General features: G+C 45.4%; 1 protein-coding gene and 1 non-coding gene across 2 annotated transcripts; both read right to left on the reverse strand.

Moving 5' to 3' along the window:
* Positions 1 to 18,869: 18,869 nt before the first annotated feature.
* Positions 18,870 to 466,355, reverse strand: RFX2 (regulatory factor X2). Its single transcript, XM_033955018.1, has 17 exons — positions 466,054 to 466,355; positions 429,654 to 429,766; positions 410,927 to 411,006; positions 393,826 to 394,093; positions 359,291 to 359,365; positions 328,385 to 328,566; positions 313,265 to 313,384; positions 276,910 to 277,025; positions 225,048 to 225,166; positions 183,392 to 183,504; positions 170,028 to 170,179; positions 140,582 to 140,679; positions 121,433 to 121,582; positions 94,635 to 94,843; positions 67,923 to 68,076; positions 54,928 to 54,970; positions 18,870 to 21,576 (listed from the first exon to the last, which is right to left on the reverse strand). Exons 2-17 carry the CDS (start codon positions 429,756 to 429,758, stop codon positions 21,467 to 21,469), a joined length of 2,094 nt encoding a protein of 697 aa, XP_033810909.1. The 5' UTR covers positions 429,759 to 429,766; positions 466,054 to 466,355; the 3' UTR covers positions 18,870 to 21,466.
* On the reverse strand, positions 61,662 to 61,743 carry TRNAL-CAA. Its single transcript has one exon. It is a non-coding gene; the product is annotated as a tRNA-Leu (tRNA).
* Positions 466,356 to 496,347: the final 29,992 nt, after the last annotated feature.

The following is a 496,347-nucleotide window of genomic DNA, read 5'->3' on the forward strand; positions in this document are numbered from 1 at the left end:
GTCAATCCCAACCCAACAATTCCACATTTTTCACCATTTGCCTCAGTAGTAACTAGTCGAATAGAACAGAAATGAAATGTAATGTTAAACCAATCCCAGATATTAATCAAGATAAGTATCCCAGACTTTGCTTACAAATATGGTAGAATGGTACCCTTTCACAGTCAATTTGGACATTAAACATATATAATCTAGTTTGTGCAGCTCCATCTCTACAGAAAGGATCGCTGTTTGCTTCCTGTGTCGGGCTAGAGTTAATTATGCAGCTACAAAGAACGCCATAGTTTATGAATGTGAATTGAAATACCAGGGGGCCTACTATACAATATACAGCACTCCTGTGTTTGAGGATAAACTATGCCTAATATTTCACCTAAAGTGTGCTCAGAATGGCTGGAGCAATGGACACAGCCACCAAACATTTGCAAATGTGCTCTTCTGGCCACAACCTCTCCAGCAAATATCCAGTACATTCTGAAACATTTTATGTAGGTGGTTAGGAGTAAGATACCATTGATAAAAAGAGGCTGCCACTGATACCTGAAACAAGGATTTATAAATCTTGACCCAGTGAGATGTTGAGAAAGAATGATCTAATTAAGCCTCCCACCTGCTTGTGTAGGCTATTGCTGGATCTCTTTGGAGTAAAAGGGATCGGTAAAGCTTGCCCAATCCTCCCCTGCATGAAGCCTTATATAAAGCATGTTCAAAATGTGTCTCACCCAGCATTAACTCTTCCTTGCCAGTGGATAGTATGAAAGCTCACAATTGGTGATAATGAAAAATGTCCCTATCTTCCAATTCCTTAAATGAAACCATTCTCCCATCAGTCCACACCTGTCCCAAAGTTTGCAAAGACTGTTTAGCCCATTGTAAAAAAAATTGTATAGGTTTGATTAGGGGGAAAATCAGGTAGAAAAGTTATAGGGGAGTGATGAAATATTTACACTCTGGGAAGAGACGGGAATGTAGAGCAATCCAGGTATTTAATGGCCCCTGCATTAAAATAGGAAGGTCTGACAGGAGTTGATGCAGTCTATCCAAGTGCTGCCACAGCGGTATCGTAGACAAGCATGATTTAATGAGATGGAGTCAGCATGGGTTCAGCCGAGGGAGATGTTGCCTCACAAATTTGCTTGACTTATTTGAAGGTGTGAATAAATATATGGATAATGGTGAGCCTGTTGATATATCTCGATTTCCAGAAAGCTTTTGATAAAGTTCCTCATGAGAGGCTCCTGAGAAAATTAAATTGTCATGGGATAGGTGTGTAGGGATGGAGGTCTGATAAGTTCTGATCCCGGGCATCAGAACACAGGCAAGGTCAAGTACACAGGCAGTTCGGAACCAGGTCAGGTCGGCACACTGCCCTAGGCCCTGTGTACGGATCCAGGCATGTGTTTGGATCTAAGGCCCTGTTTCTCATTCCCTCTCACTCCTGTCATATATACATTCTAAGCAAGGACAAGATTTGCAACTTGTGCCAGAATGCTGAGGCATTCTTCCTCCCTTCCTGTTACATATTAACCTGGCACATATTTACCCTTATTCCTTATCTTGTTTAAGCATCCCTTATATGGGCAACAATCAGACTGCCTGAGCAGGCCTTGACTTAAGGCTAATCAAGAAAGCTTAAGAAGTATGCATTATAACCTTTGGACTGTCACATGCCATAGTAAGATTGGACTCAAAGGCACCCAACTCATATAACTTCTTAAAGAAAAAGGCAATAGTAATTCACAGCCTCAATATATAAGGGATTACAAACCTTATATACTTAAACCTTTTTCAATTGCAAAATCTCTCACATGATCCTCAGCGAGGCCACCTCCCCACTCAATAAATCTTCATAGGTGGCTTTACACCTCCTCTCGTCATCGGATCCTTATATTTTCTTAATTTTCTTAAACTTTTTTTGTGCTTGTATTCTTTATAATTTTTTTATATAATTTAATGTTTAAATACTTAAATAATTCATAAATAGTGGCTAAAATAAATTTATTTAGCTTTAGATCAGCTCAATTTCTGGTCTCAGTTCATAGAACGGGGGGATAACCGACATGTTTCACCCATGTGTTCTGATACGGTTTTTTCAAGGTTATCTCTCCCTGTAACCATAAGGTGGAAAAATTAGTTTAAATTCACACCCTAAAGGCCCTTAAATATTCAAGTCCCCTTATAGGAAACAATTTTCTTACCAATAAATATCACTCCATTCTGAACAGACCATTCTCCTCTCCAGAAATAGAGGAAGCAGGGTTAACTTCCTGTTTTTAAAGGGACCTCCCACGGCAACAGAACTCTTACCTCATGGGATGTCCCTACTCCCTAGTTACCATTCAAACTTTCAAACTTTATCCAACTGTTCCTATGCTTGTATGAATGACATATTACGGACGCGTCCCCGAGGAGTCCAACTAGACAAGAGTGGCCCATTCTAATTCTTCATTTAACCCGGCAGGAGCCACTGTATTAAGACGGTAAATCCATCTTGTTTGATGAAATTTAACCTCATTTCCCAGTTCCCTTCTATGAACTGAGATCAGAAATTGAGCTGATCTAAAGCTAAGTAAATTTATTTTAGCCACTATTTATGAACTATTTAAATATTTAAACATTAAATTATATAAAAAAATTATAAAGAATACAAGCACAAAAAGTTTAAGAAAATTAAGAAAATATAAGGATCCGATGATGAGAGGAGGTGTAAAGCCACCTACTATGAAGATTTATTGAGTGGGGAGGTGGCCTCGCTGAGGATCATGTGAGAGATTTTGCAATTGAAAAAGGTTTAAGTATATAAGGTTTGTAACACCTTATAGTAAGATTGGAGACATATTAGAAATGTACACATTGGGAATCACTTTATTGTAACTGTTATGTATTCATATGTCACGTGAAATAGTAGCTTTGAGAAGCACATGAAATAGATAAACAGTAAGTTACCTTGGTCTAATCCTCACTGTAAATGCATTATGAAATTATAACCTTGTGGAGCATTAACTAAGTAATTAATGGAGCTATGATTCTCAATAAAAAGGAGGAGAGACCATTCATTTGGAGCGCCTCCTTCTCGACTCTAAGACTGCGTGTGTGTGTTTCCTTTAAGTAACATTCCTACATAGGTGGCAAAGTTCAGTTGTGGATTAGGAATTGGTTATAGGATAGAAAACAGAGGGTAGGGTTAAATGTTCATTTTTCTAAATGGAGGAGAGTAAACAGTGGAGTGAAACAGGGGTCTGTACTAGGACCGATGCTATTTAACTTATTTATAAATGATCTGGAAATTGGAATTCCAAGTGAGGTGATTAAATCTGCAAATGACACAAAACTGTTCAAAGTTGTTAAAATGCATGTGGATTATGGAAAATTGCAGGCGGACCTTAGGAAATTGGAATTCTGGAAAAAGATGGCTGAGGTAAGATATAATTGAAGTCTACAAAATCCTGAGTGGAATAGAATGGGTACAAGTGGATCAATTTTTCACTCCAAAAATTACAAAGACTGGGACACTCAATGAAGTTCAGGGAAATACTTTTAAAACCAATAGGAGGAAACAAATTTCCACTCAGAGATTAGGGAAGCTGGGCCTCTTCTCCCTTGAAAAGATGAGACTGAGAGGGGACATGATTGAAACATTCAAGATAATGAAGGGAATAGACTTAGTAGATAAAGACAGGTTGTTCACCCTCTCCAAGGTAGAGAGAACGAGAGGGCACTCTTTGAAGTTAAAAGGGGATAGATTCTGTACAAACTTAAGGAGGTTCTTCACCCAGAGAGGGGTAGAGAACTGGAATGCTCTTCCGGAGTCTGTTATAAGGGAAAACACCCTCCACGGATTCAAGACAAAGTTGGACAAGTTCCTGCAGAACCAGAACGAACGCAGGTAGGACTGGTCTTGATTAGGGCACAGGTCTTTGACCTGGGGGCCGCCGCGTGAGTGGACTGCTGGGCACGATGGACCACTGATCTGACCCAGCAGTGGCAATTCTTATGTTCTTATGTAAGCTCTTTAATGCACTGCCAGAGGATGAGGTAACAGCGGATAGTGTAGCTGGTTTTAAAAAAGGTTTGGACAAGTTCCTGGAGGAAAAGTCCATAGTCTGTTATTGAGAAAGACACAGGGGAAGCCACTGCATGCCCTGTAGCGGTAGCATGGAATATTGCTACACCTTGGGTTTTGGCCGGGCACTAATGACCTGAATTGGCCACCGTGAGAACAGGCAACTGGGCCTGATGGACCATTGGTCTGACCCAGTAAGGGTATTCTTATGTTCTTATATGCTTGTTCAAGGCAAACCCAGGGTTCTGGGGATCATGGTATCCAAGTAGCTAAAATTTGAACCTGGGCCGCTAACTGATATGTGGCAAAATGGGAAACCCCCATACTACCCCTGCTTCTGGTTTGACATAGTAGAGCTCTATTGACCCTAGGAGGCTTATGCTTCCATATAAGAACATAAGCAGTCCATCATGCCCAGCAGTCCGCTCACGCGGAGGCCCATCAGGTCCAGGACCTGTGTAGTAATCCTCTATCCATACTCTTCTATCCCCTTTTCCTTCAGAAAATTGCCCAATCCCTTCTTGAACCCCAATACTGCACACGCGGAGGCCAAGCCAGGTGCTCCCAGATGGAGACTCTGATTACCCGTATCCCTCAATGTGATTTGCAAGGTGTGCATCCATCTTACGCTTGAAACCCAGAATGGTAGTCTCCGTCACCACCTCCTCTGGGAGAGCATTCCAAGCGTCCACCACTCGCTGTGTGAAACAGAACTTCCTGACATTTGTCCTGAGCCTGCTGCCCCTCAGCCTTAGTCCATGACCTCTTGTCTGTGTCACTTTTGACAATGTGAACGATGTTTCTAGCTCAATTTTATCGAATCCATTCAGTATTTTAAAAGTCTCAATCATATCCCCTCGCAGTCTCCTCCTCTCGAGGGTGAACAGTCCCAGTCTTCTGAGGCGTTCTTTGTAGCTGAAATTTTCCATACCTTTTACTAGCTTCGTGGCTCACCTCTGCACCCTTTCCAGCAGGGTTATATCCTTTTTTAGGTATGGAGACCAGTGTTGGACACAGTACTCCAAGTGTGGTCTGATCATTGCTCTGTAAAGCGGCATTATAACGGCCACTGATCTACTCATGATCCCCTTCTTTATCATGCCCAACATTCTGTTTGCTTTCTTTGCCGCCGCCGCACATTGAGCCAATGGCTTCAGGTTCCTGTCTATCAGTACCCCCAGGTCCCTTTCTTGATCAGTTTTGGCCAATATACAGTGGTACCTTGGAATCCGAACTTAATCTGTTCCAGAGCCCCGTTCGGATTCCAAAACGTTTGAGTTCCAAGACAGTGTTTCCCATTGAAAATAATGGAAACTGTATTAATCTATTCCTGGTTCCCAAACCCCTCCCCGGACCTCCCCAACGGCCCCCTTATGATCGCCGGCAGGAGGATGCCCAACCCCTCTTGCCGGACCTCCCCAATGAAACCCCCCACCCTGGAATCCCCCCTTGGGCTTACCTTACAGTTGGTCGGACGGCTCCTCTGCCCAACCCACAGAATCCTAGGGCCTGATTGGCCCAAGCGCCTAAGGCCCCTCATATAGCGGGCCTGCTAGCTGGACGGTGCGAGGAGCCATCTGGCCAACTGAGGTAAGCCCAAGGGGGGTTCCAGGGTAGGGGGTTTCGTTGGGAGGGGTCCGGCAGGAGGGGTTGGGCACCTTCCTGCCGGCGATCGTAGGAGACGGGGGTCCGGTAGGAAGGGTTGGGCACCCTCCTGCTGGCGATCATAGGGGAGACGGGTCCAGGAGGGGTTGGGCAACCTCCTGCCAGTGATCGTAGGGGGGACGTTGGGTCTGGCAGGAGGGGTTGGGCACCCTCCTGCCGGCAATTGTAAGGGGGACCTTGGGGGGGTCTGGCAGGAGGGATTGGGCACCCTCCTGCAGGTGATCATAGGGGGGGGATGCTGGGGGTTTCCTGCAGGAGGGGTTGGGCACCCTCCTGCCGTGATCATCAGGGGGGGTTGGGGAGGTGAGACTGGCGGCCGTAGCCACGTCCGCTATGTCTGGGGTTAGGGCGTTCAGATTCCGAGACAAAATTTACTTTTTAAAAAAAGTTTGGATTCCAAGACGTTTGAGTTCTGGGGCGTTTGGATTCCGAGGTATCACTGTGTGTGTGCGTGTAGATATATATATATGCAAAGACTTTCCGATTCAATAGGAAAAAGAAGCAGCGTGGAATACAAATATTTATTATAATTTAAATATAATAATTTCAGTAGTATCACCATTTTAACCGCATTAATGCGACCAAGCCATGAAGTACTATAACCCTCCCAACGCTAAAGGTCAGACATAAGTTCCTGTAATTTAGGCGGGAAATTAAATTTATATATAGCAACAATAGAACTCATTAAGTTTACTCCCAAGTAATGAAATGATTTATCTGCGCACAAAAATAGGTAGTGAAGGCAGAGTGCCGACACCTCCGAGCGGGTTAGGGTGAGATTAAGAATGACTGATTTGGACATGTTAATTTTGAAGGCAGAGGCCATGCCATACACTTCCAAAATGTCTAATACTGTGTACAGAGAACTTGCAGGGATACTGAATACAAGAATATCATCCGCAAACAGGAAGATGTGATTTTCCACTGACAGCAAGGAAACCCCTGACAACTCTTTAGACTCTCGAATGATGCACGCCAATTTCTCCACTATTAGTGCAAATAACAAGGGTGATAGAGCACAGCCCTGTCGTATTTCCCGAGAGAGCTCAAAAGCTTTCAAATATTGATTATTTATTTTCAAAGATGATAACGGTTGGTGATATAAGGCTAGAATTAAATGTAAATAAGGCCTCGTGATACCCAACCGGCTCAAAACCGCCATTATGAAAGGCGAAGACACCCGGACAAATGCCTTAACAGCGTCCAGAGAAAGCAGTATAGCTGGTATATGACGTGACTGGGCTGCATCAATGACATGAAGGGCTCTTTGGATGTTATCTGTTGCCTTTCTACCCTGCACAAATCCAGACTGGTCAGGATGTACTACCCCTCCCAAACACTTTTGGAGGCAAGCTGCTAAAATTTTTGTATAGATTTTATAGTCGGTTGTGAGTAAAGAGATGGGTCGATATGAACTACAGTGTTGGGGATTCTTGCCAGGTTTGGGTATCAGGGTGACAGCATCTAATCTCCACAAATAGGGGAGGACTGTGGTCTCATCAAAATCATTATAGACCCTCAACAAGAGAGGGGCCAGATAAGGCAGCAAAGCTTTTATAAAATCTGTTACCAAAGCTATACAATCTTGGTGCTTTAGAATTAGGCAAATCCTTTATTGCCAGAGTACAAATTCTAATGTGATAGGTTGTGAAAGTACCTCAGCCTCTACCAAAGATATCTTAGGTAGATTTACCTTAGACAAAAAAATAATCAATCAGAGTATCTGAGGGTGCCGTAAGAGTTTGAAAACAATGCTGGAAATGCTTAGAAACATAGAAAGATGACAGCAGAAAAGGGCCACAGCCCATCAAGTCTGCCCACTCTATTGACCCACCCCATTAAGTCTGAGTGCTAGTGACCTGGTTCCTTAACTCGACCCTCGAAGGGATCCCACGTGGGTGTCCCATTTATTCTTAAAGTCGAGCACGCTGATGGCCTTGATCACCTGCACTGGAAGTTTGTTCCAGTGATCTACCACCCTTTCTGTGAAGAAATACTTCCTGGTGTCACCACTAAATTTCCCTCCTCTGAGTTTGAGCGGGTGCCCCCTTGTGACCGAGGGTCCCTTAGGAAAGAATATATCGTTTTCCACCTCGACACGACCTGTGACATACTTAAACGTCTCAATCATGTCACCCCTTTCCCTGCACTCCTCTAGGGTATAGAGCTGCAGTTTGCCCAGTCTTTCTTCGTATGAGAGACCCTTGAGTCCGGCGACCATCCTAGTGGCCATCCGCTGGACCGACTCAGCTCGAAGCACATCTTTCCAGTAATGTGGCCTCCAGAATTGCACACAGTATTCCAGATGAGGTCTCACCATGGTTCTGTAGAGTGGCTTGTGTATAACCTGAGTGTCAAAAGAGTTCCCCACTTTCATCTATAATCCCAGCAATATAATTTTGTTATCTGCTATGTCCATTAACTCTAGTTCATGCAATTGGTATTTCACCTCTTTTAGTTTAGTCTTAGGCAAGGTTTTATCACCTACATTTCGTAACTCACGTTCAGCATTCACTATTTGTGCTCTAAGACAGTGGTTCCCAACCCTGTCCTGGAGGACCACCAGGCCAATCGGGTTTTCAGGCTAGCCTTAATGAATATGAATGAGAGAGATTTGCATATAATGGATGTGACAGGCATGCAGATCTGCTGTATGCATATTCATTAGGGCTAGCCTGAAAACCCGATTGGCTTGGTGGTCCTCCAGGACAGGGTTGGGAACCACTGCTCTAAGATGTGAGTCCTGTGCTCTCCTTTTTTCATCAAGTGGGCCTGTAAGGAGATAATATTCCCTCACATAACTGCTTTTAAAGATTCCCAGAGGGGCAGCAGGCTCTAGGCCTGAGGTATCATTAAGGTCTAGAAAATCTCACAACTGAGATTCCAGGAGTGTGATATTATCTTGAACCAATAATAGGGAGTCATGTAAGTGCCAATAACGCCTACCTACTTTCAGTGGGCCTAGCTACAGGGTCATAGTAACTTGGGCATGATTCGACCAGGTTGCCTGATGAATAGGGATCTCAGAAAGTGATTCCAAATGGGATGGCTCATCAAACCATATATCAATACGTGAAAAAGAGTATCTATGGGGAAAAAAATATACTTTCTCACTCCCGGGTTATTAAGCTGCCATAAGTTGGTTAGGCCCTATTGGTTAAGGAAACCCAGATATTGGGCCCTGCCCTGTTGTGCATATTGAACCGTCTGTGTGGAGTTGTCAAATGAGGGTCATGGGGTTAAATTAAAATCTCCCACCACTAATGTCCCTTCAAGACAAGTTGCTAAAAGTTGTAAAATTTGAGTATAAAAAGCTCCTTGCACCGTATTAGGTGCATAGATATTTTAAAATGTATAAGTGGTGTGCCAGAGTTGGGCTCTTATGAGCAGAAATCGTTCCTCCTGGTCTCACCACCTTCTGTATCTGCCAAGTGTGAGTACCCGTAAATAAAATGCTCACACCTTTCGTCTTAGAACCCCCCAGATGGGATGCAAAGAGAGTATGAGGATAGCATGGGTGAGAGACCAGTTGCTCATGCCTAAGGTGTAGATGCGTCTCCTGCACAAATAGAACATCTGCTTTTAAACCCTGTGCCTCTTTTAAGAGAAGCCGTTTAGTAGGTGTGTTAAGGCCCCACACATTAAGGGACATAAAATGTACATCAGTCATCTAAGGGCAAAATAAACATAAGCTTTCCAAAAATACCTATCTAGGTTTGTATATTAGCTCGCATGGGCAAAATGGTTAATAACCCTCCCCTTGAAACCTCCCAATCCCAACTCCCATCCCCTTCCCACCTACACAACATCTGTTCCCTCAGAAAAAATACAAGAAAATAAATTTGCTTACAAGGGGAAGCATCCCAAAAGACCTATGACAGCACTCTGTCATATTACAATTGTGGGGAACCAAACCCAACATGGGGGTGGGAAGATCTGCAGGGCTTGGCCTAAGCTCTTTTAATTACTAAAATACTATAAAATCACTCATAAATCACTCAGGGGCAGGTTTCACATACCCCGGGAGCAACTTGAAACACCTAGAGTATTACAGTCACTGTAACTTAAATCAGTCATATACCAAACTGCAGCACTATAAAGCACTTCGGGATAATCAACCATATCCTGATTGTTGTGCTGATCCCAATGAAACTGCGGAGGCATGTCTAATAAGATGGTCCTTTCCCTTTGTGGATCGCTACCACTTGAAGTGTGGTATTAGAAGGTCTCCCGAGGATTGTTGGGTTGTAGTTGTCTCAAGTCCTTTATTGAGAGGATTTGGTATATACAGGAAAAGACCTGTCGCTTCTTGCATTGAGTGCACTGTATGTAATTTTCCCTCCAAATAAAAGCTGAGTGCAAATGAATATTATCATTTATATTCCTTTATCTGCCAAATAGCGAGTGTAGGGTCACAACTCTCGCTGTTGCTGAAGTGTGGTTGTGGCTAAATCCTGGTATATTTCAATGGAATAAGTATCCCAAGTAAATGGTGCCGTAGAACGCACCACCGAGAGAATAGATTCCTTTAATTTATAATCCACAAAGTTTGCCACTATATCACATGGTGTATTAGCCTGGGCTTGTCCCAAAGTATGGTGAGCCCGGTCAATGTGCACTTTATCCATGCCCAGTGCATGCATGGAATCAGATAATAAGTCACTTACTAGCCGTTGAATCATTGTTTCGCAATTGTTATATTCCTGGCTTTCCGGCAGGCCACAAAAACACAGGTTATCTCTCCAGGATGTTTTCCAAATCCTCTATTTTATCAAGCAAAGATCGGTAGACTTACTAGCTTGAAGGGAGGTTTCCAGGCTAGAAATCACCTCATAGTGCTCATCCAAACATGATTCATGCTCCACTAGCCTGTTACCCAATTTGGTGATCTCTCCATGCAGATCACTGGCCAGAGTCTTTAACTCCAAACTTATTGCTTTCAAGTCAGTTTTTATTTCTTCTTTAAAGCGCTTGAAATCCTATCATAGGATCGGCATCTTTATCTGGTTCCTGAGTTACCTGCTGTGCTGCTGGTGCCTTTTCTGCTAGAAGAACGTGGCCTGTTGCCATCATGCCTGCCGGAGCAACAGAGGAAGCCAGTGACTTAAATGCAAATGTCATTAGATCCATGCGGTGTTGTGTTCCCTTTTTCATTGCTTCCAGTGAACGCAGATATTATCCGCGTAGTCCAAAAATCGGAAAAACACTAATATCGCTTTAGTTGTCTGAGCCCCACAGAGCTTCAATGTTGCATGTCCAGCTTGTGCTGTGATGTCACTTCCCCCCCCCTTCCAAGCTCACTGTACCACCAGTTGAAACAGAAGGTGCAGGACTCCTCAAATTGGTAAGTCTTGACTTTTAGCGTATACCTACATTTTATTAAACTTTTTTTTTAAGTCTTTATATTTATTTTCTTAATGTTATGTGAGGGCCCCCGATGTCAAGGCATTGGCATGCACAGATGATTAACAAGCAGGGCATGAAACACCAGAATGGGCTGTGGCTCCACCAAGCTCAACATCAAAGCCCTCAATGCTGCAACATTATCAGGCTAGGAGATGGTTCATCTCTTCATGGAGCATGGTCCAGATTTGCTTTTCAATGTTAGTCGTTATTAGAGGCCATGGCCCAGCCATTTCAGTCATGTCCTTCAAAGGCATTAGGGTCAAATCAGAGGACTGGTCCCAGCTCGATTGAGGCTGATGGGTTCACTCAGATTCTTTAGAGGGTGATCAACTTTCATGGTGCACATGCTTCTCAGCGCTGTTGCTCTTAGCAGTGTGCTTTGAAGGAGACTGATGTACATGCTTCTTGGCTTCCACCTGATATCAGGGTCCTTTGGCATTGATAATGATGACGATGAATCCTTCTTCCTTGGGGTAGGGTCAGACGATGCCTGATCCTGATTATCTTTATCAATGCTGTATGCCAAAGAACACGGAGACCTCCTTGATGCCAGTGCTTTCCCAGTGTCTGATGCAGCGCTGGGAACCAGTGAGATTGATGCCTAGATCAATCTTCTCTGCACCAAAAATCTATTTGTGAAGTTTTTCATAACCTTTAATACTTCTCTTGGACATCTGTGAACAGAGTTTAGAAGAAGGATTATGGATGGGCCCCAGACACTGCAAACACCATGTATGGGTATTCATAAGGGACGTGGTCCTGCCACATCAGGAACACTTTTTAAAACCACTGAAAGTTTTGAAAAATAGCAAAGGCAAAAGCAAATGACTTGTTAGGGGAAGACAAAAGACTTGATAACACTTGAGGCCTAGGAGGGCCTAGTGAGTCATGGAAAATAAACTACTCTCTGTTTCTGTCCAATAACAATTCCTAATCCATAACAGAACATTGCCTATTTCTTGACTTTTTAATTTTCTCATGAGTCTTTCATAAGGTGCATTGTCAAAGGTTTTCTACAAATCTAAATACATATCAACTAGCTCATCTTTATCCAAGTTTTTTTCACACCTTTCAAGAAATAAAGAAAAATGGTGAGACTTACCTTGACTGAACCCATGCTGACTCAGTCCCATTAAACCATGTTTGTGTTCTATAATTTTATTATTTATAATAGTTTCCAATATTTTGCCAACACTGAAGACAGGTTTACTGGTCTGTAATCTCTCAGATAACCCCTGAAACCCTTTCTAAAGATCAGCCTTACACTGACCACTCTTCAAGCTTCAGGTACTACAGACAATTTTAGCAAAGGTTGACAGATCACTAACAGAACAGCAATTTCATGTTTGAGTTCTTTTAGTACCATCCAGTCCTGGTAATTTATCACTCAACTTGTCGATTTGGCTCAGAATGTCTTCCAGGTTCACTGAGATTTTTTTCAGTTTCTCTGCATTATCACCCTTGAAACCATTTCTGGTTTTACTAAACTGCAGTAGAGCTTTTTATTGCGGGCCGTTGAGGTAAATGCTCGGACGCTCATTCAATTCCTATGAGTGTCTGAGCATTTATCTTGCCGGCCCATGGTATAAAAGCTCTACCACATTTTAGCAAAAGCCAGTATAAACGTGAACAAGACACAGATATTTCTTCTTTCATGTTATTTGTAAAATGATATTCCTGATTCTTTTAAAATAGGTATTCTATTCCAGTTCTCCCTGCAGAATCTCTCTATCGCTGTCCCATTCCTGCAAGCTCTGTCCTCATCTGCACAAGCCTCAAACATTTTAAAATCATATGTGTTCGTTAAAGATAAGAAAAATTTACAAGAAGTAAATCAAGAGCCTTTGGATGTGACGGCTTTATTAGAATCCTCTGATAGGGAAGTAGCCACTCCGGCAACTTTGCTTATTTCAGTGGCTCTTACAATGGACAAAACATGGTTACTGAAGCTATATTTCAAAAATAAACATAAAGAGTTTCTAGGACTGAGAATTCAAATGTTTCCTGACTTGGCCAGAGACACACAGAGGCGGAGAAAATAATTTTTGATATTGAGACCAGCAATTACTGCTCTGAGGGCTACCTTTTTTCTTCGGTATCCTTGTAAATGTATAGTACATTATAAGTCGCATAAATTTGTTTTCTTTGAACCCTCACAACCGACAACATTCCTATCACTGTCAAGGCTGGAGAAAGCTTAAGATGGATAAAATGATAAATGACTTCCTTAGCACAGATTTACCTATAACTGTTTTTTCTTTTCATTGACGATTGCTTAAACTCCATTTTTACTTAATCTTGGATTTCAAATGAGGACTTGAGTGAGATTTAAGATAAAAAAAATTTTTTTCCTTTTATATATTATATACTAAGTTTGAACTATTTTCTTTCTTTATTCTTGAATTTTGCTTTCTGTATAAGTATATACTTGATTGTTATATTTGAAAAATTTATAAATAAATAAAAAAGAAAAATCATATGTGTTCGACAATTGTGCGGTTAAAGCAGAGCTTGCAGGAATGGAACAGAGAAAGAACTCACAGGGAAAGGACGGGGCTATTGAGATCCTGCAGGGCCAGGGCCAAATTTGTCCCCATGTCATTCTCTATTCTTGATAAAATTAAAAACCTGGTCATTATTTTGGATTCTATAAAATTAAAAACCTGGTCATTATTTTGGATTCTGGTTTAATATGAAGTCCCAGGTTTTGAAATTATTCTGATAGTGTTTTGTAAATTGAGAAAAGCTTGCAGCCTAAAAGAGTTATTTATATTATCCAACTTTCACACTATTATTCAGAGTCTGATTATGCCACACTTTGACTATTGTGATGGTTTAGCTGGCAGGATTACCGAATTATGCTAGGGCAAGTTACACAAATTCAGATGCCAGGGTGTCATCAGGTTGCACACATTTTGATCACATCACACCAACATTACATTGTCTACATTGGTAACCAATCGAGCAACAGATTAAATATATAATTAAAATAATAATTAAAAAGATTTTACTTTTGATATATAAAGCCATCAATGATTTATGTAGTTTCATCACAGATTATTTCTCTGTTTAGATTATATAAGCTGTCAGGTGCAACACTGCAAGATTGGGACACAGAAGAGATCCGTGATTCTGTATAAAAGACAGGAAAATTTGAAGAGGTATTGGTTCCTTCATACTGAGTAGAAGTAACATGAAATCCAGGGTTGTCTGGGCCAATGAGGAGCTATATGGATCATGGTGGCTGATTCCTGTTTCAGCTTGACAAGCGTTTTGAGAATGAGAGGGATTGGAGGAAAGCATAGAGAAACTTGTAAGTCCAATCCAGCAGAAAAGTATCCACTTCCAGATGGTGAGGAGAGTACTGTCAGGAGCAAAACTGAGGCAGTTTGTGATTGTGGTGGGATGCAAACAAATCTACCCAAGGTGTCCCCCACTGAGAAAATATGGGACACAGAACCGCAAAGTTGAGTGTCCACTCCTGTAGTTGAAGAAATCTGCTAGGCCTGTCTGCAAGAGAATTCTGTTCCCCTTGAATGTATATTGCTTTCAGAAATATATTGCGAGCTATGGCCCAGTTCCAAATCTGGGCCTCCTGACAAAGACAGAAGGACCCTGTGCCCCCTTGTTTGTTTATGTAATACATCATGACCTGATTGTTTGTGTGGATAAGAAGGATGGTGTTGATCACAATGTGCTGAAAAGCTCTGAGGGCATTGTAGATTGCTCTGAGTTCCAACAGATTGATATGACAAAGGCAATCTTGGGCAGACTAGTGACCTTGTGTGTGAAGACCATCCAGATGAGCCCTCCAAACGTAAGTGGATGAGTCTTATCTGATGAAGAGGAGTATGTAACAACAATCCTCTAGACAGATTGGAAGAGTTCATTTACCACTGCAGCGACTGTTGAAGCGAAGGAGTGACTGTAATGTGTTGAGAGAGAGGGTCGAACGCTTGAGACCATTGAGATGCAAAAGTCCATTGAGGTATCCTGTGATGAAGACTTGCAAATGGAGTAACATGCACTGTGGAAGCCATGTGACCCAGTAGCACCATCATTTGTCTGGCTGAGATTGATGGCTGATGACAAGTCTGAGTGCAAAGCTGGATCAAACTGTCTTGTCTTTGCTGCGGTAGAAATACCCTGAGATGAATGCTGTTGAGCAGAACATCTATGGACTGTAGAGTTTGAGATGGGTAAAGTTGGGATTTGAGAAAATTGATTTTGAAACCCAACTATTGAAGGAAGAGAATTGTCATACAAGTTGCTACTGTCACCCCTTGTGATGTAGGGTCTTTGATCCGCCAGTCATCCAGGTAAGGAAAGACCTGAAGGCCCTGAGACCGTAGTGCTGCTGCCACTACCACCAGGCACTTGGTGAATACTCTGGGAGAAGATGCAAGGCCAAAGGGTAGTACTTTGTATTGATAATGGTGCTGAGCCACCTGAAACCGGAGGAATCACCTGGAGGCCAGATGCACTGGACTGTTGAGTGTAAGCTTCTTCAGATCCATAGAGCATAGCCAGTCGTAGAGATCTAAGAGGGGATATAAAGTTGCCAGGGATAACATCTGAAACCTTTTCTTCACCAGAAACTTGTTGAGGCCTCTGAGATCTAAAATTGGACGAAGACCTCCCGTCTTCTTCGGAACAAGAAAATACGAGGAGTAAAACCCCCTATTCCTCTGACCTGGAGGATCCTTCTCAATGACATTGCTATGAAGGGATGTATCTACCAAAAGAAGACAATTTCTTAACCAGAAGCTTGACATAGCATGAAATATAGAAATTGTAGTTGAGGACTCTTATTAGCCAACATGGTGTTTTGGTATAGGCAATGGCCAAACTTGTCCATAGTGCGCCCCTCTCATCCCAGAGGCACTGAGGCATAAACTCTGGCTGGCGTAGATTTTTTCAAAGTCAACTCTACCACCAGGGACTGATGCTGAAGCTGCGGATTATCAAAACCAAGAGAATAAATGATTTTGTATATAGAATCCAATTTTCTGGGAGCCACAGTAATAGTAAGGGGCGGGGGGGGGGGGGGTCTCCTAGTTTTTATGAAGTCTCATTGAGAATACCATGTAATGGTAGACAAAGAAGCTCTTTTGGAGGCTCAGCATAGTCCAAACCCTCTAAATATTCAGTACTATGAGCAGAATCTGCTTCTAATTTTACTGGAAGCTCTTTGCCCAATTGCCAAATAAATTTTGTGAAAGACAGTCTTTTGGTAGGAGTCTTAGCTCTTTGTGGAGACTTTTGAGGAGACTTCTCAGAAGTAGTGTCAATCCTCTGTAGTAGACTCAAGGACATCATCCGCTGAGTCAGACTGTAAGTCCGAGCCATAAAAGTCTTTTGGTGAAGGAGTGCGTCGGGATTGATGATGTCGAGACCGATGCCAATCTGATGAAGATGATGTGATTTCTTTTTACGCTTAGAAGAGCGGGAAGGAGAGCAGTGTTCACGCTGGGACGTAGCTGAGTGGACTTGGATTGAGAGGATGATGAAGAACGCTGATGTCTTGAAGAACTGGATCGACACCGTGAGGAAGAAAGTCAATGAGATGCGCTACTTTATGCATAGAACATCGGCGTGGTAACAGAGATCCAGTACTGGTACCACAGGATTTGGTGGCCTTATGCTCAGGCTGGACTGGTACCGATGAAGCCAGTATCAGAGCAAGAAGCTTGAACATGTCACTAACTTTGAAAAGCGCTTCAAGCTTCTCACAGTACGAACGCACCAGTACCATTTGGCATTCTGCGAGTGTGACCATGAAGAGAGGGCAGATGTAAGAGCGGTCTTCGCTTGGTCCGCATCAAGGGACTCGATGCAATAGTGATCTGCGAGACCTGTTGGGAAGCTGGTGGCTTTTTAGCTGGCTTACCCGATGGAGCAATGTCTCCCCGATGCAGACATCGATGCTTTAGATGTTGAAGGCTTGGTGTTCATACTGGTGCCAAACAACTTTTCTTGTTGAAGCTTTCGACTTTTAATTGTACGATTTTGCAGGGTAAAACGCTGCACACAGGATTCAACACAGTGTTCCAGGCCAAAGCACTGCAAACATCAACTATGTGGGTCAGTGATGGAAATTTGCCGTTGGCACCTGCAACACTTTTTTAAAACCAGTTAACGGCCAGGAACAACCGCCCCAGCCAAATTGAATTCAATGGCTAAAGAAAAAGGAAAGGCCTTGATGAGGGAAGCTCACAAGGGGAGAACAGTGAGGAAAAAAATAACCTCAACTGTTAAATTTTGGTTTAAAAAAAACCAACTCAAATAAAGCACGTATATAATACGAGCATTAAAAATACTACTAAAAAATGTGTATGAGCAGGAAGGCAAAGGCAAAAAATTGAACATTTAAAAACACGTCTTAGCTCCGCAGAAAACTAAGAACTGAGGTACTGCAAGCCTTTGTCAGATGGGAAGGCACTCGTGCATGCAGGGTGCAGGCTATCGTAAACTTTCTAAAAATCGTAGTTGCGATGCACTTTTGAAGTGTCCGTACCGAGGCTCCATGGATGATATCACCCACATGTGAGAATATGCTGCCTGCTTGTCCTGGGATAATCACTGCTTCATGTTGAAAGTCCTCTGCAATGCTGATCTTTGGGCTGCCAGTCAGACTCAGCATCTGACTGAACACCCATCCTTCATAGACCGACTGAGGCACTACCATGAAAGGGGGAAGACGACAAATGCAGCCAGTGCCCTGCCAGTCACCGCTGAGCCTCCTATGGATGCCTTACAGCCTGCGCTCAAACCCCTGCATTGCAATAGGTGAAAGAAGGTAAGCGGGGATGGCCCCGAGCTCCAAAAATACTTGTGCAGGCTGGCCAACAGGTATCACAAGGGATTGGCCTGTCAGCTGCAGAGCTCAGTCTGCTTCTTCTCCACGCAGGCAGAGCTAAATGTGAGATTGGTAAGCTCTGAGCACCAAAACCACTGAAAATCAACTGAAAAACAGAGTAAAATAAATAAAAAGGGAAAGCAGAACAGAAACATTCCTTCACAAGAAACAAAACTGTAGGTGGCAGTAGAGCTCCTAGTGAAGTAAGAGGATCACAGAAAAAAAATCAGGCATGTATTCCTTCTGCAAAGCTCGTGGTGAGGAGGAAATTACCGCACATGACACATTTATTGCACTGGAATTATATTGAAGGCTCCTTTTACAAAGCCACAGTAATGAGTCCTGTGACGCAACCCATTCAATTGCTATGGGCTGTGTCACATTTGCCGTGTCAGTACTCTCACTACTGCGACTTTGTAAAAGGGGCCTTTAAGTCTTATATCATGTAAGCTTGAACTCTAGAATGATTCTGTGAACAGCTTAAGCAGTCACAAAGGGGTCCTTTTACTAAGGCGCGCTAGCCGTTTTAACGCATGCTAAACGCTAATGCATCCATAGACTATAATGGACGTATTAGCATTTAGCACGTGCTAAAACAGCTAGCGTGCCTTAATAAAAGGACCCCTAAGTTCGCAACAAATATTTAGTCTGCTCTGGGACTGGCCTGCAGTATTGACAATATCTCACCAGTTACTTCTGATTATTGTCTCCAAGGGAGGGCCTTCAGAAAAAATAGCTACTTTTCAAAGGGTTCAACAATAAAGCAAAAGCATTCAGATTAGTTCTTTCAACATAAACTAACAATTAATGATGTTATAAGGTTGACTTTTATTGTACAGGAGAAGCATTTCCTTCAAAATATACTATGCAACACAATGACTGTCAAATATATTTATTTAAATTGCTCAATTATGAAGGGAGGAGCTTCCATACATACATTCTTGAAAAATCCTACCTTTGCTTAAGTTTCATGAAAATCTTTATCTACTGGGCAACCATCATACATTTAGTTATCGTACATCATGATTTTATAATGCTTTTCTATGTGTAAATAAAACCTAGGATTGTTACCCTGAGAAGCAGAGCTTAATACAGTGGTTTTTGTAGAAGAGCTTTCGACTGCACTTCCATAAATGTTGTACCCACTAAAGTCTGATATTTTTGTCTGAAAATGAATGCTAAATTAAAATTTAAAAAAACAAAAACAAAGAGGAAAAAATTGTGTACACAAAAATGTTCATCAGTAAGTAGCTCTTTTGAAGGCAGTTCTTCGACTGCCTAGCATTTTGCTACTGTAAGATTTAAGTTGCAGATGAAAAACACTTTTCCAACCTAAGCAGTATTACGCATACCTTCTAGCAGAAATTATGCTAGTTTGAAACTGTTCATCATTCAAAAATAGTACTTTTAATTTCTACGAAATGCAACAGAGGGAATCAATGAGCTGCCATGGATAATACAAATCTGGTTTAAATTCTCCAAAAATGGAGTATAACAATGAAAGCATGTAACTTTTAAATATCTGAAAATGCTTACAAATTCCTGCTTCTCAGGTCTGTCATGAAAGTAGAGGATTTTATGGAAAGACTTTTGGGTCAATAATGCGCCTGGTTGCATATAGAAAATTTTAAACTACAGATACTATAAGGACACCTCATTTCAGGCACTACTTTTAGAATCTAAACAATTGACTTGGTTGAATGGTTCTTGTTAAGGCACTACATTGTAATTCTGCCATAGTTCATAGCTAAAATAAATGGCATAATTTCAACCAACTGTATATTTAGCACTTTGGCGTATATTATTTTATCTTTATAACAAAACAATTTGCTTATTCCTAAAAGCAAATAGGAATAGATTTTAAAACTCTTTGCCATAGGCCTAGAGGTTATATAGCCCCACACCTCAATAGCATTCCTAACACTAGGCTCAGTGCTAGGAACTGTCTTGTCATTTGTAGTACTCACTAAAGTATGTAACCACTATGAGTGGGCAATAGTAGTGACTGTGCTGAAGTCCACCCATTATGCTATATGGTCAAGGCACAAATGTGGTAGGATTGTAACCCAAAGTTAAGCCACCAGTGTAAAATAAAAATCAAAAACAAACAAACCTGCTTTTTTTTGAGAAGGCAATATTTTTTATGTTGTGCTTGGTGTTTATTATCAAGGAAGCCTCTTCAAAATCCTTTTAGATAGAACTAACTATTTTTCTAACAGACTCTTATAGTAAGAACCATTAGCAAGGATTTTTAAGCACTCTACCATTTTCCAAGTTCTACTGCAATTATCTGAACAGATATAAACATGGTTTAGCCAAGCATATTTGCTATTTGGCTAATAATTGTGTTATCTATATTTGTGTGTAAAAGGCCCCCATTTCAACTGAACTATCACAGGGAAATCTATTGTAAATTCAATCTAAATTATTCTACTTTTCTAATGGAAGAAGTCGTTTTAACTTATGACATCAGAATTTGGCTTTCTGTACACGTAATGCCAACTGCTATACATCTGCTTTTATATACTTACACTGGATTTAGGAGATGCAGTTTAATTTTCAAATTATACTATAATTACACAACTATTGGGGGCATAAGTATCAAATATAGAAAAAGCATGATATTTCTCCTTTACAATAATTATTAATCTTGGAGAACTGTATAATAAATGAAGGCTCGCACCAGACATGCTAAATTTTAGAGGCTCCTGAAATAACTTAATTTAGAGATCAAGGGCCCCTTGACCATTGTAAATACAGAAAAGAAAAATGGTGCTAAGTATAAAACTGTGCAATACAAACAAAGATAGATGCTCTGCAGTCTGTGTGAATCCCAAGTTCATACTATAGAAACACACTGCTGAAAATATTCTCCACAATGCTTTCAGCCCTTGACTTCAATTAGATATGAGGTAACATTCAATATTTGTATAATCTCACAGTGCAAACTTTGGCAAAAAAACACCAGCCTATAACTTCCTCACAATGTATTGTTGTAAGGTTAATACATGGCAGCTCTGTATTCTACCCTGTGGATCCACATAATAGCAGAATTAAAAAAGAAAATTAAAATACACGGAACACCTGCAATGAACAATTGTAAAAAAATAAAATACTACCGGTGTTGCTTCATTAAAAAATCCCTCATCAAAACACCTTTTAAAAACATGTTAAAGGTGTTTTTGTGAGGGACTGACCATAAAATGATCACAGAAAGCAGGTTAACTTGGCCTTAAATCTGAATAGAGTCAGCAGGTATCCATATCTGTTTCTGAGGTCCATCCCAATCATTTTCAACTACCTCATATGTTCTCTCTACACTGTTTGTTCATATCTATAAACCACCATAAATTGTGATTTGGACTGAAACAAATAGTCATTATCTAAGTGGCAATAATATGTTAGAGTACGCAGAAATTCAGAGTAAGTCCTACAAAGCTAAGAAAAATCCTTTGAAATTTCCGCCAGCTGCTCTAGATTTCCTGTAGCGAGTGGTTCAGATCAATGCGTTCTCGTTTCACTGGTGGCTCGCAGATGACTTTGGCGTCTGCCTCAGTTTCACTCCCTAAGTCACTAATATCATCTGTGGAATACAAAAGAAGAAAATAAGATTGTGGTTCACCCTTACAAAAAGAGAGTGAAACCTATGTTACTTGCTTTTATAGACATGTAACAAGATATGTATATTCTTAAGATGTAGGAGATTATGTTGAGACTATTAATAATGATTTGATATCTCTAACTCCTAGATGTGACAAATTATTTCTCTGCTAGCCTTTCCTTTTTTTGGGGGGGAGGGGAAGTAGAAGGAGGGCCAGAGCAAGTATGTGGAATGCATAGGGTTACTTTATGGCTCCAGAAAAAGGAGGACGGATTGAAATATCTGAGTTTTACTTCCATTGACAATCTGGATGTCTCAATCTGTTCTCCTTTTTCTGGAGCCATATGGTAACCTTAAGAATGCACATACATTCAGGTCTGCACAAGCTGTGAAATATTTCATAATGTCTGCACAGGAGCTTTTAAAATATAGGTTGCCTTTTTTTAAAGGACTCATATCAGGAGTATATAGTATGGCTTACTGGGTAGCCTATCATTAGTTATATCAGTTTGGCACTAGAGCTCTAGAAAGAAGTTAGTACAGGGAAGTGGTTCTCAACGAATGTGTTGGGACACACTTATGTGTCCCCAAGAGGTGGGAAGTGTGTCACAAAAAGATTTGGTGTAGACAGCAACGAAAGATTAGGTTAATCTGTTAATCTTCTTTCTTCTACATCCTCACTTGTTTATCTCCTCCCACCAGGGATCTGTAGGAAGCTTTAAACATATGAAGCTTTTACTCCCTCCCTCTCTACCATTGAGCATGCTCCTTATGTACCTTCAGTCAGTCTTTAAGCAGCCAGGAACATCTGTAGAGGAGAACAAACGAGAGAGAGAGGAACGGGGAACTCCCCGACAAGCAAATCAATTCTGCTCATATAATAAATTACATTAGGGACTTCTATTCCGCCTATACCTTGCAGTTCAAGGCGGATTACAAAAGAGCTAACTGGACATTTCCAGTGAAGTTACAAAAGTTGTTGTTTTTGGGGGTTTTTTGGTTACAAGGGAGGAGAGGTAGCTGGATTAATTGCAATAACAATGTGAAAACAAAATAACAGGTTATGAAACATTAAAAACCTGAACGACAAAATAGTGCTAAGTGGAGACACAGCCTGCACTGTCAGAAGGGGGCGCCTGAACTAGAACCTCGCCCCCCCCCACCCCTTATTAGTGCTAAATCCAGTCAGATGGTACTCTTATAAAAGGCTGGTCAGAAAACAGAACTCTAGCTTACCAGTACTCATAAGGCAGGCAAACAGTGAATCAGCAAGGCATAGAGCGGGTTATCGGAATAAAATGAGGATTTACAAGAAATAAGATTAGCAGAGGTAAGAACCTAATCTTTCGTTCTTGTACAATCCCACTTTATTCCGGGACCAGTGCGATGTAACAAAGCAGTCAGGAAAATTCAGGGTGGGACTGATGAGCCTGCTGCCAATACAGAGGAACCAAAAGCGGCATCCTACTTGGCCACCATATCGATCCCGGTAAAAGAGTGCAAGCAGGACCATATAGCAGCTCTGCAAATCTCATCCAGAGACACAGCTGCCGACTGCCCAAGAGAAGGAAACTCCTCTGGTCGAATGATCCCTCACCCCTAGGGGTGGCTTCTTCCCTGCCAATACGTAAGCTGCGGAAATGGCTGAGCAAATCCACCTGGAAATGGTAGCCTTAGAGGCAGGCCTACCTTTGTGGGTAGGACCCACCAGAACAAACAGGTGGTACGAAAAATGAAACTCGTAAAACCGCTTAGATAACCTTGATAGGTGGTATATAAAATCCTAATAAAAAAAAAAAAGTACCGCAACAAAAGCCTGCGCACTTCTAGGGACTGCAGCACTTGGTCCTGGACCTTTAAGCCAGAGGAAGCAAACACAGGGAGCTGGACTTCCTGATTCACATGGAAAGCAAAAACCACTTTCGGAAGAAAGGAATAGTATGCAGCATCACACCCAGATGCTAGGGTCCACCTTGGGGATTAGCGCCCAAGAAAAGGATCTAGGTATCATCGTAGAGAATACGATGAAACTACCGCCCAATGTGCGGCGGCGGCTAAAAAAGCAAACAGGTTGCCAGGAATTATTTAAAAAGGGATGATTAACAAGACTAAGAATGTTATAATGCCTCTATATCACTCCATGGTGCAATCTCATCTGGAGTATTGCATTAAATTCTGGTCTCCTTTTCTCAAGAAAGATATAGTGGCGCTAGAAAAGGTTCATAGAAGAGCAACCAAGGTGATAAAGGGGATGGAACTCCTCTCGTATGAGGAAAGACTAAAACAGTTAGGGCTCTTCATCTTGGAAAAGAGACGGCTGAGGGGAGATATGATTGAAGTCTACAAAATCCTGAGTAGAGTAAAACGGGTACAAGTGGATCGATTTTTCAGTCTGTCAAAAATTACAAAGACTAGGGGGCACTCGATGAAGTTACAGGGAAATACTTTTAAAACCAATAGGAGGAAATTTTTTTCATTCAGAGAATAATTAAGCTCTGGAACGTGTTGCCAGAGATTGTGGTAAGAGCGGATAGCGTAGCTGGTTTTAAGAAAGGTTTAGACAATTTCCTAGAGGAAAAGTCCATAATCTGTTACTGAGAAAGACATGGTGGAAGCCACTGCTTGCCCTGGATCGGTAGCATGGAATATTGCTACTCCTTGGGTTTCGGACAGGTACTAGTGACCTGGATTGGCCACCATGAGAACGAGCTACTGGGCTTCATGGACTCACTGGTCTGACCCAGTAAGGCTATTCTTATGTTCTCTGTAATATGCAGGAAGGGAGCCCTGCAGGAAAGAGCCTGAAGCTCCGAAACCCTCCAGGCTGAAGTGATAGCCAAAAGGAAGATCCATCTTGACTGTAAGATCCATAAAAGATGCCTGCTCCAAAGGCTAGTACGGTGGAAGAGCCAGAGGACACAGAATTAGATTTAGATTCCATGTCAGACAGGGAAGATACAAAGGAGGCCTCAGCTAAACCGTGCCCCACAGAAAAAGGACCACATCTGGATGAACAGCCAAGGAGCCCCTCAATGCAAGAGGGCCCATACAAGAAAGACCTGCAATCTGAACACAGAGTGAAGCCACTGCAAGGCCCTTCTTCAGGCCATCCTGCAGAAACTCTAGGATCCTAGGAATCAAAGGAAGAGAAGGATCCTCCTGCCAAAGTGTGCACCATGCTTGGTAGCACCTCCAAGCCTTCATGTATGCCGCCACCGTGGACTTGCATTTACTGTAAAGCAATGTGGCAATCACTGCTAAAGAATAGGTCCTTCAAAGCCACGCACAAGAGCTTTGCTGCAAGACCAAAGCAGTCCGGATCCTGTAGAGCGATTGACCCCTTTGTGAGGAGGCGAGAGCGACATGGAAACTGAAACTACCGATCCTGCTGGAGCCAAACCAGGTCAGCATACCATGGCCACCTCCCTCAATCGGGAGCCACCAGGATCACCGGCCCATCATGATCTGCTATCTCTCTCAACAGACGCCCTCTCATGGGCCAAGAAGAGAAGACATAAAGACGCTCCTGGGGCCAGGGCTGAACCAGAGCATCCAGGCCTATGCTGCTGGTCTCTCAGCGATGACTGTACAACCGATTGGCCTTCTTGTTCGCTGCAGTCGCCATGAGATAGAACAAGGAAACCCCCACCGATTCAAAATGCAATCCAACGCTCTAAGCAATGTACAAAACATTTACATCCACAATTTCAAGCACAAGCAAACATTATAAAATGCAGTAAACAAATAAGTCAATCTTCCCTGCTGTACTGCCTGATGCCCCTCGGACAGCGAGGGAGCTCTGATCAACTAGTCATCCAGATATGGATGAACAAGGACACCCAGGGAGCGAAGATGAGCCACTACCACAACTATCACTTTGGTGAAGGTTCAGGGAGCTGTCGCTAATCCAAAGGGGAGAGTCGCAAACTGAAAATGCTGCTCCAAGACATGGAACCGCAGAAACTTCTGGGAAAATGGGAATGTGGAGATATGCCTCCATCAGATCTAGGGAGACTAGAAACTCCCTCTGTGCCACTGATGCTATTACTGAGGCTACCATCTCCATGCAGAAGCAGGGCACTTTCAGAGCCACTTTAACTACCTTGAGGTTCAGAATCAGTCTCCAGTCATTAGATCCTTTCTTTGGAATGATGAGTATATCGAGTATCTCCCAGAGCCCAAGTCTCACTCTGGCACTGGCTTGATTGCTGCAAGATCCAAAAGTCTGTGGACTGTGGCCTGCACCTAAACCATCTTCTCGAGGCGGCCCACAGGGGAATCCAGAAAATACTTGGTCAGAGGACAGAGAAACTCCAATTTGTGGCCATAGCAGAGGACCTCCAGAACCCAGTGGTCGGAGGTGATGGTCTCACATTCTTCCAGAAAAACCGATAACCCCCCCCCCCCCGATGCATGGAGTAGGAGACAGCAGCCTGGCATCAGAATTGTAACTTAACGGAAGCTGCCAGATGTCTTGTCACCGGTTAGTCCCGCTGAAGCGTGGTTTGGCCGATGAAAAAGACCGCTATCCTGAGGAAGAATGGGAGTACGGACGGGAACATCGAAAGGGACTAAAATTATAATGCCCTGAACTCCTGGGACCAGCTACCAGGCAACACCTTGGGTTTACGATCTTGAACACTGGCCATAAGGTCATCCAGACCCTTGCCAAACAGAAGCTGGCCCTTAAAGGGCAACGTGCTCAATGTGGCCTTAGAAGAAGAATCACCAGATCACTGATGGATTCATAGCATCCTTCGTGCCAAAACCGAATAGGCGTCTAGCTTGGCAAATACTTTCAAAATGTCATACAAGGCATTGGCCATGTAATCCGCTCCAGAGATGAGAAAATCCAAATCACGCAGCACCACAGTGTCAGGATCAACATCTTGGAATGATACACCTGAGCAACAAACGATGAGGCCATCGCTGCTTTGACATGAGCCGCAGCCGAGTCAAACAGGAGTTTAAGGATGAAATGTACTTGTTGGTCCTGAACATCCTTCAGGACTAACCCTCCATCTGTGGGAAGAGATGTGCACTTGGTGACCTGCACCACTGAGGAATCCACCTTTGCAGAAAGAAAGCGCCATGGGATAAAGCCTCACCATAGCCCAAGCGCATTTCAGGGGACCTTCTGGATTGTCCCAGATATCTGAAAGGATACAAACCACACCAGGATTATAGGTAAGAGGCAGATTGTGGCCTCTGGTCACTCATAAGAGAACATTCAGCAGTGACCGGCTGATCCAACTGCAGCTTCAATTCCTGTAGAGATTCAGAAATTAAATCCATAAGGTGTGCGGGCTTGAAAAATCTGCATACTGTGGGGTCGTCCACCAAATCACAGGTCCCAGAGAGATCCACAATATTCGCAACATCTGTGGCCACTGCAATACTGCCTGGCAAAAGTAGAGGAATTGAAAGAGTATCCGCCACAAAAGTGAATACCACAATCTTACTTTCTCTGCCTCTGCAGGAAGACAAGAGGAAAGACCTTGGTCCAGCAGAGCAGGAGTCCCTGTGAACAGCACAGAAGCCAACAGAAAGGAAACAGGCAGAGACTTTTTAACTAAGTATGCCTGATAAAGCATATTCACAAAATCTGGAGGAAAAAGGACCCCGCGGTGAGAGTCGACTTCTGCAGCTCAGATTTAGAATGCTTGGAGGACTTTTGAATTTTTTCACTTGATATGTGCTTGTGTTTCACCAAAATGCTGCCATCACACTCTCCAGAGCCCCCAGACACCAATTTCACGGGAGTTCGGGTAGAAGGCATTTGAAGAACCTCCCCGGAGGTGGAAGGCACCACACCCGGGCAAACCTTGCCTCCCTCGTGGGCTGCAGGACACGTGAAACACGACTGCGTATCCGACAGCCATCCACTGCAAACAAGGCATGAATCCATCCCATCCTGTGGAGGCCATCTGTGAAGTTTTCTTGTGAAAACAAAGCCCAGAAGTATAAAAGATATTCTTAAATTCAATTGGAAAAATCCAAGATGGTCACAGCAGGTGCCAATTTTGAAGAAAATTTGCCTGGGAAAAGTACAGGAACCCTCAGAAAATGGCGATTTGGGGATTTTAGAGGTGGGGAAGGGTGGGACATGCAGGGAAATTACCAAAAAAACCCTTTTAAAGAACCCCCAATATTGCTGATAGAAACTTTCAAGTACATAACGGGCCGCATCGAGGAGGAGGAGGAGGAAATCTTCACTCTTACGGGTCCCACGGTAACAAGAGGACATCCGCTAAAACTTAGGGAAGGAAGATTTCATGGGGACACCAGGAAATACTTCTTTACCAAGAGGGTGATTGATATATGGAATGGTCTTCCACGTCAGGTAGTCAAGGCTAGTAGCACGCTCGACTTCAAGAGACGATGGGATAAACATGTGGGGGTCGCTACAGAGGTATGGTAGAGGATAGTTTCTTTAGGGTGGAAGGGATCATGACTGGGCAGACTTGTTGGGCCGTTGGCCCTTTTCTGCCGTCATATTCTATGTTTCTATGTTTTTATGAAACTGCAGGCAAAGCTGAACACAGCATCTAGGGAGATCCTAAGCTTCAGGGAACTGGAAATCTGGATTTCAAGTTTTCTGACTGCCCCACTGGCCTGACCACCACAGCTGGAGACTTCCGCCACCTGTGGACATGCGCAGACCCTTGGCAGAGCGACGCAGTCTGGCTCCGATCCCGGTCACGCCTCCATGGAACTGCGCAGCCTATGCTACACCCACTAGTGGACTGACCTGGGGTGAGCTAGCTCCCAAGGGAAAGACTCAGGAGCCCTGATCTAATGTGCAGGCTATCCAGGGGACTTACTGCAGAGCAGAGCAGGGACCCCCCAGAAGCAGATATTCTCCAACAGTCTGCCATCTCTTGCCACAAGGATGTCCCCACAGGGAACCTCCACAGCACGAGGGTGAAACCGTGACCGAAAAGTACCAAAATTACTGAAAAATCACTAAAAGAAAAACAAGTAGAAAAGATAAGCTCCTATAGCCTGGCCTGTAGGAATTTAAGACTGAAGGCACAGAAGGATCATGCTCAGTGGTAGAGTGTGAGAGGAAGGGGGTAAAAGCTTCATATGTTTGAAGCTTTCTACCGATCCTTGGCAGGAGTAGATAAACAATCCACTGGTCCCAGAATAAAGTGAGATTGTACAAGAAGTTTCTTTTACAACTATTAGTGCTTACAAGTTGGGAAGACCAGTAATCTTGAACAGTCAGGTTCTTGAAATTCCTGTAACAAGTCCCTATTTCTGCTTATCCACTACTCCCAATAAATAACTGCTGCTTCCAGCTCCAACTGAAAATATTGCATGTCTGCAGGTCATAGATTATTTTTGCAATATAGTTTCTGAGTAGAATGCTTGCAGGTTTTTGTGTTGCTTCACAATATCTGGCAATGAAGGGATTTTGGCTCGGATTCTGTAAATGGCACTTAAATCAGCCAGAACCCAGAAAAAACATTGCTGGCCACATGTCAATCATACCCTGTTTCCCCGAATATATGACACTGTCTTATATTTTTAAAAACTCCAAAATATGCACAAGGTCTTATTTTCAGGGGGATGTCTTATTTTTCCATGAAGAAGAATACAGTACACATTTATTGCTGAAAAAAAGACATTTATTACCTGTATATGGTACAGGTCATCACATCTCCATATTTCCATTCTCTGTTAATTTGGTAGGTAATTGCTCTAGCATACCAAGGAAGGAGCAGAGGGGTAGTCTGTTCTGGGTATAGGCAGGGTGTGTGCATGGAGCAGGTGTGGGTCCGCAGTCCACGTGTGCCATCATTGTTCCACTGGTCCCAAATTCTCTCATATCAATTTCCTGTTCCAGGGTAGGGGACCAGCAGAGCTGACACACACACACACACGTCCTGTCCCCACCCTGAAAGCCTGATGCCTCCCCCCGACTCCCCCCCCTCCCCCCGCAGGACCGCTCGCACCCCCACCCCGAAGGACCGCTCGCACGCACTCCCACCCGCACCCGCACCCCCACCCTGAAGGACCGCTCGCACCCCACAGCTTCTCGACCCCCCCCATCATGTACAAGCTTATACCGGTGTCCTGCTGCTACCTCTTGGCGGTCCCGACTCCCCGACACAATCGGGACAAGAGGGAGCTCAAGCCCTCTTGCCCCGCCGACTCCCCAACTCCCCGACAATATCGGGCCAAGAGGGAGCCCAAGTCCTCCTGGCCCTGGCGCCCCCCCCCTCGCTAGTTGTTCGGGCCAGGAGGGAGCCCAAACCCTCCTGGCCACAGCGACCCCCTACCCCCACCCCGCACTACATTACGGGCAGGAGGGATCCCAGGCCCTCCTGCCCTCGACGCAAACCCCCCTCCCCCCAACGACCGCCCCCCCCCAAGAACCTCCAACCGCCCCCCAGCCGACCCGCGACCCCCCTGGCCGACCCCCACGACACCCCCACCCCCCTTCCCCATACCTTTCTGTAGTTGGCCGGACAGACGGGAGCCAAACCCGCCTGTCCGGCAGGCAGCCAACGACGGAATGAGGCCGGATTGGCCCATCCGTCCCAAAGCTCGCCTACTGGTGGGGCCTAAGGTGCCTGGGCCAATCAGAATGGGCCCGGGAGCCTTAGGTCCCTCCTGGGGGCGGGGCCTTGGGCACATGGTCGGGTTGGGCCCATGTGCCTCAGGCCCCGCCCCCAGGTGGGACCTAAGGCTCCCGGGCCTATTCTGATTGGCCCAGGTGCCTTAGGCCCCACCAGTAGGCGGAGCTTTGGGACGGATGGGCCAATCTGGCCTCATTCCGTCGTTGGCTGCCTGCCAGACAGGCAGGTTTGGTTCCCGTCTGTCCGGCCAACTACAGAAAGGTACGGGGAAGGGGGGTGGGAGTGTCGTGGGGGTTGGCCAGGGGGGTCGCGGGTCGGCTGGGGGGGCGGTCGGAGGTTCTTGGGGGGGGCGGTCGTTGGAGGGAGGGGGGTTTGCGTCGAGGGCAGGAGGGCCTGGGATCCCTCCTGCCCGTAATGTAGTGCGGGATGGGGGTAGGGGGGTCGCCGTGGCCAGGAGGGTTTGGGCTCCCTCCTGGCCCGAACAACTAGCGGGGGGGGGAGGGAGGGGTCGCCAGGGCCAGGAAGACTTGGGCTCCCTCCTGGCCCGATATTGTCGGAGAGTTGGGGAGTCGGCGGGGCAAGAGGGCTTGGGCTCCCTTTTGCCCCGATAGTGTCGGGGAGTCGTGGGGGCAAGAGGGCTTGGGCTCCCTCTTGCCCCGATCGTGTCGGGGGTGCCACGGTTGGCTGGGGCAAGAGGGCTTGATCTCCCTCTTGCCCCGATCGTGTCGGGACCGCCAAGAGGAAGCAGCAGGACACCGGTAGGAGCTTCTACATGATGGGGGTGGTCGGGAGGCTGTGGGGGTGCTTGCCAAATAGTGCCTTATTTTCGGGGGGGGGCCTTATATTTCCCAGGTGGGGGAAAAAAAGGGGGGTGTCTTACTAAAGGAGGAGGTCCTATAATGGGGGAAACACGGTACTTAGGCACCATTAACAGAACAACAACTACCAACACCTAATAAATAAATTTAAACACTGGTAATGTAGGCCAGGGTTTTAAAGGCCTACATTTCATGCACCTAAGTTTTTTTGAGAATCGTGATTAGGGGCACCTAGTGACACCTAAGGTCATCTCCACCTACAAACATACCTACTTTGACCTTTGGCACTGCTAGGCACCATGCTGTAAGTGCGATTCCAGTGTCTACTTTTTTTAATGTGTTTTTAATCAGTTTTAAATGGTGCATTCAATTACTGTGCAAATTAAAGCAAATTAATGCAATTAAGTTAGGTGCCAGTAGTAGGGTTACCAGACATCTGGATTTCCCTGGACAGGTCGTCCTTTTTGAGGACATGTCCGAGCATCCAGACGGCTTTTCAAAACCTGGCACTTTGTCTGGGTTTTGAAAAGCTTCTAGCAACGAGCGACTTCAGGACAGCATTTGCGGATGCAACGCAGTGATGTCACGAGCATGCGCAGATGCCATCCCAATGAGCAAACAGGTCGAAGGGGCAAGAATAGGAGTGGAATGGGGCGGAAATGGAGGCGGGGTCATGAGTCCGGATTTTCATTCCCAAAAATCTGGTAACCCTAGCCGGTAGGCACCTACAAGTGCTTAACTTTCAGCACCATTTACAGAAAAAGGCCCTTTGTGTTGCTGTTACGGAGGCGACACTAGAATTTGAATATATATTTGTTTTGTCATACAACAAAACTGATGTGTTGCATACTTTTTGATATGGGAGGCAAATTCATACTAAAATCTTACAGTTAAACAATGAAATATTTAGGTGTGTTTTGTTCAGCTGTGAATTTTAGTGTTTGGTATATCACATACATGAATGTTGTCTGGCATGTATCACAACAGAAAAAAGGTTGAGAATTATTGGTTTAGGGTACTGTTGGGAGATATAGTCCCCGAGAGGCCTGACAGTGTGGTCACATTGGAGAAAAAGCAGTCTAGGAAATGTAGGGACTCAGAATATAGGCAAAGATAACTAAGTACTTGAAATTAATTAGCAGTCTGCCAGTGAAAGTAATAAAGCCCAGACTGTATGCAGAGATAGAAAAACATAAGAACTACCATATTGGAACAGATCGAAGGTCCATCAAGCCCAGTATCCTGTTTCCAACAGTGATCAACCCAGGTCCCAAGGACCTAGCTAGATCCCAAGTAGTAAACAGATTTTATGCTGCTTATCCTAGGAATAAGCAGTGGCTTTCCTCAAGCCATCTCAATAACGGCCTATGGACTTCTCTTTTAGGAAATTATCCAAGCTATCTGATTTCACCACATGCTCTGGCACTGAATTCCAGAGTTTAATTACACGTAGAGAATGACACGGTGGTTGTTACCCGTGGGTAGCCACAGGTAACCCGCTGAAACGGGGGAGAGAAAGGAAGTGGTCGCCGCAGGTACGGGGAGAAGACCATTCACCGCCCCGTGGAGCGGTGAATGGCCTTGTCTCCGCATTGAAGGGAGGGAATGCGCGCGGTCACCGATCACGCTTCCTCCATACTGATAGCCACCGTAGCATCTCCCTCCCTCCATCCTGATCGCCGCCCAAGCATCTTCTTACCTCCCTCCATCCTAATCGCTGACGCCGACGCCTGAACCTGATCACATCTCCCTCCCTGCCTTATCTTCGCAGCTGGGAATTTCTCTAAATGTACTTTTTCACCAGCAGCCGGAGCATTGAAATCACGTGTGGCTGCCTTAAAGGTCATCTCTGACGTAACCGGAAGTTGCATCAGAGACTACCTTTCCTGCAGCCACACGCGATTTCAACGCTCCAGATGCTGGCAGGAAACATATTTAGAAATTGCCTGCAGCGAAGATAAGGGGCAGGGAGGGAGAAAGGGAAGAAAGGTGGGGTGGAAAAAAACAGATGCTGAAGGGACCTGGGTAAGGTGGGGTGGAGGAAGTGGGTAGAAGACGCTGAGAAATGGGGAGGAGAGAGTGGGGGGAAGACGCTGGGAAATGGGGAAGAGAGAGTAGGGAGAAGACGCTGGGAAATGGGGAAGAGAGAGTAGGTAGAAGACGCTGGAAAATGGGGAAGAGAGAGTAGGTAGAAGACGCTGGGAAATGGGGAAGAAAGAGTGGGGAGAAGACGCTGAAGGGAAATGGGGAACAGAGTGTGGGGAGAAGATGTTGAAGGGAATGGGGAAGACAGAGTGGGGAGAAGATGCTGAAGGGAATGGGGAAGACAGAGTGGAAAGAAGACGCTGTAAGGGAAGAAGACAGAGATGCCAGACTATGGGGGAGAGGAGGGAAGAAGATGGGTGCCAGACCAATTGGGGGGAGGGGAGTGAAAGGAAAGGCACAGTAACAGAGCAAATGGAAGGCGCAAAGAGAAAGACAGTGGATTGAAGCAATTGAATGAGAAGATGAGGAAAGCAGAAAGCAGAAACCAGACAACAAAGGTAGAAAAAAAAATCTATTTATTTTCTTTCTATTTATTTATTTTTTTGCTTTAGGATAAAGTAGTATATTAGTTGTGTTGATAAAAATGTATAAACAAAGCCCTGCCAGCTGAACATCTCTTTCTCCAGTTCAGCAGCCAGAACTTTGATTTATAAGGAAGCAATAAGCTAAATATTGTAGTACTGAGGCTTGTATGGATGCAGCGGGGATGGGGATGGGGCGGTAAAGGGGACGGCGGGGAGGAGACAGGGTGGTGAAGGGGATGGCAGGGACGGGGCGGTGAAGGGGACCGTGGTCCGGTGACGGGGCAGTGACAGAATTTTTCCCCGTGTCATTCTCTAACTACATGTTGTGTGAAGAAATATTTTCTTCAATTTGTTTTACATCTACTACCGAGACCCAGATTCACTAAAGTGAGCAATTGAGTCGGAGCAGAGCCCTGACAGTAGTGACAGGAGAAGCAGCCTCCTGTCACTGCCGTCAGGGTTTCTGCCATTTTTTTTTTCTTTTTAAATCGGGCAGGTATTTTGCGTGTATTACATATGCAAAATATCTGCCTGATTAAAAAAGAAAAAAAAAGCCCCCCCCAACAAAGTGCCCCCTCTCTCCCCGAACCAAAAAAAAAAAAAGCAAAGCAATGGCCAATCAGGGACTTCCTGAGGCTACTCACTAAGAAAGTCCCTGATTGGCTCAGGCACCTCAAGCCCAGACGCATTGCTGGAGGCATAGGAGCAGGATGGACTGAGCACCTCTCCTGCTCCCTTACAGTTATGGGGGGAGGGGAATGGGAACGGGGAGGTGGCATCTGGTGGCAGGAGAGAGTCAGCATCCCTCCTGCAGTTTGATATTTTGGGGGGAGGGGAGTTGGCCTGATGGCAAGAGGAAGTGGGAATCCCTCCTGCCATAATTTTGAAGCGGTGGGCAGGGAGGGAAGGCATTTTTTTTTTGTTTGGGGAGGAGGCACTTTGTTGGGAGGGGGGGCTTTTTTTTTTTTTAATTGGGCTGATATTTTGTGTGTGTAATACAAGCAAAATATCAGTGCCATTAGAAAAAAAAAACAGGCAGCGTCTTCTACCTACTTTCTCTTCCCCATTTCCCAGCGTCTTTTCCCCACACTCTCTTCCCCATTTCCCAGCATCTTCTCCCCACTTCCTCCACCCCACCTTCCCCAGGTCCCTTCAGCATCTGTTTTTCTCCACCCCACCTTTCTTCCCTTTCTTCTCCAAGCTGAAGAGCCCTAGCCACTTTAGTCTTTCTTCAAAGGTAAGTCATTCCATCCTTTTAATCATTTTTGTTGCCCTTCTCTGTACCTTTTCTAATTACGCTGTATCTTTTTTGAGATATGGGACCAGAACACAATATTCAAAGTGTTGTACCACAGAGCAATACAAGAGCATTATAATATTTTCATCTTTGTTTTCCATTTCTTTCCTGATAATTCCTAACATTCTATTTGCTTTCTTAGCTGCCGTTGCATATTGCACTGAAGGTTTTAAAGTATCATCAACAATAACACCTAGATCCTTTTCCTAGGCAGTGACTCCTAACATAGAATCCACATAGCTATAGTTCGGGTTCCTCTTTTCACATGCATCACTTTGCATTTGCTCACATTAAATGTCATCTGCCATTTTGATACCCTGTCTCCCAAGGTTCTCTTGCAATTTTTCACAATCCTCTTGCAATTTAACAACTTTGTGTCATCAGCAAATTTAATTATCTCACTAGTTATTCCCATCTCTAGATCATTGATAAATATGTTAAAAAGCAGCTGTCCCAGCACAAATCCCTGGGGAACCCCTCTATTTAAACAAGAGCTGTGAACCTAAGTAGAAACAGGAAACTTCAAATGAAAGATATTAAAGAATATTTTTATCAAGAGACTGGTCAGCAAATGAGTGCACCTATTCCTATTGTAAAAAAAACAAATCTAGATGGGTTCCCCCCACTTTTATGAGCAGCACATTAGAAATATAGCAGTATGTATTAAAAGATTTACAAACACTCAATAATAAGAAATTTTACTGTAAATTTAACTACACAAAAGAAAAACATCTAGCACGAGCGAATTTGAGAGCTCACAAAAATATCATGATATGTCGCACTGACAAAGGTGGTGCTATTGTCCTTTTTAATAAAGTGGATTATGAATTAGAAATGATGAAGCAACAGACTATGTAGTGTTATCACACGAGCCAACAGAGGAATTGAAATCACAAATTCCAGACCTTACACAAGAAGGTTTAGCTAAAGGCTTTTTCAACATCTCAGGAACACTCATTTTTTTAAAATATAAAATGTCCAAAAACACCAGCCATCTACCTATTGCCAAAAATTCATAAAACCCTAGTCAATCCACCAGGAAGACCGATAGTTTCCAGCAGAGGCTCACTATTGGAGCCTCTATCAGTCTTTGTAGATTGTTTTTTAAGACCAAAAGTTGCCACTGGATTTACATATGTGAAGGATTCCACACATTTTTACACAAATTAACATTAATTTATGACATAGCAGACATCACATATCTAGTGTCCTGCAGGCTGTCCAGGGGGGGCTTACAGCACAGTTACTTACCGTAACAGGTGTTATCCAGGGACAGCAGGCAGATATTCTCACGTATGGGTGACGTCACCGACGGAGCCCCGGTACGGACCACTTTAAAAGTGCATCGCCACTTTAAGATCTTAGAAAGTTTGCGATAGCCCGAACCATGCATGCGCAAGTGCCTTCCCGCCCGACGCAGGGCGCGCGGTCCCTCATTTAAGATAAGTCAGCTAAGAAGCCAACCCGGAGAGGCGGGTGGGTTGTGAGAATATCTGTTTCAGTAAGTAACTATGCTTTATCCCAGGACAAGCAGGCAGCATATTCTCATGTATGGGTGACCTCCAAGCTAACAGAAATGGGATGGAGGGAGAGTTGGCTGTAAGAAAATAAATTTTTACAATACAGATTGGGCAAAGTGCCCATCCCCCCTGGAAAAAGACTCCAGACAATAGTGAGAAGTGAAGGTATGAACTGAGGACCAGATGGCAGCTGTACAGAATTCCTCAATAGGAGTAGATCTGAGGAAAACCACAGAAGTTGCCATAGTTCTAATTTGTGGGCTGTGACACAACTCTCCAGTGTCAGTCCAATCAGAGCATAACAGAACGAGATGGGAAATTGTTCTTTTAGAAACAGGTTGCCCCAACTTAGTAGGATGAAAAGAGATAAACAGTTGGGGAGATGTTCGATGTGGCTTTATCTGGTCACTGTAAGAGTGCAAAGCTTGTGTATAGTCTAAAGCAGGGATCTCAAAGTCCCTCCTTGAGGGCCGCAATCCAGTCGGGTTTTCAGGATTTCCCCCATGAATATGCATTGAAAGCAGTACATGCACATAGATCTCATGCATATTCATTGGGGAAATCCTGAAAACCTGACTGGATTGCAGCCCTGAAGGAGGGACTTTGCGACCTCTGGTCTAAAGTATGTAAAGCGAGTACTCTAGCATGAGAAAGAGGCTTAGGGGAAACTTTGGACGTGTACTCAGAACCACCTTGTCTTGATGAAAAACTGTGAAGGGTGGATCTGTTACTAATGCTTGTAACTCACTGACCCTCCTGGCAGAGGTGAGAGCAATAAGGAAGACCACTTTCCAGGTAAGAAACTAAAGATGAGGTGTGGCCATTGGTTCAAATGGGGACTACATCAAACTGGAAAGGACCACATTAAGGTCCCAGATGACAGGTGCAGGCTTGAGAGGTGGTTTCACATTGAAAAGTTCTGTCATGAATCTGGAGACCAAACGATGAGCAGTAAGAGGTTTACCCTCAACTGGCGAGTGAAAAGCTGTAAGAGCGCTGAGATGGACTCTGACTCTGAAGATGGACTCTGAAGAAGCAGATAATCCAACACCAAATCTACTGATAATGAAGTTGGATGAAGAAGAAGACACCAGGAAGAGAACCTAGTTCACTTTTTTTGATAATATAGCTGAGTGGCTGGTTTCCTGGATGCATCAAGAATTTGACGAATAGGCTGAGAAAGATACAAGTGAGATATATTCAGCCTGAGAGAAACCAAGCGGTCAAGTGTAGTGATTGCAAGTTGGATGTAGAAGTGATTTCTGATTCTGAGTAAGCACATCAGGAAAAACTGGAAGAGAAAATGGCTCCCTGGAGCTGAAATGAAGTAGAAAGGAGAACTAATGTTGCCAGGGCCACCGTGGAGCAAAAAGAGTCATGATGGCTGGTTCTTTCTTGAGCTTCAACAGAGTTCTCAACATGAGAGAAAATGGAGGGAATGCTTATAGAAAAACAGACCCGTCCCAGCCAGGAGAAGGAGAGGAAAGGCTGGAGCAAAACTGGGGCAACCAGTGATTGTGAGGAGTCGCAAACAAGTCCTCTTGAGGAGTGCCCCATTGAACAAAGATGGAGTGGAGAATTACAGAGTTGAGAGCCCATTTATGAAGCTTAAGAATTCTACTGAGGTTGACTACTAGCAAATTCGTCTCCCCTTCAATGTAGACAGCTTTCAAGAAAGATTGCGAGCTGTCGCCCAAGTCCAGATTTTTTTTTTGGGGGGGGGCCTCCTGACACAACAGGAGAGAGCCCATGTCTCCTTGCTCATTTATGTTGTACATAGCTACTTGATTATCTGTGCGAAGGAGGAGGACTTGAGGGGAGAGTAGATGATGGAAGGCCTTGAAGGGCAATTGATGTGAAATTTCCACTCCCGGTGATCCAAAGATCCTGACCTGAAGATCGTCCATGTGAGCCCCCCAGACATAAGGCGATGCGTCCGTCGTGATAACCTTGTGATGAGGGGGCAAGTGAAAAAAGGAGACCTCTGGACAGATTAGAAGAGGTCATCTAGCATGAAAACGAATGCAGAAGAGAGGATGTCACATATAAATCTTGTGAGAAACGAGCCATCGCTTGAGACCACTGAGGAGGGCGAAGATGCAGCCTTGCCAATGGTGTTACAGGGACAGTTGAGGCCATGTGCCCTAGAAGAACTATCAGGTGTCTGGCATAGATGAAGAGGAAGCAATTCCTGGCACAGACGAATAAGAGTCTGAAGGCGATCTGGAGGAAGAAATGCTCTCATGAGAATGGAGTCTAGGATTGTCCCAATGAATTGCAGACGCTGAGTCGGAGAGAGATGTGATTTGGGGAAGTTGACTTAGAATCCTAGTGACTGTAGAAAAGAAAATGGTCTGAGACGTTACTTAGACCACGTCCAGAAATGAAACAGCCCACATCAACCAGTCGTCCGGTTAAGGAAAGACTTGAAAACTCTGGGAAAAAAATGCCAGGCCGAAAGAAGTACCTTGTAGTGATAAAGACACCAATTGAGTTGAAAGGTACTCCTTGGAAGCCGGATGGATTGGAATATGCGTGTAGGCTTCCGTGGAATCTAGATATCAGAGCCAGTCGTTCCAATAGAGAAGAGGAGAAAGCAGGGTGAGGAAAAGCATCCTGCATTTCTCCTTGACTAGAAATAGGTTGAGAGGTCTGACAGTCAGGATGGGTCTCAGGCTGTCAGCTTACTTGGGTACCTAGAAGGAACGGGAGGAAAATGCTTGACCCCGCTGATCAAAGGGAACTTCCTTGATGGGATTAAGCAGGAGAAGAGATTGAACTTCCTGAAGAAGAAGGGAGGACTGTGAAAAGTCCAAAACAGACTTGCTTGGGAGATGGTTTGAAGGCAGGATGTGAAAATTGAGTATGTAACCCTGCCACATAATAGTGAAAATCCAGAGAACTGAGGTGATGAGCTCTCAACGATCTATGAAGAACTGAAGATAGCCTTCCATGGGTTGAGGAATTAACTGGAAAAAAGGGGAGATTGATTATTCTGAAGAAACAAGTCAAAAAAGCTGTATGAATGTGTACGGAACAGCCTATGGGGTGTGTGGTTGCTGACATGGTTGCTGTTGTGATTGTCTCCTGGATTGAGACTGGAACAGAATCAAAGATGTAAAGGGCCAAGGAGGAAGCTTCGTGGTGGACATGTCCAGAGTGTCCTATCTGGGCTCGCGGCAGAGAACATCTGAATAGCCTTTTCCATGAAAGGGCAATAATTTGTCCCCTAAACAAGGTGCATTTAGGAGGCTGCCGTACAAGAAACCAAGGCAAAGGCGGCCTGTGCTGATCCAACCATGCACATGCAAAGGTGAAGCAAGGTTGAAATAAAATGTTGAAAAAACTAGTTTATGTTCCAGAAGATATTTTGGAACATGGCTAGTTGTTGCACCAAATGGTTCAGGTAAAAGAAAAAGGGAAATACAAGACCAGTTGGCCAAGATAGCATTCTTATAGCGACGTGAGCCAAACTGATGTAGAGTCTTGTCCTCTCCGTTAGGAGGTACAAAGGCACAGACATTCACTCCCAAGAAGAGATGTATAAGGGAGTGGAGGTACATCAAATCTGAAAAGGGAACCATCCTGTATAGGTAGTGCAAAGAGCAGGAAGCCACTGGTACTGTAAGCAGTGTTGCAAAGTTGGAAAAACTCCCTGGGAGGCTGATTAAAACTAAAGTATCTAAGAATTGTTTAGATGCTTTATAATTCACCTCTAAAGGAATGCATAAAGCCCTAACATCTCCAGGAGAAATGTGGTAATGGAGCTTCCTGAGAAGAAAGGCGAGTAGAATTACTCCCTGAGGAACCTTCGACGTCGAAGAGCAAAAGTTCCTGTTCAAAACCCCCTGAGAGATCTGAATCTCTAGCAATGCGGGGTGGTATCGAACAGACGGTACCAAAAGCTCCAAATGCTTTGACTTGCAAAGAGCTTTGGTAGATACCAATATGGAGGAGAAGATCGGGGTCGGGAGACCCTCGATGTTGGTGCCGCTACCAGAATAGGTGCCGCTACTGAAACCTCCTGGGTAGGTACCACTGGAGGCGATTTCTCAGACTGAACTGGCACCGAGAGAGTCGATGTCGACATGGGAGTCGGCATAAGCAGATGAAAATCCTCCTGTAAGTCCTCTTGCAGCAATTGCGTTATGCGCTGCTTTAGAGAAAAGCACTGGTACTATTGGCCTTGTTCAGCTGGTACCTTCAACGCCGCTTGACACTCCGGAGATGAGAATGCCGGTATCAAGGCACTCATCGATACCGAAGTGGAGCAAGAGGTAGGGATGTTAGAGGTTGGCAGGATTAGACTCACTGCTACTATGACCCGAAGTCCAGAGAGAGCAGGGAAAAGTTAGGCAGCCAACTTACCCACTGGAGGTGCGACACCGCAGACAGCATAAGAAGATCCACTCTCGGCGTCGATGGCGGTGCGGGCTTGATTAATATGGCCCTGAGTCGGAAAAGCGGTGGGCACCGGATTTCTGACGGCACAGAACAGGAGCTGCTGCTGAAGCGGAGTGGAAATGCGCTGCTGAAGAAAAAAGCAGAGGAAGTAAAAATCGGCAAGGTCAAGGGTCCGACACTGCGAGAAGCAGCGGTGGATGGCGGTGACTGCAATAGCCCGAGCACAGCAACTGCCCGTGAGACATAGGTGTGTGGTCCTTCAGTTAAGATAAGCTAGCTAAGAAGCCAACCAGGGGAGATGGAAGGGTAGTGAGAATATCTGCCTGCTGCCCCTGTTACAGTAAGCAACTGTGCTTTATCCCAGGACAAGCAGGCAGTATATTCTCACTAATGGGTGACCTCCAAGCTAAGTAGAATGGGATGGCAGGAAAGTTGTCCTTCAGGAAAATAAATTTTGTAACACAGATTGGCTGAAGTGCCCATCCCGTCTGGAGAAAGACTCCAGACAATAGTGAGAAGTGAATGTTTGAACTGAGGACCAGATAGCTTTACAGATTTCCTCAATTGGAGTAGATTTGAGGAAAGCTACAGAAGCTGCCTTAGCTCTAATTTTGTGGGCTCTGACATGACTCTCCAGGTGCAGACCAGTCTGAGAATAGCAGAACGATATACAGGCAGCCAGCCAGCTGGAAATCATTCTCCTAGAAACAAGCTTCCCCAGCTTTTATGATCAAATGAGATGAAAAGTTGAGGAGGCTTTGTCCTGTCGATGTAATAGGCCAAAGCACGTTTACAGTCCAGCGTAACTATGGAGCACTGTTTCTCCTCTATGAGAATGAGCCTTAGGGAAAAAAACTGGAAGAACAATTGACTGATTGAGATGAAATTCCATCACAACTTTTGGAAGAAACTTGGGATGTGTATGTAGAACCACTTAATCATGGTAAAAAACTGTAAAGAGTGGATCTACCACCAAGGCTATTAACTCACTGACTCTTCTAGCAGAAGTGAAAGCGATAAGAAAAACAACTTTCCAGGTAAGAAACTTGAGATGAGCTATGGCCATTGGTTCAAAAGGAGGCTTCATCAACCTGAAAAGAACCACATTAAGATCCCAGACTACAGGTGGAGGTTTGAGTGGTGGTTTCACATTGAAAAGTCCCTTCATTAACCTGGAGACCAATGGATAAGCAGTAAGAGGTTTCCCTCGACTGGCAAGTGAAAGCTGTAAAAGAACTGAGATGGACTCTACCGTGTTTCCCCCATTATAGGACCTCCTCCTTTAGTAAGACACCCCCCTTTTTTTCCCCACCTGGGAAATATAACGCCCCCCCGAAAATAAGGCACTATTTGGCAAGCACCCCCACAGCCTCCCGACCACCCCCATCATGTAGAAGCTCCTACCGGTGTCCTGCTGCTTCCTCTTGGCGGTCCCGACACGATCGGGGCAAGAGGGAGCTCAAGCCCTCTTGCCCCAGCCAACCGCGGCACCCCCGACACGATCGGGGCAAGAGGGAGTCCAAGCCCTCTTGCCCCCCCCGACTCCCCGACACTATCGGGGCAAAAGGGAGCCCAAGCCCTCTTGCCCCGCCGACTCCTCAACAATATCGGGCCAGGAGGGAGCCCAAGTCCTCCTGGCCCTGGCGACCCCTCCCCCCCCCCGCTAGTTGTTTGGGCCAGGAGGGAGCCCAAACCCTCCTGGCCACGGCGACCCCCTACCCCAATCCCGCACTACATTACGGGCAGGAGGGATCCCAGGCCCTCCTGCCCTCGACGCAAACCCCCCTCCCTCCAACGACCGCCCCCCCCAAGAACCTCCGACCGCCCCCCCAGCCGACCCGCGACCCCCCTGGCCGACCCCCACGACACTCCCACCCCCCTTCCCCGTACCTTTCTGTAGTTGGCCGGACAGACGGGAACCAAACCCGCCTGTCTGGCAGGCAGCCAACGAAGGAATGAGGCCAGATTGGCCCATCCATCCCAAAGCTCCGCCTACTGGTGGGGCCTAAGGCACCTGGGCCAATCAGAATAGGCCCGGGAGCCTTAGGTCCCACCTGGGGGCGGGGCCTGAGGCACATGGGCCCAACCCGACCATGTGCCCAAGGCCCCGCCCCCAGGAGGGACCTAAGGCTCCCGGGCCTATTCTGATTGGCCCAGGCGCCTTAGGCCCCACCAGTAGGCGAGCTTTGGGACGGATGGGCCAATCCGGCCTCATTCCGTCGTTGGCTGCCTGCCGGACAGGCGGGTTTGGCTCCCGTCTGTCCGGCCAACTACAGAAAGGTACGGGGAAGGGGGGGGGGGGTGTCGTGGGGGTCAGCCAGGGGGGTCGCGGGTCGGCTGGGGGGGCGGTCGGAGGTTCTTGGGGGGGGCGGTCGTTGGGGGGAGGGGGGTTTGCGTCGAGGGCAGGAGGGCCTGGGATCCCTCCTGCCCATAATGTAGTGCGGGGTGGGGGTAGGGGGGTCGCCGTGGCCAGGAGGGTTTGGGCTCCCTCCTGGCCCGAACAACTAGCGGGGGGGGGGGGGTCGCCAGGGCCAGGAGGACTTGGGCTCCCTCCTGGCCCGAGATTGTTGGGGAGTCGGCGGGGCAAGAGGGCTTGGGCTCCCTTTTGCCCCGATCGTGTCGGGGAGTCGGGGGGCAAGAGGGCTTGAGCTCCCTCTTGCCCCGATCGTGTCGGGGGTGCCGTGGTTGGTTGGGGCAAGAGGGCTTGAGCTCCCTTGAGTAGCAGTGTCCATGGAAGGTCCAAAAAGTTCATCCCCAAGACACGGAGTGTTAGCCAAACAATCTTGGTGGTTGACATCAAGCTCAGAGACACTGAGCCAGGCAAGGCGTCTCATAGCCACTGACATGGCTGCCACCCGTGAGGTAAGCTCGAATGTGTCATAGGTACAACGAACCATATACTTCCCCAGTTGCAAAACTAGCCATAAGATTTTGAAAAGCTTGAGTTTTATGTGAAGGAATATATTTTTGAAAAACTGAAAACTGCTTAACCAGATGGTTAAGGTAGAAGGAAAAATGGAAATTATAGTTTCCAGCTCGGTTTTCCATCATTGCATTTTGGTAAAGGCATTTACCAAATTTGTCCATTGCTTTACCTTCTCTGCCCGGTGGTACAGAAGCAGACACTAGCCCCTGTAGACTTCTTCAAGGTCAATTCTACCAGAAGAGACTCATGAAGAAGCTGAGGTTTATCAAACCCAAGAATAGGAGCCACAGGAACAGAAAGCGGAGTTTCCAGATTTTTGTAGAAAGTCTCATGCAAAATATCATGAAGAGGAAGCTTTAGTAGTTCTTTTGGTGGTTGGTCATATTCCGTTTATAGCTAAACTAACAGAAAGAATAGTATTTGATCAACTATCAGATTTTGTTAAATCTACTAATGCCTTACATCCAAATCACTTGAAAAATGGCTCACAGGTTCCACTCTGGGTCCGTTTTTTGGATGACATTTTTCTAATATGGCAGGGTTCTAGACAAAAACTACAAGAATTTTTTGAATATTTAAATTCGGTAGATCCTAACATTAAATTCACAATGACATGTCATCAGACCAAGGTGGAATTTTTAGATATTGCCTTAAGGGTACATGAGGGCCATATTCAAACCTCCCTTCATAGAAAATCGGTTGCACGTAACACGGTGCTTCATTTTGAGAGTTTTCACCCCTATAAATTAAAGTTTAATCTGCCAATAGGACAATTTCTACAGGTCCAACGAGTATGCTCGTCTGTAGGAGAGTTTAAAATACAGGCAAAACTGTTATGGGGGAGGCTTAGAGATAGAGGATACCCAGAGAGGGCGCTAAAGCTGGCATATAAATGAGCGAGATTCGCCCAACGAGAGTTACTATTACAAGAAAAAGATCACGGGGCAGAGGAGACAGATCTCCTCACATGTGTTCTCCCGTTTTCAAGGGTGACAACTATGAAGGTTAAGATTATGCAGCGCCACTGGTATATAGTTCAAGTTCATGAATCCTTACAGGACTTCCCCAGGATAGCATACTCCAGAGGTATCACGTTAGGCCAGAGGTGTAATTTTCAAAAATATGCACGATACAACAAGATAGTTGGAGGACAACATAAGAAGTGTGGTAGGTGCCAATGGTGCACCTTCACCATAGAGGGAGGGTCTTGGAAAGTTCCAGGGAGGGATATTACTTTGAAATCAAATATGGACACCGACTGCAACTCGACTGATGTGGTCTATGTAATAGTGTGTCCATACGGGTTATTGTACGTAGGCAGGACAAGCAGAATGATAAAGGTCAGGCTCACTGAGCATAAATCGAGAATTGTCAACAGGATCATCCAGGCCCCCCTAGTCGAACATTGGCTAGAGCGAGGCCATAAGATAGAGGAGTTGAAATGGAGGGTTACTGAAAGAGTGGTAGGGAGGGACGGTGGGAAAGAATACAGAAGGCTCAATGAAAGGGAACAGAGACATATTTTTATGCTGGATACAGTGGCACCCAGGGGGTTAAACAGTGAATTGGAGTGGGCTTCAATGATTGGTTGAGGGTTAGGCCAATAGGAGACAAGGGGAGGTAACATTTCTATGGTAAAGGGTGGAGGTATTTAAACACTGAGGTTACACGCCGCCGCCATCTTTTCTCCTTTAAAAGCTTACACTTGGAGTCGGATGACAGCAGCCACCTCGGTAAGAATAAGATGCTATATGGTAGAATAAGAATTAGGAAATCACATGTAGGGAGGGAGCAGTAACACTAATTGTAACTGACTGCTCTTTTTCCTTCTTAACATGCAGGGAGACCCTTGATAAAGTGCAACGGTGCGAAACATGTCGGGTCAGGCTCCCAGATGTTGGCCGATGCAGAGATAAGTGCACATTATATATGATAAAATAATTGAAGAAAAATAGAAAACGTAAATGTAAATGCAAAAAATCTAGACACTAGTATTGGATTACTGGTTAATGCACAAGAGCCAATGATGAAAGTCACTACGTAATTTCTTCCTGCAGTTCAAAATGACAACAGCGCTGGAGTGGTGGGACTGAGGCTTTTGCATTTAATCAATTACTATTTTAAGAGAAGATTTGGTATCTAGTCCTATTTCTTACCATTAAATTACATCCAAATCAGACAGGGTTCAGGAAATATCACTCTGAGTACTCACTGATTGGTCTGACTACAAATATACCTTATCACCTAGATCATCATAACTCTGTAATTCTCTTTTCTTTAGATCTGTCAGAAGCATTCGACACTGTCAGAAGCATTCGACACCAAACTATTTAGTGGAGCTCGGACAAAGGAGGACTGTGAAAAATTGCAAAGGGACTTGGACAAATTGGGAGAATGGGCAGAGAGATGGCAGATGAAGTTCAATGTTGAGAAATGTAAAGTACTGCATGTGGGAATCAGAAACTCGAGGCACGGCTATACGATGGGAGGGATGTTATTGAATGAGAGTACCCAAGAAAGGGACTTGGGGGTAATGGTGGACATGACAATGAAGCCGACGGCACAGTGCGCAGCGGCCGCCAAGAGAGCGAATAAAATGCTGGGGATAATCAAGAAGGGTATTACAACAAGAACGAAAGAAGTTATCCTGCCGCTGTACCGGGCAATGGTGCGTCCGCATCTTGAGTACTGCATCCAGTATTGGTCACCATACCTTAAGAAGGATATGGTGTTACTCGAGAGAGTTCAGAGGAGAGCGACACGACTGATAAAGGGGATGGAAAGCCTTTCATATGCTGAGAGATTGGAGAAACTGGGTCTCTTTTCCCTGGAGAAGAGAAGACTTAGAGGGGATATGATAGAGACTTACAAGATCATGAAGGGCATAGAGAGAGTAGAGAGGGACAGATTCTTCAAACTTTCAGAACATAAAAAAACAAGAGGGCATTCGGAAAAGTTGAAAGGGGACAGATTCAAAACGAATGCTAGGAAGTTCTTCTTTACCCAACGTGTGGTGGACACCTGGAATGCGCTTCCAGAGGACGTTATAGGGCAGCGAACGGTACTGGGGTTTAAGAAAGGATTGGACAATTTCCTGCTGGAAAAGGGGATAGAGGGGTATAGATAAAAGATTACTGCACAGGTCCTGGACCTGATGGGCCGCTGCGTGAGCGGACTGCTGGGCGCGATGGACCTCAGGTCTGACCCAGCGGAGGCATTTCTTATGTTCTTATTATTGATCATGCCTTACTTCTTGATAGACTGATGTCCATAGGCATCTGTGACCAAATACTAGAATGGTTCAGCTTCTTTCTTTCCAATCGATCATCTAAAGTTATCTTTAATGATACCGTTTTCAAACTTTACACTCTTAACTATGGTATTCCTCGAGGATCCATTCTATCTCCTTTATTGTTCAACATCTTTTGTCACCCCTTTTAAGTCTCTGTCAGTCTATCAGCTTCACCACCTTTACATTCGTCGATGATATCCAACTTTCACACCCTCTAAATCCGGAAAATAAAGAGGAAATACTTGAGAATAAAAAGCTTAAGAGGGTTAAACAATGGCAGAATTCCAACATTTTAGCCTTAAACGTACAGAAATCAAAAGCTCTACTCTTTCCATGGAAGAAGGGAATAAACTTGAGTACCTCTTTAACTCTGAATAATATTCATTTGGATCTTATAACTTCATTAAAAATACTGGGAGTCATCATTGACGATAAACTTTCCTATCACGAATACATAAGTAGTATTATCAAATAGGCTGCGAATGAGTCGCTCAATTTCCAAGTTTCTGGAGCCAAAATCGCTAAATATATTAATCCACTCTTTAATTATTGCAAAACTCAACTACTGTAACTTTTTATTAATAAGTATTACACAAAAAGAAAAAAAGTGCCTTCAGATAATTCAGAATACTGCCATTAAACTCATCCATAACGGTAAAAAATATGATCATGTAACACCTTTACTGTTTAAATCTCACTGGCTCCCAATTAGCCATCGTATTACCTTCAAAATTTTACTGTTAGTATTCAATACCCTTTCCACTAATGAACCTCAATTCATTGATAAAACTATTTATCCCTTATAGCACTTCGTGTTCTCTCCGGTCTACTAATCAAAAGCTTATAGTAGTCCCTTCTTTGAAAGTTATTGGAACCCGACGACATGATATGTTTTCAGTGATGGCTCCACAGCTTTGGAACGCCATGCCTCAGCATTTAAGAGAGGAAAATGACTTGAGCCATTTTAAAAGTAATTTAAAGAGTTTTCTTTTTAAAGATGCTTTTAATCTTTAAATTATGTTTAAACTTTATATTAGTTGCGCTTTTCCCTCCCTATTGTATTCTCCATATATGGTTCTCCTCTGTACTTTAAAACACTGAATTGTAGTTCTGTTCCCTCTTACCTTGTGTATTAGTCGGTCTGTAAGTCTATTTGTCTAACCCATTATTTTAAATTTTAAATTGTATATCTAAATATATGTTTATATTGTTATCAATTTTGTACCTCGCTTAGTAAAACTAAATAAGCAATTCATCAAACTAAAATAAAACTTGAAACTTGTCATAGTCTAGACCAGTGTTTTTCAACCGCTGTTCCGCGGCACACTAGTGTGCCGTGAGATGTTTCCTGGTGTGCCGCAGGGCCGCCATCAGGGCAGTACTACCAGTCCTGCATTCAGGGGCCCAGAGCTGACAGGGGGCCCGAGGCAGGGGCGCCAGTAGCTCACCAAGGCAAAGTGAGTCGATCACCCAGGACTCACTTTGTCTTGGCGATCTAATCTATCGAGCCGATAAGTCTTCTTCTCCCAGACGTCAATTCTGCAGTCGGAGAGGAAGTTCGGGCCAGCCAATCGTTGCCTGGCTGGGCGGAACTTCCTCTCCGATTGCAGAATTGACGTCAGGGAGAGCATGCGTCGGCGTCGGCTTTGGGGCCTGTTATCCAATGGTGGGTCCTGTTCCCCGATGGCAGCGGCAGTGGCAGTGGCTTGGGGAACGGCAGGGAGAAAGAAAGAAAGGGGGCAGGCAGGGAAACAGAAGGAAAGAAGAGAAACAGAAAAAAAGAAAGAAAGGTCAGGGAGAGAGGAAGAAAAAGTTGGGGGAGGGAATGAGGTGTGGAGGAGAGAAAGCATACAGGCTGATAGAAGGGAAGAAAGATTGGATGCACAGTCAGAAGAAGAAAGTGCAACCAGAAATCACCAGACAAGGTAGGAAAAATGATTTTATTTTAAATTTAGCAAAGTGGAGGCAGTATTACCACAGTTTTCAAAGGAATTTGCCCAAAGATGAAAACTTCCCTTCACTTACTATGCACAGTTCTGAATTTATATCTGCTGTCTATATTTTACAATATGGTCACCTTTTACTAAACCGCAATAGTGGTTTTTAGCGCAGGGAGCCTATGTGCGTCAAGAGCAGCGCTGGGCATTCAGCGCAGCTCCCTGCGCTAAAAACTGCTATTGTGGTTTAATAAAAAGGATGGAGGGTATATTTGTCTATTTTTGTATGCTATAAAAACCAAATACAGAGAGAGACTGAGAGCTGTTGACGAAGAGCTACGTGTGTGTCTTTCTTCGATTCCAGCCAGAATATCAGCTTTGTGTTCAGCCAAACAGGCCCAGGTTTCGCATTGAATAAAGTATTTTATAATTTTTCACTATTCTGTTTACTTAATATTTCATAATAAAGTAATTATAAAATACTTTTTGTGTTTATTTGATTCCTATTCAAGAGAATTACTTTATATATAGTCAATATAGGCACAGAGTTAAATTTTTTAACATTTTCTAATGGTGGTGTGCCTCGTGATTTTTTTCATGAAACAAGTGTGCCTTTGCCCAAAAAAGGTTGAAAAACACTGGTCTAGACCCTCCAAGAACTGTTTACTATACTTGAGTCCGCCTCCAATGGAATGGAAAGGTCCTCAGACATTTGCTGGAGAAACCTTGAAAAAGAGGACCTCTCAGAAAAAGCAGCAGGTTGACACTGAGGTAAATCTGAACTATCAGAATCCTCATCATCAGACGAGAGTGGTTCTTGCTCCGAGTCTCCCAATAAGTCTGGGTCCTGAATGGAATGAGGACGGTGCTGAAGACTTGGTGTCGAAGGCTCAATATGCTTCATCTTATGAGAGGCCTTCCGAGACCGAACTGGTGTTGCCTCTCTAGATGTTTGAGTCGAAGACAACTGGTGCCATGGAGTGAGATCAATTGACTCCCATGTTGAGCATCAATGTGAGATTTGGTTGGCGTTGCTATCTACTCAGACTGAACCATCACCTGGAGAGCCGGTGTCGACCTAGCTTGGACAGTCTGTGTCGACGTGCAAAATTTATATATACCTCGTATCAACAAGGGATCCAAGAGGAAAAAGAACAAGGAACCGACGTGGCTCACTGTAGAGGTGAAGGAAGCGATCAGAGACAAGAAAACTTCGTATAAGGAATGGAAAACGTCAAGAACAGACGAAAACTGGAATAAGCACAAACATCAACGCAGGTGCCATAAGGCGGTAAAAGGGGCCAAAAGAGACTACAAGGAAAAAATAGCCAAGGAGACGAAAAACTTCAAGCCGTTCTTTCAATATATTAAGGGGAAACAACCTGCGAAGGAAGCAGTGGGACAGATGGATGACCATGGAATAAAGGGAGTGCTAAAGAAGGACAAAGCAATCGCCAACAAACTATTTTTTGCGTCTGTATTTACCGAAGCATACCAGAACCCATGACCTGGGAGCTGCCACGTGAGCGGACTGCTGGACGTGATGAACCACTGGTCTGACCCAGCAGCGGCTGTTCTTATGTTATGCTTTTATCAGGCTATATGCTGGAAACGAAGACGGGAAACTGACAGGGTTGACGGTCAGTCTAGAGATTGGAGAAACTGGGCCTCTTCTCCTTTGAAAAGAGGAGACAGAGGGGACATGATCGAAACATTCCAAAATACTGAAGGGAATAGACTTAGCAGATAAAGACAGATTGTTTACCCTCTCCAAAGTAGGGAGAACGAGAGAGCACTCTCTAAAGTTGAAAGGGGATAGATTCCGTACAAACGTAAGAAAGTTCTTCTTCACCCAGAGTGTGGTAGAAAACTGGAATGCTCTTCCGGAGTCTGTTATAGGGGAAAAACACCCTCGAGGGATTCAAGTCAAAGTTAGACAAGTTCCTGCTAAACTGGAACATGCAGAGGTGAAGCTGGACTCATTTAGAGCACTGGCCTTTGACCTGGGGGGCCGCCGCATGAGCGGACTGGTGGGCACGATGGACCACTGGTCTGACCGAGCAGCAGCAATTCTTATGTTCTTATGGACAGCCAAAGGCTTGTTATATCTACATTACCTATGGTACAAACAATATCCCCTACCTACTTCTACCTAATACAACACTCAGAATGCTAAGAAACATGGCTAGAATGTGGATAAGATTAGGTTTACTGGTAATACTACTAGGTCAACTAACAGAAAGCACACTACTGAAAAGCCTGTTTATCTATTATCTTGACCAACAGAATCAAGATAAAGAAGATTGTAAACCTGAGGGGAAGATTTAAAAAAACTGCATGTATGTATGAGGGTGGGGGTGAGAAGGGCCCACCCAAAATAGGTCTGACTATGCCCCTGGTATGTTTGTTAGACTTGCTTGATGCTATGTTTGTGCCAAAAGTTTTTCTTCTATTCTGTACTGCTCTGAAGCTAGGGGTATTCTATCCATGGGTTATCTCCTGGTTGATGGATTCCTCTCCATGCTGTCCCTTAATTGGCTCAGAGGAATCGTTAGCAGCTCTATGAGGCGATAGGAAGCTCTCTCAATGTTGTACCAGGAGGAGAAGAAACAGCATTTCTATGATATGGCACTGGGGAAGCCCTTTACTTTTGTGGGCACCTTAAAATAAGTAGAGGTAGGGTTGTTGGTGCCAAAGGAGGTTTGCATTTCAGAGGAGCCCAGAGCACTTGTTGGTTTGGTCAGGTAAGTCTGAATATGCCAGACATATATGCATTAATCTGTGGCACTCAAGTGAGCTGTTCAAAGAGCCCTGTGATCCATCATCGTGAGAACTGGCTTGGGGAAGTTTTGGTTGGCAACCTTTTTAAACCAGGGGTGTCCAACCTCGGCCCCCTTGCCAGTTCAGGCTTTCAGGATTTCCCCAATGAATATGAATGAGACCATCTTTGAATACAATAGAAGCAGTGCATGCAAATAGATCTCATGCAAATTAATTGGGGAAATCCTGAAAACCCAACTGGATTGAAGTCCTTGAGGACCGACGTTGGACAACCCTGTTTTAAACACTTTTGCTTACTTGTATGTTTTTCTGAAGAAGGCGTCCAATCAGAAAACTGCTGTATTTCTACAAGAATTCATTTTATTTTTTCTGATCCTTCGTATTCTTGGTAATGTGAACACATTTTGAATACGGCCCATGGAAAAGAAACATACATCATGTGCTTCATTGATATAAACATCTTCCACTTGCTATCTGGGTATCTTAAAATCAGGCTTGGCTAGAATTCTAAATACAATTTCTATGTATGACAGCATATTGACTGACTGAAAGTTTTAAATGTGCATAGGGTGAAAATAACCAGCTACAATCACAGTCAATGGCATACCAAGGGGGAGGGGAGGGGCGGTCCACCCCGGGTGTACGCTCCAAGGGGATGTACAGCCGGCCGGGTCCGGAAGCTCGCTGCTGAAAATGGCACCTCAGCGCGGCTGCCGTATTTATTCCAAAGCATAAATACAGCAGCCGCGCTGAAGTGCACGAAGGTCCCGCGATGACGACTACAGCTGCCGCTGCTTCGGAAGAGATAAGTGACGTTGGAGGGGGGTGGACCGGCAGCTGCAGACATCGCAGGACCTTGCTGCAACTTCCTGCGTCTGCTGGCCCAGCCCCCCTCCGACGTCACTTACCTCTTCCGGAGCAGAGGCAGCAGTAGTCATCATTGCAGGATCTTGCTGATTTTGATGGAGAGAGAAAGAAGCATAGTAGGGTGGTGGAAGGAGATAAAGGGGGTCAGGGTGGTATGGAAGCGTGGTGAAGGGTGAGAAAGGGGGTCAGGGTGGTATGTAAGCGTGGTGAAGGGTGAGAAAGGGGGTCAGGGTGGTATGGAAGGTGAGAAAGGGGGTCAGGGTGGTATGGAAGCATGGTGAAGGGTGAGAAAAGGGGTCAGAGTGGTATGGAAGGGTGTGGAGGGTGAGAAAGGGGGTCAGGGTGGTATAGAAGTGTAGTGAAGGTGAGAAAGGGGGCAGATGCTGATGGAAGTGGGGGGAAGGGAGAGGACAGAGTGAAATGCCAGACCATGGGGGTGTGGGAGAGATGGAAGAGGGAGGCATAAAGTTTCTGGAAGGTGAATAGAAGGAGAGAAGATGCCATATAGAAGGGGCAGAGAGAGGATAGACAGTGGATGAAAGGAAGAGAGTGACAAGAAAATGAGGAAAGCAGAAACCAGAGAAGACAAGGTAGAAAAAAAATTCTATTTATTATTATTATTATTTTTTGCTTTAGGGGAGATGCATTGCTGTTTCTGTGGTGTTGCATTGTAGGCAGAGTCCAGCTTCTTGGTGCTTCAATTTAATCTTTGTCTACGTATTTTTATTCTATCTCCCCATTTACAAAACTGTAGAGCGTTTTTTTAGCATTGGCATCTGAGCTGTTACCACCATGGTTAAAAACCACACTACAGTTTTGTAAATGGGGGAGGGGTTAATTTGTGATTACATACTAGGCGAAGGTGTTTTCTGTGTTCAAAAAGACATGGTTTTCTGTTAGGATTGATCTGAACTAGTCTGGCTTGTTTAGTTTTACAATGGGTTTATTGACGTACTGCTCACTGCAGTATGTAAGATGCTGCCTTTTCCTAGGTACACTCTTGTGTGACGTGTGGATTGTTACTAAAAATCATGTTTTTCATACAGATTGGGGGGGTGTAAAAAAATGATGGTCCCCGGGTGCCACATATGCTAGGTACGCCACTGATCACAGTAGAAAAAGACTGAGAAGATTATACCATTGGGAAGCCTGGGAATATTTGCCCAGGCTTAAAACTTTTCCAGAAATCTCTGAGCTCTGGGAAAGGGAGCCTAACTTGTTTCCATCTCAGTAACATCACCCACTTGTATAGCTGTATTGATCCTGCTTGTCCATGGAGAACTTCAGTGTAGTTTTTAAAATACATCCTGGTTTAAGGTTGTGTCAGAAGGTTGTATATCAGCTGAGAATGTTAGTGAAACCCAGAGCTGGAACTGAGGAGCTGAAAAGGGAAATCAGCTGGTATGCTAAAGTCTGAAGGCAATGGTCCGTAGAATGGAAAGTAGGACAAGCAGAAAGAGGAAAACTTTTTTTTATTATCTGCTTGGCAGATACATGTTGGATTAAATTGTGAAAGGGAGCTATATGGTAGTTGTAGAAATTTAGTAATTAGTAGCCATGGTAAACTGTCTGCTTAAAGCTGAGTCAAACCACAAACAGTACACTAGTGCCCTCCCTCATTTCTGGAAAAGGAGTTTTTTCTAAGTTCTTGACCAGAGAGCTAATCTAGAGGGATCAGGTTGTGACAATACACATTATTTGTATAGCACTACATAGTGATTTGCATAGACACTTAAGACACTGTCCCTGTTCCTTCGAGTTTACAATCTAATCCAAGTTTATTTAAAATTTGATAAAATCGCTTTTTCAGACTTTCAAAGTGATGTATATTTAAAAATGGGGGGGGGCAAACAATTTGTTGGGGGAGACTGTGACACTTCAAATGAAAGGAAAAATGGGGAGGAACTAAAATCAGTATAGGTTAGAAAAGGAGAAAGGGAAAAACAAAAGGGAGTTACATTGATCGTTGTTTGCATGCTTTTAATGTCACTGACAGACTGACAAGACAGAAAAATAAGATGTTTTTAATTCAAACAGTAAAGCCATGATTGGGAGAACTAAGCCAGATAGGTTATAGGTGTGACTATGGAAAGGGGAAGCTTTATTTGAGGAAAGCTGTAAAGAATGAGGCATTTTAAGAGTATGCAACACAAACCATCTTTGTTTAGGTCTTATGTTAAAAAGATTACACATCCTGCAGAAAATCAATACAACTCATTTAAATTTGTCTGCTTGCACACACACACTCTCTCTCTCTCCCCTCATAAATAGCCTCAAATCTTCAAGGGACTCAAATGGGAATAAAAAGAGAAGGAAGTATAACTGATATGTACCTTTATCCAAATGCACAGGGGACATGGAAGCAAGATCACTAAACTGAAAAGGAAAATGCACATAATTAGTATAAAAACACTCAAGATTTCATGTGCAATAAGCATTGTTTTTTTAACTGACCCAGAAATTTCCTCCTGCTTCGTCATACTTTCATCTCAACAGATCAATCTTATGAGTTGTCATTCACAATTACTAACAAATTTTTTCAGTCTTTTACAAGTACCCCCATTCTCAACTCAGTCTGCTCATTACAGTGATGTTCTGGGTCAGTATTCATGTGTCTTTGATTATAACAGTCCAGATGCTTTCCAGGGAGTGCTCATATAGCTTGTGGTGCTCAGCATTTGTGACCCTTGACGCAGGTATACTTCATGCTGAAACACAGTGCTATGTTGGATCAAGATCATTTGTGTTTGGATACAATAAACTATTTTAACACAATCCTCTTTGGCTCATCTATGGAGAGTCCATTGTCCCATCCGACTATTTGTTTGGTTGTTGTTGCTTTCGTGGGATTGTTTTCTGCTTTCTCCGGTGTTCATGCACCAGGGCTCCTCATGAGCCCTGAATGGAAGATTAGGTTTTCACCTTCAATAATCTTCTTTGTTAGTCCCTGGAGGATTTAGTATGCTAGGTGTTCAATCCCTTCCTGCAATCTGGGAGTTGCAGAAATCCAAACACTTCTCTGAGCACATGCTTCTCCCACCTTAGATAGAGAGCTAGAGCCCCCTGCAGTTCAGTCCCAAAGCCAAATAAATACCTGAACAAATTCATGCCAAGGAAGGGGGTACTGGGGAAGCTCACCAGCAACAGAAACAATTTGTGAACTGATCTGCTAAGCAAAACATGAAACAAGCAATAAACAGGCACAAAGGCAACACAGAGAAACATTGAGGAACAATGTAGAACTAACTTGCTGTGTGCAACGAGGACCCACATGAGACAGCCTTCAGTAAGGCATACTCACAGAAGTGGAAAACTTCCCATAGGATCCTGAAGCCTGGAATGAGAATAAGCGAGGCAGAAAGTAGGCGATTCAGAACAAGTGAGAGGGAGGGTCGTACTGAATTCTCCAGGGACTAACAGAAAGCACAGTTACTTACCATAACAGGTGTTTTCTGGGGACAGCAGGCAGATATTCTCACATGTGGATGACGCCATACACAGAGCCTGGCACAGACAGCGCAAAAGTGCACTGTAACTTCAAGCCCTAGAAGCTTTAAGACTGCCCACATGCACGAGTACCCTCCTGCCAAACACTGGCCCGCGAGATCACCAGTTCTATGCCCAAGTGAAGAAGCCAACCAGGGGAGGTGGGTGGGATGTGAGATCACCTGTCACTCAGTCCTCCATAGCCCCAGGTACATTAGATAGATTATGAGCCCACTGGGACAGACAGGGAAAATGCTTTGAGTGCCCGATTGTAAAAACCGCTTAGATAATCTTGATAGGTGGTATATAAACACCTAATAAACTTGAAACTTGTTACAGTATGCAACTGTGCTTTATCCCAGGACAAGCAGGCAGCATATTCTCACATGTGGGACTCCCTAGCTTACGAAATGGGATGGAGGGAGTGTTGGCCTCTAAATAAAACACAATAGGAAGGTCTCCACTCAAAAGGCCTTTTGTTCTTTTCAAATATTGTCCTTTTCAAACAGGCAGAGCAAGGGAAGAAAAACAAAAGAGAATAATAAGAGGCATACAATCCGTACTCCAAAAGAGGAAATGGTAACAAGGTAAGAACAGCAACATGTAGGGAGGCTCTATAAAAGGAGACGACCTCAGAATGGAAGGTGAGAACGAGTATAGGCAAGGAAGATGCCAGAAGGACTCAGGAGAAAAGCAGAAAGGGTAATAGAAAAAAAATGGCACATATAAGAGTGCCAAATGAAAAAAATCCCAGAAAACCATTTGTTTTCCCTTGAAAAAACAGGAAATGATGGGGGGGATTGGAAAAAAAAAAAAAAAAAGAAAGGATGGTTCCCGTTGAATAGACCAATGTTGTAAGATGAAACCGGAAACAAAAGCATAGAAAGGAGAGAAATTTCATACTATGAACATTACCAGAGAAGCTGAAGCGGTATAACAAGTTCTAATAAAACATAAACAAACTATCTGACTGAAGATTATGTTATATATGAACAGTTCTGCCAGGGGGCCGTGTGAGAGCTCTGGAATGTCTTATAAAGAGATCAGAGCCAATGGAAGAAAACAGAGGAGAAGCAGGTCTTCTCACGATATATGCTGAAAAGAAAACAAAGGGGAACCAGTTGAGAAGGGACTGAATAAACAGCGAATGGAAGACAGAAACCATTAAATATTCCTGTTGAAGCAGTAAGGTTCAAAATTTAAGAGAACATAATATGCAAATTTTTGTTAAGAATCTGGCTGTACTGAGAGAAAGAGTACAGAGCTCAGACACTGGAATGCTAATTAAGAGAAATAGGACCTTTTCCAATTCAAAGAATTGGTAGGAAAGGTGCAATGAAGAGAGCAACCAAGAATATGGATGTAATTAGAAGACGAGTAAAGCCAGAATGTAGTGCAATGGAAGCAAAATCCAGAGTGACTAGATGGCTGGGAAAATTAGTTATGAAGGTAATCAGACAGAAAAGGCACAGCCTTTGGAATGGGAAAATTATGTATGTACCAGAAATGACCTGGAACTTGAACCTTGGAAGTTTGGTCCCAATATCAGAACTACATGTTTGAGTGAAGTTTTAGAAATGAAAAGAGGCACAAGAAATCCTGTGTGACTTGTGCATGGACACAGGGGAAGCTCAGAGTCCAAACTCACAACTCAAGGTGACATGGTTGGAGTTTCCAGTAGTGCACTATACTGTCATTACATGCTCGTATGTTAGAGGTGCTTTGTAAATAGTTGTATAGAAGCAAGAGAAGTGGTCCAGGCCACCAAAGAATGGAGGTGGCTATGAAGAATTAGAAAAGATAGAAAAACCTGACAGTCCCCCAGATAGCGCATTGGTTTCCGTACAGGGGGTATAGGTAAATCATCATGCCATTGCTCATACCTCTCAGAGGCCAAAGGTAGCAGCTCAGATTTGGCACAGTTAACACATAGGCCTGAAATTGTCCCAAAGGCCTGCACAATATGGAGAGCCAGTGGCAAGTGTAAATGGGCTTGTTCTAAATATAAGAGGATGTTGTCAGCAAATAAGTTAAGGTGGCTTGCCCAAGCTCCTATCTTGATACCCAAAAGAATAGAGTACAATCTGATCTTAACTGCCAATGGTTTGATAGCAAGAAGAAAGAGAAGCGGGGACAACAGACAGCCCTGATGCGTTCCCCGTTTCAAAGGGAAGGGAGAGGTAAGGTGGCCATTGACAATAAGCCGAGCCTGAGGGGAAAAATACAGACTACGCACCCACTCCAAAAATGTGCCCTCCAGCCCGTAACGACCCATGACCCAGAAAAGGTAGGACCATGATATGCTACTGAATGCCTTTTCCATGTCCAGGCCCACGATAGCTGCCTTACTGTTCCCCTCCCTCCTAGAGTAGATAGCCATCAATGCTCTAGTTAAATTCATAGATGCATATCTACCAGGGACAAAGCCCACCTGGTCCTCATGGATGAGGAGGTGCAGAAAGGCATTCAAGCGCTTCGCAAGTAGTGCTGCCAACAACTTTGCGTCTTGATTAAGTGATATGGGCCTGCAAGAGTCCACCTGAGACAGTTCCTTGCCCAGTTTGGGCAGTAAAAACAACATGGGCCATATTGTAACAGTCCAGGCCCTTCTGAGAATGCAGAGTATTGTAAGCCGCACTCAGAGATGGCGAGATAATATCCGAAAGAATCTTATAACATTCAGGCCCATAACCATCAGGTCCCGGAGATTTGGTAAGCTTAAGCCCTTTAATACTGGTTTCCACCTCCAGGCGCGTAATGTAATGGGGCATTCAGATTCTGATCCTGCGTAAGTTGAGAGAGTAAGATGTCCTGAAAAAACATATCCCGATCCGTCTTTGCATATGGCTTGTGGGCCTACAAATCTTTATAATAAAGTCACGAATTGCTGATGGATATGGGCTTCTGTCGCATGCGCATGACCATGCAGGTCTGTGATGGACATAATCACCTGGCGCTTACGATATGGACGGACTAATCGGGCCAACAAGCTACCCGCCTCCCCCTCCCATCTATGAAGTCTATAGCAATGGAAATAAATGTCCCGTTCTGCCCAGTCCGTAAGAATAGTGTCAACCTGCTGCCGCAGCTCATGCAGTCAAGATCCGTCAAACTGCCCTGATGGTGCCTTCATAGTTGTTGCATCTCTCCAGACAACACCTGCAGCTCCGCCTCTTGTTTCCTTTTCTTACTCACGACATATACTATAATAAAGCTCCATAGGACCACTTTCGATGCCTCCCAAAAGAGGCCCAGGTCAAGGTCAGGTGCATAATTAGTGCCATAATAGTCCAACCATTTGTCTCTCAGATACTTATGGAAGGCAAAATCCTTGTACAAATAACAAGGAAAACGCCAAATCTGTTTAGTGGGGGTCTACTGTTATCTAGAGAATTAGCATCACTGGAGAACGATCCAACAAAGGAACCTCCAAAATGTCTACTGCATCCACCACAGGCAGAAAGGAAGGGGACAGCAGGAGATAATCTAGTCGCGTGTAGAGGTTATGTGGTTTAAAGAAGAAGGTATAAGTACATTCCATAGGGTGCAACAACTGCCAGATATCCAGAAGCCCGAGCTGTTGGGTCAGAAAGTTTACCCCTTTACCATTGTGGTCTCGTGGAAAGCGTTTTGGGGATACGCAATCCAGAGAAGGATCCGCTGTAATATTGAAGTCCCCACCTAGGACTATTTGGTAGCCCAGGTGCTGTGCCAGTCTCGCCAGCATCCCTGAAAAGAAATGATGACTATAAATATTACAAAGCAACAGTTTATGTCCCCAGAGCTCCCCAAGGACCAGCACATATCTACCCTCTTTATCCTGAATAACTTTATGCATGTGAAAGAGAAGTTGCTTATGAACCAAAAGGACCACCCCTCATTGACGGCTACTATAAGAGGAGAAATACACCTCTCCAACCCAATCCCTTTTTAATTTCTCATGTTCTACTGACGCGAGTTGTGTTTCTTGTAGGAAGGCAATATCAACATGCTCTTTGCGAAACCATGTCAACACCTTCTTTCTTTTAATAGGGGAATGGATCCCGTCCACATTAAGTGTGGAAATTTTCAATTTAACCATATTCTACTTGCCCATCAGTGTAAGGTAAAGGACACAGCCCCATATGTAGCTGTTGGGGCAGGCAGCTTGTCCAGAAATGCTCGGAGGTCCACAGGGTTATCAAGGGTGACAGACCCGTTATAATGGATGCGAATCTTGGCAGGGTATTGCAGGGCAAACTTGATTCCACGAGAGTGACGCTGGGTACAATATGGAGCCAAAGCCCGCCAGTGCTCAGACAACTTGATGGAAAAGTCCTGAAAAAGCAAGATTTTGGTGCCCTGGCAATTCAATGTCCGTTGCTGCCGGTAAGCCTCCAGTATTTTTGCTTTAGCCGTGTAGTTTAAGAAACGGGCTATCACTGGCCTGGGGTACGCTCCCTCTGCCCTCGGCATCCTGATTCGGTGGGCCCGCTCCATTTGTACCAGGTCCAAGGAAGGAGTCAGTCCCAGAGCCTCAGCAGCCAAGTCACCCAGCTCTGCATCCCAGCCCGATTCTGGTAAGCCTACTAGCCTTAGTTTTTTCGGCAGCCGTGATTTTCAGTGTCTACTGCCCACTCCGCAAGCATTTTCACCTGGGTCTCCAGTGAGGTGATACACTGGTCTGCCATCTCCGCTCTGTCCTCATGTACTGAAATTCACTCTTCCGCATATTGCAGGCGTGCTGCATGCTCAGCGATACTGTCCTTTACAGAGTGTAGTTTGGACAGTTTCTCATCTAGCAGCTGGGAGAGATGGTGGCCGGAGACCTGCATGTTCTCCTCATGCGAGGGTGTGCCACTCGGTGTCGGGCTGGGAACTGCCATGCTGGTAGGCTTTGCAGGCTTGTCTTTACCAGGCCATGAGGACTTTATCGATATAACTGTCACGAAGCATCAACGCAGGCTGCAATGGACCCCTCAATCAAGAGCGAAGGCAGTCTGGGTGGTCTATATACCTGTTTAAGAAGGGAAATGTTGCTGACAAGCGTGATTTTAGGGGGTTATGTTAGGAAGAAGAGCAGAGCTCGAGCAGGAGACATCTGGTCAGAGCGCTGCCATCACATGACACCCCTCCCACACACACACACACTTGTCTATTTAACAGGGATAGCAACATTGCTGGTATATAGATAGTTTCACTTTTGAAGAAAAGGGAAATCATTGGTATAGGCATGGTGATGTGGAGTTATATCCCAGCTGTGAAAATTAACATGTTTGACAGATTGTAAATAGGCGATGTAAGAATATCCTGGGGAATTTCATCATAATCTAATGGCTGAATGAGCTGTGCTGTAAGCACAATAGAAGATTCTAATGAAAAGATATGTGAAAAAAAGTATCCAGATGTGGAACATAATGGAGAGTGTGATTGGTTGTAGCAGATGAGAACTGCGAAAGACAAATGAATCCACTTTATAGGCTGTATACCCAGAGTGGAGTCTGTTGTCAACAGAGACAGAGTCACTGATGGATAAAAATGGTTCCAAATGGACAAGGAGACTTAAGTTTACACCTTGAGTGGAGCCCTCTGATCAGAAACTTGTCAGGGACAGGATTTGAACCTGTGCAGGGAAACCCCATAGGATTTTGAGCCCAACGCCTTAACCACTCAGCCACCATGACTCCCAGGCACCTGCACCAAGAAACCGAGTTGTTATGATGGGTAAAATAGGATACCCATCATTATAAGCTCTACACCCTGGATGGATTCCTGTTGGAAGCACAGAGAAAAAGAATAAGAAGAGGTGTTTCATGATTAGTAGGCTCTTTATGAAGGAACACCTCTGATCTACAGGATTATTCAACCAAATAAAAAAAAAAGTCTATAGCTTGTAGCGTGGCCAGTCCTCAAGGCTCGCAGTAACCGGCCCACGCTTACAATATTCTCCCCAGCGTGCTTCCTCAAGATGGAGGAAGTCCCTGTTGTGCATAAACTTATCCTATGTGTATAAACAGGATGGCCTCACACAGGTAAGTAATGAAACAAAAATCAAATTTATTGTTCAACTGACAAGTCCAAAAAAAAATGCATCAAAAGAAAATGTATTCCAAAAGGTCTTTGGCAAAAACATACAACATAATATGATAGTAACCAGCCTGGTCTGGATATCTGTCTCAAAGTTCTTTATCAATGTCCCAGGTGTAACAGAGTTTCTTGATAGTACTTGACTCTCCCAGAGTTTTATTGGAAAATAGGCAAACTAGGTATAGTACACTGCACTGTATAGTACTGCCTCATTAAATGCAGTAACAAAAGATTGGCAGATTTGTCAGAGTTCCTTGTTATAAAAGGAAAAGAAACCTGCAAACTATTCACCATGGTGTTGTGTAAATCCTGTCTCAAGCTTACAGGATATTCACACCTGCTGGAAAGAACTTGCTGAAGTTTCTTTCACAGCAGCTCTTGATAAGCCAAAAAAAAAAAACTTCTCATACAAGAAAAACCCTTGGCTAGCAAACATTTCATTAGGTAGCAGACTTCAGGAAAATCCTTATGCTCAACAGAAATGGAAACATTCAACAAAACTCAGCACAAAAAAAACCCAATTCCAAACTAATTAATTTCCATTTCTTCAAATAGTCCCACCTCTGGTAAAGTGCTGCAATCCATAACTTCACCTTCAGGATTTACCAGGGTTGTATCTTCTGGTTCTGTGTCCAGCATTTCAATGTCCCTTGTCTCAGGGGGACCTGGAGGCTCCTTCCACCTGAGAGCTTCTCCTCTGTCTCCTTTCCTCTTGGTCAGCCAGCTCTCTAAATGCTGCCAAGCTGCTGTACCACACCCAGCCCTACTCCGGGGCTGAACTTCTTTCAGCTGTGGTTGCCTTCTCCCCTGCTTAGCCAGCTTTCCACAAAATGGAGGATTTAAAGGGGCCCTACCAGATTTCATCAGGCTGTGTTCTGAATTAGGTTTAAACACAGCCTGTGCTTCCTGTTCTTGTTCTTGCCTAGTAGGGACAACATGGTTAGCCCTGACTATTTCCAGGGGAGGTTTTTTATCATTCTTCCCTGGCACAAGGCCAGCCTTGGGCTTGGGTTTGTGACAAGCTCTAGTGGATTATTCCCAGTCGACTGAAGTCTGGAAATCCTGGCCATAGTGAATATACTACTCAAAACCAGCCAAGGTCTGTATGATCTGTCTGAGATAAGAGGCAGAGTAGTTGAAATCAAGAACTCTGTAAATCAACATAGGTCTGACAAAGACAGCGTCAAAACTTATCCATAGACCGGCTGTCACATCCTGGTGGCTTTCAAGAGTGAATAAGGATAACGTGATTATTGCGGTCTGTCAAGACGAGGGCAGGATTGCATTCTGCTAAGGTCAGGCCGGTACTGAGGGAAACATGGAAGTACCAGTACTGATCATTTGAGAATAAGATACAGGAGCAGCAATGGTACCAGGTAAACATAACAGCAGTACTGAGTGTCGATGCAGGTAAATAACATAAAGCAGGATAGATCGGTACCAATCAGTGTCCAATGCTAAAGCTGTGTCGATACCAAAGGTAAAATAGGGGCATCGAGGCCAAAATTATTGTAATCTGATGGCCAGCTGTTCATCATACCAATGCTCTGCATACAATGAGTAATTGTACCAGTACTAAGGGCTATGAAGCCGGTACCGTAGGTGCCACAGGTGTCGAAGCAATGAAAAACCCAATGGGAAGAACACTTCAGAATTAACAGCCTACATCGATCATTAATGGCGTCGATCAGAAAATGCGATGTGGAAAATGCCAGTGATGCTGGTGATGAGATCAATCAACTGGTGGTGCTGTCTGGTACCAAAGGGAATCGATACCACTCAGAAGATCAATCTGTGGAAGGAAGCACAGGTACTATATATTGCTCAGCTGGTACCATAGGTGCAGCAGTATGTCAAAGAGTTTGTAACCTCAAGAAGAGGGGTGCTACAGAAATGATAGCCTGTATCAATGGTGTCGAGGAGAGACATGCATCAAGAGACTTGAAGCAAGATATGTCCATGGCGCTTGATGTTGTCGATATCGATAGAAGAAGTCAATATTGATGCGCCAGTACCACTAGGAAACAGAACCACAGAAGAAGTCCAACTTGTCAGGTACCCAATCCCAGGCTTAAGATTATTACAGAAAGAAAATTCAGGAAAAGAATAAAACATTTATTTTGGACGGCATGTATTCTTCTTCTTGTTCGGTTGTGTTTGTTTGGGGTTTTTTTTAGCTCTGGAAGAGATCTAGCAGAAAAGACCAACAGCACAGGTCGAATGATAAGGCCAAAAAGCCATCAACACCGCTGTCAGGGACAAAGGCTGCAAAAATAAATAAATTTACTTGAAATAGTAAAGGATGTAAAAGAAAAACACGTAACATGAAAGAAATAAGGAAATTAAGGAAAAATACGAAGCAGGAAGGCAAACTCGACTAGACAAAGTTTAGATATGTGTTCTTCACTCTGTGAAAAATGAAAAACTGATGACCTCACGGGCCGGTGTTGGGTGGGAGGATGTTTGCGCATGCACGGGCAGTCTTAAAGTTTCTAGGGCTTGAAGTGACAGTGCATTTTTGAGCTGTCTGTACCAGGCTCCATGGATGTCTGCTTTTCTGGGATAAAGAAGTCTCCATAGGATAATAGCCTTTTATTGTTCCTCTGGCTTAGTCTCCATTAAAAAATAAAAATAAAAGCACATTTTATAACTAGTTCCATTTTAAATTCTTTATTCATTTTTACATATTACAACAAGTGTATCAGAAAAATCATTCGAACTTATAAATATACACTTGATTAACTTTCATATATCATTAAAAATATAACTTTTCAGCCAATATCTATATGTTATAATATTTTAAATATTATGAACTATTCCTAGTATCTAAATAATTCATATCAAGTTAGAAAACCCTCCCAACCCCTCCCTCCCCTTACAAAAGTTCCATCTCCAATACATCAAAAACAATTAAATACTCTTATACATTATAGGATTTAATCTTTATTACTCACCCACACCCCTCCATATCAAATATCTTACTTTGGGAAAACGTTACTACTCATTACAAAAATCTGTTAATGGTCCCCAAATCTTCTGAAATTTACCAAAATATCCTCTTTGTGTTGCTATTGTGCACTCCATTTTATATATATGACACACAGAATTCCACCAGAAACTGTAATTTAATCTGCTATGATTTTTCCAATTGAATGTAATCTGTTGAATGGCAACTCCAGTCAATATAAATAAAAGTTTGTTATTATTTGAAGAAATCTGACTCTTCGCTCTCATTGACATGCCAAATAAAATAGTATCATATGTCAAGGCTACTGGATTTTCTAACATCCTACTGATTTGAGGCCAAATTGATTTCCAAAATACTAATATAAATGAACAATAGAATAAAAGATAATCTAATGTCCCAGCCTCAAGATGACAGTGCCAATATCTATTAGACTTAGAGCTATCCAGTTTTTATAACGAACAGGGGTCAAAAAAGCTTTATGCAAAAGAAAGAACCAAGTTTGTCTCATAGATGCAGACACTGTACATCTCATCCTTCAAGACCAAATTCGTGGCCATTGAGACGCATTAATTTGATGCTTAATCTCAATGCTCCAAATGTCCTGAAGACCAGTTTTTGTTTTTTTATTCAAAAATCCAGATATTAATTTATACCAGACTGCAGAGTTTTCATGCAAAAAGACGGAACTTTGAGAGCCCTGTTGACCCTTTCAAATCTAAGATGGGCCGAAAGGTCCCTTCTTTCTTGGGTACCACAAAGTAAATCGGAGTACCTGCCTGTGCACCACTCTTGAGGGGGTACTAGAAACATAGCTTTGAGATCTAGAAATCTTTGAAGGGTCTGGCGAAAGGCCTTCTTCTTCCACGCTGCCTGACAAGAAGCGAGAAAATGATCTGGTAAAAAGTGGGCAAACTCCAGCCCATAACTGTCCAGAATCATCTTCAAGACCCATTGAACAGACATGATTTCTGCCCACTGTGGATAAAAGTCATGCAGCCGGGCGCCCATTGAAAAGAGAGTGAGCACCAGCAAGGAGTCATTGGGCAGGATGGGGGCATCGGCGGGGGCACTTCTAGAACCCCGGCAGGCACCTCAAAAGGACTGCATGCGCTGGAAGAACCGTCCTCAAAGAGACCCAGAGACCTGAAAGGAAGTGGTTCCGTGACCAGGGCAAAGACAGCGGAAATCATGCCCATGCCCTCGAGCACCATCTCAAGCCAGTGGCCTACCCTGTCTTCAGGCAAACGAGGCACCTTAGAATCTGTTAAGGTCTGACCCAACTTGGTCAAATCTTCTCCAAACAGAAAAGACCCCCTAAAGGGGAACTTCGTCAGCTTAGCTTTGGACGCCACATCCGCTGACCATGCTCAAAGCCACAAGGTATGGCGAGCTGCCACTCCAAAAGCCATAGACTTGGCAGAAGCTTGCAAGAGGTCATACATGGCATCCAAGAGATAAGAAGCACCCATCTCAATTTTGGCAACATCCTGCTCTTCTAAGTCCCAATTATCAGACTCCTGGTCAAGGATACGCTTGCCCCAGCGAAAACCTGAATATCCTGATGCCTAGGGAAAGAGCGGGAAGCAGAACGGACCCCCAGAGCAAGAGGTACACTGTATGCGGGGGCTCCAACACAGTGTCCTCAAACCTCAACACAGAGGAGACCTGAAGAATTAGCTTATAAAGCTTGTCCTGCTGAAAAATGTGCACCACAGAAGCATCCTCGCCAGCAGGCGGGCGCTCAAACCCACTGCCGGCGGAATCTGACCCCCCCCCAAGAGGATCCTGGAGTTCTCCCCAAAAGGTCTTCATCCACTACATTCTACTCCTCGTGAGAAAAATCCTCCCCCAGACAGGACCTGTCCAAGCTCTGTCCAGCACTAAAGGGGACCCCCAGGAGTCCTAAAACAAATTCCAACTGTCCTAATAGGGGGAGCCAATTTACTCTTACCGCTCTGCTGGAGCTCAGAAAAGACTGGGTTGATAGGGGGAGCCTCAGCTAATATACAAGTTTTGGTCTCAGTCTCCACCTGCTGGTCGCAGTGAGATATAACCCATCTGTGAAAATTAACTGTACCGGTCTATCAGGTGACACAGAATATTACATTGTACCATTGTGAATGTTAAACTGTAACCGGTTCTGAGCTCTCTGGAAAGGACGAGCTATAAAAATAAATTAATTAATAAAATTACTAAAAATATTTTTTTTATATTTGGGGGGTGGAGGTGTTAAAAAATAATCAGCCTCAGGTGTCACATACCCTAGATACACCACTGATCTTTGCTATACCTTCCTAAAGAAAAATAGTAATCTGCATATAGGCAGATAATCAAAACTGAATTATTTTTGAGGTTGGATGTGTTGGGAAGTGACTGTTCTCACTCCTTTGGTCTGACACTGGAGATACGGTTGAGTGACTGTGTGTTATAGGGGAAGGTTGGGAATGTGGTTTTCTTCATTTCAAATCACTGTTCTGTTGAACTCTGACAGGTCTGAACACATTGAAATGGTAATGAGCTGCACTGCCTCACCTGAGTAATGCCTATAGGTCTTTGATTGTTTGAAATTTAGCAACATATCACACATACCACCTTTCAAAAAAACAAAACTGAAAATAAAATCTGAGAAAATTTTGAAAGGTGCCCTGTCATTGACTGATATCAGTAATCATATGCAAATTTCTGTACTGCAAGGAAATTAAGCATTTTGAAATATTTGCACATTTCCTTGAATAATTTAGCTTTCTTCTTAGGTCAAGCTCCTCTAATCTGGAATATACTGTGTACAAATTCTGAACAATAACTCACCTCTCCCATCACAGCTATTGGTGTTTCTCCTGTTGCCTGGGCCACACGATGTTCTACCAGATAAAACATGTACTCATCATAGAGCAGGCGAATCAAATGAAAGGATCCAAAACTGGCTGCACTGCGCAAGGTGAGGTCCCTAATCACCATGGAACTGAAAGGATTAAAATAGTTTGAAAATATTACATGCCAGAGAACTTTTCTGTATGAACTCAATGCTTCTCAATACAGTTCTGAACAACTAATCCCATCTTCTATTAAACTGCGCTAGCAGTTTTTAGTGTGGTGAGCCATGTTGAATGGCCCGCGCTGCTCCCAACACTCATAGAGTTCCTATGAGCATGAGAAGTGCTGGCCATTCAGTGCGGTCCTCTGCGCTACAAACTGCTAGCGCAGTCTTGAGTATCAAAAACAAAAGGGTTAACAAAATTTTTATTAGACATAGGGCCATTCGGGTCTTTATCTGCCATCATCTACTATGTTACTATATATACCCAGACATTTTAAGCCTTATTTTAGGAGCCCTAATCACAATTTTAAACCATGATTTTAGACAAACAGTATTTACAAATGTATACATTATATTTAGACTGCAAAGGAGCAGGATTTGGGTAGGACTTGGACAGAACAAAAATCTATATCTGTATTCCCCACTTCAAAAAGGGAATACATATATATGTTGCATTATGTCAGCATCAGCTTTTTTTTTCCATGTGTAAGAATATAAAACGCACCTGTTTGGGCCAGCCCTTAACAGGAAGGAGTAGGGAATTACCGTATATACTCAAATATAAACCAGGATTTTTGGGCCAAAAATGGGGGTCCCGGTTTATATTCAGGCCAACGCCCCCTCCCAGAATTTTTTAGGCCGTTGTTGTCACTGCTGCCAAATTCTGCCCCCCTCCTCCTCCCTGCCCTATCCTCATACCTCTGCCGATCCCTGGTGGAGGTGCAGCAGGCAGGAGCAAGCTTTCTAAACTGCTAACCGGCAGCGCAGATCCAGTTTCTTCAGCTGTGCGGCATGAGCAGCAGAGCGATTTGGCACTGCTTCTCGGGGCTGAGCGGCTTCCTTACTGGCTCCCTGACAGGGGAGGGAAGGAAGGGTGCTGGGTGCAGAGCCTGACAGGGGAGGGGAGGAAGGAAGGGTTATAGGTGCAGTGCCTGACAGGGGAGGGAGGGAGGGAAGGAAAGGGTGCAGAGCCTGATGGGGGGGGGGAGGGGAGGGAGGGAGGGAAGGAAGGGTGCTGGGTGTAGAGCCTGACAGGGCAAGGCACTTGAATATTAAGCCGGCCGACTTATATTCGAGTCAACCATTTTTATTCCCTGATGCTTATTTCCCCCTCTAATTTGAAAATAAGGATTGAAGTTTCTAATTACACTTCCCCTCTGTATTCGCAGTGATAGGGGAATAACAAGATAGCGAATACAGAATAACTTTTTCATATGTTATTTGCGGTTTTCTATTAAAAACCCTTGCAAATATGGTGAAACCACAAACAATAAAAGACCACATTTGCGATTTTAGTTGAAAATGTTTATTACAGTTTTTGAATAACACAGTGCTTTACATTAAACATGGGTGAACCAGTATAGAGTACTGTACAGTAATTATCTCTTATTCTGTTGGTGTCTTCCTCATCATCATCTAGTACATGTACTGCATGCAGTGCAGGAGGAGGAGAAAAAGAGGATAAATGAGCACCAGGTCCCTCTTCAGGCAGTAGAAGTATAGGAAGAAGATGAAGTGACGGAGGAAGTGTAGGAGGAAGATGAAGAGACGAGGAGGAAGATGTAGGAGGAAGATGAAGAGACAAGGGGGATGCCTCCTCATGGGTGGAAGAGGTGGATGGAGAGGCAGTGACTCTAGGTATCTTTTGGAAATACAGTGTGATTTACGTCTGACTCTTCTGCTTCATCATTTCTTTATATATATTTTTATATGTAGAAATCGCTGCTTCTTCTAACGCCTTCATCTTTAACGCACGTACCATGGATGGGTCGATGTCATAGAAAAAGTCGATTGCACCATTGAACCTGCGTATGCCCTCTGCAATATTATCCACTGTAAACTTATCTTCTAGCACTTCTTCCTCTACTCCTTCCTTCTCTTCATCTGGTATTGCCTCTCCTTCAGAAGCAGTCAGGTCAATTAGATCATCTTCCGTTAGTTCTTTTGCTCTGGTGTCTATTAAGTCTTGAATATCCTCCATATCCATCTTCAAAGCCTTCCCCACCCACCTGCTTTGCCAAGTCCACGATGTCTTCCAAAATTTCTTGGACAGGCTCTGCGATATTGACAAATTCAGGCCAAAGATTCTTCGAGTACAAGTTCATTGACTCTGGCTTGACAGCTTTCATTGCTCTTTCAATAATATTGATGGCATCGGCAATAGTGAAGTCCTTCCACTTTTTCATGATGTTATCCACGTTTGGGCCTTTGCCATCGCATGCACAATCCTCTCCAATGAATACCTTGTGTAGTATGCCTTGAATGTCCTAATTACCCCCTGGTCGAGAGGTTGAATGAGAGATGTTGTGTTAGGGGGTATGTAAACAATCTCAACACCCTCAATGTGGAACTCATGTGGGTCTGGGTGTCTAGGGGCATTGTCCAATATCAACAGAACCTTGAATTTCATTCCTTTATTGGCCAGGTATTTTCTTACTTCAGGCACAAAACACTGATGAAACCACTGTAGGAACAATGCTCTGGTTGTCCAAGCCTTCTTGTTACTCATCCAATAAACAGGCAGCTGGAATTACTATATTTTTCGTTCCATAAGACAAACTTTTTCCCCCCCCCAAAAAGTGGGTGGAAATAAGGGTGCGTCTTATGGAGCGAATACCGTTCCCCCCCTTCCCCCTGGTACCTTTTGTAATCCCGGTGGTCCAGCGCTTCCACCGGCAGCCTTCCACACTCCCACAGTGCTGAGCGTGTAGGAGGACCATCCCCCATTCTGGGCGAAAGCACGGAACGTCACTCCTGTCCCTTCTCTGGTTGCTCAGAGGTAAGCTCGGCCTTGGACGCCTGCTCTCCGCCCAGGCCTTTCTCTTCCGGTGGTCCCCGCCGTCCAGTCCTCATCCGCTGCTGCCTCCATGGCTCGGGGCTCACATGCGAGGAGGGAGAAAGTGATGCGTGGCTGCCTCAGGATTTTGTCTAGTGCACGCTGCTCAGAGAGTGCGTGGGGATGGCTGGATGATGAGGGCGGTGGGCATGCTGAAGAACAGTGTATGGGCTCCCCCGAGCCTGCTCTTTCCTTCCGTCTGCACCTGACAACCGAGACACAGCTCTGTTTCCACCTGCCTGCCCCTCCCAACGGTAACGGAGAGCCCTCCCCCGCCTGAGTTCGGGGAGCGCACTGGAGCTGAGCCAGAAGCTGAGGGCCATTATAAAATCAAACATCATTCAAAGACTGATAGAGACTATTACACTAAATGGCATTGAATGCCTCACCTTCTCCACTGGTCATACCAGAAGTCACACCTTTGCCCTTATCTAAAGAGCCCCAAGCTCCCCTATGAATGCCCTAGATCGGTGTTTCTCAATGGGCCACATGTACTAGATGTTGGGGGTATGCGGCACTGCTGCCACGGAGGATATTCTCTGCCCGCCTGTCCATCGAAGCTGCGCTGCTGCCACCAGGGATCTCTCCTTGCTGCCCGCTCCACCCGCTGAAGCCACAACCAAGTTTTCCAAGTTTTATGGCGATCCCTGTCCACCCCCTCTCCTCCCTTCCTCCTGAAGCCGACCCATGGGGCTTCCCTCCAATGTCAGGGCTGATGTCAGAGGAAATCCTTCCAGTACAGGGGAGGAGGAGGAGGGGAGGTTCCCAATTACCTCTTTGGCAGAAGGAGGTTCCCATTTACCTCACTCCTTCTGCGTTCAGCGGCTTGTTGGGGAGAACATGCAGCCCCAGCAACAGTTCACGCACTGCACATAGCTGACCTGGAAACCTTCTCTCCAAGGTCAGAGCTGACGTTGGAGAAAGGCTTGTGGGTCAGCCATATGTTGCGTGTGAATCGCTGCCTGCGCATCTCCCCAAGAAACCGCTGAAGGCAGATGGAACAAGTGCGGCTCAAACAAGTAAGGAGACACGATCTTTCTAGGACAAAGGGAAAAAGGAGGGGGGGGAGGAAAGAGTGTGTTGAGGCATTGGAGGGGCATGATACTGGGACAATGGATGGAAGGTAGGGGGGGAGCACAAACTCGACTCCGAAGGAAGGGAGGGGTTATGAACATGGGACACAGAAGGGAGGGAGGAAGGGGCACTAACTTGGGACATAAGAGGAAGGGAACAGAAAGGGAGAATTGTTGGCATGAGTGTGTGAGTGAGAGGGAAAGAGATGGTGGCACATGGGGAAAGGAAGAAAGAGGAAAATTGGGCATAGAGAGAGAGGAGAGAGGTAGAGATTGTCACAACCACCCTCCAGCCACAGCTTGTCTGAGTGGCACGTGACAGGGGTTAGCATGTTCCTCTAGGAGTCGAACAGGTTTTAGAAGACTGAGTACTGGTGTTTAACCATTAAGGACAACACAAAGGAATCCAACGAAAACTGCAGTATCACCAGCAAAAAATAAAAAACAAAACTGCAGACTCCTATGTACCAGATGCAGGCAATGTTTATTATACCTAATATTTTATGCAGCTGAAAATACCACCTTATAACAAACCAAGGGGAGATCATGTGATGCACTGAGCCGCGGCAGATGCACGCTGCCTCAGCTCACGGGCCCCAAGTCCCAATTCGCCCTGTGGCCAGCGGTTCGTGGACGCCAGAGACCTGCGACTTGCAGCGTTGAAAGCCCCCGCTGCATGGAGAAATTTTTATCCTCTCCCGCGCCGCTGATGTCGACCCGCCTGCACAAGAAGGACCGCGAACGCCAGCAGTGCAGCGGGGACAAAATGGCGCCAGGCACCCACGCGCCGGCGATTCAACAGCTAGCGCCGGAGGCGCTGACAGCACTCACACAGGTGGTCACAGTGGCCCTGCAGCCCAGCCTTGATAAACTTTCTGCACAACTTCTCAATATGGAGCATCTACTCACAGAGATGACTGCCAGAACTACAGTATTAGAGACCAGAGTATCCGGTTTAGAACATACACAGACCACCAAGGCAGCTACTCTACTGGAACTACAAACCCTGACTCAGAAGCAAGCAGAGCATTTGGAGGACCTGGAAAATCGTTCACGTAGGTCCAATTTGCGCTTTCTGGGTATCCCGGAAACGGTAGCGGGCCCAAAGCTACTCCGAACCTTGGAAGTATGGCTCACAAACACCTTTTCTCTACCTGAGGGCCTGGGACCTATCCGGCTTGAAAGGGCACACCGACTGGGCAGGGAACAGGCCCAAGAGGCCCGGCCTAGAATGATCATAGCCAAACTATTGAATTTCAACCATAAAGTGGAAATCCTGCGCAAATATAAACAACTCCGGGAGACCTTACAATTTGAAGAATCGGAGGTCCGCATCTTCCAGGATTACTCAGCGGCCCTAACAGAGCGCAGGAAGCAATTTTATCCGATATGTACCTCTTTGGCTGAGAAAAAAGTACGCTTCCTGTTCTTGTACCCGGCCGTCCTGCGAATTCACCATCTGGGACAATGGCATGTTTTTGACGTAGCTGTGGAAGCTGCGCTCTATGTGAATACCCACGTGCTTACCCAGTCTGATTTGACCTGATGGAGAGGGCTAAATTCTATGCCCACTTTAGCTAGTCAACATGATTCGAGTTGCTGTTTATACATCTGTTCTGTTCTGACTGTTCATGGGATAGTATGTTGTGGATAAGTTATCTTCTCTCAGTTTTTCCTAGAACTGGGCTAACACTGTATACTGGTTATTTTTGCACTAATGGACTCGGGGCCTGGAGTGGCATTGATTTGTGATCTTTCACATCTCTGGGACCACCCGAGGGTGGTCCCCTAGTTGTGATTTCCAAACCATGCGACAGGGGGATAGGCAGGGAAGGGAGGGAGGGGATCGAAAGGAGGGGAGTCCTTTGCTATTCTATTGCTATAGATGTAATATAGAGATGACAGAGAGAGCAGATTATGAAGTTACTGCGAGATTCTTGCCAGATATCACACTTACTCTATTGAGGGCACTCGGGCAGGTCCTGAGTGCTTTCTGGCTGCCCTGGGTATGGCTGGGAACCTGGGGCGGTTTCTCTACTCATACTTTACAGTATTTGTTGTTATTAGCCCCCCTTACACCGCATAGCTAATACTCTGAGAATTGCCTCCTGGAATGTGTCTGGCATTACCTCACCTGTTAAACGTACCAAAATTTTAACACAGTTAAAACGTAATAAAGTAGATATAGCCTGTCTACAAGAAACCCGCTTGACAGACCTAGAGCATCGGAAGTTGAGGAGGTCCTGGGTGGATGCAGTATATGCAGCCTCCTCTCCACAAAAGCGAGCGGGGGTGGCGTTACTGATTCGTAAGTCTTTACCATATACAGCGAGAGTGATTGACGCTGACACACAGGGTAGATATGTATTGTTACAGATGACGGTAGGAACATACTCTTTCTACCTTTTGAATATCTATGCTCCTAATACTTACGACCACGCCTTCTTTGAGGGTATTACGGCATTGCTTTTAGAACGCATTACCGATCCGGTCTATTTAGCCGGAGATTTTAATCAAGTTCTAGACCCGACATATGACCGCTCTGGGCCGGGACAAAGCGTGAGCTCCTCCCAAACTAGAGGCATACCCTACCTCTGTGCCACTTTGGATCTGGTTGACCCCTGGAGGCTCTTACACACTACAGAACGGGATTACACTCATCGCTCCAGGGCGCATAGCACTCAATCTCGAATAGATTACATTCTTACTACATGTAGGGCATTTCACAATGTGGACGTGGCGATTATAGGTCCTGCAGTCATTTCTGATCACGCAATGATCTGGATTGACGTGAACCTGGGCTTTGGCATTCGGGGACCCGTACGCTGGCGCTTCCCTAGTTATTTGTATTCAGATGACCATTTTAAATCTTATTTAACAACTAAATGGGAAGATTTTTTGACCTTTAATGGTCAACACTGTAATGATCCGACGCTGTTTTGGAGCACAGCTAAGGTAGTGCTCAGGGGTGATTGTATAGCATATGTGATAGCGCGGAATCGCCGGTTATCTCGGGGCATCCTTAGGCTAGAAAAAGAATTGGCCGCCGCTAAACACCAATATACACAATATCCTTCCCGAGCTTCTAGGGAACGCCTGATCTCTGTGGAGGCGACCCTTAATTCCTATATCCATGAACGTACGGTTAAAATGCTTCTGTATCAAAAATACCGCTACCATCGTTATGGTAATCGCGCGGGGAAATTATTAGCTCAGTTAACAACACAGGCTCGAGGTCATCGTTATGTAATGGGACTGAAGGATGATAGGGGACATCTACAGAACTCCACAGCACACATTGCGCAGATTTTTCAGGCTCATTTCCAGAAGATCTATGAGCGCCAGGACTCGGGAGCTGCTCCGCTCATTCGGGATTATTTGGCAGATTCTGGCCTAATGCCGCTCTCTGACCTTGATGTGGAATTTCTTAATGCAGCCATCACTCCTAAAGAATTGTCACATGCTATTAAACATCAAAGAAATTTCTCGGCTCCGGGGCCGGATGGCTTTACAGCAGAATTTTATAAACTTTTAACGGAGCAGCTGAGTCCCTTCCTTAGGGACTACTATTCGCAGGTTACGCTGGATGAACATTTTCCCACAGAGGTGAATGAGGCTTTGATTACTTTGATTTTGAAGCCAGGTAAAGACAGCACTGCTCCTGAGTCCTTTCGACCCATATCTTTATTAAATGTGGACATAAAAATTTTATCCAAAATATTGGCTGATAGATTAGCCACCCTTCTCCCGACCGTTATCGCGTCTTCACAGGTGGGCTTTGTAAAGGGCAGGCAGGCGGTCCACAACGTTCGAAAGGCACTCTTGTCATTGGCCCATACACAATCTCATGACACCTCGATGCTATTACTCAGCCTGGATGCAGCGCAAGTCTTTGACCAAGTTAATTGGACATTTCTATTTGAACTACTGCACTTTATGGGAATTTTGGGCTGGTTCGCCACAGCGTTACGCATGTTATACTCGACACTGCGGGCGAGACTGCTTGTTAATGACAGTATCACTGACCCAATATTAATTGAAAGAGGCACACGGCAGGGATGTCCTTTGTCCCCCCTATTGTTTTTATTGTACTTGGAACCCTTTCTGCGCACGGTATCTCTGGATCCTGATATAGTAGGGGTGGACTTCGGGGATCATTCATTAAAGGTGTTAGCCTTTGCAGATGACATCTTGTTTATGCTAACTAATCCTTCTCACTCTATCCGACACCTTCTACAATCCCTTAAAGAATTTAGATTTTATTCAGGCTTCACCTTAAATTATCAGAAATCTGTTGCTTTAGCTAGTCCGGTAACACTGCAGCAGACATGGAGGGGCCATTTCCCTTTCACATGGGCTGAGCACTCGATTCGATACTTGGGGGTTTGGATCCCCCGAGACCTCCAGACTCTTTATGACTGTAATATTTCTCCACTACTCCAGGATACTTTACATGACTTACATAACTGGTCCACTTTCCCGCTCACAGTAGTGGGACGGGTGGCTCTTTATAATATGGTGCTTTTTCGTTTTCAGGTCCTGCCCTTGCTTTTATCCTATTCTCATAAAGCCCGGCTAATTAAAGGACTACAATGTTTTCTTTGGGGAGGTAAGCGACCCCGCATGCAATTCCTTAGAATGTGCTTACCTAGGGATAGAGGGGGTTATGGCTTATTAAATGTACATTGGTATGCTATTGCTTGTCAGATGAGACACATTAACGATTGGTTTAGGGGGACGTCTGACTTTACTGCGACGTCATTGGAGTTGTCTTTGCTGGCTCCGTTTCATGTGAGCTATTTCTTGCATGTGGCGGACCCGCAGCTTCGTCCTTTGATGGCCCAGTACCCGATATTTGCACCGGCTCGACGAGCCTGGAAGTGGGTTTGCAAAATTGCTAGATTGTCTTCTGAGGTTTCATTATACTTACTCATCCAGGGCAATGGATCTTTTCAGGCTGGACTGCAAAATACCGCCTTCCAGAGGTGGGGTGTGCAGGGACTTCAATACCTATTACACTTATTCTCCGAGGAGGGGAGACTGGCAACTTTTGCTGACTTACGTCGGACATTTACTTTACCACCCCATGATTTATTTGCATATTACCAAATTAGACATTATGTTCAATCTCTTCCGGCGCACCATCTTGAGGAAGATAACAGGGAGGCTCTTTCAGAACTCTTTAGCCTTTCTGCACAACAGCGGATTCCGCTTCGATTTCACATAGTGGGGATCCGGGATGGACACTCTGGCCCTAATTTGGCCATCTTGGCGGCATCATGGGCTGAGGACTTGCGCTGTACGCTAACGGCCCAACAGCTACAGAGGACGCTGAAAAAATATTCAGAAGGTGTCTCCTAATATTGTCCACTGGGAAATGCAGTTAAAAATTGTTTTGAGACTTTATATCCCGCCGGAACGGGCAGCCCGGATGGGGATTATAACCACTCACTCTTGCCCGAAATGTGCTCAAGCTCACGCTTCATTGGGACATATGCTGTGGACTTGCCCCAAAATTCAACAGTTCTGGCGACATTTAGGGTACTATATTACGCAGCTTTGGCGGAGGCGTTGGCTCCCACAACCGACAGCTTTATTTGGACATTATAACATAGCCGCGCCCAAACCCAAAGGAATGTCAGCTTTTGTCACGAGAGTGCTTTTGATGGGGAAGAAAGCAATTCTTACTAACTGGCTGTCCCGAGATCCTCCTTCCTACGCTCAATGGAGAGTGTTGATGATTGTTCATGCGACGCTGGAGCGGAGACTGGTGGGAGATTTAGATTGTGGACTGGGCCGCAAATTCTGTCAGACCTGGGAATGCTTCTGGCAGGACCTCACACCGTATGCTCGCAATAGACTCTTGAATTGTTAGGACTACCTTTCACTCTCAGTCATGGTAGTGGCATTGGACTTTTGGGGCGGGGTGGGAAGGGAGGGAGGGGAGGGGAGGGGGTGAGCTTGCACTGTTATTCTGTGGATTTGTATGCAACTTATATTTGTATGTTCTGGTTGAAATAATAAAAATCATTTGAATATATAACAAACCAAGGGACCATTAAGACACCACACTCCATCTGTAACTGAAATATGAACTATGCTTTTATTATAATACAGTTCAAAAAGGTATCTGGCTTTTCCCAGTCTCAAAAGAAAGTCCAAACAGAACAATTCAAAAGACAAAAATCAGAATACCATTCAGTGTCAGAATGCTCCCAAACAAAGGATATTTCAGCATCAGTTCATACTTGCAACAAACAAAAGAAAAATACATTTGGAAACAATTCCTGGGTTTCTCTGTGCCTCAGAGTCTTCCCTTCAGGTTCTTATTCAGGTGTTCTTTAAGCCAGTGTTCTTCAACATTTAGACACCTATGGACCGGCGGAAATAAAATAATTATTTTGTGGACCGGCACTGGTCTGGGGACCGGCAGTTGAAGAACACTGGGCTAAATCATGCCCATCTCCATCTAATCTCCGCCCCAGACCCCGCCGCCATAATAGTACTAATTATAACTCCATTTTTACATTCATTTTCCATATATATATACACACAATATAATCGTATTAACAACACATCATGGTTAACCACAAAATTAAAATACACAAAGAACACTGTATGCTTTTCAACATTCATTCCTACCATAAAACAGATAACCCCATTTAAATGCAAGACCAAAAACTAAAAGAATTAATATTTACAAACAAACCCTAAGATGCAAGACTCTGCAAGCAATACAACCCCAAAGGAAAAGAAACAAATGCATTTCTTCCTGAACAGTCATCTCCTATACTTCTGCACTAGCCAGTCTCTTACATAATCCCAGAGAAAAAAAAAAACACAAGAAAAATAAAACTTTCAATGGTTCCTCCTAGAACCTGGGTATCACACAATACTGTGTAGCAACGAGTTCTTTATTATAAAAGAAAACCTCAAAGTCTCTAGCACTGGTCATCAGCAAGAGGCAAAACCACTCCACTTTTAAATACGGTCAGCATTTCATAATACTGTAATCTCACTTGCCTTAATTCAAACAGCCCTCTATGGCTTGTTGTTCTGCATTTCCTTCTCTTAGGTCCATGGCTTATGGCAAATCTGTTGCCTGACCCTCAGCCCTGGCTTCTCCCTGGTAATGTGGCTTGGAAACTTCCTCAGTCTGGACCGTTCTTTTTTCTTGTCCTAGGACACCTCCTCCTGTCTTAGCAGTGCAGCTAGCATTTAATAGCAAGTGCTGCCCCACCCCCAACCACCAGGTGAAGGAGATCTAGGCACTCTGCAGCTGCCTGCTTCCTGATTAAAACTATTTACTTTCAGTTCAATGTGAATTGCACTTCAGACCCATCTGCTCTCTTGCTCCCTCTGGTGCTTCTAGAGGAAACACCAGTTTCAGGATTTTCTATTTTTCTCAAAGCTGGAATGTCCCTAACAGCCTCAACCGGCTTTGCTACCTTAGGGACACTCCTAGTAGGCATACCCTGCATACCACAAGATGCATGGGGAAGAGAAGGATGAGAGGGAGAAAAGCAATATTACTTAACGTAACAGTTGTTATCCAGGGACAGCAGGCAGCTATTCTCACTAATGGGTGACATGACCAACGGAGCCCCGATACGGACTCCTCACAAGCAGTCTTGCTTAAAGAAACTCGAAGTTTCGAGTCGCCCGCACCGCGCATGCGCGAGTGCCTTCCCGCCCAGACCAGGGCGCGTCTCCTCAGTTCAGATAGCTAGCAGAGAAGCCAACCCAGGGGAGGTGGGTGGGACGTGAGAATAGCTGCCTGCTGTCCCTGGATAACAACTGTTACGGTAAGTAACATTGCTTTATCCCAGGACAAGCAGGCAGGTATTCTCACTAATGGGTGACTTCCAAGCTAACCACAGTGGGATGGTGGGAGAGTTGGCAACTTAGGAGAATAAATTTTGCAATACTGTTTGGCCAAACTGTTCATCCCGTCTGGAGAAAATATCCAGACAATAATGAGAAGTGAAGGTATGAACCGAGGACCAAGTAACAGCCTTACAAATCTCCTCAATCGGTGTCGATCTGAGGAAGGCTATAGAGGCTGCCATTGCTCTGACCTTATAGGTTGTGACTTTACTGTGAAGGGGTAATCCAGCCTGGGCATAGCAGAAAGAGATACAAGCCGCCATCCAGTTGGAGATGGTACGCTTAGAGATAGGACGTCCCAACTTGTTCGGATCAAAGGAGACAAAAAGTTGAGGAGCAGTTCTGTGTGGCTTGGTGTGTTCCAGATAGAAAGCCAAAGCACGTTTACAGTCCAGAGTATGAAGAGCTGATTCTCCAGGGTGAGAATGAGGCTTTGGAAAAAACACTGGAAGAACAATGGATTGATTCAGATGAAATTCCGAGACCACTTTGGGAAGGAATTTTGGATGAGTACGAAGAACTACCTTATCATGATGGAAAACTGTGAATGGTGGGTCAGCAACCAATGCTTGAAGCTCACTAACTCGACGAGCAGAAGTGAGGCCAATGAGAAACAACACTTTACAAGTGAGATACTTCAGATGAGCCTTGTTAAGAGGTTCAAATGGAGGTTTCATAAGCTGAGAAAGAACAACACTGGAGGCGGTTTGAGAGGGGGTTGACATGGAAATGTCCTTTCATGAATCTGGAAACCACAGGGTGAGCAGAAAGAGGTTTCCCTTGAAGAGGCTGATGGAAAGCAGCAATTGCATTGAGATGGACCCGTATCGAAGTTGACTTGATGCCAGAATGAAAAAGGTGCAAAAGATAGTCCAAAACCAAAGACAAGGGGGAGTGTTGTGGCTCATGATGATGAGAAAAACACCAAGCAGAAAATCTAGTCTACTTTTGGTGGTAGCATTGTCTAGTAGCCGGCTTCCGGGAAGCTTCCAAGACATCTCTCACCGGTTGAGAAAACTGGAGAGGAGTTATGTTGAGAGGAACCAAGCTGTCAGGTGTAGAGACTGCAGGTTGGGATGAAGTAGGGACCTCTGATGCTATGAGAGTAGCGAGGGAAACACTGGTATGGCTCCCTGGTGCTGAGTTGAAGTAGAAGGGAGTACCATGGTTGTCTGGGCCACCGTGGGGCAATCAGGATCATTGTGGCGTGGTCTGACTTGAGCTTGACTAGAGTCTTTTGAATGAGCGGAAATGAAGGAAACGCATATAGAAAGAGATTCGTCCAGTCCAGAAGAAAAGCATCTGCCTCGAGGCGATGAGGAGTGTAGATCCTGGAGCAGAACTGAGGCAGTTTGAAGTTGTGGGGGGCTGCAAAGAGGTCTATCTGAGGCATTCCCCACAGAGAGAAGATGTGATGAAGGGGCGTTGAGTGGAGAGTCCACTCGTGAGGTTGTAGAAGACGACTCAAGTTGTCCGCTAGGGCATTCTCCGCCCCCTGAATGTAGGTAGCTTTGAGGAAGGTGTGACGGATTGCCCAATCCCAAACTTTCAGAGCTTCCTGACAGAGGGAGGCCGATCCTGTGCCCCCCTGCTTGTTGACATAGTACTTGGCGACTTGGTTGTCCGTGCGAATGAGGACCACCTTGTCGTAAAGCAGATGTTGGAACGCATTGAGAGCATTGAAAATCACCCTGAGTTCCAGGAGATTGATGTGACACTGACGGTCCGTGCTGGTCGAGTAACCCTGAATGCGGAGACTGTCCAGATGAGCCCCCCAAGCATAAGTCGACGAGTCGGTCGTGAGAACTTTCTGATGGGGGGGTGTTTGGAACAGCAAACCTCTGGATAGATTGGAGGATAGCATTCCCAGCGAAGAGATTGTTGCAGAGCAGGAGTAACCTGGATGTGTTGAGACAGAGGGTCGGATATCTGTGTCCACTGAGATGTCAGGGTCCACTGAGGAATCCTGAGGTGAAGTCTGGCAAAAGGAGTCACGTGAACTGTAGAGGCCATGTGGCCCAGAAGAACCATCATGTGTCTCGCCGAGATGGACGGGCGAGAGGACACCGAGTGGCAAAAATGGAGGAAAGCTTCCAGGCCTGGAGGCGTGGAGGAGGGAGGAACACTCTGAGTTGGGTGGTATCCAGAACAGCTCCGATGAAGGGAAGAGTCTGGGAAGGTTGTAAATGGGATTTCGGGAAGTTTATCTCGATCCCCAGGTGTTGCAGTAACCAAATCGTCTTCTGGGTCGCAAGGACAACTCCCTGAGACATGGAATCCTTGATGAGCCAGTCGTCCAGGTAGGGGAACATCTGGAGACAATGGTTCCTGAGCGCTGCGGCCACCAATACCAGGCACTTGGTGAAGACTCTGGGTGACGAGGCCAGGCCGGATGAATGGGAATGTGAGTGTAGGCCTCCTTGAGATCCAGAGAGCATAACCAGTCGTTCTGCTCGATGAGGGGATACCGGGATGCCAGGGTCCACATGCTAAATTTTTCTTTGACCAGAAACTTGTTGAGTACCCTGAGATCCAAAATGGGGCGCAGATCGCCCGTCTTCTTTGGAACAAGGAAGTACCGGGAGTAAAAACCCTTGTTCTGTTGAGCCAAAGGGACTGGCTCGACAGCCCCCAGCTGCAATAGGGCCTGAGCTTCCTGAAGAAGAAGGGCAGTCTGGGTCAAGTTGGAAGGATACTCTCTTGGAGGATGTTCCGGAGGAACTTGATGGAATTGAAGAGAGTATCCCTCCTTGACGATGGAAAGGACCCAGAGGTCAGTGGTAATAGTCGTCCATCGATGGTAAAAATGATGGACACGACCTCCAATTGGTGGCAATACTGAAAAAGGCAATGTTATGCCCTCTTTGAGACAGTCAAAAGGGTTGAGGAGCCTTAGGGACAGCAGACGATTGTGGCTTCTGTTGCTGCTTTTGAGGATGCTACCTCTTAACAGGCTGACGGATGGGAGGAGCCTGTTTAGGTGGGTAACACCGCTGGTAGATCAACGGAGGGCATGATGGACGAGGAGGAGCAGGCTTGGGCTTCGGACGGAGGATAGACTGGAAAGACTTCTCGTGATCCGAAAGCTTCTTGGTCGCCGCCTCAATGGACTCATCGAAGAGGTCGGTACCAGCACATGGGACATTGGCAAGCCTGTCCTGGAGATTGGGGTCCATGTCGATGGTCCTGAGCCACGCCAGCCAGCGCATGGCCACCAAACATGCCGTGGCCCGAGCAGATAGCTCAAAGGCATCGTAGGAGGACTGCATCATCTGCAAGCGGAGCTGGGATAGTGAAGCCAGAACCTCCTGGTACTCAAACTGTGCTCCAGGGTCCAGATAGGGCAAGAACTTCTGGAGGACAGACAGGAAAAATTCAAAATATGTGATGAAGTGGAAGTTGTAATTCAGAACTCTGGAGGTTATCATGGAGTTCTAGTAAATTCTCCTGCTGAACCGGTCCATAGTCTTGCCCTCCCTATCAGGTGGAACGGTGGCTTAGACCTGGGAGGGGTGAGACCACTTCAGAGAGGACTCCACCAAAAGGGATTGGTGGGAGAGTTGGGAACCATCAAACCCTTTATGGTGTACTGTGCGGTACCTGGCATCCAATTTGCCCGGCACAGCGGGGATGGAATAAGGTGTTTCAAGGCACCACACAAAGGTCTGATCCAGGAGCTTGTGTAGAGGCAGCTTGAGGGATTCAGCAGGTGGTAGAGGGAGATGCATCGTCTCCAGATACTCTTTTGAAAATTTGGACCCTGTGTCCAGTTGAATGTCCAAATCAGCAGCCATCTGTCGAAGGAACGAGGAGAAAGATAGCTGGTCAGCTAGAGCCGGGCCTTGAGAAGGACTCGAGGACGTCGAGGCCTCTGGATCCAATCAGGATGGGGATCGTGATGGTGAGATAGACCCCAGTGAGTCCTCGAGCTCTGGTAGCGGAGGCGAAGAAGTAGCCAGTGGGGAATACTGCAGAAACGGCTGTTTTTGATGAGGCGAGGCATGCCTGGACGAGTGCCACGATGAATGCCTCGATCGATGATGCGAGCTGTGAATGGACGCCGGTCTCTATGAACGAGGCGAGTGTGTCTTCGCTGAGGCCCCCAGATAGTGGATGGGGCTGGAGGCCGTTGATCGAAGCAGGGGTTGATGGCTGGAATCACCCCGAGGCACCCGCAGAGGCTTGAGCCCCTGCATCGGATGGATCGGCTCCAACAGAGGAACTCGCAAAGACTCTACTTCTTGCATCGAGTGGATAGGTTCCAATGGAGGCACTCGCAAAGACTCTACTCCTTGCATTGAGTGAATCGGTTCCAACGGAGGCATGGGCAAAGACTCTGCTCCTTGTGATGTATGCACCGATGCCAGACCAGACACTTGCAGAGACTCTGCTCCCTGTAGAGAGTGTGTGTACCGCTGAGGCACTGAAGGCGGCTCGACCTCGCGGGAGGCCTCCACATGCTCAGGCTGGATTTGAGAGAGAAGCTTAGGCCCTATGGTGGTGAAGAGCTCAATGAATTGCTTCTCTAGCAAGGTCTGGAACGAAGCCGGCAAGGATGGATCCGCATCAGCAATGGGACCACCTGCTCGGGCCTCGCGCTCTTTAGGGGCAGTGTGTGAGTGCTTGGGCTTGGAAGCCTTGGGCACTTTTAGCACTACCGGTAGAATAGGCTGCTGTGCTACCTGACCTGAAGAGACCGAGGAAGGCATCGCAGCGGGCGCTGGAGTCGGAGCCAGCACCAACGATGCAGGCTTGATGAGACTCGGTGCCGCAGAGGTGGAAGGCTGGGGAGTAGCGGATGATGTCGAAGGTGAAGGGCCCTTCGATGAAGACTGCTCCGTCGAGGACTCCATGCTGAACAGTGACTCCCACAAGACACAACGACGCTTGAAAGCACGTGCGGTGAATGTGGAGCAAGGCTGGCACGATTTCGGAAGGTGTTGGGGCCCGAGACACCAAATACAGCGTCGATGAGGGTCCGTTAGCAAAATCGCGCGCTGGCACTTCGCACACTTTTTAAAACCGGTGATAGGCCGGGACATAGGCCGGAAAAGCTCCGCCGCAAGATCGAAGCTGCGGGGCTTCGGCCACGTGGCCTCACCGGTCGAACGGATGGAAGAAATATATATATATATATATTTTTTTGAAAACAAGAAAGAACGACGAAAATCAGCGATTAAGAGAAAAATAACTTTAGAAGGCACAAGTGAAAAAACTTCACGCAGAGAGTCGAAGACGGACTTCTCGGCTCCACGGAAAAGTAAGAACTGAGGAGACGCGCCCTGGTCTGGGTGAGAAGGCACTTGCGCATGCGCGGTGCAGGCGACTCGAAACTTTGAGTTTCTTCAAGCAAGACTGCTTGTGAGGCATCCGCATCGGGGCTCCATTGGATCACGTCACCCATTAGTGAGAATACCTGCCTGCTTGTCCTGGGATAATGTTAGATATGGTGGTAGAGAGGGAACAGAGGGACAGATTGTAGGGGATGCAAGGGAGAGGAATAGTGGACATTGGGGAGTGCTAGGGAGGTAAAATTCCTAGATGTCATAAATGACTGCTTCTTGGAGCAACATCACTTTAAAACACCACATAAAAATTTACTTGTTTGCCGACAAAATACAACTGTACCTATTGCTAGGCTCAAACTGAGATGCTCAAATCTCTAAACTACATAATTGCCTCTTGGAAATAAAAAGCTGGATGACCTAAAAGAAACTGCAGCTAAACACGGTGAAAACTGAACTCCTCTGAAAACAAAGAGCCGACCCTGAACTTGCCCACCTGTCAATCTCTTTGGATCAGCCACCCTGATAGCCAAAGACAAAGTACGTAGCCTGAGCCGGCTTTCATCAAGTCACATGTGGCTGCCAAAACTTCTCCTCCAACGCAACTTCCTGTTTCCGGTTGCACCAGAGGAGTTTTGGAAGCCACATGCGACTTGATGAAAGCCGGCTCGGGTAGCTGGGAGACAAAACCCCCCCCCCAAAAAAATCACCACGGTAAGGGGAGGGAGGGAGATGGTCAATCGGTGACCGCACACGTTCCCAACCTTAACTGCGGAGACAAGGCCATTCACCACTCCATGGGACGGTGAATGGCCTTGTTCCCGTACCCGTGGCACTGACGACTTTTTCTCCCACTGTTTCGGCAGGTTACCCGCAGCTAGCTGCAGGTAACAGCCACTGTGTCATTCTCTACCCTAACCCTCTATGAGAGTGTGTCAATCCAAATTTCTCAGACCTTTTGACAAAGAACCCTAACTCTCCACTGTCTCGAGTCTCAAACTCTGACGTGCTTCATCCTATGTTGACCATGCCATGTTTTGCCATACATTGTTGTTCTACCACATCCTGTCATACTGTTCGCCATCCTTGTCCTACTACACTACAATTGCCATACTATGTCTGCCATGCTAAAATCTCTCATGTCATGTTTGTCACACATTTGCTGTTCCATGTCTTCCATGCTATATTTCGTCATGCACGCTTGTCTTACCATTTTTGCCATGATGCATCATACTATATTAGCCATACTTTTACTATGTTTGCCGATGGGAACTCCCCACAGCCATTTCCTATTGGCGATCTACATGGGGCAGAAGTGTAGGAAGATTGCTCCTGCCACGAAAGCCCGCTAGACCACCAGGTAAGGCCGGGACACCGGGGGGAAGGCTAAACTGTGTGTGGGGGGGGGGTTCTTTTTTTCCCCCTCCCCCAAAAATTGCGAATATGTGAAATCGCAATTGCCGAAACCACAAATGGGGAGGGGGAAGTGTATTTAGCTGGTTAGTGGCGATTTTTAGTCCACTAACCAGCTAAGTAATTGCATAAAGATAGGACAGCAAAAAGGCTGTTAGCTTTATGTGCTAAAGTTAACTAGGTACCAGTCTGAATATTGGCTGTTAGCCATTCAATGGCTGGAGCTTTGAATATTGGGGATCAGTTCAACTCGTGGCTCTGATGCTGCATATCTCTGTGGGCTGAATATCAGGCTCATAGATAATAAGCTTGAACTATTAGAGGCCTCTAACAGTTCAAGCTTTATTTTCCCACTGCAAAAAAAAACCCCAAACCAAAACAACAAAAATCAGTTCTTAGGCTTCCCCAGCTAGCATCATAGTTGTTGCAGTTGTCCGAGTCTTGTCACATCTGGGTAGGTAGAACCAATGTTTTAGCCATTATGTTGTGGCTTTCTTCAGGGTGCAGTGAGACCCAAACAACTGCAACAATCACAACAAAAATCAGGTCAAGCAGCTCTTCAGTCTCCTGAGCTGTGAACTTTGAATATTTCTGATGTTTTAGAGATATCATATATGACTTAATGAAACCATCTACTTTACTTGTTTTTTTGTTTTTTTAATTCTTTATTCATTTTACATCTTACAACAAGTGTATCATACAATAACATTTAAACTTAAACAATATCACTTGATTCTCTATCAATTTTAACTTAAATCATAATATTTAAACCCTCCCTCCCAATCCTACTAATTCATATGTAGTTGATATATCATATAATATATTATATATTCTGTCCTATTAATTTAATATCAAATCAGAAATCCCCCCCCCCATACTTTGCAATTATACCTATTAGGGAAAAATGATAGTCCAATAACTACTCATTACAATATTCTATTAATGGCCTCCAAACCTCCTGAAAGTTATTAAAATTACCTTTCTGCAAGGCTAACATTCTTTCCATCTTGTATATATGACATAGTGAATTCCACCAAAAACTATAATTTAATCTATTCCAATTTTTCCAATTAAATGTAATCTGCTGAATGGCAACTCCTGTCATAATAAGTAGTAGCTTATTATTCTTTGCAGAAATTTGACTTTTCTTCCTCATTGACATTCCAAATAATATAGTATCATAGGATAGAGCCAATTTATTTGGCCCCAAATTGATTTCCAAAAAGCCAAAATGAATGGACAATAGAACAATAAATGATCTAATGCCCTATCATGCATATTATTCTATGTCCCACCAAAAAGCTGGCCAAAAGCCAAATAAGACTTCTTTGCATTTGTCCTAAACAATTCACTCGGTTCTTCTTACAATATCATCGCAGGAGACATAAACTTACACCTAGATGAAGAGGACAATACAAACGCGAAAGAGTTTAAAAACTTTCTATCCCTACTCAATTACAACCTCCCTCTACCCACACAAACACATGAAAAAGGCCATCAGTTAGATATGGTAGCCATGTCCACAAAGGACATCCCAAACCCTGTCATCTCTATACGTAAAGGCACCTGGTGTCATGATATCTGGTCTGATCATTTTACTTATTATTTCAAGCTAATCTGGTCTTATTCTAAATCTAAAACATGCCCAATAATAAAAAGAGAACATCACACCAGAGGCTATATTAATCCAATAAATTTCTGGTCACAATATGAATTGCAATCAGAGATAGAAGAAGGAATCGATTTATGGGATCACTGAATGACAACCAGCACATCCATTTTAGATAAAATCACTCCTATACGCAATAGCAAAAGCAATGCAAATAAATATAACAAATGGTTTGACACCGAACTTCTAAAATTGAAACAACTAGCTAGACGACTTGGAAAAAAACAGGAGAACTAGCTGACCGTAACAAATGGAGAGCTAACATAAAAATCTACAAACAAATGATAAAAGACAAACGTAAAGCATTCTACTCAATTAAAATCAACTCATCTTGTAATGGCTCACAAGGAATCAATACAAAAGAGCTATTCAACTTGATCACAAATTTATTTGACACCGCTTGCTACACCACACCCACACACAACTCTAAGTTACCCTCTGCAAATGACTTAGCACTACACTTCGAAAATTAAAAACCTTAGAATTCATTGTTCAACAAACGACCCTAGTGATCATCCGATACCTATCACCCTAGGAAATGATACACCGGCAGACATGATCTGGAGCTCCTTTCAAGATTTAGAGTGGAACAATTACAACAGATTATATAACAAATACTCTAAATCCTATTGCGTTCTGGACTCATGCCCCCCAGAAATCATGAAAGCGGCACCTTTAGTATTTAAACTATCGTTGATGCAATATTTGGCTCATAACCTAAAAACTGGGAAGTTCCTCTCTAATAATGGTCACTTAATAATAACACCAATTCTAAAAAATCGAAAAGAATCTTCAGCTATAATATCCAACTACAGACCAGTAGCATCCATTCCGTTTATTGTAAAAATTATGGAGGGATTGGTACACACCCAACTGATGGATTATCTGGATCAGTTCTCTCTCCTACATGAAACTCAATCCGGTTTTAGACCATTATTCAGTACTGAGACAGTAATTGCGGCTATTTTAGACAATCTGCGCCTACTGTTTAGTAAGGACCTTAATGCCCTGGTTATGCAATTCGATATGAGTTCTGCCTTTGATCTAGTAGACTACGGGAAACTGCTGCAATGCCTAGACGCCATTGGTATCAGGGACGAGGTGCTGAATTGGTTCTGTGGCTTCCTTATGTCCCGCACTTATCAAGTACGTTTTAATTATGAACTTTCAGATACCTGGAGCAATCCATCCGGTGTGCCACAAGGGTCTCCGCTATCTCCATTGCTCTTCAACGTCTACATGTCCTCACTAGGCACGCAGCTAACCCAGTTAGGGATAAAACTATTTAGTTATGCAGATGATTTTACGATCATCATCCCATTCGTTAATTCTATCTCTGAAACTATTCCTAAAGCTTCAGAAGCCATAAACGTGATGGAGCACTGGATGACAACCTTTAGGCTCAAACTTAATTCAGAAAAGACAACTTTCTTCGTTGCTTCGCCACATCCGCTTGACACCAAATCACCACTATGTATCAATAATCTTAATTACCCTATCCAACCTACCATAAAGATACTAGGTGTAACTTTGGATCAGTGCCTAACCATGAGAAACCAGTTGGACTCTTGATCAGAAAGGGATTTTTCATTCTCTGGAAACTCAGATCCATTAAAGCTTATTTCGATACAGCGGCATTCAGAACCCTAGTCCAATCCCTCGTACTGAGTCTACTTGACTACTGTAACATCGCCTATTTAGCAATTTCCCAAAAGAACATGCAGCATTTACAATTGATGCAAAATGCAACGGTCAAACTGATCTTTGGGCTGAGGAAGTTTGACCACGTGACACCCTACTACCGGCAGCTGCATTGGCTGTCAATGGAGGCGCGCGTAAAGTTTAAATTTGCATGCTTCTGCTTCAAAGCACTACACAGACTTGCCCCTAAATATATAACTGACCTTTTCGTCTTCTCAGCCAACAGACACAAGAGAAGCTCATATTCCAACTTCGTTTCCCCCCAGTGAGAGGTTGTAAACTGAAAAAACACCATGAACATCTTCTCTCGCACCAAGCAGCATCATGGGGTAAAGACCTAGAACAATTGCTTTCGCCCACTACTTATGAGGAATTTAGGAAATGTCTGAAAACACACCTGTTCCTAAAGTATCTAGACAACTGATCCTCTCTTCTCTCTCCCCTCTATAGCGATTAACTTGTTCTATTGCACTCTCTCCTCAAAAATGGATTTCCTGTCCTATTAACCCACTTTCTTCCTCCCCTCTTAAAGTCAATCAATTTGTACCTTTGTTTAATCTTTGTAAACCGCATAGAACTTCACGGTATTGCGGTATATAAGCTGTTATTATTATTATTATTATCTAAAGTCCCCATTTCGAGATGACAATGCCAACATCTATTAGACTTAGAGCTATCTAATTTTTGTAAACGAACAGGGGTCCAGAAAACTCGGTGCAACAGAAAAAACCAAGTTTGTCTCATAGATGCAGACATTGTACAACTCATCCTCCAAGACCAAATTCGTGGCCATTGAGATGCAGTAATTTGATACTTAATCTCAATGCTCAAAAAACAAAAGGAATTGACCCCAAAATATCCACAAAGAAGAAAATCCAGAGAAAACAAAAAAAAAAAACTCTGTGGAGTGACTATGTTCCTAAATGGACTTTACATGGACTTTACAAAGTTCCAAAGGTACACTGAAATCATCCACATAAAATAATTTCATCCACATAAAAATAAATCATCCACATAAGAGCTTTAAAGGACCTAGTCCGCTAGGGATACAGGACTCAACACGGTCCGCGTTTCGACAAAAAGTCTTCTTCAGGGGTCCCTGGGGGTCCTATAAAGGTGAGTACGTGGGAAACAATTGTGTGGTGAGCCGGAAGTGAGACACTGCTTGCATTGCCATAACCCAATACTTCCAGATGACCTTAAATTCGCCTATTTGAATCTTGGAATTAAGCCATATAGTTTGATTTGTTGATTTATGTATAGGAATAGGTGTTAAATTATTCACAAATTTCAAAGTTTTCCATGTATCAACTAACAATCTGTTTTCTTTATATATCCTAGGCATTTTGATACTAAGAACTACTTTACTTGTTACATTTGCTTTGAAAAATAGCTTGTGTAGGGTACCCGATATCCAGGCCTAATATTTACATAAGGTAGTTGTTACTAACTATTTATTGATTGATTGATTGATTGTTTTTTTATAACCCTGGAATCCAGGGAGTAGTTCCAGACAGAAAAAGAATATTACGAAGGAAAACTGCATCATATCCTCCAACAGAGGACTACCAGAAAGGGGTCTCAAGGCACTGAAGCCACCGAAAAAGAACAACTTTAAGCAAAAAAATAAGAAAAAGAAGCAGAGCAATTCAAAAGGCTTTGAACGGATTGCTTGCAGGAATTGAAACTGTATATGGCTCTAGCTCTCAGTCTAAGGGGGAGGAGTATGTGCTCAGAAAAGTGTTGGATTTCTGTAATTCCCAGATTGCGGGTTGGGATTGAACACTAGCATATGGAATCTGGAAGGGATGTAACAGAACTTGTGTTATAGATGAGCAACGTTCTCCTTGATATTTAACCAGTGGTGGTCAATGTGTTTTTTAAACGCTGACCGTCATGGGCTGAATTAGCCCCCAGTATTCAGTGCTGGGCCATCTCTAGGTACCAGCACTGAATACTGGGGGTTAAATATGGGTGGGAGGGCTGCTTAAGCGAGCCTAGCCGAGATTCAGTTGGGCCCGTTTAAGAGAGTTACATGTGTCCCGGCTGAATATTGGCCGGGACCCTCATAACCTTTTTGTTTTAACCTTTCTGGTCCCCTTATAAAACCCCCTCATTTCTTCCTCCCAGCCTACTGAAATGATCTCTGTCCCTCTCACCAACCTCGGGAGGTCCAACCCTCTCCCCTATGGTGGTAGAGGCAGGCCCCACTTATAAAGGGTCTACCTTATTTCCTTGGTGGTCTATGGGGTCATTGGGAACAGAAGCAAAGGTTCCTTGCAGTTGCTAGAAGAAAATGGCTGCTGCAACCTCTTGTAATACTGAACTACCATGAGAGGTTACAGCAGACATTTTCTTCTAGTTGCTGCAAGGAGGAGCAAGTGGCCCTTATTTCTGCCTCCAACAATCCCCAAAGACAACCAGGGACATAAGGTAGGGCCAAAGGAGCCTATCTATACTGCAGGGGAGAAATGTTGGACCTCCAGTGTTAGGTAGGAGAGAAGGCGATTGTTGTGGTGGGCTGGCAGGAGTGAAGGAGGGGAAGTTGTAAGAAGATTGAAGATTTAAAACAAAAAAATGGTTATGTGGTTGCAGGCACTGAATATTTCTGGGATCCATATACCCATTGGCTCTGCATACCCATGGGCTCCTCTCTAATGCCACCCCTTGTACTACCCTTGACCTGCTCACTTTTTTTTTATGAGCAGAGGCCCAGTTTAGTGCTGCTGAATACTGGGGGTTAGATGACCTTAGTGGATTAAAGTGGGCAGGAGTCTTTGCTGCATGCTTAAATCCCTTTGAATATCGACACACTTGCTTTTACTAATGAAGTTTTTTTCTTAGGTTTAATCAGGGTCTAAGGCAGTGGTCTCAAACTCAAACCTTTTGCAGTGCCACATTTTGGATTTGTAGGTACTTGGAGGGCCTCAGAAAAAAACAGTTAATGTCAATTTTGCATGACAATTTTGCATGAGGTAAAACTCTTTATAGTTTAAATCTTTCCTTTTAGCTAAGTTTTTTTTTTTTTTAATAAACTTTATTGCCAACAAAAAACAGCATACAATAAAAGCACACATCATTTTTCCAAAATTATATCCCCCCCAACTATCCCAACCCACCCTTCCCTCCCTGCAATTACAAAAGAATAAAGGGTTAGCAATAGCAAAACAACGAACAGAAATTACTGTGTTCTCCAACGTAAATAAGGATCCCAAATCTTAGAATAAATATTAAGGGTATTGTGTCGTAAAGCTGTTAATTTAGACATCAGCTGAAGGTAATCCAACTGACGACATAAATCACCCATCTCAGGCATATTTGGAGATCTCCAAAAAGAAGCTAACGCCAAACGAGCAGTCGTAAACACACAGGCTGCAAATTTCCGCTTATACTTCAAGAAACCAGGCACTCCCACATTCAATAAACAACATTCAATACACACCACACAATGCTTCTGCAAAATACGCACTAATAAACTACCCACTAAATGCCAAAAATCTTTAACCAAGGGACAACCCCACCAAATATGCCAAAAATCCCCTTGCTCCCCACAATTTCTCCAACAAGCCTCTGTACCCCTCCTCAATATCCGAAATAACCAAACCGGAGTCAAATATCACATATAATAAATCTTATACCCATTCTCTACATAATTAGTAGATAGAGTCGGAGTAAAAAGACTCTTATATACCACCTCCCAATTAAGGGACCCCCTATCCTGAAGAAGCACTTGCTCCCACTTCACACGATAAGGATCCCAGGGTTTCCTCTCTATATAATAAAGCCTGATAAACTCTCGAAACCCCCCAGGACCCGAACCACCTTCAAAAGCCAACTCCAGCCGTGTAGCACCCAACAAAATCTCCCAAAAAGCTTCTTTCAAAAGAAAAGATTGTAATCTAGTATATAAAGAGTCTCTCGCCTCCAAATCATACTCAGTTTGCAACTCTTCAAAAGCAACAAATTGCATATCATCCCAAATCTGTCCCAAAAACCGTAAACCCAAACGAACCCAACGCTTCGTAATCACCCCTTCTCGCAATGCTGAAAAACCTGGCAAAACCGACAGAGCCATCTGAGAAAAAAAACACCGCTCCGGAAACATCTTCTTCCTAAGTTTATACCAAAGAGTAACAATCGTACGCAAAAAGGGATTAGGAGTCCGAAGCGCAGATCGCAAACGCTCCAACGGCACCCAGGGTAATTTCCATAACGAAATCCGGGGCAAAAAATATTGCTCAACCCATACCCAGGGTTTATCATCAAAAGACACACAAATGAGAATCTCTTGTAACAACGCCGCATGATAATACAACTTAAAATTAGGGACTCCCATACCCCCCTGCCCTTTTAGCTTTAAGTTTTAATAATAATATTGTAATTTATAGCTAAAGAGACATATGATCAAGAAATTGTTTTATTTTACTTTTGTGATTATGATAAACATACCGAGGGCCTCAAAATAGTACCTGGCGGGCCGCATGTGGTCCCCGGGCCGCGTGTTTGAGACCACTGGTCTAAGGGTATCTCTTGAGCTAGGATTGTTAACAATTGTGCTCACTGGCACCCTAGCATGCAAGGGGGGAACATATATTTTAATGCTTAAACTGACAGCTCACCTGTAAAAAGACCATTTGAGCAAAAACTGCCTAGCAGCCTTGGGGAAACTGGGGCTTCCCTCATGGGGTTTCAGAATCTGAGTGACCACATTATCCAACCAGCTGGCCCACTGATCCAGGGAACTCTGCTGCTGCAATGTGAGCTTAAAATCCTGCTCCAACTTCTGCACCATGCCTTCCTCACACTGACATACCCATGAAGCTTGCTCCTATAAACACAAAATGTGCAACATTTTAAAGGACATTTATACATGCTTACAAGCAGTTTTATAAATTATCTAGCAACTTATTGTTTACTTTGAAATGTAAGAAATTATAAGTTGATTACCCATAACAGCAGTTTACCAGTCAAACAAATGGCTTATGTGACCGGGCTTGGTTCCAAACAATTTTCCACAGTTCTCTGGAAAGGCAAAATTGGCTTATACATGGTAATTCAGATGCAGTAGCAATCGTGCAGTTTTAGCTTACTTTAGTTTTGATTTGATGCAGTACCATTTTCTGCCCTACCTAAGTGTAGGGAAGGAGGGTTGGCCTTACATGCATTAAGTATCCAGCCAGACCGGATTATCAAGAAGATATGCTACTTCAATGGGACAAAGAAGCCAGAGACTAATCCCATCTACCATTCCTGTAAGTGTTACACCTTCCTTATCAATTAAACTAACCATTGTTTCAAACAGTTTACAAATTATAAACAGAAAGATACTGGGAAATACAATAGTTTCTATTTATAGAATAAGATTCCAACCTATAAAAGCCTCTTCTCTGCAACATCCCCCTCTGGAACCTGAAGCCTGGACTACCCCCTCTCCCTCTCCCTCCTTTCTTTCTCACTGGAACCTGAAGTCTGGACCATCAGCCCCTCCCCTTTCTCTCTTTCCTCTGGACTCTGTAAAGTAGGTAAACTGTCCTCTCTCTCCTGGCACACACAAAAGCAGTCTCTGAATCCACTCTGTATTTGTAAAGCTTATGTCTATTTCTTTCTGTACAATTGTAACTCAATATATGCTTGATGTATCTTTATAAATCTTGCTTTTCTGTAATATTAAGCCTTTTTCTGCCCATTAAGCACAGTTACTTACCGTAACAGGTGTTATCCAGGGACAGCAGGCAGATATTCTTAACACATGGGTGACGTCACCGACGGAGCCCTCGGTACGGACCTTTTTAACTAGAAGTTTCTAGTTGGCCGCACCGCGCGTGCGCGAGTGCCTTCCCGCCCGACGGAGGAGTGCGTGGTCCCCAGTTAGGATAAGCCAGCTAAGAAGCCAACCCGGGGAGGTGGGTGGGACGTAAGAATATCTGCCTGCTGTCCCTGGATAACACCTGTTACGGTAAGTAACTGTGCTTTATCCCAGGACAAGCAGGCAGCATATTCTTAACACATGGGTGACCTCCAAGCTAACAAAGAGGGAGGTGGGATGGTTGGCCATTAGGAAAATAAATTTTGTAACACAGATTGGCCGAAGTGTCCATCCCGTCTGGAGAACGCATCCAGACAGTAGTGAGTAGTGAACGTGTGAACTGAGGACCAAGTGGCCGCCATGCAGATTTCCTCGATGGGCGTGGAACGGAGGAAAGCTACAGAAGCAGCCATAGCTCGGACTCTGTGGGCCGTGACAGTTCCTTCCAGTGAGAGACCGGCCCGAGCATAACAGAAGGCAATACAGGCAGCAAGCCAATTTGAAAGTGTCCGTTTGGAGACAGGACGACCCAAACGGTTGGGATCGAAAGATACAAACAGCTGAGGGGATGTTCGGTGAGCTCTGGTACGATCAAGATAGTAAGCAAGGGCACGCTTACAATCCAGTGTGTGCAACGCCTGTTCCCCAGGATGCGAGTGAGGCTTAGGGAAGAAGACGGGTAGCACAATGGACTGGTTAAGGTGAAAAGCTGAGACCACCTTGGGAAGGAATTTAGGGTGGGTACGCAGAACAACCTTGTCATGGTGAAAAACAGTGAAAGGTGGGTCGGCAACCAGTGCATGCAGTTCGCTAACCCTCCTGGCAGAGGTGATGGCAATTAGGAAAAGCACCTTCCAGGTAAGAAGCCTGAGCGAAGTTGTGGCAAGAGGCTCAAACGGAGGTTTCATGAGTGCTGAGAGAACCACATTCAGGTCCCAGACGACAGGAGGAGGCTTGAGAGGCGGCTTGATATTGAAGAGCCCTCTCATAAATCTGGAAACCAGAGGATGAGCCGTGAGGGGTTTTCCGAGAATAGGCTCATGAAACGCAGTGATGGCACTGAGGTGGACTCTGATTGAGGTGGTTTTGAGGCCAGCATTGGACAGTGAGAGCAAATATTCCAAGACAGTTTCCACCGCTAAGGAGGTGGGTTCCTGATGATGCCGGAGACACCACGAGGAGAATCTGGTCCACTTCTGATGGTAACATTGGAGAGTGGCCGGTTTCCTGGAGGCGTCCAAAATGAGGCGGACCGGTTGAGATAGATTCTCCGGAGAGGTCAGCCCGAGAGAAACCAAGCTGTCAGGTGGAGGGAAGACAGATTGGGATGCAGAAGAGACTGATGCTGCTGTGTAAGCAGAGTAGGAAACACAGGAAGAGGAATGGGCTCCCTGGAGCTGAGTTGAAGCAGGAGGGAGAACCAGTGTTAACGAGGCCACCGAGGGGCGATGAGAATCATGGTGGCGTTGTCCTTGCGGAGTTTGGACAAGGTCCGCAACATCAGAGGAAGTGGAGGGAAGGCATAGAGGAACCGATCCCTCCAGTCGAGCAGGAATGCATCCGGATCCAGACGGTGAGGAGAGAAGAGTCTGGAACAGAATTGGGGCAGCTGATGGTTGTGAGGTGCTGCAAAGAGGTCCACCTGCGGAGTGCCCCATCGAGCAAAGATGGAGAGCAGAGTCGGAGGGTCCAACGTCCACTCGTGAGGTTGAAGGATGCGGCTGAGATTGTCGGCCAGAGAGTTCTGTTCGCCCTGGATATAGACCGCCCTGAGAAAGAGATTGCGGTCCGTGGCCCAGGTCCAGATGCGCAGAGCCTCCAAGCAAAGGGGGCGAGATCCGGTGCCGCCTTGCTTGTTTATGTAGTACATGGCGACTTGATTGTCTGTGCACAGGAGGAGGACTTGAGGGCAGAGAAGATGTTGGAAAGCCTTGAGGGCGTAGAACATGGCTCTGAGTTCCAGGAAATTTATGTGATGACGACGCTCCTGTGGGGTCCAAAGTCCCTGGGTGCGTAGATCTCCTAGGTGAGCTCCCCATGCGTAGGGGGACGCATCGGTGGTGATGATCATAGAGTGGGGGGGCAGATGAAAAAGAAGACCCCTGGAAAGATTTGAGGAGTTCAACCACCATTGGAGAGATTGCTGAAGAGATGATGTCACAGAGATGGGATGAGAAAGAAGATCTGTAGTCTGTGACCATTGGTTGGCGAGAGTCCACTGAGGTGTACGAAGGTGGAGACGTGCCAGAGGAAGGACATGCACCGTCGAGGCCATGTGACCCAGGAGGACCATCATCTGTCGGGCAGGAATGGAGGGATGCCTGAGTACCTGACGGCAGAGGTGGAGCAGGGTCTGCTGGCGATCGGAGGGGAGAAAGGCCCTCATCAGCGTGGTGTCCAGAACTGCTCCAATGAATTGAAGTCGCTGGGTGGGAAGCAGATGCGACTTGGGGTAGTTGATCTCGAACCCCAGGAGGTGGAGGAGAGAGATGGTGTGATGAGTAGCTTGTAGCACGAGTTGAGATGAGGGTGCTTTCACCAACCAATCGTCCAAGTAGGGGAACACCTGGAGGTTGTGAGACCTGAGGAAGGCCGCCACCACTATCAGGCATTTGGTGAAGACTCTGGGGGAGGAAGCGAGGCCAAACGGTAGCACTTTGTACTGATAGTGGTGGTGTAGCACCTGGAACCGCAGGTAGCGGCGAGAGTTCTGATGGATGGAGATGTGAGTGTAGGCCTCTTTGAGGTCCAGGGAACATAGCCAGTCGTGTTGAGAAAGTAGAGGGTAAAGTGTGGCAAGGGAGAGCATTCTGAACTTTTCCTTGACCAGACACTTGTTGAGGTCCCTGAGATCGAGAATGGGACGGAGGTCTCCCGTCTTTTTGGGTACTAGGAAGTAGCGGGAGTAGAATCCCTGACCCCTTTGATCTGGAGGTACTTCTTCGATGGCATTGAGAAGGAGGAGGGATTGAACCTCCCTCAGAAGGAGGGGGGTTTGAGAGGAGTGTGAAGCAGACTCTACGGGAAGGTTGTCCGGTGGAAGAGTCTGGAAGTTGAGAGAGTAGCCGTGGCGAATGATGTTGAGGACCCACTGGTCTGACGTGATGACTTCCCAACGGATTGAGAAAATGGTGAGACGACCCCCGATAGGCTGTGGAAGAGGCAGCGAGGATGGATGACTGGCTATGCCCTGGAGAGAAGAGTCAAAAGGGCTGAGATTGTTTAGCAGGCTGAGGAGGCTTGGAGGGTTGAGTGGTCTGAGATCGAGCCTGGGCATGGTGCTGCTGTTGACGGGGTCGCCGAGATTGTTGGGGAGGCGGATTGAGTGGCCTGGCTGAGAACCTCCGCTGGTAAGATGATTGAGGCCGATAGGGTCGAGCAGGCGGAGCCTTCTTTTTCGGCTTGATCAGGGTGTCCCACCTGGTCTCATGGGCCGAGAGTTTCTGGGTGGTGGAATCCAGGGACTCTCCAAAGAGTTCATCCCCGAGACAGGGGGCGTTGGCCAAACGATCCTGGTGGTTGATGTCCAGGTCGGAGACTCTGAGCCAGGCTAAGCGACGCATGGCTACGGCCATGGCAGAGGCCCGAGAGGTGAGCTCGAAGGAGTCGTATATTGAGCGGACCATATATTTTCGCATCTGGAGAAGACCAGAGATGTGTTGTTGGAATAGCGGGACCTTGCGCTCAGGAAGGTACTTCTGGAGGGCAGACAGTTGTTGGACCAAGTGTTTCAGATAGAAAGAAAAATGGAAGGAATAGTTGTTTGCCCTGTTGGCAAGCATGGCATTCTGGTAAAGCCTCTTGCCAAACTTGTCCATAGTCTTACCTTCTCTGCCAGGAGGGGTAGAGGCATAGACACTGGAGCCCTGAGTCTTTTTTAAGGTGGATTCCACCAAAAGGGACTCATGGGGCAATTGAGATTTGTCGAATCCAGGAATGGGAATGACACGGTAAAGGTTGTCCAGTTTACGGGGGGCTCCCGGTACCGTGAGGGGATTTTCCAAGTTTTTGTAGAACGTTTCCCGTAGGATGTCATGCACGGGAAGCTTGAGGAACTCCTTAGGAGGTTGCTCAAAGTCTAAAGCCTCTAGAAAGGCTTGAGACTTTTTTGAGTCAGATTCCAGAGGAAGGGACAGGGCAGCAGACATTTCTCTCAGAAATTTAGAAAATGAGAACTGCTCTGGTTTAGAGGTGGCATCGGGTGCCGATGGTTCCTCATCAGATGAGGAGGGATCCTCCTCGGTACCGAGAGGAGTTTCCTCCCATAAGTCAGGGTCCCTGACTTCTGGCGCATGTCGAGACACCGGGGTGGAGGGCGCGGTATGGCGAGTTTTGGACAAAGACTTTCCAGAGCGCACCGAAACGGTACCAGGGGAGGACGATCGGCGTCTATCTCGGTCCCGAGAAGAATGCCGTACCGCCTGGTGCCGAGGAGGATCCAATGTGGCCTGAGAATGAACCACCGGATCGCCATGAAGTTGTTGGGCCGAAAGGATCGGCATGGATGTGTTCACCGGTACCGAAGGGGTGGACACCGGGGGCTCGGTACGGGGCTCGGGCCGGTCTGGTACCGGAAGGAGCGGTGCCAGGATAGTGGGCAACAGTTGTTCAAGTTGTTTCTTCAACTGCTCTTGGAGTTGAGCCTTTAAGATGGCCGAGATACGGTCATCTAGGGGTGGCATCGGAACCGCTTTCTTTTTCTTCGGTTCCTTAGATGCCGCTCCACGCCCCGGCGATGAGGAGGCCGATGACGAGGCACTCACCGAGATCGGGGCGGAGCGTTTGCGGGACCGGTGCGATGCCGGTAGGGACGGTGTCGCCACCGTAGCTGGAGGGCGCTCGAGGGAAGAGGAAGGCTTCTTAGCCGGCTTACCTGGCGCCAGCGACGCCGATGTGGGGTCGGTCGGTGTCGAGGTCGACGGTGCCGATTTTTGAGGTACCGCCGTTGAAGGTGAGGAGTCCATCGCCGACTCGGTGCCGAAGAGAAGAGTTTGTTGAATTCTTCGGTTTTTAAGAGTTCTCTTTTGAAGAGTGGCACAGCGGGTGCAGGAGTCCGCCCGATGCTCCGGACCCAGACACTGCAAACACCAATTGTGTGGGTCAGTTATGGAGATCGGGCGTGCACACCGCTGGCACTTCTTAAAACCGACCTGCGGGGGCATGAAGGGGAAGATAGCCTCCGCAAAATCGAAGCCCGAGGCCTGTATACTGGCAACAGGCCCCGCCGGGGCAAAAACGAAAGAAAAAAGGGAAAAAGCAAAGTTTTTTTTTTTTTTTTTTTGCAAATCAAAGAAAAATAAACCCGAAGGTAAAGAGAGAAAAAATAAGGAAAAAAGCGCGAGCGGGAAGGCAAAAAAGTGGTTTCAACGGCCGTTGAAAAAACACACGCGTCTTCTTCGCTCCGCGGAAACGAAGAAACTGGGGACCACGCACTCCTCCGTCGGGCGGGAAGGCACTCGCGCACGCGCGGTGCGGCCAACTAGAAACTTCTAGTTAAAAAGGTCCGTACCGAGGGCTCCGTCGGTGACGTCACCCATGTGTTAAGAATATGCTGCCTGCTTGTCCTGGGATAATATTCTTTATGTAATCACTTCTTGCTGTGCTTGTCATTTGATTTTACTTCCTACTGAATCTTCAATGAGGGTATCAAACCCGGGGCCTGGTGGATTGTAAGGCTGCCACATTATATCATTGGGGCTTATTTGCTTCAACATTACCCCTTCAAAACCTGACATTTTGGGAGCAAACCCTTAACTACCGACATAGCCATAGCTCTGACATTGCGATTTGTGATATGACCCTCTAGACTAGAGTCAGCTCAGCCTGAGGCAGAACATAGGGAAAAAACAGAGAAGTGAATTGCAGCATCAGCGAATAGGCATTCCAAAGGTAATTAACTATTTGTATCTATGAGTAAGCCTATTCTATGGAAGTGCTAAAGGTATTGATGAGAAGTCATCATCTAGGACAGTGGTCTCAAACTCTTAGTGGGGCCACATTTTGGATTTATAGGTACTTGGAGGGCCGCAGAAAAAATAAATGACAATTTTGCATAAGGTAAACCTCTTTATAGTTTATAAATCTTTCCTTTAAAGGAAAGATTTATAAACTATAAAGAGGTTTACCTTATGCAAAATTGTCATTTATTTTTTCTGCGGCCCTCCAAGTACCCTATTTTTTCTGCAGTCCTCACATTTAAAGTTTAATATATTTCCTTTCTCAAAACTGACACATTTCAATCACTATATTGAAAATAAAATCATTTTCCCTACCTTTGTAGGCTGGTGACTTTATTTTTCTGTGCTTTTAACCATGTTTCCAGGGCCTTCTTGTCCTTTGACTGTTTTTCTTTCCGTCTTCACTTTCTGCCTTGCATCCATCTTTGGCATTAACTTAATATAGCACAGTTACTTACCGTAACAGGTGTTATCCAGGGACAGCAGGCAGATATTCTTGACTGATGGGTGACGGCACCGACGGAGCCCCGGTACGGACAACTTTAGAGTGATTGCACTCTAAGAACTTTAGAAAGTTCTAGCTAGGCCGCACCGCGCGTGCGCGAGTGCCCTCCCGCCCGACAGAGGCGCGCGGTCCCCAGTTAGGATAAGCCAGCTAAGAAGCCAACCCGGGGAGGTGGGAGGGACGCAAGAATATCTGCCTGCTGTCCCTGGATAACACCTGTTACGGTAAGTAACTGTGCTTTATCCCAGGACAAGCAGGCAGCATATTCTTGACTGATGGGTGACCTCCAAGCTAACAAAAAGAGGGATGGAGGGAAGGTTGGCCATTATGAAAATAAATTTTGTAAAACAGACTGGCCGAAGTGTCCATCCCGTCTGGAGAATGCATCCAGACAATAATGAGATGTAAAAGTATGAACTGAGGACCAAGTAGCAGCCTTGCAGATTTCCTCAATAGGAGTGGAACGGAGGAAAGCTACAGACGCTGCCATAGCTCTTATTTTGTGGCCCGTGACAGAACCTTCCAGTGTCAGGCCGGACTGAGCATAACAAAAAGAAACGCAAGCAGCAAGCCAATTGGACAGAGTGCGTTTAGATACAGGATGACCCAACTTGTTAGGATCAAATGACAAAAACAGTTGAGGAGATGATCTGTGAGGTTTGGTGCGATCAAGATAGTAAGCTAGAGCACGTTTACAATCCAAGGTATGCAAAGCCTGTTCACCTGGATTAGAATGAGGCTTTGGGAAAAAAAACAGGTAGAACGATGGATTGGTTAAGATGAAATTCAGACACAACCTTAGGAAGGAACTTGGGATGGGTGCGGAGGACGACCTTATCATGGTGAAAAACAGTGAAAGGTGGATCCGCCACCAGTGCATGGAGCTCACTGACCCTCCTGGCAGAAGTGAGAGCTATTAGAAAGACCACTTTCCAAGTTAAAAATTTAAAATGCGTTGAGGCCAACGGCTCGAACGGAGGCTTCATCAACGCAGAAAGAACCACATTCAGATCCCATACAACAGGAGGGGCTTTAAGAGGTGGTTTCACATTGAAAAGCCCCTTCATGAACCTTGAAACTAAGGGATGAGCTGAGAGGGGTTTTCCATGAATCGGCTCATGAAAAGCTGCAATGGCACTAAGGTGGACCCTTATCGAAGAGGATTTAAGACCAGAGTCAGATAAGGACAATAAATAGTCCAACACCAGTCCCACTGCTGTAGATATGGGATTATGGTGATGTAACAGGCACCAGGAAGAAAATCGAGACCACTTTTGTTGGTAACATTGAATAGTAGACGGTTTCCTGGAGGCATCAATAATAGAACGGACAGGCTGAGAAAGGAGAGCATGAGCTGGAGTCAGCCCGAGAGATACCAAGCTGTCAGGTGCAGAGACTGTAAGTTGGGATGAAGCAGTGTTTGCTGATTCTGTGTAAGCAGTGAAGGAAACAGAGGAAGAGGAATGGGTTCCCTGGAACTGAGTTGAAGAAGAAGGGAAAACCAATGTTGTCTGGGCCACCGCGGAGCGATGAGAATCATGGTGGCTTGTTCCCTCTTGAGCTTGAATAAGGTGCGCAGCATGAGCGGAAGAGGAGGGAATGCATAAAGGAAGAGATTTGTCCAATCTAGGAGAAATGCATCGGGTTCCAGACGGTGAGGAGAGTAAAGTCTGGAGCAAAACAGGGGAAGTTGATGGTTGTGGGGAGCTGCAAAAAGATCCACTTGAGGAGTGCCCCATTGAGAAAAAATGAACTGGAGAGTCGAGGGGTCGAGAGTCCATTCGTGAGGTTGAAGGATTCTGCTGAGATTGTCTGCTAAGCAATTCTGTTCCCCCTGGATGTAGACTACCTTCAGGAATAGGTGACGAGCAGTCGCCCAGGTCCAAATCCTTTGAGCTTCCTGACATAAGGGACGGGATCCCGTCCCTCCCTGTTTGTTGATGTAGTACATTGCAACTTGGTTGTCTGTGCAAATGAGAAGAACCTGAGGAAAAAGGAGATGTTGGAAAGCTTTGAGGGCGTAAAACATCGCTCTGAGTTCCAGGAAATTGATGTGGTGTTTCTTTTCCTGGGTGGTCCAAAACCCCTGAGTTTGGAACTCGTTCAAGTGAGCTCCCCATGCATAGGGGGAGGAATCCGTGATGATGACCAGTTGATGAGGAGGTAGATGGAACAGTAGACCTCTGGATAGATTTGATGATTTCAACCACCAAAGAAGCGACTGTCGAAGAGACGAGGTCACAGATATGTGTCGTGAACAAGGATCCGTCGCTTGTGACCACTGAGTCGCTAGGGTCCATTGAGGAGTACGCAGGTGGAGACGTGCGAAGGGAGTGACATGGACTGTGGAGGCCATGTGTCCCAAGAGCACCATCATGTGATTCGCAGAGATGGAAGGTTGCTGGAACACCTGCTGACAGAGATGAAGGATGGTGTGAAGGCGGTTTGGAGGAAGAAAAGCCCTCATCCGAACAGTGTCCAGAATGGCTCCAATGAATTGAAGTCGCTGAGTTGGAATGAGGTGCGACTTGGGTAGATTGATTTCGAACCCCAACAGTCGAAGAAAGTAAATGGTCTGATCGGTGGCTTTGTGAACGGACTGAGGAGAAGGAGCCTTGATGAGCCAGTCGTCCAGGTAAGGGAAGACTTGAAAGTTGTGGGAGCGGAGATAAGCTGCGACCACAATCAGACATTTGGTGAATACCCTGGGCGAGGAGGCTAGGCCGAAGGGTAGCACCTTGTATTGGTAATGATGTTGATTGACAAGAAAGCGAAGATATTGTCTGGACATCAGATGAATTGGAATGTGAGTATACGCCTCCTTGAGATCGAGGGAACATAGCCAGTCTTTCTGAGAAAGAAGAGGGTATAGGGTGGCAAGAGATAACATCTTGAACTTCTCCTTGACCAGACATTTGTTGAGATCCCTGAGATCTAATATTGGTCTGAGATCTCCGGTCTTTTTGGGTACAAGAAAGTACCGGGAATAAAATCCCAGGCCTTGTTGGTCCAGAGGAACTGGTTCGATGGCATTGAGAAGAAGGAGGGATTGAACCTCCTGAGCGAGGAGGAGGGACTGAGCCTTGTTGGAAGCAGACTCTTTTGGCAGACTTACAGGTGGAGGAGTCTGAAAATTTAGGGAGTAGCCGTGGGCGATGATAGCAAGTACCCACTGGTCGGAGGTGATTGCTTCCCATCGAGAAAGAAAAACTTGTAGTCGACCTCCTATGGGCTGAGGTAGAGGACATGAGGGAGGAAGACTGGCAATGTCCTGGAGAAAGGAGTCAAAAGGGCTGTGTCGACTTAGGTTGAGTAGCCGGTTTGACAGTAGGCTGCTGTTGTTGACGAGCCTGCTGCTGCTGCTGACGCTGTCTGCGAGGTTGAGGAGGATGAGGCTGAGCCGGTCGAGCAGAAAACCTCCTTTGATATGAAGATTGTTGCCTGAATGGACGAGGAGGAGGAGGTTTCTTCTTGTTTTTCAACAAGGTGTCCCACCTAGTTTCATGGGCGGAGAGCTTTTGTGTGGTGGTATCCATGGACTCCCCAAACAGCTCATCCCCTAGGCAAGGCGCATTGGCAAGCCGGTCCTGATGGTTTACGTCCAGTTCTGAGGCCCGCAGCCATGCCAACCTTCTCATTGCTACAGAGATAGCAGTAGCACGAGAAGTCAGTTCAAAAGTATCATAAATAGAACGGACCATAAACTTCCTGAGTTGCAAAAGACTAGAGGTACATTGCTGAAAAGCAGGAAGTTTACGGTCCGGAATATACTTTTGAAAAGAGGTTACCTGTTGAATGAGATGCTTCAGGTAAAACGAAAAGTGGAATGCGTAATTACCTGAGCGGTTGGCCAGCATGGCATTTTGGTAAAGACGCTTTCCAAATTTGTCCATGGCCTTTCCTTCCCTGCCAGGAGGGACAGAGGCATACATGCTGGCTCCTGCAGATTTCTTTAGGGTTGACTCTACCAACAGAGATTCATGGGGAAGTTGGTGTTTGTCAAATCCAGGTATTGGAATCACTTTATACAGAGATTCCAGTTTTCTTGGGGCTCCTGGGATTGTCAAAGGAGTTTCAAGATTTTTATAAAAAGTTTCCCTCAAGATGTCATGGAGGGGTAACTTTAGAAACTCTTTAGGAGGTTGGTCAAAATCCAAGGCATCCAAAAATGCCTTGGATTTTTTAGAGTCAGACTCTAAAGGAATAGACAGGGTGTCTGACATCTCCTTTAAAAATTTAGTGAAGGAGGAGTGCTCTGGCTTAGCAGTAGTATCCTGCACCGATGGTTCCTCCTCATCAGATGTGTAATCCTCCTCGGTACCGAGGGGATCATCTGAATCGTCCCACAAGTCAGGGTCCCGTACTGATTGTAAACGGCCCTGGGAAAGAGGAGTCGATGTATCAGTATGTTTAGTCTTGCGTACCGATTTACCAGACCGAGTGGAGACGGTACCTGGAGAATGTAGAACGGTACGGGGTTCAGAGAACAGTACCGGCTCCGACACCGTAGGAGTAGCACGCCGTTTTGGTTCTGCTGACAGAACAGGCATGGACAAAGATTTTTGCGGTGCCGAAACAGTCGATGACAATAAAAGAGGCTGTTCGACAGACGGCACCGACGGCTCAGTCGGTACCGACACTGGAAGGTTCGGAGACAATAGAGCCGGGAGCAACTGTTGGAGTTGCTGCTTAAGCTGGACCTGGAGGATAGAGGCAATGTGCTCATCCAACGTTGGTCCCGATGGCACCGGTACCGGTTTTTTCTTGCTCGGTACCTTCGGTGCCGCTCGACGCTCGGGAGAAGTCGATGCCGATGACGAGGCAGAGACTTCAATGGGAGCGGAGCGTTTACGGGGCCGGCGCTCAGTCTGCAGGACTTGGCTCACTGCGTGCTCGACTGGCGGGCCTAGAACAGTAGGGGAAGGCTTCTTAGCCGGCTTACCTACAGGAGTCGACACCGACGATGGATCTGGCGGTGCCGAGGTAGTCGGAGTCGATTTGAAGGAAGTCGTCGACGTCGATACCGGTGCAACTTCCATAGCGGTACCGAAAAGGATCCACTGCTGAATTTGTCGATTTTTTTAAGTTCTTTTTTGTAAAGAACTACAGCGGGTGCAGGTTTCAGCCCTATGGTCCGGACCCAGACACTGGAGGCACCACTTGTGTGGGTCGGAGAGGGAGATAGGGCGTGCACACCGCTGACACTTTTTGAAACCCGGTGACGGGGGCATGAAGGGAAATACTGCTGTAGCAAAATCGAAGCCCGAGGCTTCGATGGTGCCAACAGGCCCCGCCGGGTCAGATTCGACAAAAAACTGAAAAATAAAAAGATTTTTTTTTTTTTTTTTTTACAAAAGATAAATAAGAAGGAAAGAAATAAAATATGAAGAAAAAAATACGCGCGAGCGGGAAGGCAAGTGAAATAGAAAAAAACTTCCAACAGCCGTTGGAAACACGCGTCTTCTTAGCTCCGCGGAATTAAGAAAACTGGGGACCGCGCGCCTCTGTCGGGCGGGAGGGCACTCGCGCATGCGCGGTGTGGCCTAGCTAGAACTTTCTAAAGTTCTTAGAGTGCAATCACTCTAAAGTTGTCCGTACCGGGGCTCCGTCGGTGCCGTCACCCATCAGTCAAGAATATGCTGCCTGCTTGTCCTGGGATAATCAATTTTTCTGCTTTATTTTCAAAATCTACGTTTCCATGCCTTACCTTCCCTTCTATCTCTCTCTTCTTCTGTCCTTATTTCCATGGTCTGACATCTCTTTCTTTCCTTTCTCTCCCTCCCTCCTTCCTTCCTTCCTTTCCCTTGGTCTGGCATCTGTCTCCTTCCCTCCCCCAACTTTTTATTTCTTTCACCCTGCCCCCTTCTTTCTTTCTCTCTCTCTCCATGCCCCCTTTCTTTCTATATGTCTGTCTGTCTTTCTCTCTCTCTCCATGCCCCTTTCTGTCTGTGTCCCGTCTCCCTTCTTTCTTTCTGTCTCCCTGTCCCCCCCCCCTTTCTTTCTTTATTTTTCCCTGCCTTCCCCTAAGCCACCATCATTGAGGAACAGGCCGCCACTGCCGCAATAGGGGAACAGGCCAGCGCCGAGGTCTTAACTCTCCTTGCTTATCTTCCCCAGCGTGGGGCCGACCAATTCTCACCACCCCACGTCAATACTGCCATCCGAGAGGAAGTTCCGGGCCAGCCAGCTGACGTTGGGTGGTGAGAATTAGTCGGCTCCATGCTGGGGAAGATAAGCAGGGAGAGTTAAGACCTTGGCGCTGGCCTGTTCCCCGAATGCGGTGGCTTGGGGGAGGGCAGTGAGAAGGGAAGGGAAGCAGATTGGGGACCCCTGCTTTAGGTGAGCTGCGAGCCATTTGCCGACATTCCCTCCAAAGAGACGCAAGTCCAATTACAGCAGTCGCGGTCTGTATGCGATTGTCCTCTTCACAATCGGAAAACTTGTGAAGTGGAGAGGACAGACCTCGGGCCGCAAAATAGTCCCTCGAAGGCCGCATGTGGCTCAAGGGCCGCGAGTTTAAGACCGCTGATCTTGGACAAAGAAGATGGCCAACGACTAGAGCAGGAATTATTTTCATTGAATAATCTAATCTAATACAAGATTTCTGAATTGCCCTAATAACATTTTGTTCAAGGCAATTTACATCAGAAAGAAGCCATAATAATTCTGTGGGTAGATACAGTTCTTTGGAAAAAAAAAAAATACCCTAACAATTATTTAGATTAAAATACTGACTTTTACAATCTATCATATAAAAATGTTTTAAAGCATTTTACGAAATCAACAATAACTAATTTCTGTCCTTATTTGCCTAGGTAAATTATTCCAAACAACAACAGCAGTATATGATATGTAAAAGAGGAGTTAAATAAACATTTTAAACTTATACCTCTAAAAGGGAAGCAGCAATAAAATGTACTACATAAGAACACAAGAATTGCTGTACTAGGTCAGACCAAAGGTCCATGAAGTCCAGTATACTGTTTCCAATAGTGGCCCACCCAGGTTCCAAGTACCTTGCTAGATCCCAAATAGTAAAACAGACCCTATGCTGCTTATCCTAGGAATAAGCAGCGTATTTCCCCAAGCCATTTCAATAATGGCCTACTCAATGTTATACATCCAGAAGGCATGAAAGCACAGTTACTTACCATAACAGGTGTTATCCAGGGATAGCAGGCAGCTATTCTCACATATGGGTGATGTCATCGACGGAGCCCAGATGCGGAATCCTCGCAAGCAGACTTGCTTGTAGAAACTAGAAGTCTCGAGTCAGCCACACCGCGCATGTGTGAGTGCCTTCCCGCCCAGCACAGGGCGTGTCTCCTCAGTTCAGATAGCTAGCAGAGAAGCCAACCAGGGGAGGTGAGTGAGTTGTGAGAATAGCTGCCTGCTGTCCCTGGATAACACCTGCTTTATCCCAGGACAAGCAGGCAGCCTATTCTCACATATGGATGACCTCCAAGCTAACCAGAATGGGATGGTGGGAATGTTGGCAATTTAGGAGAATAAATTTTGTAATACTGTCTGACCAAAATGGCCATCCCGTCTGGAGAAAACATCCATACAACAGTGAGAAGTGAAAGTATGAACCGAGGACCAAGTAGCAGCCTTACAAATTTCCTCAATAGGTATAGATCTGAGGAAAGCTACTGAAGCTGCCATTGCTCTGACCTTATGGGCTGTGACTCTACTCTATAGGGGTAATCCAGCCTGGGCATAGTAGAAGGAGATACAAGCAGCCATCCAGTTGGAGATGATACGCTTAGACATAGGATGTCCCAACTTATTTGGATTGAAGGAGACAAAAAGTTTAGGAGCAGTTCTGTGAGGTTTGGTGCGTTCCAAAGAGAAGGACAAAGCACGTTTACAGTCCAGAGTATGAAGAGCTTATTCTCCAGGATGAGGATGAGAATGAGGCTTTGGAAAGAACACTGGAAGAATAATGGATTGGTTGAGATGAAATTCCGAAACCACTTTAGGTAGGAATTTAGGATGAGTACGAAGAACCACCTTGTCATGATGGAACACAGTGAAAGGTGGATCAGCAACTAAAGCCTGCAGCTCACTGACTCTTCAAGCAGAAGTGAGGGCAATGAGAAACACCACTTTCCAAGTGAGATACTTCAGATGAGCCATAGACATTGGTCAAATGGAGGCTTCATCAATTGAGTAAGAACAACATTGAAGTCCTAAACCACTGGAGGAGGGTTGACATTGAAAAGTCCTTTCATGAATCTGGAAACCACCGGATGACCAGAAAGGGGTTTTCTTTCAATAGGCTGATGGAAAGCAGCAATTGTATTGAGATGGACTCGGATAGATATAGTCTGAAGTCCAGATTGTGATAAATGAAGTAAATAGTCCAGAACTGATGTCAAGGAAGCAGATCTGGGTGGTAGATTACGTGTAGAACACCAAGCAGAGAATCTTGTCCACTTTTGACCATAACATTGTCTAGTTGATGGTTTTCTGGAAGCAAGTAAAATATCTTGCACAGACGGAGAGAATTGAGAAAAGTCTGTTATAGAGAAAGGTACCAAGCTGTCAAATGTAGAGACTGTAGATTGGGATGAAGCAAAGATCCTTGATTCTGCGTGAGTAGAGAAGGAAATATTGGTAGAAGTAGAGGCTCCCTGGTGCTGAGTTGAAGTAGAAGGGAGAACCAAGGTTGCCTGGGCCACCGAGGAGCTATCAGAATCATGGTGGCATGGTCTGATTTTAACTTGACCAGAGTCTTGAGAATCAGAGGAAACGGAGGAAAAGCATAAAGGAACTGATTCCTCCAGTCCAGTAGAAACGCATCCGCTTCGAGACGTTGAGGGGTATAGATGCGGGAGCAAAATTGAGGCAGTTTGAAGTTGAGAGGTGACGCAAACAGATCTATCTGCGGAGTCCCCCAACGAGCAAAAATTTGGCGAAGAGTAGGAGAATTGAGTGTCCATTCGTGAGGTTGTAGGAGACGACTCAATTTGTCCGCCAAACAGTTGTGTTGACCCTGAATATAAACTGCTCTGAGGAAGATGTTGTGAAGAATCGCCCACTGCCACAATTTCAGAGCCTCTTGACAGAGGGAGTGAGATCCCGTCCCTCCCTGTTTGTTTACATAATACATGGCTACTTGGTTGTCGGTACGTACTAGGATCACCATGTCGTGAAGTAGATGCTGAAAAGCTTTGAGAGCATAGAATATCGCTCTGAGTTCCAACAGATTTATAGGACACCTCCGGTCTGCTTGGGTCCAGAGCCCTTGAGTGCAAAGACCGTCCACATGAGCTCCCCATGCGTACATTGACGAGTCGGTTGTGAGGACCTTCTGATGAGGAAGAGGGTAAAACAGTAAACCTCTTGAAAGATTCAAAGAGAGCATCCACCAACGGAGAGACTTCTTTAATGAAGGAGTGATGGAAATTAGTCGAGTTGGAGGATCCACTGATTGTTGCCATTGAGATGCCAGTGTCCATTGAGGAATGCGAAGGTGAAGTCTGGCAAAAGGAACCACATGAACTGTAGAAGCCATGTGACCGAGCAGAACCATCATTTTCCTTGCTGGAACAGTGGAAAGTTGGAAGAATTGTTGAGAAATTTGAAGGAGTGCATCCTGACGTGGTTGTGGAAGGTATGTTCTCAGTTTGATAGTGTCCAGAGTTGCTCCTATGAACTGGAGAGACTGAGAAGGAGTCAGCTGAGATTTGGGAAAATTGATGTGAAATCCCAAACTTTGTAGAAAAAGAATAGTCTGTTGGGTCGCTGTAATAACCCCTGAAAGAGAGGGAGCCTTGATGAGCCAGTCGTCTAGGTATGGAAATACTTGGAGACCCTGGTTGCGAAGAGCTGCAGCCACAACCACAAGGCATTTTGTAAAAACTCTGGGGGAAGAAGCCAGTCCGAAGGGGAGAACCCTGTACTGAAGATGAAGATTTCCTACTTGGAATCTGAGGTACTTGCGAAATGCTGGATGAATAGGGATATGAGTATAGGCCTCTTTGAGATCGAGGGAGCACATCCAATCCCCTTGATCCATCAAGGAATATAGAGTTGGCAGAGTGAGCATTCGAAATTTCTCTTTGACTAGATATTTGTTGAGAGCTCTGAGATCCAAAATTGGTCGCAAATCCCCCGTCTTTTTGGGGACTAGAAAATAACGGGAGTAGAATCCCGAGTTCCTTTGGAGAAGAGGAACTTCCTCCACTGCTCGCAGGAGAAGAAGAGCTCGAGCCTCTTGAAGAAGGAGGGGGAGATGCGACTGATTTGAAAGACACTCTCTTGGATGGCGATCTGGAGGCACCTGAAGGAGTCGAAGAGAGTATCCCTCTCGTATGATGGTAAGTACCCAGAGATCTGATGTTATGAGCTCCCATTGATGATAAAATGTGGACAGGCGACCCCCTATGGGGAGGGGAGAATTTGGAAACAGAGAAATTTGAATGCTCAGGTCGAGATTGTCAAAAAGACTGAGCAGGCTTGGTGGCAGCAGGGGTCTGAGACTTTTGTTGTCGTTGTTGTGGAGGAGGCCGACGAGCAGGAGGTCTAGAAAAAGCAGGAGTTGTTTTCTGTGGATAGCGACGTGGAGTTTGTTTGAAACCTCTAGTTGGTACAGGTTTAGGTTTTGGGCGAATGAGGGAAGCAAAAGAGCGCTCATGTTCTGAAAGACGCTTTGTAGCCGCCTCAATAGAGTCATCAAATAACTCATTTCCTTGACAAGGAAGATTCGCCAATCTATCCTGAAGGTTAGGATCCATGTCCACTATACGTAACCATGCTAACCTACGCATGGCTACAGCAAATGCAGATACTCTAGACGAGAGTTCAAAGGCATCATAGGAAGCTTGTAACATGAAAAGTCTCAACTGAGAAAGAGTCTTAAGGATATGTTTAAATTCTGATAGGCGATTAGTAGAGATGTCCGGGTAAAATGAAGATAAAATTTTTAGAAAATGGTTGAAATAGGACGTAAAAATGTAGTTATAATTAAGAACTCTATTTGCCATCATAGAATTCTGGTATAAACGTCGACCAAATTTATCCATGGTACGGCCTTCCCTACCAGGAGGAACTGAAGCGTAAATTTTGGAGGGATGTGCTTTCTTCAATGATGACTCTACCACTAGAGATTGATGAGAAAGTTGAGACTTTTCATATCCTTTAGATGGGACCGTTCTGTAACGAGATTCCAATTTGGATGGGATAGCAGTGATAGAATAAGGAGTTTCCATATTGCGAGTGAAGGTCTGCTGCAGAACAGGAGTCATAGGTAATCTGAGTGACTCTTTAGGTGGATGGGGAAGCTCCATATCCGCTAAGTATTCAGGAGTATATTTAGAGTCTGAATGAAGGTCTAGCTTGAGAGCTTGGCCCATGTCAAAAATAAATTTGGCAAAAGAAACTGATTTTGGATCAGATGATTCCTCAGGAGAGCCACTGCGAGATTTAGGCTGAACTGAGTAAGATGGAGAAGCCTCTCTAGAGTATGTTGAAAGGTCTGATTCCAGACGCATAGTGACAGAAGAAGCTGCACTGTGAGGTGGAGTAAGAGAATGTTTCCTTTTCAAACTCCTAGATGGAGAAGTACCAGGTGTACGTGGTATAGAATGAGTTGAGGTGTGTGAAGAACTGTCTCGACGGACTGGCTTCGACGGTGTTCTGGATCGAGAAGGGCTTCGAGTCGAGGCTCGATGTCGAGATCCATGCTTCGTCTTTGAAGAGCGAGGTAAAGAAGCTTCGGTATCCAAGGTCGAAGACTCCCTCCGAAGCTTGGAAGCAACAGGTCTTGAATGCTTCGACCGGTGCTTCGGAGGAGGTGAGCCCGGAGACGACTCCGATGAAGAAATGTTCTTCGGTGTCCGGGATCGGCTTCGGGAGACTGGAAGCTCCGGTTGAGTAACAGGCTGATCAGCCCGAGGCAAGGTCGAGGATGGGACCAGTTGAACCACTAAAGAGGTAATCTGAGTGGTAAGGATAGATTTTAACATGTCCTCCAGCATCGGCACCGAGACAGAAGATTCTGACCTCGTATGTGCAGCAGTACGCTCCGAAGAGGGCGACCTCGAAGGTGAGTATTCCCTTATCTTGGAGGTACGCTTTGAAAGTGGACGCGCCGAGGACTCTGGTGGCTTCTTGGATACGGCACCTGAAAGGGAACTCGGAGACTTACCCCCCGTAGAAGACTTCATGGAAGACGTCGTCTTCGAGGCAACCGAAGTAGAAGAGGTCGAGGCCTTCGAGACCGAAACTCCAGCCGGAGTCTGGGTCGAGGCCTTCGAGACCACAGGTGTCGAGGTCGTCGGAGTCGAGGCCTTCGAGACCGGGGCAGCCGCCACGGTCGAGGCCGGATCCGAAGATTGCTCCATACCGAAAAGTTGAAAAAATTGAGCACAACGCCGCCGAAAAGCTCGTGGAGTGAGGGTAAAGCAGCGATGACAATCTTCTGGGGAATGAGAAGAACCCAGGCACTGTAAACAACGGCAGTGGGGATCGGTGACCGAAATCACCCGATTACACTGTCGACAACGTTTAAACCCGGTAAGAGGCAGGGACATGGAAAAAATAAAGTCCGTGTCGAACGAAGGAGCCTAGGCCTAGGCCCAAAGCTCGACGGCCTGAACAAAAAAAGAAAAATTAAAGTATTTTTTTTTAATTATTATTATTTTTATCAAGAGAAAAAGAAAAAATAAAGATAAAGATAAACACAGCGACCGACTTTAAAATTAAAGAAACAGCCGCGGTGATGAGAAGGCAATGCTGCAGAGAAAGAAAACGTGTCTTCTTGTCTCCGCGGAAATAAACGAACTGAGGATCCTCTCAGGAGATGCGCCCCCTAGTTCGGGCGGGAAGGCACGCGCGCAGGCGCGGTGCAGTGCTCGAAAGTTCGAGATCTTTAAGCAAGTTTGCTTTCGAGGCTGTCCGCTGCGGGGCTCCGTCGGTGACGTCACCCATATGTGGGAATATGCTGCCTGCTTGTCCTGGGATAACCTTAGTTACATCCAGGAATATCTATATCTTTTTTCCATAGAACAATTCTTTGGACACACGGAAGTACAGTTTCATAAAGGAATCAATGTCCTGCTGAAAAATAAAGTAAGCCAGAAGTGTCATTCTAATTGAAGTATCTAAAATGGATTCCTCCAGGATTGCTGATATATTATTTAAGTCCAATTGTAGAATTTGCTCTTTATCTTCAACCACCATTGTATCCCGGTTTTTAGCACAGAAAGAAAGATAGAATACAGTGTTCTCCCCAGAAATTTTTCCCAGCCGGGTGGCATGAAAAAGTAGCTGGGTGGGACGGGGAAATTTGGTGGTGGGGAAAATTAAGGGCTCCTTTTACAAAGGTGCGTTAGGGCCTTAACATGCGGAACAGCGTACGCTAAAATGCCATGCGCGCTAGCCGCTACAGCCTCCTCTTGAGCAGGCGGTAGTTTTTTGGCTAGCGCGCACTAATCCAGTGCGTGCGCTAAAAACGCTAGTGCACTTTCGTAAAAGGAACCCTAAATGTGCATTTTTATTAGTTAATTATTATTATTTTCCAGTGCTCGATATGACTTCCTTTTTTAAGGTTTGACTTAGGCAGTGTTCCAGTAGCATTTAAGACACTTTTGAAAAAAAGTAATGTAGATCCTCTTATTCCGAATAACTACCGTACTTGAGAGAGTAGTATTCAACCATCTTTAAACTCATGTTGAATCAGTTAAAGCTTTGCATCCCCGGCAATCTGTTTTTTGTTTAAGACATAGTACAGAGACTGTAGTTCCTGCCTTAGAGCTCCCTATAAAAAACTGCGATAGCAATTCTACCACAGTAAATGCACTGAAGCCCATAGGAACTGGATGGACTTTGGTGCATTTGCCATGGGAGAATCAATACTGTGGTCTTGTAAAAGGGGCCCTTACAGCGTGAACTCCATAGTCACCTAGACCAGTGCTTCTCAACATTTTCAAGCCAAGTACCCCCTAAGTCTAACAAATACCAACCAAGTACCCCTGACCCCACCCCCATTATAATAGTACTAATTGTAATGCAATTTCTGCCAATCATTTTTCATGTACACACAATATCTTATTCATAATGGTAATCACAAAATTAAAATAAAACACAAAGCACACTGTATGTAGAGAAAATGTTAATTATAATTTGTTTTGTTTTTCAAAGAGGTCAAGGCAGATGACTATAAAATATGTAATGTCACCTCAGTAACAACTAAAGAAAAATAGACAAATATAGTGCAAAATATGACCTCAGATTAAAAATTCTCAAAACTGACATATTTTGATCACTAAATTGAAAATAAAATCATTTTCCCTACTCTTGTTGTCTGGTGATTTAATTAGTTTCTGGTTGGACTTCCTTCTGACTGTGCATCCATCATTTTTTTTCTTTCTGCCTCCTGCATGCTTCCTTTCTGGACTGCATTCCCTTCCCCAACCAACATCTCTCTCTGTCCCTCCATGAGTCCAACTTTTCTTCTTCTCTCCTCCACCCCTATTGGCAACATGTATCCCTCTCTCTCCCTCCTCTGTTATGATCTTGCATATCTCTGTTCTTCCTCAGGGTCGCTCCCCCTCTGTCTCTTGTCTGCCCCTCCCATAGTCCGGCATCTGCTTCCTGTCTTTCCCATTTGGTCCAGGTCTCACTCTCTTTCTTCTGCTTACAGCCCCCCCTTTCTTCCTCAGGGTCTCTCCCCCTCTGTCTCTTTTGTCTGCACCTCCCATAGTCCAGCATCTGCCTCCTGTCTTTCTCCTTTGGTCCAGGTTGGCTCTCTCTCTCTCTGTCTTCTGCTTACAACCCTCCTCCCCATGTCCAGCATTTGTTCTCCTTTCTTCTAGGTCTTTCTCTGCCTCTCTCTACTTCCTTCCTCCCTCCCTGGTCCAGAATCTTTCCACTTCTCTCAAGAAGAGATCCTGGCTTTTAAGTTTCCTTACTGTTTCTCTCGGGGTGGCACGTCAAAACCACATCAATCATTTGCGCGCCGACAATGGTGCGCCTTTCTCTCGGAGGCTTTGTTAGGTCCCTGGAGGTTCGAGCAGGCAAGGAAGCAGTAGCAGCAAGCCGCATGAGCTGATTGTTGTGGGTTTATTTTTTTTTGGGGGGGTTTGTGGGGGAGGGAGGCAGGACATAGAGTTTTCTTTCTGTCTTTGCATGGCTTATGAGGTAGGGGAAAAAGCGGACGGTTGGTGATGGAATATCCGCGGGTTTGAGCATGCTGGGGGATTCCTTTATGCTTAGTCCGTCTAGTCCAGGGATATCAAACTCAATCACATAGGGGCCGAAATCTGGGGCATGGGCTGGATCGCGGGCCAAATTTTTTATTGAGATACTTAGGGGTCCTTTTATTGAGGTATGTTAACCGATTTAACATGCGCTAAATGCACACCTTAATAAAAGGACCCCTTAGGCTTGGTAGAAGTGTCGGGTTGCGATCTCTCCAGCCCTGCGCCAGCTCTGTGATGTAGATAAAATGGATGGAAGAGACATGTCTATACTGGGATGAGCCAACGTGCATGACTGACACAGTTTGTGGGAAGTTTGTATTTCTGAAAATCTTTTGAACAAAGGAAAGGGAGGATTACCTGTGGAGCTGATCTTTTGTTTGGGAGAAACAGTAGGGCCCTACTTTTGGGAATGAGAGATAGGGGGGAGTGCTCTGGCCTCTTGTGCTGCCCTTGGCCTTGCAGAGGTCTGGCAGCACAGCCCCGGTCATCCTTCCTTGCAGATCATGCAAGGCAGCCATCTTGCTTCCTTTTGCTCCTCTGCGAGAGCAGCCTAGCCTCCGCATTAGTGTTCATGGGGTACTTTGACGTCTTTTCTCATCACTTGATGGGACCTCAGCATGGCTCTTGCTGGCTCCCCATGGCGTGCATGACTAGCATGTGGGCCAGCCTTCTAGACTCTGCTGTGCCGAAGGCAGGCTGTTCCCAGTCACTCTGCTTTTGTGGATCACTTCTCAGTCCACAATGGTGAAGCGCCCATGCCTTTGGGTGCCTCGCGCACGTTTCCACACTTCTTGACTTGTCTTCTGAAGCGGCCGAGGCTTTGGAGGGCGGCGGTTCCAGTCTAGCACACCGGCACTGGGAGGCAGAGGCCACGGTCCGTTGCTCACCCTGTTGCCACTGGCAACGTCGGAACAGTGGGCTGTAAGGCCGCTCGGCGTTTGCGTCTGTCTGCCTGCGGGCCAGCTTGGCTGGGTTTTGGTGGTCATCTGGCGGGCCAAATTTTGACATGTCTGGTCTAGTCAGAAATCGGCCGGCGAGGCGCAGGTGCAGCAACGAGGGTTGAGCATACAGAAGGCGACACGAGCTCTGCTCAGCAAATTACCCATCTCCGCGGTATCCCATCCTTAGCTGGGCTGCAGAGAAGGGTTAAAACCAAACAAAAGCGCATGTGATTTCCTCGTCCCGAAAGTGCGTTGTGGGGAAAAAAAGTTACTTACTCCTGAGGGGAAGCACGTCATTGGAGGAAGGCAGCCAGGCGCTCACCTAAATTAGCTGGGCGGAGCGCCCAGCTAAAACACGCTAGGGAGAACACTAGAATACTTTAATTAACGGAGGAATATGATCTGGAGAATACTTCAAGACTTCCATTAAGTATTTCTTAAACATGCCATAAAAGCCATGAATTTGGTCTTGGAGGATGAGATGTACAGTGTCAGCATCTATGAGGCAAACTTGGTTCTTTTTATTGCATAGAGCGTTTTAGACCCCAGTTCGTTTACAAAAGTTGGATTCCTCTAAATCTAAAAGATGCTGGCACTGTAATCTGGAAGCAGGGACATTAGATCATTAAATTTTTTATTGTCCCTATATTATATTATTTTGGAATTCTATTTGGAATCAAATTAACTGTCTTTTAGAAAACCATGTGGCGTTATCTTATGACACCGTTTTGTTTGGTATATCTATGAGGAAAAAAAGTCAAATTTCGGCGTATAATAATAAATTTTTGTTAATCATGACAGGGGTCGCCATTCAGCATATTACCAATAATTGGAAAAACTACTCTAATCTAAATTATACATTTTGGTGGAACTCGTTATGCCATATTTATAAGATGGAAAGAGTTATTGCTACGCAGAAAGGGACTTACAATAATTTTATAAAGATCTGGGGGCCAATGGAAAAATATTGTAGTAAGTAGACATCACTTTTTTATGGGAGATTATATTTACACATTGGGGGGTGGGGGGGTGGTATATTTTTTGTTGAGATTTTGCTTTAATTAATTTAAGAAGGGTGGGTGGGAGGGGATTTATATTATTTGTTCTAGATGATATGGTTAAGATTGTCAAGTGTTATATTGAAGTTATAATTGATGAATTTCTGTACACTTGTTCTATGTTTTAAAATGAATAAAGAATTTAAAAAACAAAACAAAACATGTCATAAGCAGATATCCCGGGTACTTTGGGGAAGTTCAAAATCCTAACGTTCAGCCTGCGATTAAAATTCTCTAAATTTTCAATTTTTCAATGTAATATCATAGTATCCTTAATCGTAGCATTTTAAAGTCCTGCAAAGATTTTACTTCTGACTGTACTTCTGTAATTGTATTTTTTACTTCAGTATTCGAATGTTCCAAGGATTTAGAGATATCGTCAATTTTACTAGCCAAAACTTTTACCTCATCCAATGTTTTCGAGGCAGCCTTGTCCAACTTCTGGAGCATGCCCAAATTGCCGTTAAAGTCACCTCGCTGGAAGGGATTAACTCCCCAATGTTAGTTGCCACTGGCAGAAGCTCATCTGCTTTAGGCGCTTCCTCCATAGGAACTCCCGGTGCAACTTCGGCAGCACAGTCTGTTCTCACTGCCAAAGCAGCTGCATCTGCCAGACAGAGAGGCGGTTTGGTGTACGGCGGCAAGAGCGCGATCTCATTCCCTTATGAGGTAAAGCCTTCTTTACCCTCTCCCACCACAGGGCTAGCTCCGCCGACTTTAATGCAGATACCAGGCAACAATTGCTCAATCGTCTGCTGGCGAATTGGGGGCAAAGATGTCAAGGAAACTGGCACCTTAACATTCCCTTTCCTCTTATGTGGCATAGTTTTCTGAGCGATCAGGTTCTCACTGCAACGAGAGCTCAATCTTAGCATCTGGTCAATGCCGCCATCTTAGCATTTGCTCACTCCAGAATATTGTTTCTTTTTATACTTTAATAAAATAAGTTCAGTATAAAACTATTTGAGGCTTGTGTGGATGAGATCAGATGGTTTGTGGGGACGGGACGGGGACAGGGACCGAGCTCGCAGGGATGGCACGGGGACCGAACTTGCAGGGACAGGGACGAGCTCACGGAGACAAATTTTTTCCCCATGTCATTCTCTAATTTGGAGCCTCAAGAATGCACAGGGAGACGCATGAAGCCTGAAGCATGCACAGGGAGGGAGTCAGTTGGACATCTATTAGGAATACAGTGGTTTGGGTGTAACAGGCTGAATGCTAGCTTGTCCTGAGGGGTCAGGTGAAGAGGTAGACTTTTATTGTTTTCCTAAAGCTCAAAAGTCCATCAAGGGATTTGATGCTAGCAGGTAGCTGATTCCAGTACTTCAGTAAGAAATGAGAGGATGACTCTTCATCTGGAACTTTCTAGTTGGAGGCTCCAACCAAGGAGTATTTGAAGACGCATTTCCACCTGGGAGCGGAGGGGTCTGTTTGGGACATAAAGTGGGAGTTTGGCTGATATGTAGCTAGGCACCATGTTATGTAAAGGCTTCAATACAATTACTAAGCTTTTGAAGATGCAACGTTTGGCTAAGGGTAGCCAGTGAGCTGATGCTAGCTCTTGGGATACTGAATTACGGGCGCAAAGATTCTTCAGTAGTCTGATTGCTGCTTTTTGTACACGTTGGAAACGCTTAATATTTTTGCCATCAGTCCATTGAATAATGCGTTGCAGTAGTCCTTGTGGGAGATGACACTTGTTATGTGTTTATACTGGGTTCCGTGGATGATGTCACACATAATTTGAGAATATTATAACTGCTTGTCCTTGGAGAACAAATTTTTCATCTTGTTATATAGACCCCTTCTTCCACCCCAAAAAAATTAGTAGTGCTGTTTTATCCCTATGTAAAATAGTATACTCCTTTTTCTAACCCGATTACACGTTTCATGCTTGACAATGACCAATAAATGCAAATAAAAACATATTTAAATTACCTGTACATTAGCAAAATCAACTCGATTGAGATCACTCAGCATCTGATTTATCTGGGATGTATTCTGGAGCACTGCACGAGCTGCTTGGGCTAAATGATTCAGTGATGTATATCTTCGTAGTGTTTGTGCAAAGGCACTCACAACTCCAACCTAGAACACAAGAGTGAAGCTGCTTCATAACTAAGACTACCAACTAATTAACACACTTGTCCTCAAAGTCACTTACAACTTGGTAGGTCTGTTTTTTAATGTGAGACATGCTAGTTGGAATTAGCTCTGTTCAAGTCTTTCTTGTAAAAGTGGGATACAAAATTATCAAATTACTTTCAGATTTTCATTCACTAAAAGGGCAATTCTATAATAGTGCATCCAAATTTACCTGCTATTTGAGTGCGTAAGTATACAGAATACTTTCACATGTGTAAATGGCAACAGAAATCCTCAAGCCTTATTTGGGAATTCATATGGGCAGAGCTGCCATTTACACATCCTACTTAGAAAATGCAGTGCTACGCATGCCCTTGTTGAATTTGGGTGCCCAAAGTTATACCAGTTCTATGGTAGGGCATTAAATGTTAAGGTGATACCAGGTAGTGCTAGTATTCTGTAACAAAATCTGGATACTCAGGTGCCATTATAGATCAGGCTCTCATTGAACAGCACAGGGATACCTAGATGGAGGTGCCCACTTATAGAACTGCCACTAAGGCTTTTCTTTCAATCTGTATCTATGGGAAATCAAGCCTTTTAAAAGAAGAGATGACTGTAGAGGGTTGGACGGAAACTCTTGGAGGGTGATCTGGAGGAATGTTGAGAAAATGAAGATAATAACCTTCTCAAATGATATTGAGAACCCAGAGGTCAGAGGTGATTAAGAGCCATCGATGATGGTAATGTTGAAGACAACCTCCAATGGGGAGAGGAAGAGGCAGAGTTAGGTTGATTGAAATTATGTTCTAGAGTAGTCGGTCAAATAGGCTGATTTGACTTGGGAGTAGCAGACGGCTGAGATTTTTGAGGATGCTGCTGTCATTTTTTCTGCTGCGGCCTGGAAGGAGGCAGAGGTTTTGGGTTTGAAAGGTTTAGCAGTAGAGGACTTAAGCTTATGTCGAAGTAATGAATTGAAAGACTTCTCATGTGCAGAGAGTTTTTGAGTTGCATTCTCAATAGTGTCCCCCAAAAGTTCATCTCCCAGACAAGGAATGTTGGCTAAGCAATCCTGGAGATTAACATCCATGTCTGCTATCCTAAGCCATGGCAGCCTTCTCATGGCCACAGAGATTGCAGAAACTCAAGATAGCAGGCTTGCGCCAGAAGATGTATGAGGAGAGACTGGAAGCCCTGAATAGGTATACTCTAAAGGAAATGAGGGACAGGGGAGATATGATTCAGACGTTCAAATACTTGAAGGGTATTAACGTAGAACAAAATCTTTTCCAGAAAAAGGAACCAGAGGATATAATTTGAGATTGAGGGGTGGTAGATTCAAGAGCAATGTTAGGAAATTCTACTTTACGGAGAGGGTGGTGGATGCCTGGAATGTGCTCCCGAGAGAGGTAGTGGAGAGGAACACAGTGACTGAGTTCAAAGAAGCATGGGATGACATAGAGGATCTAGAATCAGAATATAATATTAAATATTGAACTAAGGCCAGTACTGGGCAGACTTGCATGGTCTGTATATGGCCGTTTGGGGGAGGATGGGCTGTAGAGGGCTTCAATGGCTGGGAGGGTGTAGATGGGCTGGAGTAGTTTTGACGGAGATTTCGGCAGTTGGAACCCAAGCACAGTACCGGGTAGAGCTTTGGATTCTTGCCCAGAAATAGCTAAGAAGAAAAAATTTAAAAAATTTAAATTGAATCAGGTTGGGCAGACTGGATGGACCATTCACGTCTTTATCTGCCGTCATCTACTATGTTACTATGTTATTTATTTATTTATTCAATTTTCTATACCGTTCTCCCAGGAGAGTTCAGAACGGTTTACATGAATTTATTCAGGTATTCAAGCATTTTTCCCTATCTGTCCCGGCGAGATCACAATCTAGCTAATGTACCATATGCTGTCTGAGTTGAGTGAGAGCATGAAACATATGTTGAAACTCAGACTTTCGATGAGATGGAAGGTACTTAAAGTAGGTAGGTATTTCTTTTACCCAATACTTGAGATAACAGGTAAAATAAAAATTGTAGTTAATGACCCTACTGGCCAGCACGGCATTTTGGTAGAGACGTTGTCGGGGTGATTCCTGCTTCACACTTAAGGTTAGGCCTCACTCATGTCAAGAAAGCCTGAGCCATCTTTGCTGCCTGATGCATGCCTGATGCATTCTGGATATGTTTACAAGAATTGTGTGTTTCCAGTCAAGGCATCTGCCTATTCATATATGCCCAGTTCCTGTGAATCTGGAGGAGTTAAGAATGATGACGCTTCTGAAGCTGACGCCATGGCGAAGGAAAACAGTGTATTGAAGAGCGATGCTTTTTTGTTGCCATTCATAGTGCTCACGCCTTGCAGGAACCAGCCACATGCGCCTACTCTGTTCCTCCTGGCTGTTCTTGTCTCTGGCAAGGCCTGTCTCCTGCAGATAACACCCAATATTTCTGAACAGCACCAGGCAGGGTATGGCAGTAACACAAATAGAGAATGACATGGTGGTTGTTACCCGTGGCTAGCCGTGAGTAGCTGCGGGTAACCCGCCAAAACGGGGAAGAAAAAATAGTGGTCTCTGCGGGGACAAGGCCATTCACCGCCCCGTGGAGTGGTGAATGGTCTTGTCTCCGCAGTGAGGCAATCACAGATCGCGTGGTCCATCAGCCCCACCCGCCCGATTGCAGCGTTCCGCCATTTCCCTCCCTCCACCTCACCTTATATGCAGAGTTTGCCTGCTTTCTTTTTCGCCCAGCCGCATGCTGGAGTTGATCAATCTTCTCCTCTTCTGCAACTTCCTGTTTCTGGTTGCGTCAGAGGAGAAGATTGAACAACAGAGCAGCAGCGCATGCGCGGCTCTTTGAAAGCGTGCGGTTGGGTGAAAAAGAAAGCCAGCAAACTTGGCATCTAAGGTGAGGTGGAGGGAGATGGCGGAATGCTGCATTCGGGCAGGAGGGGGCTACTGGACCGCGTGATCACGCGTGTTCCTGGCTCACATTAGGAAGGAGGGAGTGAAAGGGAAAGAGATTCTGAGCCAAGGGGATGAAGAGGGAGAGAAAGAATCCCACAGCAGGAAAGAAAGGGGAGGACAGGCAGGTGAGCCAGATGCTGGAAGCAGGGGTGGGGGGGGGGGAAGAAAGAGGGAAAAATGCTAGATGGGGTTGAAGAGAAGAGACACATTGGTGTGGAAGAGGAAGAGAGGGGAAATCTTGACACAGGAAGGTAACAAAAACAGGGGAAATTATGTGCATGGGGGCATAGGGATAGAGACATAAAGGGGACATACATGCCATGGGGATGGTATATGGACAAGGGGGGGGGGGGCAATGCAAGATATATAGGGGAGATATTAGAAATGGGGAAATAGGAATACAGAAGCTAGAGTGTTTGGGGACCAAGCTCGCAAGCTCCAGCGGCTTGCACAAATTACATTGTAACTTACCACGAAAGTAAGAGGGAGGGAGGAAGGTAGATAGATAGGCCGCGCGAGAGGAGCTGAAGGGTGGTAGAAAGGAACAGATGGTGAAGAAGGGAGGGAAGTATGGTGGTAGAAAGGAATAGAACAGACATTGAAGGAGGGTGGAGAGGAACAGACCCTGAAGGGAACTGTGGAAGACAGAGTGGAGAGAAGACGCTGGAAAGGAAGAAGACAGATGCCAGGCTATGGGGGAGCGGAGGGAAGAAGATGGGTGCCAGACCAATTGGGGGGGGGGGGTGAAGGGAGAGGCACAGTAACCGAGCAAATGGAAGACGCAGAAAGAAGACACACAGTGGATGAAAGGAATTGAATGAGAAGATGAGGAAAGCAGAAACCAGACAACAAAGGTAGAAAAAAAATTCTATTTATTTTCTTTTATTTTGCTTTAGGATAAATTAGTATATTAGTTGTATTGATAAAAATTTATAAACAAAGCCCTGCCAGCTGAACATCTCTTTCTAGTTCAGCAGCCAGAACTTTGATTTATAAGGAAGGCATAAGCTAAATACTGCAGTACTGAGGCTTATATGGATGCTGCGGGGACGGTGACGGGGCGGTGAATGGGATGGCAGTGACGGTGACGGGGCGGTAAAGGGGATGGCGGTGATGGTGACGGGGCGGTGAAGGGAATGGCGGTGATGGGGCGGTGAAGGAGACGGTGAGATGGGGATGTGGCAGTGACGGGGACAGAATTTTTCCCCGTGTCATTCTCTAAACACAAACAAACTGATGAGGCATCCATTCCCCTGCTCCATGAAAGGATTAGAAGTGATATTTATAGATACAGTCCATTAGGCGCTCACATTTAGTCTCTCCATAAATGCCTCTGCTTCTTCCATCGCGTGCAGCATGGTTGTTTTCCTCACGTTCCATACTCGGAGCTTAGCGGGATAGATCAGGGCAGAAGACACCTTTTTTTTGCATGCAGCTCAGAGTAGAATGCAGACAATTTCTTTTGGGCTGCTACCCATATGGAGTAATTGTTAAACAACAAAATCCTCCATCCTTCATATTCTAGAGGCTCCACAGTACGATATGCTTTAAGGATCTCCTCTTTCTTTTGCCATGAACAGTAGCGGGCAATAGCTGCTCTGGGGTGGCTCTCATTTGCCTGCTTGGATCCCACGTGGTGTGCCCTTTTGCAGCCATATTTAGCAGCGCTCTAAGGCCCAGTTTGCTCGGTAGCTACTGGCTAAATATATTATAAAGTTCCCCATCTTTTATATTTTCTGGCAAGCCTATCAGCCTTAAATTATTTCTCCTGTTCCTGTTCTCTTGCTCTTCAGTCTTTTCTTGTAACTCTCGCACCTCTTTTTGCAATAGCTTGATGTTATTTGCCATAATCACACTCTGGTCCTCCTGTGCAGAAATTCTTTGTTCCACCTCTGTGATTCTCCTGCCCTGAGAGTCAAACATTTAATTTAATTAATCGACCACTGATTGCAGTTTAAGGCTGTCTGTTAGTGCTGCCATGACAGACTGTGTGATCTCCTGAATCCAGTCATCAGCCGGCATTGCGAATGAGGCAAATTCCGCTGCCATTTTGGGCTGAGGAGAGCATGGCTTGTCTTTAATCCCTTTTGGGGGTTTTGCAGGCATACTGGGTGCCCCACAGCTCCGGGTAACTTGGCAGGGGCGGGGGGTGCGGGTGATGAAGAACACTTTCCACTCCCATCTGGGCTCCGAAGAACCCTCCAAAAGCCAGGTAAACAGTCCAAAAAAGCAGATATTTAGTTGGGGAGAACGGAGCTCTGCAATCCCAAGTCCTGATAGGCAGATCTTATCATGTGACCCCCAGCTTGGAGTTTTTTCGGAACTAAAGGGCATAATAACTTTCATGACCCAATGGTTTGTTGTTATAAAGGCCCATCAATGGTAGAAATAAGTGAGATAAACTCCTATAGGGAGAGTCTGTGATGAGGGTTGTGGAATACTGGCTTGGCTCTCTAGAATGAAGTCAAAATGATGGTTAAGAATTTTGTTCAGACTGAGGTTGCAATTTCTGAGGTCTTTGCCATCTAGGTTGCTTTTGCTGTAGAGCTCTAGAGAAGGTGGAAGGAGTGACATATCTTCATTTAAAGTAGTAAGAAGATCTAGGGTTGTAAAACCTCTTAGCTGGATAAAACTTAAAGGACTTTGAGGACAATAAAGTTGTCATAAAGTCCTCATGTCTTTTATTTAATTTTTTGAGTTGCCTCCTCAATCTTATCTCCAAACAGGTCATCTCCCAGACAGGGAATACTGGCTGAGCACTCCCGAACATTACCATCCAGGTCAGAAACCCAAAGCCAAGCCTGACTCTTCATGGCAATATAAACTGCTGAGGTTCTTGAAGTGATGTTGAAAACATCAAATACAAAATGTGCCATATATTTTCTGGTTTCAAAGAGATCGTTTGAAATGCACTGAAAAGTGTCAATATGATCTGATAGAATATATTGCTCATATGCAGATAACTTTTGTAAAAGAGACTTCATGTAGAAGGTCATATAAAAATTATAATTTAAGATCCTACTGGTTAACATAGAGCTCTTAAAGATTTTAAGGCCAAACCTGTCCAGAGTTCTTCGTTCTCTACCTGGTGGATTACTGGTGTAAGTTCTGGAACTATGGGACTTTTTCAATGATGACTCAATGAGAAGGGACTGATGCTGAAGTTGTGGTCTCTCAAACCTTGGACAAGATTGGATTCTATAGAGAGTATCAAGTTTTCTAAGAGCAACAGGAACCAAATAAAGGTGTTTCCCAGTTTTGAGCATGGTTTCCTTCATCAAGTTATGGAATGAAAGCTTGAGGCAGTCTTTTGGCCATTATTCATAATCTAGAGCATCCATAACTTCTGTTCTAGGTTCAGATTCAGACTCCATCTTTATTTGGAATGCCTAGCACATGAAGAACTCTGCACCCTAAATGATCTTCTTGATGCTGATCGATGACAATGTGGAATCTGAAACTGGGTTCTGGATGGTAACTATGAGAACTGCTCAGACTGGGCTGGTATGGGAGGTGTCGAGGCAGGTACCTGCATTGCATGTTTCTGTAGCATCCCAGTCAACTCCCTTTGTACCAGTTCTCAAATCTGGGTCTTGTAAGGAGTGGAGACTTTGCTATTTTATATCACAAGGGTTGTCAATATGATATGGCTTATTTAGGGTAGACACTTTATGATTTTCACTGAGTGATACTCATCGGAAAGCAATGTTACTTACCGTAACAGTTGTTATCCAGGGACAGCAGGCAGCTATTCTCACTAGTGGGTGATGTCATCCGACAGAGCCCCGATGCAGACGTCTCACAAGCATACTTGCTTGAAGAAACTTCAGAAGTTTCGAGATGCCCGCACCGCGCATGCGCGAGTGCCTTCCCGCTCGATGCACCGGGCGTGTCTCCTCAGTTCAGATAGCTAGCAGAGAAGCCAACCCAGGGGAGGTGGGTGGGACGTGAGAATAGCTGCCTGCTGTCCCTGGATAACAACTGTTACGGTAAGTAACATTGCTTTATCCCAGGACAAGCAGGCAGGTATTTTCAATAGTGGGTGACCTCCAAGCTAACCCCAATGGGATGGCGGGAGAGTTGGCAACTTAGGAGAATAAATTTTGGAATACTGTTTGGCCAAACTGTCCATCCCGTCTGGAGAAAGTATCCAGACAATAATGAGAAGTGAAGGTATGAACTGAGGACCAAATGGCAGCCTTACAAATCTCCTCAATCGGTGTCGATCTGAGGAAGGCTACAGAGGCCACCATTGCTCTGACCTTATGGGCTGTGACTTTACAGGGAAGGGGTAATCCAGCCTGGGCATAGCAGAAAGAGATGCAAGCCACCATCCAGTTGGAGATGGTACGCTTCGAGACAGGGCATCCCAACTTGTTCGGATCAAAGGAGACGAAAAGTTGAGGAGCAGTTCTGTGTGGTTTGGTGCGATCCAGGTAGAAAGCCAAAGCACGTTTACAGTCCAGAGCAGTGTTCCCTCTAAGCTGCGCTGGCGCACAAAATATTACGTCGCAGCGCACAAGTTTCTCTTCACAGCGCACACACGCGTCGCAAAGGTAAGGGGAGGCTGGGGGAGGAATCGGACGTCAGGGTGGGGGTGCGAGGGTTCACGGAAGTTTCGCTCCCCACATTTCGCCCCCAGCAATTCGCCCCTCACATTTCGCCCCCCACATTTCGCCCCCAGGTATGTTTCGCCCCCGGTGGTGTGGCTGCCGCCGTCTCATCTGCTCAGCGTGGCTGGAGTCCTTCCCCTCCCTGGGCGGCCCGGCTGTGTGGGAGGGGGGATTGGGGTTTGGTTTCTGACCCTGGCGGCCGCGTCGCTGTCTTCCCCTCCCTGGGCGGCCCGGCTGTGTGGGAGGGGGGATTGGGGTTTCCGACCCTGGGCGGCCCGGCTGTGTGGGAGGGGGGATTGGGGTTTCCGACCCTGGGCGGCCCGGCTGTGTGGGAGGGGGGATTGGGGTTTCCGACCCTGGCCCGGCTGTGTGGGAGGGGGGATTGGGGTTTCCGACCCTGGCCCGGCTGTGTGGGAGGGGGGATTGGGGTTTCCGACCCTGGCGGCCGCGTCGCTGTCTTCCCCTCCCTGGGCGGCCCGGCTGTGTGGGAGGGGGGATTGGGGTTTCCGACCCTGGCGGCCGCGTCGCTGTCTCCCAGCCGCCCTGCTCCGGCCCCGGGCAGGGCGCGATGCACTGGAGAGCCGGGGAGCCAGAGAGAGAGTTGGGGGAGGCAGAGAGCAGGTTGATTTCAGGGCTGCAGGGCTCGGGGGCGAAATGTGAGGGGCGAATTGCTGGGGGCGAAATGTGGGGGGCGAACCTTCCGGATCCCGGGTGTGAGCAGGGAGGGGGGCGATCGGAAGAGGCGTACGGCAGATGGCAGGGCGGCGAGTGGAGAGTCGGGTGGGGGGGGGGGAGTAACACCGGAAGAGAGCGGCAAATCCGGGCAAGGCAAGACTTGCAGAGGCGTACCTAGGGGGTGCGGGGGGTCGATCCCGACGGTCCGCTCAGCTCGCCAACAAGGAGAGGCAGCCGGACTCGCAAACGCTCCGACCGCCTCTTTTTGCAAGAAGCCGGGTCTTATTCAATCAGGAGCTGCTTTGACATGCAGCTCCTGATTGGATAAGGCCCGACTTCGTGCAGGAAGAGGCGGTCAGAGCAGACGCGAGTGATTTCCTGCACTAGGCACCACATGAAGTCACCCACCGTACCACTCGATTCGGGTAAGCGCAGGTATCGGTGGGTGGCTTATTTGCGGGGGTGCCTTATTTTATATTTTTGTCTAAAAAGGGGGGGCTGTCTTATTTGATGGCCCTGCCTTATCATCGGGGAAACACGGTACTACTACTAGTAAATTAGTAATGCGCTACAAAACTGAGGCCGCACGAGCGCCATTGTTTATCTATACATGCATGAAGCAAGTTCTTTTCAAGTTTCGATCGTTTGAAGCGTGTGCATAAACTTTCTTTTGCGATCTTCCATAGATTCAGTCAAATAATTTTTACATCCATTCGAAAATGTCGAAGCGTAAAGAGAATGAAGAGTTTGGTAGCAGCACAAAGAAAAAGCGCAGCCAATTTAAGAAGGAATGGCTGACCGAGTTTTTGGTTGACACCACGTTGCCGCACGCGAGTGGACGGAAAACAGTGGCGATGAAAGAAATATTCGAATATAGCGACACGGACAACGCATTAATTTGCTCCCTATGCCGAAAAGCAGGTGTTAACGGAGAATGGAGCACAGGGAAGACTTGGTCTGAGTGGAAAATTGATTATTTAAAGCGTCATCTGAATCATAATTCTCATTTAGAAGCGGTTCAAAAGCTTCACAATCAAAGCCGAGGTTTTCTAATGAATTTCTTGAAAGAAACTCCCGATAGTCGGAACAACAGAATCGAATACGCACAGAGATATAAATCAAGTCCAGAGGAAGTTAACATTTTAATTGATAATATATTGCTAGCGGTAAAGTTGAATTCGTCCATGCTATCCGTCCAGGAAATTCACAATCACATGGCTAAATACGTAAAAATACCTGATAGCTGGAGAAGCAAAAACTATGCTTTCGAGTTCCTTGACTGCATAAATGCCATTGTTAAACGGGAAACATTTACAGAAATCCGGAGGTCTCCTTTTCATACCCTAATAATTGATGAAAGTACTGATATTTCTGTTTCGAAAATGCTCATAATATACATTAAATTTAGAAGAAGTGGCAGCAACATTCATGAGACAGTTTTTGCTGGCATCAAACATCTAACTGCTTGTGACAGCACAGCTATAGTTGATGCTATAAAGCAGTTTTATAGTGAGAACGATTTAGATTTCAGTCGTATGGTCATGTTCACGTCCGATGGAGCATCAGTCATGCTTGGGAAGCATAATGGTGTAGCTGCAAAGTTACGTCAATCAGTTCCTCATCTTCTAGAGCAACACTGTGTAGCTCACCGCGAAGATCTAGGCATAGACGATGCATGGAAAACGATCCCATTCATGAAAGAGATCGAAACTCTAATATGCACCGTGTATACGATTTTCAGTAGATCGAGCGTACGAAAAGCCAAACTGGAGGATATTGCTAATGCTGCAGACTCAGATGTCATTTCATTTAAAGCTATACATGATGTTAGGTGGCTGTCTCGGCACTTTGCTGTAAGTGCAGTGGTTAGAAATTATGACATCCTGTTAGAATATTGTCAAGAACAGGTGGAAGAAGACAATGATCCCGTGCACAAATACTGCCTGACTAAATTGAGTAATCTGGAATTTAAAGTTGCGCTATTTATTCTCTGCGATGTTCTTGAGGAGCTTGGATCACTGTGTAAGCTTCTTCAGAAGAGTTGTTTGGCACCTTTGGATGCATTCCAGTTCACTAAAGCCAAATTAAGGAAACTCAGATCTCAATATCTGGGAGAAAAACCACATTTCAATGAAAATGTTGAAACTCTCATTTCATCTTGTAATTCTGTAATTAAAACAGATCATATTCTTACATTTATTACACAAACTTGTGATCATATGGACAAAAGATTTCCTGACAATGAATTAGAGGACTGGCGTGTTTTCGACAAAGACTGTATCTCAAATCCGTCCAACTTAGAGGAATTTACATTTGGAAACGAACAATTTTCACGATTATCTAACCGTTATTTTCTGTTAATGAACAAAGATGATGAACATTGTTTCAAAAGGCAGCTTATTTCAGAATATTCGGAGTTCAAATATATTATTGCTGAAAAAGTAAAAGCAGGAGCTATACAAACGATTCAGGAAATGTACAATTTTGCTCAGCAGCATAAACAGTTCAGTGGACTAAATGCTCTATTAGACGTGTGTGGCACCTTTCAGGCTTCAAGTGCCGATTGTGAGAGAGGATTTAGCTTGATGAATGCTATAAAGACAAAGACTCGTAATAAGTTAAGAGTAGAACATTTGGAATGCCTAATTAGAATCAAACTTTATTTAGCCACAGGAAATAATGTAAACATAGACAGTGTTTACAATTTTTGGAAATCAGAAAAAGGCAGAAGAGAACAATCTTAATAAAGAATTTTGGAGCCTAAAAGCCTATGGAGAACTTCCAGAACATGCTAAAATCAATGAAACGGACACATTTGGCCCCGGTGATGACGATGAAATCCAGTTTGATGATATTGGGGATGATGATGAAGATATTGATGATATCTAACTTGAGTGAAGAATTGATTCCATTCCAGTTTCACAACAATTATTCTACAACATATTGAGTGAACTCTTCTCACTGAAGGCAAACTTTGTGCCCAATAAAATGGTTTTCAATATTTTGTTTTAATGTATTTATACTTTTGTGTAGAAGCTGGAATTGATAGATTGTCTAGAAATTGAAAGCATCAAACGTATTGTCTTCTGGACTGTTTTTAATTTACAGTTTACACATATGGATGTAACAGACATAACTACATTTGTTGTAAAACATTTATTAAGATATCATTTCATCCCTACAATTTCTGTAGACTGTTTTAAAATAAATTTGAGTTTTTCTGGTAAAAAAAAAAAAAATAAAAAATAAAGAATTTTGTACTTTCAAGAATTAATGCGTTGTTTTGTGTTCTTAAAAATATTATTTAACGTTATTTAATTTAGCGTGTAGGCCTAAAATTCCTTTGAATACCTCGTCCTCATGTATCAGCAACTTTGACAACATATTTATTTGGCTCATAACTTGCTGGCGCCCGATATTTTTAGCTCACAGTGAAAAAAGTTTGCTCACAACACCCGCCCGCTTAGAGGGAACACTGTTGAAGAGCTGATTCTCCAGGATGAGAATGAAGCTTTGGAAAAAACACAGGAAGAACTATGGATTGGTTGAGATGAAATTCAGAGACCACTTTAGGCAGGAATTTCGGATGAGTGCGGAGGACCACCTTGTCATGATGGAATACTGTGAAAGGCGGATCCGCCACTAAGGCCTGAAGCTCACTGACTCGGCGAGCAGAAGTGAGGGCAACAAGAAAAACCACTTTCCAAGTGAGAAACTTTAGCGGAGCCTTTTGGAGAGGCTCAAAAGGAGGCTTCATAAGGTGTGAAAGGACAACATTGAGGTCCCAAACCACTGGAGGAGGTTTGAGAGGAGGATTGACATGGAAAAGTCCTTTCATAAATCTGGAAACCACAGGATGAGCAGAGAGAGGTTTCCCTTGCAGAGGCTGATGGAAAGCCGCAATTGCACTCAGATGGACTCGTATCGATGTAGACTTGAGGCCAGAATGAGATAGGTGCAGAAGATAGTCCAACACAGAAGATAGGGAGGCTCGTTGAGGCTCCTTACGATTAGAAACACACCAGGTAGAAAATCTAGTCCATTTTTGGGAGTAGCATTGTCTAGTAGCAGGCTTCCGGGAAGCCTCCAACACATCCCTCACTGCTTTGGAAAACTGGAGAGGAGTTACGTTGAGAGGAACCAAGCTGTCAGGTGGAGAGACTGCAGGTTGGGATGGAGCAGAGATCCTTGATGCTGAGTAAGCAGTGAAGGAAACACTGGAAGAAGGAATGGCTCCCTGCTGCTGAGTTGAAGTAGAAGGGAGTACCAAGGCTGTCTGGGCCACCGAGGAGCTATCAGAATCATGGTGGCATGGTCGGACTTCAGCTTGACCAGAGTCTTTTGAATGAGAGGAAACGGAGGAAACGCATATAGAAAGAGATTCCTCCAGTCCAGAAGAAAGGCATCTGCCTTGAGGCGATGAAGAGTGTAGATCCTGGAGCAGAATTGAGGCAGTTTGAAGTTGTGGGGAGCCGCAAAGAGGTCTATCTGAGGCGTCCCCCACTGAGAGAAGATCTGATGAAGGGGCTTGGAATGGAGGGTCCATTCGTGAGACTGGAGGAGACGACTTAAGTTGTCCGCCAAGGCATTGTCCGCCCCCTGAATGTAGACAGCTTTGAGGAAGGTGTTGTGGCGAATCGCCCAATCCCAGACTCTGAGAGCGTCCTGGCAGAGGGAGGCCGATCTTGTTGACATAATACATGGCGACCTGATTGTCCGTGCGAATGAGGACCACCAGGTCGTGAAGCAGATGTTGAAAAGCTTGAAGAGCATTGAAAATCGCCCTGAGTTCCAGAAGATTGATATGGCACAGCCGGTCCGCACTGGTCCAGAAGCTTTGAGTGCGAAGACCGTCCAGATGAGCCCCCCATGCATAGGTCGAGGAGTCGGTCGTGAGAACCTTCTGGTGGGGAGGCGTGTGAAACAGCAAACCTCTGGATAGATTGGAAGAGATCATCCACCAACGTAGAGACTGCTGAAGAGCAGGAGTGACCAGGAAGTGACGAGTCAAAGGATCTGACACCTATGTCCATTGAGAAGCCAGGGTCCACTGATGAATTCTCAGGTGAAGTCTGGCAAAAGGAGTCACATGAACCGTAGAGGTCATGTGGCCCAGGAGAACCATCATGTGTCTCGCTGAGATGGACCGGCGAGCAGACACTGACTGACAGAGATGAAGAAGAGCTTCCAAGCGCTTCCAAGTTGTGGAGGAAGGAATGCTCTCAGTTGGATAGTATCCAAAACCGCCCCGATGAAGGGAAGAGACTGGGTAGGTTGCAGATGAGATTTTGGGAAGTTGATCTTGAACCCCAGACTCTGCAGGAACCAAATAGTCCTTTGGGTCACCGAGATGACCCCTGGAGCCGAGGCAGCTTTGATGAGCCAGTCGTCAAGGTAGGGAAACACATGAAGACCATGGTTCCGGAGTGTAGCGGCCACCACCACCAGACACTTGGTGAAAACTCTGGGAGACGAGGACAGGCCGAAAGGGAGCACTCGATACTGCAGATGAAGATGTCCCACCCGAAATCTGAGGAATTTGCGAGAGGCCGAATGAATGGGAATGTGAGTGTAGGCCTCTTTTAGATCCAGAGAGCATAACCAGTCGTTCTGCTCGAGGAGGGGGTAGAGAGAAGCTAGGGTCAGCATGCGAAATCTCTCCTTGACCAGGAACTTTGTTGAGCACCCTGAGGTCCAGAATAGGACGCAGGTCGCCCGTCTTCTTCAGAACAAGGAAGTACCGGGAGTAGAACCCCCGGTTGTGTTGGTCCACAGGGACCGGCTCGACGGCCCGAAGCCAGAGCAAAGCCTGAGCTTCCTGAAGAAGGGCGGTCTGGGTCAAGTTGGAAGGATACTTTCTTGGAGGATGGTCCGGGGGGACCCGATGGAACTGAAGAGAATATCCTTCCCTGATGATGGTAAGGACCCAAAGGTTGGTGGTTATAGCCATCCATCGATGGTAAAAATGATGGAGACGACCCCCAATTGGAAAGACAGGGGATAGCAGAACGGTGTTGGTTATGCTCCTGACAAGAGAGTCAAAAAGGCTGAGGAGCCTTGGGAACAGCAGAAGGCTGAGGTTTTTGTTGAGACTTCTGCGGAGGCTGTCTCTTCGCTGGTTGCCTTGCAGCAGGAGCCTGCCTGGGAGTGTAACGCCGTTGGTATATCAAGGGTGGTCGAGAAGGTCGAGACTGAGTAGGTTTAGGCTTTGGACGAAGGATGGACTGGAATGACTTCTCATGGTCCGACAGCTTCTTCGTCACCGTCTCGATGGACTCATCAAACAAATCCGCACCTGCACACAGGACGTTGGCAAGCATGTCTTGGAGGTTCGGGTCCATATCAATGGTCCGAAGCCATGCCAAGCGACGCATGGCCACGGAACAGGCAGCGGCCCGTGTCGAGAGCTCAAACGCATCATATGAGGATTGCATCAATTGAAGACGCAGCTGGGACAGCGAGGCGACAACCTCCTCGTATTCAAAATGAGCTTGAGAGTCGATGTAAGGGAGAAACTTCCGAAGCACTGGAAGGAAGAACTCCAAATAGGTGGCAAAATGGAAGGTGTAATTGAGAACTCGGGAAGCCATCATCGAGTTCTGGTAGATGCGCCTCCCGAACTTATCCATGGTCCTCCCCTCTCGACCCGGGGGCACCGAGGCATATACCTGGGACGGATGAGATCACTTGAGGGAGGACTCGACCAGCAGGGATTGATGGGAGAGTTGGGAGCCCTCAAATCCCTTATGGTGCACTGTGCGATACCTGGCATCCAGTTTGCCAGGAATGGCAGGAATGGAGTACGGTGTTTCAAAACAGCGCATGAACGTCTGGTCGAGGAGCTTGTGTAGAGGCAGGCGAAGAGACTCAGCAGGAGAATGAGGCAGATGCATGGTATCCAGGTACTCCTTGGAGTAGCAGGAACCCGAGTCCAAGGTGATGTCGAGATCATTTCTCCTACTGTAAACCGCGTCGAGCTCTACGAACGTGGAGATGATGTGGTATACAAACCTAAGGATTAGATTAGATTAGATCATCTGCCATCTGCCGCAGAAAAGATGAAAAAGACAGCTGGTCTGCCAACACAGGACGCTGAGACGGACTCGATGAAGTCGAGGCCTCCTGATCCAAGGAGACAAGGGATCTACAAGGAGAGGACGATCTGATAGTAACCTCGAACTCCGGGCCCGGAGGAGGCGAGACATCCGAAGATAAATACGCCATACGAGGAAGCTTCTTCTGAGGCGAGACGATAGAATGTCTGGACGAATGCCTCGAAGAATGTCTGGAGCGGTGCCCCCCACTCCTCCTCGAAGGAGACCTGGAATGACGATGCAAAGATGGCTCCCCAGAGGCCTCCAACGAGTAGATGGGGCTGGAGGCCGTAGAGCGAAGAGGAGGATGGGTCGACGCCTCTCGAGCAGCATGCCACGGGTCGGGAGACGGCTTGGCAGGCAAGGGGCTCCTGAAGAAATTCTCCTGACGACACACAGAGCTTTGGCTCCTCGGAGGCAAATCCCAATTGTCTCTGTCCGAGGCGGGGATGGGTTCCAGAGGCAGCATCTCACTAATCGAAGCACTCCTCGATGAACTTGCAGCCAAACGCCGAGCTTCCTCACCTAGCAGTGAGAGCGAGCGGCGAGGCGGAGGAGGAGGAGGCGGCTCGACCCCACGAGGAGGTTCCGCATGCCCATGCTGGATTGTGGCAAGCTACTTGGGCCCCATGGTAGTCATGAGCTCAAAGAAGTGGGCTTCCATGAGCGACCGCATCAAAGCCGATAAGGGGGGAGCCGCATCCTAAGTGGAACCCCCTGCACGGTCTTCGCGGTCCCGGGTGGCCGAGTGCTTGGCCTTAGAAGCCTTAGGCACCTTAAGAACCACCGGGGGAACGGTCTGTGGAGTTACCTGACCTGAGGAGACCGAAGCAGGCACCGGGGCAGGAGGCGGAGTTGAAACCGGAATGAAGGAAACCGGTTTCAAAAGACCCGATGTAGCAGGAGCAGATGCCGACATCGAAGGCGAAGCGCTGGTCAAAGCCGAAGGTTCCTTGGAAGCCTCCATAGCGAACATCGACTCCCACAGGAAACAGCGACGCTTGAAACATGTGCTGTTAGAGTGGAACAAGGCCGGCACGATTTCGGAAGATGTTGAGGCCTGAGACACTGTAAACAGCGTAGATGCGGGTCCGTCAACGAAATCGCGCGCTGGCACTTGATACGCTTTTTAAAACCGGTAATAGGTCGGGACATAGGCCGAAAAAGTTCCGCCGCTAGATCAAAGCTGCGGAGCCCCAGCCACGCGGCCGACCCGGTCGAATCTACGGAAAAAATTTTTTTTTTTTTTTAAAACAATAAAACGACAAAATAGAACACACGATAAGAGAAAAAAAAATCAAAACCGCGAGCACTAGAAGGCAAGAACAAGGGTTCACTCAGTGCAGAGAGTTGAAGCAAAACTTCTCAGCTCCGCGGAAAGAAAAGAACTGAGGAGACACGCCCGGTGCATCGAGCGGGAAGGCATTCGCACATGCGCGGTGCGTGCATCTCGAAACTTCTGAAGTTTCTTCAAGCAAGTATGCTTGTGAGACGTCCGCATCGGGGCTCTGTCGGATGACATCACCCACTAGTGAGAATACCTGCCTGCTTGTCCTGGGATAATAGTTGCTTACCTCTGACCCTGATAGACACTTTGGGATGGACTTGGACTTTAAGTCCGTTCATACTGATTGGAGTACCTTCAACTCAGCAGCATTCAGATAAGCACTATATTTAATTTTTCACACACTTTTTTGCTGGTTATACAGGCCTAAGTACCTTATAAGGGTGCATATTTAATCTTTTGCTGCTCCATTTAGTATGTTCTTTCCACTTTTGATTTTGGAGAACAATATGTGCCATGATGGTTGTCCAGTTCATTGGTCACTCTCCTCTATGACCGGTGAGTTTCAGGTGGTCTGAGCACATTCATTACTTTAGTTTATATATTTATTTATTATCAGTTTTTTTAGCATTTTTACAGCACTATTTTTTGAACTATAATTTGGGAGTGTTATCTTTAAGTGTTCATAATCCCCGTTATATGCTTGTAAGGAGAGTACACTAAGTGGTACCAAGGGCACAGGCTGTATGGGGCGTTGAAGCATTGGTGACCTCAATGTCGAGGCATGCTTCAAGGGAGACACCAACTGAAGGGATGGCGACTAGGTCTCAGTGAGTCGATGCTTCAAATGTGTTGATGGTGTACATGCATGAGACAACACTGAGGTATCCCTGGAGGGAGAAAGATGTTTATGCTTCTTAGCTTTTTTATGTACTTCTCTTGATGGAGACACTGCTGGTGAAGATGTCAAGCGAGTAGATATTGTCAGTACTGGAGTCAAAGTCGAGGGTTGATCTTGTGTGCTAGTGTCAGATTCAGCAGACATAGCGGATGCTCCCAATGTTGATCCAAAAAGTTATTTAAATTGGAGTTGGCGAGCTTTAACCAACCACTTTTGTAATTTGGAACAGTGTGTACCAAGAATCGGGACAGTGTTTTGGGCCAAGACACTGAACACACCAGTGTGGGTCAGTGATGAAAATAGAAGGTCTTGACATGGAGGGAAATACCGCCAATGCAAGATCAAAGGACTCAATGGTTTGTGGAGGTCGAATAATAGTTAACCCCCAAAACTTTGATGCTCCTGGCTTGAATAACAGGCTGAAAAGAGCTTGAAGGCCCAAAAATGAAAAAACATTGAAAATGAAATTCTTTTCAATAAAGATAAATTAAAAAGAAACAAAATGATAATTTGCCCCCCCAAAACAAAACAAAACAGGAAGACCAAAAAAATCTCAAAGCGTTTAACACAAATAGAGAGAACTACTAACGCAGCTTCTCAGCTCCACAGAAAACCGAGAACTGATGGTCTCGCAAGCAGACATCAGATGGGAAGGCACCTGCACATGCGAGGTATGGGCAGTCTCAAGACTTTCAATCTTTTAAAGTGACAGTACACTTTTGCACTGTCCGTACCGGGCTCTATGTATGACAGCATTCACACACATGAGAATAAGCTGTCTCCTTGTCCTAGGATAAATTTAAATATATCCAAGTTATAAATGCTGATAAGATGGGCCTCTTTCAATAAAAGAGACTGAGGTTGAAATAAGATAAATGCATGGAAATGCCTTCAGCGTAGGCAATGGAGATAGTGTCTCATTTCAAGGCAACATGGATCTAAGGGAAATGAAGGGATTGTACAATGAAGTACGGTAATTCATGTAGATGAATATAGAGCCTCCAATCTATATATCATCTGCCTTTGTTTTCTATGTTCCAAGAGAGGGAAGGACACCTATTCATACAGTGCTATTCATAGAACAATCAAATGATTTTATAACTCCCTTAAAGATATGGGGATACAGAACTGCATCAACTACTCCAGTGCCCAATAACAATAGTCTTATCTTTGATAATGGAATAAGAGTAGCAGTTTAGATTTTTCAGTTGATCCCAAAGATTTCTATTTTATCACTTGATGTTATGGGTAAACTAATTTTTCTTGGCTCTCTATCAATAACTCATTTTGTGGGTTTTTTTCTTTTGTAAAAGCCTACAATAAATAGCCTCCCCCCCCCAACAAGTAAATATTCTTCAGATATGCCACACTTATTAGTTACATTCTTCCCAACAACTCAATAAACAGCCCTTCTCCCAAACAAGCAATGGGTGTAATTTCCCTTCTCTAGACTATGTTTACCTTTATCTGAACAATATGCTGAGGAAAGTCATTCATGGCATTAGTCAACCATCCTTCCAAACTCTTTGCAAAATTGCGGATAGCCTGAGTCAAGGTGCCTGAAAATAGAAATCCATATGTTAATAACATTCATGGACAGGGCTCGTGTAAGATCATTTACCATCCCAAGCGAGCCTTGTGCCCTCTCTCTCTCTCCCATATAGATATATGGAAAAGTTATGTCTTATCTGATAACTTTCTTTCCTCTAGTCCTATCAGTCCAGCTAAGACAAATGGGCTGTCTCCATCTAGCAGCAGTTGGAGACAGAAGAAAAAATAGTTCTTGTGACTCACCACTTAAGAGTATAAAGTAATACAGAATGTTCAGTATTTCGAATAGCTAATCAATGGTGCTCAGAATCTGACTAAGTGACTCAATCAGATCATAACCTTACTAACAAGTGAGGCATATACTTTCTAACATGCAGATATTTCACTGAGTCAGGAGATATGTGACATACAATAGGTTAGGAAAAATGTAAAGGTAGAACCAGTGATATCTGAAAAATATAGACAAGGTACCCCATGAATGCCAACTGCGGAAACTGAAGAACCATGGGGTGGAAGGAGATGTACATAGATGGATCAAAGTTTGGTTGGCAAGTAGAAAGCAAAGGGTAGGAGTGAAGGGCCACTACTCGGACTGGAGGAGGGTCACGAGTGGTGTTCCGCAGGGGTTGGTGCTCGGTCCGCTGCTGTTCAATGTATTTATAAATGATCTAGAAACAGGGACGAAGTGCGAAGTAATAAAATTCACAGACGACACCAAACTATTTAGAGGAGTTAGGACTAAAGAGGACTGCAAAGATTTACAAAGGGACCTGAACAAACTAGGAGAGTGGGCGACGAGATGGCAGATTAAGTTTAATGTAGAGAAATGTAAAGTCTTGCATATAGGAAACAGCAACCCGAAGTACAGCTATACGATGGGAGGGCTGGTAATGGGTGAAAGTACCCAAGAAAAGGACTTGGGGGTAATAGTAGGCAACACAATGAAGCCGTCGGCACAGTGCACAGCGATCTCTAAGGCGGCGAATAGAATGCTGGGTACTATCAAGAAAGGTATTACAACTAGAACGAAAGAAGTTATCCTGCCGTTGTATCAGACGATGGTGCGCCCGCATCTGGAGTACTGTGTCCAATATTGGTCACCGTACCTTAAGAAGGATATAGCGATACTCGAGAGGGTTCAGAAAAGAGCGACATAATTGATAAAAGTTATGGAAAACCTTTCATACATTGAAAGATTAGAGAAACTGGGGCTCTTTTCCCTAGAAAAGTGGAGACTTAGAGAGGACATGATAGAGACTTATAAGATCATGAAGGGCATAGAGAAAGTTGAGAGAGACATTCTTCAAACTTTCAAAAACTACAAGAACGAAAGGGCATTTGGAAAAATTGAGAGGGGACAGATTCAGAACCAATGCTAGGAAGTTCTTCTTCACCCAAAGGGTAGTGGACACCTGGAATGTGCTTTCGGAGGGTGTGATAGGACAGAGAATGGTATTGGGGTTCAAGAAGGGATTAGATATTTTCCTGAAAGAAAAGGGGATAGAAGGGTATAGATAGAGGATTACTATACAGGTCCTGGACCTGATGGGCTGCCGCGTGAGCGGACTGCTGGGCATAATGGATCCCTGGTCTGACCCAGCAGAGGCACTGCTTATGTTCTTAAGCAAAATAAAATCAAACAACCATGATGGATTCTGGACCGGTCTGATAGAATTAAAGGAAAGAAAGCTATCAGTTAAGACGTAACCTTTTTTTCCCATAACATCTTATCAGACCAATCCAGACAAATGGGAAGTTAAATTTTTTTTATAAATAAATGCATCATTAAACACCCTAGTTTAATAAACTGACAGATAGAGATATAAACTAGAATAACCTTAAAGGTTCTTTCCAGAAATACCAAGTAGAGAGAACCAAGAGCAGTCAGAAGGGCTCCGGAAAGATAAAAAGTATGGAAGAGGAGAAGGATGCAAGTTGTGCAAAATAAGTTCTATAGGATTAGGTGACACTTTGACAAAATGGGTTGGAGACTGGCTTGGTGGAAGACTTCAGAGGGTGGTGGTGAACGGCACCCCTTCCGTAACGACTGCAGTGATCAGCGGAGTGCCGCAGGGCTCGGTCTTGGGCCCGATCCTTTTCAATATCTTTATAAGGGACTTGGCTGAGGGGCTTCGGGGTAAAATAACGTTATTCGCCGATGACGCTAAACTATGTAATATAATAGGTAAGAGCACAACGGACAATATGATACACGACCTACTCCTATTGGAGCAATGGTCTAGGACCTGGCAACTGAATTTCAATGCCAAAAAATGCAAAGTCATGCACCTTGGCAATCAAAATCCATGCAAGACTTACACCCTAAATGGCGAGATCCTAGCAAGGACTGTTGCGGAACGGGATTTAGGGGTAATCATCAGTGAAGACATGAAGACTGCCAATCAAGTGGAGCGGGCTTCATCTAAGGCTAGGCAGATCATAGGATGTATACGTAGGAGTTTCGTCAGCCGTAAGCCTGAAGTCATCATGCCGTTGTATAGATCCATGGTGAGGCCCCATCTGGAGTACTGCGTACAATTCTGGAGGCCTCATTACCGCAAGGATGTACTGAGACTTGAGTCAGTCCAGCGGATGGCCACCCGGATGGTCTCGGGACTCAAAGATCTTCCGTACGAGGAACGGCTAGATAAATTACGCCTATACTCACTCGAGGAACGCAGAGAGAGGGGAGACATGATCGAGACGTTCAAATACCTCACGGGCCGTATCGAGGTAGAAGAGGATATCTTCTTTTTCAAAGGTCCGATGGCGACAAGAGGACATCCAGAGGGTCGAGTCGGTCCAAAGAATGGCCACCAGAATGGTCTCAGGGCTTAAAGGTCTCCCGTACGAAGCAAGACTAGACAATTTGCAGCTCTACACTCTAGAGGAGCGCAGGGAGAGGGGAGACATGATTGAGACGTTTAAATACATCACCGGACGTATAGAAGTGGAAGATGACATCTTCCTTCTTAGAGGCCCCTCAACCACAAGAGGGCACCCGCTCAAACTCAGGGGCGGAAAGTTTCACGGCGACACCAGGAAGTATTTCTTCACGGAGCGAGTGATTGATCGGTGGAACGGGCTTCCAGTGCAGGTGATCGAGGCAAGCAGCGTGCCAGATTTTAAGAATAAATGGGACGCCCATGTGGGATCCCTAAGAGGGTCAGGGCAAAACACTAGCTAATCTTAAGGGGAGGGTCTATAGTGGGCAGACTTGATGGGCCTTGGCCCTTTTCTGCCGTCATCTTTCTATGTTTCTATGTTTCTAATCAGGGGCGGTAAATTGCACGGCGACACCAGGAAATACTTTTTCACCGAAAGAGTAGTTGATCGCTGGAATAAACTTCCACTTCAGGTGATCAAAGCAAGCAGCGTGCCTGATTTTAAGAAGAAATGGGATCGTCACGTGGGATCTCTACGGAGAGTTAGATAGGGGAGGGTCATTGGGGTGGGCAGACTAGATGGGCCGCGGCCCTTAACTGCCGTCATTTTCTATGTTTCTATGTCTCTTGATAAGAAGGAATAATAAAAAACAGAATTGATAGACCTTAAGAAGAGTTGTGAAAATCAAGAAACAAACCCAAAAGCACAGTTACTTACCGTAACAGGTGTTATCCAGGAACAGCAGACAGATATTCTCACATGTGGGAGAAGTCACCCACGGAGCCCCAGTATAGACACTTTAAAAGTGCATTGCTACTTTAAGGTCACCCTCTCTGAGTCAAGCTGCGGCACTGATAGTATGGGCAGATAAGCCATTGGTACCGGTGCTTTCTTTCCGTGAAAAGCTCAATGAGTTTTCAAAAGGAAGCTGGATGATATATTCAAACTACAGCATCGACTCCCTCGGTACTGGTCCAGCCAGTCATCTTTCCGATTTTGTCAGACTGATCTTGGAAGCATCAAGAAAACCAACAAAAATACATGGTTTTCCACCTGGTGTACTCTTTATAATCATGATGCTCCATCCACCTCTATATCTTCAGTACTAGATTATCTTCTACATTTATCCAACTAAGGCTTTAAGGTCACTTTAGAGTTCATCTCAGTGCTATTAATGCTTTTCACAGACCAGTCGAGGGTAAACCTCTCACTGCTCATCCTCTAAAAGCCAGATTTATGAAAGAACTTTTCAATGTGAAGCCACCTCGTAAACCACCTCCACTGGTTTGGGATCTGAATGTGGTTCTCTCTCTAAATTCATGAAGCCTCCTTTTGAACCAATGTCTTCGGCTCATCTTAAATATCTCACTTGGAAAGTGTTTTTTCTTATTTCTCTTACGTCTGCTCGTCAAGTGAGCGAGCTCCAAGTGTTGGACCCACCTTTTATAGGTTTCCACCATGACAAAGTAGTACTCTATACATATCCAGAGTTTCTTCCAAAAGTTTTTTTTGAAAGTTTGCGATTGCCCGCACCACACATGCATGAGTATCTTCTTGCCCGACATAAGCTCATGGTACCTCAGTTCCATAAGCAAGCTAAGAAACCAACCAGGGGAGGAGGGTGGGTTGTGAGAATATCTGCCTGCTGTCCCTGGATGTTATGGTAAGTAACTGTGCTTTATCCCAGGACAAGCAGGCAGCATATTTTCACATGTGGGGCTCCCTAGCTTACTAGAATGGGATGGCCATTAAGAAAATAAATTTTGCAACACTGCTTGGCCGAAATGACCATCCCGCCTGGAAAAAGATTCCAGACAGTAGTGAAATGTGAATGTATGAACTGAGGACCACGTAGCAGCTTTACAGATTTCATCAATAGGAGTGGAAAGAAAGAAAGCAACAGAAGCTGCCATAGCTCGGACTTTGTGCACTGTGACATGACTCCCCATTTGCAGCCTAGCCTGAGCATAACAGAAGGCGATACAAGCTGCCAACCAGTTAGAAATAGTTCTCTTGGATACCGGGTGATCCAACTTTTTAGGGTCAAAGGAGACGAACAATTGAGGAGACATTCTGTGAGATTGAGTCCTTTGCAAATAGTAAGCCAAAGCTCATTTGCAGTCCAAAGTATGAAGAGCCGTTTCTCCAGGATGAGAGTGAGGCTTGGGAAATAATACTGGTAGTACAATAGATTGATTGAGGTGAAATTCAGTGACTACTTTTGGAAGAAACTCTGGATATGTATAGAGTACTACTTTGTCATGGTGGAAACCTATAAAAGGTGGGTCCAACACTTGGAGCTCGCTCACTTGATGAGCAGACGTAAGATAAATAAGAAAAAACACTTTCCAAGTGAGATATTTAAGATGAGCCGAAGACATTGGTTCAAAAGGAGGCTTCATGAATTTAGAGAGAGAACCACATTCAGATCCCAAACCAGTGGAGGTGGTTTACGAGGTGGCTTCACATTGAAAAGTTCTTTCATAAATCTGGCTTTTAGAGGATGAGCAGTGAGAGGTTTACCCTCGACTGGTCTGTGAAAAGCATTAATAGCACTGAGATGAACTCTAAAGTGACCTTAAAGCCTTAGTTGGATAAATGTAGAAGATAATCTAGTACTGAAGATATAGAGGTGGATGGAGCATCACGATTATGAAGAGTACACCAGGTGGAAAACCATGTATTTTTGTTGGTTTTCTTGATGCTTCCAAGATCAGTCTGACAAAATCGGAAAGATGACTGGCTGGACCAGTACCGAGGGAGTCGATGCTGTAGTTTGAATATATCATCCAGCTCCCTTTTGAAAACTCATTGAGCTTTTCACGGAAAGAAAGCACCGGTACCAATGGCTTATCTGCCCGTACCATCGGTGCCGCAGCTTGACTCAGAGAGGGTGATCTCGATGAGGATGCACACCTCAAAGGAGAGGCAAGCTGCAAGAGAGCGTCGCTGCTTGGTTGGCATCAAGGGACTCGATGCAAGAATGACCTGTGACACTGTTTGACAAGCTAGTGGCTCCTTAGTTGGCTTACCAGACGGTGCAAAGTCTCCCGATGCCGAAGTTTTCGACGTCGATGGTTGTGAAGTATCGGTGTCCATGCCGGTTACGAATAGTTTCTCCTACTGAAGTTTACAACTTTTAATTGAATGCTTCTGCAGGGTAGAACACCGAGCACAGGATTCCTCCCGGTTCGGAGGGAGAGATACCTGTGAAGCTGGGGAGTGTTGGCATCATTGCTTGGCCTATATCAAGAGACTTGATGCTGTAGATATATATGATACTTCCTGGGAAGTGGACGTTTCTGAGCTGGCTCCCCTGATGTTGGAAGTTCGAAGTTGATGTAGAAGCTTTTGTGTTGACGGCCAAGAAGATCTGGCAATGTCCATGGTTGCGCCGAACAACTGCTCCTACTAAGCTCAACAGGCTTTAAGAGAATGTGATTTGAAGAGGAACACTGAGTACAAGTTCTGATGTAGAGTTCAGGGTGTAAACTCTGAAGAAACCAGTTATGAGGGTTGGCTACAGAAATAGACCGCTAGCACAAACCATACGTTGGGGTTTTTTTTTAACCCGTCAAAGATTTCGACATGAAACAGGAAAAAGAAAATAAAGTTATCTCTACTCACTTGTCTTTTATGAAAGGAAATAAAACCAAATGAAAAGAGAAGAAAATTATGCGTAACAGGAAGGCAATGACAACTGAACAGAGTTCAGTCAAAAACAGACTTGTTTGCTCCGCAGAAAACAAAGAACTGAGGTAAATCGAGCCTCTTCAGGCAGGAAGGCAGTCACACATGCGCAGTGCAGTGCAGAAAGTTGCAAGCACTTTAAAAAATGTAAAGTGACAGTTCACTTTTCAGACTGTCCTTACCGGGCTCCATGGATGATGTCACCCATATGTGAGAATATGCTGCCTGCTTGTCCTAGGATAATAGAATATGTTATGCTGTTCAATTGAATGCTGAATGAAAGTGGAGAAAGAGGGGAGCAGATGCTGGATGAAAGTGGAGAGGAGAGAGAGGGGAGCAGACGCTGGATGAAAGTGGAGAGGATAAATAAAAGAGCACATGCTGGTTTGGGGAAGAGGATAGAGTTAGTGAGATACTCAAAGGGGTGAGGGAAAGAGGTGCCAAGCTGTAAGTAGACACAATGAAAACAAAAGATTAGGTTCTTACCCCTGCTAATCTTCTTTCTTGTAAATCCACACTTTATTCCGGGACCAGTGGGTTCATGTATGTTCAGCCACAAGGCTCTGTAGGAAACTTCAGATGATTGAAGTCTCAGCTCCTCCCTCCGTTTATCATATCCTGGAGCATGTCCCTTGGACATCAGTTAGTCAATCTTCAAGCAGCCATGAATCACTACAGAAGATAAGAAATAAGAGAGAGAGGGAAACAGGGAACTCCCTGCCAACAAATTAATTCTTCTCATATTAACATATGCAAAACAACAATGAAAAGTAGAATAAAGGTTATAAAACTTTATACTGGTTATAAAACTTTATAAAATATAAAATAAAAAACTGTATACAACAACAATGAAAAGTAGAATAAAGATTATAAAACTTTATACTGATGGCACGGATAGTAGGTTATAAAACTTTAGAAACCTGAACTACGAAACAGTGCCTTAGGGAGACACAGCCTGCACTGTCAGAAGGGTGTGCTAAACCAGGTCCGAAACATAAATCCAACTTACCATCAAGGCAGGCGATCAGCGAATCAGACATACATAGGGAAGGTTCCCGGAATAAAGTGTAGATTTACAAGAAAGAAGATTAGCAGCGGTAAGAACCTAATATTTCATTCTTTTACAATCCCACTTTATTCCGGGAACAGTGGGACTAACAGAGTAGTCCCAAAAAGTCATGGTGGGACTGATGAGCTCATTGCCAACACTCAGGCACCAATAGCGGCATCCTGCTTGGCCGCAACATCAACCCTATAAAACTTGGTGAAGGTGTGCAAAGAGGACAATGTAGGAGCTCTGCAAATCTCATCAGGAGTCACTGCTGATGACTCAGCTCAGGAGGAGGAAACCACCCTGATAGAACGAGCCCACAGCCCGAGGGGGGCCTCTTTCCTGCCACCATATAATCTGCAGAAATGGCCACTTTAATCCATCTCAAAATAGTAGCCTTATAGGCAGGCTTGCCCTTGAAGGCAGGACCCATCAGGACAAACAGGTGGTCCGAGACATGAAACTCACTGGTTAGAAAACTAGAACGCTCTTCCGGAGTCTGTTGTAGGGGAAAACACCCTCCAGGGATTCAAGACAAAGTTAGACAAGTTCCTGCTGAACCGGAATGTACACAGGTAGGGCTAGTCTCAGTTAGGGCGCTGGTCTTTGACCAGAGGGCCGCCGCATGAGTGGACTGCTGGGCACAATGGACCACTGGTCTGACCCAGCAGTGGCAATTCTTATGTTCTCCAAAAAACCGCAGCAAGAGTTAGCGCACATCCAGGGACCGCAACACCAGGTCCTGGTCCTTTGAACCGGAAGGCACAAACGCCGGAAGTCGAACTTCCTGATTCACATGGAAGACCGAAACCACTTTCGGAAGGAAGGAATCCTATATAAGAGCACCGCGGTATCCTTAATATGCAATAAAGAATCCTGACAAAAAAATAGCTTGGAGCTCTGAACCACTCCGAGCCGACGTGACAGTTACAAGGAACGCCCTCTTCATAGTTAGATCCATCAAAGATACCTGCTCGAGGCTCGTAAGGCGGGTGAGACAGGGAGTGAAGAACCAGATTTAAATTTCATGACAGACAAGGGAGGTGCAAAGGAGGCCTCAGACGAACCGCGCCCCGTAAAAAACAGACTATGTCTGGATGAACCGCCAAAGTTTCCCTTAAAGCAACAGGGCCCAGGCAGAACAAGCCTGCAATCTGCACCCTTAGGGAAGCCACTTAAAGCCATCCTGCAAGAACTCCAGCACCTGAGGAACCGAAGGAAAAAAAGGATCCTCCTGACGGCTGGCGCACCAAGCCCAGTAGCACTGCCAAACTTTCGCATAGGCCGCCACCGTGGACTTCTGTTTGCTGTGAAGCAGCGTATCTATCACCACCATAGAATAGCCCTGGGCCATCAATGTTACGCGCTGAAGAGACATTCGATAAGACCAAAGCAGTCCAGATCCTGCAGAGCGATCGGTCCCTGCGTAAGGAAACTGGGGAGACAGGGCAAATGCAGTCCCCGCCCCCCAAACCAGAATGGCATACCACAGCCGTCTTGGCCAATCGGGAGCCACCAGGATCACTGGCCCCCCTGTGCTCTGCTATGTGATGCAACCGGCGTCTTCTCATGATCCACGGAGGAAAGGCATAAAGAAAACCTTCTTGTGGCCAGGACTGCACCAGTGCGTCGAGGCCTGCGCTGCTGGCCTCTCGACGATGATTGCAATGTGAGCGGCTGACAGCTCTACCAGGAGTCTTTCCATGTAGCAAAAAGGCAACCGAGCCTCCGCACTCAGTGAGGGGCTCCTAGTGCCCCCCCCTGCCGGGTGATGTAAGCCACTGCTGTAGCACTGTTTGAGATAACTTGGACAGCTCAATGACAGAGACAACCCTGGAAACGAAGGAGCCAGACAAATTGCTCTCAGTTCTAGCCGATTGATTGACCACTTGCATTTTGAGAGCGACCATCAGCCCTGCACTGGAACAGACAGACAGACTGCTCCCCAGCTGAAGAGACTTGCGTCAGTGGACAGAGTCACCCAATCCGCAATTTGTAGCGGAAGGCTCCTGGGCAGAGACATGGGACTCAACCCCCACGCCATGCTGCTGCACACCACCGCCATCCAGGGTACAAAGGGCAAATAATGGTTCTTGCTGCAGATGTCATCAGGACTACTGGCTCTGGCCCATGGCACTACATCGATCATTGTCACCATGAGCCCCAGTACCTGGAAATACTGCCAGAAAGCACAGTTACTTATCGTAACAGGTGTTATCCAGGGGCAGCAGGCAGATATTCTCACTGATTGATGGGTGATGTCACCGATGGAGCCCCAGTTGAGAGGAGAATGTAATGCATAGGAAAGTAGCCAATAAGGATGCATCATGTGATGTAGGCCAACGTGGTGTTGGCCACTAAGAAATATATAAAAACCAGGCTTTTAGAAGGGAGAGGGGAGAACAGACATCAGAGGATCTATAGGCCTGGAGATCACCTTCTGTTACGCTATATGCTGAATGATTTATTCCTGTAAGCTGTTACTGATTGACTAAATAAATATATACTTATTGAAAACAGTATATAGCGTGCGAGGTCTCATTACCGAGGTAGGCCTTGACAGCTGCCTACATCACAGTATGGATCACTTTAAAAGTCTTTAGAAAGTTCGCGATAGCCCAAACCACACATGTGCGAGTGCCTTCCCGCCTGATGGAGAGCACACAGTACCTCAGTTAAGATAAGCCAGCTAAGAAGCCAACCCGGAGAGGTGGGTGGGTTGTGAAAATATCTGCCTGCTGTCCCAGGTTAACACCTGTTACGGTAAGTAACTGTGCTTTATCCAAGGACAAGCAGGCAGCATGCTACTATGTATGGGTGACCTCCAAGCTAACAGAAATGGGATAGTGGGAGTGTTGGCCTTTAGGAGAATAAATTTTGTAATACAGATTGGCCGAAGTGCCCATCCCATCTGGAAAAAGACTCCATAAAATAGTGAGAAGTGAAGGTATGAACTGAGGATCAGGTGGCAGCTTTACAGATTTCCTCAATGGGAGTATATCTGAGGAAAGCCACAGAAGCTCAAATTTTGTCAGCTGTGACACGACTCTCCAGTGACAGTCCAGTCAGAACAAGATGCAGGCAGCCAGCCAGTTGGAAATCATTCTTTTAGAAACAGGATGCCCCAACTTGTTTGGATTAAAAGATATGAAAAGGTAGGGAGATGTTCAATGTGGCTTTGTCCAGTCAATGTAATAGGCCAAAGCTCATTTACAGTCTAAAGTATGTAAAGCGGTTTCTCCAATATGCAAATGAGGCTTAGGAAGAAACACTGGTAGAACAATTGACTGGTTGAGATGAAACTCAGTGATAACTTTTGGAAGAAACTTTGAATGTGTATGCAAAGCCACCTTGTCATGATGAAAAATTGTGAAGGGTGGATCTGCTACTAATGCTTGTAACTCACTGATTCTCCTGGTAAAGGTAAGAGCAATAAGGAAGATAACTTTCCAGGTGAGAAACTTGAGATGAGCTGTGGCCATTGGTTCAAATGGTGGCTTCATCAAACTGGAAAGGACCACATTAAGGTCCCAGACGACAGGTGGAGGCTTGAGAAGTGGTTTCACATTGAAAAGTTCTTTCATGAATCTGGAGACCAGTAAGAGGTTTACCCTCCACTGGCATGTGAAAAGCTGTAATAGCACTGAGATGGACTCTGACAGATGTAGATTTGAGGCCAGAATCAGACAGATAAAGCAGATAATCCAACACCAAATCCACTGATATTGAAGTTGGATCATGATGATGAAGAAGACACCAGGAAGAGAACCGAGTCCACGTTTGTTGATAACATTGGTTGGTTTCCAGGATGCATCAAGAATTTGACGAACAGGCTGAGAAAGATGTAAGTGAAATGGATTTAGCCCGAGAGAAACCAAGCTGTCAGGTGTAGTGATTGAAGGTTGGGATGTAAAAGTGATTCCTGATTCTGAGTAAGCAGAATAGGAAATACTGGAAGAGATATGGGCACCCTGGAGCTGAGTTGAAGTAGAAGGGAGAACCAATGTTGCCTGGGCCACCGTGGAGCAATGTGAATCATGGTGGCTGCTTCTCTCTTGAGCTTGAACAGAGTTCTCAACATGAGCAGAATTGGAGGGAATGCAAATAGAAACAAGTTCGTCCAATCCAGCAGAAATGCATCTGCTTCCAGACGGAGAGGAGAGTAAAGTCTGGAGCAAAACTGGGGCAACTGGTGATTGTGAGGAGCTGCAAACAAGTCCACTTGAGGTGTATCCCATTGAAGGAAGATGGACTGGAGAGTTGCAGAGCTGAGAGTCCATGAGAGTCCTCTTCATCCCACCTTCCTTATGTACTTCCCTTTTATGTACTTTTTTTTCTTTAAAAATTGTATTTCCTCCCCTCTTTCCTATTGTTTCCCGTGGTTTTAAAAAGCAATTACCCATGTAGGTCTGGTTAATGTATTATGTATATGTGATTTTTCTAAAATCATATTTTTATCTTTTGTACAACGCTTTGTAATTTGGAAAAGCGTTCAATCAAATAATATGAATAAACTTGAAAACTTGAAACTTGAGTGAGGCTGAAGAATTCTGCTGAGGTTGTCTGCTAGGGAATTCTTCTCTCCTTGAATGTAGACAGCCTTCAAGAATAGAGTGTGCACTGTTGCCCAAGTCCCGATTTTTTGGGCTTTCAGACACAACAAGAGAGAGCCCGTGCCTCCTTGCTTGTTCATGAAGTACATTGCTACTTGAATGTCTGTGCGAAGGAGGAGGACTTGAGGGCAGAGGAGATGATGAAAAGTCTTGAGGGCATAAAACATTGCTCTGAGTTCCAGGAAATTGATGTGAAATTTCCGCTCCCTGGCAGTCCAAAGACCCTGCGTCTGCAGATCATCCATATGAGCCCCCCAGGCATAAGGGGATGCGTCTGTCGTGATGACCATGTGATGAGGGGGCAAGTGAAAAAGGAGACCTCTGTAGAGATTGGTAGAGGTCATCCACCATTGAAGCGACTGCAGAAGAGATGATGTCACAGATATATGTTGTGAGAGACGATCCGTCGCTTGAGACCACTGAGAAGCAAGGATCCACTGAGGAGTGCGAAGATGCAGCCTTGCCTATGGTATTACATGGACAGTTGAGGCTATGTGGCTTAGAAGAACCATCATGTGTCTGGCAGAGATGGATTGAAGAGGAAGCAGTTGCTGACACAGATGGATGAGAGCCTGAAGGCGATCTGAAGGAAGAAACGCTCTCATGAGAGTGGTGTCTAGGATTGCCCCAATGAACTGTAGACGTTGATTCGGAATGAGATGTGATTTGGGGAAGTTGACTTCGAATCCTAGAACCTAAAGAAAAGAAATGGTCTGAGATGTTGCTCCCTAGATGAGTCAGTCTTGATCAACCAGTCGTCCAGATAAGGAAAGACTTGAAGGCCGTGTGATCAGAGAGATGCGGCCACTACAATCAGGCACTTTGTGAAGACTCTGGGAGAAGATGCCAGGCCAAAGGGAAGTACCTTGTACTGGTAATGACAGCGATTGATTTGGAAACGAAGATACTTTCTGGAAGCCGAATGAATTGGGATATGTGTGTAAACTTCCTTGAGATCTAGGGAGCATAGCCAGTTGTTCTGATTGAGGAGAGGATAAAGCAGGGCATGGGATAGCATCCTGAATTTCTCCTTGACTAGAAATTTGTTGAGAGCTCTGAGATCCAGGATGGGTCTCAGTCCTCCAGTCTTCTTGGGGACTAAGAAGTAACGGGAGTAGAATCCCTGATCCTGCTGATTGAGGGGAACTTCCTTGATGGCATGTAGCAGAAGGGATTTAACCTCCTGCAGTAGAAGGGATGATTGTGCAGGGTCCAAAGCAGACTCTCTTGGCGAATGATCTGGTGGTAGGGTTTGAAAATTGAGAGAGTAAACCTGATGAATGATGTTGAGGACCCAGAGGTCTGATGTTATGAGCTCCCAACGACCTATGGAAAACTGAAGACGTCCTCCGATGGGCTGAGGTAAAGGCTGTAAAATGTTGACATTGACTATACTCCGAAGAAACACATCAAAAAGGCTGTGTGGATTTTGGAGGGGTAGCCTGCTGTTTCTGTTGTGGTTGATATGCTTGCTGTTGTTGTGGCTGCTGTCTCCTGGGTTGAGATGGAGCTGGGGTCATAGGCTTTGCAGTAAATCGTCTTTGATAGGAAAACTGTCTGAAAGAACGAGAAGGTGGAGGTTGGTCTCATGGACTGATAATTTTTGTGTAGTCATATCCCCAGAGGCCCCAAAAAGCTCATCCCCTAAGCAAGGTGCATTAGCCAACCGATCCTGATGGTTGACATCAAGCTCTGAAAATCTCAGCCAGGCTAGACGCCACATGGCCACTGACATGGCCGCAGCACGTGAAAAGAGCTCAAAGGTATCATAAATACAGCGGACCAGGTACTTACGAAGCTGGAGTAAGTCAGAAATGAAATGTAATGCTGAAAAGCAGGTAGTTGTCGGTCAGGCAAATATTTATGAAATTTAGCAACTTGGTTGGCTAAGTGCTTAAAATAAAAAGAAAAATGAAAAGCACAGTTGCCAGACCGGTTGGCCAGCATCATGTTCTGGAACAGTCTTTTGCCAAAGCGGTCCAAGGTCTTCCTTTCTCTGCCAGGAAGTACCGAGACATAGATGCTAGCACCCGCAGGGTTGACTCCACTAGTAGTGATTTATGTGGAAGCTGAGACTTGTCAAACCCTGGAATGGGAGACACACTATAAAGTGAATCGAGCTTATGAGAAGCCACAGGAATGGTTAAAGGAGTTTCTAAATTTTTAAAAAAGTCTCTGTGCTGTTATGGATTCTCTGTTGGATAAAAAACCTCATAGAGTGATGAAGTCATTAGGACTGGATAATTTGATTCAAGTATGTGGATTGAAAGATATATGGAGAATTTTATATTTTAATGCTCGGGAATTTTCTTTCTGTTCACATGTTCATAAGTCATTTTCTAGGATTGATTATATTTTCGTTTCAGATAGTTTGGTGCAACAGGTCAGAAAAGCTACCATCAATCCAATCATTTTATCAGATCATGGTGGAATATGGATTGAATTTGAATTGGAGGAACAGAATTATAATAGACCTGTTTGGAGGTTCAATAATACATTGCTTGGAAACACAAAATTTATTGAAGAACTTCAGATAAAAATGGATGAATATTTTCAAACTAATTCTTCAGAAGAGATCTCATTGGAAACTTTGTGGGATGCTTTTAAAGCTACCATGAGAGGATATATAATTTCATATTCGACTTATATTAATAATCAATCAAAAAATTATTTCTCAGAATTGGAGGAAAAGATTAAAGAATTAGAATCAAAATTAACTATAAAATGGGAACAAGATACATTCCAGGCCCTCTTAAAATCTAAATATAAATACAATGAGATTTCTTCTAAATGGGCTAGGAAAGAATTGTTCATTCAACAGACTTTGTATTATGGAAATTTGAATAAGGCGGGAAGATTACTAGCTAATTATTTAAAAGCAAAAAAAAGGAAAGTAAAAATTGTGGCTATTACAGATGAAAATGGGGTTACTCATTCTAAAATTGATAATATATTAAAACAGTTCTTGAATTATTATAAGGCTTTGTATTCTTTTGAGCATTATTTGAACAAAGAACTGGATTGTTTAAAATTTTTGAATTCAATAGAAGGACCTAAAATTCCCGAGCATATAAAGGACTCTCTTGATGCACCAATTTTGCTGAAGGAGTTCCAGACAGCATTGAAGTCCCTTAGAGTTGGATCCGCTCCAGGAGGTGATGGTTATACTGTGAAGTTTTATAAATCATTCCAAAATACATTAATGCCTTATTTAGTAAATTTATATCAGGTTCAATTGAATAAAGGCTGCATATTAGGTACTACGGCAGAAGCTTTGACTATAGTTTTACCTAAGCCAAATAAAGATCCTTTGTTGGTTTCAAATTACAGGCCAATTTCTCTGATTAATGTTCATGGAAAACTTTTGGCTAAAGTATTGGCTTCACGTTTGGCTAAAGCTCTTCCTCATATTATAGGTATGCACCAAACAGGGTTTGTTGCTCATAGACATTCTTCACATAACACCAGGTTAGCTCTTCACATATTGACTTTAACAAAATCCATGGAAGAGCCGGCTTTCTCTGTATCATTGGATGCAGAGAAGGCATTTGATCGTGTAGAACAGACCTTTATGTATCAAGCAATGGATTGGTTTGGTGTGGGTTCAGGATAAATGGTTTGTAAGCTCCCTCTCTTCTAGATTATATATAAATAATACTTTATCAGATGGTTTTCGTCTAGAGAGGGGAGTTAGGCAGGGTTGTCCTTTATCTCCTCTGTTGTTTGATATTACACTGGAACCCTTGTTATTGGCTATTCAACAAACTGAGGAAATTCAAGGTGTTCCATATGCAGGTCGAGAATACAAAGTTTCTGCATGTGCGGATGACATCTTGCTTCATTTGAGGAATCCATTCCACATTTACTAGATTTGATTGAAAGATTCGGAAAATTTTCAGGATATAAAATAAATTGGAGTAAATCAGAAATTCTTCCATTGAATATACATTGTCAAAAAGGATTGTTTGATTTATTCCCTTTTCTTTGGAAAGAAGAGGGTATAATGTATCTAGGAATATGGATCTATAAGATGCTAGAAGAGATGATGAAAGTAAATGAAAAATCTTTATTGCTATAGGTCACTGAACTATGTGAGCAATGGAACCCATTACATTTATCCTAGTGGGAAAGTGTCCAGATAGTCAAAATGATGATCTTGCCTGTGATTTGTTACCAAATGGGTATGTTGCCAATTTATTTTCAGGGGTCATTTTATAAGAAATTGAACAGTATCCTTATTAAGTTTACTTGGATGGGCACAACTGCTAGAATTGCTTTAGTATCTTTGCAAAAACCAATTTTTGAGGGAGGGGTAAATTTTCCAAATTTTTATAGGTATCATCAAGCCTATATTCTGCGTCAGAGTATGTATTGGATCCTGCCTGACCTCATGGAACATTATCCTGACTGGTTAATTTTGGAATGGAAAATTATGTCCCCAATGCGTCTATCTCATATATTGGATATTAAATTACCTAGTTATGCTAAAGATAATAATATTATTTTGGATACTTGGAAGACCTTGCGATATATTAATAAGATAACTGAAATTCCTATAGAACACTCTTTGTGTCAATCCCTACGGCTGAACTCCAAGATACAAATAGGTGGATTTAAAATTGCCTGGAAGGAATGGATGCAGGCAGGCATAAGAACATTGGAGGATGTTATTTCAAATGGAAAATTGCTTGACTTTTTACGGTAGCAGCAATCTTTCGGTATTTCAAAAATTCAATTTTATAAATGGTTGCAACTGAAGCAGGCTATTCAGAAAGGGTTACTACAGCTTGCAGTTCCTCTGCTTTCAGGCAGATATGCTTGGACATCAAGCCGCCAGGTGGTATAAATTAATATCTGAACTTGTGCATAAAAAACTCAAAAATGCTCTTAGAGAGATTTGGAGCGTTGAGATTAAACAGTACATTCCTGTATCTCGATGGCCACATATTTGGTCTGGGAGGTTGGGATGTACAGCGTCGGCATCTATGAAACAAACTTGGTTCTTTTTGTTACATCATTCTTTTTGGACCCCAGTTAGATTGAATAAGTTAGATAATTCAAGGTCTAATAGATGCTGGCACTGTCATCTAGACATAGGAACATTAGATCACGTGGAGTGGCATAATAAAAAAAAAGTCTAAGTCCGCTTTTTGCCTAAGGCCTTAAACGTTGAAAGTAGAAGCAGGGAAAATGTCCATTATCAAAAAAAACGTCCAAAAGGAGGATTTTTTTGATAATGGCCTGCCTCTACGTTCAGCTGTTTAAATGCCCAGACCACCAATATGTCTACACTAACACCATATAATCAATCTAAAAAAAGCCTAACTCCCAAATGCTCAAAATCGTTGGTCGGACGGATGGGTGCCAAGCCCGTCTGTCCGACAGGCCAGCCATCATTGAATGGCTGGCCTTAGGGCCTGATTGGCCCAGGCGGCTCAAATCCCACCCACAGGTGGGGCCTGAGACGCCTGGGCCAACCGGAATAGGTCCAGTAGGCATAGGCCCCTCCTGCCTGATCGTGTCGGGGGGCTTGGGGGTGCCGTGGCAGGAGAGATTGGGCTCCCTCCTGCACCGATAGTGTCAGGGGTTCAGGGTTCACCTGGGCAGGAGGGCTTGGGCTCCCTCCTGCCCCAATAGTGTAGGGGGGTTCGGGGGTGCTGCGGGGCAGGAGGGCTTGAGCTTTCTCCTGCCCGGACCATTGTAGAGAGGGGTGGGATTCTGTAACCGGTGAGCAGACAAACCTGGGGTGAGCTGGCTCCCGGTCCCAGGGCCCCGATCTGTCCTGCAGGCTGTCCAGGGAGCTTACTACCACACAGGGAACCCCCCAGAAGCAGACATTCTCCAACCGTCTGCAATCTCCTGCAGCAAGGATGTCCCCTTAGGGAACCTCCACAGCATGAAGACAAACCCGTGAGGGAAAGCGAAAAGAAAAATATTGCAAACTAGCAAAAGAAACTACGAGCAGAAGAGATAAGCTCCTACAGGCTGGCATGTAGGAATACAACACTGATATCCAAGGGGCATGCTCCAAGATATGATAAGCAGAGGGAGAAGCTGAGACTTCAGTCATCTGAAGTTTCCTACAGAGCTTGGCAGCTGAACACACATGAACCTAGAGGTAGAGGTAGGTCTTTTCAGACAAATCTGAACAATTTTTTTGACTAGGTGACCAGAGAATTGGATAGAGGATATGGGCTAGATGTGGTGTATTTAGATTTTAGCAAAGCCTTTTATAGTGTCTCACACAGACATCTAATAAATAAACTGAGTACCCTATGGATAGATCCCAAAGTGATGGGCTAGGTCAAGAACTGGTTGAGTAGAAGGCGGCAGAGAGTAGTGATCAATGGAGATCGCTCTGAGGAAAGGGATGTTACCAGTGGTGTGCCTCAAGGTTCTGTTCTTGGGCCTGTTCTTTTTAACATTTTTATAAACGATATTGCTGAAGAGCTGTCGGGTAAGATTTGCCTCTTTGCGGATGATAACAAAATCTGCAATAGTGTGTGAATAACATGAAGAAACAATTGGCGAAGCTTGAAGAATGGTCTGATATTTGGCAGCTAAAATTTAATGCTAAGAAATGCAAGGTCATGCATTTGGGCTGCAAAAACCTGAGAGAACGATACAGTTTAGGGGGTGAAGAACTTATGTGCATGACAGAAGAGCAAGACTTGGGTGCGATTGTATGTGATGATCTTAAGGTGGCCAAACAGGTTGAAAAGGTGATGGCGGAAGCTAGAAGGATGCTAGGTTGCATAGAAAGAGGTATGACCAGTAGGAAAAAGGAGGTATTGATGCCCCTGTATAAGACTTTGGTGAGACCTCATCTAGAATATTGTGTACAGTTCTGGAGGCTGCACCTTCAAAAAGATATAAATAGGATAGAGTTGGTCCAGAGGAAGGCTACTAAAATGGTATATGGTTTTCATCATAAGACGTATGGGAACAGACTTAAATATCTCAATCTGTATACTTTGGAGGAAAGGCGGGAGAGGGGAGATATGATAGAGATGTTTAAATACCTATGTAATGTAAAAGCACATGAGTAGAGTCTCTTTAATTTGAAAGGAAACTCTGCAATGAAAGTGCGTAGGATGAAGTTAAGAGGTGATAGGCTATGGAGTAATCTAAGGAAATACTTTTTTACAGAAATGGTGGTAGATGCGTGGAACAGTCTCCCGAAAGAGGTGGTGGAGACAGAGACTGTGTCTGAATTCAAGAGGGCCTGGGATAGGCATGTGGGTGGGCAGACTAGATGGGCCATTTGGTCTTTATCTGCCATCATGTTTCTATGTAACCCACTGGTCCTGGAATAAAGTGGGATTATACAAGAAGAGGGAAATTGAGGACTGGATAGAAATAATTTAATCTAGACAGGCAGAATTTAATCTAGACAGGGGAAAAAGGAAAAAAGAAAAAGGAAGGGAGAGGATAGAGAAATGACAGAAATAGGGGAGGGGGAGGAGACAGATATCAGATCTGATGGGAAGAAAGGAGGATATAGATGCCAGAAAACACCTGGAGGAGGGAGGGAAATATGGAAGGGAAGAAGCCAGAGATGCCATTCCATAGGGGCAGCAGAGGGAAGAAGATGGATGTCAGACCAATGGGGGGAAGGGAGAGACAGACAGCATCTGGAAGAGGCATAGAAAGCGAGCAGATGCCATATGGAAGAGGCATAGAGAGGGCAGACAGTGAATGGAAGGAAGAGAATGACGAGAAGAATGAGGAAAGAAGAAACCAGACAAAGGTAGAAAAAGTTTCTATTTATTTATTTTCTTTCTTTTTTTATTTTTTGCTTTAGGACAGGGGTGCCCAACATGTCGATCGCGATCGACCAGTAGCTCAGGAAGGCAACGCGAGTCGATCGTGGAGCCCAACCCGGGCTCCGTGATAGACTCGTGTTGCCGTCCTGATCTACCGGGCCGATCAGCCTTCCTCTCCAGTGTTCTCTCTAGGGCCTTTTAGCTGGGCGGTCCGCCCAGATGTCATCTGCTGCTGCCGCCGCTGCTGAACATTAAAAAAACACAAAAAAAAACCGGCTTGGAGATTTCAGCCCGTAGCAAACTTATGCTCCGTGGCTCTAACGTGTGCGTGCCGGCTTCCCTTCTCTTCCCTCCGAAACCGGAAGTTATGTCCGGGGGGGAGGGGGAGAAGGGAAGCCGGCACTCACATGTTGAGAGCCCTGAAGCAAGCGTTTGCTACGGGCTAAGGCGGGAGACATGTTAGTGAAGCATTTCCTCTTCTTGCTGCCGGGTCCTGCCTACTTTCTGTTTCCGCGAAGGCAGGACCCGGCAGCATTTCCCCCAACAGCTCCTCGCGATGCTGGTCGGCCGAAGCAGGGAGAGGTTGGGGCGGCGGCGGCTTTTTGGCGTATTATTGGCGTCGGCTTTCGGGCCTGTTATTGGTGGCGGTTTGGGTCCTGGTCCCCGATGGCAGTTTGGGTTCTGGTCCCCGATCGCAGTGGCAGTGTCTTGGGGGAGGGCAGGGAGAAAGAAAGAAAAAGGGCAGGCAGGGAGACAGAAGGAAAGAAGAGAAACAGAAACAGAAAAAAAGGAAAGGGAGGCAGAGAGAAAGAAAGGGCAGGGAGAGAGGAAGGAAAAGTTGGGGGAGGGAATGAGATGTGGAGGAGAGGAAACATACAGGCTAAAAGGGAAGAAAGATTGGATGCACAGTCAGAAGAAGAAAGTGCAACCAGAGACTCATGAAATCACCAGACAAGGTAGGAAAAATGATTTTATTTTAAATTTAGTGATCAAAATGTGTCTGAATTTATATCTGCTGTCTATATTTTACACTAAAGTCCCCTTTTACTAAAACGCAATAGAGTTTTTTAGCGCAGGGAGCCTATGAGCGTCGAGAGCAGCGCTGGGCATTCAGCGCAGCTCCCTGCGCTCTAAAAACTGCTATCGTGGTTTAGTAAAAAGGGAGGGGAGTATATTGGTCTATTTTTGTATGGTTGTTACTGAGGTGATAGTGCATAGAGTCATCTGCTTTGACCTCTTTGTGTGGGCACCCCTGATTTAGGATAAAGTAGTAAATACTACAATATTGTAGCTGTGTTGATAAACATTTATAAATAGAAAATGGATAAGATAATCCTTTTATTGGACTAATTTTAATACATTTTTTTAAACTAACTTTCAGAGACCAAATCCCCCTTCCTCATGTCAAGACAGGATACTGTAACGGCAGTATACTTTACTGACCTCAAGAAGGAGGTTTTGACCTCTGAAAGCTAATTGAGAAATTTATTATTCCAATAAAACGGTGGGCACTAAATTTTCTTCCCGCCATGCCACATGCTTCCTAACCAAATGTAAAATATAAATTAATTGGTGGACTTCCCAAAGCCCTGCCAGTTGAAGATCTCTTCCTCTAGTTTGGCAGCCAGAACTTTTTGAGCTCTGCAGCTGGCAGCAGCTCAGAAATACTGCCGTTAGTTGCAGAGCTTGGAGATTACTGGCTGCCAGACTGAAGGAGGTGGTCTTCAATTGGCAGGATTTGGGGACCCCCACCAGCCACAGTAAGGGAGATGGCTAATTTTTTGTGGACCTGGACCCCGAATCCTGGTGTGTTCAATACAGAAAGAAGTGCATATCTGTTTTTATTTCTCCAGTGTTGTAATGCTTGCTGAGTTTAATTTCTTGGAGTTCCAAGTTCAGTTTATTTTTGTTTATATGTTCATTAGAATAACAGCAAAAATTACAATACAAAGCCAAATAAAACTCCAAAATCCACACCATACAAAATAACGCAAACTGGTAATCACAGGGTTTTACACTATACAGAAGATGTACCATAGTTCTTCAGTACATAGCTTAATCACTCATCATTACCCCAATCCAAACTCCAAACATTCCACTCTCCCTCCTAATCAACCCCCTCCCCCCCAAAGAGAGTCCAAACAATAATTGAAAAAGAAAATTCCCCCCCTAACAAAAAAAAGGGCAAAGATAATACCAATAGTACATATGGAGAACAGATTCCCAGTTCAGTTTCTATTTGTGATCCCTTGTTCTGTATTTGGTAAAAGTCTGTCTGTGTTTTCTGTGTAAAGAAATTATATAAAGTTGTTTTATGTGTGGTAGTAATGGGAGGTGGGGATATCGGGGGAGAGGGTGCAGAAAGGAGAGGGGATCAGGGGTCCCTTCCTTCATTTCTGCCTTGCTGCAGGGGGTTGACCACAGAAAATGACACCAGTTTGGTGGATAGAACTGCCTTCTTGGCATCCCACTCAAGTACATCCTTTACATTTTTCAGGAGGCCTTGCCTATACTGGCCCATGAAAAGCCAATATCATGCTATATAGGAAATAATCATATTATTTTGGTAAACCTTCCTCCCAAGAGTCAAGAAAACACAGTTACTTACTGTAACAGGTGTTATCCATGGACAGCAGGCAGCTATTCTCACATATGGGTGACGTCATCAACGGAGCCCGGATGCGGAAGCCTCGCAAGCAGACTTGCTTGAAGAAACTAGAAGTTTCGAGATGACCGTACCGCACATGCGCGAGTACCTTCCCGCCCAGCGTAGGGCATGTCTCCTCAGTTCAGATAGCTAGCAGAGAAGCCAACCAGGGGAGGTGGGTGGGTTGTGAGAATAGCTGCCTGTTGTCCCTGGATAACACCTGTTACAGTAAGTAACTGTGCTTTATCCCAGGACAAGCAGGCAGCCTATTCTCACATATGAGTGACCTCCAAGCTAACCAGAATGGGATGGTGGGAGTGTTGGCAATTTAAGAGAATAAATTTTGTAATACTGTTTGGCCAAACTGTCCATCCAGTCTAAAGAAAACATCCAGACAATAGTGAGAAGTGAAAGTATGAACCGAGGACCAAGTAGCTGCCTTACAAATTTCCTCAATAGGTGTAGATCTGAGGAAAGCTACTGAAGCTGCCATGGCTCTGACTTTAAGGGCTGTGACTTTACTGGTTAGGGGTAATCCAGCCTGGGCATAGCAGAATGAGATACAAGCCGCCATCCAGTTGGAGATGGTGCGCTTAGAAATTGGATACCCCAACTTGTTTGGATCAAAGGAAACAAAAAGTTGAGGAGCAGTTCTGTGTGGTTTGGTGCGTTCCAAATAGAAGGCCAAAGCACATTTACAGTTCAGAGTATGAAGAGCTGATTCTCCAGGATGAGAATGAGGCTTTGGAAAAACACTGGAAGAACAATGGATGGGTTGAGATGAAATTCTGAAACCACTTTAGGTAGGAATTTAGGATGAGTACGGAGGATCACCTTGTCATGATGGAAGGCAGTGAAAGGTAGAACAGCAACTAAAGCTTGTAGTTCACTGACTTCTAGCAGAAGTGAGAGTAATGAGAAACACCACTTTCCAAGTGAGATACTTAAGTTGAGCCATAAACACTGGTTCAAATGGAGGCTTCACCAATTGAGCAAGAACAACATTGAGGTCCCAAACCACAGGAGGCGGTTTGAGAGGAGGTTTGATATTGAAAAGTCCTTTCATGAATCTGGAAACCACCGGATGAGCAGAGACTGGTCATAGGGACACGAAGATCCGACATGTTCACAGTAATGGGACCACAATGGTGGAAAGCCCTCCCTCAGTATATTAGAATCGAACATGACATTACAACATTTAAAAAACTTCTAAAAACTTACTTATTTAAAGACGCTTTTAATTCTTGAAATTTTTATCTGCTTTAGGAATACCCTTTTAAACCGTGCTTTGGTAACTCTAAACCTTGCTTCCTGTTTTTTCCCTTTTTACTACATTGTAACATTTAAAATCTTTTAATAACTTATTCATTCAAAGATGCTTTTACTCCTGAAATTTTATCTACTTTAGGGATACCCCTTAAATTGTGCATTGGCAATTTTAAACCTTACCTTTTGTTCTTCCCTTTTTATTTAACCCAACATTGTAATCTTTTAATTTTTTCCTTACCCCTTATGTATGTTTTTAATGAAAGTTATATTGTTATAAGTTAGATATTTGTTATATAATAGTTTCTCTGTATTCTTTAATTAGAATATGTGCATCGCCTAGCAATTTTAATAGGCGATTCATCAAATGCATAAATAAACTTGAAACTTGAAACAGGCTGATGGAAAGCTGCAATTGCACTGAGATGGATTTGAATGGATGTAGATTTGAGGCCAGAAGTGGATAAGTGCAAAAGATAATCCAAAACAACAGATAAGGAGGAATGTTGAGGCTCCTTGTTGTGAGAAAAACACAACATAGAAAATCTAGTCCATTTTTGGAGATAGCATTGTTTAGTGGTAGGATTCCTAGAAGCCTCTAAAACGCCTCTTACAGATTGAGAAAACTGAAGAGGAGTCATGTTGAGAGGTACCAAGCTGTCAGGTGTAGGGACTGCAGGTTGGGATGAAGACGAGACCCTTGACTCTGTGTAAGCAGAGAAGGAAAAAGTGGTAGAAGGTATGGCTCTTTCCTGCTGAGTTGAAATAGAAGGGAGTACCAAGATTGTCTCGGCCACCGAGGAGCAATCAGAATCATGGTGGCATGATCGTTTTTCAACTTGACCAGAGGCTTGAGAATGAGAAGGAATGGAGGGAATGCATAGAGGAAGAGATTCGTCCATTCCAGAAGAAAAGCATCTGCTTCGAGGCAATGAGGAGAGTATATACTGGAGCAGAACTGAGGCAGTTTGTAGTTGTGGGGAGCTGCAAAGAGGTCTATCTGAGGCATTCCCCATTGAGAAAAAATTTGATGAAGAGGCGCGGAATGGAGTGTCCCTTCGTGAGGTTGCAGAAGATGACTCAAGTTGTCCGCCAAGCAATTCTTCGCCCCTTGTATGTAGACAGCTTTGAGGAAGGCATTGTGGCGGATTGCCCAATCCCAAACCTTCAGAGCTTCTTGACAAAGGGAGGCAGATCCCGTTCCTCCCTGTTTGTTGACATAGTACATGGCGACTTGGTTGTCCGTCCGAATGAGGACTACCTGGTCATGAAGAAGATGTTGAAAAGCATTGAGAGCCTTAAGGATCGCTCTGAGTTCCAACAGATTGATGTGACACTGACGATCCGTACTGGTCCAGTGGCCTTGTGTACGGAGACCATCGAGGTGAGCGCCCCAAGCGTAGGTTGAAGAGTCTGTCGTTAGGACTTTTTGATAGGGGGGCGATTGGAACAGCAAGCCTCTGGAGAGATTGGAAGAGAGCATCCACAAATGGAGAGACTGCTTCAATGAAGGAGTGACTGATATGAGTCGAGAAAGTGGGTCGCAAACTTGCGTCCATTGAGATGCCAGGGTCCACTGAGGAATTCTGAGGTGAAGTCTGGCAAAAGGAGTCACGTGTACTGTGGAGGCCATGTGACCTAGGAGTACCATCATGTGTCTCGCTGAGATGGAAGAGCGGGAAGACACTGTGAGGCAGAGTTGAAGAAGAGCTTCCAGATGTTGTTGTGGAAGTAATGCTCTGAGTTGGACAGTATCCAGAACAGGTCCGATGAATTGTAGATTCTGTGAGGGATGAAGTTGGGATTTGGGAAAGTTGATTTTGAGCCCCAAACTTTGTAGGAACCATGTAGTCCGTTGGGTCGCTACAATAACCCCCTGATAAGTTGAATCTTTGATTAGCCAGTCGTCGAGGTAAGGAAATACCTGAAGACCATGGTTTCATAGAGCTGCTGCTACCACTACTAGGCACTTGGTGAATACTCTAGGAGATGAAGCCAGGCCGAAGGGCAGCACTCTGTATTGATAATGCAGATTCCCCACCTGAAATCTGAGGTATTGACGGGAGGCCGGATGGATGGGAATATGAGTGTAGGCCTCCTTGAGATCCAGAGAGCATAACCAGTCGTTCTGCTCGAGAAGGGGATAAAGGGATGCCAGGGACAACATGCAAAATTATTCTTTGACCAAAAATTGGTTGAGAGCCCTGAGATCCAGAATGGGCCGCAGATCGCCCGTCTTCTTCAGAACAAGTAATGGGAGTAAAACCCCCTGTTCTGCTGGTCCAAAGGAACTGGTTTGATGGCATGGAAATGAAGTAGAGCTTGAGCTTCCTGAAGAAGAAGGGCGGTCTGGGATGGACTGGAAGGATACTCTCTTGGAGGAAGCTCTGGTGGAAATGAAGAGAGTATCCTTCCTTGATGATGGTTAGGACCCAGAGGTCGGATGTAATCGTCATCCATCGGTGGTAAAAATGATGGAGACGACCTCCTATAGGGTGAAGGGAAGACAGAAGCAGAACGGTGGAGGTTATGCTCTGTTGTAAACAGTCAAAAAGGCTGAGTAGCCTTAGGTGCAGCAGAAGGCTGAGATTTTTGTTGCTTCTGAGGCTGCTGTTTCTTAGGAGGGCGATTGTAAGGAGCCGTCCTGGGAGCAAAACGCCTCCGATATATAGGTGTAGGACGTGGAGGCTTAGCAGGAGCTGGCTTTGGCTTAGGTCTGACTATAGAAGCAAAGGATTTTTCATGGTCAGACAGTTTCTTGGTGACTGCCTCGATGGATTCCTCAAAGAGGTCATTGCCTTCACAAGGAACATTAGCCAAACGGTCCTGAAGATTAGAATCCATGTCAATAGTATGAAGCCAGGCAAGGCGGCACATTGCTACAGAACAAGCAGCTGCCCAAGCAGATAACTCAAAGGCATCATAGGATGATTGAAGGAGATGTAGTCTGAGTTGAGATAGAGAAGCAATGACTTGGAATTTAAAATGTTTTTGAGTGTCTAAATAACTCAAAAATTTTGGCAAAAGCTTAATGAGGAACTCAAAATAAGTTACAAAATGAAAATTATAATTGAGGACTTTAGAGGACATCATAGCATTTTGATAGATGCGACGTCCAAATTTGTCCATAGTTTTCCCTTCCCTTCCGGGAGGTATGGTGGCATAAACCTTGGAAGGATGGGACCTCTTTAAGAATGACTCCACAAGCAAGGATTGGTGAGATAACTGTGTCGAACCCTTTGCGATGTAGAGTTTTATACATAGAGTCCAATTTGCCTGGAACTGCTGGAATTGTAAAAGGAGTCTCCAGGCATCTGGCAAAAGTCTGAGACAAGAGCTTGTGAAGAGGAAGCTTAAGTGACTCTGCCAGAGGTTGAGGAAGATGCATAATATCGAGATACTCCTTAGAGTATTTGGAACCAGCATCTAATTGAAGATCCAGATCAACAGCCATCTGACGAAGAAAGGATGAAAAAGATAGCTGATCGGCCAATGTTTTGCCTCGAGAGGGACTCAAGGTTGTCGAAGCAGCCTGGGTCGAGGTTGAAGCTTCGGTCGGAAGAAAAGTATCAAATGAATATGGAGACTTGGACGAAGCAATCAAAACCGCGACATCCTCAAGGTTTGAAAGTGGAGACCTCGATTGAGGAGTAGGCTGTGTTAGTAGAAGTAGGAGTAGATCGAGACTTGGTTGAAGAAGGACGTTCTTTAGAAGAAGAACTGTGCCTGGAAGTATGCCTCGAGGAATGCCTCGATCTTCTGTCAGAATGGTGCTTGGAAGCAGATCTCGATGATCGAGGAGACTTCACCTCAGAGACAGAAGCAGCCAATGCTACCAATGAATGGATAGGACTGGAGGCTGTAGAGTGAAGCTCTAGAGGCTTGGTGGAGGAACCTCGATACACTCCCAAAGACTCTGCTCCTTGGATAGAGTGTGAAGATTCCTGTTGAGGCATTGGCAAAGAATCTGCTCCTTGTATGACGTGCTTGGATGCCAGACCAGACACTCGCAGAGACTCTGCTCCCTGCAAAGAGTGTCGAAGCTCAGACTGAGGAAAAGGAAGCGGCTCAACCTCATGGGAGTCTGCAGAATGCCCAGGCTGGATTAGAGTAACAAGCTTCGGTCCCATATTAGTAAGGAACTGCATGAATTGCTTCTCCAACATGGTCTGGAAAGCAGCCGGCAAGGAGGGTACTGCGTCTGAAACCGGCCCACCTGCCTTGGCTGGAAGTTCCACAGAGGCAGTGGGAATGTGCTTCGACTTGGAAGTCTTAGGCACCTTAAGAACCACTGCTGGAACTTTCTGCTGAGTTACCTGACCTGAGGATACAGGGGGAGACACAGTAGGAGTCGTCGACGAGAGAGCTGCTGCAAACTTAGAAGGTTTGAGAGGCTCAAGGTGGAAGCAGTCGAAGCAGGAGGAGGCTCAGTCAAAGGTGAGGTCGAGGCCGCCTTCGAAGTCGAGGGATTGGAGGAAGAATCCATCCCGATAAGCTTGTCCACCAAAAGATGACGACGTTTAAGGACTCGAGGTTGAAGAGTAGCACAGGGCTCGCATGATTTCGGTTGATGGTCCGGCCCAAGGCACTTGAGGCAGCAACGGTGTGGGTCCGTAAGGGAAATCGCACGCTGGCACTTGCTACACTTCTTGAAGCCCGTAGTTGGCCGGGACATAGGAGAAAAAATAGCCGCCGCAAAATCGAAGCCCCAGGGCTGCGGCCAGGTGGCCTGCCCTGACAGCTGAACGGAAGAAAATAAAATTTTTTTTAAAGAAATAAAATAAAAGTAGTAAAAAACAGCGATTCCTGAAGAAAAAAACACAAACCGCGGTTGAGAGAAGGCACGAATTAACGAAGTTAAACACAGAGAGTCAAAGACGGACTTCTCGGCTCCGCGGAAAACTGAGAACTGAGGAGACGCGTCCTACCTGGGTGGGAAGGCACTCGCACATGCGCAGTGCGGTCGTCTCAAAACTTCTAGTTTCTTCAAGCAAGTCTATTTGCGAGCCTTCCGCATCCGGGCTCCATTGATGATGTCACCCATATGTGAGAATAGGCTGCCTGCTTGTCCTGGGATAATGCAAGCAACCTTATGTAATGACAAAAAAACTCCTTAATCTACCAGTTTGTCACATGAAACCTATTAAGCATATGCAAGACACTGCATCAATCTGTAACTAAATACCAGGATTAGTTTCTTTATTCTGATTTTCATCTGAATTCACTGGATTCCTACTCTGTGTTAGCTAGTTTTTTAATTAGTAGCTCAGCTTAATCTGCATTTTGCTTCAGTTTTTCTAATCTGCCCAAGAGCATAGAAACTACAGATAGGCAAACTGAATGAGCTGTTCTGAAATTAAGCAGGAAATGGGAACACTTAACAATTCCGTGAAAATAAGCTTGAAGAACTCAGACTTCTTTTTAAGTAGGTACTCACTGGGCACAGGTCTCAGGACATCGGGAATAAGGATCTCCACCAAAGCTTGGTATAGGATGTGATCACAGCTCCGCATCCACTTCATAACAGGGTCATATTTACACAGAGTAATTAATTTATCCTTAGGTATGACACCTTCATGTTCTTCCTCACTATAAAACAATGTTACATATAACATTAGTTGAGTTTGCAGTATCATTAAATGAAATAAAAATAAACAGATATTCACTCAGCTGTGTGTGCATTTAAGCTTCAAAAGAACAGAATCATCCAAAGATTTTAAACATTTTTTTCTTTGACTTCAGGTGGTAGAACAGACCCTAGGTAGCCGCAGGACCACAGCAGAACCAGCTTTTGTTACAGTGACATCTCTAGAAAAAGGTGTTAAGGGAAAGGAGCAAGCCAAAGTTACATTTACACATATATCCCACACACATCTCCACTGCCTTTTAAATTGGCTATAAAACAAAGTTACTCACCTGTAGCGGGTCTTCAGAACACACATTTTCATATCCAAAGGAGTCTGCCGTGGAGATACTCCCCAACATTCTTTTTTTTCAAGACAACTTTAGGAATGTGTACTGTGCATGTGCACGTCTTCCTGTCCGTCAATGTCATAAGGGACCAAAGCAGTCTAGTATACTAGCTGATAGAATAAAACTCTTTGCAGAAGAGGGCATCTCTTTCTTTCTCTATACATATCCAACAGACTGCCAAAACCTAACTTTTTTTTTTCTCTGCATCATTGCTAAAATCTGGTCTTTCCTTTCTGAGCACACTGCCAAGATCCTCATCCATGCTCTTGTCACCTCTTGCCTGGACTATTGTAACTTGTTTCTCACAGGTCTTCCACTAAGTCATCACTCTCCCCTTCAGGTGCATGCCTCATATTTTGCCAGTTTTATGCTTAAGTTACCCCTTTCCTCAAGTCACTTCACTGGCTCCCTATCTGTTCTGAATACATTACATTACATTAGAGATTTCTATTCCGCCTATACCTTGAAGTTCAAGGCAGATTACAAAAGAGCTAACTGGACATTTCAGGTGAAGTTACAACAGTTTTGGTTTTTTTGTTTTGTTTTTTTTGGTTACAAGGGAGGAGAGGTAGCTGGATTAATTCCGGAAGAACTTGCAAATTGGATTTTAAATTGACTGTACATTACTGTGTGATATAACAAATAGATTACAGTTAGAGTACAAATAAGATTACGTTAATTTCAGGGATCTGAATACTTGGTTGGTGTTTTGGGGAGGAAGAGATTATTTAAGTGGAGGTTTTGGGGGAGAATTTATCTAGGAGGAGGGGAAGGATTGGGTTAAGATATCTGGATACATTTTTTGAAAAGTAGGGTTTTGATTTCTTTTCGAAAAGTTTTGAAGTCACCCGTTGCCGTCAACAGATTGGAGATGGAGTGGTTAAGTTTTGCTGCTTGCGTCGCCAGAAGATTATCAAACATCTTTTTGCGCTGAGTGCCCTTGAGTGGAGGGAAGGCAAAAGGGTTCAGAGTTCTTCTTTGTCTTGAGGTAAGGATCTGGTTTAGGCGGTTATTTAGAAAGGTGGGGGGGGGAGGGCGGAGCCGTTTAATGCTTTGAATAATAGACAATTCAAACTCCTCATATTGACCTAGAAGTGTATTTATTCTGTAACTTCTCAGTATTTTTCCTTTCTTATATCTCCCTATACTCCACCCTGGGAACTCCGTTCATCAGGTAAGTCTTTCTTGTTGGTACCTTTCTCCTCTACTGCCAACTCCGGACTCTGCTCCTTCTACCTTTCTACCTGACTCTGTATGTTGGGCTCTGTCTCTAGTTGTATTCAAATCCATGCTGATAGCCCACTTTATTGAAACTGCATTTAAGTTCTAACCCAACCAACTTGTAAAGCACCCATATCTTGTTTGTCATTCCCTCTATAGTCTCCTGTTCTATCCATCTCAATATTTCACTTGTAAGTCCCTACTTGAGCAACGTGTATAGATTCACCCTTTTTGTCCTGTGTCTGTCATAATTAGATTGTAACCTCTTTCAAGCAAGGATGGTCTCTTGTGTGGTTAATATACAGTTCTGTGTGTCTGGTAGTGCTATAGAAATATTAAATAGTAGTAGTAGTAGTAGTAGAGCAGGGGCGTGAAAATAAATACATGTCCTGCTGACCTCGGAGAACATCTGTTATAGGTGAATAATTTTGCTTTCGCTGAACTCAAGGGAAGATTAGGTACTTACCTCAAAAATCTTTTTTCTAGTAAATAGGCACATCATTCTTGAACATAAGGGTAGTCAAATTCCTGGTCATGAGATCCAAGTTTTATTTAAAATTTGTTTATCTACTTATCAAATTTCTAAGTGGAGTACATATAATTTTAAAAAAGGGGTATTACATATAATGTAACTGAACAGATATACTGAGACAAGAGGGAGTGGTGGGGGGGGGGTAGAACTACATAAAATTATAGGATAGTAAACAGTAATGGTTAACACATAAGGATAGGGGATCCCATCTATATGAATGTGTAGAGAGCCTAATTTACATTTTCTTGTCTGCCTCCCAACCCCTCTGGGCTGTCCTCTGATTCTTCAGTTCATAACAAAGTAGTCTCTCTAGAGGAAACATTACAGGGAGGGGTATGGGGAATCTCCCTGCGAAACAAGTATGTTCTGCTCATATCAAACCACATACTCGAGTGCAACCTGCACTAACAGTCTTAGGGCTCCGCATAATATTCCCTGGATTTTTCAAAACAGAAGAGCCTCCCTTATCCTTGTCCTTACTGAAGAAAGGAAAGAAACAAGATATTGAGGACTACCAGCATGTTTGAATCATTAAGTAGGCTAATGAACATCATCTGACAGGGTAGGCTTCAAGAATGATGTGCCTATTTACTAGAAAGAAGATTATTGACGTAAGTATCAAGATAATCTTCCCATCTAGTGCAACGGGTACATCAGTCTTGAACCTATGGGATGTATAGCACAGTTACTGTAACAGGTATTATCCAGGGACAGCAGGCAGCTATTCTCACATGTGGGTGACATCATCCTCGAAGCACGGATGCGGACGGCCTTGTAAGCAGACTTGCTTGAAGAAACTCTGAGTGCCTTCCCACCAAGCACAGGGTACGTCTCCTCAGTTCAGATAACTAGCAGAGAAGCCAACCAGGGGAGGTGGGTGGGTTGTGAGAATAGCTGCCTACTGTTCCTGGATAACACCTGTTACGGTAAGTAACTGTGCTTTATTCCAGGACAAGAAGGCAGCCTATTCTCACATGTGGGTGACCTCCAAGCTAACCAGAATGGGATGGTGGAAGTGTTGGCAATTCAGGAGAATAAATTTTGTAATTCTGCCTGGTCAAAATGGCCATCCCATCTGGAGAAAGCATCCAGACAATAATGAGAGGTGAAAGTATGAACAGAGGACCAGGTGGCAGCTTTGCAAATTTCCTCAATAGGAGTGGATCTGAGGAAAGTTACTGAAGCCGCCATGGCTCTGACTTTGTGGGCTGTGACTCGACTTTAGATGCAGTCCAGCCTGAGCATAGCAAAAAGAGATACAAGCAGCCATCCAGTTGGAGATGGAACGCTTAGAAATAGGATGTCCCAACTTGTTTGGAACAAAGGAGACAAAAAGTTGAGGAGCAGACCTGTGTGGTTTGGTGCGTTCCAAGTAGTAGGCCAAAGCACGTTTACAGTCCAGGGTATGAAGAGCTGATTCTCCAGCATGAGAATGAGGCCTTGGAAAAAACACTGGAAGTTCAATGGATTGATTGAGATGAAATTCTGAAAACATTTTAGGTAAGAATTTAGGATTCACCACCTTATCATGATGGAAAACTGTGAAAGGTGGATCAGCAACTAAAGCTTGCAGCTCACTGACTCTTCGAGCAGATGTGAGAGCAATGAGAAACACCACTTTCCAAGTGAGGTATTTGAGATGAGCCATAGCCATTGGTTCAAAAGGAGGCTTCATCAATTGAGCAAGAACAACATTTAGATCCCAAACCACTGGAGGTAGATTGATGTTGAAAAGACCTTTCATAAATCTGGAAACCACAGGATGAGCAGAAAGGGGTTTCCCGTTGATAGGCTGATAGAAAGCAGCAATTGCACTAAGATGGACTTGAATGGATGTAGATTTCAGGTCAGAGGTAAATAAGTTCAGAAGATAATCCAAGACATAAGACAAGGAGGTAGCTTGAGGCTCCTTGTTGTGAGAGATGCACCACGTAGAAATTATAGTCCATTTTTGGTGGTAGCATTGTCTAGTGGCAGGTTTTCTGGAAGCCTCTAAAATGTCCCGAACAGATTGAGAAAACTGAAGAGGAATTATGTTGAGAGGTACCAAGCTGTCAAGTGTAGAGATTGCAGGTTGGGATGAAGTAGAGATCCCTTACTCTGTGTAAGCAGAGATGGAAAAACTGGTAGAAGGTATGGCTCCCTGCTAAGTTAAAGAAGAAAGGAGAATCAGGGTTGGCTGGGCCACCAAGGAGCTATTAGAATCATGGTGGCATGATCGTTCTTGAACTTGACAAGAGTCTTGAGAATTAGAGGGAATGTAGGGAACGCATACAGAAACTTGTTTGTCCAATCCAGAAGAAAAGCATCCGCCTCCATGCGGCAAGGAGAGTATATCCTGGAGCAGAAATGAGGCAATTTGTTGTTGTGAGGAGACGCGAAGAGGTCCACCTGAGGGGTCCCCCACAGTGAGAAGATGTGATGAAGAGGCGACAAACTGAGAATCCATTTGTGAGGTTGTAGAAGGTGACTCAATTTGTCCGCCAGACAATTGTTCTTCCCTTGAATGTAGACAGCTTTCAGGAAGATATTGTGAGAGACAGCTCAAGTCCAAAGATGCAGAACTTCCTGGCAAAGAGGGAGAGAACCTGTGCCTCCCTGCTTGTTGACATAGTACATAACGACTTGATTGTCCGTTTGAATGAGAACGACTGTCGTGAAGATGTTGAAAAGCTTTGAGAACATTGAAGATCGCTCTGAATTCCAACAGATTGATGTGACATTGACGATCCGTGTTGAACCAAGGGCCTTGAGTATGGAGACCATCGAGATGTGCCCCCCAAGCCTAGGTTGAGGAATCTGTCGTGAGAACCTTCTGGTAAGGTGGCATTTGGAACAGCAAGCCTCTGGAAAGATTGGAAGAGAGCAGCCACCAGTGGAGAGACTGCCTCAAAGGAGTCACTGTGATGTGTTGGGACAGTGGTTCGGAAGCCTGCACCCACTGAGATGCCAGGATCCACTGAGGAATTCTGAGGTGAAGTCTGGCAAAAGGAGTCACATGAACTGTAGAAGCTATGTGACCAAGTAGTACCATCATGTGAGAGTGAAGGAAGGGAAGTCACCTTGAGGCAAAGCTGAAGGAGAGCGTCCAGACATTGCTGAGGAAGAAATGCTCTGAGTTGTACAGTGTCCAGAACAGCTCCGATGAATTGTAAGTTCTGAGAGGGCTGGAGATGGGATTTGGGAAAGTTGATTTAGAACCCCAAACTTTGAATGAACCACGTAGTCCGTTGGGTCGCTACAATAACCCCCTGAGATGTTGAATCTTTGATGAGCCAGTCGTCCAGGTACGGGAACACCTGAAGACCATGGTTCTTTAGAGCTGCTGCAACCATCATTAAATACTTAGTGAACACTCTTGGAGATGATGCCAGGCTGAAGGGTAGCAGTCTGTACTGGAAATGCAGATTCCACACCCGAAATCTGAGGTACTGATGGGAGGCTGGATGAAAGGGAATTTGAGTGTAAGTCTCCTTGAGATCTAGAGAACACAACCAATTGTTCTGATCTAGAAGGGGATATTGGGATGCTAGGGACAACATGCAAAATTTTTCTTTGACCAAAAATTTGTTAAGAGCCCTGAGATCCAATATAGGCTGCAGATCACCCATCTTCTTCGGAACTAGGAAGTAACAGGAGTAAAACCCCCTGCTCTGTTGTTCCAAGGGAACTTCCTCGATGGCACGGAGATGAAGTACAGCTTGAACTTCCTGAAGAAGTGTGGTCTGGTAAGGATTGGAAGGTGGCGAACTTGGGCGCTCCGTAGAGTTGGGGAGAGGTGGTGGAGAGCAGCGCCTACCCCCCCCCCCCCCCGCTTCTTCCAAGTGGTTCTTCCGACTGGAAGCCGAACTTGTTCATCAGAGCCTTGCAGCCCTGCAGCACGCACCTGTTCACAGATGGACCGGCATGGCGAGATGGCCTGCTCCAGCACCGTGCACATCGAGGCATACATGGAGCAGAGGAAAAACTTGAGCTCCGATGAGCAGTGCACGTTCACCAGCGGGTAGAACTAGTGCACCTCCAGGCCGGCATCCTCCTAGTTTGTGTGGCCCAGCAGTTCCAGTTAATTACCAGGTAACAGTAACTGGAAAGGCACCAGAGAATTTGCTAGCCTGAAACCCAACCATACTTGGTTTGTTTGGGCTTTTACTGTTTTATTTTGGTAATGCCAGTTATGGAAAAGTGCTTAATATATAGGGCCATGATGGTCTGGTTGTAGGCGATGTCTGTGCACAGGGGGTGGAGATGGGCTGGCAGAAGCCGTGGTCCTGGATAGAGATGCTCCTTTCCCCGTTGAACTGGCCGTGGCACGCCACCCAACAGTTCAGGAAGGGCAGCAGCGGAGATGCCGGACGGTTCCAGACGCCTGGGACAAGCATTGCGGGTGAATCGGAACAAAAAAAAATTACTACAAAAAAAAACAAAACCAAAACTTGAGGGGGGGGGGGGAATCCTCAATTCTGTGGCTTGTGGAGACCAAATGGATCTGCCATGCAAAGCAAGTTTTCAGGACACAAGCTCGAGCACCCAGTATTTCCAAATAGGCCCTGCACGTTGCACGTGACTGACGCAAAGCCCTTCCTCCGACTTCAGTTCTGACGTCGAGGGAAGACTTCCGGTCGGCTATATGTTCATGCTGTAGGCAGGAAAAGAAGACGAGCTTCTCGGTCCGAGCTGCCTCCAAACCCTGCTGTTATCTGGATGCAAACGTGGGACACAGAAGGGGTCGAATGTGGGAGGCAAACACGGGACACAGAAGGGGGGGGAGGGAGTGTGTTTTTGGACACAGAACTTCAAGGCATGAACTTGGGAGAGAGGATGGAGGAAGGTAGGGAAAGAAAGAGATGCTGAGATGGGGGAGGGAATAGAAATGGAGAATTGGGTATGGGTATGTCAGTGAGAAGGAAAGAGAGATGACTGTGTACACAGGAAATGAAAGAAAGGAGAATTTTTGGTCATAGGGAGGAAGTGAAGTACAGATGAGAGGGAGAAATGTGGTGGAAAGGGAACAGTGGGACAGACTGAAAGGGATGCAAGAGGGAAGAATGTAGGACATAGTGGTGAAGGGAATGGAGGGAGAAATGTGGCATGCTGCTGGAGAAATGTTGGGCATTGGGTTGGTGGACGGGGGCAAAAGATGCTACACATGGTCCGGGAGATGAGAGAGGAATAAATGCCGGACAATGGTAGGAGGAATCAATGGACAGCAAAAGAAGAATTTACAGAAGATAGAAAAGCAGAAAAAAGAAACTGGGACCAACTTGATGGATAAATAAGTCTCCAGACAACAAAGGTAAAAAACGGAATTTATTGACTAAAATATGTTAGCTTTGGGAAATGTATATAGCAGATGTCTTTGTATTGTGTTCAAAAGAAAAGGAAATGCATTTCTGGTTTTATTTCTACAGTGTTGAAGTACTTGCTGACCCTTGCTGTGGCTGGTAGGGATCCCCAAGCACCACCAGCAGAAGACCTCCTCTAGAGACAGCCAGAACTCCCCTCCACCAAGTGCAGCAGTTGCTGGCAGCATCCATGAACCACTGAGATGTCAGCATCTGTGACGCAGGGACACTACTGCTGCCTGCCAAACTTGGCAAAAGGGACCCCCGGCCAACTGCAGAGGAAGTCCTCAGCTGATAGCTTGGGGGTCCTCATCAGTTGAGAATTTATATATTATATTTACATTACAGGCTCTGGTAGAAACCCGTTTATAAAGTATGTATTCTACTCAATTAATATTTCCAAATTAATAAAGTGTCTTTGCTTATTTGTAAATGGGTCTCTACCAGAGCCTTTAATTCAGTAGCATAATTAAATGAAATAACTATTTCTGAAGTTTATAGGGATGGGTGGGGATGGACGGGATTCCTCACGGGCACGGGTGGGATTTCTGTCCCCGTGCAACTCTCTATTCTGAGATTCTTCCCTGATAGACCAGCTGGGCTCAGTTTACCTGTACATTCTCTGCCTGCTTGGGAAACTTTCCCTCTGATTGGCTGCACGTGTTCATCACTGGACTGAGACACACCTCCTCTGTTAAAAGCCCAACTATTAAATGAATACTTCTGCTCAGTCTTCACCCGAGAAGCGCCAGGGCTCGGCCCTCAGCTACAGACAAGGGTTGGCTCAGTTGACCCGTTTAGTAACTTTGAGTTTACGCCCAGCAGTGTCTACGGTGAGCTGTCAAAGCTCAAGGTTAACAAAGCAATGGGGCCGGACAACCTGCACCCCAGGGTGCTTAGGGAGCTGAGTGATGTCTTGGCGGAGCCACTGTCCGCGCTCTTCAACCTCTCCCTTAGTACAGGCAGCGTCCCGTTGGACTGGAGGACGGCTAACGTCATTCCACTCCACAAGAAAGGCTCAAAGATGGAGACAGCAAACTACAGACCAGTGAGTCTAACATCGATAGTGAGCAAACTAATGGAAACTCTAATCAAAGACCAATTAGATAAGATCCTGGATGAGGAGAATCTACGGGATCCCCGACAACATGGATTTACTAAGGGGAGATCCTGCCAATCCAACCTGATCAGCTTCTTTGACTGGGTAACGGGGAAGCTGGATATAGGGGAGTCCCTGGACATCGTGTACCTGGACTTTAGCAAAGCATTCGATAGCGTACCACACCGCAGGTTACTGAGCAAGATGAGTTCTATAGGATTAGGTAACACATTGACAAAATGGGTTGGGAGCTGGCTTGGAGGTAGGCTCCAAAGGGTGGTGGTGAACGGCACCCCCTCCGAAATGACGGAGGTGATTAGTGGAGTACCACAGGGCTCAGTCTTGGGCCCAATCCTATTCAACATCTTTATAAGAGACTTGGCAGAAGGGCTTCGAGGTAAAATAACATTATTCGCCGATGACGCCAAACTGAGTAATGTAGTGGGCAAATGCACAACAGACGAAGATTCAGTGCCCGACAACATGATGCACGACCTACTCCTACTGGAGCGATGGTCTAGGACATGGCAACTCAACTTCAATGCCAAAAAATGCAAAGTTATGCACCTGGGCAGCCAGAATCCATGCAAGTCTTATACCCTTAATGGCGAGATCCTAGCAAAAACGGTAGCAGAACGAGACTTGGGGGTAATCGTCAGTGAGGACATGAAGTCTGCCAATCAAGTGGAGCAGGCTTCGTCCAAGGCAAGACAAATCATGGGCTGCATACGAAGGGGTTTCGTCAGTCGTAAGGCGGAAGTCATTATGCCATTGTATAGATCCATGGTGAGGCCCCACCTGGAATACTGTGTGCAATTCTGGAGGCCGCATTATCGCAAGGATGTGCTGAGACTGGAGTCTGTGCAAAGAATGGCCACCCGGATGGTCTCGGGACTCAAGGATCTACCATACGAAAAACGGCTTGACAAATTACAGCTATACTCGCTCGAGGAGCGCAGAGAGAGGGGGGACATGATCGAGACGTTCAAGTATCTTACGGGCCGCATCGAGGCGGAGGAAGATATCTTCTTTTTCAAGGGTCCCACGACAACAAGAGGGCATCCGTTGAAAATCAGGGGCGGGAAACTACGAGGTGACACCAGGAAATTCTTTTTCACTGAAAGAGTGGTTGATCGCTGGAATAGTCTTCCACTACAGGTGATTGAGGCCAGCAGCGTGCCTGATTTTAAGGCCAAATGGGATCGGCACATGGGATCTATTCACACGGCAAAGGTAGGGGAGGGACATTAAGGTGGGCAGACTAGATGGGCCGTGGGCCCTTATCTGCCGTCTATTTCTATGTTTCTATGTTTCTATGTTTTAGGGCTCCTTTTATGAAGGCGCACGGCGGTTTTAGCACGTGATTAGCGCACGCTAAAATGCTGCGTGTGTTAGCCGCTACTGCCTCCTTTTAAGCAGGTGGTAATTTTTCGACTAGCGCGCGCTAATGTCAAGTTTCAAGTTTATTAATATGTTTGATGAATCGCTTATTAAAATTACTAAGCGATGTACAAAAATCAAAATAGAGAATAATATAAAGAAACTAACATTTTAACAATATACTTTCATAAAATACAAACATGAGTCGGGAGGGAAAAAGCAAAAGTTACAATTTTCAATTTTTGGTAGAAAAATGGAAAAAACAAGAGGGTGAGGGATGGTTAAACCATAGCACGATTTGAAACCTCACTAAAAAATTAAATATTAAAAGCATCTTTAAACAGATAAGATTTTAAAGATTTTTTGAATATTGTGACATCTTTTTCGTTTCTAATATATTGTGGCAGAGCGTTCCACCATTGAGGGCCCATCACAGAGAACATGTCAGATCTTCTTATTCCTATAATTTTCAAAGAAGGAACTGAGAGGAGATTTTGGCCAGATGAACGAAGTGGGCGTTGAGTACTGTGTGGTATTAATAATCTAGATATAAATTGGGGTTCGTTGAATGCTAGAGTTTTAAAAATAAGGGCTCCTTTTACTAAGCCGCGCTAGTGGTTTAACGCGCGTAATAGCACACACTAAACCGCCTCCTCTTGAGCAGGCAGTAGTTTTTGGCCAGCGCGGGAGTTAGCGCGTGATAAAAAGTCACACGCATTAACCCTGTTAGCGTGGCTTAGTTAAAGGAGCCCTTAGTGTCACATCTTATTCTCTGGGGCTCACTGATATTCTGCTCAGTCTTCCTAGCAAGGGAATAATAGGGAGTTACACTATCTTGTCTGATTCTGGTAGAAATCTCCCTTCTGCTGTTATCCCTATGCCTTGTATCCACTGGGCTGTCTCTCCTAGCAGGAGATGGGATAGTTTTACTTCTTGCAGTGTCAGAAGGGGTATTTCTACCTGAGACAGTACCTTATGAGTGAGTCACCAGGTCACTTATAATACAAAGGTGAGTCACCAGATCACTTATAATAGAAAATAAGAAATGCAAGGAACTACATTTAAAACATAAAATAACAATAAATATACAAGCAATCCTCCTATGTCATTGTATTAAATATAATAAAACAAAACCTACATAAAATTAATGCCCATGTTAAAAACGTGCTGAGACTAAAAGCAAAAGTTCCATAAACCGATGTAGAAATTACATGTTGAAAAGAAAAATGAAAGTGAAACATTGTAATAATTTACACATTATGGTATATAACGCATTATGGTATATAACGCATTACGGTATATAACGCATATGCATTATGGCATTATAATGCATTATCCTATATAATAAAAGGCTAACTCGCGCATGCGCAGTCCTATTTTCGTGTTCCGTGCGCTGTAGGTCTGTGGCCGAAGGAGTGCGCATGCGCGCGAATACGTCACCACCCGATCGCCTCCACAAGCCGGACCGCAGCCAGACGACGTTATCCGTTTCTCCTGTCGCCGCCGCCGATCTCCGTTTCTCCTTTGCCGCCCACCCCCTTCTCTTCCCGCGGGTCCGAATGGCGATTCAAGCAGCGTGTACATCAGTCTCCACACGCTGCTTCGGGCCCTTCTACTGCCCTGATTTGCTCTGCCGCGTCTCTGATGATGTCATCAGAGACGTGCCAGAGTAAATCAGGGCAGAAGGGCCCGAAGCAGCGTGTGGAGACTGATAAAAGCGCTGCTGGAATCACCACCTTTGTAGTCCGGCCCGCGGGAAGGGGAAGGGGAAGGGACAGGGGCGGGTAGAGGAAACGCTAATGCTGCTGCACAGGGAACTGGTGGGGGGGGGAGGGAAATGGAGGGGAAGGGAATGCTGCTTTGGACGGACAGACAGACAGAGAGAGGAAGGGAAACACAAAGAAAATAAGAAATACACAGGGGCAGGTGCTCAGGGAACTAGTGTGGGGGGAGGGAAATGGAGGGGGATGGAATGCTGCTTTGGACAGACAGAGAGAGGAAGGGAAACACAAAGAAAATAAGAAAGACACAGGGGCAGGTGCACAGGGAACTGGTGTGGGGGGAGGGGGATGGAATGCTGCTTTGGACAGACAGACAGAGGGAGGAAGGGAGACAGAAAGGAAAGAAGAAAGACACAGGGTCAGGGAGATACACAGAAAGACAGGCAAAGGGGGCCAGGGACAGAGACAGACAGAAAGGACAGCGGGAGCCGCGTCAGGAGGGGTGCGGGATGCGGCAGTGGGAACTTTTCCAATGGGTGCAACTGGGCAGCTGTCGGGAACCTCTGATCAGGGGCAGAGCAAGGTAAGAGTATCATAGGGATAAGAAGGAGGAGGGAGGATAAAAAAGGAAGGGATGCCTACTGCTGGACAGGGGGAGAAGGAAAGAGATGCTGATGGACAGGGGAGGTGAAGAAAAAATAACGGAGGACTAATGTTGGACAGGGGGAGAAGGAAAGAGGTGCTGCTGGACAGGGGGGAGGTAAAACAAAGGGAGAAGGGCTGCTGCTGCATAAGGAGAGCAGTGAAGGGGTGGTGGTGGACACAGTGGAGGTAAAAGGAAGGGAAAATGGACAGGGGGAGCAGGCAAGGGGTGGTGATGGACAGCCAAGGAAAAAGAAAGGCAGAAAGAAAGAAAGCGGCTAAGGAGAGAGAGAGAAAAAAAGACAGACACACACACATATGTTCTAGCACCCGTTAATCTAACGGGCTTAAAGACTAGTGGTATATAATGCATTATGGCTGAAAATTCAGACACAAACAAAAACATTAAAACCAATGCCACATCGGCAGTGCTTTAATGAGGTTCATCGTATGTGACCGCTAAAAATCCAGCGGCCAAAAGCACATAGAATTGCAAAAAAAAAAAATAAAATGCAAACAGAGACTAAAAGCAAAAATTCCATAAACCAATGTAGAGATGGCATGTTGAAAATTGAAAGTAAAATAGACACAATAATAATGGCACAACATTGATACCAGGTTTTTATAACACACACAATGAATTTACATGAGATAAATTTACATAGAATGGAGGTAGAGCATGCAGATTTCTCAAAACCTGGCCTGAAGACTGGGTTGAAAACTCCTGATCTAACCAAAGATTGCTGCATTTATGTTCTATAAACATCACAATTATGAGCTTGTAAAGATCTTGTCAGAATAAAATCTATAATGAATATTATTTTTTAAAAAGTTAGTTTATGCTAATAAAAAAGTTCCACCGAAACAATTAATTCTTTCAGCTTGACATACTTCGTTTGCATCTGAATGGATCCATCACTAGATGGAATTTTGGAACTCCAAAAAGACTGCCACAGCTTCTCTATATATTGGAACTGAAGGTTCATCACTACATCCAAAGTTGCCTAAAAGAAAAAAAAGGAAAGATTAGGTTCTTACTTCAATAATCTTCTTTCCAGTAGACATACACTCTATACCTGAACCTGTGGGTAGTCAACCTCTTTACGCGAGAACTCTTGTAGGGAGCTTCATTTGCATTCTTTTTACTCCTCCTCCCATACCTCCTGGCTCTCCTTCAACTCCTCAGTGCATAACAAAGCAGTCAACCCTGGAGAGGAAACAGAAGAGAGAGAGATATGGGGAAACTCCCCAAGAAACATGTCTATTCTGCTCATATCATGAAATATATCAGCAAACATATAACAGATAACCAAATTCAAACATTTGTAATTCATAATAAGGTGAAGAACAAACAAGTCACCATCTTGAGCACAACCTGCACTAAGTGTGGGAGATATAGCACAGTTACTTACCGTAACAGGTGTTATCCAGGGACAGCAGGCAGATATTCTTGACTGATGGGTGACGGCACCGACGGAGCCCCGGTACGGACAATTTTAGAGTGATTGCACTCTAAGAACTTGGAAAGTTCTAGTAGGCCGCACCGCGCAAGCGCGAGTGCCTTCCCGCCCGACAGAGGCGCGCGGTCCCCAGTTAGGATAAGCCAGCTAAGAAGCCAACCCGGGGAGGTGGGTGGGACGCAAGAATATCTGCCTGCTGTCCCTGGATAACACCTGTTACGGTAAGTAACTGTGCTTTATCCCAGGACAAGCAGGCAGCATATTCTTGACTGATGGGTGACCTCCAAGCTAACAAAAAGAGGGATGGAGGGATGGAGGGAAGGTTGGCCATTAGGAAAACAAATTTTGCAAAACAGATTGGCTGAAGTGTCCATCCCGTCTGGAGAATGCATCCAGACAATAATGAGATGTAAAAGTATGAACTGAGGACCAAGTGGCAGCCTTGCAGATTTCCTCAATAGGAGTGGAACGGAGGAAAGCTACAGATGCTGCCATAGCTCGGACTATATGGGCCGTGACAGAACCTTCCAGTGTCAGTCCGGTCTGAGCATAACAGAATGAAATGCACGCTGCCAGCCAATTAGACAACGTACGTTTAGAAACAGGACGTCCCAATTTATTCGGATCAAAGGACAGAAAGAGTTGGGGAGCTGATCTGTGGGGTTTCGTACACTCTAAATAGTAAGCTAGAGCCCTCTTACAGTCCAAAGTATGCAGAGCCTGTTCCCCAGAATGAGAGTGAGGTTTCGGAAAGAAGACAGGCAGAACAATGGATTGGTTGAGATGGAATTCAGAGACAACCTTAGGGAGAAACTTTGGATGTGTACGCAGAACCACCTTGTCATGATCTCCAGGATCTCCAGGATCATAGATGGCGCAGGGGGAGAGGACACCGCTGTGCTTATCCACGTGGGAACAAATGATGTGAGCGGGCGGAAGTATGACAGGGAAGAGCTGAAGGGCCAGCTCCGCTCACTCGGAAGACAACTGAAGATCAGGGAGGTGAAGGTGGCCTTCTCTGAGATCCTCCCAGTACCAAGAGTGGATGGAAAGAGACAAGGGGAATTGCAAGTAATCAACGCCTGGATGAGACGATGGTGCGAAGAAGAAGGCTTCGACTTCGTGCGCAACTGGACGGCGTTCTGGGGAAAAAGCAAGTACTACAGAAGGGACGGACTACACCTCAACAAGGAAGGAGCAAGAGTTTTGGCAGGCAACATGAAGAAGGCAATCGAGAAGGCTTTAAACTGAAAGATAGGGGAAAGCCGACAGTCGACCACCGGTCGATGGCACGGATAGCAGGATGCCCCGACGAAGAAGCCAAGGAAAACTACTCCTACACAAGAGAAGATGACCTCACAGCCAACAAGGGAGAAAAAGCAGGAAGGGACAACTCAGACACAGGAGGGGACGACCACACAGCAAACAAAGGTGATAACACAGGAGCAGTAAAGGATATCGTAATTGAAACTACAGGGACGGCCAAGAGTAGAAGGTCCAAAAAGGTAACACGAAGGGAACTTAGATGTATGTATACGAATGCTAGAAGTCTAGGTAACAAAATGGGGGAACTAGAGACAATAGCAAGACATGACATATTGGATATCATTGGCATAACAGAAACATGGTGGAATGAAGAAAACAAATGGGACATAGTACTACAGGGATACAAACTGTATAGAAGAGATCGAGTAGGGCAGAAAGGTGGAGGTATTGCTCTATATGTTAAGGAGGGAATAGATTCTGTTGAAATAGTTACAACAGAAATGAAAGAGAAGCTTGAGTCACTCTGGATCAAAATTCCTGGTCAATATGGCGCAGATACGAAAATTGGCCTTTACTATCGTCCCCCAGGACAGGCGGAGGAAACTGACTCAGAAATGATGGAGGAAATCAAACAAGAATGCAAGACAGGCAATATAATTATATTGGGAGACTTCAATTTCCCAGGGATAGACTGGAAACTAGCAACCTCCAACTGCGGCAAGGAGGCCAAGTTCCTGGAGGTGCTAGGGGATTGCTTCCTGGAACAAATGGTAAAAGAGCCGACAAGAGGCAACGCCACCTTGGACTTGGTCCTAAATGGTCTCACGGGACCGATAACAGAAGTGGAAGTCATGGTTCCACTGGGAACGAGTGATCACAATGTAATCAACTTTAAACTTGACATCGGGAAAGGGAAACATGCCAAAACCTTAACCACCACCTTGAACTTTAAAAAGGGTAAATACGATCGCATGAGAGCCATGGTAGAAAAATGACTCGAGAAGATGGTGGACAAACTCGAAACGGTAGATCAGGCATGGTCCCTACTGAAAAATACTATCACAGAAGCACAAGATCTCTACATTCCGAGGATTTCCAAAGATCGGAGAACAAAGAGCAAAAGAGAACCGGCATGGCTTACCATAAAGGTGAAGGAAGCCATAAAAGAAAAGAAGGACTCTTTCAAAAAATGGAAATGCATAAAGACAACCGAAGCCTGGAACAAACATAAAGATGATCAGAAGAAATGTCACAAGGCGGTGAGGGATGCAAAACAGGAATATGAGGAAAAAATAGCCCAGGAGGCCAAAAATTTCAAGCCCTTCTTTAGATACGTGAAAGGGAAAAAACCTGCAAAAGAGGCAGTGGGACCCCTGGACGACCAGGGAAGAAAAGGGTACATCAAGGAAGATAAACAAATCGCAGACAAACTAAATTCCTTCTTTGCGTCCGTCTTTACGAAGGAGGACACCTCAACAATACCTGAAGCGGAGAAAGTGTTTGCAGGAGAAATAGAAGACAGCCTCACCACAGTTGAAGTGGACTTAGACCAGATATACTATCAGATCGACAAACTTAAAAGTGACAAATCCCCTGGACCGGATGGAATTCACCCGAGAGTCTTAAAAGAATTGAAGGTTGAAATCGGAGAGTTATTGCAAAAACTTGCAAACCTGACAATCAGAACTGGACAGATACCGGACGACTGGAGGATAGCGAACATCACCCCAATTTTCAAAAAAGGATCGAGAGGGGAACCGGGCAACTATAGACCTGTGAGTCTTACGTCTGTCCCCGGCAAGATGGTTGAAGCACTGATCAAGGATAGCATAGTCCGGCACTTGGACGCACACGACTTGATGAAACCCAGTCAACATGGATTCAGGAAAGGGAAATCATGTTTGACGAATTTACTCCAATTTTTTGAGACCGTGAACGAGCAAATTGATAGTGGGAAGCCGGTGGACATAATATACTTGGACTTCCAGAAAGCGTTCGACAAAGTTCCACACGAAAGACTTCTCAGGAAACTACAAAGCCATGGCATAGAGGGGGATATACAAAGATGGATAGGCAAATGGCTGGAAAACCGAAAGCAGAGAGTGGGCATAAATGGGAAGTTCTCCGACTGGGAGAAAGTGACTAGTGGTGTACCCCAGGGCTCGGTACTTGGGCCAATCCTTTTTAATATTTATATCAATGACCTGGAGGAAGGAACATCCAGTGAGATCATCAAGTTTGCAGACGATACAAAACTATGCCGGGCGATCAGATCGCAGGAGGATAGAGAGAAACTCCAGAGTGACTTGTGTCGGTTAGAAACATGGGCGGAGAAATGGCAGATGAAGTTCAATGTGGAGAAATGCAAGGTAATGCATTTAGGCAATAAGAATAAGGAATACGAGTATACAATGTCAGGTGCAACTCTGGGGAAGAGTGAACAAGAAAAGGACCTGGGTGTACTGATAGATAGGACCCTGAAGCCGTCGGCACAATGCGCGGCAGCGGCAAAGAAGGCAAATAGAATGTTGGGCATGATAAAGAAAGGAATCTCGAGTAGATCGGAGAAAGTTATATTGCCGCTTTATAGGGCAATGGTCAGACCACACTTGGAATACTGCGTCCAACATTGGTCTCCTTACCTAAAGAAGGATATAAAACTGCTGGAGAGGGTGCAGAGACGAGCAACAAAACTGGTGAAGGGTATGGAGAAACTGGAATACGAGGACAGACTTATAACACTAGGATTGTTCTCCCTTGAGAAAAGGAGACTGCGTGGGGATATGATCGAGACCTTCAAAATACTGAAAGGAATCGACAAAATAGAGCAGAGAAGATTATTTACATTGTCCAATTTGACACGGACTAGAGGACATGTAATGAAGCTATGGGGGGACAGGTTCAGGACTAATGTCAGGAAGTTCTGCTTCACTCAGAGAGTGGTTGACACCTGGAATGCCCTCCCAGAGGAGATTATTGCGGAATCAACCGTCCTAGGCTTCAAGAGCAAACTAGATGCATATCTCCTTAAGAGAGGCATATAAGGATATGGTGGACTATAAATTACGCCAGGTGTACACCTGGCAGGGCCTCCGCGTGTGCGGATCGCCGGACTTGATGGACCGAAGGTCTGATCCGGAGATGGCAGTTCTTATGTTCTTATGTTCTTAAAGACCGTAAAAGGTGGATCTGCAACTAGTGCATGTAGCTCACTGACCCTCCTGGCAGAGGTAAGAGCAATAAGGAAAAGTACTTTCCAAGTGAGAAACTTTAAAGAAGTGGTAGCCAAAGGTTCAAATGTAGGCTTCATTAAGGCGGAAAGAACCACATTGAGATCCCAGATAACAGGAGGGGCTTTAAGAGGTGGTTTTACATTGAAAAGACCCCGCATGAACCTGGACACCAGGGGATGAGCTGAGAGAAGTTTTCCATGAACCGGCTCATGAAAAGCAGCAATGGCACTGAGGTGGACTCTGATGGAAGTAGACTTAAGGCCAGAGTCAGACAAAGAAAGCAGATAATCCAACAATGTCTCCACTGCCAGGGAAGTGGGATCGAGATGATGAAGAAGACACCAGGAAGAAAATCGTGTCCACTTCTGATGGTAACATTGCAAAGTGGCTGGTTTCCTGGAGGCATCTAGAATGGAACGAATGGGCTGAGACAAAAGAGTATCATGAGAAGTCAGCCCGAGAGATACCAAGCTGTCAGGTGCAGAGACTGGAGGTTGGGATGTAGAAGGGTCTCCTGATGCTGTGTAAGCAGAGAAGGAAACAGTGGAAGAAGAAAAGGTTCCCTGGAACTGAGTTGAAGTAGAAGGGAGAACCAATGTTGCCTGGGCCACCTCGGAGCAATCAGAATCATGGTGGCTCGTTCCCTCTTGAGCTTGAACAAGGTTCTCAACATGAGAGGCAGAGGAGGGAAAGCGTACAGGAACAGATTGGACCAGTCGAGGAGAAATGCATCCGCTGCCAGACGGTGAGGAGAGTAAAGTCTGGAGCAAAAAAGGGGCAGCTGGTGATTGTGAGGAGCTGCAAAAAGGTCTATCTGAGGAGTGCCCCATTGAACGAAGATGGACTGTAGAGTGGAAGGATCGAGTGTCCACTCGTGAGGCTGGAGAATTCTGCTGAGCTTGTCCGCTAAGGAATTCTTTTCTCCCTGAATGTAGATAGCTTTCAGGAATAGATGGTGATCTATGGCCCAAGCCCATATCTTCTGGGCTTCCTGGCACAAGAGGCGAGAGCCTGTCCCACCCTGTTTGTTGATGTAGTACATCGCAACTTGATTGTCTGTGCACAGCAGGAGGACTTGAGGAAAGAGAAGATGTTGGAAGGCCTTGAGGGCATAAAACATCGCTCTGAGTTCCAGGAAATTGATGTGATGCTTCATTTCCTGAGCTGTCCAAAGTCCTTGAGTTTGGAACTCGTTCAAATGAGCTCCCCAGGCGTAAGGGGAGGCATCGGTGGTGATGATAAGTTGATGAGGAGGTAGATGGAAGAGAAGACCTCTGGAGAGATTTGAGAATATCAACCACCATTGTAGAGACTGACGAAGAGATGATGTCACAGATATGTGACGTGAGCAAGGATCCATCGCTTGGGACCACTGGGTAGCTAGGGTCCATTGAGGAGTGCGCAGGTGAAGACGTGCGAAGGGTGTGACATGAACTGTGGAGGCCATGTGACCCAAGAGTATCATCATTTGCTTGGCAGAGATGGAATGTTGTGGAAGCACCTGCTGACATAGAGATTGAAGCGTTTGAAGACGGTTGTACGGCAGAAACGCTCTCATGAGGACTGTGTCCAAGACAGCTCCGATGAATTGAAGTCTCTGAGTGGGGATGAGATGAGATTTGGGTAGATTGATCTCGAACCCCAGAAGTTGAAGAAACAGGATGGTTTGGTTGGTGGCCAGGAGAACAGTCTGAAATGAATTGGCCTTGATTAACCAGTCGTCCAGGTAAGGAAAGACCTGAAGGTGGTGAGAGCGTAGAAAGGCAGTCACCACAATCAGACATTTGGTGAACACTCTTGGAGAGGAGGCAAGACCGAAGGGCAGCACCTTGTATTGGTAATGACAACGATTGATCATGAAGCGTAGGTACTGTCTGGAGGCCAGATTGACCGGTATATGAGTGTATGCTTCTTTGAGATCGAGGGAACATAGCCAGTCGCCTTGATTGAGAAGAGGGTAAAGAGTGGCCAGAGAAAGCATTCTGAATTTCTCTTTGACCAAGCATTTGTTTAGATCGCGAAGATCTAGGATGGGTCTTAGATCTCCTGTCTTTTTGGGAACTAGAAAATAACGGGAGTAGAATCCTTGCCCCTTTTGATCTAGAGGAACTTCCTCTATGGCGTTCAGAAGGAGGAGGGATTGAACCTCTTGAAGAAGAAGGGAAGACCGAGGAGTGTTCAAAGCAGACTCTTTTGGTAGACCTTGGGCAGGAAGAATCTGAAAGTTGAGAGAGTAGCCGTGGTGGATGATGTTGAGGACCCACTGGTCCGAGGTGATGGTTTCCCAACGGCTTATGAAATGAGTAAGGCATCCTCCTATAGGCAGCGGAAGATGGGCAGATGGAGGGATACTGGCTATGTCCTGGAGAACCAAGTCAAAAGGGTTGTGAAGGTTTTTGTGGAGGAGGAGGCTTCACCTGTTGTTGCTGCTGTGCAGGTCTAGTGTTTTGCCTTTGTTGTTGCCTCTGACGCCTGGGTTGTTGAGCTGCCGGTGGCAAAGGACGAGCCACAAATCGACGCTGGTAGGCCGATTGCTGACGAAAAGGCCTGGTAGGTGGGGTCTTCTTTTTTGTTTTGAGGAGAGTATCCCACCTAGTCTCATGAGCCGAAAGCTTTTGAGTAGTGGAGTCCATGGATTCTCCAAACAGCTCATCCCCCAGGCAAGGTGCATTAGCCAGTCAATCCTGATGATTGACATCAAGTTCTGACACTCTGAGCCATGCCAGTCGGCGCATGGCCACCGACATAGCTGTGGCCCGAGAGGTCAGCTCAAAGGTGTCATAGATCGACCTGACCATGAACTTTCGAAGTTATAAGAGCGATGAAGTAGTTTGGCGAAAGGCAGATTTTTTACGGTCAGGGAGGTACTTCTCAAAAGCAGTCAGATTTTGTATGAGATGCTTGAGATAGAATGAGAAGTGGAAAGCGTAATTCCCTGACCTGTTGGCTAACATCGCATTCTGGTACAACCTCTTGCCAAATTTGTCCATGGCTTTACCTTCTCTGCCAGGAGGGACTGAGGCGTATACACTAGCTCCCGTGGATTTCTTTAGAGTGGATTCCACTAATAGAGACTCATGTGGGAGCTGTGGTTTGTCAAACCCAGGAATTGGGATGACTTTATATAAGGAGTCTAATTTGCGGGGGGCTCCAGGTATGGTCAAAGGTGTCTCTAAATTTTTGTAAAACGTCTCTCTCAAGATGTCATGGAGAGGTAATTTGAGATATTCCCTTGGAGGTTGGTCAAAATCCAGTGCATCAAGAAAAGCTTTGGATTTCTTTGACTCAGCCTCCAAGGGAATAGAGAGAGAGTCACACATCTCTTTTAAAAAAGATGAGAAAGAGGTTACATCTGGTCTAGAGGATGGGTCTAAAGCAGAAGGATCCTCATCACCAGATGAACATTCCCCTTCAGAGAGAAGAGGGTCCTCTGAGTCACCCCACAGATCAGGATCTCGAACTTGAAAACTGCGGTCTCGAGATTCCGGTGTGGAGGGTTCCAGGTGTCGGGATTTGCGTGCCGACTTACCTGACCTCATAGACACGGTACCGGGAGACATTAAAGGCTGCATCGGTGCCGAAGTCTAAACAGCCTGGTGTTGAGCTCTCGGTTCCGGTGCAAGGACTGGCATGGAGACCGAGGAAGCAGAATGTACCGGTACCGACAAAGTGGATGCCGAAAGAAGGGGCTGTTCCACTATCGGTACCGGTGGATCAGACCGGACCGGGACCGAAAGGCTCGGTGCCAAAAGTGCAGGAAGGAGTTGTTGCAACTGTTCCTTAAGCTGCACCTGCAGGACAGCGGCGATCCGCTCGTCCAGCGAAGGCACCGGTACCGCCTTTTTCTTCTGCAGTACCTGCGGTGCTGCTCTATGCCCCGAGGATGAGGAACCCGAGGTCGAGGGGCTCACCTCTATTGGGGCGGAGAGCTTCCGTGGACGCCTCGAGATCGGCAGGACTGGGCTCGCTGCTACTGAGACCGGAGGACGCTCCAACGGGGAAGGCTTCTTAGCCGGCTTACCTGAGGGATGCGGTATCGCGCGGTGTCGACGAGGTGGGTGCCGACTGAGACGGGGCCGATGTCGGTGCCGGTGCCGCAGAGTCAGACATCTCGGCACCAAACAATAATTGCTGCTGGATCTGCCGATTTTTTAGAGTTCTCTTTTTTAAAGTCGCACAGCGGGTGCAGGTAGACGCTCGATGGTCAGGACCAAGACACTGTAGACACCAGTTGTGTGGGTCAGTGAGTGAAATTGGTCGTGCACACCGCTGGCACTTCTTAAACCCGGGTTGAGGGGGCATGAAGGTAAAAACAGCTTCTGCCAAATCAAAGGCCGAGGCCTCGATGGTAGCAACAGGCCCCGCCGGGGCGAATTTGAAAGAAGTGAAAAAAAACCAAAGTTTTTTGTGTTTTTTTTTAAAGAAAAGAAAAGAAAAGAAAATGAAGGAAACAATATTTCCTTAAGGGTTTACGCGAGCGGGAAGGCGATAGGAAAAAAGTCTTCAACAGCCGTTGAAAGAAATGCATCTTCTTAGCTCCGCGGAAACTAAGAAACTGGGGACCGCGCGCCTCTGTCGGGCGGGAAGGCACTCGCGCGTGCGCGGTGCGGCCTACTAGAACTTTCCAAGTTCTTAGAGTGCAATCACTCTAAAATTGTCCGTACCGGGGCTCAGTCGGTGTCGTCACCCATCAGTCAAGAATATCTGCCTGCTTGTCCTGGGATAAGTATAGATACACCTTGGAAAGTATAACATGTAGCTACTGCCTTTATTCTTGTCAAGGCTGGACCGAAGAAACAAGATGGCTGAATTGTCAGAACATATTGAGGCAGGCAAATTAGCAGCTGACAGGATTAGAAAGAAGATTAGAGGTAAGAACCTAATCTTTCCTTCTAGTACGACAGACACTCTATTACTGAACCTGTGGGACAAACTGAGCAGTCCCTCATGCTTATGGGACAGATGAGCCTGCCACCAGAATCAAAGATCCAAATGCGGAATCCTGTTTGGTTGCCGTGTCTACTCTGTAAAACTTCATGAACATATGCAGAGAAGACCAAGTGGTGGCTCTACAGATCTCTTCCTGGGGAAGCTGCAGATGATTTCACCTTCACAGATATAGGTAGATGCTTTCCACTTCTGATATAGGTGGAAGACATGGCCATACAGATCTGTCTTGAAATCATTGCTTTAAATTCTGGCCAACCTTTATGGGCTGCTCCACCAACACAAACAGATGATCTGACAATTGAAATTAGTTCGTAACTTCTAGATATCACAGTAAGAGTCTGCGTACATCCAATGATTTCAACACTCAAATCATTCTCTCTCGAACCAGAGGGTGTGTAGGCAGGCAAACGTACTTTTGGTTGATGTAAAAGCTGGAAATCACTTTCAGCAAGAAAGATGGAACTGTGTGCAAGGTCACGCCTGAATCCATAATCCTAAGAAAAAGATCTCTATAGGATAAAGCCTGAAGTTCCGACACTCTCTAGGCGGAGGCAATCACAACCAAAAACATAATCTTGATAGTAAGGTCCATCAAGAAAGCTTGGTTCAGAGGCTCAAAGGGTTGGTTCTCTAGCACCCAGAGAACCAGATTAAGATCCACATCAGAAAAGGCTGTCACACTGGTAGGTGGAGCCATAACATGCCTTTCAAAAATCTGGCTACATCAGGATGTGCAGCAAGGGTGCTCTTATTGATCCTGGGTCCAAAACAAGAGAGTCCAGCTATCTGAACTCTCAGTGAGCCAACTGCTAGGTCCCTTTCTAGCCTTCCTGGAGAAAGGCGAGTATCACTGAGATTAGAGCAAAGCTCAGGTCTTCGCTACTCTGAGCGCACACAAGTTTGGAAACATTTCCAGGCCTTCACATATGCTGCTACAGTTGACTTTTTCCTACATCTCAGAATGGTGGAGTCCATTCTATCTGAGTACCCTTTGTGTACTCAAGAGTCACACTGTAAGACCAAAGCAATCTGGATTCTGAAGGGCAATTGGGCCCTGCATGAGTAGACGGAGATGACAGGGAAGGTTGAGACTTTGATCCTCTTGCAGACGTACCAGATCTGCATACCATGGGTATCATGGCCAGTCTGGTGCCACTAGAATCACCCTTCTCTGCTGAGCTATGATCCTTTACAGAGGTTGACCTTTCATTGGTCACAGAGAGAAGGCATATAGAAGACCTGTCTTTGGCCAGGGTTGAACCAGGGCATCCAGATTTTCACTTCCCGGCTCATGTCTTCGACTGAAAAATCGATCCGATTTCTTGTTGGTAGTTGATGCCATCAGGTTGAATGTCGGATGCCCCCACCTATTCACTATGCATGTGAAGGCTTCCTGGGACAGTGACCAATTCCTGGGTTTCAGGGCCTTCCAGCTGAGGAAATCTGCTTATACACTGTCCACTCCTGCCATGTGCACTGCCAAGAGCACCAGAAGATGGTCCTCCACCCATCGAAGCAATATTTAGGCTTCCAAGCTTAGAGAAGCACACTTGGTGCCCTCTAGGTGATTGACAAAGGCCACCACCATTGAATTGTCTGAGAAAACTCGAACTACTTTATTCTGTAAGGCACTTCCTAACTCCAGGAGCACCAGGCGGATGGTCCGAAGTTCCAAGCGGTTGATCAACCACTTCCTCTGGGACATCCCACGCAATGTGTTCCCCAGCCATGAAGACTGGCATCTGTTATTAGAATCACCCATGAAAAGATGCGGAGCGGAATCCCTCTGGTGAGGGAGAGTGGATTCAACCACCAGACCAGACTGCAACAATCTTCTGCTTTCCAAGGAATCCGTCTGTGGGCACCATCGGGAAAGGACCATCTCTTGGAGCGGACATAAGTGCGCCTTTACCCAGAGGACAGTTGCAACCATTGACCCCAGAACCTGCAAGTACTGCCAGGTCATCGGAATGGACTTACTCTGAAAATCCCGTTATCTAATACAAAAGTTTTTCTCTGCGGGCTTCTGGAAGGAATACTTTGTTGTCCCCCATCTCAAACTGGACTCCCAGGTATTCCAGGCTCTGTGTCAATTCTAGGTGTCTCTTCCAGAAGCTGATCACACAGCCAAGCTTCTGTAGCAATTGGATCACTCAGTGAACCACTAGTCTGCCCTCGGATTCAGACTGAGCTCTGATTAGCCAATCATCCAAATACAGATGGACTTGTATACTTGTCCTGCATAGGTGAGCTGCAACCACCATCATCACTTTGGTGAAGGTCTGTGGCACCGTGGCCTGTCTAAAGTGCAAAACTACAAACTGGAAGTGTTGATCTGACACACAGAACCACAAATACATCCTGGGTCTAGAAAAATGGGAATGTGCAGATAGGCCTCTGTCAAATCCAGCAAGGCAGGAAACTCCCCTGGAGCCACTGATGCAATCACAGACCTCACCGTCTCCATTTATCTTAAGCACCACATTCACCACTTTAAGGTCTAGAATCAGCCTCGTCTTTGGAACCTTGCTTGAGCACAATGAAGTATAGCAAGTATCTCCCAGAGCCCAAGTCTTCCTCTGGTACAGGGCTCTATGGCTTTCAGATCTAGCAATCTTTGCACTGTCGCTCTGACACTTTTTCTGGCTTCCCTGCCAGGGAGTCAATATAAAGGTCCAGGAGGGGACGAAAGATTAGATTCTTACCTCTGCTAATCTTCTTTCTTGTAAAACCACACTTTATTCCAGGACCAGTTGGTTATGCATCTCCAGCCGCCAGGCACCGTAGAAAGCTTCAAATAATTGAAGTCATAACCCCTCCCCTCTGCTACCACATCTTGGAGCATGCTCAGTAGAATCCAGTCAGTATCCAAGCAGCCAGGAACATCTACAGCAACAAGAAACAAGAGAGAGGGAAACGGGGAACTCCCCGCCAAATAATTAATTCTGCTCATATAAACATATGCAAAACAGCAACAATGAAAACTGTAAAACAGGTTATCACACACTAGAACCTGAACTACATAACAGTGCTATAGGGAGACATAGCATGCACTAACAGAAGGGGGGGAGGCTAACTCAGGTACCCCCAAATATAGTGCTACATCTAGCAGAAGGTACTCTTATAAAAGCAGGACTGAAACATAAATCCAGCTTACCAGTACTTTCAGGCAGGTGAACAGCAAATCAGACATACATAGGGTGGGTTCCCAGAATAAAGTGTGGATTTACAAGAAAGAAGATTAGCAGAGGTAAGAGCCTAATCTTTCATTCTTTTACAATCCCAATTTATTCCGGGACCAGTGGGATGTAACAGAGCAGTCCTGAAAATTCAGGGTGGGACTGATGAGCTTGCTGCCCACACCAAATGCCACACCAACCCTGCAAAACTTGGAAAAGGCATGCAAAGAGGATCAGTAGTAGCCCTGTAAATCTCATCCTGGGGTACCACCAACTAATCGGTTAAGGAGGAAGAAACCCCCCTGGTAGCCTCTAGCTTAAATTCTTGAAGGGATTCTGTGTTCATCTTCAAAAGCGCTGAAGGTTTAAACAGCCTGTGCACAGTTGGGTCCTCGCCAAGGTCTGGATCCTCCCTCAAATCTGGATCCTCTCCTCTAAAGGATACAGCAGAATCTCATACCTTCGAGGACTCTGACTGGGGGAGCAAAGACATTAAAATAGAATCACTATTGTCCAAATCATCATCTGACCGAGTATCCCCAACCTGCGCATGGCACTGTTGCTGCAGAACTGCGCTCTTTGGGGGGAAACCCCCAGTGCTGGGTCATGATTTCAGAGGGTTAATAAGAACATAAGAACATAAGAAATGCCTCCACTGGGTCAGACCAGAGGTCTATCGTGCCCAGCAGTCCGCCCACGCGGTGGCCCAACAGGTCCAGGACCTGTGCAGTAGCCCTCTATCTATACCCCTCTATCCCTTTTTCCAGTAGGAAATTGTCCAATCCTTTTTTGAACCCCAGTACCGTGCTCTGCCCTATTACACCCTCTGGAAGCGCATTCCAGATGTCCACAACACGCTGGGTAAAGAAAAACTTCCTAGCATTCGTTTTGAATCTGTCCCCTTTCAGCTTTTCCGAATGCCCTCTTGTTCTTCTATGTTCTGAAAGTTTGAAGAATCTGTCCCTCTCTACTCTCTCTATGCCCTTCATGATCTTGTAGGTTTCTATCATGTCCCCTCTAAGTCTCCGCTTTTCCAGGGAGAAGAGCCCCATTCTCTCCAATCTTTCAGTGTCTGAAAGGTTTTCCATGCCCTTAATCATTCGTGTCACTCTCCTCTGTACCCTCTCAAGTATTGCCATATCCTTCTTAAGATACGGTGACCAATACTGGACACAGTACTCCAGGTGCGGGCACACCATTGCCCGATACAACGGCAGGATGACTTCTTTCTTTCTGGTTGTAATACCCTTCTTGATAATACCCAACATTCTGTTTGCCTTCTTTGAGGCTGCTGTGCATTGTGCCGTTGACTTCATTGTTGTGTCTACCAGTACTCCTAAGTCTCTTTCAAGGCTACTTCCCTCTAATACTAATCCCCCCATTTGATAGCTGAACATCCGGTTCTTTTTCCCTATATGCATGACCTTGCATTTCTCTACATTGAAGTTCATCTGCCATTTATTTGCCCACTCCTCCAGTTTGTTTAGGTCACTTTGTAGTTCTTCACACTCTTCGGCAGTTCTAACCCTGCTACAGAGTTTAGTGTCATCCGCAAATTTTATAACTTCAGACTTCTTCCCCGTTTCCAGGTCATTAATAAATACATTGAATATCAGCGGTCCGAGTACCGACCCCTGCGGAACTCCGCTCGTGACCCTCATCCAGCCTGAGTAGTGACCTTTCACTCCAACAATCTGCCTTCTGCCTGCCAACCAGTGTTTGACCCATCTGTGTACGTCCCCTTCCACCCTGTGATTTCACAGCTTCCTAAGTAGCCGCTCATGGGGTACCTTGTCAAAGGCCTTTTGGAAGTCGAGGTAAATGATGTCTATGGGTTCCCCTTGGTCCAACTGGCTGTTTACCCCCTCAAAGAAGTGCAGTAAGTTTGTTTGGCACGATCTTCCCTTGCAGAAACCATGTTGGCTCGCTTTCATCAGCCCATTTTTTTCAATGTGCTCACAGATGCTATCCTTTATCAGTGCTTCTACCATCTTGCCCGGGACCGATGTCAAACTTACCGGCCTGTATTTTCCCGGGTCTCCTCTCGACCCCCTTTTAAAGATAGGTGTAATATTTGCTGTCTTCCAGTCCTCCGGGATCTCGCCAGTTTTCAAGGATAGGTTGCAAATTCGTTGGAGTATTCCTGCTATCTCGTTTTTTAGTTCTTTTAGTACCCTAGGGTGTATTCCGTCAGGGCCTGGTGATTTGTCGCTTTTTAATCTATCTATCTGCTGGAGGACATCCTCATGGCTTACCTCTAATGTTGACAGTTTTTCTTCTTGGTCTCCATGGAAGATCCTGTTGGGTTCTGGTACACTGGATGTGTCCTCGCTTGTGAAGACTGATGAGAAGAACTTGTTTAACCTGTCGGCCACCTCTTTTCCCTCCTTTATCACTCCTTTTCTATTTCCATCATCCAATGGTCCTACTTCCTCCCTCACTGGTTGCTTCCCTTTAACATATCTGAAGAACGATTTGAAGTTTTTTGCCTCCCTGGCTAGCCTCTCTTCGTATTCCCTTTTCACTCTCCTAACCACTTGATGACATTCTCTTTGGCGTTTCCTGTGTTCCTTCCAGTTTTCCCCAGTTTGGTCTTTTTTCCATTTCCGGAATGATTTTTTCTTGTCTTCTATCGCTGTCTTCACTTCATTATTTATCCATGCGGGGTCTTTTGTTCGGTTTTTTTGCACCTTTTCCTAAATCTGGGGATGTACATATGTTGTGCTTCTTGCACTGTGCCCTTGAATAGAGACCAGGCTTGCTCTACGGTTTCTGTTTTCCTTGAGCTGTTTCTGAGTTTTTTCCTTACCATTGTTCTCATAGCATCATAGTTCCCTTTCTTGAAGTTGAACGTTTTCACTGTGATTCTCTTCCCTTTTGCTGTACCTACTTCTAATTTGTACTGGATCATGTTGTGATCGCTGTTTCCTAGTGGTCCTATTACTTCCACTTCTTTTGCAGGTCCCCCTAGTCCGTTGAGGATTAGGTCAAGAGTGGCATTCCCTCTTGTTGGTTCCTTGACAAGCTGATCCATAAAGCAGTCCCTCACAGCCTCTAAGAATTCTGTTTCCCTCGCACAGTTCGAGTTTCCAATATCCCAGTTTATCCCGGGGTAATTAAAATCTCCCATTACTGTCACGTTCCTGTTATTGCCTTCCCGCCTCAATTCTGCTGCCAGATCTTTGTCGTTTGCTACCGTTTGTCCAGGCGGACGATAGTACAGACCCAATTTTAAGTCAAGTCCATTTTTTTCCCGGTAATTTAACCCATGACTCCAATCCTTCCGCCTTTGGTTCTATATCCACTCCGGACGAGGGAATGCGGCCCTTGTCAACCATATAAGCCTCAAATATCATATTAATAAATTTAGAGGGAATCCCTGCCCCTGACATCCAGATGGCCCCTGCAGATGCTGTTTAGCTCCTTTTGGGGGGAGGGGTTCCACTGTAACATGGTTGCTTTTCACCAGGGTTGCACTTGTGCTGCTCCCTAGGTCAAATCTGGACTTTTTTTTCCTGTTCATCAGATCAACTAGGTACTAACCCCCCCCCCCCCCCAAGGGACCAAACAGAGCTAAGCCAATGACTCCTACCCCCTCTCACGTGCCGCTCGGCACATGAAACATAGATACTCCTTGGACTGCCATCCACCACAAATGGGGCTTGAAACCAAAGTAACCTGGCCTGAGGATTCCATACCACCTGTTTTTAAGCAAAAACAAGGTGTTTTGAGGCAGATAGAGGCTTTTAAATTCAAATCAGGAAATCCATGATGGCCACCACAGCAGCGATTTTAGCACATAAATGATGCGGGGGAGCTACACTGAAAAATTAAAAATAGCAATTTTGGGATTTTAGAGGTGGAGGAACCTGCATCTAACCCCAGAATCCCCCCCAAATTGATGTCTCTTGAGCCCAACGCACTGGACGGAGGCCTCAACCCCCACTGGATCAAAAGCACACAAACAGGGGGGAGAAACAAAGTCAGTCTCGATCCTGGAAAAGGCCGCCATGGAGCCACGCAGCCTCCATTCAAGCCCACTGCGGATGAACCTGGGGCAAGCCTTTTTCCCAAGGGAATGGTCCCTGAGCCCCCAAACTGTTAGTACAGGCTGTCCAAGTGGGTGCACTGCAAAGCAGTCTGTCCCTTGGAAGCAGACCCTTGACCTCAAGAGCCTACGCTCTCCTGTAGCCAGAGCTGTCTCACAAAGGGTATCCTCTGCAGCACTGAAAGTCTCACAAACTTAGCAACCCTCCCCCCTCCCTGAATTTAAATGAAAATAAACACAAGCAGAAAAGACAAGCTCCTACTGTCTTGTTTAAAGGAACACAACTGAGGAGTTGAAGGACAGCCCATAGGTAAGGGAGAAGAAGCAAAAAGAATGCAAATTAAGCTCCCTACAAGAGTTGTTGCAAGAAGAGGTTGACTGCTCACAGGTTCAGGAATAGAATATCTGTCGTACTAGAAAACACAAACTTCTAAAACATGCTATTGATAGTATTTAGTTGTCTATAATTCATTTCAGCATATAACACCATAAAATGGTATGTGGTCTTCATTATAAGGTGTATGGGGACAGATTTAAAGATCTCATTATGTATACTTTGGAGGAAAGGCGGGAAAGGGAAGATATGATAGAGATGTTTAAATAAAAAAAATGTTATTAGCCAAGTGGTGGAAGTACCCACTGAAAACCACTTACTCAAAGTGGAGAAAAAGCCTCAACCATAAATAATATACAGACGGCAACCCAATGAGTTTTTTTTAGCCGTTCCAATTCTGTATCATAGGCAAAAAAAAACTCCACAATTATCAAAAATGTAATTTTCAAAACAGGGAAACATCTCACCATTGTGCACAGGGAAAAAAGAACAATATACAAAAATTGTACTTATCTTCACAGATGTCACTTTCAGAATATATTGCTCAGTCCAACGCATCGATATTCCTGCTATAGCATACACAGCATTGGAGCGAAGATAAGAAGATCTAATTTCCAACAAGGCTCTTGTTTTGCTAACAAGTGACTGCATCAGGGAAACATCCAAGACAAACTCCCATTCTCTCCAACTCCGTCCATGGCTTGGCTTCAAATTGGCGCCCAGGTTAAAACTCCGATCTCATGACTTCACTTCCGCCGGAACCAAAATGCTTCAAAATGCAAAAACAAAAGCTAATAGAACATACAGCACTCAATTTTCTGGTTGAGCCATTTGGGCCAGATAGTATCCAAAAAGAAAATGGGTCTCTGCTCGCTCTGGTATAAACTAGTCTTCACATCTCCCCTCTGTGACTTCAATGGTATATGATCTAATACAAAACATCGGAACTTCTCAAAATAGTGTTGTTTATCTGCACAAAGGCGGGTGAGTACATCTATCTGTTGTTTATGAGCAATGTTAAAGTGGTGCTCAAACAACCGGGTTTTCAGTGTGACCAATATAACAGAGGTCACATGGACACACAATCACATACACCACACCAACCGTCTCACAAGTGGCTGTGCATGTCATTGTTCATACTTTCCTTCCAGGGATACACATTTGGTCTCCTTCACAAATCAAAGAACATGCTGTGCAATAATTACAACGAAATAAGCCCACCCTCTCCACCTCTTTACTGGACCAAACATCAGAAGGGCATAGCAGATCTTTAAGGTTCTGTTATGGGAAAATGCTATTTTACACTCCAAAGTTTGACAATTCTGTTTAGTTGCACCATAGGCCACAAACTTTTAATTTTTCTTCCCAAATGTTGGGAGATTGTTGAAAATCGTAATACACATGCTATAGAATCTTGATCATCAACTCTAGTTTTGAACTGTAGCAACTGATCCCGAGAACTGAACATAGCCCGCATATAAGCTTCTGAAATCACAGTTTTAGGATACTCCCATTCTTCACACTTGCTTTTCAAAGATTGTGCCTTATCAATAAATTCCTCAGTAGAATGACATACTCTTCTGCCCTGAAAAATTGCGATACAGATAAGATATTTATTTTAAGTACTTGGATGCATACTAGTATATCGCAATAGCGTGTTCCTATCTGATGGTTTAATGAAAATAGAAGTCAGCAACCTTCCATCCTCCTGGGTGATTTTGACATCCAAAAATGTTATTTCACGCTTATTACTTTTCATTTCAAACTGAATGGTTGAATGGCAAATATTAAATACTGAAGTCCATAGTAAAAAAAATGTCAATAAACCAACTCCACAATTTTATATGGGCCATGAATCCTGATGAATAAATCCAATCACTCTCGAATTTGGCCATGAACAGGATCGCAATTGAGGGGGCAAAAGACACCCCCATTGCAATGCCCAACTTCTGCTGAAAAAACTTTTGATCAAAAATAAAATAACTTTTGGACATGGCTATGGTTGTTAAAGATACCAAAATCTCAGTGGGCACTTGATGTGGACGAGGACGATCATCTAGGGCTTCCCTCACCACTTGGAGAGCTTCCCCTTGAGGAATACGCATATACATTGATCTTATGGCAAACGTGACCATAAGGATGTCCTGTTCCAATGCTTTGTATTGACTCATATACCACTGACGTCACAAAGGGGAGATGTGAAGATTAGTTTATACCAGAGCGTGCAGAGATCCATTTTCTTTTTGGATACTATCTGGCACAAAGGACTCAACCAGAAAATTGAGTGCTGTGCGTTCTATTAGCTTTTGTTTTTGCATTTTGAAGCATTTTGATTCCGGTGGAACTGATGTCATGAGATACGGAGCTTTAAAATGGGCGCCGTTTTGAAGCCAAGCCGTGGACGGAGTTGGAGAGAATGGGAGTTTTTCTTGGAAGGTTCCCTGATGCAGCCACTTGTTGGTGAAACAAGAGCCTTGTTGGAAATTAGATCTTCTTTTTTTTTTTTTTTTTTTTTCCAATTCTTTATTCATTTTCATATCTCATAACAAGTATACAATAATCATTCAATATTCATACAATTCACTTGTATACTTCATATAATATTAAATCTTATATTATCCCCCCTCCCCCCTTCCCTTCCACACATATCAACATTTTATTTGAATCTCACACATTATACCCTCCCAATCCCATATCATATTATTCTTCTATAAAAAAAAAAGTGTCTAATCATTCGAATATTCAATCAATGGCCCCCAAATTTTTTTAAACTTGTTATAATTTCCTTTTTGCATAGCAAGAATTCGTTCCATTTTTTAAATATAACATATAGAATTCCACCAAAAAGTATAGTTAAGTCTTGTATAATCTTTCCAATTTCTAGTTATATTCTGAATGGCAACTCCTGTCATAATCATTAGTAATTTATTATTATTTGCTGAAATTTGACTCTTTGCTCTCATCATTGTTCCAAACAAAATTGTATCATCTTATCTTTGCTCCAATGCTGTGCATGCTATAGCAGGAATATTGATACATTGAACTGAGCAATATATTCTGAAAGTGACATCTGTGAAGATAAGTACAATTTTTGTCTCTTGTTCTTTTTCCTTTTTCCCTGTGCACAGTGGTGAGATGTTTCCCCATTTTTAAAATTACATTTTTGATAATTGTGGAGTTTTTTTTGCCTATGATACAGAATTGGAACGGCTAAAAAACTCATTGGGTTGCCGTCTGTATATTATTTATGGTTGAGGCTTTTTCTCCACTTTAAGTAAATGGATTTCAGTGGGTACTTCCACCACTTGGCTAATAACATTTTTTCTATTTTTTTTAAATTATATTTTGTTATTATTATTGTTCTTGAGAGATGTTTAAATACATGAGTCGAGTTCTTTCATTTGAAAGGAAGCTCTGGCATGAAAGGGCACAGTTATGCCCTTTCATGAAGTTATGAGGCTCAGGAGTAATCTAAGGAAATACTTTTTTACAGAAAGGGTAGTAGATATGTGGAACAGTCTCCTGGAAGAAGTGGTGGAGACACAGACTGTCTGAAATCAAGAAAGCATGGGATAGGCACATGGGATCTCTTAGAGAGAAGAAGAGATAATTGTTACTGCGGATGGGCAGATTGGATGGGCCATTTGGTCTTTATCTGCCATCATGTCTATGTTTCTATTTAGATGAAACCACCTTTATATGGACAGCTTATCTTTGGTGGTAATACTACAAAACTACCCCATCACCAAAATATTTCCACCTGGAACTTGACAGAGCTGGAGTGTAGTGGCAGATCCCACCCCAGTCTACTGGACTAAAGGAATCACTTCCAGGTAAATCCCAGAGGTGGTAGGAGGGGGGAATGAAAAGCACAGTTACATACCGTAACAGTTGTTATCCAGGGACAGCAGGCAGCTATTCTCACAAGTGGGTGACATCATCTGACGGAGCCTCGATGCGGACGCCTCACAAGCAGACTTGCTTGAAGGAACTCGAAGTTTCGAGTCGCCCACACCGCGCATGCGCGAGTGCCTTCCCGCCCAGTGCAGGGCGCATCTCCTCAGTTCAGATAGCTTGCAGAGAAGCCAACCCAGGGAGGTGGGTGGGATGTGAGAATAGCTGCCCGCTGTTCCTGAATAACAACTGTTACGGTAAGTAACTGTGCTTTATTCCAGGACAAGAAGGCAGGTATTCTCACAAGTGGGTGACCTCCAAGCTAACCAAAGTGGGATGGTGGGAGAGTTGGCAATTTAGGAGAATAAATTTTGCAATACTGTTTGGCCAAACTGTCCATCCCATCTGGAGAAAGTATCCAGACAATAGTGAGAAGGTATGAACCGAGGACCAAGTAGCAGCTCTACAAATTTCCTCAATAGGTGTAGATCTGAGGAAAGCTACAGAAGCTGCCATTGCTCTGACCTTATGGGATGTGACTTTACTGTGAAGGGGTAATCCAGGCTGGGCATAGCAGAAAGAGATACAAGCCGCCATCCAATTGGAGATGGTACGCTTAGAAATAGGATGTCCCAACTTGTTCAGATCAAAGGAGACAAAAAGTTGAGAAGCAGTTCTGTGTGGTTTGGTGCGTTCCAAGTAGAATGCCAAAGCACGTTTACAGTCCAGAGTATGAAGAGCTGATTCTCCAGGATGAGAATGAGGCTTTGGAAAAAACACTGGAAGAACAATGGATTGGTTGAGATGAAACTCTGAGACCACTTTAGGAAGGAATTTCGGATGAGTGCGAAGAACCACCTTGTCATGATGGATCACTGTAAAAGGCGGATCCACAACCAACACTTGAAGCTCACTGACTCGACGAGCAGAAGTGAGGCCAATGAGAAACACCACTTTCCAAGTGAGATACTTCAGATGAGCCTTGTCCATTGGTTCAAATGGAGGTTTCATCAGTTGAGTAAGAACAATATTGAGGTCCCAAACCACTGGAGGCGGTTTGAGAGGAGGTTTGACATTGAAAAGTCCTTTCATGAATCTGGAAACCACAGGATGAGCAGAGAGAGGTTTCCCTTCAAAAATACATGTTATTTTTTATTGTACATCGCCTAGCAAATTATATAGGCGATTCATCAAGACTTAATAAACTTGAAACTTGAAACTTGAATAGGCTGATGGAAAGCAGCAATTGCACTAAGATGGACTTGGATTGAAGTAGACTTGAGACCAGACTGAGAAAGGTGCAACAAATAGTCCAAAACTGAAAATAAGGAGGAAAGTTGAGGCTCCTTATGCTGAGAAAAACACCAAGCGGAAAGTCTAGTCCATTTTTGGTGATAGCATTGTCTAGTAGTAGGCTTCCGTAAAGTTTCCAAAACATCTCTCACAGATTGAGAAAACTGGAGAGGAGCTATGTTGAGAGGAACCATGCTGTCAGGTGGAGAGACTGCAGGTTGGGATGAAGTAGAGATCCCTGATACTGCGTAAACAGAGAGGGAAAAACTGGTAGAAGGTATGGCTCCCTGCTGCTGAGTTGAAGAAAAAGTACCAGGGTTGTCTGGGCCACCGAGGAGCAACCAGAATCATGGTGGCATGGTCGGACTTCAGCTTGACCAGCGTCTTTTGAATGAGAGGAAATGGAGGAAACGCATATAGAAAGAGATTCGTCCAGTCCAGAAGAAAAGCATCTGCCTCGAGGCGATGAGGAGTGTAGATCCTGGAGCAGAACTGAGGCAGCTTGAAGTTGTGGGGGGCTGCAAAGAGATCTATCTGAGGCGTTCCTCACTGAGAGAAGATGTGATGAAAGGGTGTGGAATGGAGAGTCCATTCGTGAGGCTATAGAAGACGACTCAAGTTGTCCGTCAAGGCATTGTCCGCCCCCTGAATGTAGACAGCTTTGAGGAAGGTGTTGTGGCGAATTGCCCAATCCCAAACTTTCAGAGCTTCCTGACAGAGGGAGGCAGATCCTGTGCCTCCTTGTTTGTTGACATAATACATTGCGACTTGATTGTCCGTGCGAATGAGGACTACACGGTCGTGAAGCAGATGCTGAAAAGCATTGAAAATTGCCCTGAGTTCCAGGAGATTGATGTGACACTGACGATCCGTACTGGTCCAATAGCCTTGAGTACAGAAACCATCTAGATGAGCCCCCCAAGCGAATCGGTCGTGAGAACCTTCTGATGGAGGGGCGTGTGAAAAAGTAAGCCTCTGGATAGATTGGAAGAGAGCATCCACCAGCGAAGAGACTGTGTCAGAGCAGGAGTGACCTGGATGTGTCGAGTCAGAGGGTCGGAAACCTAAGTCCGTTGAGATGCTAGGGTCCACTGAGGAATTCTGAGGTGAAGTTTGGTAAAAGGAGTCACGTGTACTGTAGAAGCCATGTGACCCAGAAAAACCATCATGTGTCTTGCCGAGATGGACGGGCGAGAGGAGACCGAATGACAATGATGGAGAAGAGCTTCCAAACTTTTTTGAGGAAGGAATGCTTTGAGTTGGACAGTATCCAGAACAGCTCCGATGAATGGAAGAGTCTGAGAAGGCTGGAGATGGGATTTCGGTTAGTTGATTTCGAATCCCAGACTCTGGAGGAACCAGATAGTCCACTGGGTCGCTAGGACGATTCCTTGAGACGTGGAATCCTTGATGAGCCAGTCGTCCAGGTAGGGAAACACCTGAAGACCATGGTTCCTGAGCCCAACGGCCACCACTACCAGGCACTTGGTGAAGACTATGGCTGACAAGGCCAGGCTGAAAGGGAGCACTCTGTATTGATAATGAAGATTTCCCACCTGAAATCTGAGGTACTGACGGGAGGCCGGATGTCTGGGAATGTGTGTGTAGGCCTCCTTGAGATCCAGAGAGCATAACCAGTCATTCTAAAACCTAGTCCATTTTTGGTGATAGCATTGTCTAGTAGTAGGCTTCCATGAAGCTTCCAAAACATCTCTCACAGATTGAGAAAACTGGAGAGGAGCTATGTTGAGAGGAACCATGCTGTCAGTTGGAGAGACTGTAGGTTGGGATGAAGTAGAGATCCCTGATGCTGCGTAAACAGAGAGGGAAAAACTGGTAGAAAGTATGGCTTTCCCTGCTGCTGAGTTGAAGAAAAAGGGAGTACCAGGGTTGTCTGGGCCTCTGAGGAGGGGATACAGAGATGCTAGGGTCAACATGCAAAATTTTTCTTTGACCAGAAATTTGTTGAACACCCTGAGATCCAAAATAGGACGCAGATCGCCTGTCTTCTTCGGAACAAGGAAGTACCGGGAGTAAAATCCCTTGTTCTGTTGAGCCAAAGGAACTGGCTCGATAGCTCGGAGCTGCAGCAAATCTTGAGCTTCCTGAAGAAGAAGGGCGGTCTGGGCAGAGGTGGAAGGATACTCTCTTGGAGGATGTTCCGGAGGAACTTGATGGAACTGAAGAGAGTATCCCTCCCTGACGATGGAAAGGACCCAGAGGTCGGAGGTAACAGTCGTCCATTGGTGGTAAAAATGATGGAGACTACCTCCGATAGGGGGAAAAACGGGAAATGGCAGAACGACTGAGGTTAGGCTTTCTATGAGACACTCAAAAAGGCTGAGGAGCCTTGGGTACAGCAGGTGGCTGAGGCTTCTGCTGCTTCTGAGGATGTTGCCTCTTGACAGGCTGACGAATGGAAGGAGTCTGCTTCGGTGGAAAACGCCGTTGGTAAATTAGAGGAGGGCGTGTAGGGCGAGGAGGAGCAGGCTTCGGCTTCGGGCGGAGAATGGATGCAAAAGACTTCTCGTGGTCCGAAAGCTTCTTGGTGGCAGCCTCAATAGACTCATCAAAGAGGTCATTGCCAGCGCAAGGAACATTAGCCAGCCGGTCCTGCAGGTTAGGATCCATGTCGATGGTATGGAGCCACGTCAGATGCCACATGACCACCGAGCAAGCAGTAGCTCGAGCAGACAGCTCAAAAGCATCATAGGAGGACTGAAGAAGCTGCAGCCGAAGTTGGGACAAGGATGCAAGGACTTCCTGATATTCAAAATGCGCACGAGAATCCAGATAAGGCATGAACTTTTGAAGGATGGAGAAAAAGAACTCAAAAAGGTGATGAAATGAAAATTATAATTGAGGACTCTGGAGGTCATCATGGAGTTTTGGTAGATGCGACGACCAAATCTGTCCATCATTTTGCCCTCCCTGCCCGGAGGAACAGTGGCATAAACCTGGGAATGGTGAGATCTTTTCAAAGAAGATTCAACCAGAAGTGATTGGTGAGACAATTGAGCATTGTCAAATCCCTTATGATGAACAGTCCTGTATCTGGAATCCAATTTGCCTGGAACAGCTGGAATGGAATAAGAAGTTTCCAGACAGCGGACAAAGGTTTGATCCAAAAGCTTGTGGAGAGGAAGCTTGAGGGATTCAGTAGGAGGTTGAGGAAGATGCATGATCTCAAGATACTCCTTGGAAAACCTAGATCCAGTGTCAAGTTGAATATCCAAATCAGCCGCCATCTGACGTAGAAAAGACGAAAAAGACAGCTGATCTGCCAAAGCCTGGCCTCGAGAGGGACTCGAGGATGTCGAGGCGGCTTGCTCCAATGAAGAAGGAGACCTGGATGGAGAAAAAGAACCCACCGGGTCTTCGAGATCCGGAAGCGGAAAGGTCGAAGCAGGCGGTGGGGAATATTGAAGGAAAGGCTGCTTCTGATGAGGCGAGGCATGCCTGGATGAATGCTTCGAAGAATGCCTCGATTGATGATGCGAGCAGTGCCTCGAAGCAGGCCTCGACAATCGAGGAGAACATGTCCCCGCTAAAGCCCCCAGAGAATGTATAGGGCTGGAGGCTGTGGAACGAAGCAGAGGAGGCTGAGTGGAAGAACCTTGAAGCACTCGCAAAGACTCTGCCAAAGTTGGGATAGAACGGCTGAAGCAATCGGACGGTAACTTTGCGGAATCAGATTCTGCCAAGGCAGAGCTACTAAACGAATACTTCTGTTCAGTCTTCACCTGTGAAGCGCCGGGAGCTGGTCCACAGCTTCAGACAGGAGATAACCTGGAAGACCCATTTCAAGATTTTGAGTTTACGCCCAGTAGCGTCTACGACGAACTATCAAGACTCAAAGTAAACAAAGCCATGGGACCGGACAACCTACACCCCAGGGTGCTCAGGGAGTTAAGTGAAATCCTGGCAGAACCATTATCTGTGCTTTTCAATCTTTACCTATGCACAGGAAGAGTCCCCTTGGACTGGAAAACCGTCAACGTAATCCCACTCCACAAAAAGGGCTGCAGGACAGAGACAGCAAACTACAGACCAGTGAGTCTCACATCTATAGTGTGTAAACTCATGGAAACACTGATCAAACGGAACCTTGACACGATTCTAGAAGAGGAAACCTTACGTGACCCCCACCAACATGGGTTCACCCAGGGTAGATCCTGCCAATCTAATCTGATTAGCTTTTTTGACTGGGTTACTAGACAACTGGATGCCGGAGAATCACTGGACGTGGTATATTTGGACTTCAGTAAAGCATTTGATAGCATCCCACACCGAAGGCTTTTGAATAAGTTGAAATCGATAGGATTAGGAGACACTCTAACTGCATGGGTTGGGGATTGGCTGAGCGGTAGACTTCAGAAGGTGGTCGGACGTAATCTGAGCCGTCGGACGTAATCAGTGGGGTGCCACAGGGCTCAGTCCTGGGCCCGATTCTATTCAATTTATTCATAAGGGATATGACGCAAGGGCTTAAAGGAAGGGTAGCACTGTTCGCTGACGACGCCAAACTTTGCAACATAGTAGGCAAAAACTTATTACCTGATAATATGACACACGATCTACTGCTGCTGGAAAGATGGTCAACTACTTGGCAGCTAGGCTTCAATGCTAAAAAATGCAAGTTAATGCACCTGGGTAGGAGAAACCCGCATAGAACTTATGTACTGAATGGTGAGACCTTGGTTAAGACTACGGCAGAACGCGATCTAGGGGTGATCATTAGTGAGGACATGAAAGCTGCCAATCAAGTGGAGAAGGCTTCCTCCAGGGCAAGACAAATGATGGGTTGTATCCGTAGAGGTTTTGTCAGCAGGAGACCTGAAGTCATGCTGCCGTTCTACAGATCCATGGTGAGGCCTCACTTGGAGTACTGTGTTCAGTTCTGGAGACCACACTACCGTAAGGACATATTGAGGATCGAGTCAGTTCAGCGAATGGCGACCAGGATGGTCTTGGGGCTCAAGGATCTCACGTATGAAGAAAGACTAAAAAAACTGCGGCTGTACTCACTTGAGGAAAGAAGAGAACGGGGGGACATGATTGAAACGTATAAGTACATCACGGGACGTATTGAGTCGGAAGATAATATCTTCTGTCTCATGGGACCCTCAACCACCAGAGGGCATCCGCTGAAAATCAGGGGAGGAAAATTTCATAGCGACTCCAGAAAGTACTTCTTCACCGAGAGAGTGGTGGATCGATGGAACGGACTCCCACTGCAGGTGATTGAGGCCAGCAGCGTGACGGATTTTAAGAGGAAATGGGATACTCACGTGGGATCTCTAAGGGTGTGAACTCTGGGGGGCGGGCACTTGGAATCGGCAGACTTGGTGGGTTATAGCCCTTTTCTGCCGTCATTTTCTATGTTTCTATGAGTGTACGGGTTCCATTGGAGGCATGGGCAAAGACTCTACTTCTTGCGATGCATGCATGCCGAGATGCCAGACCAGACACTCGCAGAGACTCTGCTCCCTGTAGAGAGTGTGCATACGACTGAGGCACAGGAGGCGGCTCGACCTCGCAGGAGACCTCCGCATGCCCAGGCTGGATTTGTGAGAGAAGCTTCGGCCCCATGGTATTAAAGAGCTGAATGAATTGCTTCTCCAATAAGGTCTGGAACAAAGCCGGCAAGGATGGATCTGTGTCTCCAATGGGACCACCAGCCCGAGCTTCGATCTCCCTCGAGGCAGTGTATGAGTGCTTGGACTTAGAAGCCTTGGGCACTTTAAGCACCACTGGGGGAATGGGCTGCTGTGCTATCTGACCTGAAGAGACAAGAGGAAGGCACTGCGGCAGGCGTCAAAGACATTGCCGGTACAAATGAGGCAGGTTTGATGAGGCTCGGAGCAGAAGCTGTGGAAGCCTGGGGAGCATCGGATGATGTAGAGGGCGAAGCACCCTTCGAGGACGAAAGCTCCATCGAAGACTCCATGCTGAAAAGCTGCTCCCACAGGATGCAACGACGCTTGAAAGCACGAGACGTAAGTGTTGAGCAAGGCCGGCACGATTTTGGGAGATGTTGAGGCCTGAGACACCAAAGGCAGCATCGATGAGGGTCCGTCAGGGAAATCGCGCGCTGGCACTTGGAACACTTTTTAAAGCTGGTTGCAGGCCGGGACATAGGCCGAAAAAGCACCGTCGCAAGTTCGAAGCCCTGGGGCTGCGGCCACATGGCCTGCCCGGTCAAATGAACGGAAGAAATTTTTTTTTTTTGAAAACAAGAAAATAACGACGAAAATTAGCGATTCTGAAAAAAAAGAACCCAAAACCGCGGACAAAAGAAGGCACAAGTGAAAACTCTTCATGCAGAGAGTCGAAGACGGACTTCTTGGCTCCGTGGAAAAGTAAGAACTGAGGAGACGCGCCCTGCGCTGGGCGGGAAGGCACTCGCGCATGCGCGGTGCGGGCGACTCGAAACTTCGAGTTTCTTCAAGCAAGTCTGCTTGTGAGGCGTCCGCATCGAGGCTCCGTCGGATGACGTCACCCACATGTGAGAATATCTGCCTGCTTGTCCTGGGATAATGTAGGGTTTCCTTGGAAACATGTAAGGTTTCCTTGGAATATGTATGTAAGTGGACTTACTATTCAGGGAATGGGCTTATTGAGATCTGATCAAGAGGGGTTAGGGTCCTCGAGGGCTGCAATCCAGTCGGGTTTTCAGGATTTCCCCAATGAATATGCATGAGATATATTTGTATGCACTGCTTTCATTGTATGCTAATAGATCTTATGCATATTCACTGGAGAAATCCTGAAAACCAAACTGGATTTCGGCCCTCAAGGAGAGACTTTGACACCCCTGTCCTAAGGTCTGCCTGCAATTTTTCACTACTGCTTTTGAAAATTATCCCAGGCAAAATATATGCCTGTATTTACAGCTGCTATTTAGCATACATAAAATTTCAAGTACATGTATAAATGGCTGAATGTAAAATGCAAATGTATTTTAAGAACTATGTACATAAATTGCAACCCAGACCACACCTGAACATGTCTACATGTGGGACACAAAAGTGCATACATTCTTGTTACCACACATATGCAAGTAAAGCACAGTTACTTACCTGTAACAGTTGTTATCAGAGGACAGCAGGCAGATATTCTCATATGTAGGTGATATCTTCCACGGAGCCCGGTATGGACAGTGCAAAAAAGTGTATTGTCACTTTAAAAGACTGAAAAGGGGAGGAAGTGACGTCATCGACATGGCAAGATGCCCTTGAACAGAGCTTTGCGGAGCCACTGGTTAATATTGGCAAAAACACCCCCCAAAATAGTGAACCTTCCTCAATAAGCAATTGTAGTCTGAGAAGCACCTTACATGGCTACCAGATGAAAATTTGAGTCCTATCGTTTTATGGGAGGTAAGCAGGACCCGCTGAAAAGACAAGAGCCTGAGTCCACCACATGTGGTCTCCTTATCTCAAGAAAGATATAGCAGCACTAGAAAAGGTTCAAAGAAGAGCGACCAAGATGATAAAGGGGATGGAACTCCTCTCATATGAGGAAAGACTAAAAAGGTTAGGATTCTTCAGTGTGGAAGAGACGTCTGAGGGGAGATATGATGAAGTCTACAAAGACTAAGGGACACTCAAAGTTACAGGGAAATACTTTTAAAACCAATAGGAGGAAATATTTTTTCACTCAGAGAATAGTTAAGCTCTGGAATGCATTGCCAAAGAGCGGATAGCATAGCTGGTTTTAAGAAAGGTTTGGACAATTTCCTGGAGGAAAAGTCCATAATCTGTTATTGAGAAAGACATGGGGGAAGCCACTGCTTGCCCTGGATCGGTAACATGGAATGTTGCTACTCTTTGGGTTTTGGCTAGGTACTAGTGACCTGGATTGGCCACCATGAGAATGGATTACTGCAGCAGTCTCAAACACACGGCCCACAGGCCACATGTGGCTCTCCAGGTTTTATTTGTGGCCTGCAGTCGAGACGCGATCAACAGCATTTCTCTTCCCCTTTCCCTTCCTTTTGGAGCAGCAGTGTGTCTGGCCGGTTCGTTCCGTTCAAAGCCGCAGGTTGGCGGCTCCTTGCGCTATCCACTCCTGCATTGAAAGCCTCTCTGATGTCACAACATCAGAGAGGATTCAGACGCAGGCGCGGATCTTGCAAGGAGCCGCCACCCGCGGCTTTGAACGGAACGAGCCGGCCAGACACGCTGCTGCTCCACAAGGAAGAGAACGGAAGGGGAGGGGAAAGAGAAATGCTTCTGCTACATAGGAAAGGGGGACCCTAGGGAAATGCTGCTGCAGCTGTACAGGGAAAAGGAGAGGGAGGGAAAGGGGAAGATAAATGCCTCTCCTGCACAGGAAAGGGGGGAGGGAAATGCTGCTTCTGCTGCTGCTGCATAGGGAAAGGGAGAGGGAGGAAAAGGGGAAGAGAAATGTCTCTCCTGCACAGGAAAGGGGGAAGGGAAATGCTGCTTCTGTTGCTGCTGCACCCAATTGGGGAAAGAGAGGGAAGGCAGGAAGGAGAAGGGAGAGGAGAGGAACAAGAGAAGAAGCCAAGTTCATGGGAGGGAGGAAAGGAAAGGAGATATCAGACCATGGAGGGGAGGGAGAGATGCCAGGGCAAGGGGGAAGGGAAGGAGACAGATGCCAGAGCAGGGGAAAGGAAGGAAGGAGGGAGGGAGAGAAAGGAAGGAAAGAGATGCCAGACCATGGAAATAGGACGGAGAAGAGAGAGATAGGAAGGGAAGGTAAGACATGGAAACGTAGATTTTGAAAAGAAAGCAGAAAAATTGAAAATTAAGTTAATGCCAAAGATGGATGCAAGGTAGAAAGTGAAGACGGAGAGAAAACCAGTCAAAGGACAAGAAGGCCCTGGAAACATAGTTGAAAGCACAGAAAAATAAAGTCACCAGACAACAAAGGTAGGGAAAATGATTTTATTTTCGATATAGTGATTGAAATGTGCCAGTTTTGAGAAAGAAAAGATATTAAACTTTAAATGTGAGGACTGCAGAAAAAAGAGTACTTGGAGGGCCGCAGAAAAAATAGTTAATGTCTTATTAAAGAAATGACAATTTTGCATGAGGTAAAACTCTTTATAGTTTATATATCTTTCCTTTTAACTGTTAAAGGAAAGTTTTAAAAACTATAAAGAGTTTTACCTCATGCAAAATTGTCATTTCTTTAATAAGACGTTAACTATTTTTTCTGCGGCCCTCCTAGTACCTACAAATCCAAAATGTGGCCCCGCAAAGGGTTTGAGTTTGAGACCACTGGGTTTCTGAGCTTAAAGGCACAAATAAGCGGCAAGAGAGATGTTAAACCAAACAAACAGTTACATTTATTCGAAGCATAAATTATAAAGCAGCAACAGTTCTAGGTCTTGAAAAGAACATATGAAGTCCAAAAAGTAGAATCCTAGGAAAGTCCCAACTAGGATTCAGGTTTCGACAACTAATGTAGCCTTCCTCAGGGGACAATACATAAACCATAATTAAATGGAACATAGACATCAAAGCATAAATAAAAACATCAATAATAAGACAAAATGGCATATCAAAAAACAGTTATAGCATTAAAAGTGATAGCACAAATAAAACCAATAAAATCATCATTGGAGCATAACCACCCAAGCATGGATAATAAAAACATGAAGAAAAAACAAAACAAAACATGATATGCCATTATGTTTCATTATTGAAGTTTTAATTTATGCTTTGATATTTATGTTACATTTTCTTCTATTTAATTACAGTTTATGTATTGTCCAAGGAAGGTGACATTAGTTGCTGAAACCTGAATCCTAGTTGGGACTTTCCTAGGATTCCACTTTTGGGACTTCATATGTTCTTTTCAAGACCTAGGACTGTTGCTGTTTTATAATTTATGTTTTGAATAAATGTAACTGTTGGTTGGGTTTGATATCTCTCTTGCCTCTTTTTGGGCTGTTCAATTTTCAAGGCCATGCTCCTTCTGTTGTTCTTTTGTATACTGGGCTTCATGTACCATTGGTCTGACCCAGTAAGGCTATTCTTATGTTCTTATAGATTGCTTGCATAAATTGAAACTGGATATGTTTCTAGCTCTCAGTCTAAGGGGGATGAGCATGTGCTCAGAAAAGGGTTAGATTTCTGCAACTTGCAGATTGAGGGATAGATTAAACACCTAGCATATGAAATCTTGATAGGACATAATAGAAAGGAATAGTTTTAAAACATGCACTTATGTGCATAAAGCAACTCTGACATTTTATGTGTGCGCCAAATAATTGCTGTAAATGCATGCATGTATTTTGCCTGGGTAATTTTCAACAGTAGTGGTACACTATCAGAGTAATTTTATATGGAATTTAAAAAGTACAGAGCAGAACGTTGTATGTGCTGATATAGACTTTTATAAAGGTTCTTAGCGATGTACACACGTTAAATAGGCACACACGCAAGATTCATAAAATCAGTGTATTATATACAGTATCTTCTGGATTCTATATATGGTGCCCAAAACTGCAAGCTGATATTTAGCAACAACTGGACAAATTCCATAACTGTGCATGCAACTTAATTGATAAATGAGCAATTAATGGTAGTAGTAATGGTACTTGTATTCTGCCAACTCTCTGAAACAGGTTCAAAGTGTATAACATTAAAAAAAAAATCTTAAAGAACATCAATATAACAATAAAATCTAAATAAGACGCTCCATATGACACACTTTTTTCCCCCCAAAAAATTGGTGGAAATATGGAGCGAATACCCAAACCCCCACCCCCACCCCACAGTTACCTTATTTTAATTCTGGTGCCCTCCCTTGCTGGACGCAGCTGCCTCTCTAGCGGAGAGTGGTGCACAAGGCTACCTGCCTGGTCGGCTGTCGTGCTTGCCTCCTCTTCCCTTCTCTAGTGGCAGAGTGGTGCACAAGACTGCCTAACTGGTCCCGCGCCGCTTCCATTCTCGCGGGACCAGGCAGGCAGCCTTGTGCGCCGCTCTGCCACTAGAGAAGAGAAGAGGAGGCAGCCAAGTCAGCCGACCAGGCAGGCAGCCTTGCGCGCCGCTCTGCCGCTACTGAGGCAGCTGGAGACAGCGAATTCTGCTTCCCACACGAGCAGCAGCTTCCCCACGGTTGAATGGCCATTGGAACCGGAAGCCGCTGAGAGTCCCGGCATGGCGGCGCGGCCCTGACAAGACAGCGAGCTGCTACGGCAACAGCAGCAGCAGCGGCGGCTAGTTCCAGCCTCCCGCTCTCCTTCCTCCCTTCTCCCATGGCAGGGTTGGGTGACACATCCAGGCCTCAGCCATCTCCACTGCCATTCCTCTGATTCCCTTTGCATTCACCTCAGCCCATGTGGCAGGCGGGACAGGGAGGAACGGGCCCATCAAGCTGCGCCGGAGGAACTAAAATAAGGTATGGAAGAGTTTGTAGGGGGTACGAGGGGCCCTGCCTGCCTGCCTCGGGGTGAGGGGTGGGGATGAGGAGTACAGGAGGAAGGAAATGAAGCTTGACATAGGGAAGGAAAGAGACCGAGCAAAGAAATGCTGAAGGAGGAGGGAACATAGGGACAGGGACATGGAATAATGCTGGAAAGGGGAGGAATAAAGATACAGAGAGGTGATACTTAATGGAAGGGGAGGAAATGGTACACATGGATAGTGAAGAAGAGAAGAAAGATTATGCATTTTGGGGGGCCCTGCCTGCCTGCTTGCCTCAGGGTGGGGGGCCCTGCCTGTCACTAGGCCTGCCTGCCCTGTCCCTGTCTACCACTAGACCACCAGAAGGGGGACAGGGTACAGAGCCTGGCAGGAAGGAGGGACAGGGTGCAGAGCCTGAAAGGGAGAACATGGTTCAGAATGGTTTTTTTTCTTGTTTTCCTCCTCTTAATCTAGGGTGCATCTTATGGTCAGGTGCATCTTATTGAGCAAAAAAGACGGTAGTTATTGGTGCTTGTTATGCCCATGGCTGGCCAGGGCATGGCAAGTAGTCACTTTGGCTATTAGGTGTGAATCTTCATGTCTGCTTGCTTTTTAGCTGCAATCCTTGCCTTCCAGACAATTAGGCAGTCTTACAACTTACTTTGTGAGAGCAAGTTGTTTATCAACTTATATCATATCTCCTATACTGTTTCATGTCTTACCGGGAAGGGCCGAGGAAGGTTTCTCATGGTACTGCAATTAGGGAGGGCCTAAGCAGCACATTCCATCTGGGAGAGTTAGGAGATATGGGAGACACCTGTTGTTACTGCAGAAACAGCAGTGTCTGTGAGAAATTCAGCACTTTCTGTGCTATAAAAGATTGAGAGATACATAATGGACTTTGAATCTTGCTGCAGCCTCAGGAGTGCCATGGGTTGGGTCTCTTCCCTTGATCGATCAGATTCCCGATCAGTATTGGAAGGGGGCGTGCCAAACATGGTGAAGTATTCTATTTAGTGTATATAGCACAGTTACTTACCGTAACAGGTGTTATCCAGGGACAGCAGGCAGATATTCTTGACTGATGGGTGACGGCACCGACGGAGCCTCGGTACGGACAATTTTAGAGTGATTGCACTCTAAGAACTTGGAAAGTTCTGGTAGGCCGCACCGCGCACGCGCGAGTGCCTTCCCGCCCGACAGAGGCGCGCGGTCCCCAGTTAGGATAAGCCAGCTAAGAAGCCAACCCGGGGAGGTGGGAGGGACGCAAGAATATTTGCCTGCTGTCCCTGGATAACACCTGTTACGGTAAGCAACTGTGCTTTATCCCAGGACAAGCAGGCAGCATATTCTTGACTGATGGGTGACCTCCAAGCTAACAAAAAGAGGGATGGAGGGATGGAGGGAAGGTTGGCCATTAGGAAAACAAATTTTGCAAAACAGATTGGCCGAAGTGTCCATCCCGTCTGGAGAATGCATCCAGACAATAATGAGATGTAAAAGTATGAACTGAGGACCAAGTAGCAGCCTTGCAGATTTCCTCAATAGGAGTGGAACGGAGGAAAGCTACAGATGCTGCCATCGCTCGGACTCTATGGGCCGTGACAGAACCTTCCAGCGTCAGTCCGGTCTGAGCATAACAGAATGAAATGCACGCTGCCAGCCAATTAGACAACGTACGTTTAGAAACAGGACGTCCCAATTTATTCGGATCAAAGGACAGAAAGAGTTGGGGAACTGATCTGTGGGGTTTCGTACGCTCTAGATAGTAAGCTAGAGCCCTCTTACAATCCAAAGTATGCAGAGCCTGTTCCCCAGAATGAGAGTGAGGTTTCGGAAAGAAGACAGGCAGAACAATGGATTGGTTGAGATGGAATTCAGAGACAACCTTAGGGAGAAACTTTGGATGTGTACGCAGAACCACCTTGTCATGATGAAAGACCGTAAAAGGTGGATCTGCAACTAGTGCATGTAGCTCACTGACCCTCCTGGCAGAGGTAAGAGCAATAAGAAAAAGTACCTTCCAAGTGAGAAACTTGAAAGGAGCCAAAGGTTCAAATGGAGGCTTCATTAAGGCGGAAAGAACCACATTGAGATCCCAGATAACAGGAGGGGCTTTAAGAGGTGGTTTCACATTGAAAAGACCTCGCATGAACCTGGACACCAGGGGATGAGCTGAGAGAAGTTTTCCATGAACCGGCTCATGGAAGGCAGCAATGGCACTGAGATGGACTCTGATGGAAGAAGACTTAAGGCCAGAGTCAGACAAAGAAAGCAAATAATCCAACAATGTCTCCACTGCCAGGGAAGTGGGATCAAGATGGTGAAGAAGACACCAGGAAGAAAATCTTGTCCACTTCTGATGGTAACATTGCAGAGTGGCTGGTTTCCTGGAGGCATCTAGAATGGAACGAACGGGCTGAGACAAAAGAGTATCATGCGAAGTCAGCCCGAGAGATACCAAGCTGTCAGGTGCAGAGACTGGAGGTTAGGATGTAGAAGGGTCTCCTGATGCTGTGTAAGCAGAGAAGGAAACAGTGGAAGAAGAAAAGGTTCCCTGGAACTGAGTTGAAGTAGAAGGGAGAACCAATGTTGCCTGGGCCACCTCGGAGCAATCAGAATCATGGTGGCTCGTTCCCTCTTGAGCTTGAACAAGGTTCTCAACATGAGAGGCAGAGGAGGGAAAGCGTACAGGAACAGATTGGACCAGTCGAGGAGAAATGCATCCGCTGCCAGATGGTGAGGAGAGTAGAGTCTGGAGCAGAATAGGGGCAGCTGGTGATTGTGAGGAGCTGCAAAGAGGTCTATCTGAGGAGTGCCCCATTGAACGAAGATGGACTGTAGAGTGAAAGGATCGAGTGTCCACTCGTGAGGCTGGAGAATTCTGCTGAGCTTGTCCGCTAAGGAATTCTTTTCTCCCTGAATGTAGATAGCTTTCAGGAATAGATGGTGATTTATGGCCCAAGTCCAGATCTTCTGGGCTTCCTGGCACAAGAGGCGAGAGCCCGTCCCACCCTGCTTGTTGATGTAGTACATCGCAACTTGATTATCTGTGCACAGCAGGAGAACTTGAGGAAAGAGAAGATGTTGGAAGGCCTTGAGGGCATAAAACATCGCTCTGAGTTCCAGGAAATTGATGTGATGCTTCTTTTCCTGGGCTGTCCAAAGGCCTTGAGTTTGGAACTCGTTCAAATGAGCTCCCCAGGCATAAGGGGAGGCGTCGGTGGTGATGACTAGTTGATGAGGAGGTAGATGGAGCAGAAGACCTCTGGAGAGATTTGAGGATATCAACCACCATTGTAGAGACTGACGAAGAGATGATGTCACAGATATGTGACGTGAGCAAGGATCCATCGCTTGGGACCACTGGGTAGCTAGGGTCCATTGAGGAGTGCGCAGGTGAAGACGTGCGAAGGGTGTGACATGAACTGTGGAGGCCATGTGACCCAAGAGTATCATCATTTGCTTGGCAGAGATGGAAAGTTGTAGAAGCACCTGCTGACACAGAGATTGAAGCGTTTGAAGACGGTTGGATGGCAGGAACGCTCTCATGAGGACTGTGTCCAAGACAGCTCCGATGAATTGAAGTCTCTGAGTGGGGATGAGATGAGATTTGGGTAGATTGATCTCGAACCCCAGAAGTTGAAGAAACATGATGGTTTGGTTGGTGGCCAGGAGAACAGTCTGAGATGAATTGGCCTTGATTAACCAGTCGTCCAGGTAAGGAAAGACCTGAAGGTGGTGAGATCGTAGAAAGGCAGCCACCACAATCAGACATTTGGTGAACACTCTTGGAGAGGAGGCAAGACCGAAGGGCAGCACCTTGTATTGGTAATGACAACAATTGATCATGAAGCGTAGGTACTGTCTGGAGGCCAGATTGACCGGTATATGAGTGTATGCTTCTTTGAGATCGAGGGAACATAGCCAGTCGCCTTGATTGAGAAGAGGGTAAAGAGTGGCCAGAGAAAGCATTTTGAATTTCTCCTTGACCAAGCATTTGTTTAGATCGCGAAGATCTAGAATGGGTCTTAGATCTCCTGTCTTTTTGGGGACTAGAAAATAACGGGAGTAGAATCCCTGCCCTCTCTGATCTAGAGGAACTTCCTCTATAGCGTTCAGAAGGAGGAGGGATTGAACCTCTTGAAGAAGGAGGGAAGACCGAGGAGTGTTGAAAGCAGACTCTCTTGGCAGACTTTGGGCAGGAGGTGTCTGAAAGTTGAGAGAGTAGCCGTGGCGGATGATGTTGAGGACCCACAGGTCCGAGGTGATGATTTCCCAACGGCTTATGAAATGTATAAGGCGTCCTGCTATGGGCTGTGGAAGATGAGTAGAAGGAGGAAGATTGGCTATGTCCAGGAGAACCAAGTCAAAAGGGCTGAGTTGACTTTTGAGAAGGAGGAGGTTTTACTTGCTGTTGCTGCTGGGCAGGTCGAGCAGGTTGCCTCTGTTGTTGCCTCTGACGCCTGGGTTGTTGCTGTGTTTGAGGTAAGGGACGAGCCACAAACCTTCGTTGGTAGGCCGATTGTTGACGAAAAGGCCTAGAAAGTGGGGTTTTCTTCTTTGTCTTAAGGAGAGTATCCCATCGAGTCTCATGAGCTGAAAGTTTCTGAGTAGTAGAGTCCATGGATTCTCCGAACAGCTCATCCCCTAAGCAAGGTGCATTGGCCAGTCGATCTTGGTGATTGACATCAAGTTCGGACACTCTGAGCCAGGCCAGTCGTCGCATAGCCACTGACATAGCCGTGGCTCTAGAGGTCAGCTCAAAAGTGTCATAGATTGATCTGACCATGAATTTGCGCAGTTGCAAGAGCGATGAAGAAGTTTGGCGAAAGGCTGATTTTTTACGGTCAGGGAGATATTTCTCAAAAGATGACAAACTTTGAATAAGATGCTTAAGATAAAAGGAAAAATGGAAAGCATAGTTTCCTGACCTGTTCGCTAGCATTGCATTTTGATACAGCCTTTTGCCAAACTTATCCATGGCCTTACCTTCCCTGCCAGGAGGGACAGAAGCATATACACTAGCCCCCGTGGATTTCTTTAAAGTAGACTCTACTAATAAAGACTCATGGGGGAGTTGAGGCTTGTCAAAGCCTGGAATTGGTATAACCTTATATAAGGAGTCCAGTTTACGGGGAGCTCCTGGAATGGTCAAGGGTGTCTCTAGATTTTTGTAAAATGTCTCTCTTAAAATGTCATGGAGAGGCAGCTTGAGAAATTCTCTTGGAGGCTGGTCAAAGTCAAGAGCATCTAAAAATGCCTTGGATTTTTTGGATTCAGCCTCCAGGGGAATAGATAAAGAGTCACACATCTCTTTAAGAAAAGAGGTGAAAGAAGTTGCATCAGGTTTGGAAGATGGATCAAAACCAGAAGGATCCTCGTCCCCTGATGAACACTCTCCCTCAGAGAGGAAAGGCTCTTCTGAATCACCCCACACATCAGGGTCCCTCACCTGAAAACTGCGGTCTCGTGACTCCAGTGTGGAGGGTTCTAGGTGTCGAGTTTTATGAGTCGACTTACCAGACCTCTGTGAACCGGTACCGGGAGATGTTAAAGGTTGTGCCGGTGCCGATGTTTGAACAGCCTGGTGTCTCGGTTCCGGTGCCAAGACTGGCATTGATACCGAAGAAGTGATGTGCCCCGGTACCGACAAAGTGGATGCCGATAAAGGGGGCTGCTGCACCGTCGGTACCGGCGGCTCAGACCGGACCGGGACTGGAAGGCTCGGAGTCAAAAGAGCAGGGAGTAGCTGTTGGAGTTGTTCCTTTAGCTGGACCTGCAGGACTGCGGCAATGCGCTCGTCCAATGAAGGTACCGGTACCGCTTTTTTCTTCTGCGGTACCTTGGGTGCCGCTCTACACTCCGAAGAGGAACCCGATGTCGAGGGGCTCACCTCAATCGGAGCGGAGCGCTTCCGTGGGCGCCTCGTGGTCGGCAGGATTGGACTCGCTGCTACTGAGACCGGAGGACGCTCCAACGGGGAAGGCTTCTTAGCCGGCTTACCTGCGGGGTGCGACGCCAGCGCGGTATCGCGCGGTGTCGACGAAGTAGGTGCCGACTGAGATGGAGCTGACGTCGGTGCCGGTGGTGCGGAATCAGACATCTCGGCGCCGAACAATAACTGCTGCTGTATTTGGCGGTTTTTAAGTGTTCTCTTCTTTAAAGTCGCACAGCGGGAGCAGATAGACGCTCGATGATCAGGACCAAGACACTGCAGACACCAGTTGTGCGGGTCTGTCAGTGAAATTGGTCGAGCGCACCGCTGGCACTTTTTAAACCCGGGTTGAGGGGGCATGAAAGTGAATACGGCTTCTGCCAAATCGAAGGCCGAGGCCTCGATGATGGCAATAGGCCCCGCCGGGGTTAACTGAAAACTGAAGAAAAAAATTAAAGAAAAGAAAGAACGGAAATAAAATTTCCAAGCGGGTTTACGCGAGCGGGAAGGCGATTTTTACTTAGAAAAAAAGGACTTTCAACAGCCGTTGAAAGAAATGCGTCTTCTTAGCTCCGCGGAAACTAAGAAACTGGGGACCGCGCGCCTCTGTCGGGCGGGAAGGCACTCGCGCATGCGCGGTGCGGCCTACCAGAACTTTCCAAGTTCTTAGAGTGCAATCACTCTAAAATTATCCGTACCGAGGCTCCGTCGGTGCCGTCACCCATCAGTCAAGAATATGCTGCCTGCTTGTCCTGGGATAAAGATATTATCTGTCTATTTCCTGTACATTATCTGATGTATTATCTGATATGTATGCAATAAAGTATCATATTACTCTGGAGCTTTGGTGGAGGTGACTTCTATATACCCTTGCTAGATAAATACGTGGGCAGAACAGTGCTAATCAGCAACAATTCAAATTTACGTGTGCATCTTCCTAGTCGGGATTCCATAAAGATGTGTCAATTTTCTGTGTGCTTCAAAAAAGGGAGGGTGGCCATGGGAGGGGCATGGATGGGTCAGCTGCATTCCTAGAAATTGTGTGCAGTATTATGGCAATTCCTTGTTTAATTTAAGAGTGAAGATTTATACCAGGTTTCATATGGTGTAAATCCTCACACCAAAACAGCATGAATCCTGGCACTAAGCACTATTCTATAAACAGTGCCTAAATTTGTGCACCATTTACAGAATGTGTAGGCATTCTTGTGGCAGAGAACAGGCAAAAGTAGGGGCAAGATTGACATTCAAGTTATAAAATGTGCAACATATAAGTACATATGCCTTTTTCCAGCACATATACACAAACAAATACATATGCCTCAGAGCAGATGTAAATGTGTGTACCTATTTTTCTTCAGGTAATTTTATAAAAGCACATAGGCATGTATGTTTTTATAAAATAGTTGCAACATATGCACTTGTGTGTCTTTCCTACCCAGGAGCACCATTATAAAATTGCAAACTAAACTTTCAATTGATAATGAGCACTCTAACTTACAGGAATACCGATTCCTATGATTCTAGAATGGATAGCTAGCCAACAATCCAATACTACCTTTATTTACCTCACAATGTCGCCTGTAGAGAAGTTGTAATGTTTTTATATCGTTCAAAGTGATCTGTTCTGGTAACAACATATTTCCCAGATCAGGAACTGGAAATTCCGGAAAAACATGGGACACATCTATAAAATTAGGTGGGAAATTATAGTTAATTAGGGTTAGAAATTAGTTTTCTAAAATGGCTGCACTGTTTTTTCTATAATTTCACAAACTGACAAAACTGAAAAATTCTTAAACAAACAACCTAAGGCCCTCTTTTACTAAGTCGCAGCAGAGGTTTCTACCGTGGCTCATAGCACTAAATGCTTCGACACTCATACGAATTCTATGAGCATTTGAGCATTTACCGTAGTGCTCCAGGCCATGATAGAAACCTCTACTGCGGCTTAGTAAAAGGGGGATAAATCTTCATATATCACCCCCTCCTTTACAAAGCCGCACTAGCGTTTTTAGTGCTGGCAGCTGTGGTAACAACTCTGACAGTCATAGAATTCCTACGAGCATCTGAGCTGTTACCACAGTGGCCAGTGCTAAAAATGCTAGCAAGGCTTTGTAAAGGAGGGGGTCAATTCCCTACCAGTCTATCTCATAGCCTTTACAAGAAAAATGAAGCACATTCTGCCTATGCAGCAAATAGCAATGTTCATCTTACACAGCTTATAAATCTTTGTTTCACATATACAAACACCTCTTTAGCTATGCAAGTCACCACTATCAATGCTATAAACACAGGAAGAGCAATTTTTAATAGCACTTGCATGGGTATTAAAATCTAAAACCAATTGGTCCTGACAGAATTTTATGCAAATAAAATCCACATTCTGCAAGTTTATTTGATAACATTTAAACAATATTTTTCTAATTATTATCAGAATTTCAGTACAATTCAGTATTTTCACTAAATTATACTAGAGAAAACAAACAGCCTTCAAGTTTTTCTCACTTACTCCCTCCCTGCCCCCCCTTTTACAAAAGCATAGCACAGTTTATCTCAGGACAAGCAGGCAGCATATTCTCAACATGTGGGCGACATCATCCACGGAACCCCGTAGCGGAGAGCCTCGCAAGCAACTTGCTTGTAGAACTTCAAATTTCGCGAGTGCCACACCGCGCATGCGTGAGTGCCTTTCCGCCCAAGTTAGGACGTGCATCTCCTCAGTTCTTGTTTTTCCACAGAGCTGCGAAGCACCTGTTTCTAGCTCTGCCCTGCTGTCCGTTGCCTTCTCACACCGCAGCTTTGTTTCTTTATTTATTTACCCTCGAGGCTTTTCGAGGCTCTGGACCCCTCTTTCGAGGCATGCTGCGGGGAATCCTCGTTCTCCACTACGAGGCTTGTGTCGAGGCACTCAGTTTCTCATACTTCTATGACATGAGTAAGGCTCCAAAAGAGTCATTAAGGCTTCCTCTGACTCTTTTTTGCACCTGGTTTTTCTAAAAAATTTGGAGTTATTCCATCCAGCCTATACCCTAGCACATGGAATTCTGGTACTGCATGGTTCCTTCTACTGGGTTTGATAAGCCTCGGTTGTCCCACCACTCCTTAATGGTGAAATCCTCTCTCAAGAAGACTCATCCCACTCAAATTTATGCTGCAGTCCCTCCTGGGAGAGAAGGATGGTCCATGGATAACTTTGACCTTCGGCTTTTTCACACTTCTATGAGGGAACATCATCGTTTGCCTGAGTTTCACCAGCTATACTATACCCTGTCTCAGTTGCGAGTACACAAGATTCAGGTAGCGTACAATGCTTTTGCAATTTCCATCCGTTGTGGACATGGATTCCAATCTTCAAGACCGACTGGCCAATATTCCCTACCAGAGAAATGTGTTGTTTGATGAATCCATTGCGGCACCAAATGCCTTTCAGAGCATGAGCAATCTTCTGCCTCTCTGATTCGTCCTAACCCTAAACCGCCGGGGGCTAAGTATTATAAGCCTTCTCCACCTCGGTATCCACAGAAATCTACTCCGGCTTGTTCCAGGTCTCCACCTTGGAAACAGTCTCAACAATGCCCTCAGCAAAATCCCTAGACTCCTGCTGTATTTAAGCTTCCGCAGTCATTTTGACTCCAGCCTCTCCTCTTTCCACATAAGGTTATCTCCATCATTCCTATCAATGATGGGAGCAGATTACATCAGACCTTTGGGTTCTTGTCATCATCAAGGAGGGTTACTCACTTCAATTTCTTCAAATTTCACCAGATCTCCCTTCGACTGAAGTTTTCACTCTCTAGCATCCCTGTATTCCCTGATGGATTGGTTCTGCTCTCTAGATCTCGAAGAGGCTTACACTCACATTCCACTAGCCTCTCGCAGACTTCTCAGATTCAGGGTGGGGAATCTTCATTTCCAGTCCAGAGTCCTGCCTTTCGTTCTGGCATCCTCTCCTCGAGGTTTCCTGTTTTCAACACCCCCTCAGACCAGAAAGTCTTCACGACAGACGCTTTGACCTATGCTCGGAGGGCTCATCTAGATGGTCTCCATACTCACGGTTATTGGCTCAGCATGGAGCATCAGTATCACATCGATCTGTTGGAACTCAGAACGATCTTCCATGCTCTCAAAGCTTTTCAGCATCTTCTCCACGATCAAGTGGACCTTATTTGTACAGACAACCAAGTCGCCGTGTACTACGTCAACAAGCAGTGGAGCACGGCATCTCTTCCCTCTTTTGCCAGGAAGCTCAAAGGATGTGGGACTGGCCAAGTCATCACAACACCTTTCTCCAAGCCGTTTACAATCAAGGCAATAGCATCTAGCTGGTAGACAAATTCAGTTGTCTTCTGCAACCTCATGAATGGCCACTCCATTCCTTGCCTCTTCATCACATTTTTCTCTGTGGGGGTCTCCGCATATAGATCTCTTGCATTTTCCCACAACATCTAACTGCCTCAGTTCTGCTCCAGGATATACTCTTCTCACCAACTGGAGGCAGATGCATTTCTCCGGGAATGGAAGAATCTATTTCTGTATGCATTTCCTCCATTTCCTCTCTTTTTCAAGACCCTTGTCAAGCTCAACCAAGATCATGCCACTATGCTTCTTATAGCTCCTCGGTGGCCCAGACAACAGTGGTTCTCCCTTCTACTTCAACTCACCTGCAGGGAGCTATTCCTTCTGTACAGAATCAGGGTTCTCTGTTTTCATCCCAACCTGCAGTCTCTACACCTGACAGCTTGGTACCTCTCAACTTAGCTCCTTTCCGGTTTTCTCAATCTGTCAAGGACATTTTTGAGGCTTCCAGGAATCCTATCACTTCACAATGCTACCATCAGCAATGTACTAGATTCTGTTTGGTGCAATATTCATCCCACGGAGCCTCAGTCTACCTCCCTGTCTTCAATTTTGCATTTGTCTCATTCAGGCCTCGAAATCAACATCCATTCGAGTCCATCTCGGTGCAATTGATGCTTGTCATCAGCCTTTGGAGTCCTTTATCTGCTCACCCTGTGGTTTCCAGGTTTGGGATCTCCTTGTTGTTCTTACTAAGCCTCCTTCTCATACTGGAGAATCAGCTCTTCATACTCTGACCTGTCAGCGTGCTTTGGCCTTCTATTTGCATAGGACTAAGCCATGGCGATCTTCTCCTCAACTAAACTAAACTAAACTAAACCTTAAGTTTATATACCGCATCCTCTCCATAATTATAGAGCTCGGCATGGTTTACAAAAGCTTAATGAAGGAAGGAATAGCATAAGGGGTAGGAGGATTGAGTACAGGGGGGGAAGAGAGCAATTACATTTTTGTGAAAAGCCAAGTTTTCAGGTGCTTACAGAATAGTTGGAAGAAGCCCAGATTCCATAGTGGGGCAGTAAGATTATTTCAAAGCCCTGTGATTCTGAACAAGAGAGAATTTCCCAATTTTCCAGCATAGAGGATACCTTTTAGCGAGGGAGACATCCAGTTGCTAAGCGAACCATCTCCAACTGGATCACTGCTTGCATTTTTTTCTCCTATGCTCAGGCTGGTCTACATCTACAAAGTCGAGTTCCAGCCCATAAATTTAGAGCCATGGCAGCCTCAGTAGTTTTCCTTAAATCTACTTGTTTAACCGATCTGTCACCTAAGACCTCTTAAGCCTTATCTCTTCAACTCTAACCAAATTTTTCCCAAGATCTCTTATGCCTTACCTCTGTATCCTGCTCACCTGTATTTTGATGACTTTACATTGTATCTATATTCACTGATTGTCCAGCTCTTCTTTGTTGTAAACCGCCTTGAACTACTTCGGCTTTGGCGGTATATAAGAATAAAATTATTATTATTATTATTGAGGAACTCTGCAAAGCTGCCACTTCCTCCTCGGTTCATACATTCCCCTCTCATTATGGTCTGCATGCTTTCTCCAGAAGAGCTGGCCTGTTTGGCCAGGCAGTTTTACAAATGCAAGCAGTGTCTCACTTCCGGCTCACCACATATTAGCTTTCCCACATATTCACCATTATAGGACCCCCAGGGACCCCTGAAAAAGACTTTTTGTCGAAACGTGGACCGTGTTGGGTCCTGCATCCCTAGCGGATTAGGTCCTTTAAGGCTTTTATGTGGATTACTTTACTTTTATGTGGATGATTTTAGTGTACCTTTGGAACTTTGACATTTTCAAATAAAGTCCATTAAGGAACATCGTCATTCCACAGAGTTTCTTTTGGTTTCTTCTGGATTTTCTTCTCTGTGGATATTTTGGGGTCATTTTTTTGTTTTTTGTTTGGTGGTTTAGGTAGGCAAGAAAGAAAATCAAAGTTCTAGAAACAGTCAAAAAATAGTCCTTTATTCCAAGGTTCAAAGTTGGTATAAGGTTACAACAATCAATAGAGTAAAATATGGTGCAAACAAACATTCACAGGTAAGATATTCCTGCAATCACAGACTGTACTGCTGTTTTAAACTCTTGAAACAAAATTCAAAGTACATAAAGCAAACTGTCACTTCCCTCTGTTCAGCAGTTTGTTCTTTGTGGCAAATCTCTGGGGGAGAACACTCATTTAACTTCCCCAGAGCATGGGATCCGTTCCAAACCCTTATTAGAACTACTTTTCAGATCCCCGTCCAAAGATCCCAACAGGATGACAGCCACCAAAGAGTCTTTGTATCTGATAGACAGTGGCACCCGAAACATTGTCCAGAAAAACCCCCACAATTTCTTTACAGCATTCTGCCAGTTCCAAGATGGTTGCTTTCCTATAGGTTATTGCATGGCTGCCTGCAGTCCTGCTGTCATGACCTCAAAAACATCTATTCTTACAATTTAGTGCTTTTAACTCTTTCCAGGGAAATAACAGCACTTCCTGGATTTTCCTTTTCTTTCTTCAGCAGACACTAACACGGGTGAGCCTTTGGCTTAGCTCCATACCTTCTGTATCAGGCATTTCAGACACCTCATAATCCATTTCAAAGGAGTTAGCTTCCTCCCCCAGTTCAAACTGTTCCATATCAAAACCTTCGCAAGCAATATCAAGTTCAACACAAACAGTTTCTACATGCTTGTCCAGAGGGTCTGCTGTCTGCGGTTTTCCTGATTTCTGCTGGAATATTCTGCCTTCCACCATATTCAAAGGAGGTTTGAGAGAGTGTGTGTGCCCCTGCTGTTGGGAAACCATCCCTTTTTCTCCTACCTTGGTTTGATTAATCCTACCCCCAGCCGAGTCTCTAAGCCTGCCTACAGCATTGGTCTGGGGTTTCTCAGCTAATTAGGACTTGAGTCAGCTGGGCTGGTTGCAGTAGCTGTTCCAGCCCTAGGTTTCATTTTCTCTAGTCTGTGGCATTATGGAACCTGTAGTTCCTTATCCTTTCATATCTTCACATTCTTGGAGAAAGATAGAACAGGAATTTTGTGGTGGTTTGGCCAGCATAGAGCTAGTCTTTAAAGGAGTTTTAACTACCTGCAATGTTCTGACTTTAGGTTTAGGTGGGCAAAAAAAGATTTTGATTTTCCCCTTTATTTTCCACTCCTGCTTCTGGGCATTACAGGGCTTCCTTTAACCTCTGGGGGCTTCCCTGTGACACCTGGCATCATTGCATATTCTTGGAAGAGGGAGCAGCTCAGGGAACTGAAGACTGGTTGTGTCTGGACCCAGAAAATCTCTGCCTATAACTCTGGGAGAATCTCTGGGACGTGAAGCCATGAAAATCACACCACCCAGCACCTCTAGATGCTCTGGGTCTGCTGTCAGGCAAGGTTTTGGGTCAACAATCTACTATACAGGTCAAGAGATCGTCCAGTCCTTTCTCAAACAACAACTGACCTTTAAAAAGGAGTCTACTAAGAGTTGCTTTGAAGATGGAATCACCAGCCCATTGCCAGATCCATAACATCCGTAAAGCAGAAATCGAGTAGGCAGACACTTTACTCATAACATGAATTATGTCAGAGAACATCTGCCACATAATCAACTCCTCATAAAAGGAGCTTGGTGACAGGCTCATTGCCCTCATGATCTAGCGATTGCAGCCTGGAAAGACAGGCGTGGGTCACAAAGCATGCCACAGAGGCTGCCTTGATTCCCAAAGATAACACCTCAGTCTCTTGAGGATCACTTTTACATGGTGATCCTGCATATACTTGAGCACCAAGCCACCCTCACTTGGGAGATAGGTGTGCTTCATAACCTGCACAATCAAGGAATCCACCTTGGGCTGAGTAAACAGGTAATGCACTCCTGTGCCATGGGATACAGCCGAGTCCTAGATCTCACTACCTTGAGAGACCCTTCTGGAGAATCCCAGTGCTCTGGAACTAAGACATTGATGTCAGTATGCCAGGGAAAAACAGAAGATTGAACTCTTACCCCACTCAGAGAGGAGGAAGTAGAAGGAACTGGCTGGGAGTCCAAATTCAGCTTTATAAGGGATTCAGAAACGAGATCCAGTAGAGCTGTGGGTTTGAATAAGCGCAGAACTGTGGGATCATCCCCAGATCAAGAGCCAGCATGGGCTCAAAAGTGCCTGACTGGAGCCCTACATCCACCCACAGGGTGGATTCATTCTGAGACAATAAGGGAACACTAGGCAACTAGATGACCGAGGGATAAAAGGGGCTCTCAGGGAAGACAAGGTCATAGCAGAGAGATTAAATGAATTCTTTGCTTCAGTCTTCACTGAGGAAGACATGGGGCAGTTGCCAGTGCCAGAAATTGTATTCATTTCTGATGAATCAGAGAAACTCATACAAATCTATGTAACACTGGATGATGTGATTGGGTTAATTTGACAAATTGAAAAGTAGCAAATTGCTTGGACCGGATGGTATACATACTAGAGTGCTGATAGAATTGAAAAATGAACTTATAGTGCTAGTGTTAGTAATTTGTAAATTTTCTTTAAAACCCAGAATAGTACCAGAAGATTGGAGGGTGGCCAACGTAACGCTGATTTTTTAAAAGGGTTCCAGAGGTGATCTGGGAAATTATAGACCGGTGAGTATGACGTCTATGTCGGGCAAAATGGTAGAGACTATTATAATGAACAAAATAACAGAAATATACGAAAGCATGGATTAATGATAGAAACCCAATGTGGTTTTAGTCGAGGGAAATCTTGCCTCACCAATCTACTGCATTTCTTTGAAGAGGTGAATGAACATTATGCATTTAGATTTTCAAAAGGCATTTGACAAAGTACTTCATGAAAGGAATACGAAGTAATGTTCTTTCATGGATTAAGAACTGGTTGAAAAACAGAAAGCAGAGTTAGTTTAAATGGTCGATATTCTCAATGGAGAAAGGTAAATAGAGGGGTTCTTCAGGGGTTTGTGCTGGGACCACTGCTTTTTAACATTTATCAATGATTTACAGCAGTGTATCACAAACTGTGTGCCGTGGCACACTAGTGTGCTGCCTGAGATTCAAGGTGTACCGTAAGATGCCAGGGAGAGGCACCGATGACGGCTGCCTACAGGATGTGCCTCTCACGGCAAGAGGCACATCCTGTAGGCAGTCAGCCAGCACCAACGCCTTGCCTCCTCTCCGGCACCTTTCTGTGCCTCTTCCCTTCCAGCACTCTTCACTGGCGGCTCAGGGTCTGGAGAGCCTTCATACATGCGTGGACGTCGTGATGACATCATGTGTATCACGTTGATATCCACGCACTTCCAGATACCCTTGAGCCACAGCTACCAGTTTAGTGTGCTGCAGCTTCGCAAAGTTTGAAAGACACTGATCTAGAGATAGGAATAACTAGTGAGATAATTAAATTTGCTGATGACATACAAAGTTGTTAAATCACAAGAGGATTGTGAAAAATTGCAAGAGAACCTTGTGAGACTGGGCATCAAAATGGTAGATGACGATTAATGTGAGCATCTGCAAAGTGATGTATGTGGGAAAGAGGAGCCTGAACTATAGCTATGTAATGTTGGATTCTATGTTAGGAGTCACTGCCCAGGAAAAGGATCTATGTGTCATTGAGGATACATTGAAACCCTCATCTCAATGTGCAGTGACGGCTAAGAAAGCAAATAGAATGTTAGGAATTATCAGGAAAGGAATGGAAAACAAAATGAACTGTTTGTGGTATTACGGTATATAAAAATAAAGTTATTATTATTATAATGCCCTTGTATCGCTCTATGGTATGGCTGCAACTTGAATACTGTGTGCCGTATCTCAAAAAAAGATATAGCGGAATTAGAAAAGGTACAGAGAAAGGCGACGAAAATGATAAAAGGTTTGGGACACCTTCCCTATGAGGAAAGGCTAAAGTGGCTAGGGATCTAAAGCTTGGAGAAGAGATGACTCAGGGGTGATATGATAGAGGTCTATAAAATACTGAGTGGAATAGAAAGGATAGGACTAAGGGGCATGCGATGAAGCTACTAGGTAGTAGATTTAAAACAAACTGGAAAAAATATTTCTTCACAAGTGTAATTAAACTCTGGAATTTGTTGCCGGAGAATGTGGTGAAATCAGTTAGCTTGGCGGGGTTTAAAAAAAGGCTTGGATAATTTCCTAAAAGAGAAGTCCATAGGCCATTATTGAGAGAGCTTGGGGAAACCCACTGCTATTCCTAGGATAAGCAGCATAAAATCTATTTTACTACTTGGGATCTGTGTTGGCCACCGTTGGAAACAGGATACTGAGCTTGATGGACCTTCGGTCTGTCCCAGTATGGTAATTCTTATGTTATTATGTTCTTAGTGAAAGACTCATCAACTATCTTCATCCATAATGTCTCCCATGTCTTGGTCAGCGGTAGCCTTTGAAGCAGGAGCATTTTGGGAGATCTTGCCCCCAAGTGCAGTACCTGGAGTGTTGCCAGCCTTCGCTGCTGCAGGACGGCTCTCCTGAAAGGCTTTCCATATCAAATTGATGAATTCCAGGGAAAATGCTGAACCAGGCAAAGCTGAACCTCCAGAAAAGGACTTCAACTTGCATCTCTTGGGTGCAGGCGTGTCCATGTCTTTCTGCATGGAATGACTGCTGTTTCAGGGCCCAGAAAAGAAATGGCACAAACTATTGGGCTTGCTGCCCATTTTACAGGCCGAGATTACAAAGGGGAGGCTGAGCTGGATGTTCATTCTTCCCCCTCATGTGCAGCAGGGCATATGGCACAAGGACACTCATGGAATGTACTGGGGTAAAAGAGCCAGAAGACGCCATCCCCACCAGGTCTCGCAGCAGTCATTTTTTCAGTACAGAGACTGCTGTGCAGGAGTGTAAAGGGATTGCTCCTGCCCCGCCTCACCACTGGACCACTGAGGACCTAAGGTAGACCTGCAGGGGGACTGGGAGGGGAGAAAAGGGAAGGGGAGGAGCGGGCTAGTTGCACATAGATGCCAGGAGGGAGGGACTGATGGCACCTCTGGCTCCCCACACTACTGGACCACCAGGGCAGTACTGGAGGCCCGTGGTGGGTGTGGGATGGGGTTAGCTCCATTTTTTTGGCCCAAAAATCTGTTTATATTCGAGTATATACAATATATCAAAAGCATTAAAAGTGGAACATTCCTGCAAGCTCAAGATAAGTTTGCTGTTTCAGACTGTTGATTTTGTTATTTTTCATAGAGTTTGGTAGCTTATAGCACCTGAAGTTATACTACATATTTAACATCTATTTACAACTGGTGCTTTGAATTAAGCGATGATTGGGCAGTGAGGTGGTAGTGTTGGGTCCGCCCTGTTATCACCTCCATATCTCTGAGCACTTTTTAATTCACTATCAATTGTACAGTTTGGTTCAATTTGAACTTTACTTAACAGAGTGTTCTTGTTTGATGTTCACCAATCCAGGGCAAACAGTGGCTTCCTCATGTCTTTCCGAATAGCAAACTATGGACACTTCCTCCAGGAACTTGTCCAAACCTTTTTTAAAACCAGCTACATTAAACGCTCTTATCACATCCTCTGGCAATGAGTTCCAGAGCTTAACTATTCTCTAAGTGAAAAAAATATTTCCTCCTATTGGTTTTAAAAGTATCTTCCTGTAACTTCATCGAGTGTCCCCTAGTTTTGTAATGCCCGACATGATGCACGATCTACTCCTACTGGAGCGCTGGTCTAGGACCTGGCAACTCAGTTTCAATGCCAAAAAATGCAAAGTTATGCACTTGGGTAGCCAAAATCCATGCAGGACTTATACCCTTAATGGTGAGATCCTAACAAGAACAGTAGCAGAGCGAGACTTAGGGGTGATCGTCAGTGAGGACATGAAAGCTGCCAATCAAATGGAGAAGGCTTCATCTAAGGCAAGACAAATCATGGGCTGCATACGCAGGGGTTTCGTCAGCCGTAAGCCGGAGGTCATTATGCCATTGTATAGATCCATGGTGAGGCCCCACCTGGAGTACTGTGTGCAATTTTGGAGGCCGCATTATCGCAAGGACGTGCTGAGGATGGAGTCGGTCCAGAGAATGGCCACTCGGATGGTCTCGGGACTCAAGGATCTCCCGTACGAGGAACGGCTGGAAATATTGCAGCTATACTCACTCGAGGAGCGCAGAGAGAGGGGAGACATGATCGAGACGTTCAAATATCTCACAGGCAGAGTCAAGACAGAGGAAGATATCTTCTTTTTCAGGGGTCCCACGACAACAAGAGGTCATCCGTGGAAAATCAGAGGCGGGAAACTGCGAGGTGACACCAGGAAGTTCTTTTTTACTGAAAGGGTGGTTGATCGCTGGAATAGTCTTCCACTTCAGGTGATTGAGGCCAGCTGCGTGCCTGATTTTAAGGCCAAATGGGATCGACACGTGGGATCTATTCACAAGGTAAAGGTAGGGGAGGGTCATTAGGGTGGGCAGACTGGATGGGCCGTGGCCCTTATCTGCCGTCAATTTCTATGTTTCTATGTTTCTATGTTTCTATGAGTAAAAAAAAAAAAAATAAATCGATCCACTTGTACCTGTTCTACACCACTCAGGATTTTGTAGACTTCAGTCATATCTTCCCTCAGCCGTCTCTTTTCCAAGCTGAAGAGCCACAACCTTTTCAGTCTTTCCTCAGACGAGAGGAGTTCCATTTCCTTTATCATCTTGGTCACTCATCTTTGATCCTTTTCTAGTGCCCGCTATATCTTGAGATAAGGAGACCAGAATTGAGCGCCATACTCCAGGTGAGGTTGCACCATGTAGCGATACAGAGGCATCATAACATTCTTAGTCTTGTTAACCATCCCTTTCTTTTAATAATTCTTAGCATCTTGTTTGCTTTTTTGACTACCACCACACATTGCATGGAAGGTTTCATCGTATTGTTTACAATTTTGTTGCAATTTGACTTATCAGCGGCTGGCAGAAGCACTGATTAAAGAACACATCGATGAACATCTGGAAAGAAACGAATTTTTGAAAACAACCCAACATGGTTTCTGCAGGGGGAGATCGTGCCTAACGAACTTATTGCACTTCTTCCAAGGAATTAACAAACGGATGGACAGAGGAGACCCCATAGACATCATATACCTTGATTTCCAAAAAGCCTTTGACAAGGTGCCTCACGAACGTCTACTCCGGAAACTGAAGAACCATGGAGTGGACGGAGACGTACATAGATGGATCAGAAACTGGTTGGCGGGTAGAAAACAGAGGGTAGGGGTGAAAGGCCACTACTCGGACTGGATGAGGGTCACGAGTGGTGTTCCGCAGGGCTCAGTGCTCGGGCCGCTGCTATTTAATATATTCATAAATGATCTAGAAACAGGCACGAAGTGTGAGATAATAAAATTTGCGGACGATACAAAACTATTTAGTGGAGCTGGGACTAAAGAGGAATGTGAAGAATTGCAAAGGGACTTGAACAAATTGGGGGAATGGGCGGCGAGATGGCAGATGAAGTTCAACGTTGAGAAATGTAAAGTATTGCATGTTGGAAACAGAAACCCGAGGTACAACTATACGATGGGAGGGATATTATTGAATGAGAGTAACCAAGAAAGGGACTTGGGGGTAATGGTGGACATGACAATGAAGCCGACGGCACAGTGCGCAACAGCCGCTAAGAAAGCAAATAGAATGCTAGGCATAATCAAGAAGGGTATTACAACAAGGACAAAAGAAGTTATCCTGCCATTGTATCGGGCAATGGTGCGCCCGCATCTGGAATACTGCGTCCAATATTGGTCTCCGTACCTTAGGAAGGATATGGCGTTACTCGAGAGGGTTCAGAGGAGAGCGACACGCTTGATAAAAGGGATGGAAAACCTCTCATACGCTGAGAGATTGGAGAAACTGGGTCTCTTTTCCCTGGAGAAGAGGAGACTTAGAGGGGATATGATAGAGACTTATAAGATCATGAAGGGCATAGAGAGAGTAGAGAAGGACAGATTCTTCAAACTTTCAAAAAATAAAAGAACAAGAGGACACTTGGAAAAGTTGAAAGGGGACAGATTTAAAACGAATGCTAGGAAGTTCTTCTTTACCCAACGAGTGGTGGACACCTGGAATGCGCTTCCAGAGGGCGTAATAGGGCAGAGTACAGTACAGGGGTTTAAGAAAGGATTGGACAATTTCCTGCTGGAAAAGGGGATAGAAGGGTATAGATAGAGGTTTCTGCACAGGTCCTGGACCTGTTGGGCCGCCGCGTGTGCGGACTGCTGGGCACGATGGACCTCTGGTCTGACCCAGCAGAGGATTTGCTTATGTTCTTATGTTTTGATGTCGTTAACCATAATATTTTGATTCAATTATTAGCTAATATAGGTCTCAATGGAAAAGTATTAGATTGGTTTAAAGGACTTTTGTTAAGATCGTATCGAGTTCATGATGAGGGCAAGTTTTCACCTATTTGGACCTCTGCTTGTGGGTGCCGCAGGGCTCACCATTTTGTTTAACATTTATATGACTACTTTGCAGTCTTTGAAACTACTTCCAATTGAAACAATTTATAATTATGCGGACGATATCTTTATCTTGTTAGAACTTGACCCTTCTCTGAATAGTTTGAAATCAGATATTAATTCCTGCATCTTAAGAATCCAAGATTGGTTATCTTCAGTGTAAGATAAAATTATTATGGTTTGGACCAAAAATTGAACAGTTGCCTAGTTCAGTTTTGTTAGCCTCTGGAAATTCACTGAAAATTGATTTCTTATCTAAAATTGTGGGTTTTATTTTAGATTCCTCACGTTCATTATCAACTCAAATTAATAATGTAACAAAAAAATGCTTTTTCATTCTAAAGATGCTTGGAAGAGTACGTCATCTTTTTTTAAGCAACATTTTGCAGTTCTGGTTCAGGCTATTATTCTATCTCAGTTGGACTATGGCAACTCGCTTTATGTTTGTTTAAGTAAATGCAATTTGAAGAGGCTACAACTTATTCAGAATATGGTGGCCAAATTGATATAAGGTAAACATAAATATGATCATGTTATACCTTTACTGAGATCCCTTCACTGGCTTCATGTTTATTGGAGGATCCAATTAAAGTTTCAAGTTTAATAATATTTTGATATACCGGTCATCCCGTGTATCTGGTCGGTTTACAGTAATAAAAGATAAAAAATATATATATAAAAACCAGATTAAAAAAAAAAAAAAAGAAATGGGGGCAGGGTCGATACAAGGACTTGATTACAAAGGGAATGAAACAAAAGGGAAGAAAGGGGAAGGGAGAGTTTTAAAGTTACATTGTATAAATAAGAATAAAAATGAGGAGGGGGGGGAGAATAAAATGAAAGGAAGAGGTGGGGTGTTGCTTCCTGGAAGCGTTTTTGTGGTCCCATTTTTAAAATCCTATATGGTGTTTTTTCTCCTTTGATCTGTTTAATTTAATTCACAAGAAATCTCTAACTCTAAGAGCTCTCAGAAATTTAAACTTAGCTTTCCCACTGTTAAGAGAATAAAAACTATAGCCAATTTCTGTCGATCATTTTAATTTTTATTCATAAAAATTTGGAATGGCCTTTCTTCTATAGAGTTCTTTCTCATTTACCCATTTTCATAAAGCATTGAAGACATATTTACTTCAGAAATTTACTAATGACTCTTCTTCCTCAAATAATCGACCATAAAAGATAAAAAAGTTTTAGCATAAAGGTTAGTTTCTGCTCTAATCGCTTGTATATTTCATTAATATTTTGTTAACTGAGTTGAGCCCTCTTGTAGGGATGAATCGGTATATAAAATCGAAGATTAGATTAGATCTTTTTCTTGGGCACTAACCCCCAAGGTGGATCCTAGCATAACTGTGATTTGGGTTATTCTTTCCAATGTGCATCACTTTGCATTTGTCCACATTAAATTTCATCTGCCACTTGGATACCCAGTCTTCCAATTTCCTAAGGTCTGCCTGCAGTTTTTCACAATCTGCATGCATTTTAACAACTTTGAACAATTTAGTGTCATCTACAAATTTAATCACCTCACTTGTCGTTCCAATTTCCAGAACATCTAATATAATAAAACCCTAAGCGCGCATGCGCACTGTTACCTGCGTGGTTCCGTTTTCCGTGAGCTGTGGGGCCCCGCCGGCAACAGTGCGCATGCACGCTTCTACTCCCTCCCTCCCTCACTGTATGTTTGCCGAAGTCATTCACCACCATCGTCGCCCCCTCCCCCACGTGCACCCTTTCTCAGCGCACAAGAGCCCCCCATTGACCCTCCCACCGCGAGATGCACAAACCTCCCGGCTCCAGCAGCGGCTGCATCACACTAAAGACGCTGCTTCACAGCCTTCCCATGCTCTGATTTCCTCTGCCAGCGGCTCTGATGACGTCATCAGAGACGCGGCAGAAGAAATTAGAGCATGGGAAGGCCGCGAAGCAGCGTCTTTAGTGTGATGCGACCGCTGCTGGAGCCGGGAGGTTTGACAGTTGTCTCACGGTGGGAGGGTCAGTGGGGTCGGCTGCACGGGGGAGGAGAGGGTTCTACTGCACAGGGGGATGGCAGGCAGGCAGGCAAGCTGGCTTCGGAAGGGGGGGGTGGGGCAAAGTCTGGAAGGCAGTGAGGGGGAGCAGGGAAGAGGTGCTGCTGGACCGGGGGAGCAGGGAAGAGGTGCTGCTGGGCCAGGGGAGCAGGGAAGAGGTGCTGCTGGACCGGGGGAGCAAGGAAGAGGGGCAAGGGGAGTACGGAAGAGGTGCTACTGAACAGGGAGAGCAGGGAAGAGGGACCGGGGGAGCAGGGAAGTGGTGCTGCTAGACCGGGGGAGCAGGGAAGAGGGACAGAGAGAGCATGGAAGAGGTGCTGCTGCATTTTGCCGGAAATTTAACCAAAAAAGTAGCCCCAAGAGCGAGGACTCTTGGCCTCAGGGCCAAGAACTCCTTCCTTCACTTCTGGGTTTTCTTAGCAAAATCTGGGAAAATTCTAACAATAGAGCCCAAAAACTTATCATTAATATGTCGAAAATACAAACAGAGAATATATTCCCTATCACTTTCCAAAGCTAGTGTTGGCAACATAGTGGTTCTATCAGTTATCACCCCAAGGGAACTTTCCAAAAAAAAAAGACAAATTCATGTCCACATTATCTATTGGATTTTCAGTAGGAGTAGATTCCCCTTGAGGTTTCTTAATACCCAGATAATAAGCCCTAACAATTGGAGGTAGATTTTCCAATGGAATGGTAAGAACCTCTTGAAAATATTTTCTCACCATCTCTACTGGTGAGATGACGGGGCATTAAGGAAAATTCAAAAGCCTTAAGTTGTTCTTTCTCAGAGAGTTTTCAAAATTCTCCAGCTTGTGGGAAATAAATGATTTTTCTTTAACCATTTCCATTTGGACAGTCTTTATTTCCTTTAAATTTTCCTCTTGTTTCTCCAATTTTTCATTTAAATTAGACAGTCACACTCCTTGCTGCTCTACTTTGGAATAGATAGTCTCATAATCAGTTTTAATAGTTGAAAGGCTCAATTTAAGGTTGGCGTCCATGATAGATATGGCCTGCCAGAGCGCTTCCATATCTATTTTCTCTGATCTTTTCAACTCCCCAAAACTGATGGAATTCCCTCCCGAAGCACCTCTCACCTCTCCTTCCATGCTGGGAGATAGCTGGCAAAAATCACCAGCACCTTCCTCCTGAGGCTCCAGTGCTGGCGTCCCTCCTCTGCTGGAATGTAGCTTTCCCTCACTGGGTAGCTGAACTCCTGGTCACTTCCGGGTTGGGGAGGGACTGACCTCTACTCCGGGCTCAGAATCACCCATGCAGCTCCTGCGCCGAGTTCCCCTGATGAATCCGGGCTCACCCCAAGGTAGGAAGGGTTTCCTCAGCTGGACGGGCAAAAGCGCTTGTAATAGTAGTTTGAACCAAGTGCTGGGGGTTCCAAGCGCCGGAAGGTTAGGGCAAGAGATCCCTTTCCTCTTTCCCATTCTGTAAGTAAAGAGTCACTGCTCAGCGCTGGAAACTAACGATACAAGATGCTGCGCCCGCTCAAGCATCCGTCCTCGCCGCCATCTTAATTTCTCAGTTCGATTTTTCAATTTGATTTTCCCACCTAATCAGGTGTTTTTTTCAAACATCCTGGTGGATTTATTTTGTAGCCTCTTCACCCACCCCACCCACTTTTGCCCTCTGCAACCTTACCCCAGTGCTGTGGTGTAAACAAAACAAACAAAAGTCTTTTCCTCTCTCAGTTAGGCCCTTGCTAGCACCAGCTCTGGCAGGATACACATTTCAAATCTGACATATTGTAATCACAAAATATTAATTTTTAAATTTTTTTTTTTACCTTTAGTTTTCTGGTCATTTTATTATTCAACTCATGTTGGTCCCAGGCTCTAGTTTTTGTTTGCCTTCTGTTAACTTGCAGTCTCCTGCCCTTTAGACATTTTCTCTGTGATCACTATCCATCTTCTTTCTCTGTACCTTCCCTTACACTGCCATACCCATTCCTGTTTCTTTCCCACTGTCTACCATCTCTCTCCCTCTCTCTCCATAGATCTTTGTCTCTCCCTCCCTCTCTCTCCATGGGTCTCTTTCTCTCCATTGTGATGTTTATCTCCCCACCCCCTTTCCAGTCGGGTATCTCTCTCCTTTCTTTCTTTCTAACTCACTCACTCCCCCCTGCAGTCCAGTCTTTTCTCTCTTACCTTCCCTCCCCCAGCTGTTGGTCTCTCTCACCTCATTCCCTCCCCCGCGGCTCCCCTTCTGCACGCCTACTTTCCCAGCTGGCAGTGTTTTGTCTTACAAGCTAGCACTACCGGCTAGCTGGCTGATTAGTCTCCTCTCTATGGCAGTCTGCCATACCACAGCCAACCTTCTGGCAGTGCTAGCATGTAAGACAAAGCAGGGCCGGCTGGGAACGTAGGAGTACGGAAGGGGGGCCACATGGAAGAGAATGAGGAGAAACCAAAGGACACTATTTGAGAGGAACCATGGCCTCCGTGCCTCCCTGTTCTGACAACTAAACCTGCAGCTTCCAGCCCCCTGCTGCTGTACTTGTATGGCTCTGCCTGGCCCCGAGAGCTGTGTTTTGTGGTGCAGCTCATAGCCGCCCACCTCATATTGGTTGGGAATTAGCTGCAGGAGCCTGCTCCTATGGCTCTCTAGCAGGAGAAAGCTATGCTCTTACAGCTGCCTCCTCTGACTGCACTATCACTCCAATTGTGGTCCTGTTGCTGCTGCAGGAGAGAAGTTGCTGAGATCTGACCACTAAATCGTCCAGATACATCTGACTTTACAGGAATTTCCAAGGATAGCGTTTTCTAGAGGGATAACTCTGGGCCAAAAATTTAACTTTCAAAAGTTTGGAATAAGGAAGCGGATGGTAGGGAGGGCATCATAGAAAATGTTGTAGATGCCAGTGGTGCAATAAAACCATTGAGGGAGCACAATGGAAAGTTCCAGGGAGAAATGTCACTCTAAAATCTAGGGCTACCACTGACTGTAATTCCAGTCTTGTGGTATATGTGATTGTGTGCCCATGTAATTTACTTTATATTGGGCGTACAAGTAAACCAGTGAAGGTTAGATTAACTGAACATAAATCCTATTTGGTGAATTTACATTTGCAAGCTCCCATGGTGCAGCACTTGGTTTCTAGAAGTCATAAAGTAGAGGATATACAGTGGTGCATCATAGATAGTGTGGAACAAGGGATGGATGGTGGGAATATTGAAGTTATTTTGAATGAAAGAGAACGTTACATTTATCAATTGGATACTGTGGAGCCAAAGGGTTTGAATGGGGAGATAGATGTCTCTGAGTGGGTGAATGCTGATCCAATAGGAAGTAGGGGGAGGGATCTAGAGTATGAGTAGTTATTTAAAAGTTGTGGGGAAAATGCCGCCACCATCTTGCTCTTTAAATCAGCAGAGTCGGGTGACAGAAGCGGCTGCGGTAAGGTTTTTATGAATGATTCTAGCATTGAAGGAGTAAAGTAAAGATGGGGGAATGTTCTATGAGACATTTTGATGTTTTTCCTTCTATTTATAGGGAGACCCTTGATAAAGCACGGTTGGTGAAACATGTCGGGTCATCTGCTCCCAGGTCATTTCAGCTAATACAGATAAATAGCTTTGAAATACAAAATGAATATCTAAATATTTAAATTCAACTTAAAGTTTATATGAAAGTCAATATTTATACAGATAAAGATTATTTATGCAGATAATGTTTATTCACTAGCTGATGATGAAAGCCCACGTAATGCTTCCCGCTGTAAGTTCTAAATGGGCGGTGGAGTGATGGAGCTGAGGCTGAGGCTGTGTATAAAATTAACTATATATTTGGACTTTTTGTGAATTGCAAAGTTATATATGGTCCGGATTTCAATTTAGGTGTAAGGATTTTACATCATTGTTGGTGAGCACTAAATCAGTAAGGCAGATTTTTTAAAAACCCAAATCATTTCAGTCATAGTGAATCAGCAAATCAATTTGAATCATAGTAACATACATAGTAACATAGTAGATGACGGCAGATAAAGACCCGAATGGTCCATCCAGTCTGCCCAACCTGATTCAATTTAAATTTTTAATTTTTTCTTCTTAGCTATTTCTGGGCAAGAATCCAAAGTTTACCCTGTACTGTGCTTGGGTTCCAACTGCTGAAATCTCTGTTAAGACTTACTCCAGCCCATCTACACCCTCCCAGCCATTGAAGCCCTCCCCAGCCCATCCTCCACCAAACGGCCATATACAGACACAGACCGTGCAAGTCTGCCCAGTACTGGCCTTAGTTCAATATTTAATATTATTTTCTGATTCTAAATCCTCTGTATTCATCCCACGCTTCTTTGAACTCAGTCACAGTTTTACTCTGCACCACCTCTCTCAGGAGCACATTCCAGGCATCCATTACCCTCTAAGTAAAGTAGAATTTCCTAACATTGCCCCTGAATCTACCACCCCTCAACCTCACATTGTGTCCTCTGGTTTTACCATTTTCCTTTCTCTGGAAAAGATTTTGTTCTACGTTAATACCCTTCAAATATTTGAACGTCTAAATCATATCTCCCCTGTCTCTCCTTTCCTCTAGGGTATACATATTCAGGGCTTCCAGTCTCTCCTCATACATCTTCTGGCGCAAGCCTCCTATCATTTTCGTCGCCCTCCTCTGGACCGCCTCAAGTCTTCTTACGTCCTTCGCCAGATATGGTCTCCAAAACTGAACACAATACTCCAAGTGGGGCCTTACTAATGGCCTGTACAGGGGCATCAACACCTTCTTCCTTCTACTGACTACGCCTCTCTTTATACAGCCCAGCATCCTTCTGGCAGCAGCCACTGCCTTGTCACACTGTTTTTTTCGCTTTTAGATCTTCGAACACTATCACCCCAAGGTCCCTCTCCCCGTCCGTGCAAATCAGCTTCTCTCCTCCCAGCATATACGGTTCCTTCCTATTATTAACTCCCAAATGCATTACTCTGCATTTCTTTGCATTGAATTTTAGTTGCCAGGCATTAGACCATTCCTCTAACTTTTGCAGATCATTTTTCATATTTTCCACTCCCTCTTCGGTGTCTACTCTGTTGCAAATCTTGGTATCATCTGCAAAAAGGCACACTTTTCCTTCTAACCCTTCAGCAATGTCACTCACAAACATATTGAACAGGATTGGCCCCAACACCGATCCCTGAGACACTCCACTACTCACCTTTCCTTCCTTCGAGCGACTTCCATTAACTACCACTGGCGTCTGTCCAACAGCCAGTTTCTGACCCAGTTCACCACTTTGGGTCCTAACTTCGAGAATCGAGCAGCTGTACTGCCCGCTATTATGCATGCGCAAGTGCCTTACTGAACGATGTAGGCTCATAGTACCTCAGTTCCATAAGCAAGCTAAGTCGTCAACCAGGGGAGGTGAGAGGGATGTGAGAATATCTGCCTGCTGTCTCTGGATAACACCCATTACAGTACATAACTGTACTTTATCCTAGGACAAGCAGGCAGCATATTCTCACATGTGGGACTCCCTAGCTTACTGTAATGGGATGGAGGGATAGTTGGCCATTAAGAAGAAAATTAATTCTATAACACTGCTTGGCTGAAATTATCATCTAGACAGTAGTGAACATAAGAACATAAGAAGTGCCTCTGCTGGGTCAGACCAGAGGTCCATCGTGCCCAGCAGTCCGCTCGCGCGGCGGCCCAACAGGTCCAGGATCTGTGTGGTAGTCCTCTATTTATACCCTTCTATCCCCTTTTCCTTCAGAAAATTGTCCAATCCCTTCTTGAACCCTATTACCGTACTCTGTCCTATCACGCCCTCTGGAAGCGCATTCCAGGTGTCCACCACCCGTTGGGTGAAGAAAAACTTCCTAGCATTGGTTTTGAATCTGTCCCCTTTCAACTTTTCCGAATGCCCTCTCGTTCTTGTAGTTTTCGAGAGTTTGAAGAATCTGTCCCTCTCCACTTTCTCTATGCCCTTCATGATCTTATAGGTCTCAATCATGTCCCCTCTTAGTCTTCTCTTCTCCAGGGAAAAGAGCCCCAGTTTTTCCAGTCTCTCAGGGTTTTCCATACCCTTTATCAAATGTTTGGTATTGACATTTTTCAGCACCAGCTCTTATAGTATTCCCCCCTTTTTTTTTTTTGTTAAGACAGCCTGTTCCTAAAGAGTACCACAAGTGAGGATTTATTAGTCCTACTTGTCCTTTAAGTAAACAAAGTTACATACCTATAGCAAGTGTTCCCTGAGAACAGGAGGATATAAATTCTCACAACCCTTTCACCTCTCCCAGGAGTTATATTTCTCTAACTCATAATGGAATAAGGAGGTTCTATGCAACAGCAGAAGGTGGAACAGATGCCCATAGGCTTTAGATATGCTGAAAGTCTCCTAGAAAAGTTCTGGAAGTGTTTCCTACGCTGGGCTCCCTCAGTGACATCAGGCATGTGTGAGGATTTATGGTTCTGCTATCCTTGCAGAACACCTGCTACAGGCAAGTAACTTCATTTTCCCAGAATTCCAATATCCATAGCTAGGGAAGGAAGAGCACATTTATATTTTCCTAAGTGTTAGGTGTCTATCTTTTACTTGTATTGTTCTTTGACCGACGAGTATAATCTGCATTTTTGACAACTTACTAATATGAAATACATTTTTATACTTATGAGTTGCATTATGTTTGTTAACCTGTAGCAATGGTTCAATCAAGATTTTTTTTATGAAGTCTGATTTGAGTGACTATTTGAATGCATAAGGATTCAAAAATTGCTCTAGGGCTTACTTCTCAAGGTGAAAGTACACTTGCCATGCTAATTGTTTTGGAAAGGGGGGGGGGTGATAGAGTACATGGTGAAGGCATACCTCTAGCCCAATCCTCAGTGCAGACCTTGCTCTCCTTACATCCCAGTACTTTCTGGCACAATTTGCCAGTGCTGGATCAGACTAGTGGTCCATCATGCCCAGCAGTCCGCTCATATGGTGTCCCTTAGGTCAAAGACCAGTACCCTAACTGAGACTAGCCTTACCTGCGTACGTTCTGGTTCAGCAGAAACTTGTCCAACTTCGTCTTGAATCCCTGGAGGGTGTTTTCCCCTACAACAGCCTCCAGAAGAGCAATCCAGTTTTCTACCACTATCTGGGTGAAGAAGAACTTCCTTACGTTTGTAAGGAATCTATCCCCTTTTAACTTTAGAGAGTGCCCTCTCATTCTCTCTACCTTGGTGAACAACCTATCTTTATCTACTAAGTCTATTCCCTTCATTATCTTGAATGTTTCAATCATGTCCCCCCTCAGTCTCCTCTTTTCAAGGGAGAAGAGGCCCAGTTTCTCTAATCTCTCACTGTACGGCACTCCTCCAGCCCCTTAACCATTTTAGTCACTCTTCTCTGGACCCTTTCGAGTAGTGCTGTGTCCTTCTTCATGTACTGCGACAAGTGCTGGGTGCAGTATTCCAGGTGCAGTATTCCAGGTGCTGGGTGCAGTATTCCTTCAATGCTAGAATCATTCATAAGAACCTTACTGCGGCCGCTTCTGTCACCCGACTGCTGATTTAAAGAGCAAGATGGTGGCGGCGTTTTCCCCACAACTTTTAAATAACTCCTCATATTCTAGATCCCTCCCCCTACTTCCTATTGGATCAGCATTCACCCAATCAGCGACATCTATTCTATCTCCCCATGGCCCGGTACAGTGGCATTATAACTTTCTCTGATCTGTTCGTGATCCCCTTCTTAATCGTTCTTAGCATTCTGTTCGTCCTTTTCGCTGTCGCCGCACATTGCGCAGATGGTTTCATTGGCTTGTCGACCAGTACTCCCAAGTCTCTCTCCAAGTACTGCACCGGACATCCTGTATTCATGTATAAGATTTATGTAACCGACATGCATCACCTTACACTTATCCACGTTAAACCTCATTTACCATGTTGCGGCCCATTTCTCAAGCATGTTTATGTCACATTGCAGGTCTTCGCAATCCTCCTGCGTCTTCACTACTCTGAATAACTTCGTATCAACTGCAAATTTAATCACTCACTCGTCGTACCAATTTCCAGGTCGTTTATAAATATGTTGAAGAGCATGTGTCCAAGAACCGAACCCTGTGGCACTCCACTCGTGACACTTTTCCAGTCCGAGTATTTTCTATTACCCCCACTCTGTGTTTCCTATCCGCCAGCCACTTTTTAATCCACGTGAGTATTTCACCCTCGATTCCATGGCTCGCAATTTTTCGAAGTAGTCGTTCATGTGGAACTTTGTCGAACGCCATCTGAAAATCCAGATATACAATGTCGACGGGTCACTCTTGTCTATCTGCCTGTTTACTCCCTCAAAGAAGTGCATCAAGTTCATCAAACAAGATCTTCCTTTGCTGAAGCCGTGCTGGCTGGTCCTCATCAGATTGTGTCCGTCAAGGTGATCAATGATGCGGTTCTTTATCAGCGCCTCTACCATCTTTCCCGATACCGAGGTCAGACTCACCGGTCTGTAGTTTCCCAGATCTCCCCTTGAACCTTTCTTGAAGATCGGTGCAACATTCACCACTTTCCAGTCTTCCAGAATCCTTCCTGATTTGATCGACAGATTGGCTATTAGTTGAAGCAGCTCAGCTATAGCCCATTTCAGTTCCTTGATTACCTTCGGATGGATGCCATCCGATCCCGGGGATATATTGTTTTTAAGCCTATCAATCTGCCTGCCTGAGATGTGAATGTATGGATTGAGGACCAAGTGGTTGTTTTGAAATTTCATCAATGGGAGTGGAACATAAGAAAGCCACTGAGGTTTCCATAGCTCAAATTTTTTTCCCCAAAATATTTATTTACTAGTCTTTAAGCCCGTTACATTAACAGGTGCTAGAATATATGAATGTCTGTCTTTCTTTCTGTCTCACTCCCTGCCCTTGTGTCTTTCTTCTTTTCTTTCTATCTCCCTCCCTCCTATTATTTGTCTTTCTTTCTATTTGTCTCTCTTTCTGCCCCCTATGCAGCATTTATCTCCCCTTGTCCACTTTCCTGTACAGTAGCCATATCAGCATTCCCTCCCCCTCCATCAGCATTTCCCCACTCCCTACTTCCCTGTGCAGCATTTTCCTCCCTCGGGTGCTAGAATATATATATATAAATATGAGCTCCCTCTTGCCCCGATCGTGTCGGGGAGTTGGGGGGGCAAGAAGGCTTGAGCTCCCTCTTGCCCCGATCGTGTCGGGGAGTCGGGGGGGGCAAGAGGGCTTGAGCTCCCTCTTGCCCCGATCGTGTCGGGGAGTCGGGGGGGCAAGAGGGCTTGAGCTCCCTCTTGCCCCGATGTTGTCGGGAGGGGGGGGTCGCGGTTTGACATGGCAGGAGGGCTTGGGCACCCTCCTGCCTGGATCGTTGTGGGGGAGGGGATTCTGTAACCGGTGTTGTTTTTGACAGACACCGGTTACAGAATCCAGCTTTTAGGCGAAGGACTGGCTCCTCCTTCGCCTAAAAGCCCTTCTGTTGGACGTTTGTAGCCTAGGCGTGTTTTTGTTTCATTATGGCTAAAAAGTGTAGACGTGCTGTGAGGGTACTTGTAGACGTAGAGGAGATTGGGCGTTTAGGCAGAGGAAGGCCATAATAAAAACATGGACGTTTGTTTTGGTTATGGACACTTTCCCTGCTTCTGGGTTGAATGTTTAGGGACTTAGGCCAAAAGGGGACTTAGAAGCTTTTTTTGATTATGCCCCTCCACGTGTATGGCTGGTAGCACCAGAAAGATCAAAATGGTATAGAAGATAGTTTGGAGAAAAAAAATCAGTTAAAGTTTTAAAACAGACAGGCAAACTTGAAAATAATACTGGCTTCCACAGGTAACCAATGTAATTTTTTATAATAGGGACTTACATGATCCAATTTTTTTCAGGCCAAAAATGAGACGAACTGCCACATTCTGAATAATGCTTACTTAGTCTCTTGATAGTTCTCTTAAAGGATCCCAAGTATACAATATTACAGTAATCTAAGATACTTAGAATCAGAGACTGAAAGATGAGAAGTCAAAATAGTTTTTGATAGTATGGAGTTTCCACAATGCGAAAAAACATTTTTTAACCTGACAATTGGAATGATCATCAAAAGTTAGATGACGATCCAAAATAACACCAAGTATTTTGATGGTGGTATTTATTGGATAGTCCAGTCCATTCACTTTCAAACAAGTCTCATTGATCTTATCATTTGGGCTTGCCAGAAATATTTTAGCTTTTTCAGAATTAATTTTAACTTAAATTAAGTGGTCCATTGTTCTACCTAAGTACAGATGAAATAAATTGTTTTGTCTCTAAGGACAATGAGATAATAGGAATAACAATTGTAATGTCATCCGCATAAATATATGACTTCAAGTTCAAATTAGATAACATGTTGCCTAATGATACCATATAGACATTGAAAAGCAAAGGAGAGAGTGGAGATCCCTGGGGTACTCCACAGGGATTACTCCAAGACTGAGAAAAAGTGCCTTCATTGTACATCTAAGTTCGATTTTTTAAGAAATCCTTATATCAATTTAATGAATAGCCTGAGATATTGTTTGAATCCAAACATTTAAGCAATATATCTTGATCTATTAGATCGAAGGCACTACTTAAGCAAAACTAGTACACTTTTTCCCAGGCTAAACAAATGAAAAAGATAGTCAATCATAGAAGCTAGAACTATTTCAATACTGAAATTTGGACAGAAGCCTCACTGAGAATCGTGGAAAATATCAAATTTTTCTAAGTATTTCACGAGATCGATATTTACTAAGCCTTCCATCAATTTAACAAAAAATGGAATGTTGGCAATGGGTCTATAATTGGCAATAGAAAAAACAGGCTCCTTAGGATTTTTGGTTATGGGGATTATAAGAATATGACCACGGTCATCAGGAAATTTTGCCATTACGCATTGATGATGAAATCCAATTAAAGAGCACTGAATAATGAGGTAGATATAATAGGCATCACAGAGACCTGGTGGAAGGAGGACAATCAATGGGACATTGTATTACCTGGGTACAAATTATATCGCAAGGATAGAGTAGATCAAATTGGAGGAGGGGGGGGGTTGTGCTATATGTTAAAGTCCCTCAGGGTTCGGTGCTGGGGCTGATCCTGTTCAATATGTTTGTGAGTGATATTGCTGAAGGGTTAGAAGGAAAAGTGTGCCTTTTTGCAGATGATACCAAGATTTGTAACAGAGTAGACACTGAAGAGGGAGTGGAAAATATGAAAAATGATCTGCAAAAGTTAGAGGAATGGTCTAATGCCTGGCAACTCAAATTCAATGCAAAGAAATGCAGAGTAATGCATTTGGGGATTAATAATCAGAAGGAACCGTATATGCTGGGAGGTGAGAAGCTGATATGCACGGACGGGGAGAGGGACCTTGGTGTGATAGTGTCCGAAGATCTAAAGGCATAAAAACAGTGTGACAAGGCAGTGGCTGCTGCCAGAAGGATGCTGGGCTGTATAAAGAGAGGCGTAGCCAGTAGAAGGAAGAAGGTGTTGATGCCCTTGTACAGGTCCAATCCTGTAAAGTAAGGCCCCACTTGGAGTATTGTGTTCTGTTTTGGAGACCGTATCTGGCGAAGGACGTAAGAAGACTTACATAAGAACATAAGAACTGCCATCTCCGGATCAGACCTATGGTCCATCGAGTCCGGTGATCCGCATAATTCGTTCCAGAAGTATGCTCGTAAACCAAATTGCTCATAAATCAAAGCAAGTTTCCCCATTGGAATGAATGGAAACTCGCTTTGATTCGTTCCACCAACCCCCCCCCACCCAAGGCTACCGGCGTTGCTCTAATCACCCCCCCTTGAGGTCCCGGCCGCTGCTCCATACCCCTCCCCCCCCCCGCGATCCGGCATCCTCCCCTGCTCAAGTCGTCCCCCCTCCGTGATCTTACATGCTCCCCCGAGCACCAAAACGATATACCTTACCCCGATTGGGCACCGGCAACGCAAAGGACATGCTGGTGCCGGTGCCCGAAGATCCTCCCTCTTCTGTGCTGGGCTGGGCGGTGCATCGGCGATCCTTCCTCTTGCTTGTGCTGGGCTGGATTGGGCCTTGAGCATTTGCGCATGCTCAAGGACTTCTGGTCTCGCTCTCTCCGAGATTCTGAATCTGAGAATCTCGGAGAGAGCAAGACCAGAAGGCTTTGCGCATACGCAAATGCTCAAAGCCCAGTCCAGCCCAACACAAGCAAGAGGAAGGATCGCCGATGCACCGCCCAGCCCAGCACAGAAGAGGGAGGATCTTCGGGCACCGGCATGTCCTGTGCGTTGGTGCTGGTGCCGGTGCCCAATTGGGGTAAGGGATATCATTTTGGTGCTCGGGGGAGCATGTAAGATCGTGGGAGGGGGACGACTCGAACATGGGGGGGGGAAAGCCAGATCGCTGGGAGGGATGCTGGATCGCGGGGGGTGGCACTCGTAAATCGAGTCAAACTCGCTTTCCGAGGCACCGATTTTACGAATGTTTTGCTCGTCTTGCAAAACACTCACAAACTGGTACACTCGTAAACCGAGGTTTGACTGTATTAGCTTCGTTGCTCGTCTCTGCACCCTCTCCAGCAGTTTTATATCCTTCTTTAGGTTGGGAGACCATTGTTGGACACAGTATTCCAAGTGTGGTCTGATCATTGCCCTATAAAGCGGCATTATAACTCTCTCCGATCTACTCGTGATTCCTTTCTTTATCATGCCTAACATTCTATTTGCTTTCTTTGCCGCTGCCGCACATTGTGCTGACGGTTTCAGGGTCCTATCTATCAGTACACCCAGGTCCTTTTCTTGTTCGCTCTTACCCAGAGTTGCACTTGACATTCTATACTCGTATTCCTTGTTCTTACTGCCTAAATGCATTACTTTGCACTTTTCCACATTAAACTTCATCTGCCATTTCTCCGCCCATTTCTCTAACTGACACAAGTCACTCTGGAGTACCTCGCTATCCTTCTGCAATCTGATTGCCCGGCATAGCTTTGTGTCGTCAGCAAACTTGATGATCCCACTGGATGTACCTTCTTCTAGGTCATTTATGAAAATATTAAATTAGATGGACCCAAGCACCGAGCCCTGGGGCACACTGCTAGTCACTTTCTCCCAGTCTGAGAACTTCCCATCTATGCCCACTCTCTGCTTTCTGTTCTCCAGCCATTTGCCTATCCATCTTAGTATATCTCCCTCTATTCCATGGCTTTGAAGTTTCCTGAGAAGTCTTTCATGTGGAACCTTGTCGAACGCTTTTTTGGAAGTCCAAGTATATTATGTCCACCGGTTCTCCATTATCAATTTGTTTGTTCACGGTTTCAAAAAATTGAAGTAAATACATCAAACATGATTTCCCTTTCCTGAAGCCATGTTGACTGGCTCCCATCAGGTCATGTGTATCCAAGTGCCGGACTATGCTATCTTTAATCAGTGCTTCAACCATCTTTCCAGGGACAGATGTAAGACTCACAGGTCTGTAGTTGCCTGGTTCTCCTCTTGATCCTTTTTTGAAAATTGGTGTAATGTTCGCTATCTTCCAATTGTCCGCTATCTGACCAGTTCTAATTGACAGGTTGGCAAGTTTTTGCAATAGCTCTCTGATTTCAACCTTCAGTTCTTTTAAGACTCTCGGGTGAATTCCATCAGGTCCAGGGGATTTGTCACCATTAAGTTTGTCAATCTGGTAGTATATCTGGTTCAAGTCCACTTCTACTGTGGTGAGGCTGTCCTCTATTACTCCTTTGAACACTTTCATTACTTCTGGTATTGTTGCGGTGTCCTCCTTCGTAAAGACAGACGCAAAGAAGGAATTTAGTTTGTCTGCAATTTGTTTGTCTTCCTTGATGTACCCTTTTCTTCCCTGGTCATCCAACGGTCCCACCGCCTCTTTTGTGGGTATTTTTCCTTTTATGTATTTAAAGAAGGGCTTGAAGTTTTTGGCCTCTAGCGCTATTTTCTCCTTTTAGTCCTTTTTGGCATCCCTCACCTCCTTGTGACATTTCTTCTGATCATCCTTGTGTTTGTTCCGAGCTTCGGTTGTTTTCGTGCATTTACATTCTTTAAAGGAGTCCTTCTTTTCTTTTATGGCTTCCTTCACCTCTCTAGTAAGCCATGCTGGTTCTCCTTTGCCTTTATTTTCCCGTCCTTTGGTTATCTGTGGAATGTAGAGGTTTTGTGCTTCCGTGATAGTATTTTTTAGTAGGGACCATGCCTGATCTACCATTCTGAAGTGGTCCAGAGGAGGGCGAGAAAAATGATAAGAGGCTTGTGCCTGAAGACGTATGAGGAGAGACTGGAAGCCCCGAATATGTATACCCTAGAGAAAAGGAGGGACAGGGGAGATATGATTCAGACATTCAAATACTTGAAGGGTATTAGCATAGAACAAAATCTTTTCCAGATAAAGGAAAATGGTAAAACCAGGGGACATAATTTGAGGTTGAGGGGTGGTAGATTCAAGAGCAATGTTATGAAATTCTACTTTACGGAGAGGGTGGTGGATGCCTGGAATGCACTCCTGAGAAAGGTGGTGGAGAGGAAAACGGTGACTGAGTTCAAAGAAGCATGGGATGAACACAGAGGATCTAGAATCAGAAAATAATATTAAACATTGAACTAAGGCCAGTACTGGGCAGACTTGCACGGTCTGTATCTGTATATGGCCATTTGGGGGAGGATGGGCTGGAGAGGGCTTCAATGGCTGGGAGGGTTTAGATGGGATGGAGTAGGTTTTAACGGAGATTTTGGCAGTTGAAACCCAAGCACAGTACGGGGTAGAGCTTTGGATTCTTGCCCAGAAATAGCTAAGAAGAAAAAATTTAAATTGAATCAGGTTGGGCAGACTGGATGGACCATTCTGGTCTTTATCTGCCGTCATCTACTATGTTACTATGTAAAGAGGGAATTGAATCAAATAAAATAACATTCCGCATGACATAGATAGCAGTGTGGAATCCATATGGATAGAAATTCCATGTGTGAAGGGAAGGGATAAAAAGATAGGATTATACTACTGTCCGCGAGGACAAAATGAGCAGACAATTAGGAAAGCTGGAGAATTGGGCAACAGTATAATAATGGGCGATTTCAATTACCAATATCAAAACAACTGGAAGAGATAATTGAAGCCACTAAACACCAAAAACTTTATTCTCCTTCTGCTTAGTTTACGGTAAATTACAACAAACAGAGTTTGGAGGAGAAAAAGACCTCATACATCCTCAAGAAGCTCATTGATGAGCAATGATAGCAAAGCAAGTGAGCCCTTAGTTCATCATATGTCATTAAAAAAAAACTCCACCACCAGCCTGATATGATTCAATCTCCCAAACAAAAAGCAAGAACAACAAAAGAAAAGAAGTTCTAGGCAAATGCTGGGTTGTATCCGGAGAAGCTTTGTTAGTCGGAAGCCCGACGTCCTAATACCTTTGTACTGAACCATGGTGAGGCCTCATCTGGAGTACTGCATACAATTTTGGAGGCCACATTACCGTAAAGATGTGCTGAGAGTCAAGTCGGTACAGCGAATGGCCACCAGGATGGTCTCGGGGCTCAAAGATCTATCATACAAAGAAAGGCTCAACGAATTGCGGCTATACTCTCTCGAAGAACGTAGGGAGAAAGGAGACATGATTGAGACATTTAAGTATGTCACTGGTCGTATCGAGGTAGAAGATGATATTTTCCTTCTTAGAGGACCCTCGGCCACAAGAGGACACCCGCTGAAAATAAAGGGCGGGAAGTTTCATGGCGACACCAGGAAGTACTTCTTCACCGAAAGAGTGGTTGACAGCTGGAATAAGCTCCCAGTACAGGTGATCGAGGCTAGCAGCGTGCCAGATTTTAAGAACAGATGGGATGCTCATGTCGGTTCTCTACGAGGGAAAAGGTCATCAGAGAGCGATTAACTAGGGAGGTGGGTCAATGGAGTGGGCAGACTCGATGGGCCTTGGCCCTTTTCTGCCATCAATTTCTATGTTTCTATGTAACTGTTGAGATGAAAAAGCAATCACTCAAAAAGGCAAAAGTAAAGTTAAATCCAGTCCCACAAAACAAAACACAATTGTACAGCATATGTCTGCACAAAACAGAAAAAAGGAAGAAAAGTACTTAGCTACAAATTAAGTCCATAGCTGGAAGTGTTTCCCAACTCAGCAACAGAAGAATGGAAAAATGCTTGACTCCTGTGATAAGTATAATCTAAGAACTAAAGTTATGCTTGATTCAAGCCAAAGGCTGATAAGTATCCAAAGGGCTAGAAAAAAATACAAATTCCTTTATCTTTTTAACAGGTGTGAATCATACAATGCAGCTCCAAGTCCCTATGGGAGACCCTGTTTCACTTGCACGTCTTCAGAGGATAGAAACTCCTGAGTTTTGCGATGTACTAGCATGGTTTTTATCCCCTGAAGATGCGCAAGTGAAACAGGGTCTTCCCTAGGGACTTAGAGCTGCGTTGTAGAATGGCACAGTGTGATTCACACCCAATAAAAGGGCTCACTTGCTTTGTTATCTTTGCTACGTCAATGAGCTTCTTGACGATGTGTGAGGTCTTTTTCTCCACCAAAGTCTGTTTGTTGTAATTTACCCTAAACTAAGCAGAAGGAGATAAAGTTTGGGTGTTTAGTGATTTCAATTACCCCAACATTGACTGGTTAAATGTTATATCAGGGAGTGATAGGGAGGTAAAATTCCTAGACGTCAAAAATGAATGCTTCTTGGAGCAACTGGTCCAGGAACCAACAAGAGGAAGAGCTATTTTAAATTTGGTCCTTAGTGGAATGCAGGACATAGTACAGGTGGTAACTGTGTTGGGTCCGCTGGGAAACGGTGATCATAACGTGATAAAATTTGAGCTGATACCGAGAATGATGTCGCAAAAGAAATCTACTGTAGAGGCATTTAATTTTCAAAAGGGTGACTATGATAAAATGAGGAAAATGGTTATAAAGAAGCTAAAAGGATCACTAGCAAAGGTTAGGACAATAAATAGGCATGGATGTTATTTAAAAATGCTATCGAGGAAGCCCAGACCACGTATCAGCAAAGGTGGTAAGAAGAGGAAACGAGAGACGGCATGAATAAAAAGTGAAGTGAAAGAGGCTATTAGAGCCAAAAAAAAAAATCCTTTAAAGAATGGAAAAAGGATCTGAATTAAGAAAATAAGAAGAGACACAAACACTGGCAAGTTAGATGCAAAGCATTGATAAAGAAAGCAAAGAAAGAATATGAAGAGAAACTTGCAAATGAGGCAAAAACTCATAACAATTTTTTTAGGTACATCAAAAGCAGAAAACCTGTGAGGGAATCTGTGGGACCGCTGGATGATCAAGGAGCAAAAGTGGCACTCAAGGAGGATAAGACCATAGCGGAGAGACTGAATGAATTCTTTGCTTCAGTCTTTATGGAAGAAGATACAAGAGATCTACCTGAACCAGAAATGGTTTTCAAAGGTGATTATATGGAGGAGCTGAAAGAAATCTCGGTGAATCTGGAAGATGTACTAAGCCAAATCAACAAATTAAAAAGTGATTAAATCACCTGGACTGGATGGTATACATCCCAGGGTACTAAAAGAACTCAAACATGAAATTGCTGACCTGCTGTTAGTGATCTACTGTTAGTGACCTGCTGTTAAAATCATCTATAGTACCTGAAGATTGGAGGGTGGCCAATGTTATGCCGATTTTTATAAAGGGTTCCGGGGGAAATCTGGGAAATTACAGACTGGTAAAGCCTGACTTCAGTGCCAGGCAAAATGATGGAAACAATTATAAAAATAAAATTGTGGAACACGTAGGCAAACATGATTTAATGAGGCAGAGTCAGCATGGGTTCAGCTGAGGGAGATCTTGTCTCACCAATTTGTTTGACTTCTTTGAAGGTAATAATAAACATGTGGATAAAGGCGAGCTGGTTGATGTAGTATATCTACATTTCCAAAAAGCTTTTGATAAAGTTCCTCATAAGAGGCTCCTGAGAAAATTAAAGAGCCAAGGGATAGGAGGCAATGTTCAATTGTGGATTAAGAATTGGTTATTGAATAGAAACAGAGGATAGGGTTAAATGGCCATTTTTCTCAATGGAGGAGGGTAAATAGTGGTGTGACATAGGGATCTGTACTGGGACCGGTGCTATTTAACTTATTTATAAATGATCTGGAAATTGGAACGACAAGTGAGGTGATTAAATTTGCAGATGACACTATACTAAAGGGAAATTGGAAGACTAGGTGTTCAAATGGCATAGGAAATTTAATGTGGACAGATGCAAAGTGATGCACATTGGGAAGAATAATCCAAATCATAGTTCCCGGATGGCAGGGCATACCTTGGAGGTCAGTGCTCAAGAAGATCTGGGTGTCATCATGGACAATAAGCTGATACCTTCCGCCCAATGTGTGGTGGTGGCCAAGAAAGCAAACAAGATGCTAGGGATTATTAGAAAAGGGATGTAAACAAGACTACAAATGTCATAATGCCTCTGTATTGCTCAAAGGTGCAACCTCACCTTGAGTATTGCGTTCAGTTCTGATCTCCATATCTCAAAAAAGATATAATGCCTCTAGAAAAGTTTCACAGAAGAGTGACCAAGATGAAAAAGGGGATGGAACTCCTCTTGTATAAGGAAAGATTAAAGAGGTTAGGGCTCTTCAGCTTGGAAAAGAGATGGCTGAGGGGAGATATGATAAAAGTCCACAAAATCCTGAGTGTTGTAGAATGGGTACAAGTGGATCGATTCTTTTACTGAATCAAGATTTACAAAGACTAAGGGATACTCAAAGTTACAGAATAATAGTTTTAAAACCAAGAGGAGGAAATATTTTTTCAGAGAATAGTTAAGCTCTGGAATGCATTGCCGGAGGATATGGTAAGAGTAGTTAATGTAGCTGGTTTTAAAAAAGGTTTGGAGAAAAAGTTCATAAACTGCTGTTGATAGACATGGAAGAAGCTACTGCTTGGTGGCACGGAATACTGCTACTGTTTGGGTTTTTGCTAGGTACTTGTGACTTGGATTTGCCTCCGTGAAAAAGGGATACTGGGTTAGATCGACCATTGGTCTGATCCAGTAAGGCTATTCTTATGTTCTTATGTACTACTTTAGTAGCCTCATTGCATGCCCCCTAGTCCTAGTATGTTTGCAAAAGTAAACAAGCAATTCATATCTACCTGTTCTACTCCATTCAGTATTTTATAGACCTCTGTCATATCTCCCCTGAGCCATCTCTTTTCCAGACCGAAGAGCCCTAGCCACTTTAGTCTTTCCTCATAGGGAATTCATCCCAACCCCTATATCATTTTTGATGCCCTTCTCTGTACTTTCCTAATTCCACTATATCTTTTTTGAGATATGGTGACCAGAATTACACACAGTATTTGAGATGCAACCATACCATGGAGCGATACAAAGGCATTATAACCTATGTTCCCTCTAAGTGGAGACCTTGATCAATTGCTCATATATTTTACATGGTTGTTACATGGTAGTTCACAAACAGTGGAGGGTATGGGGTGCGGACCACCCCGGACACTGACTTTGCGCAGGCACCAGCACCTCTTGACATGTTCACCGGCCTGAGCAGCACCTTCCATCTCCTGCTCGTGCCAACCTCAACCCCCCCTAAGATGTCACTTCCTGGTCACGGGACCAGGATGTAACGTCAGAAGGGAGCCAAGGCCGGCACAAGCAGGAGGTGGAAGATTCTGTTCTCGACAGCGAACATTTCAAGAGGTACATGGGGGGGGGGGGACAGTGAGCAATGGGGAAAAATAGGGGGTGCACGGTGCAGCGATGCCAGGCACCACAACCCTGGGACTCTCCCTCCCTTGCCAAGCCACTACTCACAAAAATACTGACCTGACCTACAAACAAAATTAAACTACAAAAAAGATTAAATTAAATCAATTACCCCAAGTGTGATGGGTTATTTTGTACTATACGAGGTCTGTTCAAAAGGTTCCGGGACAATCTGAATTGCATGCCAACAGGAAGTTCTTTTGAGACGTGCTAGGCAGCGGTGAGTAGCTTGAAATCTCACAGTAACCTTTTTTCCATTTGTTGATATGTTTTTGTCTCCGAGCTACAGCAGTTTTTCTGAAAGAGTGTTTTTGTGATCGGTTATTTTTCATCATGTGCGACCTGAATGAGCAGCGCTACAGCATGAAGTTCTGTTTTAAATTGGGTAAGACCAGTATAGAAACATATGAAATGTTGAAAATGGCTTATGGGGAACATGTCATGAGTCGTGGAAGGTGTTTTGAATATGTCAAAATTAGTGGATTTTGTGCAAAAACGCAATGACAGTTCTTCCCCAGCCACCTTACTTTCCTGACTTGGCCTCTGCTGACTTCTTTTTATTTCCTAAACTTAAATCCATGCTGAAAGAAAAGCAATTCGACACCACTGAAGACATAAAGCAAAATTCAACATAGCAACTTTTGTCAGTTCCTGAAGATGGGTTTAATGACTTTTTCCAGAAGTGGAAATGGTATTGGGAAAAGTCTCTGAAAACTCTATGTACTCGTATACATAGAGAAGATTGTTTGTTTAATAACTTTTTATAAAATCAGTCTTGGAACTTTTTGAACTGACCTCATATATAGAAATGCATTACTAATACTGGATCAAAAATTGTTGAATTTTAGAACTTGTTGCTCACACAAAAAAATTTGCATGCACCTGGCCATTCCTTGGAGGGAGCACTGATTAAAACATTCACATCTCTGTTTTCCATTCCTTTCCTGATAATTCCTAACATTCTATTTGTTTTCTTAGCTACCACCACACACTGAGCTGAGAGTTTCAAAGTATCATCAATGACACCTAGATCTTTTTCCTGATGGATGACTCCTAATATGAAATTCTGCATCATGTGCCTATAATTCGGATTTCTCTTTCCTACATGTATCACTTTGCACTTGCTCACATTAAACGTCGCCTGGAATTTTGATGCTCAGTCTCCCAGTCTCGCAAGGTCTTACTGCAATTTTTCACATTTCTCTTACGATTTAACAATTTAGAACAATTTTATGTCATCAGCAAAATCAATTATCTTATTAGTTATTCCCATCCCTTGATTGCTGATATAAAGCAGATTTCTGGGGAACCCTACTATTTACCCTTCTCCATGGAGAATATTGATCATTTAACCCTCCTCTCTGTTTTCTATCTTTTAACCAGTTCTTAATCTATAATAGGACATTACCTCTTATCCCATGACTTTCTAATTTGCTCAGATGTCTCTTATGAGGTACTTTGTCAAATGCCTTTTGAAATCCAGATACACGATATCAACCGGCTGACCTTTATCCACATGTTTATTTACGCCTTCAAAGAAATGAAGTAGATAAGTAAGACATCCATGTTGACTAAATCCATGTTGGCTTTGTCTCATTAATCCATGCTTATGTAAATGCTCTGTACTTTTGTTCTTTATAATAGTGTATACCATTTTTCTCAGCACAGACACAAGACTCATCAGTCTATAATTTCCTGGATCACCTCTGGAACCCTTTTTAAAAATTGGTGTTACGTCGGCCACCCTCCAGTCTTCTGGTACCAGGCTGTATTTTAAATATAAATCACAAATTACTAACAATAGTTCTGCAAGTTCATTTCAGTACTCTGGGATATATGTCATCCGGTCCAGATAATTTCCTATTTTTCAGTTTGTCCAATTGCCCCATTACATCTTCCAGTGTTATAGAAGTTTGTTTAAGTTTCTCTGACTCATCAGTACTGAATACCATTTCTAGCAATGGTATCTCCCCCACATCTTCCTCGGTGAAGACTGAGGCAAATAATTCATTTAATCCCTCCGATATAGCCTTGTCTTCCCTGAGTGTCCCTTTTACTCCTCAGTTATCTAGCGGGTCAACAAATTGTTTTACCGACTTCTTGTTTCTAATATATCTAAAAAAGTTTTACTATGTGTTTTTGCTTCCAATGCAATCTTTTTTCAAAGTCTCTCTTTGTCTTCCTTATGAGTGCCTTGCATTGGACTTCCCATTCCTTATACTGCTTCCTATTATTTTCAGTCAGATCCTTCTACTTTCTAAAATATTTTATTTATTTATTTGTTCAATTATTTAGCCCATCCTCCCAAAGGAGCCCAGAATGGGTTACAAAGTACATCCACACTATAATTGAGACAGGACAGAGATGACATAATTTACAATATAGACATGACAATAAAACATATATACTAAACAGCATCTGGTGAGCATAGATGGCTTAGGTGCGTTGACTCTGAATGGCATTTGTCCTTAAGGTGCATTTCCTTAAGGCGCTGGGTTTGTGAAGAGGAAGGTTTTCACGGCCTTCTTGAAGCTCCAAAGTCCATCTAGTGTTCTAATAGATGGGGGGATGGTGTGCCATAGTCTGGGTATGAAATGTGAGTAGGAGCGTTTGAGGACTGTTTCAGTTGTTGAGGGGGGGGGGCCTTGTGTTTTTTTAAAAAAAATTTATTATTTAAGTACCAAGATAGGTTTCACAGATAAGCTGTTCTGGTTGAAGAATACAAAAAATTCATTTGGTCATTTACTATAATATATACTCGAAAATATTTATTGCTAAATATTTAAAACATCTGCAATAATTCTAGAATTGGCATTTGGGATTAAATATTGAACAAGTGCAGTGGATAAATACTTATCACCACAATTGCATTTTGAATTCCATGGAGGAAGTAATAAAATGAATGAGTAATACACTTGCTAGAGCAATGTCCCACAAACTTTCTAGAGCCACAGCACATTAAAGGTAGTGGCTGTGGCTTGAGGCACCTGGAAGTGCGCAGACATCTCTTTCAGTTTTGAGGGAGCAACCAGGAGGTATGATCAGTCGTTTTTCTCCTTGGAACCTCAGTGGTCGCTTTGGGAAGTAGATTTGTAGTTTAGTTTTCATGTAGTGCGGAATCATTTCATGGAAGGTTTGAAAGCAAGGACCAGGGCCTTGAAGGCACAGCTTTTTGAATGGGCAGCCAGTGCATGGAAGCTAATGCAGTGGTAACGTGGTCGTGGATGCCTAGGTTTTTCAGTAGGCAGATTGCAGCATTTTGCACCCTTTGAAGGCAGGAGTTAGTTTTCTTTTAGCTCTAAGATTTCTTCATCTCATGGCTGTCATTTGGCCTTCCTTCCTTCTTTTTTAATACATGGAATATATCTGGTCTGGGATTCCAGGATGGTATTTTTGAATAACATTCACACCTGATGTAAATTTTTTGACCTTTGCAGCTGCTCCTCTAAGTTTCTTTTTTTTCTTTTTACCAGTCTCCTCATGTTATCCTTGATTAATATTAAATGCTATTTTATTGGATTCTTGTGTGTACTTATTCCAGAGATTATATTAAACCTGATCATGTTATGATTAGAGCTTCACTATAATCGTGGTAGGGAGAGAGAGAATTGGTCCTGAGGCTAGGGGGCAAGGAGGGAGAGAAACAACTGGACTACTTTAGTGCTAGGAACTTGGGAGACAGGAGGGAGGGTGAGAGAGAGTTGGACCTGGAGCTGGGGAGGGTGACAGAAAGTTGGACCAGGGAGAAGGAGAAAAAGATTATGTATTTACTCTGGTACGGTGTTTTCCAGTACATAGGTGAGACATTCTAGACCAGGGGTCCCCAAAGTCCCTCCTTGAGGGCTGAATCCAGTTGGGTTTTCAGGATTTCCCCAATGAATATGCATTGAAAGCAGTGTATGCACATAGATCTCATGCATAGTCATTAGGGAAATCCTGAAAACTCAACTGGATTCGGAGGGACTTTGGGGACCCCTGTTCTAGACAGATGGGTTATTTCCCCATAGCTGCGTGCTGCTGCAGAAGGAATCCACTCCAGATTTTTCACTCTGCCTCTTGTGACATTTCTGATCCTAAAGTCAGCCCTGTCATTCAGAAAAAGAGAGTAGCAGTGATCCCCTATAGTAGGAAAGGGCAGGCACACAGTAAGAGTGAGACCGGTGCTGGTGCATACAGAGCTGTCTTTCCAAGGCAGGAATCCAAGCAGGTTCTCCTCACTTAGAGGAGCAAGCTTCAGCTATCTCTGGCTCCCCTTGTGGCCATCCAGGAGATTTCCCTTCCCTTTCATTATGGGAACCTGCTTGGATTCCTGCCTGGGAAAGACAGCTCTGTATGCACCAGCACCAGTCTCACTCTTACTGTGTTTGGGCAGGTTTGGGCGTGGCTCTGGGAAACTTAAACACATCGCACACAAGCTAGAGAGGACAGTCCAAGAACAATTTCTCTTGAAGGTTCTCCAGAACAAGCAGCGGCAGGAGGAAGGACCTATGGAATGGCAGAGAACTGAAAAGCCAAACTTAACAAAGCCTTGTGAGGCAAAGGAAGGTATGAAGATTGCTGTACCTGAGCTGGAGCCTATGGAAGCAATGGAGGTAAACTTGACCATGGCTGGCAATTGACTGTGCTTTTTGTTTGCTTTTTGTTTTTTCTATTTTTGCTTGAAGAAACTGTTGCATTAAGAGTGTATTGGAAAAGCCTTCCTGTTACTTTAAGTCATTCCAGTTTGAAAGAAAAATGTGTTTCTAGAGAACTCATAAGAAAGTCATTAAAGAAGATTGCTTAGGCTGTTTTTCTGTGATGAAGATTTTTCCCCCCCCCCCTTTTTTCTGTTTAAGGCCTGTGTTTGTTTGTGGCCATGCCTGAGTACAACTGGGACTGCTGAGGAGTTTAAAGTTGTGGGGAGTTTGCTGAAAAATCTGGGCGGATCTTTTATGGGATACTTTTGTGCAACAAAAAGTAATAAAAGCAGATTCAGCAACTTTCCCCTCAGTCAGCTCTAAGGAGCAGGAACCTGCTATTGCTGGTGAAGAGCAAGTTTGATGGACTGAAAGTGTTCCAGTTTGAACTCTTTTGAACTTTGGTTTTTAATTGTGCTAAAAAGGGCCTGGTGAACTGGACTGGGGTTACTGAAGCCTGGGTAACTTGTTGGGGCGTGGAAGGAGGCCAGCCCAAAGAAAATGTACAAACTTTACTGAGTTATTTTTTTCCTATCCTCTCTATTCTTGGTTGGAGAGAAGGAGCCCAAGAGATTTGTGAATTTTTATTTGGACTGTTTTGAACAAAGTGTTCTTGTTTTCCATTTTGAAACAGAACCTAACAAACTTACCTGTGAGACTAAGGCCTAAAGTTAGGCACCTATTTTCGAGGCACCCAAATAGATAGGCGCCTATCTAAATTGAAGAACAAGCTCAATTAAGCTTTTTAATCAGCACTGAATGAAACATAGGAACCTGTCAAGAAAGCGTGATTCTGTAACAAGGCGCCACTAAAAATTTAGGCGGCCTTCAAAAAAATAGGCGCTATGCATGTTAGGCATGGGCATGGCTACATGTTTGGCACCTTCTTACAGAATCGCTGCTATTAAGAATGCTTAAGTGCTCAGATGGGCGCCTAACTTTTAGTTGTGCCTTGGGCTGGCCTATTTATTGGGTGCCTCCAAAATAGATGCCCAAATGCTCAGCGCGATTCACTAAACAGCACCCAATTTTACTTGAATCGCGTTGAACAGTGCCTATTTCGATGCCTAACTTTTGGGCACTTCTTATAGAATTTGCCCTCCAATTTTACTTGAATCGCGCTGAACTGTGCCTATATCGGCATCAAACTTTTGGGTGCTTCTTATAGAATTTGCCCTTAAGTGCCTATAGGTGAAGGCCTGACTGTTGATTTTTGTTTGCCTTTCTTCTGACGTAAAAATATTAAAACTTGTTTTTTACTTTCTACACAAGTGCTTCTCTGGGGATTGTTTATCTAGAACTGAGTAAGATAAAGGAAGCACTCTAGGAACTATTGTTTTTTTCCACCCTGAAGGGCAACCTTCATTTTGAGGGACATGCCAGATTCAGTGAGTCCACCTGTCATGGCGCTACGACTGCGGGAGCTGAGGTCATGCGGGTGACACACTGCTATACTTCACTGGGTTCTTTAGCTCCACCTACAGTTAGTACTCAAGCACTGAGAACCACCCAATACATATGAAGTAGAGGCACATGTAGCAACAGGCTTAAACAAACTGTTCTTAAGAATCAACTCAACAGTAAAGTTAATCGCTAACAGAGACTTCAAAGGAGCACAGAAACTACTCCCATAAAAAACTGAAACATATATACAAATTCTTCCCAGCCCCCAAGAATCAGCTTGGAGAAGCATAAACAGACTGAAATAGTAGGCAGAACATTAGCATTTCAAGCAGGGAAGATGAACTCCTGGATATGTCCTTTGATTGTTCAATCTCGATCTTACTTCAAATTTAGGAAATTGTTGAAAACTTATTTATTCGACAAATTTGTATGTTAACTTTTAACAATATATTAGTGATGTATTTTAAATGGGTATAAGTATTTTATTTAATTGCATTTCTTCACTGAAATGTTTCAGTTCTTTCTTGTTGTAAACCGCCCAGAACTACTGGTAGGGCGGTATATAAGAAAATAAATTATTATTATTATTAAGCACTGGGCGGGGGGTCTAGAATGCCTCACCTATCTACTGGAAAAGAGCTTACTTAAGTACATAATCTCTTTTTCCAGTGCAATAGGTAAGACATTCTGGACAGATAGGACATTCAAAAGCAGTCCCCAAAAGGCTAGGGTGGGCTTGCTGTGCCGACCCTTAAGACCGAAGACCCAAAAGCAGAAACCTATCTTACCAACGCATCCACTCTGTAAAACTTGGAAAACGTGTGAAGAGAAGAGTCACGTTGCTGCCCTGCAAATCTCAGGAGAGACAGCTCAAGCTTCAGCCCACAAAAAAGCCACACTCCTGGTAGAATGCACCTTAATGGAAACAGGAGACCGTTTCCCTGAAAGAATGGCCCTACAGATCCATCTGGAAATCGTGGCTTTGGAAGCAGGAGCACCCTGCTTAACTGAATGAGTCAGCACAAATGGTCAGAGATGAAACTTGTTAGTGACCTCCAGATAACGCAGAAGAACTCAACGCACATCAGTTTCTTCAACAGGTGATCTTGTGTCCTGGAACCAGTAGGCTGAAAGGCAGGTAAATGCACTTCCAGATTAACACTGAAAGCCGAAACCACCTTCAGTAGGAAAGAAGGAACTGTCCGAAGGGAAACCCCAGTCTTTGAAATACGGAGGAACAGTTCTCTGCATGACAGAGCCTATAGTTCCAACACGTCGCACCAAAGTAATGTCAACCAGAAAAATGGTCTTGAGTGTCAAGTCCGAGAGGGAAGCATCTTAAAGGGGCTCAAAAGGAGCCTTGGTAAGGCTAGACAACACCAGGTTAAGGTCCCAGGAAGGGAAAGATTGCTTAACCGGAGGTCTGACACATAGAGCCCTCTTCAGAAATCTGGCGACATTAGGATGAGACACAGACAAGGACCGATGCTTCCAAGATCTAAAACAAGAGAGCCCAGCCACCTGGACCCGAAGAGAAGCCACAGTGAGGCCTTTATCCAGACCAGCCTGAAGAAAGGTGACAAACAGCTAAATTGGAACTTAATAAGAGTCACCTGGTCCTGGGCGCACCAATGTTGGAAGGCCACCCCACGCCTTAGCATAAGCAGAAATCGTGGATGATTTCTTAGACTTCAGAAGAGTAACAGCCACCATAGCAGAATATCCTTTGTGCTCCAAGGTTGCGCGCTCAAGAGCCATGCCATAAGAACCTCCTTGGACACTGGACTCTACAGGAGGATGGGCGCTAAGCCAAAGGCTGCAACCCCATGCACAGACACATCAGATCTGCATACCCAGTCTGTAAGACCAATCTGGAGCCACCAGAATGACGCAGCCCTTGATCGATTGAATTACCCAGCTAAACATAAAGCCAAGGAGGAGAATCTCCTGAGGCCATGGTTGCACCAGAGTGTTGAGCCCCTCACTTCCGGACTTGGATCTTTGACTGAAGAAGTGATCTGCTTTCTTGTTTCTTGCTATGGCCATGAGATTAAAGAGGGGCCGACCCCAGGGCTGCATTATTGCTCAAAATGCTACTGCAGACAGGGCCCGCTCACCCGGATCCAAGCTGTCTGCTAAGGAAGTCTGAACATTGTCTACTTCTACCATATGCACTGCCATCAGTGCTAGGAGGTGACTTTCCACCTAGAGAAAAAGAAGGTGGGCTTCATGAGCCAGAGGAGTGCTCTTGGTCCCTCCTTGGCAATTGACGTAGGCTACTGCTGTCGCATTGTTGGAGAAGACTCTGACTGCATGGCCCTTCAGTTTTCTGAAATCTCATCAGAGCTAGGAGATATTTACAGAATTCTTCAAGGCCCAAAATGGGCTGGCTGGCATCCAAGAAACAAACTTGGAGAAACAAACAGAATGAGACAACAGGCAGGCACAGGAAGAACAAGGCGGGAGTCTAGAATGACTCGTCTATCTACTGGAAAAGATATTATCAAGGTAAGGACATAATCTCTTTTTCCAGTGCAATATGTGAGTCATTCTAGACATGTGGGATGTACAAAAGCAGTCCCAAAAAACTAGAATGGGCTGACTGTGCTGACCTTCAAGATCGAATACCCCAAAGCAGAGTCCTGTCTTGCCGCCACATCCACTCTGTAAAATTTGGCAAACGTGAAACTCATTCGTGACCTCTAGATAATGCAGAAGAACTCTGCATACATCCAACTTCCTCAAAATGTGATCTTGCTTCCTAAAACCAGTAGGCTGAAAAACAGGCAAACACACGTTCTGATTAACATAGAAAGCAGACACCACTTTCGGCAGAAATGAAGGAACTCTGCAGAAAGAGATCCCCATTTCCGAAAGCCTCAGGAAAGGATCTCTACAAGACAGAGCCTGGAGTTCTGAGATGTGTCTCGCTGAGGTAATGGCAACCAGAAAAACTGCCTTTAGCGTCAAGTCCAAGAGAGAAGCATCTTGCAGAGGCTTGAACAGACAGTTGGTGAGGCCAGACAAAACCAAATTATGGTCCCACGAAGAAAACAGCAGTTTGATTGGAAGTCTAATGTGAAGAGTACCTTTTAGAAATTTGGCCACATCAAGGTGAGATGCAAATGAAGGACTACAGTTCCAGACTCTGAAACAAGAAAATCCAGTGACTTGGACCCAAAGGGAAGCCACGGTGAGGCCCTTATCAAGGTCCACCACAATAACTGGAGAAGCATACAATTCCACACTAGCCTGGTTGCACCAATATTGGAAAGTCTTTGACACTTTAGCGTAGGCAGACAAGGTAGTCGACTTCTTAGATTTCAGAAGAGTAGAAATGGCTACATCAGAATATACTTTGTGCTCTATAGCCATGCCATTAAGAACAAAGTGAATGGAATCCTTCATGCAGACTAGACCCTGAGAGAGAAGGTCTGGAGAGCCCACAGCCAAAGACCAGGACCTATTTAAAGACACATCAGATCTGCGTACCACAGTCTGCAAGACCAGTCTGGAGCCACCAGCATGATACTTCCCTGATAAGTCACAATCTGCCAAAGGACCTGACCTATCATGGACCAGGGAGGAAAAGCATACAGTCCTGGCCCTGTGGCCAAGGCTGTACCAGAGCGTCTAGGCCCTTGCTTCTGGGCTCGGATCTTCAACTGAAGAATCAGACAGCTTTTGAGTTTTTTGCCATTGCTATTAGGTTAAAGTGAGACCAACCCCCGAGTTGCACAATGACCAGAAACGCTCCAAAGGACAGCGCCTACTCGCCCAGAGCCAAGGTCTGTCTGCTGAGGAAGTCTGCTTGAACATTGTCTCCCACCATAAGTGCTGTCAAAAGGGCCTGGAGATGAAGCTCCGCCCATAAAAAGAGCAGGCGGGCTTCCTGAGCCAGAGAAGCACTCATGGTTCCTCCCTGACAACTGGCATATGCCGTTGTTGTCACATTGTCAAAGATTTGGACCGCTTGGCCCTCCAGAGTCATCTGCAATTTCACCAGAGCCAAGCGAATGGCCCGCATTTCCAATTAGTTAATTTACCATTCCTTTTGAGAGGGCATCCAACATCCCTGAATGGGACGATGGATGCAATGGCCTTCCCATCTGCGGAGACTAGCATCTGTCATCACAACCACCCAAGATGCAATCCGCAGGGTGGGAGAGGGACTGTGGAAGGAGCCACCAAATCATGTTGGTCCGGGACTCCAGAATCCAAGGAAGAGCAGTATAGAATGCTTCCATCTGCAGAGCCCAGCGAGAGCAATGCATGCTGTAGAGGATGCACACGTGCCCTTACCCAAGGGACCACATCTATGGAGGCCGCCATGGACCCCAGGACCTGGAGATAGTCCCATGCAGATGGCACTGCTTTGTCCAGAAGACAAGAAATCTGAGAGCAGCTTCTGTCTGCTTGCCTCTGGAAGATAAACTCGGCCAGCTGCCGTGTCAAACAAGACCCCTAGATATTCCAGGGACTTAGTCAGGATCAAATTGCTTTTCTTGTAATTCATACTCCAACCCAGGTGGTCCAGGTACTGGAAGGCCTGATTCACCATGCACTGACCCTTGGCCAACAAGGGGGCTCTGATCAACCAATCGCCCAAGTACATCTTCCTCAAGTGAGCTGCCATGACCACCATCACTTTGGTGAAGGTACAAGGCACTATTTTCAGGCCAAAAAGCAGAGCTGAAAACTGGTAATGATTTTCCAGAACCTGAAACTGGAGGAATTTCCAGTGCACCTGAAAAATGAGAATATGTAAGTAAGCCTCTAAGATCTAGTGAGACAAGGAATTCTCCCAGGGCCACCGCTGCTATGACAGATCGCGCTGTCTCCATATGAAAGCATGGGACTTTGAGTGCTGCGTAAGATCCAGGATTGGTCTCCAATCATCTGAGCCTTTCTTTGGCACTATGAAATATATGGAGTATCTGCCTGAGCCCGAGTCTTCAGGCAGTACCAGTTCCATGGCCTGAATATCCAACATTCTTTGTACAGTGGCTTGTACTTTGACAATCTTGTCCAGGTGCTCCGCTGGAGAGTCCATAAACCAATCTGTCAGAGGCCGGGAAAATTCCAGCTTGTAGCTGGACTGAATAATGTCCAGACCCCACTGATCTGATGAGATGCACACCCAGGCCTGCAGGAACACAGAGTCTGCCCCTGATATATAGAGACCTCCTAGGCCTGGTATCATTGCACCTTTTTGGCATAGGAAGTCAAACAGGAGGTGGAAGGCTGATTATTCCTGGAGCCTGAGAACTTCTGCCTATAGCTCTGGGAAAATCTCTGAGACATGGAACTTGAATATGGGTAGGAACACCTGGAACCATGAAAAGAATGTCCCGAACCTCTAGAGGTTCTGGGTCTGCTGTCAGGCTGAGTCTTAGGGTGACGGTCCACTACAGAATTCATGAGATCATCTAAACCCTTGCCAAATAACAATTGCCATTTAAAGGGAAGTCTGGCAAGAGTAACCTTAGAGGTGGAATCACCGGCCCACTGTCTAATCCAGAGCATTCTACGAGCAGAAATCAGATATGCCAACACCTTGCTCAGGACCCGCAAAAGGTCATATAGGGTGTCAGCAATATAATCTACTCAAACCAAAAGAAGCTGAGGAAGAGGCTCTACAGCCTCACTCTCCAGAGTATGCAGCCTGAACAAGCAAGCACACATGACAAAGGACACCACTGAGGCAGTTTTAACTCCTAAGTCACTGCTTCAAAGAGTCTCCTGAGAACCACATCCACACGATGGTCCTGCATATCTTTGAGCACCATACCACCCTCACTGGGAAGGGAGGTGCGCTTAGTCAACTGTGCAGCCAAAGAGTCCACTTTAAGCTGACCAAGAAGCTGTTGGCACTCCTGATGCATAAGGTACAAACAGGATATAGCCCTCACCACCTTGAGAGTGCATTCAGGAGAATATCATTACCCAGAGATCAGAATGCTCATGTCAGGATACCAGGGAAAAGCGGAAGATTGAGCTTGTACTCCACAAAGGAGAGAGGAGGAGGTAGAAGGAGCTGGCTGAGTGACTAAATTCAACTCCTGTAAAGTCTCTGAAATGAGATCAGGCAAAGTAGCAGACAAATGCAGAACCATGGAATTGTCCCCAGATTCTAAAGCCAGAGAAGGATCCAAAGATTTGGCATATTGGCTCAAGTCCCCCGCCATGGGAAGAGCATCCCCAGAAAACAAGGGGTTCGCAAGCTGATCATCATTATAAGCATCATCCAAATCAGGGTCAGCTAACTCAGAAACAGAAGCTACTGAGAAGAGGGCGTGCTTAAAGAGACAAAACCACTGAGAGACAAGTCTGAGGTGGAGCAGGACTGCATAGTAGAAGCACAGCTATCCTGAAAGATATTTCACAAAATTTCATTAATTCTGAGAAGGCCTCCGGACTCTGGGGAGTAGAGTCATCCTTAGATGACTTGAGCTTGCGGTTCTTGGGCTGTGGGGTGTCAGCATCCTTTCACGTGGAACTTTCCGCTTTGCCGAGCCCTGAAAAATGAATTGGCTGCCCCAACTGGCTAGCCACCCATTTAGTCACCTGCTTAGATAGGGAAGAGGTAGCACGTAGCGCAAGGTCAATCTAGAGGTGCTAAATTTGTGCAATCCTGGCAAGGATTTGAAGCAGACGAGCACAAGGACTTCATCCCAACAAGATTTGAGGCAAAAACTGCAATTTTGGAAGTGAAAGAAGCTTTTGAAAAAAAGATTGCTAAAAATCCAAGATGGCCACCATTAAGAAATTCATGCCAAAATCACAGTATTTTTCATCTTTAACAAAGTACTAAAACAGTGATTTTAGGATTTTTCAGGTGGCAGAACACAGGGGGACATGCAGAAACCTCTCAAACTGTGAAATTCAGACATACACCCCCCCGATTCACCTCACAAGCTGTGAGAGCCTTACTCATTGTGACCTGCACTGGAAATGTGCCACAGCCTGCCTCAGCTCTCTTACAGTAGCTGGAATTAGAGAATCACTGCCTCATGCTGGGAATGCCTCTTCGACACTGATCTTAAGGCTGCCAGTCAGACACAGTGCCTGACCATTAGTGCTGCCCAATTCACAATTCGAATCAATTCACCGATTCACTTCGGGTGAATCGATTTGAATCGATTTAAAATTAAAAAAAAAAAATTGGCTTCCCGATTCGGACCCTCCCCCTTGCCCCCTAAAGCAGGAGCGAGGAGGGAGAGTCAGTCGGGAAGTGCTGCTGTCCGGCTTCCCCCCCCTGGCGTCCGGTTTCCCACCCTGGCGTCCGGCTTCCCCCCTGGCCTCCAGCTTCACCCCTGGCCTCCCCGCACCGTTTACCTTCTAGTTGCAGCCTGCACAGAAGATTGCGGTTATAGTGTCTTTGCAAACTGCTTTGAGCTGTTTCCTCCACCGCGATCCTGCCTCTGACGTCAAAGGAGGGGCGGGACCACAGCAGAGGAAACAGCTAAAAGCACTTTGCAAAGATGCTATAACTGCAATCTTCTGTGCAGGCTGCAACTAGAAGGTAAACAGTGTGGGGAGGCCAGGGGGAACATGGAGGCCTTCCCGGGGGGGGGGGGGGGCGCAGTCCTTCGGAGTGGGGGCTGGGACAGGCCTTTAAGGGGGGGAACAGGCCTTCAAGGGGGGACAGACCTTCAAGGGGGAGACAGACCTTCAAACAGGGGATAGGCCAGGGATGGTGGCATAGGCCTTCGGGAGGGACAAGCCTTTAAGGAGGGGAAAGTCTTCAAGGGGGGTCAACAAGCCTTCAAGGGGGGGGACAAACCTTGGATGGTGGCATAGGCCTTCATGGGGGACAGGCCTTTAAGGGGGGGGGACAGACCTTTAAGGGGGGGACAGGCCTTCAAAGCGGGGACAGGCCAGGGATGGTGGCATAGGCCTTTGGGGGGGCGGGCCTTTAAGGGGGGGGCAAGCTTTTAAGGAGGGAACAGGCCTTCAAAGCGGGGACAGGCCAGGGATGGTGGCACAGGCCTTTAAGGGGGGACAGGCCTTTAAGGGGGGGCAGGCCTTCAGGGATGGGGGGCAGGCCTTCAGGGGGAGGTGCAAGCCTTCAGGGGGGGGACAGACCTTCAAGTAGGGGCCCTGGTGTAGAAGTACATGGAGGGAGGGAGGGAAGGGGGGTTCAAAGAGACGTGCATATGCTGGACTTTGGGGGGGAAGAAATAATGGGTCTAAAAATAGAGGAAAAGGAGAGAGATGATGGACAATGGGATTTAGGGAGGGAAGGAACAGAAAGGTAGAGAAGTTGGACACAAGGGATAGTGTGGAGGGGGATAGAGATACTGGATAGGAGGGTACTTGGGAAAAGAAAGAGAGAGTTGGTGGACCCTGGGATGGTGGGGAAGGAGGGAGAGATGCTGGATGAAAGGGTAGTTAAGAAAAGGTGGATCTGTGGATGGAGACGAAAAAAAAGAAAGATGCCAGAACTCCGGGAGAGGGACTGGAAACGGAAGGCGAGAACAGAGATGGCAGATGGATGGTTAGCATGGAGAAAGAAGAAGGAGACCCTGGCAAGCAAGTTATCAGAAGACAACCAGAGCCTGGGACCAACAAAATTTGAATAATGACCAGACAACAAAATATAGAAAACCTAATTTTATTTTCCATTTTGTGATTACAATATGTCAGATTTAAAACGTGTATCCTGCCAGAGCTGGTGTTAGACCGCAAACGTAAGCTAGGATTTAACAGAGAGGAAAAGTCTTTTTTTCTTTGTTTACACCACAGTGCCAGTGTGGTTAGGAGAAGACAAAGGGGGTGAAGAGGCTATAAAATAAACCCACCAGGATGTTTAAAAAAAACACCCAATTGGGCAGGAAAATCGAATCGAAAAACCAATTCAATAGGCTGAATCGAATAGTCAAAATATTTTTTTCCTGAATTGGGCAGTACTACTGACCATACCTCCACCCCCATAGACTTTCAGATATGCTAAAGGAAAGGGTGGAGGCAAAAACGCAGCCAGTGCCCTGCATGATACTGCTGAGTCTCCATAGGATGCTTAACAACCTGCACTCGTACCCCTGAAAAACAGAAGGTGAGGAAAAAGTGGGGACGACCCCGAGCTCCAAAGAAACAAATGCAGGCTGGCTAACAGGTACCACTAGGGATCAACTTGTCAGCTGCAGACTGGAGTCTTCATCTTCTCTACTCAGGCAGAGCTGAAGAAATCTCAGAGTACAAAGGAAACCCTTAAAGGGATGAAAAAAAACACAGAAGAAAATAAGAAAAAGGGAGAGCAGAACAGAAACACTTCTTCAGGCTCGTGTGCAGAAGGGAAAAACCTTCAGGTAGCAGTAGAGCTCTCAGTGAAGTAGAGGAGTCAGAGAAAAAATCCGGAGTGGATTCCTTCTGCAAATGGCTTGTGGCCATTGGGAGATAACCCACATTTCTAGAATGACTCACCTATTGCACTGGAACAATCAGAATTATGGTCAGGTCCAAGGTTTCCGATGCAACAAGAGTGTAGGTTTGTCACAGATCACCCGGTTAGATTGGGTGCACTTCTTGAAGTCACTGGGAGTCTTCAACATCAAAAAAAGTATCACGGCAAATTAAATTCCTCAATTGTCAAGCAAAAAGGGGGCATGTTCAAATTGAGATTGAGAGTTCAGCCCAAATTTAGGTTTATCACCGCAAACAATAAAGAAAACTTAATAGGGCTGCAAAAAAATAAAAGATACACAGGAAAGGGATAATGTTAAATAAAAAATGATGAAAAAAGAAATGAAAAAAGACCTGATGGGAAGGCACAAATGGACACATGGAAAATGTTGGAGAGAGAGAGAACACCCAAAAATGTCCTCTCAGCTCCATAGAAAAACAAAGACTGAGGAACCTCTGCTTGTGCATCAGGTGAGAAGGCACCTGTGCATACTTGGTTCAAAATTACTAGAAGTTTCTACGTATTAATAGCTAGATAGTTCAGTGCTTTGCTCCATCAGATGATATCACTCAGATGTGAGAATTGAAGTTCTGCTTGTCCTCAGAGAAACCTCATCACCACCCTGAAACTCATCTTCCCTTAACTCTGCCTATCTCCACAGGCTAAAAGTTTGCTGCTGCTGTTAAAAAATTAGAGCCAAAAAATAAAGTTTTTATTTTTAAAGGGAAATGAGAGAACACAGCCCAAATAGAAAAGTACAACAAAATGGGGGGGGGGGGGGGGGTTGAGCGGGGACTCAGACTTCTCTGTGTATCCCCTTAGCTGTGGCTCTATCTTCTCTACTAAACCCTGTTCTCTTAACTGGGTCGAGTCACTATCAACAAACCAGTATAGGAGCTGCAAAGTATGACCATCACCATCTATTGGAGAAAAAGAAATACTGTGTAACAGGCTGGAGGTGCTCTTAAAGGGCAGGAAATACATTCTCGGTCTCCATCTGCTGATTGAAAAGTATACCCACAATTTCTGGATTGGTCTGATAAGGACAATAAGTAAGTATTGAAAGCTTTTCTCTTGTCTCCCCTGAAAGAACCAGGAATTACCTTTTTATTCTCAAGCCCTCTGTGTTAAAATTGTATGCCATCAGTGAACTGCTGAAAAACAGCTCCTATGAGTCTCCTGCAATATAGTATATTGTGCTACTCTTAAAATATGAAGCCAGCATCTAAATTTATCTTTTCTAAGTTATTCATATATAATTTTGTTTTTACAGTAAATGAAAAGAGTTTCACACCTGGATGAGATCTTCAAATCTGACCTTACCAATAAATTGCTGATGGTGTTGACTCTGCGCTGCCACAGACTGCTCTGGTGTTGCATGCTGGTTGATACTGGATGTGCTGTCTCCCATGCCATCCATTTTCTGAGTAGCCCTATATCTAAGGGTTAAAAATAAAGCAAATCTCAATATTAGCAATGAATAAAGTTGTATTTCCTGTTTATGGAGAACTACACCAGGTGTATAATAAAACGGAGGGGGGGTTAGGATTACCAGATATGCAAATTTATAATTATGCGTGTCTGCTTCACCATTTGGGAGATTGGGTAAATATGACCAACATTTACACCCCTCTTCAGATGGAACGGGAGTTTTTTGCTCCTTATAATATGTTTGCATTACTTCATAGTTCCCGAAGGGCATTGCCCTCTTCTATTCGTTCAAGTCTCAGATCTTTTGCCTTTGCAAGGTAATCCAGCCTTTCTTCCAGGAAGGGACTCTAGAGAATATCGGTTATGGGGAGCAAGAGGAGTTTTAAGTTTGGAACATATATTGGGGGATGAAGGGGAGCTGTTGACCCATGCAGAATTGTTAGCTAAGGTGGGGAAGACCTGGTGCACAGTTTGCGTGTTTTCAAGTGGAGCACTATGTAGGATCCCTCGACAGAGCACAATTGCGATTGCATATGGGGGCTAAATTACGGGAGTTGTTTACTTGGGAGGAGGGGGTGTCTCTTTTGGTATCTTGTATACATGCTAGTTTGCAAAAGTTGTAACCTGGAAAGGACTACAGGAACATTAGGGGTAAATGGGAAAGAGAACTACAGCTTAATTTAGAACATTGGGATACAGCCCGAACCTTAAGGGCGACACCTGGGGTGACCCCGTGTGCATGGTTAAGAGAAACGTATTATAGGATGATCTTACGTGCTTATTACACTCGCACACAATTATATTATAGTGGAGGTCTCCCTACATCATTGTGTCATAAATGTGGGATAGGGGATCATACTTTGGGACATGCATTTTGGACTTGTCCCATTATCCAAAATTTTTGGAAAAGAATAATATCTTATATGTCAAAAATAATTGGAAGATCATTATGTAGTTTTTCGACCCATTTTATTTTGGATTTGCTAGAGGCTTTTAGTCATTTGCCTAGGGGACATCGGGTGCTTTGTAGGAAGATGAGTTTATTGGCCAAGAAATGTATTCTTCAATATTGGACAGTCCCTGATCCCCCAAAGTTTTGGCATTGGCGGAATCAGTTACATCAGTTGGATATCTGGGAGGTGAGAGATGCTGGAAGGCCTAACAAGGGAAAGATGTTGTTCATGCATATATGGGAGCCTTATCTGCAAACCTTACATCCTAAAGGCCGTAGTGCGGTCTTAAGATGGGTGTCCTAGATTGTATTGGTGTGTTCTAGTGAGGTGAAATAGAGAGTACCATTGGGTGGGGTGGGGGGGTTGGAGAGGTGAGGTGGGGGGTATTGAATAGGTTCGAACATATTATCATGTATAAAATAAGTGGGGATTTAGTGGGGAGGGAGGGTTGAATTATTTTTTTTTTCTTTTCTTATTTTAAATTAATAAGATTCTGTGTCAATTTGCTGTTATGTTTTAGATATACATGCTTCTTATTTTATTTTATTTTATTTGATGCATTATTATTGTATTATGCATCTTGGGGTGCCCTTATGTTGTATTTGATGTTGTTTGCATCAATAAAAATTATTTGAACCTAAAAGCTCCTCATCTGTAAATTAATATTGAAAAAAGGTAATCGGAACCTTTGAAGGTGTAGTTTCAGTTAAATACAAATGATACTTTAGATTGTTTTCATTCTTCAAATAAATATAAAATAGAAGAACACACAATTTTGTAACAAGGGAGAGCAAAGTTTAAAAAATAATAATACAGATTTCTCCAAGTGCTACACTTCTTTAGCTTTCTATTCATTCAACTGTGTTCTCGCTTTCAGAATATGAATTTTAAAAGACACAGTGCTTCAACTTATACCATTGACTGAAGCTGAAAAAAAATTATTGTTCATTTCTATATTTTTAGTAACTGGTTAAAATATTTTTAGTTAGCTAAGCTTGAGGTTATTGTCTTTCTTCTCTATCCATGGCAGTGAAGAGGAGAGTACATCATGGTTCTCTTTTCTATTAGATATCAACAGGTTTTCATACATGGTAATAAGGTCATCTAGATATTCTCTGACATCATAGTTACTCATCTGAAGCAAGTGTTATCTGAGGACAGCAGGCAGATATTCTCATATGTGTGTGACATCAACCATGGAACCCAGCATGGACAGTCAAAAAGTGTACAGTCACTTTAAAATGTTAAGACCACCCATACCACATGCTGGTTCCTTCCCACTCAACGTCAGTTTGTGGGACTTTCAGTTCAGAAACAAAGCTAAGAAGCAAACTAGGGGAGGAAGGAGGGTTGTGAGAATATCTGCCTGTTGTCCTGCTACAGGTGAGTATTATTCTTTATCCAAGGACAAGCAGGCAGTATATTCTCACATGTGGGACTCCCTAGCTGCCAGGATCATGCCTCTGAGAAGAGGGTTATTGACAACTACCATGAGCCTGGCAAAATCAAAAGGGTTAGAGGGAAATAAGCATCTAAATGGAGAATAAATTTTGTAGAACTGCTTGGCTGAATAGACTATATCCCATCTGGAATGATTCTCCAAACAATAGACGGATGTGAAGTTGTGAATTGAGGACCAGGTTTACAGATGTCATCAATAGGAGTGAGAAGTAAATGAGCTATTGAAGTTGCCATTGCTCAAACTATATGTGCAGTGACACAGCATACCAAAAAGAGATATAGTCCGCAAGCTATTTATTTATTTAAAATATTTATTATCTGCCTAAAACTTAGGTGGCTTACAATAAAAACATCTAAACTCATATATATTTTTTTTCTTTTTTTTTTTAATCAAAATAACATATCATACTTAAAATCATCCTGAATACAAAAACACTACTTTTTAATTGGAATGCCTGGACAAAAATGGGTTTTTAACAACTTCCTAAAACTCAACATATTTTCACAGAACCGTAAAATCCTAGGCAAACCTTTCCACAAAACAGGACCAGCCACTTTAAAAGATGATTTTGCTGTATGAGCATAACGTATCCTTCCCCTTTTTAATCATAAAGAAGGCGTCGTGAGGAAAAGATGCCGATCATTTCAGCAGTGGATTGTCCAAAAGAACTTTATTGGTGAGCAACACAATGTACTGTATATTTCATTCTATAAGACGCACCCATCCATAAGACGCACCCCTCCCTGTAGAGGAGGAAAAACCAAGGAAAAAAATTTCCTCCTCTACAGGGGGGTGCGTCTGGTGCTGGGAAGCCCGAAGCAGTTCACCCGCAGCTGAAGGAGTCTGCCCACAGCCCAAAGCTGCCCGCAACCAAAGGAGCCTGCCTGCAACCCGAAGCCGCCCATCCGCAGCCGAAGGAGCCAGTCTGCAGCCCACAGCTCAAAGACACCCGCAGCTAAAGCAGCCCAAAGCCACCCACAGCCCTCGGTCCAGCACGCTCTCCTGCTGGACAGCTGGCTTTGGTAGCAGAGACACAATGTAGGAGCACGACCTTTGTGCTTCCTGCCTGGTCCTGTGCCGCTCAGCAGCAGAGGGTGCTGGACCACCACAACTTTAAAACAGTACCTCAGGGCGGAAGGTGTATTCACTCCATAAACTGCACTCACTTTTCCACCCCCCGAAAAAGTGCCTCTTATGGAGCGAAAAAGCACAGTTACTTACCATAACAGGTGTTATCCAGGGACAGCAGGCAGCTATTCTCACATATGGGTGACATCATCCACGGAGCCTGGATGCGGACAGCTTTGCAAGCTTTACAAGACTTGCTTGTAGAACTTTAGAAAGTTCACGACTGCCGCACCGCGTATGCACGAGTGCCTTCCCGCCCGATGTGTCTCCTCAGTTCAGATAGCTAGCAGAGAAGCCAACCAGGGGAGGTGGGTGGGTTGTGAGACTAGATGCCTGCTGTCCCTGGATAACACCTGTTACGGTAAGTAACTGCACAAATGATTGACCTCCAAGCTAACCAAAAAGTGATGGTGGAAGTGTTGGCAATTTAGGAGAATAAATGTTGTAAAACTGCCTGGCCAAAATGGCCATCCCATCTGGAAAAAGTATCCAGACAATAATGAGAAGTGAATGTATGAACCGAGGACCAAGTGGCAGCTTTGCAGATTTCCTCAATGGGAGTAGATCTGAGGAAAGTCACTGATGCCACCATGGCTCTGACTTTGTGGGCTATGACTCGACTCTGTAGATGCAGTCCAGCCTGAGCATAGCAGAAAGAGATGCAAGCAGCTAACCAGTTGGAGATGGGGTGCTCTTGGAAATCGGATGTACCAACTTGTTTGGATCAAAAGAAGGAGTCTGCTCTATGAAAAAGAAAAAAACATATTTGTCTCATAGATGCTGATACTGTACATCTTATCCTCCAAAACCAAAGAGGCTCCTTGTGATGAATGGTGCACCAAGCAGAAAATCTAGTCCATTTCTGATTGTAACATTGCCTAGTGGTTGGCTTCCTGGAAGTATCTAAAATGTCCTGTACAGATTGAGAAAACTGTAGAGTGGCAGTTAAGTTGAGAGGTACCAAGCTGTCAGGTGTAGAGACTGCAGGCTGGGATGAAGTAGAGACCCCTGACTCTGTGTAAGTACAGAGGGAAAAACTGTTAGAAGTACTGGCTCCCTGCTGCTGAGTTGAAGTAGAAGGGAGTACCAGGGTTGCCTGGGCCACCAAGGAGCTATCAGAATTATGGTGGCATGTTCTTGTTTGAGTTTGACCAGTGTCTTGAGAATGAAAGGAAATGGAGGGAATGCATAGAGAAACTGATTTGTCTATTCCAGAAGGAAAGCATCTGCCTCGAGCGGAGAGGAGAGTATATCCTGGAGCAGAACTGAGGCAGTTTGTTGTTGTGGAGAGACGCGAAGAGATCTATCTGAGTACCCCACTGAGAAAAAATGTGTTGAAGAGGTGAGGAATTGAGTGTCCATTCGTGAGGTTGTAGAAGATGACTCAATTGTCCACCAGACAGTTTTTCTTTCCTTGAATATAGACAGCATTCAGGAAGGATTACCCAATTCCAAACCTTCAGAGCTTCCTGGCAAAGAGGGAGAGATCCTGTTCTTTCCTGCTTGTTGACATAGTACATGGCGACTTGGTTGTCTGTCCGAATGAGGACTACCTGGTCGTGAAGAAGATGCTGAAAAGCTTTGAGAGCATTGAAAATTGCTCTGAGTTCCAACAGATCGATGTGACACTGACGATCTATGCTGGACCAATGGCCCTGAGTACGGAGACCATCGAGATGAGCCCCCCAAACGTAGGTCAAAGAATCTGTCATGAGGACCTTCTGATGAGGGGGCATTTGAAACAGTAAACCTCTGGAGAGATTGGAAGGGAGCATCCACCAGTGGAGAGACTGTCTCAAAGAAGGAGTCACTCTGATGTGTTAAGAGAGTGGGTCGCAAGCCTGCACCCACTGAGATGCCAGGGTACACTGAGGAATTCTGAGGTGAAGTCTGGGCATAAGGAGTCACGTGAACTGTAGAGGCCATGTGACCTAGGAGAACCATCATGTGTCTTACTGAAATTGTAGCCAAGGAAGACACTTTGTGGTAAAGATGAATGAGAGCATCCTGATGTTGTTTAGGAAGGAATACTCTGAGTCGGACAGTGTCCAAGACAGCTCTAATGAACTGTAAAGTCTGAGAGGGCTGTAGCTGGGATTTGGGAAAGTTGGTTTTGAACCCCAAACTTTGTAGGAACCACGTAGTCCGTAGGGTCGCTACAATAACCCCTTGAGATGTTGAATCCTTGATGAGCCAATCGTCCAGGTACGGGAACACATGGAGGCCATGGTTCCGCAGAGCTGCTACTACTACAACTAGGCACTTGGTGAACACTCTTGGAGATGAAGCCAGGCCGAAAGGTAGCACTCTGTACTGAAAATGCAGATTTCCCACCCAAAATCTGAGGAACTGTCGAGAGGCTAGATGAATGGGAATATGAGTGTAAGCATCTTTGAGATCTAGAGAACATAACCAATCATTCTGATCTAGAAGGGAGACAGCATCCAAAATTTTTCTCTGACAAGAAATTTGTTGAGGGCTCTGAGGTCCAAAATGGGTTTCAGATCGCCCGTCTTCTTCGGAACTAGGAAGTAACAGGAGTAAAAACCCCTGCGCTGCTGTTCCAGGGGAACTTCCTCGATGACACGGAGACGAAGCAGAGCTATTGAACTTCCTGAAGAAGACGGGAAGTCTGGGATGGATTGGAAGGATACTATCTTGGAGGCAGATCTGGAGAAACCTGGATGAAATGAAGAGAGTATCCTTCCCTGATGATGGATAGCACCCAGACGCTACTACCGCCCCTGCGGCAGATCTTGATTCCCTTAAACAGCAGCTCCAGCGCCAGGCAGACAAACTCGAAGACCTCGAGAATCGTTCGAGGCGGGCCAACCTGCACCTGATTGGCTTGCCTGAAATGGTCTCAAAGTCTCGCCTGTTACCTACTTTGGAGTCTTGGTTACAGGCTGAATTGCCATTGCCGGCTGGTATGGGGCCTTTGCGACTCGATCGGGCCCACCGGCTTGGACGCCGCACAGATGATCATACCCGCGCTCGGGTCACTATATTTAAGGTCCATAATTCGGCCCACAAAGTGGAGTTGATGAAGCGGTATAAGCAGAAACGCAATACGCTTATCTATGAGAGCACACTGGTCCAACTTTTCCAGGATTATTCCCCTGCACTCCAAGAACGACGGCGGCAATTTTCCCAGGTGTGCTCCATGCTCTTTGACCGTAAGCAGCGCTTCATGCTACTTTATCCAGTGGATCCAGTGAGGATCTGGACAACCGCCGGATGGAGGACCTTCACCACGGCTGAGGAGGCGCAGGCCTATTTGGTTGCCCTCCCTGGGGAGTCTGGCCCTTCTGCAGCCCAGTGATCTTGTTGGACCTGTCTTTTCTCATGTCCTTATCATTGGAGACTGGTTCCTTACCCTCTTGTTGGGGGCCTCTTATTTGGATTGGTTGGAGTTTGGACCTAGGAATTCCCTGTGGTGATTGACTTTTTCTGCTGAGAAGGCCTTAGTGTGCTTGGGGATTGTTGCTATGAATACTGGGTGTTAATCGTTTACCTCTGTGTATAAGGTTCCTGTTTAAACCCTGTAAGAGGCACCCTTTCCGGTTTGGGCTGGGTTTTTGCAATGTTTTCAGTTTGTACTCCTCTCTTTGGGGTGTCTGGGTCTTGGGTGTTTGTGTGGTTGTGGTTGAGTGTTTAGGGATGTGTGTGTTTAGAAATGCGGCAAGGGGTATGTGTGGGGGGTGAGTGGTGGGTGCTGTATCGAATGCCTGGTGGATTGAGCCTGTTCTTTGTGGTTTGGGGTTTATCCCCTCCCCTCCGTTTTCACTGGAGGTTGGCATGTGGGTACTGTGCCTGCCTTTGTGGATGGAGCTGTTGGAAGGGTACTGTATGGATGGTGTATGGCTGGGTTTTGGGTTGGGGTGGGGGGACTGGTGGCCCGTCATTCGTGGCTCTATTGCTCCTGCCTGCTTGGCGGGGTGGGGCGACTGTTGGTTTTGGGGGGTTTGTGGGGGGGATTGTCTTTGGGGTGGGTGGGTTGTTGGGTTGGGTAGGTGGGGGGTTAGGGGGTCCTCCTTCATTTTTTGTATTGTGTTTCCTGGGCTTCTGCCCTGTGTTTACTTTACTGGCAGGGTTTTACGTTTGGCAATACTACCTAGGGGGAAGGCTGGGCTCCTTGGGTAGCTTCTTACTTGTTTTCTTGCATTTTTTCTTCTGCTTGTTTCCTGATTTTCCAATTTGAGCACCCATTTAGGCTTACATCCTGGAATGTAGGGGGCATTACTTCTCCAGTTAAGCAATCCAAAATTCTTGCGGCCCTACAGCATCGTTCTGACATTGCCAGTTTACAAGAGACTCGTTTGATGACTGAGGAACATCTTAAGTTGCGTCGCTCTTGGGTGGGGGAGGTTTATTTTGCTTCCTCCCCGGGCCGCCGTGGTGGTATTGCTGTGTTGGTCCGCAAATCTTTACCCTTGGGGATTCAGATTCTGGATACAGCTACCGATGGCAGACACTTGCTTTTGCGTCTGATGCATTATCTGCTGCTAGTGGTTTATGGGCCTAACTCGTCGGAAACGTCTTTCCTCCAACAGCTGACTCAACTTTGCTCTTGTTATTCGGACACTCCACTTCTTCTTTTGGGAGACTTTAATTTGGTTCTGGACCCTGCTTCGGACAAATCTACCATCCCTATTGCCCCTTTGGGGGCCAAGGGTCATCTTCTTTCTGTTTTTTGTGATACTCATTCAGTGGTGGACCGTTGGCGTCTCCTGCACCCTGAAGTACGGGACTATACTTATCTCTCTCGGGCTCATAATACTTGGTCTTGGATTGATCATATTTTTGTGTCTTCTACCTTGTTCCCTTCTGTTGTTTCGGCAGAGATTGGCCCTCTAAACATTTCTGACCATACCCCGATCTGGGTGGATATTCACCTGGATGTCCAATATCTTTGCGTGCCTTTTTGGCGTTTTCCGTTTTACCTGGCTCAGAATAAGGAATTTCAAACCTTTTTGCAGGACTATTCTGCTAATAATGCTTTACATTTGGATGACCCTGTTTTATATTGGGAGGCCGCCAAGACAGTGCTGCGGGGCCATATTATTTCATTTTTGAGTGTTCATAATAAACATATTTCTAGAGGAATACTTACCTTGGAGCGAGCTCTGCGCTCAGCCAAGAGGTCCTTTCAGTCGTCTCCCTCTCAGGAAACTTGGGAACGCTATCTGTCTACCCAAGAGGCTCTTAACTCTTTGATTCATGCCCGCTCTAAGAAATGGGCGGCCTACCATAAATATCGTTTCCACCGTTTTGGAAATATGCCGGGGCGGCTTATGGCACGATTACTGAAAGTTGAGACGTGTCGGCAACCAATTTGGCTCTTCGGACCCCGGCCGGGGGCAGGGTGACTCGTACATCGGACGTCTCTGCAGTCCTTTATGATTTCTTCCAACGCTTGTATGATACCCCTGAAGCTGTTTCTCCGGAGTTGATGGATGATTATCTTCGGTCTTCTGGTCTTCCTTGTTTTCCGGAGGCTGTTGTGTCTTCTCTTAACAGTCCATTTAGGGCGACAGAATTGGACCTGGCTATTAAAGCTCTTCGCTTGGGTAAGGCTCCAGGCCCCGATGGGTTTACTGGAGAATCGTATCCTTTCCGCTCGCCTTTGTGGTCCCTTGTTGGCTTATTTCAACATGGCTATTACTAGGGGCTCCTTTCCTCGTTATGCTAAAGAGGCGCTTATTACTTTATTGCTGAAACCTGGTATGGAGCTTGTTTGTTGAGATCCTGTTGTATCTTTGTTTGTTTTTTGGATGAGCTCAATAAAATACACTTGAACATAAACATCTCTATCGGGGAAGAAAACAATATGGAGGCGGCATGATAGCTGCTTGAATGCGAGCTCCATTGGGCCTTACAACTTCTTATTAGTTATTTACTTTTCATTTTGGCGAATTTGACAATGCCCCATACTAAATGTAAGGACTCTCTTCGGGTGGACCTCCCCACACCCAGGCAAGCTTCAATGGATCGATTCTTGACCAGCTCATTGGCCATTATTGAGGAGGGAAGGAACCCAGCGTTGTCTCCGATGGAAGGAGCCACCGGAGGCTTGAGGCTTGAGATCTCACTGTCCCCTCCAGCAGCCCGTTTGCCACCTGACCCAGCGCAGGAGGATATCGAAAGCGTGAATGCTGAGATCCTAATGAGTCAGACGCCTGCACGCAGTGGGGGGCCTCATACTGGCCTGAACGCTGAGTGTGTAACATCATGAGAAGCGGGATAGAACCACTCTTCACAGGTGACATTGGACGGCATTTGGTGAGTGCTCCAGAGGTTGGAAGTGGCTGTTACTAAATCCAATACTGACATGTCCAGGGTTGTAAGTAAAATTGATGATCTATCAACCTATGTTCATAACGTTCAAATTGAGACTAACTCTAAGTTCGACATCATTAATAAAGAGATAACTTTTATTCAAAACATGTCTACATTTGTTGAAGACAGACTTTTCTTTCAGAAAAAAATTGAACTTGAGAATTATAATAGAAGACTTAGTTTAAGAATACTGAATTTTTCTAAGTCAGCAATTACAGCTCCTATCGATATGTTTAAAAAATACTTGACTGAAAATCTAAAATTTTCTTCAGACTCAATTCCGCCGATCAATAGGATTTATTATCTGCCTAATAAGCCACAAAGTCTACCTTCTGATAAACAAGCTGAAAGAGTACAATCTTTGGACTTGAATAACTTAACTACATTTTGGAAAGTACACAAGAAGAAACTGATTATCGTGATTATAACTTTAATATAATGATTATAATGAACTTTAATATAATGATTATAACTTTGGTTTTTGAGCAAGATCTTAATGCTATATTAAGAATTTTCTTTCGCAACTCCCACACTTTATTTTTTGGTCAGAAAATCTGGATTTTTACTGATATTACAAAGACCACTCAGGACCCTAGGAAACTATTTTTAGCTATGAGGGAGGAAGTTAAAAGTTTGAGAGCTACATTTATGCTTGGTTATCCTTGTAAATGTTTAGTTAGATACTCTAGAATTAAATATGCTTTCTTTGTTCCTGAGCACCTTCATACCTTTCTGGACACTAAGAAAATGCCATAGGGTAGTCCAAAGAGAAATTTTGGGCCGAATATAGATAACGTTAAGCCATTTCTATAATTATGAATTACTGTTAAATATAAGACCTCCTTGTCTTTTTCTTTATTGTTTTCTCTTGAGAACTGAAGCCTTAAGAGTTTTTAGATATGAACAATTATAAAACTTGTAATTTAATGATTATCTAGTTTACCTTTTTTGATTTGTCTTTATTATTTAATGATAATCATATTTTCCATATACTCTGCTTTCTGTAACATGAGTATTCTTGTGGATTATTTGAAAATGCATAAATTAAAAAACAAAAAACAGAAAACCATCTCTATCATATTTCCCCTTTCTCGCCTTCCCTCCAAAGTATACATATTGAGATCTTTAAGTCTGTCCCCATATGCCTTATGACAGGGGTAGGGAACTCTGGTCCTCGAGAGCCATATTCCAGTCGGGTTTTCAGGATTTCCCCAATGAATATGCATGAGATCAATTTGCATGCACTGCTTTCAATGCATATTCATTGGGGAAATCCTGAAAACCCGACTGGAATACGGCTCTCGAGGACCGGAGTTCCCTACCCCTGCCTTATGATAAAGACCACACACTATTTTAGTAGCCTTCCTCAGGACTGATTCCATCCTTTTTATATCTTTTTGAAAGTGCGGCCTCCAGAATTGCACATAATATTCTATATGAAATCTCACCAGAGTTTTATACAGAGGTATTAATACGTCCTTTTTCCTACTGGCCATACCCTTCCTATGCACCCTAGCATCCTTCTAGCTTTCGCCATCATCTTTCCAACCTGTTTGGCCATCTTAAGATCATATAAGAACATAAGCATTGCCGCTGCTGGGTCAGACTAGTGGTCCATTGTACCCAGCAGTCCACTCACGCGGCAGCCCCCAGGTCAAAGGCCTGTGCTCTAAATGAGTCCAGCCTCACCTGTGTACTTTCCAGTTCAGCAGGAACTTGTCCAACTTTGTCTTGAATCCCTGGAGGGTGTTTTCCCCTGTAACAGACTCCAGAAGAGCGTTCCAGTTATCTACCACTCTCTGGGTGAAGAAGAACTTCCTTACATTTGTACGGAATCTATCCCCTTTCAACTTTAGAGAGTGCCCTCTTATTCTCCCTACCTTGGAGAGTATGAACAACCTGTCTTTATCTACTAAGTCTATTCCCTTCAGTATCTTAAATGTTTCGATCATGTCCCCTCAGTCTCCTCTTTTCAAGGGAGAAGAGGCCCAGTTTCTCTAATCTCTCGCTGTACAGCAACTCCTCCAGCCCCTTAACCATTTTAGTCGCTCTTCTCTGGACCCTTTCGGGTAGTAACGTGTCCTTCTTCATGTACAGCGACTAGTACTGGACACAGTACTCCAGGTGAGGGCGCACCAAGTCCCGGTACAGCGGCACAATCACACCCAAGTCCCGTTCTTCTGTCATACACATAAGTTCTTCCCCCCTAAACTGTAGCAGTGGCCAGCATGCTAAATGCTCTGCGCTGCTCTAATGGTCATAGAGTTTCTATGAGCATCAGAGTAGCGCAGAACATTCAGCATGCCAGCCAGGGCTAAAAACCTCTTCTGTGCTTTTGTAAAAAGGGGAGGGGGTAGTTTGTGATTACTTATTCCATACTTGGTGAGGGTGGTTCTGTGTGTACGAAAGACATGGTTGACTAGCGTTGACTAGCCTTGTTTGGCGAAATGCATCGGGCATGATTCTTGGGAGCACCTTAAATAAACCTGATTTGAATCTCCTTATTGTGTGCCAATCTTTTGTTCCACGTTGGATTCTTTGGTGGACCACTTGCGTTGTTGTTTCGTTACAAGTTATCACACATGGAGTGGAACATAAGAGGAGTTACAGATTTGGTTGTTTATACATACATATGGATTTCAGTTGGTTGACATAGAGGCAGTTGGGAGGCATTACAAATTTAGTTATTAATATAGACTTATGTTTCAGATAGTATTACTGCTTTACAATGTATTTGAACACTTTTAATTTGAACACTTTTATACGTATGGAAGGGGTTCAGAGTTAAAGTCCTGGGTAAGTAGATGGGAAGGGAAGGAAGGGAGATTTGTTCAGAGATGTTTGGCGGTTGCATAGTAGTAAAACTGTACACTGGCACTGGTATGCTAATCTTTGTTTGTTTTGAATTTTAAAAATAAAGAAAAAAAAAGAAGAAGAAATGCAAGTGGAAATAAAGAAGTAAATAAGAAAACAGGTAAATGGGGGTGACACAGGGGTGGGGCATGGGCAGGGCAGGGCCAGGGGCCCAGTGTATTTGTGTTCCTAGGGGCCCTTGAAGAATTAATCCTGCCCTGGATGCAGAGCATATCCAAAAGACTTCTGCACGAATTGCTTGTAGAAATTGAAACTGCAGGGGGCTCTAACTCTCTCTAACGTGGGAGGAGCATGTACTCAGAAAAGTATTTGGATTTCTGCAACTCCCGGATTGAGGGAAAAGATTGAACACCTAGCATACTGAATCCAGAAGGGACATAACAGAATCACCCTTTTTACAATTATATTCTGAATGTGTACTATTAAATTTCTGTCCACTTCTTCTGTCTGTGAAGGAGGCCTGTGTATCACACCAATATAAATACATTTTCCATTCCCTCTTTCCAGATTGACCCACAGTGCCTCTTCCTTACCCTGTAGATCCTGTAATTTTGTGTGGCTTTAATATGATCTTTAACATAAAACGCCACTCCCCCCTCCTTTTCTTCCTACCCTGTCTTTCCTAAACAGATTATAGCCCAATAAGCACAGTTACTTACCGTAACAGGTGTTATCCAGGGACAGCAGGACAGATATTCTTAACGTATGGGTGACGTCACCGATGGAGCCCCGGTACGGACATTTTTACTAGAAAGTTCTAGTTGGCCGCACCGCGCATGCGCGCGTGCCTTCCCGCCCGACGGAGGAGTGCGTGGTCCCCAGTTAAGGTAAGCCAGCTAAGAAGCCAACCCGGGGAGGTGGGAGGGTCGTAAGAATATCTGCCTGCTGTCCCTGGATAACACCTGTTACGGTAAGTAACTGTGCTTTATCCCAGGACAAGCAGGCAGCATATTCTTAACGTATGGGTGATCTCTAAGCTGACAGAGAGGGAGGAGGGATGGTTGGCCATTAAGAAAATAAATTTTGCAACACAGATTGGCCGAAGTGTCCATCCCGTCTGGAGAAGGCATCCAGACAGTAGTGAGTAGTGAACGTGTGAACTGAGGACCAAGTGGCCGCCTTGCAGATTTCCTCTATAGGAGTGGAACGGAGGAAAGCCACAGAAGCAGCCATAGCTCTGACCCTGTGGGCCGTGACAGCACCTTCCAGTGAGAGGCCGGCCCGAGCATAACAGAACGCAATACAGGCAGCAAGCCAATTGGACAGCGTCCGTTTAGAGACAGGACGACCCAGACGGTTAGGATCGAAGGTCAGAAAGAGCTGAGGAGATGAGCGGTGAGCCCTGGTACGGTCAAGGTAGTATGCAAGGGCACGCTTACAATCCAGCGTGTGCAACGCCTGTTCCCCAGGATGTGAATGGGGTTTCGGGAAAAAGACCGGCAGTACAATGGACTGGTTGAGGTGAAAGGCCGAAACCACCTTGGGGAGGAATTTAGGATGGGTACGCAGAACCACCTTGTCATGGTGAAAAACAGTGAACGGTGGATCGGCGACCAGTGCATGCAGCTCACTGACCCTCCTGGCAGAGGTGATGGCAATGAGGAAAAGCACCTTCCATGTTAGAAATTTGAACGAAGTCGTAGCAAGAGGCTCAAAAGGAGGTTTCATGAGGGCTGATAAAACCACATTCAGGTCCCAGACGACAGGAGGAGGCTTCAGAGGTGGTTTGACATTGAAGAGGACTCTCATGAACCGGGAAACCAGAGGATGAGCCGTGAGAGGTTTACCGATGATAGGCTCATGAAACGCGGTGATGGCACTGAGGTGGACTCTGATTGAGGTAGACTTGAGGCCAGCATCGGACAGAGAGAGCAAATAGTCCAGTACAGTTTCCACCGCCAATGAGGTGGGATTTTGATGGTGCAGGAGACACCAAGAGGAAAACCGGGTCCACTTCTGATGGTAACATTGGAGAGTGGCAGGTTTCCTGGAGGCATCCAAAATGCGACGGACAGGCTGAGACAGATTCCCTGGAGAGGTCAGCCCGAGAGAAACCAAGCTGTCAGGTGGAGGGAAGACAGATTGGGATGTAGTAGAGACTGATGCTGCTGTGTAAGTAGAGTAGGAAACACAGGAAGAGGAATGGGATCCCTGGAACTGAGCTGAAGCAGGAGGGAGAACCAGTGCTGTCGGGGCCACCGAGGAGCGATGAGAATCATGGTGGCTCTGTCCTTGCGGAGTTTGAACAAGGTCCGCAACATGAGAGGCAGTGGAGGAAAGGCATAGAGGAACCGATCCGTCCAGTCGAGGAGGAATGCATCCGGGGACAGACGATGCGGAGAGAAGAGTCTGGAACAGAACTGGGGCAGCTGATGGTTGTGAGGAGCTGCAAACAGGTCCACCTGCGGAGTGCCCCAGCGAGTAAAGATGGAGTGGAGTGTGGGAGGGTCCAGAGTCCACTCGTGAGGTTGAAGGATGCGGCTGAGATGGTCGGCCAGGAAGTTCTGTTCGCCCTGGACATAAACAGCCTTGAGGAAGATATTGCGGGCTGTGGCCCAGGTCCAGTTGCGGAGGGCCTCCTGACAAAGGAGGCGAGATCCGGTGCCGCCTTGTTTGTTTATGTAGTACATGGCGACTTGGTTGTCTGTGCACAGGAGAAGAACCTGAGGGCAGAGAAGGTGCTGGAAGGCCTTGAGAGCATAAAACATGGCTCTGAGCTCCAGGAAATTGATGTGATGTTGACGCTCCTGAGGGGTCCAGAGTCCCTGGGTGCGAAGATCTCCTATGTGAGCTCCCCAAGCATAGGGGGAGGCATCTGTGGTTATGATCATGGAGTGAGGGGGTAGATGAAAGAGAAGACCCCTGGAAAGATTTGAGGAGTTCAACCACCATTGAAGAGATTGCTGAAGAGACGATGTCACAGAGATGGGATGAGAAAGAAGATCCGTGGTCTGTGACCATTGGGTGGCTAGGGTCCATTGAGGTGTTCTGAGGTGGAGTTGCGCCAGAGGAATCACATGGACTGTCGAGGCCATGTGGCCCAGAAGGACCATCATCTGTCGAGCAGGAATGAATTGATGAAGGAGCACCTGCCGACAGAGGTGGAGCAGGGTCCGGTACCGGTCGGAAGGAAGGAACGCCCTCATCAGATTGGTGTCGAGAACTGCTCCGATGAACTGAAGGCGCTGTGTGGGAAGCAGATGTGACTTGGGGTAATTGATCTCGAACCCCAAGAGATGGAGGAAAGAGATGGTTTGATGAGTGGCTTGCAGCACAAGTGGAGATGTAGTTGCTTTCACTAACCAATCGTCCAAGTAGGGAAACACCTGTAGGTTGTGAGACCTGAGAAAGGCCGCTACCACAATAAGGCACTTGGTGAACACCCTGGGCGATGATGCGAGACCAAAGGGCAGCACCTTGTACTGATAGTGGTGATTCTGTATCTGGAATCGGAGGTAGCGACGTGAAGCCTGATGGATTGGAATGTGTGTGTAGGCCTCCTTGAGGTCTAGGGAACATAGCCAGTCGTGTTGAGATAGAAGAGGGTAAAGCGTGGCAAGGGAGAGCATTCTGAACTTTTCCTTGACCAAACACTTGTTGAGGTTCCTGAGGTCGAGGATGGGACGAAGGTCTCCCGTTTTCTTGGGTACCAGGAAGTAGCGGGAGTAAAATCCCTGACCTCTTTGGTCTGGTGGAACTTCTTCGATGGCATTGAGGAGGAGGAGGGATTGGACCTCCCTGAGGAGGAGTGGAGTTTGGGAGGAGTGAGAAGCAGACTCTATGGGAGGATTGTCCAATGGAAGAGTCTGGAACCTTAGTGAGTATCCGTGACGGATGATGTTGAGTACCCACAGGTCTGATGTGATGACCTCCCAGCGTTGGAGAAAGATGGTGAGGCGGCCTCCGATAGGTTGAGGGAGAGGCATTGAAGGATGGAGACTGGCTATGCCCTGGAGAAAGGAGTCAAAAGGGCTGAGGAGGTTTAGATTGAGGCAGAGGCTTGGTCGGCTGGTGAGATTGAGGGCGAGCCTGAGCGTGCTGTTGCTGGCGAGGACGGCGAGATTGCTGCTGAGGAGGATTAAGCGGTCTGGCAGAGAATCTGCGTTGATAAGAGGACTGAGGCCTATAAGGTCGTGCAGGTGGAGTCTTCTTTTTAGGCTTAATCAGCGTGTCCCATCTGGTCTCATGAGCCGAAAGTTTTTGTGTTGTGGAATCTAGAGACTCTCCAAAAAGTTCATCACCAAGGCAGGGCGCGTTGGCGAGGCGGTCTTGGTGGTTTATATCAAGGTCAGACACCCTCAGCCAGGCCAGGTGTCGCATGGCCACAGCCAATGCGGAGGCTCGGGAAGTGAGTTCGAAGGAATCATAAATCGAGCGCACCATGAATTTTCTGAGCTGAAGAAGGCTGGAAATCTGTTGTTGGAAAAGCGGGACCTTACGCTCAGGAACGTATTTTTGCAGGGCGGAAAGTTGTTGGACCAGGTGCTTCATATAAAAGGAGAAGTGGAAGGTGTAGTTGTTTGCCCTGTTAGCCAGCATGGCATTTTGATACAGGCGCTTTCCAAATTTGTCCATTGTCTTTCCCTCTCTGCCAGGAGGGGTGGAGGCATAAACACTGGAGCCCTGGGATTTTTTCAAAGTGGACTCTACTAGGAGACTCTCATGGGGCAATTGAGGTTTATCAAAGCCCGGAATAGGGATGACTCGGTATAAACTGTCCAGTTTTCTGGGGGCACCCGGAACAGTAAGGGGGTTTTCTAAATTTTTATAAAACGTTTCCCGTAGGATATCATGTACGGGGAGTTTAAGAAATTCCTTGGGAGGTTGGTCGAAGTCCAAGGCCTCTAAAAAAGCCTGGGACTTTTTAGAGTCGGACTCTAGTGGGATTGACAGAGCCGCTGACATCTCCCGAAGGAATTTCGTGAAGGAGGATTGCTCAGGCTTGGAAGTGGTATCAGCCATAGAGGGTTCCTCATCTGTAGAAGAGGCATCCTCCTCGGTACCGAGTGGGGATTGCTCCCATAAGTCTGGGTCCCTGATGGCAGGCTCAGTATGGCGGGTTTTAGAAAGGGACTTGCCAAAGCGCATGGATACGGTGCCGGGAGATGAAGACCGGTGTCGATCCCTGTCCCGGGAGGAATGGTGCCGATCACGGTCCCGGGAAGACCGGAGTCGATCCCGGGTCCGGGAGGGGTCCTCCGCAGAGTAAGTCTGAAGCTCAAGCTGGGCAGATAAGACCGGCATGGAGGTGTTCATCGGTACTGAGGGGGTGGACACCGGTGGGATGGTGCGAGGCTCGGGCCGGTCTGGTACCGGAAGGAGCGGTGCCAGCAGGGTCGGAAGGAGGTGTTGGAGTTGCTCCTGTAGCTGCTGCTGCAATTTGTCCTGGAGGATGGCCGAGATGCGGTCCTCCAATGGGGGCACCGGTACCGTTTTAGTTTTCTTCGGTACCACAGGTGCTGCTCGACGCTCCGGCGATGAGGAGGCCGATGACGAGGCACTCACCGAGATCGGAGCGGAGCGTTTACGGGATCGGCGGGACGCCGGAAGGACCGGTGTCGCCGCTGTGGCTGGAGGGCGCTCCAGGGAAGTGGGAGGCTTCTTAGCCGGCTTACCTGGTGCTATCGACCCCGAAGAAGGGTCAGGCGGTGTCGATGTGGTCGGTGCCGATTTAGGCTGTGCCGTCGACGCCGGGGCGGGATCCATGGCAGAACCGGTGCCGAAGAGGATATTCTGCTGGATTTGCCGGTTTTTAAGTGTGCGTTTCTTGAGAGTAGCACAGCGGGTGCAGGTGTCAGCCCGATGCTCTAGACCCAAACACTGTAGGCACCAATTGTGTGGGTCGGTTAGAGAGATCGGGCGTGCACACCGCTGGCACTTCTTGAAGCCCGGTTGGGGGGGCATGAAGGGAAACACGGCCTCCGCGAAATCAAACCCGGAGGCTTGTATGATTACAACAGGCCCCGCCGGGGCCGGTTGAAAAACAAAGAAAAAACACGAGGTTTTTTGTTGTTTTTTTTTAAAGCAAGAAAAAAATAAAGTTGAAAGGAAAAATTAGAAAAAAAAAAGCGCGAGCGGGAAGGCAAAAAGAGAGTTTTCAACAGCCGTTGAAAGCACATGCGTCTTCTTCGCTCCGCGGAAACGAAGAAACTGGGGACCACGCACTCCTCCGTCGGGCGGGAAGGCACACGCGCATGCGCGGTGCGGCCAACTAGAACTTTCTAGTAAAAATGTCCGTACCGGGGCTCCGTCGGTGACGTCACCCATACGTTAAGAATATGCTGCCTGCTTGTCCTGGGATAATAACTATATCTCACTCATGGTTCTCCATGAATAACGTGAACATTTATTTTTTTCAGTCCCGTCCCCCAATCCTGCCCTAACCCCGCCCAAATCCCGACCCAAATTTCTTCCATTCATTTTTCATGTACACATATCTTATTAATTCATAATGGTAACCATAAAATTAAAAAAAAATAACACAAAGCACATTATACGCAGAAAAAATGTTAATTATCATTTATAGTTGGGAGCTTTCAAAGATGTCAAGGCAGATGACTTTAAAATATGCAATGTCACCTCAGTAACTATAGAAAAATAGACAAATATAGTGCAAAATATAGACAGCAGATATAAATTCTTAAAACTGACACATTTTGATCACTAAATTGAAAATAAAATAATTTTTCCTACCTTTGCTGTCTGGTGATTTCATGAGTCTCTGGTTTCTTTTCCTTCTGACTGTGCATCCTTTCTTTCATTTCTTTCTTTCTGCACTCAGGCCCAACAATTGTCCCTTTCTATTCCCTCCCTCCTTCCTTCCTATGTCCTTAGTGCCCCCAGTGCTCCTTCCTATGTCCTTAGTGCCCCTTCCCATGTCCTTAGTGCCCCCAGTGCCTCCTTCCTATGTCCTTAGTGCCCCCAGTGCCCCTTCCCATGTCCTTAGTGCCCTAGTGCCTCCTTCCTATGTCCTTAGTACCCCTTCCTGTGTCCTTAGTGCCCCCAGTGCCTCCGTCCTATGTCCTTAGTGCCCCAGTGCCTCCTTCCTATGTCCTTAGTGCCCCCAGTGCCTCTGTCCCATGCCCTTAGTGCACCCAGTGTTCCTTCCTATGTCCTTAGTGCCCCTTCCCATGTCCTTAGTGCCCCCATGCTCCTTCCTATGTCCTTAGTGCACCCAGTGTTCCTTCCTATGTCCTTAGTGCCCCTTCCTATGTCCTTAGTGCCCCATGCTCCTTCCTATGTCCTTAGTGCCCCATGCTCCTTCCTATGTCCTTAATGCCCCCAGTGCCTCCTTCCTATGTCCTTAGTGCCCCTTCCTATGTCCTTAGTGCCCCCAGTGCCTCCTTCCTATGCCCTCAGTGTCTCCTTCCAACGTCCCACCCCCACTGCCTTCCAGTCTTTGTCCCACCCCTCCCCCCAAAGACAGCCTGCCTGTATACCTCTCTCCCTGCTGCGCCAAAGCCAGCCAGCCTGCCTATCTCCCTCCTTGCCGTGCCAAAGCCAGCCTCCCTCCAGCATCCGATTCAACCCCCCTCCTCAGCTCCACCGCCACTGCTTGCCAGCCTCTCTCCTTACCTCCCTCTAGCACCAATTCAACCCCTCCCCTGGTCCGCTGCCGCTTGCCACTCAGAAGCCTTCTTCCTGACGTCAATTCTGACGTCGGAAAGGAAGTTCCGGGCCAGCCAATCGCTGCCTAGCTGGCCCGGAACTTTCTCTCAGACGTCAGAATTGACGTCGGGAAGGCGGCTTCAGGGTGGCAAGCAGCGGTGGCAGACCGGGGGGAGGGGTTGAATTGGTGCTGGAGAGAGGTAAGAGAGGCTGGCAAGCAGCAGCAGCTGTGGACCCGGGGGGGGGGGGGGAAATCGGGCGTTGGAGGACGGGAAGGAGGGAGGGGAAGAAATTGCCTGTCCCGTTGGCCCTGTGCACAGCTTCGGGACGCTGTCCCTGAAAACGGGACATTTCGGCGTCCCGAAGCTGTGTGTGGGGACAACGGGACATGGGATCTAAAAATTTCATCATGTAATAATAAACTTTTGTTAATAATGACAGGGGTCACCATTCATCATATTACCAACAATTGGAAAAACTACTCTAATCTTAACTATACATTTTGGTGGAATTCAGTATGCCATATTTATAAGATGGAAAGAGCTATTGCTACGCAGAAAGGGACTTACAATAAGTTTATAAAGATCTGGGGACCAATGGAAAAGTATTGTAATGAGTAGACATCATTTTTTTAAGGGAGATTATTTACACATTGGGGGTAGGGGCGAAATAATTTTTATTTGAAAGTTTGTTTTACTTACTTTAAGAAGGGTGGAGGGAGGGGATTTCTATTTTTGTTTATGAGGATTTGATTAAGAATTTTAAGTGCTGTATTGAAATTATAATGGATATATTTATGTACACTTATTGTCTGTTTTAAAATGACTCAAGAAATTTAGTTACTTTAAGAAGGGTGGGGGGTGGGGATGTATATTTTTGTTCTAGATGATATGATTAAGAATTTCAAGTGTTATATTGAAAGTTTAATGGATATTTTATTGTACACTTGTTTAAGATTTAAAATGAATAAAGAATTTAAAACTAAAAACGGTACCCTCCCGTTCAAAACGCGATATATGGTCACCTTATCCATGAACCACATCTCTGTGATCACCATTAAATTAACTCAACCTCTTCCATTACAGCCTCTAGATCCAGAACCTTGTTTCCCATACTTTAAGTATTACTATAAACTACTTTCCGGACATTGCCCTCTTTTCTCATTTGTGTAGATGTATTTAGTGATTCACTTACCTACTACTACTACTTATCACTTATATAGCGCTAAAAGGCATACGCAGCACTGTACATTTTGACATTTATAGACAGTTCCTGCTCGAAAGAGCTTACAATCTAACTTGGACAGTCAGACATAGAGGGTAGGGGATGCAGTACACAAGGTGAGAGGAGTTAAGAGTCAAAAGCACTCTCAAAGATGTGGGCTTTTAAATGGGCCTTAAACACTGCCAGAGACGGAGCCTGCCATAGGGATTCGGGCAGCTTAATCCAAGCATATGGTGCAGCAAGGCAGAAGGGATAGAGTCTGGAATTGGCAGTTGAAGAGAAGGACACAGATAGAAGGGACTTACCAGTTTAGCAGACCTCACCGGGGGGGCAGGTATCATAGGGGAAGAGATACTGAGGGGAAGCTGAATGAGTGCATTTGTAGATCAGTAAGTGGAGTTTGAATTGTATTTGGAAACAGATAGGAAGCCAATTAAGTGACTTTAGGAGAGGAGTAACGTGAGTAAAGCGGCTCTCCCAGAATATGAGTCATGCAGCTGAATTCTGGATGGATTTCAGGGAAGCGAGATGGCTAAGCGGAAGGCCTGAGAGTAGCAAGTTGCAGTAGTCTAAGCATGAGGTGATGAGGGCATGGATAAGTGTTTTGGTAGTGTGCTCAGAGAGAAAGGATCGGATTTTGGTAATATTATAGAGGAAGAAGCAGCATGTTTTAGCGATATGTTGTATCTGGGTGGTGAAGGAGAGAGAGGTGTCAAAGATGACCCCTAGATTATGAGCAGACAAAACTGGAAGGAGTATTGTCCATAGAGACAGAGAACGAGGGAAGCGGATAGGTGGTTTAGGCAGTCAGATGAGCAATTCTGTTTTAGCCATATTCAATTGTAGATGGCAGTGAGACATCCAGGTGGCAATATCGGACAGGCAAGCTGAGACTCTGGTCTGGGTTTCAGAAGAGATATATGGTGCAGGGAGGTAGATCTGGGAGTCATCAGCATAGGGGTGATACTGAAAGCTATGGGAGGAGATCAGCGCTCCAAGTGAGCACATGTAGCTTGAGAAAAGGAGTGGTCCCAGGACAGAGCCTTGAGGTACACTAATCAATAGTGGAAAGGCTGTGGTGGAAGAACCACCATTGCATACAATGAAGGTGCGATGGGAGAAATGGGAGGAAAACCAGGAGAGGGCAGAACCCTGGAATCCCAACAATGATAGCGTATCAAGGAGTAGGCGGTGATAGCAAAATTGCAAACCTGTAACAGGTATTCCCCATAGACAGCAGGGGAATGCAGCCACACTTGCTGGTGAAGTCCTCTGACTGAGCTTGCTGGCCATTGCTCTCCCCAGATTCAGAATTTTTTTTTTTCTACTGAGCATGTGCAGGATGCCTTGCCTCTGCCCCTTAGCTGTCAGTTATGTCACTAGCTTAGAAAAGTATCCAGTAAGAGAGGATGGCGTGCGGGCAAGTGTGGTTGCATTCCCCTGCTTTCTATGGAGAACACCTGTTACAGGTAAGCAACTTTGCTTTCAGCTTAACATTGAGATGGGGGTAGATAGAAAAATCTATAGCGCAAATACATTTCGGAGGACTGACTGTCCAAACTGCATATCTTGTGCTGAACTTTGATCCAAACAATAGTGCTTAGTGAAAGTATGTACAGAGGACCAAGTTGCTACTCTGCAGATATCTTGAATTGGGTCTGATCTCAAGTTTTCAACTGAGGAAGCTGTAGCTCGTACTTGATGTGCTTCAGTCTGTCCTGGAGGAGACAAGTGAGTAATCCATGAGGATATAGTTCGTTTAGACATTGCATTCCCTTGAGTGGCTGAATTGAACGAAACAAAGAGTTGATTAGTAGTGCGTATAGTTGCAGTCCTATCTAGGTAAAAAAGTAATGCCCTCCTGCAGTCCAATATATGTAGACTCTACTCTGCTGACGAAGGATGCGGAGGAAGAAAAAAGTGGTGGTAATGTTATGGACTGATTGATGTGAAAATCTATAACACCTTTGGAAGAAAATCTGTAACACCTTTGGAAGAGTCTGTAGGAGTACTTTTGGATGAGTCTGTAGGAGTACTTTATTGGGGAAAATAGACTAGTAGACTACTGCAATATCATATACCTACCCTGAACCCGCCACCATGATAAAACAACTATAAACATTGCAAAACACAGCCCTCAGACTGATCTACTAACTGAAGAAGTTTGACCACATCATCGCTGCATACCAAGACCACACACTGGCTACCGATACAAACAAGAATACTTCTTAAATTCTACTGCATGCTCTTCAAAGCCCTACATGGCAATGGACCATCCTACCTGAACACTTGCCTAACTCTTCCAGACCAAGGAGAACTTAGACACCCTTCACCCCCCCCCCCCCCCAATTAAAGGCATTCAGTGTAAAAAAATACACGACGGACTACTCGCCACGCAAGCAGCGAAACTAGACAGCCACATCTCCAATCTACCGATTTCAGCACCAACTACAAAACCTTCAGGAGGGAAATAAAAACCAGGGTGTTCAAGAAATATGTCAAGACAAATTCCTGATACAACCAATATCCTCACTCCATTACCAGACTCCAAATGTTACAACCAATCAAGTTTCAAGTTTTTATTAAAATTTGATTCAGTCGCTTATCCAACTTCTAAGTAAGATACAGATAAAATCTAAATGGGAAAAACAAAATAAGAGTAAAAATAAAATCGCCAAAAACAATACAATTTAAAAAGGAGCATAAAACAACTTAAGCAAATGGTGTAACTCAGGGGTGCCCAAAAGGTCGATCGCGATCGACTGGTAGATCGCGAAGGAAACGCGAGTCGATCACGTTGCCTTCGTGTTCTACTTGCTTTCCAAGAGCCAGACGGACCTGAAGCATCCTGGCGGTCCCTGCGCACCCGGAAGCTCCTCTCACTACCTGCACGGAACGGTGCCGAAAAGTCAGTCAGTCAGTCAGTCTCCCTCCCCTCCCCCTTCTCTCAGGGATTCCCAGGCCATTCATGGAGCTTTCCCCTCTGCCACGGACCACCCCACCGGAAGTAGGAAGTTGCGTCAAGTTGGGGGGACTGGGGGGCATGAAGCAGCAGAGAGCGCGAGCTTCAGGGGAGTCGGTCGCGAGCGCCTTCAGAGATGGCGGTGTGGAGGGTGGAAGCGGGAGGAAGGATGGATTCAAGGGGGGGGGAGAGAGAACTGATCAAACGCCTGTTCGCACACTTGGAGACATTGATAACACCGGTCCGGCTTCAGCTTCATTGATGTCCCTGGGAAGGTCCGTCCTTGGAAATACCTGCAGAAAACTCCCATCCCAGGCAGAAGTTTGCAACAGGTAGTGTTTGTGGCTCCTAGGGGGAGGAGGGGAGGTGGTGGTTTGGAGGCCTGGTCCCCGATGGTGGCGGCAGTGGCTTGGGAGCAGGCAGGACAGGTTTGGGAACCACTGGACTAGACTAACATGAAACAAAAGGAACATGGGGAGGAAATACAATTGATATAGGATAGAAAACAGTTAAGGAGAGAATGTAAGAAAGGGGAACGCTGTGTTTTGTTTATTTTGAAGGATTGACTGAAGGGAATTAGAGGAGGACTTAAATGTTAAATGCATCTTTAAATTAATGGCTCTTGAGAAAGCCTTTTTTTTTTTTTTTTTTTTTTTTTTTAAATAATTCTTTATTCATTTTCAAATTGAACAACAAGTGCACAAAAGAATATATTATACAAATTATTCCACAATAGCACATTAATATCTTGAGAAAGCCTTGATAGCGGTCTAGATTATTTTCCTCTCTTTCTGGAGCTGGAACAGTATTCCAAAGTTGAGGGGCAACTACTGAAAAGATGTCTTGTCTTTTGGTGCCAGTTATTCACAGAGAGGGAACGGTGAGTAGTCTACAGTCAGAAGATCTAAGGAGATGGGACAGCTCTTAGGGAATCAGATATTTGTCAATGAATTGGTGTGATTTATTTTGCATTGCTTTAAAAGTTATTAATGAAATTTTATAAGAAATCCCATGTTTAATTGGCAACCAGTGAGCTTTACGTAGCAGAGGAGTCATGTGATCAAATTTCTTAGCTTTTGTTATAAGTTTAATGGCAGCATTTTGAATTATTTGGAGGCATCTCATTTCCTTCTGAGTAATTCCTGTGAGTAGGCTATTACAGTAACCTAGTTTTGCAATGATTAGCGAATGGACCAGAATGTTCAATGACTTGGGCTTTAAAAATTTAGAGATTGAATGGATCATCCTAAGCTTGAAAAAGCAAGATTTAACTACAGTGCTAATGTGTTTGTGAAATGACAGTTTTTTGTCGAATGTAACCCCTAGGATTTTTATTGAAGAGACACAGTCTAGAGGTAAGTTGTCAAGAAGAATTGGGGCACTTAGTGAGATTCCCTCTTTCCAAGAGAAGATCATGGTTTGTGTTTTTGAAGTGTTTAATGCTAGCATATTGTTATTCAGCCATAACCTAATTTGATTTAGTTTATTATTGATCTCAGAAATTTCCTTAGCATTTTCCAGGTTGAAAGGGTGTAGTAACAATGTCATACCCAACAATCAAAACCAACCTAACGTCATCTCTACTCTCTAAAACAACCTAACGCCACAAGAGCCACCTCATCTCTTCGAACCAACCTATCTATTCTATAATTCCTTTGGAAATGGCCAGATAGATCCTTTATGTAATCCACCTTGAACCGCAAGGTAACGGTGGAATAGAAATCACTAATGTAATGTAATATAATCTGTGTATGCAAAGGCAGAGAAACCAATGGACTGGCAGAGAGTAAGGAGAGGAGACAGAAAAATGTTAAACAGTAAAGGTGAAAGGATAGAACCTTGGGGAACCCCACTGGGGGACCAATAGCTTCCCTATAGTCTTCTGGAAATGACCAGAATCTCTTCCTTTAGTAATCTGCCTAGAACCACAAGGTACTGGGGGAATAAAAGAAATTAATGTAATGTAAAAATTGAAGATATTGTACATAGATGATTAACGCCTGAAATTCACTAACTCTTCTTGCTGAGGTAAGAGCTACTAAAAAGGCTGTTTTCCATTATAAGAACTGCAGTGTAACAGATCCCAACAGTTCAAAAGGATTTTTCATTAGCTGGTCTAAAACAAGGAACATAAGATTTGCTGCTGCTGGGTCAGACCAGTGGTCCATCGTGCCCAGCAGTCCGCTCATGCGGCGGCCCTTAGGTCAAAGACGAGTGCCCTATTTAAGTCTAGCCTTACTTGCGTATGTTCCGGATCAGCAGGAACTTGTCCAACTTTGTCTTGAATCCCTGAAGGGTGTTTTCCCCTACAACAGCCTCTGGAAGAGCGTTTCAGATTTCTACCACTCTCTGGGTGAAGAAGAATTTCCTTACGTTTGTACGGAATCTATCCCCTTTTAAATTTAGAGTGCCCTCTCGTTCTCTCTACCTTGGAAAGGGTGAAGTCTGTCTTTATCTACTTTGTCTTGAGTTCCTGGAGGGTGTTTTCCCCTATAACAGCCTCTGGAAGAGCGTTCCAGATTTCTACCACTCTCTGGCTGAAGAAGAATTTCCTTACGTTTGCACAGAATCTATTCACTTACATTTTCCCCAAAATCATGTTCCCACAAGTGCTGCAGTATGTTACAAGTATTTGTCCTCTTGAATTTAACTTTACAGTAAACAGAAAAGGCTTTTTTTGATTGCCTCATAAGGCCTATACAAAAGCCTAATAAGCTCGAATCATTAACATGAATCCTTGCTTTATAAGTTGTTCTTACTAGACAATGTTTCAGCTGCAACAGGTCCTTGTTTAAGCTGGAGGTCCCAGTGGCAGAAGGAGGTTGTTGACATCGAGAAATCAAAGAATCTTGTGAAACTGGTTTGCCATAGCCTAAATGATGGTACACAAAGATGGCTGAAAGATGAAAACGTACAGAATTGATCTTAAGGCCTGAATCTGATAAGTGTAGTAATTAAGTCAAAATGTGATTAATTGGGCACCGAAATGAATCTTGAGCTTGTGAGCATGCCCATATGGAAAATCGCTTCAACTTCAGCTGATAAGACTTTCTTGTAGATAGTTTCCTTGCTGCAAGAACCGTCTTTACTGGGATGTCATCAAGGACTGCCCGTTCAGTTTTCATGCCATAAGACTGAAGCTGCGAAGATTGGGATGTAATAGGTGACCGTTCTGTTAGGGGTTCATCCTTCTCTGCTGTCCCAACAGGAGTGGGGGAACATTGAGGAGGTCCAGCAGTATGGGATACCAGCTCTGTCTGGGCCAATGAGGTGCTATAAGAATCATTTGAGCTTCATCTCTGATGACTTTCTGAAGAACTTTGGAAATTAGTGGAATTGGTGGGAAAGCATACAGCAGACTGGAACGCCATGGACGAGGGGCAGGTCATAGGGAGCAATACTGTACACAGTGAGCATTGGTTGCAGAAGCAAAAAGATCTATCATAGGAGTTCCCCATTGTTGGAAAAGATATTGTAACACCTCTGGATCTAAAACCCATTTGTGAGGATCGAGTTTGCGGCTGAGGGAATCTGCAATGATGTTCATCTTCCCTGGAATGTACGCTGCTTGTATTTCTGTTGAGAAAGCAAGTGCAAAGGTCCACAGACGATACGCTTCTCTGCAGAGAGGTAAGGATCCTGAGCCCCCTTGCTTGTTTAGATAGAACATCGCTACTTGGTTGTCTGTTTGAACCAGCAGTCTGGTGCTGTGAATCCAAGTGCATAATAGATTATATGAAGTTCCAGCAAATTTATATGGAAATGGAGCTCTCTGCTGGACCACTGACCTTGTGTCTGCAAGTGATTGAGATGTGCTCCCCAACCTTTGTTTGAAGCATCTATTGTAATGGTGAGAAGAGAAAGTGGAGATTGGAATGGACATCCTTGATCAAGGGACGGAGAGTGAATCCACCAGGAAAGAGAAGCTTTGATCTTGGGTGGTATAGGAACCAAGGTTGCTAGTGATTGACTTTGCTGATTCCAATTGAATTTGAGATGCCAATGCAGGGGATGTGGAATGTGGAACTAGAGCAAGGGATGCAGCCAAGTGACCCAAAAGTCACAACACTGCACATGCTGGAAGAGCGGACGCATGTCTCATCTGGTTTGCTAGAAGAATTATTTACTGATGACACTCCTTTGGAAGACAGGCCCTTGCAGAAACTGTGTTGAGTTGTGCCCCAATATACATGAGATAATGGACTGGTTGGAGCTTTGATTTGTTTAAGTTGATCAGGAAGCCTAGTGCCTGTAGAGTATGCACTGTGGCCTGAATGGTTAAGAAGCAACTGCTTCCTGGAGTGTGCCACTAGGAGCCAGTCGTCCAAGCAGGGAAAGACCATGTGATGTGTTTTCCTCAGATTGGCTGCTACCACCGCCAAACACTGTGAATACTCATTGAGCTGAAGACAGGCCGAAAGGTAGAACTTTGTACTGGTAATGTTTGACGAGAAACAGAAATCTTAGAAATTTCCAGTGGGAAGGATGAATAGGGATGTGAGTGTAGGTATCTTTATGGTCCAAGACAGCTAACCAATCATTCTGTCTGAAAAGTGGGAGTATTGCTAGAAGTGAAATCATGCAAAACTTTTCTGTTTTGAGGTAATTGTTTAAGGGACACAGATCAAGTATAGGTTGAAGATCCTGCATCTTTTGGGGGATGAGATATGGAGTAGAATCCCTGGTAATGTTGTTATTGGGGAACCTCTTCGATCACATTGTTCTGAAGAAATATGTAGATTTCCTCTGCCAGCTGAAGGATGTGATGATGCAAAATGTTGGATGGGGGAGAAGGGAAATGAGAGAGGGGATGTTGAGGAAGGAAGTTGAGAGAGTATCCTTGAGAAATTATTGTTAGAATCCAATTGTCTGTGGTGATTTCTTGCCATGCTGAAAAGAAATGTAACTTTTCCCCTCCCTTCCCTCTTACCCTCACTTTCATGTCTGTCAAGTTATGTTTTTGATGTTCACCCATCGTCCTTATATATTTATGACTCTTTTCTCTTTCTAATAATTTTATTGTGAACCGGCCAGATACCTGTTGATGGTCGGTATATTAAAAAGATAATAAACTTGAAACTTGAAATGGGTTAGCCGCCCTCCCACAGGTAGCGTGTCAAAAACTAGGAGTAGGGGGTTGATTAGCTGGTGGCTGCTTGTGGACCCATGAATGTTGTTTCTGTGGAAATGAAGAAGACTGAGATCTCAAAGGAGCAGGTCTGGTGTAAGGAGTAAAATGTCTTCGAGGATAGTACCATTGAAAAAATTGTTGATGGTATGAACTTCTGTATGACAAATCAAAAGCAGATCTGCGGAAAGGCTGTGACTGCTCCTGAGGATGCGCTGAGAGTTTTTGCATGGCTGTGAAATCTTCAGTGATTTGAGTAACAGTAGCCTTCACTTTCTCACCTAAGAGATTATCTCCCAGACATGGGGCATCTGCCAACCTCTTATGAAGGCTACCCTGAGGTCAGAGGCTTTAAGCCAAGCAGAGCAGCAAGCTGCAATGCCTACCGCAGCCATTCTGGAACTCATATCATAGGCATCATAGTTGGTCTTTATTAAATGGAAAGTCGATTTCTGCAATGCCATGTGAAAGTTAGGAATGTCATCTGGTGAAGCTGTGTCCAATTGTTGTAATATGGAATGTTGAAAATGCAGAATCTGTAGATGGGCCATGATTTTTGAAGCGAGCATGGCACCTTCTTAGACCTTGCATCCGACTGAATCAAGAAAGCGATGATCCTTTCCCTGAAGGGGTATTGAACTGAGACTTCGAGGATTTAGATTTTTGAATAGCTGACTCAGATACCATGGAATGATGAGGGAGCTGTTGAAAATCATGCACAGGTGCTTTTTCTACTCTGTATTTAAATTCCAACTGCCGAGATGCAGTTAAACTGATTGAGGCTTTTGCCAATTAGCAAGTTGGAGATCTTATAGTATCTGATGTACTGGGAGTGCAATAAGTCCTTTTGCGAGAGTCTGGTAAGACTTAAGGATTAAATAACCCCAAAATATTTTTGTGAAAACACTAAATCCCTTGCAAAGGCAAATCACAAGACAGAAAAATCCCAAACTGGAATTTATAGAGGGATCTATAGGGAACTCAAGCGCTCACAGCTAACAGCTTGATATGTTTTACAAACTGATAACCATAGGGTGAGCTATCATCGGACCCTTTAAGTTCTCCCCTAAACTATTTATTTATCAAAAAATCTTTAAATTATTATTTTATTCTTATTTCAACTGTTTTCTTAAAAAACTTATTCAGTATTTTGCTTTGTTTCAAATAGCAAACAATACTTTTAAAGTCCTCTACATAATTTTAAGAGTACTTAGCTTAATAGCATGGTGACAGAAAGGCAAAGACGACGGAAGATCTCCGTTTCGCTCATCCAAATATTTTTAAGAGAGCTTCGTCAGGAAAAAAGGCCACCGATTTCACTATAGGATAAAAGCAAAATAAAATTGAAATAGTATCAAAATTTATCCAAAAAAAATTGTTGCGCTTAGAGCAAAGGTGGATAGACCGCCTACATAGCCTACAACCGACTGGCTTAAACATATCTATTAATTGGCAGGTCTTTCTTTAATACATCAGAGTTGTTTTAGATAAAGATCCGTTGTGACGGTCTTAAGAATAGGATCAGGTTACAGCCGGATATGACATCAGATTAATCTTTAAAGGGCTCTTTGTTTGAATGAAGCCATGTATTCCGGATGTGACATCAGACGCCTTCATTTCTCTAACTCAGAAGGTTGGCATGGCACGACGCTGAATAAGGCGGTAGTAAAAGGTTAAGCTTGTTATGCCTTAATCCTGAATGCCTGCCCGCGGTTCGAACTGCCGCTGATATAAATAGGTATGTTTATGATAAATTAAAATATTCTGTGTAGTTCTCTATATGTAGGTAATGAGAACTCAACGGCTTAAACTGCTCCTAACTGCTGCGGTAGCTTAGAAGCTTCTTTAGCTTTTATAAGTCTAAAATAGAGGAACTTTTCACGATAACTGGTATTATAAGTTTTTTCTAATTTACTAGTGAAGGACCGATATTCGGTTTAGTATTAAAATATTTAAAAATATTTATGAGTATAGCCATCAGTATTGCCTTAGAGCTTTCTTTATTACAAGCATAAAAAGATTTTTGGATAAATTTTGATACTATTTCAATTTTATTTTGCTTTTATCCTATAGTGAAATCGGTGGCCTTTTTTCCTGACGAAGCTCTCTTAAAAATATTTGGATGAGCGAAACGGAGATCTTCCGTCGTCTTTGCCTTTCTGTCACCATGCTATTAAGCTAAGTACTCTTAAAATTATGTAGAGGACTTTAAAAGTATTGTTTGCTATTTGAAACAAAGCAAAATACTGAATAAGTTTTTTAAGAAAACAGTTGAAATAAGAATAAAATAATAATTTAAAGATTTTTTGATAAATAAATAGTTTAGGGGAGAACTTAAAGGGTCCGATGATAGCTCACCCTATGGTTATCAGTTTGTAAAACATATCAAGCTGTTAGCTGTGAGCGCTTGAGTTCCCTATAGATCCCTCTATAAAGACTTAAGGATTGCCTGAAAAATTTTTTCTCAGGCGGCATGACACTGGTTAAGACTGAAAAGAGTAGATACCTTCTGGAGGAATTTAGCTTAGGAATACTCCTCCGGGTGATCTGTATGTAGAGACAGCTGAGGCTGAGAAGGAAGGCTTGAATTCACAGGGGCAGCCTGAGGAGAATCATACCAAGCATGAGTAGGAAAAGCGTGCTGTTGAGGTGAAGGACAGATTGAAGTACGAAGAGACCAAGCAATATCAGGAGGATTAAAAGACTGTTCCTGGTCCAAAATGTCTAAGGAAGGGCACTGGTCAAAATAGTCAGAGCACTATGGAACACACAGTGAAGTGGAGGGAGAAGGAGGAGGCTGGTGTAACAGTGCAGCACTATCTTTCATTAATGTTTGGGAAAAGAGAGAAAAAATTAACCATCATGGAAGTTTGTTCCTGTGAAGAGGAAGTTGGAAGCAATTGAGTCAAGATTGCCTGCTTAGAAGGTATGACAGGATCAGATTCTCTGACTGGAGAGAGAGGATGCTTAGAGCCGATGGAGGTGATAGAAGAATTTAAAAAATGTACCTGGTGTATCCGGTGTGGCAATAGGAGAGGGCTGAGAGGCAGTAGCAGTGCCCGCAGGAGGCTTCTCTGCTTTATCTTTGTGCTTTGAAGCAGACATAGGCTGTTTTTGCTAGGCCCATGCAGTCTTCATCTAAACCAGAAGGGGAGGTGTCTTGATTGCTTCCCTAGCCAGCTGCTTCTTAGTGCTAGCTGCGGTCACCGTTTTTGTTTTCTCTAACGGCGGTGGCTGCAGCGATGTGCTTACTTCCCCTGTGGTACCTGACATGGGCCCTGAGGGGAAGGAGCGAGCGGAAGAATGTGACCGTGGCAATCTTCCCACACCATTGGTGCGAAGCACCGTTGAGGAGCCACTGCCCATTGAAGAAAAAATGTCTTCGCAGTCAAGGTTGACATGTTCTATCCCACTCCCCACTTGTGCTCTTTCTGTTGGACTTTACGTGGGGTTTCTGTACCCTTTTCTTTGTTCTACATAAGCAAAAAAGCCAGCATTCGCGGTTGGTAAAGTTCTTGTTCTTCATTTGTTTTTGTTTTTTTAAACTGAAGGGACTGGTTACACAAGAAAGGCCCCCTTGGTTTTTTGGTTTTTTTTAATACTAAACAAAGAATGAATTGATATAAAAAATTCTTCTTTTTTGTTTTTTGAGAAGAGGCAAGGAGAGGGGAGAGCTTCAACCTGTGCAGAACCCAGTTAAAGAAAAAACTGACAGCTAAGGGGCGGGCTCCCAGAGGCAAGGCATCCTGCACATGCTCAGTACAAAAAAAAAATTCTACTGAATTTGGGGAGAGCACCAGCAGGCAGGCTCAATCAGAGGACTTCACCTGCATTTTCCTTGCATGTCTCCAGAGAACCACAGTATCAAAGGTGGCAGACAGATCGAGAAGGATGAGAATAGAGTAGAGGCCTTTGGATCTGGCCAAGAACAGGTCATTGGAAACTTTAGTAAGGGTAGTTTCCGTGGAATGCAGCGGGCGAAAGCCTGACTGAAGCAGATCCAGAATAGCATTGGATAAGAGGAAGTCCAGGCAATGGCAGTGAACAGCACATTCAAGTATCTTGGATAAGGAAGGAAGGCGTAAAATGGGGCAATAGTTAGAGGGACACATGGGGTACAGCGAGGGTTTCTTGAGGAGGGGTGTGCTGGCATGTTTGAAGGCATCAGTGACAGATGCAGTGGAGAGCGAAAGGTTGAGGATGGGAGAGATAGGAGGGATGACAGAGGGCAAGATAGCACTGAATAGGTGAGTGGGAATTGGATCAGAGGAGTAGGTAGTGTGTTTGGAGGACGATAAAAGATGTGTGGTTTCCTCCTGAGTGATCTCAGAGAAAGAGGAGAGGGTGGCAGGTGTTGCGGGGAGGTTAGCAGAAGGGGCAGATGGAGGGAGGGGAGAGGGAAGCAGCTTGGTTGAGAGCTCAAGTTGAATATTCTGAATCTTATTGCAGAAGAACTCCACCATTATCTGGGTAGGAAGTGAAGGGGGGATAGGCAGTGAGGGTGCTTTGAGTAGTGAATTTAGTGTGGTAAAGAGACAGTAAGGATTGGAGCTAAGAGAAATGTTTAAGTGGATATAGTATTCTTATTTGGCTAGCAAGAGGGCAGACTCAATCAAATTTTAATAAAAACTTGAACTTGATGTCAGCATGAATTTGAAATGTATGAAATCGGCGTGCGCATGAGATTTAAGCCAGAGACGTTCAGCATAACGGGCACATGGGCACAGGTAGCGGATACAGGAGGCGAGCCAGTGTTGGGGTTTGGCACGTCTAACAGGATGTGAGATTGGAGGAGCAAAGGTATCTAGAGCAGAGGAGAAAATGGTATTATAAGAGAGGACGGCTTCGTTGACAGTCTTATGTGATATAGTTGTTGAGGAGAGGGATGAGACATCACTGGAGAGGGCTCTGGGGTCAATAGCCTGAAAGTTCCTGGTGGCAACTGGCCGGATATGGGGGGTAGGGTGATGAATGGTGAACGTTAACAGGTGATGGTCAGAGAGGGGAATGGTGGTACTGCAGAATTTGTTGGTTGAACAGTTGGAGGATATAATTAGATCACCTGAGGGCTTATATTCACCTGGGGCTTTACTCACTCTGCCCCAACGATTCTAGTTTAAAGCCCTCTTCAATAGGTTAGCCAATCTGCTACTGAAGACACTTGTTCCCTTCTTTGATAGATGCACACTATCCCTGCTGAGCAGCCTTTGGAAAATCATCCCATGGTCCAGGAAGCCAAAATGCTCTTGACACCATCCACACAGCCACATATTCATCTCTAGGATGCAAGCTTCTCTGCCAGGTCTTTACCCTCGATAGGGAGGATTGATGAGAATATAATCTGCACACCTAACTGCTTCACCTTCTCTCCCAGAGCCATGATGTCACTTTTGATACATTCAGAGGGGTACCTAGCAGAATCATTAGTGCCAACATGGCTTAGCAGCATTGGATAATAGTCATTAGGCTTGATGAGTCTCAGCAAGCTCTCCATAAGATCTTGGATTTTGGCACTAGGCAGACATCATGTCTGGTCTGCAGATGGACACCTCTGTACCCCTCAGAACACCAACCACAACTACCTTATGCCTCCTAGTGGTCACGAATCTAGCAACTTTGGGAATTTTGATGTTTGGTTTTTCCTCTCCCTGGGATGCTCTCATCTCCTTCACTTTCAGGACTGCATACCAGTTCTTCATTTCATGGGCAGGTGGAGTCACAGTATCAATCCTGCAGGATCACGTAATCTGAGTCCAGCTGTCCTCCCTGAGCATGGCCTCTTCTTCCTCACTGCTGGAAATATTTGATGCTTCATGATGCATTTCATCGATGTATCTCTCATTCTCACAGATGCTTCTCAGTCTTACCATCTCATCTCGCAGTTCCTTTACTTTCATGAGGGATTCAAACAAAGTACAGCTTGCACATGGAATCACTCCCTGTGCTTGGGTAACATTTTCTGTCTGTAACCTGAGCAACAGATTGGAGAAGTACTTGCACCTTTTCCCAAGTGTGAATGCCAGCAGATAAGATATTCCAAAAATGGAGTTTTAACAGAACCTCACTCAGCACCTCTTCAGGACAAGGAGCAATTAAGGTACTCAGAGTAGGGCCTTTTTTCTATTTTGATAGAGTTCTTACTTTAAAAGTGATTTCTTTAGAATTCTTTCTTTATTTGGGGACTCTTAAGCCACGCGGCAAATGCACCAAAACCCGTTTAATCCGTATAGGCTTCGGTGCATTTACCTCACCAACCTGCGCTACTTGGCTTGATAAGAGTCCTTTTATGTTGTCTTAGCTCCTGTGACGTGGCCTGGAAGGAGAATATATATATATAAATTATTTTGTAAATTGTATGTTATGTGCAATTTTATATCCTGCCAAATCCTCATTAATTAGAGTTCTAGGCACATTGTACTTTTTCTCCATGTTTCTTTGTATATATTGTATATAACTAAATATAAAAAGCTCAATAATTTTTTAGAACAATTCTTACAACATACCACTCTAAATAAAATTCAGTGGTACTACACAGAACCCAGTGAATAGAAAATGAACTTGACACATACCTTTGTTTTTGGTGTATAGGTTGCTGCCTCATAGCCATATACTGGGTATCTTCCTGCAAGCGATTTAGGGGAGAGTCTGGTTTAAGGCGGATACCATAATAATGGTACTTAGAGTTACCCCTAAAGTAAACAAACATTTAGATTTCAGATATTAAATGAAAACAGCAAACATTTCATATTCATCATCTGATTCCTTCCAACAATATTCAAAGGAAATATTACATTGTCGTATTTTACCAACTAGTCATTACCTTTGAGAAGATTAGGTGCTTACCTTGATAATCTTCTTTCTAGCACATAGGCACATCATTCTTGAACATATTTATTTAATTTATTTAATTAGTTTTCTATCCTGTTTTCTCCAGGGAGCTCAGAACGGGTTACAGGTTAACATACATAAAATACAATATGATAGTTAGGGAGCTCAGAACGGGTTACAGGTTAACATACATAAAATACAATATGATAGTTACAATATAAGTTACAGAAACAGTTACTTACCATTACAGGTATTATCCAGGGACAGCAGGCAGATATTCTCACGTATGGGTGACGTCATCCAGGGAGCCCTGATGCAGACAGCTGCATAAGCAATCTTGCTTGAAGATCTTTAGAAAGTTTGCGACTGCCACACTGCACATGCACACGTGCCTTCCCACCCAACGTAGGGCGCGCGTCTCCTCAGTTCAGATAGCTAGCTAAGAAGACAACCAGGGGAGGTGGGTGGGTTGTGAGAATATCTGCCTGCTGTCCCTGGATAACACCTGTTATGGTAAGTAACTGTGCTTTATCCCAGGACAAGCAAGCAGCATATTCTCACATATAGGTGACCTCCAAGCTAACCAGAATGGGATGGTGGGAGTGTTGGCGTTTAAGAGAATACATTTTGTTATACTGTTTAGCCAAAATGGCCATCCCGTCTGGAAAAAGAATCCAGACAGTAATGTGAAGTGAATGTATGAACCGAGGACCAAGTGGCAGCTTTGAAGATTTCCTCAATAGGTGTAGATCTAAGGAAAGCTACTGAAGCTGCCATAGCTCTAATTTTGTAGGCTGTAACTCGACTCTCTAGGTGCAGACCAGCCTGAGCATAGCAAAATGAGATGTAAGCAGCCAACTAGTTGGAGATTGTTCTTTTGGAAACTGGATGCCCTAACTTGTTTGATTCAAAGGAGACAAAAAGTTGAGGAGAAGATCTATGTGGTTTAGAAGGCCAAAGCTTGCAGTCCAGAGTATGAAGAGAAGTTTCTCCAGGATGAGAATGAGGCTTGGGGAAAAAAAACACTGGAAGTACAATTGATTGATTAAGTTGAAATTCTGTAACAACTTTGGGTAAGAATTTTTGATGAGTGCGGAGCACCACCTTATCATGATGGAATACTGTAAATGGTAGGTCCGCTACTAAAGCTTGTAGCTCACTGACTCTGCGAGCAGACGTGAGAGAAATGAGGAAGACCATTTTCCAAGTGAGGTATTTCAGATGAAGTGATGATACTGGTTCAAATGGAGGCTTCATCAGTTGAGCAAGAACAACATTGAGATCCCAAACCACTGGAGGAGGTCTGAAAGATGGTTTGACATTAAAAAGTCCTTTCATAAATCTTGAAACCATAGGATGTTTCCCCCTGAAAGAGGTTTCCCCCTCTAGTGGCTGATGAAAAGCAGCAATTGCACTGAGATGGGACTCTAATGGAGGTGGCTTTGAGTCCAGATTGAGACAAATGAATCAGATAATCTAACACTGAAGACAAGGAGGTAGACTGAGGCTCCTTGTGAGGGAGATCACACCAAGCAGAAAACCTAGTTCCACTTCTGGTTGTAACATTGCCTGGTGGCAGGTTTTCTGGAAGCATCTAAAATGTCCCTGACAGACTGAGAAAACTGAAGATGTGAAGTCATCTCAATAGGAACCAAGCTGTCAGATGTAGAGACTGCAGGTTGGGATGAATAAGTGAATTGTGTAATACAAATAAAAAAATCATACAAACTGCATGAAAAGACAAGTGTCTTTTCATGCAGTTTGTATTATTTTTTCATTTGTATTATTTGTATTATTATTTATTTGTATAATAGTGCTATTAATTACATAAGAACATAAGAAGCGCCATCTCTGGATAAGACCTTTGGTCCATCAAGTCCACCGATCCGCATATGCGGAGGCCCTGCTAGGTGTACACCTGGCGTAATTTTCACCCATATCCCTCTATGCCTCTCGTAAGGAGATGTGCATATAGTTTGCTTTTAAATCCTAGGAAGGTCGATTCCGCAATAACCTCCTCTGGGAGAGCATTCCGGGTGTCAACCACTCTCTGTGTGAAGCAGAACTTCCTGATATTTGTCCTGAACTTGTCCCTCCTTAGCTTCAGTCCATGTCAAATTGGACAATGTAAATAATTTTTTCTGCTCTATTTTGTCAATTCCTTTCAGTATTTTGAAGGTCTCGATCATATCCCCTCGCAGTTTCCTTTTCTCAAGGGAGAACAATCCACGTCTCTTAAGTCGATCCTCGTATTCCAGTTTCTCCATACCTTTTACTAGCTTCGTTGCTCATCTCTGCACCCTCTCCAGCAGTTTTATATCCTTCTTTAGGTTGGGAGACCAATGTTGGACGCAGTATTCCAAGTGGGGTCTGACCATTGCTCTATAAAGCGGCATTATGACCCTCTCCGATCTACTCGTGATTCCCTTCTTTATCATGCCCAACATTCTATTTGCTTTCTTTGCCGCCGCCGCACATTATGCTGACGGTTTCAGGGTCCTATCTATCAGTACACCCAGGTCCTTTTCTTGTTCACTTTTACCCAGAGTTGCACCTCACATTCTATACTCATGTTCCTTAATCTTTCTCCACATTAAACTTCATCTGCCATTTCTCTGCCCATTTCTCTAACTGACACAAGTCACTCTGGAGTTCCTCGCTATCCTTCTGCGATCTGATTGCCCGGCATAGCTTTGTGTCATCTGCAAACTTGATGATCTCACTGGATGTTCCTTCTTCTAGGTCATTGATATAAATATCGCATCACAACTTCTCAATTTGCACAATCTACTCATTTAGTCCCTGTTACCCCCAGGGGTCATTATAAATGTGGGAGGTGCAATGTATGCCCGCATGGCATAGAAACTCAGCAGGTTCTTCATCCACATCTGCATAAATCATATACTTTAAAACAATATACGAACTGTAGCACTGAGGGAGTGGTATATATGATTATATGCCCATGTCAACTCTTGTATATAGGTCACACCACCAGGACCATCCGAGTTCGGATCACGGAACACCTTAGTAAGATCCGTTGAGACGACATAGGAGCCCCTCTTACACAACATTGGCAAGCTTTATCCCACTCCTTAGAGGAATTGAAGTTTGTAGTGTTGGAAGCCCCTACTTTAAGAAGGGGTGGGAACAAGCAAGCTTTGCTTTGGAAACAGGAACAAGCCTGGATCTTCCATTGGCAGACTGTCAGCCCGGCTGGTCTGAATAGAGAAGTGGAATGGTTGGTGTTCCTCCATTAAGATTGACAGTTGTATCAGCATATGATCTGGGAGTTAAAGTGCAGGTCACATTTCCAGGAAGTGATGCAATTTTGGGTGAAGAGGAAGGTAACCGTCGGAGGCGATGGGAGTTAAGTATAATGTGTGTATATACTGATTTTATAAACATGCACTTTTAACAGCATCTGTCTTTGCTTTGGCAGGAAGAAGTTTCACTCTGTTCCAGCTTTTGAAGGCTCTCTGAGGAAGCCAATGGCGAAACGCGTTAGAGCCTGCTGGAGTGAGCCTGCTTCCTAACCACCCATGCAAGCTAAGTTGCAGCACATTATTAGAAATACGTTTTGCTTATATTATATATATATATTTGACACCAGTTAAATTTTTGCACAAGTTTTTCATGGATTTCTTTCTTCCAATGGAGAAGATGCAATGATAGAGCATTGAAACACTCATAGGGGTTCTTCCCCAGTCAGTGTTTTTCATCACCTTTGTTTAAGGTTCTGAGCACCTCTCTGGTTGAAAGTCCTCCCTTCTATACATAAGGAGTTCTCCTTTATTTTTGTTTATTTGTTTAGTTCTATCCTTTGGGAGACCATTTTCTATATTATTAACCCAGTATATTTGATTGGGAATACTTATAAGTAGTACACACAGTTACCCACCAAAAACTAAAATTAATCCTATCATGGTTTTTCCAATTATGAGTAATCAGTTGAACCCCTATTCCTGTCAAGATCAGTAAAAGGCGACTTTTAGATTTATCTAAAGTGGGTTTAACATGAAGTAGCGTACCACATATTATTGCCTCATATGACAAGGAGATAGATGATTCAAGAATGAGATTAATTTGTCCCCAAATTGATTTCCAGAAACCAAGTATCAATGGACAAAAATATAACAGATGATCCAAAGTCCCTATATTAATATGACAATGCCAGCAACTATTAGATTTAGAACTGTCTATTTTTTGTAATCGAACTGGGGTCCAAAATATCCTATGTAATAAAAATAACCATGTTTGTCTCATAGATACTGACACTGTACATTTCAACCTCCAAGTCCAAATTTGTGGCCAACGAGATACATAAATATACTGTTTTATCTCGATGCTCCAAATATCTCTAAGACTATTTTTTGGTTTTTTATTTTAAAATTCAGAAATCAGTTTGTACCACTGGGCGGCCTGATGCTCTACTAGATCTGTCTGGTAGCAAAGTATCTGCAAGCTGAAATAAGTTTTTTAATTTTCCATTCAGGGAACACACTCTGAATAGCCTGCTTCAACTGCAACCACCTATATTGTTGAGACTTTAAAATGCCAAATGATTGTTGCAGCTGTGAAAAATCAAGCAGTTTTTCATTAGACATAACATCATCTAATGTCCGAATACCTGCCTGCATCCAATTCTTCCCGGTGATCCCAGCACCGCCTATTTGAATCTTGGAGTTTAACCATAAGGACTGCAAAGTAGAGGAGCTATCAGAATCATGGTTGCATGTTCCTGTTTGAGTTTGACAAGTGTCTTGAGAATCAGAGGGACTGGAGGAAACACATATAGAAATTGGTTTATCCATTCTAGGAGAAAAACATTTGGTGGTACAGAGCGATGCTCAGGTTGGTCTGCAGATAAAAGCGTCGACATGGGATTGTACTTGGCAAACGAGTTACCAAACTCCCTGCAAAAGAAATTATCGAGCATCTCTTTAAGGTCATGCACCGATACCGAAGGTTTAGGCGTTATCTGCGGTGCTGTGGTGTACTCTGGGGAAGACGACATCTATGCTGATGCTCCCCGAGACTTGGAGGCAAGCTGCATAAGAGGTCTCTGAGAGGCTGGTGGCTTCTTAGCCAGCTTACCTGACTGAGTTGGAGACATCGATTTGGTCATCGACCCATCAAGTGAAATCGATGTATTCGATGTCTTGCCCGAAGATAATGGTTTGGTCATCGATACCGGTGCTGAAGCCGATGTCGATGGCTTGTTTGAAGTTGAATCCATACCGAAGATCTTGCTCTGTTGTAAATGCCAGTTCTTCAAAGATCTTTTCTGCACGTGCACGACTCCACACAGTGGTCTGGGCCCAGTCATTGAATACACCAGTTGTGAGGGTCTGTTATTGATATTGCGCGCTGGCATCGACTACACTTTTTAAAGCTCGTAATCTGACGGGATATGGAGGGGAATACTGCCTCAGCCAAATCAAATGAAGAATGAGGCGGCAAAACAGGCCCCGCCATCAAAAAAAAACCCCAAAAAACCTGAAAAGAAATTAAAAGAACCTTCTTTTTTTAATATATTTAATAAAAGCAGAGAAAAAGAGATAAGACATGAAAGAAAACCGAAGGAAAAAATGACCCATGGCTGAAAGGCACTAATTTACTTGCACAAAACCTCGAAGTAGGGACTTCTCAGCTCCACGGAAAAACTATAACTGAGGAGACGCACGCCCTACGTCAGGCGGGAAAGGCACTCGTGCATGAGTGGTGCGACAGTCGCGAACTTTCTAAAGTTCTTCAAGCAAGATTGCTTGTGCAGCTGTCCGCATCAGGGTTCCATGGATGATGTCACCCATACGTGAGAATATGCTGCCTGCTTGTCCTGGGATAACAATTTTACGATACAAGGTTGTGTCCTGATTCAATACATACTAGGGGTCTAATACCAATAAACATAAAATAGAGTTCAGAGGTTAAAGTTGGTCATAGTAATCTTCGACAGTGTAAGTTTTTCAATACAAGTTTCCTATCCTAACTAGACACACATTAGGGATCTAATACCAATAAACATAATGTACAGTTACAGGTTGAATTTGCCATAGTTACAGTGGAAGATGTTTCAATACCAGTTTTTTTCTAACATGATACATATTGGGATCTAGTACCAATATAAGTTTCTTTGTAATCTATCAGTCATGGGCAGGGGAGTTAGGTGAAGAGGTATATTTTTATTGCTTTCCGAAAGCTGAGGAGTCCTTCAAAGGATCTGATCTGCGGGGGCAGTTGGTTCCAGTAGTTCGGTATGAAGTGGGAGTATGAACGTCATTTGGTGGTTTGCAGATGAAGGGCACTACAGGGTGGCGTTTTGAAGTGTATATCATCCTGGGAGCGGAAGGACCTGTTCGGCACGTACGGAGGAAGCTTTGCCATCACGTAGTCCAGTGTCATGTGTAAAGATTTGAACACTAGCATCAAACACTTGAAGACACATTTGGCCACGAGCAGCCAGTGAGCCGACGACAGTGCCTGACAGAAAGGGTCACGGTCACGGAGGGTTTTTAGAAGTCTGATTGCCGCGTTTTGTATATGCTGGAGACATCATATATTGTTCACTGTGAGACCATTAAATAGGGCGTTGCATGGACTAAGGAATAGAGTAGTTGGGTGAAGTGAGATTCAGAGAAGCAGTTCCTTATTTTTCAGAGTTGATGTAGGTAGTAAACTGAGGAAGATACCACCTGAGAGATATGGGGGTAGTCAATCCCTGGTCACAAGATCCTGTGTATAGAGCCTTATTTTCATTTTTCCTCTCCGCTTCCCTTCTGTCTGGGCTGTCCTTAGTTCATATCAAAGCAGATCATATCAAAGCAAAGTCCTCAGTTCATATCAAAGCAGATGGTCAGCCTTAGAGTAGAAACATATCAGGGATGGTGACAGGAACACTCCCCAAGAAACAAATGTTTTGATATGAGCAAAAAAGACTTAACACAAAATAATCATTACTATTTAATCATTAACTATTTAACACAGGGGTGCCCAAAACGTTGATCGATCTACCAGTCGATTGCAAAGGCAACGCCGGTAGATCACAGAGCCAGTGTTCTCCCTAGTGTCTTTAACATCTCTTATAGGTAAGCGCCTGGCTGTCTTGTTCAGATGACACGCTTCCCCCTCAGCGTCCTCCATTCTTCCCTCTGGGCCAAACTACCACAGTTTAAAGTTAATTACGGCAGCCTGCAGAGCGAACATAGCAAGCTGCCGTCGGCCTCTGTAGCATATCCCCTCTGACACGGTCCCGCACCTCCTCTGATGTCAGTCACTGTGTGCGGGAAGCAATGGAGGTAAGGCCCCATATGTTGGGGTAAGGCTGTGCCCATCGCAAGGGCCCCAGCAGGATGGGGGTTGCCTTAGAGATGCTGGATCTAGGGGGGGAGACAAAAGGACCTTAAGGAGGGGTGAAAAAGCAGACTTGAACCAAAAGAGAGGGGGAAGACAGGGCAGATCCTGGACTACTAGAGGGGAAACACCCTGAAACGAGGAGAGAGATGCCAGGCCCTGGGGAAGGGGAAGACAAAGAGAGTGAGAGAGACAAAGACCTGGACCAAAGGTGGGAGGACTCAAAATGTTAGCAGAAGGAAGATAGAGAGAGAGAGACTGACATGTTGAATGTGTAAAGATTAGCTCATATTTAGCCTGACTTCTTTATATGGAATATTATTCTCTGTTCTTGTGCTCTGACAGGTTTTTGATTCCTGTCTAGTGTATGTTTCCTAATTAGCGTGGCAAGTCAAATGCGCACAAGACAAAAGTGCACGGACAATTGCACAAAGACAATTCAGCACAAGACAATTGAGCGCAAAACAACTCAGCGCAAGACAATTGAGAGATATTATTAGATAATTATCCTAATTAGATAATCTTTTCTAGTTTTATTGTGTATCTTGCTATCTAAATGTCATGACACTGATTATATGCGGTCTTAATGCTTCTCATCTAGACCTGTACTATTGTATCTGATTCTTGTTGTTCACTACCTAATCAATATCTGATGAGCGCTGCTCTGGCTGCCGCTTTTTTCTTCGGCCTCTCGGCTGTTTTTTCCATTTGTTGTTATTCTTGTTATGATGCTTGCTGTTGGCAACCATCCTGTTAGTGTCATAGACAGTTTTCGCTCATTTAACTGACTTGTATGCATCTTATGCTATTTTTATGGCTGTTCATCTTTTTGTATTTCTGGATAAGGGTACCATATGCACATGCTCCTTTCATATTCTATGTTTCTGAAAATTATTTCATTGAATACCAAAGGTCTAAATAATTGCATTAAACAAAAATAATGGCTTATTTAGAAAAAGAATCACCAGATATTATCCTTTTGCAAGAAACTCGTCTTACTTTAATAGATTCCAAAAAAACTTCAGAGATCCTGGTCTCACCCTGCCTACTTTTCCCCAGCTATAGATAAGAAAGGTGGAGTGGCGACTTTGATAAGGAAACAATTAAATATATCAAACATACCAAGCACAACTGATCTCAATGGCAGATGGGTCAAAACTGTCTTTCATTACCAACATCAACTTTATACCATCCTTAACATATATGGGCCCAATGCTGATTCTCCTGATTTTTTCGCTGAACTCGCATCCACATTGATGACTGAAGTCAACTCTTTATATATTATAGGCAGGGACTTTAACCTGATAGACCCAAAATTGGATAGAAAATCTCAGCTCTCATATAGAAAATCTAAAGCTTGGTTCTTGCTTCACAACTTGATTGAAAATTTACAACTGATGGATGTATGGAGAAATTTGCATCCTGAGACTGACTTCTCCTTCTTACCCTTATCATATTCACATATAGACTATTTTCTCATCAGCAATTCTATGGGCTCTGATGTCACCCAGGCTGAAATCAAGCCTATCACAGTGTCAGATCATGCAGCTATAACACTGAATATTAAGTGTGGAACACCAGCACCTATTGGTAAATACTACCGGTTTAATGCATCCAGAACACAGCCCTCAGACTCATATACTCACTCAGCAAATACGACCACATTACCAATGCATACCTAGAATCTCACTGGCTACCAATAAAAGCAAGAACACAATTCAAACTCTACTGTCTCATTTTCAAAGTAACCCATGGCACGGCACCCAGTTACCTAATTAATCGTTTTCATCACTACCACCCACCAAGAAGAAGGAGAACACAGAACCTTTTCACCTATCCACCACTCAACGGAACTTGTCGTAAGAAACTCTACGACAACCTCCTGGGGACACAGGCAGCTAAAATAGACTCTGACAACTCAAAATTACTGACCAAAACAACAGACATAAAAGAGTTCCGCAAAGAAATAAAAACACTACTGTTCAAAAAATATCTCCCATCACTCTAACCACCACCCAATGAGTTCCCAACCAACGACTTCGGAAACACCCATCTATACTATCTCTTTGTCTGTGACCTAAAATGTACTGTAACTCTTCTACTTTACACCTGATTTAAACGACCGAGTTGCCATGTATTACCTCTGCAAAATGCATTATCTTCTGTTATATGTAATAACTTCAGTGATAAGTATTATCTTCTGTGAACTTGAAGTATCATAACTCTTTACTGTTACTGTAATATACTCCTATCCTGAAATGTAATTCTACTGGAACTGCCCAGATATCTTCCATAATGTAATCCGCCTAGAACCTCAAGGCACAGGCGGAATAGAAATCCCTAATGTAATGTAATGCTGCAAGAACCTGGTTTTAAGGATCTTGTCACCAAAGAAATAAAGGAATTTTTTGACTTTAATAAACCGGAATACACCATTGGCCATGCCTATGGGACTCTTTTAAGGCATTCATACATGGTGTTATCTCCTTCATGCCAAGCTATGTAAAAATCAAAATGCGGAAGTATTAGAAGTGGAGGCTTCTATTCAACGGTTGGAACAACAGCATCAACAAAACCCTTTAGATATCAATTTACTGGAAGATATAGCACAGTTACTTACCATAACAGGTCTAAATGGTCTAGCCCCAAAATACATTACAGATCTCTTCTCATTCCCAACCAACAGACACGAAAGAAAAACACACATGAAATTTGTCTCCCCACCGGCTAGAGGGTGCAAATACAAGAGACACCATCAACAACTGCTATCATATCAAGCAGCCATATGGGGTAAAGACCTAGAAAAACTAATTGCACACACAAACAACTATGAAGAATTCAGGAAATACCTAAAAACTTACCTATTCTTGAAATACCTAGGCAACGAACCGGAACATTAACCCCCCTCATAACATCATCACATAACTAAACTTGCAAACTGTTAACCCCAACCCCGAATCACTAACGATGAACACTCTATTCAATTTACGGAATATTTCTACTTCTGTGCAAACAGCTTGGCACTTCCTGGCCTTGCAACACACAAACTGTTGTTAACATTATTAATATTATCAGATGTAGACTGCTTTACTCCTTAATTCATTGTACGAGATGTATACTGATATACTCTTTAATTCATTGTACGTAAAGTTTCTCTTTATTGTATTGAGATGTACACTGCTATACTCTTTAATTCATTGTACGTAAAGTTTCTCTTTATTGTATTTACATTTTCTTTTATTGTATTCACAGTTTCTTTTATTGTAAACCGCCTCAAAGTCGCAAGATAGCTGGCGGTATATAAAAATAAAGTTATTATTATTATTATTATTATTATCCAGGGACAGCAGGCAGCTATTCTCACATATGGGTGACGTCATCAGCAGAGCCTTAGTTCAGATAGCTAGCAGAGAAGCCAACCAGGGGAGGTGGGTGGGTTGTGAGACTAGCTGCCTGCTGTCCCTGGATAACACCTGTTACGGTAAGTAACTGTGCTTTATCCCAGGACAAGAAGGTAGGCTATTCTCACATATGGGTGACCTCCAAGCTAACCAGAATGGGATGGTGGGAATGTTGGCAATTTAGGAGAATAAATTTTGTAATACTGTTTGGCCAAACTGTCCATCCCGTCTGGAGAAAGTATCCAGACAATAGTGAGAAGTGAAAGTATGAACCGAGGACCAAGTAGCAGCCTTGCAAATTTCCTCAATACCGTGTTTCCCCGATGATAAGGCAGGGCCATCAAATAAGACAGCCCCCCCTTTTTAGAAAAAATTGTAAATTAAGGCACCCCCCCCCCCCGCAAATAAGCCACCCACCGATACCTGCGCTTACCCGAATCGGGTGGTACGGTGGGTGACTCCGTGTGGTCCCTCCGTCTACCGCGGGGGTCGGCAACCCACGGCTCCAGAGCCGCATGCGGCTCTTTTCCACCTTTGCCGTGGCTCCGGTAGTGTGTCACGCAGGCATGCAACTTACAAGTCCGGCGTCGCGGCGGGAAATAGCCATGCTGAGCAGTGAGCTCAGCACGTACACAGATGAAAGCCTTGCTTGCTGATTGGTCCGGCGGCCGTGCCGCCGGACCAATCAGCAAGCAAGGCTTTCATCTGTGTAGTGCTGAGCTCACTGCTCAGCATGGCTATTTCCCGCCGCGACGCCGGACTTGTAAGATGCACGCCTGAAAAAGAAATCATCCTGGCCGGGGTCGGTGTCATGCTCCGGAGATCTACAGCCTTCCTATCTCCCTCTCCCTGCTTCCGGCCACATCCCCTGCTCCGCGGCTCTCTTCGGCAACTCAGCAGCAGCGATCGACACAAGCTTCTGACGTCGGGGCCTACCCTCTGCGAGTCCCGCTTGTTTCAACTTCCTTTTTCCACAAAGGCGGGACTCGTAGAGGGAAGGCCTCGATGTCGGTAGCTTGTCTTGATCACCGCTGCTGACAAGTTGCTGAAGAGAGCCGCGGAGCAGGGGGGTGTTGCCAGGTGCAGGTAGAAGGGAGAGGGCCAGATGCAGGACTCGTGGGTGAGGGAGGAGAAGAGAGAGAGAAAGAGAGAGGGGAGGGAAACAAAAGGAAATATTTCATACTGGGCTGGGCCGGAGTGGAGGGAGGGTGGAAAGATTCTAGCTACAGGGTGCAGTAACAAAGGAAAAGGGGGGGAAAGCTGAAAATGGAGATAGTGACACAAAGAAGAGAAAGGGTAAGCAGGACCTACTGAATAAGGATAGAGATACAGAGGGGACATGAAAGGGTAAATAAGGCATCCCCCCGAAAATAAGCCCTAGAGCATATTTTGGCCTTCCAAAAAAAATAAGACAGTGTCTTACCATCGGGGAAACACGGTAGTTGTAGATCTGAGGAAAGCTACTGAAGCTGCCATTGCTCAAACTTTATGGGCTGTGACTCTACTGTGTAGGGGTAATCCAGCCTGGGCATAGCAGAGTGAGATATAAGCAGCCATCCAGTTGGAGATGGTACGGTTAGATAGGATGTCCCAACTTATTTGGATCAAAGGATTAAAAAAAGTTGAAGAACAGTTCTGTGTGGTTTGGTGCATTCCAAATAGAAGGCCAAAGCACGTTTACAGTCCAGAGTATGAAGAGCTATTTCTCTAGGATGAGAATGAGGCTTTGGAAAGAACACTGGAAGAACAATGGATTGGTTGAGATAAAATTCTGAAACCACTTTAGGGAGGAATGTAGGATGAGTTCAAAGGACCACCTTGTCATGATGGAACACAGTGAAAGGTGGATCAGCAACTAAAGCTTGCTGCTCATTGACTCTTCGAGCAGAAACACCACTTTCCAAGAGATACTTCAGATGAGCCGTAGACATTGGTTCAAATGGAGGCTTCATCAATTGAGCAAGAACAACATTGAGACGGTTTGCGAGGAGGTTTGACATTGAAAAGTCCTTTCATGAATCTGGAAACCACCGGATGAGCAGAGAGGGGGTACCCTTCAATAGGCTGATGGAAAGCAGCAATTGCACTGAGATTTACTCGTATCGATGTAGACTTGAGGCCAGAGGTGGATAAGTGTAAAAGATAAACCAGAACAGGAGGAACCCTGAGGCTCCTTATCGTGAGAAAAACACCACGTAGCAAATCTAGTCCATTTTTAGTGGTAGCATTGTCTAGTGGCAGGCTTCCTAAAAGCCTCTAAAATGTCTCTTACAGGTTGAGAAAACTGAAGAGGAGTTATGCTGAGAGGTACCAAGCTGTCAGGTATAGAGACTGCAGATTGAGATGAAGCAGAGATCCCTGACTGTGTAAGCAGAGATGGAAAAACTGGTAGAAGATATGGCTCCCTGCTGCTGAGTTGAAGTAGAAGGGAATGCCAAGGTTGTCTCAGCCATCGAGGAGCAATCAGAATCATGGTGGCATGAGTGTTCTTCAACTTGGCAAGAGTCTTGAGAATGAGAGGGAATGGAGGGAATGCATACAGGAAGAGATTCGTCCATTCCAGTAAGAAAGCATCTGCCTCGAGGCGATAAGGAGAATATATCCTGGAACAGAACTGAGGCAGTTTGTAGTTGTGGGGAGCTGCAAAGAGATCTATCTGAGGCGTTCCCCACTTTGAAAAGATGTGATGAAGGGGCGAGGAATGGAGTGTTCATTCGTGAGGTTGCAGAAGACGACTCAAGATGTCCGCCAAGCAATTGTTCGAGGAAGGTGTTGTGACGGATCATCCAGTTCCAAACCTTCACAAACATATTTAACAGGATCGACCCCAGCACTGAATCCTGAGGGACTCCACTACTCACCTTTTCTTCCTACGAGCAACTTCCATTAACCACCACCCTCTGGCATCTGTCCATCAAACAGTTTCTAATCCAGTTCACCTCTTTGTGTCCTAACTTCAGCCCTTCTAGGTTGTTCAAGAGCTTCCTATGAGGAACCGTGTCAAAGGCTTTGCTGAAATCTAAGTAAATGACATTTAGCATGTGTCCTTGATCCAGTTCTCTCTGGTCACCCAATCAAAAAATTCAGTCAGGTTCATTTAGCACGATTAGTGCAATAGGTGTGTCATTCTGGATGAATGGGACTTACAAAAGCAGTCCCAGAAATCTAGGACGGGACCACTGCGCTGGCCCATAACACTGAGGTCCCAAATGCAGAGTCCTCCCATGCCGCCAAATCCACTCTGTAAAACTTGACAAAGTCGCCACCCTATAGATCTCCTTGGGGAAGACTGCATTAGCTTCGGCCCACGACAAAGCCACATTTCTGGTCGAACATAAACAGGGGACTGTTTCCCACAATGTATGCTGGTAACCAAAAATAAAAAAAATAAGTAGAACAGATCAGAAATATTTCTTCAGGCTTGTGTGCAAATGGAAAAACTCTAGGAGACAGCAGAACCCTCTGTGAAGTAGGAGTGGATTCCTTCTGCAAGGCTTATGGGAACTGAGATATGACCCGCTTATCCAGAATGATACACCTATTGCACTAGAAAGCAAACTAAAGTTTTCTGGCAGCAGCGAGAAACAAAATTATATATCAATAGAAAAAAAAGTAAAAGTAGGTGAAAATGGAGACTTGAGAACTATCATGTTAACATGAAGACTAATAGCTATGCAAAGGGACAAGCTGGAAAAGTTTGAAAAAATAATTATCCAGGATTACATGAACTATCAGCAATATAGAGTAGGTAGGAAGGGATGAAGTTTGAAAGAAGGGAGTGTTTGATAATGGAGATTGTGTTCACAGTACATGTTGGTTGTGACTGTCTATTGTGATGAGCAACTCTGATGTTCGATATTATTTTTAAGAATGTTTGTTCATTAAAAAAAAAAGAACTTCAATAAAAATGAACATAAAAAAAAAAAAGAAATGCACTCACTGTGAAACACATTAATGTCATGTTGTGATAGGCAGTACATAAAATTAAATCTTCCAAATAAAGGTGGAGATGGGGCAAGAGAAATTAAATCAAGAATAGTAAAAGCAAACATTTCTAAGACAAAGGAACCTTTTAAAACCATTATCAGTTCTGCAGACTTTTCAACAAACCTGGTTCCCAGCCTGCGAGTTCTCAAACCCATGAACACTGAGCGAATCAGTTTTCCAAAGGAAGCTGCATTCACTGGATCTAGTTTGTGCTCCTGGCAATGCCGTAGGTAATGGTTATAAAGTGAACTCCTGGGAAGACTGACTCCTTCAGCTGTCTCATAATTATCTAACAACCACTGGAGCTACAAAAAAGATTGCATAAATATTTTAATTAGCAGTCTGACAGAAAGATATTATGTTCTTCATTTAGGGCTCCTTTTACTAAATGGCGGCTACTATTACTACAGGCTGGTGAGGTAAATGCTCCAACGCTCATAGGAATTCTATAAGCGTCAGAGCATTTAATTCGCCGGCTTACAGTAGAAACCTCTACCATCAGTTAGCAAAACCCATCATTAATGTTTTATGATTTGTTTATTTTATCAAAACCTTCTCTGGTAGGACCGAAATCTGAAATATCTTGTTAGAGGATTAATTTGTTAAATTGTTACTGAGAGTCACAAACATAAAATCCAAAAGCAGTGTTACTTATCTGTAACAGATGTTATCCAGGGACAGCAGGCAGATATTCTCACATGTCCGGTATTATTTTATTTATTTTAAAAATTTATATACCGTTTAAACCTAAACGGTTTACATATCATTATATGCATAATTCAATAAAACAAATAAAATCAAAGAAACATTAACATATAATCATCAGAAAATCACGTGAAGTGCCCATTAAAAGAACAACTGCAAAGATCAGTTCCTAGAAAATGCATTAACAAATAACTGTGTTTTTAATAGTTTTCTGAAATTACTCTTGTCATGACATTTTCGTAATTGACCAACATAGACAGTATGGATGATATGGACAGTGCAAAAGTGTACTGTCATTTTAAACTTCGTAGAAGTCTCAAGACCGCCCGAACCATGCATGTGCCTTACCGCCTGATGTCAGTTCAAGGGACCATCAGTTCAATAAACAAGCTAAGAAGCCAACTTGGGAAAGCAGAAGGGTTGTGAGAATATCTGTCTGCTGTCCCTAGATAACACCTGTTACAGGTAAGTAACTGTTTTATCCCAGGACAAGCAGGCAGCATATTCTCACATATGGGACTCCCTAGCTGAGATGTAAGGGATGGAGGTAGATTGGCATCTAAATTGAGAATAAATTTTGTATAACTGCTTGGCAAAACTGACTATCTTGCTAGTATCTTCTGATGTGGAGAAACATGGAATACCGTATTTTCACGCATATAACGCGCGCGTTATACGCGTTTTTACCTACCGCGCATACCCCTCGCGCGTTATATGCGTGAGCGCGGTATACAAAAGTTTTAAAACATAGTTCCCACCCCGCCCGACGCCCGATTCACCCCCCCAGCAGGACCGCTCGCACCCCCACCCCGAACGACCGCTCGCACGCGCTCCCACCCGCACCCGCATCCACGATCGGAGCAAGAGGGAGCCCAAGCCCTCTTGCCCGGTCGACTCCCCGACGTCCGATACATCCCCCCCCCCGGCAGGACCGCCGACTTCCCGACAATATCGGGCCAGAAGGGAGCCCAAACCCTCCTGGCCACGGCGACTCCCTAACCCCACCCCGCACTACATTACGGGCAGGAGGGATCCCAGGCCCTCCTGCCCTCGATGCAAACCCCCCTCCCCCCCAACGACCGCCCCCCCCCAAGAACCTCCGACCGCCCCCCAGCCGACCCGCGATCCCCCTGGCGACCCCCACGACCCCCCACCCCCCTTCCCCGTACCTTTGGTAGTTGGCCGGACAGACGGGAGCCAAACCCGCCTGTCCGGCAGGCAGCCAACGAAGGAATGAGGCCGGATTGGCCCATCCATCCTAAAGCTCCGCCTACTGGTGGGGCCTAAGGCGCGTGGGCCAACCAGAATAGGCCCTGGAGCCTTAGGTCCCACCTGGGGGCGCGGCCTGAGGCACATGGTCGGGTTGGGCCCATGTGCCTCAGGCCGCGCCCCCAGGTGGGACCTAAGGCTCCAGGGCCTATTCTGATTGGCCGACGCGCCTTAGGCCCCACCAGTAGGCGGAGCTTTAGGATGGATGGGCCAATCCGGCCTCATTCCTTCGTTGGCTGCCTGCCGGACAGGCGGGTTTGGCTCCCGTCTGTCCGGCCAACTACCAAAGGTACGGGGAAGGGGGGTGGGGGGGTCGTGGGGGTCGCCAGGGGGGTCGCGGGTCGGCTGGGGGGGCGGTCGGAGGTTCTTGGGGGGGCGGTCGTTGGGGGGGAGGGGGGTTTGCGTCGAGGGCAGGAGGGCCTGGGATCCCTCCTGCCCGTAATGTAGTGCGGGGTGGGGTTAGGGGGTCGCCGTGGCCAGGAGGGTTTGGCTCCCTTCTGGCCCAACTACCAAAGGTACGGGGAAGGGGGGTGGGGGGGTCGCCAGGGGGGTCGCGGGTCGGCTGGGGGGGCGGTCGGAGGTTCTTGGGGGGGGCGGTCGTTGGGGGGAGGGGGGTTTGCATCGAGGGCAGGAGGGCCTGGGATCCCTCCTGCCCGTAATGTAGTGCGGGGTGGGGTTAGGGGGTCGCCGTGGCCAGGAGGATTTGGGCTCCCTCCTGGCCCGATATTGTTGGGGAGTCGGCGGTCCTTCGGGGGGAGGGATGTATCGGACGTCGGGGGGGGGCATCAGGCTTTCAGGATGGGGACAGACCTTCAAGGGGGGACAGTGCACGGAAGTCAGGGGGGGGTGAACGGAGAGTCGGGACAGCGCACGGAAAGTCAGGGCGGGCGAAAGGAGCGTCGGGCAGCATGCGCGGTATACCCGTGAGCGCGGTATACCAAAGTTTTTGTACATATCATCGTGATTTCTGCGCGCTATACCCGTGTGCGCGTTTTATACGGGTGCGCGTTATTTGCGTGAAAATACGGTAGTAGGCCTCTGGATAGGTTTGTGGGTTGCAACCATCACTGAAGAGAGTGACAAAGTGGGGAAGTGATCTGAAGATGTTGTGAGAATGGGTTCGTAGCCTGTGACCACTAAGAGGCTAGAGTCCATTGAGCAGATCTGATATGTAGCCGTGCAAATGGGGTTACATGAACTGTCAATGCCATGTGTCCTAGCAGTTGCATCAACTGTCATACTGTGATGGTTTGGAGAGCAGAAACATGTTTACAAAGTTGAAGCAGAGTGTCTAGCCTCTACTGAGAGAGGTAAGCACAAGTCTGAAGTGTATCTAGTTGAGCCCCTATGAATTCCAGATTCTGGGTTGGTTGGAAATGTGACTTTTGATAACTGACTGCAAACCCCAAAAGTTCTAAGAGACATATTGTTGAGCTGTTGGCTGGTTGGACTGCTTGAGGTGACAACACCTTTATCAACCAGTCGGCCAGATAGGGGAATACATGAAAGCCGTGTTGTAGCCACCACAACTAAACACTTTGTGAACACTCTGGGTGCTGACGCTAGGCCAAAAAAGCAGTACTCTGTATTGGAAGTGATGCTAGGCTATTTGAAATTGCAGGTACTGTCTGTGGACTGAAAAAATGGGAATGTGTGTGTATGCTTCCTTGAGTAAAACCAGTTATTTTTTTCTAGGTGATACAGGCCTCCTAGAGAAAGCATACAGAATTTTTCCTTGACTAAATAATAGTTGCGAATTGAGGTTGAGAATTGGTCTTAGACCTTCCATCTTCTTCGGTATGAAGAAGTACTTGGAGTAGAACCCCTGGCCCTTCTGCTGAGGAGGTACTGATTCAATGACATTGAGTTTCAGAAGGGCCGAGAGTTCCTGAAAGAAGGAAGTCTGCTGAGAATTTAAAGAGGATTCGCTTGGTGGTTTGTTTGGAGGGATTTCTCGCAGATGAAGAGCATACCCTTCCTTCACCACCCATAAGACCCAAATGTTGGTAGTGATGAGAGCCCAATGTTGGTGGTAGTGGGTGAGTCAACCTCCAATGAAATGAGGCAAAAGTTGAGAAGGTAGAATGGTGACCAGGCTCTCTAGAAGTGCATCAAAAAGACTGAGTTGACTTATGCTAAGAAGGAGACTGAGGTTTCTGGAAACATTGGTTTCTAGGGCACTTTTATGCTGGAGTCTTGGAGGAAGGTGGTGGTAGAGTGTAGTGCCATTTAAAAGACATAGCTGACTGTCTAGAGTTTATTTTTATTTATTTATATACCACTTATATCCTAAGTGGTTTACATTCAGGTACTTTATCATATTTCCCTATCTGTCCCAGTGAGCTCAAACTCTATCTAGTGTATCTGGGGCAATAAGGGGATTAAGTGACTTGCCCAAGGTCACAGGGAGCAGCAAGGTATTTGAACCCACAGTAGCTCTCAAAGAGTGCTGAGGTTGTAGCTCTAACCCCTACGCCACACACATAGGAGCTTGGGGAGAGTGGAACAGTGGTAGGGGAGAGAGTGGCGCAATGGTTAAAGCTACAGAGTCAGCATCCTGAGGGTATGGGTTCAAACCCACACTGCTCTTTGTGACCCTAGGCAAGTCACTTAATCCTCCCATTGCCCCACGTACATTAGATTGTGAGCCCACCAGAAGACAAGGAAAATTGCTTGCGTGTTTGAATAAATTAATGTATTCGCCAATCAAGCTGGAACATCTTAGTGAGGCGTTATTAGGAATGGCTAAACGTAAATCGCCTGGTCCAGATGGTCTCACAGTAGAGTTTTATACTGCTTTCCAGGATGTTTTGTTACCGATCTTATTGGACTACTTCCATTATCTAGTCCTCCAAGGCTCTGCAACCGGCACCTTCACCGAAGCTCTCATCATTGTTATATTGAAACCGGACAAGGATCCCTTGCTCCTACAAAATTATCGTCCGTTGTCCCTCATCAATGTGGACGCCAAAGTATTTGCTAAAATACTGGCTAATAGACTGCAACAAATTCTACCCAAAATCATTACATCGGACCAAAACGGCTTCATGAAGGGGAGGCTGGCAAGTGACAACACCAGACTCTTTTCTCATATATTGACCTATGCCCCTGTCAAACTATCATCATTTGTGAGTATGGCACTAGACGCTGAAAAGGCGTTCGATCGAGTGGAATGGCCATACTTATTTCAAGTCCTGAGTTGGTTTGGCTTTCCGGATATCTTTATACAAATGATAAGAGTCCTTTATTCTAATCCGTCTACAAGATTAAGAATCAATAATATGCTTTCGGAGTCCTTTACACCCACTCGTGGCACGAGACAGGGATGCCCGCTATCCCCTCTCCTGTTCAACTTGGCTCTGGAACCTTTTCTTATCAGCATTCGATCTCATTCATCCATTGTAGGACTCCAAATTGATGATCTGCAGATAAAACTGTCAGCTTATGCGGATGACATACAACTGTATATCACTGTTGAGTCCTTGCCGTCTGTACTGCTATGCATCGAATTGTACTCTAGAGTATCTGGTTATAAACTTAATTCTACTAAAACGGAAGTCATGCCGATAGGAGACCGTCCTTGCAGTGATATTATAACCAGTCTGCATCTTAAATATACCCCTACCAAATTGAAGTATCTGGGGGTCTACTTTGGGACATCTTTAGAGGAAACACTGATGTTTAATGTTGACTACATTTCGCAGATAATACGCTCTACTACTACGAGGTGGTCCCCATTGAAATTATCTTGGTGGGGCAGATTGGACTCAATAAAGATGGTCCTCGTACCCAAAATCACTTATGTACTATCAATGATACCTTTTCTCCTGCCTGCCACTGAATACAAGAAGTTTGAATCTCTCATGGTACAATTCCTGTGGAATAATAAAGTGCCTCGCATAGCACTTAAGAAATTGAAATGCTCTAAAGAAAATGGAGGAGTCAACTTTCCTAGTCTGTATGACTATCACATAGCCTTCTTGTGCAAACAGGGTTCCTACTGGTTGTTAGACTCTCCTGAATCAAATTGCCCGACCTGGCTCAAACTGGAACATAAGCTTTTTGATAAATACTATCTCAATTATATTTCATTTGTGACGCCTGATGCCTTGGTTAAACAGAATCGAATCCTGTCTTCTACGAGAGTGGCTATACGAGAGATTAACTATCTTGCTCCATTGCAATGGAATGCCACTTTACACTCACCTCTTTGGAGAAATCCTCATGTGAAAATCCAGGGACAGTACATTGAGTGGAAGTCGTGGCGTAAAATGGGAGTTTGGGCACTTTTTCATCTATTGAATCCCAATGATCATACTAAATTTTCTGACTTCAATACTCTCAAATCTTTATTTCAGTTAGATTCTCTACAGCAATACAAATGGTTACAAATACGACATTGTGTTCAAGCTTATCCTCAACTTAACAAACTTACCTCTGAAACACCGACCATACTTGCGTGGTCCACGGCCTTAGTTTCTCAACCAGGTCAGGCCTCTTACTGGTACAAATTTTTGCATAGTAAAAAATTTGGTCCTTCAACTACTCTGTACGACATTTGGGCCACTGACACGCAGATGGATTTTGATCATTCGATATGGAGAGATAATTGGTTATCATCTTTTAAGGCGCTGAAGTCCTCAGCTATTTTACAAATGGTATTGTACTTATATCATAGGGCCTATTGGACGCCTGTCAAGCTCTCTAGGGTAAATAGCACTGTATCTAATAGATGCTGGTCGTGTCTCACAGAAATTGGTACTTTGAAACACATGATATTTCACTGCTCACACTTGCAAATACTATGGAGCAATATATGGGAAATGATTTGTAAATTACTCCCTATTTCAGAGCCTTTGTCTTATGCGATTGTCATATATGGACCTTGTGCACTACAGTTACCTTTAGACAAATATGGTACTAAATTGCTTAGAGTGTTATTATTATTGGCGATCAAAACTATATTATCTTGCTGGAAAGATTTTTCATCTGTTAATTTTAATATGTGGTGGAACACTATATGCTTATATTCCAAATATGAATATGTTGCAGCGGAGAAAACTAATTCCCTACCACACTTTCGAAATGTTTGGGCACCAGTATTAGACTATTGCAAATGTGATTGATATTACATGGACATAAATAAATTATGAGACTGTTTTAGATGACAACATATAGCTGTATGATGATAACTGCACTGACATGTTTACTTATGTAAGTTTACTTACAGTTTTGTTATATTTCTTTTGTTATATGAAAAAAATTTAATAAAAAAGATTGAACACAAAAAAAATGAATAAATTAATGTAAACATTCTGAGTTCCCCTGGAAATGGTAAAGAAAATTGAATGAATAAATAAATAAAATAAATGTAGAGACAGGTTTATTTAAAATTTGATTGTATCGCTTATAATACTTCTAAACGATATACAATTTAAAAACGGGATACATTATTACAAATTAAGAACATATAACAAACCGGACAGGACCAACATGATACAGTAAGGGCAGGGATTGAACTACAATAGTTATAGGAAAGAAAACAAACCAGGGAAGGGAGAATTTCTGACACCTCCTGAGGTTTGTGTTTCTTTTGCATGTGTTTCTTTTGCATGGCCTCTTCAATCTTATCATCAAATAGCTCGTCTCCTAAACAAGCAATATTTGCCAGGCGGTTCTGGACATTAGGATCCAAGTTCGATACTCAAAGTCACATTTGAAATAACAGAAATAGACAAGGCTGATGCTTGGGAGGTTACATCAAAGGCATCAACACTAATCTCGCTATGAATTTTCTAGTTTCAAGGAGATCATAGGTAGTTTGTTGAAAGTCAGCAAACTGGTTCCCAAGAATGAACTGTTCAAAATGAGAAAGGTGCTGCATATGTTGTTTGAAGTAGGTGAACATGTAAAAGTTGTAACTAAGGATTTGGCTAGTGAGAATGGAGGTTCGGAATAGCCTGTGGCCAAATTTATCCAGAGTATGGCCTTCCCTACCTGGTGGAGTGTTAGCATATGTTCTGGAACTAGAAAGCAGATTTCACTAAAAAAAAAAAAAAAAAAAAAAGAATGATGTTGCAGTTGGGTTTTATCAAATCCAGGGCAGGATTGTACCCTATAAAGGGAATCCAACTTTCTTGGAGCTATTGGAATTAGTAAAGGAGTTTCCCAGTTTTTAAACATGGCTTCTTGCATTAGATTATGGAACAAGAGCTTTAAACAGTTTTTAGGAATTTGTTCAAAATCCAAAGCATCGAAAAGCTTAGCTCTTGGCTCAGATTCAGACTCCATTTTGATAGGAAGAGCTTGACCAAAATACTTAAAGTCCTAGATTTCAAACATACAGACTTTAATAAAATGGCAGAGTACCCGAAGAAAGAGCTGTTAGGATGGGAGGACATAAGAGAAGTGGAAAAACAGTGGTCTAAGCTGAAAGGAGCAAATAAATGTGAAGAAAATAAATAAAAACAAGAGAAAAAGGAAACCGGCATAGTTCTCCAAACCAGTGGCAGAGAAAATAAAGGCAAAACAGATGGTGTTCCTGGGTGAAACTGAAAGAAGCCAAGAGAGACAGATACATCTAGTGAAAGTGAAGGCGGAAGAGCAAATGGCTAAAAATGTAAAAAAGGGAGACAAAATTTTTTTCAGACATATTAGTGAAAGGAGGAAGATGAAAAATGGAATTGTGAAACTAAAAGATGCTAGGAACAGATATGTGGAGAGTAGTGCTGCCCGATTCACAATTCGACTCGGTTCACTGATTCACTTTGGGTGAATCGATTCGAATCAATTAAAAAAAAATAAAAATAAAAAAAATCGGCTTCCCGATTCAGCTGACCATCCCCCTTCACCCCCTAAAGCAGGAGCGGCAGCGCTGCTCTTACTGGCCAGCCGCTGCCACACCTGCTTCAGAGGGCAAGAGGGGAGGGTCAGTTGGGAAGTGCTGGTGTCCGGCTTCCCCCACTGGCGTCCGGCTTCCCCCCTGCCTCCCCGCACCGTTTACCTTATAGGAGCAGCCTGCAGAGATCGCGGTGCTAGCGATCTTTGCAAACTGCTTCAGAGCTGTTTCCTCTGCCGCGATCCTGTCTCTGACGTCATAGGAGGGGCGGGAACCCCGGCAGAGGAAACAGCTCCAAATATAGAGGAGAAGGATAGAGAAGATGATTTAGGGAGGGAAGGAACAGAAAGGGAGAGAAGTTGAACACAAGGGATGGTGTGGAGGGGGGAATAGAGATATTGGATAGGAGGATAGTTGGGAAAAGAAAGGGAGAGACGGTGGATCCTGGGGTGGTGGGAAGGAGGGAGAGATGCTGGATGAAAGGGTAGTTAGGAAAAGGTGGATCTGTGGAGGGAGACGAAAAAAGGGAAAGATGCCAGACCTCTGGGGAAGGGAAGGGAAACGGAAGTGGAGGACAGAGATGGCAGATGGATGGTTAGCACAGAGAAAGAAGAAAGAAGGAGACCCTGGCAAGCAAGTTATCAGAAGACAACCAGAGCCTGGAACCAACAAGATTTGAATAATGACCAGACAACAAAAGAAGAAAAACAAATTTTATTTTCTGTTTTGTGATTACAATATGTCAGATTTGAAACGTGTATCCTGCCAGAGCTGGTGTTAGACCGCAAACTTGAGCTAGGATTTAACAAAGAGGAAAAGTCTTTTTTGTTTGTTTATTTTGTTTACACCACAGCGCCAGTGTGGTTAGGAGAAGGCAAAGGGGGTGAAGAGGCTATAAAATAAACCCACCAGGATGTACGAAAAATACACCCAGTTGGGCAGGAAAATCGAATCGAATCGAAAAACTAATTCAATAGGCTGAATCAAATCTAAATGTATTTTTCCTGAATCGGGCAGCACTAGTGGAGAGTGATGAGGAAAAAGCTAAACAAATACTTCTAAACAAATACTTCTGTTCACGGAAGAAAATCTTGGAGAAGGACCGAGATTGTCTGGCAAAGTTATACAAGAAAATGGAGTAGATTCTGCACCGTTCACGGAGGAAAGTGTTTATGAACAACTTGAAAAATTGAAGATGGACAAAGCGATGGGACCGGACGGGATCCATCCCAGGATACTGAGGGAGCTCAGAGAGGTTCTGGCGGGTCTTATTAAAGACTTGTTCAACAAATCTCTGGAGACAGGAGTAGTTCCTGGGGAATGGAGAAGAGCAGATGTGGTCCTTATTCACAAATGTGATCACAGAGATGAAGTGGGAAACTACAGGCCGGTAAGCCTCACTTCAATTGTTAGAAAAATAATGGAAGGGTTGCTGAAAGAAAGGATAGTGAACTTTCTAGAATCTAATGGGTTACAGGATTCGAGACAACATGGCTTTACTAAAGGTAAATCGTTCCAGACAAACCTGACTGAATTTTTTGATTGGGTGACCAGAGAACTGGATCAAGGACATATGGTAGATGTAATTTACTTAGATTTCACCAAAGCCTTTGACACAGTTCCTCATAGGAGGCTCTTAAGCAAACTTGAAGGGCTGAAGTTAGGACCCAAAGAGGTGAACTGGATTAGAAACTGATTGTCGGACAGATGCCAAAGGGTGGTGGTTAATTGAAGTTACTCGGAGGAAGGAAAGGTGAGTAGTGGAGTCCCTCAGGGTTTGGTGCTGGGGCCGATCCTGTTCAATATGTTTGTGAGTGGCATTGCTGAAGGGTTAGAAGGAATGGTTTGCCTTTTTGAGGATGATACCATGATTTGTAACAGAGTAGACACTGAGGAGGGAGTGGAAAACATGAAAAAGGATCTAGAAAAGTTAGAGGAATGGTCTAATATCTGGCAACTAAAATTAAATGCAAAGAAATACAGAGTTTTGCATTTGGGGATTAATAATCGGAATTACCCATATATGCTGGGAGGTGAGAGTCTGATATGCATGGAGGGGGACAGGAACCTTGGGGTGATAGTGTCTGAAGATCTAAAGGCAAAAAAACAGTGTGACAAGGTGGTGGCTGCTGCCAGAAGGATGCTGTGCTGTATAAAGAGAGGCGTAACCAGTAGAAGGAGGAATTTGTTGATGCCCCTGAACAGATCATTGGTGAGGCCCCACTTGGAGTATTGTGTTCAGTTTTAGAGACCGTATCTGGCGAAGGATACAAAAAGACTGGAAGCGGTCTAAAGGAGGATGATTAAAATGATAAAAAATTTGCGCCCAAGACGTATGAGGAGAGACTGGAAGCCCTGATATATGTATACATTATAGGAAAGGAGGGACAGGGGAGATATGATTCAGATGTTCAAATACCTGAAAGGTATTAACACAGAATAAAATATTTTCCAGAGAAAGGAAAATGGTAAAACCAGAGGACATAATTTGAGGTTGGGGGGGGTGGTAAACTCGAGAGCAATGTAAGGAAATTCTTCTTAACGGAGAGTGTGGTGGATGCCTGGAATGTGCTCCTGAGAGAAGTGGTGGAGAGGAAAATGGTGACGGAGTTCAAAAAAGTGTGGGATGAACACAGAGGATCTAGAAACAGAAAATAGTAAATATTGAAAAACTAAGGCCAGTACTGGGCAGGCTTGCACAGTATGGCCCTGATTCTACAAAGTGCGTCCCGATTGTAGACAGCTGTAGGCGTCCTACAGCTGTCTAATCAGCCAATCGGGATGCAAGTTTTTTTTAAAAAATGCTCCCCAGGCAGGCCGCCTATATTGAAGGCACTTCCGGGAGCCTAGGGAGGCCCGCAAGATGCCTAAGCTCGCCTAAGGGCCTTAGGCGGGCCTTAGGCGAACCTAGGCAGCCCTACGTGTCTCCCTAGTAGAGGAAGAGACGCTTATAATGTAGGCCAACAAAATGCTGGTCTACATTGTAAGTAGACGCGGCCACTATTCTTATCGCGGCAAGGGATCTCTCTGCCGCTATAAGTATAGCGGCCGCCTGTCCGATTGCCGGCAGGAGGGTCCCCAAGCCCTCCTGCCAGAAGATGCCCCCCTACACTACCGATCACCGGCAGGAGCGTATCCAATCCCTCCTGCCAGAAGACTCCCCCCCCCACACACTACTGATCGCTGGCAGGAGGGTGCCCAAACCCTCCTGCCGGAAGATGCCCCCCCCGCCGACACTACCGAAAGATGCCCCCCCAACACTACCAATCACCGGCTGGAGGGCGCCCAATCCCTCCTGCTGGAAAACACCCCCCTTCCGCACCCCTAGGCGCCTGGGCCAATCAGGCCTTAGATTAAGTGGGGATGGGCGGACCCGCTATGCCTAAGGCCTGATTGGTCCAGGCTTCTAGAGTCTGGGCCAATCAGGCCTTAGGCTTCACGGGATGGGCCGGGAAGGGGCGGGCCCGCCTCATTTCGACGAGGCGGGCCTGCCGGCTGGACGGGCAAAGCCCGTCTGGCCAACAAGTAAAGGTTACTTTGGTGGGGGGAGGTTTGAGGGCTGTTAACGTTGGGGGGGTGCGGAGGGGGGGCGTCTTCTGGCAGGAGGGATTGGGCACCCTCCTGCCGGTGATCGGTAGTGTCGGGGTGGGAATCTTTCGGTAGTGTCGGGGGGGGGCATCTTCCGGCAGGAGGGTTTGGGCACCCTCCTGCCGGCAATCGGACAGGCGGCCGTGGCCGCTATACTTATAGCCGCAGAGAGATCCCTTGCAGCGAAAAGTATAGCGGCCGCGTCTACTCTAACCTGATTCTGTAACCGGCGTCTGTAACATGGACGCCGGTTACAGAATCGGGGTTTAGTGTAGGCCCGATTCTGTATAGGACGCATCTCCTGAGCTGTCCTATACAGAATCCGGGCCTCTGTGTCTGTATATGGCCGTTTGGTTGAGGATGGGCTGGGGAGGGCTTTGATGGGTGGGATGGTGTAGATGGGCTGGAATGAGCTTTGACGGAGACTTCAGTAGTTGGAACCTAAGTACAGTATCAGGCAGAACCAAGTCCATTTGAAAGATAACACTTTTGTGTGGATGCTTCAATGATAGCCAAAACTGGAAGAGAAAGCATGTATTTATGTGCTTAGTGAGAGATACCATGCCACGAGTGTTAATAAGAGAGGGCTGGGATGAAGGAGACAGCAATCGTTCTGTGTTAGTAGTATTGGAAACAGTTGTAATTTGTAGGGTTCCTGAGTTGACAGCTATAGGAGAGGGAACCATGGTTGACATGGCCAATGGGATGTGATGAGGATCATGGTACCCATGGATCATGGTACCAATTCATCCTGCTCACAGAAAATTTCTAAGGTTTCATGTATGTGGGTATAAGCTTCTTATAGATCCAGAGAGCATAGCCAATCATTTTGATCTAAGAGGGGATATAGAGGTGCTAAGGACAACATGCAAAACTTTTCTTTTACTAAGAGTTTGTTCAAGTCTCTGAGGTCTAGAATTAGACAGAGACCTCTCATCTTTTTTTGGATAAGAAAATATTGGGAATAGAAGCCCTGATTCTTTTGAGCAGGGGGTAATCTCTATGGCATTCACTATCCCCATTGCTTTTCAATGTCTACATGTCCTCATTAGGTGTGAAATTGACCCAGCTAGGGATAAAATTATTTAGTTACGCAGATGACTTTACGATCATCATACCATTTGCTAACTCTCTCTCGGAAGTTACTCCCAAGGCAACAGAAGTACTAAATATGATGGAGCAATGGATGCCTGAATTCAGACTGAAATTTAATTCAGAAAAAAACAAAATTTTTCATAGCTTCACCACACCCACTTGACACCAAAACACCACTATGCATCAACAAGCTTAGTTATCCTATTCAGTCTACTATGAAGGTATTGGGTGTAACACTAGACCAGAGCCTAACCACGAAAGACCAGGTAGACTCCTTAATCAGAAAGGATTTTTTCACTCTCTGGAAGCTTTGGTCTATTAGAGCATATTTTGATATGTTAGCATTTAGAATTCTGGTACAATCCCTCGTACTGAGTTAACTTGATTACTGTAATATCGCCTATTTGGCAATTTCCCAAAAGAATTTGCGACAATTACAACTAGTGCAAAATGCAACGGTCAAACTGATTTTCAGGCTGAAGAAGTTTGATCATGTGACACCTTACTACCGACAGCTGCATTGGCTGCCGATGGAGGCACGTGTGTGGTTTAAGTTTGGTCGTTTTTGCTTTAAGGTACTATTTGGTCTAGCCCCTAAATATATAACTGACCTTTTCTCTTTCTCAGCCAACAGACATAAGAGAAGCTCACATTTGAACTTTGTTTCTCCTCCAGTTAGAGGATATAAGCTCAAAAGACATCATCAACACCTTTTCTCACATCAGGCAGCACTATGGGGTAAAGATCTAGAACAATTGCTTACACCGACTACTTATGGGGAATTTAGGAAACACCTAAAAATATATCTGTTCCTGAAGTATCTAGGCAGCTGACCCATACAACTCTTTCTCCACAATAACTGATCCCTAGAGCTGTTAATCACTAGCTTTTAACTCTATTAAGTTCACTCATTCCATACCATCTTTGAATCATTGTAAACCACATAGAATTATTATTATTTCCCAAAGAAAAAGGGATCTAATCTACCATTTGTGAGTTGCACAAACCTATACAAGCTCAAGGTGACAGATCAAAGAGGAAGTGGGATAGTAGTAGAGGGGGGCAAGGAGAAGCAAGGGGAGGGGCCTAGAAGTAGGGTGTGCTATACAGAAGCTGAAACAGTTAATTGTCAAAGAGGTGGGTCTTCAGGTTTTTCCTGAATGCGGTGCAGTTTGTCTCTTTCCTGATTGCTTCTGTTAGGTCATTCCAGGTTTTTACACCCAGATAAGTAAGCATAGAGTGGAAAATTCGCTTGTAGTGGAGGTATTTTGTGGATGGCAGGTTTAGTTGAATTCTGTTAAGGATTCTTCTTGATGTCGACCAAACAGTAGAGAATAGTTGAATGAGAGAGGCTGCTGAGTTTCTGTACAGAATCTGGTGTAGGATACATAAAGTTTTGAAAATTATTCAGGATAATATTGGGAGCCAGTGTAGTTGCCTGATGAAGGCTGTGATTGAATCATATTTCTTTAATTTGCACATCAGTCTAAAGGCTGTGTTCTGGATGAGCTGCAGTTTGTGGATAAGAGTGGTGTTGATGCCAAGGAAGACGGAGTTGCAATAGTCCATTTGAGGTAAGACCATCATCTGAACGATCAGAGCAAAATGATGTGGGTGGAAGTATGGTCTTGTGAGTCACAGTTGACACATAGTGTAGATAGTCTTTTTCCGAAGGTTAAAGGTTTGTGGTTCCATTGTGAGTGTCGTCTAAGATGCAGCTGAGTACCTTGGTGGATTTTTCCATTGTGAGAGTGATGCCTGATGAGAGTGAGGTTAGATATGACGTTCTGTTGTGCGGTGCGGAAACCAATGGCTTTGGTCTTGGTGGCGTTCAGTTTCAACTTCTTGTTCATTGCCCAGGTTTGGATTTTATCTATATTGTTTGAGATTTCTTGAGCAATATTAGGTTGGTTATTGGTTATGTGGGATGAGGAGGAGGATGTCGTCGGCATAGGATAGTACAGTTTCGTCTTCCATTTTCATGTGTCCCAGCGAGCTCATAAATAAATTGAATAGGATTGGGGATAATGGGGAGCCTTGTGGGATGCCACAGAATGCCTTCCAAAGGTTGGAGTATACTTCTTGCTTTTTGACCAGGTATTCGCGATTTTGCAGAAAGTCAGCAAACCATTTCAGTACAGTCTCTCTTATTCCAGGAGTAGTTGGTGGTCCACTGGGTCGAAGGCTGCGGAGAAATCAAATTGGAGTAATATTGCCTGATGATCCGAGCTTAGCAACTGTTTGATTTTAGTGATTAGAGTGATGAGGAGCTTGGTGCTGTGCTTTTTTCGGAAGCCGTACTGGGATGTATGAAGGCAGGAATGTTGCTCTATGTATGAGGCTAGCTGCTTGCTGACATGAGACTAAGGATTTTAGTGAGGATCGGAATGCCAGCAATCGGTCTGTAGTTAGATGCTATGGAGAGGTCTGCTTGGGCTGCTTTCGGTATAGGGGTTAAAGCTATTTTACCCATTTCTTTGGGTAGGTTCCTTTGGTTCAGGGAACTATTTAGCAAGTTGGTGAGCCAGTTAATGATATTATGTGGAGCTGCTGAAAGAAGGTATGGAGGACAGTTGTCTAGGGGGCTGCTTCTTAAGGCTAGTTTTGATATTAGTTTACTGGTATCGGGGATGGAAAGGTTAGTGAATGAAGCCCAGATTTGGTCTGCTTTCATGGGTTCAGTGTATTCTGTAGAGTTGTGTTGGGAAGTTTTGGAGTGGCTGTCTTTGCAACTTCCAATTGGACCAATTTGACTTTGTTGAGGAAGAAATCTGCTAGTTCTTGGGCTGAAATTTTATTAGAGTGGGTTGCAGATTCTTGGTTTGGAGGGATGTCAGTTGTTGTACCAGGCGAAACAGTTTTTTGTCTGCTGAGGGTTGAAAGAAGACTTGGAGGATGATTTGGAGGTGTAGTGATAAAATGAAGAGAGTAATCCTTTTGAATGACTTTGAGAACCCACAAATCAGTTGTTATTAGCGTCCAACATTGATGGTATAGTTGGAGTCTACCACTGATTGGCTGAGGAAGAGGCTGAGAAAGAGGGACAGCAGCTATGCTCTCCAGGAGCACGTCAAAAAGACTGAGGTTTTTGAGGAGCTGTTGGATAAGATTTTTGAGGCTGCTGTTGCTTTTGGTTCTTCTGCTGAGGTGGACAAAATGAAGAAGGTTTAGCAGAATAATCACTTCAGATATGAGGAGGCAGTTTTAGATGACTGTGAAGCTGAGGGAGGTTTAGTCTTCGTTGTGACCAAAGAATTCTAGTTCTTTTTATGTTGAATCAACTTTTGTGTGGCTACCAATAGAATCACCAAAAGGTTCTTCTCCCAAACATGGAATGTTTGCCAAACTAAACTAAACTAAACTAAACCTTAGGTTTTTATACCGCGCCATCTCCATGGTCGTGGAGCTCGGCACGGTTTACAGGGATTGTAATAAGAAAGGAACTCCAGTGAAAGGGTTAGATGAAGATCGGAGGGGAGGAGAATGTTAGAGAGTTAGGATGTGAGAGAGGGGGAGAGGTTAGATTTTAGAGAAAAGCCAGGTTTTCAGATGTTTGCGGAAGGGTTGGAGAGCACTCAGGTTCCGAAGGGGGGAGGTGAGGTTATTCCAGAGCTCGGTGAATCTGAAGAGGAGGGAAGTCCCCAGTTTTCCTGGGTGGGAGATGCCTTTTAATGAGGGGAAGGATAGTTTCGATTTTTGGGTAGGTCTGGAGGTACTAAGATTCGAGGAATTCCAGGATAGAGGAATTAATGGAGGAAGGATGCCGTGGAGGATCTTGAAGGTTAGGCTGATGCATTTGAAGTGGACTCTGGAAGATATTGGAAGCCAGTGGAGCTTGGAAAGGAGTGGTGAGACGTGATCGAATTTACTTTTAGAAAAGATAAGTTTGGCCGCGGCGTTTTGGATCCGCTGGAGTCTGTGGAGGTTTTTCTTCGTTAGGCATATGAAGATGGAATTGCAATAGTCCAGTCTGGAGAGGATGATGGATTGGACGAGAACGGCAAAATGATTTTGATGGAAACAGGATCTTACTGATCTCAGCATGTGAAGGCTGAAATAGCATTTTTTTACCAGGGAGTTGAGGTGGTCGTTGAAGGACAGTGTAGAGTCGATGATGACGCCCAGGACCTTATTGGAGAATTCGAGCTGCAGAGAGGAGCCGGAAGGCAGTGGGATTGAGGGGGGTAGCTGAGCTAATTTTGGGCCAAGCCAAAGTAGTTTTGTCTTGGATTCGTTCAATTTCATTTGGACGGAGTGGGCCCAAGATTGGAAGTTTGAGATACAGGAGGATATGTTCAATGGGAGATCGGTGAGGTTCGAGTTGGTCTCGAGAAGGACAAGGATGTCATCAGCATAGGTGTAAATTGTTTCAAAGGGGGATAGATGGAGGAGTTTTAGGGAGGACATATAGATGTTGAAGAGGATAGGAGAAAGAGGTGAACCTTGCGGGACTCCACAGATTGGTGTCCAGGGGGAGGAAGAGGTACCATTCATGTTAACAATGTAGGAGCGGGAGCGAAGGAATTTTGAGAACCATTCAAGAACGGTGGAGGTGATGCCAATCTCGGAAAGTTGGTAGAGTAGAATGTCGTGATGGACAACGTCCATTCTGTCTTGGAGGTTGATGTCTATATCTGAGACTCTCAACCACGCTAGGCATTGTGAAATTCCTGAAGATGTTGTGCAGGAATATATTTGTCAAAAGTGGGCAATTTTTGTACCAGATGCTTAAGATAACAGGACATGTACAAATTGTAAATAAGGACTCTGTTCGCTAACATAGAATTTTGGCAAAAGTGACATCCAAATTTTTCCATAGTCTGGCCTCCTTGCCCTAGTGGCGCTGAGGCATAGATCCTCAAAGCAAAAGACTTTTTCAAGGTTGATTCTAAAAATAATGACTGATGCTGAAGCTGGGGTTTATCAAACCCCAGAGAAGAAATGATTCTGTAAATGGAATCAAGTTTTCTTGGAGCTACTGTGACGGTCAGAGGCATTTCCCAATTCTTGAAGAGAGTCTGTTTAAGAATGCCATGCAGTGGTAATTTGAGGGGCTCTTTGGGAGGCTCATCAAAGTCCAAAGCTTCCAAGTGTGGTCTTCGTGATAAGGTGTATGGGGACAGACTTAAAGATCTCAATCTGTATACTTTGGAGGAAAGGCAGGAGAGGGGAGATATGATAAGAGACATTTAAAGGAAACTCTGCAATGAGAGGGCATAGAAGAAGTTAAGAGATGATAGGCTCTGGAGTTATCTGAGGAAATACTTTTTTTACAGAAAGGGTGGTGGATGCGTGTAACAGTCTCCCGGAAGAGGTGGTGGAAACAGAGACTGTGTCTGAATTCAAGAGGGTCTGGGATAGGCATGTAGGATCTCTCAGAGAGAGAAAGAGATGATGGTTACTGTGGATGGGCAGACTAGATGGGCCATTTGGCCTTTATCTGCCGTCATGTTTCTATGTTTCTAAGTATACAACACTGAAGCTAGAGTCAGCTTCCAGTCTGACAGGTAAGTCTTTGCCTAACTGTTTAATATATTTAGTAAAAGACAGTCTTTCTGTAGGAGATCTTGTTTTCGGAGGAGTTTTTTGTGGAGACGGTTCTGAAGAGGTGTCATAAGCCTCAGTTGCAGAACCAGTGAGGTCATCTTCTAATTCAGAATGCAAATCAGAATCATATAGAAGCTTTGAAGAAGCTGTGCGTCAAGGAGATCAATGCTTACGTCGTCTTCGGTACCAATCCAAGGAAGATGATGAGGAGAATTGGTGAACAGCTCTTTTGCGCTTTGAAGTATGCGATGAAGATCGATGCTTCCTTGACCTCGAGCACTGAGTAGAAGAACGCTGATGCATCAAAGTAGTGGATTGATGCACTGATGGAGAGCTGGACCTTCGATGCAATGATCAATGTCAGGGAGTTAAATGTTGAGCCGAGGAATGATGATGTCTTAGTGAAGGTTCATGTCGACATTCTGAAGGAGAGCAGACTGCGGTACCGTGGGGCCTCATGGTGCTATGCTCAGACTGGGTATCTTGAAAATATCACACTCTGGAAGACTTCATTGAACTTTTCCCTAAATGAAAGCACCTGTAATGTTCTCTTATCTGCCAGTACCATCGGTGCAGCAGCTTGCCTCGGAGAGGGTGACCTCGACTTGGATGCACACCTTGAAGGATAGACGAGCCACAATAGTGGTGAATATTGGCGTCGCTGTTTGGTCTGCATCAAGGGACCCAATGCTGTTGCTACCTGCAAAGCTGGTTGGGAAGCGGATTGCTTCTTAGCTGGCTTCCTCAATGGTGCAAAATCTTCCAATACCGATGTCAATGCAGGAGTCTTCGATGTTGATGGCTGCGTCAAACAACTTCTCCTGCTGAAGAAGATGGGCTATGATAGAGCGCGTCCATAAGGTAGAACACCAGGCACAAGTACCCACCCTGTGCTCATGGCCTAAACACTGCAAACACCAACTATGAGGGTCAGTGAAAGAAATAGGCCACTGACACCAACAAATAATATAAAATACAGCAATCAAATTGATAACTAAAAAGCATGATCACGTTACACCTCTTTTGAAAAATACACATTGGCTCCCCATCTCTCACAGTATAACCTTTAAAATTCTACTTCTAGCATTTAAAATATGATCCTCCCATTCACCAAAATTTCTAGATAAGACTTCTAACCGCCTATGCCCCCAACTGATCTCTCCGTTCAAGCAACCAATATCTTCTAGATATCCCCTCAATGCGACAAATTATATATGACACCATCCGCTCTTCTATCTTCTCAGTAAATGCCCCCGAATTATGAAATTCCAAGTCAAGTCACCTAAGAGGAGAACCTTCACTTGATCGCTTCAAATCTAATCTGAATACTTTCCTTTTTAGAGATGCGTTTGACTTATGATTTCTCTTCCTCCTCAATCTAGACTAGCACACTCAGGATCCCTTCCCCTACTGTACAGCACAGTTACTTACCGTAACAGGTGTTATCCAGGGACAGCAGGCATATATTCTCACATGTGGGTGACGTCATCTACGGAGCCCCAGCGCGGACAGCTTTTCAAGCAAACTTGATTGAAGTTTCAAGTTTGCTACACTGCACCACGCATGTTCATGCCTTCTTGCCCACTAGAGGGCGCATCCCCACCTCGTGGTCCTCAGTTTCATAACTAGCAAAGAAGCCATCCCCGGGGAGGAGGGCAGGTTGTGAGAATATATGCCTGCTGTCCCTGGATAACACCTATTACGGTAAGTAACTGTGCTTTATCCCAGGACAAGCAGGCATGATATTCTCACATGTGGGTGACCTCCAAGCCAACCAAAAAAGGGCAGGTGGGAGGATGGCAATTTAGGAAAACAGGTTACGTAACACCGACTGGCCAAACCGGCCGTCGCTTCTGGACAAAGTGTCCAGACAGTAGTGGGAGGTGAACGTATGAACCGAAGACCAAGTAGCAGCTTTACATATGTCCTCCACAGGAGTATACCGGAGGAAAGCAACAGAAGCTGCCATAGCCCGGACCTTATGCCCCGTGACTCGACCATGGAGCGTGAGACCAGCCTGAGCGTAGCAAAAAGAAATACAAGCAACCAACCAGTTGGACAAGGTGCGCTTGGAAACAGGACGTCCCAACCGATTAGGATCAAAGGACAAAAACAATTGAGGAACCTTCCGATGAGATTTGGTACGTTGGAGATAAAAGGCCAACACCCTCTTACAGTCAAGCATGTGAAGCGCCGCCTCACCAGGATGAGAGTGGGGCTTCGGAAAAAACACCGGAAGAACAATGGACTGATTGAGGTGGAAATCAGACACAACTTTAGGCAAAAATTTAGGATGTGTGCGAAGAACCACCTTGTCATGATGAAACACCGTAAAAGGTGGATCCGCAACCAGAGCCTGCAGCTCACTAATCCGACGAGCGGACGTGAGCAAAAAGACCACCTTCCAAGTGAGAAACTTAAGATGAGATTTGTCGATAGGCTCAAAAGGAGGCTTCATCAGTTGAGCTAAGACCACATTAAGATCCCAAACTATAGGAGGAGGTTTCAGAGGAGGGTGAACATTCACAAGACCCCTCATGAAACGAGTTACCAGAGGATGAAGAGAAAGAGACCGACCCTCGAGATGCCGATGGAACGCCGCAATGGCACTGAGATGCACCCGAATGGAAGTCGTCTTTAGTCCAGACCTAGACAGATGCAACAAATATTCCAGCACCGAAGACACTGGAACCGAAATCGGGTCCAGATGGTTCGAGGAACACCAGGATGAAAATCTGGTCCACTTCTGGGAATAACAAAGCCTAGTCGAGACCTTGCGCGAGACTTCCAAAATCTCCCTCACAGACTGAGAAACAGGAACTGAAGTCAAGGGGAAAGGAACCAAGCAGTCAGATGTAACGACTGAAGATTGGGATGTAACAGCGAACCCCGACTCTGAGACAGAAGAGAGGGAAAAACAGCCAGAAGTAGAGGCTCCCTGACACTGAGTTGCAGGAGCAGGGAGAACCAGTGCTGCCACGGCCAACGAGGCGCAATGAGAATCATAGTGGCTCTGGCCGATTTGAGATGTACCAGCGTCCTCAAGATCAGAGGAAAAGGAGGGAACGCATAAAGGAACCTCCCCTCCCAGTCGAGGAGGAAGGCATCGGCCTCGAGACGGTCCCGGGAGTACATCCGAGAACAATAGAGGGGCAGTTTGCGAGTCTCCGGGGAGGCAAACAGATCCACCTGAGGAGTTCCCCAGCGGTCGAAGACCTCACGCAGAACCCGGGAGTTCAGCGACAACTCATGCGGCTGGAGAAGACGACTGAGTTTGTCTGCCAGACAGTTCCTCTCTCCCTGAATGTAAACCGCACGTAGGAAGATGTTCTGGGAGACCGCCCATTCCCAAAGGCGCAGAGCTTCCCGGCACAGGGACCAAGAGCCCGTTCCCCCCTGCTTGTTCACATAATACATCGCCACCTGGTTGTCCTTCCGCACGAGGACTACCTGATCGTGCAGCAGGTGGCAGAACGCTCGAGCAGCCAGAAAAATGGCACGAAGCTCCAACACATTGATGTGACAAAGACGGTCCTCTGCCGACCATAGACCCTGAGTCCGCAGACCGTCGAGATGAGCCCCCCACGCGTACTCCGAGGAGTCCGTGGTCAGGACCTTGCGATGCGGAGGAACGAGAAAGAGCAAACCCCCGGAAAGATTGGAAGAGTTGGTCCACCAACGGAGCGAGCGTCTCAAAGAAGGAGTCACCGTTATCGGACAAGAGACTGAGTCGCGATCCTGACGCCACTGCGAGGCCAAGGTCCACTGAGGAAGCCTCAGATGCAAGCGGGCGAACGGAGTAACGTGGACCGTCGATGCCATATGGCCCAGAAGAATCATTATGCGCTGAGCCGATAATACAGGCCTCAGCGAAACCTGGCGACTCAATCGAAGCAGGGCCTCCAACCGAGGGGGTGGGGAGGAACGAACGGAGGTGAACTGTGTCCAGCACGGCTCCGATAAACTGAAGGGATTGAGTCGGGCACAATTGAGACTTGGGAAAGTTCACTTCGAACCCCAGACGTTGAAGGAAGATGATAGTCTGTTGGGTCGCTGAAATAACCCCCTCTCTGGTCGATGCCTTGATCAGCCAATCGTCCAGGTAGGGAAAGACCTGTAGCCCCAGAAAACTCGAGGGGACGAAGCCAGTCTGAAGGGGAGGACCCGATATTAAAGGTGCAACTCCCCCACCTGAAACCGTAGGAACTTGCGGAAGGCGGGATGCACCGGAACATGAGTATATGCTTCCTTCAAGTCCAGGGAGCACATCCAATCCCCTTCCTCCAAAAGAGGGTATAAAACCGGAAGCGACAACATACGGAACTTCTCCCGGACCAGGAACTTGTTGAGCTTCCGGAGGTCCAAAATGGGGCGTAAGTCCCCGGTCTTCTTTGGGACCAAAAAGTAACGGGAGTAAAAACCCCGCCCCCGCTGGTCGGGGGGTACCCGCTCCACCGCCCGAAGGCTCAACAAGGCCCTGGCTTCCGCGAGAAGTAGAGGAAGCTGGGCTCGATTGCACGGAGAAGCCCCCGGCAGATGTTCCGGCGGCATGGCGAAGAAATTTAGCGAGTAGCCCTCAGAGATGATCCGAAGCACCCAAGCATCTGAGGTGATCCCGGTCCAGGCCGCATGAAAGGCCCGCAGCCGACCCCCGATGGGAAGGGGGTCCGGCGAGAGTGCGGAGGGGGCCCGCCCCCATCCGCACATCACATCAAAAAGACGGCGCCGGCTTGGACACCCCCTGCGCCTGAGGTTTTGGTTGGCCCGCTCTACCCTGTTGCGGGGGGCGCCGGGGCGGAGGCCTAGAGAAAGCCGGCGTGGACTTTTGCGGGTATCGCCGCGGGGGAGGTCTAAATGGCTTCTGCAGCGGGGCCCAAGGTTTAGGACGGACCAAGGAGGCAATGGAGCGCTCCTGTTCCAACAGACGTTTGGTCGCCGCCTCCAGGGACTCATCAAACAATTCTGAGCCCACACACGGTAGATTGGCCAGACGCTCCTGCAAGTTCGGGTCCATATCAACCGTACGGAGCCATGCCAGCCGGCGCATCGCCACTGCAAAGGCGGAGACCCTCGAGGCCAGTTCAAATGCGTCGTAAACAGCGTGGAACAGGTACAGACGCAATTGAGACAAATTGGCCATGAAAGTAGCAAACCCCTCCTTATGGGAAACTGGCATGACCCCATGATAACGGGGCAAGTCTTTCACCATGCGTCGAAGATAGGAGGAAAATGTAAAGGCATAATTGAGGACCCTGGTAGCCATCAATGAATTGGAATAGAGGCGGCGACCAAACTTGTCCAGGGTCCGCCCTTCCCGTCCGGGAGGGGCTGCCGCCGAAACCCTCGAGGGCTGCGATTTCTTCAGCGCCGACTCGACAAGTAACGACTGGTGAGACAGTTGTGTCTTCTCGAAGCCCTTACATGGGATGGTCCGGTACTTGGACTCCATCTTAGACAGCACCGCTGTGACTGTAAGAGGGGATTCCAAATTTCTCAGGAAGGTCTGGTGGAGGACCTTATTGAGAGGCAGCCGAGGAGTGGGCAAGTCTTGCTTCTCCAAAAACTCCTTCGTATATTGAGAACCCGCGAGTAAGTCCAGGTCCAAAGCACGTGCCATATCCTGCAAGAATCTGGAAAATGAGGAGGGCCTGGAAGGCGGGGAAGGAGTCCGGGAAGCCCATGCCGCCAAAAAGGAGGGGGAAACCTCACGGGAATACTGAGGCTCCCTACTAGACATCGAACCCCAGGAGGCCACATCCAGGGACCTTGAAGGGGTCGGGGATCGCCTATGCCCCGAGGAGCCCTTGGGAGAAGTCCCCGGGGTACGAGGCACCGAGGCACGCCCCCTCCGTCTCAGCGAGGAGCCTCTCGAACCCCTGCCCTCGGAGGAACGGAAAAGCCTCGGGTTGTCGAGGCGGAGCTCCGAGACCCGCAACGTCTCACCCCCAGTCGGCGAGGAGCGACCGCGTCTCCGAGGAGAACCCCAAGAACGCTTGGGCTTCCTCGGCCGACGCCTCGCCCGAGGCCGGCCCGAGGGCGAGGAGCCCCAGGAGGACCTCGAGGAAGAGGAAGAAGAAGAGATCCTCCTAACCCGACGCAACTTGTCCCGAGGCCGCACGCTCCGCTCAGGTTGGTCAACCGAGGCCGAGGTCGAGGGCAAGGTCGGGGTCAAGACCGGGAGAACCCCGGGGGCCGAAGCCGAGGGGACCGAGGCCGAGGCCGCCGACGCAGGAGCAGTCGAGGACGAGGCCGGAGCAGTCGAGGCCGAAGCCGGCTGCAGGTGTGCGAGGGCCCCGGACAGCTCCGAGGCAATCAGCGCTTGGAGCAGGTCCTGGAAGACCGGAACCCCCATCATGGCGGGTAGGTCCGGGGCCGTCGGGTGCTCCCTGGAGGGCGACCTCGGTCTCGAGTATTCCCTCGGGGCACCCGACTTCGACACTCGGGGCGGGGCCGAGGACGACCCACCCGCCGTCGAGGAGCCCGAGGATGGCTTCTTCGCAGACCCTGGAGTCGAGGAAGGAAGCGAGGACTTACCCTGGGCAGGCTTCGTCGAGGTAGCAGGCTTGGATGAAGCCGAAGGTCGCGGCGAGGTTGAGGTACCCAAGGCCGAGGTCAAGGCCGGGGCCGAAGCCGAGGCCGACGTCGAGGCCTTTGCCGCCGCGGGGTCCACAGCGAAGAGCTCCGCCATTCGGACACGGCGTCGGCGGAGCGCTCGAGACTGAAAAGTCGAGCACCTATCACAGGACTCTGTAGGATGCTCAGGACCCAGGCAGAGCAAGCACCACCGGTGTGGATCGGTGATAGAGAGCAACCGATCACATCGGGTGCACTTTTTAAAGCCCGTCAAGGGACGGGACATGAACTCAAAAAATGGCCGGGAACGAACGATGTCCCATGGCTGCGGCTACCGGGAGCCCCCGGAGCCGAACAAAAACCTTTATTTATTTTTTTTTTTACGTTAACTAATACACGAACGAAGAAAAACAACAAATGAAACACAGCGACCGAGCGAAAACACCCAGCCGCGGTGTCAGAAGGCAAAAGCTAAAGAGCACAATTTCCACAGGGCTTCTGGCTCCGCGGAAAAAACTGAACTGAGGACCACGAGGTGGGGATGCGCCCTCTAGTGGGCAAGAAGGCATGCACATGCGTGGTGCAGTGTAGCAAACTTGAAACTTCAATCAAGTTTGCTTGAAAAGCTGTCCGCGCTGGGGCTCCGTAGATGACGTCACCCACATGTGAGAATATCATGCCTGCTTGTCCTGGGATAATAATATTTCTTGTTTTACTCTATTTAATATTGTATTTCTACCCTTCATCCTTATGTTTCACCTTGTATGTATAATATTGTCATGTCGTCTTACAGTCTTTTGAAGTATAATTATAATCCATGATTTTTTTATTTTTCAATATGTACGCTGCTTAGAAATATGATAAGCAGGTTAACAAATTTTAATAAACTTCAAACTTGTTTCGACATGGATGGAAAAATGGCTTCAGCAAAATTAAACTCAATTTTGGCCCAAGGGAAACCCCAAAGGCCAAAGCCAACGAGAAAAGAAAAAAAACAAACAAACTTAGTTTTCTTTCCTACAGAATTTTTTTTAAAGAAAATAAATAAGACAAAGAAAAAAGATACACTAGAACAACTAGTCAGAAAAAAAACGTGAAGCGGGAAGGCAACACAAACTGATGGCTTTCAGTCAGAAAAATACTTTTTCGCTCTGCGGAAAATGAAGAGCTAAAGGAACTGAAGCCTACGCAGTGGTGTACCTAGGGTATGTGGCACCCGGGGCCCATAATTTTTTGACATCCCCCCCATATAAAAAAATATTTTTTGTAATAACCATGAAACTAAATAAATGGTCATAATAGAAACAGGCAGTGAAAATTTTCTTTTATTGAACCTCATATATGTAACCATTATTCCAAACATACCATAACATAACATAAATTATGTCTGAATTGTCATGACATCAGAAGTACATATGGAGTAGTTGCAGGTGATGCTTGGGACAGTTCTGATTGTGTTAGTTCGGTTTTATGTGTTTTTTGAATAGAAGGGTTTTTATTTCTTTTTTGAAGGTTTTGTAGTTTGTGGTCGAGGTCAATAGGTTGTAAAGTTGGGGGTCGAGTGTTGCAGCTCGAATGGCTAGGAGGTTGTCGAACTGTTTTTTTCTTTTGACGTTTTTGGTTGGAGGGTGTGTGAATGGTGCGTGAGTTCTCCTATGTCTGGTTGAGGTGGATTGAATTATTTAGCTAAAGAAATTAGTTACCCCCCCCCCCATTCCACACACATTAATTCTCTTCCATTTTTGTTCCCATTATAAAAAACACTGATAAGTTCTCAGAAAAAACATACATTAAAATAAGAAGAGAAAAAACAAAGGCCCTTACAGATGAGAACATAACATAAGAATAGCCTAACTGGGTCAGACCAATGGTCCATCATGCCCAGTAACCCATTCTCATGGAAGCCAATCCAGGTCACTAGTACCTGGTCAAAACACAAAGAGTAGCAACATTCCATGCTACCGATCCAGGGCAAGCAGATGTTTCCCCCATGTCTTAATAACAGACTATGGACTTTTCCTCCAGGAATTTGTCCAAACCTTTCTTAAAACCAGCTACGCTATCTGCTTTTACCATAACTTCTGGCCACTTCATTTTTAAGCTGAGATCTTTCCTTCCAAACAGAGACTTTGCTAGATGTCAAATACAGCACAAGGTAACTTCACATGGACTTAGCTGTGCAGGAAATGTGAATCTCTTCATACACCCACCATATAGTGCAAAAATGTGCAAAGGTCTGGTTTTTTCTTTCGATCACTACATAGACTAATCCCACACAAGCAGCGCTGTTACAAACATATTCTGTAGGTCAGTGCTAAGGTTAATAAAGTTTCCTTCCTTGGACCAGAAGGAGATGCTGACAAACCACTGGAAGAGATCCCAAAACAACTACCCAGGAACAACACCCAAAGACCCACTCAGTGTGTGAACCAGTTGAGTGGAGTGGACTAACTGGGGGGTGGAAATGGGCCCGGAGTTTACTCAGCAGAATTTCCCAGATCACCTCTTCCTCTCAACACATTGACACGCTGCCACCACCAACACTAGGAACACCTCTCCGGGTAGGCCAGCAATGCTATAAACTTTATAAAACACATTATTATATTTTCTTATAAAGCACATATTTTAACTGAACTCTCTGACATTTTCAGCCTTTCCATTCACAAAAATAGAAGGAAGAAAAGTTCCCATTTCCTGCTGTCTCATGTCCCCGGCCTATACAATATTTTTCTTCTGCAGAGTGCAGACCCTTCAAAAATCTGACCAAATCCTCATTTCACTTGCATTATAAAGTACTGAGGATGCCATCTCTCCCCAATCCCAGGTCCTAAAGTCTAAGACAGTAGCACAAACTAGTGCTGCCAGATTCAGGAAAAAAAATTTCGATTCGATTCAGCCTATTGTATTGGTTTATCGATTCGATTTTCCTGCCCAATTGGGTGTTTTTTTCAAACATCCTGGTGGGTTTATTTTATAGCTTTTTCACCCCACTTTGGCTTCTCCTAACCACACTGGCGCTGTGGTGTAAATAAAATAAAGAAACAAAAAGGACTTTTCCTCTCTCTGTTAAATCCTAGCTCACGTTTGCGGTCTAACACCAGCTCTGGCAGGATACACATTTCAAATCTGACATATTGTAATCACAAAACAGAAAATAAAATTAGTTTTTCTACCTTTTTGTTGTCTGGTTATTTTTCAAATCTTGTTGGTCCAAGGCTCTGGTTGTCTTCTGATAACTTGCTTGCCAGGGTCTCCTTCTTTCTTCTTTCTCCATGCTAACCATCCATCTGCCATCTCTGTCCTCCCCTTCCGTTTCCCTTCTCTCCCCTGGATGTCTGGCATCTTTCATTTTTTCGTCTCCCTCCACAGATCCACCTTTTCTTAACTACCCTTTCATCCAGCAGCTCTCCCTCCTTCCCCACCACCCCAGGGTCCACCATCTCTCCCTTTCTTTTCCCAACTACCCTCCTAATCAGTATCTTTATCCCCCCCTCCACACCATCCCTTGTGTCCAACTTCTCTCCCTTTCTGTTCCTTCCCTCCCTAAAACCCATGTCCATCATCTCTCTCTCTCCTCTATTTTCAGAACCATTATTTCTTCCCACTCAAAGTCCGGCATATGCACATCTCTTTGAACCCCTCCCCCTTCCCTCCGTGTACTTCTACACCAGAGCCCCCCCTCCCCTGAAGGCCTGTCCTCCCCTTAAAGGTCTGCATCCCACCCCTGAAGGCCTGTCCCCCCTTGAAGGCCTGCCTGCCTGCTCCCCTTGAAGGCCTGCCCCCCCTGAAGGCCTGCCCCCACCGAATTCCTGTCCCCCCCCCTTGAAGGCCTGCCTGCCTGTTCCCCTTGAAGGCCTGCCCCCCCTGAAGGCCTGCACCCCCCCCGAAGGCCTACACCCCCCTCGAAGGCCTGTCCCCCCCTTGAAGGCCTGCCTGCCTGTCCCCCCCCTTGAAGGCCTGTCCCTCCCCGAAGGCCTGCACCCCCCCCGACGGCCTGTCACCCCCCCTGAAGGCCTGCTTGTCCCCCTTGAAGGCCTGTCCCCCCCAGAAGGCCTGTCCCCCCCCCTGAAGTCCTGCACCCCCCCCGATGGCCTGCCTGTCCCCCTTGAAGGCCTGCCCCCCCCCGAAGGCCTGCACCCCCCGAAGGCCTGTCCCCCCCCTTGAAGGCCTGCCTTCCTGTTCCCCTTGAAGGCCTGCCCCCCCGAAGGCCTGTCCCTCCCCTTGAAGGCCTGCACCCCCCCGAAGGCCTACACCCCCCTCGAAGGCCTGTCCCCCCCTTGAAGGCCTGCCTGCCTGTCCCCCCCTTGAAGGCCTGTCCCTCCCCGAAGGCCTGCATCCCCCCCCGATGGCCTGTCACCCCCCCCGAAGGCCTGCTTGTCCCCCTTGAAGGCCTGTCCCCCCCAAAGGCCTGCACCCCCCCCCGACGGCCTGCCTGTCCCCCTTGAAGGCCTGTCTCCCCCCTCAACAAGGTCTGCCTGCCTGCCCCACCCTGAAGGCCTGCTGCCCCCCCCACTACCTGGAAGGACCGCTCGGCCCCACCACCACCACCACGAAGCACTGCTCATTCCCCTGGCCTCCACGCTTCATTTCCCTGGGGAAACAGCCTGCAGCAAGATCGCGCAATGCCAGCGATCTTTGCTTGCTTCGGCTGTTTCCTCCGCTGCGGTCCCGCCCCTCCTCTGACATCAGAGGAGGGGGCGGGACCGTGGCGGAGGAAACAGCCGAATCAGGCAAAGATCGCTAGCATCGCGATCTTGCTGCAGGCTGTTTCCAAACGCGACACCCGGCGCAGGGGGGGGGGAAAACGGACCGGACCGAGAGCACCCCCTCAGGGCTTGGCACCCGGGGCGGACCGCCCCCCACGCCCCCCCCTTGGTACGCCACTGAGCCTACATCAGGTGGTAAGGCACTCGTGCATGCGGGGTGCAGGCAGTCGCGAAGTTTCTAAAAACACTTTTAATACTGTCCGTACCAGGGCTTCGTGGATGACGTCACCCACATGTGAGAATATGCTGCCTGCTTGTCCTGGGATAATGAACAAAACTTGTTAGGAACGAATAACTTGGACAAAATAAGAAATGACAACAAAACTGAAAGAAAAAAAATGATGGGAAGGCACCAAAATTTGAAAAAGATACTCATTGAAGAGAACACTGAAAACAAAGTTTCTCAACGCTATAGAAAACAAAGAACTGATGGTCTCACAAGCCAACATCAGGCAGGAAGGCACCAGCATGCATGCAGTACGGGCACTACCTTAAAATTTAAAGTGAAAGTACACTTGGTTTGTGCTTGTACCGGGTTCTGTGGATGATGTCACCCACATGTGAGAATATTATATTTGCTTCTCCTCGGAGAATAACAAATTTTAACTCTAAAGGAAGGAATAGTCTTAAAATCAAATATTAACTTACATGACTATTTAGTAAACTGCTTTTGTGAGATGTAATGCCTTCATTTTTTTGTAGGTTTTCAATCGCCATTTCAAGCTAAAAAGAAAGCATGCAAGAAGAAATAAAACACAAAAGAAAGGATAATGTTAGCTGAATGCTTTTGTATTATTTAAATATTTATTTATTTCAAGAAGCAGACTTATATTTTTTAAATGCCTTTAAAAAGATGAGCGTGTTTCTAATATGCAAAACTACCACCAGGCTTTGAAATGAGGTCTAGTGCTTTTAAGTGAATGGAGAACTCCAATCAACATGTACTTACTCATATTTTAAAAGATTAACCACAATGTATATTCTTCCAGACAATAGCAAATGCCATTTACCAATGAATTGCATATGCAATAAAAAAAAAAAAAGTACTAATCTCTAAATAATAATGCAGAGTGATTTTTAAATGGTCAGATGAACAAAAAGGAGATTATGTACTTACCCTGGTAAGCTCTTTTCAGTAGATAGGCGAGACATTCTAGACCAATGGGTTATTTCCCCATAGCCGCATTCAGCTGCAGAAGGAATCCACTCCTGATTTTTCACTCTTCCTCTGCTGTACTTCGCTGTGTTCTCTAGCTCTACCTACAGTTAGAACACAAGCACTGAGAGCCACCCAATACACGCGAAGTAGAGGCACCTGTAGCAACAGGATTAAACAAACTGTTCTGTTCAAGAATTAACAGTAATGTTAACCGCCAACACAGGATTCAAAGGAGCTCAAAAACTACTCCCATATAAAACTGAAACATATACACAAATTCTTCCCAGCCTCCAAGGGTTGACAGATATCCAAGAATCAGCTTGGAGAAGCATAAAGAGACTGAAAACTGTAAGCAGGCGGAGGAAGGACACGGTGGGGAGTCTAGAATGTCTCACCTATTTACTGGAAAAGAGCTTACCAGGATAAGTACATAAAGCACAATTACTTACCGTAACAGGTGTTATCCAGGGACAGCAGGCAGATATTCTCACATGTGGGTGACGTCATCCTCGAAGCCCCGGTATGGAAGGTCCCAAATGCATCGCCACTTTAAGAACTTTACAAAGTTTGTGAACGACTGCACTGTGAGTGCCTTCCCACCAGACATAGGCGCGAGGCTCCTCAGTTCAGTAAGCCAGCTAAGAAGCCAACCAGGGGCAGTGGGTGGGTTGTAAGAATATCTGCCTGCTGTCCCTGAATAACACCTGTTACGGCAAGTAACTGTGCTTTATCCCAGGACAAGCAGGCAGCATATTCTCACATGTGGGTGACCTCCAAGCTAATCAGAATGGCATGGTGGGAGTGTTGGCCTTTTAGGAAAATTAATTTTGTAATACTGACTGGCCGAAGTGCCCATCCCGTATGGAAAAAGATTCCAAACAATATTATGAGGTGAAAGTATAAACTGAGGACCAGGTAGCAGCTTTGCAGATCTCATCAATAGGAGTAGAGCAAAGAAAAGCTACAGAAGCTGCCATAGCTGCCATAGAACTTTATGGGCTGTGACCAACTCAACAAGTACAGCCCAGCCTGAGTGTAACAGAACGATATGCAGAAAGCCAATCAGTTGGATATCGTTCTCTTCAAATAGGATGCCCCAACTTGCTAGGATCAAACGAGATGAAAAGTTGAGATGATCTGTGTGATTTAGTCCTTTGCAAATAGTAAGCTAATGTATGCAGTCCAGAGTATGAAGAGCCGAATCTCCAGAATGAGAATGAGGCTTTGGAAAAAATACTGGAAGCACAATCGACTGATTGAGATGAAATTCAGTTACAACCTTTGGTAAGAACTTCGGATGAGTGTGAAGCACAACCATGTCATGGTGGAACACTATAAATGGTGGATCCGTTACCAATGCTTTAAGTTCACTCACTCTTCTGGCAGAAGTGAGGTAAGAAATATGAGATGAGCCATAGACATCGGTTCAAATGGAAGCTTCATCAATTTGGCAAGAACCAGATTGACATCCCATACCACACCATTTTAGTAGCCTTCCTCTGGACCGGCTCCATTCTTTTTATATCTTTTTGAAGGTGCGGCCTCCAGAATTGCACACAATATGCTAAATGAGATCTCAGAGACTTATACAGAGGCATCAATACCTCCTTTTTCATACTGGCCATACCTCTTTCTATGCAACCTAGAATCCTTCTAGCTTTCGCCATCACATACAACCACATCCAAGTCCCGCTCTTCCATCGTGCACATAAGTTCTTCACCCCCTAAACTGTACCGTTCCCTTTGGTTTTTGCAGCCCAAATGCATGACCTTGCATTTCTTAGCATTCAATTTTAGATGCCAAATTTCAGACCATTCTTCAAGCTTCACCAGGTCTTTCTTCATGTTATTCACACCATCCGGTGTGTCTACTCTATTGCAGATTTTGGTATCATCCGCAAAGAGGGGAATCTTACTCGACAACCCTTCAGCAATATCATTTATAAAAATGTTAAAAAGAACAGGCCCAAGAACAACCTTGAGGTACACCACTGGTTAACATCCCTACCCAGAGGTCAGATGTGATGATTTTCCAGTGGTGATAATAAAGTTGAAGACAACCTCCTATTGGTTGAGGAAGAGACAGAGGTAATTTTATTGAAACTATGCTCTCGAGTAACTGGTCAAAAAGACTGAGTAGGCTTAGCTGTGAAGGTTTCTGAAAATGTTGTTTTTGGTTTTTTCTGCTGAGGATGTGAAGCAGTAGAAGGTTTAGCTGAATATCGCCTTTGATAAGAGGCAGCAGGTTTGAAAGATCTTGAAGCGGATTGTTTTGGTTTAGGTTTAACCAATGAGTCCCAAGATTTTTCATGAGTGACAAGCTTTTGAGTGGCATTCTCAATGGTATCTTCAAAAAGCTCATCTCTGAGAAGGGAATGTTAGCCAATTGATCTTGAAGATTGACATCCATGTCAGCAATCCTGAGCCATGCCAGTCTCCGCATGGCTACGGACATAGACGAAGCTCTGGACGATAGTTCAAAAGAGTCGTAAGCAGACTGGACTAGATGCATATGTAACTGAAAAAGGGTAGAGGCTAGTTGTTGAAAACCCTTAGTACAGTGAGAAGGTAGATACGTCTGGTACACTGGTAATTGCTTAAGATAACATGAAAAATGGAATGTATAATTATTCACACAACTGGAATTTTGATAGAGACGTCTATCAAATCTGTCCATGGTGCAACCCTCCCTCCCTGGTGGAACTAACGCACAAACCTTGGAGGAGGTCAATTTTTTAAGAGTCAATTCCACCACCAGGGATTGGTGAAACAGTTGAGGTTTGTCAAATCCAAGCTTGGGAGCAAGCTTATAGAGAGAGTCCAACTTCCTTGGAGCAACTGGTACCGAAAAGCACAGTTACTTACCGTAACAGGTGTTATCCAGGGACAGCAGGCATATATTCTCACATGTGGGTGACGTCATCTACGGAGCCCCGGCGCGGACAGCTTTTCAAGCAAACTTGATTAAAGTTTCAAGTTTGCACACTGCACCACGCATGTGCGTGCCTTCTCGCCCACTAGAGGGCGCATCCCACCTCGTGGTCCTCAGTTCCATAACTAGCAAGGAAGCCATCCCCGGGGAGGCGGGCGGGTTGTGAGAATATATGCCTGCTGTCCCTGGATAACACCTGTTACGGTAAGTAACTGTGCTTTATCCCAGGACAAGCAGGCATGATATTCTCACATGTGGGTGACCTCCAAGCTAACCAAAAAAGGGCAGGTGGGAGGATGGCAATTTAGGAAAACAGATTTTGCAAAACTGACTGGCCAAACCGGCCGTCACTCCTGGATAAAGTGTCCAGACAGTAATGGGAGGTGAATGTATGAACCGAAGACCAAGTGGCAGCCTTACATATGTCCTCCATCGGGGTGGATCGGAGGAAAGCTATCGAAGCTGCCATCGCTCGGACCTTGTGCCCCGTGACTCGACCCGGGGGAGGAAGGCCAGCATGAGCGTAGCAAAAGGAAATGCAAGCGGCCAACCAGTTAGACAGAGTGCGCTTGGAAACTGGATGCCCTAATCGATTGGGATCGAAGGACAAAAACAATTGAGGAACCTTCCGATGAGGCCTGGTGCGTTGAAGATAATATGCCAACGCCCTCTTACAGTCAAGTGTGTGAAGCGCCTTCTCGCCAGGATGGGAGTGGGGCTTCGGGAAGAACACAGGAAGGACAATGGACTGATTGAGGTGGAAGTCAGAAACTACTTTAGGTAAAAACTTAGGATGGGTGCGGAGAACCACCTTGTCGTGATGAAAGACAGTGAAAGGAGGGTCCGCAACCAAGGCTTGCAACTCCCCAATCCGCCTGGCGGAGGTGAGGGCAATTAGAAACACCGCCTTCCAAGTCAGAAATTTCAAGAGGGACTTGTTGAGTGGCTCAAACGGGGGTTTCATCAGTTGAGCCAGAACCACATTCAAATTCCACACGACAGACGGAGGATTAAGAGGGGGACAAACCCTGAGTAACCCTTTCATGAAGCGTGTCACCAAGGGATGGAGTGACAGAGGTCGTCCCTCCAGAGGTTGGTGGAAAGCAGAAATCGCACTGAGATGAACCCGCACCGAAGTGGTTTTCAAGCCGGAGCGCGACAAATGAAACAAGTATTCTAAAACCGAGGATACCGGAACTGATACCGGATCCAGGTGAAAAGACGAGCACCAGGTGGAAAACCTGGTCCATTTCTGCGCATAGCAAAGCCTCGTCGAGATCTTGCGGGAGGCTTCCAACACCTCCTTCACCGATTGAGACAGGTCCGGAGGAGTCAGGGAACAAGAAACCAGGCTGTCAGGTGCAATGACTGCAGATTGGGATGTAACATGGATCCTTGACTCTGAGACAGCAGAGAAGGAGAGACAGGCAGGGGGAGAGGCTCCCTGGCACTGAGCTGGAGCAGCAGGGAGAACCAGTGCTGACGCGGCCACCGAGGTGCTATGAGAATCATCGTGGCCGTGGACGATTTTAGGTGTACCAACGTTCGCATGATCAGAGGGAACGGAGGGAATGCATACAGGAACCTCCCTTCCCAGTCGAGTAGGAAGGCATCCGCTTCCAGACGGTCCTGCGAGTACATCCGAGAACAATATAGTGGTAGTTTGTGTGTCTCCGGAGAGGCAAACAGATCCACCTGTGGCGTTCCCCAGCGAGCGAAAACCTCGCGTAGAACTGCTGAGTGTAGAGTCCACTCGTGCGGTTGCAGAAGTCGACTCAGTTTGTCCGCCAGACAATTCCGTTCTCCTTGGATGTAGACCGCCCGGAGGAAGATGTTCCGGGAGGCCGCCCACTCCCAGAGGCGAAGAGCTTCGGAGCAGAGGGGCCATGACCCCGTTCCTCCCTGCTTGTTCACATAATACATTGCCACCTGATTGTCCGTGCGGACGAGGACCACCTGGTCCTGCAATATGTGAACGAAGGCTCGAAGTGCTAGGAAGATGGCCCGCAGCTCTAGCACGTTGATGTGACACTGACGGTCTTCTGCCGACCACAGGCCCTGCGTGCGAAGACCGTCGAGGTGGGCTCCCCACGCGTACTCCGAGGAGTCCGTGGTCAGGACCTTGCGAAAAGGCGGAGTGCGGAATAATAGCCCCATGGACAGATTTGAAGAGACTGTCCACCAACTCAGCGATTTCCGCAAGGGCGGAGTCACCGAAATGAGGCGAGACACAGGGTCGCACTCCTGACGCCACTGGGACGCGAGGGTCCACTGAGGGATCCTCAGATGTAGCCTCGCAAACGGCGTGACATGTACCGTCGAGGCCATATGGCCCAGCAGCATCATCATGCGCTTGGCCGACACCTTCGACTGTTGAGAGACCTGGTGGCTCATCCGTACCAGGGCTTCCAACCGCTGGGTCGGCAGGTAGGAGCGTAGGCGCACCGTGTCCAGCACCGCACCTATGAATTGAAGAGACTGCGACGGCCTCAACTGAGACTTTGGAAAGTTTATCTCGAACCCGAGAGTTTGCAGGAAGGCAATAGACTGTCGGGTCGCTGAGATAACCCCCTCCCTGGTCGGGGCTTTGATGAGCCAATCGTCCAGGTAAGGGAACACGTGAAGTCCACGCGACCTGAGGGCTGCTGCAACCACCACCATGCACTTCGTGAATACTCGTGGGGACGCGGCCAGGCCGAAGGGCAGTACCCTGTACTGGAGGTGGAGGTCCCCCACCTGGAATCGTAAGAATCTTCGACAGGCGGGGTGCACCGGAACATGGGTGTATGCTTCCTTCAGGTCGAGGGAGCACATCCAGTCCCCTTCCTCCAAGAGGGGATACAGAACCGGGAGAGATAGCATTCGAAACTTCTCCCGGGCCAGGAATTTGTTGAGCTTCCTGAGGTCCAGTATGGGGCGCAGGTCCCCGGTCTTTTTTGGGACCAAGAAGTAGCGGGAGTAAAACCCCGTACCCCACTGGTCCTTGGGGACTGGCTCGACCGCCCGAAGCTTCAAGAGGGCTTTGGCTTCGGTTATAAGGGTCGGTAGCTGCGAACGGTTGCAGGGGACTAAACTTGGGGGACTGTCCGGCGGCGAGGACACAAAGTTGAGCGAGTAGCCCTCGGAGACGATCCGGAGCACCCAAGCGTCTGAGGTAATCTCGGTCCATGCCTCCCGGAAGGACCGAAGACGGCCCCCGATAGGAAGGGGTTCTTGTGAAAGTGCGGAGGGGAACCCGCCCCGTCCGCTCAGCCCGTCAAAAGGAAGGCGCTGGCTTAGAAGGGCCCTGCGCCGGGGCTTGGGGTTGTCCCCCTCTGCCTCGCTGAGACGGACGTCTCGGAGGCGGTCTCGAGAAAGCCGGGGTCGACTTCTGAGGGTATCGGCGCGGCGGAGGCCGAAAGGGTTTCTGCGGCGGGGGCCTAGGTTTGGGGCGGACGAGGGATGCTAGAGAGCGCTCCTGTTCCGACAAGCGCTTGGTCGCCGCGTCCAATGACTCGTCGAATAACTCGGACCCCACACAAGGCAAGTCTGCCAGGCGTTCCTGCAGGTTTGGGTCCATGTCGAGGGTGCGAAGCCAGGCCAAGCGGCGCATGGCCACCGCGAGGGCCGACACCCTCGAAACCAGCTCAAAGGCGTCGTACACTGCATGGAATAGGTACAACCGCAATTGAGACAGGTTGGACATAAACTTGTCGAATCCTGCTCTTTGGGAGTCCGGTAACGAGTTTCGATATTGAGGGAGGTCCTTCACCATGCCACGCAAAAAGGAGGAAAAGGTGAAGGCGTAATTTAGAACCCTGGTGGCCATCAGGGAATTTGAATAGAGGCGACGGCCAAACTTGTCCAGGGTCCGCCCCTCCCTGCCTGGTGGAACCGCCGCAGAAACCCGTGAGGGCTGAGATTTTTTAAGAGCAGACTCCACCAGAAGAGACTGGTGTGAGAGCTGCGCCTTATCGAACCCTTTAGGGGGAATCGTCCTATACTTCGATTCCATTTTTGAAGGCACAGACGTGACTGTAAGAGGGTTTGACAAGTTCTTCAGCCAGGTTTGCAGAAGGACACTGTTGAGAGGTAGTCTAGGGACCTCCCTAGGAAGAGTGGGGAGGTCCTGTTCCTCCAAAAATTCTTTGGAATACCGAGAGCCTACCATCAGGTCAATCCCCAGGGCTTGGGCCATGTCCTGAACGAAGGATGAAAATGAGGACGGCCTAGCCTGGGGGGAGGGGGTTCTCGACCGCCCCACCGAGGAGAGGGGGGAGGCCTCATGGGAATAATGAGGGTCCCTACCCGATCCCGAATCCCAGGATCCCCTCTCGAGGGTCCTCGAGGGGGAAGGGGAAGTTATCCTCCTCGCCGAACCCTTGGGTGAGGACCCCGGGGTTCGTGGGACACTCTCCCGTTTCCTCGGCGAGGCGGCCCGGGAAGACTTCCCATGGGGTGAGCGGAGGAGCCTCGGGTTGTCGAGGCGCAACTCCGACACCTGCAGCGCCTCGCCCCCGAACGACGAGGAACGGTCGCGCCGAGGCGAGCCTCGGGGCCGCTTAGACTTCCTCGATCGACGCCCCGTCCGAGGTCGCGTCGAGGGCGAGGCGTGTCTGGAAGACCCGGAGGAAGAGGAGGAAAGACGGCGCACTCTGCGCAACTTTTCCTTGGGCCTTACACTCCGCTCAAGGGGTTCCCCCGAGGTCGAGGTCCGGGGCGGGGCCGAGACCGAGGTGAACGGGGCCACCGTACCCGAGACCGAGGTCGCCGAGGTCGGGGCTCCCGAGGGAGCCCAGGTCGGGGCCTCCGAGACCGAAGGCGTCCCGGCCGAGGTCGAGGCCGCCGGAACCGCAGCACGCTGCAACACTTCCAGGGCTCCCGACAGCTCCGATGAGATCAGAGCTCGGAGGAGATCCTGGAAGGCCGGAATCCCCACGAAGGTGGGGAGTTCCGAGTCCGGGGCACACTCCCTGGAGGGCGACCTCGGTTTCGAGTATTCCCTCGGGGTGTGCGGAGTCGAGGTCCGATGCGGGGCCGGGGTCGACCCACCCGCCTTGGCCTGACTCGAGGATGGCTTCTTTGCTGAAGGGGATGGAACAGAGGACTTACCCGAAGCTTGCTTCACTGACGAGGCCTTTGAGGAAGAGGGCCGAGGCGAGGCCGAGGCCCCCGAGGACGCCGAGGCCGAGGTCAAGGCCGGGGCCGAAGCCGAGGCCGACGTCGAGGCCTTAAGCGGTGCGTCGACGGCGAACAATTCGGCCATTCTTGCCTTACGGCAACGGAGGGCCCTGTTTTGGAAGGTAGCACAGCGATCACACGAGTCTGTCGGATGTTCGGGCCCAAGGCAGACGATGCACCACCGGTGAGGGTCAGTGATGGAAAGCAACCTCTCGCACCGGTTGCACTTTTTGAATCCCGTAACAGGACGGGACATCCACGAAGAAAAAGAAGAAGGCCGGGAACGTACCGACGTCCCGCGGCCACGGATTCCGGGAGCCCCCGGAGTCCGATGAAAAACGAAAGACTTTTTTTTTTTTTTTTTTTTTTTGAAGAGAAGCGAAAAGAAAGAAACAGCACCGCGAACTAATTCGAAGGAAAACAAACTAAACGCGGCAGCTAGAAGGCAAAAACACTGGAGCTCAGATCCACAGGGCTTTCTTGCTCCGCGGAAAAATTTGAACTGAGGACCACGAGGTGGGATGCGCCCTCTAGTGGGCGAGAAGGCACGCACATGCGTGGTGCAGTGTGCAAACTTGAAACTTTAATCAAGTTTGCTTGAAAAGCTGTCCGCGCCGGGGCTCCGTAGATGACGTCACCCACATGTGAGAATATCATGCCTGCTTGTCCTGGGATAAACAGAGATTCCCAAATTTTATGAAGAGTATCCTTCAGAATCGCATGAAGAGGAAGTTTAATGACCTCTTTAGGAGGATGTTTAATGTCCATAGTCTCCATATATTCAGGTGTGTATTTGGAGTTTCCAGTTTAAGAGACATGTCTTTACCTAGTTGTGTTATAAAACGGATAAAGTAAAGTATTTCAGGAGGAGATGATTCTTTATCAGGAGTCTGTGTAGAGTGCTGCTCCAGAGAATCACAAACCTCTTGTTGATGATGGAGAATCATTAATAGAAGATTCAATCTGAAGGTCAGAATCTATGATCAGAGACTGAGATATATGTCTTCTTTTTCGTCGGTACCGGTCCGGTGACAGAGAAGGTGTACGGTGTTTATTCTTTTACAAACACTTAGAAGAACTATACTTGGACTTGTGAGAAGACTTGCTGGATTGAGAATGTCTCAGAGAGGAGGAATGATGCCTTGAGTTTCAAGTTTCAAGTTTTATTAGGATTTTATATACCGCCTATCAAGGTTATCTAAGCGGTTTACAATCAGGTACTCAAGCATTTTTCCTATCTGTCCCGGTGGGCTCACAATCTATCTAACGTACCTGGGTCTATGGAGGATTAAGTGACTTTCCCAGGGTGCAGCGCGGGGTTTGAACCCACAGCAACTGGATCGATGACTGGAAGCATGAGACTTGGATGCATGCCTGGATGATGGGTAGTGCTGAGTTCCAGGAGACAGCATCGAAGGCTGAGGACTGGTGTCAGCATCTCTGGTATTTGTACGTTTTACCTGTGAGATTAGTATGGGGTGTAATAATTTTTGAAAAATTTCCCCGTACTCCACACAAAAGAACTCTTCAAATTGTTCTTTCAGAGAAGGCACTAGTACTTTTGGCTTTTTCACTGGTGCCACTGCTCCGAAGAGAATGACTCTGAAGAAGAGAAATCCCTGGATTGTGGAGCAAGTCACATGAAGGGTTGTCACTTGGCTGGCATGACTGACTCAATGCCTTAGTGGCCTGCGACCCTACCTGGGAAGCTGATGACCTCTTTGCTGGCTTACCGGATGGAGCCAGAGACTACGATGCCAATGAGGAAGGTGGAGACTAAAAAGACCTCTGTGCCTCGGAATGTGGTGCCTTGGCTGATGGTGCCGTCGATTGTGGTGCTTTTACTTTCAGTGCAGTAATAATAATAATAATAATAACTTTATTCTTGTATACCGCATTACCGTGGAAGTTCTATGCGGTTAACAGAAGAAGAGACTGTACAATTACAGCGAAGATACAATTTTGTTAATGTTACATTAACATTTTAGACAATGCAATTTTCAATCAAGTTACATTTACATTTTAGACATCAAAGGACGCAAAGATTGGTCCCCTTCCATTGTGGAACCGAAAAGCTGTTTCTGTTGTAGAAGTCAGTTTTTTAAGGTGCGCTTTTTCAGAGAAGAACACCGCTAACAAGAATCAATGTGGTGGTCCGAACTGAAACACTGAATGCACAACGAGAGTGGGTCTGTCACAGAAAGTGTCTGCTGGCACCTGCTGCACTTCTTGAAATCCGTTAACGGCTGGGACATTATGATAGGAAAAACTGCCTCAGCCAAATCAAAAGAGATAGGCTTAGGTGAAAAAGTAGGCCCCGCCGTCAAAGCCCGAAGGCAACGAGAAAGAAAAGAAGGACATAAGAACATAAGAAGTTGCCCCCGCTGAGTCAGACCAGAGGTCCATCCTGCCCAGCAGTCCGCTCCTGCGGCAGCCCATCAGGCCTAGTGCCTGAACAGTGATCCCTGATTAATTTACCTCTAATCCCATCCCTATAATATACCTCTGCTCTTATCTGTACCCCTCAATCCCTTTGTCTTCCAAGTACCTATCCAAAGCTTCTTTGAACCCCTGTAGCGTGCTCCTGTTTATCACATCCTCCAGTAGCGCGTTCCATGTATCCACCACCCTCTGTGTGAAAAAGAACTTCCTAGCGTTTGTTCTAAACTTCTCCCCTTTCAATTTCTCTGAGTGCCCCCTTGTACTTGTTGATCCCCTTAATTTGAAAAATTTGTCCTTTTCTATTTTTTCTATGCCCTTCATGATCTTGAAGGTTTCTATCATGTCTCCTCTAAGTCTCCGCTTTTCCAGGGAGAAAAGCCCTAGCCTTTTCAGTCTGTCAGTATATGAGAGGTCCTCCATACCCTTTATTAGCTTAGTTGCTCTTCTTTGAACTCTCTCAAGTACCTCCATGTCCTTCTTGAGGTACGGCGACCAGAATTGAACACAGTACTCCAGGTGCGGGCGCACCATAGCACGATACAGTGGCAGCATGACTTCCTTCTTTCTGGTCGTGATACCCTTCTTAATGATACCCAACATTTTGTTTGCTTTCCTTGAGGCTTTTGCACACTGTGCCGACGCCTTCAATGTTGTGTCTACCATCACTCCCAGGTCTCTTTCAAGGTCGCTCACCCCTAGCGCTGATCCCCCCATTTTGTAAGTGAACATCGGGTTTTTTTCCCCTATATGTACGACTTTGCACTTCCCTATGTTGAAACTCATTTGCCATTTTTTGGCCCATTCTTCCAGTGTTGTCAGATCTTTTTGGAGATCTTCGCAGTCCTCCATGTTATTTACCTTGGGATATAGTTTGGTGTCATCCGCAAATTTAATAACCTCACATTTTGTTCCTGCCTCCAGGTCGTTAATGAATATGTTGAAAAGTAGCGGTCCCAGCACCGACCCCTGTGGAACTCCGCTCGTGACCCATTGCCAGTCTGAGTAATGGCCCTTTACTCCAACCCTCTGTTTCCTGTCCGCCAACCAGTTTTTGATCCATCGGTGGACCTCCCCTTGCACCCCGTGGTTCCATAGCTTCCTTAGTAGTCTTTCATGTGGCACCTTGTCGAAAGCTTTTTGGAAGTCAAGGTAAATGATATCTATGGATTCCCCTTTATCCACCTGGCTGGTTACCCCCTCAAAGAAGTATAATAAGTTTGTGAGGCATGACCTGCCCTTGCAGAAGCCATGCTGGCTCAACTTTAGCTGCCCATAGTTGTCGAAGTGTTCCCTGATGCTGTCTTTAATCAGTGCTTCCATCATCTTTCCCGGGACCGAGGTCAAGCTCACCGGCCTGTAGTTTCCTGGTTCTCCCCTTGAGCCTTTCTTGAAGATGGGCGTGACATTTGCTATTTTCCAGTCTTCCGGAATCTCTCCAGTTTTTAAGGATAGGTTGCATATTTGTCGAAGTGGTTCAGCTATTTCGTTCCTTAGTTCCTTGAGTACCCTTGGGTGAATGCCATCCAGACCTGGCGATTTGTCGCTCTTTAGCCTGTATATCTGCCGGAGGACATCCACCTTGCTTACCTCTAGTTGGACCAGATTTTCATCCTGCTCCCCCTTTACGATCTCCTCAGGTTCCGGAATGTTGGTTGTGTCCTCCCTCGTGAAGACTGACGTGAAGAACTTATTTAGCCTGTCAACTATCTCCTTTTCTTCTTTTACCATTCCCTTTCTGTCCCCATCATCCAAGGGTCCCACTTCCTCCCTTGCTGGTTGCTTCCCCTTAACGTACCTGAAGAATGATTTGAAGTTTGTTGCTTCCCCCGCCAGTCTCTCTTCATATTCTCTTTTTGCTTTCCTAACCACTCGGTGACACTCCTTTTGGTGTTTTTTATGCTCCTTTTGGTTCTCCTCTGTTTTGTCCTTTTTCCATTTTTTGAATGAGGGAAAAAGAAATCCCAGGATTAAGAAAAGAAAGAAAGTAGAAAAAAATACATGTGAGCAAAGCAAACGCAAAGCAAAAAATATACTGAAGATTCAATGACGCAACTTTCCAGCTCTGCGGAAAACATTGAACTGAGGAGTTGCGTGCCTACGTTGGGCGGGAAGGCATTCACACATGTGCGGTCGGACGTGAACTTTCTAAAGTTCTTCAAGTGGTGATGCACTTGGGACCTTCCGTACCGGGGCTCCGTGGATGATGTCACCCACATGTCAGAATATGCTGCCTGCTTGTCCTGGGATAAACACTGCATACAATTAGAAACACTGCATTGTTAGAGAAATTGACAATATCTAAACGGAATGGAGATCTAGGTAGAATCCTTCAACAAAATGAACAAAGATGGATATTTTTATTGGATACTATCAGGCTCATTTTCAAAAAAGATAGAAGTCCAAAAGACAGCATAAACTGGCACTTGGACATCTTAGTAGACAAAAAGTCCAAGTGGAAATTTTCAACACTGACTTCCTGGACATCTTTCTGGTTGTTTTGTCTCAAATGCATCTAAATCTGGATGTGTTAGAGGCGTGTTTTTGGTGGGATAAGCACTTGGACATTTCAGCAGGGATAATCAAACTTTCAAGGAAACAGTTTTAGACATATGGAGCTAGACCTCTTTGGGCATAAAGGTGCCCAAACTGACAAGATGACCACTGAAGGGATTAAGGCATGACCCCCCCTTGCCCCCCAGTTGTTACTGCCTCTCTCCCATCACCCAAAGATCTTAAAATAAATAAATAAAAACCAGTACTGCTCATCCTGTCCAAACGGCTTGCCATCAGCTGATCTCGGCAAGGGAATCCCAATCAGCTGAGCGGTTTCATGGAGTCTTGCCAGCTCAGCTGAATGGGGATGCCCATGCCAGGATCAGCTGAACTGGCAGGGAGAACTGGAATTCCTCTCTCCCTCCCTCCTTCACACTCACTGATCCCCCAAGCCCCTTCCACAGAGAGCCACTGTCCTCAGAGCCCTACAGCCCTCCCCAACATCCCTGACACCCCTCAACAATCACCCATCACCCAACACATCCCCATCACAGACACCCCTGACATTACTGACACATCCTGCCATCACCCAACACCCCTCCACCAACCTCACTGACACTCCCCACCACACCCCCAACATCATTGACACTCCCCATCACCCGACAACTCTCCCTGGAATCACTGATTCCCCCAACATCACTGACACCCCTCGCCATCACCTGACTACCTTCTGATGAAAAATCAGTATGAGGGAAGACTACTCCCTCCTACTGAAAGGGCTGCCTCTTCAGAATGACAGGCCTTCCCCCTCGCAATGCATCTTGGGATGCAATGGGAGGGGCCTAAGGCCCTCTCCTGTGATCCTAAGAAAGGGATCTCTACAGGAGAGAGCCTACAGTTCCGAAATTCACCTTGTAGAAACAATTATCACCAGAAACAGTCTTTACTATAAGGTCCAAAGGGGAAGCATCCTGAAGTGGCTCATATGGGGTTTTAGTGAGGCTCTTCAAAACAATGTTAAGATTCCATGACGAAAAGGAATGCCTCAGTGGAGGCCTCAACCAGAGCACACCTCTCAGGAATCTGGTCATATCTGGATGAGCTGTCAGAGAAGCTTTACGACTTTGTGCCTTGAAGCAGGAAAGGCCGGCCACTTGCACCTTGAAGGAGGCAACCGCAAGACCTTTAGCCATTCCAGCCTGAAGGAAAACCAGAATAACCGAGATGGGAGCCTGATCCCGTGCACACCACTTCTGAAAGGCTTTCCAAGTTTTCCCATAGGCTGCCATAGTGGAGGGTTTTCTAGACTAGAGCAGAGTGGCAACCACCATATCTGAATATCCCTTGTGAACTAAGGCCATGCACTCAAGAGCCATATCGTAAGACCAAGTACCCTGGGTTCTCCATGGAGACTGGCCGCTGACTAAGAAGCCTTCAATGAAAAGGCAATTTGACGTTGTCTTGCTGGAGCAGAATCAGGTCTACATACTATGGCCGGCGAGGCCAATCTGGAGCTACTAGTATCAAGAAGTTGGGATGAGTTGCGATCCAGCACCATAGGCCAAGTGGGGAAGATGTAAGGGAGACCGTTGCACAGCCAGGGCTGGACCAACATGTCCAATCCTGAGCTTCTTGGTTCTTCTCTTCAACAAAAGCAGCACCTCACTTTTGAGTTTTTGGCAGAAGCCATCAAATCCATTACTGGCCTGCCCCAGTGGTGCACAATGAGATTGGACACCTTTTGAGAAAGCAACCATTTGCCCGGGTCCAGTAACTGTCAACTCAAAGTCAGCCTGAAAATTTTCCACTCCAACAATGTGGATAGTGGAAAGAGCCTGAAGGTGGGCCTCCACCCACCAGAAGAGACTCCAGGCATAAAGGGGCACTTCTGGTGCCTCCCTATCTGCATACGCCACAGCCATAGCATTGTCAGAGAACACTCTTACAGCCTTTCCTTCCAAGACCACTTCTAGAGCCTTCAATGCTAGCTGAATGGCTTGGAGCTTGACGGTTTATGGACCATCCCTTCTGAAGGGGAGTCTACTGGTCCTGAATTGAATGGTTCCTGCAATGGGCTCCCCAGCCGAACAGGCTGGCATCTGTGGTGATAATCACCCACTCCAAGATCCAGAGAGCTCCTTGACAAAGTCACATCCTGAAGTCACCATCATAGGCTTGCTCTCGCAGTCCCTGTCCAAGGCATCTGCCTCTGAAAAAGATGCATCTGCAGACCATGGAGAAAGAAGAGAGTCCTGGAGAGGTCGGATGTATGCCCTGGCAAAGAGGACACCTCCAGAGTCGCTGTCATGGAACCCAACAACTGAAGGTAATGCCACACAGTAGGAATCTGCAATGCCAAGAGAGACTGAATTTGTCCCCGGAGCTTCTGTTTGCATGGCTTGGGAAGAAAAATGTGACCCAGGGCTATGTCAAAAAGAATGCCCAGCTACTCCAGATTCTGGGTCGGTTCTAGATGGCCTTTCTAGAAGTTGACAATCTCTGGAGCAAATCCACAACTTGATGAACTGCAAGCATGCACTCCGATAAGGATCTCTGGTAGGGATATACCTGAATCCCCATCTTCTGGAGATGATCTGCCACAACCACCATAACCTTGGTGAAGGTTGGGAGGGGGGAGGGCTGTTGCCAGTCCAAACAGAAGAGCCGCAAACTGGAAATGTTGCTGAAGTATGTGGAACTTCAGATATTTTCTGTAGCTCAGAAAATGGAAATATGTAGATATGTTTCCATGATGTCCAAAGAGGCCAGAAATTCTCTCGGCGCCACTGTCGCAATGACTGAATGGGCCATTTCCATTTGAAAATGAGGGACCTTTAGAAAAGCATTCACCGCTTTGAGATCCAAAATGGGTCTCCAGTCTTCTGTGTCTTTTTTGGATATGATGAAGTATCTGATGTATCTACCAGGAACAGGTTCTATGCCCAAATGTCCAGAAGTCTTTGAAGTATAGCTCACACCTTGGCCTCCTTCTCCGGATGGAGAATTGATGAACAAATCCATAGGAGGGTGATAAAACTTCATCTTATGACACTCTCTGATTATATCCAACCCCCACTGGTCCAAGAAAATTTTCTCTCACTCCTTCAGGAACACAGACAGCCATCCACCAATATGCAGGGGCACAGCTATCAACCTGGTATCATTGGGGCTTTTTGTAGGGTGGGTTGAGGCAAGTTTCCGAGGCCTGCTGGGTCTGGAGCTGCTGAAGTATTGCCTGTAACCCTGAAAGGACCTCGGAGTCAAGGGACCCAGGTGTATTGTGAAGAATGGCAGGAGGGATGAAAATTACCCTCGCCTTCATAAGGGGGTCGGTGTGATCTATTTTCTGGCAGATTTAGGGCGGCGATTTGCCACACTGACCATAAGATCATCAAGGCCGTTACCAAAGAGTATCTGTTCCCTAAAGGACAGCCTGCTCAAGGTAGACTTTGATGCTGAGTCGCCCAACCACTGCTAGATCCAGAGCATTCTGCAAGTCGAGACCACATAAGCCGACACCTTACTCATGACCCTAATAAGGTTGTTTAGAGTGTCTGTCATGGAATCAACCTCTTCCAGGACAAGTTGGGGGGCAAGCTTCCTTCTCCACAGAGGGCTCTCGCTGCAGACTGGTGTGGCAGGCCTGGGAAGCAAAAGAGGCCACAGCGGCAGCCTTAATCCTCAGAGCAAGAGCTTCAAACTGCCTTTTCAGAATCATGTCCACCTAGCAATCCTCAGCATCTTTCAGCATAACACCACCTTCACTCAGGAGAAATGTGTGTTTGGTGACCTGGGCCACCGCCGAGTCCACCTTTTGGCTGATCAAAAAGCTGCTAGAATTCAGGCACTATGGGATAAAGCCTGGACACTGCCTTGGCAATCCTCGTGGACCCATCCAGTATCTCCAGGGTGGGTTGAGGGATGTGCTGTCTACGGAGAAAGAAAGATTAGGTTACTCACCTCTGTTAATCTTTTTCCTGTAAATAGCCTCTGGAAGCTTCACCATAGGGTCTTGCACCTATTCCAAACTTCACTGCAGAACTTACAAATAAAACCAGCCCCCTCTCCTAGGTTACCTCTCAGGATACTCCCCTCCCAGTTTAGTAAGTAGTATAGCCAGGAACATCTAGGAGAAACAGGAAACACAAGAAAAGAGAGGGGGGGGGTGTGGGGACTCCCTGCTACAAGTTACTTCTGCTCATGATAACCAAACACACAATCAACAAACAACCAAAAAGGCCAAATTTAGCTTAACAAGAAATTTGAACATGCATAAACTACAAAACTGAATAATGCTTCTCTAAAGGAGACACAGCCTGAAGTTCACCTAATGATTCACCTTCACCTAATGATTTATTGTTTTAACTAGTCTTTAAGCCCGTTACATTAACGGGTGCTAGAATAGATGTGTGTGTCTTTCTTTCTTTCTCTCTCTTCTTGGCCGCTTTCTGTCTCTCTCTTTCCTCGGCTGTCCACCATCACCCCTTGCCTGTTCCACCTGTCCAGCAGTAGGCCTTCTCCCTTCCTTTTACCTCCCCCTGTCCAGCAGCACTCCTTACCTGCTCCCCCTGTCCCTCTTTCCTGCTCCCCCTGTCCAGCAGCACTCCTTACTTTCTCCCCCTGACCCTCTTCCCTGCTCCCCCTGTACTGAAAACACTCCTTACCTGCTCCCCCTGTCCAGCATGCGGCTCCTCTTCTTTAAAACAGCCTACTGGCTGTAACGAACCTCGCAGGCCACTCTGCACCTCGGTAGCACGTTTCCTGTGACACGATACTGTGCATCAGAAGGAACGTGCTATCGAGGTGCACAGCGGCCTGCCAGGTTTGCTACAGCCGGCGATCAGAGATGGAGCAGCAGCGGTTGGTGAATGAGGGCGGGAGGGGGAGTCGCCAACGTGTCCCCTGCCTCCATGTTCTCCCTGCCCCTGTGTTTGAAAATCGAATTTTGCACGGAAGCACACCTCACGGAGGCAGGAAACATAAAACCCTAACTGCGCATGCGCGCTTAGGGTTTTATTATAGAGGATTATTATTCTTCCCCATACACATATATACCAATCCCCATACCCCTTCCACAAACCCACCCAGCCAACCACACCTCCACCACACACTCACCTACACACATCTTTTCACACCCAACCACAAATATATGTAGGTCTTATGTAAAATGTGACCCATTTTCTAACAAATCTACATGAAAGAAGGGTTTAGACACCAAGAGAAACAATTTCTATCCTGTTCAAATTAGAATTCATCTTGCTTAAAATAAATGCCATTCTTTAGTTCAACAGAAAAGGAAATTGTGGGGTAGTTGATAGACTATTTATAGAGAAAAAAAAGATTTGTTCTCCCAAGCTGACAGTTTTATATTACTTAATAAATATAAATGACTCCCCCCCCCACCCCGAGACGCGCCATACTGAAAGCTCCGGGGGAAGCTGTCCTCCTTTACCTCGGTGCCGCTGTTGCGCTGAGGGGGGGAGGGGCGTCTGCTTCCGTCTCCTGCGTTCTCAGCGCTCCCTTCTGGAAACAGCGACTCCGACTTGCACGAAACCTCCTCAGCGGATCCCAGTTGTTTAAAGTAGCATGGCCCTCCCCCTCCTCCCTTCCCGCCGAGAGTTCGCGTGTTCAGCACTCTCCACACGCTGCTTCGGGGCCTTGTACTGCCCTGATTTACTCTGGCACGTCCCTGATGACATCATCAGAGACGCGGCAGAGAAAATCAGGGTAGTAGAAGGCCCCGAAGCAGTGTGTGTAGAGTGCTGCACACGCTGCTTGAATCGGCGTTTGGAGTCGGGCCCGCGAAGAAAGTAGCAGCTGGAGTTTTTTTCTGCGCTTCCCTTGCCGCCCCTTGAGGTGTCGACGCGGCTCCTCTCGATCCCCGCCAGCGTCTGAAGCCTTCTCCGACGCTGGTGCGGCTCGTGAGAGGAGGAACCAGGGTTCTGACCAGAGGAACTGGGTTCAACCACCACAGCATACTGCTACACGCCACCACCAACCAAGGCAACTTCACTCCTAGTGCATCCCACCAAGCATTTAACAGAGTCAGAAGGGACAATTGGAGAGGCGGAGGTGAACTCGTGCCCACGGAATCACAGCTATGGTCGCCACCATGAGACCCAAGACCTGCAGAGACTGCTAGGCCATTGGAGCTGAAACTGCTAACATGTCCCAGATGGCACTATGAAGCTTGAGCTTCTTGGGTTCCAGCAGGAACACCCGGTTCCTGCCCGTATGGAACCGGACTCCCAGGTATTCCAAGTTCTGCGTCGGCTCAAGAAGACTCTTCTTGAGATTGATCACCTAGCTGAGACTTTCCAGCAATTGCACCACCTGGAGAACCGCCTTGCAACATTCCCCTAGCGAGGGAGCTCTGATCAGCCAGTCGTCTAGATATGGATGAACTAACGCCTCTAGGGAGCGCAAATGGGCAGCAACCACCACCATGACTTTGGTGAAGGATCTGGGCGCCGATGCCAGCCTGAAGTGTAGTGCCGCAAATTGGAACTCCTCCTGAGTTTGAAATCTCAGGAACCTCCTGTGGTCCGGAAAAATCGGGATGTGGAGGCACGCTTCCATGAGATCCAAGGAAGCCAAAAACCCCCCTGGTGTCACCGCTGCCACAACGAAATGCCCCATTTCCATCCGGAAACGTGGAACCTGCAGGAAGGTGTTCACTGCCTTCAGGTCCAGAATAGGCCTGAAATCTTCGGAGTCCTGCTGTGGCACAATGAAGTATGTCGAGTATCTCCCAGAGCCCAAGTCACCGCTTGGAATGCCAGATCCAGCAACCTGCACACCATGGCTCACACCCTGCTGGCCCTGTCCGGATATCCCACCGGCGAAGACAGGAAGAAGTTCGGCAGAAGACTGAAAAACTGCAGTTGAAGGCCCTCCCTGAATACCTCGAGGATCCAGTGGTCCGAAGGTATCTTCCACCCTTCTGGAAGGAAGGCCGAAAGCCTCCCCTCTGATCCGGGGGGTGGGGGGGGGAGGAACCACCAGAGACCTGGCGACATAATTTACTCTTGGGAGGGGCAGACGAACGGGAGTTGGAAGACTGTTGGCGTGCTACACCTCCAAAGCGAGGTCTCGAAGTAGCTCTGTAATGCTATCCTGTTGCCAGGGGCCCGACAAACTGTGAAGTGCCCCTAGCTGGGTGAGGCTTAGAGCCAGGAAGCACTTTAGGCTTATGATTCTGATCACTGGCCCTAAGATCATCCAGACTCTGGCCAAACAAGAGCGAACCTTTAAAAGGTAACCTGCTCAGCGTTGCCTGAGATGAGGAATCGCCCGACCACTGGCGAACCAGAGCATTCGCCGGACAGATACAGAAAGTCACAATCCCGAAGAACAACTTCCTCGAGATCCTGGTGGAGCTCGCACTCTCACCGCAGTGGAATCAAAAAGATGCTAGAGAACAAAATCCACTCTCCTGTCCCAGACCTCATCAGGACAACCCCTCCCTCCGAGGGTAAAGAGGTACGCTTATGCCCTAATTCACAACCGAATGCATCTTTGGCGGGACTAGTTGCTTGGTGAACTCCAGGCCCATGGGAGACAAACACACCATGGCCCTAGCACATTTAAGGGGACCCTCCAGGGACTCCCAAGCCACTCCTATCCAAAACCGTAAAATCAGGAAAGAAAGCAGGCAGCGTATGTTGAGCACTCATGAAGAAACAGCCTGCCAGCAGCTGGAGATCTGACACCAGAGTAAAGCACCTGAAGACTCAGAAAGGAGGGAGGCCATCGGACAGACCAAAAGAGTCTGTGCATAGCTGGGACAACCCCAAGCACTGGGGACCCACTGGCAGTGGGATCCCGAAGATCTGCTAGAAAAATCACCTTGGTGGATGCCGTACTGTGACAGCAAATGGACAGAGACCAGGGCAGAAGCAATGGCGGAAACTGCCAGTCCGCTCTCTAGTGTCACTGAAGAGAAACAAAGACATGCTTCAGCACTGGATACAACTTGGAAGAAACAGGCACAGTCTTTTTACAACCAGAAAAACCTGACATAATATCCGATGCTTGCAGGCGGAAAATAAGCACTGAAGGCAAAAGCCGCTCAACGTGCCAAAGTTTTAGTGCTCTCAGCCAAAGAAGGAGACTTTTGACCCCGAAACTGCGCTTGCGCTTCCATGTAGCACATTTCGCATCTGTTTGAGGGAGTCTGGACACTTAAAAGCATCTCTGATAGAAGTGGAGGCAAAGAGGGACTCTCCGAAGGAGGAAAATGCAGAATCCATTCACGCCTTGCTCTCCCTCCCCCCGCGCGAGCCATGGCACACGTGAAATGTGGCCGCAAATCCAACAGCCATCCACCGTAATTGAGGCATGAATCTATGCCATCCTGTCCTGAGGTGGCCATCTGTTAAGTGTGGAGCAAAAACGAAGCTTCTAAGTAAAAAAAAAATACACTTTTTAAAACTTTAATGAAAATCCAAGATGGCCACCATGGGTGCCAATTTTGCCCTAAAACTGGGAAAAATGCAACGAACCGTGAAAAATGGTACTAGGACATGCAGGGAAACCACCCAAAACCCCGATTTTAGCACCCCCAAAAATCGCCAAACTCAGAGACACACAGGGTCCTCAGAGATATGTGCTGCAATGCATTTCTATAGCAGCCAGCATACAGAGTGCAAGCAAAGAGAAATCAATACCTCAGGAGCTGATAAAACTGTATTTTCAAGTCTTCTGACCACCTCACTTTCCCTGCCACCTCAGATCACAACCACCAGGACCCCTTGGGAGATTTTGGGAAGATACACGGTCTAGCTCTGATCCAGGCGTACCTACACAGAAACACAGCAGCCTGTGCTCTACCCCTTGGCGGACGAACCAGGAGTGAGATGGCTCCCGATTTGGAGACCCAATCTGATCTGCAGGCTGTCTGGAGGGTTTACTGCAGGTTCTGCTAACAGGGCACCCCCAGAAGAAGACAATCTTTAAGGAAAGTCTGCAATCACTTGCTGAAGGATCACTCCCCCAGAGTGAATCCGCAGCACTTGGGCAATACCCGCGGCACAGAACCAAATAAAATACTAAGAATTGAGGGGGGGAAAAAAAATCACAAGCAGCAGAAACTAGAAGTTCTCAGCAAGGCTGCAGAAACAAACTGAGCTGTGAGGGGAGTGTCCTGAGAGGTAATCTAGGATTTGTAAATTCTGCAGCCAAGGCTGGACTAGATGCAAAACCCTATAGTGAAACTTCCAGAGGATATTGTCCAAGAACAGGTAAGCAAATTCTCTGGAGACAGGCAGGGGATATGCAGCCCCACTTGATGGTGAGTCCCAAGCTGAAAAAGCATACGGGAGGAGGAAAACAGTCTATAACAGTGTTCTTCAACCGCCGGTTCGCAGAAATTTCCTGCCGGTCCACAGGGCCGGCACATGCATCGGACCCGAAATAGTGTTCTTCAACTGCCAGTCCACAGTGCGATCGATGCGGCGTTATCTTTGGACTGGCTCCCTCTTCCTCACTGCCGCAGTGCACGGGCAGCGGCTCCTATGCGCGTTCTGAACTGGAGGGAAGGCTTCCAGATGAGGCGCGGGACGCACGAGGAGCCGGTGCCCATGGCTTTGTGCTCTGCATCAGTGAGGAAGAGGGAGCCAGCCAGAAGATAACATTGGGGGCAGCATAAAACGGCCAGGCAGGAGCAGGCCAGAAGGTAAGGCACAGTATGGAGGGAAGGAGACAACAAAGGTAGGGGGAATGATTTTATTTTTGAATTTAGTGATTGAATTGTGTCAATTTTGAGAATTTATATCAGCTGTCTGTATTTTGCACTGTTCAGGAAGAAATGCATTTGTTTTTTCTCTGGGGTTGTACTGCATGCAGAGTCTTGCATCTTAAGGTTTGGTTGTATATATTAGTACTTTTTGGTCCTGTATTTGCATAGGTGTTATTTGTGTTCTGGTAGGAATGAATGTTGAGAAGCATACAGTGTGCTTTGTGTAGTTTAATTTTTTGGTTAACCATTATGTGTTGTTAATATGAAAAATGAATGGAAAAAATAGTGTTACAATTAGTACTATTATGGGGCAGGGTCTGGAGCGGAGATTAAGCAGAGATGGACGGGGTCTGGCCCACGACTTAGCCCAGTGTTCTTCAACCGTCGGTCCACAAAATGATTTGTTTATTTCCGCTGGTCCTTAGGTGTAAAAAGATTGAAGAGCACTGGTCTTCAAAGAGACTACGTAAAACTGATTGTCCAAAGCGAATATCTTGAGCTAAACTTTGGTCTAAGCAGTAGTGCTTGGTAAAAGTATGTACAGACAACCAGGTGACTGCTTTGCAAATATCCTGGATTGGGATAGACCTCAAGTTTGTAATTGATGTTGCTGAAGCTCATACTCTATGGGCCCCAATTGAACTAGGGGCTGCTTATGAGCTATTTTGTAGCAAAAATGGTTACAACGTGAAATCCAAGCTGAAATGGCTCTCTTTGTTGCTGGTTGACCACAGGTAGGTGGACTGTAGGAAATGAATAATTGAGAAGATTTTCGGAGATGAGAAGTTGCTTTGAGGTAAAAAAGCAGTGCTCTTCTGCATTCTAAGGAATGAAGCCTCAGAGGCATGTGGAGGTAGAAAAAAGGAAGGTAAAGTGATGGTTTGGATGAGATGGAAATCCGAAACAACCTTAGTCAAAAACTTAGGATGAGTTCGTAGCTGCACTCTGTTTGGAAAAAATTGTAAGTACGGATAATAGGTGACTAAGGCTTGAAACTCACTTACTCTTCTAGCTGATGTGAGCACTACAAGGAAAACTGTTTTCCAGGAAAGGAATGTGAGAGAGGCAGAACCCAGTGGTTCGAAGGATTCTGTCATCAATTGATCAAGAACTACATTGAGGTCCCAAGATTGAGTAGGGGTTTTCAATGGAGGTCTGATTGTTGAGACCCCTCAGGAAACGTGCTATGAGAGGGTGTTGTGAGATTGGTTTATTTTTGACTGAGTGGTATGCTGAAATTGCTGATAAATGAAGTCTGACAGAGTTCGTTTTAAGCCCTGAATCAGACAAATACAGGAGATATGTGAAGACATGGTCCAGTGGGCAATGGAGTCCTTGATCCTGAGCCCATAAGAAGAAACGTTTCCATTTTGCTTGATAGGACTTCCTTGTAGCAGGTCACCTTGTTGCATGAAGAACTGCCTTTACAGATTGTGAGGTAGGAAGATTGGTTAGGAGTGAGCTCTCAATTTCCATGCTGCGAGACTCAGACTGCAGAGATTGGGATGTTCTCCCAAGGGAATTGGAGATGCATCCAGCAGATCCAGAAGCAGTGGAAACCAGATTTGCCTGGGCCATCTTGGTGCAATTAGAATGAGGTGTGCTTTGTCTATTAAAACCTTCTGAAGCACTCTGAAGATGAGAGGAAATGGTGGGAACACATAGAGGAAAATGTGATTCCCTGGAATGGAAAAAGCATCCTGTGCTAGAGCTCATGGAGCTGGACATAGAGAGCAAAAGAGGATGCACTGTGCATTGACTGGAGAGGTCAAGAGATCCACTTGAGGAGCCCCCATTGATGGAAAATGGATGTTATCACTGCAGGATTGAGGGCCCATTCATGTGGGTCGAGTTTCCTGCTGAGGGAGTTTGCCAGGATATTGTGATCTCCTGGAATATAGACTACATGAAAATCTATTCAGAGAGTTAGGGCGTAGGACCAGAGACGATATGCTTCTCTGCAGAGTTTGAGGGATCCTGAACTGCCCTGTTTGTTTATATAGAACATGGTCACTTGATTGTTTGTCTGAATAAAAATGTTTTTGTGACTTATCCAGTGACGAAAAGCTTGAAGCGCATAAAACACTGCTCTGAGTTCCAAATGATTGATGTGAAGGGACTTTTCAGATGGTGTCCACTGACCCTGAGTACAAAGATTGTTGAGGTGCACCCCCCAGCCATGAGTGGAAGCATCAGTGGTAATGGTTAGAGAAGGTGGTGGGAGCTGGAACGGACATCCTGCCTGAAGGGAGGTGGAATGAATCCACCACAGAAGGGAATCCATGATGTTGGATGGCAGGGGAATCAGCTTCGACAGCGGATGGAGACGCTGGATCCAATGTAACTTGAGGTGCCACTGCAATAGACGCATGTGGAGCCGGGCATGTGGCAATAATGAAAGCGAGACTGCCATGTAGCCTAGCAGTCTTAATATCTCTCGAGCCCACAAAAGAGTTGATTGTCTTGCTTGGTTTGCCAATTGTATGATTGCTCGATGTCTTTTCTGAGGCAGATAGGCCCTTGTAGAGTTAGTGTCTAAGAGTGCTCTGATGAAAGTTAAGGTACGTACTGGAGTGAGCTTGGACTTTTCAAAATTGATGAAGCTCAGACCTTGCAAGGTATTCACCGTGGTGTGAATGATGAGAAGAAGACGGTCCTTGGAATGAGTCAGTAATAGCCAATTGTCCGGGTACAGAAACACTATATGATGCTGTGTTCTTAAATGTGCTGCCACTATAGCCAGGCATTTCGTGAATACTCGCAGAGCCGACAACAGACCAAATGGCAAGATCTTGTATTGGAAATGGCGATTGAGAAATTTGAATCGTAAGAATGATAAAGAAGGGGATCACAAACAGATCAGAGAAGGTTATCATGCCGCTGTACCAGGCCATGGTGTGCCCTCACCTGGAGTACTGCGTCCAGCACTGGTTGCAATACATGAAGAAGGACACGGTACTACTTGAAAGGGTCCAGAGAAGAGCGACTAAGATGGTTAAGGGGTTGGAGGAGCTGCCGTGCAGCGAAAGATTAGAGAAACTGGGCCTCTTCTCCCTCGAACAGAGGAGATTGAGAGGGGACATGATCGAAACATTCAAGGTACTGAAGGGGATAGACTTAGTAGATAAGGTCAGGTTGTTCACCCTCTCCAAGGTAGGTTAGAACAAGAGAGCACTCTCTAAAGTTGAAAGGGGATAGATTCCATACAAACATAAGGAAGTTCTTCTTCATCCAGAGAGTGGTAGAAAGCTGGAACGCTCTTCCGGAGGCTGTTATAGGGGAAAACACCCTCCAGGGATTCAAGACAAAGTTAGACAAGTTCCTGCTGAACAAGAACGGGCGCTGGTAGGGCTAGTCTCGGTTAGGGTGCTGGTCTTTGACCAGAGGGCCGCCGCGTGAGTGGACTCTGGGCATGATGGACCACTGGTCTGACCCAGCAGCGGCAATTCTTATGTTCTTATGTTCAGTGGAAAAGATGAATGGGAACATAAGTGTAGGCATCCTTGAGATCTAGAGCGGCTAACCAATCATGCTGTTTAAGGAGAGGCAGAATCACAGGAAGGGAGAGCATTCTGAACTTTCTATTGTCAGGCAACCATTGAGAGGTATGAGATCGAGAATTGGATGGAGGCCTTGTGTCTTCTTGGGGATGAGAAATATCTTTGAATAAAATCCCAGATTGCTCTGGATAGGTGGTACTTTTTCTATAGCATTGTTCAGGAGAAGAAGTGAGATTTCTGCTACAAGTTGAGACACTTTGAGGAGGAACTGTGGATTGTTGTAGAGCTTTGGAAGGCAGGGTATGGGAGAGGAAATTTAGTCAATACTCCTGAAACAAAATGCTGAGGATCCATTGATCTGTTGTGATCTGTTGCCAAACTGAGTAGAAATGAGTTAGCCCCCCCACCCCACCTCACCCCACTGGAAGATTGTCAAAAACTAGGTGCAGGCTTGAGTGCTGGGAGTTGAGAGACGGCTGGTAGTTTACGGTCTGTAGGACGTTGTCTAGGCATATACTGAGAAGGTTGAGAACGCTGCAAAGGAGTTCTAGCATAAGGTGTAAATCGTCTCTTTAGATAGTATTGCTGGAAGAACTGTTGTTGATATGTTCTACGGAAGAGAAAAGTAGGATGACGAAATTGGTTAGACTGATCCAAAGAATGTGCTGAAAGTTCCTAGCTGACTGAGGAATCTTCCTTCAGTTGTGAAACAGTATCCTTTACCTTTACACCAAAGAGACTGTCTCCTAAACAGGGAGCATCCGCTAGCCTGTCATGAAGATCCTCTCTAAGATCTGATGCTTTCAGCTATGCGGTGCGTCTGGCAGCTATGGCCACCGCCGCAGTCCTAGTTATATCATAGGCATCATAATTTGTCTTAAGTGGTAAGTGGATTCTTGAAGAGTCACATGTAAATTGGGGATGGACTCAGGGGAAGCCGATTCTAACTGCTGCAAGGCGTGATCCTGGAGGATTGGAAGATAGCCAATGTTATGCCCATTTTTAAAAAGGGATCAAGAGGTGACCCGGAAACTACAGACCGGTGAGTCTGACCTTGGTTCCGGGGAAAATGGTGGAAGCACTGATAAAAGAAAGCATCAATGAACTTTTTGAAAGAAACAAACTTCTGATAACCAGCCAACATGGTTTCTGCAAGGGAAGATCATGCCTAACTAACTTATTGCACTTTTTGGAAGGAATTAACAAACGGATGGACAGAGGAGACCCCATATACATCATATACCTAGATTTCCAAAAAATCTTTGACAAGGTGCCTCATGAACGTCTACTCCGGAAACTGAAGAACCATGGGGTGGAAGGAGACGTAAATAGATGGATCAGAAACTGGTTGGCGGGTAGGAAACAGAGGGTAGGGGTGAAGGGCCACTACTCGGACTGGAGGAGAGTCACGAGTGGTGTTCCACAGGGCTCGGTGCTCGGGCCGCTGCTATTTAATATATTCATAAATGATCTAGAAACAGGGACGAAGTGTGAGATAATAAAATTTGCAGACGACACCAAACTATTCAGTGGAGCTCGGACTAAAGAGGACTGCGAATAATTGCAAAGGGACTTGAACAAACTAGGAGAATGGGCGACGAGGTGGCAGATGAAGTTCAACATTGAGAAATGTAAAGTATTACATCTGGGAAGCAGAAACCTAAGTTACAACTATACGATGGGAGGAATGTTATTGAATGAGAGTACTCAAGAAAGGGACTTGGGGGTAATGGTGGACATGACAATGAAGCCGATGGCACAGTGCGCAGCGGCCGCTAAGAGAGCAAATAGAATGCTAGGTATAATCAAGAAGGGTATTACAACCAGAACAAAAGAAGTTATCCTGCTGTTTTATCGGGTGATGGTGCGTCCGCATCTGGAGTACTGCATCCGATATTGGTCGCCGTACCTTAAGAGGGATATGGCATTACTCGAGAGGGTTCAGAGGAGAGCGACATCTGATAAAAGGGATGGAAAACCTTTCATACGCTGAGAGATTGGAGAAACTGTGTCTCTTTTCCCTGGAAAAGAGACTTAGAGGGGATATGATAGAGACATTCAAGATAATGAAGGGCATAGAGAGAGTAGAGAGGGACAGATTCTTCAAACTTTAAAAAAATAAAAGAACAAGAGGGCATTCAGAAAAGTTGAAAGGGGACAGATTCAAAACAAATGCCAGGAATTTCTTCTTTACCCAACGTGTGGTGGACACCTGGAATGTGCTTCCAGAGGACGTAATAGGGCAGAGAACGGTACTGGGGTTTAAGAAAAGATTGGACAATTTCCTGCTGGAAAAAGGGATAGAGGGGTATAGATAGAGGATTACTGCACAGGTCCTGGACCTGTTGGGCCGCCGCATGAGCGGACTGCTGGGCACGATGGACCTCAGGTCTGACCCAGCGGAGGCATTGCTTATGTTCTTATGAATGCTGAAAATGTAAAATCTGAAACTGATGAGCCATAATTCTCGGCGAGAGCATAGCACCATGGTAGACTACGTCCTGTGGAGTCTTTTCCAGGAGGAGCATTAGTTGTTTTTGAAGCCTTACATTTTTTAATGGCCGACTCTGAAACCATAGAATGGTGAGGAAGCTGAAGGGAATCATATCCAGATGCCTTTTGCAACTTGTATTTGTTCTCTAGGCCAGAGGTATCAAATGTCAGTCCTCAAGGGCCGCAATCCAGTCAGGTTTTCCCCAATGAATATGCATGAGATCTATTTGCATGCACTGCTTTCATTGTATGCTAATAGATCTCATGCATATTCATTAGGGAAATCATGAAAACCCGTCCGAATTGCGGCCCTCGAGGACCGACATTTGACACTCCTACTCTAGCTGTGGATACTGACCATGGTTTTTGCCAATTATTAAGTTATAGATCTTGGAGGATCTGATGCACTGGTAAGGTAATAAGAACATAAGAATTGCCGCTGCTGGGTCAGACCAGTGGTTCATTGTGCCCAGCAGTCCATTCACGCGGCGGCCCCCAGGTCAAAGCTTCTCTTACTGGAGACTTACAGGATTAAAGGATAGTTTGAAAATCCTTACTACCTGAGGGAGTTGTATCTTGACTGAGACTTAGAAGAGAAGATACTTTTTGCAAAAACTTTGGGTAGGAGTGCTCTTCTGTGACAGATGGCTGAGGAAGAGACAGTTCAGGTTGTTCTGAGTCCATAGGCAAGGGTTCCTATTGGAGTGGCCATTCCCTGGGAGATGAAGGACCCTGGGTTGGAGAAGAACAAATAGGAGTCCCAGGACCCCAATCCATATGTGGAACTATGTCAACCTCAGGTGGTAGAAGTTCCACACAGCCAGGACATTGTTAAGGCTCCAGAACAGGAATAGGAGGCGCAGGGTCTGGATGTTGAAAAAGCCCTGCACTATCCTGCATAAATTGTTGAAAAAGGGTGAAAAAGCTGGACATTGGATTGAAGAGACTGAGAAACAGGAGAAGGAGAGCCTGGGACTGAAGGAGAAAGGGCTAATCATTTAGGAGGGGCCTGTGGAGTGTCCAGAGGAGAAGCAACCCTTTTGTTTTTGGAACTGAGTTTTACCTGCTTAGATGCTGAAGGCAAATCTGTGAGAGCTAACAGGGGCGAAGATAGCGAGGTTGCAACACGGTCCGCAGAAACTCTCTTTGAAGAAGTCGCTGGTAAAGGGCTGGTCCCTGAGGTATTTTTAGAGGGATATGCCACTGAAGCTGTCGTCAGTGGAGAGGGAATATTCAGCCTCTGCACCATCGGGAGTTTCTTCTTCTTTTCCTTTTTCTGCGGTGCCGCCAGTGCTGAATTTTTTTTATTTGTCAGCGTTGGTGGTTTTACACTACCCTCCCCCACCAGAACTTAAGCAGGGCCCTGAGGGGAGGGAGCCAGAGAAATCAGCTGTTGCCAACTTTTTCTCCGTGCCGGAGTGCAGCGGTGTTGAAGGGTTGGACATTATGACCCAACGGCCGCTGTATGAGAAAGAGCGGCAGGCAAGTCTCTGAGGAAAATCAGAACGGCTCTTGTTCCATTTGAAGGTTTGTTTTTGTTGTTTTTTAAAGATGTTAATCTGTAAGAAAATACTTGCAGTTGAAGTATGTGAAGAATTTAGTCTCCCTGTTGACTGAGGTATTTCACCTCTTTTTTATTCTATATAATAAAACGCTAGACGCGCATGCGCACTCAGACTGCGTGATCTGTAATCCCTGATCTGTGAGATATAGGTCCGTGGCATTGCAGGAGTGCGCACGCGCGCCTACGGTTCTTTCTTCGTCGTCGTCGTCGTCTTCGCCCCTCCCCCCCAATCCCCATTGAGCCTCCCACCCGATCGTCTACAGAAGTCCATTCCGCTCCTCCAACAGCGGAAGGCCCCGAGCCCAAGTCGGCGAACGAGCTAATCCTTTGCCGGCTGCTGCCGCTCATGCTGAGGAGCGCGGTGTACAGCCGCTGCATGGCGGCGGCTCCGGGGCTTCTCCTCCCGCACAGGCCTCTCCCCTCTCCGCCAAAGACGCTCCAAGCACAGCGCGGCGCTGTGTGGGAAACCGAGTCCCACGCTCGACACCGAACAAACTCCCACCTGACCAGTGGCGCGAGGCTGCGGCCGCCTTCCTCCCACGAGGCTGCAGGCCGCTGCGGCTGTCGGCCACGGAAGCTGCAAGATAAACCTTCCACCACTCCTCATAATACTGCACACTTAGGGGAGAAGTTGGAAGAGGAAGATGTTTCAGGCAGTAAGCGGAGGAAACGGTCAAAGAGTAACTGCCTAGCATCAAGTGACTCTGTAGGGGGCTGACAAAAGAAACGCAGGAGGTGGAGGAAAGAACTTAGAACCCAGGCTTCTCCCATAGAAACAGCCAGGCACAACCTGGCAGTAGTGCTCCAGGACCTTGCAGGCCAAGAACCTGAAGAGGAAAAAGTGGAGATAGCAGTGGGAAATGCTGGTTGAATTACATTACTTACTGTATCTCAGGGGGGGGGGTGCTGGACAGGGGGACAGGAAAGAGGTGCTGATGGACAGGGGAAGAGATTGGGGGAAGAAAAAGGAAGGGAGGCCTACTGCTGGACAGGGGGATAGGAAAGAGGTGCTGCTGGACAGGGGGGAGATAAGAAAAAGGGAGAAGGGCTGCTGCTGGATAAGGGGAGCAGTGAAGGGGTGTTGGTGGACACAGGGAAGGTAAAAGGAAGGGAGAATGGGTGGACAGCTGAGGAAAAAGAAAGACAGAAAGAAAAACACAAATACAGAAAGCGGCTAAGGATAGAAAGAAATAAACACAGACACACACACATATATTCTAGCACCAGTCAATGTAACGGGCTATAAGACTAGTATATATATATATATATTTTTTTTCTATCTATCTATCTAGATATAGATATAGATATAGATAGATTTTTTTTTTTTGCCCTGAGGACTAGAAAGCAATGGCTTTCTTGACTGGAAATACTTTTCCTTTTAGTTCTATTGTTTTTCTCTGAGAATAGGGGAGAGCTGCGACTGCATAGGAGTGAGTCAGAAAATACTGACAGAGTAAGGGAGGGGGCTTGAGGAGTAGGGCAATCCTGCACATGCTCAATAAGCTTGAAAGCTTAGTATAGCTAGGGGAGGGAACCGACGCAGTAGGCTCAGTCAGAAACTTCACCATCAAGTGGGGCTGCATATCCCCTGCCTGTCTCCAGAGAATGTTCTTCTTGAGAACCATAAGCTTCTGTAGAAAATGGAGATGCCTCATGAGCAGACTGAAGATGGAGATCTGATTCCACAAGAATGGAGGGAGAACGGTACCAATGTTTTGGGCGGTGCTGACCTGAAGAAGCAGGTGAAACAGGCTTCTTGCGCTTATCTGAGCGTGTAGGAGAAATGTGCTTAGACTTAGAAGCATGTTTACCAGATTTAGTAGATGATAGACGTAGAAACAAATGTCTAGAACGACTGGATCTATGCCCAGAAGAATTATGGTTCTTATGCACACGTTCTAGAGAAGGTGATCGGTTCCTTGAGGAGTGATGCTTTGGGGAAGGAAACTGGTGTCTTGAATCATGAAGAAACCGGTACCGATAAGGCAGTGGTGGTACCTGCAACTAGCATGGAGCAATGCTCAGGCTGGGCCGGTACCGGAGGAACTAACATGGCTGTATCATTTGGAACAAATCCCCAAACTCCAATTAAAAGATCATCAAGCTTCTCTTTGAAGGCCTGCACCAATACCTGTGGCTTGGATGCCAGTATCAATGGTGCCGCAGCTCGCTCCGGAGAGGATGACATGGATGAAGATGCACCCCTCGAAGTTGAAGTGAGCCACATCAATGGTCTCTGTTTGGCCAGTACGACTAGACTCTGTATCTTAGTGGCCTGAGACACCGTCTGGGAAGCTGGTGACTTCTTAGCTGGCTTACTATCAAAGCTATAGTCTGTGACACAGACATTGAAGCAGGTACCTCAGACGATGGTGATGCCTTTGATGTCGAGGGCTTGGAAGGTGTCGAAGCTACCTGTGATGCATCCATGGTACCGAAAAGTAGTTTTTGTTGGAGAAGGCAACTTTTTATGGAATTCTTCTGAAGCATCGAGCAGTGTGAACAAGACTCTACGAAGTGGTCTGGGTCCAGGCACTGGATGCACCACTTGTGGAGATCAGTTAAGGAAATAGTGCACTGGCACCTGCCACACTTCTTAAAGCCGATTAATGGGCAGGACATGGGAGGGAAACCACCTCAACCAAATCGAAACCCAAGGGCTGAGGCTGAGGCAGAGGCAAAGGCCCTGCTGTCAAAAACAGCAAAATGTAAAAATAAAAGTAAAGTTATTTTTTGTTGTTATTTTACAATTAGTAAGAAGAAAAGAAACAATTTAAAAGTAATTTTGCGAGCGGGAAGGCAAAAATAAAATGCAGAAAATTTCACACATGACTTCATAGCTCCGCGGAAAACTGAGAACTGAGGAGACGCATGCCTATGTCGGGCGGGAAGGCATTCGCGCTTGCATGGTGCGGTCAGTCGCAAACTTTCTTAAGTTCTTAAAGTGCAACAGCGCTTTTGCAGTTGTCTGCATCGGGGCTCTGTGGATGACATCACCCATATGTGAGAATATGCTGCCTGCTTGTCCTGGGATAATAACCCAGTACCTGTCCACTGCAAGGCCACCACTTCCCTCGAATTCCTAAGCACTACTACTACTACTATTTATCACTTATATAGTGCTGAAAGGCATACGCAGCGCTGTACATTTGATATTTAATAGACAGTCCCTACTCAGAAGAGTTTATTATCTACCTTGGACAGACAGACATGACATATAGGATTAAGGATGCAGAACCCAAGGCAAGAGGAGTAAGGGGTTGAAAACAGTCTCCAAGAGGTGGGCTTTTAACTGGGCCTTGAACACTGCCAGAGACGGAGTCTGCCGCAGGGATTCAGGCAGTTTGTTCCAAGCATACTATCACAACCTATTATAAAAATTAACCCTGACAGACATTATATCCAATAACTAGTCCTCATCTTACCTCCCACCCCTATCTTCCTTTACTGCATCTACTGTACTCTATTAAGTCTTTCTCAAATTGGTCCCTTTGCAACTCTATCCACCCATTCCCTTTTCCTCTTCTCAACTCACTATTGTGCTATCAACTCCCATGTCATATCAGACAGAATTTATTTTCCATTTTCATCCTTAAAGTTCCTTATTTATTTTTTGACTATTGTACTTTTAGTACTCATTTGATATTACTAATTTTTCAAACATTTGAGTCAAAATGTTAAATGACTTAAGAACTACCTACTGTTGCTGGAGATGAACCAGATGTATGTGAGAGCGTAAGCCGGGAAGAGTTATCCATTCCTCTATGGATAAGATATGCTCCAGAGCTAGAAATTATCTGACTGCTTCCAACATCCACAGCAATGCCTACCATACCATGAGAAGGAATGGCTGCAGGAGTCGATACAACGGTGGTCACTTGAGGCCCACTGCTTTGGGAATCAAAATAGGAGGCCCCACTGCTTGGGGCATATATTTGAGCTTCTGTGTTATAAGAGTAGGCTGCTCGTCTGTGAAAAGAAAACAGAAATGTAGTTATCATGTACAAACTATACTGATCATACTTTTTTCAAAGAAATCTGAAAAACAGAGTAACTGCATATTTGTCTTATTTGCAGGCACCACTCCATGTGGTTGTCAATCAACTGCACAGCACTGTTATAGAATTACACCTAGTGGTGCCTGAGCAGACATAGGTGTCACTAGGAATCCTAGAAGTAGGCGCCAGTATATTAGCCTAGGTATTACCTGGTCTAAAATTAGCATCATATCTATGTTATTTGAATGTTCTGATTTTTGCTTATTAGATGCTTCATAAGTATTATGTCTCCCTTTTAGAATGAATTTCAGTGCTGTTAAGTATATTTTTGAACTGCTTCATGGTAGTCCTATTAATAAGTTTCAATTAACTGATTTTAACTTTACCACATTCATTGTATTTATGTTTATATTTGGTCTTTTTACTACTGTTATGCTATTAACAAAATTGTAAGTTTTATGTTGAATTATATCTGCTGTATACCGTTTTGGGTGAATTTCTTCATAAAGGAAGTTAACAAATCTCAATAAATAAAAAAAATTAAATTGTCTACAAGTTGTGGAGCAATGCTCTCCCCACATCCGGTTTATGAAACTTTCTGGGCTGCGTACCCATTCCTCATTCCTTGAAGGCAGAGAAAGCACAGTTATTTACCATAACAGGTGTTATCCAGGGACAGCAGGCAGATAGTCTCACATATGGGTGACGTCATCCAGGTAACCCCGGTACGGACAGCTGCTAAAGTGCTCTTGCACTTTAATAACTTTAAAAAGTTCGCGAATGACCGCAGTGCACCGCACATGCGTGAGTGCCTTCCCACCTGATGTAGGCGTACAGCTGCTCAGTTCAGATAGCCAGCTAAGAAGCCCACCAAGGGAGGTGGGTGGGTTGTGAGAATATCTGCCTGCTGTCCCTGGATAACACCTGTTACGGTAAGTAACTGTGCTTTATCCCAGGACAAGCAGACAACATATTCTCACATATGGGTGACCTCCAAGCTAACCAAAAATGGGATGGTGGGAGAGTTGGCCATTAAGAAAATAAATTTTGTAATACTGGTTCGCAAGTGGCCATCCTGTCTGGTATAGGAATCCAGACAGTAATGAGAAGTAAAAGTGTAAGTTTGAACCAAGGACCAAGTAGCAGCTTTGCATATTTCATCTATAGGAGTAGAACGTAGGAAAGTTATTGAAGCTGCTATGGATTGAACTTTGTGGGCTATGACACGATCCTCCAGTTCCAGCCCAGCTTGAGCATAACAAAGCGAGATGCAAGCAGCCAACCAGTTGGAAATTGTCCTCTTGGAAACAGGATGTCCCAACTTGTTGGGGTCAAAGGAGATAAAATGGTGTGGAAACGATCTATGTGATTTAGTCCTTTGCAAATAGTAGGCCGTTTGCAGTCCAGAGTATGAAGAGTTGTTTCTCCAGGATGAGAATGAGGCTTGGGAAAAAAATACTGGAAGAACAATGCATTGATTGAGATGAAACTCAGTAAGAACTTTGAATGGGTGCGGAGTACCACTTTATCATGATGGAATATTGTAAATGGTGGATCCGCTACCAAGGCTTGAAGTTCACTGACTGCGAGTAGACTTTAGAGAAATGAGGAAAACTACTTTCAAAGTGAGGTATTTAAGATGAGCCATAGACATTGGTTCAAATGGGGGCTTCATCAGTTTAGCAAGTACAACATTAAGATCCCAAACCACTGGAGGTGATTTGGCATTAAAGAGTCCTTTCATAAATCTGGAAACCACAGGTTGAGCAGAGAGAGCTTATCCATCCAATGGTTGATGAAAAGCAGTAATAGCACTGAAATGGACTCTAATAGAGGTGGATTTGAGGTCAGACTGAGATAAATGGAGAAGGTAATCCAGAATCGAAGACAAGAAGGTGGATTGTGGCTCCTGATGATGAAGACTGCACCAAGCAGAAAACCAAGTCCACTGTCTTATGGTTGGTTTTCTAGAAGCATTCAAGATGTTCCTGACAGGTTGAGAAAACTGAAGGTCAGGTGAAGTCACCCCGAGAGATACCAAGCTGTAACGTGTAAAGACTGGAGGTTGGGATGAAGAAAACAACCTTGACTATGTATAAGAAGGAAAAATTGGCAGAAGTGGCTCCCTGATGCTGAGCTGAAGTAGAAGTGAGAACCATGGTTGTCTGGGCCACAAAGGAACTATCAGAATCATGGTGGCAGATTCCTTTTTGAGTTTGACAAGCGTCCTGAGAATAAGAGTGGAAATGGAGGGAACGCATAGAGCAACATGTTTATCCTGTGCAGGAGAAAAACTTCTGTCTCCAAGCGATGAGGAGAGTATAGTCTGGAACAGTTTGTTGTCTTGGGAAGATGCAAAAAGGTGTACCTGAGGGGTTCCCTATTGAAACAAAATTTTACAGAGAGCTGCTGAGTTCAGCGTCCATTCATGAGGTTGCAGGATGCGGCTTAGCTTGACCACCAGTGAATTTTTCTCTCCTTGAATGTAAACAACTTTCAGGAAAAATGTTGTGAAGAATTGCTCAATCCCAAATTTTTTGAGCTTCCTGGCAAAGGACAGGAAACCCTGTTCCTCCCTGCTTGTTCACGTAGTACATTGCTACTTTATTGTCTATACAAATGAGAATGGCTTGATCTTGAAGAAAAATATAGTAATATAGTAGATGACGGCAGCTAAGACCCGAATGGTCCATCAAGTCTACCCAACCTGATTCAAGCTCATGAGTGGGGAACAGGCTGAAAAATTAGAGCACATAGAGGTAAGTAGGGAGGATGTCCTCAAACAGATAGACAGGTTAAAATGCGACAAATCACCGGGCCCGGACGGGATCCACCCAAGGGTTCTGAAGGAACTAAGACAGGAAATAGCGGGCACAATCCAACATGTTTGCAACCTATCCTTGAAAACTGGTGAGGTGCCAGAGGACTGGAAATTGGAAAATGTCATACCCATCTTCAAGAAGGGATCGAGGGGTGACCCCGGGAACTACAGGCCGGTGAGCCTGACTTCAATTATAGGGAAGATGGTGGAAGCTATGATCAAGGATGGCATTTGCGAGCACATCGAGAGGAATGGCCTACTGAGAACAAGCCAGCACGGATTCTGTAAGGGAAGGTCGTGCCTAACGAACCTTCTGTACTTCTTTGAGGGAATAAGCAGTCGGGTGGACAATGGGGAGCCCATAGACATCATTTACCTCGACTTTCAAAAGGCTTTCGACAAGGTGCCACATGAAAGGCTACTTAAGAAGCTGTGGAACCACGGGGTGGGAGGGGATGTGCACAGATGGATCAAGCACTGGCTGTCGGGTAGACTGCAGAGGGTTGGAGTAAAGGGTCAATATTCTGACTGGCGGGGAGTCACGAGCGGTGTGCCACAGGGATCGGTGCTGGGGCCTTTACTCTTTAACATATTCATCAATGACCTGGAAAAGGAGGCAAAGTGTGAGGTTATAAAATTCGCAGACGATACCAAACTGTGCGGCAGAGTTAGGACCATGGAGGAGTGTGAGGACCTACAAAGGGACCTGGACAAGCTGGAAGACTGGGCAAACAAATGGCAAATGCGCTTCAACGTGGACAAATGCAAGGTCATGCATATAGGGAAAAAGAACCCGTTGTTCAGCTACAAATTAGGGGGGGTATTGTTGGGAGACAGCAGACTCGAGAGAGACTTGGGTGTGCTGGTGGATGCATCACTGAAGCCATCTGCACAGTGCGCAGCAGCCTCGAAAAAAGCCAACAGGATGCTGGGCATCATAAAGAAGGGCATAGCAACCAGAACACGGGAAGTCATCATGCCATTGTATCGAGCGATGGTGCGTCCACATCTGGAATACTGCGTTCAGTATTGGTCGCCGCACCTCAAGAAGGACATGGCGGTACTTGAGAGAGTCCAAAGGAGAGCAACGAAAATGGTAAGAGGGCTGGAACACTGCTCATACACCGAGAGGCTGGATAGGCTGGGGCTCTTCTCTCTGGAGAAAAGGAAGCTCAGGGGAGATATGATAGAGACCTTCAAGATCATGAGGGGCATAGAGAGGGTGGATAGGGACAGATTCTTCAGACTGAAGGGGACAGCAAATACGAGGGGGCATTCTGAGAAACTGAAGGGAGACAGGTTCAAAACAAATGCAAGGAAGTTTTTTTTCACCCAAAGGGTCGTGGACACTTGGAATGCGCTACCGGAGGAAGTGATCAGGCAGAGTACGGTCCAAGGATTCAAACAAGGATTGGATGGATTCCTGAGGGATAAAGGGATCGTGGGATACTGAGGGAGGAGCTGGGATGTAACACAAGTATAGGAAGTTAACCAGGTAATGAGTATAAACCAACCTGGCCGTGCATGTGCAAGACCGGAGGGCTAGGACTTCGATAGGAAGGCAGGACTTAAATGAGAAACCAAGGTGGCAAGGGAGCCCCTTCTGATGATTCAGACAAGTCTTGACCTGTTTTTGGGCCACCGCGGGAGCGGACTGCTGGGCAGGATGGACCTGTGGTCTGACCCGGCAGAGGCACTGCTTATGTTCTTATGTTCTTATTTTAATTTTTTTTTTTTTCTTCTTCTTAGCTATTTCTGGGCAAGAATCCAAAGCTCTGTCTGGTACTGTGCTTAGGTTCCAACTACTGAAGTCTCCGTCAAAGCTCACTCCAGTCCATCTATACCCTCCCAGCCAATGAAGCCCTCCCCAGCCCATCCTCAACCAAATGGCCATATACAAGTCTGCCCGGTTCTGGCCTTAGTGTTTCAATATTTACTATTATTTTCCGATTCTAGATCCTCTGTGTTCATCCAATGCTTTTTTGAACTCCGTCACCGTTTTCCTCTCCACCACCTCTCTTAGGAGCGCATTCCAGGCATACACCACCCTCTCCGTAAAGAAGAATTTCCTTACATTGCTCTTGAATCTCCCACCCCTCAGCCTCAAATTATGCTCTCTGGTTTTACCACTTTCCTTTCTCTTGGAAAAGATTTTGTTCTACATTAATACCTTTCAAGTACTTAAACATCTGAATCATATCTCCCCTGTCCCTTCTTTCTTCTAGGGTATACATATTCAAGGCTTCCAGTCTCTTCTCATACATCTTTTGGCGCAAACTTCCTACCATTTTCATCACCTTCTTCTGGACTGCTTCAAGTCTTATGTCCTTCGCCTGATACGGTCTCCAAAACTGAACACAATGTTCCAAGTGGGGCCTCACCAACGACCTGTACAGAGGCATCAACACCTTCTTTTTTTCTACTGTTCACACCTTTCTTTATAAAGCCCAGCATCCTTCTGGCACAGCCACCGCTTTGTCGCACTGTTTTTTCGCTTTTAGATCTTTGGATACTATCACCCCAAGGTCCCTCTCCCCCTCCGTGCATATCAGCCTCTCACCTCCCAGCATATACAGTTCCTTCTGATTATTAATTCCCAAATGTATTATTCTGCATTTCTTTGCATTGAATTTTAGTTGCCAGATATTAGACCATTCCTCTAACTTTTGCAGATCCTTTTTCATATTTTCCACTCCCTCCACGGTGTCTACTCTGTTACAAATCTTGGTATCATCTGCAAAAAGGCAAACCTTACCTAAACCGTATATGCACATCCCTTCCCTGCTGAGACAAGGAAGGTGTGCAATATAGTGTCTCATGGTGAGAAAGGATCTATACTTCTACTAAGACTAAGGCCTCCTTTTACGAAACTGCAATAGCAGTTTCTAGCGCGGGGAGCCTTGCTGAAAGGCCTGTGCTGCTCCCGATACTCATTGAGTTCCTATGAGCATCGGGAGCAGCACAGGCCATTCAGCGCAGCTCCCTGCGCTAGAAACTGCTATCACAGCTTCTTAAAAGAGGGGGTAAGTATCTTAATAAAAAAAATTGGCCCATGACAGCCTGTTTTAGATTTCAGCCCCTTATGTGATAGAGTTTGACACCCCTGATCTAGAGGAATAGTGATGAAGTAAAGAGTATTCTTCTCAAATCCTCTTCCCCCACAGCCACTCCCAAACTCCGGGCCTTTTAGAATCAAAAAGGAAATGGAGTAAAAAGTATTGCGGTGAATGATCATTAAGGAACAGGTAAAGGGAAAAAATGTGAAGTAAAGGGATGTTTTCTGGAAGATACTATATAAACATTGATGGAACAGTGGAAGACATTATAAAAAGAAAAAAACCTGGTTGATCCTGGTTCTAAGATGGCGGGAATCTAACTTATAGGCTTCTACACCTCTGTTAGATCCCACCATCTCTTTTTATAATTGTATCAAAGCAACAGGAAAAGAGCCACCTTACAGGCTCTATACCCCATAGTGGAATCCTGAAGCAGTCTCAGCTCGATTAATGCATGCCAGTGCTTGCTGAAAACCATGTGGAGCACTCTGACTTTACAGACTCTACACCCATGTTAGATTTCCCCATATAGTATGGATAAACCGATTCAGCCTGAAACATTCTAGGTAGGGCAAAGGATTGAAAGATATGATGAAATTCTTGTAGATGTTGAGAAGGAAGGTATCCATCAAAAGAAGACAATTTTTGAACAAAATGCTCCACATAGCAGGAGATATAGAAATTGCAATTTGGTACTCTGTTGACCAACATGGAATTTTGGTACAAGTGACATCCAAATGTGCCTATAGTATGCCGTTCACGTCAAGCATAGACTCTTGATGGGGTAGATTTTTTTTTTTAAAAGTCACCTCTAATCGTAGTTTCTGGTGTTTTATACATAGTCAAATTTTCTAGAAGCCCCTGTAATTGTGAGGGGCATTTCCCAGTTCTTCTGAAGTGTCTCTTTTAAGTTCTTTAGGAGGCTGATCATAATCTAAGGCAGTGTTTCTCAACTTCTTCAAGCCAAGTATGCCCTAAGCCTAACAAATACCAACCAAGTACCCTCACTCAAGCTCTGTCCCAGATTCACCCAAGTTCCATCTTAGACCCGCCCAACCCCTGCCCCTGACCCCCATAATAATAGTACCAATTGTAATGCAATTTCTTCCATCCATTTTTCATATACATAATATAATCTTATAATACATAATGGTAACCACAAAATAAAAAAAGCATACTGTATGCAGAGAAAATGTTAATTATTTATATTCAGGGGGGTGTTTCAAAGAGGTCAAGGCAATGACTTTAAAATATGCAATCAGTAACAACTATAGAAAATAGATAAATATAGAGCAAAATATAGACAGCAGATATAAATTCACAAAACTGACACATTTTGATCACTAAATTGAAAATAAAATTATTTTTCCTACCTTTCCTACCTGGTGATTTCATGAGTCTCTGGTTGCATTTCCTTCTGACTGTGCATCCAATATTTATTTATTTCTGCCTCCTACATGCTTCCTCTCTTCCGGACCCCATTCCCTTCCCCAAATAACATCTCTCTCTCTGTCCCTCCATGAGTCCAACTTTTCTTTCTCTCTCCTCCACCCCTATTGGCAATATGTCTCCCTCTCTCTCTCACTTTCCATTTGTCTTGAGAGATCCAGGCATCTCTCCCACCCCCTCTACTGCCACATCCAACATTTCTCCCTCTCTCATCCCCCGGATCATATGCAGCATTTTTCACCACTGCCCACCAGCCCCATGCCCATTTCTCCTTCTATCACCCCCTCTCCAGCACAATGCCACATTTCTCCCTCCATCACTATGTCCAACATTCCTCCCCCTTGCATCCCATTTAATCTGCCCTCTCCATCACTAAATCCAACATTTCTCCCTCTCATCCTTCTATTCCCCATACATCTCTTTCCTTTCTTCCTTTCCCCATGTACACCATCTCTCACTCACACTCATGCACATCAATTCTCCCTTTTATTCCCTCCCTTCTGTGTCAAGTTTGTGCCCCTCCCCCTCCCTGCCTTCCAGTTTTGTCCCAGAATTAAGATGCACATCAGGGATCCCTGCCTGCCCCACCTGCTGGCACCCCCCCCCCTCTCTCAAAGCTGACCCATCCATAGAAGCCGTGCCCGCCATCAGGGATCCCTGCCTACCCCCTGCTGAAGCTGCTGTCGTGGATCCCTCCCTGCCTGTCTGCCCACCCATTGCACCATCCCCCAGCCTCGAAGCAAACTGTCACTTTGTTGGAGCTGGACTCACTCCATCCTTCCCCAGCAGCAACTCCATGCAGGGATGACATGTGCAGTGATTCAAACATTGCTCATGGCTGGTTCACAAGCCTTCCCTCTGATGTCAATTCTGATGTCAGAGAGGTTCCAGGTAAGCTACGCAGTTGCTGCCTGCATCCCTGCTTAGAGTGTTGTTGGGGGAGAATGGAGCCTGTCTGGCTCCAATGAAGTAAAAGGGTCAGCTTTGGGTGGTTGGTGGTGCATCGGACAGGCAGGCAGGGATCCCCAGCCGAGGCTTCAGCAGGGGGCAGGCAGGGAGGGATCCTAGCCGCTGGCAGCGGCCAGGCCATGTACCCCCAACAAGCAGCCTGCGTACTGCCAAGGGTAAGCGTACCACGTGTTGAAAAACACTGATCTAAGGCCTTCAAGTATTCAGCACTACCTAATAAATTTATTAAAAGAAAGTCTTTCTTTAGGATATTTAGCCGTTGATGGAGAGTTGTGTGGAGACTTTTCCGAAGAAGTGTCAAAAACCTCCGTTGTAGACTCAGACAAGTCCTCAGCTGAATCAGACTGTAAGTCAAAGTCATATGAAAGTCTTGGGGAAGATTGATTCTTTCTCTGATTCCAGTACCAGTCCGATGACATAGTAACATAGTAACATAGTAGATGACGGCAGATAAAGACCCGAATGGTCCATCCAGTCTGCCCAACCTGATTCAATTTAAAAAATTTTTTTTTTTTTTCTTCTTAGCTATTTCTGGGCGAGAATCCAAAGCTTTACCCGGTACTGTGCTTGGGTTCCAACTGCCGAAATCTCTGTTAAGACTTACTCCAGCCCATCTACACCCTCCCAGCCATTGAAGCCCTCCCCTGCCCATCCTCCTCCAAACGGCCATACACAGACACAGACCGTACAAGTCTGCCCAGTAACTGGCCTAGTTCAATCTTTAATATTATTTTCTGATTCTAAATCTTCTGTGTTCATCTCACGCTTCTTTGAACTCAGTCACAGTTTTACTCTCCACCACCTCTCCCGGGAGCGCATTCCAGGCATCCACCACCCTCTCCGTAAAGTAGAATTTCCTAACATTGCCCCTGAATCTACCACCCCTCAACCTCAAATTATGTCCTCTGGTTTTACCATTTTCCTTTCTCTGGAAAAGATTTTGTTCTACGTTAATACCCTTTAAGTATTTGAACGTCTGAATCATATCTCCCCTGTCTCTCCTTTCCTCTAGGGTATACATATTCAGGGCTTCCAGTCTCTCCTCATATGTCTTCTGGTGCAAGCCTCCTATCATTTTCGTCGCCCTCCTCTGGACCGCCTCAAGTCTTCTTACGTCTTTCGCCAGATACGGTCTCCAAAACTGAACACAATACTCCAAGTGGGGCCTCACCAATGACCTGTACAGGGGCATCAACACCTTCTTTCTTCTACTGACTACGCCTCTCTTTATACAGCCCAGAATCCTTCTGGCAGCAGCCACTGCCTTGTCACACTGTTTTTTCGCCTTTAGATCTTCGGACACTATCACCCCGAGGTCCCTCTCCCCGTCCGTGCATATCAGCTTCTCTCCTCCCAGCATATACGGTTCCTTCCTATTATTAATCCCCAAATGCATTACTCTGCATTTCTTTGCATTGAATTTTAGTTGCCAGGCATTAGACCATTCCTCTAACTTTTGCAGATCCTTTTTCATATTTTCCACTCCCTCTTCGGTGTCTACTCTGTTACAAATCTTGGTATCATCTGCAAAAAGGCACACTTTTCCTTCTAACCCTTCAGCAATGTCACTTACATACATATTGAACAGGATTGGCCCCAGCACCGAACCCTGAGGGACTCCACTAGTCACCTTTCCTTCCTTCGAGCGACTTCCATTAACCACCACCCTCTGGCGTCTGTCCGACAGCCAGTTTCTGACCCAGTTCACCACTTTGGGTCCTAACTTTAGCCCTTCAAGTTTGTTCAAGAGCCTCCTATGAGGAACTGTATCAAAGGCTTTGCTGAAATCCAAATAAATTACATCTAGCATATGTCCTCGATCCAGCTCTCTGGTCACCCAATCAAAAAATTCAATCAGGTTCGTTTGGCACGATTTACCTTTTGTAAAGCCATGTTGCCTCGGATCCTGTAACCCATTAGATTCAAGGAAATACACTATCCTTTCTTTCAGCAACACTTCCATTATTTTTCCAACAACTGAAGTGAGGCTCACCGGCCTGTAGTTTCCTGCTTCATCCCTGTGACCACTTTTATGAATAGGGACTACATCCGCTCTCCTCCAATCCCCAGGAATCACTCCCGTCTCCAGAGATTTGTTGAACAAGTCTTTAATAGGACTCGCCAGAACCTCTCTGAGTTCCCTTAGTATCCTGGGATGGATCCCGTCTGGTCCCATCGCTTTGTCCACCTTCAGTTTTTCAAGTTGCTCATAAACACCCTCCTCCGTGAACGGCGCAGAATCTACTCCATTTTCTCGTGTAACTTTGCCGGACAATCTCGGTCCTTCTCCAGGATTTTCTTCTGTGAACACAGAACAGAAGTATTTGTTTAGCACATTTGCTTTCTCCTCATCACTCTCCACATATTTGTTCCCAGCATCTTTTAGCCTAGCAATTCCATTTTTTATCTTCCTCCTTTCACTAATATATCTGAAAAAATTTTTATCTCCCTTTTTTACATTTTTAGCCATTTGTTCTTCCGCCTGTGCCTTCGCCAAACGTATCTCTCTCTTGGCTTCTTTCAGTTTCACCCTGTAGTCCTTTCTGCTCTCCTCTTCTTGGGTTTTTTTATATTTCATGAACGCCAACTCTTTCGCCTTTATTTTCTCAGCCACTAGGTTGGAGAACCATATCGGCTTCCTTTTTCTTTTGTTTTTATTGATTTTCTTCACATAAAGGTCCGTAGCCATTTTTATCGCTCCTTTCAGCTTAGACCACTGTCTTTCCACTTCTCTTATGTCCTCCCATCCTAACAGCTCTTTCTTCAGGTACTTTCCCATTGCATTAAAGTCCGTACGTTTGAAATCTAGGACTTTAAGTATCGTGCGGCCGCTCTCCACTTTAGCCGTTATATCAAACCAAACCGTTTGATGATCGCTACTACCCAGGTGAGCACCCACTCGAACATTAGAGATACTCTCTCCATTTGTGAGGACCAGATCCAATATCGCTTTTTCCCTTGTGGGTTCCGTCACCATTTGTCTGAGCAGAGCCTCTTGAAAGGCATCCACAATCTCCCTACTTCTTTCCGATTCCGCAGACGGAACATTCCAGTCCACATCCGGCAGGTTGAAATCTCCCAACAGCAGAACCTCCTCTTTCCTTCCAAACTTTTGGATATCCACAATCAGATCCTTATCAATTTGCTGCGATTGAGTCGGAGGTCTGTAGACTACACCCACGTAGATAGAAGTTCCATCTTCTCTTTTCAGAGCAATCCATATCGCTTCTTCCTCTCCCCAGGTCCCTTGCATTTCGGTCGCTTGGATATTGATCTTTACATAGAGAGCTACTCCTCCACCTTTATGACCATCTCTGTCCTACCTAAAAAGATTATATCCCGGTATGTTTGCATCCCATCCATGTGATTCACTGAACCATGTCTCTGTGATAGCAACAATATCTAGATCTGCCTCTAATATCAGGGCTTGCAGATCATGAACTTTGTTGCTTAGACTGCGAGCATTTGTGGTCATCGCTTTCCAGCTATTTTTCAGCGATAATCTCCTTCTTCGTATGGATTTTTGTGTCGTTTCACTTTCCGTTGCAATACTAAGAAATGAGTTGCTGATATTGCTTATGTTGCAGCCTTTACTACTATCACATCTTTTCTTTTGCCGGGGGTGGTCTTTATAATTGTCCTTCGTACATACACCACCCCCACCTTCTAGTTTAAATGCCTGGAAAAATATTGTCTAAATTTCTCTGCAAGGTTTCTTTTTCCTGCTGTAGTAATATGTAGCCCATCAGTGCAATATAGCTTCTTGTCCTTCCATGTATTTCCCCATCCTCCTATGTACCTGAAGCCTTCTTGATGACACCAGGCTCTGAGCCATCTATTAAAGTCCTCTGTGTTTTTCACTCTTTGCTCTCCTTTTCCATATGCAGGCAGTATTTCAGAAAAAGCTAAAGTCTTTACAAAAGGTTTCACGCCCTCACCAAGCTCCCGAAAAGCTTTCTGTGCTGCAAGTGTGGAGTTGTTAGCCAGGTCATTTGTTCCCAGATGGATAACAACATCAGTGTTAAAATCCTTAGTTTCTTCCTTAACTATAGTCAGTATTTGCCTGGAACTCCTGGTAGCTGAGGATCCTGGAAGACATTTCACTATTTTGGACTCCTCGCCCTGTGTTCCAAGGTTAATGCCTCTGATGATGGAATCCCCCAACAGTAATAGTTTTCTGTTTTTGGCTTTTTTATTTGTACTTAGGGTGCTCTTGTTCTCTTGAGTTTCCTTCATTGGTTCCAGAGAACAAGAGCACCCTAAGTACAAATAAAAAAGCCAAAAACAGAAAACTATTACTGTTGGGGGATTCCATCATCAGAGGCATTAACCTTGGAACACAGGGCGAGGAGTCCAAAATAGTGAAATGTCTTCCAGGATCCTCAGCTACCAGGAGTTCCAGGCAAATACTGACTATAGTTAAGGAAGAAACTAAGGATTTTAACACTGATGTTGTTATCCATCTGGGAACAAATGACCTGGCCAACAACTCCACACTTGCAGCACAGAAAGCTTTTCGGGAGCTTGGTGAGGGCGTGAAACCTTTTGTAAAGACTTTAGCTTTTTCTGAAATACTGCCTGCATATGGAAAAGGAGAGCAAAGAGTGAAAAACACAGAGGACTTTAATAGATGGCTCAGAGCCTGGTGTCATCAAGAAGGCTTCAGGTACATAGGAGGATGGGGAAATACATGGAAGGACAAGAAGCTATATTGCACTGATGGGCTACATATTACTACAGCAGGAAAAAGAAACCTTGCAGAGAAATTTAGACAATATTTTTCCAGGCATTTAAACTAGAAGGTGGGGGTGGTGTATGTACGAAGGACAATTATAAAGACCACCCCCGGCAAAAGAAAAGATGTGATAGTAGTAAAGGCTGCAACAAGGAAGCGGTATGATGCAAAGCTCTTTTTCTCTTCAAAGAGCGTGAGGGAACGATGTTTCTTTTCAAAGCATGTGAAGAGAAATGATGCTTATTGGACTGGGAACATAGAAATGAAGAGGAGGAAGACAATGTCTTGATGATCTGGATCACTGCCTCGATGAAGAAACCGGACTGACGTTGAGATGATCAATACCTGGGTGTGGAAGGTCAATGTTGCTCCGGAGAACCAGTTGCGGTACCATAGGACCTGGTAGCCTTGTGCATAGGCTGGGCCGGTACTAAGGGAGTCGATGCTGGGGTAAGCAGTTTAATGCATCACCCAAATACCTTCAGAACAGCACAATGAGTTGTTCCCAGAAGGAAAGCACCAGTACCTCTGGCTTGTCTGCTGGTATCATCAGTGCCATAGTTTGCCCCGAAGAGGGTGACCTTGATGAGGGTGCACACCTCGAACTTGAGGCAAGCCATCAAAGTGGTCATCGCTGCTTGGTCAGCATCAAGAGGCTCGATGCAAGAGTGACATGCAACGCCGGTTGGGAAGCTGGAGGCTTCTGAGCTGGCTTACCAAATGGAGCGATGTCTCCTGACGCCGATGTCGACAATGAAGGTTGCAAGGTCTGGTCGGTGTCCATGCCGGTCCCCACCAATTTTTCTTGTTGAAGATTCAGGCTTTTTATTGAACGCTTCTGCAGGATAGAACACTGGGAGCAGGATTTCACCCGTTGATCCAGTCCAAGGCACTAGAAGCAACAACTGTGAAGGTTGATGAGAGAAAATGGCCTTTGGCACCTGCAGCACTTTTTTTTAAGCCTGTTAACAGCTTGGAATGGCTGAGGGAAAAATGAAGGCCTCGGCAGACAAAACCCACACGGAAAAAAAAAGGAAAAATGTCCCTCCCTTTTCTTTTTTTAAATAAACTTAAAAATAATTTTAAGTTAAGAAAAAAAAAAAGAGAAAAACGCGTAAGCAGAAAGGCAAATTGTCAAAAAACTGAACAACATTCAGAGACATGACTTCTTAGCTCAGCGGAAAACTAAGAACTGAGGAACCACAAGCCTGCGTCAGGCAGGAAGGCACTCGTGCATGCGCGGTGCGGGCAATTCGCAAACTTTCTTAAATTCTTAAAGTGGCGATGCACTTTTAAAGCTGTCTGTACTGGGGCTCTGTGGATGCTGCCTGCTTGTCCTGAGATAAAAGCCTTACTGTGACCTGTGATAGAAATGTGCTGCAGCCTGCCTCAGCTCCAAAGGTAGCTTGATGAGGGAGAAGAAATCACTGCCTCAAACAGAACTTCCTCCCAGCGCTGAATCTTCAAACTGCCATCTGAAAGAGCCTCCAAACCTCATGGACTGTGGACGCACAAAAAAGAGGGGGTGGTGAAACTGAACTGGTATCCTGTGAGAGACCCCGCTGAGCCCCCTATGGATTTCTAGCAGCCTGCGCTCAAACCCTTGCAAGCAGTAGGTGAGCAATGCTACCAGGGGACAGCCCTGAGCTTCAAAAAGGCATCTGCAGGCTGGCTAACAGGTTCCACAAAGGATTAGCCTGTCAGCTGCAGACCTCAGTTTGCTTCTTAGCATTGAAAGATGAAGAAAATATGTGAAAAAAACCAACCAGAAATAAAGAAATAAGCAGAGCAGATCAGAAACACTCCTTACAGTTTGCATAAAGAAGGAAAAAACTGTAGGGGACAGCAGAGCATTCTGTGAAGTAGGAGGGATTAAAAATCCAAAATGGATTCCTTCTGCAAGGCTCACAACCACTGGTCTATAATCCGCTCATCCAGAATGACACACCTATTGCACTAGAAATGCAGTTAGAATATCTGGGTTAAAAAAAGTTTAAACAATTCCTGGAGGAAAATGTCCATAAACTGCTATTAAGATAGATAACATGGCATTTGCTACTCTGAGATTCTATTAAGTACCTTTACCTCGATTGACAGTGGTTGGAAACAGGATACTGGACTACATGTACCTTCAGTCTAACCCAGTAATGCAATTCTTATATTGTCTTCCAGGCACCATGATTTTACACATGCATGAACTTATGGAAAAATTTACAGAATCTGTTTTCAACAGTCTTTTTTTGAAGCCTGTTAACAGGCTTAAATCCACATTGAAAGGAAAGCAACAGTCGTATTTGTCATATTAATTTTAACACCAATGAATATTGCCACTACTCTGTGTTTAGGCCTGAATATCACCGCTATATGGATCATTTTGCTGATTTGTGCTCCTCTAACCATACTGAAAGTGATGGGGCCATTAGTGGTGAAAGAAAATACACTTCTATAGCAGCTGAAAATGAAGTCTGTATAGCAGCTGAAAATACACAAATAGTACAGCTATATGTTCACTGGCAACCGGTGAATATATACCGTATTTTTCACTCCATAAGACGCACCTGACCATAAGACACACCTTAGATTTAGAGGAGGAAAACAAGAAAAAAAAAATCCATTCTGACCTAATTCTCCCTGCCAGGCTCTGCACCCAACCCCACACTCCTTGCCAGGCTCTGCACCATCCCCCCTAGTGATATGCAGGGACAGGGCACAAGGCAGGCAGGCCTAGTGGCCTAGTGAAAGGCAGGCCCAATACCTCCCAGTACCTTAAATCATCCCCCATATCCCTCAAGTACAGGGCACAGGGCAGGCAGGCCTAGTGACAGGCAGGCAGGCCCCATACCCCCTAGTACCTTAAATCACCCCCATACCTCCCAGTACCTTAAATCATCCCCCATACCCCTCACGTACCCCCAGTACAAATATTTTTAACCTGCCGCATCTTTTAAACATCCCCCCCCCCGCCACCACATATTTTTAAATCCATCACCGCTGCAGCAGATTTTAAACTCATCTGTTGCCATCGTCATTGTACCTGGTAGTCCAGCGTATTTCCCAGCCAGCGGCGCACAGGTCAGGAACACGGAGGTCAGGCGTGAGCTTTCCGCACTGCTTTCTGAATGGCTGCAGTCAGTTCTCGCAAGTCCCACGAGAACTCACTGCAGCCATTTAAGAAATCAGCAGAGGCCCAAGCGGGAGTGTGGAAAGCTTGCTCCTGATCTCTGCACTCCTGACCTGTGCGCCACTGGCCGGGAAATACGCTGGACCACCAGGCACCACGACGACAGCAGTGGGCGGGCGGATGGGTTTAAAAGATGCAGCGGGGGGTTTCATAAAATGCACTTACATTTGGGATGAAAAAAGTGCATCCTATGAAGCGAATAATATGGTAAATCCATTTGAAAACAGACCTTCTTTCTTTATTTATTAATTTTTAACTTGGGCACTGCAGAAAGATATTGAATGTTGAATTGTCAGTACAGTGCAAAGCTTTTCTCTAGTAAATCAGCCTCTTTGGATAATGAGAATAAAAATTCTATACTCTCTCAAATAAAAGGTCCATCAAGTCCAGTATCCTGTTTCTATCTCTGGCCAATACATCTCTGGCCAATACAGGTCACAAGTAGCTTCCTGCCTGCTTAAATCACTTTGAATATCGGCCCCTATATTTTGTCCTGCCCTGTGCTATATCAGTTCTGATTATGCTAATACCTTCAAAATGAAGCAAGAGAACACTGTCAGGACCATCAAAAAGAAAAAAATAGATAAGCTTACATGGCTCCATTCGTGTAGACTGTATCATCTCCATCCACATACTGTACCTGGGATGGGTACACATGCTGCACTGTTTGTACCTGAAACATGAAGTTTTACATCTTACTAATTTTCTGGTATCAAGTTTCCTACAGAATATTTAGAGGCATTATCATTTATCAGAAATTAGGCTTAAAAAGGTGTCAAAAGCATGCAGTAAATGGCTCACTGAATTATTTCCAACCTTTGTGTGCATGTTTATTTTTATGTTTCTCTTTATTTAAAGTTTTTATGCTACAGAAGCTAAAACTGCTTTTCCCACAGAAATAAATTGGCAAATGGGGGAGGGGGGGCTTTTTCTCCAGAAACCTTGTCCAATCTGGCCCAGTTTTTGAACTCCACATATGAGGTCTGTTGAAAAAGTTCCAGGACAGTTTGAATTGTGTGCCAACAGGAAATTCTTTTGAGATGCATTAGACAGTGTCGAGTAGCTCGAGACCTCATGAGTAGCCTCCTTTTTTCTATTTGTTGATATCTGGTTTTGGCTCTGAGCTACAGCAGTTTTTGTAAAATTGTGTTTTGTGATCGGCTATTTTTCACCATGTGCGACCTCAATGAGCAGCGCTACAACATGAAATTCTGTTTTGAATTGGGTAAGACTGCTACAGAAACTTATGAAATGTTGAAAGTGGCTTATGGGGAACATGTCATGAGTCATGGAAGGTGCTTTAAATGCATCAAAATTTGTGAATTTTGTGCAAAAACACAATGACAATTCTTCCCCAACCACTTTACTCTCTCCTGACTTGACCCCTGCTGACTTCTTTTCCTAAATTTAAATCCACATTGAAAGGAAAGCAATTCGAGGGTTACTCGATACATTCAAGAAATAATGGAAAATGACAGGAAATGGTGAACGTAGAGGGGAGAATGATGATGCTCCCTGAAGTCTTCGCTACCACTCCAATGAAAAAGACATGGTCCTCTAAACCAGTGTTTCTCAACACACGGTACACATACCCTTAAAGGTACGTTGGCCGCTTGTTGGGAATATGTGGCCTGGCCACTGCAGAGGATATTCCCGCCCATCCATAGAGCCACCGGGAATCTTGCCTTCTTGCTCGCCCCCTGCTGCTACTGGGGATCCCTTCCTCCCTGTCAATTCCCCCCCTACCCCTCAAAGCCAACCCAGTTCTTGTTTGAGCTGCACTCACTCCCTTCAGTCTTCAGCGGCACTCCTTTCAGGGACGGCACAGGCAGCGATTTCCATGCTGCATGTAAGTAGCTGACCAGGACACCTCCTCTCCAACGTCAGAGTTGATGTCAGAGGGAAGGCTTGTGGGTCAGCCACGTGCAGCGTATGAATCGCTGCCTGTACTGTCCCCGCAAGGAGAGCCGCTGAAGACTGAAGGAGCGAATGCAGCTCGAACAAGAACTGGGTCAGCTTTGAGGACGGGGAAGGGCGGAAGGGATCCCCGGCGGTGGCAGGGGACGGGCAGGAAGGCAGGACCCCTGGAGGCAGCGATGGCTTCTACGGACGGGCAGCTACTTACTACAGGGAGGGGGACATGAACTTGACACAGATGGGAGGGAGGGGGAATGAACATGGAACACAGAAGGGAGGAAGGGGGATTTAACTTGGGACATAGGAGAGAGGGAATAGAAAGGGAGAATTGTTGGGAATGTGTGAGTGAGAGGGAAAGATAGTGAAAGGAAGAAAGAGGAAAATTGGTCATAGATGCATGGGGAGAGAAAGATGAGAGGGAGAAATGTTGGATATGGTGGTGGAGAGGGAACAGAGGGACAGATTGAAGGAGATTGCAAGGGGAAGGAATGTTGGACATAGTAATGGAGGGAGAAATGTGGCATTGTGCTGGAGAAATGGGCATGGGGCTGGTGGGCAGTGGTGAAAAATGCTGCACATGATCTGGGGGATGAGAGGGAGAAATGTTGGATGTGACAGTAGAGGAGAAAGATGTCTTGATCTCTCAAGACAGATTGACAGAGAGAGAGAGAAGGAGGCTTGTTGCCAATAGGGGTGGAGGAGAGAGGAAGAAAAGTTGGACTCTTGGAGACACACAGAAAGTGAGAGATGAATGGGGAGGGCAGAAAGGAGGGAAGAAGAATTGTCACACTCAGGGTAAGGGGGAGAGGGTAGAGACAGATAGTAAAAAGTTGAACTCATGGAGGGAGAGGGAGAGATGTATGGGAGCAAGCATCAGACCCATGGGATCTCGATGTCAGTCAATGCTTCTTTTTTTTCTTTTTTTTTAAAGAACCAAAGAAAAAAAATACTTCACAAATAAAATTAAAAGAAAAGAAAACCAAGCTGAAAGGCAGGCAAAAAGTACTGGGAAGGCAACTTGATTTGGACGGAGTTCAAAAAACAACTTCGTTCCGCAGAAAATGAAGAACTGAAGAACTGCAAGCCGATGTCGGGTGGGAAGGCACTCGCACGTGTCCTGTGAGGGCAGTTTCAAAGCTTTTTAGAAAATTTAAAGTGAAAGTACACTTTTAGCACTATCTGTACTGGGCTCCGTGGATGACATCACCCACATGTGAGAATATGCTGCCTGCTTGAACAAGGATAAATGTAGCTAAAAGATTAACAAGCCTCCGAGAGGAACAAGGAATGCAAGAAAATGCAGTTTAAACAAGAAACAATCAGCCTGAATATTTATGGAGCTCAACCATTCCTCCCTTGTAATCCTATATACAGACTCATCATCCTCTTTAATAAAACCCTTATCTGCTCATGCGCAGTTGACACGGTGTGATCTCTGCCGCCGTGATTTCTGCTTCCATGTCGTGTTCTATTTGTGGCGCGTGCAGCAGCTTGAGGTGTGTGTGACTGCTTGCGACGGCTTGCGGTGCATGTAGCCATTTCAGCGGTAGTGGCGGTTTGACTCCTACGCTGCCAGATGCCTCTTCTCATCCCTGGACCAGCAAACACAGCAGCCGCGGGGCATTTGCTAGGCCGGCCCACTTCGATAATGCGATGTGAGCCAGCCTAGCAAAAGCCCCGAGGCTGCCCGGGCTACAGGATGCTGGACAGGGGGAGCAGGGAAAGGAGAAGGTGTACTACTGCACAGGGGACATCAGGTAAGGGGTGCTGCTGGACAGGGGGGAAGGTAAAAGAAAGGGAGAAGGGCTGCTGCTGGACAAGGAGCAGGGAAGGGGTGCTGCTGGACAGGGGGGGAGGTAAAAAGAAGGGAGAAGTCCTACTGCTGGACAGGGGGAGCAGGGAAAAGGTGCTGCTGGACAGGGAGGAGGTAAAAGGGAGAAGGCCTACTGCTGGACAGGGGGGCAGGGAAGAGGTGATGCTGGACAGGGGGGAGGTAAAACGAAGGGAGAAAGGCTGCTGCTAGACAGGGGGAGCAGGGAAGGGGTGCTGCTGGACATGGGGGAGGTAAATGGAAGGGAGAAGTCCTACTGCTGGACAGGGGAAGCAGGGAAAAGGTGCTGCTGGACAGGGGGGAGGTAAAAGGGAGAAGGCCTACTGCTGGACAGGGGGGGCAGGGAAGAGGTGATGCTGGACAGGGGGGAGGTAAAACGAAGGGAGAAGGGCTGCTGCTAGACAGGGGGGAGCAGGGAAGGGGTGCTGCTGGACATGGGGGAGGTAAATGGAAGGGAGAAGGGCTGCTGCTGGACAGGGGAAGCAGTGAAGGGGTGCTGCTGGACAGGGGGAAATAAAACGACGGGAGAAGGGTTGCTGCTAGACAAGGGGAGCAGGGAAGGGGTGCTGCTGGACATGGGGGAGGTAAAAGGAAGGGAGAAGGGCTGCTGCTGAACAGGGTGAGCAGTGAAGGGGTGCTGCTGTACAGGGGGGAGATAAAACGAAGGGTAAAAGGCTGCTGCTGGACAGGGGGAGCAGAGAAGGGGTGCTGCTGGACACGGGGGAAGTAAAAGGGAGAAGGGCTACTGCTGGACAGGGGAGCAGGCAAGGGGTGGTGGTGGACAGACAAAAAAAGAGAGAGACAGAAAGAAAGAAAGCCGCCAAGTAGAGAGAAAGAAACAAAGAAAGACAGACACACACATCTATTCTAACACCTGTTAATATAAAGGGCTTAAATACTAATAATCCAATAATCTGACTGACAGTGACATCTTAGCTATGGAGCTGACCATTAAGCTTGAGTCAGAGAGCAGGCACATCAGATAAATTGCTGGACAGGGGATTCAGCATACCATCCCTATCCATTGGAAAAGATTTTATCAAGGTAAGAACCTAATCTCTTTTTCTAGTGCAATAGGGATGTTATGCTGAAGCACAGGAATGTACCTAAGCAGTCCCCAAATTCTAGGGTGGGATAGATGAGCCTGCTGGAAGTACCAAAGACCTGAAAGCAGAAATTCCTGTGCAATTATGTCCACTCTTTAGAATTTGGTGAAGGTATAAAGGGAGGACCAAGTTGCTGATCTGCAAATCTCAGGAGGAATTGCTTGTGCTTCCGCCCAAGAAGAGGCCACTCCTCATGTCAAATGCACCTTCAATGAGTTAGGTGGCTGTTTTCGCAACTGATGTATGCAGAAGATATAGCTCTATGAATCCATCTAGAAATGGTAGCCTTGGAAGCAGGTCTGCCTTGCCGCACCTGATTGGTTAAGAGAAACAGATGATCTGAGAGACAAAAACTCAATCACCTCCAGGTAACGCAATAGATCTGTCCTGACGTCCAAAATCTTTAAGGCCTTGATTTTCTTCTTAGACCCTGTGGGGTGAAATGCTGACATGAAATGCTGATATGACCTTTGGTAAGAAAGAGGGAAATGTATGCAAGGTCATTCCCACTTACGTGATCCTGAGGAATGGTTCCTTATGACAGTGCCTGCAATTCTGAGACTCTCCTGGCAGATATAATTGCCACCAAGAAGACAGCTTTGACAGATAAGTCCATGAAGAAGGCTTCCTGTAAGGGCTCATATGGAGCCCTTCTAAGACTTTATCAAGATTCCAGGATGGAAGCGGGTCTCGAATAGGTGGACAATGTTAAAATCAGGGCACTCTTGAAGAATCTATGTCCAGATGGGCCACTAGCAAAGCTCTCTTCTCTTGGCCTCAGAAGCATGAGAGTCCTACTACTTGAACTTAAGCGACACCACTTCCAATCTTTTGTCAATCCCTTTTGGAGAAATATGAGAACCAACGAGATGTGGGGCTTTGTCCAGTTCTAATTTTTCTCTGTTGCGCCAGCGCTGAAATACCTCACATGCCTTTGCATACGCTGAAACCATTGTCTTTTTTTGCTCTAGAGAGAGTAGCAATAACTACTTCTGAGTACTCTTTTTGGACTAGCACTGCAAGCTCAAGAGCCATGCCTTAAGACCAAAGCATCCTGCCTTAAGACCAAAGACACTCATTGACTACCTATAACCCACCAGACTTTACAAAATCCTTTTTCTCACTTTTAAAGCCAGATCCGAACATACTCCAGCATTCATTAAAAAATTGCTATTACCATATTGCACCTCTAGATCACTTCGATCGACCCAACAAAATCTCCTTTTAATCCCCTTGATTTGATATTTCGTATACGATACCACTCAGAAAACTATCTTCTCGCTCACTGCACTAACCCTATGGAACAACCTATCTAATCACCTTAGACAAGAAGACTGCTTAGCAAAATTAAAATTCAATCTTAACACATTTCTATTTAAAGATGCCTTCACCACATAATTCCAATCATCAAAACTTACACTGAGAGAAGATAGACAGTGGATGGAAGGAATTGAATGAGAAGATGAGGAAAGCAGAAACCAGACAACAAAGGTAGAAAAAAAAATTCTATTTATTTTTTTGACGTCGGGAAGAAGGTTTGTGGGCCGGCGCCTGGACCTTCCTTTCCTTCAGTTGCAGTGGGCAGGAAGCAGCTATGGATAGTGGGAAGGGGAGTTTGAATCGGTGGTAGGCCAGGCTTCAGCGCTGGAGAGAGGGAGGCAGACAGGAAGGCTGGCTTTGGTGCGGCAGAGAGGGAGAGGAAGCGATCGCCTGTCCTGTTGTCCTCACGCACAGCTTTGGGATGCTGTCTCTGAAAACGGGACATTTCAGCGTCCCAAAGCTGTGTGTGGGGACAATGGGACAGGCGATCTAAAAATGGGATGGTCACATTCAAAACGGGACGTATGGTCACATTAGATATGCTGAGACTAGAGCAACTGTTTTTTGTGTGCCAGGTGTTGTTAATATGTGGAACGCATTGATGGGGCAACTATGCCTATGTGCTGAGAGATTTGAAATTTAAAAAGACTATTGAAAATACAGCTATTTGTATCTGCTTTCATGTAAGAAAATGTTTCTATTTGTAAAGGCAATATACAGAAGTGGGCAAGAAATGTTGAAGATTCAGCTTTTTTGTAATGTTAAGTTTTATATGGAAACTGTCCAGGGGAGTGGAACTTGCAGGGAGTCTCTCTGAGGCAACCAATGAAACAAGGTATCCTTGAGGGGGTGTATGCATTGATCCAAAGACTTGAAGGTAATGCCACACAGTAGGCTCTGACTTGGCCAACAGGTCTGTAATCTAACCAAGAAGCTTCTGTTTGTATACTTCCAGAAGAAAGGCTCAGCCTTCTGCTGTGTTGAATAAGACCTCCAAATATTCCAAGGACAGTGTCAGAACCAGGTGGCTCTTTCTAAAGTTCACAATCCATTTCAGACTCTGCAATGCCGTCTTTCTTTTGGGCTTGCAGTCCTTCTCTCTTCTGTGCTTACAGTCCAGAGTATGAAGAGCTATTTCTCCAGGATGAGAATGAGGCTTTGGAAAAAAACACTGGCAGAACAATGGATCGATTGAGATGAAATTCTGAAACAACTTTAGGTAAGAATTTAGGATGAGTATGGAGGACCATCTTGTCATGATGGAATACTGTGAAAGGTGGGTCCACTACTAAAGCTTGTAGCTCACTGACTCTGTGAACAGACATGAGAGCAATGAGAAAGACCACTTTCCAAGTGAGATATTTGAGATGAGCTGAAGACATTGGTTCAAATGGAGGCTTCATCAATTGAGCAAGAACAACACTGAGATCCCAAACCACTGAAGGTGGTTTGAGAGGTGGCTTGACATTGAAAAGTTCTTTCATGAATCTGGAATCCACGGGATGAGCAGAGAGGGTTTTCCCTTCTATAGGCAGATAGAAAGCAGCAATTGCACTGAGATGGACTCGAATGGATGTTGATTTGAGGCCTGATTGAGATAAATGCAACAGGTAATCCAAAACTGAAGACAAGGAGGTAGATTGAGGCTCCTTGTGATGACTGGTACACCAAGCAGAAAACCTAGTCCATTTCTGGTTGTAACATTGACTAGTGGTCGGCTTCCTGGAAGTCTCTTAAAGCAATGTTATTTACCGTAACAGTTGTTATCCAGGGACAGCAGGCAGCTATTCTCATTAGTGGGTGATGTCATCCGACAGAGCCCCGATACGGACATCTTGCAAGCATGTCTTGCTTGAAGAAACTCAGAAGTTTCGAGATGCCCGCACCTCGCATGCGCCAGTGCCTTCCCGCCCGATGGTCCAGGCGTGTCTCCTCAGTTCAGGTAGCTAGCAGAGAAGCCAACCCAGGGGAGGTGGGTGGGACGTGAGAATAGCTGCCTGCTGTCCCTGGATAACAACTGTTACGGTAAGTAACATTGCTTTATCCCAGGACAAGCAGGCAGGTATTCTCATTAGTGGGTGACCTCCAAGCTAACCTCAATGGGATGGAGGGAGAGTTGGCAACTTAGGAGAACAAATTTTGTAACACAGTTTGGCCAAACTGCCCATCCCGTCTGGAGAAAGTATCCAGACAATAATGAGAGGTGAACGTATGAACCGAGGACCAAATGGCAGCCCTACAAATCTCCTCAATCGGTGTCGATCTGAGGAAGGCTACAGAGGCTGCCATTGCTCTGACCCTATGTGCTGTGACCTTACAGGGAAGGGGTAATCCAGCCTGGGCATAGCAGAAAGAGATACAAGCCGCCATCCAGTTGGAGATGGTGCGCTTCGATACAGGTCGTCCCAACTTGTTTGGATCAAAGGAGACGAAAAGTTGAGGAGCAGTTCTGTGTGGTTTGGTGCGATCCAAGTAGAAAGCCAAAGCACGTTTACAGTCCAGAGTGTGAAGAGCTGATTCTCCAGGATGAGAATGAGGCTTTGGAAAGAACACTGGAAGCACAATGGATTGGTTGAGGTGAAATTCAGAGACCACTTTAGGCAGGAATTTCGGGTGAGTGCGGAGGACCACCTTGTCATGATGGAATACTGTGAAAGGTGGGTCCGCCACCAAGGCCTGAAGCTCACTGACCCTGCGAGCAGATGTGAGGGCCACCAGAAAAACCACTTTCCAAGTGAGAAACTTTAGTGGAGCCTTGCTCAGAGGCTCAAAAGGAGGTTTCATAAGCTGAGAAAGGACAACATTTTGATTCCAAACCACTGGAGGCGGTTTGAGAGGAGGATTGACATGAAAAAGTCCCTTCATAAATCTGGAAACCACAGGATGAGAAGAGAGGTTTCCCTTGTAGAGGCTGATGGAAAGCTGCAATAGCACTCAGGTGGACTCGTATAGATGTCGACTTGAGACCAGACTGAGACAGATGTAAAAGATAGTCCAAAACAGAGGATAGGGAGGCTCGCTGAGGCTCCTTAGAATTGGAAATACACCATGAAGAAAATCTAGTCCATTTTTGGGAGTAGCATTGACGAGTAGCAGGCTTCCTGGAAGCCTCCAAGACATCCCTCACCGCCTGGGAAAACTGGTGCGGAGTTACGTTGAGAGGAACCAAGCTGTCAGGTGGAGAGACTGCAGGTTGGGATGAAGCAGAGACCCCTGATGCTGAGTAAGCAGTGAAGGAAACACTGGAAGTAGGTACGGTTCCCTGCTGCTGAGTTGAAGTAGAAGGGAGAACCAAGGTTGCCTGGGCCACCGAGGAGCTATCAGAATCATGGTGGCATGTTCGGACTTCAGTTTGACTAGAGTCTTTTGAATGAGAGGGAATAGCGGAAACGCATACAGAAAGCGATTCCCCCAATCCAGCAGAAAAGCATCTGCCTCGAGGCGATGAGAAGCGTAGATCCTGGAGCAAAACTGAGGCAGCTTGAAATTGTGGGGAGCCGCAAAGAGGTCTATCTGAGGCGTTCCCCACTGAGCAAAGATCTGATGAAGGGGCTTGGAGTGGAGTGTCCATTCGTGAGGCTGGAGAAGACGACTCAGTTTGTCCGCCAAGACATTGTCCCTCCTCTGAATATAGACAGCTTTGAGGAAGGTGTTGTGGCGAACCGCCCAATCCCAGACTCTGAGAGCTTCCTGGCAGAGGGAGGCCGAGCCCGTGCCCCCTTGCTTGTTGACATAATACATGGCGACATGTTGACATAATACATGTTGACATAATACATGGCGAATGAGGACTACCATGTCGTGAAGCAGATGTTGAAAAGCTTGAAGAGCATTGAAGATGGCTCTGAGCTCCAGAAGATTGATTTGATGGAGTCGGTCCGCACAGGTCCAGAATCCCCGAGTGCGAAGCCCATCCAGATGCGCTCCCCAGGCATAGGTCAAGGAATCGGTTGTGAGAACCTTCTGGTGGGGAGGAGAATGAAACAGCAAACCTCTGGATAGATTCGAAGAGGTCATCCACCAGAGCAGAGACTGCCGAAGAGCAGGAGTGACTGTGATGTGTCGAGTCAACGGATCCGACACCTGAGTCCACTGAGATGCCAGGGTCCACTGAGGAATTCTGAGGTGGAGTCTGGCAAACGGCGTCACATGAACTGTAGAGGCCATGTGGCCCAGGAGGACCATCATGTGTCTCGCTGAGATGGTCTGGCGAGAAGACACAGACAGGCAGAGATGAAGAAGAGCATCCATGCGCTGAGAAGGAAGGAATGCTCTGAGACGTACGGTATCCAGGACAGCTCCGATGAAGGGAAGAGACTGGGTCGGCTGTAGATGAGACTTGGGAAAGTTGATCTCGAATCCCAAACTCTGCAGGAACAGAATCGTTGACAGGGTCGCTGAGAGGACCCCCCAGACCGAGGGAGCCTTGATCAGCCAGTCGTCGAGGTAGGGGAATACCTGAAGACCTTGGTTCCGGAGGGCCGCAGCCACCACCACCAGACATTTGGTGAAGACTCTGGGGGACAAAGACAGGCCGAATGGAAGCACTCGATACTGCAGATGGAGATGTCCCACCCGAAATCTGAGGAACTTGCGAGAGGCCGGATGAATGGGAATATGAGTGTAGGCCTCCTTGAGATCCAGAGAGCATAACCAGTCGTTCTGCTCGAGGAGGGGGTAGAGAGAAGCAAGTGTCAGCATGCGAAACCTCTCTTTGACTAGGAATTTGTTGAGGACCCTGAGGTCCAAAATGGGTCGCAGGTCGCCCGTCTTCTTCGGATCAAGGAAGTACCGGGAGTAAAACCCCTGGTTCAGTTGGTCTGTCGGAACCGGCTCCACGGCACGAAGCCGGAGCAAAGCCTGAGCTTCCTGAAGAAGAAGGGCGGTCTGAGTCAAGTTGGAAGGATACTCTTTTGGAGGGTGGTCCGGAGGGACCCGATGGAAATGAAGAGAGTATCCTTCCTTGATGATAGTAAGGACCCAGAGGTCGGTTGTTATGGCCTCCCAGCGATGATAAAAATGATGGAGGCGCCCTCCGATGGGAAAAACAGGGGGAGGCAGAACGAGGTTGGTTATGCCCTCGACGAGACAGTCAAAAAGGCTGAGTGGTCTTAGGGACAGCAGGCGACTGAGACTTAGGCTGACCCTTCTGGGGAGGCTGACGCTTCGCCGGTTGCCTCGCAGGTGGAGTTTGCCTCGGCTGATAACGCCTCTGATAAATCAACGGCGGACGAGAAGGTCGAGACTGCTGAGGCTTAGGCTTCGGCCGAAGGATAGATTGGAAGGACTTTTCGTGGTCAGACAACTTCTTCGTGACAGTCTCGATGGATTCGTCAAAAAGATCCGCCCCAGCACACGGGACGTTCGCCAGGCGGTCCTGAAGATTCGGGTCCATATCAATGGTCCGCAACCAGGCCAACCGGCGCATCGCCACCGAGCAGGCCGCCGCTCGGGCTGAGAGCTCGAACGCATCATAGGCAGATTGCATTAACTGAAGCCGAAGTTGGGACAGCGAAGCAACCACTTCCTCAAACTCAAACCTAGCCTGGGACTCGATGTATGGTGTGAACTTCCGAAGCACAGGTAGAAAAAATTCCAAGTAGGCTGCAAAGTGGAAATTGTAATTCAGGACTCGAGACGCCATCATCGAATTCTGATAGATGCGTCGACCAAACTTATCCATGGTTCTGCCCTCGCGGCCCGGAGGCACTGAAGCATAGACCTGGCCAGGATGAGACCGCTTGAGCGAGGATTGACCAGGAGGGACTGGTGAGAAAGCTGAGGACCCTCGAAGCCTTTATGATGCACCGTGCGGTACCACGCATCCAATTTGCCAGGGACCGCAGGGATAGAGTAAGGAGACTCGAAGCATCACATGAAGGTCTGGTCGAGGAGCTTGTGCAGAGGAAGCCACAAGGACTCTGCCGGAGGACGAGGCAAGTGCATGGTATCGAGGTACTCCTTGGAATATCGAGACCCAGCATCGAGAGTAATGTCCATGTCATCTGCCATCTGCCTGAGGAACAATGAAAAGGACAGTTGGTCCGCCGTCAGAGTGGAGCAAGGCCGGCACGATTTCGGAAAGTGATCCGGTCCCAGACACTGTAAGCAGCGTCGATGAGGGTCCGTGAGCGAAATCGCGCGCTAGCACTTGCTACACTTTTTGAAACCGGTAATCGGCCGGGACATAAGCCGGAAAAGCTCCGCCGCAAGGTCGAAGGCGCGGGGCCCCAGCCACGCGGCCGACCCGGTATCGGAAGGAAAAATTTTTTTTTTTTTTTTTTTTTTTTGAAAAAAGAAATCAAAGAAAGAAATAAATGCACAGGAGAGCCAAAAGAACTCAACCCGCGGCAAAATAGAAGGCAAAAAAAGAGATTCAATGGGCGCAAATTGAAGATAGACTTCTCAGCTCCGCGGAAGAAAAAGAACTGAGGAGACACGCCCGGACCATCGGGCGGGAAGGCACTGGCGCATGCGCGGTGCGGGCATCTCAAAACTTCTGAGTTTCTTTAAGCAAGACATGCTTGCAAGATGTCCGTATCGGGGCTTTGTCGGATGACATCACCCACTAGTGAGAATACCTGCCTGCTTGTCCTGGGATAAATGTCCTTGACAGATTGAGAAAACTGTAGATTGGCAGTTATATTGAAAGGTTCCAAGCTGTCAGGTGCAGAGACTGCAGGTTGGGATGAAGTAGAGAACCCTGACTCTGTGTAAGCAGAGATGGAAAACTGGTAGAAGTAGTGGCTCCCTGCTACTGAGTTGAAGTAGAAGGGAGAACCAAGGTTGTCTGGGCCACCGAGGAGCTATGAGAATTATGGTGGCATGTTCATATTTGAGTTTGACGAGTGTCTTGAGAATGAGAGGGAATGGAGGAAACGCATACAGGAATTTGCTTATCCATTCCAGAATAAACGCATCTGCCTCCAGGCGTTGAGGAGAGTAGATCCTGAAGCAAAACTGATCAGCTTGTTGTTGTGGGGAGACACAAAGAGATCTATTTGAGGAGTTCCCCACTGAGAAAAAATGTGGTGGAGAGGCGATGAAGTGATTGTCCATTCGTGAAGTTGTAGAAGACGACACAATTTGTCCACCAGACATCTTTTCTCCCCTTGAATGTAGACTGCTTTCAGAAAGACATTGTGAAGAATTGCCCATTTCCAAACCTTCTGAGCTTCCTGGTAAAGAGGGAGGGATCCTGTGCCTCCCTGCTTGTTGACATAGTACATGGCGACTTGATTGTCTATATGAATGAGGACTACTTGATCATGAAGAAGATGTTGAAAAGCTTTGAGAGTATTGAAGATCGCTCTGAGTTCCAACAGATTTATGTGGCTCTGTGCTGGACCAATGCCCTTGAGTACGGAGACCATCGAGATGAGCCCCCCCAAGTGTAGGTCAAGGAATCTGTGGTGAGGACCTTCTAATGAGGGGGGCGTTTGAAACAGTAAACCTCTGGAGAGATTGGAAGAGAGCATCCACCAGTGGAGAGACTGTTTGAACAAAGGAGTCACTGTAATGTGCTGAGAGTGGATCGGAGCTTGCGCCCAGTGAGATGCCAGGGTCCACTGAGGAACTCTGAGGTGAAGTCTGGCAAAAGGAGTCATGTGAACTGTACAAGCCATGTGACTTAGTAGAACCATCATGTGTCTCGCTTAGAGTGAAGTGAGGGATGACACTTTGAGGTAAAGGTGAATGAGAGCATTCTGACGTTGTTGTGGAAGGAATGCTCTGAGGTGCTTCGATGAACTGTAGGTTTTGAGAGAGCTGTAGCTGGGATTTTGGAAAGTTGATTTCAAGCCACAACTGTTGGAGGAACCAAATAATCTGTTGGGTCGCTACAATAACCCCCTGAGATGTTGCATCTTTGAGCCAGTCATCCAAGTAGGGAAAAACCTGGAGACCATGGCTGTGCAGAGCTGCTGCCCCCAAAACTAGGCACTTGGTGAAAACCTTGGGAGATGATGCCAGGCCAAAAGGCAGCACTCTGTACTGAAAATGATGATTTCTCACCCAAAATCTGAGGAACTTCAGAGAGGCTGGATGAATGGGAACGTGAGTGTAAGACTCTTTGAGATCCAGAGAGCATAACCAATCGTTGTGATCTAGAAAGGGATACAAGGATGCTAGAGACAGCATCTGAAATTTTTCTCTGACAAGAAATTTGTTGAGAGGGGGAGGGAAGTGATGTCATTGTGGCTGATGGCAACCTAGGGAGTTAGCTCCGCAGTCCCCACGGTGATTTTCAGCTTTTTTCCAGCTCCTGTTTTTGAGCTTTTGAGAGTTGCTCATTGGAATTGAGTGCGGGAGATACGGCGGACGGTGCAGTGATGACGACGCGCAAAAAGCAATTGGATATAAAAACTTTCTCCTCGCCGACCGTGCACAGGCCACTGAAGCCTGAATTAAAGATGGGCCTGTGTTGGTGGAATAGCCGCTTGATGCGACTCTGCCGGGTTTATAGCAGGAGCTGCGTGGCTGGTTCCAAGATCTAAAAGAGGAGCTCTCAGTGGTTCGCACTGATATCCATGGCACAATTGCTGATTTGAAAAGAGATGTCGGCGAGATCGGTGGGAGACTAGGTGAGGCGGAAACTTTGATGGAGACTTACAATACAGATTTACTTCATCTGAAATGGCAGATTGCTGAGCTGGAAGAACGCGCTGAGGCCTCTACATTAAAAATGGAAGATTTGGAGAACCGCTCGAGGCGGTGCAACCTCCGATTTCGGGGTGTACCGGATACGGTATCTGATGCCCATTGCATGGAGGTTATTGATCATATTTGCATTAAAGCGCTGGAGGCGGCTGGCGCCCCAATAGAGATGGGTAAACCCTTGCTTGATCGTGCTCATAAGATCGCGGGGCCCCGAGATGTTAATCGCCCTAGTGATGTGGTGGCCTGTTTTCATCGATTTGTGGATAAAGAGCATGTCCTGCGTGCTGTTCGCCAAGGGGGAGGCTCCACCAAATGGGAAGAAGTGGACATTGAGATTTATCCTGATGTGGCTCCTGCAACCCTGCTTCGCAGACGCTCTTATCGTGATTGTACCCAGCTTTTATAGGACAGACATATTTGATATCTTTGGTTGTACCCTATTGGATTGGCATTTATGCATGCAGGCAAGACCTATTCCGCCATCTTATTACTAAAGTGAAGGATGCTGCTGGGCAGCTCCAAGTGCATGAGGCGGGCATTCATCAGGCCTTTTTGGAGTATTATCGCTCTTTATATACCCCTGAATCTCCTGCTTCTGACACGGAGGTGGAGGCATTTTTGACAGGCATTTGCTTGCCCCAGCTAGCAGCGATGGATGTGAAGTGGCTTTCTTCCCGTATTCAGACTCAGGAGGTGTTGGAGGCCATTCAGCATTTGTCTGCCCATAAGGCGCCTGGGCTAGATGGTTTTTCCAATAATATTACCTCTAAATCAGAACCCCATATGGTTTTTCCCCATTGTTTTATAAAAAAAATGGCAGCATACCTTGTGGATCCTTTAACTCGGTTGTTTAATTCTTTTTTTGGAGGAAGAGAGCCTACCGTATACTTTTCGCCAGGCAGCAGTATCGCTCATTCTAAAACCTGGGAAGGATCCCGAGATGTGGTTCTTATAGACCAATTTCCCTATTGGGTGTCGATTATAAGTTGTTTACCCGTATTTTGGCATTCCGCCTACAACGTTTTATGCCCACTCTGGTTCATGGGGATCAATATGGTTTTATTTCTGGTAGGCACCCTGGGGATAACATCTGCAAAGTGTTAGATCTTATTTGGGCAGCCAGACATTTCTCTATCCCTTCCGTATTGCCTTCGATTGACGCCGAGAAAGCTTTTGATCGGGTTTTCTGGCCTTTTATGCAGGTGGTGCTTCGGGGCATGGGATTTTCGGGTAACTTTTTGCATTGGCTGATTCTGTTGTATGCTAATCCAGATACACAACCCCCTTTTTGATCCAGCGTGGGACTCGCCAGGGATGTCCACTGTCCCCACTTATTTTTGCTTTGGTGATGGAGCCGTTGGCTGTGGCCGTTCGGGCGCATGTTGATATTCATGGGATTGCCCCGAGAGAGCAGGAACATAAGATATCACTTTATGCGGATGATATACTATTCACCCTTTCTCAGCCGCTGGAGTCTCTGCAGACAGTACTTTCGGTGTTGGAGCAGTATGGCCGGGTGGTGGGGTTTAAAATTAATACTACTAAATCTGAGCTTCTTAATATTTCTCTTTCTGCGGATGCCGTTATAGGCTTGACAGGGGCCATGCGATCTTGTAGATTTGGGTCCATATCCACGGTGCAGAGCCAGGCTAGACGGCGCATTGCCACCGAGAAAGCAGTGACCCTGGAGGACATGTCAAAGCGTCATATGCAGCCTGGACCATATGCATGCGAAGTTGACCTAGAGTGGAATGCATATGCTGGAACTCTGATAGGCGATGTTCTGGGATGTACTTGAAGAAATTGGGCAAAGTATTAACACAATATTTGAGATATGATTTAAAGACAAAGTTGTAGTTCAAAATTCTATTTGTCATCATAGAATTTTGATACAGCCAATGGCCAAACTTGTCCATAGTCCTTCCCTCTCGGCCAGGTGGGACTGTGGCATAGACCTTGGCCAGATTGGTTCTTTTCAATGAAGATTCAATGAGAAAGGATTGATGATAGTTTGAGACTTTTCAAATCCTTTACAGTGGATCATTTTATATCGAGATTACAGTTTTGCTGGGACAGCAGGAACAGAATATGGTGTATCAAGATTTCTTTTGAAAGTTTGAGTGAGAATGCCATTCATGGATAATTTTAATGAATCCCTAGGAGGATTAGGTATACCCAGTTCCTCCAAATACTCCTTAGAGTATTTTGAATCAGATTCCAAAGTGATGTTAAGGTCTTTACTCATTTAGCATAGAAATTTGGTAAAGGACACCGAAGAAGAGGGATGGTCCTGTTGAGGCGAAGGTGAATGAGAGCCCCTTGAAGTACCTTGCATTGCCGAAAAATAAGGTGAAGCCTCTCTGGAATATTGATACCTGAGGTCTGAATCCATAAGCAAAGAAGCCAAGGAAAGACCGCTTCTGGAGTGAGCTGGAGAAGTGGAAAATTTCCATTTGGAAGAACCAGCTGGTGAAGAAAATCTCACAGGAGAAGGACTCGACCGACGAGAATGCTGTGGCTCTGCAGTAGATTTCCTCAAAAAGGAAGCTGGTTGCCTCGAAGAGTCTCGATGGCTCGAGAAACGAGGTCTGTCTCGATAAGAAGACCTGGGCCTCGATGAATGTCTCGAGAGATGGTGTGGAGATGAGTTGTGCCTTGGAGAACGAGGTGGTGATCTTGAATCCAGCCTCGAAACCAGCTTCATTGAAGAATGTTAAGGAGTCCTCGCCCTGTGCCTCGAAGAAGGCAATGCCTGCTGGAAGTTGGAGATCGAAGTTGAGACACTGATAAGGATTCAGCTCCTTGTGCAGATGTATCTCGAGGCACTCGCAAAGATTCAACTCCTTGCATAGAGTGTATAGATTTATCTTGAGGTACTCTGAAGGACTTGACTCCTTTTATAGTGTGTGTTATTTTTGCTGGAGGAACTCTCAAGGACTTGACTCCTTGTATTACTGCTGAATGCTCAGGCTGGACTGCAGGAAGCAGGGTCGAGGCAGGAGTTAATTTGGCAAGCATGTTACCAAACTCCTGATGCAGAATAATTTCCAAAATACTCTGCAAAGCCAGCACCGAGACCACTGGATCTGGTACTATTAGTGTGGCTATGGATTCCAAGGAAGAGTGTTGCCTCGATTTCGAGACACGTTTCCTGGATAACCTCGGATTCACCTGTTCTAAAGGTGGCATATCCGTAGGGTTTGGCTTAGCTATCTTATCTGATGGAGACACCGAGGATAACGGCGCCTCAGGGGGAGATTTAGCTGATTTCCCCGAAGACTTCTCCATTGAGGAAGGTTTGATTGTAGTCGAAGTTGAAGATTTTTGGCCCCGTAGACAAATTTGACGGAATTGGGGTAAAGGCCAAATCCATTCCCCTGAATATTTTTTCAGTCTGAATTCGATGACGTTTAAGGGCTCGATTATGAAGTGTAGCACAGCGGGTGCACAACTCCGGACGATGATCAGATCTTAAATACTGTACACACCACTTGTATGGGTCAGTGATGGAGATCACGCGTTCACACCAGCTACACTTCTTGAACCCTGTGACCGGCCGGGACATAGAATGGAACAAGGCCGTGGCGAAATCGAAGCCCGCAGGCCGAAGCAGCGGAATATGCCACGCCATGACACGAGCAAACAAACAAAAAAAACTTCATTTTTTTAAAAAAATTAAAATGAAACGCGCAAATAAACACAGCGACCCTGTAAAGAAAAAACATGAATCGCGGTGAGAGAAAGTATGAGTAGAACTAACTCTCACATATGAAATGAGGCTTCTCAGCTCCACGGAAAACTTAGAACTGAGGAGACCCTGAAGGAGATGCGCACCCTACCTCGGGCGGGAAGGCACTCGCACATGCGCGGTGCGGCAGTCTCGAACTTTCTAAAAGTTCTTCAAGCAAGTCTGCTTGTGAAGCTGTCCGCATCCAGGCTGCATGGATAACATCACCCATATGTTGAGAATATGCTGCCTGCTTGTCCTGGGATAATGAATATGCTGAGACTTTTCCCATGACTCTGATTATATCATAGAGTGCATCAGCTATGTAGTCTACTTCAGCTAACACAAGCTGTGGCAGGGGCCTCTGCCAGGCTCTGATTTCGTAGCCTGGAATGTCAAGTGCATGCTACATAGGAGACCATGGATGCAGTTTTAATCCCTATGGCTAGAAACTCAAACTGCCTCCTGAGAACCATATTCATTCTGTGATCCTGCGGATTCTTTAAAACTATGTGCAAAAATTCCGAGAACAAGCAAAAAAAACAAAACAAAAAAAAAACACTGCAAAAAAAAAAGAAATAAATAGAGCAGATCAGATCACCTTCATGCTTGCCTGCAGAAGGAAGAACTGAAGGAGCAGCAGAGACTATGGAGGAAGAGTTGAAAAGCTGTGACTGGCATCTTTTGCATTATGTTCAGAACACAGATGGTTAACTTTATGGTGGAGCACACCATTCCTATTGCACTGGAATATATTTTACCTGTTGGGAAGCTGAAACTGGTTGCACTACAGGAGCTGGAGCAGAAGCAGAAGTACGCAGCGCAACTGAAGTTGCTGACTCCGACCCTCCTTCTGAAGTTTGCATACTCAGTCCTAGAGAAACAAAAACCAGACCAAAATGATATACTAATTTTCTCTGATTTAAAAAAAATATAGCTTCACAAAATTAATAATAATAATAATAACTTTATTCTTCTATACTGCCACAATCTTGCGACTTCTAGGCGGTTTACAATCAAGAGTGCTGGACATTCAGCGAAATACAATAAGTAGATATTCAGAGGAAATACAGAGATCAGAGACCTCAGGAGGCAATAGTATAGAAATACAATTTGCTGAGCGAAAATGTAATATGTACATTTTAGCAGGTTTAGTAGTTCAATCTGGAATCAACAATGTGAGATGGTCTCTTCATGTACACTTCTAAACAGTAAAGTATCTCAAATAGATGATCCTAAAGTAAAATTAAAAAGTACAAATTTCCTTTCCTTGAATTCTACCACACCTGTCTACCTTGAATCCTGACACACCTGCCTAAATGATCAGGTTGTGTCACTTTCTGATCCGCAGATGCATGTAGAAATCCAAGTCAAACCAGTGGCATCACCAGTATAAGGGCTGGTATAGATCGGTGACCACCATTCCTTCTAAGCTGAGGAGTCCTCCAAATATAATGCTGCCAGTGGAACTTCAATATTTAATTTTCAATTGTTAACGTGATAGTGAAAACTACCAACACCCCTCCCCCCACACTGGTAGGTGGAGGTCTCCTGCTCAGCTTAGAGGGAACAGTGCTGCTGAATCTCAGAATACCGTATTTCCACATATATAGGATATATACATGGGTTTTACTGCTTGTTTTAGTTTTTTTATGGGTGGCTCATCGGTAGCATAGGTACTAGGTAGCATAGTCTTTTTATTGAGTCAGCCAAGCACATTAGGTTTGGTTTGAATGTGATACTATTTCTCTCTCTCTGTTTATCACATCTTTCCCAAGGCAATTTTTGTCCGTAAATCGGGATGTTTTTATGCTTCAATGCAAGGTTTCTTCTATTGTTCCGTCATCTTTTACATTGTCTAAACCCCTTTTTTTGTTGGGGTATCTTTTTTTTTTTTAATTTGGCTACCTTTTTTGTATGGTTTTCATAGTTCATTTTTGTTTTTTATGTGAGGTTCGTCGGCAGTACAGTTTCTTTCACAGAGCCAGCCAATCATATCAAGTTTGGTTTATATGTGATATTGTTTTCCTTTTTTCATTCATTATATCCTCCTCAGGGCAAGTTTTGTCCGTGACGTGGTATGTTTTGCTTTACTACCTGTTTTCTTTTATTGCTTCCTTGTTATCTTTCACATTGTCTATTCTTTTTTTGTTTTGTTGATTTTTCTTTTGTAAGTTCAGCATGGTGTTCCCCTCACGATGTTGGTGATAGTTTTTCTGTTTTTCACTTTACTGTTTTTATCAGATTGCTGCTTAAAGTATGATTTACTTGCCCTACTTTTATTATTATTTTGGGTTCCATATATTTTTTTTTTCTTTTTTCTTCATTTATACTTTTTTGGTCTCTCTTGCATTTTCCTTTAGGTATTATTTTTGGTTAGTCCTATTAAGTTTTCATTTACTGGTTCCTTCTGTATGTGGGAATATCGTTTAATTTTAATTCATCTGGTGCGTACTCAAATTGATATTATGTGCTTTGCAGTTTTTTTGTTTAAATGCAATGTTTTTCTTGTTAAAATGTATTGTTTGATGTTTTTATTACTTAGCCTTGTACTAACAAAGGACTTGTCAACTGTGGATTACAACATCATAGGTTTGTTTTTATTTATTTATTTTTTTTTTTTTTTTGTTTACCTGATTATTTATATTCATGATTCTCTGTCCTATCAGCATTGGTTCTGTTCTTTACTTATTCATTTTTCTGGCTCTTTGGTATCTCCTATCTGTTTTACTAAATGTTATTATCTTTTTTCCATATTTAATGATTTAATGCTTTTATCATGCTTTATTATGTCTTTATGTTAGTGACCCCTGATGCAGGCGTTTTGATTTGCCGAAACAGTGCTGTGTCGGGTCAGCAGTTATATATGTCCTTTTATTGGAATAAACAAGACTTTTTTACATCAGTGATCCTACGTGGAGTGTTCTTTGTTCGTTCCCACTGTTTCTTGTGTGCTTTTATACCCGTGGGTTTTTGTCCTGTTGGACTTTTTTTGTTTATCAGGGTCAACTGATAGTTCATATTACCAAGAAGCACTGTCCTATATTAAAAGAATGCTTTTTACTTAATGCTCCCATACCGGGTTATTGCTCCTCAGAAAACTCCCTGGCTTTGTTTGTACAGTTGCTCGCTTGGCCTTGGCTAAACACTGGCGATCTCAGGCTGTGCCTGAGCGACGATATCTAATTTGTCACATTGAATGTGTAAATTAACAGCACTGCGGCATCAGAAGTTGGTTCCCTACCATAAGATCTGGGATGGCTATGTGACTTGGAGGGCATATTTTGCTCTGTCCTAGCTGTAACACTGTGTGCTATTGCACTGTGGGAGGGGGTTGGCGCAAGTATTTTGTATTTTGCTTCTACATTTTTCTATCTTTATTGTATGAGAGGGGGAGGTATGGGGGATAGAGGGTTGGTTGGGGTAGATTGATGGGAAAGTGATGCTGATTTTGTTGTCTGATCTTATAATTGTATTATGAAAAATTTTCAATAAACACAATGTTGAAAGAAAAAAAAAATACAGGAGAAAAATAATTTAATACAATCTCAGCATAATGTCTATAATTTTCTACACTAACTTTTATTCCCAATTGTATACATAATGCTTCTTAAAAATATAACCCAGCCAGCGGTTTCACAAGTATTAAAGCATAATTCATTCAAGTTAAATGGAAGCTTTAATAAAGTCTTAAGAAAATACCAGCCATCTTCTGAGCAGCTAATCATAATTTAGAGTAAATTTAAAAAAATCAGCTGACCATAGTCTCTGTCATGAACAAAATCAAGATTCAAACACTTAATCAGAGAAAAGCAGATGCAGATGTTCAATTAAAAACACAGTCTTGGCTCTGTTTGCACTGACCCACATTGTTTGCTTAGTAACAACAGTTGCTAAGGGTGACAGTCCACTCCCGTTTCCAAGAGCTGGTTGCTCAGCAACCAACAGAATACTTCCCAAACTAAACAATGCCATCCCCCAGCCAATTCCCCCTCTCTTATATTAACCAGATCTGAAACAAAATATATAATCTGTGTTTCTAGAAGCCCTGAGAGGACCATTTCTGCTCTACTATAACTATAATGGGTTGATTCTATCTATTTAGCAAGCACAAGCAACTACAGTATTCTCATTTTACAAATCAACAAGTGATTTCAAGAGGATTTAAATATTTTTCTTCCTCTTCTTCTAGCCGCTGTGATGCATATACTGTATGTAGTTTAACATTAAGCACATCTACTAGGAAATTAAATTGACACCATTTGTGCAGTTCATGGTATTTGGTAACTGTCATTCAATTAAAAGGATTAGCATAAATATGCAGTTATTAATGAGTGCTACTATCTATATAATAAAACGCTAAGCGTGCATGCACACTCTTATCCTGTGCTGCCCTGATCCCTGAACTGTCGCGCTGTGCCGGCATGAGTGCGCATGCGCGCTTACTACGTCATCACAGGCGGCAGAGGGAGCGAACGCGGAGTCCTGCCGTCGCCTTCCCGAGCCTCAACCGGAGCCACTGGTGATCATCACAGCTGTAACTCCCCCCTCCCGCCCTCTCTCTGTCTGCCAAAAAGGAGCCCGCGAGGTGGTCGTTGGGAAGTGGGCAAGTGCTGACAATGGTCACGTGCACCAAATTGGCGCTCGGGGGCAGGAAGATGGGAAACGGGCCTTAACGGGCTTTCGCCAGCATGCCAGTTCAGGCGGCCAACCAGCCCCAGCTCATCCGCTGCAGCCAGAAGGGCGAGTATTACCAGGGCTGCCTGAGAGCGGGCGCCAGCGAGGTGTGCCAGATTCTGGCCAGTGAGCTACGAGCCAGCGGGGCTGGGCGCGAACTGCAGGCATACAGTGTGCTGGGAGCCCAGGCAGCAGCTGCAACTCGGGGGAGGGTGAATCCATTTATCTCTACTTAAACTTGCATGTCCCTCTCTCTCCCCCCGGGCAGCAACAGTGCAGCGCAGCGCTTTTCTTGGAATTTAAACACGGCGGGCGGATAAGCAGGTGGGAGGGAGGAGAGGGAGGAGTAGATGCCAGAAGGGGTGCATTACAGAGTGAGGGAAGCGGGGGGGAAGGGAGTAATGGAGAGAGGCAGAGAGATTTAGGGAGGGAACAGAAGGGGGAGGGAGAGATATGGACATGAGGTTCATGCTGGTGGGCCAGAAGGGGTGCTGCTGGACAGGGGAAGCAGGAAAGAGGTGCTGCTAGACAGTGGGGAAGGTAAAAGGAAGGGAGAAGGCCTACTGCTGGACAGGGGGAGCAGGGAAGTGGTGCTGCTGGATAGGGGGGGAGGTAAAATGAAGGGAGAAGGGCTGCTGCTGGACAGGGGGAGCAAGGAAGGGGTGCTGGGGAGGTAAAAGGAAGGGAGAACGGCTGCTACTGGACAGGGGGATCAGGGAAGGGGTGCTGCTGGACAGGGGAGACATAAAACGAAGGGAGAAGGGCTGCTGCTGGACAGGGGGAGCAGGGAAGGGGTGCTGTTGGACATGGGGGAGGTAAAAGAAAGGGAGAAGGGCTACTGCTGGACAGGGGAAAAAGGCAAGGGGTGGTGGTGGACAGCCTGTTCTAGCACCCGTTAATGTAACGGGCTTAAGGACTAGTGTTAGTATATGCTAACACTATTAACACACATTAGTAACTAGGGGCTAGATTCACTAACCTGAGATCTGTGTCCGATTGCATGCAGGCCGACAAATTCACTAAGGGCCTGCATGCAAATTGGGGCGATCGTTGGCATGCCCCCAACCAACTGCACAGATTGCTAGATCCCTGACAGTAGTGACAGGAGAAGCAGCCTCCTGTCACTGCTGTCAGGGCTTCTGCTGGCTTTTTAAAAATTTTTTTTTAATCGGGCAGATATTTTGCATGTTTTACACACGCAAAATATGCCTGATTTTTAAAAAAAATTAAACCCCCTTCCCTCTCCCAAGTGCCCCGTCCCCCCTCTCTCCCTGAACCCCCCCAAAATGTGCCCCGCCGCTGCCGCAGCAGCCCTTTAAAAATTATGGCAAAAGGATTCCCACTCCATCCTGCCATCGATCCCACTCCCAACTTCCCCATCCACCCACCAACCAAGAAACAAATGGCAGGAGGGATGCCAACTCCCTCCTGCCACCCGCCAAATGCCCCCTCCCTGTTCCCGTTCCCCTCCCCACGCCACTTTAGTAAAGAAGTCCCTGATTGGCCAATCAGAGACTTCCCGAGGTTCTCACTAAGTCCCTGATTAGCTGAGGTGCCTCAGGCCACTCCCAAGGGAGAAGCCCGAGGCGCCTGAGCCAATCAGGGCCTTAGGCCCTACCCCGTGCATCACATGATGCACCAGGGCGAGGCCTAAGGCCTCAGACTTGTCGCGGGAGGCACTGGAGCAGGAGGGATTGAGTACCCCTCCTGCTCTGTTAAAGGTACGGGGGTGGGTGGCAGGAGGGAGTTGGCATCCCTCCTGCCATTTGTTTTTTGGTTGGTGGGTGAGGAGTCGGGAGGCATTGGAGCAGGAAGGACTGAGCACCCTTCCTGCTCCGTGGGGCAGAGCAGGAGAGACAGGGCTTAGAGCAGATCAGGACTGAGCAGGGTTTTTGCAAAAGCGACTGGTCCTCACAAGTCGCTTATTTTTGGATCGGCCAGCCAGTTGGCATGTAAGGAAAAAAATTAGTGAATCGCGTCCTTCCTGCTTTGCATTTCATTTCCCCTCATTTCCATGCACGGATGGGAGGAAAGGTTAGTGAATCGGGTCGGAGGGAAATCGGATCGCAAAGGGCTCGCAAACTGATTGGTACACGGTCGGTTTGCTTAGTGAATCTAGCCCTAGGTCCTACTGCATAAAATGAGATGTAGAGTAATAGCATTACTGCACACTAATGTATTGGGACATGTTAGCAACTTTTGCTGAAAATTACAAGGATATCTCCCGTTTCATCAGATCCAACACTTATGAAAACCTACTTTAAAAATGTCATGTCAGATGCCATTTGAGAGTATGTTTGACATAAAATCAATTTACTGCCTCAATGTTTCACCCTTTGATCCTCTTCTCCATAGCAACTGTGTTTGTGTGATTTTGATATATCTTTCTGTAATACAATCAAAGTAGTTTACATATTACATACAAGTACTTTCATTATTCCTTGTGGGCTCATAATCTGACTGCACACTCACACTTATCAATTACTTTGACTATTGTGGGCCTGATGCAGAAAGTTACTGCAGGTAGAAGCCCATGTTTAACAAATTATGCACTTGTTACTGGACATTAGAGCACAGCATATTAAAAAGTTATGTAAAAGAGGCTATTAATATTGTGGTATGTAGCCTATGCCTGCTAGGAGTCCCCAGAGCAGTGCACAGTTCAAGAGCAGACACTCCACAAACAGCTCCATTTAAACCCCAGAGGAATTGGATGACTTTCCTTCTCTGACCTATAGAGGGAGCGGGAGAGCAGAAGTGCAGGTTTCCCATCCCCCACACAATCCTAGGTTAGTTTCCAGGAAATCATTTTCACCTGAGGGTTTGGGGCGTGGCTGCAGACTGTTATTCCAAAGAGCTGAGCTGTTAGAAAGGCAGAGGCAGAAGGAGAAGGAGCAGCTAGAGGACAGGCAGCGGCACTCAGGGTTGAGAGCTCTGAATGGCAGCAACCATCTGGAAAGCATGGAGCTGACTGAGGCTGGAGCGGAACCGCCTCTCTGCATGCCTGAAGTTCCTCAGGACATGGAGCTGGACCCAGAGCCATATGCTGAGCTACAGAATGAGGTCCTGCCCATGGAGGTTTGCTGTAGGCAAGTACTTGAAACTGCCCAAGTGAGTAACTGAAACCTTGCTTACCCAAGCTGCTTCCAAGTTGTCTTTTTGGTAACCCTAAAGAGAACTGTGAAAGACTTGTTTTGATTTTTGGAATTTTACTGTTTCCCTGGGTGGAGGAAGGGTTGATCCAGTCCCAGGCAGTGGGGGTTTGCTCCGCGTTTTCTGTGGTGAGATTGAGGGCCTATTATTGGCAAAGTTATTACCACACGAAGCACACTGCCTGGCCAGCACGTCAGCTGCTGGGAGGGTCAGTGCCGTAGCACTGGCTCAGGCTGAAGATATCAGCACAAGAAACTGTTTTTGCTTTGAAGCTTTACAAGTTATTGGACTATTAATTGGTTGGAGAGCCAGCAACAGTTTTGGGGAAGATTTGCCTTATGTGTTTGGAACTGTATCTAATCAACATTCACCCAGAGACTGTTTAACTGCATATTTTGAGTGTTTTGGGGACTATTCTTGATAATTGAACATCCTGACAAGTTTGTGTTTTTCTTTTAAAGCTGAGTAATGTGGAAACATAGAAACATAGAAATAGACGGCAGATAAGGGCCACGGCCCATCAAGTCTGCCCACTCCAATGACCCTCCCTATCTATCTTTGCGGATAGATCCCACATGTCTGTCCCATCTGGCCTTAAAATCTGGCACGCTGCTGGCCTCAATAACCTGAAGTGGAAGACTATTCCAGCGATCAACCACCCTTTCGGTGAAGAAGAACTTCCTAGTGTCACCGTGCAGTTTCCCGCCCCTGATTTTCCACTGATGCTCCCTTGTTGCCGCGGGACCCTTGAAAAAGAAGATATCCTCTTCCACCTCGATGCGACCTGTGAGGTGTTTGAATGTCTCGATCATATCTCCCCTCTCTCTACGTTCCAAACTGAAACTAAACTCAGACAAAACAAAAATTTTTTTGCTCGAAAAGGCCAAAACCCCTTCCATTTCAGAATTAGAAATTAATGCCACCAAATACCCTATACAGTCCGATCTTAAACTCCTAGGAGCGATGATAGACAGATGCTGCACAATGCAGATCCAAATTAACAAGACTACCCAGAAAACATTTTTAACCATGAGAAATCTACGAAAAATAAGAAAATTCTTTGACATAGAGCAATATAGGCTCATAGTCCAATCAGTCCTAGGTCTAGTGGACTATTGCAACATCCTCTATCTACCATGCCCTGCATACATGATATAACAACTACAGACTGTATAAAACACAGCTCTCAGATTGATCTACTCACTAAGTAAATATGACCACATCACCACTGCCTACCTAGACTCACACTAAACTAAACTAAACTAAACTAAATCTTGGGTTTACATACCGCATCATCTCCACAAGTGGAGCTCGACACGGTTTACATGGTTTGGGAAAGAACGGAACTCCAATGGAATTATATAAGTAGTAAGAAGAGAAGTTAGGTGTAAGAGTACCAGGGAGGGAACGGGGTTACATTTTGGAGAAGAGCCAGGTCTTCAGATGCTTACGGAATAGTAGAAGGGAGCTCAAGTTGCAGAGAGGGGAAGAGAGACTATTCCAGAGCTGAGCGATTCTGAAGGGGAGGGAGGACCCAAGTTTACCAACGAGGGAGATGTCTTTTAAGGAGGGGTAGGATAATTTTAGTTTTTGCGTGGATCTAGTGGAGATTGGATTTGAAGAATTCCAGGATAGAGGAATAAGAGGAGGAAGGATGCCGTGGAGGATCTTGAAGGTTAGCTGGCTTGAGTATTTTTAATTTGAAGAATAAACCCAGTTATTTCCTGAAGATTACTTACCTGGTGTGGTGGTGTTCCCTTCTGTGAACCTTTTTTTTTTTCTTCTTTCCTTGTGCTGCCCGCAGCGGCTTACAAGAGTTTTCCCTTGCCACCGGTGTCCTAGGACCCATTGCCCTAAGGCTGCCGGTGACAATATGTAGCAATGCAAATATGTCTACTAGATGTACCGCAGTTCTGAGGCAGCATAGAAGTGTAAGGAGAGCTCTCCAACTTAGAAAAACTTCCCTGGTGTCTAGTGACACCTACCCTATGGCATACCTTCAAGAGGCAGGAGCAATGCATATTCACTCCTGCTTCTGCCACCATCTTGTATATAACAGGTAGGGTCAGGCACAACACAGTTACTTACTTATAACAGGTGTTATCCAAGAACAGTAGATATTCTCACATGTAGGTGATATCATCCACGGAGCTCAGTATGGATAGTATTAAAGTGTATTGTCACTTTAAAAATTTTTCAAAATCTCAAGACTGCCTGTACCGTGCATGCACCGGTGCCCTCCCATCCAATGTCAGCTAGCAGGACCATCAGTTCAGTAAAAAAAGCTAAGAAGTCATTAGGGGAGGTGGGAGGAATGTGAGACTATCTCTTTGCAGTCCTCAAATAACAAACAAAAAGACAGAACACCTCACCTTAGAGTACAGACAGTCAGACAAAAAAGGCAAGGAAGGTATTTTTTCAGCTGAAATTAAAGTCATTATTTGAAACGGTGGTCCCGACAAGGATCCCTGTTTCAGCATATAAGAAAATGCCTTCCTCAGGGGGCACGTGCCAGTCAAGCAGCAGCGTTGGAAACATTATCACTTTGATAATGTCTGACAGTCCTCAAATAACACCAATTATAGGTAAGTAACTGTGCTTTATCCCAGGACAAGAAGCAGTTGCGTACCAAGGGTGGGGCTGGGGGCAATATGCCCCAGGTGCAAGCACTAAGGAGGTACAGCTGACAATGGCACCACCTACACCTCTCTGCCGCTGTTGCTTTCCCAAACTAGCAGCAGTAGTACTTAAATGCAGCTACCACGGGACCTCCAGGAACCTCCCCTGTGACTGCTGGTCCACCCCTCTTTGATGTCACTTCCATCTTCTGGAGCTGAGCAGGCAGCTGTGGGAGGGTGTCTGAAGGTCCAGAGGATGGCTGCATTTAAGTTTCCTACCGCTGCTGTTGCTGGTTTGGGAAAGCAGCAGTAGCAGTGGGTATGTGAGGGGCAGGAGACTGGGTGGAATTGGGGTGGAGGGAGAGATAATGGAGCAGGATACTGTATGGAAGGGTGGTGGAGGAAGAGAGTGAAGGCAGCAGGATACTGGATGGAAGTGGGGTGGATGGAGAGCGAGAAGGGGCTGACATTGGATGTTAGTGGGAGGGGAGAGAGAGGGAAGCAGACACCAAATGGAAGTGGAGAAAATAAATTGAAAAGGAAGTAAGGAAAGAAAGAGACCAGACTACAAGGGGGGGAGGGTAGAGGAGGGAAGAGGACGAGATGCCAGAGCACATAGGGAGGGTGAAGGAGACAGAGATATCAGATCGGAGGAGATCGGAGGGAGAGAAGATGGATGAGACCAATGAGAAGGAAGAAGAGATGGAAGGGGGAGGCAGACTACTTTTGGAACATAGATTGGGGTGTAGTAGAGAGCCCTTGCTCTGTGTCAGCAGTGTTAGAAAGATTTTCAGATTGACTGGATCCTGTTTGCTCAATTGCAGGAAGAGAGGTAACCAAGTATCATAGTGTCTAGTTCCTGGTGAAGCTTGACTAGTGTTTTCCCAAGTAGAGAAACTGGAGGAAATGCATAGAGGAAATTACCTCGCCAGTCAAGAAGAAAAGCATCCATTTCCAGGCAAGTGGGAGTATGGAACATAGAGCAGAACAGAAGAGCTTGTGATTGCAAGGGGAAGCAAATAGGTCCACTGCTTCGGTCCTCCAAGTCACAAAGATCTGTCTCAAGACAGAGCTGTTGAGTGACCACTCATGCAGTTCTAGAATTCTGCTCAATTTGTCAACCAATACATTCTGTTTTCCTGCTAGGTAGATTACTTTCAGGAAAATGTTGTGAGCAATGACCCAGGACCAGATCTGGATGGCCTCTTGGCAGAGGCGATAAGATCCTGTTTTACCTTGCTTGTTTACATACAGTTGACTCCACCTAAGTGAACATTAGTTAAGCGTACGCTTTGGTTATCCGCAGCCTACCACCATGGTCCCGGTTATTTTTGGGTTTTTTTACATTAAAGTCAATGGACATGAACTCTAGATAATTGCAATTCTGATAAGCATACAATCCACTTATGTTTATTGTATAGGTCCCACCTCTATTTATTCATGTTACGTTCACTCTGGTTAAAAGCAATCATGTTCTCATGTGGATGAGCCACGTGTTTCAGATCAGCAGATTAGGCCTGGCCAGGTGTTCGAACTTTCGGAACTGCACCATGGCATCATGTGGACAAAAATCTTTGCCTTTGGCTGAATGTGTCCACCATGCTGGACAAAAGTCATTGTCTTTGGCTGAATGTGTCAATGTCTTAAAGAGACTTGACCAACAGGAGAATCAGATCTATTGCAAAACATTACAGCATTCATCCTAGCCAGATTTCTTGGCTCCTGGCAAACAGCAATCCTACCAGAAAACAGAAAAGAATTGTGAAGGCTGTAGAAGTTGAACAGGCATTGCTGCAATGGTTTGCTGAAGCTAGAAGTTGTCAACTACCAATCAGTGGGCCTCTGCTGATGGAGAAAGCAGTACAGCTATCCGAAGAACTGGGCGTAGTAGACTTCAAGCAACAAACGGATGGCTAGAGAGGTGGAAAGTTCATAATGGAATAAAATTTAAGAAGCAGCATGGCGAAAAACAAGACACGGAAGAGTTTGGTGCAGAAAGATGGGTCATGGAAGTGTTGCCATCAGTCATTGGTGGATAAGAACTATGCAACATTTTCAACGCTGATGAGACGGGCCTGTACTGGCATGCCATCCCTGATGGAACATTGGCTTTCAAACGCTGCAAAACTGTTGGCTTCAAGGTGCCAAAGGAATGATTGGCATTGCTGCTCAGTTGCAATATGGATGGTAGTGAAAATTTTGAGCCACTGATGATTGGGAAGAATCAAAATCCTCGGTGCTTCAAAAACATTAAACGCCTGCCTGTTGAATATGAAACAACAAAAACGCATGGATGACAGCGACACTATGGACTGAATGGTTACAGAAGCTTTACAATCTGATGAGAAGGTGTAGGAGGCACATTGTAATGCTGTGTGATAACTGTTCAGCACAAAGCAATGATGTAAGACTAACCAACATCAAACTCGTGTTTCTTCCGCCAAACACGACCTTTGATCCATCCGATGGACCAAGGGATAATCGCCAACTTCAAATGTCATTACAGGTCACTCGTCTTAAGATATGTGATGGCAGTGATTGATGCAAACACGGAATCCAGCCCCCGAGCTGCTGAGCTCGCGAGAACATAAGCATTGCCTCTGCCGGGTCAGACCAGGGGTCCATCGTGCCCAGCAGTCCGCTACCGCGGCGGCCCCCCAGGTCCTTGACCTTTAAGTTCCCACCACCTACATTGTTTGTGCCCTAATCCTGAAATACCCTGTATAGTAATGACGATGCATGACTCTCTTCACATGATAGGGGAGGCATGGAGTCAAGTCTCATCATCAATGATTTCAAATTGCTATCAACAGGTGAGCTTCGTTCACGCATCTGATGAGACAACTGAAGCTGACACTTCGTCCATTGAACTCCCAGTTGGACTCTCGCCCCAAGAGTTTGAGCTGTATGTCACCGTTGACAACGATGTGCCCATATCATCTGACAGAACTAATTCCGATATCTGTACAGTCATAAAGGACACTGCAGATAACCAAGAGACTGATGAGGATGGCGATACTGTTGCGTTCATCATGACTAATGAAACACCTGCAGAGATTGTTTCCTTCTTGGATGCACTGAAGTCCCTACATATGCTGCGTTGTTATCTGGAGATAAATGGATGTCATGACCAGTGCTCCCTCTAAGCGGGCGGGTGTTGTGAGCAAACTTTTTTCGCTGTGAGCTAAAAATATCGGGCGCCAGCAAGTTATGAGCCAACTCGCCCGATTCTCCTCTCGCCGCCCTGCCATCTGCCGTACGCCGTGCGCTGTGACGAGAAACTTGTGCGCTGCGATGTAATATTTTGTGCGCCAGCGCAGCTTAGCGGGAACACTGGGTCATGACTATGGACAGTTTTATGGCATCAGTAGTCAGATACACAGCCTGAATCATGCAATCTGCGTGCAGAAAACAATGACTGATTATTTCAGTAGAATGTTGGTTTAAAAAAAGGTTTACAGTGTATTGCATTAGACAGAACAGTGCTGTTTCTATAACTGAACCGTGTTAAATTGTATTCGGTGTGTTTTTTGCTGAATAAAAGTTTTATTGCATTTGACTACAGCATACTGTGATTTTTCATGACTAAAAAGTGGTACTCTGATTAAGCGCACACTCTGTTTAAGCACACATGGCAGTCTGATCATGAGGCCTTGCACTTAAGCAGAGTCGACTGTAGTACATGGCTACTTGGTTGACTGTTCAAACCAGCACTACGTGATTGAGGAGACAATCCTGAAACGTGGACTGGGCATTGCAAATTGCCCATAGCTCCAGGAGATTGATGTGAAGACTTGTCTCTGTAAGAGTCCAAGAGCCCTGTGCGTGAAGGCCATCTAAGAGAGCGACCCATTCTAACAGAATCTTTTGATGAGGTGGTACTTGAAATAGGAGACCTCTGGAGAGATTAGTTGGAGACATCCACCACAGAAGTGAACCTCTGAGCTGCTAGGTCACTGACAAGTGCTGGGATAGAAGACCAGTTGCTTGAGACCACTGGGAGGATAATGCCCACAGAGGATGCCTGAGATGAAGACGGGCAAATGGGACCACATCATTTCTAAGCATGGCCAGAAACTATGTCTATTAGTGGAAGTGGTAAAAGCCAGTATTAAATTTCAAGTTTTACCTTCCTTTTGGATTCTTATAGGATATAACATAAGAATTGCTGCTGCTGGGTCAGACCAGTGGTCCATCATGCCCAGCAGTCCTCTCTCGCGACAGCCCCTATGTCAAAGACCAGTGCCCTAACTGAGACCAGCACTACCTGCGTACTTTCCGGTTCAGCAGGAACTTGTATTTGTCTTGAATCCCTGGAGGGTGTTTTCCCCTATAACAGCCTCCAGAAGAGCATTCCAGTTTCCCACCATTCTCTGGGTGAAGAAGAACTTCCTTACATTTGTACAGAATCTATCCCCTTTTAACTTCAGAAGAGTGCCCTCTCGTTCTCCCTACCTTGGAGAGGGTGAACAACCTGTCTTTAGCTACTAAGTCTAATCCCTTCAGTATCGTGAATGTTTCGATCATGTCCCCTCTTAGTCTCCTCTTTTCAAGGGAGAAGAGGCCCAGTTTCTCTAATCTCTCGCTGTACGGCAACTCCTCCGGCCCCTTAACCATTTCTGGACCCTTTCGAGTAGTACCGTATCCTCCTTCATGTACGGTGACGCAGTATTCCAAGTGAGGGCGTACCATGGCCCGGTACAGCGGTATGATAACTTCTCTGATCTGTTCGTGATCCCTTTCTTAATCATTCCTAGCATCCTATAAGCCCTTTTCGCCGCCACTGCACAATGGAAATGTCCTATGGATTAAGAACTGGTTGAAAGACAGAAAACAGAGAGTAGGTTAAAATGGTCAATATTCTCATAGACACATGATGGCAGATAAAGGCCAAATGGCCCATCCAGTCTGCCTATCCGCAGTAACCGTTCTCTCTTACTCTCTCTAAGAGATCCCATGTGCCTATCCCATGCTTTCTTGAATTCAGACAGTCTGTCTCCACCACTTCTTCTGGGAGACTGTTCTATGCATCTGCCACCCTTTTTGTAAAAATGGATTTCCTCAGATTACTCCTGAGCCTATACCCTCTGATTCCAGAGCATCCTTTCAAATGAAAGAGACTCGAGTCGCACACATTTATGTCACATAGGTATTTAAACATCTATCAAATCTCCCTTCTCCCGCATTTCCTCTAAAGCAGCGGTCTCAAACACACGGCCCGCGGGCCGCATGTGGCTCTCCAGGTTTTATTTGCGGCCCGCAGTCTGGAGGCATCATTCTCTTCCTTTTGGAGCAGCAGCAGGCTCGTTCGTTCAAAGCCGCGGGTTGGCGGCTCCTTGCGCTATCCACTCCTGCATCGGAAGCCTCTCTGATGTCACAACATCAGAGAGGCTTCAGACGCAGGCACGGATCTCACAAGGAGCCGCCACCCACGGCTTTGAACGAACGAGCTGGCCAGACACACTGCTGCTCCAGTGGCGTACCAAGGGGGGGGGGGCGGTCCACTGTTCTCCCTAGAGTGCGGCTCGCGGCTCGTCTAGAGTAGTGGTGCCAAACCTGCTTCCCTTCCCTTCTCACTGCTGCCATCGGGGATCAGGACGGCACCGTGTTCTTTGATCTCCCTGCTTCTCTTCCCTGCAGGGCCGACCAACTCTCGCGGCCCGACGTCAATTCTGACGTCGAGAGGACGTTCTGGCTAGCCAATCGCTGCCTGGCTGCCCGGAACGTCCTTTCCAACGTTAGAATTGACGTCGGGCGGCGAGAGTTGGTCGGCCCAGTGCAGAAGAGAAGCAGGGAGATCTCTGCCTGTTCCCGATAGCGGCAGCGGCAGCGGCAGCAGCCTATTCCGCGGCGGCAGTGGCATGGGGGAGGGCAGGAAGGAAGGAAGAAAGAAAGAAAGAAGGTGGGGTGGGGACAGGGAGCCAGAAAAAAAAGCAAAAAATGGGGCACGGAGGAAGTAAGAAAGAAGGAGGGGGGACAGGGAACCAGAAACAAAGCAAAAAATGGGGCATGGATTCAGAGAAAGAAAGAAAAAGTTGGGGGAGGGAATGAGGTCTGGAGGAGAGGAAGCATACAGGAGGCTGAAAGAAGGGAAGAACTATTAGATGCACAGTCAGAAGAATAAAGTGCATCCAGAGACTGATGAAATTACCAAACAAAGGTAGGAAAATGATTTTATTTTCAATTTAGCGATTGAAATGTGCATATTGAGATCCATAAGTGTGTCTCTAGAAGCTTTATGATGAAGACCATGCACCATTTTAGTAGCCTTCCTCTTGACCGACTCCATCCTTTTCATATCTTTTTGAAGGTGCAGTCTCCAGAATTGTACATAATATTCTAAATGAGGTCTCACAAGGGCATCAATACCTCCTTTTTCCTACTGGCCATACCTCTTCCTATGCACACTAGCATCCTTCTAGCTTTCGCCATCACCTTTTCAACCTGTTTGGCCACCTTAAGATCATTACATACAATCACATCCAAGTTCCGCTCTTCTGTCTTGTACATAAGTTCTTCAGCCCCTAAACTATACCATTCCTTCGGGTTATTGCAGCCCAAAGGCATGACCTTGCATTTCTTAGCATTAAATTTTAGCTACCAAATTTCAGACCATTCTTCAAGTTTCGATAGGTCTTTCTTCATGTTATTCACACCATCTGGTGTGTTTACTCTATATTGCAGATTTTGGTATCATCCGCAAAATGGCAAATCTTACCTGATAGCCCTTCAGCAATATCACTTATAAAAATGTTAAAAACAGGACCAAGACGGAATCTTGAAGCACACTACTGGTAACATCCCACTACCCTCTGTCTTCCACTCAACCAGTTCTTGACCCAGCCTGTCACTTTGGGACCATCCTGAGGGCACTCAGTTTTTAATTAGACATCTGTGTGGAACACTGTCAAAGGCTTTCCTAAAATTTAAATACATCACATCTAGCATACTCCCTCTACCCAATTCTCTGGTCACCCAGTCAAAGAAATTGATCAGATTTGTCTGTCAAGACCTACTTCTAGTGAATCCATGTTGCCTTTGGTCCTGTAATCTACCGGATTCCACAAACTTCACCATTCTCTGGTTTAAAAGCATTTCCTTTATCCCACTGGACCCTGCTATTCCTGCTGCTTAATGGTGGACCTTTCCATTAACATGGGCAGAGGGAGCAATAAAGTATTTAGGAATGATGATGTCTAGTGATCTCTCTCACCTCTATTCTCTAAATATCACTGCCTGTTTACATTTCATGGAACAGAAGCTGACAGTTTGGAGGGCTTATCCTCTTTCCCTGTCAGGTAAGATTGCACTGTACAACATGTTTTTGTTGCTCTATTAGCTCTCTCTCTTTCAAATGCTGCCTTTGATAACTTACACCCCAAAATCATACTAGCATAATTCAGGCCGTAAACAAATATTTATGGAATGGAAAGATACCCTGGCTGGCATATAGAGTTGTTGCTACTCCTAGGGATAAGAGAGGGCTGGATCTCCTTAATATCCAAATTATTCGCAGTGGCATGCCAACTTCGTCATATTAATGACAGGTTTAGAGATCTTTCTACTTTTTCATTCACTACAGCGGAGATAGCTTTACTATATCCTTTTCACTTCAGCGGCTTATTTCATGCGCCTCAGAAACACTTTCGTTCTCTTATCCAGGCCTACTCCGTCATGCATATGGCTTGGAGATGGCTATGTTCACTCTTAAAAGCTCGATCTGATTCTTCACCTTTACTGCCTATACAAGGTAACCACGTCTTTGAACCACGACGGACCTCTAGAGAATTCCAACATTGGCAGACCTGGCAAATCTGCTATCTCCATCAGGTTCTCACAGATGAAGGGGTGATACGACCCTTTTTGTCTTTGCAAACAGAATTCTGGCCCATTTTAAATCAAAATTAAAAACCTTCTCATTCAAGGACACTTTTGATTTATAATCGTCCTACTCAAGGATGCCTTTGATTAAAAATCTCTTCTTTTCAAAGTCCTTTTTGCAGATGGGATTCCCTTACTTCATTGCTAAACTTTGTCTTGCTTTTCTATAACAGATGTAGTTCCTCCCCTTTCTCCACAATTGTTCCAGTAAGTTTGTTTGATTTTTTTTGTCTTAGTATATCTGTTTGAATATTTCATGTAATCCCCCAATTTTAAATTTAGGTACTCCTCTTAAAAGTTTGATAAGCGGATTAACAAATTTTAAATAAACTTGGAACCTTGGACTTCGTTACCTACTCAGGATTTTTATGCCTATTGGCAATTGAGCCATTACATCCACTCTTTGCCTTCTGCATCTTTGACACTCGAGTCTTACGAACAATTAAGGGAGGCCCTTTGCTAGGATGTACAAAACACTATGGGGCTCATAATCGAAAGAGAAAAACGTCCAAAAACCAGCCTAAGTTGGCACTTGGACGAACATTTCTCAAAAACGTCCAAGCGCCGATAATAAAACTGGGTTTTGGACATATTTAAAAACGACCTAGGCCTTCATAGTGCCGCTCAACGTCCAAAGCTAAACGTAGTGTTTCGGGAGGCGTGTCGAAAGCGGGAGTTGGGCGGGACGTGGGGGCGGCTTAGACTTAGTCGTACAGCATGTAAAATCGAAAGTTTTACAACAGAGCTTAGACGGAACTTAGATATTGTGACTTAAGAACCAGTGTTCTTCAACCACCAGTCCATGGACCAGTGCCGGTCCACAGAAATTTCCTGCCGGTCCACAGGGCCAGCACGTGCATCAGGCCCAAAACAGTGTTCTTCAATCGCCAGTCCACGGTGCAATCAATGCAGCGTTATCTTCGAGCCAGCTCCCTCTTCCTAACTGATTCAGTGCACAAAGCCATGGGAAGTGGCTCCTACGGGCATCCTGCGCCTGAACCGGAAGCCTTCTCTTTGACGTTGCAACGTCAGAGGGAAGGCTTCCAGATGAGGCATGGGATGTGCAAGGTGCAATTAGTACTATTATGGGGGCGGGGTCTGGGGTGGAGATTGGGTAGAGATGGGCGGGATCTGGCCCACGACTTAGCTCAGTGTTCTTCAACTGCCTGTCCACGGACCGATGCCAGTCCACAGAATAATTCTTTTATTTCTGCCGGTCCATAGGTGCAAAAAGGTTGAAAAACACTTAGACCATGTTTTACATGGTCTAAGTCACAAAAACCCACCTAAACTCACCAGATAAGCACTTCAAACACATAACATAGACCCCCACACTTCAAACATATAACACAGACCCCCCACACACTATCCAAGTTGTCACCAACCCCCCCTCACCCCCATAAAAATTTTATTCACAACTTTAAATTTCAGCCTCCAGACCATCATCACCTGGCCGCCTGGCATCTAGCCTAGTCGTCCAGCCCAGAGGCAGCTTAAATCATCTTGGGGGTGGGTTAGGGACCCATAGAGAAGAGGACCCATGCCCATAAGCCCTGTAATCACTGCATTGATACTTAAACATGTGCATTCCCCTATACACCCCCAAAACCCTTATTTACTGGCACATAAGTGGCTCCTGAAGCCATAAAGACTATTGGGGTGGTAGATAAGTGGGTCTAGGGCAGGGGTGTACAACTTTTGGCCTCCCTGGGCCGCAATGGCTGAAAAAAATGTTTCTGGGGCCGCGCAAACGCTGCAGCAAGACAGAGGAGGGAGCCGGTAAGATGGTAAACACCCAGGGGCAGCAGAGGAAAACACTGCATCGCCCTCGACCAGGGCCGTACAATATATTTCACAGGGCCGCATGCAGCCCTCGGGCCACAGGTTGGACACCCCTGGTCTAGGGGATTCTGGAGGTGGTTTGGGGGGCTCACCATGACCTATAAGAGAGCTGTAGGGAGGAGAAGCCATGGCACCCTTTTTGTGAAGTTCACAGCAGTGCCCTGTAAGGTACCCCACTATTTAGGTGGCATGTCTGGGTGTTCAATCCATCACTTTGCAGACCCCTCCCACGTCCAACAGGACTTGTTCTAGGCGTTTTGGACTTGGACGGAAATGTGGTATAAAGATGGACGATTTAGCAGCTTGGACGATCAGATCGGCAGGATGTATAATTAGACGATTTTCGAAAGTAAAAAAAAGTTGGACGTCTCTTTTGAAAATGTGTCTTAGGCTCTTTTTAACTTTGGACGACTTGGGAGATGGACGTAAACGAACTTAGACGTCCCTTTCGATTATGCCCCTCTTTTCCATTAAGGTTCCTCCATAAAAGTTTGTTGGAATTACTGCCAGATTATGACTATTCGCACCTCAGTGCACAATGGTCGGCAGACTTGGGTGTGGCCTGTTCGGTCGATAAGCTTAAACGATACCTTCGAATTATGTCTTCACTACACCTCTCAGTACCACTGTAGGAGCTGTGCCTAGTCCTGAGCACATGGCAGAACAGTGAGCGGAGAGTGTGCTAGCAGGAAGAAACAGAGAGAGGAGCAGAGAAGGCGGTGCTAGCAGGGGAAGAGGCGAGAGCTAACTCCGCCCACCCCTGACGTCACCAGCCAAACTCCCCCCATAAAAGGGGACGAGCCAACGGCGCGCGGCAAAGGCGAGCGGCAAAGGCGCTGGCCTTAGCGAGAGCGCCTTTGCGAAGAGCCTTAAGAAGAGCCAAATTACAAAAGACAACGATACCTTAGGGCAACAAGCGGACCTCTCAAACACACTATCCCTTCACCCTAATCGTACAGGCTCTCATACTAACTCACAGACAGCAACCCTCTCAGACATCTCAAACTCTCAGTCTCTCAGACACCCTTATCTTTCAAGCACTATATACCCCAATCTTCCAACTCTCAGACACCCTAATCTTTCAAAATCTCACACCTGCTCACAGACAGATTTTTCTAATTTTCCTAATTCTCTACCTTACTGACAGGCAGTCCTCAATTACAACTCAGCAATGGCAGGGAGGACAAGAAGCACGAAGTCTACAATCAAGATCAGTATTCCAGTCGCTATGGGGATCCAGGAAGCGACCACGGACTGCATGCAGAAGGTGGAGGACGGTCGACAGAGGTCTCTGTGCAGATCGAGACCATCCCCCAGCGCTACACTATGGTCTCTACACAGACAGAGGAGGCCGCGCAGCTGGATGGAGATCTCATGCAGGAACTAAGGAGCCTCAGGGAGGAGGTGATATGCCTGAGAAGCATCCGAGAGGACAAGGCCTACATCGTCGGAGTCGTCCAGGAGCAGTCCCAAATCACCGAGCAGGCCCATGACAAGTCCATCCTCGAGACGCCCAAATCATCAGCTTTGAAACCAACAATTGGGATACAGAAAATGGCTAGCGGCACTGACTCCTGGCAGCTGGTGACCTCCTCCATGGGCAAACATAGGAGACCCCCCCCCCTCTTTTTCAATCTCTTCATCTTCTCCTTCTTCTTACAAACAGGGCAGCTATACATCAACCCCACAACTCACCCTGCGGAACAGATTCCAGATTCTTCAGGAAGGAACTGCCGATGAGGAACAGGAGCAGGAACAGGAGCAGGCCCCACACACAGCTCCATCTCCAGGGACAACTGACCCCAAAAGAAGCGCAGAGTAATAGTCATCGGGGATTCCATGCTGAGGGGCACCGAGGGACCAATTTGCAGACCAGATATGCAATCTAGGGAGGTCTGCTGTCTGCCTGGAGCCAGGATACGAGATGTCACCGCCAGTCTGCATAGACTACTCACGCCCTGAGACCACTTTCCTATGCTACTTGTCCACATAGGAACCAACGACACTGCCAGGAACACACCGGAGACCATCACCAGAGACTTTGGAGCACTGGTTGAGAGGCTGAAGCGCACAGGAGCGCAGGTGGTTTTCTCATCGATCCTCCCAGTTAGAGGCAAGGGAAGAGCCAGAGATGAATGTATCCTGAGGACGAACGAGTGGCTACAGGGATGGTGCCAGGATATGAACTTCGGATTCCTAAACCATGGGGAAGCGCTACAAGGAATTCAGGGACCAGACGGACTCCATCTGACCAGTAGGGGTAAGAACGTCTTCGGACACCGACTAGCCCGCCTGCTTCACAGGGCTTTAAACTAGGTAAGTTGGGGGAGGGTACCCATTCACATATTAGTACAGAAAGGAATTATCTTGATGAGGTGAGTCGAAACTCCGCTTCCATGTCCAAGGTAAGTACCCACATTGCAAACAGTTCTTTAGGAGTCACACCGACTCAGGTAGGATACGCCTCACAGGGACTTAGCAAACACAAGATATGGAGGGCCATGTATGTCAATGCACACAGTTTAGGTAACAAAATTCTAGAATTGGAGGCTGAAATAAGGAATGCCGACCTAGATGTGGTGGCAATATCTGAAACTTGGTTCACGGACTCACATGGGTGGGATATGGCTATACCGGGCTACAATCTACTTCGTCAGGACAGAGAGGGCAGGTTAGGAGGTGGGGTAGCTCTATACATTAAAGAGGACATCAAAACCACCAGGATCACAGATGTCAAGTACACCGGGGAGTCCCTCTGGGTAAACCTGGCAAGAGGCAGAGAAAAATGCCTGTATCTAGGTGTGGTATACAGACCCCCAAGACAACTGGAAGACATGGACGCAGAATTAATTGAAGACATAGAGAATATCACTCTACGAGGAGAAGCTGTACTGCTAGGGGACTTCAATATGCCTGATACAGACTGGAACTCATTTTCAGCGACAACCAGCGGTAGCAGGAGGCTCTTAACCTCCATAAAGGGAGCACGTCTCAAACAAATGGTAACGGAGCCCACTAGGGCCCAGGCGATCCTCGACCTGGTACTCACCAATGGGGAAAGCGTCTCAGAGGTCTTAGTAGGAGATTCGCTAGCCTCCAGCGACAACAACATAGTATGGTTCAACCTTAGGAAAACACGAAAACAAAGGTACTCAATTTCCGGGGCACAGACTTCGCATGCATGGAAGATTTCATCCATCGGACGCTGCAGGACCAAGCGGAGACCGATGATGTAGAAGCTAATGGTTAACACTGAAATCAACCATACATGAAGCAATTAGCCGCTTCATAAAATCAGTAAATAAACGACAAAGAAACAATAAACCCCAATGGTTCACCGCGGAGATCTCGTACCTCATTAAGGAGAAGAAAAAAGTGTTTTTCTTCTACAAGCGCACGGAGAAAAGAGAGGCAAAGGTAGAATATAGGACCAGGTCTACAGCGGTCAAAATGGCAGTTAGGGAGGTAAAACTTCGAGTGGAAGAAATTCTGGCAAAAAACATTAAAAAGGGGGACAAATCCTTCTTCAGGTATATTAGTGACAGAAAAAGGAACAGGCGGGATAGTACGCCTTAGAAGACCGGACGGAAGTTACGTAGAAGCAGATTCCGATAAAGCCGAACTACTGAATGAATACTTCTGCTCAGTCTTCACCTGTGAGGCACCGGGACACGGTCCGCAGTTGAAGGCAACACAAAGCACAGAAGACCCATTTCAGAATTTTGAGTTCACACCAGGTGAAGTTTACAGTGAACTGACAAGACTCAAGGTGAACAAAGCCATGGGACCAGACAATTTGCACCCAAGAGTGCTCAGAGAATTGAGCGATGTCCTGGCAAAACTGTTGGCTGAGCTATTCAATCTCTCCCTAAGTAAGGGGAAAGTTCCCCTGGACTGGAAATTAGCTAATGTCGTTCCTCTGCAGGGCAGAGGCTGCGAATTATAGACCGGTGAGTCTCACATCAATAGTGTGCAAACTCATGGAAACACTAATTAAAAGCAAATTGGACACGATCTTGAATGAAGGGAATCTTCGGGATCCCAGTCAGCATGGATTCACCAAGGGTAGGTCCTGCCAATCCAATCTCATCAGCTTCTTTGACTGGGTAACAAGAAAGTTGGACTTGGGAGAGTCTTTGGACGTCGTGTACCTGGACTTCAGTAAAGCTTTTGACAGTGTCCCACACCACAGGCTGCTAAGCAAGATGGAATCGATGGGGTTAGGAGAGACACTAACTGCATGGGTCAATGATTGGCTGAGTGGCAGACTTCAGAGGGTGGTGGTTAATGGTACCCTCTCTAAAACATCGGAGGTGACCAGTGGAGTGCCGCAGGGCTCGGTCCTGGGTCCACTCCTTTTCAACATATTCATAGGGGATCCGACTCAAGGGCTTCAAGGTAAAATAACACTATTCGCCGATGATTCCAAACTATGTAATATAATAAGTGAATGCAGTTTACAGAATTATATGGCGCAGGACCTGCTTACATTGGAAAGTTGGTCCTCAACCTAGCAGCTAGGCTTCAATGCTAAGAAATGTAAGGTCATGCACCTTGGAAGCGGAAATCCATGCAGGACGTACTTCTTGAACGGAGAAACTTTAACTAGGACTTCAGCAGAACGAGATTTAGGAGTAATCATCAGTGCAGACATGAAAACTGCCAATCAAGTGGAGAAGGCTTCATCTAAGGCAAAGCAGATATTGGGTTGTATCAATAGAAGTTTCGTCAGCCGAAAGCCTGAAGTCATAATGCCGTTGTACAGGGCCATGGTGAGACCTCATCTGGAGTACTGTGTGCAATTCTGGAGGCCACATTACAGTAAAGATGTGCGCAGAATTGAATCGGTTCAGCGGATGGCCACAAGGATGATCTCGGGGCTCAAGGGTCTCTCATATGAAGAGAGACTGAACAAATTGCAGCTCTACACTCTCGAGGAACGTAGGGAGAGGGGAGACATGATCGAAACATTTAAGTACCTCACGGGACGTGTCGAAGTGGAAGATGATATTTTCTTTCTCAAGGGACCTTCGGCCACAAGAAGGCACCCGCTCAAACTCAGGAGCGGAAAATTTCATGGCGACACCAGAAAGTATTTCTTCACAGAGAGAGTGGTTGATCATTGGAACAAGCATCCAGTGCAGGTGATCGAGGCAGACAGCGTGCCAGACTTTAAGAATAAATGGGATACCCATGTGGGATCCCTACGAGGGTCAAGATAAGGAAATTGGGTCATTAGGGCATAGACAGGGGGTGGGTAAGCAGAGTGGGCAGACTTGATGGGCTGTAGCCCTTTTCTGCCGTCATCTTCTATGTTTCTATGTTTCTATTATATCTTGCCTAGTCGTGCCCAATGCATGACCCTTCATACTGACTCCAAGTGTCTGAAATGTGGCCACTCCAATGCTACCCTGGGTCAAATGTTTTACCTTTGACTGGTTGTCCAATGTTTTTGGAAAAAGATGCAACAACATATTTCTATCCTGTGGCAGGTGCGTTGTATCTTAAACCTTCTGATCATTTTTTCCCAATGTCCTATTAGTCGCACCAGTACCTAAGGGCCTGTGAGCCTCTCTTAAAATAGCTTTTCTCCTAGACGTTAAAGCTATACTACTGCAATGGCTAATCCCAGAGACTCCTACTTTGGCGCAATGGAGGGCGTTTCTTATACATTTACAGATGAACAGTGGAGAATATCTAACTTAGACACTCCAGGTGGCAGACAGTTACAGTTTACTTGGGAGCCTTTTTGGAACTCGCTGACACCGAATGCCCGAAGCAGATTACTAAGCTTGTAACATTAACCTACAGTCTAGTATTTCTATCACAGCAGGCGAGAATACAAATTAGCCTCTAGAGGGAGGAGGTGGGGGCAGAAATAAAAATGGATTTCTCTTGATGTATTTACTGTATTTTTCTATTATTGTACATTGAAATTGTTGACACATGTTTGCGTTTCTTTACAGTGTCTCAATAAAATATGTTTTGAAAAAAAAAAAGGGTCCCCATTAATTTGCTTACCACGAAATCAGACTTACTAGCCTGTAATTCCCTACTTCTTCCTTATTTACACTTTTGTGTAGAAGGACCACATCTACCTTTCTCCAGTCCTCGGGTACCACTCCCAACTCTAGAGAAGCATCGAAAAGGTCAGTCAGTGGAGTCACCAGAACTATCCTAAGTTCCTTCAGCACCCTTGGATGTACACCATCCGGCCCCATCGCTTTGTCTACTTTTATTTTAGCTAGCTCCTCACAAACACAACCCTCTGAAAATCAATCAGGGTCATCCCTATTCACATTTGTCTTCTGCAATCCTGCTCCCGGTGCTTCATCTATGAACGCAGAACAGAAATATTTGTTAAGCAATTCAGCTTTTTCTTTATTAGCTTCTACATATTTCTCCCCTTCACTTTTGAGCCTCACAATGTCACGTTTGCACTTCTTCCTATCACTGATATATCTAAAAAAGTCTTGTCTCCCCATTTTACTGTCAGCTATTTTTTCTTCAATTTGTATCTTTGCTTTCCTGACTACTCAACCAGCCTCTCTTAACTTTTCCAGATATTTTTACCTGTCTTCTTCTTTCTGTGATCTTTGTAGTTTATGAAAGCTAACCTCTTATTCCTTACCTTCTCAGCTACTACATTTGAAAATCAAAGCGGCTTTCTTTTCCTCTTTTTACTTACTTGCCTCACATAAAGGTTTGTCATCTTACAATAACTCTTTTCAGTTTTGCCCACTGCATTTCTACTCTTTTCAGATGTTCCCATCCAGACAATTCACCCATCCGAACAAAGTTAGTTGTTTGTTTGTTTTTAATCTAAAACCTTTGTTTTTGAATGAGCCCTCTCTATACCCATCTTAATATTAAACAGTATGATGCAGTGACCACTGGATGCCAGATGATCATCCACTGTAACATAGAAACACTTTCCCTGTTTGTAAGCACTAAGTCCAGAATGACCCCATCCCGCTTGGGTTGCATTACCTACTGCTGGAACTGTTCTCCTTCTACAAAATCCAGGATCTCTCTACTTCAAGAAGATACCCCAATCAATATCCGGCATGTTTGGAGAACTCGCAGCAGCCAATCAGCTAGTGGCTTGGAATGTAGCAGGAGGGCAGTGGCTGGCTACCAGGGACCTGAAAGCTACATGGGGGAGGTCAGAGGGAGATGTGGTTATCAATTTTACCAGGTAAAGAAGGCAGAAGGGATTCCTCCTGTCCCGCCCATCGCGAGGCTGTCGAGGAGTTGGGGGTTGTGCAGGGTATTTTGGGAATTCGGATGGAACAGGAGACAGAGGATCCCTCATATCCCAGCCCACTGCTGGACCACCTGGGTCCTGCGGCAGGCCTGGTGGAGGCCTGCAAGGCATTGGGATGGAGGGAGATGGTAAAGGGCAGTGAGAGAAGGAGGGGGCTTGGTGCAGAGCCTGGCAGGGAACTTGAATATTAAGCCCCCGTTTTAAATTCAAATCAACAAAAGCCAGCAATTTTGGGGTATTTCAAGCTTTGGTCCTTCCTCTCTCTGGGATGCTCTTATCTCCTCCACTTCTAGGGCAGCATACTGGTTCTTCAGTTCAAGGATGGGAGGAGTCACAGTACCAATCTTGAAGGATTCCTAATTTGAGTCCAGCTGTCTTCCCTCAGCACAGCCTCTTCTTCCCCACTGCTGTAAATCTTTGATGCCTCATGAACCATTTCATCAATGTACCTCTCATTCTCACGGATGCTTCTCAGTCTTGCCACCTCCTCTCTCAGTTCCTTAACTTTTTTAATAAGGGATTCAAGCTGAAGACAGCTTGCACATGGAACCATTCCCTCTGCCTGGGTAACATTTTCTATCTGCACAGAGACAGAAGCAATAACTTGAGCAGCAGCTTTGGTGACATGATGTTTCCCAGCCATACTTTGGTTACAGAAGTACTTACATCTGGAAGAAAAAAAGAACGAGCAGAAAAGTCCTATCAAAGCAATGCCCTGTTCCTTGTTGGCTGAAGAGCCAAAAAAGCTCTGCCTTGGAATGGGCAGGAGGGAATTAACCTCAAGGGTCACCTGTGGAGTCTAATCTCTAAAAAAGTCCTCAGAGTTCAGGTAAATTACCTGCGGGAGGGAGGCACAATCTTGGGCACAGAATGGAGGGAGAGAGGCACGTTGGGACATGTTTACAGCTTTTTTGGGGGGGGGAAGAGGGACTACCACTATTACCAGACTATCGCAGTGCTGGAATGTTGAACTTGGGACAGGATGGAGGGAAGGAAGGAAGAAGGGAGGGGCAGGATGAGGATGAAGATTTGAGGAAGGGAGGGAAAGATGCCGAGGTGGGGGAGGGAATAGAAAGAGAGAATTGTTGGACATGGGTGTCTTGAGTGAGAGGGAAAGAGATGGTGCATGCACATGGGGAAATGAAAAAAAGAGAATTGTTGGGCATAGGGAGGGAGAGAGAATTATTGGGCATGGTGGTGGGATAGGAGTGAGGTAGAGATGCATGGGGAAGAGAGATGAAAGGAAGAAATGTTGGATGTGGTAGTGGAGAGGGAACAGTGGGACAGATGGAAAGAGATCCCCTTCCAGTATGCAGTATGGTATAGAATGAAAGGATGTGTAAACCTTCTATCTTTTCTTTCTATTTAAACTACGGTACTTTATTTTGAGGACTGTTTCTCTAATGTTTAATGTTTTTACAGACTGTGTATTATACAGGAAAACATAAATACACACATGATCCGAACTACATACAAATAAATTCAACTTAAGAACAGTTTTAAAAACAGAACTTGTTCTTAACCCGAGAGCTGCCTGTAATGGCCATGCCCATGTCCTTATTTTTCCTCCACTCATAATTTGAACCTTTCAATTTGTAAAATGTTCATGCTGGACATTTTCAGCACATGGGATGTCCCTCTCGCTTGTATTTATAAAAAGATATTAGGTTCTTACCTTCTTAACATCTTTTCTAGTAAATAGGTGTGTCATTCTGGGCAAGCAGGTAATTTTCCCATAGCTGCGAGCCCTACAGAAGGAATCCACTCCGGATTTTTTCTGTAGCCCACCTATTTCAGAGGATTCTACTGCTACCTACAGTTAGTTCCAAAGCAGGCAAGAGCCCTTCAAAGCCTAGGTGAAGGAGTATGGAGAAACCTCTTGAATTAACAAGCCTGCTCTGCTCTAAATAAAACAAATATATGAACCAACAGCAATCAAATGTGGAAACAAATATGCCAACAGAAGCATTAAAGGAGCTCAATTAGTACCCCAATTCAAGCCAGTAATATGCTACTTTTCATGGCCTTAAGGTCTAACTGGCATCCAAGTTACAGGCTTGGAGAAGAACTTTCTGAATGAGACAGAAAGCGGGCGCAGAAAATAAACGACAGGACGGGGTCCAGAATGACACCTATTTACTAGAAAAGATACTAATAAAAACCTAATCTCTTTCTCTACTGCAATAGGTGGCGTGGCATAGTAAGGGGGAGGGGCGGACTGCCCCAGGTGTCGTCTTGGTAAGAGCGCTGGCACTTCTCTGTCCCCACACCACGCTCATGCCCTCTCCCCCCTCCCCCTTTATATATTTGCCAGAACAAGCAACTTCTTCGGCCTGCTGCTCGTGCCAGCTTGGCTCCCCTCTGAAATCACTTTCAGGAAGTGATGTCAGAGGGAAAGCTAACGCCAACGCAAGCAGCAGGCCAGAGAAGCTGCTCGTGCTGGCGAAGTTTAAAGAGGTACGGAGGAGAAGATGTGAGTGTGGCGTAAGGGGCGGGGAAGGAGCAGAAAGGAGGGCGTTTCTTCAATTCTATTTAAATTGAAGAATGAACTGATTGGTTAACAGCACATATATCTGGACTATCTAATCACGTACAGCGCCATTTTGTGAAAGAGCATCAGCGAGAGAAGAATTTATAAAGTGAGTAACAGTTTTATGTATATAATAGAATCATGAGAATCTTGAAACTGGATTAAGTGCTACTTCTATTTTTTAGAACTTAGATAAGTTGCTTTATCAAAAGCCCTGATACAATGGCCAATTGTGCCGTGAAATGCTGGCCGTGGCGGCTCCAAGGAGAAGAAATGGTATAGATGCAGTGACCTGAAGACTTCAAATTTTTTATTGAGATGTCTTTTTGAATGCACTAAAACTGGTTGAAGAAATTTAAATAAGTTTTTCTTATCTCTGGCAATAAGATTGTGTGTTTTGATAGATTGGATGAACTTGAAAAATAATAAAGAAAATAGAAATATGTGAATAAACATAAGAATGGATAATAGACGATCAAACAGTAATTATTTGAGATAATTATGTGGAGGGGTGTTCTTATTAGAGAATAATATGGGGACAAATTTTTCCCCTTCCCCACAAGTTCTTTTCCTATCCCTACCCCATTCCTGCAAGCTCCGTCCTCATCTACACAAGCCTCAAACACTTTAAAATCATAAGTTAAGGCAGAGCTTACAGGAATGGGGCAAGGACAGCGACAAAACTCATAGGGACGGGGAAATTGAGTTCCTGCGGGGATGTGAAAAAATTTGTCCCTGTGTCATTCTCTAGCTTTTATGCCAATGATTACAGCTAGAATTAACCTATTTCACCTAAATACGGTATCCCACTGACTGAGGTGGTGTACTCCAAGTCTGAGGCTTTTCCTACCCTCTTTAGAGAAATATAACATAACTACACAGATCAATTTTGGTGGGATTTTGTTGTTTGTTTGCTGATTGTTTATTTATAAAATATTTCAGTTAATGCCCTGATGTTTTATAGAACTATGTTACATCATTTGATATTAAGATTGGCTAAACATTTGTTTTTTTCCCTATATGGAATTTTATGTCAACCACATTGAGATATGGGGATGGTTAAGTGGTATATGAATGTGAAATTAAAATTAAGGGATTTTTGGGAAACCAGCCAGCAGAGATGAGAAAAGTGCTATCAAAGGCAACTCTACCTGAGAAGTGGCATCATCTGGCCACAGTGAGGCTTCTACACAGAGGGGAGAGTAGCTAAAGTTACAGCCTCAGCACCCTGAGACTGTAGGTTCAAACCCACACTGTTCCTTTTGATCCTGGGCAAGTCACTTAATCCCCCCAATGCCCCAGGTACATTAGACAGATTGTGAGCCTGCAGGGACAAGCAGGGAAAAATGCTTGAGTACCTGAATAAATTCATGTAAATCGTTCTGAGCTCCCCTGGGAGAATGGCATAGAAAACTGAATAAATAAATGAGGAAGCAAAACATACATATAGGACTCCTTTTACAAAGCCACCGTGATAGAGGTTTCTACCACAGGCTGGTGAGGCAAATACTTTGATGCTCAAATAATTCTTATGAGTATCAGAGCCAGGGCCGGCGTTAGGGAATAGCAAATAGGGCAGCTGCCCTGGACCCCACAGCTCATGGGGGCCCCGCAGTCCGGGCATCTGTTCCCCTTGTTGCCGCATCCCCCCTTCCACTTACCTTCACAGTCGCATTTCCAAATCAGTTTTCTTTTTCAGCGGGGCCTCAGCGCAGCTTCCATTTTCATAAGTTGCAGGTGGCTGCCTGGCCCAAAGCTTCCCCTCTGATGCAACTTCCTGTTTCTGCCTGGGTGGATTGTGTCAGATGGAAAGCTTCGGGCCGGGCAGCCACGCGCAACTTATGAAAATGTCAGCTGCATGATGAGGCCCCGCTGAAAAAGGAAACTGATTTGGAAAGGCAACCTCAAAGGGGGGGGGGGGGGAAATGTGCCATCAAAGGGAAGAGGTTGAGTGGCACTTGAGTTTTATTATGTTCCATCAGGTGCATATGGGAAAGCAACAGCAGTGGTAAGGGGGCAGGCTACTCAATAGAATTGGGGTGGAGAAAGGGGGGGCAGGATATTCGATGGAATTGGGGTGGAGGGAGAAAGAGGGGCAGGATACTCAATGGAACTGGGTGGAGGGAAGAGGGGCAAGAGACTCATTGGAATTGGGGTGGAGGGAGAGAGGGGGGCAAGAGACTCAGTGGAATTGGGGTGAAGAGAGATGGGGTAGATGGTGGAAGTGGAGTAAAGGGAGAGAGAGAGGAGGGTAGACATTAGATGTCAGTGGGGAGGGGAGAGCAGATGCTGAATGGAAGTGGAGAAAGAGGACATTTACTGGATGGCAGGAGTGAATAAAGAAAAAAGGGAACATGCTGGATCGGGGGTAGGGGAAGAGGATAGAGTTAGTGAAATATTGGAGGAGGTGAAGGAAAGGAGTGGCAAGCTGTAGGTAGACACAGTGAAAAGAGGGAAAATGAGGACTGGATAGTAAGAAAGAATTTAATCTAGACAGAGGCAGAAAATAAATTGAGAAGGAAGACCAGGGGAGAAAATGAAAGGAAAGAAACAGAGGTACCAGATCTGAGTGGAGGAAATAAGAAGAGAGACATACTAAAAACCGCAGGTGGGGGAGGAGATAGAAATGCCAGACCATGGGAGGTAAGGAGGAAAGAAGATGAATGCCAGACCAATGTTGGGGCGCGGGAGGGGGGAGATGGGAGGGGGAGGCAGACAGTTTCTGGAAGGGGCATAAAAAGAGAGAATAGAGAGGGCAGACAGTGGATGAAAGGAAGAGAATAACGAGATGTGGAATGCAGAAACTACATGACAAAAGGTAGAAAAAAAAATTATATTTATTTGTTTGTATTTTTTTGCTTTAAGATAAAGTACCATTGTAGCTGTGTTGATAAACATTTATAAACAGAAACGGAAATAAGGTGATTCTTTTATTAGACAAATGTTAATGAAATTTTGACTAGCTTTCAGAGACCAAATCCCCCTTGTTCAGGTCAGGACAGAATACTGTAACAGCAGTATACTTTACTGACCTGTGGAAATAGATTTTGACCTCTGAAAGCTAATTGAAAAATGTATTGTCCAATAAAATGGCATTATCTTATTTTCCAGTTTTTGTTTTATTTGTTAATTTGTAATGTGATTTGCTATTTCTCTTTTCTCAAATATACATCTGCTGTCTTTATATTTTGTACAATATTACGGGACATGCATCACTATTTCTGTAATGTTGCATTGTATGTAGAGTCCGGCTTCTTGGTGGTTCAGTTTAACTTTTGCCTACATATTTCTATTTTTAGTTTGTGATTACTTATTCCATACTGGGCAAGGGTGTTTCTCTATTCTGTGTGTATGAAAGACATGGTTAGCATTGACTGTGCAGGATCGATCTGTACTAATCTAGCTTGTTTGTTTTTCATTGGGTGTATTGATGTTCTAGTGCTCGCTGCAGTGTGTAAGATGCTGCCTTTTCCTAGGTATACTCATGTGCGACTTGTGGATTATTACCAAAAATCATGTTCTTGATAGAGAGGAGGGGATGCTAAAAAAAATGATCCTCCCTGGGTGTCATATATGCTAGGTATGCTACTGGTGGAATATATTAGCTTTGGGATATGTGCATCACAGATTTTTATATTGTGTCCAATGGCTTACCAGACAACTGATGGGGGAGTGAGGATGGCCAGTGGCCCTGAACCCAAAGTGGGTGGGCACTAAATTTTCTTCCTACCATGCCTCCTTCCCAAATGCAAAATATAAATACAGGCAGTCCCTGGGTTAAGAATGAGTTACAAATCCGACTTAAGAACAGCTTTAAAAACGTATGAAACTCAGAACTTGTAGATTTTAAATTTCTTGCTGCTTATCTCTGCTTCCAGCTAACAAAAGGGACAACTGTCCCCAGTGTTCCCTCTAAGGTACAGCATGTACAACCACACACTATTCTTAATGTGGCCAAGCATCATTCCTGAATCTGCTAAAATGTAGGAGTCTATGCCACTGGAAGTACTGTTCAGTGAAATCAAATGAAGCCGCAACCACATTCTTAAGTACGGGTCATACAAGTCGGGCATTTGTAACTCGGGGACTGCCTGTACCTAAGTTGGTGGGTTCCCCAAAGCTCTGCCAGCTGAAAATCTTTTCCTCCAGTCCGGCAGCCAGAACTCTTCAAACTCAGCAGCTGGTGGCAGCTCAGAGACACTTCTGCTAGCTGCCGAGCTTGGGAGATTTCTGGCTGCCAGACTGGAGGAGGTGGTCTTCAACTGGCAGGGGTTTGGGATCTCCACCATCTAGACTCTACATTCTAGAGCAAGCGAGATGGCTAAATTTTCGTGGACCTGTGTGTTCAGTACAGAAAGAAAGTGCATACCTGATTTTATTTCTCCAGTATTGTAATACTTACTGAGTTTAATTTCTTGGGGTTCCCAGTTCAATTTCTATTTGTGGTCTCTTGTTCTATATTTGGTAAAGGTCAGTCTGTGTTTTGTGTGTAAAGAAGTCATTTAAAGTTGTTTTATGTGTGGCATTAATGGGAAGTAGGGATATCAGGGGGAGGGTGCCGAGAGGAGAAGGGATCGGGGGCCCCCTCCTTAATTTCTGCCCTGGGCCCCAGCATGTCTAAAATTGGCCCTGATTGGAGCATTTACCTCACCGGCCTGCGGTAAAATCCTCTACCATGGCTTTGTAAAAGCCAGCGATAGTTAATAGTAAATGTAAACACTGTTGTAAGCATCAGCTACATTGTACCCTTTACACAGGCAATATAGGTAACAGTATTTACAATGTACCTTTTCCTTAGGTAATACAGTATTGCTATGTTTCTCAAATATTCTAGTATCTGAGCCAGAATATCTGAAGTGTTTGTAGTATCTTGCTACCTTATACCTGAAAACCTCATCCTACCAGATTCTTGCCAAATCCTACTGTGTTCCTTATATAAATTTCTTTACCAGCAAGTGGTTAGAACAGCAGGAACCAGAAAAGCTAGAATTCAAATCCTGATTTTCCCAGTCAATCTTTATGAAGTTGAGCAAGTCCCTTCGTCCCCTACTGCTTTAGGGACAAAAGCTATAAGCCCTCTAGTAGCATGTAAGTATGTGAATATAACTCACCTAGGACTCAGTTTCAGAAATAAAGTCATTATGTTCCTACTTTGAATGTTTTCAGCTAGTAAAGTTATAGTCTGCAAAACATTCAAATAAATCATTAAGAGTAGGTAATCCTAAATATTTTGAGCTTAATTTTAATACCTTTATGAGAAATCCATTCAGCATCTTTTTCTGTCCCTTGAGGGCTCACAGATGGAATTTGTACCCAAGGCAATGGAGAGTTTAGTGATGTATCCAAGATCACAACGAGCTGCAGTGGGATTTGATCCAGACTCCACCCAGTTCCTAGCCTGTAACCATTAGCCAACTCTGCTCAAACTACATTTTCAGTGAACAACTACACATATACCCTAGTAGTATATCCATGTTTTCCATGCATATACTTTTTAAATGCATATGTGGTCACATTCTTTTATAAAACAGGCTTTGAATATGAATAACGTTTTATAAAATTACCTCCTTTATAACACATGCAATATTTATAAAATTGGGAGATAAGTCAGAGTATGACACCACCAACCTAAGTAAAAATACCACATTTACCATGCAGGTTTACTTCACATATGCCCATTATGAACCAGAATAAATTTTCATTTATATTTTACTTAATAAGACTATTCAAACAGCAGCAACAAATACACTAAAACACCATTAAATGTTTTTTTTTATTTCTCAGATATACCTATAGATAGGTCACCTATTGACAATAACTATCTTGGCAGAATGTTTGTTTTAAGGGCCTTCCATTCAGATTCTGTTTTTTTGTTCCACATCTATTAAGCAGAATTCAACAAACAAGCACTAGAAAAGTTTACAAGAGATGCAAGTGATAAATTGAAATTGAATAACTATAATTGGATTTATACCCGACTTTATGACAAAATTTTAAAAGTTGACTTAAGCAAAGAAAAAATATCTGTGCCTAGAGCTACACAGCAAATTGCCCCCAACATCATAGGCAGATAGATAAATTTCAAAACCAAGGAACACAAATGTAGAATTTTCTTCAATTTCTACATCAGCAAAAATATACAAGATATAAAAATGAGGTGTAAAATGTAAAAAGAATAAGATCTGTAACATTTTCTTTGAAATACTGGAATCAGCTGCAGCCTATTTATATTCTTGCCATGCTTTCAAGAGTTTACAAGGTAAGAAGAATACTTAAAGAAGTGGCTGGGTGAATTTTGTAACTGCTGTTCAGCACAACCAGGCATCCTTGACTTTAGGCATAAAATCAGATTTTAAACCACACCGGGTTCATTTAAAAGTTGTTGGAGTGGGGTTTTTTTTAACTTACACTTTTAGAGGAGTTTCTAGAATGTGTTTTCTTTCATTTAAATCTACAGCAAATACTAAGAACAACCTACCAACATATTACCACTTTATGAATGGAACTTGTTTCACTTAAAATCAAAACTGAAAAAAAGGTTATGAGCAGAAAACATAGCTAAACAGAGACTGAAAAGTTTTCAGAACTTTCATGATGGAAAATATTGCATCGAAAGAATATTCAAAAGTACAATAATGAATTGTGAAACATCAAAAATAAAATGTAAAAACACACATTATGTCAGCTATGATCTGCTACTTAATGCATTAATTTAAAAAGTATCAAAGATCTGCTGTCAAAAGTTATCCATGCATACGTATTTTTCTCCAAGCAGCAAAAATAATAAATACGGCCCAAAATGATATTAAGAATTAAAAGTTTATTATTTTCATTTAAAGACTACTACTAGAAAACAAAAGTATTGTAACTAGAAAACGAGCATCATAAATGTCAATGTTATGATGCTTATAAGAGTACTGTATAAGGAAATGAGTTTTCCCTGCTTTTTTAAAAGAAAAATAGCCCTTTCCCCGCCCCTTCCTCAGTGGTGCGTGAGGAAGGAGTTTATGAAAAGCAGCAAAGAAAAAAAAAATTACAGTGAGGAAAAAGTTTTGCCTTTTTCTGTTAGTGCAGTGAAAAAGCACGAAGCCGGCAAAAGAACAACCTAGGGAACCGATTTCTGGTAGGACGTTAAGTGTAATTTATAGCGGAATGCTGTTTGCCCGAAGCTTTGCCTTTGCCCCGCAGCTTACCCTTTTTTTTAATCTTCCTTAATGCTCGGCCTATGCTTTCACAGCCGCCTCTGCCGATGCTCCAATTCCTACCAACACTGCTACTGCTGCTGCTGCTGCGTGTTGCTCCCGTTGGCAAGTAACAGTCTCCACGACTACAGTCACTATGGCGCGCGAGGGTCTCGAAGCAACTGTTGCTACACTCTCCTTCCTTACGTCATCAACGGTAACTAACCGCCGCCCCTCTACGCCATCCTCTCAATGCGCGCCAACTTCTCTCTTCCACTCCGGTGAGGGAAGGGGGTGGGACTGAGATAAACATTTAAGCCTTGTTAATTGGTGAGACCCAAAGTCTTCGGCCTCCGGAGGGCTTTAAATGGCTAAACGATTATACGTCATTTCCGATCTTGAAGGAGGTGCTTAGGGTTTGTTGGGTTGGGTAGTAGAATGAGGGTGCTAAAGGTGGAGGCAGGGCGTCTCAATTTGGGCGCTCACTGTGGCGGGAAGAATTGTTGTAGGAAGATGTTTTTAGTGGGTATAGATGAGCTGCAGAGTTCTAAAATATAAAGAGAAGTGAGGCGGAGAGTTGCTTCTTTTGATTGGGAAAGATTTTAACGTCACAGAGCGATCTATAAAGAACCTTTTTTATGTTTAAAGAATTGCTGTTAGTTTCTTCGCTTTAGCCGAGGATTTCTTTCCAGAACTAAAAATGCGTGCTTCAAAATCGAACAGCTCTGAAGACAAACAGAAATACTGTATTGATTGTGTTCATTTTATTAACAGTGGTTTCATGTCTGTATTTATAATTTGTGTATGTATGATGTTTGTACACCGTCTAGATTCAAGCGATTTATAAATTTTGAAAATTAATAAATAAATATAAGTTAACCACGTGCTACTTAAAGAGTTGAATAATCTTGTGACCACTACCTCAGATTCAGAAAACTCTTAAAAGCATTTTTGTTTCAAGACAGGAGCCAAGCCTGAAGTGACTGAAATGGGAACTGTAAAAGCCTATTCATAAACTGTCTAATGCAACTCCAGGGACAAAAGGAAGAGCCAACAATGACCTACTTGTACTTGTAACTATGGACTCCTTTTACAAAGGTGCGCTAGCCGCTACCGCCTCCTTTTAAGCAGGCTGTATTTTTTCAGCTAGCGCACACTAATCGTGTGCGTGCGCTAAAAATGCTAGCGCATCTTTGTAAAAGGAGCCCTATGTGTTTGAAACTATAGCCTAACCATATTAATAATTGTACCGCTCTACCTGTATTAGCAACCCTATTTGAATGTCTGTGTCAATCTGTCCATTGTAACTTCCTGGATAACTAAGGTGACCATACGTCCCATTTTCAGTGGGACTGTTCCGTTATTGGACCGACCATCCTGTTGTCCCGACCCACCGCTTTGGGATGCCGAAATGTCCTGTTTCAGGAACAGCATCCCGAAGCTGTGCGCGGGGACAACTGGACAGGCGATTGCTTCCCCTCCCTCCAGCGCCGATTCAAACCCCCTTCCGCCCGCCACCACTGCACCTTCTTGCTGCCCAGAAGCCGCTTTCCGAGGAAGTTCCGGGCCAGCCAGGCAGCTATTGGCTGGGCCGGAACTTCCTCTCTGACGTCAGGAAGAAGGCTTCTGGGCTGCAAAAAGAAGGTGCCACGGTGGGTGGATGGGAGGTTTGAATCGGCGCTGGAAGGATGGAGGCAGGCAGACTTTGGCGCGGCAGGGAGGGAGGTGGGAAGGCAGTCTGGCGTGGCAGGCAGGCTGCTTTCAAGGGAGGGGGTGGGACAATGGCTGGAAGGCAGTGAGGGGGACATAGGAAGGAGGCACTGAGGACACTAAGGATATAGGAATGAGGCACTGGGGGCACTAAGGACACAGGAAAGGGCACTAAGGACATAGGAAGGAGGGACTAGAAAGGGACAATTGGGCCTGAGCGCAGAAAGAAAGAAAGGATGCACAACCAGAAGGAAACGCAACCAGAGACTCATGAAATCACCAGACAGCAAAGGATAGGAAAAATGATTTTATTTTCAATTTAGTGATCAAAATGTGTCAGTTTTGAGAATTTATATCTGCTGTCTATATTTTGCACTATATTTGTCTATTTTTCTATAGTTACTGAGGTGACATTGCATATTTTAGTCATCTGCCTTGACATCTTTGAAAACCCCCAACTATAAATGATAATTAACATTTTCTCTGCATATAGTGTGCTTTGTGGGGTTTTTAATTTTATGGTTACTATTATGAATTAATAAGATATGTGTACATGAAAAATGAATGGAAGAAATTGGGGGCGGGGCTAGGGTGGGATTGGGGGCGGGACTGACAATTAATAGATGTCCTGTCTTGATGAAAAAAAATAAATGGTCACGTTATGGATAACTGACCCAATCTCTTGTAATGTAATCCATCCTTGAACTGGTAATCTGTCCTTGAATAGGTAAAGGCAGAATAGAAAACTTGATTAACATAACATGATACCAAGAGGCCTTGAAAAGGAATTGAGGGGCAGATTCTCAATACTTTAACGCAGTCACTAAACTAGTTTTCGATGGTTTCGCCTGCACACATTTTAGCGGCAGATTATCTCAGTCTTTAGGGCATTTTCTAGCAGTCTCCGACACTGCCATGCAAATGAGCACTCTGGTGGAGTCTTAAAGATTGCTGAGCCATTCTCCAAGAGTGGCATTGGCTTTTGGCAACAAAAATCAGCAACTGGTCCGGGGGTGCTGGTAAATTGCCAGCACTGTTAAAAGTGCATCTTGTGGTGTGTGTTTTTACAGTGACTAATGGAAAAAAAAAATTACACGATTCACATAAATTTTTTTTTTTTGGGGGGGGGGAGTGGTAAAAGCACGCTTCTTGAGTGCATGGATAATACCCATGTCTTATGTGTTTCTGGCTGTGGTTCATGATAAAATTCTATATTGAAAACAAACTACAATAGTTTTGGAGAGAGAAAAGCGTTTTATGCGTGCTTGTTAAAAGCTGACGTTTGTGAGCTGCTCATATTTTGTGTTACAATATGGATGGTGGTTCATATCTTTGCGCTTTGTAGTTCATATCTTCCACACAGAAATGCTGGGCTTCTGTTTTTGCAACATGAACAGCTTTTGTGACCAACTGCTACTGCCAAGTGTATCGTGCACATATGATGTAAGCATATATTATGTTCAAACAAGGCATGTGCTTATTGTGTTGCATTGCTTTTCCCGGCATATGTGCACATTCATGCCTCTTTCCTTGTGTATTCTGCGTATGTGCCAATCACTATCACCAGCGACTCAACGCATGTAAATTTAGCAAATCGCCGCTACTGACTCACTTTTTAAACCGCTACAAGAACACCTGCAACAGCGTCCTGTCGCTTTTTAAAGCAGATTTTTGAGAATCCAGCCCCGAGTGTTACATGGATGATGGTACATAAACACATTTTTGCTTTTGGGTTTTGCTGTGTTCAAGTAGAACTGAGATTTTCAACCATGGTACTATACAGCATGATAGCTGCAAGACCTGAGGCTAAGAGAGCACATATTCTCTCTTATCTAATATAATAAAATGGTAGGCCGCGCATGCGCACTAAAAAAAACGTGTTCCCTGATCTGTCGCGAAAATACGACTGCGCATGCGCGGCCCCGGCGGCGGCTTTCAAATTTTAAAAAAAAATTACACAGCTGTGAGAGAGGAGCTGCGGCAGCGGCGACTTTCAACGACGAAGAAGCTGCAGCTCAGGAAGTCGGGGCCTCCCCCGCCACGTACAACCCGCTCCCTCTCCTGCAGCTCAGGCACCACAGAAGCTGTGAAAACGCGCAACCCAGTCCCCGCATCTGCCTACCCTTCCCCCCAACACAGCGCATTTGCCCCCCCCTCTCCAGAACGAATCAAGAAATGGAGCCGAGCCGCCCTCCGCAACAGACCATAGGAGTCCTTTGCCGCTCACCACCCTTCCCTTGCCGCTGACCCGACTACCTACCCGGCGATTTAAGTAGCAGTCTTCACACGCTGCTTCAGGCACTTCTACTGCCCTGATTTGCTCTGCCGCGTCTCTGATGATGTCAACAGGGATGTGCCAGAGTAAATCAGGGCAGTAGAAGAACCCGAAGCAGCGTGTGAAGACTGCTGCACAGGCTGCTTGAATGGGAGCAGGAAGAGGTGATGATGGATAGGGGGGGAAAAAGGAAGGGAGGCCTATTGTTGGACAGGGGGAGCAGGAAGAGGTAGCTGATGGACAGGGGGGGGGAAATGAAGGGAGGCCTACTGCTGGACAGAGGGAGCAGGAAGAGGTGCTGATGGACAGGGGGGAGGTAAAACAAAGGGAGAAGGACTGCTGCTGGATAAGGGGAGCTTGAATGGGTTTCAAGTTTATTTACATTTGATGTATCGCTTATTACAATATCTAAGCGATGTACAATTTAAAAACCAACAGATTGTGGTAATACATATAATTTATATGAGTTAGACAATTGACAAAACAATTTGGACAAACATGAATAAGTAGGAAGGAGGGGGAAAGTTACAATTACATTGTTTGTTAAAATTTTACATAAAACGGAAAATACATTAGGTAAGAATGGGGTGAGGCGAGAAGAAAATATTGTTGATTATTAGAAGGATATAAAAAATCTAGAATAGGTCATATCATAAATCAAATGCATCTTGAAATAAATAAGTTTTTAGAAATTTTTTAAAAGAAATAAGATCTTTTTCATTTTTAATAAAATTTGGAAGGGAATTCCACAATGAAGGGGCCACCACTGAGAACATATCATTTCGCCTAGTGCCGATTATTCTTAACGATGGGACTGAAAGCAGATTTGACGAAGATGATCTTAAAGAGCGAGAAGGGTAGTAAGGGACAATCATTTTTGAAATAAATTGGGGTTCATTAAAGATTAATGTTTTATAAACCAAAAATATGGTTTTGAAAGTGATTCGGTGAGAGATGGGGAGCCAGTGTGATTTGATAAATAAAGGGGTAACATGATCGTATTTTTTTGCTTTGTGAATTAATTTAATTGCAGTGTTTTGGATAATTTGAAGCCGTCTCTTTTCTTTCTGGGTTATGTTGATTAAAAGGGAATTACAGTAGTCTAATTTTGAGATAATTAGAGAATGAACTAGAATATTAATTGATTTGGGGTCTAAAAAGGTGGAAATTGAACGCAGAAGCCGAAGTCTGAAAAAACAGGATTTAACTGTTTCGCTAATATGGCTATGAAATGAGAGATCCACGTCTATTACTACTCCTAGAATTTTCATTTGGGATACGGATTCAATAGGAGCGTTGTCTAATATGAATGGTGTTTTTGAAGTTATGTTTCCTTTCCAAGTAAAAAGCATTGTTTTTGTTTTTTGAGTATTCAAGGATAGTTTATTATTATTTAACCAGTTTTTTATTAGTTCTAGTTTGTCATTGATAATTTTTATTTCTTCTGCATTTTCTGGGTTAAGAGGGTGCATGAGTTGAATGTCGTCTGCATAAGAGAAGGCTGTAAAACCCAGTGACTGTGCAATAGTAATAAGAGGGGATAAAAAAATGTTAAATAAAAGAGTGGTGGTGGTGGACAGGGGGGAAAAATGAAGGGAGGCCTAATGCTGGACAGGGGGAGCAGGAAGAGGTGCCGATGGACAGGGGGAAAAAATGAAGGGAGGCCTACTGCTGGACAGGGGGAGCAGGAAGAGATGCTGATGGACGGGGGGGTGGGTGGAAATGAAGGGAGACCTACTGCTGGACAGAGGGAGCAGGAAGAGGTGATGATGGACAGGGGGGGAAAATGGAAGGGATGCCTATTGTTGGACAGGGGGAGCAGGAAGAGGTACTGATGGACAGGGGGGAGGTAAAACAAAGGGAGAAGGGCTGCTGCTGGATAAGGGAAGCAGTGAAGGGGTGGTGGTGGACACAGAGGAGATAAAAAGAAGGGAGAATGGACAGGAAAAAGTGGCTAAGGAGACAGAGAGAGAAAGAAATAAAGACAGACACACATATTCTAGCACCCGAGGGAGGAAAATGCTGCACAGGGAAGTAGGGAGGGGGGAAATGCTGATGCACAAGGAAATGGAGGAGGAGGGAATGCCGATATGTACTGTACAGGAAAGTAGACGAGATAAATGCTGCATAGGGGGCAGAAAGAGAGACAAATAGAAAGAAAGACAAATAAAAGGAGAGGAGGGAGACAGAAAGAAAAGAAGAAAGACACAAGGGCAGGGAGTGAGACAGAAAGAAAGAAAGACAGACATACATATATTCTAGCACCCGTTAATATAACGGGCTTAAAGACTAGTTGAACTATAAAAGTTTCTACTGCTGTTTCATTATACAAGTACGCACCTCAGACTTTTATTTGGTTTTAAAAACCACTGATAATTCACTGCACAACAAAGTTTTTGCTTCCTGAACACTGCTGGGTGTTTCTTATAGAATTTTGGGTGCTGATCATGAATATTACATCAAAAATTACCCATCACGTACCATTTCAGAGAAATCTTCAATTTTGTCGTGATTTTTTCTTATATTTGGATGCAAACAATTTTTTCTCCCATAAGTGTATTATCAACAACGGTTTGTGCCGCCTGGGTATGTCCATGCATAAAATCTAGCCAGGTTGGAAGCTGTTTTATGGAAGATGACATCCTGGGCATGTCTGGGCAGGTCTGAACGAGCTTGCGCTGTCTCACCATGCTATAATGGTGGCTTCCATACACCGATCCTGCTCATTTGGTTAATATAGATAGTCCGTGTGTGTATATAGTATCAGTATAGTAAAGTATAGTAGTATAGTAGCTGTAGCAATATAACTGTAAGTAAGCTTGATGCTATAGACGTTTTGGTGTCGGGCAATATGTCTCGTCGGTGTCGTAACAGCCGCGACACATTCTGCTATATCTGTGGGGAATATACACTTACGCCTCAGAGACGTTCGATGACTGCCCTTGTAAAGAAAGCCTATCATCTGTATTTTGGCTGCAAAATAGGTGATCAAGACAAGCAATGGGCGCCTCACATTTGCTGTGCGACATGTGCTGTTAGTCTGAGAGCCTGGCTCAGAGGTACTCGAAAGACGATGCCATTTGCTGTTCCGATGATATGGCGAGAACAGAAAGACCATGTGACGGACTGTTATTTCTGTTTGACTAATGTGTCTGGTTTCTCTGCCAAAAACAAGAAGTCAATTGAATATCCTAATCTGCCTTCAGCAATGAGACCCATGCCACATGATGACAGTCTTCCAGTTCCGAAACCACCAGAGGATTGGACCTTAGACGAACCAGATGAAGAAACTGCAGTGCAGGGTTCTAACAGTGACATTGACCCGGATTTTGAACCATCCTCATCAGGCGATCCACATCTGATAACACAGTCCGAATTGAACGATTTGGTCAGAGATTTGGGTCTGTCAAAAGCAAAAGCTGAGCTGCTAGGTTCGAGACTGCAGGAATGGTGTTTGCTATCACCAGGTACGAAAATTTCTGTGTTTCGAGACCGGCATCATGATATAACCAAATTTTTTGCACAAGTCGACAGTCTCTGTTTCTGTTGTGACATTGAAGGATTGTTCTCGGTCTTTGGTTGTGATCACAACCCGGAAGAGTGGCGTCTTTTCATTGATTCGTCAATGTTAAGCCTGAAAGCTGTTCTGTTGCACAATGGCAACGTTTATCCTTCAGTACCTGTTGGCTATGCAGCACATATGAAAGAAACATATGAGAATATGGAAATGTTACTAAAGTATGTCCAGTATACCAGGTATAACTGGAATATCTGTGGAGACCTCAAAGTCGTTGCTCTGTTACTAGGACTGCAGCTTGGCTATACAAAGTACTGCTGTTTCATCTGCGAATGGGACAGCCGAGACAGAAAGTCGCACTATTCTAGAAAGAACTGGCCACTCCGTAAAAAGTTAGTTCCAGGACAGAAAAATGTAGCACATGAATCGCTTGTTGACCCGACAAAGATATTTTTGCCTCCTCTTCACATTAAACTGGGACTCATGAAGAATTTTGTGAAAGCAATGAACAAGGAAGGGGAAGGTTTTCGTTATTTAAGACAGATGTTCCCAAGAATAACTGATGCCAAGATCAAAGAGGGTATTTTTGTTGGCCCCCAGATCAGACATGTTATGAGTGACAAGCGATTTGAAGATCTGTTAGTTGGGCCGGAAAAAATTGGCTGGAAAGCCTTGAAAGACGTTGTTGACAATTTTCTGGGCAATTACAGAGCCCCAAACTACATTCAGCTGGTAGACAAACTTCTCAAAGCATACAAGAGAATGAAGTGCAATATGTCACTCAAGATTCATTTCCTCCATTCACACTTGGACTTCTTCCCCGCAAATCTCGGTGCTGTGAGTGACGAGCACGGTGAAAGGTTTCATCAAGACATAGCTACGATGGAGAAACGATACCAGGGCAATTGGAATCCGTCAATGCTTGCCGACTATTGTTGGATGCTACAACGTGATGCACCAGACACTGAATATAAAAGAAACTCGGGAGCAAAACACTTTTAATTCTGTTTCATTTAGTCGCTTGTGCGAAACGTAAACTTGACTATATATTTTATTGTCAGTAAACATAAAAATGTCTATTTCTCATAGTTCTTACGTGATGCAGTAAAACCAAAACCATATTTGAGCATACCAAGTTGGTACCTGTCATAATCACCAAAAACTTTTCAGGAATCAAGACTTAACCAAAAAATTGTTGTGCAGTGTAATGTTATGGTCCCCATTAATGTAAATTTTTTTAAATCAATGTTCATCACTTTGAAGTGTGATAAAGCGATTTATCAAATTTTAAAGAAAACTTGAATGTTATTCCCATATCTGAAATTAAATATCTATTTCTTTACTGGATACTATTGTAATTTTGGTAAGTTCAACTCAAGCAAATCATATATTTAATTAAATGGGGAATGTATGTAGCTTATGGATTCTTTCTAATGCTTGTGTGAGTTGATATTGATGTTGATGTGTATGCGTGTACACTTATGTTTGTCTCTTCGGAAGGGAGAGGGTAGTTTGGCAAGATAAATGAAACCAGGAGGACTGTCTACTAAACAGTGTTTCTCAGCCTTTTCAAGCCAAGTATCCCCTAAGCCTAACAAATATCAATCAAGTACCGCCACCCCAGACCCCCCCAGACTCCACCCCCATAATAATAGTACTAATTGTAATGCAATTTCTTCCATCCTTTTTTTTTTTTAATAATAATTCTTTATTTAGAACACTGCTCAGAAAAACATAGCACATTGGTGCACACACAGGAGCACCTCACAGCCCACAGCTGCATTCACGCTCAAACCCGTGTTAAACAGTGATTACAGAAATCCCCCCCAGTAACTCCCCTCACCACCCCCCCAACTCCTCCCAGACCCCCCCCTCCAAGAGACAGCTTAGAATCCCCAAGCCCATGCACCCCACTCCCTAAACCAGAAGAAAAGTAAAGATGTACAGTCCCCCTACCACAGTCACCTAAACCCACTTCAGGCCCCCCTGCCAACCAAATCCTTACCCATCACCTCTACAAATCGTCCCCACAGGTCCTCAAATTGATGTCTGTGCCTTGTCAAGAACACCTAAAGCCTATACTTCTCGCAAACCCACCCCAATTTGACCGTCAACATCAGCAAGGTGGGCACTACAACGCTCTTCCAGTGAAAGGCCAGTACCAAACTAGCTGCCATGAAAGCCAGATGGGCCAATTTGTCCTGAGCATCCTCCATACACCCCCAGTATTACCCCCAATAAGGCCGTTTCAGGGCGTAGAGCCACCGGGCATTGAAGAAGGCCCCCAACAAAATAAAAAACATGGGCCCAATAACCCAAAATTTTGGGGCACTCCCACCACATATGAAAAAATGTTCCCGTATGCCCACACCCTCTCCAACACTGATCCATACATGATGTATACATTTTACTGAGTAATGCCGGTGTAACATACCAACGCACCAATAACTTAACAGCATTCTCCACCAACTGCGGTGCCACCGCCACATGATGTATTCTCCAGGCGATCTGTTCCCATTCCTCCCCGGTATAGGTAATACCTAGTTCCCCCTCCCAGACCTTCATATAGGAAGTCTTCTGAGCCTGATCAGAATGCAAGAGATAAAAATGATTTACAAAAAAAAAAAAAAGAATGCAAGAGGTGGTATAAAGCCGAGATACACCCCCTATGCACTGGAGCATCCAACAACGATTCAAATGGGGAGCAGCGAGCCACTGTAGAGTCCACCACCCTAGCCCGCATGATATAATTTTTCACCTGTAAATAAGGGAACAAATCCCTCGACTCCAAGTTAAATTGAGTTTGAACCTCCGGAAACAGCAAAGACCCCCCATTCCCACCTCCGGAGAACTTCCCCTTCCCGACCCGGTAGGAAATCAGCCGCAAACCTCAGAGGAAGAAATTGTACCCTCTGAACTGTACCAATGAGCTTCAGAGATACCCCTTTCCAGACCTTCATTGTCCACCTGGTGAATGGATTAACAATCTCAGTATATTCCTTGTCCCGCAATCCCACCCACAGCAGAAAACGCAAATCTCCAATTCCCCTAGGGCCCTCTAGAAGCCCTTGCTCCACCCTCAACCAGAGCTTGACCGGAAAAGCATGCCTATCCACCACCACTCAAATCTGCACCGCCTGATAATAGTGTTCCAAATTGGGAATGCCTAAGCCCCCCTCCCCCTTAAATTTGAACATGGCATATCGAGCCACTGTAGGATGCCTATTCCCCCAAATAAAGTGTAAAATGCTCCTATGCCAGCATTGAAAGTACACTTTGGGGATCACAATAGGCAAAATTTGAAAGAGATACAAGAATCTAGGGAGAACCATCATCCGCACTACCTCCATTCTACCCATCCAAAATAGATAGAGTTTATCTCATCTAGCTAAATCCAGTGCCATGGAGGAGGCTGACGGTAAATAATTAAGGTGAAACAAAGAGGACCAATCCACTCCCAGCTGAATCCCCAAATAAAGAATGGGGCCCTTCACCCACCGAAAGGGGACCCGACACTTAATTCCTGGGATGTCAGCCTCCAGCACTGAAATATTCAGAATTTCCATTTTAATCAAATTAGCTTTAAACCCTGAAAGCCTCCCATAAGCCAGCATATGATCCTGCAGGGTCAAAAGTGACTGCTCCAATCCCTCCACAATAGCTAAAATGTCATCCACAAATAAGGATAATTTATGTTCCACCCCCTGTATACAGAGCCCCCGCACATGCGACAATCTGATCGTTTGTGCTAATGGCTCGATTACCAGAGCAAAGAGCAAGGGTGAAAGTGGGCAGCCCTGTCTTGTCCCCCTATGAAGTTCAAATGGGGTAGAATAAGCCCCATTAATTTTAATACAGGCTATTGGACTATGATACAAGGAGAGAATCCAAGAAATAAAGTGCTGTCCTAACCCCATCTGTTGCAGTACTGCTTCCATAAACCGCCAATCAGCACGATCAAAGGCCTTTTCCACGTCCGCCGCAACTGCCACCCACGACAGTCCTGATCGCTGAGCCTGCCATATCACGTTCAGCACCCAGTGGATCCCATCCGCCGCTTGCCTCCACCCAATGAATTACACTTGATCAGGATGTATAAGCTCCGGCATATAAGCAGCCAATCGTCCGCCAGGATGCGGGCCAGAATTTTCATGTCAATCCCCAACAGGGAGATAGGTCTATAACTACCACACAAAATAGCATTCTTCCCTGGCTTTGGTAACACCGTAATCCCCGCTAACTGCATATAGAAAGGCAACTGTTCTCCATCCCTAAGAGAGTTAAAGAGCTGAACCAACAGCGGAGCCACTATAGAAGAAAATGTCTTATAGAATAACCCCGTGAACCCATCTAACCTTGGGGACTTCCCGGGCTTCAACAAGCGGATGACATGCAACACCTCCTCCACAGTGATATCCCGGTCCAGCCCCAGAGAATCCAGGTCAGAAAAGGACCTCAAGCCCAACCCTGGCTCTCAGAAATTTAAAAGCAGCCTAAAATGCTTTCTCTTTAAAGACGCCTATAACTTAATTTTTATTTTTATTTTTTACACACTACTTAACTTTTCCACCTTTCCTATTGTATTTTCCTTTTATGTATTTTTTCTAATTGTAGTTCTTCCCTTTTTTTCCCATTGTTCTTTGACCATAAGTATGTTTGATTAGTTGGTGTATGTCTAATTATTTAAAAATGTTTGTCTCCCAGCTGTTTTAAATTATTATGTACAATGCTTTGTACCTTTTAATCAAATTTTAAGCGTTTAATCAAAATTTAAATAAACTATGAAACTATACAAAGCCTGATAGAATTCCCGAAACCGTCCTTGGATACCTGCTTCATCTAGCAAAGTAGAGCCATCAGCGGCCTTGATGGACATAATATTAGCTTGAGTTTGCTTCAACTTCACCCTGTGGGCCAAGAGCTTACTAGCCCGATTCCCGGACTAAAAGTATTTGAGGCAGAGTTTCACCAAATTAAATTTGATAGTTTCATCCTCTAATTTCCCCAGAGCCATACAAGTCTCTTGAATCCGCAACTTGACTTGCGCTCCCCCCTGCCCCCATTTATGTTGTTCCATAAGCCAAAGCAAGAAATCCCTCAATTGCCTTTAATCACTCTGCCGTACCCGCTTTTTATGAGATGCCAGAGATATAAACTCCTCCAGAAGCACAGCTTTTAAGCTTTCCCAAATTGTCATTAGAAACATAGAAACATAGAAATAGATGGCAGATAAGGGCCACGGCCCATCTAGTCTGCCCACCCCAATGACCCTCCTGTGTTCAAGTTCCGAACAATCTTGGGGACTCCCAGTAGGCTATCATTTAATTTCCAGTAAGTATCCCCCACCCGCAGAGATCCCAGTTCAGGTCCATCCAAATAGGGGCATGATCAGGCCAGACTATAGTATCAATTATCCCAGGACAAGCAGGCAGCCTATTCTCACATATGGGTGACGTCATCCACGGAGCCCGGATGCGGACAGCCTCGCAAGCAGACTTGCTTGTAGAAATGTAGAAGTTTTGAGTCAGCCGCATCGCGCATGCGCGAGTGCCTTCCCGCCCAGCGCAGGGCGAGTCTCAGTTCTCAGTTTTCCGCAGAGCCGAGAAGTCTGTGCTAAACTTCGTTACTTCGTGCCTTCTCTCACCACAGTTTGTGTTCTTTTCATAGCGAATCGCTGTGTTTCTTTATTTTATTTCAGTTTAAAAAAAAAAAAGAGAGAGACTTTTTTTTTTTCTTTGTTCGACTGGCAGGGCAGGCCGCTTGGCCGCAGCCTGCGGGCTTCGACTTCACTGCGGCTATTTTCCCTTCTATGTCCCGGCCAGCAACGGGCTTCAAGAAGTGTAGCCAGTGCTAGTGTGCGATTTCTTTCACAGACTTGGTGCCTCAAGTGCCTCGGGCCTGACCATAATTTTAAGTCGTGCGAGCGCTGTGCTACTCTTCAACCTTGAGCTCTTAAACATCGTCAGATTTTAGTGGAGAAACTTTTCGGGATGGACTCTTCAGTCACACCCTCGACCTCGAGCGCTGCCTCGGCCCCATCTTCCGTCGAGAGTCTTCCTGCTTCCACGACTCCGACCTCGAGCTTCATCAGACCTTCCTCGTGTGGGACGTCTCGAGTAAACCTGCTGTATCTTCCCCTGAGCTTCCCTCAGGTCAGATACCTAAGCAGAAGGTTCCGGCGGTGGTCCTCAAGCTTTCCAAGACTTCTAAGTCGAAGCATATCTCCACTGCCACCTTGGAGCCTATAGCCTCAGCAAGTGGTCCAGTTTCAGACACGGATCCATCTTTGCCGGCTTCTCTCCAGACCAGACCGAGGAGAACCAACAGCGGTAGTTTGTTCAATTACTGACCAAATGTGGGCCGACACTGTCTTCTCTAATCCAGCCTGGGCAATCAGCAGTCTCCCGCGAGGTCGAGCCTCTGCCTATGCCTCGCGCTGACCCTCTATACTCTATTCAAGGAGCAGAGTCTTTGCGAGTGCCTCGACAGGAATCCTCACACTCCATACAAGGAGCAGCGTCTTTGGGAGTGCTTCGAGGTTCCTCCATCAAACCTCCTGAGTTTCGATCTACTGCTTCTAGCCTTATCCATTCACCGGTAGCATTGCCGGGATACAGATAAGGGTAGATAAGAGTATGGAAAGAGTATAGATAAAAACAAGGGGGCTATAGGGCTAAATCAAGATAACATGACAGGTCATGGACCTGATGGGCCGCCGTGGGTGCGGACTGCTGGGCACGATGGACCTCTGGTCTGACCCAGCGGAGGCAAATTCTTATGTTCTTATATTCTTATGTTCCATCTCTAGGGCGAAGTCTCTTCGATCCTCAAAACCTGCTTCCACACACCACTCTCGTTGTCGATTGAGGCCTTCATCGAGGCATCCATCCAGGCATAGGTCTTCTTCCAAAGAGCAACCTTCTTCGTCTAGGCCTCATTCCAGACCTTCCAGCTCTTCCATAGCACCAACTCCTCGCTCGAGGTCTCCGCTTCCAGAACTCAAGGACTCAGCTGCTTCCATTGCCTCATCCAAGTCTCCATATTATTTTGATGGTCGTTTCTCCAGAGAGGCTTCCCCTCTGACCCAGGCCGCCTTGAGGATATCGAGTTCCTCTCAGGGCAAGGCCTTGGCGGATCAGCTGTCTTTCTCTGCTTTTCTTCGCCAGAAGGCTTGATGACCTAGAACTTCAATTAGATGCTGGTTCTAAGTACTCTAAGGAGTATCTCGAGTCATGCAACTTCCTCATCCTCCTGCAGAGTCACTTAAGATTCCTCTTTGCAAGCTTTTGTCTCAGACTTTCACACGCTGCCTGGAGACCCTTTATACCATTCCTGCTGTTCCAGGCAAATTGGACTCCAGGTATAGAACTCTACATTGTAAAGGGTTTGAGAATTCGCAGTAGTCTCACCAATCCCTTCTTGTGGAGTCCTCCTTAAAAAGATCCCATCCTTCCAGAGTCTATGCTACTGTTCCTCCTGGAAGGGAGGGGAAAACTATGGATAAGTTTGGATGTTGTCTTTATCAAAATGCTATGATGTCATAGAAACATAGAAACATAGAAAGATGACGGCAGAAAAGGGCCACAGCCCATCAAGTCTGCCCACTCTATTGACCCACCCCATTAAGTCTGAATGCTAATGACCTAGTTCCTTAACTCGACCCTCGTAGGGATCCCACTGGATGTCCCATTTATTCTTAAAGTCGAGCACGCTGGTGGCCTTGATCACCTGCACCGGAAGTCTGTTCCAGTGATCTACCACCCTTTCTGTGAAGAAATACTTCCTGGTGTCACCACTAAATTTCCCTCCTCTGAGTTTGAGCGGGTGCCCCCTTGTGACCGAGGGTCCCTTGGGAAAGAATATATCGTTTTCCACCTCGACACGACCCGTGACGTACTTAAATGTCTCAATCATGTCACCCCTTTCCCTGCGCTCCTCAAGGGTATAGAGCTGCAGTTTGCCCAGTCTTTCTTCGTATGAGAGACCCTTGAGCCCCGAGACCATCCTAGTGGCCATCCTCTGGACCGACTCAGCTCGAAGCACATCTTTCCGGTAATGTGGCCTCCAGAATTTCACACAGTATTCCAGATGGGGTCTCACCATGGTTCTATAGAGTGGCATTATGACTTCAGGTTTACGGCTGACGAAGCTTCTATTGATACATCCCATCATTTGCCTTGCCTTTGATGAGGCCTTCTCTACTTGTTTGGCAGCCTTCATGTCTGCACTGATAATTACCCCCAAGTCCCGTTCCTCTGAAGTCCTAGCTAGCGTTTCTCCATTCAAGGAATATGTTCTGCATGGATTTCCTCTGCCGAGATGCATGACCTTACATTTTTTAGCGTTGAAGCCTAGCTGCCATGTCGAGGACCAGTTTTCTAACGTGATCAGATCTTGTGTCATACTATCCTGGAGGTTGCTTTCACTTACTATGTTACACAGTTTGGCATCGTCGGCGAACAGTGCTACTTTACCCTGAAGCCCCCAGGTCAAGTCCCCTATGAATATGTTGAAAAGGGATGGTCCCAGGACTGAGCCCTGTGGCACTCCACTAGTCACCTCCGATGTCTCAGAGAGGGTGCCGTTGACCACCACCCTCTGAAGTCTTCCACTCAGCCAATCACTGACCCATGCAGTTAGTTTCTCACCCAAACCCATCGATTTCATCTTGTTTAATAGTCTACGGTGTGGGACACTGTCGAAAGCTTTACTGAAATCCAAGTACACTATGTCCAGAGACTCTCACAAGTCTAGCTTTCCTGTCACCCAATCGAAGAAGCTTATAAGATTGGATTGGCATGACCTGCCTCTGGTGAATCCATGTTGACAGGGATCCCTTAGATTCCCTTCATCCATTATCGTGTCTAATTTACCTTTAAGTAGAGTTTCCATGAGTTTACACACTATTGATGTGAGACTCACTGGTCTGTAATTCGCAGCCTCTGCTCTGCAACCCTTTTTGTGCAGAGGAACGACGTTAGCTGTTTTCCAGTCCAGGGGGACTCTCCCCGTACTTAGGGAGAGATTGAAGAGCATGGCTAACGGTTCCGCCAGAACATCGCACAGCTCTCTGAGCACTCTTGGGTGCAAATTGTCCGGTCCCATGGCTTTGTTCACCTTGAGTCTTGAAAGTTCTCTGTAAACATCAGCTGGTGTGAACTCAAAATTCAGAAATGGGTCTTCCTTGCTTTCCTTTGCTTCCAGCCGTGGCCCGTGCCCTGGCGCCTTGCAGGTAAAGACTGAACAGAAGTAATCGTTCAGTAGTTTGTAGTTCAGTAGTCCTCCAAAGTCCTTAATTATAATTTTAACTTTGTTACTTATCTCAAGTTCCTCATTGATCTTCTTCCCAAATTTCTCAATTACCTGGATACACAGAAGCACTTCGAATTCCAAGAAGTTATTACTACTCTGTCACAACTCAGATTGAATCTTCTTCAGTCCTCTTATAATGCCTTTGAATTGTCAGCCAGGGCCACTGCTTTCTCTGTAGCAATGCGCCGCTTGGCCTGGCTTCGCACCATTGACATGGACTCTAATATTCAGGACCGCCTGGCTTAACATCCTATGTGCAGGCAATGACCTCTTTGATGAATCCATAGAGGCAGCCAATAAGAAATTGTCTGAGCATGAAAAATCTTTTTCTTCCATTGTCAGACCAAAGCCTAAGCCAGCTCCTGTGAAACCTTCACGCCCTTCTCCAATTTTCCAAAGGCGTTATAATCCAAGGGCGGCTCCTTACAATCGAGTGCCTCCCAAGAAACAACATCAGCAGAAGCAACAAAAACCTCAGCCTTCTGCTGCACCTAAGGGTGCGCAGCCTTTTTGACTGTTTAAAACAGGCATAACCTCCATCGTTCTGTCTCTGTCCTCTCTTCCCCCCCATAGGAGTTCATCTCCATCATTTTTATCACCGATGGGAGACCATTACATCCGACCTCTGAGTGCTGTTAATCATCAGGGAAGGATACTCTCCTCATTTCACTCAGGTTCCTCCAGAGCTTCCTCCAAGAGAGTATCCTTCAAGGCAATCCCAGATCGCCCTTCTTCTTCAGGAAGCTCAAGCTCTGCTTCGTCTCCGTGCCATTGAAACAGTTCCTTTGAAACAGCAAAACAGGGGGTTTTACTCCCGTTACTTCCTAGTTCTGAAGAAGATGGGCAATCTGCAACCCATTCTGAATCTCAGGGCTCTCAACAAATTTTTGGTCAAAGAAAAATGTTGCATGCTATCCCTGGCATCCCTTTACCCTCTTCTAGATCAGAACGACTGGTTATGCTCTCTGGATCTCAAGGAGGCTTATACTCGTATTCCCATTCATCCGGCCTCCCGTCAATATCTCAGATTTTGGGTGAGGAATCTGCATTATTAATACAGAGTGCTACCCTTCGGCTTGGCTTGATCTCCCAGAATGTTCACCAAGTGCCTGGCGGTGGTAGCAGAAGCTCTAAGGAACCATGGTCTTCAGGTATTCTCCTACCTAGACGACTGGCTCATGAAGGATTCAGCATCTCAGGGGGTTATTGTAATGACCCAACAGACTACGTGGTTCCTACAAAGCTTGGGATTCGAAATCAACTTTCCCAAATCTCAACTTCAGCCCTCTCAGAATCTACAGTTCATCAGAGGTGTTCTGGACACTATCCAACTAAGAGCATTCCTTCCGCAACAACAACTGGAGGCTCTTCTTTAACTCTGTCATGCAGTGTCTTCTCGCTCTTCAATCTCAGCGAGACACATGATGGTACTCCCACGTGACTCCAGTTTTGCCAGACTTCACCTCAGAATTCCTCAGTGGACCCTGGTATCTCAGTGGACGCAGGCTTACGACCCACTCTCTCGACACATTACAGTTACTCCTTCATTGAGACAGTCTCTCTGCTGGTGGATGCTTTCTTCCAATCTCTCCAGAGGCTTGCTGTTTCAAACGCCCCCTCATCAAAAGGTCCTCATAATAAATTCCTTGACCTACGCTTGGGGGGCTCATCTCAATGGTCTCCATACTCAAGGCCACTAGACCACTACACATCGTCAGTGTCACATCAATCTGTTGGAACTCAGAGTGATATTCAATGCTCTCAAAGCTTTTCAACATCTTCACGACCAGGTAGTCCTCATTTGGACAGACAACCAAGTCGCCATGTACTATGTCAACAAATGGGGAGATGGGATCTCCCTCCCTTTGTCAAGAAGCTCTGAAGGTTTGGGACTGGGCAATCCTCCACAACACCTTTCTCAAAGCTGTCTACATCCAAGGGGTGAAAAACTGGCGGACAAATTGAGTCGTCTTCTGCAACTTCATGAATGGACATTCCATTCCTTGCCTTTTCATCACATTTTATGGCAGTGGGGAATGCCTCAGATAGATCTCTTTGCAGTTCCCCACAACCACAATCTGCCTCAATTCTGCTCCAGGATATATTCTCCTCATTGCCTTGAGGCAGATGCTTTTCTACCGGAATAGATGAATCATTTTCTGTACGCTTTCCCTCCATTCCCTTTCATTCTCAAGACTCTTGTCAAGTTGAAGAACGATCATGCCACCATGATTCTGATAGCTCCTCGGTGGCCGAGACAACCTTGGTATTCCCTTCTACTTCAACTCAGCAGCAGGGAGCCATACCTTCTACCAGTTTTTCTGTCTCTGCTTACACAGAGTCAAGGATCTCTACTTCATCCCAACCTGCAGTCTCTACACCTGACAGCTTGGTACCTCTCAACATAACTCCTCTTCAGTTTTCTCAACCTGTAAGAGACATTTTAGAGGCTTCTAGAAAGCCTGCCGCTAGACAATGCTACCACGAAAAATGGACTAGATTTTCTACGTGGTGCATCTCTCATGATAAGGAGCCTCAAGATTCCTTCTTATCTTCTGTTCTAGATTATCTTTTGCACTTATCCACCTCTGGCCTCAATCCGAGTCCATCTCAGTGCAGTTGCTGCTTTTCATCAGCCTATTGAAGGGAAACCCCTCTCTGCTCATCTGGTGGTTTCCAGATTTATGAAAGGACTCTTCAATATCAAACTTCCTCTCAAACTGCCTCCAGTGTTTTGGGATCTCAATGTTGTTCTTGCTCAATTGATGAAGCCTCCATTTGAACCAATGTTTTACGGCTCATCTGAAGTATCTCACTTGGAAAGTGGTGTTTCTCATTGCCCTCACATCTGCTCGATGAGTCAGTGAGCTGCAAGCATTAGTTGCTGATCCACCTTTCACAGTTTTCCATCACAACAAGGTGGTCCTCCGTACTCATCCTAAATTCTTACCTAAAGTGTTTCAGAGTTTCATTTCAACCAATCTGTTGTACTTCCAGTGTTTTTTTCCAAGGCATCATTTTCATCCTGGAGAATCAGCTCTTCATACTCTGGATTGTAAACGTGCTTTGGCCTTCTACTTGGAACGCACCAAATCACACAGAACTGCTCATCTTTTTGTCTCCTTCGATCCAAACAAGTTGGGACATCCAATCTCTAAGCGTACCATCTCCAACTGGATGGCTGCTTGTATCTCTTTCTGCTATGCCTAGGCTGGATTACAACTACAGAGTCAAGTCACAGCCCACAAAGTCAGAGCAATGGCAGCTTCATTGGCTTTCCTCAGATCTACATCTATTGAGGAAATTTGCAAAACTTCTACCTGGTCCTTGGTTCATACTTTCACTTCTCGCTATTGTCTGGATGTTTTCTCCAGACAGGATGGCCATTTTGGCCAGAGAGTATTACAAAATTTATTCTCCTAAGTTGCCAACGCTCCCACCATCCCATTCTGGTTAGCTTGGAGGTCACCCATATGTGAGAATAGGCTGCCTGCTTGTCCTGGGATAAAGCACAATTACTTACCGTAACAGTTGTTATCCAGGGACAGCAGCCCACCCATCTTCCCTGGTTGGCTTCTCTGCTAGATATCTGAACTGAGGAGACTCGCCTTGCGCTGGGTGGGAAGGCACTCGCGCATGCGCGGTGTGGCTGACACAAAACTTCTATGTTTCTACAAACAAGTCTGTTTGCGAGGCTGTCTGCATCTGGGCTCCGTGGATACGTCACCCATATGAGAGAATAGCTGCCTGCTGTCCCTAAATAACTGTTACGGTAAGTAACTGCTCTATGTACTTACCTTGGTAAGCTCCTTTCCAGTATATAGGTGACACATTCTAGACCCCCCTTACAGCACCTGCCTACATTTTTTGTCTGTTTATGCTTCTCCAAGCCAATTCTTAGATGCCTGTCAGCCCTTGGGGGCTGGGAAAAATTTTGTATATATGTTTCCGCTTTATATGGGAGTAGTTTCTGAGCTCCTTTGAACCCTTTGTTGGTGGTTAACATTATTGTTTGATTTACTTCTTGAGCAAAACAGTTTTTTTTAAGCCTGTTGCTATAGGTGCCTCTTCTTCACGTGTACTGGGTGGCTCTCAGTACTTGGATACTAACTGTAGGTGGAGCTAGAGAACCTAGTAAAGTACAGCAGAAGCAGAGTGAAAAATCCGGAGTGGATTCCTTCTGCAGATGCACATGGCTATGGGGATATTACCCATCTGTCTAGAATGTTTCACCTATCTACTGGAAAAGAGCTTACCAGGGTAAGTACATAATCTCTTTTTCTTGTCCTTTCCTCCACCTCTGATCCCCCATTTCCCTTTCTCTCTCACCCCTCCCTGCCCTCACCCCTGAGCTAACTTAAAACATAGGGCCCCGCAGTCTAGGTATCTCTTACCTTTTTCCCCAGCATGATTCAACCTCTCGTCTTCCCAGTCTTCTTTAAAAATCAGTCTTCCTTTTCATAGGGGCCCTAGTGTGGCAGCTGTAGGGAACTTGAGCAAATGGCTGCCGCAAAGCTTTTCCACTGCTGTGATCCGCCCAATAAACAGGAAGTTGCTTTAGAGAGGGTGGATTGCAGCAGAGAGAAAGCTTTGCGGCAGCCACAAGCAGCTTGAAAGAATGGCTGTCTCACGCCCCTCTGAAAAGGGAGATTGATTTTTAAAGAAGACTGGGAAGGGAGAGAGATGGACCATGGTGGGAAGAAGGGAAAGGATGTCTAGACCTCGGGGGGGGGGGGGGCCCTGGAGCTGTGGGGCCCAGGGTAGCTGCCCTGTTTGCCCCCCTCCCCCTGCCAATGCTGGCCTTGCATACAATGCAGCACCTCAGAAACAGTGATGTATGTCCACTAATACTGTGCAAAAGATAAAAATAGCAGATGTAAATTTGAAAAAAACTGAGAAATCATCATCATTGTAGAAATTAACATGTAAAAATAAAAAAATGGAAAATAATACTATTTTATTGCACTAATACATTTTTCAGTTAGCTTTCAGAGAACAAGACCTCCTTCCTCAGGTCAGTAAAGTATACTGCTGTTATGATATCCTGTCCTGCTGTTCCAAGGAAACTGTTTCGATGGCACGGAGGCAAAGCAGAGCTTGAGCTTCCTGAAGAAGAAGGGCGGGCTGGGTAGGATTGGAAGGATACTCACCAAACAGGGAGGGACGGGATCTGCCTCCCTTTGTCAAGAAACTCTGAAGATTTGGAACTTGGCAATCCGCCACAACACCTTCCTCAAGCTGTCTATATCAAGGGGCGAACAATTGCTTGGCGTACAACTTGAGTCGTCTTCTGCAACCTCACGAATGAACACTCCATTCCTCACCTCTTCATCACATTTTCTCTCAGTGGGGAACACCTCAGATAGACCTCTTTGCAGCTCCCCACAACTACAAACTGCCTTATTCTGCTCCAGGATATACTCTCCTCATCGCCTCGAGGCAGATGCTTTTCTTCTGGAATGGACGAATCTCTTCCTATATGCATTCCCTCCATTTCCTCTCATTCTCAAGACTCTGGTCAAGTTGAAGAACGATCATGCCACCATGATTCTGATTGCTCCTCGGTGGCCGAGACAACCTTGGTACTCCCTTCTACTTCAACTTAGCTTCTCTGCTTACACAAAGTCAGGGATCTCTGCTTCATCCCAACCTGCAGTCTCTACACCTTACAGCTTGGTACCTCTCAACATAACTCCTCTTCGGTTTTCTCAATCTGTAAGAGATGTTTTAGAAGCTTCTAGGAAGCCTACCACTATACAATGCTATCACCAAAAATGGACTAGATTTTCTACATGGTGTTTTTCTCATCATAAGGAGCCTCAGCATTCCTCCTTATCTTCTGTTTTGGACTATCTTTTGCACTTCTCTAATTCTGGCCTCAAGTCTACATCTATCCGAGTCCATCTCAGTGCAATTGCGGCTTTCCATCAGCCTCTTAAAGGGAAACCCCTCTCTGCTCATCCGGTGGTTTCCAGATTCATGAAAGGACTTTTCAATGTCAAACCTCCTCTCAAACCGCCTCCTGTGGTTTGGGACCTCAATGTTGTCCTTTCTCAACTGATGAAGCCTCCATTTGAACCCATATCATGGTTTGGGTTTTGTTCCCTGGTGTGCTATATGACATTACAGGCTATTACAGTGCTTTTTTCAGTTTTTGTGCTCACAAGTGCAAGTGGTTATCTTATGAAGTGGAGTTTTTTGCCAGATAAAGCAGAACTGAGACTTTTTCTCCACTTCTTTCTTTTTTTCTTTCTTGCTTTTATTTTGTCTTTTTCACTTGTGGGTATGTGAATGTATGGTGTGTTTGATTGAGGGCTTTTAGTGTTGCAGAGTTTTTTGTCAGTTCCATATAGGGTATTGATTTGAGTAAAAAAGTAGTTATACTACTGTCCCCCAGGACAAAATGATCAGACAGATGAAGAAATGTTTTCAGAGATTAGGAAAGCTGTAGAAATGGGCAACATTGACTGGTTAAATATTACATCAGGGAGTGCTAGGGAGATAAAATTCCTAGATGTCATGAATGACTGCTTCTTGGAGCAAATGGTCCGGGAACCGACAAGAGAGGGTGCTATTTTAGATTTAGTCCTGAGTGAAATGCAAGACATAGTACGGGACTTAACTGTGTTGGGTCCGCTGGGAAACAGTGATCATAACATGATCGAATTTGAGCTGATACCGGGATTAACGTCGCAAAAAAATCTACTGTAGGGGCGTTTAATTTTCAAAAGGGCGACCATGATAAAATGAGGAAAATGGTTAAAAAGAAGCTAAAAGGATCAGTTGCAAAGGTTAGGACTGTAAACCAGGTGTGGATTTTATTTAAAAATACCGTTGTGGAAGCCCAGACCAGATATATTCCATGTATCAGCAAAGATGGAAAGAAGAAGAAACAAGAGCCAGTGTGGTTGAAAGGTGAAGTGAAAAGAGGCTCTTAGAGCCAAGAAAACATCCTTTAAAGAATGGAAAAAGGATCCGAATAAGGAAAATAAGAAGAAACACAAGCACCAGCAAGTTAGATGCAATTAATTGATAAAGACAGCTAAGAAAGAATATGAAGAGAAACTTGCAAAAGAGGTAAAAACTCATAGCAACTTTTTTAGATACATCAGAAGCATAAAACCTGTGAGGGAATCTGTGGGACCGTATGGCCATAGTGGAAAGACTGAATGAATTCTTTGCTTCGGTCTTTACGGAAGAAGATGTAAGAGATCTACCTGAACCGGAAATGGTTTTCAAGGGTGATGATGCGGAGGAACTGAAAGAAATTTTGGTGAATCTGGAAGATGTACTGAGCTAAATCAACAAGTTAAAAAGTGATAAATCGCCAGGACCGGATGGTATACATCCCAGGGTACTAAAAGAATTCAAACATGAAATTGCTGACCTGCTGTTAGTGATCTGCAACCTGTTGCTAAAATTGTCTGTAGTACCTGAAGATTGGAGGATGGCCAATGTTATGCCGATTTTTAAAAAGGGCTCCAGGGAGATCCAGGAAATTATAGACCGGTAAGCCTCACTTCGGTGCCGGGCAAATTGGAGAAATAATTATAAAAAATAAAATTGTGGAACACGTAGACAAACATGATTTAATGAGACGGAGTCAGCATGGGTTCAGCCAAACATATGAACATAAGCAGTGCCTCTGCTGGGTCAGACCAGAGGTCCATCAGGTCCAGCAGTCCACTCACACGGCGGCCCATCAGGACCTGTATAGTAATCCTCTATCTATACCCTTCTATCCTCTTTTCCTTCAGGAAGTTATCTAATTCCTTCTTGAACCCCAAAACCGTACTGGAAGCGCATTCCAGGTATCCACCACCCTTTGGATGAAGAAGAATTTCCTAGCATTGGTTCTGAATCTGTCCCTTCTTAATTTTTCTGAATGCTCTCTCGTTGTAATTATTGAACGTTTGAAGAATCTGTCCCTCTCCACTTTCTCCAAGCCCTTCATGATCTTGTAGGTCTCTATCATGTCCCCTCTAAGTCTCCGTTTTTCTAGGGAAAAGAGCCCCAATTTCTCCAATCTTTCAGCATATGAAAGGTTTTCCATACCTCTTATCAATCGTGTCGCTCTTTTCTGAACCCTCTCAAGTATCGCCATATCCTTCTTAAGGTATGGCGACCAATATTGGACACAGTACTCCAGATGCGGGTGATACAACGGCAGGATAACTTCTTTCATTCTGGTTGTAATACCTTTCTTGATAGTACCCAGCATTCTATTCGCCTTCTTAGAGGCCACTGCGCACTGTGCCGACGGCTTCATTGTGTTGTCCACTATTACCCCCAAGTCCTTTTCTTGAATACTTTCACCCATTACCAGCCCTCCCATCGTATAGCTGTACTTCGGGTTTCTGTTTCCTACATGCAAGACTTTACATTTCTCTACATTGAACTTCATCTTCCATCTCGTTGCCCACTCTCCTAGTTTGTTCAGGTCCCTTTGTAAATCTTCGAAGTCTTCTTTAGTCCTAACTTCGCACTTCATCCCTGTTTCTAGATCATTTATAAATACATTGAACAGCAGCGGTCCGAGTACTGACCCCTGTGGAACACCACTCGTGACCCTCCTCCAGTCCAAGTAGTGGCCCTTCATTCCTACCCTTTGCTTTCTGCCCGCCAACCAATTTTTGATCAATCTATGTACGTCTCCTTCCACCAACTGGTTCTTCAGTTTCCGTAGTAGGCGTTCATGGGGTACCTTGTCAAAGGCTTTTTGGAAATCTAAGTATACGATATCTATGGGGTCCCTTTTGTCCATCCGTTTGTTAATATCTTCGAAGAAGTGCAATAAGTTCATTAGGCACGATCTTCCCTTGCAGAAACAATTTTGGCTTGTTTTTATCAGTTTATACCTTTCTAGATGCTCATCGATGCTGCCTTTTATCAGCGCTTCCGCCATCTTCCCCGAAACTGAAGCCAAACTTATCAGTCTATAGTTCCCTGGGTCACCTCTCGATCCTTTTTTAAAGATGGGCGTAACATTAGCTATCTTCCAATCCTCCGGGATCACGCATGTTCTCAGGGATAGATTACAAACCTGCTGTAGTAGTTCTGCTATTTCCTCCTTTAGTTCTTTCAATACCCTAGGGTGTATTCCGTCCGGGCCCAGAGATTTGTCAGTTTTTAATCTATCTATCTGCTTGTGTACGTCTTCAAGGCTTACCTCCATGGATGTTAATTTTTCTGCTTGATCTCCTTTGATTTTTTTCAGGTTCCGGCATGTTGGGTGTTTCCTCTTTTGTAAATACTGATGAAAAGAACATGTTTAGTCTATCCGCCACTTCTTTTTCCTCCTTCACCACTCCTTTCCTATCTCCGTTATCCAGCAGTCCCACCTCCTCCCTTGCCGGCTGCTTCCCTTTAACATATCTGAAGAATGGTTTGAAATTTAGTGCTTCCCTGGCTAGCTTCTCTTCATATTCTCTTTTTACTCTTCTAACTACGAGGTGACATTCTTTTAGATGCTTCCTGTGCTCTTTCCAGTTTTCCCTGGTTTTGTCCTTTTTCCATTTCCGGAATGAATGTTTCTTGTCTTCTATCTCTTTCTTCACTTCTTTAGTTATCCACGCTGGGTCTTTTGTTCGGCTCTTTTTGCATCATTTTCTAAATCTGAGGATATACAGATTTTGTGCTTCGATCACCGTGTCCTTAAATAAAGACCAGGCTTGCTCTACAGTCTGCGATTTCTTTGAGCTGTTCCTAAGTTTCTTTCTTATCATTACTCTCATCGCTTCGTAGTTTCCTTTCTTGAAGATCTTGCCTCATAAATTTGCTTGATTTCTTTGAAAGTGTGAATAAACATGTGGGTTAGTCAAAAGTTTGTAAGTAATTGAATTTTGAATGAGCATTCTATTTTCTTTGTATATTTAATTTGGGAAAACTTTTGTTTGTTCAATAAGCTTATTTTGTCTGTATCCTACTGTCTCCCCCTCCCCCCGAGCAAAGCTGTCTGCCCCCAGCACCCACCTCCCCTCAAATGTCTCTCCATGGCCCTCTTCTGTCTTCCCCCCAGTGCAAAGCTGTCTGTCCCCTTTCTCTATCTCTCCATGGCCCCTTCTGTCTCCCCCCAGAACCCCTCCTCCCAAAGCAGCCCCCTATCCCTCTCCCTGTCTCTCCATGGCCCCTTCTGTCTTCCCCCCAGAGCAAAGCTGTTTGCCCCAAGCACACCCTTCCCCCCCAAAGCAGCCCCCTTTCCCTCTCCCGCTGACTCTCTCTCTGGCCCCCTTTCTGTCTTTCTGTCCCTCTCCCTGGCCCTGTGTCTTTCTTTCTTTCTGTCTCCCTCCCTCCCGCTGTCTGTCTGTCATTTTTCCCCATTTCCCTGTGCAGCAGCATTTCCATCCCACTTCCCTATGCAGCAGCAACAGCATTTCCCTCCTATCCCCGCCCCCTTTCCTGTGTAGAAGCATTAGCAGCATTTCCCCCCACTTCCCCTTTCCCTTTTATTACCTTATCTTCCCTGCTCCGTTCAGCCCCTCCCCCTTCTTTTACTGCCGTTGTCAATCCAGCCTGCTCCTGACCCTCCCACTGCCGACAAACCTTAGGACTGCAGCCGCGTAGGCAGCACTTTAAACACGCTGCTTCGCGGCCTTCTACTGGTGATTTCCTCTGCTGCGTCTGTCTCCGATGATGTCATCAGAGACGCAGCAGAGGAAATCGGCAGAGAAGGGCGCGAAGCAGCGTGTTTATAGTGCTGCCTACGCCGCTGGAGCCGGGAGGCGACGGAGAGGGCAGGGGGTGCTAGCAGCCGGCAGCGGTGGAGAGCAGGGAAAGGGGCACATGCCACTTGTCTTGGTGAGGCCAGACCGTAAGCTGCGCATGCGCACTTCTTACGTGTGCTACAGCTCACGGAAAACGGACGCACGCATAGGAAGTGCACATGCGTGCCTTACCGTTTTATTATATTACATAGCACATATAAAATAATTTCAGTATTATAATGAAATAAATTAACTTTTCAAAATATATTTCCTACCCCCCACCCACCCTCCCTATATGTGCAAAGAATGTAATGAAAAAAGAAAGAAACATGACCTTAATTATAATACAATAAAATTAGTCAATGGACTCCATACATCTTTAAAAGACTTATTGTTCCCAAAATGTTCTGCCATCATCTTTTCATATTTATACACACTGTTACCCACCAAAAAGTAAAATTAATCCTATCATAATTTTTCCAATTATGAGTAATCAGTTGAACCCCTATTCCTGTTAAGATCAGGAAAAGATGACTTTTATATCTATCTAAAGTAGGTTTTACATGAAGCAGTGTACCACAGATTATTGCCTCATATGACAAGGGGATAGATGATTAAAGAATGAGATTAATTTTCCCCAAATTGACTTCCTGAATCCAAGTATCAATGGACAAAAATATAACAGATGATCCAAAGTCCCTATATTAATATGACAATGCCAGCATCTATTAGATTTAGAATTATCTATTTTTTGTAAACGAACTGGGGTCCAAAAATTCCTATGCAATAAAAATAACCATGTTTGTCTCATAGATGCCCCCCTTTTATTTCTGTATATCTGTCTTTCTCTCTCCATGCCCCCTTTCTTTCTTTCTTTCTTTCTGTCTCTCTATCTTTCTCTCTCCATGCCCTTTCTGTCTGTCTCCCTGTCTTTCTCTCTCCATGCCCCCTTTCTGTCTGTCTCCCTGTCTGTCTTTCTGTCTCCCTGCCCTCCCCCAAGCCACTGCCGCCACAATCTGGGAACAGGCCGCCGCCGTAATGAGAACACTGAAGCACTGGGCTGACCAACCTTCCCCATCCGACGTCAATTCTAACATCGGAGAGGAAGTTCCGGGCCACTGGCCAAAGGTGTTATGATATGTTATATTATGTGCAATCTTACTGTATATCCTGCCTCTCTTCACTTATTTCCTCTATGATTCTCCCCCCCCCCCCGAGCTCTTCTCAGCTGGTATGTCCCTCCTTTCTGTGCACTTCTCTTTGGCTGTCAAGCATACGTTGCCTTGCTGCACTTTATGCTTGGAACAAGCTGCCCGAATCCCTACGGTGGGCTCTGTCTCTAGCAGTGTTCATGGCCCAGTTAAAAGCCCACCTCTTTGAGAGTGCTTTTGACTCCCAACTCCTCTAACCTTGAGTCCTGCATCCTGAGGAGTGGCGCTAACGGACAAGGGGTGCTAGGGTGTGGCATGGATAGTGTGCAAAGTATTTTGTTGAGTACGTTGTAGATTTTTCTACATGAAGACACTTACTTTTCATATGATTCTGGGTAAATTGAGTTAGTAATGCACTTGTGGTAGACAGGGCCTTGCCCAATTATGAGCCTATGAAAATTTAGGTGCAAAGATATAAAAATTTGAAAATGGATTGCAGCCAAGGCCAGAAAAACACTGGGGATTAATAGTAAGTTTAAGTATAATAATATTCTCTTTATGTAAGTTGCTGGTTAAACTGGACTTAGGGAAACTAAATATATAAAATATTTGTAGAGGTATTTAACTTATGTGTTCATTTTCCATCTCCATTTTTCTTTGTTTAAAACAGTTTGGGTTTCCCGCACTGTTTATTGTGTAGACTAGGGAAAGCTAATTAATGCCAGACCTCTCAGTCTGGTTTGTGGTAATTGGAGGGAAGATATAGGGTTTCATATTTTTGAATACAGATAGTTTATATGTGCCTTAACAATAATTATTGAGCATGTGATAGATATGAGTGTGGCATGTGAGTAAATTTTGGGGCCCCTGACTATGTGTGTGATTATGTATGTGATTGTATATATGTGTTTAAATATAAAACTGGTTTTGCAAACTTTATTTTTATATTTTAAACCTTGAGAAATCCTGAGAGGTAACATCTGAAGTTTGACCTATTTGACCTTTAAGCTAGGTTACCATAGAAACTCTCTTAAGTCTGTGACATTCCAAGAGGCCTGCTTGTCTTTCTAGATGTGAAGGGAGGGCTTCTTAAGCCAGTATAGGAGGACATTAGATATTTTCATTAAGGGGGGCTCAAACACAGAAAAAGCCCATACTGACAGCATTTGAGTACAATTTGGTCAAACAGAAAATTATTTATTCTTTAAGACATAAGAAGAATACTGGTAAAAATATATTCTTTCTTTTAAGAAAATACAAGTTTTGCACACTGTTAATCAATTGTCAGTAGTGGTACTTAGGAATATAAGTACAGCCTCTGCTGGCTGACCATTGGTAGATTGGAGTGATGTAATATTGGTCATTGTGAGAGTACATAAGCAAGCATCAGCTTTTGTTAAGGGGAGAATCCTCTTTCTCCATATGGGCCACTTGGCCTTGGAAGAGATGGTCCCCCCTACACAGAAATTGATAATGAATGTAATTGGCAATGTAATTTTAATTCTAATTTGAACCTCAAGTTAATTGAATATAAATTGAATAAAAATTATTTTGATTAAATTACATGTCTGTGTATGAGTTACTAGCATGAAATACCCTGTAATGAAGCGCGATGCGCACCCCGTGTCCCTAATCCCC

Source organism: Geotrypetes seraphini, chromosome 8, assembly GCF_902459505.1.
Source record: "Geotrypetes seraphini chromosome 8, aGeoSer1.1, whole genome shotgun sequence".
Lineage (NCBI taxonomy): Eukaryota > Metazoa > Chordata > Amphibia > Gymnophiona > Dermophiidae > Geotrypetes > Geotrypetes seraphini.

What these genes read in the sequence shown, in the direction of transcription:
- RFX2 (XM_033955018.1), bottom strand. Translation starts at nt 429,758, where the DNA reads ATGCAAACTTCAGAAGGAGGGTCGGAGTCAGCAACTTCAGTTGCGCTG. An exon ending in GTCTACACGAATGGAGCCAT is followed by an intron (nt 394,094 to 410,926) that starts GTAAGCTTATCT and finishes TTCTTTTCACAG; the next exon opens with ACGAGCAGCCTACTCTTATA. An exon ending in CTGGTTCATCTCCAGCAACA is followed by an intron (nt 359,366 to 393,825) that starts GTAGGTAGTTCT and finishes CTTTCTTTTTAG; the next exon opens with CTTGAAATGGCGATTGAAAA.